This window comes from Penicillium nucicola (genome assembly GCF_028828085.1).
Source record: "Penicillium nucicola strain IBT 29836 chromosome Unknown utg000007l, whole genome shotgun sequence".
NCBI lineage: Eukaryota > Fungi > Ascomycota > Eurotiomycetes > Eurotiales > Aspergillaceae > Penicillium > Penicillium nucicola.
Genome location: NW_026643131.1, coordinates 471,404 through 1,004,641, shown reverse-complemented (window position 1 = coordinate 1,004,641; position 533,238 = coordinate 471,404). Strand labels below are relative to the sequence as shown.

At 49.3% G+C, this 533,238-nt stretch overlaps 207 protein-coding genes across 207 annotated transcripts in view; 120 read left to right on the top strand and 87 right to left on the bottom strand.

Annotated features, from left to right (window-relative positions):
- Positions 1–1,455, bottom strand: part of N7511_007441 (uncharacterized protein) — a gene marked incomplete at both ends in the record, with an annotated part of 4,908 nt that extends 3,453 nt beyond the window's left edge. Inside the window, 7 exons of the mRNA XM_057129818.1 lie at positions 1–25; positions 79–258; positions 307–346; positions 405–724; positions 773–786; positions 840–904; positions 965–1,455. The exon at positions 1–25 is cut by the window's left edge and continues 76 nt beyond it. Of these exons, the coding sequence (XP_056982886.1) occupies positions 1–25; positions 79–258; positions 307–346; positions 405–724; positions 773–786; positions 840–904; positions 965–1,455 (1,135 nt within the window). The remainder of the gene's footprint in view (positions 26–78; positions 259–306; positions 347–404; positions 725–772; positions 787–839; positions 905–964) is intronic.
- A 293-nt stretch (positions 1,456–1,748) lies between these two features.
- On the top strand, positions 1,749–2,886 carry N7511_007440 (uncharacterized protein; the record flags this gene model as incomplete). Its single annotated transcript, XM_057129817.1, has 3 exons — positions 1,749–1,957; positions 2,011–2,226; positions 2,286–2,886. The coding sequence occupies 3 exons, from the start codon at positions 1,749–1,751 to the stop codon at positions 2,884–2,886; spliced, it is 1,026 nt and encodes a 341-aa protein (XP_056982885.1).
- A 728-nt stretch (positions 2,887–3,614) lies between these two features.
- On the top strand, positions 3,615–5,016 carry N7511_007439 (uncharacterized protein; the record flags this gene model as incomplete). Its single annotated transcript, XM_057129816.1, has 3 exons — positions 3,615–3,911; positions 3,959–4,545; positions 4,617–5,016. The coding sequence occupies 3 exons, from the start codon at positions 3,615–3,617 to the stop codon at positions 5,014–5,016; spliced, it is 1,284 nt and encodes a 427-aa protein (XP_056982884.1).
- A 458-nt stretch (positions 5,017–5,474) lies between these two features.
- On the bottom strand, positions 5,475–7,289 carry N7511_007438 (uncharacterized protein; the record flags this gene model as incomplete). Its single annotated transcript, XM_057129815.1, has 1 exon — positions 5,475–7,289. The coding sequence occupies one exon, from the start codon at positions 7,287–7,289 to the stop codon at positions 5,475–5,477; it is 1,815 nt and encodes a 604-aa protein (XP_056982883.1).
- A 509-nt stretch (positions 7,290–7,798) lies between these two features.
- N7511_007437 (Y-family DNA polymerase) lies at positions 7,799–9,708 on the bottom strand (the record flags this gene model as incomplete). The annotated part of the gene is made up of 2 exons (XM_057129814.1): positions 7,799–9,496; positions 9,550–9,708. Coding segments are annotated over 2 exons (1,857 nt in total), but the record flags the coding sequence as incomplete, so codon positions are not given.
- A 94-nt stretch (positions 9,709–9,802) lies between these two features.
- N7511_007436 (DNA damage response protein RcaA) lies at positions 9,803–12,090 on the top strand (the record flags this gene model as incomplete). The annotated part of the gene is made up of 5 exons (XM_057129813.1): positions 9,803–9,839; positions 9,887–9,949; positions 10,005–10,084; positions 10,132–10,283; positions 10,332–12,090. 5 exons carry the CDS (start codon positions 9,803–9,805, stop codon positions 12,088–12,090), a joined length of 2,091 nt encoding a protein of 696 aa, XP_056982881.1.
- Positions 12,091–12,799: 709 nt separating this feature from the next.
- On the top strand, positions 12,800–14,503 carry N7511_007435 (uncharacterized protein; the record flags this gene model as incomplete). Its single annotated transcript, XM_057129812.1, has 2 exons — positions 12,800–13,187; positions 13,242–14,503. The coding sequence occupies 2 exons, from the start codon at positions 12,800–12,802 to the stop codon at positions 14,501–14,503; spliced, it is 1,650 nt and encodes a 549-aa protein (XP_056982880.1).
- Positions 14,504–14,959: 456 nt separating this feature from the next.
- N7511_007434 (glycosylphosphatidylinositol-alpha 1,4 mannosyltransferase I) lies at positions 14,960–16,337 on the bottom strand (the record flags this gene model as incomplete). The annotated part of the gene is made up of 3 exons (XM_057129811.1): positions 14,960–15,145; positions 15,199–15,306; positions 15,354–16,337. The coding sequence occupies 3 exons, from the start codon at positions 16,335–16,337 to the stop codon at positions 14,960–14,962; spliced, it is 1,278 nt and encodes a 425-aa protein (XP_056982879.1).
- Positions 16,338–17,882: 1,545 nt separating this feature from the next.
- On the top strand, positions 17,883–19,278 carry N7511_007433 (DUF3712 domain-containing protein; the record flags this gene model as incomplete). The annotated part of the gene is made up of 3 exons (XM_057129810.1): positions 17,883–18,088; positions 18,140–18,564; positions 18,620–19,278. The coding sequence occupies 3 exons, from the start codon at positions 17,883–17,885 to the stop codon at positions 19,276–19,278; spliced, it is 1,290 nt and encodes a 429-aa protein (XP_056982878.1).
- Positions 19,279–19,963: 685 nt separating this feature from the next.
- Positions 19,964–22,187, bottom strand: N7511_007432 (uncharacterized protein; the record flags this gene model as incomplete). Its single annotated transcript, XM_057129809.1, has 3 exons — positions 19,964–20,773; positions 20,839–21,901; positions 21,958–22,187. The coding sequence occupies 3 exons, from the start codon at positions 22,185–22,187 to the stop codon at positions 19,964–19,966; spliced, it is 2,103 nt and encodes a 700-aa protein (XP_056982877.1).
- Positions 22,188–23,809: 1,622 nt separating this feature from the next.
- On the top strand, positions 23,810–26,541 carry N7511_007431 (beta-mannosidase; the record flags this gene model as incomplete). The annotated part of the gene is made up of 5 exons (XM_057129808.1): positions 23,810–23,925; positions 23,981–24,931; positions 24,981–25,411; positions 25,461–25,696; positions 25,744–26,541. The coding sequence occupies 5 exons, from the start codon at positions 23,810–23,812 to the stop codon at positions 26,539–26,541; spliced, it is 2,532 nt and encodes an 843-aa protein (XP_056982876.1).
- A 202-nt stretch (positions 26,542–26,743) lies between these two features.
- Positions 26,744–27,616, top strand: N7511_007430 (translin family protein; the record flags this gene model as incomplete). The annotated part of the gene is made up of 2 exons (XM_057129807.1): positions 26,744–26,934; positions 26,980–27,616. 2 exons carry the CDS (start codon positions 26,744–26,746, stop codon positions 27,614–27,616), a joined length of 828 nt encoding a protein of 275 aa, XP_056982875.1.
- A 395-nt stretch (positions 27,617–28,011) lies between these two features.
- On the bottom strand, positions 28,012–28,587 carry N7511_007429 (RPEL repeat-containing protein; the record flags this gene model as incomplete). The annotated part of the gene is made up of 3 exons (XM_057129806.1): positions 28,012–28,184; positions 28,296–28,396; positions 28,457–28,587. The coding sequence occupies 3 exons, from the start codon at positions 28,585–28,587 to the stop codon at positions 28,012–28,014; spliced, it is 405 nt and encodes a 134-aa protein (XP_056982874.1).
- A 611-nt stretch (positions 28,588–29,198) lies between these two features.
- N7511_007428 (uncharacterized protein) lies at positions 29,199–30,520 on the bottom strand (the record flags this gene model as incomplete). The annotated part of the gene is made up of 2 exons (XM_057129805.1): positions 29,199–30,331; positions 30,400–30,520. 2 exons carry the CDS (start codon positions 30,518–30,520, stop codon positions 29,199–29,201), a joined length of 1,254 nt encoding a protein of 417 aa, XP_056982873.1.
- A 462-nt stretch (positions 30,521–30,982) lies between these two features.
- On the bottom strand, positions 30,983–32,058 carry N7511_007427 (sulfurtransferase; the record flags this gene model as incomplete). The annotated part of the gene is made up of 2 exons (XM_057129804.1): positions 30,983–31,040; positions 31,103–32,058. The coding sequence occupies 2 exons, from the start codon at positions 32,056–32,058 to the stop codon at positions 30,983–30,985; spliced, it is 1,014 nt and encodes a 337-aa protein (XP_056982872.1).
- Positions 32,059–32,200: 142 nt separating this feature from the next.
- On the top strand, positions 32,201–32,633 carry N7511_007426 (anaphase promoting complex subunit 11; the record flags this gene model as incomplete). The annotated part of the gene is made up of 4 exons (XM_057129803.1): positions 32,201–32,342; positions 32,404–32,435; positions 32,486–32,549; positions 32,605–32,633. 4 exons carry the CDS (start codon positions 32,201–32,203, stop codon positions 32,631–32,633), a joined length of 267 nt encoding a protein of 88 aa, XP_056982871.1.
- A 496-nt stretch (positions 32,634–33,129) lies between these two features.
- N7511_007425 (uncharacterized protein) lies at positions 33,130–34,191 on the top strand (the record flags this gene model as incomplete). Its single annotated transcript, XM_057129802.1, has 1 exon — positions 33,130–34,191. One exon carries the CDS (start codon positions 33,130–33,132, stop codon positions 34,189–34,191), a length of 1,062 nt encoding a protein of 353 aa, XP_056982870.1.
- A 361-nt stretch (positions 34,192–34,552) lies between these two features.
- On the bottom strand, positions 34,553–38,210 carry N7511_007424 (putative kinesin family protein (BimC); the record flags this gene model as incomplete). Its single annotated transcript, XM_057129801.1, has 3 exons — positions 34,553–35,491; positions 35,542–37,689; positions 37,740–38,210. 3 exons carry the CDS (start codon positions 38,208–38,210, stop codon positions 34,553–34,555), a joined length of 3,558 nt encoding a protein of 1,185 aa, XP_056982869.1.
- Positions 38,211–38,383: 173 nt separating this feature from the next.
- On the top strand, positions 38,384–40,109 carry N7511_007423 (UPF0183 domain protein; the record flags this gene model as incomplete). Its single annotated transcript, XM_057129800.1, has 3 exons — positions 38,384–38,463; positions 38,570–38,598; positions 38,656–40,109. The coding sequence occupies 3 exons, from the start codon at positions 38,384–38,386 to the stop codon at positions 40,107–40,109; spliced, it is 1,563 nt and encodes a 520-aa protein (XP_056982868.1).
- A 332-nt stretch (positions 40,110–40,441) lies between these two features.
- On the top strand, positions 40,442–43,435 carry N7511_007422 (isoleucine--tRNA ligase ISM1; the record flags this gene model as incomplete). Its single annotated transcript, XM_057129799.1, has 1 exon — positions 40,442–43,435. One exon carries the CDS (start codon positions 40,442–40,444, stop codon positions 43,433–43,435), a length of 2,994 nt encoding a protein of 997 aa, XP_056982867.1.
- Positions 43,436–43,742: 307 nt separating this feature from the next.
- On the top strand, positions 43,743–44,926 carry N7511_007421 (opsin family protein; the record flags this gene model as incomplete). The annotated part of the gene is made up of 5 exons (XM_057129798.1): positions 43,743–43,885; positions 43,933–43,999; positions 44,104–44,591; positions 44,661–44,795; positions 44,848–44,926. 5 exons carry the CDS (start codon positions 43,743–43,745, stop codon positions 44,924–44,926), a joined length of 912 nt encoding a protein of 303 aa, XP_056982866.1.
- A 290-nt stretch (positions 44,927–45,216) lies between these two features.
- Positions 45,217–45,999, bottom strand: N7511_007420 (uncharacterized protein; the record flags this gene model as incomplete). The annotated part of the gene is made up of 2 exons (XM_057129797.1): positions 45,217–45,676; positions 45,725–45,999. The coding sequence occupies 2 exons, from the start codon at positions 45,997–45,999 to the stop codon at positions 45,217–45,219; spliced, it is 735 nt and encodes a 244-aa protein (XP_056982865.1).
- Positions 46,000–46,031: 32 nt separating this feature from the next.
- On the bottom strand, positions 46,032–46,656 carry N7511_007419 (uncharacterized protein; the record flags this gene model as incomplete). Its single annotated transcript, XM_057129796.1, has 2 exons — positions 46,032–46,477; positions 46,554–46,656. 2 exons carry the CDS (start codon positions 46,654–46,656, stop codon positions 46,032–46,034), a joined length of 549 nt encoding a protein of 182 aa, XP_056982864.1.
- Positions 46,657–47,364: 708 nt separating this feature from the next.
- On the bottom strand, positions 47,365–48,371 carry N7511_007418 (40S ribosomal protein uS5; the record flags this gene model as incomplete). The annotated part of the gene is made up of 3 exons (XM_057129795.1): positions 47,365–47,622; positions 47,685–47,942; positions 48,102–48,371. 3 exons carry the CDS (start codon positions 48,369–48,371, stop codon positions 47,365–47,367), a joined length of 786 nt encoding a protein of 261 aa, XP_056982863.1.
- Positions 48,372–48,914: 543 nt separating this feature from the next.
- Positions 48,915–49,673, top strand: N7511_007417 (Mpv17/PMP22 family protein; the record flags this gene model as incomplete). The annotated part of the gene is made up of 5 exons (XM_057129794.1): positions 48,915–48,925; positions 48,983–49,037; positions 49,093–49,198; positions 49,267–49,572; positions 49,627–49,673. The coding sequence occupies 5 exons, from the start codon at positions 48,915–48,917 to the stop codon at positions 49,671–49,673; spliced, it is 525 nt and encodes a 174-aa protein (XP_056982862.1).
- A 517-nt stretch (positions 49,674–50,190) lies between these two features.
- N7511_007416 (eukaryotic translation initiation factor 4E) lies at positions 50,191–51,007 on the top strand (the record flags this gene model as incomplete). The annotated part of the gene is made up of 3 exons (XM_057129793.1): positions 50,191–50,364; positions 50,415–50,486; positions 50,540–51,007. 3 exons carry the CDS (start codon positions 50,191–50,193, stop codon positions 51,005–51,007), a joined length of 714 nt encoding a protein of 237 aa, XP_056982861.1.
- Positions 51,008–51,925: 918 nt separating this feature from the next.
- Positions 51,926–52,340, bottom strand: N7511_007415 (uncharacterized protein; the record flags this gene model as incomplete). The annotated part of the gene is made up of 3 exons (XM_057129792.1): positions 51,926–51,982; positions 52,036–52,127; positions 52,184–52,340. The coding sequence occupies 3 exons, from the start codon at positions 52,338–52,340 to the stop codon at positions 51,926–51,928; spliced, it is 306 nt and encodes a 101-aa protein (XP_056982860.1).
- Positions 52,341–53,124: 784 nt separating this feature from the next.
- Positions 53,125–54,686, top strand: N7511_007414 (putative C6 transcription factor; the record flags this gene model as incomplete). Its single annotated transcript, XM_057129791.1, has 2 exons — positions 53,125–54,294; positions 54,342–54,686. The coding sequence occupies 2 exons, from the start codon at positions 53,125–53,127 to the stop codon at positions 54,684–54,686; spliced, it is 1,515 nt and encodes a 504-aa protein (XP_056982859.1).
- Positions 54,687–54,789: 103 nt separating this feature from the next.
- On the bottom strand, positions 54,790–56,421 carry N7511_007413 (sugar porter family MFS transporter; the record flags this gene model as incomplete). The annotated part of the gene is made up of 4 exons (XM_057129790.1): positions 54,790–55,682; positions 55,734–56,060; positions 56,113–56,304; positions 56,349–56,421. The coding sequence occupies 4 exons, from the start codon at positions 56,419–56,421 to the stop codon at positions 54,790–54,792; spliced, it is 1,485 nt and encodes a 494-aa protein (XP_056982858.1).
- Positions 56,422–56,849: 428 nt separating this feature from the next.
- On the top strand, positions 56,850–59,558 carry N7511_007412 (glycoside hydrolase family 78 protein; the record flags this gene model as incomplete). The annotated part of the gene is made up of 1 exon (XM_057129789.1): positions 56,850–59,558. The coding sequence occupies one exon, from the start codon at positions 56,850–56,852 to the stop codon at positions 59,556–59,558; it is 2,709 nt and encodes a 902-aa protein (XP_056982857.1).
- Positions 59,559–61,939: 2,381 nt separating this feature from the next.
- N7511_007411 (peptide MFS transporter) lies at positions 61,940–63,763 on the top strand (the record flags this gene model as incomplete). Its single annotated transcript, XM_057129788.1, has 2 exons — positions 61,940–61,971; positions 62,032–63,763. The coding sequence occupies 2 exons, from the start codon at positions 61,940–61,942 to the stop codon at positions 63,761–63,763; spliced, it is 1,764 nt and encodes a 587-aa protein (XP_056982856.1).
- Positions 63,764–65,442: 1,679 nt separating this feature from the next.
- Positions 65,443–66,650, top strand: N7511_007410 (syntaxin; the record flags this gene model as incomplete). Its single annotated transcript, XM_057129787.1, has 5 exons — positions 65,443–65,448; positions 65,509–65,665; positions 65,712–66,187; positions 66,244–66,523; positions 66,586–66,650. 5 exons carry the CDS (start codon positions 65,443–65,445, stop codon positions 66,648–66,650), a joined length of 984 nt encoding a protein of 327 aa, XP_056982855.1.
- A 389-nt stretch (positions 66,651–67,039) lies between these two features.
- Positions 67,040–67,560, bottom strand: N7511_007409 (BolA family protein; the record flags this gene model as incomplete). The annotated part of the gene is made up of 3 exons (XM_057129786.1): positions 67,040–67,211; positions 67,272–67,378; positions 67,459–67,560. 3 exons carry the CDS (start codon positions 67,558–67,560, stop codon positions 67,040–67,042), a joined length of 381 nt encoding a protein of 126 aa, XP_056982854.1.
- A 172-nt stretch (positions 67,561–67,732) lies between these two features.
- N7511_007408 (acyl-CoA synthetase) lies at positions 67,733–69,809 on the top strand (the record flags this gene model as incomplete). Its single annotated transcript, XM_057129785.1, has 5 exons — positions 67,733–68,054; positions 68,110–68,405; positions 68,457–69,418; positions 69,482–69,708; positions 69,769–69,809. The coding sequence occupies 5 exons, from the start codon at positions 67,733–67,735 to the stop codon at positions 69,807–69,809; spliced, it is 1,848 nt and encodes a 615-aa protein (XP_056982853.1).
- A 356-nt stretch (positions 69,810–70,165) lies between these two features.
- Positions 70,166–71,759, bottom strand: N7511_007407 (uncharacterized protein; the record flags this gene model as incomplete). The annotated part of the gene is made up of 2 exons (XM_057129784.1): positions 70,166–71,553; positions 71,621–71,759. 2 exons carry the CDS (start codon positions 71,757–71,759, stop codon positions 70,166–70,168), a joined length of 1,527 nt encoding a protein of 508 aa, XP_056982852.1.
- A 1,566-nt stretch (positions 71,760–73,325) lies between these two features.
- On the top strand, positions 73,326–74,166 carry N7511_007406 (fungal specific transcription factor domain-containing protein; the record flags this gene model as incomplete). The annotated part of the gene is made up of 2 exons (XM_057129783.1): positions 73,326–73,574; positions 73,624–74,166. The coding sequence occupies 2 exons, from the start codon at positions 73,326–73,328 to the stop codon at positions 74,164–74,166; spliced, it is 792 nt and encodes a 263-aa protein (XP_056982851.1).
- Positions 74,167–74,227: 61 nt separating this feature from the next.
- N7511_007405 (fungal specific transcription factor domain-containing protein) lies at positions 74,228–74,965 on the top strand (the record flags this gene model as incomplete). The annotated part of the gene is made up of 2 exons (XM_057129782.1): positions 74,228–74,349; positions 74,401–74,965. The coding sequence occupies 2 exons, from the start codon at positions 74,228–74,230 to the stop codon at positions 74,963–74,965; spliced, it is 687 nt and encodes a 228-aa protein (XP_056982850.1).
- Positions 74,966–75,292: 327 nt separating this feature from the next.
- On the top strand, positions 75,293–76,260 carry N7511_007404 (Frag1/DRAM/Sfk1 family protein; the record flags this gene model as incomplete). Its single annotated transcript, XM_057129781.1, has 5 exons — positions 75,293–75,347; positions 75,399–75,480; positions 75,530–75,799; positions 75,851–76,059; positions 76,115–76,260. 5 exons carry the CDS (start codon positions 75,293–75,295, stop codon positions 76,258–76,260), a joined length of 762 nt encoding a protein of 253 aa, XP_056982849.1.
- A 604-nt stretch (positions 76,261–76,864) lies between these two features.
- Positions 76,865–77,541, top strand: N7511_007403 (MARVEL domain-containing protein; the record flags this gene model as incomplete). Its single annotated transcript, XM_057129780.1, has 4 exons — positions 76,865–77,011; positions 77,065–77,177; positions 77,231–77,356; positions 77,406–77,541. 4 exons carry the CDS (start codon positions 76,865–76,867, stop codon positions 77,539–77,541), a joined length of 522 nt encoding a protein of 173 aa, XP_056982848.1.
- A 176-nt stretch (positions 77,542–77,717) lies between these two features.
- On the bottom strand, positions 77,718–80,977 carry N7511_007402 (exoribonuclease II; the record flags this gene model as incomplete). The annotated part of the gene is made up of 2 exons (XM_057129779.1): positions 77,718–80,735; positions 80,792–80,977. 2 exons carry the CDS (start codon positions 80,975–80,977, stop codon positions 77,718–77,720), a joined length of 3,204 nt encoding a protein of 1,067 aa, XP_056982847.1.
- Positions 80,978–82,950: 1,973 nt separating this feature from the next.
- N7511_007401 (FAD-binding oxidoreductase) lies at positions 82,951–84,595 on the top strand (the record flags this gene model as incomplete). Its single annotated transcript, XM_057129778.1, has 4 exons — positions 82,951–83,443; positions 83,491–83,971; positions 84,021–84,216; positions 84,269–84,595. 4 exons carry the CDS (start codon positions 82,951–82,953, stop codon positions 84,593–84,595), a joined length of 1,497 nt encoding a protein of 498 aa, XP_056982846.1.
- Positions 84,596–85,458: 863 nt separating this feature from the next.
- N7511_007400 (uncharacterized protein) lies at positions 85,459–86,160 on the top strand (the record flags this gene model as incomplete). The annotated part of the gene is made up of 3 exons (XM_057129777.1): positions 85,459–85,617; positions 85,682–86,010; positions 86,076–86,160. The coding sequence occupies 3 exons, from the start codon at positions 85,459–85,461 to the stop codon at positions 86,158–86,160; spliced, it is 573 nt and encodes a 190-aa protein (XP_056982845.1).
- A 389-nt stretch (positions 86,161–86,549) lies between these two features.
- On the bottom strand, positions 86,550–86,807 carry N7511_007399 (MoaD/ThiS family protein; the record flags this gene model as incomplete). Its single annotated transcript, XM_057129776.1, has 1 exon — positions 86,550–86,807. One exon carries the CDS (start codon positions 86,805–86,807, stop codon positions 86,550–86,552), a length of 258 nt encoding a protein of 85 aa, XP_056982844.1.
- Positions 86,808–86,967: 160 nt separating this feature from the next.
- N7511_007398 (cystathionine gamma-synthase) lies at positions 86,968–88,212 on the bottom strand (the record flags this gene model as incomplete). Its single annotated transcript, XM_057129775.1, has 2 exons — positions 86,968–87,999; positions 88,057–88,212. The coding sequence occupies 2 exons, from the start codon at positions 88,210–88,212 to the stop codon at positions 86,968–86,970; spliced, it is 1,188 nt and encodes a 395-aa protein (XP_056982843.1).
- Positions 88,213–88,325: 113 nt separating this feature from the next.
- On the bottom strand, positions 88,326–92,042 carry N7511_007397 (uncharacterized protein; the record flags this gene model as incomplete). The annotated part of the gene is made up of 5 exons (XM_057129774.1): positions 88,326–88,399; positions 88,447–88,793; positions 88,840–88,891; positions 88,948–89,145; positions 89,198–92,042. 5 exons carry the CDS (start codon positions 92,040–92,042, stop codon positions 88,326–88,328), a joined length of 3,516 nt encoding a protein of 1,171 aa, XP_056982842.1.
- Positions 92,043–94,682: 2,640 nt separating this feature from the next.
- On the bottom strand, positions 94,683–95,042 carry N7511_007396 (Cytochrome P450 E-class group I; the record flags this gene model as incomplete). The annotated part of the gene is made up of 1 exon (XM_057129773.1): positions 94,683–95,042. The coding sequence occupies one exon, from the start codon at positions 95,040–95,042 to the stop codon at positions 94,683–94,685; it is 360 nt and encodes a 119-aa protein (XP_056982841.1).
- A 625-nt stretch (positions 95,043–95,667) lies between these two features.
- Positions 95,668–96,071, bottom strand: N7511_007395 (uncharacterized protein; the record flags this gene model as incomplete). The annotated part of the gene is made up of 3 exons (XM_057129772.1): positions 95,668–95,739; positions 95,803–95,889; positions 95,952–96,071. The coding sequence occupies 3 exons, from the start codon at positions 96,069–96,071 to the stop codon at positions 95,668–95,670; spliced, it is 279 nt and encodes a 92-aa protein (XP_056982840.1).
- A 1,945-nt stretch (positions 96,072–98,016) lies between these two features.
- Positions 98,017–99,066, bottom strand: N7511_007394 (DUF3632 domain-containing protein; the record flags this gene model as incomplete). The annotated part of the gene is made up of 1 exon (XM_057129771.1): positions 98,017–99,066. The coding sequence occupies one exon, from the start codon at positions 99,064–99,066 to the stop codon at positions 98,017–98,019; it is 1,050 nt and encodes a 349-aa protein (XP_056982839.1).
- A 1,545-nt stretch (positions 99,067–100,611) lies between these two features.
- Positions 100,612–102,429, top strand: N7511_007393 (uncharacterized protein; the record flags this gene model as incomplete). Its single annotated transcript, XM_057129770.1, has 1 exon — positions 100,612–102,429. The coding sequence occupies one exon, from the start codon at positions 100,612–100,614 to the stop codon at positions 102,427–102,429; it is 1,818 nt and encodes a 605-aa protein (XP_056982838.1).
- A 680-nt stretch (positions 102,430–103,109) lies between these two features.
- On the bottom strand, positions 103,110–103,607 carry N7511_007392 (cupin domain-containing protein; the record flags this gene model as incomplete). Its single annotated transcript, XM_057129769.1, has 1 exon — positions 103,110–103,607. The coding sequence occupies one exon, from the start codon at positions 103,605–103,607 to the stop codon at positions 103,110–103,112; it is 498 nt and encodes a 165-aa protein (XP_056982837.1).
- Positions 103,608–104,037: 430 nt separating this feature from the next.
- On the top strand, positions 104,038–105,103 carry N7511_007391 (aldo/keto reductase family protein; the record flags this gene model as incomplete). Its single annotated transcript, XM_057129768.1, has 2 exons — positions 104,038–104,098; positions 104,154–105,103. 2 exons carry the CDS (start codon positions 104,038–104,040, stop codon positions 105,101–105,103), a joined length of 1,011 nt encoding a protein of 336 aa, XP_056982836.1.
- Positions 105,104–108,568: 3,465 nt separating this feature from the next.
- Positions 108,569–112,000, top strand: N7511_007390 (uncharacterized protein; the record flags this gene model as incomplete). The annotated part of the gene is made up of 2 exons (XM_057129767.1): positions 108,569–109,152; positions 109,207–112,000. The coding sequence occupies 2 exons, from the start codon at positions 108,569–108,571 to the stop codon at positions 111,998–112,000; spliced, it is 3,378 nt and encodes a 1,125-aa protein (XP_056982835.1).
- Positions 112,001–113,724: 1,724 nt separating this feature from the next.
- Positions 113,725–114,783, top strand: N7511_007389 (phosphatidylinositol-3-phosphate-binding ubiquitin-protein ligase; the record flags this gene model as incomplete). Its single annotated transcript, XM_057129766.1, has 2 exons — positions 113,725–114,186; positions 114,235–114,783. 2 exons carry the CDS (start codon positions 113,725–113,727, stop codon positions 114,781–114,783), a joined length of 1,011 nt encoding a protein of 336 aa, XP_056982834.1.
- Positions 114,784–115,350: 567 nt separating this feature from the next.
- Positions 115,351–118,036, top strand: N7511_007388 (putative C6 transcription factor (War1); the record flags this gene model as incomplete). The annotated part of the gene is made up of 3 exons (XM_057129765.1): positions 115,351–116,633; positions 116,682–116,965; positions 117,012–118,036. The coding sequence occupies 3 exons, from the start codon at positions 115,351–115,353 to the stop codon at positions 118,034–118,036; spliced, it is 2,592 nt and encodes an 863-aa protein (XP_056982833.1).
- Positions 118,037–118,272: 236 nt separating this feature from the next.
- N7511_007387 (putative MFS transporter Fmp42) lies at positions 118,273–120,371 on the bottom strand (the record flags this gene model as incomplete). The annotated part of the gene is made up of 3 exons (XM_057129764.1): positions 118,273–119,716; positions 119,762–119,924; positions 120,002–120,371. 3 exons carry the CDS (start codon positions 120,369–120,371, stop codon positions 118,273–118,275), a joined length of 1,977 nt encoding a protein of 658 aa, XP_056982832.1.
- Positions 120,372–121,776: 1,405 nt separating this feature from the next.
- On the top strand, positions 121,777–123,823 carry N7511_007386 (Zn(II)2Cys6 transcription factor domain-containing protein; the record flags this gene model as incomplete). The annotated part of the gene is made up of 9 exons (XM_057129763.1): positions 121,777–121,787; positions 121,834–121,862; positions 121,915–122,109; positions 122,159–122,448; positions 122,494–122,761; positions 122,817–123,284; positions 123,358–123,464; positions 123,528–123,627; positions 123,681–123,823. The coding sequence occupies 9 exons, from the start codon at positions 121,777–121,779 to the stop codon at positions 123,821–123,823; spliced, it is 1,611 nt and encodes a 536-aa protein (XP_056982831.1).
- Positions 123,824–124,752: 929 nt separating this feature from the next.
- On the bottom strand, positions 124,753–126,566 carry N7511_007385 (uncharacterized protein; the record flags this gene model as incomplete). The annotated part of the gene is made up of 2 exons (XM_057129762.1): positions 124,753–125,509; positions 125,566–126,566. 2 exons carry the CDS (start codon positions 126,564–126,566, stop codon positions 124,753–124,755), a joined length of 1,758 nt encoding a protein of 585 aa, XP_056982830.1.
- Positions 126,567–127,899: 1,333 nt separating this feature from the next.
- Positions 127,900–129,799, bottom strand: N7511_007384 (putative acetamidase; the record flags this gene model as incomplete). Its single annotated transcript, XM_057129761.1, has 4 exons — positions 127,900–128,723; positions 128,776–129,246; positions 129,298–129,704; positions 129,759–129,799. 4 exons carry the CDS (start codon positions 129,797–129,799, stop codon positions 127,900–127,902), a joined length of 1,743 nt encoding a protein of 580 aa, XP_056982829.1.
- Positions 129,800–130,322: 523 nt separating this feature from the next.
- Positions 130,323–130,643, bottom strand: N7511_007383 (uncharacterized protein; the record flags this gene model as incomplete). The annotated part of the gene is made up of 2 exons (XM_057129760.1): positions 130,323–130,482; positions 130,537–130,643. The coding sequence occupies 2 exons, from the start codon at positions 130,641–130,643 to the stop codon at positions 130,323–130,325; spliced, it is 267 nt and encodes an 88-aa protein (XP_056982828.1).
- A 3,601-nt stretch (positions 130,644–134,244) lies between these two features.
- On the top strand, positions 134,245–136,654 carry N7511_007382 (Zn(II)2Cys6 transcription factor; the record flags this gene model as incomplete). The annotated part of the gene is made up of 6 exons (XM_057129759.1): positions 134,245–134,423; positions 134,475–134,603; positions 134,650–134,750; positions 134,805–135,355; positions 135,404–135,910; positions 135,962–136,654. The coding sequence occupies 6 exons, from the start codon at positions 134,245–134,247 to the stop codon at positions 136,652–136,654; spliced, it is 2,160 nt and encodes a 719-aa protein (XP_056982827.1).
- Positions 136,655–137,208: 554 nt separating this feature from the next.
- Positions 137,209–138,841, top strand: N7511_007381 (uncharacterized protein; the record flags this gene model as incomplete). Its single annotated transcript, XM_057129758.1, has 2 exons — positions 137,209–137,304; positions 137,363–138,841. 2 exons carry the CDS (start codon positions 137,209–137,211, stop codon positions 138,839–138,841), a joined length of 1,575 nt encoding a protein of 524 aa, XP_056982826.1.
- A 1,062-nt stretch (positions 138,842–139,903) lies between these two features.
- On the bottom strand, positions 139,904–140,956 carry N7511_007380 (amidohydrolase family protein; the record flags this gene model as incomplete). Its single annotated transcript, XM_057129757.1, has 1 exon — positions 139,904–140,956. One exon carries the CDS (start codon positions 140,954–140,956, stop codon positions 139,904–139,906), a length of 1,053 nt encoding a protein of 350 aa, XP_056982825.1.
- Positions 140,957–143,539: 2,583 nt separating this feature from the next.
- N7511_007379 (uncharacterized protein) lies at positions 143,540–145,032 on the top strand (the record flags this gene model as incomplete). Its single annotated transcript, XM_057129756.1, has 3 exons — positions 143,540–143,652; positions 143,729–144,729; positions 144,782–145,032. The coding sequence occupies 3 exons, from the start codon at positions 143,540–143,542 to the stop codon at positions 145,030–145,032; spliced, it is 1,365 nt and encodes a 454-aa protein (XP_056982824.1).
- A 1,934-nt stretch (positions 145,033–146,966) lies between these two features.
- N7511_007378 (putative cholinesterase) lies at positions 146,967–149,201 on the bottom strand (the record flags this gene model as incomplete). The annotated part of the gene is made up of 1 exon (XM_057129755.1): positions 146,967–149,201. One exon carries the CDS (start codon positions 149,199–149,201, stop codon positions 146,967–146,969), a length of 2,235 nt encoding a protein of 744 aa, XP_056982823.1.
- An 810-nt stretch (positions 149,202–150,011) lies between these two features.
- On the bottom strand, positions 150,012–151,570 carry N7511_007377 (uncharacterized protein; the record flags this gene model as incomplete). Its single annotated transcript, XM_057129754.1, has 4 exons — positions 150,012–150,268; positions 150,327–150,420; positions 150,476–151,351; positions 151,409–151,570. 4 exons carry the CDS (start codon positions 151,568–151,570, stop codon positions 150,012–150,014), a joined length of 1,389 nt encoding a protein of 462 aa, XP_056982822.1.
- Positions 151,571–152,801: 1,231 nt separating this feature from the next.
- N7511_007376 (uncharacterized protein) lies at positions 152,802–158,307 on the top strand (the record flags this gene model as incomplete). The annotated part of the gene is made up of 6 exons (XM_057129753.1): positions 152,802–153,725; positions 153,776–154,024; positions 154,076–154,397; positions 154,454–156,161; positions 156,216–157,249; positions 157,298–158,307. The coding sequence occupies 6 exons, from the start codon at positions 152,802–152,804 to the stop codon at positions 158,305–158,307; spliced, it is 5,247 nt and encodes a 1,748-aa protein (XP_056982821.1).
- A 147-nt stretch (positions 158,308–158,454) lies between these two features.
- N7511_007375 (uncharacterized protein) lies at positions 158,455–159,830 on the bottom strand (the record flags this gene model as incomplete). The annotated part of the gene is made up of 2 exons (XM_057129752.1): positions 158,455–159,748; positions 159,796–159,830. 2 exons carry the CDS (start codon positions 159,828–159,830, stop codon positions 158,455–158,457), a joined length of 1,329 nt encoding a protein of 442 aa, XP_056982820.1.
- Positions 159,831–162,175: 2,345 nt separating this feature from the next.
- N7511_007374 (uncharacterized protein) lies at positions 162,176–163,924 on the top strand (the record flags this gene model as incomplete). The annotated part of the gene is made up of 1 exon (XM_057129751.1): positions 162,176–163,924. One exon carries the CDS (start codon positions 162,176–162,178, stop codon positions 163,922–163,924), a length of 1,749 nt encoding a protein of 582 aa, XP_056982819.1.
- Positions 163,925–164,368: 444 nt separating this feature from the next.
- On the top strand, positions 164,369–165,439 carry N7511_007373 (ketopantoate reductase family protein; the record flags this gene model as incomplete). Its single annotated transcript, XM_057129750.1, has 1 exon — positions 164,369–165,439. One exon carries the CDS (start codon positions 164,369–164,371, stop codon positions 165,437–165,439), a length of 1,071 nt encoding a protein of 356 aa, XP_056982818.1.
- Positions 165,440–166,985: 1,546 nt separating this feature from the next.
- Positions 166,986–168,629, top strand: N7511_007372 (uncharacterized protein; the record flags this gene model as incomplete). Its single annotated transcript, XM_057129749.1, has 1 exon — positions 166,986–168,629. One exon carries the CDS (start codon positions 166,986–166,988, stop codon positions 168,627–168,629), a length of 1,644 nt encoding a protein of 547 aa, XP_056982817.1.
- A 335-nt stretch (positions 168,630–168,964) lies between these two features.
- On the top strand, positions 168,965–169,676 carry N7511_007371 (uncharacterized protein; the record flags this gene model as incomplete). The annotated part of the gene is made up of 2 exons (XM_057129748.1): positions 168,965–169,242; positions 169,328–169,676. The coding sequence occupies 2 exons, from the start codon at positions 168,965–168,967 to the stop codon at positions 169,674–169,676; spliced, it is 627 nt and encodes a 208-aa protein (XP_056982816.1).
- Positions 169,677–170,058: 382 nt separating this feature from the next.
- On the top strand, positions 170,059–170,490 carry N7511_007370 (uncharacterized protein; the record flags this gene model as incomplete). The annotated part of the gene is made up of 2 exons (XM_057129747.1): positions 170,059–170,080; positions 170,132–170,490. The coding sequence occupies 2 exons, from the start codon at positions 170,059–170,061 to the stop codon at positions 170,488–170,490; spliced, it is 381 nt and encodes a 126-aa protein (XP_056982815.1).
- A 1,521-nt stretch (positions 170,491–172,011) lies between these two features.
- rhgB (putative extracellular rhamnogalacturonase) lies at positions 172,012–174,163 on the top strand (the record flags this gene model as incomplete). Its single annotated transcript, XM_057129746.1, has 4 exons — positions 172,012–172,638; positions 172,693–172,731; positions 172,795–172,996; positions 173,052–174,163. The coding sequence occupies 4 exons, from the start codon at positions 172,012–172,014 to the stop codon at positions 174,161–174,163; spliced, it is 1,980 nt and encodes a 659-aa protein (XP_056982814.1).
- A 315-nt stretch (positions 174,164–174,478) lies between these two features.
- Positions 174,479–176,002, top strand: N7511_007368 (uncharacterized protein; the record flags this gene model as incomplete). Its single annotated transcript, XM_057129745.1, has 1 exon — positions 174,479–176,002. One exon carries the CDS (start codon positions 174,479–174,481, stop codon positions 176,000–176,002), a length of 1,524 nt encoding a protein of 507 aa, XP_056982813.1.
- Positions 176,003–176,635: 633 nt separating this feature from the next.
- N7511_007367 (uncharacterized protein) lies at positions 176,636–176,968 on the top strand (the record flags this gene model as incomplete). The annotated part of the gene is made up of 2 exons (XM_057129744.1): positions 176,636–176,657; positions 176,715–176,968. The coding sequence occupies 2 exons, from the start codon at positions 176,636–176,638 to the stop codon at positions 176,966–176,968; spliced, it is 276 nt and encodes a 91-aa protein (XP_056982812.1).
- Positions 176,969–177,222: 254 nt separating this feature from the next.
- N7511_007366 (aromatic ring-hydroxylating oxygenase subunit alpha) lies at positions 177,223–178,592 on the bottom strand (the record flags this gene model as incomplete). The annotated part of the gene is made up of 3 exons (XM_057129743.1): positions 177,223–177,411; positions 177,473–177,698; positions 177,781–178,592. 3 exons carry the CDS (start codon positions 178,590–178,592, stop codon positions 177,223–177,225), a joined length of 1,227 nt encoding a protein of 408 aa, XP_056982811.1.
- Positions 178,593–178,764: 172 nt separating this feature from the next.
- N7511_007365 (uncharacterized protein) lies at positions 178,765–180,411 on the bottom strand (the record flags this gene model as incomplete). The annotated part of the gene is made up of 5 exons (XM_057129742.1): positions 178,765–178,785; positions 178,956–179,283; positions 179,333–179,479; positions 179,524–179,662; positions 179,706–180,411. The coding sequence occupies 5 exons, from the start codon at positions 180,409–180,411 to the stop codon at positions 178,765–178,767; spliced, it is 1,341 nt and encodes a 446-aa protein (XP_056982810.1).
- A 265-nt stretch (positions 180,412–180,676) lies between these two features.
- On the top strand, positions 180,677–183,775 carry N7511_007364 (Monooxygenase FAD-binding; the record flags this gene model as incomplete). The annotated part of the gene is made up of 10 exons (XM_057129741.1): positions 180,677–180,700; positions 180,740–180,915; positions 180,987–181,347; positions 181,402–181,458; positions 181,509–181,663; positions 181,754–181,840; positions 181,895–182,069; positions 182,119–182,485; positions 182,539–182,849; positions 182,903–183,775. 10 exons carry the CDS (start codon positions 180,677–180,679, stop codon positions 183,773–183,775), a joined length of 2,586 nt encoding a protein of 861 aa, XP_056982809.1.
- Positions 183,776–184,072: 297 nt separating this feature from the next.
- On the top strand, positions 184,073–185,505 carry N7511_007363 (alkene reductase; the record flags this gene model as incomplete). Its single annotated transcript, XM_057129740.1, is given in 4 exon segments — positions 184,073–184,161; positions 184,172–184,433; positions 184,490–184,820; positions 184,886–185,505. 4 exon segments carry the CDS (start codon positions 184,073–184,075, stop codon positions 185,503–185,505), a joined length of 1,302 nt encoding a protein of 433 aa, XP_056982808.1.
- Positions 185,506–185,581: 76 nt separating this feature from the next.
- Positions 185,582–187,875, bottom strand: N7511_007362 (uncharacterized protein; the record flags this gene model as incomplete). Its single annotated transcript, XM_057129739.1, has 2 exons — positions 185,582–187,428; positions 187,476–187,875. 2 exons carry the CDS (start codon positions 187,873–187,875, stop codon positions 185,582–185,584), a joined length of 2,247 nt encoding a protein of 748 aa, XP_056982807.1.
- Positions 187,876–188,404: 529 nt separating this feature from the next.
- N7511_007361 (uncharacterized protein) lies at positions 188,405–189,475 on the bottom strand (the record flags this gene model as incomplete). The annotated part of the gene is made up of 3 exons (XM_057129738.1): positions 188,405–188,600; positions 188,649–189,040; positions 189,086–189,475. The coding sequence occupies 3 exons, from the start codon at positions 189,473–189,475 to the stop codon at positions 188,405–188,407; spliced, it is 978 nt and encodes a 325-aa protein (XP_056982806.1).
- Positions 189,476–190,517: 1,042 nt separating this feature from the next.
- encD (Fe(2+)/2-oxoglutarate-dependent oxygenase encD) lies at positions 190,518–191,703 on the top strand (the record flags this gene model as incomplete). Its single annotated transcript, XM_057129737.1, has 3 exons — positions 190,518–190,743; positions 190,797–191,275; positions 191,365–191,703. The coding sequence occupies 3 exons, from the start codon at positions 190,518–190,520 to the stop codon at positions 191,701–191,703; spliced, it is 1,044 nt and encodes a 347-aa protein (XP_056982805.1).
- Positions 191,704–192,488: 785 nt separating this feature from the next.
- N7511_007359 (putative sugar transporter) lies at positions 192,489–194,115 on the top strand (the record flags this gene model as incomplete). The annotated part of the gene is made up of 3 exons (XM_057129736.1): positions 192,489–192,859; positions 193,102–193,466; positions 193,532–194,115. 3 exons carry the CDS (start codon positions 192,489–192,491, stop codon positions 194,113–194,115), a joined length of 1,320 nt encoding a protein of 439 aa, XP_056982804.1.
- Positions 194,116–194,656: 541 nt separating this feature from the next.
- On the top strand, positions 194,657–195,799 carry N7511_007358 (uncharacterized protein; the record flags this gene model as incomplete). Its single annotated transcript, XM_057129735.1, has 1 exon — positions 194,657–195,799. One exon carries the CDS (start codon positions 194,657–194,659, stop codon positions 195,797–195,799), a length of 1,143 nt encoding a protein of 380 aa, XP_056982803.1.
- Positions 195,800–196,436: 637 nt separating this feature from the next.
- Positions 196,437–197,531, top strand: N7511_007357 (polysaccharide deacetylase family protein; the record flags this gene model as incomplete). The annotated part of the gene is made up of 4 exons (XM_057129734.1): positions 196,437–196,542; positions 196,598–197,175; positions 197,233–197,336; positions 197,387–197,531. 4 exons carry the CDS (start codon positions 196,437–196,439, stop codon positions 197,529–197,531), a joined length of 933 nt encoding a protein of 310 aa, XP_056982802.1.
- A 158-nt stretch (positions 197,532–197,689) lies between these two features.
- Positions 197,690–198,748, top strand: N7511_007356 (sugar phosphate isomerase/epimerase family protein; the record flags this gene model as incomplete). Its single annotated transcript, XM_057129733.1, has 1 exon — positions 197,690–198,748. One exon carries the CDS (start codon positions 197,690–197,692, stop codon positions 198,746–198,748), a length of 1,059 nt encoding a protein of 352 aa, XP_056982801.1.
- A 654-nt stretch (positions 198,749–199,402) lies between these two features.
- Positions 199,403–201,050, top strand: N7511_007355 (uncharacterized protein; the record flags this gene model as incomplete). Its single annotated transcript, XM_057129732.1, has 2 exons — positions 199,403–200,123; positions 200,185–201,050. The coding sequence occupies 2 exons, from the start codon at positions 199,403–199,405 to the stop codon at positions 201,048–201,050; spliced, it is 1,587 nt and encodes a 528-aa protein (XP_056982800.1).
- A 1,316-nt stretch (positions 201,051–202,366) lies between these two features.
- N7511_007354 (TDT family transporter) lies at positions 202,367–203,909 on the top strand (the record flags this gene model as incomplete). Its single annotated transcript, XM_057129731.1, has 6 exons — positions 202,367–202,420; positions 202,470–202,594; positions 202,649–203,017; positions 203,073–203,369; positions 203,427–203,712; positions 203,766–203,909. The coding sequence occupies 6 exons, from the start codon at positions 202,367–202,369 to the stop codon at positions 203,907–203,909; spliced, it is 1,275 nt and encodes a 424-aa protein (XP_056982799.1).
- An 866-nt stretch (positions 203,910–204,775) lies between these two features.
- On the top strand, positions 204,776–207,385 carry N7511_007353 (uncharacterized protein; the record flags this gene model as incomplete). The annotated part of the gene is made up of 1 exon (XM_057129730.1): positions 204,776–207,385. The coding sequence occupies one exon, from the start codon at positions 204,776–204,778 to the stop codon at positions 207,383–207,385; it is 2,610 nt and encodes an 869-aa protein (XP_056982798.1).
- Positions 207,386–207,844: 459 nt separating this feature from the next.
- N7511_007352 (uncharacterized protein) lies at positions 207,845–210,685 on the bottom strand (the record flags this gene model as incomplete). The annotated part of the gene is made up of 4 exons (XM_057129729.1): positions 207,845–208,284; positions 208,328–209,256; positions 209,307–210,043; positions 210,161–210,685. The coding sequence occupies 4 exons, from the start codon at positions 210,683–210,685 to the stop codon at positions 207,845–207,847; spliced, it is 2,631 nt and encodes an 876-aa protein (XP_056982797.1).
- Positions 210,686–211,173: 488 nt separating this feature from the next.
- N7511_007351 (uncharacterized protein) lies at positions 211,174–213,755 on the bottom strand (the record flags this gene model as incomplete). Its single annotated transcript, XM_057129728.1, has 5 exons — positions 211,174–212,191; positions 212,244–212,420; positions 212,466–212,617; positions 212,735–213,436; positions 213,561–213,755. The coding sequence occupies 5 exons, from the start codon at positions 213,753–213,755 to the stop codon at positions 211,174–211,176; spliced, it is 2,244 nt and encodes a 747-aa protein (XP_056982796.1).
- A 911-nt stretch (positions 213,756–214,666) lies between these two features.
- ugp1 (UTP glucose-1-phosphate uridylyltransferase) lies at positions 214,667–216,395 on the bottom strand (the record flags this gene model as incomplete). Its single annotated transcript, XM_057129727.1, has 3 exons — positions 214,667–215,547; positions 215,604–216,129; positions 216,300–216,395. 3 exons carry the CDS (start codon positions 216,393–216,395, stop codon positions 214,667–214,669), a joined length of 1,503 nt encoding a protein of 500 aa, XP_056982795.1.
- Positions 216,396–218,570: 2,175 nt separating this feature from the next.
- Positions 218,571–223,338, bottom strand: N7511_007349 (uncharacterized protein; the record flags this gene model as incomplete). The annotated part of the gene is made up of 4 exons (XM_057129726.1): positions 218,571–220,216; positions 220,266–222,960; positions 223,011–223,073; positions 223,132–223,338. The coding sequence occupies 4 exons, from the start codon at positions 223,336–223,338 to the stop codon at positions 218,571–218,573; spliced, it is 4,611 nt and encodes a 1,536-aa protein (XP_056982794.1).
- Positions 223,339–225,508: 2,170 nt separating this feature from the next.
- sti1 (Hsp90 cochaperone STI1) lies at positions 225,509–227,387 on the bottom strand (the record flags this gene model as incomplete). Its single annotated transcript, XM_057129725.1, has 4 exons — positions 225,509–225,661; positions 225,727–227,018; positions 227,068–227,261; positions 227,323–227,387. The coding sequence occupies 4 exons, from the start codon at positions 227,385–227,387 to the stop codon at positions 225,509–225,511; spliced, it is 1,704 nt and encodes a 567-aa protein (XP_056982793.1).
- A 340-nt stretch (positions 227,388–227,727) lies between these two features.
- N7511_007347 (RPC34 RNA polymerase subunit family protein) lies at positions 227,728–228,847 on the top strand (the record flags this gene model as incomplete). The annotated part of the gene is made up of 2 exons (XM_057129724.1): positions 227,728–227,972; positions 228,034–228,847. The coding sequence occupies 2 exons, from the start codon at positions 227,728–227,730 to the stop codon at positions 228,845–228,847; spliced, it is 1,059 nt and encodes a 352-aa protein (XP_056982792.1).
- A 478-nt stretch (positions 228,848–229,325) lies between these two features.
- On the bottom strand, positions 229,326–230,570 carry N7511_007346 (putative PHD finger domain protein; the record flags this gene model as incomplete). Its single annotated transcript, XM_057129723.1, has 1 exon — positions 229,326–230,570. One exon carries the CDS (start codon positions 230,568–230,570, stop codon positions 229,326–229,328), a length of 1,245 nt encoding a protein of 414 aa, XP_056982791.1.
- Positions 230,571–231,551: 981 nt separating this feature from the next.
- On the top strand, positions 231,552–232,660 carry N7511_007345 (uncharacterized protein; the record flags this gene model as incomplete). Its single annotated transcript, XM_057129722.1, has 3 exons — positions 231,552–231,660; positions 231,714–232,003; positions 232,064–232,660. The coding sequence occupies 3 exons, from the start codon at positions 231,552–231,554 to the stop codon at positions 232,658–232,660; spliced, it is 996 nt and encodes a 331-aa protein (XP_056982790.1).
- A 192-nt stretch (positions 232,661–232,852) lies between these two features.
- Positions 232,853–233,838, bottom strand: N7511_007344 (uncharacterized protein; the record flags this gene model as incomplete). The annotated part of the gene is made up of 2 exons (XM_057129721.1): positions 232,853–233,551; positions 233,614–233,838. The coding sequence occupies 2 exons, from the start codon at positions 233,836–233,838 to the stop codon at positions 232,853–232,855; spliced, it is 924 nt and encodes a 307-aa protein (XP_056982789.1).
- A 1,558-nt stretch (positions 233,839–235,396) lies between these two features.
- esdC (GTP-binding protein EsdC) lies at positions 235,397–236,176 on the bottom strand (the record flags this gene model as incomplete). The annotated part of the gene is made up of 1 exon (XM_057129720.1): positions 235,397–236,176. One exon carries the CDS (start codon positions 236,174–236,176, stop codon positions 235,397–235,399), a length of 780 nt encoding a protein of 259 aa, XP_056982788.1.
- Positions 236,177–238,256: 2,080 nt separating this feature from the next.
- On the bottom strand, positions 238,257–242,073 carry N7511_007342 (DNA-directed RNA polymerase II subunit RPB2; the record flags this gene model as incomplete). Its single annotated transcript, XM_057129719.1, has 3 exons — positions 238,257–238,419; positions 238,473–241,668; positions 241,764–242,073. The coding sequence occupies 3 exons, from the start codon at positions 242,071–242,073 to the stop codon at positions 238,257–238,259; spliced, it is 3,669 nt and encodes a 1,222-aa protein (XP_056982787.1).
- Positions 242,074–242,532: 459 nt separating this feature from the next.
- On the bottom strand, positions 242,533–244,713 carry N7511_007341 (beta-catenin-like protein 1; the record flags this gene model as incomplete). The annotated part of the gene is made up of 10 exons (XM_057129718.1): positions 242,533–242,615; positions 242,662–242,779; positions 242,824–243,108; positions 243,158–243,672; positions 243,720–243,813; positions 243,861–244,095; positions 244,142–244,248; positions 244,300–244,535; positions 244,588–244,642; positions 244,690–244,713. 10 exons carry the CDS (start codon positions 244,711–244,713, stop codon positions 242,533–242,535), a joined length of 1,752 nt encoding a protein of 583 aa, XP_056982786.1.
- Positions 244,714–244,999: 286 nt separating this feature from the next.
- Positions 245,000–245,372, top strand: N7511_007340 (uncharacterized protein). Its single transcript, XM_057129717.1, has 3 exons — positions 245,000–245,140; positions 245,207–245,256; positions 245,313–245,372. Exons 1-3 carry the CDS (start codon positions 245,012–245,014, stop codon positions 245,317–245,319), a joined length of 186 nt encoding a protein of 61 aa, XP_056982785.1. The 5' UTR covers positions 245,000–245,011; the 3' UTR covers positions 245,320–245,372.
- Positions 245,373–246,733: 1,361 nt separating this feature from the next.
- Positions 246,734–249,101, top strand: N7511_007339 (transcription factor domain-containing protein; the record flags this gene model as incomplete). The annotated part of the gene is made up of 2 exons (XM_057129716.1): positions 246,734–247,333; positions 247,383–249,101. The coding sequence occupies 2 exons, from the start codon at positions 246,734–246,736 to the stop codon at positions 249,099–249,101; spliced, it is 2,319 nt and encodes a 772-aa protein (XP_056982784.1).
- A 460-nt stretch (positions 249,102–249,561) lies between these two features.
- N7511_007338 (uncharacterized protein) lies at positions 249,562–250,560 on the top strand (the record flags this gene model as incomplete). Its single annotated transcript, XM_057129715.1, has 1 exon — positions 249,562–250,560. The coding sequence occupies one exon, from the start codon at positions 249,562–249,564 to the stop codon at positions 250,558–250,560; it is 999 nt and encodes a 332-aa protein (XP_056982783.1).
- A 206-nt stretch (positions 250,561–250,766) lies between these two features.
- On the bottom strand, positions 250,767–252,328 carry N7511_007337 (nicotinate phosphoribosyltransferase; the record flags this gene model as incomplete). Its single annotated transcript, XM_057129714.1, has 5 exons — positions 250,767–250,987; positions 251,039–251,360; positions 251,414–252,033; positions 252,087–252,170; positions 252,220–252,328. 5 exons carry the CDS (start codon positions 252,326–252,328, stop codon positions 250,767–250,769), a joined length of 1,356 nt encoding a protein of 451 aa, XP_056982782.1.
- Positions 252,329–252,670: 342 nt separating this feature from the next.
- N7511_007336 (GMC family oxidoreductase) lies at positions 252,671–254,454 on the bottom strand (the record flags this gene model as incomplete). The annotated part of the gene is made up of 3 exons (XM_057129713.1): positions 252,671–252,878; positions 252,932–254,105; positions 254,169–254,454. The coding sequence occupies 3 exons, from the start codon at positions 254,452–254,454 to the stop codon at positions 252,671–252,673; spliced, it is 1,668 nt and encodes a 555-aa protein (XP_056982781.1).
- A 3,274-nt stretch (positions 254,455–257,728) lies between these two features.
- Positions 257,729–259,321, bottom strand: N7511_007335 (Mannose-6-phosphate isomerase; the record flags this gene model as incomplete). The annotated part of the gene is made up of 4 exons (XM_057129712.1): positions 257,729–258,717; positions 258,785–259,022; positions 259,075–259,166; positions 259,291–259,321. The coding sequence occupies 4 exons, from the start codon at positions 259,319–259,321 to the stop codon at positions 257,729–257,731; spliced, it is 1,350 nt and encodes a 449-aa protein (XP_056982780.1).
- A 483-nt stretch (positions 259,322–259,804) lies between these two features.
- On the bottom strand, positions 259,805–261,361 carry N7511_007334 (transcription factor domain-containing protein; the record flags this gene model as incomplete). The annotated part of the gene is made up of 1 exon (XM_057129711.1): positions 259,805–261,361. One exon carries the CDS (start codon positions 261,359–261,361, stop codon positions 259,805–259,807), a length of 1,557 nt encoding a protein of 518 aa, XP_056982779.1.
- A 1,328-nt stretch (positions 261,362–262,689) lies between these two features.
- N7511_007333 (2-deoxyribose-5-phosphate aldolase) lies at positions 262,690–263,472 on the bottom strand (the record flags this gene model as incomplete). The annotated part of the gene is made up of 1 exon (XM_057129710.1): positions 262,690–263,472. The coding sequence occupies one exon, from the start codon at positions 263,470–263,472 to the stop codon at positions 262,690–262,692; it is 783 nt and encodes a 260-aa protein (XP_056982778.1).
- An 826-nt stretch (positions 263,473–264,298) lies between these two features.
- On the bottom strand, positions 264,299–265,623 carry N7511_007332 (Gfo/Idh/MocA family protein; the record flags this gene model as incomplete). The annotated part of the gene is made up of 6 exons (XM_057129709.1): positions 264,299–264,370; positions 264,431–264,885; positions 264,936–265,213; positions 265,265–265,440; positions 265,499–265,524; positions 265,578–265,623. The coding sequence occupies 6 exons, from the start codon at positions 265,621–265,623 to the stop codon at positions 264,299–264,301; spliced, it is 1,053 nt and encodes a 350-aa protein (XP_056982777.1).
- A 372-nt stretch (positions 265,624–265,995) lies between these two features.
- On the top strand, positions 265,996–267,168 carry N7511_007331 (Gfo/Idh/MocA family protein; the record flags this gene model as incomplete). Its single annotated transcript, XM_057129708.1, has 1 exon — positions 265,996–267,168. The coding sequence occupies one exon, from the start codon at positions 265,996–265,998 to the stop codon at positions 267,166–267,168; it is 1,173 nt and encodes a 390-aa protein (XP_056982776.1).
- A 599-nt stretch (positions 267,169–267,767) lies between these two features.
- Positions 267,768–269,894, top strand: N7511_007330 (fungal specific transcription factor domain-containing protein; the record flags this gene model as incomplete). The annotated part of the gene is made up of 3 exons (XM_057129707.1): positions 267,768–267,857; positions 267,909–269,121; positions 269,179–269,894. The coding sequence occupies 3 exons, from the start codon at positions 267,768–267,770 to the stop codon at positions 269,892–269,894; spliced, it is 2,019 nt and encodes a 672-aa protein (XP_056982775.1).
- Positions 269,895–270,186: 292 nt separating this feature from the next.
- On the bottom strand, positions 270,187–271,737 carry N7511_007329 (uncharacterized protein; the record flags this gene model as incomplete). Its single annotated transcript, XM_057129706.1, has 1 exon — positions 270,187–271,737. The coding sequence occupies one exon, from the start codon at positions 271,735–271,737 to the stop codon at positions 270,187–270,189; it is 1,551 nt and encodes a 516-aa protein (XP_056982774.1).
- A 728-nt stretch (positions 271,738–272,465) lies between these two features.
- N7511_007328 (phytoene desaturase family protein) lies at positions 272,466–274,354 on the bottom strand (the record flags this gene model as incomplete). Its single annotated transcript, XM_057129705.1, has 6 exons — positions 272,466–272,473; positions 272,754–273,531; positions 273,577–273,739; positions 273,900–274,111; positions 274,164–274,285; positions 274,333–274,354. 6 exons carry the CDS (start codon positions 274,352–274,354, stop codon positions 272,466–272,468), a joined length of 1,305 nt encoding a protein of 434 aa, XP_056982773.1.
- A 384-nt stretch (positions 274,355–274,738) lies between these two features.
- On the bottom strand, positions 274,739–279,196 carry N7511_007327 (Bifunctional lycopene cyclase/phytoene synthase; the record flags this gene model as incomplete). Its single annotated transcript, XM_057129704.1, has 9 exons — positions 274,739–275,546; positions 275,595–275,885; positions 275,942–276,115; positions 276,172–276,518; positions 276,569–276,690; positions 277,527–278,370; positions 278,416–278,949; positions 278,994–279,115; positions 279,163–279,196. 9 exons carry the CDS (start codon positions 279,194–279,196, stop codon positions 274,739–274,741), a joined length of 3,276 nt encoding a protein of 1,091 aa, XP_056982772.1.
- Positions 279,197–282,544: 3,348 nt separating this feature from the next.
- On the top strand, positions 282,545–283,666 carry N7511_007326 (DUF563 domain protein; the record flags this gene model as incomplete). The annotated part of the gene is made up of 1 exon (XM_057129703.1): positions 282,545–283,666. The coding sequence occupies one exon, from the start codon at positions 282,545–282,547 to the stop codon at positions 283,664–283,666; it is 1,122 nt and encodes a 373-aa protein (XP_056982771.1).
- A 1,093-nt stretch (positions 283,667–284,759) lies between these two features.
- N7511_007325 (uncharacterized protein) lies at positions 284,760–285,621 on the top strand (the record flags this gene model as incomplete). Its single annotated transcript, XM_057129702.1, has 2 exons — positions 284,760–285,157; positions 285,258–285,621. 2 exons carry the CDS (start codon positions 284,760–284,762, stop codon positions 285,619–285,621), a joined length of 762 nt encoding a protein of 253 aa, XP_056982770.1.
- Positions 285,622–288,807: 3,186 nt separating this feature from the next.
- On the bottom strand, positions 288,808–290,542 carry N7511_007324 (cytochrome P450; the record flags this gene model as incomplete). The annotated part of the gene is made up of 2 exons (XM_057129701.1): positions 288,808–290,336; positions 290,383–290,542. The coding sequence occupies 2 exons, from the start codon at positions 290,540–290,542 to the stop codon at positions 288,808–288,810; spliced, it is 1,689 nt and encodes a 562-aa protein (XP_056982769.1).
- Positions 290,543–290,904: 362 nt separating this feature from the next.
- N7511_007323 (Cytochrome b5) lies at positions 290,905–292,407 on the top strand (the record flags this gene model as incomplete). The annotated part of the gene is made up of 2 exons (XM_057129700.1): positions 290,905–291,135; positions 291,193–292,407. The coding sequence occupies 2 exons, from the start codon at positions 290,905–290,907 to the stop codon at positions 292,405–292,407; spliced, it is 1,446 nt and encodes a 481-aa protein (XP_056982768.1).
- A 1,285-nt stretch (positions 292,408–293,692) lies between these two features.
- Positions 293,693–295,653, top strand: N7511_007322 (Dehydrogenase multihelical; the record flags this gene model as incomplete). Its single annotated transcript, XM_057129699.1, has 2 exons — positions 293,693–294,339; positions 294,405–295,653. 2 exons carry the CDS (start codon positions 293,693–293,695, stop codon positions 295,651–295,653), a joined length of 1,896 nt encoding a protein of 631 aa, XP_056982767.1.
- Positions 295,654–296,549: 896 nt separating this feature from the next.
- On the top strand, positions 296,550–299,000 carry N7511_007321 (Zn(II)2Cys6 transcription factor; the record flags this gene model as incomplete). The annotated part of the gene is made up of 7 exons (XM_057129698.1): positions 296,550–296,880; positions 296,938–296,941; positions 297,032–297,502; positions 297,592–297,836; positions 297,919–298,053; positions 298,115–298,217; positions 298,277–299,000. The coding sequence occupies 7 exons, from the start codon at positions 296,550–296,552 to the stop codon at positions 298,998–299,000; spliced, it is 2,013 nt and encodes a 670-aa protein (XP_056982766.1).
- Positions 299,001–303,420: 4,420 nt separating this feature from the next.
- N7511_007320 (putative esterase) lies at positions 303,421–308,627 on the top strand (the record flags this gene model as incomplete). Its single annotated transcript, XM_057129697.1, has 18 exons — positions 303,421–303,738; positions 303,802–303,893; positions 303,957–304,684; positions 304,744–304,948; positions 305,003–305,451; positions 305,502–305,554; positions 305,609–305,752; positions 305,820–305,998; positions 306,051–306,083; positions 306,142–306,260; positions 306,321–306,466; positions 306,516–306,590; positions 306,646–306,827; positions 306,883–306,996; positions 307,056–307,202; positions 307,260–308,052; positions 308,113–308,421; positions 308,478–308,627. The coding sequence occupies 18 exons, from the start codon at positions 303,421–303,423 to the stop codon at positions 308,625–308,627; spliced, it is 4,236 nt and encodes a 1,411-aa protein (XP_056982765.1).
- A 1,126-nt stretch (positions 308,628–309,753) lies between these two features.
- N7511_007319 (Zn(II)2Cys6 transcription factor domain-containing protein) lies at positions 309,754–311,399 on the bottom strand (the record flags this gene model as incomplete). Its single annotated transcript, XM_057129696.1, has 4 exons — positions 309,754–310,596; positions 310,646–310,771; positions 310,823–311,290; positions 311,343–311,399. The coding sequence occupies 4 exons, from the start codon at positions 311,397–311,399 to the stop codon at positions 309,754–309,756; spliced, it is 1,494 nt and encodes a 497-aa protein (XP_056982764.1).
- Positions 311,400–313,222: 1,823 nt separating this feature from the next.
- Positions 313,223–314,263, bottom strand: N7511_007318 (uncharacterized protein; the record flags this gene model as incomplete). Its single annotated transcript, XM_057129695.1, has 1 exon — positions 313,223–314,263. The coding sequence occupies one exon, from the start codon at positions 314,261–314,263 to the stop codon at positions 313,223–313,225; it is 1,041 nt and encodes a 346-aa protein (XP_056982763.1).
- Positions 314,264–314,679: 416 nt separating this feature from the next.
- Positions 314,680–315,660, bottom strand: N7511_007317 (uncharacterized protein; the record flags this gene model as incomplete). The annotated part of the gene is made up of 2 exons (XM_057129694.1): positions 314,680–315,448; positions 315,497–315,660. The coding sequence occupies 2 exons, from the start codon at positions 315,658–315,660 to the stop codon at positions 314,680–314,682; spliced, it is 933 nt and encodes a 310-aa protein (XP_056982762.1).
- Positions 315,661–317,225: 1,565 nt separating this feature from the next.
- Positions 317,226–317,915, top strand: N7511_007316 (uncharacterized protein; the record flags this gene model as incomplete). The annotated part of the gene is made up of 1 exon (XM_057129693.1): positions 317,226–317,915. The coding sequence occupies one exon, from the start codon at positions 317,226–317,228 to the stop codon at positions 317,913–317,915; it is 690 nt and encodes a 229-aa protein (XP_056982761.1).
- Positions 317,916–318,399: 484 nt separating this feature from the next.
- N7511_007315 (uncharacterized protein) lies at positions 318,400–319,345 on the bottom strand (the record flags this gene model as incomplete). The annotated part of the gene is made up of 2 exons (XM_057129692.1): positions 318,400–318,853; positions 318,918–319,345. The coding sequence occupies 2 exons, from the start codon at positions 319,343–319,345 to the stop codon at positions 318,400–318,402; spliced, it is 882 nt and encodes a 293-aa protein (XP_056982760.1).
- Positions 319,346–321,037: 1,692 nt separating this feature from the next.
- N7511_007314 (flavin-containing monooxygenase) lies at positions 321,038–323,078 on the top strand (the record flags this gene model as incomplete). The annotated part of the gene is made up of 4 exons (XM_057129691.1): positions 321,038–321,626; positions 321,681–322,103; positions 322,160–322,779; positions 323,037–323,078. The coding sequence occupies 4 exons, from the start codon at positions 321,038–321,040 to the stop codon at positions 323,076–323,078; spliced, it is 1,674 nt and encodes a 557-aa protein (XP_056982759.1).
- Positions 323,079–323,189: 111 nt separating this feature from the next.
- N7511_007313 (uncharacterized protein) lies at positions 323,190–325,185 on the bottom strand (the record flags this gene model as incomplete). The annotated part of the gene is made up of 5 exons (XM_057129690.1): positions 323,190–323,285; positions 323,344–323,812; positions 323,873–324,558; positions 324,620–324,720; positions 324,774–325,185. The coding sequence occupies 5 exons, from the start codon at positions 325,183–325,185 to the stop codon at positions 323,190–323,192; spliced, it is 1,764 nt and encodes a 587-aa protein (XP_056982758.1).
- Positions 325,186–326,822: 1,637 nt separating this feature from the next.
- N7511_007312 (uncharacterized protein) lies at positions 326,823–328,942 on the bottom strand (the record flags this gene model as incomplete). The annotated part of the gene is made up of 4 exons (XM_057129689.1): positions 326,823–327,703; positions 327,763–328,213; positions 328,468–328,711; positions 328,764–328,942. 4 exons carry the CDS (start codon positions 328,940–328,942, stop codon positions 326,823–326,825), a joined length of 1,755 nt encoding a protein of 584 aa, XP_056982757.1.
- An 877-nt stretch (positions 328,943–329,819) lies between these two features.
- On the top strand, positions 329,820–333,251 carry N7511_007311 (ATP-binding protein; the record flags this gene model as incomplete). Its single annotated transcript, XM_057129688.1, has 8 exons — positions 329,820–329,931; positions 329,991–330,286; positions 330,336–331,697; positions 331,763–332,072; positions 332,130–332,354; positions 332,417–332,620; positions 332,682–332,966; positions 333,019–333,251. The coding sequence occupies 8 exons, from the start codon at positions 329,820–329,822 to the stop codon at positions 333,249–333,251; spliced, it is 3,027 nt and encodes a 1,008-aa protein (XP_056982756.1).
- Positions 333,252–336,626: 3,375 nt separating this feature from the next.
- N7511_007310 (uncharacterized protein) lies at positions 336,627–337,812 on the top strand (the record flags this gene model as incomplete). The annotated part of the gene is made up of 2 exons (XM_057129687.1): positions 336,627–336,922; positions 336,987–337,812. The coding sequence occupies 2 exons, from the start codon at positions 336,627–336,629 to the stop codon at positions 337,810–337,812; spliced, it is 1,122 nt and encodes a 373-aa protein (XP_056982755.1).
- A 1,079-nt stretch (positions 337,813–338,891) lies between these two features.
- N7511_007309 (uncharacterized protein) lies at positions 338,892–339,266 on the top strand (the record flags this gene model as incomplete). Its single annotated transcript, XM_057129686.1, has 2 exons — positions 338,892–338,994; positions 339,079–339,266. The coding sequence occupies 2 exons, from the start codon at positions 338,892–338,894 to the stop codon at positions 339,264–339,266; spliced, it is 291 nt and encodes a 96-aa protein (XP_056982754.1).
- Positions 339,267–343,682: 4,416 nt separating this feature from the next.
- N7511_007308 (MBL fold metallo-hydrolase) lies at positions 343,683–344,525 on the bottom strand (the record flags this gene model as incomplete). Its single annotated transcript, XM_057129685.1, has 1 exon — positions 343,683–344,525. The coding sequence occupies one exon, from the start codon at positions 344,523–344,525 to the stop codon at positions 343,683–343,685; it is 843 nt and encodes a 280-aa protein (XP_056982753.1).
- A 644-nt stretch (positions 344,526–345,169) lies between these two features.
- Positions 345,170–345,721, top strand: N7511_007307 (uncharacterized protein; the record flags this gene model as incomplete). Its single annotated transcript, XM_057129684.1, has 1 exon — positions 345,170–345,721. One exon carries the CDS (start codon positions 345,170–345,172, stop codon positions 345,719–345,721), a length of 552 nt encoding a protein of 183 aa, XP_056982752.1.
- Positions 345,722–346,377: 656 nt separating this feature from the next.
- On the bottom strand, positions 346,378–347,359 carry fma-AT (acetyltransferase fmaC; the record flags this gene model as incomplete). Its single annotated transcript, XM_057129683.1, has 2 exons — positions 346,378–347,178; positions 347,249–347,359. The coding sequence occupies 2 exons, from the start codon at positions 347,357–347,359 to the stop codon at positions 346,378–346,380; spliced, it is 912 nt and encodes a 303-aa protein (XP_056982751.1).
- Positions 347,360–347,883: 524 nt separating this feature from the next.
- N7511_007305 (uncharacterized protein) lies at positions 347,884–349,130 on the top strand (the record flags this gene model as incomplete). Its single annotated transcript, XM_057129682.1, has 6 exons — positions 347,884–347,916; positions 347,948–348,092; positions 348,158–348,408; positions 348,468–348,732; positions 348,792–348,942; positions 348,998–349,130. 6 exons carry the CDS (start codon positions 347,884–347,886, stop codon positions 349,128–349,130), a joined length of 978 nt encoding a protein of 325 aa, XP_056982750.1.
- Positions 349,131–351,660: 2,530 nt separating this feature from the next.
- N7511_007304 (uncharacterized protein) lies at positions 351,661–352,720 on the bottom strand (the record flags this gene model as incomplete). The annotated part of the gene is made up of 4 exons (XM_057129681.1): positions 351,661–351,834; positions 351,883–351,992; positions 352,068–352,397; positions 352,450–352,720. 4 exons carry the CDS (start codon positions 352,718–352,720, stop codon positions 351,661–351,663), a joined length of 885 nt encoding a protein of 294 aa, XP_056982749.1.
- Positions 352,721–353,464: 744 nt separating this feature from the next.
- On the top strand, positions 353,465–354,630 carry N7511_007303 (uncharacterized protein; the record flags this gene model as incomplete). The annotated part of the gene is made up of 4 exons (XM_057129680.1): positions 353,465–353,690; positions 353,737–354,069; positions 354,131–354,240; positions 354,298–354,630. The coding sequence occupies 4 exons, from the start codon at positions 353,465–353,467 to the stop codon at positions 354,628–354,630; spliced, it is 1,002 nt and encodes a 333-aa protein (XP_056982748.1).
- A 1,856-nt stretch (positions 354,631–356,486) lies between these two features.
- N7511_007302 (type I polyketide synthase) lies at positions 356,487–363,984 on the bottom strand (the record flags this gene model as incomplete). The annotated part of the gene is made up of 7 exons (XM_057129679.1): positions 356,487–356,635; positions 356,695–357,361; positions 357,413–362,701; positions 362,778–363,140; positions 363,220–363,488; positions 363,560–363,704; positions 363,778–363,984. 7 exons carry the CDS (start codon positions 363,982–363,984, stop codon positions 356,487–356,489), a joined length of 7,089 nt encoding a protein of 2,362 aa, XP_056982747.1.
- Positions 363,985–364,528: 544 nt separating this feature from the next.
- Positions 364,529–365,642, top strand: N7511_007301 (zinc-binding alcohol dehydrogenase family protein; the record flags this gene model as incomplete). Its single annotated transcript, XM_057129678.1, has 2 exons — positions 364,529–364,637; positions 364,687–365,642. The coding sequence occupies 2 exons, from the start codon at positions 364,529–364,531 to the stop codon at positions 365,640–365,642; spliced, it is 1,065 nt and encodes a 354-aa protein (XP_056982746.1).
- Positions 365,643–366,309: 667 nt separating this feature from the next.
- Positions 366,310–367,222, top strand: N7511_007300 (uncharacterized protein; the record flags this gene model as incomplete). Its single annotated transcript, XM_057129677.1, has 2 exons — positions 366,310–366,448; positions 366,519–367,222. 2 exons carry the CDS (start codon positions 366,310–366,312, stop codon positions 367,220–367,222), a joined length of 843 nt encoding a protein of 280 aa, XP_056982745.1.
- Positions 367,223–370,567: 3,345 nt separating this feature from the next.
- N7511_007299 (Leucine Rich Repeat domain protein) lies at positions 370,568–372,616 on the bottom strand (the record flags this gene model as incomplete). The annotated part of the gene is made up of 6 exons (XM_057129676.1): positions 370,568–371,278; positions 371,330–371,861; positions 371,909–372,036; positions 372,135–372,245; positions 372,298–372,429; positions 372,479–372,616. The coding sequence occupies 6 exons, from the start codon at positions 372,614–372,616 to the stop codon at positions 370,568–370,570; spliced, it is 1,752 nt and encodes a 583-aa protein (XP_056982744.1).
- Positions 372,617–372,975: 359 nt separating this feature from the next.
- On the top strand, positions 372,976–374,761 carry N7511_007298 (uncharacterized protein; the record flags this gene model as incomplete). Its single annotated transcript, XM_057129675.1, has 4 exons — positions 372,976–373,152; positions 373,202–373,282; positions 373,339–374,517; positions 374,567–374,761. 4 exons carry the CDS (start codon positions 372,976–372,978, stop codon positions 374,759–374,761), a joined length of 1,632 nt encoding a protein of 543 aa, XP_056982743.1.
- A 215-nt stretch (positions 374,762–374,976) lies between these two features.
- On the top strand, positions 374,977–376,077 carry N7511_007297 (NAD(P)-dependent alcohol dehydrogenase; the record flags this gene model as incomplete). Its single annotated transcript, XM_057129674.1, has 1 exon — positions 374,977–376,077. One exon carries the CDS (start codon positions 374,977–374,979, stop codon positions 376,075–376,077), a length of 1,101 nt encoding a protein of 366 aa, XP_056982742.1.
- Positions 376,078–376,644: 567 nt separating this feature from the next.
- Positions 376,645–377,646, top strand: N7511_007296 (RTA1 domain-containing protein; the record flags this gene model as incomplete). The annotated part of the gene is made up of 3 exons (XM_057129673.1): positions 376,645–376,804; positions 376,895–377,143; positions 377,210–377,646. The coding sequence occupies 3 exons, from the start codon at positions 376,645–376,647 to the stop codon at positions 377,644–377,646; spliced, it is 846 nt and encodes a 281-aa protein (XP_056982741.1).
- A 104-nt stretch (positions 377,647–377,750) lies between these two features.
- On the bottom strand, positions 377,751–379,017 carry N7511_007295 (Zn(II)2Cys6 transcription factor domain-containing protein; the record flags this gene model as incomplete). The annotated part of the gene is made up of 2 exons (XM_057129672.1): positions 377,751–378,890; positions 378,949–379,017. The coding sequence occupies 2 exons, from the start codon at positions 379,015–379,017 to the stop codon at positions 377,751–377,753; spliced, it is 1,209 nt and encodes a 402-aa protein (XP_056982740.1).
- Positions 379,018–379,309: 292 nt separating this feature from the next.
- N7511_007294 (uncharacterized protein) lies at positions 379,310–379,903 on the bottom strand (the record flags this gene model as incomplete). Its single annotated transcript, XM_057129671.1, has 1 exon — positions 379,310–379,903. One exon carries the CDS (start codon positions 379,901–379,903, stop codon positions 379,310–379,312), a length of 594 nt encoding a protein of 197 aa, XP_056982739.1.
- A 566-nt stretch (positions 379,904–380,469) lies between these two features.
- On the top strand, positions 380,470–383,938 carry N7511_007293 (putative nuclear pore complex subunit Nup85; the record flags this gene model as incomplete). Its single annotated transcript, XM_057129670.1, has 2 exons — positions 380,470–383,416; positions 383,475–383,938. The coding sequence occupies 2 exons, from the start codon at positions 380,470–380,472 to the stop codon at positions 383,936–383,938; spliced, it is 3,411 nt and encodes a 1,136-aa protein (XP_056982738.1).
- Positions 383,939–385,819: 1,881 nt separating this feature from the next.
- N7511_007292 (uncharacterized protein) lies at positions 385,820–386,050 on the top strand (the record flags this gene model as incomplete). The annotated part of the gene is made up of 1 exon (XM_057129669.1): positions 385,820–386,050. The coding sequence occupies one exon, from the start codon at positions 385,820–385,822 to the stop codon at positions 386,048–386,050; it is 231 nt and encodes a 76-aa protein (XP_056982737.1).
- A 1,029-nt stretch (positions 386,051–387,079) lies between these two features.
- On the bottom strand, positions 387,080–388,898 carry N7511_007291 (indoleamine 2,3-dioxygenase family protein; the record flags this gene model as incomplete). The annotated part of the gene is made up of 5 exons (XM_057129668.1): positions 387,080–387,298; positions 387,405–387,707; positions 387,762–387,922; positions 387,973–388,289; positions 388,405–388,898. The coding sequence occupies 5 exons, from the start codon at positions 388,896–388,898 to the stop codon at positions 387,080–387,082; spliced, it is 1,494 nt and encodes a 497-aa protein (XP_056982736.1).
- Positions 388,899–390,076: 1,178 nt separating this feature from the next.
- N7511_007290 (glycosyltransferase family 34 protein) lies at positions 390,077–390,951 on the bottom strand (the record flags this gene model as incomplete). Its single annotated transcript, XM_057129667.1, has 3 exons — positions 390,077–390,431; positions 390,452–390,784; positions 390,836–390,951. 3 exons carry the CDS (start codon positions 390,949–390,951, stop codon positions 390,077–390,079), a joined length of 804 nt encoding a protein of 267 aa, XP_056982735.1.
- Positions 390,952–391,843: 892 nt separating this feature from the next.
- On the bottom strand, positions 391,844–392,173 carry N7511_007289 (protein PET117; the record flags this gene model as incomplete). The annotated part of the gene is made up of 2 exons (XM_057129666.1): positions 391,844–392,017; positions 392,078–392,173. 2 exons carry the CDS (start codon positions 392,171–392,173, stop codon positions 391,844–391,846), a joined length of 270 nt encoding a protein of 89 aa, XP_056982734.1.
- A 271-nt stretch (positions 392,174–392,444) lies between these two features.
- N7511_007288 (uncharacterized protein) lies at positions 392,445–393,071 on the top strand (the record flags this gene model as incomplete). Its single annotated transcript, XM_057129665.1, has 5 exons — positions 392,445–392,447; positions 392,496–392,534; positions 392,589–392,622; positions 392,752–392,852; positions 392,904–393,071. The coding sequence occupies 5 exons, from the start codon at positions 392,445–392,447 to the stop codon at positions 393,069–393,071; spliced, it is 345 nt and encodes a 114-aa protein (XP_056982733.1).
- A 480-nt stretch (positions 393,072–393,551) lies between these two features.
- N7511_007287 (triglyceride lipase) lies at positions 393,552–394,989 on the top strand (the record flags this gene model as incomplete). The annotated part of the gene is made up of 7 exons (XM_057129664.1): positions 393,552–393,589; positions 393,649–393,731; positions 393,778–393,987; positions 394,415–394,544; positions 394,591–394,827; positions 394,876–394,910; positions 394,964–394,989. The coding sequence occupies 7 exons, from the start codon at positions 393,552–393,554 to the stop codon at positions 394,987–394,989; spliced, it is 759 nt and encodes a 252-aa protein (XP_056982732.1).
- A 645-nt stretch (positions 394,990–395,634) lies between these two features.
- Positions 395,635–397,679, top strand: N7511_007286 (arrestin (or S-antigen), N-terminal domain protein; the record flags this gene model as incomplete). Its single annotated transcript, XM_057129663.1, has 5 exons — positions 395,635–395,847; positions 395,920–396,033; positions 396,081–396,293; positions 396,341–396,910; positions 396,960–397,679. The coding sequence occupies 5 exons, from the start codon at positions 395,635–395,637 to the stop codon at positions 397,677–397,679; spliced, it is 1,830 nt and encodes a 609-aa protein (XP_056982731.1).
- An 813-nt stretch (positions 397,680–398,492) lies between these two features.
- On the top strand, positions 398,493–402,709 carry N7511_007285 (uncharacterized protein; the record flags this gene model as incomplete). Its single annotated transcript, XM_057129662.1, has 4 exons — positions 398,493–398,845; positions 398,909–398,946; positions 399,027–401,241; positions 401,296–402,709. The coding sequence occupies 4 exons, from the start codon at positions 398,493–398,495 to the stop codon at positions 402,707–402,709; spliced, it is 4,020 nt and encodes a 1,339-aa protein (XP_056982730.1).
- A 554-nt stretch (positions 402,710–403,263) lies between these two features.
- On the top strand, positions 403,264–405,129 carry nfr1 (putative AIF-like mitochondrial oxidoreductase (Nfrl); the record flags this gene model as incomplete). The annotated part of the gene is made up of 3 exons (XM_057129661.1): positions 403,264–403,486; positions 403,611–403,803; positions 403,857–405,129. 3 exons carry the CDS (start codon positions 403,264–403,266, stop codon positions 405,127–405,129), a joined length of 1,689 nt encoding a protein of 562 aa, XP_056982729.1.
- Positions 405,130–405,265: 136 nt separating this feature from the next.
- N7511_007283 (DNA-directed RNA polymerase I subunit RPA43) lies at positions 405,266–406,390 on the bottom strand (the record flags this gene model as incomplete). Its single annotated transcript, XM_057129660.1, has 1 exon — positions 405,266–406,390. The coding sequence occupies one exon, from the start codon at positions 406,388–406,390 to the stop codon at positions 405,266–405,268; it is 1,125 nt and encodes a 374-aa protein (XP_056982728.1).
- Positions 406,391–406,664: 274 nt separating this feature from the next.
- On the top strand, positions 406,665–407,828 carry N7511_007282 (J domain-containing protein; the record flags this gene model as incomplete). The annotated part of the gene is made up of 3 exons (XM_057129659.1): positions 406,665–406,709; positions 406,766–407,284; positions 407,334–407,828. The coding sequence occupies 3 exons, from the start codon at positions 406,665–406,667 to the stop codon at positions 407,826–407,828; spliced, it is 1,059 nt and encodes a 352-aa protein (XP_056982727.1).
- A 783-nt stretch (positions 407,829–408,611) lies between these two features.
- On the top strand, positions 408,612–409,449 carry N7511_007281 (uncharacterized protein; the record flags this gene model as incomplete). The annotated part of the gene is made up of 2 exons (XM_057129658.1): positions 408,612–408,973; positions 409,044–409,449. The coding sequence occupies 2 exons, from the start codon at positions 408,612–408,614 to the stop codon at positions 409,447–409,449; spliced, it is 768 nt and encodes a 255-aa protein (XP_056982726.1).
- Positions 409,450–410,209: 760 nt separating this feature from the next.
- N7511_007280 (uncharacterized protein) lies at positions 410,210–412,442 on the top strand (the record flags this gene model as incomplete). Its single annotated transcript, XM_057129657.1, has 5 exons — positions 410,210–410,979; positions 411,034–411,260; positions 411,308–411,438; positions 411,485–411,731; positions 411,778–412,442. The coding sequence occupies 5 exons, from the start codon at positions 410,210–410,212 to the stop codon at positions 412,440–412,442; spliced, it is 2,040 nt and encodes a 679-aa protein (XP_056982725.1).
- A 1,616-nt stretch (positions 412,443–414,058) lies between these two features.
- Positions 414,059–416,747, top strand: N7511_007279 (uncharacterized protein; the record flags this gene model as incomplete). The annotated part of the gene is made up of 2 exons (XM_057129656.1): positions 414,059–414,229; positions 414,588–416,747. The coding sequence occupies 2 exons, from the start codon at positions 414,059–414,061 to the stop codon at positions 416,745–416,747; spliced, it is 2,331 nt and encodes a 776-aa protein (XP_056982724.1).
- A 486-nt stretch (positions 416,748–417,233) lies between these two features.
- N7511_007278 (protein-lysine N-methyltransferase) lies at positions 417,234–418,575 on the bottom strand (the record flags this gene model as incomplete). The annotated part of the gene is made up of 4 exons (XM_057129655.1): positions 417,234–417,352; positions 417,432–417,567; positions 417,628–418,203; positions 418,342–418,575. 4 exons carry the CDS (start codon positions 418,573–418,575, stop codon positions 417,234–417,236), a joined length of 1,065 nt encoding a protein of 354 aa, XP_056982723.1.
- Positions 418,576–418,772: 197 nt separating this feature from the next.
- Positions 418,773–419,516, top strand: N7511_007277 (40S ribosomal protein eS24). The gene is made up of 3 exons (XM_057129654.1): positions 418,773–418,910; positions 419,095–419,342; positions 419,398–419,516. The coding sequence occupies exons 1-3, from the start codon at positions 418,834–418,836 to the stop codon at positions 419,472–419,474; spliced, it is 402 nt and encodes a 133-aa protein (XP_056982722.1). The 5' UTR covers positions 418,773–418,833; the 3' UTR covers positions 419,475–419,516.
- A 2,185-nt stretch (positions 419,517–421,701) lies between these two features.
- Positions 421,702–423,213, bottom strand: N7511_007276 (uncharacterized protein; the record flags this gene model as incomplete). The annotated part of the gene is made up of 3 exons (XM_057129653.1): positions 421,702–422,862; positions 422,919–423,026; positions 423,073–423,213. The coding sequence occupies 3 exons, from the start codon at positions 423,211–423,213 to the stop codon at positions 421,702–421,704; spliced, it is 1,410 nt and encodes a 469-aa protein (XP_056982721.1).
- A 2,164-nt stretch (positions 423,214–425,377) lies between these two features.
- On the top strand, positions 425,378–426,930 carry N7511_007275 (PPIL4 family peptidylprolyl isomerase; the record flags this gene model as incomplete). The annotated part of the gene is made up of 5 exons (XM_057129652.1): positions 425,378–425,457; positions 425,521–426,221; positions 426,274–426,470; positions 426,528–426,621; positions 426,677–426,930. 5 exons carry the CDS (start codon positions 425,378–425,380, stop codon positions 426,928–426,930), a joined length of 1,326 nt encoding a protein of 441 aa, XP_056982720.1.
- Positions 426,931–427,267: 337 nt separating this feature from the next.
- N7511_007274 (UDP-N-acetylglucosamine diphosphorylase) lies at positions 427,268–428,923 on the top strand (the record flags this gene model as incomplete). The annotated part of the gene is made up of 3 exons (XM_057129651.1): positions 427,268–427,993; positions 428,049–428,783; positions 428,852–428,923. 3 exons carry the CDS (start codon positions 427,268–427,270, stop codon positions 428,921–428,923), a joined length of 1,533 nt encoding a protein of 510 aa, XP_056982719.1.
- A 716-nt stretch (positions 428,924–429,639) lies between these two features.
- Positions 429,640–430,692, top strand: gisB (putative zinc knuckle nucleic acid binding protein; the record flags this gene model as incomplete). Its single annotated transcript, XM_057129650.1, has 6 exons — positions 429,640–429,694; positions 429,744–429,779; positions 429,834–429,845; positions 429,902–429,943; positions 430,002–430,117; positions 430,171–430,692. The coding sequence occupies 6 exons, from the start codon at positions 429,640–429,642 to the stop codon at positions 430,690–430,692; spliced, it is 783 nt and encodes a 260-aa protein (XP_056982718.1).
- Positions 430,693–431,965: 1,273 nt separating this feature from the next.
- N7511_007272 (recombinase DMC1) lies at positions 431,966–432,968 on the top strand (the record flags this gene model as incomplete). The annotated part of the gene is made up of 5 exons (XM_057129649.1): positions 431,966–432,042; positions 432,105–432,532; positions 432,595–432,617; positions 432,690–432,852; positions 432,901–432,968. The coding sequence occupies 5 exons, from the start codon at positions 431,966–431,968 to the stop codon at positions 432,966–432,968; spliced, it is 759 nt and encodes a 252-aa protein (XP_056982717.1).
- A 262-nt stretch (positions 432,969–433,230) lies between these two features.
- N7511_007271 (putative ribosomal small subunit assembly protein) lies at positions 433,231–434,220 on the top strand (the record flags this gene model as incomplete). The annotated part of the gene is made up of 2 exons (XM_057129648.1): positions 433,231–434,142; positions 434,212–434,220. The coding sequence occupies 2 exons, from the start codon at positions 433,231–433,233 to the stop codon at positions 434,218–434,220; spliced, it is 921 nt and encodes a 306-aa protein (XP_056982716.1).
- A 974-nt stretch (positions 434,221–435,194) lies between these two features.
- N7511_007270 (uncharacterized protein) lies at positions 435,195–436,119 on the top strand (the record flags this gene model as incomplete). Its single annotated transcript, XM_057129647.1, has 2 exons — positions 435,195–435,591; positions 435,707–436,119. Coding segments are annotated over 2 exons (810 nt in total), but the record flags the coding sequence as incomplete, so codon positions are not given.
- Positions 436,120–438,752: 2,633 nt separating this feature from the next.
- On the top strand, positions 438,753–440,088 carry N7511_007269 (RNA-binding protein; the record flags this gene model as incomplete). The annotated part of the gene is made up of 3 exons (XM_057129646.1): positions 438,753–439,045; positions 439,103–439,246; positions 439,308–440,088. 3 exons carry the CDS (start codon positions 438,753–438,755, stop codon positions 440,086–440,088), a joined length of 1,218 nt encoding a protein of 405 aa, XP_056982714.1.
- A 1,478-nt stretch (positions 440,089–441,566) lies between these two features.
- N7511_007268 (uncharacterized protein) lies at positions 441,567–443,324 on the top strand (the record flags this gene model as incomplete). The annotated part of the gene is made up of 5 exons (XM_057129645.1): positions 441,567–441,907; positions 441,958–442,001; positions 442,056–442,067; positions 442,117–442,320; positions 442,372–443,324. 5 exons carry the CDS (start codon positions 441,567–441,569, stop codon positions 443,322–443,324), a joined length of 1,554 nt encoding a protein of 517 aa, XP_056982713.1.
- Positions 443,325–443,862: 538 nt separating this feature from the next.
- On the top strand, positions 443,863–445,529 carry N7511_007267 (uncharacterized protein; the record flags this gene model as incomplete). The annotated part of the gene is made up of 2 exons (XM_057129644.1): positions 443,863–444,307; positions 444,364–445,529. The coding sequence occupies 2 exons, from the start codon at positions 443,863–443,865 to the stop codon at positions 445,527–445,529; spliced, it is 1,611 nt and encodes a 536-aa protein (XP_056982712.1).
- A 98-nt stretch (positions 445,530–445,627) lies between these two features.
- On the top strand, positions 445,628–447,157 carry N7511_007266 (uncharacterized protein; the record flags this gene model as incomplete). Its single annotated transcript, XM_057129643.1, has 3 exons — positions 445,628–445,892; positions 445,979–446,677; positions 446,862–447,157. 3 exons carry the CDS (start codon positions 445,628–445,630, stop codon positions 447,155–447,157), a joined length of 1,260 nt encoding a protein of 419 aa, XP_056982711.1.
- Positions 447,158–448,653: 1,496 nt separating this feature from the next.
- On the bottom strand, positions 448,654–451,192 carry somA (putative cAMP-dependent protein kinase pathway protein (Som1); the record flags this gene model as incomplete). The annotated part of the gene is made up of 6 exons (XM_057129642.1): positions 448,654–448,824; positions 448,887–449,132; positions 449,186–449,388; positions 449,439–450,430; positions 450,510–450,661; positions 450,713–451,192. The coding sequence occupies 6 exons, from the start codon at positions 451,190–451,192 to the stop codon at positions 448,654–448,656; spliced, it is 2,244 nt and encodes a 747-aa protein (XP_056982710.1).
- A 1,869-nt stretch (positions 451,193–453,061) lies between these two features.
- On the bottom strand, positions 453,062–453,929 carry N7511_007264 (TRAPP complex core subunit BET3; the record flags this gene model as incomplete). The annotated part of the gene is made up of 4 exons (XM_057129641.1): positions 453,062–453,181; positions 453,256–453,447; positions 453,501–453,720; positions 453,895–453,929. The coding sequence occupies 4 exons, from the start codon at positions 453,927–453,929 to the stop codon at positions 453,062–453,064; spliced, it is 567 nt and encodes a 188-aa protein (XP_056982709.1).
- Positions 453,930–454,223: 294 nt separating this feature from the next.
- N7511_007263 (WD40 repeat domain-containing protein) lies at positions 454,224–455,613 on the top strand (the record flags this gene model as incomplete). Its single annotated transcript, XM_057129640.1, has 4 exons — positions 454,224–454,367; positions 454,438–454,618; positions 454,689–455,444; positions 455,500–455,613. 4 exons carry the CDS (start codon positions 454,224–454,226, stop codon positions 455,550–455,552), a joined length of 1,134 nt encoding a protein of 377 aa, XP_056982708.1. The 3' UTR covers positions 455,553–455,613.
- Positions 455,614–456,016: 403 nt separating this feature from the next.
- On the top strand, positions 456,017–459,430 carry N7511_007262 (uncharacterized protein; the record flags this gene model as incomplete). Its single annotated transcript, XM_057129639.1, has 4 exons — positions 456,017–456,117; positions 456,192–456,553; positions 456,626–457,170; positions 457,220–459,430. 4 exons carry the CDS (start codon positions 456,017–456,019, stop codon positions 459,428–459,430), a joined length of 3,219 nt encoding a protein of 1,072 aa, XP_056982707.1.
- A 151-nt stretch (positions 459,431–459,581) lies between these two features.
- Positions 459,582–460,574, bottom strand: N7511_007261 (sugar phosphate isomerase/epimerase family protein; the record flags this gene model as incomplete). Its single annotated transcript, XM_057129638.1, has 1 exon — positions 459,582–460,574. The coding sequence occupies one exon, from the start codon at positions 460,572–460,574 to the stop codon at positions 459,582–459,584; it is 993 nt and encodes a 330-aa protein (XP_056982706.1).
- A 486-nt stretch (positions 460,575–461,060) lies between these two features.
- N7511_007260 (gamma-glutamylcyclotransferase family protein) lies at positions 461,061–461,783 on the top strand (the record flags this gene model as incomplete). Its single annotated transcript, XM_057129637.1, has 1 exon — positions 461,061–461,783. The coding sequence occupies one exon, from the start codon at positions 461,061–461,063 to the stop codon at positions 461,781–461,783; it is 723 nt and encodes a 240-aa protein (XP_056982705.1).
- A 234-nt stretch (positions 461,784–462,017) lies between these two features.
- Positions 462,018–462,684, bottom strand: N7511_007259 (adenine phosphoribosyltransferase APT1; the record flags this gene model as incomplete). Its single annotated transcript, XM_057129636.1, has 2 exons — positions 462,018–462,163; positions 462,222–462,684. The coding sequence occupies 2 exons, from the start codon at positions 462,682–462,684 to the stop codon at positions 462,018–462,020; spliced, it is 609 nt and encodes a 202-aa protein (XP_056982704.1).
- A 1,626-nt stretch (positions 462,685–464,310) lies between these two features.
- Positions 464,311–466,082, top strand: N7511_007258 (uncharacterized protein; the record flags this gene model as incomplete). Its single annotated transcript, XM_057129635.1, has 2 exons — positions 464,311–464,466; positions 464,667–466,082. The coding sequence occupies 2 exons, from the start codon at positions 464,311–464,313 to the stop codon at positions 466,080–466,082; spliced, it is 1,572 nt and encodes a 523-aa protein (XP_056982703.1).
- A 359-nt stretch (positions 466,083–466,441) lies between these two features.
- N7511_007257 (uncharacterized protein) lies at positions 466,442–467,174 on the top strand (the record flags this gene model as incomplete). The annotated part of the gene is made up of 4 exons (XM_057129634.1): positions 466,442–466,481; positions 466,570–466,583; positions 466,770–466,943; positions 467,028–467,174. The coding sequence occupies 4 exons, from the start codon at positions 466,442–466,444 to the stop codon at positions 467,172–467,174; spliced, it is 375 nt and encodes a 124-aa protein (XP_056982702.1).
- Positions 467,175–467,554: 380 nt separating this feature from the next.
- On the bottom strand, positions 467,555–471,759 carry N7511_007256 (C2 domain protein; the record flags this gene model as incomplete). The annotated part of the gene is made up of 4 exons (XM_057129633.1): positions 467,555–469,036; positions 469,088–469,556; positions 469,606–469,791; positions 469,838–471,759. 4 exons carry the CDS (start codon positions 471,757–471,759, stop codon positions 467,555–467,557), a joined length of 4,059 nt encoding a protein of 1,352 aa, XP_056982701.1.
- A 626-nt stretch (positions 471,760–472,385) lies between these two features.
- N7511_007255 (uncharacterized protein) lies at positions 472,386–472,985 on the bottom strand (the record flags this gene model as incomplete). Its single annotated transcript, XM_057129632.1, has 3 exons — positions 472,386–472,415; positions 472,480–472,791; positions 472,863–472,985. The coding sequence occupies 3 exons, from the start codon at positions 472,983–472,985 to the stop codon at positions 472,386–472,388; spliced, it is 465 nt and encodes a 154-aa protein (XP_056982700.1).
- A 471-nt stretch (positions 472,986–473,456) lies between these two features.
- Positions 473,457–478,517, top strand: swr1 (putative SNF2 family helicase/ATPase (Swr1); the record flags this gene model as incomplete). The annotated part of the gene is made up of 1 exon (XM_057129631.1): positions 473,457–478,517. The coding sequence occupies one exon, from the start codon at positions 473,457–473,459 to the stop codon at positions 478,515–478,517; it is 5,061 nt and encodes a 1,686-aa protein (XP_056982699.1).
- Positions 478,518–481,830: 3,313 nt separating this feature from the next.
- Positions 481,831–482,968, top strand: N7511_007253 (Clr5 domain-containing protein; the record flags this gene model as incomplete). Its single annotated transcript, XM_057129630.1, has 2 exons — positions 481,831–481,958; positions 482,008–482,968. 2 exons carry the CDS (start codon positions 481,831–481,833, stop codon positions 482,966–482,968), a joined length of 1,089 nt encoding a protein of 362 aa, XP_056982698.1.
- Positions 482,969–483,401: 433 nt separating this feature from the next.
- N7511_007252 (NADPH:quinone oxidoreductase family protein) lies at positions 483,402–484,509 on the top strand (the record flags this gene model as incomplete). The annotated part of the gene is made up of 2 exons (XM_057129629.1): positions 483,402–483,434; positions 483,508–484,509. The coding sequence occupies 2 exons, from the start codon at positions 483,402–483,404 to the stop codon at positions 484,507–484,509; spliced, it is 1,035 nt and encodes a 344-aa protein (XP_056982697.1).
- Positions 484,510–485,386: 877 nt separating this feature from the next.
- N7511_007251 (uncharacterized protein) lies at positions 485,387–488,061 on the bottom strand (the record flags this gene model as incomplete). The annotated part of the gene is made up of 2 exons (XM_057129628.1): positions 485,387–487,933; positions 487,984–488,061. The coding sequence occupies 2 exons, from the start codon at positions 488,059–488,061 to the stop codon at positions 485,387–485,389; spliced, it is 2,625 nt and encodes an 874-aa protein (XP_056982696.1).
- Positions 488,062–488,796: 735 nt separating this feature from the next.
- On the top strand, positions 488,797–489,768 carry N7511_007250 (SSH4 family protein; the record flags this gene model as incomplete). Its single annotated transcript, XM_057129627.1, has 1 exon — positions 488,797–489,768. The coding sequence occupies one exon, from the start codon at positions 488,797–488,799 to the stop codon at positions 489,766–489,768; it is 972 nt and encodes a 323-aa protein (XP_056982695.1).
- Positions 489,769–493,370: 3,602 nt separating this feature from the next.
- N7511_007249 (glycosyltransferase family 2 protein) lies at positions 493,371–495,028 on the top strand (the record flags this gene model as incomplete). Its single annotated transcript, XM_057129626.1, has 4 exons — positions 493,371–493,408; positions 493,533–494,402; positions 494,481–494,772; positions 494,915–495,028. 4 exons carry the CDS (start codon positions 493,371–493,373, stop codon positions 495,026–495,028), a joined length of 1,314 nt encoding a protein of 437 aa, XP_056982694.1.
- Positions 495,029–495,562: 534 nt separating this feature from the next.
- N7511_007248 (ATP12 ATPase F1F0-assembly protein) lies at positions 495,563–501,026 on the top strand (the record flags this gene model as incomplete). Its single annotated transcript, XM_057129625.1, has 7 exons — positions 495,563–495,842; positions 495,921–496,699; positions 496,759–496,793; positions 497,169–498,361; positions 498,436–499,796; positions 499,849–500,202; positions 500,256–501,026. The coding sequence occupies 7 exons, from the start codon at positions 495,563–495,565 to the stop codon at positions 501,024–501,026; spliced, it is 4,773 nt and encodes a 1,590-aa protein (XP_056982693.1).
- Positions 501,027–502,019: 993 nt separating this feature from the next.
- Positions 502,020–503,678, top strand: N7511_007247 (putative mRNA processing protein (Mss51); the record flags this gene model as incomplete). Its single annotated transcript, XM_057129624.1, has 3 exons — positions 502,020–502,866; positions 502,937–503,594; positions 503,648–503,678. 3 exons carry the CDS (start codon positions 502,020–502,022, stop codon positions 503,676–503,678), a joined length of 1,536 nt encoding a protein of 511 aa, XP_056982692.1.
- A 675-nt stretch (positions 503,679–504,353) lies between these two features.
- Positions 504,354–504,772, bottom strand: N7511_007246 (putative extracellular serine-rich protein; the record flags this gene model as incomplete). Its single annotated transcript, XM_057129623.1, has 2 exons — positions 504,354–504,552; positions 504,648–504,772. 2 exons carry the CDS (start codon positions 504,770–504,772, stop codon positions 504,354–504,356), a joined length of 324 nt encoding a protein of 107 aa, XP_056982691.1.
- A 682-nt stretch (positions 504,773–505,454) lies between these two features.
- On the bottom strand, positions 505,455–506,351 carry N7511_007245 (uncharacterized protein; the record flags this gene model as incomplete). The annotated part of the gene is made up of 1 exon (XM_057129622.1): positions 505,455–506,351. One exon carries the CDS (start codon positions 506,349–506,351, stop codon positions 505,455–505,457), a length of 897 nt encoding a protein of 298 aa, XP_056982690.1.
- A 474-nt stretch (positions 506,352–506,825) lies between these two features.
- N7511_007244 (putative Ras family GTPase (Rab4b)) lies at positions 506,826–508,022 on the top strand (the record flags this gene model as incomplete). Its single annotated transcript, XM_057129621.1, has 4 exons — positions 506,826–506,882; positions 506,958–507,022; positions 507,084–507,118; positions 507,172–508,022. The coding sequence occupies 4 exons, from the start codon at positions 506,826–506,828 to the stop codon at positions 508,020–508,022; spliced, it is 1,008 nt and encodes a 335-aa protein (XP_056982689.1).
- Positions 508,023–508,270: 248 nt separating this feature from the next.
- On the bottom strand, positions 508,271–509,451 carry N7511_007243 (NAD(P)-dependent alcohol dehydrogenase; the record flags this gene model as incomplete). Its single annotated transcript, XM_057129620.1, has 3 exons — positions 508,271–509,197; positions 509,259–509,381; positions 509,437–509,451. The coding sequence occupies 3 exons, from the start codon at positions 509,449–509,451 to the stop codon at positions 508,271–508,273; spliced, it is 1,065 nt and encodes a 354-aa protein (XP_056982688.1).
- A 657-nt stretch (positions 509,452–510,108) lies between these two features.
- On the top strand, positions 510,109–510,970 carry N7511_007242 (FAD-binding oxidoreductase; the record flags this gene model as incomplete). The annotated part of the gene is made up of 2 exons (XM_057129619.1): positions 510,109–510,367; positions 510,426–510,970. 2 exons carry the CDS (start codon positions 510,109–510,111, stop codon positions 510,968–510,970), a joined length of 804 nt encoding a protein of 267 aa, XP_056982687.1.
- Positions 510,971–510,978: 8 nt separating this feature from the next.
- N7511_007241 (FAD-binding oxidoreductase) lies at positions 510,979–512,107 on the top strand (the record flags this gene model as incomplete). Its single annotated transcript, XM_057129618.1, has 3 exons — positions 510,979–511,699; positions 511,761–511,936; positions 512,015–512,107. 3 exons carry the CDS (start codon positions 510,979–510,981, stop codon positions 512,105–512,107), a joined length of 990 nt encoding a protein of 329 aa, XP_056982686.1.
- Positions 512,108–512,178: 71 nt separating this feature from the next.
- On the bottom strand, positions 512,179–514,990 carry N7511_007240 (Het-C domain-containing protein; the record flags this gene model as incomplete). Its single annotated transcript, XM_057129617.1, has 4 exons — positions 512,179–512,440; positions 512,501–514,367; positions 514,430–514,602; positions 514,656–514,990. The coding sequence occupies 4 exons, from the start codon at positions 514,988–514,990 to the stop codon at positions 512,179–512,181; spliced, it is 2,637 nt and encodes an 878-aa protein (XP_056982685.1).
- A 1,670-nt stretch (positions 514,991–516,660) lies between these two features.
- Positions 516,661–517,986, top strand: N7511_007239 (uncharacterized protein; the record flags this gene model as incomplete). The annotated part of the gene is made up of 1 exon (XM_057129616.1): positions 516,661–517,986. The coding sequence occupies one exon, from the start codon at positions 516,661–516,663 to the stop codon at positions 517,984–517,986; it is 1,326 nt and encodes a 441-aa protein (XP_056982684.1).
- Positions 517,987–518,458: 472 nt separating this feature from the next.
- N7511_007238 (Clr5 domain-containing protein) lies at positions 518,459–520,322 on the top strand (the record flags this gene model as incomplete). Its single annotated transcript, XM_057129615.1, has 2 exons — positions 518,459–518,541; positions 518,639–520,322. The coding sequence occupies 2 exons, from the start codon at positions 518,459–518,461 to the stop codon at positions 520,320–520,322; spliced, it is 1,767 nt and encodes a 588-aa protein (XP_056982683.1).
- Positions 520,323–520,635: 313 nt separating this feature from the next.
- N7511_007237 (WD repeat protein) lies at positions 520,636–523,432 on the bottom strand (the record flags this gene model as incomplete). Its single annotated transcript, XM_057129614.1, has 3 exons — positions 520,636–522,302; positions 522,363–523,078; positions 523,137–523,432. 3 exons carry the CDS (start codon positions 523,430–523,432, stop codon positions 520,636–520,638), a joined length of 2,679 nt encoding a protein of 892 aa, XP_056982682.1.
- A 298-nt stretch (positions 523,433–523,730) lies between these two features.
- N7511_007236 (DNA-directed RNA polymerase core subunit RPB10) lies at positions 523,731–524,124 on the top strand (the record flags this gene model as incomplete). The annotated part of the gene is made up of 4 exons (XM_057129613.1): positions 523,731–523,766; positions 523,822–523,880; positions 523,936–524,022; positions 524,082–524,124. 4 exons carry the CDS (start codon positions 523,731–523,733, stop codon positions 524,122–524,124), a joined length of 225 nt encoding a protein of 74 aa, XP_056982681.1.
- A 1,041-nt stretch (positions 524,125–525,165) lies between these two features.
- Positions 525,166–527,421, top strand: N7511_007235 (uncharacterized protein; the record flags this gene model as incomplete). The annotated part of the gene is made up of 6 exons (XM_057129612.1): positions 525,166–525,248; positions 525,298–525,472; positions 525,542–525,640; positions 525,718–525,813; positions 525,868–526,009; positions 526,064–527,421. 6 exons carry the CDS (start codon positions 525,166–525,168, stop codon positions 527,419–527,421), a joined length of 1,953 nt encoding a protein of 650 aa, XP_056982680.1.
- Positions 527,422–533,238: the final 5,817 nt, after the last annotated feature.

Sequence of the window (533,238 nt, the reverse complement as noted above, 5' to 3'; positions counted from 1 at the left end):
GTTCGTAACGGGTCTTGAAGATCTCCTGCGTTTGTAGAGTTACTAACTGCGTTCGAATCAGTTCGCTAAATGTCTTACCTCCAATATTGTCGTGAGAACATCAGGGGAGGGTGCTTCAAGGATATCCTTCAAGAAAGCCCCCAGAGCTTCCGAATCCTCGATTGCTTGACTGGCCCCTTGGCCTTGCGTTGGTAACATGGCATGTGCAGCGTCGCCAATGATGATCACACGGCCACGATGCCATGTCTTTAAATGGCTCTGTTCTGGTTAGTGAAGGAGAAAAAAAAAATCAGATAGAGAACCTACAAGATCTCGTAGCTGCCATAGTCCCAGATCGGCGGAATGTCTTGTTCAAATGGTAAGTACGCTTCGATGAGAGAACAAGAAAGGTCTTGGGATCATACTTGAAGATATTTTTGACCCAGGACGGAAAGTTGGCAAAGGTGTCCATCATCTTTTCAAAATTTCCCTCTGCGACCCAAGATTGTTTTGCATGTGGATCCTCGTTCATTTGGTCTTTCTTTAGGTTAGCCTGGTACTGGAAATCTATGAGCCCGGACGCACCATCTGGCACTAAAGCGACAATCCCGTAAACCTCGCCCTGCCTTCCGGGGCCCATGATGAGACGACAGTTGTGGGCGACGATCATCGATGTGAAAGGCTCACGGGGATTGATGTGAGCACAGAATTCGGGTTCTTGTTTTTCAAGGATTTCTGTTGGCATCTAGAGGAATCAGCCCGGCTTTCTTATGTATTTTGCCATGAAACCAACCATAAGACGGTATGCTATTGACTATTAGCTGTTTGGCGCAAGAGCATATCACTCTAGTCAAGCTTACCGGAATGCCCAGTCGGCATAGGACTGATTGCTTCCTCCAGGACGTGTTTCCGGAGAACACTATGGCTAAGAGATGATGATGTTAGCTTTTAGTGCTTTAGGGCTTCACAGAATTTCATGTCTTACATTCCATCTGCGCCCACAATCAAGTCGCCCTCGATGACTTCGCCACCATCTAGAGTGACTGTCCCTTTGAGGACATCACAGTCTACAACTCTCGACGTAACTCGCACCGTGACTGGATCTCCTGCCCTCGTGGGAGAGACAGCGGCCCGTTTGAATGCATCATGAAGATCTCTGCGATGGAACAAAAGGCGCTCGGCTCCATACTTCTCCTTTGTCCGTAAAGGGACGGTGTTGACCAGTTGCCCTTCGGTGTTGTATATCCGAAAGCCTTCATCCACCATTTGCCGCGCCTGCGACAGTTCTTCGCTTAAACTCCATTCACACTCCACGATTCTTGAAGCATTTGGCTGCAACGAGATCAAAGCGCCAATCTCTTTGTTCAAGGCCGATTGCTCGAGGATTGTGATCTGCCTGTTGGGGCCACGAAGGGCAATGGCTGCCGTGAAGCCTGCGATGCCACCACCAACTATCACGATACGGAAGGGCGCCATGATTCGCTTTTGATGAATCATTGCTGCAGGCTGCTCTGGTTATCAACTATTTACTCAGAGACGCCATCCAAATTTCCCCCATTTCTCGTCTCCCATTCCCCCACCTCCACTTCCCGACTCCTCCACCAACGCAGTGTTGAACAGCCAACCAATCGAAATATTCAAGATCCACGGTGTCATTTGCTGAGTGCGCAATGTGGGCAGAGGTGAGACCGCAGCTTCTTCAAGGCCGGGCATTTAAGCAGCTGGTACGCTGGTTTTCTACCGCTCACCTGTATACTACTCGTTTCATCATGTCTACCACCACCACCACCGTTGAGACTGCTCAGGTCAACCCAAACCTGCATGGTCTTGGTCGCATGCGTGTCGATGGCACTGATCACCACTTTGGTGATTTCCGAGATGATTTGACCAGAGATGGATTCGCAATCGTCAAGGGCGCTATTCCCAAAGAGAGGGCTTTGAAGTATGCCGATGAGATGTACTCTTGGTTGGAGGGCTTGTAAGTTTCCCCTAAGAAAGGTCTCATCTAGACTAACTGACTCAAAATCTTAGTGAACTGGGATTTGACAGAAATGATCCGTCTACGGTGCACAAAGACAAGCTTCCCTTGATCAATGAGAAAGGCATGTGTCTGCACTATGGTCTTCCTCATGAGAACTTTGTCTGGGGTATCCGAAGTGAGCCAGGTGTTGTCAGTGCCTTTGAGAAGATCTATGACGATGAGGATCTCATTGTGTCCTTTGATGCCATCAACTTCCAATTCCCCAAGTATGTGGAGATTCCCCTCTCTTTCAAGCCAGAGCCGTTGTATTCTGACCACATCTTAGTCGGACCGACATTGCTCCCAATAAGCCTTGGCCTCACCAGGACCAGGACCCCGAGAAGCATGGCTTCCGCTGCATGCAAGGACTGGTGAATATGCTGCCCAACGGCCCAGACGACGGCGGACTGATCGTGTGCCGCGGGGGCCACCTGCTGTCCGAACAATTCCACCAAGAAATGGCCGACGAGGCCCGAATCCCAGCCTGGACACCGGAGTGGTATGGATTCACCGAGCGCGGCATGAAGTGGCTCGAAGATCACGGCTGCCAGTGGGAAAAGCTCAGCGCCGAGCCTGGCGATCTCCTTCTATGGGACTCCCGCACGCCTCACTACAACCTGAGTCCGAAGAACAGCCAACCGCGCTTCGCCGTCTACACTTGCTTTATGCCTGTTGCTGATGCGACGCAGGAGGACTTGCTTCGTAAGAAAGATGCCTTTGATCGTCGGGTTGGAACGACACACTGGCCGAATGCGAAGCATACTGGATCGAATATCGCCCAGCGGGACGGCGAAGAAGATCCTCACAATCGTTCGAAGCCACTGGCCGATCCGACTTTGACTGAGAGGGCTTTCAAGCTCACTGGAATCCCTTATATCAAGACTTAGTTTGTGGACGAATGCCTGCGATAGGTCACAGTTTGCTTTTTTATGCTTTATTATTCTATTCTTCATATTGAACTACAATTGAAAGAAATTCTTCCACTCTTATTCCATAATCATTTATCGTTCGACCTTTCGGATCTCAACCTTACAAGCCAATCTGGGCTTCATGTGATGCTGATCCCCCGCCCTTTTTGCCTGATCCCCGGCTTCTGTGGCTTCCGACACTTCTTGCGAATCAGTTGCTCTCTTATTGAAGTGGTATGACACCGGTTGCTGCCCTTCCGATGTGCCGAGTATGTGAATTCTGATGCTTGATGCCTCATCTGGATGGTCTGTCGTCTGTCACAGTCCCAAACAAATGGATTTCAGCGAATGATTCTCATCTGATTCGAAACCTCGGCTATCACTGCGGTCAGCCCACCAGGAAGTCCCTTCATTTGTTGTGCCAGGCCCTATACAGCATACCTAGATCTGCCAGGATTCCATATGGAGCCGTCAAGCTCTGGGGTTTCCCCGCGGACTCTGCTTGTTCCTCGGTCCGCTCTTGGGGATCGACTGGACGAGTCTCTCGGTTTGGCTGTTGTTGCCATGAAGCTGGTGCATCACGATTGATATAATTGATTAGTAGCGAGGGTAGAACATATAAAGTAGTACACTCCTGACCCCAAATCGACATATCTATATCTGCACATCTTCCGAGTCCATTCATTTCGGCTCTGTCACAATAAGATATGGCATCACCATCTATGTCCCAACTATCAGGTGCCGCAGCTGTTCTCGCCCTGTTGCCTTCCTCCCCTTCGCAGCAGATGCTATGCGTTCTAGTCGGTATAATCACCTATCTAGTGCTGGTATCGTCCCTGAGATTCCAGAGACGAGGCACGCTACACCGGAAATATGGATATTACTCGACACGGAAAGCAATGGGTCAAATGACCGACCAAGACGCGTGGGCTATTCAGAAAACCATCATGCAGACCGAGTTTCCATTCATCGTTCTAAAATCACTCCAATTTGCACTGTTCCGCGTAAGTGATGGGAACACATCAACTACATCACAGTCTCACAGAAATAGACATATGGAATTCCAACCATCTCCACGCTTCTCCTGAAAACATCCCAATTCTCCGACTCGGCCACGTCCTTCAAACGATACGCCGACACAGGAACATTAATCGGCGAATTCATGGCCTTCGACCCAAGCTCAGAACGAGCACAAACAGCAATAGCCCGGACCAAGTTCCTACACCAGGGATACCGAGCCAGCGGAAAGATCCTCGAAGCAGACATGCTCTATACACTGAGCCTCTTCGCCATCGAACCAATTCGATTCGTGAAACAGTACGAATGGCGCGAAATGACAGAGATGGAGAAGTGCGCCGTAGGCACCTACTGGAAGAGTCTCGGCGATGCACTAGGCATCAGCTATGAAGTCCTCCCATCTGGCAAGACCGGATTCCAAGATGGAATCCACTGGCTGGAAGAGATCGGAGCCTGGAGCTCGCAATACGAGGCCGAGCATATGAGGCCGCATCCACGCAACAAGGAGATTTCAGAGAAGACGATCGACGTGCTGGTTTACAATCTACCTGGATTTATGAAACCGCTCGGTGAATATTTTGTTTCGTTCTTGATGGATGAACGACTGCGGGGTGCCATGATGTATGTATTCCTAGGGGAATCATATAAATTAAACGTGAATGTTATATGAACATAAGCTAACCATCAGGAAGGATGAACCCACCGCCAGCATTCTTGAAGCTGACATTCGACGCGATATTCAAGCTCCGTCAGTTATATCTTCGATACCTGGCTCTGCCGCGTCCGAATTTCATGCGCTTGGATGTGTTCGCCGAAAAGGCCAATAAGCATGGCCGAAACTGGGTTCTGATATATGAAGGCGCGCCCTTCTATGTGCAGCCCACAATCTGGAATCGCTGGGGTCCTGTGGCGTGGTTCAAGTGGGCTCTTGGACAGCCATTGCCTGGGGATGATGGTGACAAGTATTACCCGCAAGGCTATTACACTGCTGACTTGGGCCCGAAATACTTTGAGGGAAAGGGGCGAAAGGAGCTTGAGGTCATTCAAGAGACTCTGCGTCAGGAGCGGATGGGACAATGTCCGTTTCCGTGATTTTCGTGCTATGAAGATATACAGTAGCTGTGGGTTGAGCAGTGGATTGTGCAGTAGGTTGAGCAGCGGAACTTATAGGTCAATTATTGCTCATGCTATTTATCAACGTATCAGACGGACATAGTGAGGAAGCACAAGGCAGAATATAAACACACGCAGACAATAATTGCACATCGGGTATCTATCAAAGTAGCCAACAACGACCGCTTAAAACGGGTGATATGATCGGGTATATGTAACATAGACCATTTGGAGAAAGAAATGAAGAAACCAAGCCGAAAGTTTCATTGTACATGGTGCAAGGTGCAAGGGTCAAAAGAATGAGAAGAGCCTGTATCAGATGAAGAAAGGAAAGGACGAATTCAAGATGAAAAGGCATCAAAGGGGTATTGTGCAATAAGGATGAACAAGCAGAAAAGAGCGGATCATCCCTCCAGGAGATGAAGCGAATAGGAATATCATGTCGTCAGTTCCGGGGTAGATGGCAGAACAGGTGAATCAATAGATAGTGCAATAGATGGCTCATCGGAGTAGCCAATAGATGGAGATTCGACGGGTGAGAATACCCCGTCATATTCAGTGGAAGGGCTCAGTAAGCCACGGCGACTCTCGCCAACTTCACCTAATTCTTCAGGGGCGAGGACTCGACCACCGAGTTCGACGTCTTGAACATGGACGTTGTATTCAAGAGCCCTCTGGCCTTCCCTGATCAGTTCTTCGGTCCAGCCCAGACAGCGTTTCAGGCTTTGATTCATCTTCTGGCTGTCTGCTAGGAGTTCTTGGTGTTTAGCAAGGTCAAGCATGAATCGTTGCTCGTCTTGGGCACGTTGCTTAGCATCATGCTCGGCCAGCGAGCCGGGACTTGTCGTTTCATCATCTGCAATGGAATCCTCGTCGCTAATATCCGACATATCTTCCTGTGATTGCATCGACAATTCGCTTGCGTCTTCGTCCATTTCACTCGTTGTCGAAAGGGCTACGCCTGAGAAGGAGCGAGTTGAAGGCGCCATCGAAATACGGCCCGAGCGACTCAATCGGCGGAATCGACGGAGCTCAGCATTCTGTTTGCGCATTTCTCGCTCTAGGGTGCGATTAATGGCAAGCAATGAAGAGTTGCTGATCTCCAAGTCCATGATCTTGCGCTCGGTGCGCGCATTCAAAGCGGCTTCGCTGGGACCGTCTGACTTTCCAGGACTTAAAGGCGCCGGAGGATATGTTTCGTTTGAGATGGTGGAGCCATTCAAGGAGGAACCATTGCTGAAGATTCGAGGCCGAAGAGTCGGGATCTGTTCTGATATGACGGGTGCTGATCCCTCGCTGAAATAGTTTCCAGATATAATGACTGGGCTAGATCGTAAGCTGTCGTGTGGAATAGCTTGGTGGCTCGAGTCGACACTGGATGATTTGGTGTGTCGTCCGATGGGTGGCCGATCGCTGACCGTGCTTGACGGGGAGCTGATTCGGTGAACTATCCCCAAGCCTTGTTCCGCGTTCTGAAGGTATGGAGTTTTGGCGACATCTGGTGGAGTGGAGGTGGCATCCGAGAGCTTGGCTGAACTCAACCGAGGCGAGGGTGAAGCTGTTTGTCTGACAGTGGGCAAGGTTCGCGGGTAACCCCCAGATCGACGTCTTATAACAGACGATGTGGTACTCGACTGGTCTCCCAGTGAGTTGCGTTCTTGATCTCCATTTGCGTAAACAAAGCTCGAAGCTGGGGTCGTTTTCCCCTGAGGTCTTATAGGAGGGGCCTCCACCTCGGAGGGGTGTGAAGAGCGAGCGTCCGACGCATGAAAGAACAAAGGCGACCCCGATGCCATATCGGAGAATGAATTTGGGTGAGAGACCGACTGAGTTTCCGCCGACAGCGTGGGCGCCCTCAAGCTCCTTGATTGCGGCGGTTTGACCCCGCGAGCAGGGCTGCGGTCTGTTCGGCGGCCATAGCCGATTGTTGATTGGGAATACGGTGTATGCGGAGCAGGCACAGGTGTGTTTGTTGGGGAAGCGTTGGAACCATCTCGACGAGTGGTTCTGGCTCCGGATCGTGGAGTAATATTGGCACTGAGGTAGGTCGGAGGGACCGCGGGGGGATCTTTGGAGGGGGTTGAATAGGGGTGATCGGGTTGAGCGAGACGGCGGCCTGCAGAGAAGCCTGGGCCTGGACTTGGGCTTGCAAGCTTTGGAGTCAAAGGAGTCTTATTCCGGTGAAACGCAGCGCTGAGGGTGGGCGTGAACGGTTTGGCGAGATTGCCATTGTTTTGTTTATCGAAGGTCATAGTTGCGGGGGAGTACTGGGTCTGTTATGGCATTGCGAGCCACAGAACATCAGCATGGTGCCACATCCAACATTCAAGCACCAAAAGCAAGACGGGCGATCTTCTGGTGGCCTGATGGGAGAAGTCAAAAGAGAGAGAAGAAGTCCAAGTCCCGCAAACATTCCCGCCCGATTGGGTTTAGGGCGATGCTTCACCGCAACGTGGAATTCCTTACTTCCGACTAGTGAAGTGATACTGTTATGATGGGATTCTACGGTGCCTTGCTAGACAGGGTGCAATTATTGCTATGGCTTGCTGGTGGTATCTGCTGGGTGGTTCTCGAGTCTGCCGTTGTCTCTGTCCCGACTCTAGTGCCTGTCAAGTGGAGACTGGAAACACGGTGAGTCTGTTATTGATGAAAATTCCATGGCTAAGGGGACGCTAAGGGCACTAGTAAACGTCAGGGCGACTGTGAAAGCGAGAAAGAGTCGATTCAAGGGATTTATTGCACAAGTTGAGCTCATATAGGTTTATTGGAAGAAGAGTCGCTTCTGTTTGGGGTCCGTCTCAGGAGGACTAGTCTGCCGTGTTTTCCGTTTTCGATTGCTGGGGGGTATCGAGGGCGCAGTGTCCTGCGCTACTTCACGTATTGTTTGTCGGGACAGACAGAAGTCCATATGTTCGTTGAACAGGCGATCATCGGCCGTCTGGGGTCGGGAACAGATTGGACAGTCCCACATGGGAGGTGGCTCGACTGTATCAGATGCAGATTGCTCGACCAGAGGTTCTGTTAGCTCGCGGGCGACAGGAACAGATGGTGTTTCTTGACTGAGGGTTTCCAAGTCATTCATCTCATCTTGGATCTCCTGGCGAGCGGCCGATTCAAATGCCTCTTCAGCATCAATCTCGTGATCTTTTCTCTCCGTGGACGGAAATTCGGCAGCAACTTGTACAGTAGGTTTCGGTTGCGTAGCTATACCAAAGAAGTTGATTCCTACTTTCTGGGTGCTCACCAGATTTGAGCAACGCAACCCAAGAAGCCGGAGCTTCATACCGGGGATATCCTTTTCTAGCTTCACTAGCATGGGTAAAGCAAATGTATACAGGTCTTTCGCGGTACACACCGGGCGAGATGGCGCTATCTGGCGGGTTAGCACTTCGAAAGTATGAAGTTTGACTTTCAGGGCGAGGGTGCGGCCTTTGAACTGAGTCCGCGTGAGGTCCTTTTCAAGCTCCTGAGCAGCCCACCAGAGCTTCGCTCGAACTTCCTCTCGATCTCCAATTTCATGGAAAGTAGTCTCTGTGCTCACGCTTTTGCGCTCATGGTTCTCCACGGGCTCGATCTTAGTGCGTCCCAGGCCAAGGTAGCATTGTGCCAAAAATTGAAAGGCCTTTTCTCCAAATAGTTTGTTCAACAGCGCACGATGTGGATAGATATCACCACATGTTTTGACATTGATTGATGATAACTCTCGTTCGAACACTCGACCAACGCCGTTGACTTTGCGTACTGGAAGATCGCGCATGAATTCCATAATGGCTTGTCGGTCATTAGGAACCTGGAATTGACCATTTGGTTTGTTTATATTCGAAGAAATTTTGGCAATTTTCGCATTGGGGGCGATTCCAGCGGAAACAGACACCTTGGTAGTCTCCAAGATCTGGGCACGCATCCGCTGGACAACCTCTTTTGGCTCCATCCGATTTTCATCGCAAAATGCCCTAATATTCAGATAGGCCTCATCAATACTTGCGCTTTCGAAAAGAGGATCGTACTCGGCCATGATAGCACGGATTTCCTTGGCCTTTGCGGTGTATTTCTCATAGTTTTGGGGCAGGAGAACGAGTTGTGGACACAACTTCTTCGCGACAAACGAAGCCATGCCACTCCGGACACCGAATTTCCTTGCCAAGTAGTTGCAGGTTGTTAGAACGCCCTTGCCAACTGCCATCGGTACTGTCTTCAACTCAGGCCTGTCCAACTCTTCAACGGCGGCGAAAAACGCGTCGCAGTCGACATGGACAATTTTCTGAGAAAGATCTCGACTCGACTCCAGCTCTGCCAGATATTCATCTGCGCGTCGCAATTCATGGCTTAAGTCTAGTCGTTCTAGCCGGGCTTTTTCTTTCAAGATTCGCTCAATCTTGACCGTGAGATTTCGATCACGGTCTTGTTCGTGATTGAAGAACTTGGAGCCCTTAGAGGCATTGTAAATAATTTCTGACACCTAAACCCAAGTTCAGTGATAGCTCAGAAGCTGGGATCCAGTTACTAGCACACCTTCTGCTGATCAACCGAGTCCTGACCCGCTTTCGTCAGAGATGGACCAAGCAGTTGGTACTTCAGAGTGCCATACTCCTCCGACTCAGGCTCACTGGCAGGCTTGTCGCCCGAGGACTCCATAGTTGAAGTGCATGTAAGTTCTGCGCTGACCTGAGACTGACGAGGCGGAAGAGACGCCAAGTCACGTGCGCACGCGTTTCAATTTCACGTGCGCCTGAGCCTCTTCATTCCCCAGACATGCGGGCTCAACATGTGGATTCTTGATTCGAGCGGCGACTTTCTGGATGGTAGGTGGTGATGATCGGTGGGATATTCAACAACTGACGGTGTCCAGGGAAGCGCGTATGGCTGCGCCCCGGAAAGAAATACTTATTCGGTCGATTCCAACGAGATGGAGGTATGGCCAACATCACTGTGAACCGTATGAAGATCGGACACTGACTCTTGCATAGTCCGCCATGCCGTCAATCATAATTCTATCTCTCGAAAGCATATGACCATCGAGATCGCCGCTGTCAAGCCGAAGGATGGAGTACGATTACCACCCCGATAGTCGATGTTGTTGCTGACAGGAAGTAGTTGTCACCACGAGCACGATCCGATATCACCATAACCGACCTACAGTCCAAGAAGGGAACAATTGTCGATGACAAGAGAATCGAAGGCGAAGTCAAGTTGGAAAAGGCCGATGAGCATGTCATTCAATTGGCCAAATACCAGCACACGCTACGGTATGTATGCCACCTCTAGCATATTATGGTGCCTGACAAGTCGGCTAGTATCAAATGGGAGCCAGTGGTTTTCAGCTTCTCATTCTCTTCGAAAGAGATGCGAGCGAGTGACCCTCTAGGCCATATTCGGTCACGCTTAGAGGACCTTGATATCAAGACCATCATCGATTACCTCGTTGACCACACCACTCATGTGGTTCAAAGTAAACGGAACACAGCCAAGGGCCTTCAGGCGCTCGTGAATGGCAAGTATATTGTGAATGATTCATACATTGATGCTGTCGTTTACGCCGCTACTCCCGGTGATCTCGAGAACCTGGAGTCTCTATGTCCTCTCGAAATCGACTTCGAATCGTCTTGGCCTGATCCAAATGAACACCTGCCACCCGCCGGCAAGGAGCCTGTCAACAGACCCGCCTCCGCTTTCGCTCCGAATCCCGCACGCCTGACTGTTTTCGAGGGTTATACATTCATTTTCGGTGATCGATCACAGTTTGACAATCTGCAGGCGCCAATCAACAATGGTCAGGGCAAAGCTCTTCTATACCAGGTAGAAACTGGAAATACAACGGCAGCGGAAATTGTACAGTTTATGAGAAAGTCAGCACGAGGGATTGGCGTGGGTAGTGAGCGTCGAGGCTCCGGTGGTGTTGTTCTCGTTCGTTTCCGATCACCAGGCGAGCATGAGCCATGGTCCATTGAACTTGGAAACGAGGTGGCTTTGATGACCGATCAACGTGTTATTGAGCAACGAGAATTCCTTGATGCTATCCTCAGTACTGATGCCTCACCCCTTTGCCGTTCATTGCCTACAGAGGAAGCTTCCAGTCCGATCTCTCCGCCTGCTCCAGAGGTCGAATTGCCAAGTGAGCAATTGGTAGCTAGTACTTCGTCAGTCTCACCACCTGAGCCTGTACTTAGTCAACCTAGTCAACCCAGTCAACCATCGCGATCTCGGGGCAGAACTCCTCGCGTGCGTCCTTATGTCAGCAAAATGAAGACATTTGATGATGGCTTTGACATGGAGTCAATCCCAATGTATGCGCCGGAGGAAGAGGACGATCCCCGCACTCAAGTCATGGAAATGGACACTCAAGAACAACCGGAACAGCCAACTCAGCTCTTGGATGTGGTCAAGGAAGAAACCGAAGAAGACGTGGTCTCTGATCTTCTTCCTGGAGCCCGCGCGATGAAGCGTCGTCGTGCGGAGATGACTCCCAATCGGACGGAGGAGCAAACACCTGTTGAAATGGAAGCGCCCAAACGGAAGCGCCCCAAGCTCGATGTCCTAGAAGCCGCCCGGAAGCACCTTGAAGAGGAGCAACAGCGTAAAAAGGAAGAAGAGGATTCACGCCCAGCTGACATGGGCGACGTCGATGTCGACCAGTTGAAAAACCTCGCGATCGTCGAAGAGATGGACCTTCCTGTCCGAACCGCACCCACACGAGTAGAAGAGACATCTGACCGCTGGGAAGCACAATGGAACGGACGCAAAAATTTCAAGAAGTTCCGGCGAAAGGGCGAGTCCCGTAGTCGCACCGTGCAGACGGTGATCGTTCCCCTTGAAGAAATGACGCGTAAAGAGTTCGGAATCGGCGAGCACTACTGGAGCCGTGCCTCTGAACCAAGAGCCCAGCCAGATCGTTCTGGTGAGACTCCGGCCGCTGAGCTATTAGCCCCTGTTCATGCATCGCCTGAAGCGACTCCCGATCCCACTCCAGTTTCAGTTTCTCGGAAGCGCGTTCGGGACGAGCGAGACTCGGACAGTGATGATGGACTTCGATTTCGGTTCCGGCGCAAGCGATAGGATTTATTTTGCATTTGTAGCGTACTGTTCTGCATCGATACCCTCTACTCTGTTGAATATGTGTGGACCTATAGTCTCGAGTGAATTTATCCACTGACACCGAGTTTGTAGGCTACTGAACTACTAAACTACTGAACGACTAGACTAGCAACCTTCTAAACTACTATACTCACTTATTCCATTCAACTATTCAACGACTCAACTGGATGTCTCAAAAGCATGACGCTCACCTGGCCAAGCCACGATCCGTGCAGAAAAAGGCGTATAATCTTCCAGTTTCAGTTGATTCAGGTAAAGTGCAAGTCTGGACTCCCCTCCACCTTTTTCCTTTCTATCTCTCTCTCTCTTTCTCTCTCTCTCTCTTTGTTTCTTCGCTCTCTTCTCTCTCTTTCTTTCTTTTTCTGTTACTGTTCCCGGCTTGATCTTCCCCTCTTGTTTGGTCCGCCTCATTTAGCGCCCAACCGCCTGATCGTCGCCCCTCATCACTTATCAACTCCGCGTTCGTCTGGGATATTGCATTTGCCTTGAAACATCACTCGATGCTGGGTTCGATTTCAGCTTCAGCTGGAATCATACCACCGTGGGTAGATGCATGGTCCGACGTGCCCTGTTTGCTTGCTGATGTGAGAAATGGCTAGAACTTCATCTCTAGACCCCCGACTCCCGAATCTCCATACGCCCACCTCCAAGCCTTCCTCGATCTCTCGCCATGATCGCCCTACCGCGGCCGGTATCGGTCCATTCACTTGTTAAGGGCCCAGCCCAGTTGCCAGTTCCAAGCAAAGCGACCCGCAGCACCAGTGCAGAGATTCCCTTTCGTGATAGCCTCTCGCTCCCCGTGGAGATTGAGATAGTCCCCGCAGTCCCCACTTCGTCCGGCCTCGGCAGAGACGAAGCTCAGCTCGCAAACCTGCCTATTGAAATCCACGAGAATATCCTGGATCATATCTTCGGGGAAAGAGCGGCTGCGTCTTCCAAGACATCTGCACAAAGTTGGAGCAAGGCATTCCGGCATCCGCGGCGCAAGGCCCTCTCAGATCTCGCCTTGATCTGCCGAGTATGGACTCCACTCGTCCAGAGCCGCATCTACAGACACAGTATGTGAAAAAAGTGACCGACGAGGAAGCATTGTCATAACTGAGATTTACTAGTCAAGGTGAAAGGAACCCAAGATGGTTTAGCCGAATGCGCACGATGGTTTATACTCAGTCCACATCTTATCCTGCACGTTCGTCATATTGAGGTTTGGATTCCAGTCTGGGGCGACCGAGTCCATCGACCATGTGTGACTCGTCCGGGGCCAGTTCCATGGGCAGATCCATCCGTTCAGGACTGGTGGGCGCAGCCAGATTCCCAAAGCACAAACGAAATCCACTATCACATCGCATCGCGAACTGCTACACTGGAGGAAATCTTTGAACTGGCCCAGGACTTCTTTACTGCCGCCCGTGTTCTCACACTTGAGGGAGGTCACTGTAAGAATCCACCCATGGTCCAGCATTTCAGAAGACTTCCCGGTCGGTCTACTTCATTCTTCAGCTTCCGGCGGCTTCCCGTGCTCAAAAATATTGAAACTCTCGTGATGCGTGGTGCCTGGAACTTGATGCGCGACTTTGAAGACTGGCATCACATCTCGCGGGCGCTTCCTGGCCTACGAGAATGGCATTGTTCCTACGCCCAACCCCAGCCGAACGCCTATCTCACCATGATGCACATCTTGATCCGTCCCCCGTCTACAATTCGACATCTCAACCTGACGCTAGAGGGATTTTATAACAACAAAGACGCTACGCAGAGCTCGATCCTCACTTCTCGGGCTGTGCTTCCACCAATATGTACCTTACTTGGCCAATCAGCCCCACATTTTGAGTCTCTTTCCTTCACAGGAAGAATCTGCGCGTGCTTCTTCGATGCCATGAAAGCCGAATTGGAGACGATGACCACGGTATCCCGCCTGGGGTCCCTGGACATTGTAGTCAAGTCATGCTGTCGCGATGAGTCCGGCAAAAAGGAAGCTGCCACTATATCCCCTACCCAAGAACTGTCTGGAATCAACAACATGAACTTTATCTATACCTTCGAGTCCATGATCATCGGAGCAGTGGAGAGCCTTGCCAGTATGCCGCATCTCGACTACATTCGGATTCGCTATATTGATCTGGACTCGACCTGTCCCCTGCTCAATCCTTACTTCCAACTTTCCAACAATGAATGCACCGGTCTATGGAGTCAGAATATTCTGACTGTACTCCAGGCCAGCCGGCCCGACGTGCACTATGTCGAGCTCTCGGACGGCATATACCCTCAATATGGTAAAAACAACCAAATCGTCGGCGCCATTTACCCTCGCGTTCGACCTCAGAGCATCAATGCAGCCACGTACAAAATCATCGCCGACGTCAACAAATTCTAATCCGAGATTCTTTTTCCAAAGCGATATGCAGCGTTCTGTTGGTCTACATTCTGTGACTTTGCCAAATACCCCATCTTTCTTGCTTTTAATTCATGGATTATTTTATCTGCGCTGCCACTTAACATGCTAAAAAATTCTTATCTGAGCTCCGAGGGTTTTCTGTTCGATTAGGGATTCTATTCGGGGGCGCAATGCGGCACATTTTGGCTCACATGCGTGATGTGATTGATGTTAAACTAATTTGATCGAAGAGTATGTAATGAACTCATGCAGCCTTGCGACAATACGAGCAAAACAATACGATCCGGCGCTTCGTGAGGCTAATATGGCATACGGGCTGTGACATTTCAATGTTGACATATTTAAGGTAATCCGAGCTCGCACAAGCGAAATAATGTACTGAATCAATTGCACTGTCTATTTGTATTATACATTTCGTCAATGGCACTCTTGCCATCAACGTAGTTTGCGATCTTCACTTTCACTCTCGATTTCACCCGCACCGTCGCCGCCGTCTCGGACGATGATACCCAATATCCAGACATTCACTGCAAAGAAGAACAGTCCCGCGAGGAAGAGTCCAGGCACAAACGCTGAGAGTCCTAGGAACTCAAGATTGTACCCTTGAGAAAGCCAGAGAGCCTATTTTTGTATTAGTCATGAATATGAATATGCTGCGAGCAAGGGTAAAATACCTGGCCAAGGACCCAAAGAAGAGCGGCCGTGATTCCCAGAGCGGGTCTGCGGATAAGAGACGAGGAAGGAAGATAGAAAGGTAGTAGAATGAGGTACCAGAGGAAGTACTGTACAAATCAGTCGCCATTTAAATCATTTTAGCATACCGACTTACCTGGCTGGTACAGACTTTGTTAAAGGTAACGAAAGTAAAAGTCTGCGCAAGCATCGCCGTAGTCAAGCTCTTCTTTGCCAAGACGAGTGGTAAAGCAATGACGACCAGGACGAGCTGTGGGATGAACGCCAACGCCTCAAAGTGTGTCTCCGCTTCACCGGCTGCCGACAAGTATAGCAAGGTGCTGTAGGGAGAGAAATTGTGGCGGTGGTCGATGCGGGTAAGATGGTGAAAGAAGGTATGTTGGAGGAATGGGTGGCCATACTGAACATACATGACCACATTTAAGGCCACGAAGCTCGCCAGCGCCGCAAGGGTGAGCTTCACGCGAGACGGGGTGATGAACCCCAAGACCCGCGAGACCAGACCCGATCTCGGCGACTCGGACCCATCCCGCTCAGCATCCCACCACCACAAAATCGAAACCCCATAGATAAAAGGATAAATCTTAAAGTGCACCGCCAATCCCAAGATCAACCCAGCAACAACGGGCTTCCGCGTCAGGGTTGCCCAAAGCAGCGCAGCAACAAGCACCCCCAGCAGCCCCTCGGAGCTACCACGCGTACTGATATTGGCAACCATGGGATTCCACAACCAAACAGCCGCCACATAGCGCAACGCCCGCTCCACGGGGAATCGATAACACCTCACAAGCAGCTGAACGACCAACCACCCAGCCAGAACATCCGCCAAGGCAAAAAGCGCCTTCCCAAACGCAAAAGTCAAGGTAGACCAGGGCGCCGCACCTTCCCACGCGGTAGGGACAAGCATCCACGCCAAGAGCGGCGTATAGCGGTACGTGTCCCGCTCATAGGGCGACTGACCCTTGGCCACGTATCGGGCCGCATCAGTGAACACCATGTAATCGATATCCGTATATTTCACGGCCGAATGGGCATCCTGCCAGCCTCCATAGACGAGGAGGATGAGCCGGAGAGCCGTGGCCGCGAAGAAGACTCGCGCTGGCGAGTTGAAGAGAGACATTTCTTCCTCTTCTCTCTCTCTTCTTTTAGCTTGAACCCTGGAATTTCAGGGCCCGATATCAAGAATTAATTGCTGAGTGGTTGGGTGCGGGTAGCGCGCATCCTTAGGTGGCCTTTGAACCCCTTGGCTGATATGGATGGACGAAGTGGGACAGGCAAGCACTTCTCTGCCTGTGAGATCTGAAAATAGCTGTGATATCTGTAAGGACTGCAATGGGATGAAATGATCCCCGAGACTCGCGAGTTGTTCCCAGCTGTTTAGGGATGCTGAGTCAGGGTGGTCTGTGCATTTCGTACGTCGCCAGTTGGATAACTTCATCCAACTAAGTCAAGGCTGTGGGTGTCTATAAGTCTATCAAAACCGCCGATTGCTTTGGTCTTGCATTGGGTTTAATTTCTCTTGTAAATGGAAACAATCAGTCCTCACCAGGGGAACGAACGAGCAGCCCATCAGGGTTTCAGCGGGCACGACGCCTCTACTTTCAAGGTTTCCAGGAACGAGACTCACACCCAACGCAGAACAGCAAATCAGCAAAACAGCAAAATGCTCAGGCAGAACCAAAAACGCCGGAATCTTCGCCAATAGAGTCACACTCCGACAAACTTTGCAATTATGCGGGGGAAGCGCCTCCATTCTTGGAACTGCGGGGGATCAACTTTCTGCTGATGTCAGTGGGTTTGATTGACGATTCAATGGCAGACTCTCCAACCGAGCCAGTCAGCGTCCTCGCTTTGGGAACTGCTGCAGGTGATACGCCACTGGGGGTTTGTTCTCATTTGCCTTCTGTCTGGCCGAGAAGGAGCTCATGTGAAAAGGCAGTCTGAATAACTTCGGGCGATGAGAACATTCCGTAGCCCGTTGGCCGTTGGTGGTGAATGATCTTGTTGAGAAACTGAGGTCTGGGACATTGGAGGATCCGTAGAGATTCAAAGGATAGAATGCCTGCTCCACGGGTGATGGGTCTCATGCTCAAAAGCTGGATCTTCAGCACCAAGTCCCCTTCAATGCCCGATTTGAGTAGATATAGATCACCGTCTCAGGTCCAAGGGAGCCTCCGAGGTACCGAGGAGAGAACCAGACCTCGACTCAGCCCGTGCAGCCACAATCAAAGGGAGCCCATAGCCAAGCCCGTAAGACAGCTGGGGCCTGCATTAGACCTCTCGCGTCAACAAAACTGCCCCTTTTGCAATTGGACGGTCCAAATGAGGACAGCTGGGTTTGTGAGGTCTCCCAGCTATAAGACCTGTTCTACTCCAGCATCATGAACCAGCCGTGTATCTAATCCAAACTGGTCTAGTTTCCAGGAGCCTACGTATCTGACAGGTGAAAAGCGAGATAGAGGTAGGGTAGCCCTGGCATATCACCAAGTGATATGCCTGAACCGTGGCGATCCCCCGCAAAAAGCAAGAGAGTGTCCAAGTTATAAACTTAATTGTTTTCTGGTCCTCGGTATCTTTCATAGACATATGACACTTTCATAGACTAGCGTTTCTTCATATACAGAGCGGGCCTCCCCTTTTGGATCCAATTTGCCTGGACCTCACCATGGCCAAAGAAGAAGAGAAGTATATCATTGGAGGGAATCGGGGCCTCCTGCACCCAGGCCCGGATGACCTCGCAAAGCTGGAACAGATTGAGTCGTCAACGAGATCAGCTACCAAGAAAGACAAATTCCGTCGACATTGCAGACGATTCTGGCTGTGCTATTTAATCGGCAATGTCATCTTCCTCGCCATCTTCTTGCCTATATTGTATGCAACAGCCGATACTCTGCCTCCTCTCCCGCTAACACGTCTATGAAGCTTTCTAGTTGCTATTCCGGCCATCGCACAACTGGTGGTCAACAAATCCAACCTGGTGGTGGTCAACGCAGAAGTGATGCATCCCACACCCGACACAGTACAGATGACATTGGCGGCAAAGGTGGACTTGAAAATTGCCCTGGGTGTTCGTATCGAGCCTGTCAAATTCTACACCTTTGTTCGAAAAGATGGACATGAAAATGCCTGGGGAGCGATTGACATCCCTGGACAAACGATCAAGGGCAATTATACCTTGGGGGTCAATAACCAGTATACGCCAATCCTGAATGCCACAACCTGGCAGACATTTGTCCATGATACTGTCTTCAAGAAGGAGACAATCCTGTCGCTCTACGGTGTGACCTATGGATATCTGGGCGTCTTGAAAAATCACATCACGATGGACAAAGACGTGGTTCTACCATGTGAGTCTTCCGATCTCTGACCGTCTCTACTCATCCAACTCATCCATTTCAACAGCCTTGAACAAATTCGAAGGGTTCTCTATTGACGACGCGACACTCGTCCTACCAGCACAAGAGGACGGAACTAACCTTATCGCCAACCTCACCCTCCCAAATCCAACTGCCCTCTCATTCGAAGTAGGCACCATCACGCTCGACCTCAAAAGCGGCAATACAGACCTCATCATCGGCAATGCAACCGTAGACAACGTGATCCTCCGACCAGGAAACAACACCTTCCCACTGAAAGGCGTCGTGGACCTCAAAACAGTAATCTCCAACCTCACCGAAGTGATCGCCTCGCAAAGCTCATCCCTCAAAAACGGAAAGCTAGCCCTAACAGCAATGACCCGCACAATCGTCTCAAACGGCACCTTGATTCCATACTATACCAACGTCCTCAGTGAGCTCCCCTTGGTAGCAAACGTCGGCATCGGCGACATCCTCAAAAACACCCTGGGCTACCTAGGCTCCAACGACAATCTGAACCTGACCGGTGCGCTTTCAGGCATCACCGACGATCTTCGGAGACGCGGGCTGGTTGGCAATAACGCGTTCAACCGAGTGGCAAGTCTGAAACAGAACCAGCATGTTCGGAAGATCTTTGAGGATGAGGATAACGATAAGCGAGATGCGATGATAGATTTTTTGGCGACGTATTATGCTTCTTTATGATTATTTGTTGTGTTTTTGATGATACCTTCATAGCTGGCCAATGATTTTGATGACTTATGACTACAGTATTGTATTGTTCAGATAGCTATAGGCCGGCGTAATCCCCAAGCAGAGTGTGGCTTGCGAGTTGTATGTGGAGGGAGATCACCATCTATTTTCAATACAATACAATGAGAAGAAGAGGGAGAAAATGTGGTAAGACTCCAATGATCATCGTTCATTTTATGGATAATGATTGAATCCCCGCATACTGAATAACCGGTTTTGGGCGAATAGCGATGAAGTACCTGCTCTACAGTCATACTGTAGTCCCCTGTAACAAACATTTAGGCTGTAAAGAATCAAATTCTGCATGGTCAGGGGTATCAGAATATTTGCTGGATATGAATAGAACTAATACAAAGACGGTAAGCTGACTGCATACTGAAAATGTTGAATAATTACATGAAGGGATTCCGTTCCAATGCGCCCTATTCTAACATGCAACGCAACCCTCCCAGAAGCAGTAGAGATCAGTAGTAAAGGGCCTGATTTACAAAATACCCAGGATCAGGCATAGGATCGAAATACGGCTGTTCTCCGTACTTGGGACCTTTTTCATGTTCGGGCGTCAGCAAAGCCATAGAATCATTGCGGCCATCAATATCCGCCGCGATGCCCGGCCACAGATTATTGTCACTCCAACTCAGATACTCCCATAGATACTGGCCCCCGAATCGTTTTCAAAGGGGGTGCTGAGTGGGTCAAGGAATCCACTGTCAGTCATGGGCATCGTAGTACGCGCAGGCTCCGCGGGCGAAAACATAGCCGGCATATCCCGACCAGCGGGAAAAGAGCCGGAGAGAAGACCAGCACTGTCGGGGTCAGCGACATGGCCCCGCTTACTCGCCTCGTATATTCGCGAGATAGCGTCCAGCGACCTCTTCGCCGTATGTCCAAATGACTGCATGCGAGCAAGAGTCATCATGGCCGTCTCCACCTGCGCCTGGCAGGACTCAACCGAGGCACGCGGGTCATCGACAGTAGGATCATTAAGGAATAGCCCGACCAGCGGAACCATGGAGGCCTGGAAGGTCCACCAGACAGCATTCCAACCACAAAGCTGGTTGAGCTGAGCAGTGGCAGCGATATTCTGAATAGACTGCTGCGCCACCTCGCGACACTTCTCGATGGCTGTGCGCTCCTCCAGCCGCAGGGCGATGTAAGGCACGCGGCGCATGGCATAGCTGAACAGTGTGGGTCGGTATAGTAGCATGCGCTGGTTATAGTACCGCCACCGCATGACAGTGCGGACAGTATTGATGGATTCGGAACAGGGCTCGTGATCTTTGAGGATGGCGGGGAGATTATCCCACCAATCAAGGAGTTGGGCGTCTGCGTGAGCCATTTCTTGGTGCTTGACTAGGGGTGCTGCAGCCAGGAATTCCTGCACTTGCGTCGCAATCTTGGCAAAGCGGATGTTTTCGACGAGGGGAAGAATGCCAAGGACGTTTTCCTATGCAAAACAGGAGTCAGTATAGCACACGCACCCCGGTCTGGGGGGTGGGGGGAGTATAGTACCTTGTCTCGGCAGTGGGGAGGTTTGACTGTAATGGTTGAACCGAATCGACCCATGCTTGGCCGGCCCAGGGTCATGCCAGCCCATGTGTCCATGCAGAAAAGGGACCACCACACGCGGCGCTTCAAGTCCATTGAGGCGATCTTGGCCGGGCTTGGAAGTTGGCGAGTTTCGGCAAACTCTTTGTGCAAGCCCAAGGCTGCTGCCATGCGTAGTGCGGCTCCCATGAGGGAGTATGCGAGGTTCGGTTGACTGATATAATGGCAGTACCAGCCTCCAATGAGGCCGAGTGCCTGGATAGTTTCAATGTGAGAGCTTCCCAGGGAACTGATGCTGAGGTGGTTCTTGCATCTCAGAAAATATGTCTGGTGCGTCAAATCATCAGGGCTTGTGGCGGCGATGCTACCCAGGGCAAGAACAATGTTCAATAGAGCAAGCCAGTGGTCATCTCTCCGACGACCAGCACAGTACGCCTCTCGGAAAGATCGCTCGTCGATCATTGGAGCAAAGGCTTGGAAATAAAGGAAATAAGCGTCAAGCATTTGCATCTCTGACGGCGGGATGGTCGGCTGTGGGGGTGTAATAGGAGTATGATGGGGCCAGCCAGATGCCTCTTGCACAATGGGCGGTGTTCGCGAAAAGTAAGAGGCACAGCCTGGGTCTAGCCAGACGATAACTTTAATTGCAGCCTGGATGGATGAAACGCCCAGATAGGAGGAAGGCTGTCTGGTTGAAAGAGAAAGCGCGTTAACGTCGTCGGAGACGCCTTCGACTAGATCTGTGGAGCTAGCATTGCGGCTATCTGGCAGTTCCTCGGGCATGCTCTGCAGAGACTCGAGATTATCATCGTCGTTTGATAAGGGTGAAACATGGGCCTCTACTGAGGCCGACGTAGCCGGTGATTCGGCATGATGAGAGTGACTCGGGCCTGGCCCCGTTACAGTCGTGAGCTCGAGAAGTTTCTCTCGAGACAGATTGGCCAGGGAATCTGGAGAATAGTTGGGGAAGAGTTTCTCGAGGATACTTCTATATTCCTCTAAGGTTGTAGATAGTTTTTCAACGTGTCTATAAGATCGTAATTAGTTCACGAACTATACAGCCATAGGCAGACTGCAACTCACCTCCGCGAAGGCCGCGGGTCTGAATAGTGGCACTGCTCGGACTTTTTGTACCATCGACAAGCCTCACAGGGCTTCTCGCCATCACATTTGATCTTGCGATGGCGACAAGATGTGCAAGCACGTAGCGTTGTCACGCGGCGACTGATCGACTCACGCCGTTCACTCGTTGCCCGGTTGCGGGCAGGAGTTGCTGCCGTTGGGTTCTCGAAACCCTCAAATGTATGAAACATTTTGACTCGGAGTCACAGAATCAGAGGCTTAGTATCCGACCACACGGGTCACTATGTGGGCGACATAAGGGGTGGGAGATGGAAGATCGTATGATAGAAGGAAAACGCATAAATGAAGGGATCAAAAGATTAAAGAGGAAAAAGCAAAAAAGCCACTAGAACCGAAAGGAAATAGACGAAATATAGGCTGATCCGCTTAATCTCCCCGCATTTTGTCGTCTGGGGATACAACTGGTCCGGTTCAGCCGGTTAGCATTGATTGGTTCTATACAAAGTTGTACGATCTCCCTGCTTGGTATATTTTATAATCTTTCCTATTCTTTCCTTTTTGTCAACGGCTTTGCAACGGCCTTGACATGGGAGTCCGCGTCAGCAAAGTGATTCCCGGCATATAAGACCAGGATTGAGAGACCAGGGTCGTGAGTCCCGAAACTGCATCATTCTACCCGAGTGCCACGCGCATGACCAGGGGTGTAGAGTGACGCTGGGCAATTTCGCTTCCGCATGCTCTTCACACGCCACAGTCAGGATGTAGTGGGGTTGGAGAGGGGCATTTCCCCAGACTGTAGGGGAATCCTTTGTGAAAAGCGAACCCTGCAGACAGACGATCGTCTGGGGAAGCCGCCTGGGGAACTGAAAGCCGAAATGGATACCAGAATCCCAATCCGGACATTCTGGCTTTTAGATATTCTGCCTGACTTGAGACTTCCTTTGGACCGGAAAAGCCTCTCACAATCCAATCATTTTCTCCTGGACCAAGCACATGTTGGGCTCTTTAGCTCGGCGGTTCCCTTGACGCCGTGAGGGAATTTCGATCATGAAGGGGCTCGAGCCTTACCTTGGATCAGGAGGGGGCGTACCTGGTTCTGCGAGAGGGGATTCACTGCCGAGACGTTTCGCGGGCGCCATGCCTCGTTTTGGTCAAGGGCCCGAGATGGGACTCCGGTGAGAATGGTTGAGTTCCGCCAATGACAGAGAAATCGACACTGTTTTTGGAAGATATAACTGAAAGTGAAGGGGAACAAAAACGCAGCCGTGAATAGAGTCGATGAGGATCCATGTCACACATGGACTCCAACATACCCGAGTCAACACTTCATGGTTCCAAACTCGATCAGCTGCCAAGCCTCTGAGATGAAGGACACTTATTGACGTCGATCATTGGCTCGGTTAAGACTTCATGCATGAAATGTTCCAGTTAATCAATCAGCGTGGCATGAGAGGCTATACGGATGGCCCAAACAAGGCAGGTGCAGGAAGAGGGCAGAATGCCATATGGGTGCCTAAATCGAGAGAAGCGGAGTACACTAGTGCTTGGGGAGTCCAAGGGACCTGGGGAGTAATGCACGGCATTAGAAGCTTGACGGGGTCACTGCCGTTAGCAAAGGAGGTTAGAGGATATCAAATCCGCATGCTGAAGTGCATGAACTTAGAGAGGGCTGTTGAAAATTACAGTGTGGTCAGAGTGGTGTATTTGCAGTGTATTTCGTAATACTTAATACCACTAGTCCTACTTGGACACGGAGAGTCCTGTCCCAAAAAGGAAGGCACGTGGAGAACCTCAGGCCATCAACCAAGTATAAAAGTATAAACCTGGGGAAAGCTTTCTCTTGTCATCAACTATGGATTCCGTGAACTTGTCGACTGGCTGGTCCTTTAGGGACCGGGATACTGATGAATGGCTATCTGTACCTAATGTTCCATCTGTGGTGCAACAGGACCTGATTGCTAACAAAAAGTAAGCTCTCCGAGATAGCATCCATGATGTGATACTGATTATCTGTTACGTATAGGCTTGATGATCCGTACATTGGATTCAAGGAATTGGATGCTCGCTGGGTCAATGAGAAGTCATGGGTCTATCGCAATGTGTTCTCAAAGCCAGTTGCCCCGACAGGATCCGCAATTGTGCTCGTATTTGATGGACTAGACACATTTGCCAAGGTCAAACTGGATGGCGAACTCATTCTCGAAAGTGATAACATGTTCCTCGGTCACCGAGTTGATGTCACCAAGGCATTGGAAGCAGACGGCGAACATACGCTTGAAATTGAGTTCGACTGTGCTCTTCTCAAAGCCCGCGAGTTGCGAGCACAAGACACCAAGCACAGATGGGTTGGTTTCAACGGAGATCCAGCACGTATGGCTGTGCGAAAAGCCCAATACCACTGGGGCTGGGACTGGGGTCCAGTACTAATGACGGCGGGCATCTGGCGCGCAGTCCGCTTCGAGGTATACAATGCCCGGGTGGCTAGTCTGTGGCCCCAGGTCAAGTTGACCGCGGACCGTCAGACAGCAGAGATTACTGCTGTTGTCGATGTGGAGAGCATCGGGGATGGCGAGTATACAGCCCAATTTAAATTGGGGCTGCATGGCAAGGAAATCGCAAGCCAGGACGTTGCCGTATCGGAGAACACGGCCCAATTCACTTTCAAAGTCAATCAGCCTGCTTTGTGGTGGCCTCATGGGTATGGCGAGCAGACTCTGTATGATTTATCGGTGGTGCTACTTCGCAATGGTGAAAAGGTCGACTCTTCAAACAAGAAGTTTGGTATCCGAACTGCTGAGGTTGTCCAGCAACCTGACAAACATGGAAAGTCATTTTTCTTCCGCATCAACGGAATGGACATCTTCTGTGGTGGTTCGTGCTGGATTCCGGCCGACAGTCTTTTGCCAGCCGTCAGTGCGGAGCGATACCGCAATTGGATAGAGTTGATGGTGGCTGGAAGACAAGTGATGATTCGGTATGACAGCCTCTTAATCTGCAGTATGTGAGAAAACTAACAATGGTAGTGTTTGGGGTGGTGGCATTTACGAAGACGACGCCTTCTACGAAGCATGCGACGAGCTAGGCGTGATGGTCTGGCAGGACTTCATGTTTGGCTGCGGAAATTATCCAACATGGCCTGAGATGTTGGAATCGGTCCGTCAAGAGACCATCTATAACGTCAAGCGCATGCGCCACCATCCATCTATTGTACTCTATGCTGGTAACAATGAAGACTACCAGGTGCAAGAGTCAGAGGGCTTGACCTACAACTACGAAGACAAGGACCCCGAGAGCTGGTTGAAGACCGACTTCCCGGCACGATACATTTATGAAAAGCTCCTCCCAGAGGTGGTGGCTGAACACTCCCCTAGCACATTCTATCATCCTGGAAGTCCATGGGGTGATGGCAAGATATCGTCAGATAAGACAGTCGGTGATATGCATCAATGGAACGGTCAGTATATCAGCGCCAAATGCACAGGATCTACTAACGACAACAACAGTGTGGCACGGTACGCAAGAAAAATATCAAATCTTCGATACCCTCGGTGGTCGATTCAACAGCGAGTTTGGAATGGAGGCATTCCCACATGTGTCCACAATCGATTACTTTGTCGAGAAAGAGGAAGACAAATTCCCTCAGTCTCATGTCATTGATTTCCACAATAAGGCTGATGGGCATGAACGAAGACTGGCGACGTATCTGGTAGAAAATCTGCGAACTGCCACAGACCTCGAGGTAAGATCTATACGCCGTCCCGGTCGGTATCAAACTAACATATGCAGACCTACATCTACCTGACCCAAGTCGTACAAGCCGAGACAATGATGTTTGGCTACCGAGGCTGGCGCCGGCAATGGGGCGATGAGCGCCACTGTGGTGGTGCCCTCCTCTGGCAACTGAATGACTGCTGGCCAACCATCTCTTGGGCAATTGTGGACTACTTCCTCAAACCAAAGCCAGCCTATTATGCCGTAAAGCGAGTGTTGAACCCAATCGCCGTTGGTGTCCGCCGAGAACACCACGACTGGAGCGTCGCACACGCCCAACCACCCAAGGCAAGCAAATATGAGCTCTGGATTGCCAGCAACAGCCCCGAGACAGTCCGTGGCAGCGTTGAGCTACGCTTCCTGTCTGTCAACACAGGTCGCGATATTCGAGCACCGATTGTACACCAAGATATCACCATCACGGCCAATGGAACGACGGATATCATCACCGACGGTATAATTGACCACATTGCTGAGCCAGAGCCACATGTCCTCGCAGCCCGATTGTGGGTCAACAACAAGATCGTGGCACGAGATGTGGACTGGCCACAACCCTTTAAATATCTCAACTTGACTGGACGACAGCTGGACATTCAGAAACAAGAAGGTGAAGCTGGTAAGACAGTGCTGGTTATCAATGCCCGCAAGCCAGTCAAATGTCTTGTGTTTGAGGAGCAGGAAGGTGTTCTCCTTGAGGACAATGCAATTGACATTGTTCCTGGGGATGAGCAAACTATCATTGTGACTGGTCTTGGTAAGACCCCCATTAGGTATCGGTATTTGGGGCAGGAATCCTGTGAGGTTGTGGGATAAGCCTGACCTAGTTGCGATATCACCTTGTAAGGTAGCATTAGCATTACATGTCACTAGCTCAGCAATTGTATCGAAATGGAATCCAACGATCTCAGTCGAATGTCAAGTTCAAGTTCAGCATAGTGTGAGAAGTGAAGATCTGCGGAGATATCTCTATCTCTTATCGTGGAGCTCAACTCAGCAACCTCCAACTTTTTGTTCAATGGGCACCAAACGCGACTGGGAAGGTCAGCCACTGGAGCTGCACCCTAAGGATACAGCCATGGCTGATGCAGAGGCCCCTACAGTGTTGTCCATCTTTGAGAACTTCCGCGATGAGCTAGACGAGCACCATGACCGCCGCGAACGAATCATCAAGAAAAGCCGCGACATCACCGCGCTGAGCAAGAAGATGTATGTCTCGCTCTCAATTGCCTCACACTAAACTAATAAATGCAGCATCTTCGCCCTCCAACGAGTCCGCGCAACCAACCAGCCCCTCCCACCCAAAATCGCCCAAGAGAACCAAGTCCGCTTCGACCAAATCAACGCCCTATTCGAAGCCGTCGTCCCAGAACAACTCGGCATAAACAGCTGGCGCTACCAACGCCAGCTAAGCCCAGGAATTCAGGAATTCATCGAAGCCGTCTCCTTCGATCACTACCTCCGCACGCAAACACTAATCTCCCACGCCGAAGTCACCGCTCGCGTGCCCGCCCAAATCCTCGTCACCGAAGAAGATTACCTACTCGGTCTATTCGATCTTACGGGAGAAATGATGCGCTTTGCCGTTCTATCCTTGAGCTCGGGCAACGCCGCCGCAACGAAGACCGACGAGACCGCAACAGAATCCAAAGCACCGACACTCGCACCGTCGCAGGGTGATATCGTCGTTGATCTACGCGCTATGCGGGCAGACTTTGAAGCGCTTAGTGTACCTCGTCGCCATAACATGCTCCGCGATCTGGCGAAGAAGCTAGAGGTAATGCAGACGAGTGTTGAAAAGGTCGAGAGGGCGGCGTATGGGATTCTTGTTCGGGGAAGTGAGAGGCCTAGTGGGTGGACTCCTGATCTTTCTGCTGCTGTTGAGGTGTAGAGTCGCTAGATACTTTTCTAACGAGATGATCTATGATCTATGCTATTGAATGATATCACGTTCTCTGCAATTGGTGGGCACGACAAAGTAGGTGGCAGCCAGAGAACAGCCCACATATAACTAGCCCTTTCTCTAGCTTGGGACCATATTCTACTATCGCAATTACACTAGAGTCGCTACGCAGCAGCTGGTTTAGATATTTGATATTGACAATCAAGTGGATCCATCACGGTGACATCACCACATCGCGGTAAAGACAGGAACAGTCGCAATTCCAATTCCTAACGAATGGGCGAAAAAAGAGAATACCACCAATAGCCCAGTCCATAGCTCATTTCAAATCATCGAGTCCAGTATAGTAGCCAGCTCGGTAGTGTGTAGTGCAGTGTAGGAAATCAGGCGGAGCGGGGGTCCTCATCCTCGGACAAGATACCCTGGGAAATAAGATCCTCGGGCTGCGGCCGTTTCTGAATCTTATGCTCGAGGTTATCGACCAGCATATGCTTCTCGAGCTCGCGAGCATTAGCTTGCAGCGCGGGTGCGGCCGATGTGGCAGGGAGGATATTGCCTTGATGACATCAGTATAGATCAAGTCAAGCATACCAAGTCGGAAATAACATAGAGTATTAAAATAAGCTGTGAAGGACATAGAGATAGGAAACAGAAAGGGGAAATATACGCTCAACCAGCTCATCCTTCTCGGGCCTCTTCTCCAAGCTCTTCTTCAAGCTATCAGAAGCACGTTGGCGATCTAGTTCCTGGCGGGCAGACTGGAGAGCTCTGAGGGTGCGTTAGTGATGCCATTTTCCAGCGTGTGCCACGTTTCTCTGGGATATATACGGGGCCACATTTGTGTCCAGCAGGATGTGGCGGTTCTTGAGATCCTGCATGTCCGGGCGGGTTTGGAGGTGTTTCTCCAACGAGTTGCGGCGCTCGAAGGTTGGGTTGAGGGGGGTTTGGTCGACGGACATGATGATATTGAGGTTGTATTTGATCTGTAGGAGTAGATGACTAGTGAGTAGTGTGGATAGAGTCTTAAGTAGCAAAGTAAGAAATTCGAGGAGTGTTGAAGAAGAGAAGAGCGAAATTGCAGTGGAAAGTCAAGTGATGTACGATCACGCGGGGAAGTCCCGTTCTATACTTCACTTGACTCGCATCACTCATTCATAAGAGGCCACTACACTACATTACGGACCATGTGCAACTAGCAGATGAAACAAAATCAATTATCATCATTCCCTCCAAAATAACATTTCAATATCGCCCTCCTTCGAGGGGGAGTTTGGAAACAGGGCAAAGGGGACAATCTTCAACAAATCCATGCAGCACAAAGCCGCGGATTGAATCCTCCACTGGATGCATGTCCTGTTCGAGGTCGAGATAGTCCGAGATCCGATCGTGGTCTGGAGTTGCCGGGGATGAGAGAGGGAAACACACTCTGCGGGCAATCAAGCAATCACAGCAAGATGTGATGTCCTGCAAAGAGAAAAGAGATACCCTTGTCCGGTTCTGGATGCATTGGTTCAACACAGTCTACGTCATGCCATCAAATGATAGAATCGGTAGACCGTCACCCGTGCAATCAAGGAACCCAGAGCTTGCCCCGGCCACGGCCGCTGCCTCGTGCACCGCGAGAAGGTCCCCCTCGGCGTCCGTTAGAGGAACGACGAGAGGCGCCCGAGTTCCCCCGGGTAGTACCAGGTTGCGTGTTCACATTTACGGTGGACGGCTTAGTGGTGCCACCTAAAGACCGGCTGAACGAATCAGGGTCAATAGGCTGGGTGGGAACTTCAACGGGGTTCTCGCTCGGAGCAGACGTAGGCTTCGGGGCAGGCTTTGGAGGAGCCTTGCGCTGGCCACCACGCGAAGCACGAGGCGCACTCTTACCACGACCACGTGGAACGAAGACCAGCTCATCCTCGTCGCTTTCCTCCTCGTAGGCCAATAAAGTCTTGGGTTCGGTGGGTTGAACCTGGGTCTTCTCGACGTATTTACAGCGGTTCTTATACTCTCGCTCTTCGTATTGGATGGCGGTACGTAATTGAAGGATGTTCTTGACGCCAATTCCAAACTTTTGCGCCCACACCTGGGTCGCGCGGTCGTTGGTAATCAGAATACAAGTCTTTGCGGAATTATCAGCGTCGGGCCCGTTGTGCAGGCGCCAAAGCAAGGCGCTCAGCAGAGGGCGGAGGGCGGCCGGTGCGGTCGGGATCACGGATGCGGAGAGCGAGCGCTGGTGGGAAAATGGTTTGTTCTTCTCGTTCTTCGTAGTTCCATTGCTTGATTCATGCTGGGCGCATTCAGGACTGGTGCGAGAGCTGCGAGAGGACGTGCGCGAGCCAGGTCCACTGGGGGAACCGACGGAAGTGATCGACGTAGCCTCTGGATCCTTCTTGAAATTCAATTTGGAGAGGAGCATTTGCGACAAGTCGTTCTGGTCGGTCTTGGCGATGGTTTCTTTTGCGAGGGGCTCGGTCGCTTCACCGTTGGTCACTGCGTCGTCAATCGCCTCGGGCTCCTCCTCGAATTCCGGGAGGAAGAATTTCTCTGCCTCTTCCCAGCGATCATATTGTTCCATCGGACCTTGAAGCAGCACTCGGTCGGCGGCGATATGGTCCTTGCCAGAGGTGACTCGGTCGAGAAAGCGCACAGCCTCGCGGGCGTTAATAGCGACCTGAGATCCGGCTCGCTTCAGCGCATGGAGACGTTCAAGGGCTAGGGAATAGATGTCAGTTAGAGTAAGCGCAAAGCAGCTGAGCCAGCTTCCGTCGCCAGTGACTCACTGTAGAGAGGAACAACAAGATCGATTGCTCCGTTGGTGGTCCATTTCTTGATCTCGCTAATATTGGTAGACAAGGCCGTCTCATCGACGGCACAATGAAAGACCTTGCGTCCGGTCGACATGATGTAAGAGAAGGTGAGATACAGGGCTAAAAGCGCCCTATATCGGAAGACTGGAAGTGTTGACCACGACTGAAAGGTCAGCACCTATGAAAGAGCCAGGGAGGTTGGAGGGACATGGGAGAATGTGGGGGGAGGCGGGTGTCGGTAGCGCAAACGAATGAGCTGATTTTCACTCACGATGAGAAGCCTGTTGATAGGAATATTCCATCCGCATCTTTGTAGTCCCAGCGGTTTGTTTGAAGTAAAAGCAAGCGCGAGATTTGATGCGCTGCGTGGACAAGAAGTGCTTAGTCAGCTACGGACGAAAGACGAAGACGAAGACAGATGAGACAGATGAGAAGAATTCAGAGACTGAGAGATTAAGAGATTGAGAGGTTCTATGTTCTGGGATACAATCTAAGAGTAAAAGATATCATGTCGTTCGTGAGCTGAGAGTTCCTCCTAGAGCTGTCCCTCTAACACCTATGATTTCACCTTCTTAATGAGGCCATCCGATTCCTTGACTCGCTGCGCCCATTCACTATTATCATTAGCATAATTGAACTAGGTTCCGGGATTCAATCCAGTGGGAGATGCACTTACGTCCAGCTGCCATCATACACACGGCGAAGATGAGGGTCCCCGAATTCCGCCTCACCTAGGGCAGTCTCAATGATAGAGGCAGTCACTCCAGTACCACAAGAACTGATGATTGTCTGAGATGGATCCACCTTGTGCTCTTCAAATACCTTCTGCAACTCATCGCCAGGCAGGTAAGTCTTAGTCTCGGGATCGAGTAGTTGCTGGAAAGGCATGCTCTTCGATCCTGGGAGATGTCCAGATGATAGACCAGCGCGAGGTTCCGGGTCGATTCCAGCCCAACGACCATAGGAGCGGGCATCCAAAATTTCCACTGGCTCAGCTCCTTCCTTGCCGTAGTCCAAAGCCAGTTCCTTCATTTCACGGAAGGAAATTACCAGTCTGGAATCGTAGGTCGGCACGGAGTACTTGGACTTTTCCACAGGGGCAGGCTCTCCACTCTCCGTGGGAAGGCCTTCCTGAGTCCAGAGACGGTAGTTGTTTAGAATGTGAACATTGGGGTGACCAAACACGCGCAATGTCCAGCCCACGCGGGGCGCACTAAAGATACCCAGCTCGGCAGTATCGTAGACCACCACTTCGTCGTCGCGACGGATACCCAGATCACTCATGGCTTCTGCAAAGGTCTCACATGTTGGCAGCATGTGTGGGTAGGGGGAATCAGGGTCCTTGATAGCGTCGAGATCGAAGAACCGAGCCTGAGGGATACGAGAGTTATGGAACGAGTCAATTCCCTTCCGACCCTCAGGATCATTTGGCATGAACCATGCTGCACAAAGTGGGATCACACGCGGCGAGGTGGAGATCTTGGTCGGGGGGTTCTTCTTGAGAGCTTCATTGAGTTGTTTGGGGGTGACTAGATAGGAGGAGAAAGAGACGCTGCGCGACTGAACCTGGCCTGGGGTCGACATTCGAAAGGAGCGAACAGGTGCAAAGGACCGCATGGCAGAGAAAGCCATGGTTGCAGGGAGAAAAGAGGGTAAATAGAGCAATAACCGGTCAACTATGGCGCAAGTGAGGAGTGCGGAGAAGAGGGCTCACATGATTGATAACCACCGCTTATCGGGCCCTGGCTTTCTTGACCTTCCAACTCCCCACAGTATGAAGGTTACCCTGAAAGAGTGGAATGCCATTGCTACTTGGCACTGGGATATCCCAGAAGATGAAGTCTGTGGTATCTGTCGTGTTCAATTCGATGGCACTTGTCCAACCTGCAAATTTCCTGGCGATGAATGCGCGCTTTGTGAGTGAGCCTGTTATCCAGTGCACAATCGATCGGAAATGCTAACAGCTTTGCTCTACAGTGGTAGGAACCTGTGGGCACTCATTCCATATGGTGAGACTATCGGTATCGAAGAGGGAGGCTTGACTAACGTATATGAACAGCATTGTCTGTTGACTTGGATCAACCAAGAGTCTTCCAAGGGTCTTTGCCCAATGTGCCGACAAAGTATGCCTATTTTTTCTTTCTCCTTCTATGGTCATATCTAACTATCTGTCTCCAGAATTCGAATGGAAGAAGGACAATGAGTGACCACCGATTCTTTCTCCTACATATTGACTACGGCGTTGCGGATAAATTCAAGATACCCTTTTGTTTTTGTTTTGTTTTTTGGTGATACTTGACTCGGTGGGACACAGATGTCGTCAAACGAGCATACAACGCGAAAGCATGGAGCCTTGGCGGATCGATCAATTATGATATCTTCTTCGAAGCATGGTCTTTCTTGCTATATCCATAGTGCCAGCGATCTGAATATCATCATTGTTCCAGTGTTTCGAGTCTTGTAGATCTCAAGCGGTTTATGACCAATCAGGCTACAGCCGGTCTGAACTGTGTCAGGTCTGACGCTGTCATCATCGGTTATCTTACATCTCAAGAACCTTTTGAAGACAGCTTCTTTCAGAGGATGGGAGGCAGCCTGGGAAAGGACTTGTTGATATCGATAATCGTCACGTGCCACTATCGATAAGAGCTCTCCGCACTTGACAGTCGACGTCCTCTCAATCATGTAGTCCCGGCTTTGGAGATGTCGCAGAACAGTCCGTCTCCCTATCGGCAGCCCCTATCATCCTCCTCCTCTCGGCAGTCTCTTCGCAAAGAAGTGCTCTCGAGACCAGAAACAGCCCCAAGGCCAAGTGATCGACAGGCAAGAGGGACACCCGAGAGCCGTCCATCCATAGACGAAACTCCCCCGCAAGAGATCATCACCACCCCGAGCTATGATGGAGCCATTGATAGTACCGAAGAATCCGAAGTCCAGGAACAACACCCGTCCAACCCCACATTCCAACCCTTCTTCACGCTAGTCGAAGACGCCCATACATCGGACTACTACCACCCCAACGTCCACTACATATTCTCCGACGATGACACGGACATCGTAACCGAAGCAGCTCTGCGCAGCTTAACTGCTCAACAAGATGCCCTCTCGGAATCCAAGAAAGACCAAATCTCACAACCCCACGCATCCAATCCCCACGAGACAAAAGACCCCTCAGATCCAGAAGCTGACCCGGAGAAGACCACACTGCTTCCACCACCGGTACCAGGGGTCCGGGAAAACTACCTCATTCTAGACATGGAGCCCGTTCCGCCTACAAATAACACAGCACAGAAGCAAACAGACCCACCAAAGGGTGGAACAAAGTCCATGTCATCATCACCAGCGAACCCATCTATACCCCCACAGGAGGGACAGGCTGGAGCCAGCAAACATCCTCAGTTCCGTGTGTCATCCGCACAAAGCTTTTCGTCGTCGTGGCAGGTCCTCGATACAGAAGTAATGCCGGCACCAACATTCGAGAATAACACTCCCGAATCACCAGGGCAGGGAGTGATGTTGAAGATTCGTGGTACAAGTGGGATGCCAGTTGAAGTATCCGGGAAGGAGAAGGGTGCGCAAAGACTGGAGGAAATGATGAACCAGTTTGCGAAACGGATGGGCGAGCTCCAGACTATCATTGACGCTGCGGAAGCGGAGACGCAGCAGGATGAACAAGTGGAACTGGAACACGATCCTCCTGAGAATGCAGGCCAAGATGTGGTACTAGAAGAGGAGGCATCCTTACGCTTTGATGAACAACAGTGACACTTGTTCTCCCTTTTTGCTTTGGCGCATCTGGGAAAGGCGTTTACATTTAGTCAAATTCCCAGTCTCGGGCCAGATACCTCTTTGATTTACATTGAACATACCAAGAAGCTATCCACGGGAGATCAATACTGTATTAAGATGAATCAGGCATCCCTATAGGAATACCGATGCGAACCAACAACGCCAAGTCAAATAATGGTGCCATCTATAGCACTTCAACATAAGAAAACAAGAGAATGACCAACCCACACTGTTTTCTCAACTCCAGCCAAAAAAAAGTCAAAAAGGCCCAGCGACATCGGGTATCAAAATGAAAACTGAAAATTGAAAAAAAAACCCCCCAAAACATGAAAAGGCTCTAATCGGAACCTCGGTTTCTAAATCTCCGACCTGCAGGGATCTGGTTCTCGCGACCCTCCATCATATTAGACATCTTCTTCGGCATCTTCTGCGGGACCTTACTCTCACCCATCGCGGAGTTTGAGCGGCGGCGCTTGCGAACGGGTTGTTCCAGCTCTTCCTTTTCAGGTGTCTCGTCCAGATCCAGGGATGTGCTCAGCGCGGGTGTTTCCTGCTTGTTGGTGGCCATGCCAGCGTCCTCGTCACACGCGACCGGTCTGGCGACGTTTAGATCGACTTCCCTAAGGCCAGTGTTGGAAGATGGGGCTGCGGATGAGGGAACAGAGAGGGTCCCTACCTGTCCCGCAGTATCGTGATACACAAAGGGTTTGGCTGGGGAGGGCTCAGGGGAAGCAACGGGAGATTTTCGATCCTCTTCTTCGCTGAAAGGGAGAGCTGTGAATTGCTTCGAGGTGCGGTGTCGAGAGCGGAGGCCATCGTGGGGTTCTGTCTGGGGCATTTCCAAGGGGTAATCGTAGCGTCGTTTTTGGGGCGTTGCACCTGTGAGCACGTATTCTTTCATAGGGTGACTCAGGAGGTTTGAACGCATATCTGAAAGTGGCTGGCGGACTTCTCCTGGTAGAGGGGCGGTGGACTGCTCCAGGTTCTTCGTATGCGTATTGACTTCTTCTCTGAATTGACCAACCCGTTGGGAGAACCCGTCCATTTGTCTTTGGGCTGTCGAGCGGGATTCGCGGACATTCTGGGCCATGGTATTCAAGCTGCCGATGTGAGATTCGTGGAAGCGGCCATTCTGTGAGCGTGCTTTGGCAACAAAGTCGTCCAATGCTTCCATTTGAGTGCCCATGTCACTCATCTGAGCATCCACAATGCGAACCGTTTCCTGGTGAACAGATTCTGTTGCTCGATGTATCGAGGCATTTCGTTGGTCGAACGCCTGGTAGAATTAGCTGGTGATCCAAAAGTTTGCGGCGCATGGTATCTTACCTCCCAATCGTTCTGCATTCTTGTTTTGATCTCATCTTTCGATCCAGAGACGTCCTTAGCGAACTGCTCCTCCTTGAAGATCCATTCGTCGATGTGCCTATCATGCTGCGCAGTGGCCTGCTCAAGCGAGTCTCCCGTGGCCGAAATATCTGTGCGGAGAGTATCGAATTTCCCTTTAAGGCGGTTGTTCTGTCGTTGGTTGGATTCCTCGAGGAGTCCACGGATATGAGACATCAAAGTGTCACGTTCGGCCTGCGCACTGGCATGCTCCTCTTCCAAAACCTGAGCAAGGTTGGAAGAAGCCTTTCTATTGGCCTCCACAGTCTGGCGGTTCGCTGCCTGCAGCTCGACCCGTAGTCTGTTGACCTCGGACTTTTGCTCATCAAGGTGCTTAGCCATACTCTCAAACATGGACTTGAAGTCCTTGCCAAGGCTGCTGTATGAGGTGTGAAGCTGGGTATGAAACTCGGAGAACTCGCCAATGACCTCTTTGGAAATTCGAGCAGCTGCCGCGGATAAACCGTTTAGTCCTTCACCAACTTTTGTCTTGACATCCTCCCGCAAGACCTTGATCTCTTCGAGTACCTCATTCATCTCGGTGTGCGCATTGGAGGTGATGTTCTTTGCCTCAATCTCAACTTTGTCAAATGAGGTGCCAAGAGTCTGAAGTTGAGAGCGAGCAGACTGCACGGTACTCAATTCAGTGTCCACGAATCGATGGATTTTGCCTGACATTCCCTCTAGCAGCTTAGCGTGCTGCGTCTGGAAAACTTCCATGCGAGCATCAATCTGCTGGGTAATCTCACAAACTTCGCCGGTAGAAGTCTGCCAAGTCTGTCGGTTGTCTGTTTCCAGGTTGTCTTTGCGATCGATCTTCGCATGCAACCCATTCACATCTTGAATTGTGGTATTGAGAGTAGATACTAGTCCTGCACCAATGTTGCGAAGTTGCTTCTCTGTCTGCTGATGGGCTTTCCGCACAGCCTTCTCCTCGTCCAGCTGTTCTTGACAATCTTTCCAATATTTGTCAGTCTCGCCGAGAATTTCTTGCGTTTCGTTGAGCTTGGACTGTGTCTCCTCGTTGTCATGCTTCAGCGAGTTGAAGTTGCCGGTGATTGAAAGCAGCTCTTGAACCTTGTGTCGGAGACTGGACTCCATCGACTCGATCTTCGCGCGCTGCTCTTCGTTGACAATGCGCCGTGATTCACTCTCCACTGTCATCTGCTCGAATGCATCAGGGGTCATATAGACACCATTGCGGTGCCGTGTAGCAATAAGCTCGCTCTTGAGCTTTTGGATTTCCATTCCGATATCTCGCAGAAGTTTATTCTTCGAGATAATGGAGTTGATCTGGGGTTTATTGCGGATGTTCTTGGCTCGGAATGCATAATCGAGGGTAGAGATGGTTTCTTCGAGGTTATTACGGGCTGGCGAGACAGTGGCGATGATACATGTCTTCGTTCGTCCGCCCAGTGAATCTTGTAGCAGTCTAGTAAGTTTTGACTCGCGGTATGGGATGTGCGAACTCTTGTCGACCAGGGCGTTGATCACCCGGCCAAGGGTGAGCAAACTCTTGTTAATGAGACCTGCTTCGGTTGCGCGCTTGTTCTCAGCGCCGCTTCGTCCAATATTCTCGCTTCCAGCCAAATCAACTAGATTCAACTTTCCTGAGCTAACATAATCCTCGCCAGAGTCGGTTGTCCGCTTGGTGAGAACTGTGATTGTGAACACTGTATGACTTCGGGAACTCAAATCGTTGCAGTTTGTTGCAGCTACCTGGCGTTTGTGGCTGCCGGATTGTAGTAACCTGATACCGGAGGAGGCAGAGTCGATGTAAGTCTCCTCCATGCCTTGGACCATTGTACTGTGTCCTCCTTTTTTCTCGTTCTCGAAGATCTTGAGTTTTGTGCTGTCGTCGTATGACAGTAAATCGCGCAGCTCTTCGTTGTATAATTCGATGAAGGAGCATTTCACGGTGCTTTCGGTGTCCTCGAGTTTGTGGAATAGCGAGTAAAGTGTACGCGGAATGATACCTGCGTCGTCGGATAGGATACCGAGTGTGTCGTTCATGTCTCCTGACATAGTGTACGTTTTTCCTGTTCCGGTCTGTCCGTATGCGAAAATTGTGCAATTATAACCTGACAGCATCTGTGCAAAATTAGCGAAGCACTCAATCAATAAACGCAGACTTCACTGACCTCGTTGATAACCGGAAGGACCACATCCTCGTAGACAGCGGTCTGATCGGCAGCGGGGGAAAAGACTTTGTCGAAGGCGTATGTCTTATTTGAGACTGCGTTTGGTCCCATCGACAGATCGAGTGTCTTGCCTTTCACGCCCTCTGGAGTTGATAGCACAACACCATTGTTCTCTTTGATCTCGCGATCGCTGCGGCCGCGACAACGAACCACCACATGAATGCTGGTGTCTTCGTTGATCTCGCGCTCAAATTCTCTTTCTTTTCTCTTGGGCGGCGCATTCGGCTTTTCGGGGCTTCTCGGTGGGCGAGCAGCGCTAACTGCAGACGATCTCACTGACGGTGTTGGTGCAGGTGTTGTATGTCTCTCTGGTGGTGCGGCCGAACCGGCTCGTCGTGTCATCGGTTGGCGTAAACCAGACCTCCTCGTGGTGGTCGGGAGGGTGGATGGAGGCCTTGAAGGGCCAGCCATGATAGCGAAGCAACAAGTTTATGTTCACTGAGGGTTACCTTCCAAATTCAACCAGCCAATACCAAGTCTTGCTCTCGTCTGACTTTGAGTCGGCGTTGTGTATAGCAGTGGAGCTTTGTCTCAAACGGGAAAACATAAACAAAGCCCACGTGACACCCCTCTCATCTGATCACATGATATGGTCTGCTGGCCTTATCGTCATATCTTATCGTCCCCTCCCCGAGGTCTCCAAGGTCGCCTCCTCCTTTCACTTGTTGCGAGCTCTCTACTGATCGCATGGAGCTTTGTTTGATATGATTTGGGTCGTGAAAACAGACACATCGCATACCACTATGACTACATCTACTACTTCTTCGCAGGCACAGATTTTCCCTGGGAAAGGACTGGGGTTTATAAGCACGTCTTCCGTTCACTTCTTTGGTTGCTCCTGCTAATACTTTCACAGCCTTAGGAGCTTCGCTTCATAATGTCCTCACCCGAGTCAAATCATACCCTCAAACGTACTCCGCCATCGACCTTGCATACTCCTCTGTAGATCCACTCCGCACACCCGTGGTACTACAGCTACCTTTGAATGGCCTGCGCCTTCGCTTTGATGGTCCTGACCAAAGGCTTCGTTTGATCGAAGTATTTGACTTCACCAAATTGAATCTGATCTATAAGAATCAGGAGGTACTTAAGGGGGCCAAATCTGAACCCCCAGTCTCTTCCCATGGCCCTAGCTTCCGGCACGTTTACAATCGCCTGTTTGGTCCTTCATACCCAGGAGAATACGTACCACCGGCAGATCAGTCTCCATACGGCACCTATGTTTTATCCTATCCTGGAGTCGCGTTTTCATTTCCCCTTCAGCACTCAGCCTGGTCTGATCAGTGTGATTTCGTAGCACTGCTCTCCTCCTCAGCGGCCTTGCCAGCCACCTCCATGTCAATCTTTCAAGGATCCTCATGGCCAGAGGTTCGATCAAAGCTCTTCACACAGCAACCTCAATACCCTCGCTCATCTGCTTTGATCGGCAAATCCCGGGAGTCACTTGCAGACGAGATTGAAGAGTGGCAGGTCCTTGGGGCTGGCAAGCTTGAAGTCCTTCGCCGAACAGGAGCTCCTGTAGGCATCACTCTTGGAGAAACTACTGCTCAGGATTTGATTGCCGATTTTGGGCCACCTGATGCGATTTACCGTAAGAACGACCGGCGAATATCCATTCACCGTGCAACCGCTGCCGGTGAACTACATTTAAGTCCATCCCCAGGAAGAGGATTCGAAATGCCTGATGCCGATCACTCATCCAACAATAGTGTTACTGATGATTCAGATGATGAAGCTGCAGCCTTCATCGGAGACCCCACATCGCTACCCGCAGAATGCTTTTTGAACTTCTTCCATCATGGATTTGATGCATTTATCTCATACCCAACCATACCCGGTCCTGCTTTTCCAGACTCCAGTACGCCAGATCCTTTACCACAGCCACATTCGTCTCAGTTGGCCGTAACAAAGATCATTCTCCATGGCAATGTTCCAGGCTCATATCCCTTCAACCGCCACCGTCGAAGCCGATGGGTCATCCCTATGGGTGATTCGGATAACTTCTTATCCTCTGAATCCTCCTATGAGGAAATCTCCGAGCGGCTGCGCAAAACTTGGAAAGGGGCTTATGCCAGTGCCGCTGAAGAGCGTGCTTTGCAGCGACCAATGGTTCTCAACCGAGGGTGGGGTGACAGCCCTGAGAGCAGCGTAGAATTCCTCGGAGGCTGGGAAGAGAGTACTGCAAAGGGCCCTCGGAGCGGTGCAGATGGACAAGATGGGGGATTGGGCAATACTGAGCTTTTCGGGTTCCCTGGTCTGCTATTTGAGGTACTCAAGAATGGTGCTGTCAGCTGTCTTACCGTGTATTGATCTCTGTGGTATTGGTACATACTTAGCTTTTTTCAATGCATGATGACTTATGAATGGACGTTTGTATTTCAATGGTTGAATTGGCTGGGTGCTTCATAGATGTCTTTATATAGAGCACATAACAGGATATATATTCAACGCGAACATGAGAAATGAGGAAAGAAATACCTCGAGAAGAAAATGAACAGGCAAATATGAGTACCAAAGACTACTTACATCCCATATTAAATCCAAAGTTACCAAAATCCATGATTGCGAGCCGAAGCTCGGTGGTCCATACTTAACTGTGAAACTCCGCGCTCCGAACTTTCACTCCTCCGACATGCTGGACAATGCCGGAACTGGCGCGGTCGATCCCCCGCTCCTGGACATCGACTTTAAAGCTTCCTAAGTCGTCGTTTCCCCCTCGAGTCTCGCCTGTTGATCAAACAAAGTATCTAAAACGATGCACCGATGACCTCTACGCCTGGCAACGTCGCGAGAGACCAGCCGATAACCCTTTCGTCCTCCACGATGGTCCGCCCTACGCGAACGGCGAATTGCATATTGGACATGCGCTCAACAAAATCTTGAAGGATATAATCTGTCGCGTACAATTAGGTCGAGGCAAACGGGTGCGCTACGTGCCTGGATGGGATTGTCATGGACTTCCGATCGAACTCAAAGCCCTCCAAGGCCTACGCGATATGGACATTGCCAATGGGTCAGTCAGTGCAGCTGTAATTCGCAAGTCAGCGCGCCAGCTAGCCCGACAGACCGTGAAGGAACAGATGAAGGGATTCCGTGGGTTTGCAGTCATGGCCGACTGGCAGAATCACTGGAAGACAATGGACAAACAATTTGAAATGCGCCAGCTGGGTATCTTCCGGCAAATGGTTGATCGAGGTCTTATCTATCGCAAGTTCAAGCCAGTATATTGGTCACCTTCAACAGGGACGGCTCTTGCGGAAGCAGAGCTGGAATATCAGGAAGACCATGTGTCTACCGCTGCGCTGGTAAAGTTCCCTCTGGTCGATGTTCCGAAGCACCTTGTTGAAGACCCTCTTCTCAGGGGAAAGGAATTGAGTGCTGTTATTTGGACTACGACACCCTGGACACTGCCTGCCAATGCTGCCATTGCTGTCCATGAGTCTTTGGAATACACGATTGTTCAGTCAGAGAAATATGGTCATCTTCTCATCGCTCAGTCCCGGTTTGAGTACTTGCAGAACACGCTCAATGAGGACTTGTCCATCATTATTCCGTCTATCATGGGATCGGAATTAGCAGAGAAAACTACGTATCGACCTCTTTTCAGGGGCCCAGAAGCTCAGCCCCAGCCCATCATCGCCGCCGACTTTGTCACTGCTGATTCTGGATCTGGTTTGGTTCACTGTGCGCCTGGTCACGGAATGGATGACTACGAAGCTTGTCTTGCCCGTGGAATTCCTGTGTTTGCTCCCGTCAATGACGAGGGCAGATTCACCGAGAAAGCGATGCCCCTTGATCCAACTCGGTTGACCGGAAAGCCTGTTCTCGGAGAAGGCAACACAGCAGTCTTGGAATATGTCGCATCTTGTGATCAGTTGCTCGCACAACATCGGTACGAGCACAAGTACCCCTATGACTGGAGATCGAAGCTTCCGATCATTGTTCGGGCCACCGAGCAGTGGTTTGCCGACGTAGCGGACATCCGTGGAAGTGCCCTTCGAGCCCTGGACGATGTTCGCTTCGTCCCTGAAAGCGGCAAGCAGCGACTGGAGAACTTTGTGAAGAATCGAAGTGAATGGTGTATCTCACGACAACGCTCATGGGGTGTTCCCATTCCCGCCATCTACCACCGGACCACTGGCGAGGCGGTCTTGACCAAGGACAGCGTCTCACATATCATGACCACGATTGAAGAGCGGGGCATTGATGCCTGGTGGACTGATAGCGCCGATGATGCTGCATGGATTCCCCCAAACTTGCGCAATGAATCTGGAGCAGGGTATCGACGTGGAACAGACACCATGGACGTGTGGTTTGACAGCGGTACCAGTTGGGCAGAGATTGATGTACCCACTGAAGGCCGGAGTCACCCTGCCGACGTGTATCTCGAAGGTAGCGACCAGCACCGTGGATGGTTCCAGTCTGGTCTTCTGACCTATATCTCACACCAGCTCGGCTCTGAACAGGGTCAAACCCCCCGTGCTCCGTTCAAGAACCTCATCACCCACGGCTTCACCCTGGATGAACATGGCCGGAAGATGAGCAAGTCGATTGGAAATACCATTGCCCCGCAAACCATCATGGATGGAACTCTGCTGCCTCCTCTCAAGCCCCGCAAGGTCAAAGGAAAGAAGCCAGTCGAGAACCCGGAACCTGTCTACGACGCACTTGGCCCCGATGCTCTTCGCATGTGGGCGGCCAGCAGCGACTATACTCGGGATGTAGTGATTGGAAAGCAAGTTCTTCAGACCGTCAACACCAGTCTTCACAAGTTCCGTGTGACGTTCAAGCTACTTCTGGGCGCCCTCGCCGATTTCCGACCCGAAAACGTTGTTCCATATGAGAAGTTGCAGTTAGTGGACCGGATTGCCTTGAAGCACCTTTCCGACATGGTTCTCACCTCTCAGAAGGCGTGTGACAACTTTGAATTCTACAAGGCTGTGAACATGATGAACCGATGGGCCAACCTCGAATTCTCCGCTTTCTACATGGAAGCGATCAAAGACCGTCTCTATACCCTGGGTGCAGATAGCTTGAGCCGCCGGGCTGCCCAAACGACCTTGTTCTACATCTACCGTCACCTCCAAGAGGTATTGGCCCCCGTCACCCCACTGCTCGTGGAAGAAACGTGGGAACACACGCCCGAGGCCATTCGCACCCAGACCGAGCACCCCTTGCAGCGCTTGGTTTCCGCACCCGCCCCGGAATGGCAGGATGTCTCCCTGGACACCAGCTACCAAGAGCTGACCGTGGTACACTCGGCCATCAAGAACTTGCAGGAGCAAGCCCGCAGCAAAAAGCAACTCGGCTCATCCCTGCAATCCTTCGTGCACCTCGCCCTCCCCAGCAACTCAGGCTTATTCCACCAGTACCTCTCCGAACTCCCCGACCTCTTTGTTGTATCTTCCCTCACTCTCGGATCTCAGGCTGACCCTGTTTCCACTGAAATCACCGAAGCCGAATGGCAGTACCAAGAAGCCTTCCAACTCGGTGGCCAACCAGGCACTGTTCACGTGTACGCGCCACAGGCAGGTAAATGTCCCCGGTGCTGGCGTTATGCGGTTGCGGAACCAGTGGAAAATACCATCTGCGACCGGTGTGAGACGGTGGTGAGTGAATTGGAGGCAAATGCTTGATATGCCTTGTATACCCTTTGTACTATAGACTTGATGCAGACCATCATTAATTCCGCTCTACGCTGTGCCACTGTACAAAGAAGACCAAGAGAGCATTACTGTAGGGTAATCGAATAGTCATAGCAAATAGTCCCAGCAAATAGTCCCAGCAAGTAGTCGCAGTAAAAATGTTGAGATCAAGTTCTGAGTATGACGACAGGTCAACTTTGATGACGCTTTTGCCAATCATGACCCTGATTTACCGGACACAACTCTTCCTCTTCTTCTTTCCTCTTTCTCTTCATCTTTCAATCATCACATATCCATCATGATATATCCTCCTCCTCCATTTGACGAATTCCCATCGCTGACGGCCCCGGCCACCACCTCTTCGGTGGCGCCCATCCCCACCGTGATCCCGGGGTTGGAAACCTGGCAGGAGATTCACGATGTGGGCATGCGAACTCTCTGGTAAGGGCTTCTACCGGACAATGAAGAACAGACTGACCAGGAAATAGGGTAGTGACGGTGCTGATGGGCGTCTCCTCGCTGGTCTTCTACCTTCTGGCAGCTCGCGCTCCTCTGGTGAGTTGATCTTTACCCCGGATCTACACCCCACATCTATGCATCATCACTTTCCTTCCACTTCCACCCATAGTATAACTCTTCTGTACTAACAATATCTCCAGTCAAAGAGAATCTTCCATATTCTAACCTCAATCACAACCACAATTTCCTTCATCATTTACCTCGCCCTAGCCACAAACCTTGGAAGCAACTTTAGCTTCAGCGAGCTCCACGAGAAGCACAAACATGTCCCAGACACAACAACCCAGGTGTTCCGCCAGATCCTCTGGCTCCGCTACCTTAACTGGGCCCTAACAACTCCATTGATCTTTATCAACTTCGCTCTACTCTCCGGCCTGCCAGGTGCGAACCTGCTGCTAGCCATATTTGCCGACCTGGTCATGCTCTCTACCGGCCTACTCGGCTCATATGCAAACCACGGCCGTGAACGCTGGGTGTGGCTGACCATCTCATGCATCGCTTACCTGGTCGTGATCCACCATATTGGATTCCATGCGCAGAGAGCAGCGAAGACCAAGGATGTGCGCACGAGACGCTTCTTCGGGGCTGTTTCTGGGTCTGCGATTCTGGTACTGGCGTTGTACCCTATGTGAGTACTCGAAATAGGCTCCTTCAATGTAGCCACAGACAAGGATGAAAGTGCTGACGGTATTGATAGTGCACTCGCGGCTGGACCCCTCGCTCTCCAGCTCAGCGTCGATACGGAGACTGTTCTTTTTGCCATTCTGGATGTCTGGACTCAGGGAATCCTTGGATACTGGCTTCTTCTGGCCCATGATAGCTCGCAAGGAATGTAAGTTGTTGCTGCTGCTACCCCGTGCATGATCATCTACTCACATTTACAGTACCCTGCTCATGGATGGCTTCTGGTCTCGTGGCGTTGGCAATGAGGGTGCCATTCGCATCGAGGAAGAGGGCGCTTAAGTACAGTATGTTATGCTGCACACTGAATGATTCTTGAAGGATTGCCATTCGTTCTTTCTTTTCAGTTGATCAGAATGTGTTTGGTACCTGATATGATTTCCACGCACAAGTTACTTTTCTCCACTCTCCAGTCGGAATTACTCTCTTTCCTTGATGCTTGTTTTCTGCATTTCGTTAAATGTACCCAAAGTTAATTGGCAGACTGCCTCGCTATGGAATGATATTTGAAAACTACCTCCTATTCCTGGGTATTGAACACCTCATTAATCATGAATCGTGAATGTAGAATCTCACCCAGAAGAAGATCTGGACGTTGGCCTGAAAATACTATCCCACTCTTCTTCTTCCCATTGCTCAAAAGCAACCTGGCTCACCTTGCGCCCCCTCTGCAATGTGATCATTTTCAGATCCTTCAACAAGTTCAATTTGACCATTCCCATAGGAACAGCCTCCAGGTCAAAAGGTTTAGACAAGCGAATAGTCACATTGCGCATGTTGCGAGGTAGCCACAATCCAGCATCCACACAGTGCGCTTTGAAGTGAATAGTTCGCAGATTGTTCGGGTCAAACCAGTGCAAGAAGGGACCAGCATCAACGACAAAGCCAGAAAAGGAGATAGTTTTGATCTGCAGACGCTTCACAGAGAGGCCCATAGCCATGGCCCGGATCTTGGCCTTTTCGATGGCATGCTTGTCGAGGTACTCGCCGTATCCAATGTCCGGGTTCAATTCGCCAGTGCCGTAATGTCCACTAAGAGCGATGAGTCAAGTGTTGCAACGCTAGCCCAGATATACTTACTAGTAGACAGGATCAGCATACATTTTCCCACTCATCTTCCACCCGGTCTTGATCTGTTTCCACTGAGTGCTTGGAGCAGAAAAGATGTCCGGCTCAAGCGCCATCCCCAAATCCAGAGTTTCGAGCTTGGTATTCAGCCAAACAGCCTGCCAGATGTACGTTTGATATGAGCGGAGCATGCCAGTGAGCTTGAGAGAACGCAGATTCCGAAATTCGCAAAGCGGCTTCAGCTCAACGATAGCAAGAATCCCATCATCCTTTTCTTCCACGTCCATAGCAGAGAACAAATCCAGCCCCAGAGTCGACTTCAGTCGAGGGAGCTCCCCCAAGATGTACCACCGCGGAATAGCAGAATCGGTTTGACAGGCGTAGCCAGATCCGAAGTGGTAGGTGAGCCGAGAGGAGTAATCGGAGGGGGAGACAAGATCTCAGTAGCATGAACGGTGGTGCTCTTGGGACCATCGAAGACCTTGGAAGTAGTATCGATGGACAGTTTCCGATCCAGATTGGTCGCAGCACTGAAGGAACGAGTTCGAACATGATGGGCTAGTCCTTTGATACGCGCAGTGGTATTCCTCACGCTGGGATGACGTCGGAGACTAGAAATTGTAGGAAGATCCGCCGTACTAAGACGGCGACGTCTCTTGGGGATGTCTTGAAGATGAGGAGCTTTCTCTGTATCCGCTTGCTCTGTGCCCGCTTGTCCTGAGGCCATGTTGACGGGGGACTGATTGAGCAGGTTCGGAGTTAGGGCTGGAAATGTTAGTTGGTCGAGTCTTGGATGACAACAAGACCAGAAGCGAGAAAACAAGAATGCAGGATCCCCTACCTTGCTGACGCTTCTTCGCAACCTCTTCTTCGTAAATGGCGGCGTCTTTCCAGAACTCCACTCCCATGAGAGTGCTCTTCCAGTGGGCAGGATATTGTTCCATGATTCAAGATCACATCCGAACCGAGGCACGGTACAAGAAAGACATGAGAGGAAGTTCAGAAAAGAGATGGAAGGTAGAGAAACGAAAGAGGACGAAAGAGGACGAAAGAGGACAGTAGAGGAACAGAAGGGGAATGCGCCGGAGAGGAAGGTGTCGTCAGGTACTGCCTGCACTGAGGTCCGAGTTGCTCTCAGCTGAAGGAGTATGAGGGAAGCATTGCTTGTAGATTGTTCCTAGACAACTTGATTGTGTATGTCTTTGTCTTTGACGATATATGTACACTCTGGTATCATGTTTCATAGACTATCTACCCATGTTGAACCAATCATGTTGGGACTGGGACTTTCAACACGGACTGGAGTTGGACGGAATTGTTATGGACAGAACAGAACAGCCTCAATGGCATTGAAGACTAGGGATTGTCCATAATATCATATGCTCAGTCGACCCGAAATAAGGTTTAGACTACAGATCAAAGTATGCGGCTCTGTTGGAGGCTCAAGGACACTCTACAAGACACCTGCAAGAGGTGTATCTACACAAAACAAGATGGCTGGCAAGACCGTGGACTTCGCTATTTTGTGTCCCTCTAGATACATCCAGTGGTACGGGATGTCTCCCGCACACGATATTTCACCAAGCACAGTGGAGAATTTTTAAAAGAAACCCGTTGGAATTGTGGAACAAAAATCATGCATCATGGCGGACCTAGTACTTCTTGCCCTGGCGCAGGACGTCACCGAACTCCTCAAGAGGGCTGCGGATGAGCTTAGTGTCGGCCCAGAGGTTGGGGGTAAGGAAACCGTAGGTGTTGACAACAGCGACGAAGGTGGCCTTGAGGGTGTTCTCAAGGGTCTTGGTGGAACCGGAAGAGGAAGTGTAGGCATCCTGGACACCGGCGAGCTGGAGCAGACGCTTGACGGCGGGGGAGGCGACAAGGCCAGTACCGCGGGGAGCGGGAATGAGCTAAATTCTCGGTTAGAAATCGAATCCTTTGCACCATAGAATTCCTGCACAAGGCTACTTACACGGACGGAGACGGAACCACACTTGCCGCTCTGCTTGACGGGCAGAGAGTGGGGCTCACCAAGGTTGGTACCCCAGTAACCGCGACGGACGGGGAGGACAGCGAGCTTGGCGATGGTGATGGCGGCACGGATTGCGGTGGCAACTTCCTTGGAGGTCTTGATACCGAGACCGATGTGACCCTCGGAGTCACCGATGAGGACGATAGCCTTGAAACGGGTACGCTGACCGGCACGGGTCTGCTTCTGGACGGGCTTGATCTGTAGGTTGAAAGTTGCGTCAGTCTTCTTTTGATCTTGAAATTGTTGTTCGAGGGTGCAGAAAGAGAGCTCGGTGTCTCATTGCGCAATTGTGCGCATTGTGCGTAACTGTCGTAATTCGATTCCGATCCCATTCCTGCTGCGATTGTCGATCCGTACCTTCATAACCTCATCCTTGAGCTTGGGCAGGAAGAAGTCAACGATCTGGTACTCCTTGACGGGCAAAGAGTGGAGGTAGATCTGCTCCATGGAGGTGATCTTGCCGGCCTTGACGAGACGGCCGAGCTTGGTGACGGGCTGCCACTCCTTCTCCTCCTGCTTGGGGCCACGACGGCCACGGCGGCCACCACGACCACCACGGCCACGGTCACCACCACGGTCGCCGCGCGAACCGAAACCACCACGTCCACGGGGAGCAGCGTCAGCCATTTTGATGTTTTTGAGTGACGGGGAGGGTTGTCGAATTGAGGTTTGGTCGTCGTGGTATACCGGGGCTCACTCTGTTGACCCGAAATTTGCGGCGGGTGGGCTAAGCGAGTGAGAGCCCTAGTGGAGACCTAAGCCCTAACGTCCCAATCGGGTGGGCACGTGTGATAGCGGTCACGTGATGGACTAGATCTCCGAGCTGATAAGTGGATAAGGAAGAACTACAACACTGACACTCGCGACGATGCCAAGTATGAAGAGGAGGGAGATGTGAGAATATAACGTGTATTCAGCTTTACAGCGTACATATATATCAGCTTCAGGCAAGCGAATCTACTTCATAACTTGCATAAATATCCCCTTCCCCTACGTCACTCTAAAATCTGGTTGGCGGCTGCACTTCCTAATCGAGTAATGCGACAGGGCATCTTCGTTCTCCGCAATTTAAAGATCCTCGTTCCCCCAGCTTCCTTGCATTCGTTCAGCGTTCTGTTGTGTTTCCTATCTTTTCTGTATTGCTTGTCTATAAGCATATCGGTTGTCATCATGCTTCGCTGGTAAGCCCCTTGTTCACCACTCACCACGGATTGCATTCACCTCTAACCTTGGTTCAGGTACCAGTCCAAGTTGGCGAAGAGGCCAATCCTCACTGCGAGCATCACCAGTGCAGTACGACCCTCGATCCCTCCTTCCCTTTGTCATCGTCATACTCATCTCAACACAGATCCTATTTGGTAGCGGTGATGTCCTAGCACAACAAGCGGTTGACCGCCGCGGTCTCGAGAAGCACGACTTTGGCCGAACTGGGCGCATGGCGCTCTACGGTGGAGGTAGGCTACATATCTCTTTCTACAATACTGTCATTGAACTCTGCAATTGCTGACATGTTCCTGTCCAGCCGTCTTCGGTCCCGTGGCCACCACTTGGTTTGGCATCCTTCAGCGTCACGTCGTCCTCAAGAGCACAACCACCACAACCATGGCACGTGTCGCAGCTGATCAGATCTGCTTTGCCCCCATTCAACTCACTTGCTTCTTGTCCTCAATGGCTATCATGGAGGGCAGTGACCCCTTGGAGAAGTGGAACAGTGCCTTCGTTCCTGCCTACAAAGCCAACCTGATGGTGTGGCCCTTTGTGCAGGGAGCCAACTTTGCCCTTGTTCCCCCAGAACTGCGTGTTCTGGTGGTCAATGTGGTCAGCTTAGGTGAGTAGCATTCCATTGTTGGTCAAGTAGACCAGTCACTAACGTGATACTTAGGCTGGAACTGCCTGTTGAGCATTATGAACAGTGGTGACGATAACTAGAGGGCTTGATCTAGAGATACCCTGGCCTCCTGGTCTGTCATGATTTCTCTGCTTTTACATGGCGCTTCATATGGGATTTTTCGGTTGGGTTGTTATACACCCTAGGCATGTAGTCGTATTTGGTCAGCAGGAAAAGGTTGTAATATGTTAACAATTTACTCATTTTGATTTGAAAGAAGTGAAAATCAGAACTAAGATCTAGAATTAAAAACATAAAATAATCAACAAAACATCACAATCATGCAGACATGAAAATGAGAGAAAATGATCTATGTACTCTGTATGGCCGGAAAGCGGTGATGTTCGTCGGAAGGCAATTTTTGTCGAACTCCAAAACTTCATCTTTGCGGTTAATTGTCAACTCACCATTCACTGCCTGGAGCAGACCTTTCTCTCCTGACCACCATCTTTTCTTTTCTTTGTGTGAAAGCTGATTGCGCTTTCCCTTAAAAAAGTTCTCCCGCCTTTCATCCGACATCTTCACCTTTCTTCTCCCTCCCACCCCACATCACGCAACATGGCCGCCGTCGAGAATGGTACCCCGGCTGTCGCCGATGAGAATGCTGCGCCTGTCGAGAAGGTCGAGTCCGGTGAGCCGGTAACCGTCTTCCACAACGCCGAGGACTTCAACGTCAAGCACCCTCTGATGCACGAATGGACCCTCTGGTTCACCAAGCCCCCTAGTGGAAAGGTAAACTATATTGGATGGATTCATTGAGTTGATATTGATGACTTTCATAGGGTGATAACTGGAACGACCTCCTCAAGGAAGTGGTCACTTTCAGCTCCGTCGAAGAATTCTGGGGCATCTACGTATGTCCAGCCCAACCACTGATCACCACCCAACACTAACCCCTCGCCTCCAGAACAACATCACTCCTACCTCCGAACTCGGTCTCAAGGCCGATTACCATCTCTTCAAGAAGGGCGTACGGCCCGAGTGGGAAGACCCCCAGAACAAGCACGGTGGCAAGTGGTCCTACCAATTCAAGGACAAGCGATCGGTCCCCATCGACGAACTGTGGCTGCACGCCCAGCTCTCCGCTATCGGCGAGACCCTCGAGACCGACGACGACAACGAAGTCATGGGAGTGGTTGTGAACGTGCGCAAGGGATTCTACCGCGTTGGTCTATGGACACGCACCGTCGGCAAGAGCATCCAAGGCGATAAGAACACCCGCACACCCGCACAGGGCAAGGAGATCCTCGAGGCGATCGGACAGCGATTCAAGGACGTGCTCCGATTGAAGGAGGCCGATGTGGTGGAATTCTCGGGCCACACCGACAGCGCACACAGCGGCAGCACGCGCGCCAAGGCCAAGTACACCGTCTAAGGGGGACGAGACGAATTCAATGACGAACTATGAAGAAGAAGCAAAAAGGGGACGGGGACGGGGATGTGGAGGACGCGGATTTCACGATAATGGACCAAACAATCGAGTGCGAAGGTATTGCTATTACTGGACTCGATGGGTGGTGCTGGGCGCGATGTGAAATGACATAGGGAACCCCATTTACTCTCTTATGCACCCCCACTGCATAGTTCTGCAGTGACGACCTGATTACTTGCGACTTGTATCTTACTCTACCAAACACATTTTACGCTTATGCCGTTCGGATCGTGTCTTGGTCTTGTATGTCCGGGAGAAATCCCCCATTACCCTACTCTAGATGGAGTACAAATATGACCTATTGATGGATGCTTTGTCGACGTGAGTCCAAGGTCTGTAGTCTCAACAGTAGTTCTTATAGAATTGTGAATATCTTGGTTTCTCACTCGTCGCTGATACTGGAGAGATACTTTGACGAGTACATTCCCACCCACTCTCCATTGCCTATCAAATCTTAAACAAGAGTGGATGTGCTGCTTATCTAGTGAAGGATAGTTATGCGACCTTTTTCTTGCAACTGAGCTTTTTCGGATCCACACGGTGCACATAGCTTCATAGATAATCAGTCGGTCTATATATATGTTTCCCTGCCAATAACCAAAACCAAAAAGATTATTTCCATGTTTCATTTTCAAATCAAACCAAGTAATACCACATTCAGTTCCAAGTAGAAATGGTACGAAATAACCGAAAATGATCCTCTTTGACGTCGTCAAATTACACCTCTTCACCAAAACGATGTTCAAAAACTTTATCGCATATAAGCTCTATAATTCTATTCTAAACCTTTATGTCGACTCCGTCAAGTCCCGCTTCCAAGAGCAGACAATTATAAACATTGACGGGTAAAATAGACCCCTCTCACGACGAAGGCAAGACACAAGCAATGTTCGTCGCCAGGCTCACCTTCGACAAGAGCTAGACAACAATCAGCAAGATGGTCCCATTGTACCAAGTTAGTTCAAACTTACTGGATCACAGCATGCTGCACGCTCACCCTCCTCACATGAGCTATAGGTGGTACTCCCGTCATCGGCCTTGCTCAATTCATTCGCGCGAGTGCCTGTCCAGCAGTTAGAATGAAACTCCAAAACGAACACAAGATAGTAGGAAACATACATGTATTGCCAGTGTACAAGAAGGTTAATAATGGAGCTTGGATCAGATCCTTGCAACATAAACCAGGAAACCCAGCTGGAATGGGGTTGACTGGTTTGATACAGGTGAACTCGCTGCTTGCGAGAGCAACCATGGTAGCCAAGGCGAAGAGTCGCATTCTGTATAAAGCTGAACGGTGTGAATTGCAATTCAGGGAATGATTTATTTGTTTGAGTTTGTTTAGCGAGCTCAAGACTTGAGATCTTGTATGTCGATCTCTCGATCCGATCTACCTTGGGTTTCCGGATTAGGTGGATTATGTAAGGGGTATCTTATGCTTTTGTTTTCTTTCGTTGTGAGCGTCGATGTTGATTTGAGCAGCTTATTGACTCCGAAGAAAGGCGTATGTTATGCATATCGCGATGTGTAGCTTGGTATATCTGCTTCTCTAGGATTTCAGAGGATCATTGACTTCAAATTAATCCATCATCCTACTTTCCAAATCGAGACCATTGTAAACATCAACGATTCGACTTCACCAGGAAAGCCGAAGAAGCAACTTGGGAACTAACTCGATCGATCTCCAACCTTGGAAATCTGGCGGGTTCAATGGATGTTGCGGGTATATGATGACTCAGCATCAAGCCCACCTCGAGCTTCAATTGTGTACTTCGTGTACTTCGAGTCAACTTTCTTTGGGGATCAAGAATCCCTGAAAGGCATGCAGGCCCCTCACAAGAGAGCAAGGGCGGGAGCCTGTGTGAGTTGCCGGTAGGTACGATATCATCCATAGAAAATGGTATGCTAAGGATGTTAGCACACGAAAAAGACGATGCATCCCAGCAGGCAATGGTCGAACCTGCGGACCATGTCGATCTTTGTCGGTCCCATGTAGTCTCGAAGAAGCCACTGGGAACCCCAGTCAGTCGAATAGCCCTCCAAGGATCATGAATACTCCACAGATGTCCGTTCAAACCGGCCAGGAGCTCTATCATGAACTGGTTCCTTTGTATTTTCGCTACATTCATAATGTGGCCCATACCATGTTTCACGAAGCAAGCTTTATGCGTCAACTACATGAAGGCCAAGCACCACCCATCTTGGTGTATGCCATGTACGCACTGGCTGCGAGGTTTTCCAACCACCCACACTACAATGATATCGTCCGTGGTCAGCGGGGAAAGCTAGGTGCATCCGCAGTGGAAACTCTTATTCACCAATTTATCACCACGCCAAGCCTGGAAACGGTACAGGCCCTGATATTAATCGGCTACTACTATGGCGGGGAAGGCAACACGAAAGCCAAGCACATCTACAGCGGACTCGCTAGGTTGCATGCCGAAGCTTTGGGGATGCCGGTCATTCCAAAGGATGCCACTATAATGCGCCAAGAAGAGTATCGGCGCACTTGGCTCTCTGTCCATATTGCGAGTCATTGGACGGCAACAGACATGTCTATCGAGTCGGTCTCATTTACGCATGGCCCAGAGTCCACACCTCTGGAAGTGGATGATGTGGCATTTGCTAGTCTCGACCCAGTTCCAATGCAAACACTTTCACCGTGCAATATGTGGGCGCATATGGCAAAGACGCTAGAAATCTTCAACAAGACCAGTGCACTTCTCCGACGGCTAAGTCAAGGCCTGATACCGTTTGATGATTATTGCATAGAAGCAACGCGGCTTGAAAAAAGTCTGGATGAGTGGGAGAAAAACTTACCCCCGAATCTACAATACAACATGGAAAATATTCTGTCTTGCGTCAAGAGTCGGCTTGGTCGAACGTTTCTAGCAATGCACATTGGTCGTCACCACTTCCGCCAAATGCTCTTCTTCCCTTTCCTTGACGCACGCAGCAACCGAGAGACTTCGAGCTTTTCTCAAGGAGCAGCCAGATGCAAGCAAAGTGCGAACACCGTCTCCGAAATAATAAAACATAGCACAGATATTGAAGGCTGCGATCTGAATTATTTCATTTACGGCCACATTGCTGTGATAAGTTCCTGCGTTCACCTCCACGCGTTACTTTTCAGTGACATTACCGAGGAACTTGCTATGGCAAGACAAAGACTGGTCTCAAACTTCGAATATTTAATGAGAATCAAGTCATATTGGCCTGTTGTTGATCATTCTGTAGGTTTCCAATGCAAAAAAATCAGAAGCCAAACTAACCATGTCAGGTGGCACGACTACGCAAGTTTCAAAATTCTTGCCAGGATGCGATATCAGATCCATTTGTGCTTGATAACTGGATGTCCCGATTCCTGACTGAGCATTCATCCGATCTCTCTGAGCGCCAAATGCCGAAAATGCCACCTGATGCGGGCAAAGAACGTACCATAACACGTCATGCGAGCGTAGTTATCGAGCATACTGCAGAATATCCACAGATGCCTGGCACTTCCCAAACAATGGACTATATACAACTTGGTCCTGGGGTGCCGGGCCTATCTGACTTGTTACATGACGAAAAAGTTACCAGCGAGGCTCTTGTTAATCATGCTATTGATTGGCTGCTGGATTAATGCTACAGGATTCAGCTCAATATAATTGCTTCATGGCTATAATCACACACCCATAGATCAAATCCAAAATCCGAGTCCAATTTGAAGCTCAGACAGTCGAAAATTAGACGGCGCTTTCGACGTGCAAGGACTTGGATTCTGCAATCTTCACATTGGCTTCACCGTCCTCAAGTTTGGAAACTTGGTCCGCAACAAGGATGTCCCCGAACAATTCCTCAATCTGCTCCAGAGTCTTACCGCCGGTTTCTGGCAACAGAAAGAAGTATACAAAAGCCGCAACCATATTAGTGGCAATGAATAGAGAATAGTATCGCCAACCGACATTCTGAAGTGCCGTGGGTGTAATCTGGGACAAGACAATGGCCGACACAGATTTGCAGAACACCGCGAGAGCCATACCGATTGCACGAAGAGAAAACGGAAGAATTTCTGATGGCACCACCCAGATCGTCGCATTGAAGAAGACAGCATATCCACAGGAATATAGGAAGATCATGGCAATTGCAGCTCTCGCGCCACTTATATTGCCAGTGCTTGCATCGCCATACAAAGCCGACAGCGCCATGCATATGGCAATCATCACCGACAAGAAACCAGAACCAACCCACAAGGTTCGGGTGCGAGGCCACTTGTCAGCAGCGAAGAACAGGTAGATGACCTGACCAAGGACACCCATGATACCATAGATACCACTGATCATCAAGGAGGTTTTACCAGTGAATCCAACCGCTTCATAGAAGCTACTCTGATAATTTTGGATGACAGACGAACCACTGAATTGGCCCATGATGAGAAGGAAGCAAGCCATCGAAGTACGGTGGAGATATCGACGAGAGAGAAGATTTGTAAGGGACTCTTTGAAACTTGGCCCTTGAGTCATTTCAGCTTGAATATGGTGTCGGATCTCCCCGAGTTCCCGAGCTACCGTTTCTTCGTCGTGGCCGTGCAAGGTGGTCAAGACGGCGCGAGCCTCTTCATACCGTTCCTGTCGAACCACTCCAAGATGTTAGTCCTTCTTCTTGGTATGCTTGTCTGGTATATACTTACACCAACGAGGACTATACGGAATGAAGCAGCATCCAAGGGCCAAAGCTATGGGTCCTGGTATCTGCATTGCAAGCGGAATCCGCCACTGAGCGTTTCCTTTCGCATATGCACCACCATAGCCAATCCAATTGGCAATAAAGAAGCCGATAGCAATCATGAATCCCTGAAGACCAACTATCATTCCTCTGTGCTGGGCAGGCGAGATCTCGGCGATATAGGTGGGCACGACAGCCAGAAGGATTCCACATCCCATCCCAGCGAAGAAACGTCCAACGATCATCATGCCTGCATTTACCGCTGCAGTCTGGAGGGTGGCACCAACAATTGCTATCATGAGCCCAAGTTAGCAGAAGTCAGATAGCTGAAGAAAGAGATTTACCAATCATTGCACTGGCACATATGGTCCATCGTCGACTAAACTTGTTGGCCGAGTATCCGGCCCCCAAGGTACCAATTGCCTGGCCAACATTATACAAAGACACGATGGCACCTGTAAGAGCAGCATTGGTCCCAGTTGGGCCCAGCATGGAATACTTGAACGTATCATGAGCCAACGTCGTTGCAATGATACCTATTCCTGTTAGTGCTGCCATGATCAACCATTCATCAGCATACCTGAGTCTACCCCATAGACAAAACCACCTAGAGCAACCACCAGAGTAACCAGAACAAGAGTCAATGGCACCATTTCGCTAGTAACTAGGTATCCGATATCTGCATTCTGCCTGCAAGAAGGCCGGTATTTATAGAAGTCGGAATACCAACCGGATCCTAAACAATCCGAGCCGCTCAGCCGTGAGTACAGTCTTTACAGACTCGATATAACTATGAAAGAGAGTCTCGTCTTCCCCATGGGGGAGAAAAGTCATCTCGGTGGAGCTATAGCGGCGACAAACCAATCACAGCCCAAGAACGCCGGAAAAGAGAAGTATACGGGGGGTTTGGCCGATGCCCAGAATTTCCGCCCAAGAACACCAATGGAGATGTGGTCTCGGTGTTCGTGTCAATTCCCTCCGTGCATGTCCACAATCCCGGAGACCTATAAGTATATGTGAGGGGCCGTAGTGGCGCCTCAGAGCTGTTTCTTTTCGAAATTTCTCAAGGCTTCATTTCACTATGGCCTTTCCACTCATCGAAGCCCCCACTGTCGAACAGCATTCGACAGGGCTCGGGATCGGAGTCGCCACGCCCCGTGTCTCCTGGCGATTTTTGACATCAGAGGAGACAGTCAAGGGATGGGAGCAGGTGGCCTACGAAATCGAGATTTTCCGTGACTCCAAGTCTCGAGAGACATACAAAGTGACAAGCAATGAATCGGTTCTGGTCCCTTGGCCAAGCGAATGCTTGAAATCGCGCGAAAGCGTCCAGATTCGAGTTCGAGCATACGGGAACTTTCAAGACGTGACAGACTGGTCACCATGGAAAACAGTGGAAAGTGCACTACTCTTCCGCAGTGACTGGATCGGCGTGCCAATCACAAGCCCAGAGCCCACACAACCCGAAAGTCCTCTACGACCGATTCGATTCCGCAAAGCCTTCCATCTTGGAAATGCGGTTATAGATCGAGCGCGCCTTTACATCACCAGCCTAGGTGTTTACCGTGCATTCATCAACGGCCGCCAAATCGGAGATCAATGTATGGCACCAGGATGGACCAGTTACAATCATCGTTTGAACTACCAAATTTACGACGTCGCACCACTCCTCAATCCTCAAGGCCCAAACGTCATTGCTATCGAGGTCGGCGAGGGGTGGTATGCAACTCGTCTGGGGTTCAAGGGTGGGCGCAGACAGCTATACGGAGATCGTTTGGCAGCGCTTGCTCAGCTGGAAATTCAAATTCAAAACGATAAGCCTGACATGTCGATTGTGACAGACTCAACATGGACTTGTTGCCCAAGCGCCATTGTCAAGAGTGAAATCTATGATGGGGAAGTATACGATGCACGCGAGGAAGATCCTAATTGGAACATGCCTACTCTCGAAACGGACAAAGTCCCTTGGATCTCTGTACAAGAGTTGCCCTTCCCGGCTGCAACTCTTGTTGCACCCGATGCACCACCTGTTCGAGTCACCGAAGAGATCAAAGCTGTGCAAGTGATTGAAACCCCTTCGGGAAAGACTGTGGTAGATTTCGGTCAGAATCTGGTTGGTCGGCTGCGCATTGGCAATTTGAATAAATCGCCAGGCAGTAAAGTGACCTTGACACATGCAGAAGTCCTGGAACATGGCGAGCTTGGTACGCGACCATTGCGGCATGCAGCGTGTACAGATGAAGTTATCTGCGGTGGTGCAGAACTTCAAGATTGGTCACCGCAATACACTTTCCACGGGTTCCGTTACGTTCAAGTTGATGGCTGGACAGCCGAAGATTCAGATCTGTTGACCAACTTGACGGCTTTCGTGCTGCACACTGACATGGCCCGGACGGGATGGTTCTCCTGCTCCCACCCAATGGTCAACCAGCTGCACAACAATGCCTGGTGGAGTATGCGTGGCAATTTCCTATCAATCCCTACGGACTGTCCCCAGCGTGATGAGCGCCTCGGATGGACTGGTGATATTCAGATCTTTACTCCATCTGCCAGCTTTCTGTACAACACGGCTGGAATGCTAGGAGACTGGCTCAAAGATGTCGCAGCAGAGCAACTTCTCGAAAGAGATGGCTGTGTTCCACCATTCGTTGTTCCCAATGTCATCAGTGAGAAGCTATGGCCACACCTCCCTCAAGCAATCTGGGATGATGTGGTAATTTTGACACCGTGGGATCTCTACCGCTCATACGGAGATACTGATATTCTCCGTCGTCAATATCCTAGCATGTTAGCATGGATTGACCGTGGCATTCGCAGAGGACCAGACGGTCTATGGGACTCAACCCTCTGGCAACTCGGGGACTGGCTCGATCCAACAGCACCCCCAATCGAGCCAGGCGATGCCCGCACAAACGGAACACTAGTAGCAGACGCCTACTTAATTCATGTGACAACAACAATGTCCCAAGTCAGCGCCGTCCTAGGCAACACAGCCGACGCAACACGCTTCCAAGCAGACGCGCAAATGCTCAAAACCAAGTTCCAAGCCAAATACATCGCCCCCTCAGGCCTGCTAGTCGGTGACACGCAAACAGCCCTAAGCCTAGCAATAATGTTTGACCTATTTCCAACGCCATCCCAAAAAGAGACAGCAGCAAACCGACTGGTGGAACTAGTCCGACTCGCCAAATTCCGCGTAGCAACTGGCTTCGCAGGAACACCAATAATAACGCACGCACTTACGAGAACAGGCCACGCTCAGATCGCCTACAGAATGCTCCAAGAAAAGAACCGTCCGTCATGGATGTATCCAATAACTATGGGGGCAACAACAGTCTGGGAAAGATGGGATAGTATGCTTCCAGACGGAACAATAAACCCCGGTGAAATGACCAGTTTCAACCACTACGCTCTCGGGTCCATCATCAACTGGCTTCATTCTAGTGTTGGTGGTGTTACGCCTCTTTCACCGGGATGGAAGGAGATCCGTGTTGCTCCGATTCCTGGTGGGACTGTTACTTCTGCCGAGGTGGTTTATCAGACTGCCTATGGGCGGTTAGAGTGCCAGTGGAGGGTCGTCGAGAGACGGTTTAAGATGGGACTGGTTGTTCCGTGTAATTCGAGGGCTCTGGTTGTTCTGCCCGAAGAAAATGGCGAGAGTGATGGTGTGTGGATTGGGTCGGGTCGTTATTCGTTTGAGTGTTTGTTGAAGGAGAGTTGTTCGGAGGGGTGGCCTCCTCAGCCTATCATTCCTATTATGAGGAAGCCTGAGCCGGAGAATATTGCTTAGTGGTATACCTGTATTGGTTGGAACAGATTGGCCGGATAGATGGTATCAAATTTGGAAGTCATTGCATTGCTTAACTTATTCTGCTTCATTTAATTGGTACAACTACTTCGGATAACGGAGATGGATTGGGCAGGGGTGGAAGCTTAGCCTGTTCACCTTGCAGTAGCTCACACTCGATGGTAAGCTTGTATCTGTTGGCCAATAAGGGATGCTCGGATTTTAAGACCTAAGCTGTCTTTCTCCGATGATTTCCCGATATTCTTCGAGTTGGGCATCTGTGGCCAGTCAAATTGGAAAGAACTCCGTGACTCATTGTTGAAAATGGATGTCCTCGTAGATCAATTGTCAAGTATGACTCTGTATTTCTTATACTCCGACTCTGGATGTCGTCCGGAGACCCCCGAGAGCGCATAATCACCAGTGGATCACTTATACAAGCCCTCTGACTGGCCAAGGATGTCGCAATATCAGAATTCCGATCCCCAGAAGTCGCCCGTAACTCCATCTCGGTCGTCGGCCGAGCGATGTCGGAGCAGTGAACCTGCCAAATTAAAGCAAACTAAACCAGAAGCAAGCAAGTATGCCCGTATTCAGCGCTGCGGTAGGCATCAGTGCCCAATTATAGGACATCATCGGCGTTGAGAGGAGCATGGCGATCATATCTGTCCGTATAGGGGCGATCATATAGAGCCCTGATGACGCGCGGTCGACCAGCGAGCCCCATAGAAATACCGTAGCCATCCGAGTCGGATTTTCTTGAATTCTTATATTCCAGGAAGTCTCCCACGCGACCCTATCTCCCGTCCCCCCATCACCCCCAATTGCCAATTTTTAGCGTGGCTGATAACATTGGTGGCCCAGACCAGCCAAGGGCTTGGGGGCTCTACGCCATTTGAGGGGACGAGAGATTGCTGACCATGAGGGCTGCTGTTGGTGGAAGCCTATCAAGCGAGGTCGGAGGCCAAGCGGCCAAGGGCGTGGCCATGCCTGGTATATATGCGGCCGTGTCCCCGGTGATCGCTTGGAGGATTTTGACTTCTTGTCTGCACTCAATGTTGTGTGACTCTGTTGACTCTGATACATGAAATGTCACTGACCATCACTGACCATTACTGACCATATCAAGGTCACTGACCATCACTGACTACTCATCATGACCAATCCTTATCACGAGTCTTGGCTTTGATCCACCTCACCATCTGAACACAGCACAGAACACACTAAGACACGTTGTTACGAGAGAATAATTACCCCGGATATCACGGCTTGAACCGAACCGCAACCGAAAACAGCGACGACTCCCATGCACTCTTCGCATTGGCTGGATACGAGTACTATGGACACTCGGAACCTGTCGCGGAACCTATCGTGGGATCAATCGCCCCAGCAAAGCAGGACAACTCCGGGGTATGTAGCACTGGGAGCTCAACAATGAGACATCTCCGAAACTCAAACCAGAGTGGACAGGGACTTTGACGCGCATTGGTTGTTGAGAGGCGATAAGCACGCGGGGAACAGCCCCAACGTTGCATGCGGCGAGAGTGGCGGACCAGGGGATCCCGACAAGCAATTAACAAGCAACAGGTCCAAACTTTGCTTGCCACAGCACCACCCGCAAACAGGATACAGCTGGTATGTCGACATGACTGGAATGTACCTCAGTGTACCTCACTGCCATGTTGTCGAATATCATGATTCACCCTTCACCCTGCCTGAATCACGCGATACCCGCATCGGTCAAAAATTCAGATCCCGAACATAACCCGTTGCCTGATTCCGGAGTAAGGAGTGGACTCCGGGCGAAAAAAGGATATCTCGTGGCAAGACACCGGAAGTACTCTACTCATCTGGGAAATTTTCAACCTCACCGGCAATCTCCGACTGGAAGTGGCCATGTGATTCGCCAACGGTCACAGTGGAGGAACGGACTAGCCCTTCCAGAATCCCCAGACACCAGATGCCAGACCTAAGCGCGACCTCTGATTGATCCGTTTAGCTCCGCTCTGCGCGTGCTCGGCATATTGCTTGTCGCCATCTGCGACTTTCTGTTCGCTTCCGCTTTATGCCGTGGGGTTACATCCATCGAGCGAGCCACTCCCCGTTGTGCGATAGAGACCGCCGATCGCATCCACGGTCGAGCTGCGAACAATGAATTTGGCGACCTTCTCAGATGGATCTAGCGGCGGAGATGAGGGAGATTTAGTCCTTTTTTATTATTATTTATGACTTTTCGGTTCGATAAGAGCATTTTCCCCACCGAGCCTCGCACGTTAAAATTGCATATATAGCATAAGAGCGTGGTCGCCCGGATTTTCTCTTCTCTATCCCTCTGATCGCCCTCTCTCCTACCCCTTTGGAGAACCCGCTGGTCTATAGCCATTATGTCGACCGAGCGTGAGGTTGAGCTTGCTCAGTATGTGTGCCTCGACTCGACTCAATTTGTCTGACTCACTCTAACCCTAATTTTTTTCAGATCAGGAAACAATGCCCCCATCGAGGAGATCGTCGTGAATGAAAAGGGTGCCATGGACACCGACCTGGACAAGGAAAACCAGGTGACTCCTGATGGCGGAGAACCTACTCTCTACGAGAAGACTTCTCTGCGCCATGTCGCTGAGAACCTGCCCCTCTCCGCGTGGTTGGTGGCCGTGGTCGAGCTGTGCGAGCGTTTCACATACTACGGAATGTCTGGTCTGTTCCAGAACTACGTCCAGCGTCCGCTGGATGGCAGTGAAGGACGCGGTGCTCTCGGTATGGCTCACCAGGGTGCCACCGGTCTCACCACCTTCTTCCAGTTCTGGTGTTATGTCACTCCCATTATTGGTGCCATCATCGCCGATCAGTATCTTGGCAAGTACAAGACTATCGTGCTCTTCTGTTTCGTCTACATGGTCGGTCTGCTCATCCTGGTCTGCACATCCATTCCCTCCGCCTTGGAACACGGCTCCGGACTGGGTGGTTTCATTGTGGCCATTTTGATTATCGGTCTGGGTACCGGTGGTATCAAGAGTAACGTGGCACCCTTGATCGCCGACCAGTACAAGCGCAAGAAGATGGCCATCACCACCACCAAGAAGGGTGAGCGTGTCGTTATCGACCCTGCCCTGACTATCCAGCGTATCTACATGATCTTCTACGGATGTATCAACCTCGGTTCGCTGTCCCTCCTCGCTACTCCCTACATGGAGCTCTATATTGGCTTCTGGTCCGCCTACCTGCTGTGTCTGTGCATGTTCATGGTCGGTACCCTGGTGATCATTCTCGGCCGCAAGTACTACGTCGTCCGCCCTCCCCAGGGATCCATTATTACCGACGCTTTCCGCGCTCTCTGGATCATGGTCCGCAACCGCAACATGGATGCTCCCAAGCCTTCTTGGCAAGCCGAGAACTCAGGAGCCCAGGTCTCTCTTCCCTGGGATGACCACTTCATCGACGAGCTCAAGCGTGCCCTCATTGCTTGCCGTGTCTTCGCCTTCTACCCCATCTACTGGGTCGTCTACGGCCAGTTCTCCGGTAACTTCGTCACCCAGGCTGGTCAGATGGAGGGTCACGGTATCCCCAACGATCTGATGCAGAACTTCGACCCTATCTCCATCATCGTCTTCATCCCCCTGCTCGAGACCTGCGTCTACCCCCTGATGCGCCGCCTCAAGATTCCCTTCCGCCCCATTACCCGTATCTCCCTTGGTTTCATCGTCGCCGCCCTGGCCATGATGTACGCCGCCATTGTCCAGCACCTGATCTACTCCGCCGGACCCTGCTACGGCCAGCCCCTTTGCGCTGCCTCCGAAATCGACGGTGCCGCCCAAGGCAACCACGTTCACATCGCCATTCAGACCCCAGCCTACGTCTTCATTGGTGTGTCCGAGATTTTCGCCTCTGTCTCCGGTCTTGAGTACGCCTACACCAAGGCACCCCCCAGCATGAAGTCCTTTGTGCAGTCGATGTACCTGCTCACCAACGCTTTCGGATCCGCCATCGCCGAGGCTCTGACCCCTGCCGCCTTCGACCCCGCCATCATGTGGATGTTCGTCGGTCTGGCTTGCGCCTCCTTCATCTGCGGTCTGATCTTCTACATGGTCTTCCACCACCTCAACTCCCAGGAAGACGACTTGAACGCCCTGGACGCGGAAGACGATATGCCCGAGGCTCCCATCGCCGAGTCTCGCCGCGCATCCCGCCGCGAGTCCGCACCCAAGATCTAAGATCCCCTCTTCGCTTGAGTGTCGGTGCTGCCGGTGTTTTCTGTAATTTATTTGCCCTATTCCCACCTTGTTTCATGCCTGCATTTTTGTGATGGGTGTTGACTGCATCTTTCATTTCCGCTGGAGTCGGACTTTGCTTGCATCTTGAGCAGGTTTTCTCTTTTGCACATCCGGAGACGTGTTTATGATTATGATCATAATAGTAGTATATACTTATATAAATAAATCAATACATAAATAAATCCATGATTTTAATTGATTTCTCTCCACTCCCTCCATTGCCCTGCATTGGACCATATCTGACTGGTCGGGTTTCGCGAGTCTGTTCGTACTGTCTACTGTCCAATTCTACAGAAGAACCCCCAATCAGCAAGCTCATAAGCACTGAGAAAGGAGCCGAAAGTCAGATAGTGTTTCATTTCATCCCAAGACATCGCCACCAATCTTCGAATACGGACAAGTTGCATAAATGATGATGTGGACAACCCCCGGGGCTGACCGCAGTTGACATAGCGCGTCCATGGAGATGCACTCTACGCTCAGCTCAACAGTTGACGCTTTATACTGACATGTACATTGAGAGCTATTTCCACCGGTAGTCCGACATCCGATGCGATGTGGCAGTTCCCCGCAGATTCAAGGGGAAGATCGAGTTGAGGATTCCATTGAGATTCTGCTTAGCTATCAATGAGTTCCAAGATTTGAAGGTAACGTTAGTGAAACAATGATCGCGCAGTGCAGGGATGAGCTCAGCCGTATTGATGCTCCATCCTTGCTTGGTGTTTTGGCTGATTAGTGTTTGGATTCGGTATGTCTCAGGCTCTGGAATGACACGCGATGGATGTGTAGTGCCTAGGAGAGCTTATACAAGATGATGTCAATGTTGGAAGTAGGTAGAATGTGACCTGAAGTATCTATCGATGCCTGCTAGGCATCTACTTCGTCTAATTATTGAGATGCCTTGAATATCCTATATTTGATCTATAGGTACGTGACTCAGCACTCAACGGGGAAGTGTGCAAATGGGCGCCTAAACTTGGAGTCCAGCGGCTCTCACCTGCAACCCAATTCGCAGGATCTTGGGGATATTTGGGGCAATTGACTGAATTGACTGAAGCCTAGAATAGCTACAGTCCACCTGCATCCGAATGGGTCTTGGGCGATCTCTACAACTGGATCTGCTGAGGCTTAGCATTGGCAGCTTCAGCTGATTGGTCTCTATTTTCGGAGTGCAATTGCGCTTTTCCCCAAGTTGAGTCCAGCGTCTAACTGCGGCATTGGAACTCACAGATTCACCGATTCACATTACATGTACTGTAGAGCTCTCGATAATCATGACGTGCAGACCCTGACGTGGGTACTGGGTACCCGTCTCAGAGGGGACTCCACCAGCATAAGCCAAGTACCCAGTACCCTGCGAAAACCAAATCTCTGCGGTCCACGTAAGGAGTTGCTAAAATAGGGGAGACCCTTTCATTTTCCAATTGCTTAATTTTACTCCTGCATTTCCTTATTGGACTTCTCTGCATTGTCTTTTTCTTCTCTTCACCTTTGAACGTAACGTCTTGGCTACCGCTTCTGCCTCCACATCTCCCGTCTCACCCTTCCCTCCTTCATCTCCCCCCCTTTGCACCTGACAAACCACCCTTTTTTCTTTTTTTCAATCTTTCTAAGCAATCATGAGTGTGAGTGAGCCTGGTGGATCCGGAATTAAGGATGTATGGGACTGATGCAGATTTCCCCAGTACCAGAGCTTGGGGGATAACAGCCAAGGGGGCTACGGCCAGTACAACCCATACGGCAGCCAGCAGCAGAATCCCTACGGCAGCCAGGAGCAAAGCTATGGGTATGGCGGTGGCTACAACCAGTCCGGGGCCATGGAGTCTGGAAACGGGGGCTACGGTAGGTGTCAATTCAACGGCGTCGCGACCCGCGCTGACACGAATAGAAATGTCCAACATGAACCAGCCCTCCGGCGGCGGCGGTCCAACCGCAATCTTGAACAAGTGCAAGGAGCTGAACGAGGGAATCGCCGAGTTGACTACCAAGCGCGAGACCCAGCTCGCACACGCCCAAAAGGCCCTCCTCGACTCGAGCACCGGAAAGGAGGACCAGGCGTCGCGCCAAACACTCGACTACATTGAGGATGAGATCAACACGGCGCTGCGCTACCTGCGCGATCAGTTCAAGCGCATCAAGGAGACCCCTGGATCCGGCGACAGCCGTGTCTCGGGCCAGGTCGAGAACGTCAGCCGCAACCTCCGCCGGGAGATCGAGCAGTACCAGCGCACACAGAGCGACTTCCAGAAGCGCCTGGAGGAGCAAGTGCGCCGCCGATACGAGATTGCCAACCCCGAGGCGACCCCCGAGGAGTTGGAGCAGGGTGTGCAGAACGTGCTCATGGGCCAAGAGCAGAGCTTTGTGGTACGTACAGGTGTCAGCGCGCAAAATTCCCCGGAATCATTCTAATGGCCGAACAGGTTCCCGGTACCCGGACTCGCCAGGCCAACGATGCCCGCCAGGCCACCATGCAGCGTTCCGCTGCCATCCGCAAGATCGAACAAGACCTGATCGCCCTCAGTCAGCTGTACAATGAAGTCGCCGAGCTGGTGCAGCAGCAGGAGCCGGCAGTCGCACAAATCAACCAGGGCGCCGAGGAGACACACCGCAACGTGGAGCAAGCCAACACCAAGTTGGACAGCGCGATTCAGAGCGCCAAGAACGCTCGTCGCTGGAAATGGTATGCGCTGATCATCGTTAGTAAGTTATACTCTGCCCTCTTCCATTCTCGGTCTCTGTTGCACCCCGCTAACCTCTCGCAGTCATCATCATTGCCATTGTGGTCGGTGTCGCCGTCGGTGTCGTCGAGGGCAACAAGAAGAACTGATCTCCATGATTTCTCGAACTTTTCTTTGTCTTTCCCCTCGTTGTTATACCACCACCCTCGCATTTCATTTTTTTTTTTCTCTTGTGTAAAAGCAATGCCTTCAATTGTGCTTCTCTTTTGTCTTTGCTGAGCTGTTCTGTTGTACAGCTGCCCGCTCCCACGCCTTGGTCGCGGCGCATGAATGTATATACTAGATTGTTTTTCTGTTGGCCTGTTTGAGGCTGGAAACTATGTAATACCGTCTAATAATTGATTTCTTGTGTCTGATCTTGATGTGCAGGATGTGCAACAGTACCTGGAATAGTAGGTGTAGTGTACAGTGAATGAAAGCAATGCAATGCATTCGAGGGGTATCTGGCTATACTCGAACACACAAATCTCTGTTCTGTTTATGCCTTCTCCTTCTCCTTCTCTCGCTGTTCCTCCGCGGGCGTCTTGGTCTTCAATTGCAGCGCATGCAGTCCACCCTCACGAGCCATCTCCTCCTTGAACAAGGCGTAGACCATTCGATGTCTAGCTGGTTGCATCTTCTTCTCGAATGAATCTGAAACAATCGTCACACTACAGAAGCAGTTGTTAGCCCGACTCTTTCACACAGGCAGGGGCCGGCATAGAACGAACTGGAAATGCGTCTCCTTCGACGTCGACCCCTCCATAGCAGCATGGTGCGCATGCTTATGAGAATCATTGCGAATAATCAGCGTAGAGGGGGTAAAGGCATGAGCGATCTAAAGCAGAGAGAAGAAGAGTGAGCATTGCACGTTTGACCAGTACCAGCACCACGCCACCACCGGGGAAGAACACTGACCTTATCGCGCATGGCATCCTCCAACGGAGTCATAGAAGCCATCCTGGTTGAAACAGAGAACAGACGACGGGGAAAAAGACCCGGCAAACAGCGAGGCAGCATCGGGAGCGAGGAGCGAGAGATGAAGAAGGGCAAACGAGGCCCAATCGGATGTTTGTGATTTCGGAACTTCACTCATGACATCAACTTGCCTCCCCCCAAGTGCCTCCCACCAAGCGACGCCCTGCAGGAATTGCAATCCACATGCAATTGCAATGCAATTGATCCTCCAAAGATGTCCATGTCACTGATCTCGCTCCTCAGCCGACGCGCGCGCTTCAATCCCAGTCGCAGTCGCATGCCCGTCGCGCTCAGACAGCTATCGACACTCCCGAACACGCACATCTTCCGCGCGCTGCAGAACCACGATCCGGACAGTCTAGCTGTGGTTCATAGTGTCTCCGCCCGCTCCTTTACGTATGGGAGTCTAGTGGCCGACGTCGTTGCGGCGAAGGAGGACCTCGAGCGCAAAGCTGCCAACGCCAACGCCAACGCGCAGGGTAAATTGGCTGGTGAGCGGGTTGCGTTTCTGGCGGAGAATAGCTATGACTACGTAGGTACGGTGCTTCCTTCACCTTCAAGTGATCGGTCTGGTTATTGACTGGTCCGCAGTGACGCTATTGGCGATCCTTGCGAGTGATGCTATTGCATTGCCGTTGTCGCCTTCTTTCCCGTCAGCGGAGTTGAAGTATATTCTTGATAATTCGCAGGCGAAGGTGTTGCTTGCTACCGAGAAGTATGCGGACAAGGCTATGGAAGTGCTGCGTCAGGGATTGGATCGTGAGCCTATATTGAATGTCCGCAAGAAGTTGTTAGAGGGTGCTGTTCGGCAAAGGGTCACCCTGGAGGAGGCCAAGAAGCCTTCTGGAGGAATGATGCTATACACATCTGGCACGACCAATCGACCAGTGAGTCCACTACCACCAGCCAAGAAGGAGCAGACATCTAACAGTCTATAGAAAGGCGTACTCATCCCACTATCGGCACTGGCAGCTCAAGCCTCGTCGCTCTTACAGGCGTGGAACTACTCCCCCGATGATCGCCTCCTGCACTTACTACCACTGCACCACATCCACGGCGTGGTAAACGCAATCGTGGCACCGATAGTAGCAGGTTCATCTATCGAATTCATGTATCCCTTCAACACCGACCAAGTCTGGAAACGCCTCGCAGCACCATTCCAATCCGACACCAGCATCACCACCACAAACAACAATTCATCCAAAATAACCTTCCTAACCGCCGTCCCAACAATCTACAATAGACTCCTAACCACATTCCCAACCCTCCCCCAAGAAACCCAAAAAGCCGCCAAAGAAGGAATCTCCCCCTCAAACCTCCGCCTAAACATCTCCGGCTCAGCCGCCCTCCCAACACCCACCAAAACCTCCTGGTCAAATCTCAGCAACGGCAACATCCTCCTGGAACGCTTCGGCATGACCGAAGTCGGCATGGCAATAAGCTGCGGGCTAGACAACCAAGACCGGGTCGACGGCAGCGTCGGCTGGCCCTTACCCGGCGTAGAAGCGCGTCTAGTCGACACAGAGAACGGGCAGGTCATACCCGTTGGACAGGAACTCGACTCCGAAGGGCGACAACGCGAAGGCGAGATCCAATTACGCGGCGAGACTATCTTCAGTGAATATTGGGGCAACGAAAAGGCCACACGGGAGGCATTTGTTACTGACAACCGTGGCGGAGAAGAACAGGGAGAAAGAGAAGGGGATGCCACAAGCAAGAAATGGTTTTGCACCGGCGATGTCGCAACAAGGAAGATTGTCCAGGGCGCTGGATCCGGCGCCAGTGGCGACTGGGCCAAGGGACCCATGTATTTCATCCAAGGGCGGAAAAGTGTCGATATCATCAAGAGTGGCGCCGAGAAGATCAGCGCGCTGGAGGTTGAGCGGGAGTTGCTTTCACTGTCTGTTTCCCCTTCCTTTCCCCCCTAAAGCAAACCCCCCACTGACCAACATTCACAATGTAGTCCGCAAATAGTCGAAGCAGCCGTCGTCGGCCTCCCATCCGAAAAATGGGGACAAAAAGTCGCTGCTATCGTAGTCCTCCATCCCGAAGCTGCTTCTTCAGGTCGGAGTGGGAAATCATGGGGTCCAATGGACATGAGACGGGCGTTGAAGGATTCTCTGGCTGCTTTTAAGATCCCGTCTGAGATGAAGGTTCTAGATGCTATTCCTAGGAATGCGATGGGGAAGGGTAAGTACCAGGTCCTCTTTTATTGCAGGTTGATGATATGACAATGCTGACGGATCACAGTTAATAAGAAAGCTCTTGTCAAAGAGGTTTTCGATGTTTGATGCTTGATATTTGAGTCGTTGAAAACCGAGCATCGAACAGGAACAATGTATAAATCACTGTATTATATCGAATATAGTCACCACTTGGTCCAAGACCGAAGGTCAGAGGTTAGAGGATAAGTTAATCAATCTCTACTCATGTATAATAACTACAACTACATCATTGGAGCGATATTGAAATAGAAGAGAGTATTCATTTGTGTATCCTATCTGAAAAAACGAAGTTGCTTGCTGAAATCAAGGTCGTCACATCGTATCAAAGATCCAGAAGCCACTATCACAAGCAGCCTGAATCGGGGTGGGCAAAGAGATCATAAGAATAAAGTAATCCACCCGAAAGAGAGGCTATGCTGCACTTAGAAGCGCTGCAAACCATCCTGCTGGACACGGCTGGCGTCAGAGTCAACACGAGGATCAAGCTTGTTGGCAATCTTGGAGTCGTGGGGACCAGTGGTGGTACCAGTAGTAGTACCAGTAGTACCAGTAGAGCCAAGGCCAGTAGAGCCAAGACCACCAGTAGTACCAGAGGTAGTGTAAGAACTACCAGCAGGAGCACCGTGGGTACGAGAATCCAGACCGGAACCAGTCAGACCAGAGCTAGTAGTTCCAGTGGTGCCAGTAGTACCGTGCAACTCAGGCTGAAGGCCAGAAGTGTGAGAGTGAGTGCCGTGGGTGTTGCTTCCAAGGCCAGTGCCAGCGACAGAGTGCGACTGGTGCTGAGCACGGTTATCGAGGTCCGAGTCGACACGGGGATCAGCCTTGTTGGCGATGTTGGAGTCGTGGGGGCCAACGTTGGTGCTGCCGTGGGCACCAGTACCGGTCAGGCCAGTGGTGCCGTGGGAGCCAGTCAGACCAGAGGCACCGGTAGTACCAGTAGTACCAGTAGTGCCAAAGGCATCATGCTTAGCACGGCCATCACGGTCTGAGTCGACGCGGGGGTCAAGCTTGTTGGCAATGTTGGAGTCGTGGGGGCCGACGTTGGTGCTGCCGGTGTGGGCAGTGCCGGTGGCAGCGTGGGTGCCAGCCAGGCCAGCGGTAGCGCCGGTTCCAGAGGTGTTGTGAGCACCGTGGGTGCTAGTCATGCCGGAAGTGCCGTGGGTGGTGCCAGTACCGTGAGTACCAGCCAAACCAGAAGTTCCGTGAGTGGAATCAAGGGCATCATGCTTAGCACGGCCGTCACGGTCAGAGTCGACGCGGGGATCAGCCTTGTTGGCGATGTTGGAGTCGTGAGGGCCGACGTTAGTGCTGCCGTGGGTGTGGGTGCCGTGAGTACCAGTGCCGGTCAGGCCAGTGGTGCCGTGGGAGCCAGTCAGACCAGAGGAGCCGGTGGTACCAGTAGTGCCGGTGGTGCCAAAGGTATCGTGCTTAGCACGGCCATCGCGGTCAGAGTCGACGCGGGGGTCAGCCTTGTTAGCAATGTTGGAGTCGTGAGGGCCGGCATTGGTGCTGCCGTGGGTGTGGGTGCCGTGAGTACCAGTACCGGTCAGGCCAGTAGTTCCGGCAGTGCCGTGAGTACCGTGGGTAGTGTTCACACCGTGAGTTCCAGTTGAGCTGGTGGAAGTAACATTGGTGCGGTTGGCGGCATCAGCGTCAACGCGGGGGTCGAGCTTGTTGGCAATGCTGGACTTGTGGACAGTGCCAGTGTTTCCGGTAGTAGTGTCTGTAGTACCAGTGGTAGTTCCAGTAGCGCCGGTAGTTCCAGTAACACCAGTGTGGTGGGCATCAGTGTGGGCAGCACGGTTGTCTACAGCAAGAGTATCAATTAGTATGAAGTTTGACAGGTGGGGGAGGTGGAGTGAGGTGGGACCTACCGCGGTCACTGTCAACACGGGGATCAAGCTTGTTGGCTAGCTTGGATGAGTGAGGGCCATGGTTGGCGGACTGAGTCGACTCCTTGGTGTCCTTGTTCTTGCCAGTCAAGGCCTCTTCAGCCTTACGAACGAAATCCATAATGATGATGATGATGAAAGTAGATAAAGATGTGAGTTTTAGATGATGATTGAAGAAGTTTGTGGGTTGGTTGTGGAGAAGAGAAAGTCTGGGGAGAAGTGAGAGTATTTATGTGACAGCTAAACAAATAAGTGACGTTTGTTTCCTACACTCCATCAAGCAATGTCAACAAGAACAAACGCCTTCAGCTCTATCATTGGCATAGGTTCATCGATAATGTCAGCCACTTGCTCAGGGTTCTGTCACAGGCTCTGAAAGAGGCAGTGATGAGCAAACAGGACGCCATCCATGTTCATGTTGATTACCGGTTCAGGTTCAGGGCCAAGTTCAGGGCCAAGTTCAGGGCCAAGTTTAGGGCCAAGTTTAGTCTGTGTACAGACATGTCGTCATGTTTCAAGGCAGTCGTGTTTTGCCAAGTCTCCAGGGAATCTTACATACTCTCATCCTTGTCATTTTGAACCAACCGGAGTGCTATATCAGACATGAGATCATCGTGTAGATCTCCATGCCTGGGCTCCCAACTTGTGTGGCGGTTCGTAATGATCGACGTATAAGGCTGGATTGTCATTGTGGCTAATTCTACCACTGAGTTTGACCAGAGCACAGAACTTGCATACTGACGTATCTGGACAAGACACAAACCATGCAGCTTACACAAGACAGCAGGGCATGAGGAGAAGTCAACGTTGAAGGACCTCAGCCAAGTTAGGTAAGTTGTTTCTGGGTTACGTCATTGCATCTACCCCACGTGATGAAATTCCGACTTCACTTGATTTTGAAGTCTTTGACACTTTGCACGTGCTCGGATAGATCTCATTGTTGCTACTATAGGAGATTCAGAACTGAAGAAGTGAAGAATTCCCTGCCACGCAGTCTCCAGTATCTAGTCCATACTTCGCAATGTGATCTATATCCCAGGCACGTGACCCCTGGCTTGGCACGCCAGATTCACGACAAGATCCAGACCCCGAAAATTTTGGATACGGGTTTGTGTGCGAGTGGACTGCAGCACTTTGGGCCAGTAACCCAGTTCGATCCCTGACCCAATGGATGGCGCCTCCCACAGGTCAAAATCGACCTCCACATCTCGCGATGATGTCGCGGGCAAGATTGCGATTCCCCGCTTACTAAATGAGCCCCCCGAAATCAATCATCTGCGGACAATATCGGCTTGTTCGTCTTGCCGAGAGAAAAAGGCAAAATGTGACGGGGGCCGTCCTAGATGCCGGAATTGTATCCGGTTAGACAGGGCCTGCATTTATACTGGATCGAAACGGGATAATCAGAAGCTTCAGCTTGTATCGCTACAACGCAAAGTCGAGATTTATGAAGAATTATTGGCCGAGATTATCTCTCAGGCTAGAATCAATCAAAAAGTTTCTGTCAACGATATCCTCAAGGTTCGAGATCAGCTCTTACATATGTGAATTGCCACTGAGCCAACAGAAACACTTTACAAAATCTCCAGAAATCTTCTCGGATATCCTCCTTTCAGAGTCACTGCCCAAGCACCATGTTCAAGTGCCAACTTCGAAGGTCTCGCTGAGCCAGATGTATATTGAGTCGATGTCCGAAGAGGCAAAGTTGAAACGGCCAATTACGAAGGGTCCTCCAGTTCAAGTGAACTCAATCCAGTATTGGACGTTGATTGTGGAAAATGACACCGCCAGTCACCTATTGTCATTCTATTTCACCTGGGAGAACCCGACCTGGAATCTGATTGATCAAGAATCGTTTCTTCAAGATCTCGAGACTCACCACCCGGGAAGATACTGTTCTCACTTGCTGGTCTATGTTCTGCTCTTCTTCGGCTGTGTATGTCTCTTTTGCTTGATGGATGATCTTTTCCTCTAACAAAATGTAGAGCTTTTCCTATAGGTTGAACCGGATCACTGACCGCCGAGAGGAGAAAGACCTAGGACAGAAGCTATATGACCAGATCCAGCGGCTCTGGGAAAAAGACAAGGGGACCCCGGATCTTCCTACAATTCAATCCGGAATTTTGCTCGGATTGCTTTCCTGTACATTCGGAGTGGATAGGCTGGGCACGCAGTTTATCATGAACGGAGCAAAATTGTATGTCCAAACAGGCTTCGATACGGTTGAACGCTGCGCACGTAGCGAGAAAGAAACCGAGCTTTCCTCGGAAGAATTGTCCCAAGAAATGGTCTCGTGGGCCATCTTTGATGTTCAAGCGTGGGTATCCCCTTCATGTTCGATGGAAATTACTAACCTGGAGAAGAATTGCGTCGCAGGTTTACAGGAAAGTCTCTCACTGGCCGGTACCTCCACTACAACGCTGCTCCGCAGAACAGGCCGCCAAGATCGACGAGAATATGGAATGGAAGCCTTATCCATTCGACTATCCGGTCACCCGGCCAAACTACTATACAACGTTGCGGTATAGAAGTGCCCTGGCAGTTATCGTAAATGAAATTGCAACCTTTTCGCTCAAACTCACCGGAACTATGACCAAAGAGGAACAGGACTACTGCTACGATCTATATGAAAGAATTGTCGCCTGGAGAGCAAGTCTGCCTCCATCTATCTTACCTGAACAGAATACTACCCCTCATATTATCTGCTTACAGTAGGTATTTTCCTTCCAGGTTCATACTCTCTACTGACCCGAACCCATCAGCTTTTATCACCAGGCAACTCTGATCTCCCTGAGTACCCTGTTTACAACAAAAGTCAACCCAACCGCCGACCTGACCGATCACCCAATCGATTTCGACCACGTCAAATTCGAAGCAATGGAAACCCTCGGCTCCCTCATTCTAGTGTTCAAACACCGTCACGGCTGGAAGTCCATTCCAATCGTGATGCTACACTACTTCTGCTTAGGAGGTGTGCACGCGACCACCCAACTCGACGCGCACAATCCAAAATGGGCCCTCGTCCTCGAAGGCTGTGTTGTTGGCCTTTGGCACATGAGTCTCGGCTGGGGTCGACTCTGCAAAGCTTTTCTTCGGACCATTGAGTTGGTCTTGAAATCCAGTGATCCGGAACCCTCCCTTGTTCCTACCAAAGTGACTGCTATTTTCAAGCATTTGAATAGCGATATGTGGTCTGCGACCGATGTGGCTTCTCTTTCAGCGGATTATATTGTTCAACGTGTTCCTAGCAAGGGTAATGCCCAGACAGCCGGGAAAGGTAGCGATCAAACCTTGGAGAATCTGATACGGGCCATGGGGAATTTCTAGACATATCTATATCCACGACTTGCAAAGCTGATCTCAACACAATCAGCCATGACCTGTTTCTTTTTTTTTCCCACTCAATCTGTAACTTGACTGTATGCCCCGAACAAGACAAAGCCCCGAGTGGAGACGACGATCTGCCAAGAAGTCGTGTGTCGCGACACATTTTTCCCCTTACATACCTCCTGCAGGAACAGAGGGCGTCAGTACCCTCATTCATTTGAGGATCCCTTGCATCCAATCATTTTACTTTGGTGACTCCTTCGTTCAGACAGGAACAAACAAAGCCGCGGGTTTCCGCTTCGGAGAGTAAAATCTCTTACACGCAAGATGTGGATTCTTTCATTTTGGCTGTTCCCCGTGGTGTCAGGATGCATGTGGCTATGTGAGACTTGATTCCAGAGATGTCTTATTCTGCTTGATACTGACTAAACAGCGATGCTGGTTGCGATGCTGTCCTGCTGGGCGGCGGACGGCAAGCCACATTATACCACCATGAGCGCTGAGCTGTCAATTCCGTGAGTTCTTGTGCATATCATCTTCGATTGTAAGTCCTAATTAAGTCAGATATATCTCTCACATTGGCGCCGAAAGACTCAAGCCGTTGTTCATCGCCGGCTGCGTCGTCACCGGCGTGTTCATGACCCTATCGCTTTTGTCCGAGCGATGGCTTCGACACGCAGGCCAACTGGCACGCAACAGGGATCTTTTCGATAAATCATGTGCTATCGGCTCGATTTTCTTCGCGCTCACTGGCGCATTGGGCGTCATTCTCTTGTCCATCTTTGACACGAAGCACCACCAACACCTTCATTATGGATTTTTGGGCATGTTCATGTATGATCCCCTTCTCATCTGCAAGTGATGAATTAACTAATCAATCTGCAGTGCAAGCTACGTGGTCTGCGCTATTCTCGTGTGTCTCGAATATATTCACATGGGCCGATGGTACCACCCCCAGGCTCGCATCTTGCTCGTCAGCTTCTATCTCAAAGCTGTCTTCATCATTTGCGAGCTTGGAGTCGCCATTGGCTTCGGTGTGTGCTCTAGATCGAGCTCCAAAACGAGCAAGAATGCAGGCGCCGTCCTGGAATGGGGTATGTTATTGTTATGTTGACGCCTTGAGATAAGATCAAAGCTAACATTGACTAGTTGCTGCGCTCATCTTCGCATTCTTTGTGTTTTCCATTGTTCCTGACCTGTTGCCGTCTGTTCGGACCAAGAAACGACTTCCTCAGGGGGAGAAGTATATCATGCCGGAGACTCGAAGCCGATCAAGGGGCCCGGTCGATTTCTGAGCTCTAATTGCTCTCTTTTCTTTACCTTTCTTTGTCATTTATAGACTTTGTCCAGTAGATCGTTTATATAATTAATCTCATTCTCCAGATCCCACGTTCTTTTTCCACGACCCTTTTCTTGGCGCCAGAACCCCATTTGCGGCGAGAATACCGCGTCATTCACGATGCATCCCGTAAGGCGTGGAAGTCAATGTTTCCCAAGCATAACTTGATAAGGAACAAGGCGATATTTCTTAGTTTTATGCTATAATACTAGAATATAGATTATGTTCCATCTACTAAACATACGTTCGGCATCCTACAAAGTGACCAAGTACAGGGTCATAACGGGCTGCACCTCCGACAGCATCGCATACTCGCACAAGGCCAGTAACTATACAACAGCAGACTGGTCATGGGTCAAAGGGGGAATGAATACATCAGACGAGCAAATCATACCCGATTCCATTTTTACCAAAAATCAAGCCAAGGAGCTCTTTCTGTGGTTCACCCGATGTGGTGATATCATACATTTTGGACCCTGAAATAAAAGCCAACACTATCCCCTCGAACACTACCCAAGGAAGTAATTGTTGATAACACGAATTTCAAGCCCGATTTCAAAATGTTGAGCTTTTTCGAACATCCCTGTGGCACGATTTCCACCATCGCCCATATCATCCAGTGCATCAGTTCAATCGTCGTGCTCGGAATCACTGCCTGGGCAGTCGTCAACACGAAGACGTTGACTGTGATTTTTTCATTGGTCATTGTTAGTTCAAGTCAGACTCAATTTCTATTAAATAAGCCACTAACTTTATCCAGTCCATCCTAACTCCCATCATCAACGCCATAGTCCTAAGCACAAGCTGCTTCGCCAATCGTCGTAGATGGCATGTCCTCCCTCTACTCTTTTCCGACGTGGTAATTTCATATCTGTGAGTAACTAGAAACACGGAATAGTATTCCGGGGCTAATACTTGTCTCCCAGCTGGCTCACATCGTTCATTTTCCTGGCCTTGGAGTTCAACCACGTTAGTTGCAGCGTACATCGCTGGAACGGCGAGGTAGTCTGTAGCCGGAAGTATGCTGCCGAGGCATTCAGTTTCATTGCATTGTAAGTCGTCCAGAGCCATGGCACAATTCCCAGCGCTGATAAAATACAGCTTCACGTCGATGTCCGCTCTCGTGTTTGAAGTCTTGTATCTCTACTACCCAAAAGAAGCCTCGCAACCTATGGAGCAGAGAGTCCAGGACGAGAGACTGCATGACAATCTGCAAACAGCCGGAGTGATTCATTGAGCTAGTGAGATAGTGCGAGTAGTCGAAGCAGATAGTGCGAGCTACAGGTCTTCCGTATGAAACATAGTGCAATTCTCATCTCAATTATACAGAGTCTATTTATGATTGGCGATGCCTTAATATAATACAATATAGTACAAACATTCCTCATTCCACATTCCACGCGATCAATCAGATCAAGCCCATTCACCCGTTCTCTTAAACGGCCTGACGAATTTCACGGCTTCCAACGTCACCCGCAGAGTAGCCATATCGACGGAAATAATCCTGGCCTCGACCAGCGAAAAGACATCAAGCTCATCCTTATCCGGGAAAGACGCAGGAACAGTGACTATGCAATCTAAACCGAGATTAGTGATCGAAGCCCCGTACGCGGGGTCTTCATGTTTCAGCTGAGTGCGTGGCATGCGGATCACACAGGGGAATGTTTCTGGGAGGTCACATTCAGCGAAATAGAATGCGCGGAAGAGGAACATGCAAGTCCAGTGCTCCTTGGAGAAATCATCGACTTGGTTGATACGGGCTTGGATTGGGGCCTGATACGTGAGGTGGGCGTCCAGGGCGAATTTGGAGAAGGGGAGGATGGCGGTGGACGTCGAGACAGGAGAGGTGGGTTCGTCGGACTCTGTTTCCGTGTTGGCAGATTCTGGTTCCTGTTCTGGAATTGCAGGCTCGGTCGAGTCGGGATCTTCGACGAGGGCATCGAACTGACGACCATGTTCATGCTCAAAGCGCAGAGCCGCCTCGATTTGGTAGTGCGCGATGATATCGCAGTAGCGACGCAGCGGACTGGTACTCTTGACATACGCGTCCAGACCCATGGTATGGTGAGGGATCGGGGTAGATTTTGTGAGATGCGAGGGCGGACTAAGATCATAGTAATGCGAACCGCAGAAATCGAAGATGTTTTCCTTGGTGAGGCGCTCATACTCCGGGTCATACCATGTGCCATCGAAGACAGCGGGGATGTTGCGGGAGGCGAGGAATTGGCCGGTCACGCTACCAGCCAGGTTCATGATCAGGGAGATCAGGTTATCTTTGGAGACATCCCGGACCTCGTACGGGTCGATGTTGTGTACACCGAGACTGATAATCGGGTCTCCGAGGTAGTAGCGTCCTGTGGTGGATTGCATCTCGTATGGCTTCATTGGTCCTCCCATCTGGACTGAGACAGAGCTTCTGGCTTGCAGTGGTGTTAGCTCAATAGCACCATTCTTGACTCGGTGTTGGCGAAGTGCGAGCATTAGTTGGCGCAATATATTGAATTTTTCTTCGTCTTCGGGCAACAAAGTGTCGCGAACAGTTTTGTTCTTGGGTAATTGTGGTTTGGTATGCTCGCCGCCTACCGTCCAAGTCTCACTGGGAATCTTGCTGCCTTTGTTGAAGTAGTCACTGAGTGTGCCATGTGTGATTGTGATGACATTGTGAATTCTCCCGTTAATGATTTCGGTATCGAGGATCTCTCCTTGTAAATTGATCTTGGCACTAATTGTGAGGACAGGCCGATCAGGCTGCAAACTAAAGTGATTTTGAGTGAGAGACTTCGGAAGCATGGGATAAGAGCGTTCCGGGATGTAAGTGCTGGTGATTCGCGAAGCTGCATTTCGCATGATATCGTCATCGTGGTTCAAGAAGGCAGTTGGGTTAGCAACATGAACGCGCACCCAAAATGTATCGTCGGATCCTGGGATCCTTTCCAAGGAAACACCGTCGTCAATCTCTTCTGCTGTGGCATCATCCACACAAAAGACTGGTAGATCACCCCAATCCTTTCGTAAATCTTGCATTGAATCTTGCAGTTGATCGGCTGTCATGTTGGCGCAAGTCTCTTCTAACTCCTCCTGTTCCAACTCCTTCGAGATCGATCCACCGTGTCCAGGAAGCATCAAATATTGATCAAGAGGGTAAAGGTTCTCCCAGGGAGCGATGACACCTATTTCTTGCAAAAACAGGCGGGTTGAAGCCTCACTAAGACCAAGGGTATTATACATGCCCGTGGCTCGCATAATGTGCGTAGCTGTTGATCTCAATGTGCCAGACGGCATGACAGTCGAAGGCACCGCATAGAGCTGCAAGAACTCAAGAATCTTCTGATCATTTGCAGTGAAACTCTCGGTAGCGAATTCCCGGTACACCAAAGGGTTTTCAGGTTGACCAGGTTTGAACTTCTTGGCAGATGGTCCGACGCTGGACATGATTGTTGGCGAACGAACATTTCTGCTCATGCGAATCAGCCGCTGCGCTTTGGAAAGGAACTGCTGCATCGGCTTTTCTCTAATGCCTGGTACTTCTTTGCCCATCACAGCTCGAACCAAGCCTTCCTGGTGTTCATGGGTCCACTCAACAACCTGATTGACCATTTTGGCAACTGATTTTGGTTGCACTAGATAGTTTTGGCTGAAGACTGAGATATTGTCTCTTTCAATCAGGAAGGGATGGCGCCGGACAGCTTGATGGATAGCAAACATATTGATACTGTTCAGTTCCGCCTCCTCGATATCTAGAGCATTGATTGTCAACTGCTCGAGGGTCAAGCAGGTAACTTCGGTATCATCTGCTACCAACTCATGCAGATTGTCCAAGATATGAGAATTTTTTCGATAGAATTCCACCATATGTGTCTTAAAGTTGTCCATCATTGTCAAGAGAGGAGCACCGACTGGCCTAGGGAGACCTCCCTCAGGGACTGTCTGGATATTTGTTTGTGGAATGGCTTCAGAATCCGGTAACCATTCTATCAACGGCTCGAGAAGTTCAGGTGGGGCAAATCCTTTGATGGCATAGTCAAACTCGATAGCCTTGCAGATGCGCCAATTGCCATTAGAGATGTAAAACTGCCGTTGTTTGTGGACGGATCGCACATAGATGCCGTAGGTGAACGCGCCGTAGGAATCCAAGCGGACAATCAGATCACCGGGCTCCAGGTGGTCATTTCCAAAGACCTCATCATCTGTGTTCTCATTCCTTCTCTCTTGCACACCCCAAACATCCGACGCTTCTCGGTTGTTAGGCATTGCGCCGATGGTTGGCTTCATGAAGCGGAGAGAGCGGAGTTGTCGCACTGGGTCCATGTCCAATGGGTTTTGTGCCGCCCATTGGGACAAGTAATTGCGAATATCTCCATGTTCTTCGAATACGAGCTTTGGGAGGTCGGAGGTGTTTTGCTGTGCTTCGGTCTCTACCGATGACTGCTGCTGCACAAGAGAGATATTTAGTACGTATTCATACACCACATATTGGTACCACATACTGTATCTTCTGTTTCGACAGCTTCAGTTGACTTGAACGAATTCGTGGTTGACAAAAGCCGCGCCGTGAGCGGAAGACGCGCAGGCGCAGTGAGGGCGCACCCTACGCGCTGTCGCCATGTTGACTGCAAGCCAGCTCTTCGGACAGCTGCTAGTTTCTGCAATGCCCCTATCTTCATAAGTGCCATGGCCAGAGCTAACACATGGTAATTGCAAAGGTTCCAGTTGGAAAACTAGTCATTCTGCCTGCAGTTCTGTTACCGCCCTGGGCGGTATGTGCAAATGATTCAACCAATCGTGTTGCTGTGAAGTATACGTAGGATCAACGCATCTTCAAGGAACATTTTGTTTGGGCTGAGTAAGATATCAACTTGAGTTCAGCAGGAAACAATAGCTCTGAGACTATGCTCAAATAAAATGGTTGCGGGACGATACGTAGAAGACTGTTGAAGCCTTCTGTACAGACTATTTTGGCTTCTTTTGAGACAATAAAAACCCATCTCTATACATCAATGTATAACAGCTTGTATGATAGCTCCTTGTTTATATTTTAACGCTGTTGTGTTAGTTTCTCCCATTGATATCGAGGCGAATGCGCAATGTTTCTATTCTCAGAACATGATCGACACTCGAAAATAGGCTATTATTCACTGTGCAAATAGAACTCCACATGAAATACACCACAGCCAGCATGTCCTCAGACACCTCGCCGGCCTCGCCAAGGACAATAGTGCCCGAGCCCCGGTCGCCCTGACCCGACGACCTCGTTGAGATCGGCAGCTCACAGGGGTAAGGACAGGGGTGTCGTGTGCGACTCGCTGTCGCTTTCACAACCTATCGGAGTCCATTTTCTGCCCAAAAGGGCCGAGTATAACTATCTACGGTACAATTCATGTACATCCGATACTTTGTGCTCGTCCACTCAGATGTTGCCCTGATAGTTGACAACCCAGTGCAACTACCCCGGCAACAGAACACCCTGAAGAACCACCCCCACGGTACTTTTTGGGAAGACGGCTTGTACGTGCATATATATCCCAAAGAGAAACTTGGCGATCACTTTGAAAAAAGCAGTGGAACCCCCCGGCGTATTCGCCATCGTTTAAGCCATCGTTTAAGCCATCGTTTGGTCCGGCTCGGAGAGAAGCGCAACTTCATGTGAGAGCGAACCTGAGAAAGACTTCGCCAAGTCGATCTACAGAACGTCGAACTTGACAGGTCATGAATATCATTTCCTCGCCGGCCTAAGCGAGCTGGGTCTCCCGAATGTGGCGCTTCAACCCATTTAGGGGAAATCCCCCGCAAGTTCTTCGATTTGCGTTGGGCCTGACGATCAGTGTCTCACTTTCACTCCACTTTCAAATAGGAGTTGGGAGAAAAATCAGTTCGCCAATGCGATTAGAGCAGTGTGTGGTTTGCGAGCTGGCAGACCATTGCATCTAGAAGGCCAGGTGAATTCCAAGTCAAAACACATCGGAGCAATATACCGTCGATCATAGGCCCGAGGACATGGCTTAACGACCATGACAGCGATGGACACGGAAATTGCCCGATCGGTATCTACCAATGCATGCGATACCCTGTTCACCCCCTGCTCTGCCGTTGACGCTCCATGGCTATACTTATCTGGTCCTCGATCGGCGCAGAAAGTCATCTCGGTTATGCAGATGCTTCATCCGAACGCTGACTCGTTTGGATTCTGCCCTGTTCGTAGTTCATCCGAGGCTACGTTTGTACCCATGTGCTTGTTCTGCATCTATGCCGAACCCTACTTTGTCAAAGTCTATCCTGAACTCGTCACAAATGAAATTCAAAGTTTGGATCCGGAATCTATACCCGATTGCTGTACCTTGCCCCGGTGTACGGAGTAGTGGACCCTCGGTTGGATTCGATGGAGCTACTGAACTGCTGCTCAGGTGAAATCCCTTCCTTTTCGGTGGATCAGATCCCTTCTCGCTGGATCCACTGGGTGGCTTGAGAAATATTCCCCGAGGACGCTATTCAGGATGACTATATATACTGAATCCCAATCCTGCAATTCAATCTTAACTTGATCTGTATCCGCAGGGTTCTACACGAGCCTACAGTTCTCTCGTTATACCATTTCTAATTCTTGACTATATTATCAATATTCAATTATATCACCCACACTCTCTTGGACATGTTCGGAAACAACAGATGGCGCGCCACGGCGCTATCTATTGCGGCCTTTGCTCCCCATGCAATGGCAGATATCTGCTCAACACTCAAAAACGGAGGCATCGACATCGAGTACCCGCTCTCAATCACTTACAACAGCGATCTGACCGAATATTGGTCTGCGGCATGCGGTGATCTCAAGCCTACCTGTATCGCCGCTCCATCTAGCGCAGCGGAGATGTCCCAGGTCATCAAGAACCTGCATGACGTGGATACTCTATTTGCTGTCAAGTCTGGTGGTCATATGCCGAACAATGGATTCGCCAGTATCCAAGATGGATTGCTGGTCTCGACTAAGAACTTGGATCAAGTCGACTATAACCCTGAGGACAACACTGCTATTATTGGACCTGGACTTTCTTGGGAGGAGGCCCAGAAAGGTCTTGATGGGACTGGACGGTGTGTTGTTGGAGGTCGTCTGGGAGGTGTCGGGATTGGAGGATATATGCTTGGAGGTATGTGAGGGTTTCAGCGTTGATGAATGACAATCTAACACTCTCAGGTGGAATGAGCTTCCTGAGCACCCAGTACGGCTGGGCTGCTAACAATGTCAAGGATTACGAAGTTGTCCTGGCCAATGGCACCATTGTTCATGCGAACGAAAAGGAGAACACCGATCTCTTTGCCTCTTTGAAGGGAGGTGGTAACAACTTCGGCGTGGTGACTGCATACACCATGCAGACGCACCCGCAAGAGCACAAGGTATGGGGTGGAAACTTCATTTTCACCTCCGACAAGACTCCTCAGCTTCTGAAGGCTCTTCGCAACTTTGTCGATGAGTACCCTGATGACAAGGCAGCGATCATCTTGACTTCTGAGCATGGCCTGGTCATTGACTTCTGGATCATGTTCGTCTTCTATGACGGCCCTGAGCCCCCTGCTGGGGTTTTCGATGAGTTCACCGACATTGAGCACACTTCTACCGCCAAGACATGGGACAGCTATTATGATCTGCTGAAGAACAATGACTTTTTCATTCTCCAGTGAGTCGAACATCAAGCGATATGACGAAGATATACTGACTATTAGCAGCGGACAACGCTACACCATCGCTACCGAGACCACTCCTCTCCCTAACAAGACCGTTGGCGCAGACGTGCTCCAAGAGTACTACGACCACTGGTTCAACGTGACCGAGTCCGTACTGGAAGTAACTGGAGTTCTGGGCTCAATTGCCTTCCAACCCGTGCCCAAGACCTTTTCCCAGAAGGCCAAGGATCGTGGCGGAGTACATAATCCATCCAATACCGATCAACGAGACAATAGCTAACGAATCCCAGGATCTCCTCGACGTCCCCACTGACACTCCATACATCTTCATCGAGCTGGACTTTTCGTACGCCCTCTCGATAGACGACTCCAAAATCGACGCCGCCAACATCGAGCTCTACCAAGGTCTTGACAACCTAGTCCAGAAGAACATCAACGAAGGTCTCCTCCCTGATGTGTACCGCCCACTGTTCATGAACGATGCATACTACCGCCAGGACTACTGGGGCCGTATCAGTCCCGCGTCCAAGGCCAAAGCCCTGCAGACGAGACAGCGTTATGACCCTGATGGCTTCTTCCAGAAGCGGACCAGCGGTGGCTGGAGATTGCACGAGTAAACGTCGGAACATGCTCTCATCTATAATTGTATCCAGGAACAAGTAAATAACTAATTAATCATGAATCGATCAAAAATGAGGCGCAGTCCAAGAAATAGATAGATCGCAGGCGATCCGCCCTGATAGAAGTACCGACTCGTGAAATTAACCTCATCCCTGTCCACACGCGCATCGGACAATAAGAACAGATTGCAGAAAATAAATAGTACCAATGATGAAACGAGATCTACAATGCAGATGAATCGCCCAGTTACAGATAAGCGCCTGCTTCAGATGAGTAAACGCCCAGCAAACGAGTGGCCGAGAAGACTCGGGGACCAGTTAGGGTTTCTCCTAAGCGCCGGGGTGGACCCAGCAAGAACCAAAGATATTTCCGCAAAGGCAGAGCCGTCTAGAACGCAGAGCTTAGAGTCGCTTTAGCTGTCATTCATGCCGATCGCCAGATCTAGCATACAGCTCTCGCGAGCAACCAGTCGGGTTGGACATTCTCAGCCGGGGGCGCTTGATCCCCAGAAAGCCTGTAACGCACAAAGCGAGGACGGCAGAGCTGGGTCAATAGATGGTCTAGAATTGACTGCTGCTAAATTAATCATAGGATCTAGACTGGAGGATGTTGAGGTCATTGTTCGATGCCTTTGTTGCTATATAAGACAGGACTGGACCGGGTAGGATTTCAATTCCTCAGCTTCGTCTTCATTCAAATCTACTTCCTTTGTTTCAGTTTCAGTTCTCAATTCGTCAAACTTGAAGTTGTCCTTTCGACTATATCAACCTGCATCTGCATTAATCAAAAAGTCGCTTGTCCAGTCCAACAAGACCTAATACGTTATCCATCCAAACACCAAGCTCAAACAACACCCAAAATGAGCCGCTACGGAGCCCTCGGCGCAACATTCCTCATCTCACGCCTCTTCCAAACTAGCTCCCTAATCGCCATAATCGGCATGACAGCCAAATTCATCTCAGTCATCGTCTCATCAAACGCCACGCCACCAAACATAGTCATTGGCACAATCAGCGTGGTAAGCACCATTCCCCAACCCTAACCAAACAAGAACCAAAAACCAACAAAGTGCCAAACAAAAGACCTGCATCGCCGCCATATACTGCATAATCAGCACAATCCTTTTTAAAGACGACATCCTGCCCTTCCTACCGTGCGCAGTACTCGACCTGCTCCTCCTCATCGCGCTGATCGTCGTAGCCGTGATAATCGGCAAGCCACTTTCGTACCTGAAATGCGAGACGCTGGCGGAGCTCGGCGACAAAGATGCCACGGCGTATGCGTTCGCGAGCCGGTTGTCGGGGTATTTGGCTAGTCTGAGTGGGAAGGTGGATTATGTTTCTTGGATTGGGGCTAGCAAGGCTATTTGTCTTGAGATGAAGGCTATTTGGGGGCTGAGCATTGCTCTTTGGTGAGTTTGTCCCTCTCTATCTTCCACGGTTGAAGTTGATTTGATGCTGATGTGAACTTGGTTAGTATCTTGTTTTTCTTTTCGACTATTTGTTCGGTGTGTTTGTGGCAGCAGAAGAAGAAGGTTCTTGCTGAGAAGGCTGTTGAGTAAGACTGGTATTTGGGTATGCTTGGGAGGGAGTGTATGGGAGGGAGTGTATGGGAGGGAGTGTATGGGAGGGAGTGTATGGGAGGGAGTGTATGGGAGGGAGTGTATGGGAGGGAGTGTATGGGAGGGAGTGTATGGGAGGGAGATGGGAATGGAAGGGGATGCCAGGGAATACTGGAGAGGGTCTGAGTTATATGGTGATGGAGAGCCGTTGACATTCATTTCATTTCTTTTGTCTGCTTTATATACATAGCGTCCGCCCTAATACTCAATTACATGTAAAACCAAGCTCATCATTTCACATCGAATCCACTGTTACCAGCAAAAGGCGTGAGACCAGTCGATTAAAACCCCATTCGATATATACAATCAAAGACACCCTCTGGTAAGACTCATCCCGAGCTCACTGGCGGAATAATGGCAACCTCGGCTCCAGGCGTAATCACCACGTCGACATCTTCCTTCACATCGACATATTCGCCATTGAGGCTGACACCACAGCTGGACAGAATCTTGTCCGCAATTCCAGGATAGTGCTTTTCAAGTTGACTGAAAAGATCTGGGAGGGGGAGTGGTGCAGCGAGGGATTCTGTGTTTTTCGCTGTATATTGGGAAGCAGTTGCGAAGTAGTGAATTGTAAAGGTGGACATGATAACTGGGCGCAAGAGCAACGACAGTCTGGAAGGAAGAGTTCAAGTTGAGAAGTGAGGTGAGAGAAAGAATCGAAGCGGCCAATAAAAGGGTCAATGCGGGGTAAATTCCGCGCCTGAGTATAAGATATGTACAAACGGCAGAGGATAAACCTCCGATCTATTGAATCAACTCTCTAAAGGCTCTAGCCAAATCATTCTTCAAATCCTCCCAGTTCTCCAATCCAATACTAACCCTCAATAACTTCCGATCAACAGTAGCATCGGACATAGTCCTCCACTCAATAAGCGTCTCAACACCCCCAAGACTCGTAGCATGTTGAAACAGGCCCAACTTGGCCGGCAACTCCTTAGCAAAGCGCTCCTCAGTCATAACAATAGCAAAAACGGGCCCAAAGCCATTCGGCATCTGCTTCTCCAACCAATCGCCCTCAACCTTCTGCACGCTAGCATGGAAGATCTGCTTGAGAACGGCCTGCACAACAGCCGCATCACTCTTAGCCTCGGGGTCGCGAACCCGCAAGCAAGAATCCAACCAAGCCACCAAACGCGTAGCATTGTCACTCTGGCGCTGCAGACGGACTTCCAGCGTGCGCAGCGAGCGCACCCCAAGCCAACTCTCCAGATTACCCATGACACTACCAAGGAAGACGCGATCGGTCTTCAGCTGGCTGGCCCAGTCTGCGTTCTTGGTAGCAAGGACACCGCAGAGCATATCGCTATGGCCACCAAAGTACTTGGTGCCGGAGTGCATGACGATATCGGCACCGTGGAGGAAAGGATCCTGCAAGCCGGGCGGGGCAAAGGTCGAATCAACGATGAGGATGGCGCCGCGCTGATGGGCCTTCTCGGCATAGTGGGCGATATCGAAAGCGGTGCCGTAAGGGTTAACAGGGGTTTCGAGGAGAATGACGTCGCCTTTTTCCAGGGCGTCGGGGGGACAGTCTAGTTCTAGTTTCTTGAGGCCTGTGAGGCGAGTGAAGAGGGCGATGACACCGTGGCAGCCGTGGTAGCCATCGCCGACGGAGATGTGGCGGGGGTTGAGGAGGGTGAGGGCTGCATGAAGGGCTGAGAGGCCGGAGGAGTAGGTGATTGATTCGGCGTGGATGAGCGAGGAGAGGATGGCTTCCAGGCGGGAGGGGTTGGGGGCTGTGGCGCGGGAGTAAACGTGGGTTGTTGGGCTGCTGGTTGCCTACGTGGGGTTAGGATATGGATGTTCCCAGGGGAGTTTTATGGAAGACAGGCATACGGAGAGATCAGCGTAAGGAACTAATTGGTTGGGATCATCTGAGTAACGGAATGTGGTGGAGAGGTGAATTGGAGGGGCAACATCTGTGACGACGTTGAAGGCATCGTCAGCGTGTAGGGAACGCGTGGAAGCGCCAATGGACTCGCTAGTATGCATGATATGCTATGTTCTTGAATTGTATGCACAGAGAAGGTTATGATACACCAACGGGGAAAACATGTAGGATGTGGGGGAAATGAGGGGGAACACGTAAGCAGTCACGTGGGAGATTAACGGCGGATGGAGCCCATGCGGGAGGGCTCTCGCACTGATCCTGGCAGAGCAGCTCGGAAGGAGGCGCGGGCTGAGTTGTTAGTATATGTTTGGCAACTTGGGGGAGGGTGGACTCACCAGCGTCTGTATCGAACGAAATGGCAAGATCGTCGTGTTCGATAGGATACTCGGGCATGTCCAGACAGACAAAGTTGGAAGAGGGATCCTCGTCCTTCCTAGGAAGTGCGAATTTGGCATCTACAAGGCGAATGCCAAATTTGCCAGACCGGGTGAACGACTCCATGAGATCAGTGCCTTTCAGAACAAAGTTCATGCAGCTGCCGTGTTGGAAATCAGCGAAGAAGACAAGCAATTGAACGACTTTCTCTTGTCGAATAATCTGGATTCGAGCCAGGGGTGCTTCCCACTTCTTGTAAATGGGAACGACCATTCGCCGGCGGGAAATGGTAAAGGATGTTGCCATTCTGGGCAAGTTAGCAAATATGCGAATATCAGAGTCATGTAACATACCCATCGTAGAGAACCTGGAAGCCAGTGACAGCTTGCTCAAATGCATGAAGATCTGTAGGATTGATTAGTATGGCGTTTACCAATCCAGATGAGAAAAAAAAAACATACCTTGCATCGTGGGGAACTCAAATCGGCGAACCATCGGCTTCACAGTAATCTTCTCCAAGAAGCTCGTTAATTGCGCTGACATCTCAGGGCGGATCAGATTATCCGCGAGCGAGAGAGTCAAGTCCTGCTGCGCTGAGCGGAATAAGCTCATGCTATTCTGACGATTAACATCCAGGCCGATCTTCAATTCACCAGGACCTAGACGGAGTTAGTATTGATTAAATAGTAACCGCGAAGAGAAAACACCCACCTAAGTTGATACGGTCTGTAACAGAGCCCCATTCGGTAGCGACGAAAGCCCTCAAATGTTCCGATAGAATTGTAGGTCCATAACCGTGCTCAACGTATTCATGTTCTTGATCAATGACCGACACACTCCCAGCGGGGAATTGCACATATTTCACGGGAGGCTGGCCAGTGACAGGGTCTGCTGGTTGCTCAATGCAGTAAGAGGAGATAGGTATGTCGGGTGATTTAAGCTCGGTTTCCGTCGGAACCATGCCGAGTAGAACAGAGTGAATACTGGTACGCTCCTCCACCTCGTGGAAAGTCATCAACATGGATCTCTGGCGGCCATCTTCAGTGACCTTCAGAAGAAGAGCAGGCGCACCGTCCTCTCCACGCAAAAGACCAAACACGATTGGGGAGCCGTGACCCAGGATATGACGAATGCTGCTCAAAGTCTTCACCTTGGGACTAGTCAAGACAACAAGACGGAAGCCCCGGTGCGCATTGCGAGTCCCAGTGCCTTCTGTCACAGTCACAGACCGCTCAAACAGACGGACCCGACACCTTTCGAAGGGATCAGGAGGGAATGCCCGGGGAGTACCCGGGTCCATGTACTGGAACATCTTGACAGTATTCTCAAAGACAACAGTCTCACCAGCCTCGGGATGTAGACTGGCTTCCGACTTTTGGGTATATTTAACAATGTTCCACAGTGCTTTGAAATCTTCTTCTTTGAACATAACATCCAACTCGAATCCTCGAGGAAGTTTGACACTCATAGAATTGGACCGGACTTGCCAGTCCACATCCTCCCATGTGGGTCCTTGCTTGCGATCAGATTGAATCAGGATGTTGACAAGCTGACTTTGACTAGTGATCGCCGCGCAAACGTACCAGTCTGCGCGTTCGCGAACGATGGTCAATACACAGGGCATCGCATATTGCTGTTGCCCATCGTCGTCATTGGAGCTTACGCAGACTTGCACAAACAGATTACCGTAGCTGAAGTAACGGCTTGTGTCGCTGAGAGGCATCATATGAACCAGGCTTGGCGTCTTGCTGGCACTGTCTGCCAACATCGATCTTGTTGCTGCGCCAGACAAAACTGCAGAGACATCAGGAGCGTAGAAAGGATATCGTAACCAGATAGTGGTGTCCAATTGAGTAGGAGACCCATCGTCTGAAACAACCGCTGCAAGGATGTTGTTTCGCTTGATAGACATGGAAAGCGACCGAAGGTGGTTAGAAAGAACTTGGTGTAAACTGAGAAGATCGGCCAGAACTTTGTCGCCAGTAGTGCTTGTGACTGCAAGTAGAGCGTCAACGCTCATAGGCCCGTATTTAGCTAGTTCACTGTGACTGGGAACGATGTGTTCATTAATCCATAATGCCTTTCCGAGATCGATCACGGCTTGTCGAGCAAGACTGGGCGGCGCCGTTGAACGGGAGCGAGCATACGCTTCCAATCGTGTCTTTCCTCGCAAGAACCACCAAATCGCAGCCCGGACCCATTCTGTTAGAGATGTTTCGACTAGCGGCTTGACACTCTCCGCTGCCAATTGAATAAGACTTTCATATCTCGCATTATACTCTTTGAATTCAGCAAATGCGGTTTCATTGACCTGATTGGCGACATTGCGCAAAGAGAACTTGGGCTGTTGGGGATTGCGCGGTGGTTCTTGTTCTTCGCGACTGGGAGGTGACGCGGGGTTTGAGGGAGGCAATTCCGGGGGTGGTGGGTTAGCGCGTGTTGGCGAAACCTTGCCGGGGCTACCTGGTGTAAGACTCGGGGGCATGCGAGAATCAACAGGACTGAGACTTTCTGGTTTGCGATAGGCGACAGGGCTTGGAGGATTGCGAATGGAGTGTACAATTGACTGCATCGATAGAGAGACCGACGGCGCAGACGATGTAACCGACAATGGGGCTGGATCATAACCAGATTCCGACACATGATCCTCCTTCAGCGGCGGTTCTGGACTGGGAGGACTAGGAGGAGTGGGTAGGTCTTCATAATCTGCCCCAGGAGAAGGCGTATCATCATCATACGCACGGTGCAATGCACGGCCTTCCTCCTCCGACATCTTGTCGCGAACGCGTTGCGCAAACGAAGCTTCCTCGGAATCGCCCCGGAATGATAACCGCGAGCCGTTTGCACTCGAAGGCAGTGTGGCTAAGAAATCAGCATCCTGGACGTTATGCATGAGGGGTGGCTTCCAGCTGGGGTCCCCACGGGGGTCCCGCCTCGTGGCCGTTCGCCGAGGTCGCGCGCTGCCATCGCCCAGCGATGTGTCCACTCGAAGCGCGGGCAAATTGGATCGTGATTCTGAGGGTTCGGGTTCGGTCTCGGGCTCATTTCCACACAGCGCACTGCTGCTGAGTGATCTCTGGCGCGCACGTGAGATCTCAATTGTGGGAGTCTCCGACTCATCGCCCCCTTCCCCGATTACGGCTGGAGTTTTATTTGAGAATTCCACCCGGAGTCCCTTGCCTTTTCGGGGCTTTGTTGGCGGTGGTAGTTGTTGTTGTTGCGTCGACTGTTGTGAGAAGTCAAAGGCGGCATAGTTGTCACGAGGAGGGGGTGGGGCTGGCTTCGCAGGGACGGAGACATCATTAGACGGAGAAGCGCGAGCCTCATTTGGCGCATGGTATCGCGGGTTAATCGTTGGCGGTGCTGGAACTGGAGCCGGTTCTGGTGCAGGCGCTCCCCTAGCCGAGCCTAGGAAGTCTGCGATCTCCTGATGCGACGCACCCTTGTTCTTGGACTTGGAGAACAATTTCTCCCTCCATAGCGACTTTGTGGACTTGGACTGAGGCTGGGGCCGAGGCTGCTCGGGCAGAAACGAGAATGGGTCATCGGGAGGCATATCGAGAAACTAGGTACTGAGTAGATCCAGTCCACATCGCACGATCTAAGCACAGACAAGGAGACCAGTCCTCGTCAAAAGGAGTCCCTTCCCCAGGCGGAACAGGGATCGACAGGGGCTGATAAGCGAAGATGAAGCCCTGAAGGGCTCACCAAGCGTTTAAAGTGTTTACTAGAGAAAAGAGGGGTGAGTTTTCCCTGGGAAAGCGACACTGAGACAAAATAAAATTAGTCCAAGTCAACCGGTGTGGGGAACGGGGGGGTAATAGGTGACAGTCCAGGGTAGACGATAAGGTAGGATGTGAAGAGTTGAGCAAATAGCGTAGTTCGTACTCACCTCGGGGGAGATTGGCACAAGGGAAGTTGACAATGAAGCTGGACCAGCAGCCCGTAGACCAGAGGAATGTCTGTATCAGGGGGGGATGCGATACAAGTACTCCGCAGGTACCAGGATTGCCGCTGTGGAGCTGCGGTGGACGAAGTACCTGGGGGGTACTTCATATTAATAACACGACTCAAGCAGCTACGGGCGACACTTTGCGGACTGGAATATAAATATAACCCTATCCGGTCCCCTCTCCCATCACCTTTTCCTCTGAAACCAACCTCTAATTAAAGATCTCGTCCAGCACAGACAACCCGCTCGTCTCATAGTGAAACTGCGCTAGTCCCAATCGGGCGACGACAAGAGGGGCGGCGGGTCGCTGACGAGGTCTTTCGCTTTGGACGCTGTGATCTTCCTATGAGACACGATGCATTCCCATTCTGACGCGTATCCAGACACTGGATAACTTGAGAACCTGACTTGGGCCTGACGGGGACAGGCAACTCCCAACGGATGCTCACGAGTGCACTCGGACGCCCTTATCTTCTAGCTCCCTGTGGCGCCTCATCCTAACCCTGACACCTCGTGGCTCAGCGCTAAGATATCCCAGCCTCTCAATCTGGCATTTGATCAAATGTCCAGTTCAGCGGCTTGCCCCTTTGGTCTTACCGTTGCCAGGGACGTTTCCAAGCGGCATGCCGGATCCCTGTCCTCCTGCGCGCCTCCCATTCGCTGTACTCGGATATCCATGCATACATGGATTGTGAATGGACTACGGAGTACACACTCTATGAAAGCTGTAAACAATATGCATTGGGGCTGTGAGTAAACTGTAAATGCATCTGCAATGGTCGACACCGCCATCTGCATGTCCACCATGAGTCAACGTCTACACCGTCATCATCGTGCCATCACGCACATCGGCAGACCTGCCATTACCATGAGGAAGTCCGAGAGAAATATGTAAGGATTGTAGGTTCGGACCACCCCGCATCAATCTGTCAGACTTGACGTCCAAGTTCATGTCTGCTTACTTACCCACCCGACTTCCGAAGTATGTGTTAACTTCATCCCTATTTACACCACCTGAGACACATTCTACAAGCTTTGCCAATATAACCCCAACATATCCAGGATACCCAGGTAGACATTGAGAAGGATGGTGAATATCGGGTAAAAGTTTCAAGACATCAAATTACTATTTGAATCATTCTGAGACATCAGCCTATGGAAATCAAAGACCCAATATCGCTCTTTCCTTGGAACTGAAATTGCTATCCTTGGGTCAGACTAAGCCACCTGGTTCTGTTCCTGGGGTGATGAGAATGCCCTGCTTCTGACAGGAATGGCCTCCAGCACTGAACCTGAGAGAGAATAATTCACAAATCCCGATCTTGCATTGTGTGTCTTGCTTCACATTCCCCACAACCTACTCCCGCCAAGCCGGCCATTTTTAGCCACACATTCCATGGCTATTTAAAGGCGTTTACAAAGTGTAGCGCCGACAAGCCTCTGACGTACATAGGTCATTTCATGCTAGCTGCCGCCGATTTAGGTGTTTAAAAGCTGTTTCATGGCTCTCAAATTCAGCGTGGCTAATATGTCACTTCCTCCCAAGGCTTATGGAGGGCCTTGAAAGAAAGTGGTCGGTGTCGAAGCTCGCTAGATGCTGTAGAAATCGGCGCTTAAGAGGCCAAATTCGTGTCAAGGGAAAATGGGCGAAACTAGCTAGATTTCAACATAGTAGCGATCGTATCCTTATATAGGAGTATATTGGCGCTATTAAAATTTTGACCCTCGCGAAGCTCTAACTTTCCCTCTATTCGGTTTGATATGCTAAACCTTATACTAAGTGAGACTTCATTTTCATGGTAAGATAAGCTAAAAGTCTTCTACTGCTTTTAAACAGTGAGAGACCTATAATGATTTGCTTTCCCTAAGCGATAAGTGCACGTAATCCCTAAAGATTCACACGAGCTATAAGGGAGATCTTTTTCATATCGTGATTTGCGTAATTGGTAGGCCTCGTATACCTAGCTTAATTAGACCGAAGAAGAGCGACCGATAGTGCGTAACTTCCCTATCCAGCTGTGGGATTACGCTTGTCTCTGGATTTTTAGTTGGGTGAGTGAGATAGAGTATAATCAAACTTATGCAATATTGATGGCATTGTAATAGAAAATAAACTGAACGCTGAATCCTCGAGTCAGCGTAGACTCTGATATTTAACTACTGGTCTTATGACATATCTTATGTAAAATCTGTCATGCTATCATTCTGGGAGAACTTGACCGAGGAGTCCCGGGGGATAATCCTTCAAAAATGCCCAGGACCGATCGCGTCAAAGATGTCTGAGTCTCCCTTCATCCACGGATCCTCTGTCTTAATTGTATCTATCAACATCTCACAATGCTCAGTTCGCGGTCTGATATTGACCTGGAATGGGATAGGGTGACTGATAATGCCAGGTAGGAATCCAGCGGGCAAATCGACCTCTTTGCCATCAATTCCAATACGCTTTGAAATATCAAAGACGGTAAGAGACTTGAAGATAGTGAGAAATCGACCTGGACAGATGCGCAGAGTGAATGCATAAGGTCGTTCAGCCAGCGTTGTCAAGACACGGCCCCATTCCTGCACCATCCGTTGAAAACCTCCCCCGGGCATCCAAGCCATAAATTATTTTACTGAGCATACATGAGTGAGAAAAGTATACTACACCAGCCTTCTGTCAGCAAAGACTTATGAATGGGAATGGCATCGATAATCCACCTGCCAGGCTGAGCTGCACGGGAAAATTGTGAAAGTCCTGTACACCAACTTGAAGTGCCTCTGAAACCTGCCCTGGCATACCAGCCGTTGTTTTATACTTTTCTCATTTAACGAGGGCTCAGTATCATTCCTTTTAGTTAAAATCTGGTCGACAAATGGGTGCTATTTTGTCAACGGTTCTTTTTTGCTCTGTGTATACCAGATACTATCCTGGACCTCAGAAATTGTCAGAAATGCCACTTTTACTAGCAATACTACTCAATAGGATTCGCAATCAATGGGCAAAATGTTGATTAAAGTAGAGCTAGCTAGATACTGAACGAGTGTGGTGATAAAAAGAACAGTAATCAAAAAGAAACCCCGGGAATGTACGAAACCATCATCCCGGTCCCGACAAAATCCACTACTTGTTCAAAGCCATCATAGACGCAAGACTATGGGCACTGAGAGACACGAGCCATCTCAGACCAATACTGAGCCGGGGATAGCAAGAACAGTCACAGATTCTGTTCATGGACGTATAATTGGTTCAAACTGGGGTCTGGCAGTCGACGGTCTTGTGGTGGTCATCGTATTCACAGTGGTGGCGATCAGTCTTGCACTATATATCAAGAATCAGATGGTTAGAACAGATCAACTGGCCGGAAATCGAATCGGGGCTCACCTTCTTGTTGGTAGCCGTGGGGCAATTGACAACATGGTCCTTTCCACCCTTCTTGTAAGTGCACGTGTTGTGTTGCAAGCTGCATTCCTGTGAAGTGGTTCAGAGAGGTTAATTTATCTCTGTATAGACAGCTGATATGAAGAACTTACTCCTCCGTATTTGCTCAGCTGTGTGTCTCGGGCATCAAGACCGTCCGACTCGGCTGCGATGGGTGTAGCTACGGCGCCCATGGCGGCGAAGAGGACAATGGCAATGTTGGTGATTTGCATGGTGAATGATGAGCCTTGTAGAAGATTGCGGTATAGTAGTGGTGATTGAAGTGGTGATGAGATTGATACTTTCAAAATGGGAGGGCGATGGAGCTGTCTTATAGAGACACTGCTGGGTTCTTCCTGTGATATTTGACAAATACCATCCTCTACTTTGATGCAGTCATCAGGAACGCTGCTGCAGTCGAAGGATCATCCAAGCTATCTCATCAAGGATATGCCTCATACCGGAAGAACTCAACGTGATAGTGAGCATGATCATCGAGGTAGATTTCTTGATCTGTTAGTAACTGTACCACATTGGGATGTGATGCCCACGCAGAAGGATCAAGGCAGCCGACCCAATACTACCATATTGAAGTGCTGGGTGGCCTTACTGCACATCCGCGGTGATATTGCAAGGAGGAATGATTGTCAGATCCCCGAATGTGGTATGTTGGTCGTTCTTGGAGTATAGAACCGGCAAGGGTATCATTGGCTATGTTCAGGGTCATGCTGATCTGCCCCAACGGTAAGCCTCAAAGCCCTGCATACAAAGCCTTGTGGCCTGCTGCAAGGCAGGGGCCAAAATTCGACGAACTGGGGCAGTTATGCGATGTAACACTGCAGGCTTCTCCATGTAGTGTAAAAGGATGCGAGACCTAGTTTCACTGTACGTAAATAAAACAAGAGGGTAGAGTAAAGAATCCGTAGGCTTGTCCGACGCTGACAGAAATTGAGAGTCTCGTGGGTTGTACATGCACGAATTTGAGTCCGCAATGCTCCGTATATAGATAGCTCCGAAATCTTACCTGGAGTTTTTGAAGGGTACCCAAAACCAAATTATGAATTGGGCTTCTCGTTTCTTTTTTTCGTCAAATAGCAGTCGGCTCTGGAATAATAGTTCATTTAGTGAAATTCAGCCTTTGGAACCGACAACCGTTGATCGGCGATTCATCCGGCGATCAATTCTGTTCAGGCGCCAGGTTCATGCGCCAAGTCTGTAGTGGACCGGCCCGACCCAGAGTTAGTTCTTTTCGTCCAAGGCTGAAATAATCTCAGTGGTTGAATGATAAATTCCGTCCTCAGAGGCCTATGAGATGAAAAGGTCAAAATTGACAGTCATTATTATTAGAACTAGTTCTAAGCTTAGTATAGTATATAACATCGGAATTCATTGAGTGGAGATAGACAGGTGATTTCACAGTAAGACGAAGCAGGTACAGACGGAGTGGTGGATACACTCAAACCCCAGTGATCTCCCTAGCGTTATCCCTTTTTGCCCAGACGCCTAGCACGGGGCCACGCGTGGTACTTATGGTTTACTACGTACATGAACTTTACCTACAGTAGGGGACCTGACTTCGGGACATCGGCGTCAAATGGCCCCCGGGCGGTTGTCCAATGGCTCTATTTCTCCTTTATGTTTTCTGCTGGCTGAATGTGATTGGCAAATGAAATCGCAGCCTCGGGCACCTTGGAGGTGAGAAAGCTCATGTGACGGTATAGGACAGAAGAAGCTGACTTTCATGCGTGTTGGATAGCCAGCGCTGAATCGCCCCCATCTAGAATCGCCACTATTACGTGTCCCTAGTTGGGGATACTTCCTATCTGGAGAAGGCAATGATCTCAGAAATACACCATATTCTTGGTATTACATCGTGGACTTACAGTTAGCTATTTAGGTAGATGGTCTTTGCGTGCGCCCAAGTCTAACTGCGTAGAGGCATGATTAAAGGACATCTAGATAGATGTATCGTAGAATTTGAATATGAAAGGCATTTAATTTTGCAAATGATTTGCGCTAAAAGACAGAGAGCGCATACAACGTTGATTTGATTAAACGTTGACGGTAAGAAACAGAGAGGTTCATATTCAATTTGGAGACTCAAGAAGCCAAGAGACACAGAGAGAAATGGAGACGGTCTACATGACATGAGTCTTTTTCGAACCTTGCCCCAAGGATTTACGACTCTGGCTCTTCAACGAGTGCAAGGGGCTTCAGGCATGAAAGATGTTTGTCCTGATGCAAGAAATCGCCACCATTCTTGTAAGCCCTGAGAACCTCCGAGTTCTTTTGCTTGATTGTGTTGACCATGTACTGGATTCCATTATCGGCAAGCTCTTCCAGGGCTTTCTCATTGGCTTCCTTGGCCTGGTCTTGAATTTCATGAAGTCGCTTCAGCCAGAACATATATCGCCATGGCGAGAACCCAGCAGGTGATCGCTGTCCGAGCTCCGATTCAAGGAAATCCTCACCACCCTTGCTCAGATGGCTAGGACAGTCGTTCCAATACACGTCGGATAGCAAAAGGAGGTTGTTACTGGCTAGCTTCAGCCAGGCAATAGCGGCTGGCAACAGATGAAAGACCTCAAGCTGCTTGGTACCTCGGTTGAGGTCTTCCTCGTCAGACTCTTCCCCAGAACGAAGGACTCGTGGAGTTTCAAAGAGCGCACGGAAGATCAAAAGAGCGACCTGACACAGCCGATCCTTCGCGACACGAGTAGATGCAAGTTTAGCCAGGAATGTAGCAAAGTTGAGACGGTGTGTTCCCGACATAGAAGCACCGTGCTTGACCCAGAAGTCGGTCATGTCGCCGACCAAGAAGGGGAGATCGGTCCACAGTGTACCATCGACGGTTCTCGCGATGTCAATGCCATGGTTTCCTCGTGTAGGTCTGGTCAACGGCCCCATTCCTTGAATGCGGAGGATATCAAGAACTATTCCCTCATGTTCAGGCGACTCGGAGGAGATGCTTCGGCCAAGCTCGTAGTACATATGCCACAGGGAATGAATGTGGACTTCAAGTGAGTCGACGCCAGCTCCAATATCGCAGTATCGGCTGGTCACGACCCAGGTGCGATTGTCGAAGGCCATCTCGCGAACCTCTTTGAATTCACCCCTAGCGACAGACTGGCGTGTGCCTTCCTGATCTCGGCGAGCGTAGTCGGCCATCGCGGTAGAAGGGGTATCTCTAGGCAGAGAACTCAGCAGTGAATCACGGAGGTGGTCCATGTTGGAACGGTACTGGTGTTAGTTGATGATTGAATTGGAATGGAAGTGAGAGAAGAAAGGATGGTGGAGAAGTGACTCGAGTGAGAGAGGGACCGTGGGGAAGTGACTGAAGTGAGAAAGTTGGCTGATATAGTGCAGCCAGGCAGGAACTCATATCGATGTTAGGGTCAACTTGAGCGGGGAAAAAAAGAAAGTATTATTCAGAGGAACCCTACTGGGTCAATACTAGGCAGCAACATACATTGTGACAGGCTAAAAGTCCAATACCTTGATCTGGAATCGTGTATACGCTGATAGGTTCAACTGATTTCTTTGTTGGTTGTCGATCAGTCACCAGCCAAGACATGCCTACATGTCGATCATGCAGCCACCCTGAGAAGACTAAATCACAGGTCATAAATACTACGTTGCTGCAAGTAAGACTGGAAGACTGTTAGGCTGAGTTGTACATGAAGAGAATGTGATGAGATGGTTCACCGGGCCGGCCTGACAGCTTAATATAACCAATCAGGTTAAAGATGCTTGGAGCATTTGGCATTTAGTACCAGCAAGCAAAGAAAACTAATTGCCTCAAAGCCGGCAAGTAGATTGCTCAATTCGTCGAGCCTACCGCTTCATTCCTCCCAATGTTACTAAATCCTCTATTCGCCGCTATGCAATCTTGAAGAACAAATTCCTTGATTATTTGCTTCGAAGTCCCTATGGTGATACATCTAACTTGCGATCTAATGATAAAACTACAATAAATACGCTATCGACCTCCGGTAGAGTACAGCTGTTTTCGCAATGAGTTCTACCTTCATATGCTTTTGTCAAGTGAATTTCGTACCAGCCAATCAAATGATATTCAAAATGTTGGTTTCCTATTACTCCTAGCAGTACTGTATTCTCTAAAGACCGATACGGTACGGATGTAACCCATATGTGCAGAATAATTCCGATGTGGTCCAACAGGAAGACGAAGGAAGGAAGATGCTTTCTTAAGTCAAGCAAGTAATGGCAAAAAGCAGAAGTACCATAGAAAATAGTTTGGGCACCGGAGAAACCAGTGCGGTGATCGCATTGCTTGTTATAAATAATTGGATTATATAGATAACAAAGTAAAGTAAAGTTCCGCTGCCGAAGAAATGAACTTTAGATCGACAAAGCTATTTGTGTGGACTAGCGGCTATCATGAGCTTAGCGCAAGCAACGCTTTAGCCAGATTCACCAGAGAAGACACTGGCTTTGATGCAGATGCTTTCTCAGTTGATGAGAGATCTTGGAAACTGCACGAAGGGAGAAGATGTGCACTTCTCTGATCTGAAAAGAAGATCATGGTCAAGGTGAAGGTGAACTTGATGCGCTTACTCATCAAGGATTCTGGTTTCCGACTTCCACTGTGAAGAGTCGATAATTTGCTTAAAGTCGCTGCTAGTGACGTTCCCGGCTCCACTCGTTTAACAATTCTTCGACGAATTTTTTTTTTTTTAGAAGATGTCTGTTTTTGTGTGTGATTTCAATTTGAGAGTGGCTAACGACCTTCAAATCCCACCGTGAGAGAAGATGGCACAACCAGACCACAAAAAAAGCTACGAAGTGGAGGAGGAAGAAGTGGGAACTCCAGACTCGGTATTAACACCAGCCATCAGCCATGAGACAAGAACTTCCTCTCAGTTAGAGAGGTCGGAGACTGTCGCAGAATTACAAAAACTGCCAACGGCAAGGAGTCGCCGTGACTCGCACATGGGAGAAGCTCTCGAGCATCTCTCGCGAACTCTCTCCATCAATCAGCATCAGAATGGAGACTCGCACGATGTATTGGAAAAGGCGCCCTCTCGCATGGAGCGTACTGGAACCCGCCGCTCGGCCAGGTATCCCTCGCCAACACGAATGCCTGATCTGGATGAAGAAGCCGGTAGTCCAGCTTTTAAGTCTCAAGGAATTCCCCCGGAGCTGGGCAGTTTCACAGCAGAGGTGATCTTCATTCTGGTCTGTTCTGCCGGTCTGTTGTTGTATTCCTTCTTCCTGGGCGATATCACCGTTAACCAGGAGGAGTGCAAACGCGCGCTTGGGATCAGCAACAGCGAGCTTCCCTGGCTTCTCGGCTCATTCACGCTACCCCTCAGTCTGTCGGTGATAGTATCTGGCTCCTTGAACGACCTCAGCCCTCCACGGACGCTGATGATTGGAGCGTTTGCCTGGCTGACTATTTGGAATATCGTCGGCGTTTTTTCTGTGACACCGAGTAGAGCAATCCTCTTCTACATTGTGCGTGCAATGCAAGGACTGGCCGTGGGTGTTCTGGTCTCCGGGTCGATGAGTGTCCTCGGCAGGGTATATAATCCTGGCCTGCGCAAAAATCGAGTATTTTCGGCGATGTCAGCGACAGCCCCCTTTGGTTTCTGGTTGGGCGGTATTCAGGGCGGCGCACTGAAATCCCATCTGAATTGGATCTTCGGCTCGAACGCTATCATCTGCGCACTGTGCCTGGTAGCCGCCTGGTACGCCATGCCCTCGCTTCTTCCGGTCGCTGACGTTGTCGGCGGCGATGTGCCGACTATTCGCGAGTTCGACTTCATTGGAGCAGCCTTTGTTGCCACTGGCTGTATCTTGGTCCTCTTTGGTCTTACCCAGGGCTCTGTGGTTCAGTGGATTCCATATACCTACGCTTTGGTCATCGTTGGGGTGCTTCTAGTGATTGCGTTTTTCTTCATCGAGCGCTGGGTAAAGCGACCGCTTATCCCTAATGGCCTATGGAAGATTAAAGGATTCACCCCGTTGATGATAGCCTACTTCATCGGATACGGAGGCTTCCAGGGTGGCTGGCAATTCTACGCAGTTCAATTCTGGCTTCGAATTCAACAGAATAGCCCACTCACCGTCGCACTTTACCTTTTACCCAATGCCATTGTCGGAGTATTAGCGACCTGGGTTGTCAGTCGAACTCTCCACATCGTTCCCGGCCATTACATCTACCTCGCCGCCATGATCGCCTTTGCTACAGGACCTGCCTTCTTCCTCCCACAAACCCCCAACACCTCCTACTGGCCCCTCTCCTTCCCAGGCGTGGCACTCGTCACTTTTGGTCCCGATCTCTCCTTTGCCGCAGCATCAATTTACATCACCAGCAATGTCCCTCGCTCTTACCAAGGCAGCGCTGGTAGCTTGCTAGTGACCATGCAAAACCTGAGCTCGGCCGTGATGACAGCCGTCGCCGATGCCATCGGCACCAAAGTCGATCAAGGGCCGGATGGCAATATCGGCCTCACGGGCATCCACGCCATTTGGTGGTTTGCCCTTGCGTGTGAAGTGGTCGCGGCATTGATCACCTTGATCTGGGTCAGAATTCCCAAGGAGGAGGAAAAGGAGCACGTTACCTGATGGAGATGTTCATGATATTAGCTCTACAGTACGATTTCACCGGTCTTGTTGTACATCTGATTGGTTTTATGATTTGTTACGCATTTGCACTTTTAGAAGACATGAATGAATACACCTAATGCAGTGGTCTCCTAATTGTATGCTTTGTACTATGTAGAATCATAAGCCAAACTCGGACGGACAACTTGCCGACTTCATCTGTAGACTTGAATCTTTTCTGGCCAGGCGGACATATTCCTCTGTGGGATTGGGGCACACTAGCATAGCAAAGTAATCGCGAACACGGCCCTAAGTCCCCTCCAGTGGTAGTACCCGGCGGGCCCCAACAGTCACTAGCCATTGCCGCCGAGGAAAGTGATATGGACAATGTGGGCATATTGTCGCCGTCACCCGAACGCATTTAATAGAAGTGCTATACCCTTGACGGTTGCAAAAGCCAGCTATATAAACATGAGGGATTTGTGATAAGACACTGACAAGGGAGTATGGTAACTCATATATATATGTCATAATTGTGGTATATTCACGCTCAAAGACCAATTTTTGAAGGGGAATACTCTATAACTTTGCGTACCTGGGGGCTAACCCTACATTGCATTGGTCCCCCTCCTTCCTGAACCGACCGGTCAAATATCAGGAAAAATAAAAATAAAAATAAAAACAGAAAGACAGAAGCGACATTAAAGAGGCCAAACAGTCTCCAACTCCTTCCCATTAATAGTAGGAGCCTGTGCCGGGACCATAATGCCATACACACGAGCCCACTCCGTAGAGACATTATTCCAACTATGCATCGTCGCCTGTTGCACCACCACATCCCCCTCATTCAACGTGACTCTAGACCCATCATCAAGACCAAGAACCACACTCCCTTTGACAACGATGACATAGTCGAGAGTAATAGAGCGATGGAAAAGTCCCTCGGACTGAGGCGGGAGATCATAGGCAGTAAAGCCCGAACCAGTTGGTAGACCGCTTGGAGTCAGGAGGGATTTGTCTTGACTCCTGCTCACATCTGCCGGTTGTTCGGTAGTGTACCAGAAGGGAGTCAAGTTGGTACCATCGCCGTAGGGCTGGATGTTGAGGTATGAGTCGTGTCGAACGGTTGCGAGACCTTCGTTGTTATGGCCAGTCACGACGCGACGGGGCTTTGGGAGGGGGATGGGTGAATTGGGCATTGTTGATGTTATGTTAACTTGAAGTTATAACCTTGGAAGCTTGGAAGAAGAGATTGGCAAATTCCCGACCAACAGCGGATGAAGCTTGTTAATAAATTCTTTGCACAGGGACTTTGGACTGGGACATTTGGGTTCTGAATCTCGGGGTTAAGGTTAAACTAAACACTCTCACTGGCTGAAATATCATGAGCCTAATATAAAGTGGCGATCTGGCTGACAAGAAGTGGAACCGCTTGTAACGCTTGTACGTGTTTAACGGAGTTAAGGCCGGAACTACGACCTCTCAAAGAGCTTGCTGTATTGATTTCTTGCGTACAGGAAGGATATAAAAGACCAAGAGTTGAGGTTTCGGGTTCCAAAAATTTGAACATTGCGCTGACTTTCTCAACCGCTTCTTCATTGTCCATTTCTATCGCTCTGGACCTTCATCATGGCTAGCAAATCGTCGGACCTCAAAATTGTATTTGGCGCAATGACCATTGGTCAAGCTGGTCAGTTCGATCCTTCACAGTCTACCAGACCAAACTCTCACTGATCAATGGATAGGATTGCCGGGATGTCGACAAACGACACCGAAAGAAGTTAAGGATGTCCTGGACAAGTTTCAGCAACATGGTCATCGCGAGGTTGATACTTCCCGCATATATGCGCAAGGGACATCCGAGACTTTCCTCGGAAACAGTTCCTGGCAGGAGAGAGGACTAAAGATGCAGACCAAAATTTATCCCTCCGCCGGAAAGATCATGGGGGACACGGAGAATTACACTTTCAGTCCAGAGGATCTGCGACGAGCGTTGACCGCTAGCCTGGAAGCTCTTCAATGCGACCAAGTCGACCTGTGGTATCTTCACGCACCTGATCGAAAGACGCCCCTGGAGGTCACTTTGTGCGAAGTGAATAGACTGCACGGTGAAGGCAAGTTCAAACGTCTCGGACTGAGCAATTTCATGTCCTGGGAAGTTGCGCAAGTATGTGAGATCTGCGATCGCCACGGATGGATCCGTCCCTCTGTCTACCAAGGCATCTATAACCCGGTGCATCGTGCGATCGAAGCCGAGCTTCTTCCATGTTTGAGGAACTACGGCATTGCTTTGTATGCCTTCCAGCCGTTAGCCGGGGGTGTATTGACCGGTCGCTACCAATACGATACAACCTCATTTGAAGCTGGATCACGATATGATCCTAACAACAAGCAGAGTGCGACCATGAATGCTCGTTACTGGGACAAAACTACCTTTGAAGCCCTTAATATCATCCAGAAGGCTGCCGAGAAGCACGATCTCTCTGTTCCTGAATGTGCTTTTCGCTGGCTGGTGCACCATTCCCAGCTCAATAGTTCACATGGCGATGCTCTCATTATCGGAGCAAGCAGCGTTGTTCAACTGGAGAATAACCTAGCAGATATTGAGAAAGATACTCTTCCCGATGACGTTCTACAAGCGCTTGAAGAGGCATGGCAGTATATTCAAAATCCTGTCCGGAAATATTGGCATTGAATGGGTTCATGTACCGTAACTATCTTTTATAGGTCAATAGCCAAAGAAGAAACATTTCATCTTTTAAGAGGAAATCAGAAATGATGCCGAGAACAACGGTCGTTCCCCTCGCTTTGCTCTCCACTGATTTGTGGATTTGATTATCTCGTCACAGCCCCGAAGAATCCATCCCCATTTCTTCAAGAAACCTGGCTGAACTTCCCAGTTCTGAGGATTAGAAGGCTCACCCCAAACGATCAGCCCGTGAGAATCTGCTCCATTGTTATCCCAGAAACCCATAATATCTGTACAAAGCTCTTCATCATCCCACTCATTGCCAGCCCGAAGTAAATTATCTCGCATACGGGGACAAGGAAATAAATCAATCCAAGTATGGTGCACACTACTTCGTTGAAGAGATGTTGGCAACAGACTATTCGGGAGAAGACCGAGGTCTTTGTTTGGCCCTACCACATTGAGTGGCGATGTAGAGTCCTCTTCCATCCATTCCCATGTAATCCCAAGGGAAAGCATGTTGCACACGAAGGCCCGATGAACGTTCATTTTTGTCACGGTGAGGAGGTGGCTGGACATAGGACAGTTCATGGTATAGCTGTTATAAAAGGTGGCCAGTAGCTCTATTAATGCTGTTCGCTTTAGGTTGCATGGCATGTTGAACCAGAGGGTCGTCATGACCGAGGACGACGAACGGTCTGGGCAGGATGAAGGTGGGTGGTCAGAAGGCGATGGTCGATAACAGAATAGGGAACCCGTGGCTGTATCAAGGGAGTCTAGTTCTGAAGATGGCTCATTTGACCCTTGCTGAGGAGCATTGAGAGGCTGCTCCATGAGAGCTAATGACTCGGGTTGATTAGTTTGAGGGAAGGAACGAAGACTACTTGGTCTCGTTGGTCTCGTTGACTGTCCATTTCCAAGCTGCGTTCTTTTTCTTGTTTCACCTTGATGCGAATGAAAATTAGAACTTGAAGAAGAGGATCATGGAAATTCACTGATGGCAAAAATATACATACGATGACTTCGTTGATTTATGCGATTCTGTCTTTTCCGGCGTTCCTTAGCGTCCATCAGCCCTTGCCAATTGTCTGCCGATGATAGATTTGAGTGCGCGAGTAAAGTCTGGTCTGCGCTACCGGTAATATTATGCGGAGGGGGTTCCATTTCGGATTCAGTTCTGAATTCTGATGGTGTGCGCTGTCTGGGGAGGAAAAAGTCAAGTCTTTTGAAACAGCCAAACATTCTGTCAAATACAAGTCCCATTTGACCCATTTCTCAAACCCTTAAATCCGTGTCTTATTGCCGGTCACTGGGAATGAACCAAGCACGGGGCTCCCTATAGCGAACCGACAGTGGGGTACCAAAAGTATATAACCATCATCGTACTATGTCCAAAACAGCGAGAGAGGATATCATATTCTAGCTGTCGCGTGTCGCTCTCGTTCCCACTTCGGTACAATCGTGGACGAAACATTGGACATAGACCGCTCCGGTGCCAGCTTGAAGCCTCGGCCACAACGATCTTGGAATTCTGGCAGGGGTGGACCTTCCAACCATTTATCAGGCATGCACTGTCCTGCCAAAGGGGAATGAATGCCTTTGACTAGTGGTCACCGCATTTCACCCTGATCATGTCCTTCAACAACCGTTGAAGCGGTGTATCGCTAAGACGGCCCGCAACTTGCCTCGTTTCCTATTCCATCTCATGATTTCTGCGGTGATCATTCTCATTGATCCCTTTCAAAAGTATGCTCCACCGATAAGGCAACAATGCTGTCTTTGTATCCGTAGGGTCCATCCATGGGAGACAGCAGATCGTCGAACTAGATCTCGAGTTCGGACATGCTCAGAGGCATGGCGTTTTCGGCGGGCACATGTTGTGTTCGCAGCTGGGCATGGGATAGGGTGTCTTGGATTCAACGGAGATGAGATGCGTCCTAGATAGTTATTGAAAGGCTTGGACTTTTGACCGGAATGAGTTGCTGAGGCCCGCTCAACACAAGATGGACTATCCACACAGGACTGTCGAGCAGTCAACGGTGCTGGGGGATCTATTGAGTACCTGTGAGGTCGGCTCAGTTATTTCATGCTCCTCAATCTGCTCTTGCAAGTCATGATGGAAACTTGGCCATGGGAAGCTTGTCTAATCTGATTGGTAGAAAGAACTGTGATTCGAGGAAGGAACAGGGAGGATCGATTCTTGATGGAAAGAGGAGGAATAAATGAGGAACACAACATTTGAACCCTTAGGAAGAGACGCAAGATTCTGACTTGCCATGCACTTGGGACTGTGTCTCAATGGACAGCAGATCGGGCAACTCAGACATTTTCCGAGAGATCTGCTTAGTTACGCTATGTTCGCTATTTACTCCGTCCACTGTCAAGGTTCATTTCTGTTGGGGATAGCATGACTGCATTGCATCTCTGGAATTCAATTTCTATGCATTTCCATGAGACTCCTACGGATGACTTGAATCATCCAGCCAAGAGGCTATTCCAGTCCATATACGAGCAAGGCCAAGCCACCACGCTTGTCTCACCATCAAACCGAGACTATTACCGCGAACCCGCTCTACCGTGCATAGGGCGCAGGGCATTGGACCCTGAAAATGTGGCTGTAGGCATCGACCCCATCCCCGAAGCCAATCTGCCCAAACGGGTTTGTTGCTCTCCGATGGAAAAGTCTCTGTGGCTTTCACATCCCCGAAACAACGCCAATGCTACGGGAGAACTCCCCGTCCACTGGGTTTCACGGCATCACCGATTTGTCTTATCCGATATTGACGTGACGGATGGCATTTTGTGTGGCCGCTGGATCAAGTGAGACAATCTACGGGGAACTGAGACTGATTCCCACCCACCAGGGACACACCACGGGCACCTCCAAAATGCCCATTAATTCGGCAGATAGCGAGTAACGCAAATCAGAACTGGAATTAGGCAAACAGAAAGTCGTCGAGAGAGTAGAAAAGTACACGTAACGGTGCAGAGTCTAGTGCCGATCAGGCAAGGCCGGTCACTATTTCTGACAGACAATCGTGGACACTGGAATATGAAATATGGAATATGGAAAAGGGATGACCCAGTTGGCAGGGAGCAATCGAGATAGGAGAACATATAATACATAAGTTAGCAGAAACCCGCTACATGAAGCAAAGAGGAAACAAGTCAACTATATTTAGCCCTGGAGGCCCTGGGCATACCGAGTAGTCAGCCATCTCCACCCCGGCCAGACCAAACAAGGCGCAGCATCACTTTTCTCACCTTCTCACCTTCCAACTGATTTTTGTCATTCCTCACGGGTGTCTCATTCTGGAGGCGTACCCCCCATCATTGTACCTGATCCCTTCGTTTCGACATCTCCCCGGGGTGCATGCGGACGACCTCCGACACACCCCCGACCCATTGTCAACACAACGTGGATTCGATCATCTACACAGGGGGTTGACCTCCCCGAGGAGGTCATCCCGGATGCCCGAAGCGGACATGTACTACGCGGAGATTGAACGGGATGGATTCCCAGTCTCCGCTCAACGGACACACGACTGCCCGCGACAGGCATTACACGTTTCGCAAGGTCGGCCCTGGCGCGATACGTCCAAACGCCGACAAGCGTGGAGCTCGTGGTGGATGATGATGCTCGGTCTTATTTTCTTCGCTTCCCACGCCGCCGCAGTCCTGCTGGATTTTGACAACTGTCTGTCGAAAACAATCCTCGAGTCGGACCCTCTTCAGCTCCAATTCGTCCCCACCAACGTCTCCGTCGTATTCAACCTCACCAATTCTCTACACCCACTCAGCGTGACGGTCTACGGAAATGTGTCGGGTACCATGTCGCGAACGGCGGATTATCCCGCGATGGACTCTGCGGACTGGACAAATCCGAACTGGACGGATGGGAAGATCGTGGACTTGAGCACGACGAATTACAAGTACACCACCTTGTTGACGGCGTTCAACGTACTAAGTTTTTCGCCTTTTAATAATGCTTCACGATTTCGCGACTCCCTCACACAAGGTACCCTGCCGATGGGTCCCGTCTTCGACTACAATATGTAAGCTATGATCGATCGACCAGGCCGTAACATTGTTCTAATATTCATTTGCAGGAGCGATCTGTCCACCTTGCACGCATTCTCGGTTCAGCATGATATGCTTTCGACATACCGTTTCGGAACAATTAACCCCTCGTTCAAGCTTCGTTCCGGTGACGCCTCCGCGATTGAGCTGGCCTGCTTGACGGTGAAAGTCACGCCTGACTTTAATGCGCCTTTGAGAAATGCAATCGCCTACGTGCCTCTGGTCATACTGCTGCTGGTGGGAGTCGCCACGATCACTGCTGCCATTTACAGCCCTTGGGGTACGACAGATTTGTTTAGATGGACAAGTAACTACGGCCGCGACGAGGATGTTCTCCGTTTGGTCACACCCGGGTTTGCAGATTGTCTGCAGTACCTTCAATACGTGGTGTTGACAGGTGCGCTTTCGTTGGACTACCCGGGTTTCTACCAGCCTGCGGTCAGCCAAGGCGCGTGGTCGACTCTCATGTTTAACCAAAGTTTCGTCAACCCCGGTGGACGGAATCCGGTTGTCGATGGAGTCTATGCCGTCAACGGAACATACGGCCTGGACCGAATGAACCAGCTGGTCGGAATGCAATCATCCCAGGACATCTGGCCGGGCATGATCATCTGGACTTTGGTCATCTTGGTCTGCGTCACGTTACTGGTTCAGATCGCCTTTGGACTTCGATGGCTTCGCCGTGAATTGGCAAACAACACCGATCAAGATTTGCGCGCCAGAAATTTGCCGTTTACCTTGGGCAACATTATCCGCATGGTCTTCAACTACCTTCTCCTCCCTATTGTTTCCCTTTCCTTCTTCCAGCTGGTCATAGCTGGTCAATCCCCCGCTTACAGTGTTGCTCTGGCGGCTCTGGTGATTGTAGTACTCGTCTGCTTCTCCCTTTGGTTCATCCGAGTCATCGTCTCCACACGTCCTAAATCACACCTTTTCGACGACCTGCCTACTGTACTTTTGTACGGCCCTCTCTACAACACCTATTGCGATGATGCCGCTGCCTTTGCCGCCGTTGCGATTGTTTTGAATATTGCTCGAGGTGTCGCGGTGGGTGCTTTGCAGCCCTCCGGTATTGCACAGGTAGTAATGCTGGCGATTTGCGAAGTCGTTTCTGTACTTACCTTGCTCGCCTTCCGCCCTTTCTCTGGTCCCACTCACATGAACCTCTATCATTGTCTCTTCTCCATAGTGCGCTTCTTGACTGTCATTCTCAGCGTGGTGTTTGTTCCTTCGCTCTCAGTCTCAGAGGCCGCCCGAGGCTGGATTGGATATCTGATCCTAGTGCTCCATGCTATGGTTCTGATTTTCGGATTCTTCCTCAATGCCATGCAGACGTTGATTGAGGTTCTAGCTCGACTTGCTGGTGCTGGTGGAGCCACTCGTGGTGGTCTTGCGAAAGTCTTCGGCATGCGTCAACTTTCCAGACGTACTCCACGTCGGGATCTTGCGCGACAAAGTATGGGCTCAGAGGCCGCTATGCTTGGACACGGTGACGACCGTCTGTCTGCCCAATTCGATGGATCCCGTCCTCGCAGTCTATCCGGCAGTTCTGCTCTCCTTTTGAACCGCGCCACAGGCAGTGATGGCCGAGCCAGTGCTTACTTTGATTATGCCAGCTCCCAAGGAGGCACGCACAGTCGCGCTGCGAGTGGAGGATTCCCAACACCTACATCAACAGCTTACCCTGGACCTGGTTTCCCCAGTTCCCCCAGCAGCGGTACCATGACAGGGCTGAATCCTCGTGATCCTTATTACCGACCGCCTCGTCCTGGACGAAAAGGACCTCAAGGCACTGTGTCATTTGAGAAGGGCAAGGCCCCGAGCAAGAGTCCCTCGAAACGTTTCTTGTCAAGATCACTCCGCCGAGCAGCCCATACTGACGATGAAATCGGAGATGCCCCGATGTCCGGCCGTGCAACACCCGTGCCGGCATATCTACCGACAGGGAAGGATGATTTGGAATTGGACGACCAACGGCAATCACGAAAAGACTATGCCGTCCGTGAGGTCGATTTCTACTACGGAGTCCGGGGTCCCCCACTCTCACATACCGGCACGCGAAAGTTGAAAACCGGCCCAGCTGACCCCACAGGACCGGTCTCATCTGCGACAGGCTGGTTCCGAGGCTTATTCCAAGGAAAGACCAAGGATAGCGCCAAGGGATTCGAGGTGGTTCGAAGTGCTCGAGCACCCCCGCCTGGCATGTTCCCGCCTGGTGGTGACTATAACGAGCATTATCAAGACGATCCGGAGGCTCCCAGTGCTGGTCACTCCCGCAATGTGTCTACAGGCGATGTTCCCTATGAAGATCTGGATGGCGAACATGAATCTAAGCGACTAAGTGGAACACTCCCGCCGGTTCTACCCCAGCTCAACACATCCGTTGGTGGTGGCATTGAATTACCCAGTCGACAGGGATCTCGCCATACCCAAGCACCGGCTGAGGAAGGAGATGGACCCTCAACATCACTCCCGGTCGTCACCGAGACCATCTCCGAAGAACAGCAGCCTGGCCCAGACAGACGATCCGTCCACTCTGGAAACCACCTTCAGCTCTCCCCTACCGCCCGGTTACCCTTCAGTGATAGTAGCTCACCTTCTCGGGAACGGGGTCTATCAATGACCTCCACTTCCAGGTCAAGGTCAATAGCGTCTAGTCATGGCACGGGTCAGGGTAGTCGACGAGGTGAACGGCCTTCTAGTATGGGTTATGTAGCGCAACATCGCGCACATGACAACATCCATGAAGCCAGCCCGGATGAGCCATCCTTTGCTGGTAGTTCGGCGGAACTTGTGGATGAAGCTGCGAACCACGAAAACTAGAAGCAATGCAAAACAATGCGTTTAATCTCTTATCTTCCTTTTGCTCTCTTTCTCCCCCTAATCACCCCACCCTCCCTTCAAGTTGTTTCTATCCCCAATCCACCTCCATATCACTGTCATACCACAAAATTGGCGCCTTAATGACACGCCTACGAATTTCCTTTCATTCTTGTGTCTATCTATTGCCTGCTTTTCTAAAATTTGCTGCGGCGGCGTTCTGATTGTGATCCCGAGGTACACCTAATGGGGACTGGCTCTGACTGTCGAATTCATGCTGCCTTGTTCCCTGTAGGCTTTACTTGTCATTGTTTCTATTTCTCCTTCTTGTATGAATCCTTCAGAATATAGTTTGAGTATTGCGATAATAATAAGTGAGGATTTTGTCTTTTTGCATATTGTTCAGCTTGCTTGACTCCGTACTTGTTAAGTAATCCAAGATTTTCTGACCTATACCTCAGACTTGATGCACATTATTGTCTCACAATACCTTACTTACCGCTCAATTTTACATTGAATCTGATTTCAATCTGAGACTAGGCTGCACAAGGGCCTGTGTGGCATTGTACCTATGCCGATGTCATGCAAGGGGAGGCGGCTATATGCGAAAGAACTGCCAGAGATAAGGTGCCTGTCATCCCTACTTCACTAATAAGAAGCTGTGGTTTTAGGCTAACCAGCTCACAATAGCGTGTAAACCACCATAGGATAGACCGGTATAGCGGAGTATGAGGCTCCCAAACGCAATCCGGGCAGATCGGGCCGGGGTTTGCCAGTCGCCACCTTCCTCACCGCCTAAGATAACAGTGCCAAACATCACGCTACAACACGGACTCCTCTTCTCCTTCTTTCAATTTTCTTCATGCAGGACACTCTGCTTGATTCACTTGACAAACCTATTTGCAGCTGCCGGCAGCAATAATACGATTTTGGTGTCTGAGAACATAGTCACGAGACCTCATCCTTGCCCAACGACATCTTGGCCCCATGATAAGCATCATCCTCTCACTATTGGATGCAATCTTCGGCAAAAGGCGTCAACGTCATTGAGGTTGAGCCTGAGATTGCATAGGGATTGTCCTTCCTAAATATCAATCTTCTTGGTCGAAACCTGTCGAAAAACCTAGTATCGGCCATCGTCCATCCTTATCGCCACCTGGTCCATGAAGACCCGTCGCCCTGACGGCCGAGATTGATCTCGTTGCCTGCGTTGGATAATACTTGGTGGGACAACTTTCATCTTTGAGAACTTAAGAGGATATAATATGCCCGAGTCGAGCACTGCATCATCCAGCCCCACTGGGTCAGGTACGCCGCCGAGGGTACCGGCTGGCAGAATGGGCGAAAGACCAGAGGAGCATGGGCCTGCCAGCTATAGTGGATTCGAAGGGAGCTCTAGGCAACGAACGTTCTCGACCAACACTGGATCAGACCGGAAAAGGCGGCTGACAAGTACTGGTGAGGACACCAGGCCGTGGTCACACGGAGGGTTGGCTGGACCAGCCCGAGATAACGGGGGAAGCTCCCGCACTGCTTTGCCGCATCGATCTGTCTCGATGGTGATACCTTCGTCTCGAACACGGAGTTCGATTTCTGCCTCGGCTGGCTCTTCATATGCCACAGCTATTGATCTTTCCTCTTCCCCCCCTGAAACGCCTCGTTCCTTTGCTTCACAGCAACCACCCAGGCGTTATCGACGCGAACCACAAAATTGGCCAAGGCAAGCCATGTCTAGTTCGGACCAGAACCAGGCTTTCATCGACTTGTCACTCCCAACCTGGCAGGCTGATTCGGATGTAACCGAGTGTCCGATCTGCGGGACCGTGTTCAGCTTTTGGTACAGAAAGCATCATTGTCGAAAATGTGGAAGAGTTGTATGCGCTTCTTGCTCCCCTCATCGGATCACTATCCCTAGGCAATTCATTGTCCGTCCTCCTGATTCCGACCCTCTTGAATCTTCGCCAGTTCCGTCCCAACCTCCAGTAGTTGATCTTACCGATGATGAGCCTGCCACACCATCATCGACCATCAACCCCGCGCTTGGGGGAGGCGAGGAAGTACGCCTCTGCAATCCCTGTGTGCCAGATCCTAATCCAAATCCTCTGGGCTTCGGCAATGTCCGAGGATCAGGCCATCGTTCCACCCACTCTCTTTCCTCTACTATGCCTGCCGCATTTCAAAATCTATCGGTCAGTTCTAGTCTTGCTCTGTATTGATCAGTTACTAACCCGATGCAGCGTGATCATCAAATTCACGACCCTCGCCAGGAACGTCGCACTGTGGGCTCCAGTGATCGACCACAGTATCTGGAACAATTGACCCAAAGCCGACAGCCCTTCATCCCCGGAACCCGACAGTACCGCTCATTTTCCAACCGTGATGCCGCTCTGCCTCGTCGTCCAGCCTTTGACGAGGCCGATTTCTGCCCGGTATGTCGACGCCAATTCCCTTCTCTCAGCCCGGAGCACCCCATGGAGGCCCGTCAGGCCCATACCCGGGACTGCATCGAAGGTTACCTGCGACCAGCTGCAGCAAACCGAGATTCGCCCGAGCAGGGTCCTCCTTTGCCCCCTCCGCCTCCCGAAGCCCGCATGCTGAAATTTGTGGCTACGGAGAAGGACTGTCTTGGTGGAGATGGTCAACCGGCCGAGTGCACGATCTGTATGGAGGATTATGAGGTTGGGCAGACCCTGGCCCGCCTCGAGTGCCTATGCAAGTTCCACAGTCACTGCATCGTGGACTGGTTCGATAGGAAGGAAGAATGTCCTGTGCACAAATTATCCTAGATACGCTTGGATCGGGATTCTTAGTAATATTTGAGATATTTCCTCGTCCGATTAGTTTCCTGCTTTCGTGCTTCTTCTGTGTGCGTTGTGGCGCTTGGGACATGTGTTTCTGATATCCCTTTGAGCGTTGATCTGAATTGAACCAAAATCGAAATCAAGTGTAAAGTAAGCCGTCGCGTAATTCAGTCTGTGTAGTTCTTTGTCTGGTTGATACCAGTCACGTGTCCCTCCGGTGAAATCATCGGACGACCTCGACAGAACCTCCTTCACTTTAGTTGAATCGAGTGACAGTCAGCCCTGGGGGTACCAAGGCGGTTTGAGAGGAAGGTACGTGCCATTTATTTGTTTAGTCTGACCCCGGACCCCCCACAATTCTTTGGGACCGTTGATCCTCGATATCGGTGTTCGGTGCTTGCGACTACCGTCCTCCGCGTGGATCGAGTGCACCCTGCAAGCGTGGTATACAACCACTAAATGGCAGCGAAAAACACCAGAAACCCCGCAGGCTAACACAAAAAATGGATATAGAGACGCAATTGAACCAGCCAAATCCCACATCCATCCCAAATGGATATCGACCCGCAATTACAGCGCGCCCGCGACGGAGCCCCCCAACGAGGCTACATATCAACAGCCGTAGCCCCGGACTACCCAGAGCCACCGTCGCACATACACGCCATTCCAAACCAAAACCCACACCAGGACCCATCAGGCCCAGCATCCTTCAGCCACAGCCACAGCTTAGGCGCCGAACACACACCAGCCACCCAATCGCCGGACCCAAACGACGGGCTGGGCGATGCGAAACGCGCTCGCGCCTGCGAACCTTGTCGCCAGCTCAAGGTCCGCTGTGACCCAGACCCAGACCACCCAGATGGATCATGTAAGCGGTGCGCGAAAGCGCGGCGGACATGTATCGTCACTGCGCCGACGCGCAAGCGCCAGAAGAAAACAGACAGTCGGGTTGCGGAGTTAGAGAGGAAGATCGATGCTTTGACCGCGACGTTGCAGACGTCGCATGCGACTGGGTCGTTGTTTGCCGGGTCTGGGGCTGGGGCGACGACGCAGCGCTCGCCGTCTTTGGATGATCACCCTGCTACCAGTCGACGGTGGCTTTCTGGGTCTGGGGAGTCGACGACCTTGGCGGGAAAGAAGAGGGGCCATAGTGGTGAGACGAAGGAACCCGCTGGAGGTGGGCTTCTTGGGCCGCGGTACTCCAGACCTGGGAGTCCATCTGCTGAGCAGATTCCCAGTCAGCCGACTGCGAAGCAGTGGCGGCGACCTGTTGATGCGGCGAAGCAGGAGACTGTGGGGGAGTTTGTGGACATGATTGATCGCGGGGTGATTGATTTGAAGACTGCTACTTCTGCCTTTGAGAGGTATGTCCATCAGATGGCACCGGAGTTTCCTTTCGTGATGTTTACTCCGGGGACGGGTATGGCTGAAGTGAGACGGACGAAGCCGTTTCTGTTTCTTGCTATTATGGCTATTGCTGTTGGGACTTTTAATCCTGAGGCGCAAATGACGCTCCTCAACGAACACTACCGTTCGATTGCTGAGGAGGTTGTTGTCAAGGGACACAAGACTTTGGAATTGCTTCAAGCCATCTTGGTTGGCACTATTTGGTACATTCCACCGGACAATTTTGATGAGATCAAATTTTATACGACGACGCAGATGGCTGTGGCGATGGCAATGGAACTTGGTATGAACCGTCGGTTGTCGGTGAATAAGAAGGGGTTCAACATGATTCGTGATTTGATCATCAAAAAGCCTTCGGGTCCAGCATTCGATCCTGAAGGGCCAGAGGCGAGGAGGACGTGGGTAGGGTGCTATTATCTATCTGTCCAGTGAGTATCTTTAGAATCAATGTGTCGGTGTAATGCTGACTCCTACAGAATGGCCGCAGCTTTGAGGCGAGTGCATCTCGTCACTTGGCAGCCATATATGGATGAATGTCTTGAGATTTTAGATAATCATCCAGATGCTCTACCTTCAGATCGGACTTTGAAGTGGTGGGCAAGACTGGGAAATATCATGGAAGATGCTGGTGTACACTTTTCCTCAGATGATGTTGGCTCTATTGTCACATTTGCAGATAGCAGGGCCTGGCATGAGATCAAGGCCTTTGAGAACCGCTTATCACGCTGGAGAGCTGAGATCCCACGCGAGGTCTATACTGGTGAGTATAATTTCGACAGTGCCGGATTCTGCTAACATTATTCCAGGTCCAATGGCTCATACTGAGAGTGTTTTGAGTATCTTCATACACGAGTCGGTCATGAGTTTAGACTATAACACCGTAAACAATTCTCCGCAGGACTTGCCAAGCACATCTGTCGCTGCAGTCATCGATGCTCTGACCTCCACCATTCGCTCTATCCACCAGAGTCTCGACATCATCACCTCGATTGATATCGATCGGCTCGTTTCTCTGCCTACATCATCGATAGCTCGGACATCATACCCAGTGGTCGGCTTGATCAAGATATTTTCTCTCTACATGTCGCCAGACAGCCGCTTGGGCCAGATTCTCGATGTGCAGAGTCTCAAAGTGGACTACTACCTCGACAAAGTGATAGCACAATATCGTGCCGGCGCAGCGCGTGACGGCGGCCGCGTCCTAGCGAAATTTGGAAACATCCTAGTCCTCCTCCGCAATTGGTTCGTCAAAAAACGAGACCAAGGAGACCACGGCCGAGAATTGAAAGAACTTTTCTCGGCGGCACATCAACCCTCACAGCCACGACAGCAGATGGCGCCAGGCATGACACCCCTCCATTTCCTAAGCGAAGTAGCGATGGGCGACCCAGCCAACAGACCCTCAACTGAAAACTCCCAACGTCAAGTATACCCAACCGACCAAAGCCCAGAAAGAATGCAAACCCCCTCTTCCAACAGCTACCCCGACCCTTCTCTTCAGGCAAAGAGAACAACACCGCCATCAACCTGGCCATCCTACCAACCCCAAGTCACACTCTCGGCTACAGATCCAAGTCTCATGTCAAGACCCTACTATCAGCCCTATTCTCAAGCAGAACAACCGCAATCATACCCCGATATCCAGACAACCGTGACGCAGGGATATCCCGATATGTCAGTGGCCGGAATGCAACTGGCACCGCCGATGGGAATGGCAGAGGTTGGCGTTGATGCTGGATTTGGAGATCCGTTCTTCACATTGAATAACATGATGGATGAGGGGCTGTTCACGTTCCCGTTGTCCTTTGATGGGAATTTTGGATTTTTCTAATTTTAATCTTTTGGGAGGTTTTTATCTGCTGTTTACTTTATACCCATGCAAGTCCAGAGCTTCGTTTGGTTATTCGGATTGGATTTCATTCATGCATATAGGATATTGAATCTGTACTCACTGCTTTCCTCATAACGTAACTTAAAAATCATATCTCATTGTGAATTGGTCATAGTCGAACTCGAAAACATATACTGGCGGAACATATAAACAAGGATATCAAGGTCAATTCAAGCTTAAACACCATAATTCCTTCCTTCAGTCTCACGCAGCAAAGGGGCTCTCTCCCCGTGTCCACTCTGCGCAGCATCAACCCTCTCCCTCTCCAAGACATTCGTCATGACCCAAACAAAGCCAACAAGCCCCCCACCAACAAGGGCAACAAGAAGCGTAAGCACAACATTAACCGGGATAGGATCTCCCCCGAAAACAATAAGCGTAAGCCCATCCAAACCGGCCTGCGCGAAATTGCCCACACCAGCCAAACAGATCACAAGACCGTATACCTTACCGAAAGTCTGAAAGCCAAAGACCTTGGCCGCGTAGTCCGAGACAGCAGTATAATAGAACGGTCTGTACAGCACGAAGAGAATGATATTCCCATAAGCAGCTGGCAAACTATCTGGAATACAGCCTAAGATTCCAATAGCAGTGGCCGTGGAAACTAGGATGAAGAGGACTGTTCGGGTTTGGAAGGTATCGAGGAAAGTTCCGATAAACGGCACGGAGAGGAGACCGCCGATTGGAAGGGCGATGTCGAAGAAGGTGTTGATTGATTTGGCAGTGTGGGGCGTGAGGAGGAAGCTGTATTGGCTGCGGAGGGTTGCGACGAAGTAGTTGATTCTCAGCATCATTAGGACGGTGAATGCTGTGATCAGGGCGAACCATGGCGTGCGGAGTTGGTTTAGGGCACTGCGGCCGTGGAGGACGCCCCAGACGCCGCCTTGGGAAGGCTGGTGTTGGGGGTTGGGTTGGAGTGGGGGAGATGGTTTCGAGGGTTGGGAGCGGTGGGGGTCGATGTGGAAGACTGTGTCGTCGATTGTTGTGGCTGAGACGATGGATGCAGTGCCGTCGTCTAGGAGGCTTTGGATTTGGTTGACGATTGTTTGGCGGCGGAGGCGTCTATCTTTGCGGAGACGTTCGCGTTCGTCTTGGTCGGTAATGTTATCGTCTATGTGGTCGTTTGTTTCGTCTACGACTTGTTCTTCGGCATGTTGGACTAGCTGGCCTGCTGTCTTGTAGGAGTTTGCTGGCATGATGAAGATTTGCGCTATGATGATGAACACCGGGACGATGAGGTAGACGGCGAAGAAATTGGTGATTGATACGAGGCCGTCGGTGTGTTCGTTTAGAAGGCGGAAGATCAGGAATAGGGCACTCGAGGCATCGAATGCGCCTGTCAGCATGGACAGAATGAGACCTGATCGTGCTGGGAACGTATTTGATAGATGGAATGATGTGATGAACACGAATGGTCCACCCAAGGCAAGGAATAGATATCCAGGGATGTATCCATCGAATGGCAATTTGTGTGCTGTTCCAAAGAGCAGTGCTCCAACGGCAAGACAAACACTGCCGATAATTCCACTCACGCGTGGACCATATGCGTCTAGGATGGTTCCTACAGGCAGGGCCGAGACATTGGTCACAACCGCCGCGATGGTGAACATCAGGTTCAACCTGTCCAAGTTAGAAGAGGAGGCCGCCTGGAAGAGCACTACTTACCTGATTTCCTGTCTATCGCATACATCCACCCCTTCTTCAAGCTCCGCCTCTGTACAAAGGTTGCGGTATACATTCTCGCGAATGAGAACCGGCTTGATAGCTGCAAATCCGAACACAACACCGGCTGCCAAGAAACAGTATACAACCGCGGTACAGACCTGAGCTATTCTCAGCACCAATTAGCATCAGGTTCTCAGTTCACGGGATAGAGTATACCCCACGGGGCAAATCACAACATACCAATTCTCCTCGCTGCGCTCACTTCATAAGCACCCGTGGTATCCGCCCATGGTTCCTTATGCGCTTGCACCTCTACGTGTACGGGCTCATGTGGCTCTGGTACTTCGGGGGCAGACACCGGCGCGGGCGAAGCACGTCCCTCGCGCGTAGTTGTCGGCGACAAACCCAAGAAGGTGGATCGATCGTCGTGATCTTCTGGTCTCTCGTTCCAGCCCGGACCCGCATACGGATTGAAGTTCAGTCTGCTATAGGTGGAGGGGAAGGAGGACGACACAGACCCCTCGGGCAGATCCTGGTAGTCTTCATCGTCGGAGGGATAGGCGGGGTTGCGCTCCCATCCTTCAAGGAAGGAGATACGGGGGAGGGACATGGTACATGGGGGGTAAAGGGGGAAGGGAAAATGAGGGGATTCAGAAACGAAATATATTCAACACTAATTGCTGCTAGTTTTTAGCTGCTTTAGCTGCGTTAGCTGCTTGGAAGCTGTGTTGATAACACTCGATAGAATGACAAATGTATGTTATCTCGTGACTATCTCGTGACTATCATCCCTGTCTGGCAGCCTGGATTCTGAGGCAGCAGTCACCTGACACTTTGGACCATCGTCAACTTTCCAAACGGTCAACGGTCAACTGTCGACGGTCCAGTGTGCCATATTTGTATATTCATCATTCTCCGGGATTCACTCTCGGAGCTGTCTCAATCAGGCAGCTCGATAATGCTCTTACCCACATATTACTCTCCTGGCCCTCTATTTTAGGTTTGCTGCAGCATCAAATACAATCGAATCATATCTTCGGCTTCAAATGCCTCGGAGACAACCCTCCCCCAAGATCGACAGGGTTTGACGGGTCCGGAGTATACTATCCACGGCTCAAGTGAAATTAACTGCTCACAGTGCCGGTCTTCCCTGCCTTCCAAGACCCACCAGGGGAACTTGCGGGATTTGTCGAGTCGATCCCGGCGTGTCCGGTCCAATCCTGACAAATTTCTTCTGCTTCCCATGTGGTCCATGTGGTCCTGGTAACGCACGAGCAGCAAATTTCTCGGCGCCGGGTCTCAACCAGAGAATCGGTGAAGATTTCAGGCAAATGAAAAGGAGAGAAATCTAGACATGGGAGGCTAATATCAACCCGCTGAAGCTTGTTGCGCCCGTTTAGGTTCTGGCCCTGAGCTCGGATTGTATACCAATCCTGCGGGATGCATCCCGTCTCGGTGCCATTGGCTGTTGAGGCTGCCTCTTGTCTCTCCTGACCCCATCTGTCATTTCAGTCCCTTCAACAGAAAAAAGTGGTCTCGACCATGAGACTTCTGCAGCGTACTCACTTGGCCAAGGCGACTCGCTAATTCTTACTCTTCTCATGCCGACTTCCCGACACAAGCCGACTCACCACATCCGAGATCCTTCTCATTCGGGCAAGGATCGTTTCACGATCGGAGAGGCACAAAGTTTGTGCTGTGGGGGACTTGGTCCAACCAGATTCAGCAGGCGTTTGCCCAGACATTGGTGTGGGGGGAGTGTTGCACTGAACGTTTTCCTGTTCGGGGTATCATCTAGAGATTCCTTTCCAGCTCAACCAATTCGAGTTTCAGTATATTTTCAATCTGGGCTCCGCTCCTTGAGCTAATCTCCAACAAAACGTAGCTGGCTGGACAATACCCCAACATACATACGCAAATGATCTACCAACCCCCCACCTCTCGGTCATATTTATCTAGATGCCCTCGGGCCTCTCTATTGATTCTGGAAGCCTTCCCCGTTGGACTCTGGCGTAATGAGGGGATGGTTAGTATTCTCGTCGATGAGCTGATGGATCGCTAACGTTTTCCAGCCTCACATGTCGTCTGCGCCATCTGAAATGTAGGTCAATCTTTTCCTTCTTCTTTTCTCGTTCATCATCTAACTTGAAAAGGTGATAAATCCGGTTTGAAATGTCTCCGCTGCCAACGATCTGGCCGCGAATGTGTGCCGGCTCCCGGCAAGTCGGAAGAAGTGTCATTTCGACATGGTCAAAATCCTTCGTTAAGAGGAAAAGGACCCCCAAGATATGGCGAGAGTGACCTTGCCTTTCCGGAGGATCAGATATGGGTTGAGACTTGCTCGGAGTGTATGTCTTTCTCTTCTTCATACTGGTATACGTTATACTGACCTTCCAGTCGACTTCAAGGATGAAACAGATCAGACCGCGGCTGAATACTATGTTATACCTGTAGCAAGGCAACTATCAGCATCACGATCACCATCTGAAGCTCGTTCAACGCCTTCATCAGCGATGGATTCATCTATGGCAACCCCAAACCTGGTTATTCCTTACTCACGACTTGGCTCGCGGTCCAACTCCGCAACCTCGCATTCATCGACTCCGACACCTGTCAACCGCCCCAAACTGACTGATATCAACGAGGCGTATCTTTTGCGCCATTTCCAAAAGCACCTCGCACCATGGGTAAGTTCCCCCCAGATGGAGTCTCACGTTGTACTAACATCGCAGCTTGACGCATGCGACCCTCGTCGACACTTTTCAACCGATGTAGTCGAACGAGCGACCACATCTCCTCTACTTCTATATGCATGTCTTGCAGTATCAGCCTGCCACCTATCCCGAACAACAAGCAATTTCCCAACGGACCTCGAAGACATGTATCATGAACGCTGCATCTCCATCATGCTCCCAGTCCTCGACAAACAGGAATTCGAGATTGGCATCGACATTCTCATTTCATCAACAGTAATGCTCCGATTCTTCGAACAAGTCTCCTGTACGTCAGCCGATATGCAACCCCAGATCAACTAATGAACTGACCCCCAACAAAGCCTGCAACCCATCAAACGACTATCAACGCCACCTCCTAGCCGGCTCCGTCTACATAAGCTCACACGTCGACTGCGCCATATCTGGCGGCCTAGCGACAGCCTCCTTCTGGCTCTTCGTGATCCAAGACATCCAATTTGCACTTACGTACCAAAAATGCCTCCGGCTAACCTTCGCCCCGTTCGACGATGTTCTCCGCCGATGGTGGGTCACCAAGCCCGTCCTGAGCGACGGCGATTGGACCAACCGCGCGATCTGGTTGTTGGCCGAGACGGTGGATTTCTGCTGGAATGTCTCGGGCCGAAACTACGGGGGCCGACTTGGCTCCGTGGGGGAACAGGCGCTTCGGCAGAGAATTCTCGAGTGGGAACTTAGCAGGCCGGAGTCTTTCGCGCCTTTGCATGTTACGCCGCCGGATCGTGCTAGGGGGAAGCCGTTTCCTGTGGCGTGGTTTACCAGTTCTTGGCATGGTATGCTCTCCTCTTCGTGTTGGATGTGGATTTGTGAGGTTGCGAGTTTGTGCTGATGGCTCTCCTATTACAGCAACTGCTATACAGCATGTCTGCCTTGCCAAGGCATTAATGTTCATTCGTGAACTGGAGACCTGGAGTCCCAAAATGAGACATCTGGAACAACCCGTCAAATTAAAGGTATGTCTTAACTTTCTTCAACATTTTCTACCGCATAGCGAGAACACCACTAACAAACATCAGCATGACCTCATAGAAAACCTCTACTTCATTTTCGGAATCGCCCTTTCCGCCGACGATGATCCTCCCCTACGAATCACAGCCTCCCACGTCCTGCGTGGCTGTAAGTAATCCCTCACCCACCTCCAATATCCATAAGTCCATGACTAACAAAAGTCCACGACATAGGCGGTTCATGGATCGACGACCCCCTCGCCCAAAATCTAATCTTCGACCTTCTCCAACGCATAGAGAGGGAAAATGGCTGGCCGTTAGCCCACGTACGAGAAAAGGCCGTTGAATTCTGGCGCCCGATATAAAAAAAAGCACAGTCAACGCACTGTGCTTTATATCAGTCGACATCTAGATCTGGCCATGGACACGTAACGTCCATGGGACTGTAGAATACCAATGTATAAGTTATCTCAGCTTACGCGACCTTCGTCGAGTCTACTCTATTGTATATATATATCCCATCCACTTGATTTTATGAGCATAAGCTATGTCTCAGCCCTACGCCTCGGCTGCATTTCCGCCGAAATACCCCCGAGAATAAAATGAAATGTCTTAACCCGGTGCGGGTCGTCGCGATCCTGCAGTAGGAATGACGATCGTGTCTCGGCTTATGTCTTACCCCGTGGGGACTGGCGTTTGTTTCTGGATTTAGTCTGGATTCTGAGAGGAGGGCGCTTAGCTCGGGTATCGAGGTACTTAATTCTTATTTAACGTTGCATGACATAGGAATAAAGTGTGGTATGAGGATCTTGAATATTATATCTCTAATGTCAACCTCAAGCAAAGTATGTAGAGTGAAAGTTAGTAGATATAAACGATGGAATGCAAAATATCCGGCAAAGCCGCTCGTCAAATGGATTGGGATTTATTATTGATTAATCCGTCGTGTGTCATCCAAGGAGAAGGAGAAAGAAAGTATGAAGAGATGGAGTTGGAGACAGAAAAGAAAAAATGTTAACGTGTCAAGTGTAATTAGCACATTTGTACAAGACTGTTCTGTCACTGTACGGGTATCATGAATATATTCGCATGGTTCAGTAAGGGGGAGTAAGGGTATGTGAAATGTGTGCAGCCGTGTGGCCCTGTTTCATATCTCGATGGAAGGGCAACGGTGGGAGTGCAATTGGATTTATGTCTGTATGCGTGCGTGATTCAATAGGAAGATTCGAAGCAGATACAGCATTGCAAGCGACTGCTCTGATAAGCAGGAATTCCGAGAGATTCCAGCGCAGTATCATACAATCTTATCTGTACGCTGATGTTGATGTTGCTGCTGATACGTACGCTGTCCCTCAAGCAAGAGAGCCTCAGCAGCCAGATCACAAGCAGCATCATACCAAAGCATAGAGCCAAGGACCGACTTAAGACTTCCCCAAGAAGACAAGCCAGTGCGACGAGTGATATCGGCCAAAGCAGAAACAAACCAAGCACGCTCGGGCGCGCCGTGAGCCGCAATACCGGCCAAAGTCAATACCCAAATAAGCGCAAAGCGGGTCAAAGGCGAAGACCACAATGCAGAAGAGGATGCCTCAAGGAGGACAGACTGGATACTGCGAGCTAGGGTATGAAGGGGCGAATTCTGAGCAGGGATGGGGAAGATGACGCCTACGCCAAAGACGAGCGCAGCGAGACGACACGCTTCGTATGTAGACGCATGGTTTGGATGCGAGAAGAAAGACTGCAACTCCGAAGCAGGCTTAAGAGAGATAAGGGTGTGTTGTGTTATATTACGGCGATCGGCAAGGAGGGAGACGTCTGGCGTGGAAGTTGGACTGGCTTTGATAATAGCGATATATGTTTGGACTGCCTGGAAGGCATCTGCCATTTCGTAGGTTGCGCCTATTCCTTGTAGACGGGCGAAGCCATGCTGTGTGTCTGATGGTGTGAAGCCGAGGACTTCATGGACGCTCATACCGATGCGGTTTTCATCTAGAGGCCAGAATTCAGAGCCTGGGTTTACACAGAGAGAACTGCAGGTGAGAATAGCGGAACTGAGAAGGTTAGTGGTAGTCCAAAATTGGTAGCAATAGCGCAGGTCAGGTCATACAAGCAAACTGTCGCGGCCAGACCAGTTGTTGTAAGATTCCGTAGGCCGCCGCGCATCTTGACTAGCTGTATTAAGCCTTGAATATGGATCATGTTGGGTGGTAAACACCCATACACATCAATCCATTGTAATCGAGGAAACGGTGGGATAAAAGCCGTCTTCTCATGTCGATAAACCGACTTCTCCTCGGCTTGATGATGCGCCATACAGATAACGCTCAATATAACAGCGTCACTTACTGCACGAGTGGGGTCCCGCACAGCCTGATTAATCAACTTGATGGATTCCATTTCACACTGCTGCAATAACTGCTGCTGCTTCGGGCCGAATACCGTCCCCGGCACCCAATTGTTCTGCCATTGCACGCGCAGATGACATAGCGATCCGAACATGAAGGCGCTGAACAATGCGGGGTCGGCCATAGACAAGGGAAACCATGATTCACCAGCCGCTTTGATATGATTCGGCCGCGGTGCAAGACCCGGCCAGATGACTGTTGTAATATACCGTTCCGACAAATCGACTACTTCAGGATCGAAGTGCGCGGGCGAGGGATATGTATGAAAAGGATCAAAGACACCGGAGATCTCACGAGCAACAGAAGACCGCTTGCGCCGTCGCACAACCCCAAGCTTCTCTGTGGAAATCACACTCACAGTGCCTTCCCCACTGGAGCTGTCACTGCTATCGCTATTATGTGACGGTGGAAACGGGGATGGAGGCCGTGCGAAGGAAAAAGGGGGGTTGCGATTGCCAGCGTGCCTTGAGAGGGCGTACGAGGACGGACCGACACCAGGGTCATTGGCAGATAAGGGGGAAAAAGAGTCGCGGACTGGACGGCGCACAGCAGCTTCAAAGCGGTCTTTTGTTTGGTCGGAGATCCAGCGGCCGACGTGGGCGCGTACCAGACGCTGAGCGATCAGTTTCTCAGCCTCGGAAGCTGGCCTGGCGTTGACGAAATGGATGCCATCCCTTTTCGGCTGTTTCTTTCTCGAGGCCATGGTGTAGCATCGTGAAGAAGGTGGAGAGTGGGGAGTGTCAGAAGAGCCCGTGGATCTACAGCGGGGCTCCCGTGACCAGATTCACTCCCTTTTTGGTCACTTCGACTATAACGTTATAACGTATACTTTACCTCTTCGGTATGGACTAATTTTATTCTTAGTCTCGTACATTTCTCCGGTCTGGAAGGTTTTCTTTCATGTTAGCCACTAGTGCGCTCACCCCTACTAGTACCCACTAACGCCTCATTTCCGTGCGCTAGGACCTATGACAAGGTTCACATACGGCAGTTAATAGAACTGGAAAGCATCAGGCCATACTATACGCCGCAGGGCACGGGTAGATCGGCAAATTAGAGCCGACCAAAATAAGACGCTAAACTAGTCACTGCGAGCCCACTTCCGGCGCTAGGATTATGAACTTCGGACTCCGAATTCCCAATTTAGCAATCCACTCAGGACAGTAAACCCATTTGCTGGTCTAGGAAGCAATTCCGAAATAGCCTAGTCTGTAGATTGTTCACAGTTGCAGTCGCATCAATATAGCATTAGTCGAAACCTGAAACAGTAATGACCATGCAGACGTGGCAATAAAGTACGGAATCACCATGCAGGTTATAGTCTCAACCCAAGATAGTCAGTCAATACATAGTAATCCCCAACCAATAAGCAAACCATACCAAAGTACAGTACGGATAGACAACCGAGGAGATGCACCAGAAACAATGGCATTCACACTATAATCAGATAAATAAAACGTATAAGCGACGATACCCGGTAAGAAAAGATTAGCACAGGGCCCTCGTTAACCCTGCAAAAGCCGACAGAGAGGCCACAAGAGAAAATCTGGCCCAATCAAAAAAGAACGAATCAACAAACCAACAATCAAATCGAGAAAACACTGCAGCATTGCCAAATGCAGAGCATTTGCATCTGCGCCGGCTTGCAGCTTGTAAGCGAATCACAGGGCGGTGTCGGCAGTGGGGGTGGGGGTGTTGGGCTATAGATCAGCATTGCTTTGATTAGTGTCGTCTCAGGTTCGTATTGCGCGGCACGCGTGCTGCAGTTGGTGAGATAAGAGGGGGAGGAAGAGGGTAACACTGCATGACGAATACGCGAGGTAGAGGATACAGTCTACAATATGGGAGTTTTGTGTGGGCGTAAGTTGAAGTAAATAAAGCATTGTCTAGGAGAGCGGTAAAGTATACAGTCCAGATAACGTCGTATCAATGTACGGAGTACGAACATACTAAATCCATGCATACTGCTGTACGGATGAAATAACAAGAAAGAAACCACTTTCTGCCACTCATTTCCGGTCCATAATATAACCGATTCAATCAATCTCGAGCAGGGTATATCTGCAACCAAGTCCAGTCTGCGGGTCGCGGTATGCGTCCAGGGCTTTCTCCACTACGGCCATGTATCCCAGCACCGACTCCTCCTGCCAGCGCCGACCAACGACTTGGACTGCAGTAGGCAGACCGGCCATCTTGACGGAGTCGTAATGTTTCCACGCACCGCGGGAAATACCGTGATCGGCACCCAGGCGCTTGAGGGCTGTCTTGTAGGGCGTGACGAGAGCGTCGCGGACAGCATCTACGTGACCGACGGGCAGAACACCGGCAGAGTAATCGAGTAGATTCCAAAGGAAAGTGTAACCACATGAGGAGACGGCATCATGCATGGCCTTGTGGGGCAGAGCGGGGGTTGCGTTGACGGGGCAGAGAATGAAGTCGAATTGCTGGGTTTCAGCATCCCACCACTTATGCCAGGTGGCGCGGAAGGCTTCACGCTGGGCTGTGAGAGTCCAGAGCTGAGCAGAGGATTTGGGACCGAAGTTGCGGATTAAGGCTGCTGACACTGCATCGCGGCGGATATATCGAACGTAGAGGTAGTAGAGGTAGCGAAGGGGGCTGGGGAGATGGGCGATGCGGGACAGTTGGATGGCGCCTGGGTCTGAAGGCTCGAAGCTCTTCAATGGAGCGTTAAAGTGGTGGCAGCCGTCCGCGTTTAGAAGCTGCGAGGCGAGGTTCAGACCGGTGAAGGGGTCTGCCGTCGGTGGGGTGCTAATCTCTGATACAGTGTGGCCTGCTTCAGTGAGGGCTGCGACGGTTGTAGAGATAGCACGTTTAATGGCTGGTGTTGGGGGAACAACGCCTGCAAAGGTTAGATTAGATTACAACTTGAGCATAGCGTGGATGCGACATACCATCAGAGCTCATCAAACCAATACGGAGAGGCTTGTTCTTAGCTTCAGATTCGAGCTCGTTGCGCCAGGCAATGGGGTGCACTGTATTATCATACTTCCAAGGCTGCATCCCAACGATAGAACGAGTGAAATAAGTGAGATCATCCAGAGTGCGAGCCATAGGGCTAAAGACACTAGGGATGCCTTCCTGGCCGGGCATACTAGTGCTCACGCCGCCCTTGGGCCAACGTCCGGTACTGCAGCGCAACGAATAAATTCCACTCCAGGCAGCCGGAACACGAACAGAACCAGCGACATCAGATCCAATACCGATACGGCCACCGTGAGCCAACAGAGCTGCCTCTCCCCCGGTCGAGCCACCGGGCGAGTAGCCAGGTGAATGCGGGTTCCGGCATACACCCCAGAGTCCGTTGGTCGACTCAAACGAGAGGAGAGTAATTGGCAGGGCAGTCTTAGCATATGGAACAGCCCCTGAGAAGCTTAGCATTTATTCAGCTCACACGTTCGTTCTGAACTACTTACCAGCATCTTTCAACAACTTGACCATAGCGCCATCCTCCAGAATGGGCTTACCAGCCATAGCGGCGTACCCAACCGAAGCATCAAAGCCCTTGACGTGAATAGAATCCTTAAGAGAAACAGGGATTCCAGCAAGAGGACCCTTCAGGTTAATATCAGTCTCCAGCCACGACTCGGCCTCCGGGAGCAACAGCTCAGTAATGCAATTCGACTCCTTCTGAGCCTTCACGGCGACTTTGCCGTAAGTGCGCAAGACCTCCAGAGCGGAGACAGCTGAGTCCTGCACATCATGAACGAGCTCTTCGATAGGTTGGTTGATGATCTTCTTGTCTGCAGCACCAATCCGAAGATGGTAGTAGGGCGGAAGACCGGTTGTAAAGCGAAGTTCGCGCTCTTTTTGTTTCTGGGCTCTGTAGGAAGTTAATTAATGGCCTCTGCCATTCCTTTAGCATAGTTTAACTAACCGTAGACGCCTGTAGGTGAAGTAATCGAATGGAGGTAACATGGTGTTGTGTTGCGGTGTGAAGGGAAAGAGAAGTTGGGGTTATTTATGCGGGGGAAGTGGAGAATGCGATAAGGCCGAGGTTAGCCGGTTTTTGCCTTGGGGTGAGTCTGGGCTCAATAGTAGACAGTTAGATATAAGGGCAAAGATCCAACCCAATCAATACGAACTAAATGAAGTTGAAGAAGAAGAGAGAAAGAGAGAAAGAGAACATAAAGAGGTGAAGTCGCGGTGATAACACCGCTTACTAGTCCATTTACGGCAGGTGCATGCGCTCAGAAGATAGGCGATTTGGAGAAGATAGGAAGACGGTTATAGACTGAACATCGTTAATCGAGTCAGTGTACTGTTGATATTGGATAACTTTGTATATATATTGAAACTATCTAAGTATCTTTAATGCAAGCCACTGGAGCAAGTGGCGGGTATATCTCCTTCCATGCAGAAATCCCATAACGCCTTGTGTGAATCCCAACTCAAACGCTTAATCAATGCAAATGAAACCAACACGAGTGGTCATTGATATTCAAGGAGTCTCATCAGGTCCAGGCTGAAGCCAGTGGTTCTTGGCAAGCCACCAGACAATCACACCAGCTGCGACGGCAAAGACAATGGCGAAAAAGATGACGAACCCGCAGATGATAGATCTCTTGCGTTTACGTCGCTCGCGGGATAGCCATGAGGCTCTGCAAGGTGTGAGCTAGTGTTATGATGCAAGTCAGGGATGAAGGGGGACCTACCGAGCTGGTGTGGTTTGTGTTCCTTGGTCGACAGCCTTGGCTTCTTCGTCCATGTGGACTGCGGTCGAGAAGCGCTTCCAGAAGCAGGGATCTCTGACAAGCGCCATGCTGTATGAAGTGTGTTGTGGCAAGTTGGTGGAGTGATTTGAGAGGTGTGATGCTGGGTTGACCGACGAGTCAAGGGATGCCGCCTGGTTGTGAGACAGGACCAGTGCGGCTGTATTCAGAGCAAACTGACGATGATGAAGCCAGACTCAGACACTTGAATGGATGTCGGAGGAAGTAACAGATTGTGTCAAAAGAGAAGATTAGATAGGGGCATCGACAGCACTTATTGTCCAGATAAGAGGGGCCACAATAATGAATGCCAGGGGAATTCTGACGGGCGACGCAGGCTATTAAAGGCTGGGATCCCAATAGAGCTATGATTCGCAGGCTCCCGCTGTTTGTACGCTCTGGAATTCCCCGGGCTATGCCCTACGCAAAACAATTGGCTGTGTCGAATGCCACCCGTGGATGGCATGTCGATCATAGAATGCCCCAACCCCAAACTAAAGGTTAGGAATGCGAACTAATCTGACTTGCAATGCACGGTTGATATAAAATCTGATATAAGCAAACTGGTGGAGATTTAGCCGTCGAAGCCGTTAATTAGCATTTGATAGTCCGGTGATGCCCGGGTGTGATCGATCTATAGCGAACCTTCACGTGCGTGGGTAGCAAAAAGTCTACTGTCGCAGCAACAGAATGTTCTTGTGAGGAATGGAAATCATTATTGATGAATGCTCATTTGATATCATAAAATCGTTACCAACCAACACCAGTCTTAACGAATTGGATGTAAAATACATACAACCCGATGTCAAGCACAAATTTCCACCGGAACAGACAAAGATATAGACGAAGTTCCTCTGGCCTTTTCATGTGCCCGATAGAAGAGAGTCATCTTCACCGCATAGACACGAGAAATGAAACATGAGTGGAAAGTGACTGGATAATATCGATGGCACGGAAGTGAAACAGGCACCTGAATTGAAGCAGTGAATACCGCCTGACCATTCTCCATGTGAGACTTCCAACCCACAGTAATGTTCGGATCGGCATTCAAAGCCACATGTTCAGGCCAAAAAGCTTGACGAGAACCCCATGTGGAAACGTCAGACAAATCAGGGGAACTCTCCCAAGGCTCCAGACCAAAGAATGTCAAAGCTCTCAGGTGGAATTGCGCCGCTAACAAAGACGGTGGACCGCGGCTCGGATATGTGGCATGAAACCGCATATCGATATTAAGCGTGGTTGAAGCACCTTGAGGTGGCTGAGGACCGTGGAGTTGGATTGCTGGTGGTTGGGTGGAAAACACAACCAGTTTGCCTAGGGTATGCCGCAACACGCCTTTTAAGACCGCCTTTTCAGATTGAAGCTGGTAGTGTTTGTTCTTTTCTGAAATCAAAATTGGAGGATGTTCCTCTCGCGTGGGTTGGATTTGAACTGGATATGTCACTTCCTGGAGCTTTTTAGATCGCCCTCCTTTGCCGCCTCGCTGCCATAGTGTGAAGTTAATGTCATAAGTTATTTGTGTCATTTCTGGTGACATGTCGTGGGCTAATTGCTTGCGTTTTTGGTAAAGGAGACTTGGGGGGAGGCGCAGGTGTTCTTCGTGGATTTGGGGATTGGCGCATCCATGGTGACAGGCGTGAATGGGTAGTTGGTCTGGGACGATGAATTTGAATGGGATTTCATATTTCTTGCCAGAAACGAGGATACTTGTGTCTAATCGATAGTCCAGTGGAGCTATATCCATGCGAAGAAATGTTCTTCGGATTTCGTTGTATGGAAGTGGGATATGTGTGTTCATGTTTTCGACTTCGGTTCTTGCTGAGCCTGTTGATTGTGTGAATTGGGATCCTGCTATCCGTGAAACATACTAGCATACCTTGAAGAGAGATCTTGATGTCGTCAATGTAAGTATCTTGGTGCGGTGAGAATAGAATCACTCCATCGATTGTCTCGTGGGTCTTGAAGACACAAGTCTCCGAGGCATTGACCACGAAGCGTATATTTGAGGCCTTCATGATTCTACTTCTTGTAATCCTAGATGGCTAGCCGGGGTCAACCTATATTGTTTAAATACTGTTCTTCGCGTATGGGGCATCAGGGTCTGCGTCGGTCAAAACTCATGTCCCCGATCTACTAGTCACCACCACGGAAGAACACGTAGCCACGAAATAATGCTCTACGATTTTCTGGAAACGAAGCTAGTATCCTCAAATTGTAATTGAAATGAACGTTCAAATCATTTAAGTGATACTTGCCCCTTAGATAGTTAAGTGTTAGACTGAGTCAGCACGACAGTTATTGAGTGACCTACTGATTTATATATAAATGGCTCATGCATATTCAAATTCAGCGTCATGTAGCAAAGCAAGTTACATTCATAACGATCACATTTGGCAATGAATTACAGTGAGATAGCCAGTCGCACCCCCGCTGTCTTCTTCAGGGTACTTGCAATCGGCCTTGCCCGAGCTACTGGAGGAACAAAGGACACGCACATAGCTATTTGGGATTGTTATCGAAAGACATACGCAAAAAATAATGAGCGGTGAGATGTATTTCTTCAAGGAAGTAGATGTAAGCTCTTGAAGTACAGATTTCAGTCGAGCTTTGTATCACGTGGTGTTTTCATAAGAATGTAATATATAGAATAAGCCGACGCATTCCCGTCCTCATTCCAGACGCAGCAAGGGGCTAGAAAATGATAATATGGCATTGTGATAGAGGATGTCAAATAGCAATCAAGAACCAGCCAACAAATGACACGTCAGTGCCTTTGATCCAAAATCTGTAATAAGACGTTGCATGGTATAGATCGATCCTATGGGAGATCATACGTACAGTATGTGAATGAGCGTCCCAAAAACAAGTGAAACGAAAGTACTGTAAAAAATTAAAAAGGAAACAAACTAGAGGTGCTTCGCTTCCAGGGCTCACAAGAATTATACACTAGCGTCCAATCGATTGACCACCTAGAGACTAGCAGACTGATGTTTGTGGTTTGAGCAGGGATTCAAGCCCGGAAATCCCCCCGAAGACGCTGATTACAAAACAAATAAGTGAACCGAGGATTCAAATCCCTGTTACTGCGTGTACCCGACATGACCGACCTGTGGACTCGAACTCATGCTATAGGGAGATCACCGGCTCAAACGGCCTGACTGTTGACAGGGATAGGCCGATTTTGCTCGGATCAATCCCGATACATACCAGTACGTAAGATTAGCCTGGTTTTTCCACGTTATTGGCGTCGAAAGAGACACTCACTTACTAGGAACACAAGCCAATAGAAAGAAGGCTTATGTTGTTCTCTGGTGTAACCAGCCCACGGGTCAATTTGGGACGACCTTGGGTAATTTGGAGGGATCTTGGGTCTAAAAGATTGATATGAGTAGAAGATATATAATGGATATGCAAGATAGGTACGTAAATTAGGCACGAGGCTTGGTTGATCTGAATGTGAAATGTGCAGGGGTCGGCAAAAAGTGTCTTTCCCGAAAGGAGCCGAGCCACAGAGATGGGCAATACTAAATGCTTATAGTACAACTCATTCACATACACCCTAGATGAGATTCTTTCGCCAAATGATCTTGTTTAAAGTTACGGTCTTTCAGCTGTTGCCTTAATATTTGAAGTTATCGATATCGCAACAAGATGCCATACGCAGACGTCGCCACTCGGCAACATAAGGTTCTGCCGACCGTCGACTTCGGCTTCAGAAAATTTCCCCCTGGCGTTTCTTTCCTCTACATCGAGACCGGAATCAGATTCATAATGAAAGTGTCCAAGACAACTGCTCCGACCATTCGCCGGCAGAAAAAGAAATCCATCGCGTAAGTGTGGCAGGTTCTAGAAGATTCAAACCGCTGATCTGATATCACCAGCTGCCAAAGATGCCATTCCCACAAAATCAAATGCAGTGGAGGCCAGCCTTGTACTAAATGCCGACAAGCCGGTTGCCCCACCGATTGCAGTTATGTGAATCGAGATCGCCAGATTAAGGTGCATGAGAGGTATGATCCACCTTCGCTTCGGCCGTGGCCAAGCTAACGGGGTAAGTTATATCGAGGAACTTGCAGCAGAGAACCAGCGATTGCGAGATCAATTGTCTCAGTCGCCAGGATTTTCCAACCCAAGAGAAGTGTCAGTTCCTGACCAAGGTATATATAAAATCCTTATTATTCTGCATAAAGACCTTTGTTCATCTTCTCTAGATACCGATGGACCAGCTGCAGATGGACATGTCCAAAACCCAATGCTGGGAGAACGGGCCTGGTTCCAACCCTATGATCCATCATCACCACCCATTCATATCGGAGAAGCAGCATGTACCGCATTCGCCACTCGACTTCGCAAGGTTCTGACCAAGAACGAGACAACAACTCACATGGCTCGGACACAGTATACACCCGAGTCAACGCTGATGAAACTTCGTAACCCGGCAATTGAATGGCCGAGTCTTCCTCAGGCTCGGCTTTTGATTCAGATCGTATTCAGCCAGATTGGTCGGGTATATCATCTGGTCCTGCGCAAGTCGACCAGTGATCAACTGGAAAATGCCTACCGCGACGAGAATTTCGATGATCCAGTCTTGACTTGCAAGTTCTTTGGTTTGTTTGCTCTCGGTGAAGTATATTCCGCGCGATCGAACTCGACACTTGAATGTAATGTTCCTGGTGCTGCTTATTATGTCAACGCCTTGACGATGATTCCCATTTTGCCTGAACGTCCGAGCCTGACGCATATCGAGGCTTTGCTGCTGTTGGTATGTGAGAATGTCTCTTATTTGCATGATAAGTTACTGATTCCTTAGTCGCTATATTCATTCTTCCTTAATAGACGCCACTCGGCGTTTCTACTTGTTGGCAGTGCCATGCGTCTGGGTTTGACCTTGGGGTTGAATCATGACATACCACAGTCTAAATGTCCTGATCCAGTCGACCGCCAGCATCGAACAAGATTATGGTGGGGAATCTATGTTTTCGACCGAATGTATGGCTCGAAAGTCGGCTGGCCAATCCAGATTGCCGATGAGGATATCCATGTCGCGATGCCGTCCAATGTGCCCAGTGACATCAATAACGAGCAGTTCTCAGATACCGAGTTCTTGACTGCCAGTATCCAACTTGCTCGAATCACAGGGCAGGTTATCGACCGGGTTTATAGCCGAAAGAAACACCCAGAATCCTTCTTGCAGCGCGAGCAGAAGCTTCTTCTTTCTTTGAAGCAGTGGGCTTGCGCCCTTCCTCCTAAAATCAGACTCAATCGTGAAGGTCCGAACCCGAAGAATGTAATATCATTACATCTTCAATTCAACCAGGTGAGTGATGGTCGAGTCAAACATGGATCATTGCATGCTAATTGAGTATAGTGTATTATGTTAGCCAGTCGACCGATTCTTCTGTATGCTCTTATTCAGAGTACGAGTTCAGAGGCACCCGAAGAAAATGCCGCCCACGCGAATATCCGTCAAACCATCAAAACGCTCAGCGATGCCTGCATACACGCAGCAAGACATACTCACTCACTCATTGTGGAAGAGTGGACAAACGGATCGCTCACCATTTTCGGCTATTTCTATGCCCACTATTCGTTTTCTTCGGCGCTTATCATGTTCATCTCCAGCCAAGTATATCCCGAAAATAGCGGTGACTTTGCTTTGTTCGAAGCAGAATTCGAGATTCTTCGGGCAATGAGTAACCATGGGAATCTGGCCGCGACCGAGTTTTATGACAATCTCGAATGTGTCCGGCAGTGCTTGGACAATCAGAGTACACCTGAGTCGCGGCCTTCTCTCCCGTTCGATCAGTCCTTTGTTTCCGATCGGCGCGGTGCACAGTCTTCCACGACGCCCACTCTTACAGGTGGAAGAACAAGTGAGTTGAGTCTTATGGGCCTTGTGCCTGATGCTGTTGCACCTGGCAACCTTGCGAACGATATGTCTTTCCTAGGAGAGAGTATGGAGGAGTTCCTCGCACAGCCCGAGGTTGATTTTGACTTGATGGATCCCTCTATGACTGATGCGATGTCCTCATGGCCGAACCTCTCCTTATGGACTGCATAAGGAGACCGTGACCTCATCTGTGACATGAGAGAATGTGGCGAACCATAGACTATCGGAGACTATGGGAATCGAATTATACTCTGACCGGCTGCATGGTGTGACCTCAATAGCGTGGTTGAAGTGCCCGAAGATCAAGTACCTAATCAGACTTAGGCCCAGTAAAAGCCACAATCATACTATTCCTGATCAACAAATGTTCCTACTCAGCCCGAGTCCATCACCCGCTGATTGGGTCACCCTGCGCGCCACATTAGGCTTCAAACATCAACCACAGTGGGAGTGAGTCACGGGAAAGATCACCTGTAGTTTTTAGTATCATCTCAGCTATTCAGCTGGTCAGATACCCAGCTATTCACTCTACAAGACCTCACTCCGTAAGCCCCTTCAGAAGTCATCCGAATTGTTTACTTTCTATACTTCGCGTTCTTTCTCCCCCGCAGTGGGTCCCGTGCCTGACCGCTCTCTCTTTATCTTTTGGGCTGAAGCTTCTGGACTTCTTCCGACTCTGGATTCCACTGGAATCTTCATGGCAATCGCCTTGCATATTTCTCACCATGTCTTCTGCAGAGATTTGGGGTACGCTGATCAATCCCGACAAAAGCCCAGCCCCACTACTGGAGCACCTGTGCCTGGGGATCGCGCAATTGCTGGTAAGTCCTGGGAAAGTGGAGATCAGAAGCATGATACTGACATGAGCGGACATATCAGCCTACATTTGACTCTAACGGGACTACGGATATCACCCCCGAGCGACTGGCGAGCTTCTATCGCAAAGTCGGCGGGAACTACGACCCTTTATTCCTCGAGACCAAGTCGCAGGCTTTGTCTTTCATCTATCAGTCATTAGGATGCTTTCACAGTCTCCAACCCTCCTCAAATCCCTACGAGCCTCCCTCAGTTCCCTCTTTGCTCCCAAATGGCTTTGTCAGATGGCAGACAATCCAGCTGCTGATGGACCCGGACGAACATTCACAGTATCTACAAAATGCTGTCAGTCTGTGGGATATTCCAGATGCAGATGGTCATATTCTTCCCAAAACCATTCCTAGAGATGCTTTTCCCTCTGAGCCAGACCCGGAAATGTTGCAGTGGCATGAAGGTGTGAGTCGACGACTAGAGCACGATTACTTGAAAAGACACTCGAAGCGCGCATCGCCTCCAGACTTTGCAACATACCATTATCACTTCAGTGGAAAAGACCCGCTGCCAGATGAAGATGACTATTTCCGCTCTCCGCGACGTAGTGAATCAAAACGTCAAAGTCGTGCGGATGCTGACAGAGCCGAGAGGGCTGGTAGAGCTGAGAGAGCTGACAGAGCTGATAGAGCTGACAGATCTGGACATCGTCATCGACGTCCCAGTCCTAGTGCAGAGCACTCTTCATTCATGGGACATAGACCAGGCGTTCGGTCAGGGTATTCAACTCCGCGAGTTTCATCTCCACCCCCATGGCCTGAGCGTCCGCCCCGCTCAAGGGGTCGAGACCATGCCACTTTCCAGAGTCACCCGCTTAGCCCCGGAACTGGCAAGATGCCGGATGTTTCAGATATATCGTCCGACGAGTCTCACCGTAAGGCCGAGGAGCGTGCAGCAAAGCACCGTCCTCGCGAGCGACGCAACCTATCACCCCCTTCTAGCAGCAGTGCCAGGAGACATTCCCACGAGGCATACACACGCAGACCGGTGCGAGATCTCTCACCATCAGCACCGCGAGGTCAGCGTCGTAGTCATGAAAGCCACTCCTCAAGATCTAGCCGATCTAGCCGATCCCATCCCGAGTCTTCACCCAGAGTGCACACCAAAGACCGCTCCCGCTCAAGAGCCGGAGCGGGAGTCAAGTTCCGCGATTTCATATTCGGCGAATCCGTCCCAGCCCCAGCAGCCCCAGACCCACCTCTTTACAGAGCACCATCACCGCCCCCACCCCGAGCAGTCCCCCGCCATCTAGATCCCTACGCCGCAGAGGAAATGAGACGAGGAAGCTACAGCGGTGGAAGCACAGGCGGCAGCCGACCAGGTAGTGGAGGCAGCGGATCCGAAAGGCCAAGATCATACAGTAGTGCAGGATTCCATCGTGCCTCAGGCTGGGCCAGCCCAAGAAGCGCTGCTGCAAAGCGATACACTCCAGAAACAGTGCACGAAGATCCAGGATATGTTCCTTCGCGCAGAGTGCCGATCTATGAATGATGATTTATGTGACCACGGTTGATATTATGCATTGGTTGCACTTGCAACATCTCTCGACTCTTCGACAAATCATTTTTGATCTACGTTACGATCCACTTGCATTATCATCATATCTCTGACTTATACTACGACAGCATTGTTCTTCCATCTTGTTCTCGGCGTATCTGTCTCTGGCGATTTATACTTGATTTGTTTTTTTTTTTAATTTCTTTTCTTTCGTATGTTTGAGCGTTCATGTTGCTACGAATTTTGTGTTAGACTGGGTAGCCATCGACAGCGAGGCTGCATCTTCAAATGATCTGGTCAAAGAGATTTCTCATAAAGACTCTCTAGCAGAAATATCCTGTATTCTCTTTCAATGTACCGAAGCGTCGGCCACCTATGGCGGCCGGCCATAATTTATGCCGTGAATGAGCCATGACGCCCCGAGGCGGTATCCATGATGATGCTTCATCTGGGAAATTTAATTAGGACTAGCTTGAGGCAGGGATTTACAGTATATCAGGAGATTCTCACACAAATGAGAATCTCTAGACTTAAACAACTCGGTGATCGATTCAAAGATTATCTATATCAATCAATCAATAAATCACAAAGTTCAATTAACCTGATGCTGACATAACCGTGTCGATAGACTCCTCCCGAGGTCAGTGGCATCTTCTGCCTTGGGGATATGGCTCACTCTTTTCAACAATGATGATCACGATGATGCTTACCGACCTGAACTGCCCAATCTATGGGAACGGAATACCTCGTTTGCCTCCTCCCTTGGTTACTCAGGCCGCGCCCTTGGCACCGAAATTCCAGTCTACCGACACTTTCGAAGCCAAGTGATATGTTGATCTAATGTCCATTTGCCCTTGCCTTCGCGAGGGAGGCAGCGACAGCTCATGTCTGACTGTTCCTTTCCCAGGTTTTCATTGAAGAGATACACCCAATCTCCGCGGAGAACATGGCGTCCACAATTTCATTTGGGTATCCGAATTCGGGATTTCAAATTGGCGTGAACATAGGCCCAGTCACTAATCACAACGTCTCGCGTGGGATATATATGATGTTTTCTCAAGCATCTGAATCGTGGTACTTGCCCAGCTTGAAAAGCTTCTTAGCATTCTCGCGCCCAACGTCGAGATACTCCTGTGGGCCACCAAGCGCCTTCGTTAAATTGTCTTTGTCCCTATCATACCAGCCGGCGCCCACCTCGACTTTCTCATAGGGGGAATCGACGCTGAACAGGATGCGGTCCGCACCAAAGTAATCACAGACAAACTTGACGGTTTCCGTCGAGAAATGACCCGACGTGGTGACGTAAATATTGTTCTTGAAATAATGCAACAGAGGCTTCCGGGACATCGTATCGCCACGGGAGTCAGCAAGAGGACGCTCCACATCCTCGAGCCAATGATTAGTTCTCCAGAGATCCTGGGGAATTCTCTCACCCAAGTGACCGAGAATCAGTTTCAACTTCGGGTTCCGGTCGAAAACTCCATTCGTGATCAGGCCCATGGTATGAAGAGCCACATCCTGGGCAAATGAAATAGGAGGTCCGATCAGGTAGCGGCGGTCCTTGTAGAAGGTATCATAAACCTTTCCGGAGGCCGCGGATGGGTGCAGATACACAGGGACGTCCAGCTCAACGCATTTCTGCCAGAAGGTGTCGTAGGACGGATGATCGTACAAGATGTAGGTCTCCCCATCCGCACCAGCGCGCTGCCAGTTGTTCAACAGTGCGCCATGAAACCCGAGTTTTTTAATGCAACGCTCGAGTTCCTGTCCAGCTTGTACAGGGTCGTGCATTGAGAGGGCTGCAAAGGCGCCCATACGGTCCCGATGATCTTTGATCTCATTGTGGATCCAGTTGTTCACGTCGGTGGCATGCTTTTCTGCCTGGGTTTTGTCGGTGATACCCTGTACACCGGGTACAGTCAACGAATAGATCGTATAACCAATACCAGTTTGGTTGGAAATATCGAACCGTCCACCAGTAGGATTTTTGATCTCGCTTAAGTATCGGTCGAGGTCCTTAGGGGCGATGTATAAAGCAGCCTGGTCACGGCTGCTGTCTGCCAGGGCAGGGATCTCATAGGCCTCTTCGAAGGAAACCTTGCCGCGCATATTGGTAGAACTCGACCGGCGATGAGAAGTAATACTAGGGATTTCGTCTGATGAAGGATGAGAATAAGTTCTATACCGGGAAATGCTGAGTTTTCTGTCGAGAGAGACCTTATATTTATAGGGTAAATTAGATAACCTGTTGTCTCAATGACACTCTTATTACACCATGACATGCACTGTGCCAGTTATTATATAAACTCCAAGGCCGGAGACGGTATTCGGAAACACGCGGGCAGCACGTTTGAAGCTATGACGTATACTCATCCAATCGAAACAGTGGGACGGTAAAGGCCAGACCAGGAGTTCCATAGAGAAAATTCGATATTGAAGGATTGATGCTAATGGACAGTAGTTACTGAGATATAACAAACCACCGTGACTTCATGACCGGGTCTGGCCACCTTGAATAGCATAGTTATGTTTCGGTTTCGGGATACCCCCCACTCTAGGGCTGCAAAGATCCACACTTATGGCGCTAATGTTGTGCCTAGAGCGACTCGAAGAATTGCCTCCGGATCTTGGAAATGTTCGATCCCGGAAGAATTTATCCTATTGATGGATCTCAAATCGACACTGCTATGAATGCTCTCACTCTAACGCTGGACTACCACCGGCTATTCGGCGGTGTTAGATCTATTTCGAACACACGATAGAATGTAGTCCTTTCTTACGTGACCCCTTGTTTCTCGTCACACATTCGCTGACCCTAAGCCCTCAATCGTACGGTAGCTCCGCCAACCTCCCGGCTTCTCGATGTCCAACGCACCATTGCACTGATCATGAAACTTAGCGACGCTGGCAAATATATTGAAAGGTTCCTTTGTGAAATTGAGGAGCTGGATATCAGAGAAGATGGATCGATATATTTGGGATGTCTTGCAGGGTTGCGACTTGGTAGGTTGTTGGATACCCTATCAGTGCATTGGTACTATGATATTGGTGTGTCAAAAGTTTCATGTATTTCGTATCTCTGAATGTTGGCGGACTTCAAAATATAACGCAGTTCGCAATAATTCCCGTGACCGAGCCACAGTAGTGCTATATATCTATAGCTAGGCCGGCGTGTCGGAAATATTCCTCGGTGCTTTTCTCCCTGGCACCGATAACATCAACACTCTATTCGGGGAAGTTATCGAATCCTTACTCTGGATTTTCTTCGTAAGATAGCCAATTACGCTAGATAAAGGCTTTGAGCGTAGTAAAAAAAACTCCTTGGTAGGATTTAAATTAGGAGAATATACAGGTAAATACACTAGTTTTACGCTAGCGTCCGAGCACGTCCGTTTAATTCTATCCGAGTGATGTAAGGAGGCGATATATATCTATTACTTGTATAGACTTCGGCTCGGGCTATTTCTATAGTGCCGGAGAAGTTGCTCGATAAATTTCTTCAGGATGGATGTATCAGTTAAACCCTGGAACACTTGGGACAAAACAATGCCATCTTATATATAGGTAGGCAGAATTTGATAACGCTGATTACGATGAAATTTTGATACTTTAACCGGTGCGGTACTAAGGGGAGGGGGTAACCCGTTTGCCGGAAACCTTCCTTTTACTACATCTAGATTCATCGATATAGTGTCAGAACCACCACCAACTAGGGCTGTTGAGACACTCAGAGATAGATATATATCTTACTAAATATTAGAAGACTCGAGGAATTAACCTAGTTCCTTAAGATAACGTCATACTTATTCACGTGATTGTCACCTAATAGGGTCATATGAACTCAGGGGATGAATAGCAAGCTAACGTTGATTCGAGGAATCAGCGTTCGGACTACTTTCTTACAATATACACCCTTTTATTGTATACGCTATATCGGCTCATATATCTCGCTTACCCACTTATAACCCCGAGACTAGCGTAGTCTCACAGGAACTATCTTAGAAAGCTATCTCTAACGTATATAACGAAGAATTCTAGGTAAATAGAAGCGTTAAATCTTTAAGAGGAAAGAAGTATTATATCTTACGGAAGCGGAGTCGCACTAGTGTCGTACGGTGCTCGGCAATTGATAGCGTTTCACACTCGACTATTTGAGCCAAGACCGCTGCCTCAAGGAATATTAAAAAATAGTTTCAAATATTTCTAACGGCCGATCCTGGCGAGCCTAACATCAACAATAGACCAATTTACACGAAATGCACAGGATCAGGTACGAAAGACTTACTCTTCTCATATCACATACAGTACGTCGCAAAACCCGTGTAATTGATCCACTCTCCGATCAACTTTCCGCCGCTTTTGCCGAAACACATGGAGCTCTTCCGGGAGTTGCGTATGTTTCCTTTCGTACGTAGGTTACACAGTGACTTCAGTCATGTATTCACTTGTAAATGAATACCTCTGATACCTCCAATGCCCATCCACCACCATTCCCCAGAGGCGAAGCTGAGGTGGGGCTTCATTTCACTTTTACTGGCAACTCATCACTTCATTGGTGGTGTGTCACTGGATGTGAAGTAGCGCCGAATGTCCCTTGGCATTTTTAAGACTCACACGGAACTCATGACTATGACTCCTTTCGCCTTGCCTGAAACCCTTGCTTGACCTGTGTGGTATACAAATCAATCCGACATGGTGTGTTTGCTGCGATGGGTTCTCTGCGGGGGATTCGTTATATCCCTTGTAGACACAATCTTTGCCGCCCGCCCTCAGGCCATCGGCATTGATTTCGGGCCCGAGTTGATGTACGTGTCGAAAATCGCTTCGATGAAGCCGCCACCAACCCTCCCCCCTTGTGGTGACTATTGACCAGAATCCTAGAACTGTCGCACATGCGCATAGCAGTGATAATGTGACGTTGCTAGCCAGTATCAAACCTGACCTAGACGATCCCTTCAGCATCTATTTATTCCGGCTGCGACTAAAATCATGGAGCGACGGCACGCTTGACGCCCTATATGGCCGGAAGAACGAAGGGACCTCCAGCATTTCCAATGCTGTGGTAAAGCTGTTTGCAAGGCTCGTATCGTCCTTGCCCTGTTGTAGCCATGACACAGCGAACCTGTCTTGGGTACGGCAGTGCGTCTGCAGTGCTTGGCACGGCATCACGGCTCGGCTTCGCAGCGCCAAGAGATCGGAACTAGGGGAGTTCATGCTGAATGATGTGGAGGATGCGTTTGTTGATATCCTCACGCGGTTGCGGGAAGAGGCACGCACCAAGCACAACATTGATATGCAATCGGCGGTCATCGCCCTCCCGGGCTTTTTCAACCAAACCCTGGTGGATTTGTTCCTCGAAGCGAGCCGGAAGGTTGAAATCACATCTTTGGTGAAGCCCATGAGCCGAATGGCCGTATCAACATATAGCAGCGATGGGACTCCACGAGAGGCGGACGGGAAATATCTCATTATGGACCTAGGACAATATTATCTGGACCTGCAAGGTCTCAATGTGAGTCCCCGGCCAATGGCCCGAAATGGGCGCCTCCCCATGGACCCCTGGGGAAGTGCCGGTCTCGATCGGGATATAACCCGCTCGGCCATTGAAAGATCGGAAATCCTACAGACTTGGCTTTCGCTCGGTGGATCCAAAGCCGCTTTGCAGGAAGAAGTCCGGAAGGCGCGTATGCTGATACGAGATAACATTGATCGCGAAGTGCTGGGGGTCGAGGACCACCAGGACCATCACCATAACGAATACCCTCTGCATCTGAAGGACCCCGACGTCACCGCTGTGCTGTCATGGGTTGATGTCGAAGCAGTAGAGATGAGATACATTCAAAGCATTGCGCAAAATGTTCATAACTATCTCGTTGCTGCGAGTAAGTTGCCAGTGGGCCGTCTGGGTAAAATTGTTAGCTGACAATTGTGTAGACAATCCTACCGGAGATATTCGGGATGACATGATCGCTACCAAAATTGATAAAGCGTTTATTTTGACGAGTGGGTTTGACGGATCATTAATCAAGCGGAGCCTTGAACATGCTCTTAGTGATGTTGAGATCATAGGAGGACGGCTACGAGACTGCTATCTAGCGGCCGAGGGTGCTGCTCAAGTTGGTTTATTATACCAACAGGCATGGAACCAGAGACAGCGGCTATTACGGGAAAAAGACGAATTATAGTACTATATGGGGTTGTTCTAGTGACGAAACTACGGTGTCATAGCTAGGCGTGGCTATAACGATCGATTCTGTCAGAGTGAAAATCATCGAGGAAATCAAGACACAGCGCGTGGTCTTCCTGTGCTATATAGATGACAGTTGACTCGTCTCAGCTATGTAGACGAGGACCCGGCCTGAAGAAGGATTCAATCAAATCCCGCGAAAAAGAATATCCTATGTCTCGGATCGACCTGAAATCTGTCAACCCGGGGCTAATCATGACGCCCCATGGTGGCTCTGTCTTTCCTCGAGATTAGGGCCTTGCTAAATCACAACCGACTCCACTCCCTGTCTTCCTGGCGACTTTCTTGGATCCCTTACCTGCAGACACTGTTTCTGCACTGAGCCCTAACTCTTCCACATCTCCATATCCCTAACTGAATCTATACCCAGGATACGGCATTATATACCAAGGCATGTATGCATCGAAGGGATCAACTCATCATTCACTACTCAGATGGTGTGTTTGCAATTTATGGTGCCTTTTTCCCTCCGGATCTTGCCAGCCATATTGTCCTTCGTGGAGGCCCGGGAAATCGCATAATACAATACACATCACGCCGGACGGAAAGTTGGCCGGAGAGCTGCTCCGCGTCGATCTGAGCGTCTCGGTCAGCGAGCATCCGTGTGGTCACCGATGACTTTCCTCTCTTGTCTGTTCTGCAAGGAAGAGGCCCGCTGTCCTCTATATAGTTGATCGATATCTGAAGCCGGTCTTCTTGCCACGACGGAATAGATAGGCCCACGCTAGTAGCTGTTTCTCCACCACTGTCCAAACTAGTATTGTACCTTCAAAGTGATTGTCAATGTCCCGTTGAGAGTTCACCGATAACACTATGTCAGTATCATCCAGTCTCACCCGTCGGTCACGAGCTGCCTTCCGTCGTAGAATATTACAAGCGTCCTCTTTTATCTGTTCCCAGCAGGATCTAGGCGGTTGAGTTAGGTCCTGTTTTGTATTCTTGACCACAACTCGATTGTTAAATTTAACCCTCCACTCGATCTGGTAGTGGATACGGTCCGGAGATTATTCATCCCATGCACTTCTATCTGCACGTTCAACCACGGAATCAAAACCCTGCTGGCCGGACGGATGTTGATGCAAGGAAGGTGTAAATTGGCCAACGATGTCTTCTCCGGCCGCGTAAAATAATGCTAGTAAAATAAGGGAGGTGCTTAGCGTAATAGGCTCGTAATAGGAGGAATAGGAGGGTTTCTCGATAGCTTCATAGTATAACTAACTAGCGGCGGAGATACTGGTATCGTGTTATACGATATATCCGAAGACTCTATAATCTTAACATATTAACTCGCTAGGGATTAGCCTACGTTATAGGTAAAGTCGGTTAGAACGGGCTTAACGACGTAGATTAAAGTAGTATCTCAATTGGAAATAAAAGGCGCCGTTTCTGGCCCCCCGCTTGCCGTCGTGTGGAATAATACTTTAGATAACAAGGGGAAATATTAAGATTTATAGTGGCCGGCTATAGTTTGTACTATAAACAAGCTATAACGGTAGGTACAATAATTTGTTATCTAGGAAATCTTATTAGGACTGGCTCGAGGCAGAGATTTACGGTATATAAGGGGATTCTCACATGAATAAGAATCTTCAGACTTAAACAACTTAGTAATCGATTCAAAGATTATCTAACTATATTATACCTTCTTCGGTCGTCAACATCTCACTACTTACATCGTAACTTTTAACAGATAAAAAGCCCCAGTTTAGTATTGTCTCTTGAAGCAACTTCACCAACAAGACTTAAAACCATCTGATAACATGATCATAGCACGCTTCCTGCAACTAATAATCTCTTCTCTTCAGCTGCGATGGTCCAAGAAAATGATTGTATTACACTATTACAACATAGAGATCAACTTGCAACCGGTTATTAATCAGTAAACTTCGCCCTCTGGAAAGTAAATCCATAATCCCGGAAAACAGCACACTGATCCGAGTCCTCAAAGTTACCAGTTTGCGATGGCGGCATCCCCAAAAGAGTCAAGTTCCGCTGAGAAGGACGATACTGTTCAATCGAGTACCCCTTGCCACCATGGCCATGAGAAGAATGCGAAGAAATCATCTCCCCTTTCGCAAAGACACCAACAGTAGCAGCATAAGCCGGACCCCGAGCCCTCAAAACCCTCAAATCAGGATTCGGATCCCTCGTCCTAAAGAACGAAGCAAAGATATCATGAAGCAGCTGCGAGTGACGAATCTCCTCATCACCACGATACGGATCCACATTCTTCGTCTTTGAATTCAACGTGCCCCACGCAAGCAAGACATCAGAAGAATGACAAGAGGCATTATAGTCCCCATTCGGCGAGCAAATATCCGGCACACCAACCGTCGTCTGGACATGGCCATCGGTAATCTCAACCTCAAACAGAGACGGCAAGACCGCTCTAGCTTCATTGACAAGATACCCCTGAGCACAGGTCCACTCACTAAACGTCAGCGCCGCGGAAGCCGCATTACGAACACCATCAGAGTCCGATTTGACGACATTGAACGCGCCCGAAGCGATCATTTTCGGGGCTAGGACGCTGCCGTATGTTGTTTTCAGGAGGAGGTCCAGGGCAGCCTGGGAAGAGCCAAGGTTTGGGACCTGGCGGCCTGTGTAGAGGCTTGCTTCGTCGCGGACGGTTGTGAACATTGTTGGGACTCGGATTGGGAGCTTTTTGGATGCGAGGAGGGAGTGGAATTGGTCGTCGATGACACCGGAGCCGGAGTCGTCGACCATTGGCATGAAGGGCTCTGTTGCGGAAAGAAGGACTGTATTCTGGTAAAAGTGCTCGGCAATACTGGATGAGATGGCGGCTGTGGCAGCCTGGAACTCGGTTGAGTTATCCAGATATTTCGAAGCTGGGACCGAGCGAAGACAGTCGAGGAAGGATTTCTCCGAAGTGGTATTCTCGCAGCCGACGGCCTTTCCTACTTCGGGGGCGATATAATTGGCGTAGAGACCGCGAGGGAACCATGGGAGGTCCATGGGTGCGGACTGCACCAGGGCACCGGAGAAGAGGCCCTTTGCTGCTGTTGAAGAGAGCAGTGCCACGGTACTTTGTCCACCGGCAGACTGACCGAAGACAGTGACATGGGAGGGATCACCGCCGAATGATGAGATGTGTTTCTGAACCCACTTCAATGCCATGATCTGGTCGTGGGAACCGTAACTTCCGGTGGTGAGGTTCCCAGTAGACAAGTAACCCAATGCTCCAACGCGGTAGTTGAGAGTGACGACAACCACATCGCTGCGACTGGCAAAGTTGCCCCCGTCATAGTCGACCATCGCAGCGTTACCCTTTGTGAACGCACCTCCATAGAGGTAAACGGCAACAGGGCGGAGCGCGGTCTTCTTGGTTACGGCGGCGGGAAGGGCTGGAGTATACACGTTCAGATAGAGACAGTCCTCGGAGGTTCCGCCAACGCCCAGTGTTCCAAAGCTTGAAAGAGACTGGATGCACGCGTCCGCCATGGTCGTCGCATCAAGTTTCTTGGGGCCGGTGTATGCTTGTGGTGGAGCGAAGCGCAAATCCTTGACGGGGGGATTGGCAAAGGGGATACCGAGGAAACGAAAAGACCGAGCATCGCGATATCCTGTCACAGTAAGATCCTTGGATTGAACGACCAGCTTTGTCGAGTCTCTGGCAGTCCCGTCCAGGTCGGTTGTCGGAGGCGGAGTGGATGTACAGAGGACTGGATACTTGTCTTTACATGACTTCTGGACAAGCTTCTTTTGAGAGATTGACAAAGCATGGCAGCTCTTCCCTCGCTTTGAATCATTGGAGATCCACAGAAAGTCATGATCTCGGAGTTCTCCCATCAAGACAAGATAGTCCAGTTCGTAACCAAGCTCAGTCTGATTATTCGAGCATGTCGAAGACCAGGGATGAGGCTTCTCGCCGATAGCTGCACACTTGGTAACAGCGTCTGAATAGCTCAGTCTGTCCTGAGCAAGAATAGCAGAGGTGCCGTTATTCTGCGGACCCAAGTTGTTGTAATGTAAGACTCGGAGACCTCCGAGTGAACTGACACAAGGTGTCTCATCTTTCTTGGGAGAAGGAGCTGCCAAAGCCTGGCTGCCTAGAAGCAATGAGCTCAGTAGAATCCGATACTTCATCCTGTAAAATTCCTCCTGTACTTAACTAGATTAGCCTGGGGTATCGTCCATTTTAATTCCTTCGTCCTTTGCCAAGATAGAAGTGGAACGGGTCGCTTAGACGGACATCACGGATAGACCGGAGGTCCGCGGCCCAGCAATGGAGGATATAGTACTCCGTAAGGTGCAAGACATTTCCTGTTCTCGGTTGTCTTTGCCAAGTGGCGATCAGCTTGAAGCGGGGAGACGCCACTAAATCTCCTGGGGGAGAAGTAAGCGTGGCTGTCTATGTGAATTCCGGGGTAATGAATGACTGAAAACCCCCTTTTAAAATCTTAGCCGACAGGAACTTCATTATTGGGCCGCTCGCTTCGGACTTTGCGTTGTGCAGAGAGCGACGAGGGTTGGCATTCAGGGTCCGCTCTCAAGGATTTCCTTTTCGGGTTAGTGTGATATATATGAGCCTCGGTTTTCGTGCAAAATCCAAGGGAAGTTGAGAGAATACGGCAATGGGTCGGGGATTGTCTCTGATGAGAGATAGCGTAAGGATGCATGGATCCTACGGTGAAGTGAGAACACTGTTATGCGATTGAGGGAAAATGGCGTTAACGGAGGATGATCATAACAGCGCATGTGCAAGGTCATTATCATGTTTCCGTCAGCAATAAGTGTATTCCTGCATAATGAAATGGCTGAGCAAATGATTTGACAGTATTATTGTATTCATTTGTATATATGCTCATTATGCATGTCGTTAAAATCTCAATGGTGTTGTGGGTTGAGGTCCTTTCTCGCTAGAACAGGTTTACTAAACCCAGTTCCATCTCAACTTCAGACTTTGTGTAATTTCAACCACCGCTTGAGGGTGGTTCGATAGTTGCTCGCCTCAACAGAAACTATCACCGTTTCTTTCGAGTCTACCAATGTATGTGGCTCGCTGGATGAACCGGGAAGAGAGGATATCTTCCAAACGCGAAGGATCAACACAAAAATTGAGGCCCCAATATACATGAAGCCAGCAAACAACTGAACATGGAGATATTCGCGATCTCCAGTGGTTCGGAGTTCAAGACCAATTGCCTCTCCGACTGTCATTCATTAGCACCCATACAACGATCGATGTTTGAAGCGGGGTTTCAAGCTTACAAGTGGCAGGAATCACACAAACAACCCATGTGAGTGTCAGACAAGACGGCAGGTATCGTAGACCAACCACTTCTGTTGCGAGCGGAGCCACGGCCTATGTCTCGAATTAGTACCAAGGCACATGTAAGCCCTATCCAAAGCACACTCACCATCCAGAATGTTCCAAACACCAACCCGCCAAAAAAGGCAAAACACAAGGTTGCAGCATAAGACCTGGCCAAAGTCCAAAGAACAAGGCACAGCAAACCCGTAAGGAAGGTTGCAAAAGACGCCGTATTCATTCTCCCGAGATGATCACTGACATAGCCTGTGCCCGATCGACCGATGATAGTTCCCAAGTTCATAATCGCCGTGACGACAGAGCCCTGATGTGAGCTGAGACCGAGACTACGAGCAAAATCATCCAAGGAGTACCAGATAATCATGAAGCCCATAACACTGAAGAAGCTCCAACCCCAAAACAGCCACAGCTCATATCGCTTGAGAATGTCCGAGATCTTAAGATTGGAAGTCTTAGTTCCAGTCATCTTGTTCCGATCTCGAATGAGAAGCAAACAAACACAGTTCACAACGAACTGCACCATAGCGAGGATGCGGTATGTCCAGCCGTAACCGAATCGTTCGAGCATAGCATTAGATCCCAAAGAATATACCAGGCCACCAGTGCCACTCCCAGCAGCAGCCAAGCCTGCAGCCAGACTCCTGCGTTTCCCAAACCACTGCGGAATGAGTGGAATCGTCGATACGTATTGAAGACCCAGTCCCCAACCAAAGCAGACTCCCTGACTAAGATATAGTTGCCAGATCTTTGTGCTCCACGACGCTCCCAGCAGTGCTGCAGTTTCAAGGATAACACCCAGACCCATAGCAACTTTCAGACCGTACCGCCGATTGATAACAGACGCGAGCGGTGCCATAAGTAGTGCCTGCGAGGCGGATAGTCCCCCAATGAATGCATAGTCAAGACTAGTACCTTCTGTAAAATCCGAGTTTGACAAGAAATATGCCAGGAAGACACCATAGCTCTGAACAGCGTCAGTCTACCACGAGGCATGAAGTTGACGTTCCCTCGGGCAACTCACCGAGACAAGACCCCAATGGTGTGCATTGTTCCAAAAGATCGCACCAACAACCACCCACCCATAACCTCCATCAGGTGGGACTTCCATATTCAATACCTTGCTATTGAATACCAGAAGAATTTCAACACGATGACTGTCATGAAACTTGAGATTTTTCTTCATTTATGCCGATCCGCTTGAATAGTCGCAGACTGGCCAATCAGCGTGCGAGATCAGACCCCGAATTCAATCACCGGGATCGAATGCCGGCTCTCTAGTTGACCCCACGCAGAAACTGCCGAGCGATGAGACTCCAATTCGAGATTGCTAGCTCGGGGAGAACTCCGAGCTTGCTGGGCTTGTGACAGTAACGAAGATTCAGAGAGCTCGAGTCTGTATTTTCAACAATCTTTGTCTGCCAGCCAGGTTGTCATTCTGTCGAAATAAGAGGGTGGAAAGCATAGCTGGGGCTAAAAAATAACATAAGCATCTCCGTCGGCGTTTTTCTAAGATGATTGGAATTCGTGTGTCAAGCAAGATTCAAGCAATACCCGAATTTGCATGGGATACACAATATGGGGCTGAGGTTAGACTCTGAAACTAATCCAACATTGACTAGATAGCATCTCTATTACAGGGTACACAGTAACAGGAGCCCAGTTAAGGACATCTAAGATAAGATTTCATTACTCACCAGATGTAATTCTTTGAAAGAACAGGTCACCAGCGGCGAATTGCAAGGTTCACCCATGAGAAGGTCGACTTGAGTCCAAAATTGTTTGTGAGCGACGAACACACCCAAATTGGCTGTGTCTAAGGATTTTGTTTGGTGACATCGATTCGCATTCAGAATCTCTGAACCATCTTCGTGCTATTGTACGTAGTTCCAAATCGGTGAGCTTGATAGCCCCCAAATGTCTTACATTGACATTTAACTCATATTGAAAATCTAGATTAAGTCCTATACTCAACAAGTAATAGATTTGGTCCACAATATTAGCAAATTTGATGGCAGGCAAAAGGCAACAGCCTGTCGTGTTGACTGCAAGGATGATGACTTGTGGAATCACATGGATTTGATTGGTTATCAATGCAGGTGGGTCTTCTGAACGTCAAAATACTGTGTCTCGGACTGTAGGCACAATGGCAATTCTGCCTAGAAAAACCCTGAGCGTCAAAAGTGCACGATCCCGTAAAGCTTGGCGGTTGTGTCTCGCAGAAAGTGATTGGCTGAGGATGCGCAGTAGTGGGTCTGTTGCCTAAGGCTGCCTGGCCCCTGATGCCAAGCGTCGAACTAAAACAAGCCAGAATATCAACTTCTTTCTATTTAAACCTCACTTCTTTCTGTGTTTCCGGGAACTATTCAACTTCAATCCCTTTACTCCAGATACCCTCAATCCCAATAATATTCATCATGGCCTTTTTGTTGCCCTCCCTCCCGGCCAAGCACAATGACTTCTTGGCTTACGTGAAATCCAACCCAGAAAAGCACATGAAAGATTTGATTGAGCCTTATGTCAAATATGATGCAGTGCTGCGTCAGACATTTGCTCAAGCTCCATCCCATGCATCCATCCAAGACAATCATGTCAACATTGTGCCTCTATACGATCAAAATCGGGCCACAGACATCCGTATTCGGGCACGGAACCTGGAAGCCGAGACAGCAGAGGAAAGAGAGAAGTATATCTTGCCATTGAGTGATGAAATCAGAAGGTCAAATGATTCACCTGCAGTCGTGCCGTCTTTGGATGAATTCCAACACAACTTCGCTCTTTTCACAGAAGGGTCACTCAGTGAGATCGATTGGTCAAATGTGGTTGCTGCAGGCAGTGCTGTCGTAACCTCCCTCTTGCCAGTCCCAGAGAAATATCGCAACTCCAAGCGAGGCCTGCGTCAGTACTATCATGAAGAGTTTGCGCCCGCGTCCGATGTGGATCTTTTCTTGTATGGCTTGACCGAGGAACAGGCGCTGGACAAGATCAAACATATCGAAGACAAGATCCGCAACACCATCCTCTATGAGACCACGACTATCCGAACAAAGAACACCATCACAATTGCTTCACAATACCCCAACCGACACGTCCAAATTGTTCTTCGAATCTATCGTTCCATCGCTGAGATTCTGACCGGATTCGATGTTGACGTATCTTGCGCTGCCTACAACGGCAAACAGGTGTTTGCATCTCCACGTGCAATTGCTGCGTACATGACACAATTCAATCAGATTGATTTGACGCGGCGATCACCGTCTTATGAGAATCGACTTTCCAAGTATTCCCATCGTGGATTTGAGGTTTACTGGCCTCAACTTGACAGATCGAAAATCGATCCGGTGAGTGTGAATACGTATCTAGTGGATTATGTAGCTGACCTTTCGAAAAGACCATTTTTGAACGCAGCTTCACCAGAACTGAAGGCCTCGCCCGACTTCTAGTTCTAGAGAAACTTCCTGGATCACAAGACAGAGATAATTATCTCCAAAAGAGACGCCAGGAGCGCGGTCGCCCAGCTTTGAACGTCTACATGCGTCGTCGTCAAGGTAAAGAATTGAGAGGAAATATCAAAGATGCCTGGGAGGATGAGGTCCCCGACTGGCAAGAGCAGGACCAAGTGTCTGATTACCACACTTTTGTGAGAAGCCTTTCTGTGACATTTTATCTTGCTCTGCTGACTCCATAATAGACCATTCCGTACGGCAAGAACTTCAATGCGAAAAAGATTGAAAAGCTTCTTTACACGAAGGACTTGCTCTTAAACGCTCAATGGAATCAGCCCAAGGATCGTGAAGTTTATCTTCATCGTCACCCTGCTTTCTTTGGTGAGGCTGAGCACGTAATTCATGATTGTTGTGGGTTCTGTCCTCAGCCAGTCACCGACGAAGAAAAGAAAGTCGCCGACGAGGAAAGCAAAATGTACATCTCTGGTGATGTGACTTTCATCAAGGATGACCCTGGTCGTCAGGAGATTGGCAGCTTTAACCCGATCACCGAGACTGACTGGACCGGTATGAATATTACACCCTTGTATGTGTGGAAGTCAGCCACTGACAACCTGTTACAGAAATGGCTTACGTCGGCCGAACCGAAAGACTTTGCCAAGCTATTGTGGCTAACGATCTTGAAACTGTGAAGGCTTTCCTTGCGGAGGACGGCACTAACCCAGATCGTCGGGATTACACCGGGCGAACACCACTGCAATTGGCATGCATGTCGTCCACTTCTGAGGTTGTTCAGTGTCTTGTTGACCGTGGTGCTCGGATGATCCCGCGCATGGCGGACGGAAAGACTGCATTGCATCTCGCCGCTGCCCGAGGAGACGCTGAGATCATTCGTATCTTGCTCGCGAAGAGCAACCAGAACGAAGAGGAAGAAGAGAACAAGAAGGATGCTGAGAAGAAGAATAGCAAGAAGGAAATCAGCAACGACGATGCTATGAGTATTGACGGCGGCGAGACAAAGGATGATATGTCGCTCACATCTGAGTCGTACGTGAAAGTTGAGAAGGAAGACAAGGACACCGAAATGACTACATACGACACCCTCGAGGACAATGAGCTTGAGCCAGATGTCTACGATATCAATGTGGTTGCTTGGGACAGTCGCACCTCCCCATTGCATCTTGCCATTCTTCATGGACACGTTGATGCCGTGAAAGAGCTAGTCACCTCTTTTGGAGCCGATGTTTTGATGCCAATCAAGATCTTGAACGACTACAGCAAACGTCCGGAGGCAGCAATCTTAACCTTGGTTCTCGCTCTCTCCCTTCCATCGGAGAAAGCGAGAGAGATGTCAAAGACTCTTTTGGAACTTGGAGCTTCGCCGGCCCAGGCCGATCTGGCACAAAAGACTCCTCTGTATTACCTTGCCCATTCAAGTGAGAGTGAACTACTTCAGGTTTATCTACAACACGATGAACCAGCAGTGAAGCGGGCGATCAATCATCTGGCTTCCAATGGTGCGCACTGGTCGCCTGAATTCACCTCACCTTTGATGGTGTCTCTCGCCGCCAAGAATGCATCAGTGGCAAGCAACCTACTGGACGCGGGTGCCAAGCCAGAGATCAAAATCGCCGACTTTGTTAAAGCCCTGAAAGCCCAACGGTCAACATCCCAAATTTACGGAGATGTCGAAGACGATTTCAAGTGCGGTGTCGACCAGCCAATTTTGCAAGCCGTTGAAAACGACCTTCCTTTGCTTGCCGTTGATCTGCTCCATCGTGGAGTCAATGCCAATACTGAGCGGAAGCAACGACACCAAAACACAGGCCAGACAGTTCTTGATCTTACACGGGGAGTTCTGAAGACCCTTTCCGGGTACATGGCCGATCCTAGCTACAGACCGCCAACACGGGACCCCAATGCTATGATATTTGTCAAGGATGACCAGTCATACTTGGCGGATTTCGTTCCCGGTAGCTACCAGAGGTTCATTGCGAATGTTCAGCTACGCAGCTGCCGGAAGAAGGCCCATGACACTGAGGAGCGATTCAAGAAAGCCCAGATTTTGCCCGCTGATCCACCAGGAACTGCTCAGAAGAGACAAGCCATTGCGGAGCTGCATCAGCAATATAAAGATTTGGAAGTCGCGCTGTTGGCAAGAGGAGCGAAGACATACGAAGAAATTCACCCTGTGGATCAACCCCGGCAGATGTATGTTCCTCAGATGCAGCCTGAGGAGAAGAAGGAGCCCAGGAAGAATTTCTTCCGAGTTCGATTCAACTTCAACATGGTCGGCATTACCGATCCTTGTCGGCAAGGCTTTTTGCAACTGTAAGTCATTATCTCTATTGAAAGTAGTTCATCTCGCTGACATTCATCGAATAGATTTGAAGCTGCCTGGAATGGCGATATTGCCACCATCAGAACGCTGACACTGGGTATGTGGGGAGCAACTCAGGATCAGCCTCCTCTTGAGATTGCTGTCTGTGATTCAAGGGGCATGTCGTGTCTCTCCATTGCCATCATGCGTGGCCACTTGGAGACCGCCAAGGCAATTCTTCAAATCCTGCGCGCACAGCTGAAGGTGCAAGAGCCCCGTGGAAGCAAGCAGAAGCGATTTGAGATGGCAGTCGATGACGAGAGCTCTGATATGGACGAGGATGAGGATGACGACCGCTTAAACATCGTTGGTGATGAAGTTGATGACACATTCACTCATGACAACGTTGGCGAAGATGCCAGTCAAGTTGAAAGTGATGTCACTCCTTTCCAAGCCTTCACGAAGAACTTTGACGCTTTTCTGTTCCTCGACGCTCTCCCGCCAAAGCATCTTTGCAGAATTGTGCCAGACAGCGGGGCTTATTGGGGATCCCAGGAAGGTGCTAAAATCAACAGCTTCGTCAAATATGCGATCTATAAGAATGACCTTCCCCTTTTGGATTACCTATTGGAAATTGGAAAGGATATCGCTCAGAACAACCCTCGTGGAAAGCTCGTATACTCAGTTTCGTCTGACGAGTTCCAACTCGCCATCGGTCTGGGTCGCATCGACTGCCTTTCCAAGCTCATTCAGAGCACTGGGGCTGGGCTTCCACTTGCTAAGTTGAGTCAAGACTGCGGGGTTGAAGCTCGCAAAGAGCATCAATATTATCCCGGCTTGTCTATTCGTGGCACCAAGCGTGCCGACTGGGCTGATGCTGGGCGAGGCGGAGAAATCGGACACCCAGATCAGCGTCCACCTCTTCTGATCGCAGCCCTCCAAGGCAATCTTGCAAGTACAGAGTTCTTCCTTGGCACTGGCCCAGCACGGTACTATCTTGAGTACTTGAATTCGATTCCAGAGAATGAGCACGTCAAGAGGCTGGCACAGTCTCAGCTTGGAGTCGAAGCGACTTTGTTGAGCTGGTTGCAGACGAGAAGTAAGTTCACTGACCAAGAGATGGAAATAATTACTGACTCGTTCTCAGACAATCTTGCAATTCACTGCGCAGTGATGTCTCGGCCGTCTGATGACACCGAGCGTCTTTTGCAGTACCTCGTTGACCACCACCCTGAATGCATTGAGGTGCGATCTAGTGGTGGACTCACACCTCTCGCCTTGGCTATGTCCCTCCATCGAGTTCGGTTTTCCCGCATTCTCATAGCCGCAGGAGCCAACCAAGCGACTCGAGATTCAGGAGCAAACAATCTTCTACACCTGATTCTCCACTCTGCCGAGGGTCGCAATTGCAAGAACTCCGAGCGATGTGGCAGACTTATCAGTCTTCTCGATCAGCGCCTCATCCCTACAATGCTAGTAGAAAGAGCAGGCGACAGCTCGCAGACACCTTTCGCGCGCTGGCTGGAGCACTCTCCCCGCCCACAGGATACCTTCGACCGGAGCGAGGGGGGCAAAACGCTCGTTTCCATGACAAACCTGATCCTAGATCTTGCGCAGTCATCCAACCAAAGACACCTGGAGCTCTTCGATGGAGCGGGTAACACTGTCGCCCACGATGCAGTCAAGGGAGGACAACACAGAGCCTTGGAGCAGATCCTGGATCGTCGCCCTGACCTTCTATACCGCGAGAACGCAACTGGAACGACTGCACTTGAAATGGCTGTCGACGCATGGGTGAACAAACAGACCTCGGCTCCACCGTCAAGTCCACACAGGAACAGAAACCCACCAGTTCACCGCATGAATATGGTTGCTCGGGACCCTATTTACTTTGTCGAGGGTGTTTGTGCTCCAGATAATGATGTGAACATCATGCTTCGGGTCTGCCAGGGTCGCGCTCGCCAAAGTCCCTCCAAGAGAAGATTGGTGAGCCTGTTCGAGGCGAATGAGGTTGCAAAGCGGTTGGCGGCTCGATCTGAGGTTACTGGGGAATACGGATATGGATATGGTCGTCGTCGGGTTCGGGGTCGTTATCAGCACTCATCTGATCGTGAACAAGATGAGGTTGCTATGTCTAATGTTTTGGCTGCGCATTGATTATTTGCTTGTTTTGAGAGATTCTTGTTATCAAATTGAGGCTTATAAATGCTTGAAAGTTGAACCATCTTATTTCACGTCACTTGTAATTGTAAATGTAAATGTAAATGTTCAGTGTGAATCTACGTCTCTCCATGCAATACGCTTTCAAGAAACAACAGCCAGCTTGCTTCGAACAGGCATATTGTCCTCCATCCCTGGTTCAGGGAACCCAGAGATATTCACACCCTTCCGGAACAAGAGACAATGAGTTGAACCACCAAAGTGGAACATACCAATCTCATCACCCTTATTCACCCGATCACCCTCCTTAACCGTGATATCACAAGTCGACACCTCAGCCATCCCAACCCCAATAAACGCCATAAGCCCAATAGCCGGTTCATCAGCCTCAATAAAGATCAAAGCACGCGTAGCAGTCGAAGTAATATATCCCTGCGAGGTAACCTGCCCAGCCATATCAATCTCCTTAACAGCAACCTCGGGATTCCCAACCCCCTCAAACAACGGCTCAGAATAATACGTCCCATCCACGACATACGCGCCGACCACCGTGCCAGCAACAGGCGCATGCCAACGGTGATAACTCAGCGCCGACAGGAACGCCTGATAAACAGTCCCCCCGACAAACTGCCCCGCGCGCTCATCATGACCCAGCATATCCAGAACCGAATACGGCTGACTCTTAATCCAGAACTGGTCACGGGCGCGGACATGACGCGCCGTCCTGAACGGCTTCGACTCACACGCATTGGCAATAACCTTTCCATCCTCCGGGTCCGCAACAGGACGCATACCGTCCCTAAAGAGGCGGGTGAAAAACGCATCCCAGGACCCAAAGCCGTGGTTTGGAGCGGCGGGGTCACACTCGAACATATCATGGAATTGGAGATTTGACGCGGCGGAGGGGCCGATCTTCGCCACGGCGGTTAGATCCCGACGACCGGTTTCGCCGAACCAGCCGTTAGAAGAGGAGTTGAGGACGTCGGCGGAGGCAGGCGAGCGCAAGTACTCGCCCCAGACATTGAGGATCTTCTTGATGATCTTGTTGATGTCTGGGTCTAGGAAGGCGGCGTAGCCGCTCGGAGTGCCCATTGGCCAGTCGAGGACGGCGTTGATGGGGAGGCCGACTAGACCGACGCGGTGGGATTTGTCGGTCCATGAGGGGGCGGTGGTGAGTAGGTGGTTGAGGACTTGTAGGAAATGGGGATAGTCGCGGATCTCGGGGTTGCCGGTTGGGTCGTGGCCGTAGCGGTTGCGGCGGGGGACTTCTTTGAACATGGAGGTCAGGAGCATGTAGACTTTTGTGTTTGTTTCGATGAGATGTTGGAATTCTTGTAGGACTGGGTGCAGCGGTGTTTGGGTTTGGTCGACTTGGTGGATTATTCCGCCTAGCCATTCTTTGTGGACTTTGTAGTCGGCTGGCATCCAATTGCCCGTTCTAGGGTTGTTAGAGGGCGGTGGTTTGTGCAGGGATGGGGTTCATACTTGTGGAGGTGGTGGGAATAGCCATCTTGATGCATGGTGACGAGGGGTTTTAGGGGTTTACTCAAATCCGGGGAAAGAATTAAGATAAAAGCTTGACTGTGATAATCGGCTTGGCGACGATCTTTTATATGTTAAGGCTGTTCACGATTCGGCAATAGTATTGCATCACAATGACGAGTCTTCTTAAAATAGCCTCTAGAGCTTCGAATTGACGCCTGGAAGTCCTTGACTTCCTTGAATATCGTGTGGGGAAATGGGCTGATATCCGAATACCCGGCGATGATGTCATCTCCATAGATCCAACCCTGAAACTTTGAGCAAGCCAGACCTTGATATTGGGTTGTTACTTAAAGCCATATTTCACCTGGCATACTGTAGCAGGAGGGCTATTAAAGCTACTATTGGATATTGCGGATTAAACACGAAATGAGCAACGTGGTATAGCAACCTCGGCCTACTGCTTGTGGTAATTCAGCTGACGTAGTCAAGCCATTGTCTGATGTGTTCAGCTTCTCATTGGACTGATGAAAGATGGCGTTATGCGAACTTACGATTTGCCGATATCTGTTGTCACTTGAATCATGAACCATGTGGAATTCACCTTTCGGTTTAAGTTTAGACAAAGCTCGTGATTCGTTCAGCAAAGCTCCTGGACATTTCACCTTCAATACTAACACAAGCCGTAAGATCTTCATAGCTTCAGAGAATGAAACTACGTAAATGACACCGATTCCAATATAATCTCCAAAAGTTTTTCCTGATAATCCGTTGACCGGACCCCAGAAAAAGTTCGTGGATCCACATCCCGAGGTAGCTTGAACAAATAGAACCGACAGTAACTTAGGGTAACCAAACCAGTGATATTATAAGGAACAGGATAAGTGAAAGGAGATTCATGATAGGATCAATATGAGGCAGTGCCTAGACGATTCAGGCAACGGAAAAAGCGTTCCAGTTTTTCCACTTCTTCGATGGTCTCATAAAGGTGATGCGCGAAAGTATAATCCTTGGGGAGGTGAGACATAGGAGCAGCCGTGAAGAAAATGCCGCGAATTTGATATTGGTATTGACAAGTTTGTCTGATTTTGCTAGAAGTGAAATGAAGACGAGAATGCATTAAACACGTCTAGAAAGTTCGAAATGGGCGTGAGATGAAAACCCTCAAAGTAGAGTTAGCTCTCAAGCTGAATTTGAGTCATGTTAGAACAATCGTTACAAGGTTGGGATATAAGCCTGTCTCAGCTGCTCCTCGGCGCGCGCCAAGGGTCGATCGGAATAGTCCTCTTCCGGGAGATGATACTCGAGAAACTGTGGTATGCATTCATCTTTACCGCCAAGACTCCACCAGTTGAAAAACACGCGCCAGGATCTACGTGTGAGATTTTCAGGACATATGTTCCATTGGATATCTTGATCCTCAGTTCATGGGCTGTTTCAGTTGGACCCACCTGTGGAGTTACCCCGGATGTTGTTCGACTCCTTCATAACTTATGAGTTTATAAAGGGAAAGGTCATTGGTCGATTGGAGGAAATAGGCGCCGTCGAAAAGGTTGCGGGCATGCTTGACTATTTTACAACACTGCACACTCCTAGCTCTCTATGTGGAGGGTTTTACCAGGGGCTCCTCTTTCCCAACACTGAAGATCTAGTATTCGTAAATCCTGACGAGATAGAGAAGTGGTTGAATAGCCGGCTGTTCTCCTATAATCCGAAACTGTCTTTTCAGCGCTACGATCTTATCCTCTGCCACATGAATTTAGCTCCTCGAAATATCCTATGACAGGAAGATAGGTCTCTCTGCCTTCTTTATGGGGTATCTGCCGGCTACTACCCAAGATTGTTCAAGTTCTGTATGCAATACATTCGTCTATTATAACATAATTCCTCTAAGAATCAATTTTTAAGGTGATTTTCGGTATGTCAGAATGTTATATATTTCTCAACTGTAATGACGTAGAAGTGGATAAAGTACCGTAACAGTACGGAATAGATGCTTTACTAACTCATTTTTTTTTGACTTGGTGATTGTAAAAAGTATGCGGCATTACAGAAATTTGACCTCTCAATCAGGCTAGGAAAGAATAGTTTTGGAGCAATGTGGTGGGAGAGCCTTTTTGGTTCACGTCCCAACTTTCTTGACTCTTGCTGTCACTGAGCTTGGCGCTGTGAGTCGTTACGTAATCGGCGAGAAGACCGATAAGTTACTAATTCACTCCTTCCCTCTGACTTAATTTCACTAACTGCAAGTATTTTATAGGTCCCCTGGAATATGTTTGAACGTCCAGATGAACCTTCGGATGATCCATACGCCTTGCCGGGAATTGAATGTGGGTATCGTCAATCCACTTCACATTGCGCCTGCTGAAAGAGTGAAGTGAACATGGATTCTGAATGGAATTGGTTTGAAGGGATTGATTTAGATCATCATGACAACGCTCTGCAGTCACCGATTCCAAGTCTGGGAATTTCACCGTCCATGTTGGATCTCAACGCCTCAAGCAACAGCCTGCCTGACTCATCTACAACTCAAGAATATAGCGCCCAACCAGACGACCCCCTGCCAGAAGATCTGAGATTCATGGCAGCCCCACAGTTGGGGGTGTTTGATAGCCCCCTGGATCCGAGTGGCTTCTGGAATTTGGACGAACAAGTAGACAGCTACCCAAGTCTTTCGAGTGCTGAGCAATCCAGAGGTGCTAGCCCGGGATTGGAGGCAATTCGTGACCGCACAAGGCATAGTATTCAATCCCCGAGAGGTTTGCCGAGGAATCGGAGTCGCTACTCAACCAGAAGATCGGGCAATCCTTCGACACCGGTTTATATATCGCCTAGTCCTAGCACACCCATTGATCGTGATCCGATGCAGCGATGGCAAGATTCCCCTCCGGAGGATGAACCGGCAGATCTATCGGCAATTATGAATGCCCTCCAAACAACACCAAACCAGAAATCTAGAGCTCTATCACGCTCTAACGTAGGCGACATTCGGCAGCCTGCTGATGCTTTCCGAGGATATCGCCAGGTCGCATCCTCCAATAGCGGCGAAAGCAGTCGTAGCAAGTCATCACAAAATTCGATACACTCCGAGAATTCCGGTACCTCTGGCTCTTCCCTCAATTCATCTGCCTCTCGATCCCGAAAATTCCGAGGCCGAGTTAAAAAATCACGCTCAGCCAAACTAGGAACGGATCAGAACCGGAGCTTCTGTTGCACGTTCTGCTGCGATCGCTTCAAAAGCAAATACGATTGGACACGACACGAAAAATCACTGCATCTAAATCTGGAAGCGTGGGTATGCGCCCCTTACGGAGGGGCAGCCTTCTCCATGACTACCAGGCGTCGGCACTGTGCCTATTGCCATGTCTTGGAGCCAGACACCGATCACCTCAAGCAACATCATCACCAAGCCTGCCACGGAGACTCAACCGAGCCTCGAGTTTTTCGCCGCAAGGATCATCTTGTTCAACACCTTCGGCTGGTGCACGAACTGGATGTCATGCCCATGGTCGATGATTGGAAACTAGAAACACCGGACTTCACGTCTCGCTGTGGAATCTGCGACCAGAAAATGAACAGCTGGAACGAGCGCGCAGATCACATTGCAGCTCACTACAAAGAAGGACGAAGTATGGTAGACTGGCATGGTGAGCACGACTTTCCACCTCATATCGCTGTACAAATCACGAATGCGTTGCCACCCTATCTAATTGGATCCGAGTCGCGGAGCATCGTCCCATTCTCTGCGACAGGCTCCGGTTCTCGCGACCACTTCTTCCAAATTTCATCCAACGCAGGAATGGAACATCGGGTGGACAATTCCCAGCCCGTTCAATCTTTACCGGAGAATTTCTCCTCTCAGTCGGAATTAAGCTCCTTTACCGAGATCCTTACAATGCATCTCAGCCGCTACGCCCAAGAACAGATGAAGCAGGGTATCATTCCAACAGATGATATGTTCCAGCAAGAATCGCGACGATTATTGTACGATTGTGAGGATAATTGGAACCAGACTGTGGCGGACAATGGTCAGTGGCTTTCGGCATTCCGCAGATTGCATTGCCAGCCCGAAGATGTACCGGTTCTTGAAAAGGAAGTGGAACTCTCTGCTTCCGGAATTACAGAAAAATGAAATTATATTCAATCAATCAAATTTCCTTCTTATTCGTGCCTGGAGATCTTGTGGCGAAAAGTGAAGTGGCGATGAATATTAAGGTTATTTCCCTAGGGCGTGGATGTGGGTCCTTGGATTTTCACAGCCAGGAGCCAGGGGTGAACTTCAACCAAATTCTGTGTTCCGCGGTAAGAGATGAACAAATTTGATGTTTGAACTTCGATTATACATCATCGGCGTCAACTCCGAAGTTGATAGTCCGCGCACATCCAGTTTACCGCATCGTGGGAAAAGTGGGTCCAGGGCGTAGGGCGTGAGAATAGGATCGAATCTCTTGATGATAATCACAATGCTGTTGAGTATGTATAAAGAGACAGACTGTGATTGAAATTCGGTGAAACGCCTCAGATGTATAGTCTTCTGCGCATGGCTCCTTACCGAGCGATTTTATTACGCCGCAGCATGCATACTCCTGCCCAAGCCGAGAGACCAAGGGTCCATGTGCTCGGACTCGGAAGTATTGGGACATTCGCGGCACACTCTCTACTTGAATGTCCTAGACCTCCTTCCGTGACCCTTCTTTGCCACCGCCAATCCCTCTTCGACGCCTACCGCCAAAACGGAAATCAAATCCTTCTAGAGACAAGAGAAGGAGATAGGATCGGACATACAGGATATGAGTTTGAAGTCTTCCGTAACGGAAACTGGTACCAAGGCTCAGACGCGGAGGGCAGTGGTGATTCCGCGCAGAATAGTGTGATTGAAAACCTCATAGTAGCCGTAAAGACTACACAGACAGTCTCTGCTCTACGACCCTTGCAACATCGCCTTACCCCCAATTCCAACATCCTATTCCTTCAAAATGGCAGTGGCACGATCGACGAAGTCAACACGCAACTCTTCCCCAATCCGATCGATCGCCCGAACTATATAGTCGGAGTCATCTCTCATGGCGTCACACTACACAAGTCCTTCCATGTCACACACACCGGGCACGCAGCGACGTCACTCGGCCCGATCCCCAGATCGACAGAAGACCCAACCCAAACATTCGAAAACGCCTCAAGTTACCTCCTCGCCAATCTCCCCCTCTCACCGCGTCTAAATGCCACCTCATACACCCACACCGAAATTCTCCAAATCCAGCTGGAAAAGCTAGCCGTCAACGCATTCTGCAACCCATTGTGTGCCTTGAATGACGCCGAGAACGGCTTCCTTTTCTCAATCCCCGAAACGAGACTCGCGATCTTGACGGAGATCTCGAATGTGGTATGCGCACTACCAGAGCTGCAACACGTTTCAGACCTCAAGCAGCGGTTTGCAGTCGACAAGCTAGAAGCAACCGTCAATGCGATCATCGAGAAAACGTTCCATACTACGTGTTCAATGGTGTGGGACCTTCGGGCGGGGCGCGAAACAGAAATTAAGTTCATTAATGGGTATTGGGTGAAACGGGGTCTGGAAGTTGGGGTTCCAACACCTGTCAATGAGAGTCTTGTGGCAAAGGTTAGGCTGAAAGAGCGAAGGAATTGAGTGTTTATTTTGATAGACAGATACAGTTGCAGCGTTAACAAAGTTTGAACCTCAATATTTATATACAGATATACATCTTGTCAAGAAACCAGCCATACTGTACAACGCCCAGGTATAGTCGGCGATGACATTCGACCAACACCGACATTCAGTGCGACGTGCAGACTCTCCCTTCTCAGCCAAGTGGATGCATTAAAACCACCAAAGGGGAAAACGAAGAGCCGGTATAGCCGCCTGATACAAGCACGGGTCAAGCCGGAAAGCAAACGCAGAGCTTCACCGTGGAAGATTGGAACCACGGCTTCGGACGAGGCCCGAACGCTGTCAGGCGAGATCCGTAGCATGACTCGGTCGACCAGTCCTGCAAGCCCAATCACTACTGTACATACACGCTATGCCCTTTATGCAACCTCACCCTTTTGGTCTTGTGCCTCACCCGGCATCTACTATCCCCCACGGCACATTTCGTACGGAGGTGACTTAAGAGTGGAGGAGAACCCCGAGTGGATTCAATCCTCGGGGCCCCAAACGTCTAGGGCGTGGGATGCATACGAGCGTTGGGGGCAGAGTACAGAGTACAGGAACATCAACAGTTAAGCACCTGATGTTATTGGAAATTGTTGTGCAAATCTATAGTGGAGTTATCCAGTATCAGCCAATCAAAGCCTCGGGATCAACTTCGGGGTAAATTCTCGGGGTTTCTGCTGGACTCGGCCTCACCGGCTTCTTTTCTTGGGAATCGGGAACTTCCCGAGAGTTTCCAGGCAAACTTTATTTGGCGATTTCGACCTCTGCGTATTCCTGAATGTCTCGAATGTCGTTCTATTTATCTACGTATTTCTTTTCATGCATCGTTATACATGTGTCTGCTTTATTCATCGCAATTCTCACGGCATTCGGCATGCGGCATACCGACGTAAATTTCAGCAAGTGGATCCTCCAGACCCACTCGGCTCGGGAGGATCTTCGGTTCATTGTCGGGAGTATACTCGCAAATCTTGACCTCTCTGGTTATCGTCCGAGACATGGTCGGTTGGTTACAGCGTGGCGCTATTATTATTACAGTAGGTCGGAGAATCTGTTGGCCCACATTGCCTGTTTGGTGTTAGGATGTTGAGGAGACATGAAGCCACACCCCAGATGTTCAACCTCCAGTATGGAGAAAGAAGGGGGAGCACGGGAACTGGAAGTTCAAGGATGGTGCTCGTTGGAGGTAATACTGTAAGTGAAGCACATCCGATCGAGATGTGATTCAGGGACCAGGTACAGAGTTTTCATGTAGAATGGTTCGTACCCACTTACTGGTCACTTGGTAACATGATTGATCGAATGATTCTTTCTTGACTTTCTGGAAGGCCATTCCTTGAATTTTCCTCCGCTCTCCGTATAATCCCGCAGCCCCAGTTCTCATCAATTCCGGAGTCTGGAGCATGACGTACAGCCTAATGCCCCCAATTTATATGCTGGGCTCTTCGCTCTGATTTTTTTTTCAGACCAGTTCTCTTCAACTCCTTCTCTTCCTCCTCGCCTATATACACCTATAATCATGAAGGCATCAAAGAATCCCCAGCCTGTGTCGGCTGATCATGATGAGGATGTTCAGACTGCCGAAGCAGTCACTCGCCCGGAACATTCCAAAAAGGGTCTCATTGTCGGAGGAAAATATCGGGATGAGCTCTCCGAGGAGCAATCACAACAATATGACAGCCTATTGCAAGAGGTTGACATCGACCTGCCTCTCACCGCGACAAAACCTACCGAACACAATGGACAGCAATTTATCATCCTCGAGTTCGTCGAGGGAGACAAGCAGAACCCGTTCAACTGGAGTGGAGCGTACAAGGCTTTCATTAGTGCTCTACTTTGTCTGATGACATTGTTCATCGGTCTCGCCACCACAGCTTACAGTTCAGGAATCTCACGCATGGTAGAGGACCTGGGAACCTCGACAGAGATTGGCCAGCTGGGATTGTTCTGCTTCAACTTCACCTGTGCCCTGGCTCCCCTGTTCCTGGCTCCATTCTGTGAACTTGCTGGTCGACGAGTCGTCTACGTGGGTGCTTACGTCTGCTTTGCTCTCATGTTCATCGGTCTCTCCCTGGGCAAGAACATTGCCACTATCCTTGTTTGCCGTTCTCTGCTCGGTCTCTTCGGTTGCGTTGGTACTATCCTGGTTGGTGGTACCTTCGGTGATATGTATACCCCCGAGCACCGTGCCATCCCCATGGCCTCATTCTCTTTCGTTGCCATCTTCGGTACCGTTGCCGCCCCCATCTACGCCGGTTTCATTGACCAGGCTTTGGGCTGGCGCTGGGTTGAGGGTATCCAGGGTCTGGCCAACATTCCCCTCGTGATCATCATTGCCATCTTCCTCATCGAGACCCGTGGAGGTGTGGCCCTTGCCAAGCGTGCAAAGGCTCTCCGCAAGTCCACCGGTGATGAGCGCTTCGTTACGCACAATGACCTGGAGGCCCCTGGTATCAAGCAGATGCTCCACAACTCATCCGTCAAGGCCGTTAAGATGCTGTTCACCGAGCCCGTGGTCTTTGCCTTTGGTCTCTGGATTAGTTTCGCCTGGTTCCTCGCCTTCCTCTTCCTTTCCGTGATCCCCATCACCTTCCAGGAGAAGCGTGGCTGGAGTGAGGGTGTCTCCGGTCTTCCATACATCTCCCTCTGCATCGGAACCACCATCGGCTTCGCTCTGAACTTCCTCCAGATCCGCAAGTACAAGGCCTTGACCGCCGACCCCAACCGTGTCGTCGACCCCGAGTCTCGTCTGTACGGTGCCCTCTGCGGAGCCGTCTGGCTGCCCGTCGGTCTCTTCATCTACAGCTTCACCCAGTACAAGGAATTGCCCTGGATCGGCCCCAACATCGGTCTCGTCCTCATCGCCGTCGGCATCTTCTTCATCTTCGAGTCCTGCTACAGTTATACCTCCGACTGCTACGGCGAGCACTCCTCCTCCGCCATCGCCGGTCAGGGTTTCATGCGTAACACCCTCGGCGCTGTGTCACCTCTGTTCGCCTCGCAGTTCTTCCACAACCTCGGCAGCCAGTACGCTGGTTTGCTCTTGGCTCTCATTGCCACCTTGTTGACTTTGATTCCCTTCATCCTGTACAAGTACGGTCCCGCGCTGCGCGCTCGATCCAGACTTGCCAGTGCCACTGTCAGCGCCGCCAGAGGCGAGTAAATATTTGTCATTTCTTGCGATTTTAGCGTGTCAACGCATATGTCATTATGAGCATACATACTACGGAGTACATACATAGGTTGAGGTTTTCAATACTCACACATACATTACATATCAACGAACAAAAGTTTTCGATGCATTTATTCCGCATTCTCATAATATCTTGTCAACTGTAAGCGGCGGGCCCATGAATTACTGTATCTGGTTAGTTTTGCCTGTTTCGGTTTAGTTCCTTAAATCGCAGTTTTCTAACACGGACGTTCGATATATGGACACTACTTCGCCCTTTTGACCTCTCTCTCTTTCTTGGTCTATAATTTCGCCTCTGGTGAAGAATGGCCACTCTCAAGACAGATGCCACCCGCGTCCGCAAAGATATGGCGGACGTCGACCAAAATACATGGGGCTTCTTCTTCTACCGTACATGCTACTACGACGATGATGCACGTTGGGAGAGCTTCCTTGAGCGGATGAAAGCATATGCAGAAATGAATCTACTCGATCCCGAATTTGAGAACAAGAATGGCGATGGACAAATTCTTTTGGGCCAACTTGAATGGAATATCCAATCACACCCCTCACTAGATAATTGTTCATACGAGGAAGTCTGGCGGTACAGATCACAATCCCTTACTGTTTGACGTTGACCGAAGAATGCAGAGGAAGACAAAGTGCTGATTCTGTTCCCGTCTCCTTAGCCAACATCGGGATCTCATGAAATCCCTGTACGGGGAATATTGTCCCGCCTATGTCCGACAGGGATACCCCGTTGTCGTGGATAAAGAGGCCCTAGACTCTGTCCTGGAAGCCCCGTCTCCGGATGCATGGAAGATAGGTGATTATCTCCGGACTATGGCTTATGTGAATGTGCTTGATATGCAATGGTTTGATGTACAGGATGAGCCGGATAATGGAATTGGATCGGAAGTCGGATGGACGAGGGTTTCGGCTCACAAGCTTTATCCTCGATTGCATTCGTTGCTTGCGAGTTTCTTGTGGCCGCAGGTTATTTATCGTCATCCTCCTACGATTTCTCGTTTAAGCTGAATATCGCCATATTATCTGGTTGTGTAGAGAGGCGCATTTATCAGTTAGCAACTTATTTTCTTCAAAAGTCATGGTAATCTCAGTGGAAATATTACTTAAAGGGTGCTGATTGATATTCATGCCTCATGTATCAGGCATCCACATCAAAATCAATGACCAATCAGAAATAGCACGTGACCGAGCAGAAATCTTTAGTGATTGCCCAAATCAGCAGGCGGTGAGCATACTCCGCCATTTCCATCCCAGAAAAATTTCCCATCTTCAATTTTGAACATCCACCTCAACCAACCCACTACCTCCTTTGTACAACAAGGCCGTGATCCTCTGAGTGAGCCATTTCTTTTCAAGATCTGGTGTTCTGAATTATCTATCAACCGCAACAATGGCCGAAGACTCCACCGCCGGTAAGATCCCTCCCCAGTCCTTCGTGACGCACACCGACTAACACCACCCAGCCTGGCCCATCGCCGACGAGACTCTCTCCCAGAGCCTCCTGGACCTCGTCCAGCAAGCCGGTCACTACCGCCAGATCAAGAAGGGTGCCAACGAGACCACCAAGACCCTGAACCGCGGTACCTCCGAGCTCGTCGTCCTCGCCGCCGACACCACTCCCCTCCCCATCATTCTCCACCTCCCCCTGCTGTGCGAGGACAAGAACGTTCCCTACGTCTACGTCCCCAGCAAGATGGCTCTCGGCCGTGCCACCGGTGTTTCCCGCCCCGTCATCGCCGTCTCCATCACCACCAACGACGCCAGTGAGCTCGCTGCCTCCATCCGCGAGATCAAGCTCCAGGTCGAGCGTCTCATGCTCTAAATGTAGATATTTAGCCAGCATGAAGATATTAATGTGGGAGTGGAGGGATTGGACCCGATGTGGTCGCTTGTGAATGGCTCTCTGTCTTGAATGTGGACTGGGCCTTGGCTTGAAAGTCGGAGTTTCTCTGGATAATTACGTTATGTGGTGACTCTTGTTGCGGGCTGGGGATTGGCTATGTTTGCTCCGAAGCTAGTTTGCTTGCATCGCTGTTGGACAATTCAGACACTTTGAACTTTGATTATTTCTCGTAGCTTGGGCTCTTGTCTAAGATATTCGTATAGTAGGGTAATATCCCTCTCTCGTTGATATGTATTCCTGCCATTGGTATTACGGTCTATTTTTCAGAGTACCCTCTTCAACATATACCTTGTCGGGGTGAAGTTGCTTACTGTATGAAACAGCGGTGTATCGAATGACTGACACGACCCATGGATGATATACAAGGCTTACCGACACTGTACCCTTCAGGTTCCCTTCTTCGATATAACGTTATATCACTTACTGGTTGTGTCATCTAAACCATTTTACAGCCAATATCAAATACCAAAATATTTCAGCCAGTCCAATGGCCGCAAATTCACTTTCTCACTTGATATTGACAATATACTGTAAAGGCTAAGATCTTGGCAAGAAAATCCGAAATACTGTTACTCTAAAATCCCCAAGAGCTACGATCACAAGCGGGTAAGTTGCTGTTTACTGCGAATATTAATAATCCATTTGAAAAAGACGACCTACCGTTCTTAAGCCCTTTTCCGAGCCTCAGTCGCAGGGGTTGTGGAGTGCCACAACCGTCTATTGATCCATCGGCTCGCGAATCCACTATGGAATAGACCATGTGCTCAATGAAGACCCATACACAAATAAGTCTTTAAGGTTCCAAACTCAGTGCAGAAGTCCAACGAAGGTTTGCGCCGAGGAGCAGGCACCGCCAGCCGTAGCCCTATTATCCACATATCAAACTCTTAATCAATCGATGAGAATCAGCGTGAAACACTTTGCCCCTGACGTTACGCGAGTACATTTAGCCGACAAGGCCTCGAGCCGAGAGCAAGTTGACGAACTATCGATGAAACACGCTAACTGTGATAGGGCTAGACAACGTTTGAGAACGGCTCTTAGTGTCCTTTCCCGGAGATCGCTCAACACAACAGGCCCTTTCAACCTCCCCTCTCTGTAATTTCTTGTCGTGCACCCCTGACCATCCCTCTCCCCATGTGGACCTCACGGGTTATGTGAAGCAGTTCGTTGTTTGCTCCGTGCCGCCTACTATAATCGTCTTGGATCCCCCACATGACTCGAGTCGACTGGCCCGGACACGATTAGGAGATGACCACCTGCAGCCCTAACGATGTTTGAGATAAAGAATTCAGGGCCTTCAGGGGCTGTTTAAGCATATATAGTCAATCTCATCCGGTCAGACTTCGAGTTTTTCAAGCCTTTCATTCTTTTGCTTCTTTACTAGCCATTCTTTCGTTTCAGTCATTCTTTTATTTCTGTATTGGTCAATTCTTCATAATGTTTCTTCGCTCTTTTCTCGCAATCGGCCTGGCGCCATTGCTCACAAACGCGTACTTGAGCGGCTCCGTCGGCCCAACAACATCCGTCGCAACCAAGTCCGCCACTAAGACCTGCAATGTCCTCGACTACGGCGCCGTTGCAGACAAGACACACGATATCGGACCGGCTCTTAGCTCCGCCTGGGTTGCGTGCCGGGACGGTGGTGTAGTATATGTCCCTCCTGGAGACTACGGCTTCTCGACGTGGGTCACGCTTTCCAGTGGTCAGAACAGTGCCATCCAGCTGGACGGTATCATCTATCGGACCGGTACCGATGAAGGAAACATGATCATGATCAAGCACAGCACCGACTTTGAGTTGTTCAGTTCGACCTCCAAGGGTGCTATCCAGGGCTTGGGATATGAGTTCCACACGTCCGGATCGGCTGGTGGCCCTCGCATCTTGAGATTGTATGATGTGACCGACTTTTCCGTTCACGATCTTGCTCTGGTTGATGCTCCTGCTTTCCACTTCTCTCTTGATACTTGTGTGAACGGTGAGGTCTACAATATGGCTATTCGCGGTGGTAATCTGGGTGGACTTGATGGTATTGATGTCTGGTCTACCAATCTGTGGATTCATGATGTGCGTGACTGTTGATGGGTATCTCTGGATTAGGGTTTATGCTGATTGAAATAGGTCGAGGTTACCAACAAGGATGAGTGTGTGACTGTCAAGGTATGTTCTCTTTTGTCGACAGCTCCTGGCATACCATGGAGAGGTGTACTAACGATGTATTAGTCTCCCGCTCAGAACATCTTGGTCGAGAACGTCTACTGCAACTGGAGTGGTGGTTGTGCCATGGGCTCTCTCGGCACCGACGTTAACATCACCGACATCACCTACCGCAACATCTACACCTGGTCCTCTAACCAGATGTACATGATCAAGAGCAACGGAGGCAGCGGCAACGTCGACAACCTCCTTCTTGAGAACTTCATCGGTAAGACGACCTCGTCCCCATAACACCCAACTCCCGATGAGACTAACAAAGCCAGGTCACGGCAACGCTTACTCCCTCGATATTGACGGAGCCTGGAGCAGCATGAGCACAGTCGCCGGCGACGGTGTTCAACTGACCAACGTGACCGTCAGGAATTGGAAGGGAACCGAGTCCAACGGCGCCGAGCGCGGCCCCGTCAAGGTCAAGTGTGCCGCCAAAGCGCCCTGCAAGGACGTGACCATCGAGGACTTTGCCATGTGGACCGAGACCGGCTCGTACCAGGCCAATACCTGTGAGAGCGCCTACGGCTCCGGTAGCTGCATCAAGGACAGCGAGGACTACGTCTCGTATACCACCACGGTCACCGAGAGCTCTGCTCCCACTGGCTACTCCGCTGCTACCATGGCCTCGGATCTCACTGAGGCTTTTGGTACTGCTTCCTCTATTCCCATTCCTACTATCCCTACCTCGTTCTACCCTGGCGCTACTCCCTATAGTGCTCTTGCTGGTGCCGACTCTGTCGCTACTAATGTCAAGGTTCCCGCTGCTGCTTCCTCGGTTGCCGTTGCTTCTAGCTCTGTCTCGTCTACCGTTGTTGCAACTCCATCCAGCACTAATGTTGGTGTCGAGGCTATAAGTGCTTCTTCTTCTATTGCTGTTGTTTCTAGCACTGCCTCGTCTACTTCTGCTGCTGCTATCGAGACTTCGCTTGGTGGCGTCGAGGTTATCGGTACTGCTTCCTCTGTTGCTCTTGCTTCTAGCACTGTCTTTTCTACCTTTGCTGCTGCTACCGAGACCTCTCTTGGTGGTGTCGAGGCTATGGGTACTGCCTCTTCTATTGCTGTTCTGTCTAGCCCTGTCTCGTCTGTTCCTGCTGTGGCTTCATCCAGCTTCGAGGCTATCGACACTGCTTCCTCCATTGCCGTTCTTTCCAGCCCTGTCTCGTCTGCCTCTGCTACTGCTACCGAGACTTCTCTTGCTGATGTCGAGACTGTCGGTACTGCCTCCTCTACTCCCATTGCTACCACACCTGCCCCTATTGCCATTCCTACTGCTCCTGAGTCGGCCTACTCTGCCCCTACTACTCTTGTCAAGGTCAAGGGTACTTGTCCTTTGGTTCACAAAGAGAACGGTGGTCATGGTCATGGTCATGGCCCACGGGTGTAACAACCTCAACCGAGTCCATTGTGTATATAGAACAGATATCCAGCCAACACATAGTATATTTGCCGCATCAGAATATCCATATCTGTTCAATCCCTACTGATCTGCATTCACAGTATATCCCTTGCAATTCCCCAACCCTCCACGTGATGTGGGGGACATGACTGACACAACACTGCAGGGCAATCACGCCAGTCACGCCCAATGAAACCTCAACTTTTTAGTGCAACTCATCGTATTCAAGATTTCCAACTGCACTTGATAACCCCAACATGATCCCAACTTTCAGGAGCCATCTTTGTTTACTCCAACGTCAACATGTCAAACTCGCTCAAACATCCCGGCCCTGAGCCAACCGTGACCGACACACCAGCCCAGAGCCAGAGCCAGAGCCAGAAAACAAGCTACATTGGCAAAGCGGAAGTGCTGAACCGTGCAATCCAAAGTATTGGCATGGGCCGCTATCAGTGGCAACTGTTCGTGGTCATTGGGTTCGGGTGGGCGAGTGATAATCTATGGCCTATCGTCACATCTCTCATTCTCCCACCGATATCCTACGAGTTCCACCCTTCCAAAGCACCTCTGCTTACCCTATCACAGAACATAGGATTGCTGATTGGTGCGGTATTCTGGGGGTTCGGGTGTGACATCTTCGGTCGGCGGTGGGCATTTAATCTGACGATCGGCATTACAGCAGTATTTGGTCTGATCGCCGCTGGATCACCGAACTTTGGCGCCGCGTGTGCCTTTGTGGCACTATGGTCTGTGGGAGTTGGTGGGAATTTGCCGGTTGATTCGGCTATTTTCCTCGAATTTTTGCCTGGCTCGCATCAGTACCTGTTGACGGTCCTGTCTATCGACTGGGCGTTTGCTCAGGTACTGGCCAATCTGATCGCGTGGCCGTTGCTCGGATACAGGACCTGTGATTCTGGCGATGGGTGTACCAAGGCTGATAACATGGGATGGAGATACTTTCTCATTGCAATGGGTGGACTAGCCATGATCATGTTTGTGACTCGATTTGCTTTCTTTACTCTTTACGAGTCGCCCAAATATCTCATGGGTAAAGGGCGGAACGCAGAAGCAGTGCAAGTTGTGAACGAGGTTGCGAGGAGGAATGGGAAGTCGACCGATTTGACCCAGGGACAGCTGGATGAGTTCGACCAGGGCGAGTCGCAAGACATCTCAGCGGGAAATATCGTCCGTCAACGCCTGGAAAAGGTCCGATTTGATCATATCCGCGCGTTGTTCGACACCCCCAAGCGGGCGTGGTCGACTACCCTCATCATCCTGGTCTGGGCTTTCATTGGCCTTGGGTATCCGCTGTACAACGCGTTCCTCCCATACATCCAACAATCGCGTGGCGCGGAGTTTGGAGATGGCTCAACGTACATCACCTATCGTAACTCGCTGATCATCGCTGTGATGGGCATCCCCGGTTGCCTGCTCGGTGGACTCCTAGTGGAGTTACCCAGATTCGGCCGGAAGGGAGCCCTGAGCACTTCAACGGTGTTGACGGGGGCATTCCTCCTGGGATCGACGACAGCGACTACGTCTAATGCTCTCCTCGGTTGGAACTGTGCGTTCAACTTCTTGAGCAGTTTGCTCTATGCGGTGCTCTACGCATATACCCCTGAAATCTTTCTGACCAAGGATCGAGGCACGGGCAATGCCTTGACGGCATCTGCAAATCGAATCTTTGGCATCATGGCGCCTATTATAGCCATGTTTGCCGATCTCCAAACCTCTGCTCCGGTTTATGTCAGCGGAGCGCTCTTCATAGTTGCTGGACTGTTGGTGTTGTTGATGCCATATGAAACTCGGGGAAAGGCCAGTCTTTGATTGACTATTCCCTCTTACCGATCATAATTGCGTGTACAGTAGACACACAATCTGCAATCCAGCTTCCCATAGGATTCCTAAAGAAACAAAGCTTCAGCCGATTTGGCAAGATGAGATCACAGTTAATATCGACCGACTCCACACAATATAAAATGACATCATCCCCCAGCAAGGAACATCGCAACAAATCCTCACCTCTCATTCCCATTCGCCACACGACTTTAATATAAACAACTTCATGCAAGAAATACCGTATCAGCCACTACAGTAACCCACCGCGATCGGATCATTCCAACCAATCATCACACCCCTGTCCCACAAGACCTATACGTCAGACGTCAGATCGAACAATACTAAACCCAACCAAGTGGCCATCCATGATCTTCGTCTCATCTCCGATATTATGATTCGCCAGAGCTCAACTGACCCGGGGCTGGATTCACATGACAGGTGTGGCTTGGTGAATGTTGCATCCATTAGATCATGGTCGGCAACCGGTTTTGCATTCGTGGCGTTGACATATAAATTCTTCTTTCGCGTTCCGTTGCATAACTTACTGTAGAAAACAATCATCCATTCCAAAGACCACTTCATACATTCAAAACCACTCTCCTATTTTATTTCCATATCATCATGTCCAACAACAACCAGAACCGTGAGTCTGCACCACATCAACCATCATCACATATCATCATACTAATAGATTGCAAAGCCGGCCTCCTCGGCGGTCTAGGCGACACTCTCGGTAAAACCGTCGGCGGTGTCACAAACACCGTCGGCAGCACAGTCGGTGGCCTCGGCTCGACAGTCGGCAACGCAACATCCGGTCTGGGGCAGACAGTCTCGGGCGCCACCGAGGGTCTGGGAAATACCACCAAGGGCACTGGCGAGGGAATCCAAAATGGAGTTTCCAGTGTTGGAGGCAAAAAGCAGACTGCGGAGAATCCTCTCGGTTTGAACAACTGAACAAATTGACAAGACAATTGACATCGCCAAGTCCGTCAAGCCAAATTGGACCTGGATGTATATGTACTTGCGTACTGCGTACTGCGTACGAGTGACGGGATATGATCTTTCTTGATATTATGTATTTACTATGTTATGGATGGCTATTTGATATTGATAATACCAGAATGAATTTCACAAGTTACAAACATCATACACCATTCGACCATTCCCGAGTCTCGGTCTGTGAGACTGAGTACTGCAAGTTGGATAGATCACCACGCCAACTCAGGTCTAGATATACAATCCTTCGCCTCCAATGCAGAACAAAAGGCCTCCTCTTCATCAAACTGAGTCGAGGACGAGACCGGCGCAGCAGGCCAGATCTCAGAACCCAATTTCTCTTCTTTCAGTCTGTGTTCCATAACCGTCCGCCGCACGCTATTCTGGAAGTGGATAGGACCCTGCGATTCAAACGTTAGGGCTAATTCCTGATCGAGATAACTAACAACTGAAATTACATACCTTCTCCTTGTTCGGATGCAATTCTCCACTGGTAAACACGCCACCGGCCAGATTCTGCTGCACGCCCACACAGAGCTCCTTATCCTCGGCCAGAACCTGTCTGTAGAATGCATTGATATTCTCGAATTCCTCGTCTGTAGCGTCCCGATGCCGATAAACTTCGTTCTCGATCTTGCTCTCCGTAGCAGAAACGGGGACCATGCGTTGGATATAGAAGAATTTATCCCTACAGTACGTATACCATTATCAGCAATCATGAATCAGACAAGAAGACGCACAGACAAGAACACGAAACGAAAGAAACGCACGTCACCGTCACCGAAGTAGTCGGATGAAAAAACGTAATCGCCCGTCGAAACTGACTATCCGCATCCTCCTTATTAAAAATATGATGCTCCATATAGGCCCCCTTGGGCTCAACACGATAGCGCGGCAGATCCGAAACGCCGTTAATAAGCGGATGTGAGGTAGCGCAGTGATAGCACTCATTATAGTTCTCGACGACAGCCTTCCAATTGGCCTTGAGGTCGATTTCCCAGTAATGGTCGAAGACGAAGTCAGCTGCGAAATCGAAGGCCTGCATGCGGGGGCTGTCATCGATGCTGGCGAAGTCGGCGTTCCAGTCTTGGTCTGGGCCGGGGCTGGATTGCAGGTTTACCCAGATGAAGCCTGCTTTGTCGGTGTGAAGGTGGATGGGGAGGAGGGATTGGGTGGATTTGTCGAAGGAGGGGACTGTGTCTTTGTCGAAGCGGGGGGCTTTGGAGAGGGTGCCTTGCAGGCTGTAGGACCAGCCGTGGTATTTGCAGCTGAGGATTGGGGTTGTGCCGGAGGGTTTGTGGAGGAGGGAGAAGGCGCGGTGGCGGCAGATGTTGTGGAAGCTGTTGATTTTGCCGGTGCGGTCTTGGATGAGGATTATGGGGTAGTTGGCTATGGTGAAGGTGAGGTAGTCGCCGGGGTTTTTGAAGCGTGTTGAGTGCGTGAGGAGGATCCAGTGCTTGGAGAAGATGGCGCGTCTTTCTAGTTGGTACATTGCTTCCGAGTGGTACCATGAGGCTGGGAGGGTTTTGGGAGGGGATGGAGATGGAGATGGGGGTTTGGGGGAGCTGAAGAAGTTCCACATTTTGGGTTTGGTTATAGAAGTGTAGAGTGTGCTATTGTTGTTCTATATCTATATGTTATATAGTTCAAGTTGACTCCAACTATGCAATGCGGGGATCCCACGAGAATGGGGGGTTGGAACGATAAGATAGGCTCAATGGTACTTTTGATATATTTCCAGAGCTAGTGCGTAGCTAGTAAGTAGTGACTAGGATCTATTCCGAGAGTCAAGAATGGGGGTCGATAAGCAGGGATGTTGATAGACCCCGACACAGCTTGGATGACAATTAGAAACTACAGTCTGGACTGAATTGAGCAATCCCCCCAATGGGCATCGACCTATTCTTATTAACGATTGATCAATCAATGAAGCGGAAAAACATACATCGGAAATGTGGTCATAACCCAACAACTTCGGCGCCAAACCGGGGTCTCGCCAAGCTAATGCTTCACCTTCCGGCGTAGGCACCATTTGCATCTTGCGATCTCGCTCCTGCTGCTCAGGGCCATCATGCAAGTGATACAGATATTGCTGGACATTGCCACGCTCCACGACCATTTTCGTGCGCTGTTTGCGACAGTTCTGGAAGACGGCAAGGGCGTGCTTTTTCGCTTGTAGGAATTCGGCCGAGGTCTTGGAGGTATTGGGGTTGTTTGGGAGGCGGGAGAGACATTCTCCTAGAACTGCTCCATCTTCGAAGGACATGCCAGCACTGGGATTGTTAGGGATGTAGTCTCAAATGGGGAGATAGTTGATTTTACCCGGATGCTAAGTATGGTAATGTTGCGTGGACTGCATCGCCCAGCATGACGAACGCACCGGATGGATGAGTCCAGTCGAAATCTCCGAATCGGATGCAAAGCCGCCATTTTTGGACCGATTGGCATAGCTGCAGGAGCTTGGGGATCCTGATATTGTCAGTGGGTATCCGACGTGAAGCAAATGGGCTGACCTTGGATCCCAATCTTTGAACAGTGCACACATCTCCTCCACGTTACCCTCAATGGTAGAAGCGAGAGATTCCTCTGGAATGTCATCGGGCACAAGGAGGACCATATTGAATAGCTCTCCGCCTCGAAGAACATAGTTGACTGAATTGTTAGTTTAGTCTGAATATCAAAAAGAAAAACGTACCAGCATGCGCATCCGGACCAAGCCAATAGTTCACCTGAGGATCCGTAACCAGTTCCGCCAGATCAGGATCTTTGAGCATCTCCTCCGTAGACAACAAAAGACGATATGCCAAATCACCCGTCTTCACTGGCGGATCAACACGCCCCAACAGACCTTCCGTCAACTTCCCAAAGATCCCATCCGCCCCAATGACCAAATCGCCAATCCACTGTCTTCCATCCGCCACCGTAGCAGTCGCAGTCCCCCCATCCTCCCCAACAGAAACATCCACCACACGAGCATCACAAGTCACCACAACCCCCAGCTCAACAGCCCTTCTAACCAGACACAGCTGCAGATCCGCACGGTGAAAATCCCGATACCAAGTACCCGGATAGTTCTTCTCTGACTCATGAAAATCCATGGAAGAAATGCCATTCCCCTTCCACCCCAGGAAATTGCAAACGCGAGGATAAGTCATGTACGGCCGAAGCGCCTCTCCCAACCCCCAATGCTGCAGAACGCGCGAACTATTCGGCAAAACCTGGATTCCCGCGCCGACTTCGCGGATCTCATGCGTCGCCTCCAGGACCTGCACGTCGTGGCCAGCCAGAGCGCAGCTAATAGCAGAACCGAGGCCTGCAAGGCCCGCGCCAACAATAATGATGTTCAACTTGCATGTTTCTGTACGGGTTTGCTGCTGCTTGATGTGAATTGGGGAGGTCATGGTGACACACTGCGAAAGTGTGAGTGTACAAGGTCGCGAGGTGATTTTCAGTCTTGGTGTAACTTGGAGGTAGCTTTGAATCGCACATGAGGTGGAGTACTTAAAAGAACTGCATGTTGATACCAGAATGACGAGCCACTGCAGCGATATTCAAAGATGGGGGTTAGCTTGTTCGGAGTATGCTCGACCCGAGCCCTTTAAAAAGCTACGAGGATAGATAGACCGCAGAAAACCAATATCCAAGAAGAAGCAATACCGAAAGAAAATGTCACGAGCAAGTCCCAATCCCGTACGCTATGTAGTCCACCAACTCAACTGACCACCGCAGTTCTCTTTGAAAGGCCGCACAGCACTTGTAACCGGCGGCGCACGGGGCTGCGGATTAGCATTCGCGCGAGGCCTCGCAGAAGCAGGAGCCGACGTAGCAGTTTTCGATATCGAACCCGCCGAAGAGGCCTTCCACGCAATTTCCCAGGATTACGGTGTTCGCACCGCGTATTACAAGTACGAAGAACCCCCTCGTGCAGCGCACCGGACGTCCCTTCCATCTTCCAATGCTAAAACCAGTTCAATAGAGTGGACATCTCCTCCGAAGAAAGTCTCCAGCAAGGATTCGCCCAGTTCCAAGCAGAGTTCAATAACGCGCTTGATATTTGCGTTCCGTGCGCGGGCATCAATCGCCATCTTCCGTTCCTCGACTTCACATACAAGGACCACCAGGATCTGCTGTCGATCAACGTGCTGGGACTTTACTTCACGGCGCAGCTTGCGGCGAAGCAGATGATTGCCAATGGCACGAAACATGGAAGTATCGTCTTGGTGGCTAGTATGGCTAGCCACATCGCGGTGCGGAGCCAGTTGTGCTCTGCGTACTGTGGAACGAAAGGCGCCGTCCGTTCGATGTGTCCGGCCATTGCGAAGGAATTGGCTGAATATGTGGGTTTAGTGATCCATTCTGGGTATTAGTGGTGCTGATTGGATGTCCTGTAGGGGATTCGAGTCAATTCCATCTCGCCGGGATATGTAAAGACAGAAATGACCGCTGCGGTAAGTGACGTCTCCACGGCCATTGGTTTGAATTGATTGCTAAGGGTTAGTTCCCCCATCTTCTCGAGGGCTGGAAATCAGAGGCTATGAATGGGCGGATTGCGGAGCCTGAGGATATCATGGGGGCGTGTGTGTTCCTGGCCAGTGATGCCAGTCTGTACATGACGGGATCGGACATAGTGGTGGATGGGGGCGTGACACGGTGGTGAGGAAGAGTGGGGGTTGAGTCCCCGCGTAGACGTCAATAAATAGAAAGACCGCGAATAAGTCCAATGCAAGCCAAAATGTCTCCAAGTGCCAATCATGAAGGCCATCGCCTTGGCCCTGTCGATGCATCTACTGTCGTTGTTGTGGGGGCCGGGCCATCAGGCTTGATGCTGGCGTAAGTCAAGTCGTGGTGACAATCCCAGCGCATCTCAGGACTAACGAGAGCCAGCTGCAATCTCGTCCGCTTTGGAATTGATGTAGTGATTCTCGATGATCGCCCCGATAAAACGGCCACAGGCAAGGCCGATGGAATGCAGCCCAAGACCATTGAGACCTTTAAACAACTCCGTCTCGCAGAGCCATTGTTGAAAAATGGAGCTCGCGTCCACGACATTTCATTCTGGGTGAGTTCAATGAAGGACAATACCGATGAGCTCTACTAAAATACAACAGCAATCAACCGCCGACCAGCCCCTCCATCGAAGAGGTCGTCAAACCCACTACCCAGACCACCTCGTCGGCGCATCAGACCCATACATCCTCCTCGCCCACCAGGGTATGGTAGAAGAAGTCATGATAAACGACATGGAAGCACGGGGTGTATACGTCACGCGCAACAGCCGATTCACGTCCTGTTCGCGCATACCCGGAACCAACAAGCTAGAAATCAGATACGAGAATGTGTCCACGGGCACATCATCCCAGATCCAAGCAGACTACCTGGTCGGATGTGACGGCGCGCGATCCAAAGTGCGAGGCTTCATCCCAGACGCCGACCTAGAAGGAGAGATCACCAACGCGGCATGGGGTGTACTGGATGGTAAGTGATGTGTCTGCGACTCCACCGCCGCAAACCCTCAACTAACCAGCCAGGCGTCATCGACACGGACTTCCCCGATCTATGGAGCAAAGTGGCACTGCGATCAGCCTCGGCCGGGTCCATTCTCTGGATTCCGCGTGAGCGGGGCATGACTCGGCTGTATGTTGAGTTGAGCGCGACGGACGGTGAGCGGGTCGATAAGGCGAAAGCGACGACTGAGTATGTGATGCAGCGGGCAAGAGATGCGATGCAGCCGTTCCGGCTGGAGTGGAAGTCTGTGGAGTGGTTTGGAACATATGTTGTTGGACAACGCGTTGCGAAGCACTTCATGGACCCGCAAGCACAGATATTCATTGCAGGTGACGTAGGGCTCACTACTGGGTAATCGGGAATTGACAATATACTAACACTGAATAGGCCGGTCATTGCCACTCGGCACTCGCTGCCCAAGGGGCCAATACCAGCATGCATGATAGCTTCAATCTCGCGTGGAAGATCAACCTGCTCAGCCGGGGACTCGCCAGACCGTCTCTACTGCACAGCTACGAAGAAGAGCGACTGAAAATAGCACATGATCTCATCAACTTCGACATCGAGCACTGCAAAGCCTTTGCAGAGGGCGAGGCGGCATTATCCAAGAACTTCGACGACAACATCCGGTTCATCTCCGGTGTTGGGGCAGAGTATGGACGTGGGATGCTTACAGCGGCGTCATCCACGCACGGCAGACTCAAGCCCGGGATGCTACAGCCTCCTGCCAAAGTCACGCGGTATATCGATGCCAATCCAGTCGACATCCAATTGGATATTCCCCTCCTCGGCCAATTCAAGATTTACATATTTGTCTCAGATGTTGCTTCGTCGATGGATTTCCTGCGGGATGTCTGTCAGGATGTAGAGGGGGCTTTTGACAACATCACTGCCCAGGCTGAACGGTCTTACGGGAAGCAGCCGAGGGGCTACGCTGCTTCTGATGAATTCGTTCAGTCTCATCGGTATACGGCTGTCTCCGATGTGTTTACCTTGGCGATGGTTACGAGCTCGTCTCAGTTGGAGTTTGAGATGGCGGATTTGCCGGATCTTCTGCGGAAGAGTCGTTGGACTTTGTATTTGGATAATGTGGAGAAGAATAGCTGTACGCGGAAGTGGTTTGGGGGACTTTTGGCGGATCAGGCTGGTGTTGTTATTGTTAGGCCGGATGGATATATTGGAGCTATTGATTCCTGGGGTACCAGTGAGGGAGAGCGTGTCGGGCAGTGGATGAAGGATTACTTTTCATTTATGCTGTAGTAGAGGAATGTGTTATAGATATTCTTCACTTTGTTCATGTCAATAGAAAACAATTTCAGAATTTCAGATCAGCCTTCTATCCATATCGCAATCATGTTTCTTAACAGTGTTCTTCTTTCATGTTAGCATTTCCAAAGCCCTAAAAAGCTCAACTAGCATCTTGCACAGGTAATTCATATCTCCATCCTTTCGACATCCATCTACAACAATCCATCCAAACCATAAAATCCACCCACATCACCACTTTCAACTAAGAGCATACAAAAGGTGGGGGCTTCCATACAGTGGGGGCGATCCATGCCACTATCAAAGACCGAGCTGCATCCCACTATTCAAACATCCCACCATGCATCCCACTTTCTACAAGCAGTAAAAAGCAGAAGTAGGTATATATAGAGTAAAACCACTACAATGGACCAAGCCAAACCAACCATCCAAAATGGGCTCAATCGCAACAAAAGACCACCTCTTCGAGTCCCTCCGCCTAGGAGCCCTCCCCCTCAAGCACCGCGTCATCCTAGCACCATGCACACGCATGCGAGCATCAAAGGAATCCGAAGGCGTTTACGTCCCCAACGACCTCAACGTCGAGTATTACTCCCAGCGAGCCACCGACGGAGGCTTCATGTTGACAGAAGCGACGCCAATCAGCAGACACGTACGTGCAGCCCACATCTAACCAACCCCAAACCGAAACCCAGCTAACAGCACCAGGCCGCCGGATACCCCGGCGTCCCAGGCATCTTCACAGCGACCCAGATAGCCGGCTGGAAGAAAGTAACCGACGCAGTGCACGCCAAGGGCGGATTCATCTACTGCCAACTCTGGCACGTCGGCCGAGCAACCATCTCCCCCTTCATTGAAGGAAGAGACGTACTCGGCGCGAGCGAAATCCCCATAACAGGAAATGCCCTGGACGGCAGCGCCTACGCGGCGTCGCCACCGCGCGCAATGACAATCGCCGAGATCCAAGAAACAGTCGACGAATACGTCGCGGCGGCCAAGCGCGCCCGCGAAGCCGGGTTCGACGGAGTCGAGATCCATGGTGAGAGAATTCCACCCGGAAGCAAGTTGTTTTATGCGCAATGGCTAATGTCAGTAAATGGATAGGCGCCAACGGCTACCTGCTCGATCAATTCCTGCACGACAACGTCAACACACGCACAGACTCGTACGGCGGCAGCATCGAGAAGCGAGCGCGTATCGTGCTGGAAGTCATCGAAGCAGTGACTGCGGCGATAGGCGCTGACCGCGTGGGAATCCGGCTGTCGCCGTATAACTATTTCCAGGATACGCGGGACTCGGACGCGAGCGTCAACTGGGCGAAGCTGTGCTCTATGATCGCCGGTCTGGCGGAGGGATCTCGACCGGCGTATGTGCACATGGTCGAGCCTCGGTTTGACGAGGTGCTTGATGAAAAGGCCAAGATGGAATCGCTGACGACGGAAAGGCCTTCACTGGATGTGTTCCGGCCGACGCTGAAGAAGGCGGGGATTTCATTCCTGGCGGCTGGGAACTTTGATGCTGAAAATGCCGGGGCGAAGCTGGCGGGTGATGGGGCTGATGGGGTGGTGTTTGGTCGGTATTTTATTTCGAATCCCGATTTGCCGAGACGGTTGAGGGAGGGATTGCCTTTGGCGCCGTATGATCGGTCGACGTTTTACGGGGCTGAGCCGGCGGAGAAGGGGTATACTGATTACCCGTTCTATGGCGTTGAGGTTACTGCGTAGATGGGGGAGATGCATATATAACAACATATCATATGAGATAACTTAGAACAAATAGGCCAATTTACAAATCAAAGCATCAGGATAAATTGACCAGAACTTTCATCGCGTCGTGCACCACTGCCCATCGAACCGTAGCCAACTGCTGTGCCATCGCCGCCGCCAGCGGTCGTGGACAAAACTTTCCAGAAAGTGCCGCCAATTCCGACGCAGTCGGACAATTGGTCATCATAACAATCAATGAAGACAAATCCGTCGACAAGCGATTCTCGTCAGAGGTAAGATCAAGTCCACGGTGAAAGACCCACGCAGCCAAGGTGCACAGGTACAAACACCACGGGAAATGGAACGAATCCGCCTGCTCCCACTCATTCAAACTCAGCACGGAGTCCTGCAACAGCGATGCGGCCTGTCGGGCAGCCGTACATGGCGGCCCAGCGTCCTCCTGCAGCCATCTGGTGATACCGCGCAGCGAGCGCGCGCGATCCGCGTCCGTCACTAACCGGCCCAGGATATGGGGAGCCCCCGCGACAATCTGGAGATCCAGGACTTCAACGTGCAGCGCGAGGTACGCAGCATGGTAAAGGGCATGGCCAGAGATCTTGAGGCCGGTGAACTGGCGCGGCGAGGCGGTCTGCGCGAGTTTCATGGCCAGACAGTCCGAGTCGAAGTCTCCTTTCCAGAGATCGTAGGAGCGGCCCATACGCGGAGTCCAGGCGCCGACACGATCGGGGGTCTCGGAGCGGAGGGTTGTTTGATCGCGGCGCTTGAGATCGGCAGAGACAGACATCAGGCCGTGGAGGATGACGATGCGGGCGAAGACGTTCAGATCTCGGGGTCGGGGCGTCGCGGCTGGGGTGATGTAGCCTTTCAGCACGGGGAGGAAGATCCGGGGCTCTTCTCGGAGGGCGTGGTGCGCCCAGTCTTGTGCTGTGGATGCTTCCCATGCTGCTGTGCTGCAGGGTAGGGAGGAGCGGATTTCAAAGGCTGACATGCAGAGGGACTGGGAGAAGAGGACTGCGTGCTGGGTGTCCCACATGAAGCAGTGTAGGGCGACTCTTTTGCGTTGTTCGTCTTCTAGGGCTTGGCGCCAGACGAGGTCTAGATCGGTGGATTGGGTTATAGTTGGGATGGAGCGGATGGTGCAGCAGGTGCTGCGGCGGATGAGCTTGATCAGGACGCAGTGGAAGAGCTGTGCGCGCTCGCGCTGCTTCGGGCCTGCTCGCATTTTACCGAAACAGTCTATTAGGAGCATGGACTGCAGGACCCAGAGATTGGGCTGCGGGGAGAAGTCGGGATGGCAGAGGAGTTGGCAGCGGAGGGTGTCGTGGATCTCGACTGCTAGTTGGTGGGCTTCGCGGGTGCTGTATGTGGCGCCCATGAAGAGGATGGAGGCGAGGAAGACTGGTGCTGCGCTGGTTGGGTTGAAGGTGTGTTGGTGGATCAATGGGTATGTGGTGTTGAAGCGAGTGAAGAAGAGATCACTGTAGCTCTGCAGGGCAGCGCGTGAGAGAAGAGGGGAGTCGAGGAGCATGGGGTGGCCGTCGATGTTTGTTGGGTGCGCGTGTGCTACTACAGACATGATTCCTTTTCGGGCTTCTTCGGTTATCTGTGGTAGACGAGGTGGAGGGTTGGGATCTAGCATCACGGATCCTGACATCCAGTCTAGATCGGGGAGACTGGGGAGGGCGGGTGAGATGGATTGCTGGAAGGGCGGCTCTCTGTCCATTATGGATGCCATTAAGAGCGCCGAGGGACCGTCGTACTTTTCAGTTGGATCTTCCATTGGCATGTTGTTCATTTCTTGAAAGGCGACTGTTTCGAATCCAGACGAGTCCAGTTGGTGGAAAGCGTCGTCGAGAGAGGAAACGTCAAACAGCCAATTATAGTTACAAGTCGCAGCAAACGGTAGATTGAAGTCGGTTGCTGTTAGTGTCAGAAGTGAGGATATCGTGTGAAGCTTGCGACATTACCAGTATCCATGCCAAAATAATCCCCTATCCCATCTACTTCGACATTAAACGAGCCATCCGCAGCATCAAACTGTCCAGGGATTGGCTCGACGTAGGGCTCATAGGAGCCGATAGGAATCAATGGCGCCAGAAACGGGTCTGTTTCATCGATTGAAATCGACGTTGGATCCGAGCCTGAGCCTGGTGGTGATATCGGCAGACCTGTCTCTGGCTGATAGTCTTCCAGTTCCTGGCCCGAACTATTCGCCGAGTCCGAGGAGTTCAAAGTGCTCCGAATCTGTCTCTGAGAAGGCCGTACAAAGATCGAACCATCTGCTGCCCGTCTGGTCCTCTTTCGCGTCTTGAGTAAACCCTGCCCGGGGCCTCCAGCTTCCTGGTCGCGCTTGGTGTGCCGTTCCATATGTCGCGCTATTGTCATTAGCATTTCCACTGACACCTGACACACAATTCCCACCTAGTAAATCAGGACGCTGGAAATGAACAGAGCACCGCTCACAAGTATATCCATTGCGTGGCTGTTCGTGGTTGAAGGCATGTCGGCGCAAGTGTTCTGCGCGGGTGAAGCTCTTGCTACACCCGGGATGCTGGCATGCATGGGTTTTCATCATGAGTGTCGCAAAGAAACAGTTTCTCAAGAGAAATGCAAGTCCAAGTCGGAGTCCACGCCGAGTCCAACTGATAAGGATGCGGGGGAAGCGCTAACGAGTGCATACTCGGCGCTGACAGGTCTTCGCTTATCAGCTGCTGCATCACTACCTGACAGGATGGGACGGTCTAGATGCTGATTGAACTATAGTCAAGCTATGACCTTTACCAATGCAAAAATGTGATTTATTGTGCTACTATCATGAGCATCAAGTCATTTCAAATCCATCCGCTGCGTGGCAATAACTTAGTTCCATACTTCAACATGGCAACCGCTTCCCAAATCAATGGAAATATCTCCATTCCGGACTATTCTCGCCGTCTCGGAATTGACTAGTCTCAACCTGAGCCTCTCGAATCGATTGACCCTGCTTATGATCTCGGCGGTGGTTTTCCATCCGCATCCAGCTGCCGAGTCCAAGCACAAGAACAATGCAAACGGCGTTACAGCAACACGTTGCGATAAGGGTGGGCAAGTACCTATTGAACCCATCAGTAAGTTTCTCAGGCAAAAGCAAAGGCTCTTACTTGGGCGCATATTGCGTTCGGAACGTTCCGGCACTCAAAATCCCTGCGATGTTTCCTAACCCGACAAAGAGGCCCGTATTGGCGGCGCGGGAATTCTCATGAACATTGTTATTGTTGTGCCATGCATGCACAAGACATGATGGGATGTAGGAGCCGGCTGCCATGAGGAAGCAGGCAAAGTATGCCACACCTTTGTTGCCCTCCACATCAATGGCGGTCAATATAATCATGCCCACTAGCGACACTGTCAAGGAGAAGATAATATGAAAGGTTCTCTCTCGGAAATAGTCTGAAGATTTCGCGACACATAGCAAGAACACTGCACCAACCAGGTTGGGGGCGACTGTCCAAAGATTCGTTTTCACCACCGAATATCCCAGTCGCTGAACAATCTGCGGCTGTTAGTGCAAGAACGGCAAGCAAGGCTTGAGACTTACCAAAGGGAAGAAATTCATTGCAGTGGCATACGCAACAGGATATGTGAACGTGATCAAACACCAAACCGGGAACTTCCAATCATTCCATGATTCAAAGCAAGCTTTCAGGTCAAACGCAGTATTCACTTCGGAGGAAGTGTCCCGAAGAAGACGTACTGTCGCGGCCGCCTTCTCCCTCTCACTCAAGAACCAGGCTGTTGGTGCACTATCCGGCAGCAAGAAGAAGCCAACAATTCCGGTAATAAGGGTCATTGATCCTTCAATAATGAAAAGCCATTGCCACCCCTTCACTGCAGGATCATTAATCTGGAATACACCAAAAGAGATAAGGCCACTGAAAGCGGACGCCAGAACAGCAAACGATTGAATGATAGCCAAACGGAACCCCATTTCTCCTCGGGTATAGAAAAGCGTCAAATAGTAAGTTGCCCCTGCAAAGAACCCGGTCTCGAAGATGCCGAGTATAAGTCTGATGGCTAGCAGAGAGCCAAAGCCCTTGGCGGCACATTGGCAGAGAGCTAGGATTCCCCATGCCACCGACACTGGATTCAATCAGTCTTGAGCGATGCACAGTTGAGAGACGAGTCAAGGAACTCACTGCATGAGAGCGTGAGTCGACCAGAGTATCGCTTGATTAGCAGATTCCATGGCAAATTGAAAATACCAAATGGGATATAGAAAAGGAGAATCAGCAGGGAATAGTCATTTCCCACCAGATGCAAATCTTCGTCAAGCCCATCCGTCTTCGCATTTGCCAAATTGCTCTATTTCTATTAGTAGGCTGCGGGAATACAAGTCGGATTACATACTCGATCCATGCAGTCGAAGAAGTACATCTAGATCCGACAAAGAGTCATGCATTAGCGATTGCTCTTTAGATTAAACACAAACTACTTACCAAACACAGCACTGGCAGTACAATATAATCGATCTTGTTGACAAAAGATCTCTCGGCTTCATGGTCTGTGTATGGAGCATTTTCCCCAATATTTACTTCGGGGTCTGGAACTTTGACATCGTGATATAATTTAGATTCCGACATGTTGAACTAAACATCTAGGAGAATTCTGGCGCGAAGCCGACGCGATCGGACACTTATAAATACTTCACATGCGGTACAACATTCCAATCCCTTGACATGGGGCATTTCCAAGACTCGATGTGAAAAGAGCTACTTAGATACGACCTATTGGTGTATAGTATAGATGTGATAGTCTCCTCAACATCTCTTATCGGGACGGGACGCGTTAACCCCCATCTTTGGCATTTGGCAGCCCCCATCTATATCCTCATCCAGGAACATCGAGTGATGCGGGGATTTCGGGGTTCTTTGCGAACTTGCAAACGGGGGTATCTCCAAGATGATATTTTGAGAAATATATTCGAAGCCAATTGCTCCAGGGAAACCATCAACGACACTTCCTCATAGACCATGTCTGTCCCGACAGCCCCACCAATTCTAGATTTCTCTCCTTTCTACGGAGGAGACAGCGAAGCAAAGTCAAAATTGATTGATGAAGTGCGCAAGTGTTGCCACTATAATGGCTTCTTCCAGATTACAGGCCACCGAGTGCCACTCGACTTACAGCGCCGGGTGATGAACTGCTCGCGACGCTTCTTCGATCTACCACTAGAGGAGAAGCTCAAGATTGACAAGAGTGAGAATCGACTCAATTGCCAATTGAATCACAAAGCCATACTGACAGAACAGACCACAACTCCTTCAACAGAGGGTACGAGCTCCTACGATCGCAAATGCTCGAAATTGGAACCGGCCCCGAGCTCAAAGAAGGCCTATACATCGGCGAAGAAATCCCCACCGACCACCCATACTACCTGGCAAAGAAACTAAACAGCGGCCCCAACCAATGGCCCTCCTCTGTGCCAGAGAAAGAAGAGTTCCAGGAAACCACAATGCAATACTACCACGCGGTATTCTCGCTGGCGAAGGACGTGCTCGGCGTTCTCGCGCAAACCCTAGGAGTAGAGTCGACCTTCTTCGACCCCCTCACGGACGGCGCCGTCGCCACAATGCGCTACCTGCATTATCCCGCGCAACCACAGGACACAGACGAGAAACTGAACCGTGGAATTGGCGCCCACACGGACTTTGGATGCATCACGCTCCTGCTGCAGGACGAGGTAGACGGGCTGCAAGTCTTGGATGCGCCAACTGGACAATGGCTAGATGTGAGTTTAGCGTCCCAGTCCCACATTGCCAGAACCGATAGCACAGCCTGTATTCTGTATTCCGACATGCACTAACGAAACCAAAACAGGTCAAACCCGTTCCGGGGGCGTATGTGGTTAACTTAGGCAATCTATTCATGCGCATGGCAAACGACAAGTACAAATCCAACACGCATCGCGTGATCAATAAATCCGGACGGGAGCGGTATTCTATTCCGTTCTTTTTCAGTGGGAATCCGGACTATATCTGCGAATGCTTGCCCAATTGTCGGGAGGATGGAGAGCTGGCGAAGTATGGGCCGATCACGGTGCAGGATATGGTTACGGCCTCTTACAAGGAAAGCTATGGTCGGGCGGAGAAGTATAAGAGGGATTTGGAGGACAGGGAGCCGGAACCTTTGCCTGCTGTTGCTGCTGTTGGTGCTTAGAGATGTAAGCTCGGTTTTGTAGCTCAATTGAAATGATGCGTGCATGGATGTCATTGTTTACTATGTCTTTGAGCAGGTAAATAAATTGTTACGGATTGACCCTGTGCACTGGTTCTATCTTCCTTTCACTACTTCCCAGGCTACTGTAGACATGAATTGTAAAATAAGTGATCAATTCTACTATCTAATCGCTTCCATGTCTATAGTGTGTCAACGTAAGTTACCCCAAGTTCTCCCATCCCGCATGTCCCCGGATTTATCAAAAGTGGGATACCGGTATCGTCCATCCCACTCTTGAAAGTAGCAAGTAGTAATCTTCTCCGAAGTCTGGCCTCTATCAGATCAACATCCGATAGCAGCAGCCAATCAAGAGCGAGACAGCTATAACACAAAGCCCTAAAAGAGACCAGTATTCGAGGCCTCATGCTTGCTATGAGCAGAACTTCTTCACACGCAGCACATATTCACAATCATGGATGATATACAAGTCAATGAGAAACATGCTCAGCCAGAGCAAAACCAATGTCTGGACCATGGTGTTGGGAAAATGACTACGATAAAAGATCTGGAGGTTGAGAATTTCTATGGCTCTTCGACCACGCAGTCATATCGCCTGAAGTCTGAATTGGTCGGTCAATGTATGGAGGAGATTGGAATGGGCTGGTATGTACATGCACAGCAGACACATCTTCTACTCAGTCGACAACTTCACAGAGAAAATGCTGATGATCGCAGGTTTCAATGGAAGTTGTTTGTAGTAACTGGCTTCGGATGGATCGTCGATAATGTACGAAACCTCTCGCGCTCTTCCTGCTTCTCAACTAACATCAACCGCCAAGTTTGCATCGCAAGGAATCGGGAGTGTACAACCGCCGATCCAACAAGAGTTCACCGATATTGTCCAAGTCAGCTACAGCTCAGTGGCGTACTACGTTGGGCTGATCCTTGGGGCCTCGTTTTGGGGAATTTCCAGTGATTTGATGGGTCGCAAGCCCGCGTTCAACTGCACTCTGCTCATCGCAGGAGTTTTCCTATGTGCAGCTGCTGGGTCGATGAATTTTGTTGCGTTCAGTGCTCTGTGGGCTGTTATTGGGACTGCCGCTGGTGGGAACGTACCGGTTGATTCGATGATCTTCTTGGAATTTGTTCCTGGGAGGTGAGTAACATGCAAATCATTGATTTTGTCTTGCTAACGACTTCAAGCCATCAGTATCTGCTCACGGCTCTGTCGGCGTGGTGGAATCTGAGTCAATTGATTGTATCATTGGTCGCTTGGGTGTTCCTGGCGAATTTCAGCTGCCCGACTGATGCTACGCCTGAAACTTGTTCTCGTGGTCAGAATATGGGATGGTAAGAGTCTCGCGATTTCAATCATATTCCTGGCTGACGCATTCACAGGAGATATACCCTGATCACCCTCGGTGGTCTCGCTCTTGCATTCACCTTTGTTCGGATCTTCGTGTTCAAATTACCCGAGACTCCAAGATATCTTCTCTCTCAGGGTCGGGATCAGGAAGCAGTAGATGCCGTCAACCACGTCGCGAGACAAAATGGTAAACCAGAACCGTTGACAATATCAATGTTCCAAGAGATCGACATTCAAATGGGAAACCCCATTCACGAAGGCCAAACAGCCCTAACCACCAAGGAGGTTGTAAAGGAAAATATGCAGGCTTTCCGAGGCGAGCATTACCGGGCATTATTCGCGACTCGCAAACTCGGCCGACAAACGATGATCATTTGGGCAATTTGGCTAACAGTTGGTGAGATGACCTCCATCATGTCACACTATAATTCAAGTTATCATTCATACTAACCCCAAAGTCAGGAATCGCATACCCCCTATTTTTCGCCTTCTTGCCATCCTACCTAGCAACCAAATTCACCGAAAACTCCTCCCTCTACCTCACATACCGCAACTACTGCATCACATCAGCAGTCGGCATCCTAGGCCCCCTCTCCGCTGCAGTATGCGTCAACACCCGGCTAGGAAGACGCTGGATGATGGGGATATCGGCCGTCGTCACAGCCGTCTTCCTCTTCGCCTACGTGGGCGTCAACAGTCCAGCAGCCGATCTGGCATTTTCTAGCATCACCAGCCTACTGGCTAACTTTGGTTTGTCAAAAAATATATTTTTCTTTTCAGACAAGACCCTTGCTAACTCCAAGCCCTCGTCAGAGTATGCTATCATGTACGCCTTTACGCCCGAGTCCTTCCCAGCACCGCATCGCGGCACAGGCGCCGGAACAGCGGCGGCACTGCTTCGTTTCGGTGGCCTTGTTGCTAGTATTATATCCTCCCAGACTGGATTTACTACTGCTCCGATTTATGCTAGTGCGGCGTTGTGGGTTGCCGTGGGGGTTTTCTGTCTTGGGTTGCCGTTTGAGACTCATGGTCATGATGCTTTGTGATTGATGATTATTTGAGTCCTGGGTTCTGGACATGGATACTGTGGTAGATTGAGTGTAGATAGTCGTTCAGTGTATTTTTTACTCTTCATGTGGATCCTGATCATACACCGTAGCTCCAAAGATGGGGGCTGATAGCTGTTGTAGGAGCTTTACCTTGAGCTGCAATAAGTATCAGGATGTGAGAGTGGGGGCTGTTTGAGCTATTCTTAAGCAATCTGTGATTTTGAATTGACTCCCCTATGCTAGCTGTCCAATTTGGTAGAAAGGTCACTCGTCATGATTTCCCAATCTGAAGGTCAGCATTTGCAATCTTAGTATAACAGTTTTCTGGCTCATATTATCAGTGTCTGAGCATAACAGCATCAAAAGCTGCTGGGTTATTCTATACGGAAATGTCTACGATGTGAGAATCTCCCTCCGTCGATCTTTTCTCAACGTGAAATCTAAGAGCGACTAGGTTACAGACTTTCTCAACAGTCATCCCGGCGGAGCGCAGGCGATTCTCAAATTTGCAGGACAGGACGCCACAGAAGACTTCGACATGATTCACCCCCCTGAAACATTGAACGAAATCAAATCGTCCCATCTAGGGCCTGTAGAATCCCAAGATATCCCGAATCCGATGACCAGCCCAGACCCTCCTCCAAAACCCCAGATGACTATGTCATCTCTCCTGAATCTAAACGAGATCGAAGAAGCCGCCACAAAAATAATCAGCAAAAAGGCATGGGCGTACTACTACTCCGCAGCAGACGACAAAATCTCCAAAACCCTCAACACGACCGCCTACCGCTCGATCCTCTTCCGACCGAGGATATTCATCGACTGCCAGACATGCAAATTAGAAACGACCCTCCTGGGCAACAAAGTCCGCCTCCCAATCTTCATCAGCCCAACAGCAATGGCGCGTCTCGGCCATCCAGCAGGCGAGAAGGGGATAGCAACTGGATGTCAATCATTCGGCAGCGCACAGATCATCGCAAACAACTCGTCTCTATCACCAGAGCAAATCGTCTCTGATGCACCGGAAAGCCAAGTATTCGGATGGCAGCTGTATGTGCAGAGAAACCGCAAACTGAGCGAAGACATGCTGGCGCGCGTGAATCGATTAGACCGTATCAAGTTTATTGTCTTGACGCTGGACGCACCCGTCTCCGGGAAGAGGGAGGACGACGAGCGGGCCAACGTGCAAGTGGGAGCTCATTCGGCTGGAAGTGTTAGTAGCCAGCTTTTTGCTGGGACGGATCCTTCTCTGACGTGGACGGAGACACTGGGATGGCTGGCGGGACATACCACCAAACCGATTGTTCTCAAGGGGATCCAGACGCACGAGGATGCACTGTTAGCGGCGCGGCATGCGCCTTTGGTTAAGGCTATTGTGTTGTCGAATCACGGTGGAAGATCGCTGGATACGGCGCCTCCGGCTGTGCACACTCTTCTTGAAATTAGGACGTACTGTCCGGTTGTGTTTGACAAATTGGAGGTTTGGGTAGATGGTGGGATACGTCGGGGTACTGATGCCGTGAAGGCACTGTGTTTAGGTGCTAAGGCTGTTGGGATTGGTCGACCGGCACTTTGGGGTCTTGCAGCTGGTGGTGTGGAGGGGGTGGAACGAACTTTGCAGAGTCAGTCAGAATTTTTCTCCTCGTTTCTCGTGTTGCGGTTTCTGACATGGACTGTGTGATGTTTAGTATTGTCCGAGGAGATGAAGACGTGCATGCGTCTACTTGGTGCGAGGTCGGTGGAGGAGCTTGGTCCTCATCTTGTGAGATGGACTTCCTTGTTAGAACTATATCTATACGACCATGCTAACATTTGTTTTCTAGGTGAATACGAGTAGGCTACAGCGGGATATCTATGTCGGGACTGAATCTCTTGATTTTGAATCTTGGGTTTTGCCCAGGGGAAAGCTTTGATTGTCTTATCTAGAACTGTGTATTTCCATTTACTAGCTGTTTTTCTGATCCTGTCTCGATACTTACTATTGGTCTTTTCGTTGCATCACGATGACCTTTTTCTCACCTGCTAAGTATTTACAAAAGAGGCAAGAAGAGCAGAATCAACCCATCTTAGACAGCGGAAGATGAAGTTTAAAACAAGATCAAATCAGTCAATAGTTTGTAACTATGTAATCAAGCTCCGTAGATGACATCTCCTCATTATCGCAAGGTTGGATAGGAGGGGAAAGCCAACCCCCACCTTTGTTGGCCTGTGATGGGGGAAATCCTTTAAATACTCCCATCTCCTTTGCTCTGCCATCTCTTCAGCCTATTCATTGAAGCAATTAACCTCTCTTTATTCTCCAATCCAGTCCAATCAACATGGGCAAGAAGCGCGTTCTAGTTGGCTATGGCATTGACATCGACGCAGTCTCCGGATGGCTAGGCTCATACGGAGGGGAGGACAGTGTCAATGACATCAGTCGAGGTACCATACCAAGCTGCTCAAAGCACTTCAATACTGACCACGATAAACCGTGTAGGTCTCTGGGCAGGACACGTTGGCACACCCCGCGTGCTGAAACTACTGGAAAAGTACGGGATCAAAGCAACATGGTTCATCCCGGGTCATTCGCTCGAGACCTTCCCCGAAGAATGTGCAATGGTTCGCGACGCCGGACACGAAATCGGATTGCACGGCTATACACATGAGAATCCATCCAGTCTCACCACCGAACAACAGCGCGACATCCTCGACAAAACGTACAATCTGCTGACTGATTTCTGCGGAAAGCCTCCCCGCGGCATTGTCGCACCATGGTGGGAGTCCAGTGCGGAGATGGTCGAGCTTTTGCTGGCATATGGAATTGAGTATGATCATTCCATGTCTCATGAAGATTGCCAGATGTACTGGCTGCGGACGGGAGATACATGGACGAATATTGATTACAGTCAGAAAGCGGAGACTTGGATGAAGCCTCTGGTTCGGGGAACTACCACTGGTCTGGTTGAGATCCCGGGGAGTTGGTATATCGATGATTTACCTCCTATGATGTTCATCAAGAACTCGGCTAATAGCCATGGCTGGGTGAATCCTCGCGATGTTGAGGATATCTGGAAGGTCTGTTTCTGGTTTTCCTCTAAATAAGGGTCTGAGCTAACCGATGATTGGATGCAGGATCACTTCGACTATTTCTATCGAGAGTATGATGAGTTTGTCTTCCCAATGACAATCCATCCGGATGTCTCCGGTCGGCCTCATGTATTGCTCATGCATGAACGGTGAGCTCTCAGCTGACTTTTCCTTAATTGAATTACACTAACACATACAGAATCATTGAGTATATTAATAAACACGAAGGAGTGGAATGGGTGACATTTGAACAAATGAGCGACGAGTTCAAGAGCAAGAACAAGCCTCCCGAAGGGGCATTGATGCCGTCTGCTCCCGGGGCTATCGCCAAAGAGAAATCATAGTCAAGCTTCATCAATAAATCAAACAGTTCATTATCAATGTCCTAGATTCGCCGTACTTAGAGATGGCAACCGTATCAGATTATATTTGCTCCCGTATAAACCCCGCCATGACATTCCCAACCTCTCCATTACTTCGACAGCGATACACAGTTTCAGCCATGGCCCAACGACCAGAAATCAAAGGACCGGCTATTTTCGTTGCTCAGTATCTCTCTGATGAATCTCCGTTCAATTCTCTAGAGGGGATATGCCAATGGGCATCCAGTCACGGCTACACGGGTATCCAACTACCCATAGATATACGACTTATCGATATCAAACGAGCAGCTACAGACCTAGACTACTGCCTATCCCTTCTGAATGTATTTACAAGCCACGGAATTACATTGACCGAGCTGTCATCCCATCTCCAAGGCCAACTGATTGCCGTGCACCCGGCCTACGACGCCCTCTTTGATGGATTTGCACCGGAACACCTACGCAACAATCCCAAAGCCAGACAACAATGGGCAACCGACACGCTCTGCCTAGCCGCCCAAGCATCCAAAAATCTCCAATGCAAAGCCCATGCCACTTTCTCAGGCGCCCTCGCCTGGCCATACATCTACCCCTGGCCGCAGCGCCCCGAAGGCCTAGTAGAAACAGCCTTCCAAGAGCTCGCAGCTCGATGGAAACCGATTCTGGATGTGTTTCACGAAAACGGCGTTGATCTCTGCTATGAAATCCACCCCGGCGAAGACCTGCACGACGGCGTCTCCTTTGAGCGATTCTTGCAGGCTGTGGACCACCACCCGCGAGCATGCATTCTCTACGATCCAAGCCACTTTGTCCTGCAGTGCTTGGACTATCTCTCCTTCATCGACGTGTATCACGACCGCATCAAAGCGTTCCACGTGAAAGATGCCGAATTCCGACCGGATGGTCGCCAGGGTGTTTATGGTGGGTTTTCGGACTGGACACAGCGTGCTGGCAGGTTTCGGGCTTTGGGTGATGGGCAAGTTGATTTCAAGGGTGTTTTTGGCAAGCTCATGCAGTATGGATATGATGGGTGGGCTGTTCTGGAATCGGAGTGTGCGTTCAAGGATAAATATGTTTGTGCTGCGGAGGGTGCTGCTATTGTCAAGTCGCTTGTTTCGGTTACCGCTGCTGGTTCATTTGATGACTTTGCTAAAGCTCCTGTTGACCAGCAAGCGATTGACCATTTGCTTGGGTTGTAGATTGAGCTTGACACGGGGCGCATCTCATTTGGTTTGATAGCTGTGGAAATTTTATCCCTATGTTGATTTTTTACGTGGTGATAATCTACCGCGTCCTCTATAGCCGCAGAACCTACTTATATCTGCAGCATGACTCTCACCCGACAATGAATTGAAGCTGTACCTGCTGTTTCGATCCCCAGGGGTTCGTTCAATATAGATCGCCCCACACCAATCTCCCCAAGCCGATCATGTCCCAATTCGGTGACCAAAGCAGACCGGCAAAGCTTCGGCAAATCTTCCTTGTGCCAATGTTAATTTTCAGTCCGATTCCCTGTTAGTCTGCAGACCTGCCAGCTACATGCCGATTCTCTGTCCCGATTACCCCGTCTTTTATATGTACCCCAGACACGCTATCCAATTCCGGAAGACATGAAATACACCTTATGTATAAAATGCTGCATCCTCCGCTTACCGCGAGATCTAGTGATTCCCCGTCCATCCCTTAATTAGGTAAATAGCGAAATCCACAGCCATCGAAGCTACCTCTTTCGGGCATACTTAGTGTCGATCCCCGACGCCACGAATATAGGCCCTAAAACACTGAGCCATATCTTAGAAACTTCTTCCAGTGGGTCTTTGCTCGATCGATCTTTTCATCTTCATCTCCCCAAGATGCTCTCAAAGTTCGCATACCTGGCCGTGGCCCAGCTGGGCGTAGCTGCAGCAAGCCCTAGCTCCAAATCCTGTACTTCGGAAACCTTTTCCACCCTCGATCTCCCCAACATCAAGATCTCCTCTATCGACGTCACGTCCAAGAACGTCGCGTGGCCATCTACATCCGACCTGACTAACCACTACGATGTGACCAAGAACGGTACTGTAGCCGTCTGCCAGTTGACTGTCAACTACACGCACCCAGGCTGGGACGATAATGTCACCACGTGGATCACCCTGCCCCTGCATTCCTGGAACGAAAGATTCGCAGGAATGGGCGGCGGTGGTTACACCACAGGCCAACTGGTCCACAACAGCCAGGCTGCGTTTGAGGGATTTGCTTCCGTCTCCACCGACGGTGGGCATGGTAAATCCGCGAGTACCGAGTCCTGGGCTCTGGCCAGCGAGGGCAACGTCAACTGGCCCAATCTGAACGATTTCGCCTCCGTTGCTCTGGACGATGCTGCTTCGCTGGGCAAGGCTGCCACGAGGATGTTTTATGGTCGTCCGGCTAAGTTCTCATACTGGAACGGATGCTCCACTGGAGGGAGACAGGGCCATATGATGGCCCAGAGATACCCTACTCAGTATGACGGGATTCTGGCCGGCGCGCCTGCAATTAACTGGGATAAGTTTATTCCTGCTGAGTACTGGCCTCAAGTTGTGATGAAGGAGCTTGGTAAGTCTCGGCTGTTTCGTGCAGGGTTGACTAAAGTGTCTTTGCTAATTCACGGGGATAGACTACTATCCTTCAGCTTGTGAGATGAATGCTCTGACACAAAGTGCAATCGACGCATGTGATGCCCTTGACGGCGTCAAAGACGGCATCATTTCCATGGAGGGACTATGCCAATTCGACCCCTTGACCGTCGTTGGCAAGACAGTCAACTGCACGTCCCCCAACGGCACGCTCAAGATCTCGAAGAAAGCCGCGCAAATCGCAGCCGCGACCTGGGCTGGCGCAAAGGCCTCAGACGGCTCTCCCCTCTGGTACGGACTCCCCTACGGATCTCCGCTCACCTACCTCGGCGGAACAAACTGCACAACCCTAACAGACTGCACGACATCTCCATTCTCCATCTCCTCGCAGTGGATCCAACTCTTCCTCGAAAAGAACAGCACATTCGACGTCTCAACAGTCGGCTACGAACAATTCGACACCTTCTTCCGCCAATCCGTGAACGAATACGCCTCAGCAATCGGAACCCGCGATCCTGATCTCACGCGGTTCAAGAACGCCGGCGGCAAGATGATCAGCTGGCACGGCTTGAAGGACCAGCTCATCTTCTTCAATGGCACGGAGCATTACTACCGCCAGGTTCTGGAGCGCGACCCCAAGGCCCATGACATCTATCGTTTCTTCCCTGCCCCCGGTGTCGAGCACTGTGGTGGTGGTCCTGGCTGGTATCCCGGTGATAGTATGGTGGCTCTGATTAACTGGGTGGAGAAGGGTGTTGCGCCGGAGACTCTTAGGGCTGTTGCTACGCCTTCTGCCACGGGTGGTGCGCAGCCTCCGTTGCGCACGGCTGGTTTGTGTCCTTGGCCGAAGGTTATGACTTTTGTTGGTGGTGACTCTGCTAAAGCTTCTTCTTTTGTCTGTAAATAGACTCTGGGGAGTGGAATTGGGGATTCACTTTTGTTTATTTTCTGTGTCGTGCATATTTGACGTGTTTGTCGTGGTATCGCTTGTCTTGGTGTCGATATTTGTGTATTCGTTGTCTGTCTTCTAAAGTAATCAAGTATATTTTTTTATTCTGTTATACTTCTTCTTTGGGAATTTTTGTCCTCGCAGTAATCTTCATTGAAGATATTATAGATTGTAGTAGTAGTCTGTCTTACAAGTCAGACCAACATAATCCCAATACTTCGATCCGTTATATGTTGGGATATGTATAAAAGATCTTTGGATTCGTACATCCTGATCAACGTTTCTAGATAGAATATATTGTGACATATTGCTTGATCAGGTAGGGACTATTCATTTCCTACGTGAGCACACGTCTTGCTAATCTACATTACCGAATACATACCTTGCAACATGAGGTACCATCACCTAGATGACAACCAATATAGCGCTTACCCATGAACAAACGAGTCTGTGAACCGAACAGGCCATTTTCCCGATATACAAGTCAGAATGACAAGATAACCCCCGGAGAATGCATTGAACTTACAACTCACTCTCCTAAAGCTAATCCAGCGCGACAGACGTGATCTAGTGCTCACCTACATCCGATTTGATTCAGCGACCAAAGCCCTAGCAGTAGAATGGCAGGATCCACAACTTTAGCCCAAGTGAAAGAATAATTCCAGAGACGTCATTGCCCCTTATCCGCCCTTGAATCCCATCCTCTCTATCCGCGTTATACAGTCTTTCCCAGAATGACGGCTCTCCACTCCACGAGGATTCCATATCCGATCGGCTTCCGATCGGATTGGCGTACTTCCGAGGAACGATAATATTATACACGTGGATGTACATGTATGGACGAGATCATGGCGGGGTAATTGATTAAATTCACGGGGTACGTCGGATTTGACTGCTGAACTGCCGTTGATTGTATCCGACGTGAAGGCTACCAAGCTGGTTGATGCACGACCTGTTACTTGGACTAAATAGTGTCATTCTTTTGCCGATCTGGGGTGTAGAGTTTAGTCGATCTTGTTAGCTATCTAGAGCCTGGGGTTTTGTTGCATTGGGTACATTTTCAAATTGTTCTTTATTTTTGCTTTTCGGGGTTTGAAATAGATATGTTATGCTGGAATTGTTGATATCATGGACCGGGGGTGGATATATATTGTTGTTGTGAACTGCAATTTTATGACCACGTCGTCACTACATAAGGCCTACACCAAGTGATATCAAGACGAACAGTATACTCAATCAGAATGAGGCCATTTGCATCCCAAAGTGGCAACGGAATGTGGAGTCAAGTGGATGCGAAAGTTCTGCTGCGCCGGCCGAAAATCCCGAATGTGAGATCCCGAGCCTAAATTTTCGTCAAATCCAAACAGACCAATTCAGGGTGGCTTCAGCATGGCACCTCAGGTGTGCGCTCCAGCGACCGCGGAGCTTCCATGCCAGAAGTCCGGAGTGCTATGCAAACATGACCACGGCTGGAGAAAAGTCGTGCGCAACTTCACCCCGTCGTAAGTACAGTACATCCACTCGGCCAGGGTTCAGCGGTTAACCGATGTATGTAGATGGTTCTCAGTAACCATGGGCACGGGGATCGTGTCGATCCTGCTACACAATCTGCCCTACAATGGGAACTGGCTCTATTGGGCATCAGTGGCGATCTTCGCCCTGAACGTGGTCTTCTTCATAACTGCATGTATCCTTTCAATCTTGCGATATACCCTCTATCCAGAGGTATTCCGGGATATGATCCAGCACCCGGTGCAGTCCATGTTCATCGGGACATTTCCAATGGGTCTGGCTACCATCGTGAACATGTTCTGTCTCGTGTGCGTCCCAGCGTGGGATAAATGGGCAGCGTATTTTGCGTGGGGATTGTGGATTTTCGATGCCGTCGTGTCAGTGCTGACGGCGCTGTCTCTGCCGTTTACACTGTAAGATCGCTTTTCTGTCCATGGCGCAGCCAACTCAAAGATTAACCCGTGTTAGAATGGCCAGTGGCGCGGAGATGCACCTGTCGTCCATGACTGCCGTCTGGCTGCTCCCTATTGTCACCTGTACGGTGGCCGCGGCGTCGGGTGCCATGGTGGCGGAGATCCTGCCTGATCCCCAACATGCCCTGTGGACAGTGATCGCCAGTTATGTTCTGTGGGGTATAGGGCTGCCCCTTGCGTTGATGGTTCTGGTGATTTACCTTCAGCGTCTGGTGCTCCACAAATTGCCGCCCAAGACAGTCATTGTGACTGTCTTTCTGCCGCTGGGTCCATTGGGGACCGGTGGATTTGGGTGAGTTCTATGTGTATCTTATTGACGGTGTTTCGTGTGAAATTGACCATTCGGCAGGGCGATGAAACTCGGACAATGTGCTCAGAATATCTTTCCCCAAACTCATACCCTCCAGGCAGAATCCGGTCCCACGCTATACACTCTGGGCTTCTTGGTGGCACTGCTGCTGTGGGCATTTGGGTTGGTTTGGCTCTTCTTTGCCATCGCCTCGATCGCTCACAACAAGAAATTCCCCTTCAATATTGGCTGGTGGGGGTTTACCTTCCCTCTGGGCGTCTTTGCCCTCAGTACTTGCCAGATGGGCAGTGAACTTCCCTCGAAATTCTTCAATATTCTCGGCACGGTATGACATGTCGTTGGATGCAGTGCAGGGTTCAAATCGGCTAACGAAAGCAGATCCTCTCCCTCTTTGTGGTGATTTTGTGGGTCATGGTCAGTCTCGGGACTTTAAAAGGGATTTTGTCTGGCAAGCTGTTTTTTGCCCCGTGTTTGGCGGATATGGGAATAGATGACGACAAAGATGTCGTGAAATCCGCATAATGTATAGTTTGCCGAGACTTTTCTGGGTCGCACTATAGGGGGTGTGTGTGTATATATGCTTTCGCAAGGATTGCGGAACATAAACCAGACCACGACGGGCCTAATGCTAGTTCAGACGCCAGAGTCCAGCTGAACCAGATCAGCATGTAGAGACCGACCGGATCTCTCTTGACTAGAATATGCATCAACACCCTTGGGGGCCTCCCATCGACTTCGCAACTCCACTATAGATTGAGTGGCCCCGATCGGCTCACGTGATGTGGAGATTTTCCATCTGGTTTTTTCGTTTTTTCCTTTTATTTTTTTATTTTTTTTTATTTTTTTACCATCGAGGATTCCAGCCCAGCGTCATCCACTTCATCTCCAAGCTACTGCTGAGGTGTCCGGCCATCTGCTTAGACCTCCAGTAAATAGGCTGGGACCTGTCGCGCTGGGTTTCTGGATCCCCTCAGCTTGTCCCCCCCCCTGAATCCCCTGGAGTGCGCGACCGACTCATTTTCTCGAACTGCGCAGATCGGCCAGACTCGGCCGCCGTAGCCGCTAAACTGTTTTGGGAAAGATCTCACTGGTTGCCTCGTTGCCTTGTCGCCTTGTTGCCTGACAGCCTGACAGCCTGAGCGGGAACAACAAACACGCGGCCTCGGCGCGACTCAGGTGGCGATTCTCAAGCATTGTCGGCGCTGGCGCGAACGACAGCTACATCTGGGGTAGTCGCATGGTCTAACATTCCATTTGGCCCCCGAGTCTAGTTTTGGGACTTTTTTTCTTCTTTTTGGGTTCCCTTGCATGTCTCCCGCTTAACAAAGCGATCATTCTTTCAGCTGCCGCTTACGGCAAGGCCCAGTGGTGCTATATCAATACTCACCATGATGAACTATTCGGGTCATCCATTCCACTCTCAGCAGCCGCAGCAGCCTCAACCACAACCGCATCAAGCTCAGCCGCAACATCCGTTGGGTCCGCAGCCTCCACGCCATGGTCAATCGCCATTGATGGGCACTGGCCCGACGCTTCCGCAGCACGGTAGTCCTTTCCCGGGTACCAAGCCCGTTTTTCAAAGGCAAACTCAGCAAAATTTTACTGCGTCGCAGTCGCCGGATTTGCGTAAGATGACCCCGACATCGGGCTCACTGGGTGGGTACCCCGCCAGCAGCGGGTTCGCTCAATTTCCAGGCCAGTATGCGCCGCAAAGCTCCCCGGATTTGATGTCTCGTAACCCGGATCCCATGGCGTTGCAGAATCTTCAACGTGGCTTTAACCCGATGGCGCATATTCGCCCTCAAACGGGAATTAGCCCTTCCGGAATAGCCCATGGCCATCCCATGAATGTTCCCTCTCCACAGCAGACGATGAACAGGCTTCCTCACGCTGGTATACACCAGCAGCGAGAGAGCCATTCCTCCGCCAGCCCGTCCATGGCGACTCCCTCGATTTTTGCTATGCAACAACAACGACAGAACCCGTCTCAGTCCCAACCGCAGTCACCTCAACAGACAAACCAGCAACTGCACCAACTTCAGCAGCAGCAGTTTCAGCAGCAAAGGTTGGAACAACAAAAGCAGATGCAGCACCGTCTGGAACATCAACGGATGGAGCAGCAGCAGCAGCAGATGATGGAACAGCAGCGACAAATAAAACAGCAGGAATTTGAACGGGATCATCGCCTCCAGCAGAGGGTTGCGCAATACCAACAGGAGCAGCAACACCAGCAGATGCTCGAGAAACAGCGGATAGAGCAGCGGACGCAGAAGGAGCGCGAGGAGCTGTTACAAAAACAAAAGGCCGATGAAGAAGCTCGACGTCGAGAGCAGGAAGAGGCGCGAATAAAGCAGGAGGGGTTGGAAAGGGAGCAGCGGGAACAACAGAGGCATCTTGAGCAGCAGCGGAGACGTCAAGAGGCGGAGGATATAGTAAGATATCAGAAGGAGCAGCAAGAGGAGCAAGAACGACAACAGCGGCAACAACAGCAGCAACATTTGGAACAGCAGAGATTGCAGAAGTTGCAGCAACAGACCCAAGCCCAAGCCCAGAACCCATATCAACAACAATCGCCATTCGCTCAACACTCCCAACCTCCGTTCCACCCATCTCAATATCAACCGCAACACTTCGCCCAGCATCAGACACAGTTCGCTCAACCGCCAACTCAGTTCCAACCATCTCCACACCAAGCTCAGTTCCACCAGTACCAACCACCATCGCATCCAGCCAGTGTTGCAACATCGCAGACAGCTTTGCCGACGGTCCCTGCGGCAGAGGAGAGTCCGTTCATGAACCATGAGACAAGTCCTGCCGCGCCTAAGAAGAAGACTAAACCTAAAAAGTCGGCTTCTGCTCTGCCCGAACCGGCTCAGGTGGCTCAGCCTCCTCAACCGCAACCCCATATCTCTGCTAATATCTCTTCTGCAATTCCCACTATCCCTCCAACTCTCCCCAATGGACAAGGACAGATTCCTTCAGTGCCAGCAGGTGGTGATATTGCCGCTCCACCTGCGAAGCGTCGTCGTGGTCGACCGCGCAAAGAAGAGGTAGCCGCCAGGGCTGCCGCGGCGGCTGCAGCAGCAGCCCAAAATGGAGAGCCAATTCCTGGAATGAACCAGCCAGGACAAGCCTCTTTCACCTCAAATATGACACCCACCGCCCCGGGTGCTCCAGCGCCAGGCAAACCTGCGACTATTATTGGGCCAGATGGGACTCCATTGAAGCGGAAACGAGGACGTCCCCGCAAGGCCGACCAGATTGCGTGGGCTGCTGCAACTGGTCAACCTTTGCCGCCGCCTAAACCGAGGAAGCCATCTTCGGCAAAGCCAAAGCCACCTGGCACTGGTCGGCCTCGTGGAAGACCTCGTAAAGCCGACGTGGCGGCGGCGGCGGCGGCTGCTGCTGCTGCTGCCGCTGCAGCTGCCAATGGGGATCAGACACAGACTGATGGCCAAGGTCAATTTGATGAGAACGCCGACACAACTACCATGCAAAAGCATGCAGCCCCTGCAGTGGATGATGACCTGCGCAAACGCCCGGCTCCGAGTCCCTCCCAAATGCATCAAGGTCAGGCTTTGCCGCAGCAGCAGACTCACATGTTTCAACAGAGTCAGCCAGGCCAGCATCTTGGCCAGCCGCAAGTCCAACACATGCATCAACAGGCTCAGCATCTTTCTCCTCAGCCTCCGCACCTTCCCAATGGCTTGTCTCAACAACCGGGTCCGTCATTGTCAATGCCGCAACATATTCAGATGCATCACCAATCTCCTATTCACCCTCCTCGGCCTCTCCCGCATCAACAGCCCTACATGCAATCTCCCATGCAGCAACAAATGCAACACCCTGTACAAGCTCAGTCCCCCGTCCACGGAATGCCGGGACAGCAGCAGCGCCGAGCACCAATCCCACCACGCAGCCAGGCACCCCCTCCCCCTGCTCCCCAACACGAGCACCAGCATACTTTCCAAATCCAAATGCAACCGCAGCCAACCTAGTTCCTTCCTGTGACTACTACTACATGTCAAATATCTGTCCATCCCATTCCAGTCAAGAATTTGCGGGTGTTGATACAGGTGTTTTGTTTGCTCTATGCATTTGAGTTTTTTTCATGTCCGTGAAGTGTTTTAACTTATATCATGTGCTTGTGGTTTGTGGTTTGTCGGCGTTGTCGTGCGTTATCGGCATCTGAGGCATCAACGTTGTTTCTCATTATTGTTTATTAGCCTTTGGTATTTCGTTTGCTCTACATATTTAATGTTATCGTATAGTATATAGTTATTCCTAATCTCAACTGTCCATTATTCCGTCCACATTGAAAAAGTGACATGTCTCATTATCATATTCTCACAACAACATCACTCATACACTGAAATTGAAACTGAAACACTGAATGAAACACCGAATGAAACACCGAAACACAATACTTATAGCACACGCTACCAACAGCCAAATCTCTAGAAAACACCGCCCTCAAAATCAATCAACTCCTCAAAAGACTCCATCCCACTCCCACTCCCACTCCCATCCCCATTGCCATTGCCATTGCCATTGCCATTGCCATTCCCATCCCTAAAATCAACCAAAAACGCACTCCCATCCGGCCAATCCCTCAAATCAAGCCCCAACCCAGGCGCCACCCTTCTGACAACACTCTCACAAAGCAAAAACGCCTTCCTAGACGCCAGATCCACCTGCGCCGTGGTATGAATCCAAAACATAGCCTTCCTAGCCGATGCAATAGCCGTCCCGAGATCAGAGTCCAGAAGAGGCGGGAAGACCGTGCCCGTGGATGCGGGCGTGGCGGGGGTGAGCGGGTCGGACGGCGTCGATATCGAGGCTGAGGTTGAGGCTGTGAAGGACTGCGAGGTGGGGTTGTAGGAGCGGTAGGAGAGACCTAGGAGGAGCGCGGCTGTCGCTTGCATTATGAAGTGTAGGACACTCCACCAGGGCGCGGTGCGCGCCAGCCAGGGGAGGTTGGGGGGTGTCGGGTAGGATGGAGATGAGGGCGCAGGAGGCTTGGAGGCATTCTGTGGCCATTTTCATGCGGAGTTTGGTGCGGGGGGATTGCTCTGGTGTTTGGGGGTTGTTGGGGGCTGGGGAAGTGGAGGAGCGAGTGTTTGTGGAGGAGCGGGTGCGGGTTTGGGTGTTGGTGTTGATATTGGAATTGGTGTTTGTGTTGGTGTTTTGGTGGATGTGGCTGAGACAAGGTCTGCAGAGGGAGATTCGGGCGGAAAAGTATTTCATTGCTAGACAGACTCGTTCGCGGACGAAGGGGGCGGCGAGGTCGTCTAGTTGGGAGTGGTTGAGGTGCCAGGGGCCGGCCTCTGGGAGGGTGAATTGATATGCTGGGGATAATTTCTCGAGCCAGCGATCCATTTTCAGGCCGAACTTTTGGACGTGATATTCGATTTTGGAGGGACCTCGGCGGATGCCTTCGATGCTGTAGACTTTGTTCATGAGGGCTTGGGTGATGAGGACTAAGTCGATGCTGTAGTGGAGGTAGAGGGATGGACATGGTGGACAAGCGGTTGTCCATGGCTGGGGGTGGGCTTGGCTGGCTGATTCGAAGAGGGTTGGACGGAGGTGTGCTTCGCGCAAGACTGGGTCTTGGAGAAGACGCTTTGCCTCTGGATGGTCGAAGGTGTCTTCCTCGCAAGGGAATGGGGCTGGTACGGAGCACATGTTTTCCGTTACACCCGAGGCGCGGCCGGTAACCGATGTGATCAAGTGCTCCAGGGAGTAGATGGACCACCAGAGACGGCCGCGGGCTTCTTTCGAGGCTGCTGGTGTTTGAGTGTCTGTGAGACGGAGATTGATACCGAGTGATAGCGCCGAGCGGAGAGCCATGCTGGAGAATTTGGATGCCCTAGAGGATTAGTGACTGCCGTGTTTGATATGGAAAGGAATGAGGCCTACCTGTTGACCTGTCCTAGGCAGAGGAGGTATATTGACATCAAAGCCTCAAGCTGGATTTGCTGTAGATCGCTGTGCTCGAACAGAGCGCCAACGTCGAAGCCTAGGAGCCGTGCTCTGCTTAGGAAAACCAGATCCTCCTCGCTCACGGAGTGTTCATTTTCCATAAGCCGACAATGTCGACATCCAATAGCAAATATCATGTTCAAGATGGCGAGCCACTTGCGCGGCCACGGTGTTGTGGAGAGATTTTCAAAGAACCTCAGATACTGGGCAAGGAAGTTGGACTTTCTAATTACACCAAAGGTCGGATGAACATATGTCAAGTATGCGTCGAAATAGCGATCAGCCACTTCTCGTGGAGGCAAGGCGTAAGGATCACAGGATTCGAGAAACGGGATATCAATATTGTCGAGGTGGTAATCCATCATAGAGGTAGGAAGTGCAGGTTCAAGCCTCTGTTGCAGACCCGAAGTCTGGCTGTCCGGATGGAAGGGATTCATCGAATTCGCAGGACTACCAGACTTACCATAAGTATCTGGCGGACTGGTCATCCTCACTCCGCTTTCCATCTTGCGAATCCAATTGACCTCGGAATTCTTCCCGAAGAAGCCCGCAGCGCGGCTGCTCTCACTTCGATTGAGGTCCTCGTCGACCTGGTCGATCGCGTTGAGCGAACCCAAGGAGGTAGATGAATCATCGGAGGCATCGTGGGTTTGATCCGAAACGGCGTTTTTGGTCTTTGCCAAAGAGAAAAAAATAAAATTGAATAGTCAGGACTCTGAGTTGAAGATCCGAGTCTTGGAGGGAGAATGCTCAGAGGCAGACTCAAAAGCGGTGGATTCGGACGAGCTTACCTGCAATACTTTCCTGATCTGTCGCGCGGTGGGCAAATCAACCTCTCCCTCCAGTTCTCGTAAAAGGGATTCGTAGGCCTCGACGCGTTTCGCCAAGGTGCCTAAGCGCTTCTGGTCGCGGACGCGCTTGACATCCTCGTACAAACACCGGTGATTGTGATAGACACACTGGCCACAGATTGGCCTGAGCCCATCGCATTTAATCTTTCGCTGGCGACAAGGCTCACAAGCTCGAGCGGAGCGGCGGCGCCCGCCAAAACCCGTCTCGGGTCCCGCCAGGCGCGGAATGGCCACCTTGGGCACAGGTCTGAAGGCGGACCCCGGCGCCGATGACGATGACGATGCTGCGGATGGGTAAGGCTGTGGGTAAGAGGCGGGCGCATTGGGAGCCTGAAAAGACGGCGAGAAGGAATTCGGCGTCGGATACGGTAGTTGCTCAGCTGGGCCTGGACTTATGGGTGGCATCCAATTCCAGGAGCCGAAGCTGGCTGGATCAAAGGGGGTTTCATCATCACGATCGGCCATATCAAGTATTTGGGCTATGTGGTTAAAGGATATAATTCCAAGAAATTGTAAGACAGGCAACGAGCTGCGAACGATTAGGTGATCAAATCTTTGATTTTCCGGTGCAGTGTGAAGCAGACAAAGTCGAGCAAGTAGACGTCGAAGTAATGAAATTGCCACTAACAGTGGGTCGTTCAAAGCTGACCTGTTTGACGTCAGAGGACATATCTCAACCAACCGGCTTCACGCCAGGCGGAAAAAAAACGTAGTTATTGCTGTCTGCCGTGGAACGATTGGAATTTGACGTTTGGGGTCGCCCGGGGTAATTTAATGGTTCGTCATCAATTGCTGGGTTGCTGCTCAACATTGGTCAAGGTTGGCGCAGATCTATACAAAGTATGGAATCAGCGTCATCTCGCCACTCAGATTTTATACCTACCTGAAATACCGGTAAGACTAGCATCCAGCTGGTCTGCACCTCTCAGCCAACAAATCATCTTTACCCAAACTCAAGCTCTCATAGCGATCCAGCATATCCGAGAGCCCAAGCCCAGGGTATTCTTGTAGTCCAAGCTCGCCCTCCCCCCAATTCCATGGTATTTCAAATCGCGATTAAGCTTCTCCAAACCCTCAGCATAATCGTCAAACCGACTATGGCCCTTTCCCGAAGAATCCTCGTCGAACAAATCCTTCAATTCGTCCGGAACAGCCACAGCATCCCGAATTCGATGACCTTGCGCCTTCGCCCGAACAGACTGCCGGAAAATATGGAACAAATTCCGACCTAGCGCAGAGCGACTCGCGACAACAGAGAATGCACTCGCCAATGAGAGAAAATCCTCGTCGAGGACATCAAAGGTGCTTTGTTCCAGCATCGTGAATAGAGCCAAATTCATCGCATACATGGCGAATTTGTGGGCGCGATCAACGCCGAATTCACGGCGGTGCAGCCGAGTGAGGGCTGCAATACCGTGGGCTGCTGTCTGGGTCACCTCGCTGGCGTTGTATTTGGGCTCAGGGGTGTGTCGGGGTGTGCTTTCTGGGGTCTTGGGCTCGAAAGCTGAGACGGGGACTTCGTCATCTGAGATGCAGCTGAATAGGTTTATTACCAGGGTGTGATAGCGCATTCTATATTCCGTTAGCAGACGAAGGTCGGATACGAGGTAGGTGTTCGTATACTTCAGCAAAATTATATGCGGAGCTGGGCGAGCCTGAGTGTCAAACTCGACAGGGAGGAGATCATACCAACGCCGTATACGGTCATTTAATTCTTCTCGGCTTTGGGGCTGAAAAGAGCCGATTGCGGTGTTCGTCCGATGGTCTGCAAACATACTGCGCGAGATATCCCGAGCGATTGTGGACAAATTGCACACTTCATCGAAATACTGGCTAAACATCGACGGGCGCGGACTGCGATGGGTCGGATATGGTCGCCAGAGAGCTTGGTCTTCGGCATCATTGCGGCCGATACGGGCCATGTTGACATGGTCGATCAGACTGGGACGGAGGAAGCCTGTATGGACCATTCTGCGTGGTGATGAGTCTGATATGAAGAGGTGAAGTCTACAGTAGAACTCACGTGTCGACGTTGAATAATCCCCAAGCGGTTCTTTGGCACGAGATCTCCATGTCCTTGGACAACTCACTGAATGCGACTCTAGGACCCTTGCTGCCAACCAGTCCTAGCGACTCACCCATGCGAATGGCCTCGTGAAGCATGATGTATCCAAGGTCATCTTTACGAGACATGGAATATCTCCCAGCGTCAGCGATGGACAGTCAAAATCAGGTCTATACACACCTTTCATACATCAACAACGTTCCTTGCAACCCAGCCAAACTAGGCTGCTCAGGTTCTTCATTCCTCAATCTCTCAGCCTCAGCAAGGAAATCACTGCCATTGGAAGAAATTTCTCCAGGAACAACATAAGCCTCGGAGAACTCAGAGAAATACTATCCCAGCATGCGTATTAGCAGTACACCCAAACGAAACCACCTTCATCCTAGCTAAACACCAAACCCCAAACCCCAAACATCAGAAGACAAGAACCGAAAAGGAAAAGAACTCACACAAGCATTGCTGAGCAAAGCATTGACCAGAAACGGCGAACAAAACTCCGAACCCAAATCCCCACGAGCCATATGTCTCAAAAAGACCGCCTGGTCCAAGAACACAGTCAGCAGCCAATCCCAAGAAAAGTACAACGACACCAGATGCGACACCAAATCCGAGTCCTGGGTAACATTGGTCCACGGCCTCGCAGGAACAGAACAAGGCGCATCATCACAGAGGAAATGAATATCCATAACCTTCCGTCTAAAAGTCGGACTCGACCCCTCGACATTGATCAAATTGCGCATATCTTCCAACCTGGCAATAGTCTCCTTTTCAGTCTCTGATTTGGCAGACAGAGACGTTGAAGCCGAGGCAGATGTAGAGGCAGAGGCAGACCCAGACGCCGACGCAGAAGTCGACCCCAAAGCAGGCTGCGAAACACCAACACTCTTCGCCAGCCCCGCAAGCGTCTCCTCTATAAACGCCCTAATGCGATCCGACGGGGCATTCTCCCGAATAATATCCAACAGCTGCAACGCGTGGGATTCATTAGCTTCGCGGATCAACCTGAAAAGATCCTGCAAGAGGTCACGATGATAACTGAGTTCGTCAGCGGTACGTTTCGCAGCGACGCGGCGGCGTTGGTCGAGGCTTTCGTCGAAGATACAAGTCCGTTTGAAGGCTAGGCAATTTGTGCAGGGAGCTGTTCCTGAGCACTGTATGCATAAATCAGATTGATTTAGTATTTTGGCAAGGTTGGTTTTGACGCAGGTACGTATAGTATAGTATGAATATGATATGGGATATACGTGAAGCAGAATATTCAAGGAAAGGACGAACCTTTCGCTTTGATTGCTTGCACGCTAGACAGGCTGTCGACACCCTCTTCTTCCAGGTCGTGCTTGAGCCTTTTCCCTCGCCGGGAGCGGGACTTCCATGGTCGTTGTCATCATCGTGGTCGCGGTCGTGGTCGTGGTCATGGTCATCAGAAGTAGGCGAAGGACCAAGTACAAGCGGACGATGGGACTCAGTCATTGCACCCGGATGACAAGAAAACACCAGAAGGAAGCGAAAGCGAGGACAAAACGAGAGACCAAAGCCGACTCATGTGTGATCTCGATGAGAATATCTGAGAAATGAGGCACAAGTATGTACTGTGACTAGATGTACTTCAGGTACGCGGTAACGGTACGTATCGAGATAGTCCTGACGAGGAAGTAGATAAAACTTTATACAAGCAAAGGGCGAGAAAAGCAAAGAGTGAAGAATAAAGAGTGAGAACGGTAAAGATACACTGTACAATCAAGAAAGCATGTCGACACGGAACTAGGTCGAATATAAAGGGGATGGACAGGAAGTATAGGAATATAAGTGAACTGCCAGGATCGCCGAGTGGCTCTTCTGCGCTGGAGTGAGCAAATCGGGTGGCTCGTATTGCCCGAAGATGACGTCGTTTGAGATCATTACGGATTTTTACCCGCCTATCATGTTCTTTGTGTACGCATGGCTAGTCTATTTTGATTTGATATGATGATAGAAATACACAACTGGATTGTTCATCTGTTGGGTGTTTGGGCTAGGCGAAATTACGAGCTCTAACTGTATCCATGTACTTCCAAGTGCGTACGCGTCTCTGTGGTTGCCACTATTTGGCCACTATTGGGTCTCTACGGATAACTTCATATCGAAAATACTACAATGAAACGGATTAAATGAATACTGAGATGCATTGAGGATAGACCAGACTGTCAGTACTTGGGGAAATCAAAGAAAGGGGTGTCCAATACCCAAGACCCAAAACAATCAGATAAGAAAGAAAAAAAGACGCTGGATTATTGTAATGTAATACAAGTACTTCTTTTGCACCCTGAATCCATAGCCTCGATGCACCGGAGCAGGTGAATCAAACAGACATGGCAATGGCTGTCGAAACGGGGTTATCAAATCTAGTGCTCGAGGATTCTCAGGCTACCCTGGACGACACAGTTCTCGAGAACTGATCCTGGGGGAATGTCAATGGTGCTGCCCTCAGTGGCAACGATGATGACAGTGCCCTTGAGGGTGACATTGCGGCCGAGGTTGACGGGACCGGTGACAGTGAGGTGGTCCAGCTCGACGATGCGGGGAATGCTGGCGATACGCTTCTGGAAGTCAGAGACCTTCTTGAAGTCGGAGCCGAGCTTGATGACGGGGACACCACCGAAGCGGTTGGGGTCCATGACGAGCTGGCCGTGCTCGAGACGGTAGAGGTCAGACTTGACGACCATCAGGTCGGAGCAGGTCTTGACGGGCAGGAAACGACGACGGGGAACGTTGACACCGTGGGCGTTCTTGAAGTGACGGATGGCAGCACCGACAGCGGTCTCGAGCTGGTAGATGGCCTGGTCGGCCTCACCCTTCTTATCAGCGGGGATGGACTTCTCGTTGGCGATGATCTCCATCTCGAGCTCGTTCTCCTCAACAACACGCTTGATGGCCTTGACGTTCATCCAGATGTTGTTGGTGTTGAAGTACTTGAACTTCTTGATAGACTTGAACTCGTTGACGTGCTCCTTGGGGACCTGAGCGATCTCAAGAAGACGGACCATGCCATCGGAGTCAATGATGGTACCACCCTTGACATCGGCCTTGGTCTTATCAGTCAACTCCATGACGTACTCGGCCTGGGAGTCAACCATGTGCTGGAGGATGCGGAGATCAACCACAGCGCCGAGGTTATCGGCGTTGGAGAGGAAGATGTACTCGATGCCACGCTCGATCAGCTTGTCGAGGGTACCGGAGTTGTACAAGGACTCGAAAACGTCACCGTGACCGGGGGGTACCAGTCCTGGAGAGGAGCATCGAAGCTCTTGGGGGCGGGGAGGAGAGAGTCTTTGATAATACGGGGGTAGCGGGACTGGTTGAAGGTGATGATGTCGACGTTGTGGCCCTCGTACTTCTTGATGATGGACTGGGTATCCTGGTCGGTGTTGAAGGAGTTCATGAGAACGAAAGGAACGTTGACGTTGAAGGTGCGGTTCAGGTGCTCGATCTGGCGGACAGACAGGTCGAGGAAGGACATGCCCTCACGGACCTCGATGACAGACTTGGGACCGACGCAACCCATGGAGGTACCGAGACCACCGTTCAGCTTGACAACAGCCAGCTTGTTGAGGAACTCAACGGAGGCCTCAGCACCGAGGTCGTCGTAGCCGACAACCTGGGAAGGCTGGGGAGGGGCAATCTTATCCCAGTTGACGGCGTTACCCTTGGCCTTGTCGTTGAGGAAACGACGGAAGAGAGCAAAGAAGTTATCCATCTCCGCCTCGAAACGCTTCTTCTCCTTGGGGTCGGTCACGCTGTCGCCGAGGGCGTTGAGAGCATTGCGCATCTGCGACGCAGCAACGCTAGTGGAGGCATTCTCAAAGGCCTGATGGGAGGCAGCACGAGTCAGTGGATTGGATAAAGCCATAATGAGGGATATGAATGCGAAGATGCAACAGAAAGAAAGATGAAGGGAAATGCGACAGGGGGCGAACGACCATGAAGCATCGGAGCTCCAAAGTCACAACCCATGGGAAACCGCGACTCGGCACTTACCATGTGTGACTGAGACTTGCCGTGGTGCTTTCCACCGAATTCGGCACCGTCACCCACAGGGGCACGGAGGTGAGTAGGAATCGCCTTGGACGCCATTATGATTATAGGAGAAAGATACTGCTGAACGGGAGTCAGTCAGGGAGAACGTGGCTTTTTTAAAGTGAAAGGAGGAGGGGGTGAATTGCCACTGTCGATCTCGGAACAGCGAGATGTCAAGCTGCCGTCATTGGCAAACGCAAGGGGATGGTGCGACCAAACATAACTCACCAAAATATGAAGTGCAGGATGAAGAGAAGAAAAGAGGAAGAGAAGGTGAAGATGTACAATAATAAAGGAGAGAGGTGGGGGATCCCGTGATACGTCAAACGGTATTTAATCTCTCTGACCTTCATTCTCCTGTTTTCAGCACTACGAATTCAGACGCCACCATGACTGCCCCATTTCCATCTTTCGTAACAGATTCCAGCTCCAGCTACAGCTCCAGCTTCAGCTACAGCTGCCATTGCACAGCTCCTACAGCAGTTGCAACCTCAACTGTTGACCCAACTGTTACGGAGGACACCAGTCCAGACCCCTCTCCCCTTTTTCAACGACCCACCACGCAAGCTCCGGTTAATTCCCTTAGCACTGAGTTTCAGACTCGGCGAATGTTTCGGCTTCAATGGCATTCGGTTGACCGCCTGCCGATAGGCCACGTTTGGGGCTAATAATATCGTGGAATGTTGACCGTTGGAAGGGGGTAACTATTTACACACTTCCGAATGCAGCTCTGTACACAGAACTCCGTAGTCTAGGCATAGGCAGGACTAGAACAGTGCATAATATAATCCATCACAAGGACATAATAAAATCTCTCAATTCAAGGCCAATACATGAGTTCTACCGTTCTCTCCTGCAGTCTACTGCACTCTGCACTCTTAGACCCCTATTAAATAACTTATGTCCCCAATATCTCTCTGTCTAGAACACAAGTGGACCTAACCAAATTACACCCCCACCAAGTCCCAGCACTTCCAAGGTTCGACACTAAAAATACTTGATTTGTCTCTCATTTGCAATTGAATTTATTTTACTTTATAGCCCCAGCTTATGCTTGACTTGGACCCCCCGTATTCCAGCTAGCTTAGCTCAGCGCTGCCCATAGTTAACTTGACTAACATAACACTACCTATTAAATTACATAGTGACAATACACCTATACTCACCGGCGCATACAAAGAGACCTACCATACAATACTGTACTCCAAACCACGTCCCCCCCGCAGATCAAAGATCATCTCGGGCTGTGCAGGCAACAGAGTTTCGGAAAAGGGTTCACGCCGGGGTCCAAGTGTCTCGTACAGTACAAAAGTCATTGTACTGGAACCCCAACATCTCCGATGAACAAACAAGTTGAATTATAGCAGCGTAACTGAAATGACATACATGTCCAAGCCAAGCCAAGACCAAGTTAACAACTTAGCGCCCACCAATCTCGTAAGAAGGGTCAAAGTCCAAGCTAGTCCAATAGCCCGGACAAGAGGTTCCGCAGGGAAGTTAGTGAGTGGGATGTCTAAGACATGGCGTTCGAAGTCGAACTGGGTACAGCGGTGGTGGAGTGGAGCTACAGTATTAAGTTAAGTAGAGTTCCGTAAAATGAAGTGAGTTAACTTAGCCAAGTTATTTTTACCGGAAACTGGCGAGGAACCGCACTTCCGCCGTGTGCTTGGCGTTCTCAGCCTTAGGGTTCGCCCGACTACTGGATTTTGCTTTTTTTGGATAGCATCGTGGATGGCCCGGTTAGGGCGGGTGAGACATTTATTCGGAGAGCCTCAATACTTACTGTACAGTGCAGGAGTCAATTGTGAGGTCTCAATTTTGGGAAGGCGTTCTGATTGGGGTTCTTAAAATAGGGATTTGTTATCTCATGTACATACAGTACTGTACAGCAAAGCACAGTGCAGGACGACCTCAGCTATTCAAGCCACTTCGTAATGTTCTAAACCATTTCATTCGACTATTCAGGTTATAATCCAGCTCGACGCAGTAGCAGAGCGAAAGCGGGTCAGAGTGAGAACCCTATTTTGAAAGAAAACTAGAAACTAAGGATATCACCATAGCAGAAAACGTGAAAAAAAAAGAGAAAACAGAAAGCCAACGCGAACAATATGACAAAAAAGGAACTCATGTTTTCATATACTCTCCACCAACAGAGACAGTCTCATCTCATCTCATCTCATCTCTCACATCACCGCAGTTCAGCTGAGGCGAAGGGAGACGAGCGAGGAAGGCTTACGCCCCGCTGACACTCCTCTCGCCACCTCTCTTACTCAAGAAACTTCTGCGAGGCACCTTGCGAGAATCAGGACTCTCGGCTCCCTCAGACATATCACCAGCACCGGCGGTCGAGTGTGAAGTGGTGGGTCTGAGGTTGGAGTCGGATGGCGCAAAGCTAGAGCGGATCACGACCTCACCCTCGCCGGCAGCGATGGTCTTATCCTGACCAGCGACGGAACCCTGATCGTCAACGAAGAAGACACCTTCGCCGAGGACATCGTCCGAGCCGAAAGTGGCGTGGTTGACGACCTTGACGGAGTACTGCTTGTCAGCAGTGATGTTGGGGACGCGGAAAGAGTCGTCATAGGTGATGCTACCGCTGGAGTTCTTGTGCGCTTTCGTCTTGTGCAGTTCCTTTGTGCCGCGGGAGGTCGGGCGGCTGATGATAACGCGCAGATTGGCCGAGGTAGGGTATCCGGATGCCGAGACGACGGTAATGTTAGCCGTTCCTGTGTCGGCGCGGCCGTTGCCACCGAAGACGCTGAGGCGGTCACCGAACTGGGATGCAGTGCTGCGGTTGCGACTGTGTTCCTGTTTCGGGCTGCTTGGGGAGGAGCCGTTGGTGTTCTGGGTGGGAGATTCGGCGATGGAGGCGGCGGGGGTTAGGCGTTCGCCTTTGGCTTGCGGCTCTTCAATGCTGTCCATGATTGAAGCAGTGTCTTCGCCCTTGTCCTTGTGGAGACGGGACATGAGACCATGCTTCAGGAAGGAGGCGCCGCGGACAACGCCGCCGCCCACAAAGCCGACACCCTTGACAGGGGCGCCGACAATCTTGCCGGGGACCGCAAAGGTACCCGAGAAGGTGGATGAACCTTGACGGGAGCGCATAACATAGCTGGGCTTGAAGAGAAGCTTCATGCGGATAACGCCGGATTTACCATCCAGAGGCAGAGTAACTTCCTGTCCTTGGAAAGGCTCGAGCATCTCGAGGTCAATTAGAGAAGAGCCAAGCCAGTCAGCCTTGTCACCAAAGTCCCAATCGAATACCTCGACACGGAACTTAGCACCGATACGGGATTTGATGGGAATTTCAAAGAACTCGTTCCAGGCCGGGTGAAGAGTCTTCTTCTGCACCTTAGTCTTGAACACACTATCTTTGTCGTCGCCCAAGTAGAACTTGCAGTAAGGATCACTGAAGCCGTTGCGGTCGGCGGCGGGAAGTTCGGCGGCATCGAGGACATCAACGCGCAGGGTACCCATGTTGTTGATACTCTCGGTAGGGTCGAGCTTCATCTGGGTGGGGATGTAGCGGGCACTGACAGTGACCTTGCTCACCTCGCCAGTGTTGGAGCGGAGGACAAGCTCGGTAGGAGTGTACAACATCCGCATGAGGGTAGGCAGGGTGTCACCGGTGAGCTTGGCAACAGTGTTTTCCTCACTCGAATCCTTGGGGTCATCCTTGTTGACAAGACGCAAGGTGATCTTGGAGAACTCAAGCTCACGAACGAAAGCTTCGCCAACATCCGAGAACTTGGCGGTCGTAGTGTGAATCTTCGATGAGATATACGCGGGGAACATGTAGTCATCCATCAACACCTCCAGCTGGACATGAGCATGTGCCAGATTACCCTCATGGAACTTGAAGACGATAAATCCGGATTCTAGAAACGTTAGCAGTGAGCAAATCGGAGGAAAGCATATGAGACCTACCGTATTTCTCCAGATCCTCCGCATGGACAAAAGTCCGGGGGATAGACTTGATCGACCGCACGGATGCGGTCTCAGATAGGGGTCCAGTCGCAGGCCGGGATCCATTGGTTTCCAGGCTGTTGCGGCTAGCGCTGGGATCGCCATTGGTGCCGTTAGGAGCGGTGCCATTGGACACAACCTTGGAGGCCTTGGAGGCCTTGGAAATTTTGGAAGCCTTCGAGTCAACGCTAGCAGACTTGACGTGCATGCTCCGAACCTTGGAGTCGGTACTCTTCCGAGGATCGTCAGGGCCAGGAGTACCGAGTGCATCCGACTCTTCTTCCTCCTGCTCCTCTTCCTCGTCCTCGGGGTTGATGACAGGAACAGTAGGGAAGAAAGCAACAGTGTAGTGAAGTTCGCCCTTGGCATTGCCGCCGCTGATCTTGAGAGGGCTGCTGATGGGTTGTCTCTCATCGTCGATTTCATACTCACCGGACTCGCTCTCACGGACAAAGTCTGAAGCATTCAGATCACACCAACCAAGAGTTCGATCCTTATTGATGGTCTCCTCGTCCATAACCTCCACAGTCAGCTTCTCGCGAGCACTGCGGATAGGCACGTAAACGACCTCATCCCACTCAGGGTTGAGATTATTGCGGAAGGTAACAGTACGGCCGCGGGTCATACCAGAAAGCAGCACACGAGCGTAAGGGTCAGACTTGCCCATGGCTTCCAGGTTGCGTAGATTGGAAGCACGCTTGAAGTGGAAACGCATCACACCAATGGGATCGATGTAGCCGGCACCCCCAACGCCTCCCAGGGCAACGGGCTTCCAGTTCAGTATCAGCTTGGCACGACCATTCTTGGCTCCGTGAAGATGGAACCACTGCTGGCCACGCTCCATCATCTTGATCATATCGGTCATCTTAATCTGGTAGCGACCAACGATGGGGTCGGCCATGAGGTCACGGTCATCCTTGATGATAAGACCCAGCTTGGCATTCTTGCGATCTGTAACGAGGAACTCCTTGGAGGCGTTCTGGAAGATGGGGTTGTTGGTGCGCTTCAGCTTGTTCGTGATATGGATTTCCTTGCCGTTCAGAAGCAGAACACCGTAAGGGTTCAGCTTGCCAACCAGACTCTTGCTTCCATCCAGATCCTTAGCCTGTTCTATCGTGAATTGAGCAATACCGGTGTTGAGCTCAGGAGCGGGCTCCATCTCGCCGGTCTCGGATTTGCGGCCTTCAATGACGGGGAAGAATCGGATATCGGCTTGAATGGCACCACGGTGACGGCCACTGGCCTGCACTTCCAAGTAAATACCTTCGTGTGAAGGCTCCTGTTCGAGCTTGTCCAATGCGAAACTGGCAGTACCCATCTCCTTGTCCTTGCGGTACTCGTTCCAATCGTAAGCAGCGATAGAAAGGGCATCAGTGAAAGAGGTGATGATAACGTAAATGGTCTCGTTCCAACGTGGACTATCCGTATCGTGGATGATCTTGGTACGGCCGAGCTCAGCGCGGTTGTTCAGAGAAACCACAGCATACGGATCGGGAGTACCAGAGAATTTGTCGGGATTCTTGAGCTGGTGCGCACCATGTAGAGTGATGGCCACAACACCAATAGCCTGGTCGACGGGATTTCCAGCAAGCATCTTGGCAATCTCAATGGGGAACACGTTGGGGTCGTACATCATGGGCTGCAGATTGGCGTGGATCTGGTCCTTGATGAAGTGCTCCAAACCGGGAATGAAGTTAATATCGAATCCAAGGTGGTCACCACCGAGGGGCTTGCAGACGTAGTCGAGCTCGGGCTTATCCAAGAAGCAAACATCTATACGCTCGATGTGGGGGAATGGAATCTGGAGCTTAACCTTGACGCGCATCAAGCCAGAGCAAGCCATGTCTTCCACAATCACGTCGAGACCCTTGCTGACGACACCCTTACCGAGACGAACTTCCAGTACAACCTTGGGGTTGATCTTGTCCTTCATCTGACGCGCTGTCAAATCCATGGTATCGTTGGGGGTAAAACTGAACTTCCAGTCCATAATAACAGTGTCGGGTTCGGTCTTGGGGTAGGTCTTGACGTGCTCCAGACGAGGGGGCTTGGTTCCGAGGACAAAAGTCTTCAGACGCAAGCTATCGAGGAAGGCCGGGGTAGAGGTACTAAGGACCTGGTCGACCGAGTTGATAATGGTGTCGCAAAGCACCGGGGCGTAAATAGGCCAGAACTTGACCAAGAAGCTGTTGATCCACTCCAGGCTCTCAGTATCGGTCTCCAGGCGCTGCTTGGACATTTCACGGCTGATATCGTCCCGGAAATTGCGGCGCACTCTGCGAATGGACGTGCGGTAGTAGGTGCTGCATGCTGCCATGACCATCAACACCCACCCGATCCCACCTCCCAGAACAGCCACCATCCACGAGGAGATACAGGCAAACACGATGATCGCCGCATTGTGATACCAATCTCCGAAGAGCTTATCAGGGAGTCTGGCCTCCAAGAAATCCTGGTGATCCAGCAACGTGCCCTCCTCGTCAGCACTGGCCAGCTTCTCGGTGACGAACTTCGGAGCCCACCCAGTCCGATCGCGCGCCCATCGTAAATCGTCATCATTCGGCTTCTCCCCTTCCGCCGCCAACGTCGCATCCTCGGCCATAATGGCGGTCGCGGATTGCGGGGGAGGCAGATCATAATCCGCTTTCCCATCAACCTAACCCGAATTAGCATTCCAGACACGACCGGCGCGGAGCGATCCCTCACCTTATCTGTAATTACTGCAACGCCCGCAGGCTTCTTGGGGTGATGAAAATCCGGCGGCAAGCGCTAAAAACAAGTCAGCCAAGTGAATGCGCCAGAGCTCGAACCATTGCGCGCCACGCACCCCTTTTGCGGCATTGGCCTTGTCTTCTGGAGAAGCATCCGGGTCGAACTGATATGCAGGCACGCCGGCGTCACGCGCATCGGCAACGACCTTCTCCTCGATCTTATCGGGGTTCACATGGGACTGCGGGTCATCGTGCAATTCCTGTGCGGCCTCGATCGTGCCCTCGATCTTCATCTCCGTCTTCTCCGCGTCGGCGGACGCCATATTGGTTGTTGAATATGGCTCTCACACGGGGGGATCAGGGTGGTCGCCAGGTACGTTTGGGGCTGTGGTGGGTTAGCCGGGGGGAGAGCGATAGCTTGGGTGTGGCTGGAATTGGAGGGGGAGGGGGGAAGAATGTTGCCGACGTACCGAGAAGCTCAAGTTTCTGAGACTATGAGGCTATACAAGGGGTTATGTGGTGTATGGTGAGTGTATGCAAAGAACAGAAAACCAGAAGAGAAAGAGGTGGAGAGCCTAATTGGGAGCTCAGGTCGCCCAGCCGCTTGCGTCAAGGGGAGTTGTGGCTGGTGATTACGTGGAGAGCGACAGGAGAAACTGGGCAAGCCTACAGTACAGTATTGGACACTCAGCTCAATCTACCGAGTCCTACGACTCTGCAAATCACATAGTGGGAAAAAATCAGCCCACTGGACCTTCCCTTTGCAGGGGAAAACGAGGCAGATCGCAAGCTCCGAAGGTGATCGGAGATGACGTATCTCGATCTGCTCTCGTTTCTTTTCTCGTCGTTCTCTTCCCCCAATTCCTCTCCCAGTCTTTTCCCGCCTCTCTCCCATTGCCAGTCTCGTAATCTCCTGGTTTCTGACTTCTCCTAATGTCTCCTGATTCTCTGATCAGGGGCTTCAGCCACTAACAGCAACTATTAGATTCCACCCGAGCTGTGGGACAGCACCGCCACAGACACCATTGGATTTCCGATCCCAGTCGAGGTGGAGATCGCTATTTCCGAGGCTACAAGGGCTATCAAGGCTAAATCCCAGCCCTACAGCTCCAGGCAGCGACAATCTCGAATGCAACCTTTTCCTTCCCTGAGGCCCATGGTGCATATCTTCAAAGGACCAGAGTACACGTGGCACACATATAGTATACTGGAGGAAATGCAAATCAATAACTCAACCCTCACCTCCGATCTATGCCCGAATCGGTGGTGATCCACTATGCCATGTTCGTGAGAGTGTCAGGGCAAAAGAGAGCCACACCCCCTCGGTCCAAACTACTCAATTGGAGTGAAGCAATTCACAACCAGAGAGCAAATCACACAGCATACTGTATACAATATGTAATCCTAAACCAGCGGTGTTGACGAAAACCAACTTCCCTGATATTCTGCGGTGCGGTACAGTCTTGTACTGTACTCCGCGCATTGCATGCTGCATACAGTAATCCAATTCGATCCATCATATCCCCTCCCTCCGTCTCCTGTCCTCCGCTTCCCGCTTCCGGCTTTGTTTTTCGCACTGGAAGCTACAGTAAGTACCGTACAGCACAATAGACCTAGATCTTTCAACCCAGGATCTGGCTGCAGATAATCCTTTCCTGGGGGTGATCGTAAACTACCTATACAGTACCCTGTCCACCTGTCCGGTCCTCTTTTCTTCCTTTGTCGGTTTTTTTTATTTTTTTTTAACTTTGCGCCGTGCATGTGTAGCTCGACTATGCTGTACAGTGTACAGTGCACAGTACAGTAGATTCAGTCTGTGCCTCTAGTACTGTACAGTGTTCTGTGCGCACTGAGGGGATTGTACAGTAAAGTCTCTCTTCAATGTTGTTGCGATTGGGTGGATAACGGATTCGGTGAGATCTGATTCTTCGTGTATCCCCACTCGCCCACTGATACAGTGTGTGGCGCTTGTTTTTTTTTTTTTTTTTTCGCGATTTTTTCTTCGGGATTGGATCGGCGAACTGTCTGAGATCTACCCAAACTTTACTGAGGCTGGTAGGGAGACCCATTGTGAAAATTGGGTTGTGTGGTGCCGGACCGTGCAGTAACTTATATCTTGAGCGTCTTCCCTGATGCAATCCCATCTTGTACTTGTACATGTACACGGTCAAGGTGTGGTACACGGTTGATAGTGGGTATTGGGATTGTTCAACAGTGCGCCGAATGCGATTGCAGATGGGGCAATGGTTGTTGCTGGTCGGTGTGGACACTCCAATACCTTGCCTGTTGTCTGCTACTGGGATTACCTTACAGTAACGCTGAACGGAACTACGAATGCTCTTGGTTGCTTCACTTATAACTTACATTCCAGCCGTGGCATGGTCAAAATATAAAATGCTAAGTAGGTCATCGAATTTTAGCAACATGGAACATGGAATAAACTATGATGGCAAATGTTTCGTGTCAATCGTTTCCAAACTTCAAACTTCTGATTTACCGTCCCATGCGGATCACACCAGCAGCCATCAGCTTCTGGATGCCCATGCGCACCTGGGAGTTTTTCATGTGCTCCTGGAGTGCGGCGGGGTCGCTCTTGGCCTGCTGGAGAATGCTCTGCATGACGGGGTCCTGGAGGATGGACATGATCTAGGAAGGACGTTAGGATCGGGCGGAACATGGCAAGGGGGGGAGGATGTCAAGTGGGTACTTACCTCGGGGTCGTTCTGGATACGCGCCATGGTCTGCTCCTCGGTCTCGCCAGCGCGAGCACTGAATTGAGCGTCCAGGCACTTCTGCTGCTGCTGCTCAATCTCGCGGGCGTGGGAGCCATCGTCCTTCTCGGAGGCGGCGGTGAAAGTGTCCAAAGCACGGTTGTACTCCTTCATGGCAATGAGGGCAGCACCCTTGCGCATGTAGGCCTTGATGAACTTGGGGTCACGGCTGATAGCCTCGTCACAGTCCTGCACGGCACCGGGGAAAGCCATGAGCTTGATGAGGGCGGCGGCACGGTTGGAGTAGGCACGGGGGTCGGAGGGGGCACGCTTGGTCATCTCGGTGAAGGCATCGACGGCACCGGGCCAGTCACCCTCGGAGAACTTCTGCTGGCCGAGCTCGCGGGCCTTCTCGGCCTCGCCGGCGTCAACGTAGGCGTTCTTCTCGGAGCTGGACTTGGTCTTCTCGGCGTTGCGGAGCTTGGTCAGAGCATCGGGTGTGCGGTGCTCCATGAGGGACTTGTTGTAGAACTCAATGGCCTGGGCGAGGTCATTAAGCTTCTCGTAGGCTGTACCAATACGTGTGTAGGCCTTGGCCATCAGCTTGAAGTCAGCGCGGAGGTCACGGCCCTCCTCAACAGCCTTCTGGCAGGTCTCAATTGTGCCCTGGTAGTCACCCTTCTCGAACTTGGCAGCACCAATGTTGTTCAAGTAGGTGATGTCCTTGTTCAGCTCCCAGGCCTTGGTGTAGTGCTCAATGGCCTCATCGAACTGCTTCTTCTTGTAGAAGTCGTTACCGAGCTTCTTCTCGGCATCACCGTCCTCCTGGGCCTTCTTCTTGGCGATGGCCTCCTCATCCTGAGGCTCAGGCTCGGGTGTGGGCGCCTTCTTGGGCTGGGAGGGGGCGGGCTTAGCATCGGGCATGGGAGAGTCGGCTCCCTCGGGGCCACCAGCGAAGTTCATGTCAATACCGAGCAGCACGCTCATAACCTGGAGGAAGCGAGGGTCACGGATCTCCTCGCCAACACTGTTGGGGTTCTTCTGGATCTTTTGGAGCTTGGCCATGAACTCAGCGTCGCCAAGCAGGGCAGCGGTCTTGGGGTCTTTGGCGAGCTTCTGGAAGAGCTGAGGGTCGTTGAACATGCCACCGAGACCACCGGTTGGGTCGCCAGTAACACCGTCGGCAGTAGCCTCGGCGTTGATAGCACGCTGAACGGCATCGAGGCCGGACTTGGCCTGTGCATTACCAGGCTCGATCTTCACAGCCTCGCTGTAGGCATCGAATGCAGCCACTACCGTCGGTTAGCAATGTCACTTCAAGCACTGTTTAAATTCACATACAGAGATCTCCAAGACCACGGTAGGCAGCTCCCTTACGGGCGTGACCCTTGGACCAGTCGGGCTTGATTTCAATGGCCTTGTCGGCATCCTCCAAAGCCTTCTGGTATTCGTTCTGAGCGGTGTAGACAGCGGAACGGTTGGAGAAGAGGATGTGGTTCTGGGGCTCGATAGCGAGGGCCTCAGTGAATTTCTCACTGCGATCTATCAGTCCAGCTCACGGGAGTCACTGTCAAAAGGTGGGGTATGGGTGCGTACATAGCAGTAGGATAGTCCTTAGCAGAGAAGGCCTTGTTGCCCTCTGCCTTCAAAGCGTCAGCCATGATGAGAGTGTGATATATGGATATGGAAGTTGAAATGGTCAATGGGAACAAGACCAGAACTGAACGTTGGTGAGCTTTGTCGCCCGCAGCTTCTCGAAATTTCCAATGCTACAGCCTGATGGTTCAGGCCACCACGCTGACATCGAAGCTATCGGGGCTAAACCCGTTCGGGCCAAAGTCATTCCCCGCTGCGAAAAAGTCCAAAAAAAACATCGCTTGTGATTCATTCGTGACTCAACTTCGACCATGCTGCTCTAATCAACCCCTGCGTCTTTGAATATGAGATCTCAGCCTTCTCATATGAATTTCGACTTTCCCTGATCTCTCCGCACCTTCAACAATGGCCTCCGCGGGGTCCCAAGTGGCCGAGCTTGCCTCCAAGCTTTACGATGCATGCGTGAACGAATTCGACCCGGACCACCTCTTCTACCAGAATGATTTCCTCAATCTCAAAGTCATTCCCAAGAATGACGTCGCATTACTGTTGCAATGCGCCCAGAGCTTGGTCGATCAAAATCTTTTCCGACTTCTCCAAAAAGATGGAAAATTGACTTGGCGACTGATTGACCGCGAGGACGCTGAGAAGTAGGCATTACATGGTTTGAACCCTGTTCATGGACCCAGACTAACCCAGATTCCTCTGCAGACTCCGCAACCTCACACCTGACGAGGCGATGGTTTACAATGTCATTCACTCGACAGGCAGGACAGGCATTTGGGTGCGACACATCGGAAGCCGCACGAATTTGCACAAGTCAATCCTGGACCGCTGCCTCAAATCGCTCGAGAGCAAGAACTACATCAAATCTCTGCACAATGTCAAATATCCCAGCCGGAAGATGTACATGCTGGCCGGCCTTGCTCCAAGCGAGGAGGTCACGGGCGGAGCATGGTTCACAGACGGTGTACTCGATGCCAACTTCATCAACACAGTCGCCGGCTTTATTGAATTCACAGTCAGCAAACTGAGCTGGTACGAAGTGCCGGCCTCAGACAGCGGCCGCAACAAGCGCCTCAAAACCGCCTCTGGAAAGGCTGACGTCAAGTCCGACGAAAAGATGTTCCTCCCTTACCCGCACGGCTACAAGGGATACCCCAACGTGCAGACGATCACCAGCGCCGTCAACAGCAGCGGCATCACGCCTGTTCGGCTGGGAGACGAGAGCGTCGTCCAATTGATGGAGATGCTTTGCTACGACAACAAGCTCGTATCCCTTGGAGCGGGCGAATACTACCGATCCCTCCAAAGTCCCAGCGCCATCCAGGCCAACCAAAAGCGCAAGACACCCATCGAAGGCGACGACCTCGCCGTCGTCAACAAGCACCTGGTGAAGAACGGCATGACCGAAGCACCCTGCGGCCAGTGCCCCGTCTTCCGCCTCTGCTCGCCCGGCGGCGCAGTCAGCCCAGAGACCTGCGAGTACTTCGACCCCTGGCTGAGCAACGGGCTCGGTTTCTAAGTGGACCTTGTTCCACGAAAATCTTTGATTTGGCGCACTGAATGTTCCTGTGTGCCTACACGTTTGCATGTAAGAAAAAACAAAAACGGGGATATGTGTGCATATAGCGATGGCGTTTTCGACTTGGTTTGGTTGGGCACTTGCTTTCCCTGGAATGGGGGCTTGTTGCTCATTGCTTGGACATATGGGAGGGATCTTGCGAAGGATACCTCCGCAGTCCCATCACTTGGGGATGGGATGGGTCTTACAGGATTATAGCCAGATTTGTCCACATTAGACGAATACGAATTTGGTTCTGTTTAACATGTATCATGAGATAAATGGTAAAAATTAAAGTAGCACAGAGGTAGCACGTATGAATCTAGAGACAGCTCACCTCCGGGCCTAGCTAACACCATGAAAATTCCCCCAAACGCCGTGGGTATATCAACCGTCACGCAAATCATAGAACAAAAACAAAAGAGTAGAGTACAGTAAGTTACTTGCCCAGAGTGCTTCTGCACTCATCACAGTACCAGGTCCCAACAGGCTCACGGGTAAGCCCAACACACTTCCAATGGAACCACTCGTAAGGACAATCATCATTGTCACAAGCAACCATATCCCCATGGCTGACCGTACGACAGGTACAGTAGACCTTAGAATCCTCATTTCCCTCGTCCTCGTCATCATCATCCATATCCTCGTCTCCTGCGGCCTCATTATCAGAGTCCGAAGTATCCGCACTGCTAAGCATAGAGTCGTCATCCTCATCGCCCTCGCCATTGGGAGACTTCTTCGACGCTTTGATACGACCACTCGCGCTGGAAGATCGCTTGAGCGGCTTGCCGTGGTGAGACTTGAGCTTCTTGACTTGGTGGTGAGGCGCGACCTTCTTCGTCAGTGCTTTCTTGACGCCGAGGCTGGAGCGTGGGCCAGCACTGCCTGCGCGGCTGCCCGCCGGGGTGCCGGGCTTGGGTGTGCCAGGGCCGAGAGATGATTGGCGGAGATTCGATGATGCTGCGGGGAGAGTGTTGAGGACTGGGTTCAGTCGGCGACGTTTGCTATCTACTGCTCCGGCAGAGGATTCGCGCTGCCGTTGCTGGAGGTGGACGACTGCAGCGGCCGGTGTAGCTGGTGCAGAGCTGCGCACTGCGGTATGGCCTGGTAAAGTGATGGAACCGGGAGTGCGCGGTGCCGTGGATTGGCTCAGGCGCTGGGCAGCTGCTAGAATAGGATTCGCATTTCCAGAGGTCGGGTTGAGAGGTGCGGAGTAGGCGGGGGTTTCGGAGGGGGTAGAATCAGGGAAGAAGACCTTAGGAGGGTTGCGGTATTTGTTTTTGGAGTCGAAAAGAGATGGGAGAGGAGGATCATTGGTGAGGAGGCCCTCGTTGACCAGGTCGCGAATGCGCACGTCCAGCCGCTTGATCTGGCGATCGAGCAGAACGCATGCTTTCTCGCTAAGCTGGATCTTCTCGGTCTGAAGTTCGAAAGATTGATCCATGTTCTCTAGAATAGTCTTTCCGTATTGCTCTTCCTTCGGGTTTGGTGCCAGACTGCCGTTCATCTTGATGAATTTCTGGATGCTGCCGTCGCGCGAGTTGATAGTGGCGCGACATTCCTGTATGACCTTGTCCTTGGCCTGGATTTCTTCCATTAAATGGTTGATCTCAGCCGGAAGATTCGCCACATCGTGCACGAATTGCTCCAGGACGGTTGCGCAGTCCTCCGCTCCGTGAGCCATTTTCGATGCGGTCGCAAGGCGGGTTGTAGTTGGCCGGCGCCTGGGTGCTGGGAACGTCGGAAGGTGATCAGCTAGGTTGAAGATTACCCCCAGGATCCAATGCGAGTCTATTTCCGCCGGACCTCCGATGAATAAACAACTGCTTGGTGTTCGCGTTGATGACTTCCATCGCAGGGGGTCAAATTGGCACCTGGACAGTTGGTCTCCGCTGACTCATTTCTGAGTCAGCTGCTAGCATCGCGGAATCCTGTGATTTAACTTAGGGCTGGACTTCAAGTTTATACCAAGGCAACGGAGAATAAATGCAAAGAACGTCTGATTATTTCCGACGATGATTATTCCGTCATAAGGTCTTGATAGAAATTCATGTCTGCTTGGGAAATTCTTGGGGAGCTCCCGATCTCGCTACAGTGTCTGCACAGTATCCAAACGGTTCTGATAGATCGAAGTTCCTAGATTTCTAGGCCAGCTAGTCTTCATGATACTAGTTTGCAGGTACTTAAGTATTGTCGATTCCTCAGGTTTGAGATCTTTAGTTACATGGGCAGTGGGTCAATTGCAGCAAGCCCTAATATAACAGGTAACTTCGCTATAAGTTAACTACAGAAAATGTGTACAATGTCTTCGCTAACGTGTGGATATTCTTTCGAAATTTGTGTTTTCCCCCATGATATCAAGATATGCATCTATTTCATAAACTTTCCATACTTTGTGACGTTTCCAAGATTTATCACATACGAGGTGTCCAATATATATAGTCTACAATGTATGTTTAACGATAACTGCAAACCATTTCTCAAAGCATATATCTAGAATCTTTGAACTAATATCATCTGATCAACCAGCAAAACAGTAAAAAGCGCGAGTATAAGCGATGAAGCTATCCGAGGGACCCGGAAAAGCCGAGATCGCCAACTGGGGAATTCCGTCCCCGCACTGACACATAAAGAACTGCCGACACCCGACGTTTGGTCTTTAAGCATGTCTCTCAACAATCCCCTGACGGTTCTCTACAAAGAGATCAATGGCAGTCAAATCACCACAGATGTATATCTCCCCACCTCTTCCTCGACACAGAAACATCCAGTGTGTAAGTGCCACTCCAATAGCGCTATCAAGCATTCTACTAAACCGAAAACAAAGTGATCGACATCCATGGCGGTGCTTTCATGCTGGGCCATTCGCGGATGGTTTCCCTACCCCAAGTGCAAGACTGCCTCGACCGGGGCTGGATCGTGCTAGTTCCCAACCACCGGCTATGTCCCGGAGTGAATATCCTCGAGGGACCAATGCAGGATATACGCGATTTGTTAACTTGGATCCAAGAAGGACAGCTGGACAAATTCCTTTCCAGCCATGGTGCATACAGAGCTGACCTGGACAACATCGCTGCATTCGGCACATCATCTGGCGGAACACTAGCTTTGGGACTGGTATGTGCTTCTATCCACGGATTCCACCACAAGAAACACCAGTACTAACACTCGACACAGGGATTTGACGTGGCTAAACCAGTCAAAGCAATTCTCTCTCTCTACGGCGCAGTGAACTTCACCGACCCATTCTGGAAAACGCCTCTTCCTCACGTCGCGGCAAAACTACCCCCCAACCTAGAACCAGAATTCCTGTCTCAAATCTATCAAGAGATTCCAATTCCAACCGACAGCTCTGTCTCTCTGGAAGGCCAATCAGAAGCTGGAGGTAGAAAAGGCCCCAATTTCTCCCGACCACGCGACGCTTTCGCTTTCACCCAGATTGCCAATGGAACCGTCATGGACGCCATCTACCCAGACTGCAAAACCACAGATCCAGGAATGGATCGCATTGATCCAGTGAAGAACATCCATGCTGACTTCCCACCAACATGGATTGTGCATGGTCTTGCGGATACAATGGTTCCTATTGAACTTAGTCGCGAGTTGTATCGACAGTTGAGGGAGGCCGGTGTGCAGTGTGGAATGACCGAGGTTCCAGGGGAAGAACATACTTTTGCTATGCTCATGAAGGTTGGATCGAAGACTTGGTGGTTGCAAAGGGAGGGTTTCGATTTCTTAGAGAGAATCATTGGGAAAGGGCCTCAATCTGCTTGATTGAGGGTTCAAGTTATTATGCCGCACAAGTCTACATCTGCCATCAGATAGATATCAACACGACCTTGAGCAGACCATATACTCAAGCTTCGACCAATAAGCTCTACCCGTGCCCTAGGTGGCCAGATTTATATTTTTTATATACAACAGAGCAGGTTGATACATGAGCTTCTAAGAATATACTACTTACAGTTACTCCCACCCATTCCCTCCCCCTAGATAAAACTCCACATCTTCATCCCCATCATCCACAATATCCGACAAAGGCTCGCCCTCCAACCAATCCACCGCAATCTGCGCCACCTCCATAGCCCGCCCACGCACCCTAACCGGAAGGACCTCCCCCCGATGATTCACCGCTAAGGCCAACACCCAACCCTCCACACAGGCCTTCCGATCCGCAACAAGAACCAGCGCCTTCTGTATCCGATCACTCTCCACCAGCTCCTCAGCCCGCTCCTCTCCCTTCCAATGCCGCCAGTCGTCATCCGATACCCCCTCAAACAGCTCAGGACAATGCATCAGCGCCGCAAGTAGATACCCCGGCACAGAACCCGGACAGCCTGTCGCAACGCCTTCAATCAGATCCCGGTCCCACCGGGCATCTATCATCAGATCCTCCGGATCCTCGAAAACATGTTCCTCGGGGATACAGAAAACGTGGTGATCCTCGTGACCCTGCTGTAGCACTTCCTTCCGGAGTCGGGCGTAGGCCGTGTCTGCGGCGTCTTGGCTTGTTTGATCTGTATGATCGCCGAACCAGGTTCGGATCCAGAGGGTTGTGGACATGAGGCTGCTTATTGCGCGGTCTTCCTCTGAGAGGAGGTCTTGTGGTATCCCCTCTGGGATATGATCGATGAGTGGGTCATTGAACATGGCGAGGGCCCAGTCCTGGGAGGTTGGTCAGTCGGGGGTGATCATTGAATGGATAGGTTGGTGAGGTTGATGGATACGTTTCGTCCATATTTTCCTAACGCGATCCATTTCTCAACAAGGATTCTTTTTTGCTCGTTTTTGGAGAGTGGGGATGTTGTGTCCCAGTTTGCCTTGATGAATAGAGAGATTAGGTTGGAATTGCTCTCGTAGATGTGTGGTGAGGAACGGGAGGGGTGGTTTACTACGACGAAATGGTCGAATGGGAGGTTCCCGAAATCGGGGAGGTCGAGGCCTTCTCTCATTGTCGTTGGTCTTGGTGGTAGCGGTGGGAGTGAATGATGTTGCGGTGACTGGGGGAAGAGGGGCATGGTTGGGTTATATACCCCAGGTGTAGTTCAAGATTATATACCTCGCCAGTGTTGAGAATTAACTTATGGCCGCTAAGCGATCAGGTTGCTTGCGAGCCGTCCAGTGCGGCAGACTGACTCACCTAATGCTACCTAGACTACATGAATACCTTAGATTAGAACCATCATTGACTCGTGCAATCACGAAGACTCTTCAACTTTGCCAGCAAATAAACTTCAATTGTCATTTCAAGTCCGCCCCCCCAACAAGCCGCAAGTTCATTCTCTACCGTCGTTCTGCTCGTCAAGCAGACAGGACCGACAAAAGGCCAACAGTGAGGCTGAAGCCCTGACCTTTGAATCTTCAGCATGATGTTCCAAGACGGCGAGCGAATGCCAGGTGCGGAAAGTTGCGCACATTACGCTTGCCCTAACTATGGCCTTAACTTGCTGTTTCAGTGGACATGTTTAGGCAGTTTCTAAAGGGTCAGATGACAATCATCATATAAACACGAAGCATATTTCTTTTCTTTTTTCTGGCTGTGACGAGTGACTAGTTGAGTTTTGGATCATCAAGCCCGTCATGCTGCCAATGGACTGGGATTATGTTTACTGTTACGTTGACTGGAACTAAGAAACAACCAAAGAGAATAGAAGTGTAACATCTGTCGTGAAGATTTGCATATTTATATGTTTCTATTTAGGGTATGATAACAATGCTAATGGGTAAGAGTGTAGGCCTGTTTAACCTAGTCAGGATGGCTGCTCCAGTGCCCTCATTCAGTAGAGAGCAAGTAGTGAAGAACAAAATTCGCGTCGCGGGACTAAATGTAGTAGATTTAAAGAGACAACGTATTCGAGCACAGGGTGTTCAAAATAAAAGACAAAACCAACAAGAAATGGCAATTAGTCAGTCGTTTACGTCTACAGTAAAGTCAAATGCAGATCATATCTCGTTATTCATGGCATCTCGAGTAAGATCTATCTAACCAAAGCTCGCGCTAGGAAAACAGGCGCATCACAGCGATGAGCAGTGACTTCCTTGGTTGTGTTGACGTTGAGATGCCGAGTCATGCATTCATTGGATGGACATGAGCCCCGAGGAGGATGTGCATGTCCATGTGAATCTTGTCGGTTTCTTATAGCTTGTGCCGGGGGTAGCGGATCTTGACCGGTTCAAGATAAGTTTGTCGGCGTCCACATTTGCTGGATTGGATGATCCAAGTGGTGTTGTCGGTTGATCGATGTAAGGATACGTCGATACCTTCTTCTTCTCTTCTTCTTCTTCTTCTTCTCCTCTCCTCTCCTCTCCTTCCTCAACAGAATTATCATCCCCGCCCAACCGCGGCGTGAAACCGGTTCACCCTCGGTTTCGGGCTTTTTTTTATTTATTTTCATTTTCCAAGTATTTTCAAAATCAAAAAAACGCAATGACTAGTACAGTCAAGCGCAGACAGATCAAAACAAGATCCAGATCTCAGTCGAAACCCAGACCCAGACCGACGGTAAGAATCTACCGACGAACAACAATACCCTGACGACGAGCAGCATTGCGAGCACGGCAGTACTCCTCATCGCTCTCATACTCAGACTCGGAGCACGAGTCATCCGACGACTCGGTCAGATAGCCACAGCGGGAACCACCACAGTCCAGCTTGACACGGTCACCCTTGCGGGTGATACCGTAGCGTTCACAGCGGCACTGGACAGGCGGGTCACTCATGGACGAGAGCGAGGACGGGGAGGTTGAGCCAGACGAGCGCGACGAGAGACTCGAGCCGGCGGAGCTGGGCGGCGAGTTGGAGTAGGAGTACTCATCGGACAGACGCGAGCCGGCAAAGCGGCGGGTCAGGTCGTCGACGGTGGGGGCGAAGTCGGCCTCGCGGAGCTGGCGGGAGGCGTAGGGCTTGGACGGCTTGGGGTGGTGGATGCGCGAGGGAGACAGGGCGCGGCCGGTGGCGACGCTGGCGCGGGGCTTGCGGGTGCTGGTGCTGGTGGACTTGCCACCGGGGACGTCGAGGATGTTGAGCTTGCGGCCGGTGGTGGGCTCGACGGTGAACTCGACGGCGGGGTCGTGCGAGACGTGGTAGCCGTCCATGATGTAGTAGTACCAGTAGCGGCCTCCGAGTTGCAGCATGGAGGTCTGGAAGCGGAACTTGCCGACCCAGGCGCCGGGCTTTTCCTCGGCGGAGAGGGGGATCTGGCGCTGGTAGTTGTCCCAGGAGCCGACGAGGTGGACGGTCTTGACGTTGGACGAGGTCCGGAGGGAGAACTTGAGTTGAACGGCGGCCATGATGAACAATTGAAGCAGGTAATTCGTAGCGGTGAAAGAGTATCGATGTAGAACGAGACTGCCGGAGTTTCGTGATAATTGACTCTTTCGGGAACCGGTCCACGAAATTGTAAGAGAATCGAGCGAGATTAAATTAAGTTGGTTTGTTGTGGTAGAAACTGAGGAAGTTGAACTGGTCGACCGGCGACAAGCTGTAATTCCTGTAAATAGTATTCGAAAGATGAGCAAGGCAGAATCTCAAAGAGCACAGCTCGTTTGAAAGGATGAATTAAGATAGTATAGAAAGAAAGAAGAAAAAAAAGAGATCGGGCAGCCAGTGCCAGGATCGAATATGCAGCACTAACACAACAAACGCTCGCTGGAAGAAAAGAAGAAAGAAATCTGCCTAGGGTGGCTATGGCATCTTTTAAGTCGAGTCCACCAAATCTGCAGAATTGTTGTGCAGAGTTGACTGGGCGGTTATTGGCCGATGGTGGTTGGTTCAGTGCGGTGGTGCGCAGTGATGAGATGCCCTCCAGGCGGTGGCCAATGATGGGCGCTGATTTCGCGCTGGGGTCTGATCAAGTGAGGGGAGAGTTTTGTCAGCCTCAGCAGAGTGTGCAGAGCAGACTTGGATATTTTGAGCTGATGGTTTATGTTGATAGGTTGTGGTGGTGGTTCTTGGTGAGTGCGCAGTCACAACAGGCACCTTCAGTCAGGCAGACTGGCGGACGGACGAACTGGGCAGAACACCTCTCAGCCATCTCAGATACCAGATCCCTCAACTCGCAATCCTGAATACTCAATGTGCCGAGACCAGAGACGGGAAGACGAAAGCCAGTCAGAGGGCGCAAGTGGGCTGACGAAGTGACAGCGCATGCAGGTCTTAGAAGCCTGGGGCATGTCATAGCACATATGATAGCAGTAACCGACAATGAGACGTCAGTAATAATTCTCAATGGTAAAATAGAGCACAGATGACATCGCACAGATCATATATCCCGCTAATGCATCATAGCAGAGCACCAGGCCTATTTCCCCCCATTGGACTCGGATCACATCCAATGTACTTTATACTGTATAGAAAAAGGCAAACAAAGCCTCAGATCAAGTAGGCATCATGTTAGAACGTGCGAACGACGAGAACTCTGACCGTCCAGTTCGAGTCCAGGGGATCCCACCACAATGTGCCTATCTTGCACACTTTAATATACATTTGACTTCGGCCAATGCAATCACACCTGTCTGACATACTTGAGCTCGGAAGTAAGCCGCAAAGGCCGCGTGCGCCTCCCGACTAAGAAGCCAGGATTCGGACTTGCTGTGGCACTCGGCCGTGTACACTGGGGGGGGGGTTTGAATCGTGCGAATATGTACACTGATTAATCGATCAATCGATCAATTGAATCAACCTGATATCGATGAGTGAAAAAGTTTTCTCACATTGGCCATACATTATAGGGTCTTTGATGTGCTATGCTATCGATCTAGAGGGCACCTGCTAAGCTAAGTGCGTAGAGCTACCAAGTCGTCAAGGACGGGAGATTACGGTATATACCATGAACACTAGTGGACAGGAATAACTCATTCTACAGGGTTGCATCAGATGAACAGCAGTGGGAGAGCTTTGAGACCGGGTCTGTCTATATCAGAGACCAAAATTGACCCGGATAGACATCCCATGGCGATCATCTTGAACTTACACCGAGGAAAAAACCCCACTTTTCTATGCCGCTGTTGAACAAAATGTATCGTCGACTCAAGCTACCCAAAGCTCACCAATCCAGCACATCCTAGATATAGGGACAGGCCGAGGGGGCTGGGCCATGTAAATGAGGAGGTTGGGGGAGGTATAGTTCGGATTGTCGGCTTGTCGGGGTCAGGTATACGTTAAGGGCAAAGGACATGGATTACTTATTATCTGGAGTATGTTTATAGACTACAATCAATACGCTGGTACATCAATGTGCACGATGTGATTCAAGTATGTATGGCCGAAGAACTAAGTTTCAAATGCGAACCCCCAGACGCCACAGAAACAGGCCAGAATATGCGCATTTTTTTCGCAGATCATTAAAATACAGAATAAGAAACCTCAGAATTACCGCACCGACACACCGGATCTGTTGGTAAACATCCGGGCGGCAATGTTCATGGAGGCCAGCTCTTGGAACAGAAGCTTGGCGGCGTAGGGAATGTGCACTTGCGAGATGCGGTGCTTGTTGTTGCACAGGCGACACTCGAAGAGACCCTTCTTGAGTTTGCTAGAAGGCGTTAGTATGCAAGCATAAAATGGGATATTCAGGGAAAAACTTACGCGACAGGAGTCATCAGACCACAGTCGTCACAAATGTGAACACGGAACGGATCCGACACATCGAACAGACGCTCCTTCAAGAAGGCACTGGCACCGTGGGCGATCATACAATCGCGCTCCATCTCTCCGAAACGGAGACCACCATCACGGGCACGACCCTCTACAGGCTGGCGGGTCAAGATTTGAGTAGGACCACGGGCACGGGCGTGGATCTTGTCGTCGACCATATGGCGCAGACGCTGGTAGTAGGTAGGTCCGAGGAACACCTGGGCAACCATCTTACGACCAGTGTGTCCGTTGTACATGACTTCGAATCCACGAGACTGGTAGCCGTGCTCGCGCAACAGACGCGAAACCGAGTCGACGGTGACATCAGTGAAAGGAGTAGCATCTCCCTCGAATCCACGCAAAGCCGAGACCTTGGACAATTGACACTCGATCAAATGAGCAATGGTCATTCGAGAGGGAATGGCGTGGGGGTTGATAATCAAATCGGGAACCACACCTTCACGGGTGAAGGGCATGTCCTCCTGGCGGTATGTGATACCAATAGTACCCTTTTGACCGTGACGAGAGGCGAACTTGTCACCAATCTGGGGGATCTTGGTGGTACGCATGCGCACCTTGACGAACTTGAGATCATCGTTGCCAGTCGAGACTAGCACCTGGTCAACAATACCGTTCTCCGTGCTTCGGAGTGGCGTCGACACGTCGATCTTGGTGTGTGCCTTGGTGCGCTGGCCGAGCTCCTCGGCATCAGGGGCCAAGGGGGCAGTCTTTCCAATAATGATATCTTCACCAGAAACACGAACACCCGGAGCAACGATTCCATCATCATCCAGCTTGTCATAGGTACCCTTGCGCATACCGATGGTGTCAGTTCGCATGGGCTTCTCGAAGCGCTCAACCACTGAAAGGCCGACCATCTTCTCGGTGTCCGTGTAGGTTCGGTAGAACAGACTGCGGAACAGACCACGATCGATACTGCTCTGGTTCATAATAACGGAATCTTCCTGGTTGTATCCGGAGTATGTAGCAATAGCGACAATCGCGTTCTGGCCGGCAGGCAACTCACGGAACCGCAGGAACTCCATTGAACGAGTAGTAGCCAGAGGCTTCTGAGGGTAGTACAGAATATTCGCCATGGTCTCCATACGCTGTGCAAAGTTTGTCAAGAAGACACCCATGGCTTGCTTACCCATGGCAGATTGGTATGTGTTACGGGGCGACTGGTTGTGATCAGGGAAAGGAATGATACTGGCGCAAACACCCAAGATCATACTCGGGTGAATCTCGCAATGTGTCCAGGTGTGGGCACGCTGGCTGAGAATCGAGCGGACACGCTTATTGGGATCACTGGTCTCGTCCTCGGGCAGGGCGTAACCAGCCTGGAGCTGCCGCGAAATCTCGAGATCCTCGGGCGTCATGACAATCATGATAGTCTCTTCTTCCTCGGCGTCGACATATTCAACAGCACCGGAGCGGACCAAACCATCCCATCCGAAGTACTGCTCGCGACGTTCTTCTGGGTCCATGTCGGCAGGCAGATCCTTATCCTGCTCAAGCTTGTGAATATGCTCCTTATTAAGGATCAATCCGCCAGAGTTCTCACTCTTAGGATCATTGTCGATAACGAACAAGGGGCGGCAAACACGACCAGTGTCAGTGAAGATCTTAAATTCACGCTCACGAATATCACGAATCAAACTGACTTCGTGAGAGATCATGTTTCGTCGACGAAGGTTCTGCATAGTAGCCACAAGATGCGAGGGATCTCTGTGAATACCAACCCAGACACCATTGACAAACACCTTGGTGGCATTTGGCGTGACTTGAGGTTCGAACTCCTCAAGCACTTCCATGTTTCGCTGAATCATGAAATCAATGATAGGCTCACTCGGTGTACCAACGGTGATGTAGCACATAAGTGCCAAGTTCTTGACAAGACCACAAGCTTGACCTTCAGGAGTCTCGGCTGGACAGACCAAACCCCAGTGGGTGTTGTGTAGTTGACGCGGCTTGGCAATCTTTCCATCTCTGCCAATGGGTGTGTTGGTACGTCGCAAATGAGACAACGAAGAGGCGAAAGTATAACGACTCAGCACCTGAGATACACCGGCCTTTGCACTGGCCGCCTTCTTCTGCTCACCCCAGTTACCAGTGGCAAGAGCATACTTCAGACCACCTGTAAGTGTGGCCGCCTTAAGACCAATGTTAAGATAAATTTCACGGTTGGTCTCGACGCTGCGCTGCACGTAGCGTTGAAGATCACGGGTCACTCGAGTGAAAAGGACACGGAACAGGTTGGCCAGAAGAGGTCCAGCCAAATCAAGACGCTTCTTTCCGAAGTGATCACGATCATCAACATCGGTACGACCCAGAGCACACTGAAGAAGACGGTGCACCATGTATCCGAGGAAGAATGCCTTACGGGTCTCACTGCCCTCGCTTTGCGAAATGTGAGGCAGCAATTCCTTCTGCATAATATCGCGAGCATATTTCACACGTCGGTCGTGGTTCAGGTTAGATTGTGATGAGCCACGCTTGGCAATAAAGTCAAGGGCCACTTCTCGGTCCTGAATGACGAAACCTTCCTCGATACAAGGCTTGAGCATCTCGAGCATCTGAGTATCATTACGATCGTAACAAATGTGGTTCAGAATATCCTCGTCAGACACGACGCCCAGCGCACGGAAAACAACGACGATCGGAATATCAGCGCGAACATATGGGAGAGTCGAGCGAATCGTTGGGCCAAATCCACCCTTGGCGCTGTCTCCCTTGGCAAAGAGCTTCAAAGAAAGCTGAGAGAGCAGTCGCGAGCCCTTTTCCACAGCACTTCTGATTTCAGCAACATAGGGTGTGGGACTGGGAGGGGCTTTCTTGAAGACCTGGACGATGTTTCCAGCACTGCGCTCCTGTGCAATCAAAACCTTTTCACTACCGTTAATGACGAAGTAACCACCAGAGTCGTACGGGCATTCATTCCAGGCGTAGAGAGCCTGTTCGGAAAGGTCCTTCAAGATGCAGTACTTGGACTTGAGCATAATGGGCATCTTTCCGATAAAGACTGTCTCCTCCTTCCCACCTCCCTCCAGGTGCTTCTGCTCCCACTGGAGATATGTGCCACGGTTCTTCTGGTCGGCATCGCCTTCGTTCGCATCGTCATCATCGGGGTTAGATGATCGCTCGCGACCTTCCATGACCCTCTTTGTTACGCCCAGGTAGAGGGGGAGGCGTAGGTAAGATTTCGGAGACGCGCTTCTTGTGGCAACATGATAGTGGTCGCACCATCACCTTCTGTGACGGATGGTCGTGAAAGCATAACGGTACCGAATTTGAGCTCATATCGGCGCACAACGACGGGGTCAACCTCGTCTTCGGTGAGGGGGAGAGTTTGATCGAGAACAACCTGTCCTTGTTCCTCCACAAGTTCCTGCATCGTCGAAGAAATGAACTCGTCGAATGAGTCCAGCTGCTGGGACACAAGACCCTTCGAATCGAAGAATGAAGAGATCACGGTCCAGCAATCTTCGGAGGTGATGCCCTCGTCCGCATCGTCGTAAAACTCCTCCTCGTAGGTTTCGTCGTAGTCCGCCATGGTGGCGATCGAAGGCGACCTGGTCAGGTCGGAGGCGGATTGAAGAAGGTGTTGATCTGAAAAAACGAAGGGAGGCGCGTCGGCCTGGCACAGTCCGAAGAATCACCCAACGCGCTGCAAGCCTGCCTGTCGGTGATGGAGATTGAGATCGGCGGGAATCAGAATGTCAAAGGCAGGGGTATGTTAAAGCCTGACAATCTGAAAGGGGATGGAATAGAAACTCCCCGACAATGATGAGATGAAGGGACTGATCTCCAGACTCTTGATGCTTCTGAGCCCGCTAGCTAGACGCTAGGCCTCTTCGGGTAGTTGTCACGTGAATTTACTCTCACCGCCTCGAAGTATACGCCGATATAGACATAAATCAGTACATAGTCGCATTGATTATAATCACTTGGGTGTTGAGTAAAAGAGTCGTGGGTTATTTTATTGTACATATAATGCAAGGGATCGCATCGCTTAAACAAACTGAAGAAGTGTGCTAAGCATATCCTTGAAGTCTTTCTGACCTGGCTCCTCCTCCCCTAGTCCTTCGAGTTGTTCTGTGAAAATTAGCTTTGTTCAAAAGAGGATATGCATATTACTTACCCTGTAGTGTGCTACGGACCAGAGATAGGTCTTCATCACGCTCTGCAAGAAGTGCAAGAATCTTCTGTTTGGCTCCATCATCCTCAGCAATAAGCCACGCCAAGATAACATCGATAGTCTGGGTTGTTAGCAGAGCATGGTGTAGTGGCGAGAAGAACATACCTGTAATGAGAACAAACCAGCATCAAACCGCTTTGAGAGCCATTCGGCAGCCATCATTTCTTGTTCTTCCTTATCAAAGGTTCGGCGCTCTTTCGCGATAGCCTCTTCAACAGGCGAGACACGCGCGGCGTACTCGCGCCTCAGCTTGACCAGCTTCTCGATCTTTCCATAGTCTTTCTCCATGAACTTTGCTAGAGTCCGGATACGTGGCGCTGAGCCACCAGGCAAGAGACGCAGAAGAGAGGCGAAGATCCCCAAGAAGTGCTCAATATTCTGTCCCTCTTGCTGTATGCATGTTAGTCTGAACCAATGCTATGGACATGAGAGACTATACCTTTTTCATGAACATTCCGAAAATAGTCTTCAGGCCTGCTGCCTCCACCAGTCTCTCACATGCTGGGGCTCCTCCGGCTCCACCTAAAGCGTGATCAAGCACTCTCAGAGAGCGAGATTTGCTGAACTTGCCTTCTCTGAGCATGATCAACGCTAGCTCAATTCCTTCATTTTCCACAAACTTTTCCTTGCCTGCGTCCTCTTCAACAAGACAGACAAGAGCATCGAACAGGTTCTCGACATATTCTTCTTCGTCGGAGTCCTTTACTGGGTCGCGCTTCCTGTAGGCACTGAGCAATTGGAGAAGAACGTCGATACCATCTAGCTCGATGAACTTGGAGCGGTTCTTTGGTGATGACTGCAGAAGAATCGCCAATATTTCGGCGGCGTATTGCTTGTTCTGATTAACGACGGCTTCTTTCTTCTGGATGCGGGAGATAATCCATGGCAGAATTGAACCATCCTGTCCAATTGTCTCGGCGTGCGAAGTCTGGGAAGCCAAGTTTTCCAGTACACCTGTTCGAATTAGTTACTGATTCATCGCTAGATCTTCTCATACTCACCTAGCACATAGTACACTCCCGCTCTATCTGTCTCCGATGCTTCGTCCAGTCGCGAGAGGTTTTGTGCCAATAATTCAATGAGATCGGCTTCCATCTACGTCTTGTAAGTGTTTGCCTCATGCAATTGTGTGTTCAACATACCATAGCGTTCACTAAAGCATCCCATTGTTCTTGTTCGGCTTCCACGTCCTCGTCTGTTAATTCATTGATAATTTGAATGACATCAATTGCAATGTCGGCATTCTCATGTGACAAGAGAGAGATCAAAGACCCAACGCATCCCATCTTCGCAAACTCCTCATAGAGCTCCGAATGCTCGGACAAAATCGACAAGCCCTTGATTTCAGTGTCGAGGTCGGCCTCAGATATCATGAATCTAACCTAGTCAGCACCAGTACAGATATCTCGTCCAGTTCACGTACTTTTGAGGATCGCTTTCGAATTTCGCCCGCAGCTCAGCATTCTTCGAGATCTTCCGTTCAAAGTTCAATGCAAAGCGGCGCACCCATGCGGAGTCGAACTTCTCGGGCTAGGGAGCTGTCAGCACCTGGCCAGATATCATGGAGCATTTATCCCATACCGCAGTCTCATCTTCCTCTTGCTGATCAATGTACTCCATGGCTTGTGTTGTCTTCCTGTCCATTCCACCTCCGAAGAATCGGCCCTCCTCGTCGTCTGGGACATCCTCCTCGTCGAAGTCCGGAGGAAGCTCGGGTCCTGCTTCGCCATCGTCTATTTCGTCCTCAACTATAGGTGCCTTTCCTTTTGACCGCGCATCGTCATTCGAGTCTAGCTTCGCGGACTTGTAGACTTCATCTGTTGTATGGTTAGAGGGTTGCGATCAGCGTCTTTGCGAGGGGAAACGGACTAGGATCTTGGAGAGGCTCGAACTTGCGCTTGGCATTGCCTCCGGAGGACGGTTTCTATTTTGTTAGATATGCAAAAATCCGGTGGATACTCTCATACTCACTTTGAAGAGCTCATCGACGTTCATGATTGCGGTAGGACGGTGATTTGAAAGACAATGCTAAGACCACAAGTCCCTAATTCGAGGGCAGTAAACCGATGGCAAAGAATAGACGCGCAAAAGCAGCTGAAAACAAACGAAATCACGTCCAGGCCCGATGTTGCAGACGCTGTCGCATTCACGCGGGCAAAGATATACGGTTGCGCGCGGGAGCTAAAGACGCAGTGACGCCAAGCCCGTTCCGAGTCCGCAGATTTCTCGACATCCGATCATCATCTTCAACAACATCAACTCACGTTCTCTATCCTCGAATCTCCATCACACAATGGCCCCCAACCAGCGCATCGTTCCCTCCGGCTCTGGCCGCGCCCAGAAGGGCTTCGTCAGCACCATCTACGATGAGGCCACCAACCCCGAGAACAAGACCATTGTCCGCAGCATCCTGATCTTCGGTGTATGTTCAGCTACAGCATTGCCCCTGGCACTCTGATCATCAGACAAACTAACATCATCATTTTAGGCCGGTGTTGCATTCCTCCACAGCAGCCTCGGAGAGTTCCTCCTCCCTCCGTAAGTCGTCATTCATCTCAGTCCCGGTTCAACGATTAGCCTCTGACTTGACACAGCATGTAAAATCTTGACGCCCTTTATACCTCCGGTGATACGACTCGGACCTCCCCTTTTCAATCCTTTGGAAGCACACGGCGTCGGTCAAAGGAAACGCTTGAATAGACATTTCGCTCGGTGGTTTTCGATTGAATAATTTGTACAATAGTTTATTGGAAGAGCATGTACTTTCCTGCATGCTCTGTCTCTGCTTTCATGAATTCGAGGAATTTGCCATTACTGGGTGTCCAGTGTGGTTCAATCCAATTGCTGCTCTCTGGATGTCGCGTGTCAGGACATTTGGACTTCCAAAATTCAATCAAAACGCTGCCGGATAAGGCTCTCTATCGGTGAAGCTCGCTGGCAGTAGATCTGTGTGCTACAGAAACGGGCCATCTAGACTCGGCAGTCAGGTAATGAGTGACGTAGAATCCAATGTGCACTGCATTATTTAGAATGACAGTGCGAGGGCAGCTAGCTACAGTGATAAACAACCTGAACTTGATAGTATAATGTTAACTTACATACCATGTCTGACGATGCATATGAAACGACCGTTCACCTCGGGGAGCCTTGCCCTTTCTAACTTTGGAGGTTCATGATTCCCACTCGAGATAGTAATCGATGCACCGATGAAGACACCATGTGATAGTTGAATTTCAAACTTGTAGATGATCTCCCACTTAGATTTTGGCAGATAGACTCGGTATAAACATGCTTACTACTCCTAACCAGTCCATACACTTCCATGGTTAACATGTTCCCTACCGCACCTAGCTGAACTAGATTGAATACAGCACTGGCTCTTACTCTGACCACTTGACAAATATCTTTCCTGTAATCTGAGACTGCGATGATGTGTAGGGCAGCACTCGCGGCGTAAGTTCCTATATATTGTTACTATATTACAGTCTACATATATCTGCGATAGTACACCCAAAGGCAATGGCATTTCATAAACTCCAGCCAATCTAAGAAAGCCAAACCTCACTATTCCAGGTTTTCAGTCTTGCGGCAACGCTCTAATCAAGATAGGGTTAGTGGTAAATCCGAGTCCATGTTTATGCTTAAAAGGGAATCTGTTACACGCCAAATATCCGCTCAGGGCCTGTCGTACGATTGGAGATTCTGATTCTTTTGTGACACTGTGTGCTCTGTGCGAGAACTTTAAATATATTCCTGACGCACAGCCAATGGTATCTACCACCATGGCTAACCTGATCTATAGAGTCGAGCGATGCTCATCTCAATTGCCCTAATAAATGCCGAGTCGTGGCGAATTCCCCGGCCGCCAAGGTCTCCGCAAAATGGGCTCCCCCACATTTCTCCCCGACCGCAATCTTTCGTCATCTTCAATTTGATTCGGTCTCATTTTGTTGAATCTCTTGCATTTCGTTCAATCTCATACTATCATAATAGGAATATCCCTATATGAAAGGAAATGGCCTCAACCTCCCTTAACCGGGCAGACACTCGGAAGCGCAAGTCACCGAGTGCAGGGCCAGGCCTCGAGTCAACACCCAAGCGCCACAGTCTGTCAGGATATGATCCCCAGGCCCCGTGGCTATATGAAGGCAATCCTTCTGGCGGGTCACGTGCACTGGGAACTCCAGATGTGAAGCATTCACTTCCGCTGGCACATATGGTGTCCGCCGTGCAGGACTTGATTGACCCGGACTTCGATCCGCTGACGGCCATGTTGGATGACGAGCCTCGATTTCTGAAGCCACTACCAGCTCGCATCGCGCCGGAGGACTTGGAGTTCCTGCGGTTCCGAGGTGCGCTCTCGCTGCCAGAGAGCGGTCTGCGGGACGAGCTGCTTCGCTGTTATATTCAGTGGGTGCATAGTTTTATGCCGGTTTTAAATTTGCAAGAATTCTTGCGATGCGTGGCGGAGAATGATCCGGAAGGAAACGTTAGTATTTTGCTGTTTCAGGCAGTGATGTTCGTCGGTACGGCGTTTGTCGATCTTAAACATCTGCAAGATGCGGGATACTCAACTCGGAAGAGCGCGCGGAATGCGTTCTTCACTCGCTTAAGGGTTTGTACACCAGCGTATGGGAACCCGAGCCTGGCTAACTCATCTTTAGCTACTATATTCTTTAGACTGCGAGGAGGATCGAATTGTGATCCTACAAACATTGCTCTTGATGACATATTGGTCTGACCCGGAGAACAGTCCGCAGCGAGACATCTGGGATTGGATTGGGGTATGCAACACCCAGGCACAATCTATTGGATTGAACAAAGACCCTGCATCAGGCGATATGCATGTAAGAACTCGACGACTCCGCGCTCGGCTCTGGTGGTGCCTATACTCCCGAGACCGGCTCATCGCTATGGGTATGCGCCGGCCCCTTCAAGTCAATGATGGAACAAGCAATGTGCCTATGCTTAGTCTAGAAGACTTTGATTTTGAACCCTTTGCTCCGTCCGTTATTACAAGTTTCCGCTGCCGCCAATTGGAAGATGTATCACATCAGAAACGTTTGTCTATCATGTTTATTGAGAAGATGAAGCTTTGTCAGTGTATTGGCAGGGTATTATTTGCCCAATATACTCCTTCACAGCGTCAATTTGGAGCCACGAACCGGACCACAGTCACGCTTGTCCCCCGACAAGCTTCAGAGTCCGAGTTTGCGCGATGCGGCCAAAAGCTTGATTCATGGCTCAGCACACTACCCAAAGATGCACAATTTATACCCAAGACAAAACACAACTTCCGCGATGGCGAGGACGTGCTGCTCCTTCATGGCGCAATGCTGCGTATGCTTTATCATGCTACCAGCAGCGCACTTCACCGGCCTTGGGCAGCTGCTGTCAAAGACCAATCTAAGACGCGCACTGAGCTGTGCAATACTGCCCGCATAAAAATGCACGATGCTGCCAGTGGAATAACCCATATTATACAGGGGTTGAATCAACTCAATTTGACCCGGTTCCTACCCCAGTCTGGAGTCACCGTGATTCTACCCGCTGCCGTGGCACATCTATCCAACACCATGTCCGAGAATCCGGCTGTCCGCGAAAGCAGTGTATACAATTTCCACCGTTGTATCCAAGTACTGCATTGCCTGAAAGATATATATCCAGCCGCGGACCAGGAGTTCGCCAATATTGAAGCCGCCATCAAAATGCAGTCAGGTGCCTCCAGCACCTTTTTTGAGGTCATGCAATACAACCTCGATGCTCCTGCCACATCCCTGACAACAAGAAAGCCAAGCAGCCACGATCCAATTCCTATACCGCAATACCATCCCCTCCTCACCGACCAGTCTACCCCTAAGCCTGACACCCCAGTCTCAAGAGACTATGCTACACCTAACCAAGGCCTAGGGGGTCTCCCAACCCCCAGAAACTCCACCACAGAGACAACTCAAGATTCTTCTCTGCCTCTCTTCCCCAACGAGTTCGACCAGTTCGCCGACCCCAGCACCGTCGACAACAACCCCTTCAACTTCTTCTCAATAGACATCGACTGCTTCCCGGAGATGCCGACTCCTGCAACGAATTCCAAATTGGATGGAAACAATGTATCACCAACTGCACAAGACGAAAATATAGACTGGACACAAGATCTATTCCGAGACACGGACATGGGTCAATTCAACAAGACGCAGTCCTTCGATCCAGTGAGGACACCCCAACAAGAACAAGAGCAGGATTCGTTCTCGTTCGAGTTGCAAGGAATAGATGAAACGCTACCTGGGACGCACCTGCGCCATCAATCTATGGGTGATGCTCGACCTGGGATCACTGGTGACCTTGATCGGGATCTAGGGTTCCAGTCTGACGATGACATGTTTTAGTCTTATGATTGAGATTGGTTCTTGTTTCCACCGCTTTGGTCTTCAGGCTACCGATTGTACTATATTAAGTGTTACTTGAAATCAAAAAATGCCTCATAATCAGACTCTATCTTTCTTCATCCTGTGGCAGGTCAAAGTAAATTCAACCCCTCGTTCTTTTTGACTTTGTCCTGGTGATATCAGCCTTACCAGTTGAGCCCTTGCTATTACATCTTTACCATAGAATAACCTTCACGACTAATAGAATTGTGGCGGTCTTTGTAGACACTGCAAACTGTGCCTATTTGGGCATTTTGCTTGTCTGGGTTGGAGGATAGAGAAGGAAGGTGCTCTGTCTCGTAGATTTCCTCGAAATACCACGTTTTCATGTCTCTGTCCTGCTTCAATTCTTCTCTAGCCATCGCTTTATCTGTTTTATCTCTTTTCCCTGTACAATTTCATTCATTCAGTACAGGTCACCATGACACCCTGGAGTCTCTCCCCAGAATCGCTGCAAGCCATCCAAGTACCACTCATACCCCAATACAAACTGGCAGACACGACTACTCTTTCCCAGCTGGAATCTTCCAAAACTCTTTTCCAACTCACGGGCTCTCCCAAACTCACAGGCCGACTTCCACCAGGCGTCAGAGAAATCATCTCATCCGGCGGATGCATAGTGGGACTCTTTGGCGAAATCCCCGTCGCCAATGACCCAAACAAACCATCACCAATCTGCACAAAAGTCCTCAAGTATACAAAGGACGAAAATGACAGAAACTACTTAACAAGCATCAAGGTTGAAGCCCGAATCCTTGACATCCTCTACAAACTGGGACCCCATCCCTCCATCATGCAATCAGAAGGTCTGACCGAAGACGGCCTGGTACTCAAATACTATCCCAACGGTGACATGCGCGAATACCTCATCCGCTTTCCAAATGTTAGTCTTGAGATACGGCTAGACTGGTGCCAACAACTTGTGGCAGCTGTCTCATTTGTCCATTCCAAGAACGTTATACACTGCGACATTGATGTCTCAAATATCCTGCTGGACACCAACCTGAACATCATCCTTTGTGATTTCCAAGGAATCCTGAAAAACAGTGCAGGGACCTATCTGCTAGATGGTCTAAGTCGTGAAGGGCCGAAATCCAGCATGCCACGGCCGTCACTCAATTATGCAGGGGAAATCACTGACATATTTGCTGTTGGCTCGGCCATGTACCATATCATCACGGGCAGCGAGGTGTTTCCAGAGCTGGATTCTGTTCGACATAATGTTGAGATTCAACACCGGTTTCGGAATGCCCAGTTTCCCAGAGATGATTATGTTTGCAGTCATATCATCGAGAAATGCTGGCGAGGGCTGTATAGCTCTATTGATGAGGTTGGCGAGGAAGTCTTCCAGATGCAATCTGCTTCATGGGCTGGTGATGTGGCTCAGAAATTGGAAGATGGGTTCTTCTTCCAAATGTAAGCTCTTGGAAGAGAATGTCAGTTACTCGTATTCTTATTGTAGGGGTTTGGTGCTCGGTCTCATGATTAGACAATTGGCCGAGGATGTCATGTATTCTTATTCTCTATGAAGTGCCACATTATGCTGAACGGAAATGAACTCTAGTGACTGATGCTGCCCAATTCTATGCGAGTTTGAAATTCGAGGGATGAGACTGACTGGGCTCATTATTGCTGCTTCTTCCAGCGATTGCTTTCATCGCCTTCTTCCCACGATTGCTCGACATAGCCCAGCTTTCTCTTGACTTCCCGGACCTTGTCCTGGTCGCCAGTGTTCTTGCCCATATTGTCACTGAGCTTGACGGCCGGGCTGCCATTCGCAGTTGCGATCTTGATGACAATATTGAGAGGCTTGGACTTTTCACCGGTTGATTTACTGATGTAGTCATCTATAGGAATCAATTAGCATTGGTCGATGAACCAGCGGATATCAAACTTACTGGTGAAGAATGTTCCAACGCCGAATGTAGGCTTGAAGCCTGCCTTTTCAGCGATGGTCTTGTACTCAAGGCAATGCTCGATATCCAAAGAATCCGAGAAAACAACGACCTTTGTATCGGTGATATTCTGAGCATTATAGAAATCCCGAGCCATCTTGACAAAGTACGTCGGGTCACCAGAGTCTTGACGGATACCAGTGTAAACCTGAGCATAAGTCTTAGCAGATGGATTAGCCTCCTGATCCGGTACCGAGATTGGCTTCCTGAAAGCATCCAAGAAAGCAGGAGTTCCGAATGTATCGGTGAGCGCGATACCAAGGACCTATCGCCATGTTAGTCCACAACACACAAAACAAGACAGCAAAAGGAACATACCCCCTCCCCGAAACATCCAAGCCAATACTTCAAAGCCAACTCATTGGCATTCTCATAATCATCCGTAATAGCCGCAATGGTCATATACCATTCATGCGCGACAGTCCCAACAGCAGGAACACCATACTTCATAGCGAAATGGACATTGCTAGTGCCAGACAGGACACCCTCCCAGCCACTCTTCTTGCCCTCCTCCGCGGCACGAGTAAGACCCCTCATAACAAGGTCCTGAGTATGATAATCACGTCTACGGCGCGATCCAAACTCAGAGAAGACACATCCATTCTCAAGCAACGTACAGCCCTTACGGTATGCCTTCTCCTCCTGATCATCGTAATCCCAGTCCCGATCACTAAACATGAAATAGGCCTGGCTGGTGAGTGCCAGTAACGGGATTTCGTACAGGATCGTGTCCAGCCACAACCCTTTAACGACGTACTCGACATTGCCCTCGTCATCGTCGCTGCCAGAATCTATTGTCGGCGTGAACTTGATCTCGACTTGCTCGGCGGGTTTGAGATGGAATGTTTCGAGGAAGGTGATGTACGCGTCGGTTAGGTAGGGGCACTTTTCGCGGAGGAATTGGCGTTCTTCGGCTGTGACGCGGACATTTGCTAATTCTGAGCGCGTCGGAATTAGTGTCTGCCGAGAAAAATTCATATTGGTTTCTTACTGTCCATCTGCTCCAGGAGCCATTTGTACGCCCCGCGGCGCAGCTTCATGTGCGGGGTCCGATTGGTGTAGGCGTAGGTTACCGCTGCGCGTGTTAGGTTCGTTGGCGTCTGACCTGGATCAAGGGTACTTACAAACATCTGGGAAGTATTTGAGGACCGCACATTGCATCGTTAGCTTGTACAGGTCGGTGTCTAGCAGGGTGAAGATGCCTGCTGGCGGCGGAGGTGCGTCGTTGCCCATTATGCTGGCTGGTCTGTCACTCGGATCTATGTGGAATGAATCGATGGGGTGGAGAGGATCGCCTGAGATTGTAGAGTTGACCCAGTAGATATATAGGAGGGAGTGGCCTGGTATAAATGTTTTCTTCTCTTTTTCTTTGTCGCGCCGTTCATTTACCGCGGGGAAAACGGCGTTATCGATAAAATGTTTGTGATGTTTGCATTGTGTATAGTAGGTCGTCACCCTTTGTCGTTCTTCCTTTTTTGTTTGCGATTTGCTATTTTGGATAGACTTCTTTGTCTACTTCTTTGAAATAGCTTGAGAATATACCAGAAACTTCAATTGGTCTGACTACTGATATCATCATAGCTTATGCGCAGACCTTTTAGCATCAGCAATGATATCTGCAGCTTGCTCCGCTAGAGCATAAACACACATTTGAATGTGTGCTGTCAATGGAACAGGAATGACACTTGCATCTACAATGCGCAAGCCATCCACTCCACGAACCCGAAGTTGATTGTCAACTACCTTGCCCATCGAGGCACTTCCAGCAGGATGGAACATAGTCCTAGAACAGGGTATCAGCATGCATCCAGGATCTCTTATATCTCGTTTTCTCACATAGCTCGACGTCGAACAAGACTGTCGATTTCTGCATCGCTAGTATCCACTTGAACGGATGTAGCCCCGTCTTCGACCGTCTCACTGTCAATCATCTCCTGCCCGGCTGGTGTCTCACGGACCATTTCGCGTATCTTTCGAATACCAGCACGCATCATATACCTGTCAGCCTCAGTGGCAAGGTAATTAGGGTCTATTAGTGGCATAGAGTGTGGATTATTGTCCTTGAGAGTTATGCTTCCGCGCGAAGTTGGAAGCATACCAACCACGATAGTGGCAATGTGAGATCCGTCCATCTCAATTGTGGGATTAGCGGGATTTCCTCCAGCGTAAAAGACTAACATTTCTAGATGTCCTTTCTGCGAGATCAATGGATGGTCATCCAATTTGCAATTTGGATCATCGCGAAGTAATGCAGCACGTAATCCGTCCAGAGGGACGGGCTGTGTTGCCGCAAAATCGATAGGTTGACCTCTGAAGAACAAGGAATCATTGAAAGCCGGGGATCCAACTGCGAGTCCTCGTTCTGGATGTTTCAACTTCCACCATTGAACAACACCCGGGTGGTCTTGGAAATGGAGGCCGACGGCTGGAGAGTCAAGTACCAGGTCCACACCGTGACGTTTCAACTCGTCTGCTGGTCCGATACCAGAAAGCTTCAAAATCTGGGGTGTTCGATACGTACCAGTCGAGATGATGACCTCGCGCTTTGCAGAAATGAGACGAATTTCCTCATCTGCAATCTCCACACCAATGGCTCTCTTTCGTCCATTGCGCTCTTCGAAAACGACTCGCTTGACCATGGTGTTTGTGAAGATAGTGACATTGAGCGGATATTCAGATGCAGCAGTCTGCCGCATGCCCCTGACCTTGTTCTCAACAACCTCGGCCAATCCAATAGGATCACCAGAATTGATGTCCGGGACCAAAGGCACACCGACAGCAGCCCATGCATCCTTTACCAAAGGACGCAGGGGATAATTGCGACCCGTGAATGTGACAGACTCCGCCTTCATCGGGCCATGGAATCCATGCTGCTCCTGATCACCCTTCGGATCAAAATGTGACTCCACCTTACGGAAGTAGGGCAAAAGTCCACTATAGCTCCATCGCGAGTCACCGACCGTCTGTCCCCAGAGATCGTAATTTGCTCTTTCGCCTCGGAACCAGCCCCCTAGTCAACCAAAGCCTCATATTAGACAAAGTCTTTTGAATTGAACGGCAATGCAATACCCACCGGCGTTAGTGACACTACTCCCCCCAAGTGCCCTTCCTGCATGGTTAGAGACCGATCGCCCATCCAGATATTTCTGCGGCACTGTAGTATAATTCCAATCTAGCTCCGAGCCGAGAAGCTGAGGATAATCTGCTGCATCTGGTACAAGAGGGTGCTTGCTAACATCGGGACCTGCTTCGATGATGACGATTGATAGTGTGGGATTCTTTTCTTTCAGGCGGGAGGCTACTACGCAGCCTGCTGTTCCCCCGCCCACGATGATATAGTCATATACCTCAGTCGCCATCGAGATTTGAATGCACTGAAATGTTGAGCATTGGATTTGGAGTTTAGTGACCGATACGATCGCTATTGAGGGGTAGATGGAGATCTATTGGATCGTGACATCCCCGTGCGTTTAGTATTTCTTGGCCAACAGGGATCAGCTGTTGCCGATCTTCCAGAGATAAAGCTTTTCAGACGAAAGTTGATAAGCAGTGTCATTTAATAAAAAGTTCATGGGGGTCACAGCCCCAGGATTGCTGGTCATTGCCTGTGCATCCGCGTGGTGTTGGCAAACCCTAGATCAACCCTGCCTTGTCAGTCATTGATTTTCTGGGATACTTCAATGTATTATAATACTAAAGCCAATCAAGTATTGTGAGATATGTATTTTAAGGATCTCAGCCCTTTATTAGCTTGCCTACTGTTTTATAACTATCTGGCAGGACCGTCTTTGTCTGCCTTCTTCTTACAGAGATTCCATCATCGTGAGAGATCTCTCTACGTCTTACTCTCTAGATCGGATATCGGTCGTGATAGACTATCATAAACGGTAATTAGCCATGAAAACACTACTTTGTTTTGTTGTGCAGTGTTTATTAGAAACACTGTACTGTAAGCATTCTCATGATCATTGAGATATGCGGTATCTCACAAATTATTTACTGGTCTGTACTAAACCTTCATTCTTCTAATACATTCAAGGACAGGAGAGGTCGTGAGTAGGGTGAAAAAGGCAACAGAAACCTTTTATTCTTTGCTTGAAGAGTACAATCCCTTTTGAATTGAAATTTAGCATGAAGTTTCATGCTGATACTATTGCAAGAGCGATACTTCTAACTCTGAACTCATTTTGATGCTCATGTCGGCAGGCTAGCTGGCCAAGAACACTTGACAAAGAAAAGAGATCTTGTATCCATTATATTCAATATTGAGCTGTTCTTCTCATGTTTCTTCATACTCGTCTACTAGGGACGCACAATACCCCAGTACTGAGGGCTCTCCCTATCACATGGTACACCAGATCTCATTGCCATGTCATAGCAAGGTGCCTCTGATAGATCATTCAGAACCACCTCCGTGGTGCTCTCTGAGCCCGAAGCTCTTTCTCGCAAGAAATTCTGAAGGTTATTCAAATCCATGCCCTCGGAGTCGAAGTATCGCTTATCAGAGGTGTGCGTTTCATAAGAAGGCGGAGGGTAGAAATCCTGGACACTAGGACTTTGCGAGGCATGAGAGCTGTAGCCGGTCTGCGGGAGGGTATACAACGAAATTGAAAAGCAAGCAGTTATCTAGATCATGATTTCAATAGTTAGCTCAATAATCTCATCTTGCAGTGCATTCCTGGAAAGTAAATACCTGCGAAATATTGCTCTGAGGGTTTTGTAATTGAACAAATACTCTCAACATGTGAGATATCTCTACGAAAGACGACTGGCAGCTCGGTAGACAATGTTCAAGCTGTTTGACAGGAGTCAAGGTCCGAGATAGAGCAAACCACTCTGAGATTATATCCTGGGTTAAAAGGAAATCACTATCACACTCCGAGTAATCTTCTGCAATAAGCCTGTCTCGAGTACTCAATTCCCCATTGCCACATTTGGCCACTTGGTACTCAAGAAGCTGGATTTTGATTGATACAGGTGAAACGCCTTTTCGTAGCGGAATATATCGAACGTCGACCGCAATTGGTTGGCCAACAAGGAAAGAACTTCCTGGTATACTTATCTCGTATCTGATTTTCTCAGGCCAAAGTTTTTCTATACTCTTATGATGATGTGGGTCATTCTGATGTTTGATTTTTCGTTCTTAGGAAGGCAACTTACTAGAGGTTCCACGAGTGAACATGGATTCGGTCGCTTGGAAACCGAGATTCTTTGGGACTTTTTATGCAACTCCCTAGAGCCAACAATTGTCGCCGTCAACTCGTATCGAATGAAGCAATCTTTCAGGCCTTCAATGCTTTCCGGCATGTCTTTGCGTATAGTTATTGTAAAGGGAAACTCGTGGTTGCCGGGGTATAAAGTCGATGTATTTCGGTGGGAGAGAAAACTCCAGATTTGGTGATAAAAGGTGGTTTCACACCAGGTAGACTTTTTGTATTGCTCTTCTTCTTTTGCTTTTGTCCAGCTTGTTGATCCATATGTTAGGCTGAGGTTGCACCGGAAGTATTCAAAGGGAATGACTCACTTTATGAAATGTGATCCTTTCATGTGGAGTTTGATATTTGTCACTGGTAGTGCCTGTTTCAGACACAGCACTATGGTTCCGTTGAGATGACTGTAGTTCGTTTCTTCTTCGTCACTTGGTGTCCAGATTGTGCCATTCTCGAGTCTGCTAAAGTGTTAGATTGGCCGGTACGTGCGCATCTGAGCAAATACTAATAGACTGACCTGATATCGAAGTAAATTGGTACAACCGCCGTACAGCCACCAAACAGCCATGAAGCCATGCGATCGATATAAAATATGGTTCTCAAAGATACCAAGGGGTCAAGAAGTGGAAAATTGTACGTGGTGGTGTAAATGAATATAACGTTGAAGTTGACACTTTCGATGTCAGGCCCCAAGGATGTGTGCCGCTAGTTTATATGAGCGGCTGACTATCTCGAGTCCGGCGGAGACTTCCAGCTTCGGCATCGGCATGCCGAAAGGTTTTTGGTGCATGATTCAGCCCAGTATGTGGTGGAGCCATTCTATCGTTGAAAAGGGTGCTTCCTGGTCCACTGATTTCCCAATTAGGATACCTTCCCGACAAGAAAAAACCATAGTCCTGGGCACTCCAAAGGTTCGGCGAGTATCCGCATTTATTTCGAATGTGAATTATATACAGTCCAGACATCTGCCAAGTGTGCGTTCTGCAGCTTTTATCTCTCGTCGTACATGTTATGGAAAGGAGTTTGGTGGTGGTCTGGGGTTTAGAACGATCGGCTTTAACATGCACACATTAAACTCCAACAAAAGATTTTTCAGGGGCAATCTATTTTTTTCCAATAATGATACTCACTAGACTTAAGTTTGTACCTGATCTTTATTATAGCAGATCAGGGACCAAATTGGACAAATGGGTGAGAACCGCAATTTTATGTCCGTTTACTAATAATCATATTGTATATCTGCGCCTGAGAATCTGTCGATGATACTCCTATTTATTCATACATAAGAATTAAATGACTTTACTGAATGGCTTGTTTATCTCTGCCGCAAACATTTGAGAGGGATCGTAAATTTACATCAAATACAATGTGATCAGTGTGACCTGGATGTCGGTATGGCTATCATGGTTGACCCTAATAGCCTTCATAGAGAGCTCGTAGATAGCTCGCAGAACGCCTTGTGTGTCGTGAAGAGACCATCGTCTCGTTCACAACTTCCACTGTTCTCGATGATACACTCAACGGCGGCACCAACAAAGAAAACGCTACCCTCGCACATATTCTCGATCGTTCCACCAACTGTGATTTTGCCTTGTCCATGTGAACAGATAAATATGCTAGGACCAGCAATTGGCTGGAACGTCGCTTTAGCACCTGCACAAGTGAGATCGGTTTTGACAACGCTAAATTCTTCAATTGGGGGATCGTACAGCATAGCCGTGGACCCGCCAGATCGAGCTGTCGTGTTCAAGGAAACACGATCGTATTCAACGGGGCGAAGTTTCTGCTCTTCGATCGGAGCGTAAGAGTAAGTCAGCATATCAGTGAGGGTATTCACATCCCGGAATTTTGGCGTAAATCCCGATCTCACGACGTTGTCCGACGATGCCATACACTCGATGATATCACCAGAAATGTAGGCGTGAATATCGTCGGCCTTGAGAAACATAGCCTCGCCAGGCTCTAGTCTGACAAAGTTGAGGAAAAAGAAAACGAAAAGGCCGATGTCATTGGGAAACTGGCCATTGAGCCGTTTTAAGATCTTAGCCAATGCTTCAGGGTCAGTGGGGTTCGTCCTTAGGTCACCTTCCAGTATACCGAAGCTCGCTGGAGAGCTCTCGGCGAGAGAAACCAGATCCCTACTGGCGGAATTGATTTGCGTCTGAGAAGAATTCATCAGTCTTGTAAATACCGAGCGCAGCGCTTCTTTCTTCTTTATATCGGCGGCCTCTTCGTTTTGGTTACCATTCTCTTGAACAATTTTCTCGAATTCACTCGTAGAAGAAGATCCGATAAGCGTGCGTAGGGGCTCAATTGCTCGAAAGAAATGTGCGATTTCTGCAAGGGGACGAAAACCACACAAGCCCTCGAAGGGTGTCAAGGCAATAGCCATCTCAGGCTTATGGTTATCATCTTCCCCGTAAGAAAATATTTGTCAGCTCGAAGCTAAATCCATGCGAATTAATACAGATGCACATACCAGGGTAGTTTTCTGGGTCGCGCACATGAAGCTTTTCCGCCAACTCCTTGCTAGGATGGGCTTGGATACTAAGCGCCTTTCTAATTGAAAGCACCTTGAATAAGAAGGGCAGCTGACTTCCATAGCGCTCACTTATCTCTGTGGAAATCAAAGCTTGGTTTTCCTGGATCATTTCGAGCAGTGTGCGCTGGGTCTCAACTTCTTTGGAGGGCAAACTGGGGTGAGTGCCCATCCACAGCTATGTTGAATATTAGCCACTTCATTCATTTCGAATGCCAGTCCAAAATTACCTCTGCGTAGGGCTTTGCATCATCTATTTTGAAACCCTCTGGAGTGGTGGCGGCTGCATATCGGGCTGCAGCGGATTCATGACCAATTTTACCTGCGATAGGACTTAGTTTGGGGTGAGAAAGATTATAAATTGAACTTTACCCCAGTCATAGCTGTTGACGCCTGCACTAGTCAGTTGGAGACCAGATTTATGGAGTCTTTAGAGCTTGACTTACCGCATTGCAAACGAAGTAATGGAACTTGCATATTGAAAGGCCTTGTATAGAGTTATGTGAAGACGATCCAGGTGTCGTTTTATGATGTAGTTTTGCCCGCCAAGACTTTCGGTGAAGACAAATGTGATAATATGGAGAAAATTAATAAGTACTAATCGATGTTCTATGGTCTAGTGTGCGGATTATTTCTCTTTTGCGCTGGAGCTGTATCCCAGGGATCCGCTTGGGGTTCCCAAAGCGGAAGTCCCGCCTCGATGAACTTGGCATTTTCATGTACCCACGGGATGTGTCTTACAAATCTGGCATTAGATAGATATGGTGAATATTCAGTGCGTTGAGTCCGGGTCAGCTCCATCAATGACGTGGATTGCTAGTAAATGAGATTTCCAAACACTATCCTTACCCACTAAATTGCATCGGATTTTCCACTCCCCAGATCCACGCTTGCTCTTGCATAAAAGTGTTGTTCGGACCATTAGATTCGGTGAAGCAAGGCTGCAATGGAACGTTCGGATCATGACCAGATAATACTGTGGAAGCTGTGAGCTAACATTGAGAACTCGGAACTATAATGATGCATACCTTGGTCAAGGTCAAATAGAGCTTGCGAGATGTCCGTATTCTCAACAATGTCTGGCATAGAATCCCCGTAAAAAATTTCTGTGCCTTGACCCAACTGTGCATCTGGTTGATCCTCCACGGAATTGTTCCAGTCTTCAGAGGGCTGGAGTTCAGGTTGTTTGTCTTGTGCGCTGGCTTCGGTTTTCGAACCCAACATCTCCGTCAATTCCCTTTCCATAACCAACCGTGTGAGTCGCTGTAGGATCTCAAGACCCTGAGCTGATAGGGCAGAGCGTGATTTGGATTGAAGCTGTCCTTGCATATTGAGTATACGACGAAGTCCTATTTTGCATTCTTGAGACTCTGGGGTAAAAAGCTCAATACTGGCTAGGACGCATAGCATCACACCCGCGGTGAATGTGTGTATACTTATGAAAGCCGCAGCATACGTTTCAGCGGCAAGACAGAACACGGGCGATGTACCAATGTGAGATGTGCTCATCGCGGCATTGCGGCAGGTTTGTAAAGACATTTGAAATGTATCTTTGAAAGTATCAGGTGAAATACCAGATGCAGGGTCTTGACACAATTTGGTGCGATAAGTCATCAGCGGTCTGTGAACAAGAATCCTTGCATTCTCATAGGCAAAAGCCAACGCAAGAGCTTGAAGCTGATATATGTGGCTCTCGAAGCCGGGGCCAGAGGCACCGATATCACGGTCCATTTCTTCAGGAGAGGAATAATTCGCACGGTTGACCTGGCTTAAGCAAAGGATATCGGGGATTTCCGCCTTCCACTTATCTAGCCTGTCATCCAAAATGGCGACTTTCCGTAGAAGTCTTTTAGAATCGAGTTTGAAGCTTTGCCTCTCCCAGCTTCCAGTTTTATTTAAGCCAATGCCATATAGATCAGTCAAAACTTCTTTGAGAAAGACTGAGAGTTTAGACATCAAATATTTGTAAGACAGAAGTGTAGCCGGGCATTGATGCATTTCATTGTAGCTGGCGGGAGATTGGCAAGTGTAGGTGGCTAATGGGTCCAATAGCTCCACATTGCAATCGGCATCAACAATGCCATGCGGGTATCCATAAGAAATGGAGCAAAATGTCTCAATCTCGTAGATAGCCCACCAGCAACGTTTGCGGGTTTCGATCTCTTGTTGTAATGCGAGTGAGGTTGGCTCTGTGGTTGGTAACTTGCGATGCAATTTTAACGCTTGCGCGACGCGGAGTCCACAGCCACAAACCGGCCATGCCAGATTCGGACTTCCATGGTAGAGATAATATGTTCCTAACAACACGCATGTTTGGACAGCCTCGATAGAGCTGAAAGACACGATATCCAGTAATCTAGATCGTATAGCCGAAAAGATGCCTTCTTTTATAGCCGTGGAGTTGGCATTGTGCATCTCCAGCATCTTCTGCCTGTATTCGCCAGTGTACTGCAAAGCAATGGCAATAACCACGAGAAACGTACTGATCAGACCCGGATTATGATTTGCTGCCGCCATACTTTCAGACGGGTTGTCATAAAATGTGGGCCACTTTTTTCTGAATTCTTCCTGGTGAAAGATGAGCATGAACCAGTGTACCCGGTCAAAATAAGTATCGACCAGCAAGGCTGCGACTTCTCTGGAAGGTAAAAGCGAAAAAAGCTCTGTTGTTGCTGCTCTTGATTGCTGTAGCAGGGGATTCACCCAAGAAGATCTATCCAGTCTATGCTGCCTTCCAAGGGCGTCAATATCTGCAGTAGCTTGCAGTGTCTGGGAGTCTTGCCCTCCAGGTATGGCTGTTGTCATCGATCTATCCGGTCTCAAAGAGCTATGCAGTTCAAATGCCTATGGAATATTAGTAGGAATATAACGTACTTCTATGGAAAGACTCACTCCTTCTATCAACGATATTGTGGAGCTAGAGAAAGACTTCTCGACAACATTTTCACCACTCTGAGACTTTCTGCGAGCATCCAATGCGCTCTGCCGCCGAGACCTTTTCCTTGGCGCGTCTTGCCTCGGGGCCTGGAATGCTTTGAATTGATCGTCTGATCCTGTTCGGCATTCACTGCCCGCATGTACACAAAGAGTGCACGGGCGCTGGATATCGCACTGGACTAATGTCAGACATGACCGGGGAAACCATAATGAATTCGGATGGAAACAAACCCGTAATTTTTGGCGGCGACATCTTTCGCAAGCTCTCCCAACTTTGGTTCGTCTCCCCCGCATAGCCATTATGCCGTTTAGCCTACAGTTTTAGGCACGTGGCAAGAGGGAGAGAGGGAGATTGAGAGGCGGAAGTAAGAAAAGCGACACCACTGCTGAGTAATGAGGTCATCCGCAACTCCAAAATATACTAGAAAGTCTATGAGAATGAGTTTGGTTTATGAACTGAATCGTGGCAAATGAATTTTTACCTGTAAAGTTAGGATTGCTGTTTTGATAGTAAATTACATTTTAAAATAGGCTCAGGCTACAAGAAGATGCACGTTGATAATCACATAATTTGCTGAAATACAACCAATAAATTTTCATATAATTATGGTGGGATATTGCGTAGAGTATAATTAATTGCCTTTGATGATTTAGATATGCGAGTAGTTCGATTTGAGGGTGAACACAGGGGTACCAATTTCAAGGTTATAGCAGCTTGGGGAGAAAACGCACTACTTTTCAGTAAAAGCAGCGCAGAAATTCTCATTAATGGAATGCGATATGTACAATTGTGTAGAGTATATTATCCAAGCTGTATGTTAAGCAGAAAGTTGAAACAATCGGGTCTAATTGAATACAGGAAGGACGAACATCATCGTCATCATCATCAGTCCATGGACATGTCAAGATCAATACCCACCTGCCTTCTCTGCCATAGGTTTAAAGGATACAGACACCGGCTCATTTCCAATTCCCCGGGCCTTAGCAGCATCCAAAATTGCGATTGTTGCTGTTGCCCCAATACGGGTGACACCGAGGCTCATGACGTGCAGCAAATCGTCGAGGGTACGAACACCTCCAGCAGCCTTGATTTGAACATTGGGGCCAGAATTCTCACGCATAAGCTTAAGATCTCTTACTGTAGCACCGAGGTAATTGTAGGAACCGTCACTCTGCTTCACAAATCCGTACCCAGTCGAGGTCTTGACGAAGGCGACTTCAAGCGTAGTGCAGATCTTGCAAAGTTGAATGATGTGCTCAGACTGAAGGTAGTCATTTTCAAAGATGACCTTGAGGATAGCACCGCGACTGACGACTGCGCGATTGATCGCGTCGATTTCTTGAGCAACATATTCCCAATCACCGCCGAGGGCCTTGCCGATGTTGATGACCATGTCGATCTCAGTGCCCCCGCACTCAACAGCGGCAATTGCTTCAGTAACTTTGATCTCGGTGGTGCTGTTTCCATGGGGGAATCCGATGACAGGGCAGACCTGTACGTCGCTTCCGGCAAGCTCTCTCTTTGCGAGGGGGATGAGGTATGGCTTGACACAAGCAGTGGCCACATTTGCCTCCTTGGCAATTTTGAGACCGGAGAGGATGTCGGCATCAGTCATGGTCGGGTGGAGAAGGGAGTGGTCGATCATTTTGGCAATCTGAGGTAGGGTAACGGTGATTGTGTTTGCGGCCATGATTGCGGTATTCGGGTTAAACAGTGCTTTCAAAAGGGTAATGAGAGTGGTTGGGATTACGAAAAGATTTAGAGACAAATGTTAATATGAAAAGAAACTCGAAACACCTATTTGTGAAGGAAGCCTGGCGACTTTAAATAATTGCTTCGAGCGTGTGGTGTCAGCTGTATGGTCTTGAACTATCGTTCCGCCGGGATGTTTACCCAATCGGGATAGTGGTAGTTCATCAATCCCCAATTGCTGAAATTGTATTCATGTTACTCGCGCAAGCACATATAATTGGGTTGACTTCGGTCACGTGAAATAATGTGTCCAATCCACTGCTTCCACCGGAACAGTCGGTTCTCACATGGAATAGATCCGCTGCGATCAGCCTCCGCCGGAATCGTGACCCTTTAAGGAATGTACCATCACCGCACCATCACCTCAAAAATTTAAGACTATAGTACTTCTTTTTCTGTGGTTTAGGAACACTTGAACTAATCCCTATCTAGTCACTTGTATTCTTCTTTAATATTGGAACACTACAGCTGCAAATATTCCATTGGTAGCTCGCGCGTCAATAATGCGAAGCGGGAATTGTAGAAATATTTGAGCCAGAATTGATAAATTACTCGACATTGCATCAATGACTCGAGATCTGAATTTGTTAAAATCCAACCTCGTCGAGCAATTGATGAAGTAATTGGTTTTCACGAGCGTCTTGTTAAAATTGGATGTCACTGAGCTATGATACAGTGACTACTATAGAAGACAAGGGACCGTTACGCATGAGATGACCTGAAGCCCAAATCGGCGAGATGCTTGAGTAGAATGAAACCATGATCTACTGTATATCCTGGTGGCTACAGACAAGAGGCGCGCCATCCCGGCTACCACTTTTAAGCATGAGCTCAATCTGAGAGACGAAAATCAGTATTAATAGTGGCCGAGTTGTGGGAGGTGGACTACTACTTACCAGTTCAAGATCAGCCAACGCAGTCTCCGGCTCCTGCTCTGGTCGTGTTTTGCCCTCGACGAGACCTAAGCCCCAAGCTCTAATCTCAGGTGGGACTCCAGTTCTCTCGTTTGTGATGGTCACAACCTCGATCTTTCCATCGCGAGAGATAGTTACCTTTTCATTCTCAATCTTAATCCAACCATTAGAACATACAATAGTCCATTCATCCGCGCGCAATGAAGTGCCCCGAGAAATCTGGAATACGCCAGTCACGCCCGATGTTGTCCTCAATATCACGTCAGCGGTATCGACTGGAGGAAGATAGGGTTGAATCTGGTTTGTGAACGCCGAGAGTGAGGCGATCCGATGACCGGGTTCCACACACAAGAGCAATCGAAGCCCTGCCACATAGTGCACTCCGCCATCGAGAAGATAGCCACCTTGATGGGTTGGGTTGCGTCGCCATTCAGTGACTAGACAATTAATTAGACCTATGAGCTGTGCTCGGGATGTTGTGACTGACGATTAAATTTCCAATTCTCCGGAACAAGATCATGTTGACGTCCTTGGAAGCCAGTGATCTTGCCTAAGCTGCTGATCTGTGTGGCGGCGTATTCGTAGCTCTTCAGGAAGCGCCAGTTCTCTGCAACTGTCCAGGTTGGACCCTGGATCTCATTGCGATACCAATGAATAAGCTTCTTTGCCTCGTCGACATTCTCGGCGACCGGCTTTTCGGAAAGAACATGCTTGCCTGCCAAAAGAGCGGCTTGAATGAATCGTGGCTGGTGTCCAATGGGCAGTCTGTATAACGGTTAATTTATCATCAGGTGGCGTACCATAAATTCAACCTACGATATAACCACTGCTTGGATATCAGATCGCTTCAGGAGATCATCAAATCCACTATCGGTATCATCAGAATAGACATCAACTTTGCAAGAAAGCTGCTCGGCAATAGAATGAGCGGAGGCAGCTGAGCGTGAATAAACAGCTTTGAAAGAAATAGTCGAGGCAGCCTCAATGGCAGGCTAAATTAACATAGTCAGACAAGACTCCATTTTCCGGTAGGATACTGTAGATTCTCACTGCGTGTTCTTCTCTTGCCCAGATTCCTGAGATAATCCGTCAGTGAACGCTAAGGAAGCCACAATTTAGTCAGGCTTACCTCCTCCGATCAGAGCCACTCCAACTTGCGATTCAGATGCAGCCATTATTGCGATAGTTCTTTGATGATTTTTAGCAGACTTCGAAAGCCGATTGCAAGAAGTGGTTTTTATTAGTGATTACAACCACGTGAGCAGTCTAAGAAATGGGTGACTTCCAAGGTTATAGATCCCCGCTAGTCAGCAAAGACTGGAAGGTCGAAGCGTCGACCAAAATGTGGAGAAGGGTCCAATACCCGTGGGGATTTCCCGAAGAGGATTAGTCCGCCATAGCGGAACTTCCGTATCGGGACCAAATCCGTACTTCTACCAATCCTTAAATATAGATCAACTGGGGGACATTCATGAATTGAACATTGTGGGGTATTTGCTCAAGTTTATCTATTGGTTATTAATCTTACTCTATCGACTGTGATCACTATGGTCCAACGAGTTATTCAAGTCGGTATCATTGGTGCAGGTGATGTGGCTCAAATCGTCCATCTTCCCACCTTCACCTTCCTATCGAGCTACTTTAAAGTGAAATACATCTGTGATGTTTCTTTAAAGACCGCAGAGCACTGTTCCAATCGATTTGGAATCCCATGCATAGCGACCGATCCAACCGAAATATTCAACGATGCTGACATTGATGCCGTTGTGGTCCTAACCTCGGACGAGTTCCACGCCCCTTATGCCATCGCAGCACTTCAGGCGGGGAAGCATGTATTCGTTGAAAAGCCAATCACTTTGAGCTTACAAGCTGCAAAGGAAGTCATTGATGCGGAATCCTCCGCGCCGAATGGGGCCCGTGTTTTTGTTGGTTACATGCGACGATATTCGCCAAGCTTGGCAGCTTTCAAGCGCGAAGTCGCATCGATCAACTGTATCAAGTATGCCAGAGTACGTGACATTATCGGGCCAAACTCCTACTTTATTGCTCAGTCGGGAGCCGAGCCGAAGAAATTCTTCGATGATATTCCCCCCAAAGCTGGAAAGGAGAGACAGGAGCGATTGCAGGAGTTGTTGAGTCAAGCCTGGGGAACTCCTTTCACCGAGCTTAGCCCTGACCAGATGGATTATTGCTGTCTTCTCGCCAACCTCGGCAGTCATGGTCTCAGTCTGATGAGAGAAGTGCTAGGAGGACTTCCAACCGAGGTGCTCGCATCCACAGATAATGCTCGATGGTATACCACCATGTTCGAGTATGAGGGCAAAGTGAATGGTGATCGCTTCACCTGCTTGTATGAGACCGGGATTGACTCGGTGCCACGGTTTGACTCTCATGTGGCAAGGTTTGGGGAGAACAAGTCTGTCTCAATCTGCTATGACACGCCCTTTGTCAAGGGTCTCGGGATCACAGTGGAGATCGATGAGCTAAATGAGTATGGTGAGAAATGCCACAGATCTGTTCAAACGTCGTATGAGGACGCGTATACGGCCGAGTTGAGAGAATGGTACGATTGTATCGTCAATGGGAAACCAATCAAGACTAGTGCTATTGATGCAGTGGAAGACTTGAGGCTCTTCAAGATGATGATGGAGAAGTACCCAGAGCATAAAAAAGTTACATGCAACAATGGCAAAAGTGGGTTTCGCCCCTCTGGACCATGATGTTAGTTAATTATTCAATCGTTTTTTGATCCTCCGGACTTCTGTCAATTCTATACATATTTTTTGCCTCATCTAGAAAGGGAATTCAACAGTTGAAACTAAATAGAGTGACGCAAAAGAACTATGACTTTTTCAAGACAGTGACACATGAAGCATACTAGGAACAACGCACTTAGTATGAGTGGCAGATCTAGCTAGTGGTCGACCACATACCAATCTCGTGGGTTAATTAGACATTCCTTATTAGAGTTTAGCGCAGTGCCTATCGACTAGTGTCCTCGTATAATAAATTAGCCATTTAAAGGTCACACCGATGCAGAGAGTATATCTGAACGAAAGAGATGCTGAGGAACGTACAGTTATGTGAGGTGGAAATTCTAGTATTGCATAATGAGACAAAAGTAAGGTTTGCATCTGTTTGTTTTACGTGCCAAGTCATTGGCAATCCTGTTCTCTTCTCTGTCTTCACTGCTCCACGGCTGCTCTCTTCTCATTGACACCTCATATCCCAGGCATGAAACAAGGCCAGATCAGGTGCCACCCCCGCATAACTCCCCTGCACCCCAATGAGTGCACGGCACTACCTGACCATTACAACTATGTATAGATTTGTTCCTGGCACCGTCGGTGGTGTTGGGTCCAGACGTAAACTATCTCACAAAACATGCGAGTCCTGCAAAAAGCGGCATGTGAGTATCTTGACTAAGCGTTTGAATTTATCACTGACCATTATGCCACAGAAACGATGTGTTCATGATCAAAAGACCACCCAATTAGATGACCGAAAGAGGTCAGCACTGGCTTCGTCGCTCAGCTTTGCAGAAATTCCCAATTTATCTGACCCTGATGTTAACGGGGGGCTGACAAACAATGTCAATGGCTACGCTTCAGTCCCAGAGTCGCAAACCCTTTCAGAAGATGGAATTTGCCACGCGCCAGAACAAGCGGAGCGACCACCTGAAAGCAGTCGAAACCGCTTTGTTGGTAACCTCAGTCCAGAGGCGTTTTTCTTTGCGACTGGCAATCAAGCCGTTGATAGCGACGACCAACGTACTAACGTTGGCGTTTGGCTAGTATCTCGCCAGCCTGCGTTGGAGAAACACCAGGATACTACTTTGGGTATTGATGACCATGGCCAATCAACTACTTATGCTTCTCTCCCACTGCCGAGCTCGTTCAACCTGCAAGGCATGTTTCCCCAACTTCAGAAACAGTGGATATCTGTCCTCCCACCAGACTACGAGTTTAAGCTCATGTCCAACATATACTTTTCTAAATTTGATCCAATATTTCCCGTCATTCATGGCGACAATATTGAAGAGCTTGAGGATATTGAATCCTTGACACTCAAGCAATGCATTTGCCTGGTGGCTTCTCTCGACCCCTCGATGAAACCCCATCTCAGACTCGCTCACACCGATGGTGTGATATCTCAATTGCAATTCTGCTCTCGCATTGCAGAAACTCTCAAGTCCATCTTACATACCGGGATTATCCGTGATAAGATGTTGCTACTGCAAATAACCGCTTTGTTGGCATTTTTCGTTGATAAGCCCAGCTCTAGCGAGATATCATCATACTACTGTGCCCAGGCAGTAGAGATATCTCAGACACTTGGGCTACATGTCTCACGTCCCGGTGAAACCGAAGCATTAGAGAAGTCGCATCGTTTGTTCTGGTGTATATGGGCGCTGGATCGACTCAATGCTGCTACAAACGGGAGGCCTACCCTTATTCATGAGCGCGATATCGGTGAACAGATACTAGCCTTTGTTCCTGAGCACCTTCCATGTTTTCGGCTGTTTCTTCGCATATGCAAATTTCTCGACGACGTAATATCTCAGTATCGGCCTCGACCAGTGCTTCACTCCAATGTAGGAGAAATGCCCGTTCCCGATTATGAAAGCCTTGTTTGTGAGACGGCTGCAACAACAGTGGACACCCCATTAATTGGTAAGAAACTTGGTCGATTTCTCGCTTCAACTCAATGCTTACAAACATGAACTCTAGCTTCAATGGAGATCTTCTATCTCGCTGTCCGAATTCTTGCATGTCAGCCCCAGAGTCAATCAGGTGGCCCTAATCGAGCCCCGAGCTCGGATGCTCAATCCTCTTCAGCGGCTAGCATACTCTCGATCGCTTCTGGAGATCTGAAACCCTCCATTTCCTACTGGGTTGCTTTGCCTTACGCCATTTCGCTAGCAATATCGGTCGAATACCAAACTCTCCGAAACAGCAAAATCCCATACGCACGTAAACGCGCTCACTACCGTTTCCATCAAACTCGGGAGGTTCTCGATGGACTGGGCGATACCTTTTTTTCTGCTCGCGTTATGGCCCGGCTAGCACAAGACACTCTCAAAGAAGCGAGAAAGTCTAGGGCGTCTGTAACAAGAAACAGAGATGAAAACTCGCTCCCAACTCGGAATCATCACTCTGGGCTTTTTACGAGCACCGACACTCATCTGCACTACACTCGTCCGCCCGACAGTCCACTTCATCCGAATGATTTCGAAACTACCACTCTACCACCCAGTCATCTTCATGGGATTCTCCCAGCAAGTGATGAAGATTGGGCGACGTTTGATAATTGCAGCTTTTCGGAAATCAATGGTGGTTTTGATGCGCTTGATGAAACTTTTGATTTAAGCCGAGTTGATACCCTTTTCTCAACCAATCTTAATCCGACAATGCCTTTGATACCGACGGACTGGATGGGATTTTGAATATGTACGAATGCCAGTTATACGAGTTCTTTGTATTTTTAAATGCTGCAAATCTATTATCCTGCTTGGAAAGCCGGAATTTCGATGCCTTTTTTGTGGCTGCCGATTCATTATGATTACTGCTAGTTTTGTATAGACAGGTCAGTTGTCTTGGTATCACTCATCCTTAGAGAGATAAAAAACGACGAAAGGAAAGAATACTTAATTAGCAGTCTAGCAGGTTTCAAATTCCCGAAATAGTAAAGTAGAGACTGCAATACATGCCAATAACACATAGTCCACCTAGCTTCCATCAGACCTCAAACTCTTTGTGCTCAGCCTTTGCGTTGTTTTCGGTTTTTTCCTCCTCGGAAATGCTGAGCTCATTCAATGAATCATCCGGGAAAATATGCGCCCTCCATGACCTCACCGGAATGTTCTCAGCGAAGAAGAGGGATATCTCCAAGTTGCTGCGGCCAGCTGTTTCACCGACACAATACCAGGTCCAGAGCATGGAAAGACATGTAGTTCCGGCATATACAAACCCTACCATTGGTCCAAGGCCAGCGTCGTAGTAAAGATATGGCGCGGTGAAGGAGATCACCCAAGTGGTGAAGTAGAACACAACGACACTAGTTGACATGATCTTGTTCTGGTTGACGCCCACTGCCATCTCTCGAGCGACAGTATAAGCCAACGGCCCAAGACCAAAGTTGAAACCGATAACCACAAAGAACGAAAATACGACAATGACGTATTGCGACGATTTTGTCAACGGAGTCGTGCCAAGTGCTCCGATCACAATGAAAGCCACGAGCATCATTCCGTTGGTAACCATAAGATTAATCCGACGTCGGACCTTGTTGGCTGTGACAACCGAGGCACCGACGGCGAAGATTTGGACCACATTGATGGCAATTTGCACGAGGAAAGGGTCTTCGATGCCGACTGCTTGGATGAACACCACACCATACACATAGAAAAACAGAATACCACACACTTGCTGGCTGAACATTGCTCCTGCTGAAAACAGGACTTTTCTTCTTTCGACAGGATCTGTGACCAAGGACTTCCAGGACGAGGATTCCGTATTTTGTTCCTCGACTCTCTTGGTATTGTTAGCCACGGCCATATCGGCGGTCGGGTCGTAGTCTGGCTGACTGCGATTGATCCTTCGAAAGCTTTCCTCTGCATCCGACTGGCGGTTTTTGAAAATATACCACACAGGGCTCTCTGGAATAAACGGCAACAGAGCAAACATCATCAATGGAAGGACAATAAGGCCACCCATAGGAATTTTGTAAGATAGAGAGTTATTCTTGAGATTCGCCGTGCCCTGATTGATACAGGAAGCAATCAACTGAGAGCAGGATTGGAGGAATTGAAATGACATCAAGGCCGGTCCACGAACACTGGAGGGCGCAATCTCGCCAATGTATAGTAAGGATGTAACGGTGAATTGGCCAACTCCAATGCCAATCAGAATCCGACCAACTATAATGATTGAATCTTCGTAGATTGTATCCGCGACTTGACAGATACCACCAACCAGTACGCAAAATGAGGCCAGCCAGAACGTGGCTTTGCGACCCCATCGATCGTTGACTGGTGCGGCGATGATGGCGCCTACCAAGTCTCCGATGTAGATCGCTGAGGCTGTCACTGCTTGAAAAGAAGAAGGTAGCTCGAGGATGCCGTCTGCGTTACGGTGTGTTCCGTAATCGTCTTTGAACTGCTGCATGGCGAGAACGCCGTTGTAGTAGGTGTTGTCGTACCCGTAGCAAAGAGCGCCGATTGCTGACACGGCACAATAGAATATTGCCCATCCCTGAGACTTCCAGTTGAAATTGAAGAATTGGAACATCTCAATATTGGATACTTGCTATCAAAAGCAAGCAGGCGTAAGGTGGAGTATTTTCGAAAGGATATCTTTTGGCTGGCGACAAGGGCTGGGGCAAATCTGGGGAAATATCTGGGGAACAGATCTGGGGAATTGATCAATTAATATTTGTTAAACCCCAGCTGTGAGGAATTATAGAGCCTGTTTCTTGAAATAGTCAATCCGAGCGACATAGCTTCCAGATAGCGGATATTGACCATAAACGGATATTCCGACATATTTTGGCAAGAATGTCGAGAGAAGTCTAACTTTAGCTGTATTTTGTCTCCAATTGGGCGGAGCTCTGCAAATCTTTCTTCTGTCGAATGATTCTAGAGTTTCGGTTGAAAGTTTATTCTACGACGATCTAATGCGAGTCTTCTTTCTTATCGGTTACATGTCACAAGAAAAGATACTAGGCTGAGTGTTTTCTTTATATTTTCGACAGTAGCCAATTTGAGCCTCCCCTGCATTTATGTTCATTCTCATCAAAGGGGGGCAGACCCGACACTTTATGTAATGATCACAATTCCATGGTCTTCCACAGGAAATCAAGCAATGTCTCCATTCGACAGAGAGGCGGAAAACTAGAATGGGGGTTGCCCGGATATGTTTCCAGAAGAGGAAGCTCCGTCGTAGGGAAGCTTCCATATTGGGAAGCGCACCCGCCTCATGCCCGCTTCCAACGTACGTACTTCGCTTTTTTGAATAATTTAGTTGTCTGAAAACTTCATCAAAGATTACAAATTTTTTCTCTTCTAAATTCAATTTTCGCAAAGCTTGAGAAAAACAGCAGAGCAGCTACCTCGACAAGTTTTATCATACTTGCTGCTGAGGTCTCAATTATACCTTCATTGTTTGTTTAGGAATTATATGAAATAATATCAAGACTCAAATCACCCAGCTAGTTAAAACGCACACCAATAATACCAAAACAAACGCCGTCCAATATATATGTCCAGATACTGGTGATCCCGATGCATCCTTCAAAATACACTCACTGACAATCTTTGCACCACATAGAGCAACAGGAACACCAGCTCCAGGATGTGTACTTGCACCGACAAAATACAAGCCCTTGATATCATGTCTCACCTTTGGTCGAAAACTCAATACATTAAAAAACGAGTGCGAGAGACCCAAAATCGCCCCACGGTCAAGATTGAACTTAGACTGCCAGGTCATAGGTGTCTCAACAGACTCCAAGACAAGACTATCCCTCAGACTTGCCCCCGTTCGGGACTCGATAGTTTTGAAAACGACATCCCGAGCATGGTTTATCAAGAAGGTCCAATCTTGCGGATTATCCGGGTCATATGTGAGATGGCCAACGGGCACTAATACCACCACTGCATCTTTGCCCTCGGGCGCAGCAGAGGGGTCAATCCGACTAGGAACATTGACGTAGAATGACGGTTCCGCGGGTAGATCGTGACGATGAAAGATTGCATCAAAACTCTCCCTGTATTCCTCTGCGAGAAAGACATTGTGGGTCTGGAGTTCTGGAATGACACGGTCAAAAGACCAGAAGAACGAAATGCTGCTGCACGATGCTTGTCTTTTAGTCAGGCTTTCTGCGTAGCGCGTGGGAGGCAGCAAATTGTTGTATGCATAGACTAGGTCAGCATTGATAATGACGGTATCGGCCAGCAACTCTTCGCCTGATTGAAGCTTGACTCCTCGTATTTCTCTTTGGGAAGAAATGACTGAAGTAACTTCTGTATTTAAGCGGTAATCGACCCCTAGTCGTTTCCCAACGTCTGTAAGAGCCTCTAAGATCTACCCTTGTCAGTCTATAGAGTATAACGGTGCTAATGAGCTCACCTTCACAAAGCCTCCTTTCGGGTACCAAATCCCATGCGCAAGCTCAGTATACTGCAGTAGCGAATACGTCCCTGGCGCCTCGAATGGATTCATGCCAAGATACATACTCGCAAACGTAAAAATGCGTCGAAGTTTATCGGACTTAAAATAACGCTTCACACGACTGTATATGCTTTCAAACGTGTGCAGAGAAAGCAATTCAAGTAGTAAGCCCGGGCGTAGCATAGCGAGAAGACTTGGAAAGTCTTTTGACAACACATGCTCCATTGAGATATCATAATGTCTCCCAGATTCATGCAAGAATTTCAAAGAAGTTTTGCAACCCGTCGGAGCCTTCATGGCGCTCGAGTTGGGGCTTCATTTTGCAGAGATCGGTTGAGAGCTCGAAGTAGTCGTTATCATGGAACCAGATCCGATAGTTTGGCTCGCATTTAAGAAGTTCTAAGCCCTCTGATTCAGGCGTTGTGTCCAGATCAGCAAATGTTTTGTAGAACACCTCTGGCATAAGAAGGAGTGATGGGCCTTGGTCGAATCTCTATAATGGTAAGTAAGCATTGGTCGATACATACGGGCATCTAAAAACGCACGTAGCCATCATGATGAATGAGGGAGCATCTGCCGCCGAGAAAGTTGTTCTTCTCCAAGACAGTGACTTTGTATCCGGCTTTCGCTAGACGAGCGGCCGTGGCTATGCCGCCGGCACCGGCTCCTGTGTAGCTTAGTATGGTGTTTGTAGCCATTTGACATCTTGCTTACCAACGACGATGGCAGTTTTCATTTCGGAGTAATATGTAAAAGGGAGATGGGTTGGTAGAGCTGAGCAGGCATCGCGTCAGTCGAACGCACCTTGTTATACCCGTAATTCCCGATCTGGTCGAGATATGTACTGGTATTGTTTTGTAAGTACAATACAAAAATACAATAATTCGAGTGGGGGTTCGACTCCAATGACTGATTAAAATGCATACTCCAATTATGCACAAGACACCTCATTTTTCTTTACTGTCTTGCAGAAGCCAGCTTTCATTGTCGTCTCCTCGGCAGTCTCGAAAATATGTGGTCGCGAATATCTTGCTTCTGGTATGTAAAGGAATAACGTTAAATGAAGTAATGAATCAGTCAAAATGACATTCCCAAAAAAAAGAAAAACCAAAATATGTTCCTATCTTCCAACAGCCATCTCCCACCAAGCAAGTCTCAACCTCCTCCATAGCGGAACCTTCAATTTCCCATTCGCTATAACACCAGCTCTCCGTCTTCTCCTAACCATCTCACCAATCATCATATAGCTCTCAATAGTAGTCCGAACAGGCCGCCGTGCCTGGATTGGCAGCTCATTACTAGCGCCGACACTTTTATCATACACGCTATATGCCTTGCGTAGCATGCGCTCTTCAAGCCTGGCAAGACGAGAATCATCCGGATTGGCGAGCACATCACTTGGTCCCATTCCTTCTTCTGCTAGCCATGAAGTCGGGATGTAAACGCGATCAATTGCAGCATCTCGCTTGATATCACGGGCAATGTTGACAAACTGTAATGCCTGACCTGTTAACTGGCCTGCGTTGATGATTCGGTGATCAACTTCCAGCTCATAATTGCAGAAGACCAGTTCCAGAAGAGAAGCTGCGACAGTGCCTGCGACGCGGTGGGCGTAGAGCTCCAGGTCTTTCTCTGTTGATATAGGGGAAGAAACAGGGAATTGAAGGTCCATTTCGAAGCCAGAAAGAAGTTCCAAAATGGGAGATAGGGTTAAACGGGAGGCCGGGAGGAGGACAATCGAAGAGAGCAAAGGCGAGTCAGCTAATTTTGTTTCTTCTGTTTCTAGATAGTCGTAAAGGGGCTTTTTTGGGTGCTTCACTGAGAAATGCCAATGTAGAAGTGAAGAAGCTTCTTGTATACTTGCTCGGGCTGCTTCTTGATTGGGTGCTTCATCCACTAGGTCGTCTATGACCCGGCAGAAGGAATATCTGTAGAAATATTAATATGTTTCTGGTTATTATCGGTTATGTTCTCACAGAAGTATTAGATCAGTGCGAAGCCTGCCCTGAAACATTGCGCTACCCAGGTACATACTTTGACTTTTCTGGGCGAGCTTGTCGATGGCTGTTCCTAAACCTTCGAGGAAGCGAATGTCAAACGATCTTTGGGTTGTGAGGTATGACCATGCTATTCGGCTGAATGAACGTGGGTTCTTTTCATCTGGCTCTGAAATCATTGCGTCGTATTCTGCAATTGCGAGGGCGTGGTCTACTGTGACCAGGCCTAGAACGACCATAATGTTACTTACAAAGAAGAATATACCTTCTCTATTGATCAAAGTCAGTCAAAAATTTGACATCGAGCGATGGGTTGTGAATCTTACTCCAATTCAAGGAATCCGAAAAATTGAATTCCGATTTTTGTTTCCTGTTCAATCACCCACGTTCCACGCTGGAGAGCAAAGAAATCCACAATCCAAAGGTATAGAGTAGGCAATATGATAGAGATAGCGATGGGTCTCTTTGGCATATTCAACAAAAAGTCACTACAAAGAACCCTGGTAGACCCTCATTAGTGGCAAATGCGGAAGTTCAATGTCAGTGATCGACTCACCATTGCAAAGCTATCACGGGGAGTGACCATGCAATTATGAGGCCCAGGTAAGTAACTTTAGTTTCCAGAACTGAGCATAAAGCGCCCACTGCAATCCCGGGAAAGAGAAGCAATGATCCCAACTTTTTGGCACTACTCGCTCTTGGCAACAGATATACCGGAAGTACCAAGTGCTTTGTTAGAATGACATAGAGCAAACTTGTACAGTAAGTCTGGATGACGAAGAAAAATACCTCCTCGAGTGGTATATCCAGAAGGGTGAGGCCAACGACTGCATCTGTTGGATAGGTCCAGATACGGTTGCGGATAAGATATGAGTCCCAAGGTATGGTGAATAGAACTGCAATCTATTGTCATCGTCAGCAGCGAATTTACAGAATAACAAGGTTGCTCGTACAGCAATCAAGGTTGTTATCTTGTAGAGTTCGACCTTGATGAGAAAAGGCCAATAAGCTGCTGTCATCAAGACAGCTGGAGGGATGGTCCATATCAAATGACTGACAAACAGTAAGTACTTGACTATTTGCCATCTTTCGAGACTCACACGAGACAATAATCATATCCCATTTTTGGAGAGGGTGGGCGCAATAAGGCGCTGCAAAAATAACGGACATGGGAAAGAATGAAACTAGAGCTCGGAATTCTTTGTCCTGCACGATGGTGCTGACTGATGACTGAGCAGGGAGAAACCAAAATTACGGATCACTCACGTCTTAGGTCCTTTGAAATCGGGGAGTTATTAATGTCAGATTGTGACCGACGCCGGGTTTACTTTCCGCGCCTAACTGGAATGTAAGGGAAATACAAGAAACTAGTGCTTACCAGCCTACAATGTTCACGAGTAAAACTCCAAGATAAACCCGTCATTGTATATCGTAAGTCTTGTTGACTGCACCTAATGCATTTAAACGAAAACGAATGCGACGTATTCTTCTGGCCTAATGCAGCGCAACCAGGTTGAGTGAATGGAAAGCAGCGAATAGGAGCCACGGGAAGCTACATGATACAATGTCAGCGTAATGAGTTGTGCGTTTACCAAGAAAGCACCCTTTAACTGAAAGCAAAGGAGCCTAAGCTGCGGTTATCTTGGTTTGTCGATCGATCGATCGCGATCGATAAATACGTTCCGCCAGAATCCGGTTTCTCCGTTGCTATACCCGAAGTGTGCCTGCATGAATGTCGCTAATGCATAATAGTTTCGATTATAAATGCAAGATAACAAGCTTTCATTGGGTGATTTGGTCAGAGAAGTGCAATCGTATAAATCAAACAGAACAAGATAACAATCACCACGCACTTGGCTGAGAATGATGAACCTCGATCTAAATTACAGGGACTTGCCATGAGTTTCTCACATGTCGCGATATTCCAAGGTACAGAAATATGAAGGTCTTCGAGTACCCTTTCTGCAGTGAGCCTTGCGCCCGCTAGACTAGCGGGCACTCCAGCTCCAGGGTGGGTACTGGCACCGACAAAGTACACACCCTGAAGACGGTCATGTTTAATCTTTGGTCGAAATGCGAGGATATTGAAGAAGCTGTGATCAATGCCAAATATCGCACCTTTCTCCGAATTGAATGTATCCTGCCAAGTAAATGGTGTATTGATAATCTCATCTTCGATGAAGCCTTGGACTCCGACAGCACCTGTTCGTTTCTCAATTGTCGATATCACATAGTTGCGCACTTCGTTCACTAATTTTTCCATGTCTTGTTTTGCTTGCCTGTCACTTGGGTTTGTATCGCCCAGATTTTCGACCAAAACAAGAACTATTAGTGCATCCTTGCCTGGTGGTGCGGCCGAAGGATCGATGCGCGACGGTACATGTATATAGAAGGAGGGCCGAATAGTTCCATGCATTTGCAATCCAGGGGTATAGAAATTCTGGCCGTAACTTTTGTCGAGAAACATATTGTGGGTTTCTAGCTGCAACACCTTTTTGGATAGGGACCAGTAGAATGAGATGCTACTGCAAGAGAGTTGTTTATTCTTTCCCGCTTGCGGCGTAAGTGAAGGAAGAAGCTCTTTATAAGCGTAAGAAAGATCAGCGTTGATAATGACAGCATCTGCTGCTACCTCGCTTGACGCGAGCGAAATGCCTTGAACTTTCCCTTCGGAAATATTCACTCTTTCTACTGGAACTGAGAGGTGATAGTCGGCACCTAGTCTTAATCCAATATTGACCAAAGCCTCAACGATCTGCTTCAATTAGCCTCAATTCTGGTCTGCCATGTCCCTACTTACTCGATAAAAACCCCCTCGGGGATACCAAACACCCCCAGCTAGCTCTGAATATTGGAGAAGGGTGTATGTCCCTGGTGTATCCAAAGGCGACATGCCGAGATACATTGTCGCGGCAGTAAACACCTGGCGTATGGAGTGAGATTTAAAAAAGTGCGATGCCCTCCCCCAGACGTTTTGAAAGGGATGGAGTTGAAACACGTAAGGTAGAAACGCTGGCCTGAGCAAAGATAATAATCGCGGGAAGTCCTTCTTCAACACGTGGATTAAGCTCTTCTCATAATGCCTTTGAGCCTCTTGCAAAAAATCCAAGAATCGGTGGAATCCGCTGTTTCCCTCGAATTTCTCGATTTGATTCTTCATCTTAGCCAAGTCAGTCGAGGTTGTGAATGACTCCCCATCATGAAGCCAGGTAATACAATTCGGCTCGCACTTCAGAAGCTCAATATTCATGTCATCCATGGATGTACCAAGGTGCTGGAATGTTTCCTCGAAGATTTCTGTCATCAACATGATGGATGGACCGCGGTCGAAACGCTAGCAAGTCAGTGAGAGCGTGAGGCGGGTCATCGTCAACTTACGTATCCATTTCGATTGATGCTACTACATTTGCCTCCCAGAAAGTTGTTCTTCTCATACAATGACACATTCACACCAGCTTGTGCTAGTCTAGCTGCCACTGCTACACCTCCAACGCCAGCACCTTATAATTTCGTCAGCGCGATCCAGTACTCGGAGCCGGCTTCTTACCAATGACAACTACCTTCTTCTTAGCGGGGTCCATTCTTTTTTGCTTGGACCGAGGGTTGGGCACGAGAGACAGTATAAGTAACCATTATTTATACGATGTCCTGGTTCTTGAATGCTTCCACCACTTCAACGCAACAATACTCCGGTAGCCAATCATGGTCAACGCACATATGGTTACATGCATATTTTCGATTACAAGATCGATGTTCCCGATGCTGGATCGGAATTGTAAATAGCTGTGATGTCACTGGTGGCGTCCGGTGTTAGCTTCGATTGCCGCTTACCATCTTTGGTGACATCACATATCACCATTTCTCCAAAGGGCGATTTGAACTTGATCGCCGCGTGCTGTTTAAGAGCTTTCATGTTGTGAGAAATGGATGAAACTGATGTTAGAGCAGATCGATATAAGCACAGGTCAGTGACAGACAAAGAATCTTTAATAAATGGCTGACTGTTTCTAGTTGTCTGAGTGGAAACTTTGCACCGGTTCAAACCCAGCGCAAGCTGGAGCCCTGCAAATATACCGGGAAAATTCCGATCGAGCTACATGGCGGACAGTATATCCGTAATGGAGGAAATCCGAGTTCTGACGATCTAAGCGGTGATATTCATATGTTCGACGGCGACGGCATGCTAAGCGGGGTTTTCTTTCGAAAAACACCGTCCACAGTTGAGCCCTGCTTTGTCAATCGATATATTCTGACAGATGTTTTCCTTGCTGGGAAGTCGGTTTCCGTGCGTGGACCCATACTGCCCAGTATATCAACGCTGGTGAATCCTTTTAATTCGGTGTTGGTAACTTTTGTAAAACTTTGTCGATTTTTGTTCTTGCTTTTATGGTCTCATTTGGCTCATTCCTCTATACATAGAATCAGCGTTGCAAATACAGCTGTTCTATACCACGATAGAAGAGCATTGGCGACATGCCAGACAGGTCCGCCTATGAGGGTTCAGCTACCGGGTTTGGAAACTGTTGGTTGGTACAATGGAATCTCGGCAGAGAACGAGAATGACAGAACGGAATTTGAAACGGACAGATTTGGACGTTGCGGGCTGTTGGGGTTTTTGAAGGATTGGACAACTGCTCATGTACGTCGTTCATGATGAAAGGGGGAGATCATGGCTGACCGTACCAAGCCACGCGTTGATCAAATAACAGGGGAGCTTATCTCATTTCAATCTTCCTTTATGCCACCGTTCGTCTGGTATTCTGTGATTCCGAAAATGGGAGAGTTAGCTTGTGCCTCGCATGCTCCGGTTCCGGGGATATCCAGTCCAAAGTTCATGCATGATTTTGGAGTTTCCCCGAACCATACTGTGATTCTGGACTTGCCAGTGTCTCTGGATGCATTCAATCTTATCAAAAGAAGGCCTATTATACATTATGATGCGAGCTCACCGTCCCGGTTTGGGGTATTTGCCCGGAACGACCCAGTCATGGTCCGCTGGTTTGAGACAGAAGCATGTTTTATATTTCACACCGCCGCTACCTGGGATGAGATGTCTTCTTCTCTTCAAGGGGATAAAATTGAGTCTGTGAACATGATTGCATGCCGCTATTCAAATGCTAACATGCTGTACTCGATGGGCGGAATCTACGGGAGTCTTGATTCACACCTGCTTGAAAATGGGAGCGATAGTCGACTATATTATTACCGATTCTTACTGTCTGAAGTACACAAGAACACCATCACTCATCAATGGGCATTATCTTCAATCCCCTTCGAGATGCCAATCTCATGTTCGCACAAGACGCCAACGTTCATATACGGCTGCTCTTCAACTGACGCAATGTTTGGCGCAAAAAGCGGCGAATGCATGAAGATAGACTGTCTTGTCAAAGCAAACGTTCAGGTGCTGATCAAGCGCGGCATGCAACAGGAACCACAACCTGTTGTGGGTTGTGTAGATAACCGGAGTGTCACAGAGATCTTGGCTAGTAATGACCCTGAAGATCCGATTCAAATATTCCAAGCTCCACAGGGGTGGTATGCACAAGAACCCCAATTCATACCTCGGCATAACTCCAAGGGTGATGATGACGGGTACTTGTTAACCTTGATGTTTGATGAATCCCAGATACAGGATGGGGTGTGCTCCAATGATTCCAAAAGCGAGCTATGGGTCATTGATTCCCGTGATATGAGAACTGTCGTGGCAAGGATTTGCCTGCCGCAGAGGGTTCCATATGGGTTTCATGGAAATTGGTTCACTGAGCGGCAGATCTCAGAACAGAGGGCATATATTTCTACTCGCACGAAACAGTGGAATGTTCTGGTGGGTCAGACTAAAAAATTATGATATTCATTATTTCTCATTGTCACTCCTGTTTATAGCTCTTCAGGTTCGTCTTTGTAAGGTGTCTTCAATACTTTTACAAGTACAACGTAGTCAATACCTGACAAATAGAACCAAAAATTACGGAATTAATCAAGGAGAAGCAATGCATGACTCTGGAAATCCAGCTTCAAAAGCCTCTTTGGTGGAGTTACCTTCGAGTCTCGTATACAGATTTTCACAGGTTGCTGGCTAGAAGCGGATAGTTGTGTGGATCTACTAAATATTGAAAAAGCCCTGGACAAGATATATTAGAGCCTATTCAAATTCCGGATTTCTTCGGGGACAGGGGGATCCAATGCTATACAAGGGTTGAGTCGTCTTTGTTTCTCATGCTAGATCGACCTTCGTTTCCCGCATTCGAATTATTGACAGCTTATATCTAAACTGATTTTCGAATTAGTTTATTCGGCTCCTACCTTCCTATATGGGTTGATCTTGACAAAGAGACGAGTGACAGGGCCATGACATGCGATGATGGCAAGGATATTAATAGTCTTTCACGATGCATTCAACCAACTTCTGGATGAAAGAGATAGCTAAGTGAAAGAAACACAGTAAAGAGGATCATCTTTTCAATCTGGAGACGAGATGATCTTTATTGTGTTCTGTCTGTCTAGAGCTACCAGCACCACCGACTTATTCTAAATACTCCCACCCATAATATCAAATTTCGAGGAAAATGCTCGCGATAGCTTTCAGTAGTAGCCGTCAAAGTCGTCGCTCACCACTGCTTGTATTATTTGTGCTAGTCACAATACTTTTGGTTGCGTACACTTCATTGTTGCCAATCCCAAGTAGATTCAACCACTCAGACACACTTATCGCCATTGGCACAGAGCAGCAGGTCCTGGGTCTTCCTATCGAGTATACTAACGCTCCTGGGTCTTCCTATCGAGTATACTAACGCTCCTGCAGAATTATAATTTTGCGCAGAGCGGTTTGGAACGATCTTCCTCGAAAAGCTTCGTGAATCAAGAACACAATACTCCAAGCATTCGTCGGCTCTCACCTGCTTCCATAGTCGGACTGTGGACGATCGATGGGATTCTTTTGCTTTGGTAAGGGAGCCAAGTTTGACCCCGACGGAGGCAAATTTTATCTACAGTGCGAGCTGGGCCAAGACACAAATTTGGATTTGAAACAAACAGTGTTCCCAAAGGCCCCTAGCTTTCCAAGCCTCGACAATCTTCAGAGATATTGGTATAACACCGGTCCCTACTTTGTATTAGATGGCTGGGTTCAAATGGAGGAGGAATCCCAACTCTCCCCAAAGAAGACCGAGAACTACACCATATTAATCAAGCGAGAGGGAGCCACTAACCACTGGCACTCGTTAATGGAGATATATTCCATGACACTGAGCATGGACGTTCTACAAATTACATCTCAACCCAAAGCCTCTACCCCATTTTATGACACCGAACGCGATGCACCAAATACACAAGTCTTCATTCTCGATGACCACCCAGATGGTCCATACTTCGATATGTGGTCTCTCTTTTCAAATAGGCCAGTCCTACGTATCAAGGATTTACCAAGTGACACAACCTACGAGAACCTCATTCTGCCACTTGCAGGTGGGGGAAACACGCTTTGGCAAGGTGACTGGGAAGTCAACTCCTGCGAAAAGTCAACACTCCTAAATACATTCGTCAATCGAGCCTTGACCTTGTACGGTCTGAACGGGACCAAGCCACGTCAAAACGAAGAAATCACATTGACATTCATCAACCGAGCATCCGGGCGCAAACTCGCCAATACTACCGAATATTTGGAAATAATCAAAAATCAGTATCCTCTAGTGAGGGTCCAATCAATTGACTTCGCCGCTATCTCCTACAGAGATCAATTGAAGATCATTCAGGAAATAGATATCCTCGCAGGTGTCCATGGAGCAGGGCTCACACATGGTATCTTCCTGCCTCCTGGATCGGCGATGGTGGAAATTCTGCCTCCTGGGCTTAATCACAAGGGTTTCCGAAATGTTGCCTCGCTTCGGGGTCATGATTATTACAGCACGCATGCAGCAGATCTTGAGTTGAATGATCATGGTGATTGGCATTCCGAAGATGTTTTTCTAGATCTTGATCGGTTTATTGATATGATGGATGTGGCCATCAAGTCGATGTATAACAAGGGCTTGCGAAGTTACGATGTTTGAGTAGAGGAACCGTTTTCCTTTTTACTTTTACTTTTTTCAAGCCTGTTCCTTTTCAAAATTAAATCCGAAAGATAATATAGAGATCAATATTACTGCAAATGAATTTCCCCTTATGATGTTGTAGTGAAATATGCCTGTTTTTGTTTTGTCACTGACAAGGATTTATCGCCCGCACAACCACGCGACCTTTTTGCCTTACTTTACTTAGCGTATGGAAGTGAATAAATGAGAATATATGACCAAATGAGTAACGGTATAGCCTGGCTTGGTTTTAGCTTGTGTCCAACTGTATAGACTTATTATTGTAAAACTACAGTATGAATAGAGTAAAGAACATGCTCAAAGCCCCCTTAATACGACCTGCATGGTGTGAAACGAGCGAAATAAAAGAGAGCCTTTTCATATAATTTCACCAAGTCTCTACAGTCTCTATTCGGTGAAGCAGCAGAGATTTCAATTGATATTTTGGATTGAAAGAGCTCCTCCAAATAAAGTGCAGGGTTATCTTTTATTGTTGCGTGTTTCACGTGGTATTGCACTGCAAGCCCCAGTCTAGCATTCTACCTGTGATTCAATAGCCCCTGCGTCAAAAGAAAAACTAGGGTAACTTGTTCATGGGCAATTCATGAACGAGGGAAGGAAAGCTGTGATCGCATCGGAAATAAACCTTGGACGTCTGCATACCGTCAACTGGTGAACTCTGCCAACCACTGTTTACTAGAATTTATTGTTGGGAAAAGCACCTTGAACGTGAACCTTCGGTTTATTCCATGTTCATACCCAGTTTCTCAAAATTTAAGTATTTATAACAAAGATGAAGGTAAACAAAATTAGGGCCACGGTCTATGACTGCATATAGTAACTCCGCAGCAGTCAGCCGAGAAGCGAACGGTCCGTCGCAGCGACACGAACTACAAAGTTACCCCGAAGCCGGAATGACGCTCCTTCACGCCACAAGACTACAACAAAACCATCCGTCGGCACAAACTTATCCCGACCACCTATATAGCGTCATGATTTTCTCGTATTTACTCACCAGTTCAAGTTTAATTATAATAACCTTCATTTAACTGCATTACTTTTCCCAACCAATATGCGAGTTCTTTTATTAGGAGCAACCGGCACTCTAGGCTCCCGCATCTTATCAGCCCTCATAAAAAGAGGCCACACAGTCTCTGTCTTCATCCGAAACCCATCAAAGCTCGCACCAGGTGTCCAAGACGAGATCTTCAGTATCGAGTGTGGAGACGCAACAAAGAGCTCCGAAATCAAGGAGGCAGCTCTCCGCACCAAGTGCGATGCTATTGTAAACTCGGCTGGACTTGCGTCGGTCTCGCCGTGGGGTCGAAGTAGCCTACCTGAAATCGTCGATGCCGTTCTATCGGCTGCGCAGGAAATTGGTCGCGAGCGTGGATCTCCTTTGAGGGTTTGGTTGCTTGCTGGTATGGGTATTTTGGATATTCCGACTCAGAAGTACATGCTCGTGGATTAGTAAGTGATTTTGTTTATTATTAATGTCTTGGTGGTATTCCGGACTTGCTATGGTCATCTTGAAAGGAATATTTGGACGGTCAGCTAATTTGAGATTTAGCATTCATGTCTTCCCAGAGCATATTCTGACGTGGGAGAAAGTTCAGGCCGTGCCGCGCGAGTTTGTTGCCTGGTCTGTCCTCGGTGCTGGAATAATGAAGCCCTCCAGTGCGATCACTTATCCGGTTCCGGAGGCTTCCTCTGTGGAAAACTTGCTGATCTCTGCTCGCGTGCCGCCTGAATATTCGCTCAGGTTTCTTGGTGTGCCATTGATTGGAGGTTATTTGAATCTGTTAAGCCAGGTTCTGAACTACGGACCGACAACGCTTGAAGATAATGCTGATCTTATTGCATATGATTTGTTGGAGGGAATGGATAGTCCGTGGATATTTCAAAAGGTTGGGGTGAAAGAGCGAAAGAAATAATCTATACTCGCGGAGTCCTTATGGCCAGTCGGCATTTTGTTGTCGAGAATAATTTTGTGTCTTTATTCTAATCTAGTTTTAATATTCACTTCGTAATTTTTATATCTATTCTCAAGTTATCAAAGTTAGATTCTTTCGGACAGACTCCTGACTGGTCAAGTCAGAAGTTATCACTGTATCTGTAAAAGAGACAAAAGTAAGTAATCTACGGTCAGTCTCACATTTGGCATAAATATCCCAAACCGATTCATTGCTCTTCACTAGACAGATGACTTTCTTCGGTTATAGAATCATCTACAGCGAATTAGGCGCGAATTGTGAAGCAGAATTTACTTTTAGTTTCATTTCACTAAATCATCAAGGTTTCATTCTCACGGTAAAGCAGCGAGGAATTGAATCTGGGTGTAGGCTTACGACACAGCATGCGGGCCTGCATCGTGAGCCCGTAGTGGTTCCCGAAACGTTTTTTGTTGTCATGGGCTAAGACGTATGTAAGAAGCTTTTCGGTAATATACATCCATGGAAGTGACCGGATGCTCATCACCAGTCTTACGCAAGTTGTGGTACATACATTGGAGCTGCTCTGCGCCTTAGAATGCCCTGGGGGGTTCTGCGCGGCAAACCCAATGACCTAGCGGGTCGTAAGATTCCAGATCCAGTCTCTGTTCGGCGCCCAGAAGCGGGTGGTCTATTTCAAGAGGGTGATAAGGTCGACAGCGTCGCCCTATGCTCCTAGGAGGAGCTGGTCATATTGAACCACGGGTAATAATACCATCATGACTCTTATAGAGTCACTTACTCGATTGCAGGGATATTCATTGTGTTCCAAGCATTTGTCACAATCGCGGCGGTCGATGTCGATATTTTTGGTGCAGTCGATGTAGAAGAGGAACTCGTTGTCAACGTGGTATTAATGAAAAGCATTTCGGAAGCACCTCCTGTGCAAGCTATAGGTAGTAATTTGGGTTTCCATAGTAGATGGATGATGACGGGGAAGAACAACACCGTGCCAAATATATAACAAGTCGGTGCCCACGATCCTGTCATTCACAGACAGTTTTTGAGAATTACGTGGATCTTTGATTATCGTATTGTCAAAAGGAAATTTATGAGACCGCTGATGCTTCCAAAAATGTCAATAAAAAGTTCATGTTGTTTGAAATAAGTTGAACAGTGTTAACCAAGCATACCAATTATGATTTTGGATCAGGAAGCATTCAATTGGAGCGTAATATATCAACTAGCATCATTGGTCTAGTGGTAGAATTCGTCGTTGCCATCGACGAGGCCCGTGTTCGATTCACGGATGATGCACATGTTTTTTTGCATTTCTTCAATCGTTTATATCCTTCCTCGTGATCTTTGTTTTTTTTTTTTGTTTATCTCTTTCCAGTGTAGCATTTTTATGCTTCGCTACAAGTGTGTGAATACTAGTGTCATAAATAGTTGACTACTGTAGAGATTTTAATTTTCACGTTTGGTCTTCTTCCCGCCTCCCATTCTCGCAGCTGCTGAAGAAAGAAAGTGTTTAAACGCTACATGTTTTCAAGATGCCGTTGCCAATTGCTCTCCATGATAGGGACTGCAGCCAAAATACGTGCATCACGGTGATTGAACCAAGATTGGTACACCTCTAGGTGAATCTTGGGTGGGACACATTAGCAAATCGCCGCCGAAACAACGATGAAACAACCTCGAATTTAATTCTAAAACCATCACCACGATTCCTGAAATACCGATGACCAGGAATGTGACTCTGTGAAGTCTCCTGCCTTGTTTTATTGAAGCAAATAAGTCCCAAGTTAGTCGAAATTTTGCTTCTTACGCTGTGGTAGTAATGAGCAAGGGTGATATGCATCATGAAGACGAAGCCCAACACCTAATACCGATAATCCGCACGCCGCACGCGTTTTCGCATCTATATAGAGCGATCTTACAATCTTCACCGTAATGTAATTGTCGGGAGAGAGGCGGAGGCGCAACTACGATGCGACATATCTTAGGCGAAAGTCTACTTTCTGGTGTCTTTGAAGTGCATGATATCGCATTCTTGAAGTTTGCTTGTATTTATTTTGCAACGCCATAGAAACATTGCTAATATTAGCTCAGTTGGCGTCCAATCCCACTAGTGATGGGCTGATCTCTAGCAAGTCCAAAATTGCCTCAACTTGCGCCCCACAATTCGTGTTGCCCGCGAGAATACTTGACATGGCCCTTGCCTCTTATATTAGAGATGCCATCTTTTCTTCACACTAAGAAAAACTTCCGGTCTATTGGAAGTAATAAACAGCATATTTCTTCACCTCGTCATCTTCACTACGTTGCTTTAATATGCTGACAAGTCGATGGTCTGCTGGCCGCGACCTAATACTATGAATGATTGGGCAGGAAAAAAGCTGCTATATCCTCGCAGTAACCCTTGTTTGCAGAATATATCTCACTCTACAGATTCTGATACTCATTCCGAATTTTGCGGAACGCCCTCCTTGAGCCAATCCTCAACTAGTGTTTTGATACTTTCCTCGGCAGCTGGTCGCTCTTGTAATGCTGCTAAAAGCGATGGCTTGGCTGCTTTGAAATCAGTTTGTAGGACTCTGAGTAACGCATTTTCTGGAGCCTCTCTTGCCTGTGCTATTTTTGTTCTTCTCCTGAATTCATACTCAAATAGCATCCACTTTGAAAGTCTCTTTTCAAAATATGTCTGGCATGAAAGTCTTGGAGAGATCGAAACTACGCCTAGGTAGTGCATGATAAGCCGTTGATGAACAGGTCCTAAAAGGTCTCGTGGTTCTGCTTCAATCTCATCGAAGAATGACTGTATCTCATTTTGATCGTGCAGCAAGCCTGCAACGAAACGCCAGAAAATAATGACTTGAGCCAAATATTTGTGCTACTGAAGAAGATCCACGGGCTGAACCTGTGATGTTTGTTTCTGATTTCGCTGCTGGAAGTTGGAAGTTAACAAGACCAATTTCACCCTTCTCGCGCGCATTCCACTGTCAAACAAAATATCTAGCTCTAGGCAAATTGAAACGAAGAAGATAGTGTTTGAATGAGATATCTAATGTTTTGATCAAGTCCAAGTTCTATAGTACATAGGACAATTCGGCATCCAGTAGTTGAGTAAAAAATGATCAAGCCGTGTCAACGCCAACCCTAATCTATATAATAACGAAGCTTCACATTTTAAGTAGTGGTAGTTCTCTTCTTAGCCCGAACATAAAAGTTCAATGGACGGATCAACTGGAACTCAGGATCATACTCGACAGCTTCGAGACCCTCCCGGGTGAACTCATAGCGGGAGACAAGTTCAGACAGCAGAATCTTAACCTCAAGCAAGGCAAAGTTAAATCCAATGCATCCACGAGGGCCAGTAGCAAAAGGAATATAAGCGCAACGGTGCATATTCTTGGTCTCATTGGAAGACCAGCGATCGGGGTCGAAATGGAAGGGATCACGCCAGATTTCGGGGTTGGTGTGGATAGCGTAAATGCTGGGAATGATCACACTGTCAGGAGGGAGACGGTAGCCACCGGGTAGAACAACGTCAGTTTTGGTTGTCCGGCCGGGCTGGAAGGAGGCGTTATGCAGGCGCTGAGTTTCCTTAACGAAGCAGTCGAGGTAGGACAGGCTGTGAGCCAGCTCGGGGGTCCATTCAACGTCCCCGTTGGTAATGCCACGCTCACATAGCTCTTTGTACAGACGGTCTTGGGCGCCTTCGTACGTGACAAGGCAGTAAAGGAGCCATGACATTAGAGCCGAGGTCGTAGTGAATCCAGCACCAGTGACGATCAGCATGTTAGCGACGATCAGGCCTTCAGGGAACTTTTGGCCGCTTTCGTCAACGGTGTTCAGGAGATAGTCAACCACACAGGATGCCTCAGTTGCGGCCTGGGCCATGGGCATACCGTCGATGCCAGACCCCTTAAGAAGGTCAATCCTTTCCTGGAGAAGTGTGTAAATTGTCTTCTGGACAAGCTTGAAACGGGCAGGGTCACCGAAGGGTAGATGGCGGTACCATTCACCTCGGGAGGTGATCTTCTTGTTGAGAGATAGCAAGCTAGCGATGTTGGTGACAATAGGGTGCAAGGGAGCGTCAACAGCGGTGAAATGCTCGAAGTCAGCGTCTAGCGAAAACTTTCCGATGGTTTGCGAGGCAAGCTTCAGCATGTACTGGTACACATTCCAGGACTGGCCGCTGGAATCGAGATCATCGAAAATTGCGAAGGATTTCCGTGCACACTCTTGCATCAAGGGAGTGTAGTGGCGGACTGCTTTGGGGCCCATCGCGGGCGGCAAGAATTTATGGGCCAGCCTCCAGTTCTCCGTCTCAGTATCTCCAATGAAGATAGCTGTGTTATCCTTAACACCCCAGAGAGGATGATTCTCATTGATTTTCTTGGTCATATAGACAGACTCGGTCAAGGCAATGGCCGCCACTTCGGGGCTGTCGGTCAGGTACGTAGTCTTGCCCATGTTTGTGGTTTTTATAACGTGGCCGTATTTGCGGAACAGCCGATAGTGGTTCCCCAGGTGGTCGGGGAAGATCTCGTAGAAGCTTCCAACGAGAGGCAAGCCTTCAGGACCTTGGGGGCTTTGAACTGCCTGGCCATCGACACGGAGACCGATAGGCAAGGTTTGTGATGAGGGCGCACGCAAGATTTCCTCCACCGTGGAGAGGTCTTTTTCGTTTTCACCGTAGTGGAAGCTCAAGCCTAAGAATATTAGCTCATGTCGTCTCAATCTATGGAAGCGACAAACCTAGTGGCGCGGCCACATGGAAAACGGCTCCCACGGCACGCTTGACATCTTCTAGCTTCCATTTGGCATCGAGTGTCACAGTCTGGGCTGTTGACACTTCGTCCCCGATCAAGTAGAACAGGGGATCAGAGTTCAGTGGTGTTTCTGGTGCAGCAAGCATGATTGACGAGTGCTAATTGATCATGCCAATCCTCCAAGACCATCAGCCTGTTCTTAAATATCTGGATTCGGGCCGAATTCTGGTAAAATGCAACCCCGAGTTATCCAAGGCGAGTGGAGGCCAGCTGCTAGCAGTTTAGATGACATTCCGAATTGCATAAATCCGATGTACGGGCGAAATTCGCACGAAAGAATATTTGGTGGGGTCGTTCCAATAAGAGGAAGGTGATTGGCCTTCGACGGGTCAATTTGCCGTTTCACTGGCTGTTCACTGTTTTCTCGGGCCGAGTGGAGTGCATTGGTCGCATTTTGTATATAAATCTTTTGAGGTTTCTTCTTCTTTCATTAAACAATTCTATCACAATGTATACACTTGAAGAAGTGAAGCAACACAATAAACCAGATGATGTCTGGATCGTTATTCACAACAAAATCTACGATGTGACCAAATATCTTGAAGACCATCCTGGTGGGAGTGCTATCTTGATTGAGGTTGCTGGGACAGATGCTACGGAGGCATTTGAAGAGACTGGTCACTCCGATGAGGCTCGCAATGAGTTGGCCCAATATTTTATTGGGGACTTGCCTGATGAGGTTGGATTCTACTCGTTCATCCTTTCTATTTAGATTCCACTGATCAGACTCGATTAGGAACACGCCGAGTCAATTGAGATCTACCAGCCAACCTTTGAAAAAGTTGCACAGACCACTGTCGTCGCTGTCAAGAACTCTGCTTCTAGTCGTGTTCGCTCTGTGGCCCTCTCCCTGCTTAAGCTTGGCACGACCGGTACTCTAGGAGGAGTGGCTTTCATTGCTTATACAGACGGATGGGGACAATTCAAACCTATCTTCAAGAAGCTGCTTGAGAATGTTTCGGCTATTTTTTCCAATCGTCCTAACGCCTCTGGGCAGTTCTGGTCTGGATTTGGTATCGCCAGTGTCGCCCAGCTTACTCTCACATGTGGATTGGCTGTGTGGATTTCGCACAAGATTGACGTCCAAGAGGATTTCACCCACTACGTGCCTCACCGCACCTCTCGCCCTAATAGGCTCATCTTCCGCAAGAATCTAGCGTCCACCGCCGCTAAGAAGGTTTCCAGCAAAGCCATCGCCGAACCTCCTCTTGACCCGCGCCAGTTCAGAAGCTTCCCTCTCACCCACAAGGAAGTTGTCTCCCCTAATGTCTACCGCTTGACATTCGGTCTTCCCAGCTCAGAAGATATTCTTGGTCTCCCCACAGGACAGCACATTGCGCTGCGCGCCACTATCAACGGAAAGAGCGTGTCTCGTTCCTACACCCCCGTCTCCAATAACACCGATCTAGGTCGCATTGAGCTTTTAATCAAGATTTACCCCCAGGGTCAGATGACCAAACATCTCGAGCAAATGCAGATCGGTGACACCATCGAGATCCGTGGTCCTAAGGGCGCCATGCAGTACACCACGTCATACGCAAATCAGATAGGCATGATCGCTGGTGGTACCGGTATCACCCCTATGTACCAGCTCATCCGCGCTATCTGCGATGACAAGTCCGACACCACCAAAATGAGCTTGCTTTACGCCAATAATACCGAGGAAGACATTTTGTTGCGCAAGGAGCTTGACACCTTTGCCCGTGAGAACCCTGATAAATTCTCTGTTCAGTACGTGCTTTCGCAGGCTGGTAGCGAGTGGGTTGGTCATCGTGGCTTTATCTCTCAGGACCTGATCCAAACTTACTTGCCACCTGCCGGTGCCGAAAATAAGGCACTGCTATGCGGCCCCCCGCCTATGATTAACGCCATGAAGAAGACACTCTCTGAGCTTGGCTGGAAGGATCCCAGCGCAGTCTCCAAAGCTACGGATCAGGTCTTCTTATTTTAAGGACATTTTGTTAGATCCAGGCATTTGAAAGTGGATGTGATCAATTGTACAAATAATAGGATTTGATAGACAATACGGAGTGGAGAATGAGATGGAATGTCAACCCTTTATGCTTTGCAGCTCAAGCTACGTAATCGCATTCTCGATATCAATATTTAGGAGAGCGAATACAGAAATACCGTATTGGACACAATCAGCTCGCATCGCAATACAGTTTACCTCGACAGCTATTGTTCACGTATGGCGAGGTTCCAGGCCACTAGTTAATATTTGATGTATTTTTACCTAGCAAACACCAAATCTCAATACCCTGATTGACTCTGAATATCCTGGACTGTGGAGCCGTATATAAAATAATCGGATGTTCCATTGAGATCCATGTTCCATCCTATTATACATTTTAGAGAGCAAAATACATAACACCGAATGCTATATATTGTTGCATACCATATTTTTGTTACAAGACACCGATTTTGACACCTACCTCCGACAGCTTTATGAAGTTGTCGATTCTCAATTTTTGGTTTCGGCTAAAACAATCCATTAACTTATACCCCGAGAATGTTACGTAGTAGAAGATATTCAAATTCCCAATTTACCATTTTCATGTCGCCTCCATACCTTTTCCAGCCATGAGTCAGTCGGTAAAATGGTTAGTTCAACAGCTAAAGTCAACATAAATCCGAATTAAAACCTACGGCGAAGAACATTACTTGTAAAACAAGATCAAGTGGAGCCCGGTATAGCCGGCAATCAGCCACCCAGCGGTAGAAGTCATCCGAACGGTTTCCGTAGCGTCTCCGTACCGAGTCCGAGGCCGAACATCCCTTCTCGCCCGAACTTACTACGGTCTAGCTGACCCCGAATCTACCAATTTGACAAACACGCAACGACAAATCAGCCGCCATAACCGGCCTTCTATTGTATCCCTGATACTGATCGCCCGTTATATGCCGAGTTCCGGAAGCAGGATTCAAGCACATACAAAAGAAGTGGGTCCAAAGTACCCCCAACCAAATACTTGTGTTACACCACTTGTAGCTCATGGCTCTCTCTCTCATTGGGCTTCTGGCAAAATATTAGAAGCCAATGCATCGAGGTCTGAAATAGGTGAGATTGAAAATGTTTCCATATATATAAGAGAAGCCTGTACTAGGTCTGGTAGTTTTTTTTTTTTCAAAAATCAAAGTCTGCATCATTTACCATTTTCTGCCTCTCTACACATACGTTCAATATCTACATCACTGCACTTTTTTGTTCTTTTATATCCCAACCCACCACAGAAATGACCATTAAGCCCGGCACAGAGCGCCCAGTTGTTATCATCGGCGGCGGCGTCCTTGGCCGCCGCATTGCTTGCACTTTCATCGCAGCCGGCTACCGCGTCCATATCCAAGATCCCTCGCCTGTCGCTCTCCACGATGCCGCCGCTTATATTGAAACTCACAAGGTCGAATTCTCATTGATGCCTCGCATCCACAAGGCTCACGTGCATCCCAGCGAGAGCACCGAGGCAGTGGGACCTCAGGTTTCTCAAGTCGACTTAGAGGGGTCCACTGACGCGATGTTTGGCGTTTGCAAGACTTTCACCGATACAGAGTCAGCTGTATCCGATGCTTGGTTGATCATCGAGGCTGTACCTGAGATCTTACAGTTGAAGATTGATACTCTGGCCAAGCTGGATCGACTCGCTCCCAAAGACTGTTACATCGGTTCGAACAGCTCGTCTTTCAAGTCGAAGCTGATGCTTGTCAATGTCACTCCTGAGCGCCATCAGAAAGTCTTCAACATTCACTATACTATGCCTCCTGCTATCCGTACCGTTGAGCTGATGACCTCCGGTATGACCGATCCGAAGATCTTCCCCCACTTGGAGACCGTCTTAGGCGAGTGCGGCATGTTGCCCGTGACTGCTCGTCGCGAATCAACTGGGTATGTACTCAGAAACAGAAATCCATTATTGTATCACAGAAAAATTGACTTAAACCTTGGAACAGATTTATTTTCAATCGTCTTTGGGCAGCAATTAAGCGCGAAATCATGCACATTCTCTCCGAGGGCGTTAGCGACGCTAGCCAGATCGATCTTCTTTGGGAGGAAATGTTTAGGAACGGCCCTCTTCCCTGTCAATTGATGGACCAAATCGGTCTAGATACCGTTGCCTTCATTGAGGACAACTATATTCAGGAGAAGGGATACGACCCCGTTCCTACCGTCGACTGGTTACGCCGAGAATATATCAAGAAGGGTCGTCTAGGGAAGAAAAGCGATAAGGGTGGTCTCTACCCTTCTGTCCCTGCCGAAACGATCGCCACAAACCCCCACGGCACCACCAAGGATATCTATCTCCTAGACGTCGGTCTCGGTGCTAATACCAAGGAGGTCTCTCAGGTGCACTTGAGCGGCAAGATTCTGCGCCTGAATCTCGCCACCCAGAAGTTGACAACCATTTTGGTCGGCCAAAGCCTTCCCGACGGAATCGATGTGTCGGTGTCAACGCAACGAATCTTCTGGACTAACATGGGCCGTAGCACTGCCTCCCATGATGGTTCCGTCTGGTCCGCCAATTTGAACGGCGGCGACGTTAAGTGTATGGTGCCAGTTGGCAAAGTACATACACCGAAGCAGCTCGTCGCCGTCGAGTCCCGCAGGCAAATCTACTTCTGCGATCGTGAGGGCACTAGCATTCATCGCTGTGATTATGATGGTAGCAATCACGTGATTTTGCTTCAGCGCCGAGTGGACTCTAGCATGAATCTCTTGGACCAGATGACCAACTGGTGTGTGGGTGTTTCCGTCGATGCTAAGCGTGGCATTCTTTACTGGACTCAAAAAGGCCCTAGTAAGGCTGGTCGTGGTCAGATCTTTTCTGCTGGTCTGGATATCCCTGCTGGCGAGACTGCCGAGAACCGTACCGATATCAAGCGTCTATGGAACAACTTGCCCGAGCCAATTGATCTCGAGATTGACGCTGAGACTCAGACCCTATACTGGACTGATCGTGGTGAACACCCTATAGGCTGCACCCTGAACCGCGCCTATGTTGGTGGCGACGAAATCAGTACGGAGAAGTCCATTTTGGCGCGTCACTTCCATGAGCCTATTGGTCTAAAGTTGGACAAGGCCAATAACACTGTCTATGTGACTGATCTCGGTGGTAGTCTGTACTCCGTGTCGCTGAAAGATGGAGTCAAGACAGAGCTTTTGCGCAACGATGCTTCCTACACTGGTCTGACTCTTGTTTAGAGGATAGGATTCATGTATTAAAAATACGAGCGACAGTGGCGCCCTCTTGTAGATTACCTTAACATACAATCATGCTTCATTATTATTTGCACCTTATTACGTTGGAACAAACTTATTTTCATGTCGGCTGTACACTTCCTATCCCAAAACGCCACCACATAGCTAGTAATCGGCATCCTACCCTTCTTACTTGATAGCCTCGACACGGTGTGACGTAGTCTTTGCTAAATTGATGAAGTGAGGCACCGTTAAATTCTTCGATCCAACCTGTGCCACACCCACTAGCTCTATTCACGCCTCATTGTTATTGGGAATGTCGTGTAAGTCGAGTTCCGAGAGGAATTAAGGAATGTAAGTACTAAGATAGGACTAATTTTATTGGCGCGAATATGCTTGTTCTTTACATGATTCTTTTTTTATATTTCCTTTGCAGTCAACTTTTCAAGTCAGATTTAATGTCTATCACATCATGATACTCACGTTCGTATTTTTCTTTTTCTGGAATTACAGCAGATAGTCTTCAGAAGTCCGTTCTCACTTTGCCAATTCGGTCACTCATGCTCTGAGATATGCCGCAAATACAAGAAGATTTCAAGAGCCAGTTTAGGTTTCATGAGAAAGTATTTTTGTGTTAGTCAATAATACCGACCGTGAAATTTCCCATGTTTGTGTCCTTGGTGAATATATACTCATGCAGTTTTACGGCCAAAGTAGCTAAACTTTTGAAGTTTTGATGGGGACGGAGCGTCCGGGAACCTTGTTACATAAGTTGCCATGTCCCAAATTGAATTCCCCCCGGCATCCCACGGAGCACAATCGCAACAACTTTAGCTGAAGGAAGGAAGATAAAGTTCACTATACTATCACTCAGTTGAACGAATTTCCTTTCATAGCAAATGGAAAATCTCGACTCTCATTCTAATCCATATCCATACGACACAACACGCGTCAGCGAACTTCTCAAACGCAAGCGTCGTGTCCGTGGTATCAAGTCTTGTTTTCCTTGTCGGCATAGGAAAGTCAGATGTGATGGTGAATTTCCATGTGAGAGTTGTGTGATAAGAGGTCACCCTGAGCTTTGCTGCGAGCCTAATCCTGGAACGAATGGTGGCTCACGGGCTGGACCGGTTGTTTCTGATCGTCAGGTTAGATCTTATGAAAGCCGTTCTTTGAATAAAGTTCTAGACGGAGGCCGAGCCGAGGAAGATGTTATACGGGCAGAAAAGAGTGGAAGGCATGTTAATTTTCTTTCTTTTCTTCATGCTTGAGCATGGACCAGGACAGGTCGGTACACATGCTAGCTCCCCAAGACCTAGCCAAAAGAATTAGACTCACTGATATCAAGCCAACTTTTCACTCAAGCTGACAATTTCACTAGCAGTATACCCGAAAAGGATCACGCCGAATATGAAAATGAGCATGCTACAGCTCATACAGCCGGCATCGACCTCATGATCAAACGACTGGAAAATATCGAAGAGCAAATCTCTTCTCTCAAAGCAGATCTTCAACAAAATCGTTACAGCACCAGCATGAGGCCTGAGCCAGTCAGTCCTCAGGCCAGCCCAGAACGGCCCAATCGGTGCTCAACTAGGCCTTTTGTTCCCGCAAAATCTTCAGGGAAACATTTCATCGAGAATGCCACAGGAGCCACCATCTTCTTGGGTAGTCATTCTGACTCACCGGCAGCATTGGGCTGTCGAAGTGTATCTGGTGACGCAATGCTCTCTGGTAACCTTTTCTTGGATCAAGTCGTGCCTCGGACGTATCCATTTACGAGCCTGTGGGGACCTGATGTTGACGCAGGTGAGGTCTGTCGGACCCTTCCTGACGATTCCGATATCATTCGGTAGGTACTTCCTCGAACTAAGCATGAAATAATGCTTGAATATGAAAATTTGCAGGAGATCTTTATTGAATGTAAATTGTTACTCGCAGGTATTGGCAGATCTATCAAACAACCGTCTACCCATTCTACCCAGCTCTAGTAACGCACGAGCAATTTAATTCCTCTCTCTTTGCATTTCTCGACCGACGAGCCGGACTTCAACTCGAGAACGAGACAACGAAGTTTGAGGATCTAGATTCTTCATGGCTAGCACTATTGTTCGCTGTGCTAGCGTGTGGGGTTCAATTCTCGAATGATCCGATCAAGGAACTAGATCTACGATCCAAGGTTTTTAGTATGGTTTCCAGAACATTTCATTTTCATTTATGCGTGATAAAAAGCAGGAAATATAGGCTAACTGATACCGGTATCACTAGTCTGTTCGTCTTTTCAGTGCCTTCGCAACTCAAACTTCTTCAACAATACAGACATGAATCAGATCCAGGCCATGGCATTGATAGGTCATTGTCTACGCAACAATCTTGACACAAATAGTGCTTGGATTTTGATGGGTAGGTTTATGAAATTAATCTACAAATGAGAATACAGATTCACTGATTTCATCGATCGCAGGTGCGACAATGCGTCTCGCGCAAAGTATTGGACTGCATGAGGAGACCCTTCCACCAGACTCACCAAGCGCAGCAGCCAATCATTTCCAAAGAAAGCGACTCTGGTATACATATTCTATCCTTTCTCTACTCCTGTGGTAACTAACAAGAAAAAACAATAAAGGTGGATGCTCCTCTGGCAAGACACCTTTCTCTCCTTCACCTACGACAGACCCCCGAGCAGAATAAAACCAAGCAGCAGCATCCCATACGACCATCCAACCGGGGAAAGACCGGCTTATCACTCATTCGCCGAGTCAGTCTTCAAACTATGTCAAATCCTCCTCGAACGCGCACGAAAAGACGAAGATGTTGAAACCAAAACCGCAATAGTAGCCGACAAGCACCGCATAGAGGAAATTCTGGACAAAGATGTTGCTGCACCATTCCTTCTCCATAAATCCCGTTGCCGTACCCTCCAGGATCATCTTGAGAGGCTAGCACTGCGGATTCATGTTTGTTATGGTATTACGAGGCTTTGTCGACTGACGCTGGAGACAACAACTCCAGATGGCATCGATGCAGAAACACTGAAAAATGAATGTATAGCCCGCGCAGCAGAAGCGGTCGAGTCATTCCTGGACATGCACCGTCTCTCATCAATTCTCTGTCGTTCATGGGCATTTGTTCACAACGCCGTGAGCTGTGCGCTTACGCTGCAGAGTCTTGGGGCCCCTGAAATATATATTCCTAGTTCGGAAACACTAGTAAAGCGATTAGTGGTTGTTCTTGAGCGTGAGGAAAGTCAGTCTTCGTGGGAGGATAGTGATACTAATGTGAGGTATTTTGGGCCTTATTCACGGGGACTAAGGGCTTTGAGGGACACTCTTGTTTGGGGATTTCAATAGGTCACTTTTTGCTGGATTAATCCCAGCTTGAGTCATGAGTATAGGTATGGTGGTAGTGATGATGACGGACAACGAAGAAAAGTCTTACTACAGTATATCATTTCAAGTCAAATAGATTACCAAAAAGCCACCTTTTAATACCAGTGCTAGTGATTATAGCTACGAAAGAGGCTACCAACTGCTATAGGAATTTATAAGCCAATTATTAATCGTAACGCTTCTAGGAGGCCCCATGAGTCATAGAGATACTATCGGTGCTATGTTTATCAATATCAAGTTCGAGCTAGGCCAAAATAAGGGCTGCGTAATATATAAAAGAGGATACGGCGACGGCTCTGATTCAAGCTATCAATACCTAAATTGTCACGCTAAACAGAAATGCCGCTATATATAAGACTAGAGTCGAGGGTAGTAGAGGATAGCTTACGGATGTATCTATTGCCGTTGGTAAAGGCGAATATAAGCTCACTCAATATGATACTTCTAGTAATTAAAATTCTTATAGGCAAGTGTTCGCTAGATATACGGTGATGGTTAGAGTTTGTCCATTGATTTTGTTAACCTTACGGCAGTAGTATCGTAGTATAATTATATCTTTTCCCGTAGTTTAAAATGAACAAACCCTTATAGAACTGGTATGGACAGTCGGCTTTAAGTATAAGTACTTCAAGAGAAACGCCGAGGTCTTCCTTTATTGATATTATGAAGAATTGCTTCGCTTTTTCACGCAGCGATGTAAATACGAATACTATGCCTTGAATATATTATATTGGTATTGTCGAAAGGAGCTTCTAATAGCATGCATAGGAGTCCTTTTGGAATCGTGCTGGGTTTGTGGTTAGATAATATAATCATCGAGGCTAGATAGACCCAATATGAAGAGCTCATAGACCTGATTACTGCAAATCGCTGCGATCTTTTCCAACAACTTACCACGACCTTCAGGGATCTAGCTCAATTGGCTAAGCCAAGGGCCGGGCCTGTGCTTTCTGTATAGAGTTTAGGCTAGACCCAAAGAGTTCGTATATTAAGGGGGTCTCATACAGCCTGATTCGCAACCATTCTAGAGCGCACTTATGTCATTGCCATCAATTCTATCTATTCCCCTTTCAGACTGAAGCAAGTACATACGACCACAGGGTGTGGAGAACAGGGCTTCCCGTCCGCTCAGCCGTACTTAAGCCACACGCCGGTGAGTTAGTAGTTAGGTGGGTGACCACTAGCGAATCCTCACTGTTGTATGTTTTTTTTGGTTCTCGTTTTTGCTGGATGGAAAAATCATTATATTTTCTCTCAATCATCATAGCGCTAGAATGTCGACGAAATGATGATACGGAAGTGAGGATAACATGAAGTCTGAAGTGACTGCTAACTGATTAGGAAGCGAGGCGAAAATGATATTCGCTATCTATTCTCGTCTCGGTTTCGGCCAGTTTGATCTGATCTTCGTCGTGTTCTGGCACTAGTATGCTATTCCGTCTCTGCTCAACCTCCTTGATAAGGTCCTCACATCCCACTACGCTTCAGTCTATCACCTACTCAGCCTCTTCGGATAGGAGGTCTTCTTATTACAAGAAATACTCTTTCGTTTCTTTGCCGCGTGTGCGTTTAGTGCGTACGTCCAGTATACGTACAGCGTCGTATCTGACCGTGTCGTCGAGAAAGCGCTCGTCCTATATTAGGCCTTCAGACTCCCTCCCACTTATATAGGTCGTCGTTCTCTGATGGCGCTCGCTCTAGGTGCTGGACACTGATGATAGGGTGAACTCGGCTTTATGCTATGTTGAAATTAAAAAAAAAGCGGAGCAGCATAGTATAAAATTACCTTACGAACGAAATCACTTCTTGTAACGCCCAGTATCTAAAGATAATCGTAGAAATGCTCAAACATCCGAGGATCAGGTCTAGTCTCGATATAGTGTTGCCAAAGATTATCACCTACAATATGAAAGATTTTACGCCATTGTTGGCTATTAGGTAAAATTGTAGAGCACTCATATTTACTAAGCTTCTATATCTAGCCATAAATATTATCGACGATCAAAACCAAACCCCCTTTCTAGGTCTATTATTCTAGTTCAAATGCGACTTTAGTCCTTAAATATATTGATGCCTCATTAAGATCTGAATAAGGTATACCTACCTATGATCTGACAAATTTCCGTTGATCCTAAAGCTCTCCATATGATTGGAAATCTGAGCAATTCAACGGTCAACGCAGACTTCTAACCTACGTCCAAGAGATTGTTTGATCTATAGGGCTACTAGTGGCGCAGTGTAGGCGCTAAATCCTTAGATATTAATTCCCTATAAGCTGAAGCCACAGCTCATACGTTTATAGATCGATATAAATACCTTGTATACGTATCTCTCATTGAAGAACGGTTCTCGCCCAAAAAATGCATACTCGGCCTTATAATCGCAAGTTCCTAAGCGGTAAAGCTGCGAAGACCGCTTTCTTACAGTGGGAAAGAATCCTCGGCTACGGGGTGATCGATGTGGTCCCCAAAATAATTTGTATATTCCATCTCGTGTTCTGTCCGACGTTGAAATATAACTTCCTAAACTTTTGAATCCAACAAGTAGCTCTTTTCAGCTCTAGGTTAACAGGGCTCTAAGTCAAACATCTAGCACCGATGACAGCGCACCCTTCGACGTGATCTCTTAGGTGGCTATGTGCAGATTCAAGGAAAACGCGTGTTTCAGGAAGCAGTAGTTAGTTCAACCATAGTGAAATGTAGCTTAGCTAGGAGAGTCAGATCGGTAGTTACGCGAACTTCGTGATACTCGCATAGATTCTAAACTAGTGTATGGCCAATGTATCTACACTATTAAACAGTGCTATTGTAGTGGGAAAAATCACGAGATTTGTATGATTACTGCCTCAGGCAGTAATGTCCTCGAGGAAAGGATATGGGCAATCTACGACTGTAGAGAATGAGGGAGTTACAACAATGCCACTCATTTCCTGATTCAAGATTTATGATCATTATGCTCCTTCATATAGCATCCGATTATCACTGTTAAGACTCATTTGCCTAGAGTTCCTAACCTGACTTGTTGTTGGGTTTTCTTGCCACCATTTGTCGACCCGTCTGAGACTGCCATCGAGCATCTCCCATTCCACTATATATTTTCCTTCAATACTAAATCATGCACATACGACCACAGGGTGTGGAGAACAGGGCTTCCCGTCCGCTCAGCCGTACTTAAGCCACACGCCGGTAAGTTAGTAGTTAGGTGGGTGACCACTAGCGAATCCTTACTGTTGTATGTTCTTTTTGCTTTTGGTTCTCGTTTTTTGCTCGATGAATCATTGTATTTTTCTCTTGATTATCATAGCATTCTCTAGAAACCATTTTCGTATATCGAAGTCAAGAATAGTACGGAGGCCAAAGACGAAATTACTTTTGGCCCGAACAACCGGACCCTTAATATTAACGAAATTGCGTATTGTAACGCCCAGTATCCAACGATGGTCGCGTAAAAGACTAAATGTCCGAGAGCGACATAGCATAACTCGTCTAGAGATAGTCATGGTGTACAACGGATGTACAAAAGAAAGCTCCACTTCAACCTACTTACGTGACATAGATCTTATTTATTCCACCTGCAACGCTAAAGGCCAATTGAAACTGTCCGCAATCATTGCTCTAAGCGGCGTGCAGCAATTACGGTATTTAATTGCACGATCCCTCTGGTTAAGTGAAACATTTTCCTCAATAGACCCGACAGAAAGGAGCTAAGTCGTTAGGTTCAGGGCTTGATACTTCAAAGGGGCTGTGCTTTGGCCAATCCTTCCACACGAACGACTGTCGGAAAGGTGGAATGCGAACTCTTGGCGCGATGCCAAGAGATACTAACAGTAAACAGGGCTGAACAGGGAGTGTTTTTGGACCCCACGCTTGGCAGGCTGACCAGGAAGGGTTTTTAGACCCCACGCTCGGCGGGATGGATGAGGGACCGTGCTTTCAAATCCTGCAATTTCAGATTCCGGGCATAGTGGTCTGCCTGCACCGAAGCTCCAAGTGCCTGGTAATATCGAGTTTTTTTCAGCTCTGGTACTGCCTTGGCAGGGAGGTAAGGTTCATGTAGGATTTGAAAATACTGAACAGTCGTCTATTGGGCGTTCTATTCCAAAACGAGCATAAGGAGAAAACAGGAGCTCTCCGCTGCCATAATCTAATCTGCCAAGTACCGAGAAGGTCGCCTAATGTCGGAAATTAAAAATCCACTATAAATGTGCTTCAAACGATCACGACTAGTACGGCTGAATTTGACAGGATTTGGTCGTATCGATTGTTAGAAGGACAAGTAGTCTTGCGCCTAGCCCCTGATTTTCAACATCGAAAGAACTATAAAATGTAACGAGCGGATTCCTATCTTCTTACAATGCAAATTGAATTTTCCAAAGCTCATCATGGAGCCGAGTTTGCGCCTGAGGCGACTCATGAACATACTCATCGTCTGTTTAGGGCTATTTACACTCACTTTAGCACACCCTTCACACCATGTTCATCACTATGACCACCATAGGTCCAACGCTCCTCACCACCTTAAAGCTCGTGATGACAAGCCATTTCCTTTACGAATCATGCCTCTCGGGGCTTCGATCACCACCGGGTACAAGTCATCTGATAAAAATGGATACCGCAAAGTGCTCCGCCAACAACTTCGTTATGCTGGATGGGAGGTCAACATGGTTGGCTCGCTCAAGGCCGGAGATATGAAGGATAATGTAAGTATACGGCACAGAGATTGCAGCAAAACCTTTTATTGAGTTGACATGCCACTTGTCTAGGACAACGAAGGGCACATTGGATACCGAATTGCCGAGGTCGCCAAGGAGGCCGAAAAGACTATCCCCAAAGCCCCGAATCTTATTCTGATCAAGTATAGCTCTCCTATGACATACCCCATAATCTGTCAATGCTAACATACTTGCTTTGCCCGCAGTGCTGGCACAAACGATGCTGTCCAGGATTATTTCCCTGATACAGCTGGGGAGAGATTGAATGAGCTCCTTACTCGTTTATATGATGCTATCCCTGGAACAACAATCATCCTCTCGACTCTACTGGTCAACGACGAGCTTAACGGTATAGTTAATGTACCCTTGATTAACGAGCAGTACCGCCAAATCGCAGCTGCTCGCATGAAGGAGGGTGCACGTATCGTTCTAGCGGAGATGAATGACTTCATTAAGGTTACGGAGCTTGTCGATAAAACCCACCCAACCGATGAAGGATATGTGAAGATGGCCTCGGTGTGGTGGGCTGCGATTCAAGAAGCCGAGAAGAAAGGATATCTGCAAAGCCCAAAAGACATTGGCGAAAGCGACTGGGTCGACACCACCTGTGAGAAACAGTTCGGCAGTGGAAATGACAGCAGAGGAAAGGTACAGACTCAGCGTGGTAGTGGCTGGGATGATGGTGACTACAAACACAACGCGGAGAGCATGGGCCGTATTCACCAAATTGGCATCACTAGCTCTGAGGATGATACCCACCCAGGTATTAACTACGCACAACTAGTTAATCAGGGAGGTGCCCACCGTGAAGGAGCCTTGGACGAGCTTGTCTGGACTAGAGATGGCAAAGGAACGTTCATGTTTGCCAACAATGGCAATGGAAAATTTGGAAATCCAGTGGAGATTGATGTGAAGGATAATTGTCTTGCGCGAGGTGAGTACACTGAATATCAATCTGCAATTCCTTTACTTTTTTCTATTCTAATATATTAGGTGTACGCTGGGGTGACCTCAATAATGATGGATTGGACGATTTCATTTGTATCAGCCAAGAGGGCGCTATGTACGCATCGATCAACCAAGGTGGAAGCCCTCCGATTTTCAAGTCTATCGGTCTCCTCAAAGCTGCTCCTGGGGGGGATTTAGTGCAGGCCAATGTACGACTCGGGGATATTGATGGTGATGGTCGCCTCGATTAGTAAGTTACCGGTGATACTCATAGTCTTCCAAGGCTAAGCCCTGACATTCATAGTTGCCTTGCCAAAAATGATGGTGACATACAATGCTGGAGAAACGGAGGTCAGAAAGAGGCACCAACAGCGGAATTCGGTGGTTACTGGCAGGATCTTGGAACTGTCTTCACTGGTAAAGGTATGGGCGATCTACGAGGTGTCCACCTTGTCGATATCAATGGGGACTTCCGTTCCGACTGGCTCTGGCTAGATGAGGAAGGCAAAGTGACCACATACATCAATCAGCGTGGTTCGGGCAAAGGAAGTCTTGTTCCTGAGTGGCGACGAATTGGTGTCACACATGCCGGTATGGGGGTGGAGGGGGCTAGGGATCGCATCAAGTTCGGCCAGGTATACCCAGGCAGAGGTGTCGATTATGTCTGGATTGAATCCGTGAAGAATGCGGACACTTACAACCACTATACCCATGTCTGGAAGAATTTAGGGGAGGGTGGAACGACCCTTAAAGGTCGCATATACCTTTTGGCCTCACGCTATTATTTCGCTAACAAGATCAAGTAGGCGACGGCGACTTTTATTGTGACTGGCGTGGAACCGGTGCAGATGATTATGTAAGTTTTTCTGCGTACTTCACGATGAGTTGAGAGATTTAATGTTTGTTACAGATCTGGGTCTCTCCTACCGGTCGTGGTTTGCTTTACGGAAACATTCAGCAACCCCCTGTGTGGGTCCCTGAAGGACCCGAAATCTTCAACTTAGGAAGAGAGCGCAAGAGTATTCATCTGGCGGACTTCGATGGCGATGGTAAAGTGCGTTAAACATCACCCAGACCGTTTTCAGGTATGAATTCTAACGGCTTTGACTAATGGCTTATAGTGTGATATTTGGGCAGTCGATCGTGAGACCGGTGCAGCGGAGGTCTGGATCAATCATTGGAATGAAGATATCAAGAGTGGCTTCCTTACCTACAAAGGAGTTGTCAGCGGAGACGTTAAATGTACCCAAGGGTGGGGAGTTGGACTTTATGATATCGGAGTTAGGGTGGCTGACCTTGAGTTTGTCCAATTTCTACCCATATATCTCAGACCATGGTACTAACTTCTTCAGTGGCGATGGACGCGCAGATTACCTTTGCATGGAGTGAGTTTCACGGTTTTCTTTTCAATGATACACCACCGATACTAATCATTATCCATAGGCCAGATGGACGAACGGTTGGCTGGCTTAATAAGGCCGAAAACCAGTTCGAGGCCCAAGGCCAAGTCAAGCGCACGCAGGGCTACGATCGGGCTAACCATCAGTGGGCCGATGTAAATGGTATTTTTTTGCTCATAATATTGCCCTATTATAAACCATATATTGATTGATCGATTCTAGGTGATAGTCTTGTTGACTTCCTCTGGGTGGATAAGTTCAACGGCAATACGCTCGTCTGGATTAACAAAGGCCAGATTCCTACTGCGGGATCTAGTTGGCAATGGGAATTGCTTGATGGACCACGCTATCAAGGATCTGACCGAGGAGTAGGTGAACTGTTGCTTGTATCAGGGGCTGCTGACTGATTTGATGTAGGCGAATCTGTTCTTCCCAAATCTTGGAGGTCTAGGTCGCGCCGACATGCACAACGTTATTCCTCGCAGTAATATTGTGAGTCCTCCGAGATAATGGTCAGATGGGTTGCGGTGAATACTTACCATGGCAGGCATATACATGGTTTAATACTTGTCCTGGCAGTGATAGTAGCGCTGTGGACGACGGGGACCCGACCAAGGATCCTGGGCTACCTTCATTCACGCTACCTGATCAGCCTACAGCTACGGGAACACCTCCTATCAGCCCGACTCCGACTGGCAATGCGGGTGACGAGCTACCTGATGGTTACAGGTATGTTCACCCAGTTATTAACATTGCTGGATCTCAAACTAATGCAAAACCCTAGTGAACATTGGCCACTAGATGATAACGATCGCAAAGAGAAAATTTGCAGCGATTTCAGCGGCCTCAACCAGGATCTTTGGAAAGAAATGGACACTGGGTCATGGCTAACTACGACGTATGTATCCAGTCGAATCCAAGGCTATAATCGATGAACTAACACTCGGATTCAAACAGAATTGGTTGGTATCAAAAGCTTGCTCTTGACCCGAACAATGACTTCCAGTGGCCTGGTGGTGACGGAGAAGTTGGTGGCGTGGCCCGTGTACTGGCAAGTTATCAAGGACTCAAGAAGGACGGCGCTTACACATGGGAGTGCACCAAGTAAGTTTTCTGCAGGCAGAGAATTATCATTATCATCAATTCTAACTAATATGACAGTGCCCGTGAGACCTGTACCGTGGGCAACCTTGATGATAATGACCTTTGTCGCGACAATCGGATGTACCGCACACAGGCTTTATACGGTGTCCGAAATTTGGCAAGATACTTCGGAATCGTGCATAGAGTGATGGGAGAAGTCTGGGACAGCATGGCCTTCAAAACCGCCAGCATGGTCACTCAATACACACATTCCATTGACCCAGGAACTACTCTTGATCCAGCCTCAGGATTGACTGTTGGCGCCGGGGCGGCCAGCATTATTGCTGCATTCATGGTGAACCCGATGGCGGGTATTGCCGCAGGCGCTGCGACAATTGGAGCTGGTGCTGTAGCCACACTCTCTTCAACAACCTCGGCGGATCTTAAGTTTGATACCTATGCGGAGCTGGGCGATAAAGCAGACAGCATTCGGAACGCTGTCACGAACAGTTTAGACAGTTTCTTCAACACTCTTTTCCTCCATACGCCCCCTGCTGACCCTAACTGGGTGACCAAGCCTATTTCCATCCCTCGAATTTTGCAGAGCGGCAATTTTGCCAGCGTCAGCAGTCTCTCTACCGAAAGCTCCCTGATGCCGAAAAACGCAGACTTGAAGAAGTTTGTTGCAGCTCCTTTGATCAACCAGCTGTGGTTGAAAGACCTCATTATTATTGTCAAGATTGACAACAAAGCGATCTTGTATAGAGATGGCTCTGAATACCATCCTTGCGACGAGAATGGAAGCATACCGGAGAATCAAGATAGTTCGGATTTCAAGTACTGCAACCCTGATGGCAGCGCTTTTCTACTGGTATGATTTTCCAAATGATCCGGTGTCCTCATTATCTCTTTTAATGCTAATTTCAAACAGCTTCTGAAGGATGAGCTCCAGAACCACCTCCACACTCCTAAAATTAAGGCCCCGAAAGGGATTGAAAAGTTGGCAGCAGAGTATGGGTTCAATGGCCATGACATCGCCCGATCTGCCTACTTGATTCAGAAAACGACGAACAAATGGGTATCCGAAGTTGACGGGAACTCATATTTCGACTGGGTTCCGCAAACATCCGGCGCTGATATTCCTGCGTGGCAGTTAATGCGATGGAGTTTGCCTGTGTGCGATTTTACGGACGCTGCTGTTGAACCTACCGAATGCATTGATGGCACAGACTGGTCGCAGGTAAGGACTCGACTGCTCTGGCTCGTGAGTAAAATAAGTCTGACGTTATCATCCAGTGTGTATTGGAAAAAGTTCGTTCTGTTTGTGGCAGATTGCCGGGATGGCCGGAAGACTATCTGTTCATCCCAAATAAGTATAAAGAAGGAACTCCCTATTCCAAGTCCTCAAGCGCTGCCGATGTGGTCTCGGAACTGATGCGTGATTGAACATGGAAACGTGCCTCAAGTTGTTTACCTTTCATCTTCAGCGCGAATGGATATGTGAGTGTTGATGTGGTAAGACGTGTGTTGTGGTGAATAGTTTGGCGGTGAAGTTGTTGAGTATCATGATAGCTGAACCTGATGTAAGCATCAATCAATTAATTAATCGATTAAAATTGAATTCACCTGGTGCAGGCGCTTTATCCAGTTGAAGCAAAAACTTAGCCGTACGCCTGATAATGTCAATATAGTTGAACGGGGAAAACGTAGTCCAACATACACCTGACAGAAATTCTTGCAAGAGAAGCATACCTGGCGGTGCAAGATAGTCTGTCTTGGAAAGAGCGTTATGTACCTCATGTTCATATTGCTTTTTACTTTGTTCAAGATGCCTTTGAAGTGGTACACTCCGATCTTTCTTTGGCAGTTGGAAAAGTAACGCGGCAGCTTTCATATAGACGCAGAAACGGTAACAAGTAAGCGTGTGTTTGTCCTCCTTCTCTTCGATGTGAGATAAGCACATTGCCTCCAGGGCCTGAAAGGAAACATGGTCATGCCAAAATGACTGTTTCATAGTATTCGGCTCAGCGTTTGGGACACTTGATCAGCAAAAGGAAACACCATATGATATCCACAGACTCACCCATCGTCATCAGATACAACAGCTCTGGCGGAACCCCATTTGACTCAAGACCACAACCTGCTTCCGACGAGTTAAAAGTATCGGTCGTCAGGTATGGCTTTGACGTCTTCGAGAGCAGACAAATAAATCTTATTGCCTCCCCCTCATGACCATTGATTTGGTTGTTTCCGATACATGGATTTAGCTAAGAATGGGCGGAAATTAACATAGGACTTCTCCTTTAGAGTACAAGATTATAGGAATAATTTCGAAGCCAGTGTGACCGGCATCAGACCTTAGTCAGCTAGCACAGGACGGCTGGGCCTATTAGAGGCCCCGTCGCCCGTTCGGAGTAAACAAAGTTTCTTCTCTCTCTCTTCCCCTGGCTTCTGCTAAAGCCAGTCTGCCAACAGATGGATTGGCCAGACTCCCCTGTACATTAAGGAGATGGGAAAAGTCTCAGATAAAGCGAAATAAATTACAGGCCTTTGCAACTGTGCAACCTATCTCTTACCTCTTGCCGCCACCAACTTCCTGGTACTGCTGGACAGAAAGCTTTGCAAGAAGCGAACCGAAGCCCACTCTTCTAGGCGGGATGGCTTCGAGAGCACACCGGCACCACAATGCCCGCTGATAGTCTTTCTTATCAATAAAATATTGTTGCAGAATCCACACCGGAGATATAATCATCAACTTCATCGCAGACGCATAGGAGTATTTGTCTGCGTAAACTATTGACTGGCATATTCGCTCTGCAAAAACCTCGGCGCATTTCTCAACCAAATAAATCCCCGTATCCGTTTCCTGATCTAAGGAACCGGACCATTCGGTGATCGTAGACTCGTTATTAAGACATGGGCATTGATGTTGAGCGGGCGATAAGAGGTGTGAATCTTGAGTGTACTCGATCGTGGTCTTGAACGTTCTTACAAACTTAGAAGTCTCGTGGTTCAACACGAAGAAGCCTGTCCAGCAAAGTAGAAGTAGTTGGCAGATATAGCGACTTGAGAAAATGATGACCTCTGGGAATGTGTCTCTCAACTCGGGGTAGTGTGCGACAAAGGATAGTTCGCCAGGTTTAGCCGTTCGCTTTTCAAAAGTGCATAATTTCTGGCTATTAAGAAATTCAAGATACCACATTCGAAGTTTGGAATATGTGGTTGTGAGCTGGCTAAGGAACAAACGTTTTGCAGATTCAGACTGCTCGATTTTGTCATGAAGCTCCTCAAGCCGGGGTAGAGAGAGTATAATGCTCAGAAGTTGCTCGAATGGCTCAGTCTTTGAAACAATCTCATTCCATCGGGGGCTCGGTGGAAATGTAGTTTTGCGACGACCTAAGCTCTCATAGAACTGCTAGACTGTAAGTTATTAGAGAGCTAAAATTTATAAAAACATTGCTTACCCCTATGGTTCGCACTAAGCATAATAGACGCGGGTTGATGGGGCTTTCTGGTCCACGAGTCGCAACAAGATTACATGCGCCGCGCACATGGATCGTCCAGGAAGTTGTTTCGACTGGGTTATAAACCTGATCATTCCTTAGGTATGGGATTTCAACACCATAGCTTGAACTACATACCTCATACATGCTGAGAAGTGCTGCGCCAATAATGACATCTTCCGTCGGTTGTTTAGCTATGCAGACCATCCCCAGTAATAAGTGGTAGTATTGCAGGCTCAACTTCAGTAGATGCTCGTTTCCATGAGTTTGGCCAAAATAAACCAAGCTAAGGGCGGAAGAGCCGACATTGATATAGTCGCTTTCGCCGTGATGCTTGCACAAGTCTTCGAAGTAGGAAAAGATCTGAAGGCCACTAGATTGCGACGGAAAAAAGTCGGCCAGAAAGCATGACAGGAATTGTTGCTGATATAAGTGGCCCTGCGATGGGCTTGTCGGCAGATTTCCTACCGTGCAGGGGAACTGCCGCTTAGGCAGAACAAGCGACTTTGTTTGGGGAAGACGGACCAAACGACCTTTTTGGTAGGTACGTTCACATGTACGCTTGTTCCTGGAGCAGTTGCGGCAGATAGGATATTCACCGTCACACTATATGCAAATTTTAATACTTAGCAATACTCGAATCAAGGTCTGAACCTACTTTGACCTTCCTATTTCGACACGTGTCACAGCAGTCAGACTTCCAGACAAGTCGCATCTTAGATTCGATGGTGGGAGACCGAAACACTAGAAAAAGGCGTAGGGAGCAGTGGACAACCTGATCTTAGTGAGGTTGGTTTTTCTAACTCAGAGGGCAGGGGCGGTAAACTGATGACTACCCTTGGACCAAGTGAGGATGGTGAGTGGAGGAATAGATCAAAAGCGGGGAGATGGAATATGTATCACAAGCCCCCATCATACCCCTGTATATCTACTCCAGCCATAAGGAACGACTCGTGAATTCTATGCACGTGCCAACGTCCATGGGTCAGCTCTTGTGGAAACCCAACTCATGCCAAAGATTATTGGACTATGACACCGTGGAAATAGGCCAATTTCGCTTACACCAATCTACGTAGTCTCTTCGGTCGTTGGAGGCGAAACTTGGCCAGGGGTCACTTTTGTCTATGCGCTACATCCAAAGACTGAGATCTGCATTCATAGTCTGTATACTCATTGCAAATATGTGCCCGAAGTCAAGTTTCGTACTTTCTGCACAGACCTCTCCTCGGTCTAAGACATGTTCTTATTGGCTGGTCATCCCAAAATTGTCGTTTCTTCTTTTTCGATCGCTTAGAAGAGTAAGTATGTTGCGGGTCCCTGTGTGCATTTTCTCTAACCCCATAACTAATCATGATCGTATCGGCACCTGCAGGGTGTAATGATCCTCGAACAGTCTGTGCCATTATCGCTCCGTGTTTGAACTGGATTGAAGGCCTTGGCCACCTATTTCGTATCAAATTCTTGTACCCCAACTGGCTCAGCTCAGAATAAAACCTCAGCAAACCACAAAAGGATCCCTATCCACAATAATTCGCCCTATCCTTATTTACCAGTGTTGAAAGGAATGATTTGGGGCAGACTCAACACGACCGAGCTCAAGCGGGTAGTGAAGCAGATCTTTGAAGACCACAGCTTTGACCCAGACACGTTATTCAAGGATATTCCTGATACTCGCGGAATATCAATTCTACGTGCCAACAGCCCCGCTAATGCATGCTAATTTCGAAGCCTCGTCAGTGCAATGAGTAAACACAGTAGAGACACCGTTTGTTGATCAATTCACTGAGCTCTGGCGGAATATGAATACCGGTAATTAAATTGAGGGTGCCTATTTTCCGAGGTTGAACTATCATCTCTATTGCACAGGCCGAATAACCAAGCGTAACCCGTGCAGTCATGATTCTCTTTAGTCCACATCAAACATCGATGATCACCTGGGCATGATCTATGATGTCCAGGGTTCCGGCTCGGGATTTGCATGTGTCGATGATGTTTACCATCGCAATTAATAAAGATTCCAATCTCAAAATTCCTGACGCTTTCTCGACCAAGATGACGAAATTGAAATTCTGAAGCAAACTAAGCGGGTTTCAAAATTAAATTCACCCGCCGAAGAAACCTTTGACGCACGGGAAAGTTACTGAAAGCTAGAGAATAACATGTCCAGCTTATATGTAGAAGAACATTATGCAAATCTTTTCTGACCCTACCACCAAAACCCTAGAGTGGATGAATTCTTGAAGAAATCGCATCATTTTGGGAGCCGCAGTATTGTATTGTCACATAGTACAGTGGTTACTGGGATTTACTATTACAGTAGAGTTCGAAAGCAGCTCACCCCTCGAGGACACACTGGATCTCACCTCATTTGTTTCAGGCCGCTGAATAGAAAACTGTAAAGCTTCAGCGCAAGATATATCATACGAACATGATTTATAATTGGCCAAAGAGCCTGCTACGCAATAAGAGAATTATAAAGTTGACATCAACATTTCCAGGCAATACCCGATAGCGCAGAGACATGGCTATCGGTGATTTTTATGTAGCTCGTCTCCACCACCCTGACCAAAACTTCCTCAACCTCTTGCCACCATGTTGCTTCCCATACTCCGACCCTAGGCCAGCCATACTGGTCAAGGTATCGGGGTGGTTCTCGCCGAGACATATCTCGCGCTTTTGCACAATCTGCGTAAAAAGCTGGTCGGCTTCTTCGTACCGGCCCAGTTCCGACAATGTGGAAGCCAAACTGGCCATAGCTGTCAGAGTATCGGGATGGGCATCACCTAACTTTGTCCTGCGACTTTCCATCACTTGCTGCTGGAGCTTTTTGGCCTCTTCAAACTGGCCCTGGCTAGAATATGTCGACGCTAGGTTGGCCATGGTCTCCAGTGTGTCAGGATGGTTATCACCAAGCTTCGTCTTGCGAGCCTTCATCACTGGCTCAAAGAGCAGCTCGGCCTCCTCCCACCGATCCATGTGCCAGTATGTCCACGCAAGGCTGGCCATACTTTCCAGAGTGTGAGGATGATCTTCACCGAGCTTTATCTTGCGAGTTCGCATCACCCGCACCTGGAGCATCTCGGCCTCTTCCCACCGATTCATGTTCCAATATGTCCACGCAAGGCTGGCCATACCCTCCAGAGTATGAGGATGGTCCTCACCGAGCTTTATTTTGCGAGTATTTATCACTTGCACCTGAAGCTTCTCAGCCTCTTTCCATCGGCCCTTAATCCAGTACGTCGCCGCTAGGTTGGTAATACTCGTCAGTGTGTCGGGGTGGTTTTCGCCGAGTCTCCTCTTACGCAACGAGAGTACTTTCACTGTGAGTTTCTCTGCCTCTTCCTGTCGGCCCTGTTTCCAATAAGTCTCTGCCAGGTTCTCTATACTCTTTAACAATTCAGGGTCGTCCTCATCAAGCTTTACCCTCTGATGTTCAATCACCTGTAAAAACAGGTTTTCGGCCTCATTCCACTGGCCTTCGAGATCGAATGCTGTCGCTAAAATCGCAGTACTTGCGAGGGCATCTTCACTGTTGGCACCAAAAACTCTCTCCCTCTCTTCTCTTGATTTAGATGCCATTTCTCTCACCTCCGCAATGTTACCGCTTTGCGAGGCATATAGTGCGCCTCTGTAAAGTAGCGTAGCCCATTGTGCTAGAGAATCTGGTGATTCTGGCTGATGCAATATAGCTGATTTCACATGGGGGAAAAGGAAACGGCACCTTTCCCAGTTTTCAAACTTCGCTATGGGAAACTCGTGCCATAGATTGTGAATGAATCGTCTTTTCCACCGCTCTGTTTTTCCATGAGATTGCAGCCATAAACGTGCAGTCAATTGCACCAATCTATGCATCGTGAAAAGTGTGCCATCGTTGTTTACGGAAATGAATGAAAAGTCTCGTAAAGTTGTAAGGTCATCCTCAAATCCATCATCTGTATCCAGCTCACGTGTTTTTCCAAGAAGGCATTCTGGAATTCCTTGCCGATCAAAAAAGCTCATGAGAGAGAGTAAGTCTGCTGCGGACCGTCTTGTTCGTCGAATATAGTCAAAAGATATCTGCCATGTAACCATAATGGAGTTCTTTTCCCCCACTCTCGGCAATGATCCCCTGCCTTGTCGTTAAGAAGCTTGATCGCTTCGGAGTCGCCCTTCTGAAGTTTCTTTAGATATTGCGATACCGAGCAACGGGGTGCTCGATGTTTGATATAGCTGGCTGCCTGTACGATTGCCAGTGGCATGAACTCGAGTTGTTCCACTAATTTGACGCTCGCTTCGCTCTCCTCTCGCAGTTCAAGCTTTTTTTGCAGAAGTCTAAGAGCCTCAAATCTTTTCATCGGTTCGATTTCGATAAGATTCCTGTAATCGACGAGTTTCAATGCTAGTTCCTTGCTTCGAGTGGTAAATAGGATTGAGCCATTCGAGCTTTGCGGGAGGAATTCTAGAAGCGGCCGTGGCGAGGCATTGGCTCGACCATTTCTCTGGCCCTCCCGATCCGTTGCAGAGAGCTTGCGAAGAAATCCGTCGTCATCAACATTATCAACGATCAGAACCCATTTGCTTGTCCTCCCATCCAGGAGCCAATTTTGTACCAGCCTTAAGATATTTCCATTGGGATCATGGCGGCCTGGAAGTCTAATTCGGTCCGCAATGTCCCGGAAGCTTTCCTCAAACCGGGCTGCATTACTCGCATGAATCCAGAAGACCCATGTGGACGGCGATTGGGATCGTACCCTGTAGGAATATTCGATAGCAAGTTGCGATTTCCTATCGAGTTATGAGCAACAATCTTATTTATGCCTGCATTCTACTAACCCGACACCGCCCAGACCGAAAAGCGCTACCATGCTACCTGGAGCCGAGGCTTTCTCGTGAATCTGATCGAGTAGATTATCGCGACTGATAAATTCTGGATTTTGCGTGAAGGGGACAGTGGACAAGGGGCTCGGAGGGGTTTCAGGCCGCTCTAGGGGTATCATGATTAAAACGAAGCTCAGTCTTATTTCTACCCAAGAACTTACCGTGATGCTGATGGTAGTGTGTCCCACCGTGGTATGTGTTGTTGATACTATTATCCGCATATCCTGCAAATAATTTTCCACCGGATTCTGCGCTCACTCCGGAGATATTCACGGTAGTCCGTTTTATCAACCTTGTGTCTCTAGCCGGGGCCATCGTATCTCGACTCGAAAGCATAGTGAATCCAAGTGGCTTATTCAAGTGAATTGAATCTCCTAGAAAGAATGTCTGGAACTTCGACTGTCCTGCTGAAGTCGCTGATTACCAAGGATCTCAAACACATTCAGGAGGTACCTCCAAGGTTGAAGTCATCATGTAGATCCACGTGTTGCCGCGCGCTTTGTTCCCTAATCTAAGCGATGGTTCACTAACGGTCATATACGAGTAGACATGCCGCACTCCACAACACGTGTGGTCGTCCGATTCGCGAGAAGAAATCCACTAGTTCAGCCCGTTTCATGACACATGGGGCTCTAGATAAAGTCACAATTTTCCCAACATGGAACCCTGAGTAGAAACAAAACCTCTAAGCTAAGGCAACTTATTTGTGCACTCCTTTAGTTTGATCGGTCAAATTGACTTTCACTTCTAACATTTCATATGAAGTTACTTACTTACAAACAATTCACCAAGCATAATCTTCTCTATGAATTTTACGCTCAAATCTAGGTGAGCGCAATAGTTAGTCACGTGTGTGAAACTAGAATGATATGGATCGGCGCCCGAGCGCTGCGGCCCACTCCACTAAGAGTATAGTAAATTACGCACACGGTCTCCCGAGGTCTTTCCGCGTTAGTCTCGGGTTAAAAGTCCCCCTGATTGGTCGGGTTGCTTATAATTTGGGGCGCAATGTGACTGGAACTACCCCCAGGGCTACCTATCTACCTATCTCGCCCTCGAGGTACAAGGCCGTGCCTATGGAAGTAGTCTCGGGTTAAAAAGTGTTCTGATTGGTCAGGTCGCCTGTTGGTTTGGGCAGAGTGACTCTAACTACGTAAATAGGAGAACGACCACGTAGCGCTAGCACCGCTCGGAACATGATCTGCGCAAACTACCGCCGATATCAACAAAATGATTTGGTTATTGCTTATATTTCGATGCGATTGAATTCAGTTCAGGTGATGCACGAACACTCCACCCAACTTTCACCAAAGCTCTTTTGTAATCTGAGCCGTAGAAGACTTTTCGCGCCCCTATAAGGTCACCATGTCCCTCAATCTTGTATTTGGTTGAAATCTTGTTTCAGTAGACTTTGCTCCGCTTCATATTCTCCTCTTTTTTTCAATTTACTGCAAAATGTTGAGACCTCTGTGTCTATTCTTTCTGGTTCTCTATCCTACAACTACTGTGGTAGCATTGCCTCCTAGTAGACCCGGGCTGGGAGAGCCACCAAAACCGCCAATGAAAGCACCTGATCGCTCTCTAATTCCTGCAGCGGTGCACCCTGAAAACTTTCGTGGATCAGCAAACAACGGCGAAGACATACCGAATACGTCCGATAGCAGCTCATCAGGCAGTGGCTCAAATGCCCCGTTGTTCTCAACTTCAAGTAAGCCTATTCTTCACAGGAGTTCCGCTTTTAAACCATCTAATTGAACCGGTAGACCGCCTTACGGACCTGGCCTATCTTGTTAGCGGCCTACTTGGGGATTTTGCCTCTTTATCAGGAAATGGCAGCACAACCCCCATATCAACATCATCGACTGGTACTGCCACATCATCGACGGGTATTGCCACACCATCGAAAGGAACAGTGCTCGCAACTAGCACCACAACACCGATCGCAGTACTGGGCTGCAGCATCTTTCAAAGCTATATGTCCCTTTGTTCCTGGACTGTTAGTGGAAGTCACAGCTCAATCGCACTAGACTCATCTGCTTTAGCCTCCTGCGCGTGCTATTCGTCGACGTATTATGTCCCCGATGCTTTGGACAGCGCAGCTCTTGCTTGCGCAAGATATACGGCCGGCTCTACCTCAACGGCGACTAACACAAATCTTGCCGCTGCTACCACGGCGTCGAGCTTTACAGGATTTTGCGCTGGAATGAGCAATGTACGGGATTATCCTAGCGCCGAATTTGCAAAGGCGACCGAGCCGCCCACTTCGAGCCCTTCTGTCACCGCGGAGTCAGAGTCCAATGATGGTAGACGATTGGGTGTCTCTGAAGTTCCGGTATTGATTGTCATTGCCACTTTTATTACTTTGCTCTTGTAGGAATGGCCTGGCAGAAGGCTAATATATTAGCTTTGAATTATTAGGCCCCTGATTCTTTTCTAAAGATGAATAGCATGTATCTCTATATATCATGCTGCCTAAATCTCGGTGCTATCCATAATACCGCCTTGTAGAGGGGCCTGTGGACAAAAGATATGTGGAAGCAGGCATGTTAGTTTTATCCCGGATCATAGATCCTGAGCTTGAAAAGTGATTTTACTGTCCGAACCATAGGAAGCCATTGGTGATCCGCACAATATTCTACTAAAGAGCCCAGTGTCAGCACCGTGGAGTATACTAGACCATGGTTCGTTTCTCTGGGCACTCACTGCCAGTCGTCGCACTCCAAGAATCTGGACTGTTCTTCGCTAACTGGCTTGCAGCCTAATAGATACCGACAACACTATTCTATCAAATCAGATTGACAATGTAAGTGCGTTTAATTCAGGGTAGCAACCTATTCTCTGGCTGCTACATGGTACAGCTAGTTTTTGAAAAACGCATTAACATCGAACCCTTTGGCCATTCCCACGATCCCCTTGCCTTGGCTTGTGGCTTTAACATTGTGAATTTCCTGACGAACCTCTCCATTATCATCATCGGTATTGACTAGACCGACGAGGAGCTTTCCACCGTCACTAATGTCAACATTTGTGATCGTTTGCTCCATGCTCACGTGGCAAACCTCCGCGAGCAGCTCTTCTAGTAGCTTTCGAGAATTATCTAGTCCAGCATCTTGATCTTGGAGTTGCTGAATCGCTTCGGTGCTATATTGAGGGTCATCTAAGAGCTGCCCTTCTGCGATGCTCTGCAAGGCCTTTTCCGACACGGCCTTTTGATTGTTAATCTCGATGATCTCTTGAGTGAGCTCAGTTTCCTTGATACAAATCTCTCGTTGTATCGCTTCGGAGGTAGTGTCAGATGCTGCGACCGACAGCCTAAAAAGCCAATGAGCCTGTGGCCAATGCTTGAATCAAATATGGAAGCAGAAGATAAACATACAGGGTAACAGTGCTTATTGCTATGTTTAGAGTGGACTCATAGCGGTTGAGCTGCTGACATAATTTCTCGACAGATCTTTCAGCAAAGACGCCGAGATGGACACGTTCCCAAGCGCGCATCTTTGCATCCGAGCGCTTGGTCCATCGTGCCAGCTTCATACCGAAATTGTCAGACGCTTTTTGGCAATTCGTAACAGCCAGCTTTAGTGCTTGTCTCGCATCGTCCGTAAGGTGGTCAAGCTTAGAGGTCTTTTGTGCACTGTCCAAGGCCAGAAGAATGGCCTCTACGGCCGCTAGCTCATATTTGAGGGATGCCAATACGTCGGGTGCATCTCTGATAGCCTTGATGTCATGGATTAAAGCATTTATGCTCTGTAGCGCTGCTCCAGCGATCCCAAGTGTTCCAGCAGTCAAGCTAAATGGATCCATCGTCACAACTGAGTAAGGAAAGGATATTTCGCATGGGGGAAATTGCGAAGTTCACTTTCCTTGTTGACGGAATGGTCCCTTCTTTCGAATCCTACTTATAAGGCGACCCTTCTCTTCTAGGTTCAATACAAATACATCAAATTAGCTAAGGGACGATCCACGCCGTCAATCGGGAGGCTCCGATTTCAATTCCCACCTATGCTCCTGTAGGCCAAGAATCTAGACCTACCCCGCGAACCGGATGAGACTTTGTCGGCCAATCATGGCCCATTACGAACGATGTCAGACAACAAGTTTACCGGATAGAGCTAGACAAAGTTATAATCTTTGAGTCAGCCTCGCTTGTCAGCGTAAAGAGCTGAGGCGATGGATCGTCTCCTGCGAATTGGAACAAGACACGTTTGACACGGCCAGTTCTTCTGACTGATCTTTTAGCGAAGAAAGCGCGGCAACACTTCAATATTCATGGATTTACTGGATGACTGAGAATAGCCATGACCCAAACGTGTTGGTATTAATAATATAACTCAAATATATACGAAGGTCATGTTCAACCCACGAATGTAGATACAAACATCATCATGGTCTCTGGTTATGAATAATGGTTCGCAGACTGTCAAAGAGATCATTCAAAAAATTCAAAAGCTAGGATGGGAAAACTAGGCCCATTTTATAAAGGGAAAATTGATCGCGAGCATGTCGATGTTCGTTCAGTCTGACTTAAAGATCTCAATACAAACTTCTAGGGCGTACAATATATTGATATCACAAGGTAGATGAGGTAGACCATTAGCCTGAAGATAAGCCAGCGAATCCTAGCCATATAACTTAGTTCTGCCACTGCGGAGAGGGCTCTAAAACCCCGAAACGTGTCCTACTTTAATGTGAGACGTACGGGGATCTCCGCAAACGGCTATTTAACTAGCTATGAGGAGCTAGGGTAAAAGCCACCGACTACGACACGCTTACTAACCACGCTCAGGCCATCCGCTACGTGGCCAAGTTTATATATCAGACCGTCGTCCTTGCTTAGTTCTAATGCGCTAAGTCTAACGCCGATAACGACTAAGAAGGCCTCGATCCCGAGGTTAGGGAGTACAGTCCAGAAAACGCTAGGTACTCACTAAACTTACGACTACGGTTCAGGGTTGAGAGAGTACGTCCCTCGGTTCGCTATTCGATTCCACGGTGCCAAATTAATCTAACCCCATTTGGCTATGAACGACATAAGCAGCAATTGAGGCTGAAGTAAGGACTAAGAACGGGGCCTATTTATATGATATAGGATATTAAAGGGATATATGGGAGGACATAGTGGTTTGGGAAGGCAGATGGTGCATCTGCGCGCGCTCTTCATACCTAGATGCCTCCCGCGGCTACCCGTGTACACTTCGGCGCAGTGTCCCTATCAACCCATGCTGGGATGTTCCAATTCGCCCAGGGTGTGTGCCGATTTCTTCTCCCGCTCCCGTGCATCTAGTAAGCATGCGTCCGCGAGGGGCGGGATGGCTCGGGCTAATATTTTAGTACTATATAGCTCAGCCCATGGGGCCAAAAACCAGCCAACCATCTACCCGGAGGTATGATCAGCTGCGTTAAGGCCACCCACTAGCAAAACGATGGAGGGGTCTCTCTTTATCTATTTCAACTCTTCCTTCCGCCAGTTTCGTCAGATAATCATACCACTTCACTATGTCTGACGAATTCCCTCTTTTGGCTCCTCTTCCACCACTTGCCCTTCACCCATCGCTCAAGCCGGAACAACTCGATGCGGCCACAATTACGGGTGGTTGGCTTTCATCTCTCGCGGAAAGCTTACAGAAGGGTCAACCCGAAGAGGCACTGGACCACTTTTTAGACAAGGAGTCGTGGTGGAGAGATTTCATATCTCTTTCGTGGGATATCACAAGTTTGAATGGGGCCGAGGCTATAAGCAACTACATTTGCAACTCGGAGGCTGGGCTTACGGAGCTCAAAGCTGACCAACCTGGTGCATTGCAGCCGCACTTGGAAGACTTGGGAGGACTCAAGTTCATACAGTCTGGATTTAGCTTTAAAAGCAAGTTCGGCGATGGACGAGGTATTGTGAGGCTGGCGAATGTTGAGCCGGATCAATGGAAGGCATGGACTGTATTCACTATGCTTGAACATTTGGTTGATGAGGGAACGGCGAAGACGGAGGAGACGGAGGAGGTTGATGGAACTTCTGGTGCTTCTAACCATGAAGCTTCAACACCAGACATTCACAGTGACGCTTTGCAAGTCTTGATAATTGGAGCAGGTAAGCCAGCAATAGATCCACACACTAGGTCAACGTATTAACAATCGAATATAGGTCAATCTGGCCTCGCACTTGCCGCCCATCTGCAAGAACTTGGTCTCAGATATCTGGTTGTGGACAAAGCAGAGCGACCTGGAGACTCATGGCGAGCCAGATATGATACAGTGAAATTGCACACACCTCTGTTCGGTGACCACTACCCGTTCCTGAAATATCCTACCAACTGGCCCCGCTATCTCGATCAAGAGCATGTCATAAAATGGATGGAGCACTATGGGCAGATCATGGGTCTCAACATAAAGCACAGCACCCTTGCAACAAACGTTGTATACAATGAATCTCAGCAACGGTACTCAGTCGAGCTGGTGAGAAAGGACGGTGTACAAGCCATCAACCCCAAGCATGTGGTACTTGCGACGGGTTTATTTAGCGATATTCCAATTCGTCCTAATTTCCCGGGCGAGGAATCGTTTAAGGGTCAAATTTACCACACCGTGGCACATAAGTCAGCTGCTGCTGTGCCAGATCTGAAGAAAAAAAGATCACAATCATTGGATCTGGGACGAGCGCTCACGACATTGCCCAGAACTTCGTCAACCATGGAGCCGAGAATGTGACGATGGTGCAACGTGGCAAGATATTTGTCGTCTCTCGAGATTCTCTAGAAGACTTTGCGCTACCACTGTGGAAAACTCCTGGGTTGAGCACCGAAGATGCTGACCTTTTGGGAAACTCACTGTCAATCCCCGTTGTGCGCACCCTCAGCGTTGGAGGGTCTCAGATGATGTCAATGAAAGACAAAGTCATGTTGGATGGGCTCGAAAAGGCTGGATTGGTAGTGAAGCGAGGAGATGGTGGGGATAGTATAATAGATCATCAGATCTTCAAGACAGGTCATTTTTACATTGACCAAGGAGCCTGTCAGATGATTATCGACGGTCAGATCAAAGTGCAGAGATGCGAGTCGGGTGTCCAAGAATACTACCCCGATGGGATCGTCCTGGGTGATGACACGAAGATCGAGTCTGACATGATCATTCTAGCCACGGGTTTCGAGCTCTGTACTAAGATAGTTGAGCGTATCATGGGGCCCGAAGTTCGGGACAAGGTAGGGGATATTTGCGGTTTGAATGAGAGTCAAGAACGCAATGGTGTAAGTCAAGATTCTGAGCTCAGCACTGTCTTACATGGCTGACGCATTCCTCATAGCTTTGGAGACCAACTGGTATGCCAGGGTTCTGGTATATGACGGGCAGTTTTATGTGGTCGAGGCAATTTGCTCCGATTGTCGCTCTGCAGATCGCGGCTATAGAGCGGGGAATGAGCAGTTATCATTCTTCACGGTAGAATCTTTGCAAATAACATTGAACTGGCCACCCTAAGTACATACAAGTACTACGTGAATCACAGGCAAAATATGATCAGCGAGGTTCGATTGACGACAAAGCTTAATATGTTGCATCATTGCCAGAAAACAGCCTGAGCAGGGTTATCTTAACGATAGACCTAATCAAGGGTCTCCATTACAGTACTATATATCAATCAACATAGTTATTGAACGATCTACGTACGATGTAATCGTGGCTGATACATCTTTAGAATCTCCTTCCACCGGGGAGAATTCATAGCCACGATATTTGGTAGCTCTCTTTCCACATACTAGACCCGCACTCTAGTTAGCCAATGAAAACTACGGACGTCGTATTAGATCACTCACATCACGGTACTTTCCTTCCATTCGCACCATCAAAAAGCACTTGAATGGCATGGTATCTGCCACGAAGAAATCGTAGAGTTTCCGTCCCCGTATGTTTTCATTGGGGTTGAGAACATTTGCGAGTTCCTCCCGCACAATCGTCCATCCTCCCTGCTGTTCGAGACCCAAAGCACTCAACAAAAACCCGACATGATTCTGTAACAAGGAGTGATGCACCTTGGACCACGCATTATGTAGATTACTGGTCAGAACAGCGCTCCCCGAGGGAATCGCATCCAGCCCACCGCCACAATATTCTCGGAGCGTCGGGACGTGTAATCGGATCCCACCAAAATCACGTACTGCAAATCCCTTGATGTCTCCAGTTTGCCGACAGACACGCACAACGATGTTTTGGCCATGCGCCTTAAGCGCAATTCCATATTGTAGTAAGGGTGGGATTGTAAGTTTGAACAAGCATGCGGTATATCTATATTAAAATATCAACATCCCTCCCGCAAGGTGTGTGGTTACAGTATGAAATACTTACTTTCGGAACCAATCCTTTTTTTTCTGAACATTTTCCAAATTATACAAGCTCTCAGCGTAAGAAGTCTTGGCTTCTGGGGGATGTTGTGCCAATGCAGCAGCCAGGATCAGTGTTTCATCATTTGCTTGGGCTTTTGTTTCCAGATTATCGCGGAGAATACAGGAAAAGTGCTTGGCTTTGTTAAAGTCCGACTGACTCCCTGTAATAGAGCCAATCTCCCGGAATACCCACAAGTCCGGAGGAAGGAATCGCTCGAGTAGTTCGCTGAACACTGGACCGCCCATCGTACTCCATGGGGTAATTGTCCGTAGTGCGGATGTGATATTACAAGCCAACGAGAGCTTGAGGTGATATGGAAACCCTAGCTCTGGACGGCTAGTCAAGGTACGCATGGATGCTTGCGCGTCTACACATTCCTCAATGATTTTGACAACCACGGCGCTGGGAAAATATGTTTTAACGGCCGGGAGTTGTTGAACGAGACAGGGGACAACCAATCGATCATCACTCGGCTGAGGTATGTCTAATGTCCTGAGAAGAGGGGTCATTGTCTCTTCATAAAAACCTGAGGGATGCATGTCGATGCGAAGAACGGATACAAATGCGATAGATGGTGTCAACATCCCAGGGAGAGCGTTGGGACTGTGAGGCTTTAATGGAGCCTGTGCGTAACAGAGACGGTGATACTATTAAATAAATTCTATTAGTCTTTGCACACAATTCCTGGTTGTTATCGAATGTTCCTACCGGGTGACTGGGATGGCCAAAGACCATGGTTCTCTCCCATTCTATCGAGGACGAGTCGAAGTTTGCTCTTTCCATCCCGTCACTAATTTCGAGCCATTTCTCTATTTAGGACTTGTTAGTGATGCATAATAATTAGTTTAGTGGGCTTACTAACCTTGGTTATCACTAGAGTTTTTCAGCTCTCTCCCAATCTCCTGGAGTAGAGATTCATCTGCCACATTCAACAGCCAGGGACGCATGTGCTCGAAGATTTCCTCCGGTTCCAGCACCTCGGTTTCGATAGAAAGCGTTCCGATACTTATCACCGGTTTGAAGCTTCCCGGTCGTACCAGAGAGATCACTCGACCGTCTCTGAGTTCATAGTGGGTATCCGGCAGCAGCCCAACCTTGACCCAGCGTTCAGGGTTCTCGGAGCTCTCTTGATGGCTAGTCAAGATGAGATATTTCTGGTTCATGTGCCCTGAAGTTTTGACCGTCGCGGTTGCCAGCCCCTCATTCACAACTTGAGCCAGGAGGCGGCTGGTCGTCTCGAAACGACCGCGACTTTTCCTGGAATTGACAGTCATTAAGGGCGATGACTAGCTACACACTCACACTCATAGGCAGTGGGGGAAGAAAATAAAGGAAATAACACTTGAAGGACCAGGTTAGGCGCCATCTTCGCTCGACCACTTGTAATAAAAGATTAAGATACTGTAAGTTAGTGGGGGAATTGCTTACTGTATGAAGTAGCGGTCTACGGATGATGCAGCATATATGATGTGTATAAGACCTATCCACTTATTCTAGAAGAGGGCAGGCAAATCCTTTTCTTGAGACCACCCCCACGTGCTCCTATTTGGCCTCTTATTAGCCTTCTGCCTATGCTCCCCATTGCTAGCATCGACCTGTCTGCTCGAACAGACTGTCATCGCGTCGTTCCTACTTCAATATCTTATTCTTGAGTGACTTTGAGGCTGGGTAATGAGGTCTCGGATGCATTTAATTTACCAAAATGTACAGACCCGATGTAATTCATGTGAAAAGCAATATACGTCAAGCTATTGGGGCTAGAGAATCGATCAAAGAGTGAAGGTTTTCGCACCAGTTTCAGGACGTACTGTAGCACAGATTTAGCCAATTGCGCAGTTCGCGGGGTGCCGTGAGACAAAACCCGCAATCGATTGGATGGCGACGGGGCCAAAGAGTAGATTAACTGAAACAAAGTTATCTCGCGCCGAGAAAATCACTGGGTAGGGTTTTGTTTGATACTACAGAAGAACCAGCGCCAAGAGACCTGAGCTAGACTGGTTTTTCGGAGTTTGATAAAAAAAGATGGCAACGGAGTGCTCAAAGAATATTAAATTCCCACGCAAAAGTATAATCTGGTAAAGGGCCAACCACAATTGCTATATCCCATACGGCACCACTAATGCCCGTGTATGTTAACCTGTTCGATAGAAGCACAGATTTGGCAATGATAATCAAAGTCTCAAAGAAGATCCCGGCACCTCCAACTCCGGCAATAGCTTGTCCGATTATGAGGGTGACGTAGTTCGGACTTTCACCGTGGATTGCAGACCCGATCTCAATACATCACCGACGAAAGTCCATGTTATGGGAAGGAGAGTATATTATTCGCCGAAAAGTATTTGAAAATTGCAAGTCGTCAGGAGAAAAGCGCTACCAAGCATTGCTTCTGTGACATTTCAATGAAATGGTAAGCGAGCAACACAGCACAGACAAAACCTATGAAGGCCGACTTTGTAGTATGCGACGAAAGGTTATCCTGCTATGCAAATGATACACATTGAGTTCCTTTTATATCTTAGGTATCCAAGTTGGTAAAGCTGACTAATAGTTCGGCGAGTAAATTTAGGCTTTGTAATTGGCTGGACAATTGCTTGATACGTTAAAAAATGGCTAACTGAGCAGCGCGTGGAACTTTAAGAAAGAACCCCTTTTATATCCATTTATTGCATTTGATTGCTGGACGCGAAAGGGAGATCGTGACTTTTCCTGTTCTCTAACCCTGAGAAAGGAGTTAGCCGTGTGTGAAGTCGGTTGAAATAAATTTTAGAGTACGTGAAGTCTATCATATGTAGCAGATTCAATCGAACAGAAAATATTAAAATGAACTATTCATGGAGAACATGAAACAAATGAGAGGTCCCATGCAGACAAATCGTATTCTTGTTTTATTGCGGTTCATCACAGTGTGATATTACCCAGGCATCTGAACAGCACCATAAAGAATATGCCCCTTTCTTTGGTGAATGTGGTTATTAGATTCTACTTTACTTTCCCGGCCAACGGTCTCCAACAGTGCCCTCGACTGCCCCGACGTGGTGAACAGAATTCGCAGCGGCCAATTTGAGTTTCTGACATGCAAGAAAAGCATGTCCACAAACTCTCTGCACATCTCACGAGCATTGTTTTCAATGAGATTAATCCGCGAGATAATGCAATATCGCAGTGTGGGCGTGTTTTCCAACAAACACTTGAGGAGCGCCAAAGCAGAGCTCCAACGCTCACCTGGTCGCGTAAGTCGATCAATAATCTCTTTTTGGACTCGCAATTCATCGTCCGGAGTATGGAATTGAAGGAGCTGCATGATCAAGCTATATGCCATAGCCAAAACAGCAGCTTTATCCTCAGCCCCTTGAAATCCGGGTACTTGACCAGGTCGAGGTCGTTCGCAAATATATGAGACAAATTGCGCCTTGGCTTGAACTGCAGACCAGATGACTCCGTAGGCAACAAGCTCGGCACTTGTTGGTGGGGCAATCTCAAATGGACTTATAACCCAGAGTATGAGGTCTTCGCCCGTTGAAGCCATGGTCCATTTCCGCAGCGCGTGGATAATTACTGGCTCGGTGACGAGCCGCCCTGCCTGAATGGCTGATTTGATTCCGTCACCGGCTTCCACTTGGTCAACTAGTTCCTGGAGGTGTGAGCATAGTACCTCGGCCTCGGCTCTGTTATGACTCTCTGTGCAGAGGTATTCAGAAGTATGCGCTTCGGTGGCTTCAGTTGAATCTATCAACGCGGCCTGGTTGAGCCGTATTCCAGATGTTCCGATCAAATTATGGGCCCTTTCAGATGCTTGAAGTTATGAAGTGTCAGCGTGGGTCCTGTTGATACCAAGAGGAGACATAACTCACAGCCAAATTGTTCCACCAGAAATTGACATACTTTCCAACCGAGATCACTGTCCACATCGCGCTGGCTTCGAATTTTTGCTAGCTCTGCCTTGAAGAATATTGTTGATTCCGTCATTGCTTTGCGAAAATTGCTGGTCTCGTGTGCGTGCTCGATCTGGGCCTGCTCTTTGAGAAGTTGAATAGACCGTTGAATATCATTGACTACCGCTTTATAACTTTCATTGAGGTTGGAATTCAAAGAATCAAGAACTTTGTTCACCTTTGGTTTCGCATACCAGGAGGCCACTTTGATAAAGAAACGGAAGAACTGCTCATATATTTCCGTAAGTCTCTGTTTCATAGCTGCTTTCTGGTACAGATCGAGCCACGCTGTGCAAATCGAGATTCGCTCGGACAGGTCTGCTACAAATGATGAGAGCTGCTCTGCGGTATTAGAGTAGGTAAGGGAAGTCTGGGATTTTATCAGTCAGTATACGGATTGCTTGGTATTCCGTCAATGCTTTACCTGAATGATCATGGTGATAGCACCACAGAGAGTGGATGTGTAATCTGACTGGCTGGGAAAACATTGGAAGATTTGCTTGTGCGAATCAAGCATTTGGCAAACTTTATTAAAGTTCGTTGCAACCTGGCATATGCATTGTAAATCACCTCGTTCTGCAAATTTCTCAATGCTTCATTCTTTGCAGTGGTATAGCTGCTCACCTTGCTACTGGACTGTCTCCATTCCTCTTGGAGCTCATTCGTGATTCTTGTGATTTGGTCCACGGTTAGAAGCCGACCTTTGCTAATTTGCTGCGCCACTTGCTGCGTAGCGTTGTTGTGATGAAATACTCGCCAAGCCTTCGACTTCTTCTTCTTCTCGGTTTCCTCCCTCATTTGCGATTTGAAAAACTTGTCGCATTCGGCTTCAAGAGCTTGGCGGGCAATCTCGACTCCGGTAAAAGAGCTATTTGAGACCGGTTAGTATCCTCAGTTTATATCTGGACCATGTAAAATACCTTTCGATGGGCTCTTGATAGTAAATTCTATCGACTCGGATTTTCTCTTTCAATTCAATTTCCATCTCCATGTCCTCTTGGCACGACCTTGCTTGGACAGCTAGGTCCGAATGAGGCTTAAGCTCGGAAATAAACTGACGCACGACCGCGGGTCTTGCTGGTTCCTGTATTGTACTCATTTTCTAGAATCGCTGAAACCCGAAAGAGGCCACCGATTTTAAAAAACGAATTGTTGTTTAATCAGAGATTTCAAAACGGAGGACCACAGACTGCGAATTCCGCCTGTTGCTCCAAAAGAACAGACATGGCTGTTAGAGGGGTAAGTGGGGGCTAGAATTTACGGCGCGAGGCTGTATGTACATATTGGCTGCCCAAGCTGTGCCGCACGTGCATGCATGAATATTATATCCGGGTGAGAATTCAGTTAATTAGTCTGAGTCAGGCATGAAAATGCCTGCATGGAAAGTCCTGCATGTCTTTCGCAGGAATATGGGGGTCTCCCTCTAATTACAGAGGATTCACTGAACTATAGCTTTGAACTTGTTAATAGTACCATCACCCAAAGGTCGCCCGGCAGACTCGCTTACAACATATGCGCTCAATGGTATGTGCGCAAAATCAAATATCAGCACTAATTGAACTGCGGGGACTGCGGGCCACGGCCCCCACGAGGCGTCGGCTGAGACGCAAGCAGACTAATAAATATCAGCTACAGTATGTAACCAATGAGTGAGACTGTATATCAGCCTGAATGAACCTGCTTAAAGCGAGATGAGGTATCACAGAACAACCAAAATGCCCTCTATTGAAATGGCAGTTTACTGTAGAGTTGTTCCCAGTGTACCTGAAAATCGGTTCATACTTGTTCTAAGCCCAATAACGCAACCCCGAAGATTTGTCCGGACGTTTTCCATCACATGCATGCCACCACAGTTAGCCAATAGGGCGGCTTTAGTACTTTTGGTCGTCGGCGGCTACAAGTCGAGACCTACTTATTAAATAGTCTCTTGGGGCCCTATATGTTGAGGAGTATTTTCTCTCTCTCCATTCTGATAAATGTCAATCATTATGGAAGACCCTGTCTTGATTAGCGCACAGATTACGGATACTGTGCCGCATGATGTGCCGGAGGCAGACATTATAAGCACAGATGACGATACTCTGATAAGTAAGCATGGCAATGACCAATGCCTTTCCTCAAATATGCTAATTTCTGGCTTCACGTAGCCGAAAAAATCGAGAAGGACTCCCTCCATGCGGCCGACCCAAGCAAAGCCCCAGAAGGGGAAGGAAAGTCCACAGTGGAAAAGTTGCTCCCTATTGATCAAGGAGTTCAATTGCCTACAACAACAAGAAAAGGCAACGAATATTATAAAGCCACGACGAGTGAAAAAAACGTTCCGACTGATGTCAGTGATAGCTCTGCTACACCACAAAGCAAGAACGATCAGCCATATATTATCTATGTCGATCCAGTGGGCACTCGCTGGACGTTTCCATACGAGGCTGCTAAAACCTGGGATGTCAGTTCTACAAAAGTATGATTCCTCTATTCATATTGACTCTTAGCAGGGTGTGAGAAAATTGGTCAAATCAATATTCGTCAATATCTTCGTTCCCAAATGGATTGCGGCGGATCTTGATGATGAGGGAAATTACCCGGGTGCAAACTACTCGATCATCAAACTGAAGCCTGAATGCACAACTGTTTTCAGTGGCCATTGGGAGAGTTTGGTTTCACCAGGATGGGAGTTCAAAATCGAGTTCAATAGATGTTACATCTTGGATGAAATTCGTTCAGAAATACTCGATAGGGAAAATAAAAGCACCTCAGATACTGAGAGTGTGACATCTGCGAAAGAGAAGGCCATGAGCAGCATCTCAGATTCTGAGAGCGAAGAGGGAACATCTGCCAAACGGAAGGCAAGAAAACCTGCTTCAGATGCTGGAAATGAAGAGCAGACGCTTGCCGAAGAGAAAGTCATGAACAGCATCGTATACGTGGCAACCTATCTAGTCCCAGATAGAGACGGTGATTATAGACGCCACGAAACCGAGCGAAAAGACGAGAAAATCAAACTGATTACGAACTCCGACATCCATGGTCACAACAATGTTCTAGAAGAGCACAGAGAGGTGTATTTTAGTGACTCACATACTATGGACTTTGACAAAAGAATGGTTGACACTATTAGTAGTCCCTGTCTATACATTATCTCACCGATCCTTCTCGATGCTCTTCAAGCCATCATTGATTTCCAGTCCATTTCCGATGAGTTCACTCCCAAGGAATGGCCTAAGAAACCATTCCGCACTGATCTCCACATTGGACGATTTGTGTACCCCTTCGTCGATCTTTACCACTACCGAGAAAAGCTTCTTCAGTATCGGGATGTGGTGAAGAATGATCATGACGAGGAGTATAGCCAAATGTGTGGAGAACATATTGGGATTTTGAATGAGTACCTTGAAAGCCTGTCAGAGATTCGCTTGAAGGATAGTGAGCGGCTCCACGGCGGTCCAGTTCCGAAGACAACATTTACCATTCTTTGGCACCTTCTCAAGCCGGGCTCAGACGTTTTTGTTCGAGAGAACGGAACGCTAAATGCCTACGTTATTGAGTCATTTCAGGGTGGAATCAAATGGCATTCTCGCTCAGAACGCTCAAGTCCGTACGAGGTCAACGTCTGGAATCTCAATTTCGATGGGCAGCATTTGACCCGATCTGTTAAAACGGTTTTTATTCCTGTCTTCGATCATGAGTGCGAGATCAACTCTTTGCCTTTATTCCCAGTCCGATTCCACGTCAATGAAGACCCACAGTACCCTTTATATCAGCAGTTGGTGGATAGAGGAAAGCGATTCGTTAACATGGTGAAAGCCCCTTCCTTCCATGAGTATAGTGGTCCGAGTAAACTGCAAGGCATCCGCACTGTGAGTTGGAACTTATATTGTTACTTTTCCTTATCCCGTTGCTTCCGACTCTAACAAGGTCATAGTACAACCGAACGAGAGTTGTTGTGGACCACACAAGTCAGCCATGGACTCTAGATAGTGTTGACAAGCAACCAAACGCTATCATTCCAGTGAGTAATGTCTATGATGTTGAGCTGGGTGAGCGAACACGTATTGCACATTGCCGATGCAAAACATGCGCGACGAGAGATTTACGCCAGACCAGCATGGAGCGTCGTTCGTTTGATGACTATGATGATATTGATCTCAAGTCCCGAAAAAACTTAACTGATCATCAATATCTACTTTGCTGGTCGCATGTTTATGGATTTATATTGAAGGATCGTGTCTGGGGTGAGTATTACTGCTGCTAGCCTGGCCAATAGACTGATCAGTGTTAACATGAACTAGATATCCTGGAGGTTTCTGGTCTGAGAGATCCAAGGATAGACAAAAACGTGATTGAATCCTTGGTACTGAAGCCGGAAAGTAACAAGGAGATGATCAAGGCTGTTTGCGATATATTCGATGGAACATACCCACAGGCGTTCTCATCTGACTTTGTGCGTGGTAAGGGCGAAGGTCAAATCTTGCTACTGCATGGCCCTCCGGGTACAGGAAAGACTCTTACAGCCGGTATGAGCAATGTTTACCGAAAATGATTCGGATGCAATCTTGCTAATTGACTTTTGGCGCAGAATCTGTTGCGGAGTATACCGGTCGGCCTTTGCTTAGTATTACTGCGGCAGACTTGGGACATGAACCAGAGCAATTAGAGAAGAATCTACTCCAATTCTTCAGAAACGCTAGAAACTGGAACGCCATTGTCCTTCTTGACGAAGCCGATGTGTATCTTGAAACACGTTCCGCACACGATCTTCGGCGAAATAGCATCGTCTCTGGTGAGTCAACCTTGACCCCTTGAGATTTTAAAGTGAACAGCTAAGTCTGACTCGCTTCTAGTCTTCCTTCGAGCTTTGGATTACTTTGAAGGAATTCTCTTCCTCACAACCAACCGTGTTGGAAGCTTCGATGAAGCGTTTCTGTCACGAATCCATGTCCAGATGGGATACGACCCACTCGATGAGGAGTCCAGACAGAAGATTTGGAAGGGTTATTTCGAAAAACTCAGCAAGAATCATGAGAATGACGGCCAGGAAATACGTTGCAGCTATGATGCTAAGGAGTATATCCGTCGGGAGAAGGATCTTCGCGTGCTCGAATGGAATGGTCGTGAGATACGAAACGGTAAGTGATATCGAGCCTGTTCAGCCGCCGAGGTCATACTAATGTAACCAAGCCTTCCAAACGGCCGTTGCTCTGGCATGCTTCCAGGCGAAGAACGAGGGCAATCGTATTCCTGAGTTAACAGATGAACATCTGCGCCAGGTTGTTACCATGTCTCATAATTTCAAAAGTTATCTCAAAGCTGTTCGCGGAGCGGAGGAGGATTGGGCTTTCCAGGCGCGGGTTAGAAATGACAAGGCGAAGGCCTCAGATGGGATGATTCAAAGCCAGGACTCTGTTATTTAGATCTACGACGTCATGTGGAATAGCAAGTGGGATCTCGTGGTATTGGAGGACTCGTTGTTTAGATCTTAATTTCTACTACGTATTTTGGCAAGGCTCTCCGCTGCGAAGTGGCATAGCGGCCGATTTCCCAACGGACATTTTTGGCCTCCGATGAACAAATTACTGCAGTGAGCGCAGAGTTCTTACCTACTGATGCCATGGCTCATACGTCTATGGGTCGATATAAATATCATATATTGTAGTGGGGAAATCACGAGATTTGTATGATTATTGCCTCAGGCAGTGATGTCCTCAAGGAAGGGACATAGGAAAACTACGACTGTAGAGAATGATAGACACTTACAAGAATGCCACTCATTTCCTGATTCAAGATTTATGATCATTATGCTCCTTGATATAGCATCTGATTATCCCTGATAGGCATCATCTGTCTAGAGCTCACAGACCTGACTTGTTGTTGGGTTTTCTTGCCACCATTTGTCGACCCGTCTGTTTTGACCAGACTGCCATCGAGCATCTCCCATTTCAATATATATCTCATTTGGGAACAGATCTCACTCAAACAATACATACTCAGCATTCTTACCCCTGATTCCCCTGCGCTCAAGCTGCGAAGACCGCTTTTCTACACTTGGAAATAACCCTCGGCTACGGCGTTATCGACGTGGCCACCAGAATAATTTACCTGTTTTATTTCCCTCGTTTGTTCGCCCCTCCATAACCCTCTTTTCTGACCTCTCAAGCTCAAGAAAGGATTTCCCCCACTTAGTTAAGAGGGCTCCCAGTTTATATATTTCTCATTTTGAAAACCGATCACAGCGTACACCTCGATGAATGCTCTTGGATGGCTATGTGTGTATGCTAGGAGAACGAGTATTTCAGGAAGCGGCAGTTCGTGCATCATAGTGAAATATAGCTCAACCGTACTTAAGCCAATTTTACTGCATGGCCAGTTCTTAAAGCGCCGTTAGAACCTTAACGGCACTCTAGAGTAAGTTTAAGTGATACGGGTGAGACTAGGACATACATATACATGCTAGTCACGCCTGAGGGTGACCGGACTCAGAAATTTATATCGAACGCCTAGAGGCCTTCTTCTACTCTGTTTTGTTTAACTTTACCTCAAAAAGATGTTTATTGAGACACTTATATTGAAGATACTCGAGGAGCGTATATACAGGGACGCAATAATGAACGTTTCAAAGTACCATATTCTCCTTAATGTGTGTCTTAATGTCTGATGACATCTGCTTTGCTCCGTTTCTTAGCAATAATCAGATTTATCGCTACCACCATTGTTGCATCCGTAAGGACAGTTTTCAGTCTTAGTAATTTTGCCACTATCTCCGCAACGGTAAAGATAATAGTCGTAGTTCACCATGGCAGGATTTATTGGTGGGCTGGACTTTTTCAAGGCCGTGAGAATTTCCTGGTGGTAATCCCCTATGAAGAATCAACGCCAGTCAGTTGAAAATCGTGCAAAGAATTAGGGATGGCTCATGAATTACCTTTACCCATAAGAGTGAATGCGCAATAATCCAGGCCCTTTTGGCAGTTTTCGGCAGCAGCTAGTGACGAAAAGAGGGCGATTGCCGGAACAATGAGTTTCATCTTGAACTGATTTGCTTTCTACCGCAGCTTGAAAATGTGAGAGGCCTGGGTTGCGGATGGTTGGCAAAGATTATGAAAAAAAGTGGGAAGCAGGACTGATATTTGTAGGTAGAATGGGTGCACCAGGGCCGGGCGTGGTCTCCCCAGGTACAAGCCACTCCATAAGCGTCGGCCCCGGGATCAAACAGTTCTAGGATATCTCAAACTTGAGAGATCCTTCTATATCCCTTTTTTCTTTCCTCTCACAGCCTTATTCCTCATTCTGGCCCCCGAAGTCTAGGGAATATGAATCAGAAAGTACGGATCGTTCTTGATTGGAAGGTTCAGATAGCATGCACCCGTCTCTCAGGAACATGCTTTTGATCTAAGCCTAGTCCTTCAGCCCCAAAAGCCTACGAATTTGATTTATTTTGGGCCACGGCCCCCACAACCGAGGCAATCCTACATTGGAGCCTGTCGGATGAGAGAACCGTGTTAGCTGACATGCCCCCACCGTAACAAGTCTTGGGAGTTTAACTACATATTTGTTGGAAATGACTGTCCAATGGTGCATATAGAGGCCAGAGCCCTGTTGGGGCTCCTGCCGATGCTTTCAGTTACCGTACTATGTAACATGCAGGTAGTTTCTCCTCAAACGCGTGTCACAATACTCAGTACTGAGCCTAGTGCAAAGTGTCAATTGTAGGTTTGGCTACATATCCCATCTTAATTGCTGCTAAATAATCATCGAAACCAATCGTTCATTCCCCGAGTCTTGCAGCGTACTCCCTGCTCAAACTACTACCATGATTCTTCCCATGTCGATGGCTCCACAACCCTGTAATAAGGAATAAGAATGATTTTCGTAAGCATGCAAAGGAAGAAAGCGGGCCAAAAGACCCCGGTAATGACCGCCAATATAATAGTCGGATATCTGCATGTCTCGTGCTCATTCTGATCTGGTCCCTGGATGTACCTGCAGGAATAATAATATCCTAGTGGGATGACCATGAACGCAGCCGATGCACTGAAAGCAAGTTCAGTTCAAGCCCAGTCTAGTTGCGAATGGAGCAAGGTATAACTTACATGGGTGTGAACCAATTCAACCAGTCATCCATGGTCTCGACAATACATATGAATCTAGACCTGTGCTGAGATGGAGAATGTGTGGGTTTCAGGGCCACCTGAGAGGAAACTGTCTTCGACTCAACCAAGCTCATAGTGCGGCAATTTCGTTGTAGGGGCGGGACGAATATTGAAAGATGTGACTAGCAAGGAATAGATACAGAGACAATGTTTCGATGGAAAGGTTATATGCCCCCTCGCAGTTAGCGCTGTACTTCAAGACCTGGGTGGGGGCGGGGGGCATGTCGTTCCTTCATCAGATGCTTGACAAGACAAGGAACAGAGGAGGGCGCCAAGGTGTGCAAAATCTACATGAAACAAAAGGATCCGAAATGTAATAGGCCAATCAGATGGAGTAGCTTGGTGTTGGGCTTTCCCGTCAAAACACGAAAGGAAATGAAGAATGCAGAAAATGAAAAACGCCTTGCCAAGGCTCTTAGGGCCATGGCATACTCTCAGCGTACACGGGTCCGAGAAGGATTACGAGCATTAGTTTATCCCAAATATAGGAACAAAAAGAAATATCAAGGTATACTAGTTTAGAGACAGATAATCAGTGCCAACTGTCGATTACATATAATAATGAGCTTCGCTGCCATGTATTGTCAGCATTTTTAACAACTCTATTGTTTACACTCCGAGCCACACCCTTCATTCAATATGAGATTCCCATTCGTGGCTCTGGTTGCCTTAGTCTCGTTTACAATAGGATTCCCTGTCGATACAGACGCTTCCCCTCTTCGTACCTCATCGGATATAGTTCTATCCCGCGCTGTGAGCGATGTCTGGAACGACTCCGCACGGGATGGCAAAGAAGAATCGCAAAATCTTGCACTCTGGAGTCCAGACCCAGAGGAGCATTCGCTTGATATCTTGGAACATCGGGCCTTCTCCGACTGCTTTCGATTGCAGACATACAGGACAGCCAAGGCGAGATGGAAGGGCTACGGCTTATCGTATGTTTACCCCTTACCTGAAATCTGTACTTACATGATGAACTCCAAGCTAACGATGGAAAAGGGTTATTTGGATAGAGGGCGGAGCGCATGTGGCTTCTGCGATATGTGATATCTTTTTCCCCGGTGTGGCGTGCAGCAAAAGCATCGAAATTGTCAACTGGCTTGGGCGGATGACGCTCGCGTCTGTAATGATTTTGGCAGATGATCTTGATCCCCTGACTATTGTGAACGGAGCGGTATCGGCCGCCTTCGGCGGGGGTGACTTCGCGACGTCAGGTGTGTCTGACGAAGCAGCTGCGGCCGCTGATGGGGAGAACCAGGCTAAACGTAGCTTGCCTGGTACCCACTATCACACTAGATTGGTTAGAGGCTTGTCTGCTACAGGCCTAGAGTTTGAAACTGTGGAGCACGTTGATGTTTCGTCATTGAAGCATCGAAAGCGAAGCAACGACGAGCCAGATCTTACGCATCGTTCTATAATTCGAGGTGCAAAGAATGGCAACTCTTCCGTGGATTTTGCAATCAATCATTACAGCGACGGTCAGGCTTCTGTTGCTCTAGATGACTTCGATGAAGTCTTGACGGATGAGGATAGATCCAGGCTGAACAAGCGCAAAACCTTTTCCAAGCCAGGTCTCAAGTTCTCATTCAGCGTGCATCGAAAGATTAAGTTGGAAGAAGGTGGCATCCATACATTTGCCCAAGCCATTGCGAAGGACTGGTCAGAGACTGCCTTTAGTCTGACTGATTGGGGCAATTACTACGGCATCATCGGAGATGATACTACCAACCCTTACGTCAAATTCAAGATCTCAGCTCACCATGCGGGATTTGCCCTGGACTATGATAAAGTGGAATCTTGTGGAAGCATGAATTATGCCTTGTGAGTGGCAAGGTTTAAACCACAATCGGGATACTTCTGATATGAGAATCAATTCCAACATTCTCGTCCAAAGCCGTGTTAAAATCTTTTGTCTTTTTAACTCTCTCTTTGATCTCTGGTTGCTTGCTATGTACTCTTCCAGAGGAAAATGAAGAAAGACAATTCTATCTAGTTTCCCATCAAATTAAAACAATATCGCTATCTCATCCTTTGAAATTCGTATATTCTTTTCTTCCTCCTTTGTCCAAAGCTTTTTGAACTTTCTCAATCATATGTTTTTCGTTATCCAGCACTACGCACGCCAGTCTAGATAAATTCAAGATCGTCGCTTTTCCCTCGATAAAGAGCGACAGTATCATTACCAATTTCCAACGTGAGATGAAGTTATCAGCGTATGGGATATTTCCTTTGATTACTACTGTTTACTGAGCGCCTTGAAAGGTTTCCCCGCAATCATTGCGGTTTTGACCTGGTGCGGCTCTTCGATCCCAGCCTCCAACAAAGTCTTCTCACGCTCACCGTGATTTTAGGCCCCCAGCTCGGTTAAGACCTGTAGCCGTCCCAGAATCTATTGTTTTAGAGAAGCTGAACGTATTGGCCCCGCGGAAGGAATCCTTTGGTGACCCATTTCTTGAGGGATCGGCCCCCGGGGTAGTTTGAGGATACTGCGTGTCTGGGCGAATCCTCCTCGAATTAGCCACAAAAGCCAGAAGGAATGCGAGAGCTCTCAGCCTCAGATATTGAGCTAGCCGACCTCAAGATGAAACATGATACACAACCCGTTCATTCAAATCAGGCAAGGCATATTCTGAAGTGCAGAAAGCCAATGGTCGAAACAGGCGCCGGGCCCATTGTTGGTACATTCTGGCCTTCATCCCTACTAAAGGTGTGTTCGCTTACCCGCACCTAAAAATAGGGAGAAATACAACTCTCTTGGCGACTTTTGTGGAAGGGCGCGACGGCTTATATTATAGCAATCGTATTTAAATCACCAAGTTCCCATCTACTGTCCTGGGCCATTCTATTTTACGAGCATTCAATCACATCCACTTCCTTCTTCCTTCTCAAAGCTGAATCTCCAATATGAAGTTTAGTCTCGTTGCTATCGCTATTTTTCTGTCCGCTGCGAGTGCCGATAATTGCCACACCGGGATAAAATATTGCGCTTATAACCTCATTGGAAAAGGTTCGTCATCTGCGATTTAATCACAAATCATGGATTTATCACAAATTTTCTAACTTCCAAACAATCACTGACAATTACAAAAAGGCGACTACCATTCTCATGTCAAGACGGCCATGGAGAACCAGTTCGGCACCAAGAATCTGAAGTACCTTAATGCCGACTACGCGCTGTTCAGGTGTAACGGTCCCAATGATATTACATTCGCCAAGGACTGCAACACTTACTGCCAGGTTGGCCAGGATGGGCCTCACAACGACTACTGTGACAGTTAGACTATCAGCAATTGCGGCGGGGCAAGGCTATAGCTTACTCAATGAATGGGATTTTTTCGTGATTGATGCTTTAATATACAATAGTTCAACTATTTTACTGAGTTGTAGTTTGTTGAGATTTATGGTGGCCGGCCATAGTTTATGCCATAAATGAGCCATGACGGCAACCGCAGTGATTCATCACCTAGGAAATCTAATTAGGACTAGCTTAAGGCAGAGTTTTCTGGTATATAAGGAGGTTCTCATACAAATGAGAATCTCCAGACTTAAACACCTCGGTAATCTATTGTTAGATTATCTATATTGTACGGTCGTACCGGTCATCATTCCTACTTGCATCGTAGCCTTTTAACATAGTTAAACATCGTTGCCATAAATTCATTTGCTTAAACCATAATATAGATATATCTGGGGCTACCAAATTTGGTCAAAAGGTCACAACGGAATGACTTCTGGCTTGAATTCAGACTGATATCAAAGCCGTTTAGTCTAATTTAAGGCATTGAGGTGTTGTTTACATTTTAGCTTACTCTAAGTTGCCTATTTCTGCAGTTCATTCTAACGTATGTACCGTTTTGATTTTATTCTATCTGCATTTTTACTTTCAATTTTTCTTGACTAGGTGCAGGCACATGCATATGTCTTGGCGAAGATACCTCATAACCCTCGGTGAACTGATCTCGGGAGAGGCTGACTCCTTCGCTCCTGTGTTGGTGCAACCCAACAAAAAGTAAATTACAATACGGCCTAGTAACTCAAAGTGAACTAGTGTAGGACTAGCACAGTTCATGGTTCCGGGGGTATTAAAAACCCACGCCGGATTTTTATTGAGGTGAAACAAGGATGAGCAAGGCAGACTTCACAGACTACGACGGCTATTTATATTCACTTGGCCTAAAGTCAGGGGCCAACACTAGAAAAGGCATTGGGGCTTCAAAATACATATCGCTTTTAATTTTGTGATAACTTATAAGCATAGTAGCCGTTGCCTTTCACTCTTGGAATCAACCTTTGAAACAATTTACCAACGCTTACGTGAACTTTCAATCACAAACCATGAAGCTCATTTTACCCACCTTTTCTATCCTTTTATGTCTAGCAGTTGCCGAAAACTGCCAAACGGACCTTTCATATTGTTCTACCAGTCTTCTGGGCAAAGGTATATTGTGCGCTTTATCAATCGTTTGAATGAGGTTAACGTATACTAGGCGATTACCACCAAGAGATACTAGCCGCTATGGATGCCTACGGATATAGTTCGCCGAATTGGAACTACGATTACTTCCTCTACTACTGTGAGAAAGGCGGAAAAATTACGATAACAGAACATTGCACGAATGGATGCAAAGACGGCGGATCAAACAAGAGTGACTCTTGTAAATGATATATTTCTTTATATCTCAACCTCTCATTGGCTCTATCCCTGTTTTTGCTGCATAGTCTGCGTCCTGTAAATTCAAGTTGTCCTTGCTGTTGTCCTCTCGTTGCGCCCCAACTGCAGAACGGTCAAGAAAGTCATGATTTGAACGACAACATCTGAATCTACTATCGCAAATTGATCTTTCCTCTATTCTATTTGATGCTTTGTAATATCTAATACCACCACTTAAAAGGTGCTTGAAGTTCTCCCCTCCCCCGAAGTAATATATATCTCGGTCTGATGGCTTCGGTGGCGAACCTGCAGCAGGCTTTATCGGGTTGCATCGTTGATGCGTTCATGGATAAAACAACTGAAATTTGAAATTTGGGGAGCGAAATAGCCCAATTTCGTGGCTAAGGGAGAGAGAGAGAAAACGTGTCCCGTTTTTGGCTCCCGACTTCAAAGATTGTATGCCAAGAATGTCTTTAATCAGGCTCACTCCTTCGTCGCTTACCTGCTTTTTGTACAATTTTACTGCCAGATATTTCTCCGGCATTATTGAACCATTGTGTTGGTCATATGAGGAGTCATTGGCTGCCTCATCAAAGTGTCGAGTTTTAATGGGATATCGGGCATTTGACATTGGACCGCTGGCGGCAGCCCTTTTTTTGCTTTGTTTTGGCTATCATTTTGATTTGGAGTTGCCTATTGCTCCATAATATTTCTTTGGATAATATTGAGTCAAAACATTACTTCCTTGTTCAAACGGCCAACACAACGTTTGGTAGGCCACACGAGTACCACGAGCTACCCTGTTCTGTTCCGTTCAGTTACCTTTAATACACTACATCGTCCAGCTCAGCAATTCATGAGATCTGAATACAAGGCTGAGTGGCCATCTGCTGACAGAGACCCATCAAAGCCCCGCCTAGGCCCCAGCGACCACTGCCACATTTTGGCCCTTATGACGAAGCCAAGACTAGGGCAAAGCAGGCCGTGTTGGAAAATTAATATAAATTTACCACTTAGTACAATTAACGAAAAACAAATCTTCATTCTCCTCATCTATGATAAGGAACGCCGAGAAAGTATCAAGCCGGCAAACATCAACCCCTTCACAACCTCATATCAAAATGTGTTTTGGCTCTGGCTTCTTTGATGGCATAAAGCCAAGCCCACCTCGTCGAGAAAAATACAAAGACCAGGAAAGGTACCAGCGAGACTATACCAGGTATGAAAAGAAGTTGGAGCACTACATGAGCAAGGATAACACAAGGAGGAGAATCGCAAATTCCAAAGCTGGGGCTACGGGAGGTGTAAGTTTTGCTTTGGGCGGCTGAGGAGACTTCGCCTGATATGGGGGTCTACTTCGGTGAGTCTCAGATTGTTGAGTACGCTCGCGAATTTTGATGCATGGTCATGATCTTCGAGTCTATCGAGAATGTTGAAGAAGTGTATTGGGGTCTCATAACGCGGAAGTTCGCTTTGTGAAGTTCTGCGTTTGAGGAGCGGAAGATTACCATGTTTGAGTGGCAATATGAGAAAATGTTGAATGTTAAGAGAAAATCACTGCAGCAAATCTCCCTGTTCTATGTCATATAAAGCATATATCACAACTTGTATCTTAGAGAATGTACCTAGTGCCATCTTAGACCGGTCTATTGCCATCTGAGATTGGTCTATAAAATTCAGTGATGAACTCAAGACAGGGACGACCGAGAAAATATTGCGAAATCCCAATCGAAGCATATGTCATAATGCTATTACTTGGGACACGAAGAGGATACTTCATACTAGGGTATTATATCACTCAGCTTTAGATCGAGATTCCTCACGGCTTTGACAACATTGCAAGCAGCCCGATCAGACCAGGTTGTCTAATTCCTCAGCAGTGATGGCTATCTTTGTTCGATTAATCTTCGCCATTAATATTTCCCACTAGGCTTTCAAACAGCAATTTCAAATTTACGGCTTGGCCTCACTTATGAACAATGCCCAGCGACTGATTACTTGCTCGGCCGAAAGATGTAGAAGGAATAAAGAAGTTTGACTTCTACATATTTTTCATGAGGTCTAGTACGGTATCACAGCGTACTTATATTGACAACGTACGGTAGACGTGGCAGACCTCACGGTTGAAAATAACTTCAAGAAACCTAGTTGCATGGCACTTCTAATTGTACTTGTGTAGATGCTAAGATGTTCATTGTTTTAGGCGGAGGGTATAAGGTAATGATAACTAACGATAAAGCGGCTCTCCAACCACACTATCCGGGGCGAGATTCGCCTTAAAATGCTATTGTGAAAAACTGTTCTACTTATTTTTCTTTACTATCAAACTAAGCACATACGACCACAGGGTGTGGAGAACAGGGCTTCCCGTCCGCTCAGCCGTACTTAAGCCACACGCCGGTGAGTTAGTAGTTAGGTGGGTGACCACTAGCGAATCCTCACTGTTGTATGTTTTTGTTTTTGCTCTTTTTATTTATTAAATCAATATCTCTCTTTTGTTCTCGTTCATTGAGGATTTGGATTCCGTCTATGACCAGTTTCAACGCGCACATAAGTACTATGTGTACAGTCCCTCCTAAGAGCAATATACATGATGATGTACAGCCAATCTTTTACTTTTTACTCAATGACTATTAGTGACTATCAGGGATATAGACGAAGCATATCCCACTAAGCTGGGTCTTCTCAACGTGACACCAATTTTCAATATATACACTGCATATATGTGAGCAATAATTCTACAAGGATAGTAAGATGACTCTATTCATAGGTCATTATATTGAGAGATGGTTTACAATGAATGAATAAACATAGAATTGGGATATTATCACGCTGCAGGTTGCCTCAGGCGAGGGGATAGCGTATTAATAAACAACAGCTGTAATTCGAATAACTGCAAAGATGTTACACTATAAAAGACGCGCCCTTTATTCCTTCCCATATTTCCTAGACGCTGAGCAATAGAAAAGCCATAAGAAGCTTGTTTGAGCGCTAAAATCTCGGACTGGTAGAAAGCACGGCGTATCAAGCGTTATTTATTCTTTTCAATCTCGTTTGGCGAGAAGTGCTCCAGCCCAGGCAGATCCAGGATTCAGTCGTTCCGGATATAGCTCCAACATTTGCGAGTAAATATCTTCAGCTTTGGTGTATTTTGCTGCAACTCGGTTGAAGTTTTCCAAGTACAACTTGGTCTCTTGTATGGCCTCAGGAGCAAAAGGCTTGCTGGGATCGCTATGGCCCCCGATCACTGCTGTAGGGTTCAAAGCTGCGAGCTTGTCCAATGCTTTTATCCACTCGATGCGAGCCTCTTCTGTTCCCGACTCGCCCAGATACGGATGGGTGTTTGCGTATACACAGTCCCCTGCCACGAGTAGTCCGATTGATGGAACCCACAAGGCATTTGTTTCATCCGTATCCGTGTGCCCCAGATTCACAATCTGCAACTTCTCCCCCTCTAGCTCAAACGCGTCTTCACTTAGAGGCTCAGCTCCAACAAAATTCTCAGGGAGTAGCCCAGAAAACAGCTTGTTCCATAAGCTTGCCATCCTTTCCGGGGATGTTTCGTATGCCATGCGGGAAACCACTTCCGGTGTAGCGATCACTTTAGCTTCGGGAAACCGTTTGACGATACTGGAGCTTCCAAAGAAGTGGTCGCCGTGTGCATGAGTGATAAAGATGGCGACTAAATCTTTTCCGCTAGCCACGACCCATTCCGCCAGCTCCTGAGACGCTTCGAGAGTCAACTGAGAGTCAACTAGAACCGCCTTCTTTTCTCCATAAATCAAAGTAGAGCTCGTAGGAACCCATTTGAGATGATCATGTCCCGCGGGGCCAGTTCGGGTTGCGCTGTCGCGTCTGCTGAAAAAGACCTTGAAATTGAGCGGCATTCTGGAATGTTGGACGTGTTGGGATTTCATGGAAAGAATGTTTGCGTTTAACCGTGCGAGTCGGACTTGAAATAGAAAAAAAACCATGTGATCAAAATGCTGGTGACAGTTTCGCTATTACTTTGATAGAGTGATCCATTACCAAAACGTCATTCGCAACATATCTCCAATTGAATCTCCGAAAGACCGCTACCTCGGGACAAATGCGATGAAATAAACATGTCCGATCTCGATTGCTCCACCGGCAAGACAATATGATTCGTCAGTGCTGATCCACATCTGAACTAGCGGCAACCAGAGTTTCGCCGTAGGAATCGGGACTAAGAGAGAATCCCTTGGATGCCGAGGACAAACGAGGGGAGACTTCATAATCAATAATCATGCAGATCATACACCATGAAGCCTCGGAGTACCAGTCTTGATGATCCATTCGATAACGTTCTCGAAATCGAATTTCCAGTTACAACAAACAGAGTATCCAAGCTAGTGCTTGCATGCTGCCGATTTGCCGAAAAACGTATATTTCCTACATTTTTAGGAAGCTCTTCATGAAGGAAGGCGGAATATAAGAGGACACTTCATTGCCTCTGATAAGTCTTGAGAATGACAAGCAGCTAGTTATCTCTACTTGATTTAGAGTCGTTATGCCTCCTCCTCGAGTCACATCTTTCCTTTCCGGTGCCGACTGGGCTGCGAAGGGGCCACAAATTCCAGCCCAGCGGTTCTACGGTGCATATGCATCTGCCATCAAAGAATCCGACCTATCCGCTCATGGAAAACACCAATTTTATGCTGAAAATGCGATCTTTCATAACCAAAACGGTGTCGACTACCATGGCGCGGAGATATGGCCATGGATTGTGAAGTTATTCGGTGAATTTGCTCGCCTGGAACACGATTTTCATGCAGTCTGGGAACTCGAAAACGAAAACGACACCGTTCATCTCATTGCTCGGGTTACTCGACACATCTGGGCTCCCGGTTCCGATATTGCTGGCTCGCCAACTGTTAGCCTTCCCCTGTCTATGACCTGCGAAATAGGGCCCAGCACTGGCCCTGAAGAGACTCCTGAGGGTCTACAGTACCGGCATGTTTGGATGTATTGGGATACCTACCCGCTTCAGCCTCATTTTCCCAAGAATGCAGTTGTATTCAGCCCAATCAATACAGAGAGAGAATCAGGAGTTGGCAAATAACCTGGCTGTGGGTGGCTACCGGACTGAAGGCCATTCAATGTCGCTAGAAGCAGGCTTTTTTGATAGAAAGGGACTTTGGTCCAATTCTCATGCTCATGTGATTACCTGTACATACTTCTAGAGCATGCTGTCCAATACATTGAAAGTTTTATGGAATATTTCGATCATATTGCGAATTCAGCTGCTCTGTTACTTGACGTAAAAATATCTCCTATATAACAAGTCTAAATCAGATCAGCAAATGGCGGTAGAGATCAATTGAACCACCTCAAATCCCTTGCGTCCTAGAATAGTGGAATACCTCATCATCGATTTCAATACCCCCATTGAATTGCTCACTTGTAGACTCAAAACAAAATTGCAGTCACCAATCCCCAGTTTACTCTCCTTGATTTCTCCAACAGACAACAACGATCACTTGCCCTAACAAGAGCCAAATTCTAACTAACTTATTCCTCAGTTCACCAATGTCCCGTTTAGACTGTACTGCAGTCGACTCGGAAAACCTGCTTCCGCCTCCCCATCTAAACCTACACTTCTCATTCAAGATCACCATCGCGAAGTTACCATAAACTATCTTATTGTATCAATGTGGAAAGTCGCCAGCGAACAGAGAAGATAGATATATTAACTAACACTGCGTAACAGGAAAATTATCAAACATTCTCAGGTTGACCAACATGCCTCTTCAAGAACTCCAACTGTGCCGTAATGTTCCTTTCAAACCAATCTCCCGTATAGATATCAAAATGGCCCGCTCCTTCAAGGTAAAGCATTTGCTTTGGCTCCCTTGCTTTTTCATAAGCGGCCAACTGTGATGATGTGGTGACGAGTTCGTCATTCCCCGGAATAACCATAAGGAGTGGAGTCGGCGAGATACGGTGAATCATTGCCTGCCCTTCAAAAAGAAGCATATTCACCTGCGTCTGAGTGGTGATGAAGTTCTCCCATACCGCTCCGCATTCATGCGACTCCCGCACATGTCCATAGGCATGAACACCGGGAAACATAACATTTGGTGCCCCTCTCTGAGCAGCCGCTACGCCATCTGCAATGAGAGGAATTCTCTCTGGCTCAGTACCAGTGGCATAACTGCGATTGTCCAAAAGAGTTTTGATCCGGTCCTTGAACGCTAAAGATCGGGTCTCCCCAGAAACAGCAGGACACTGCACGATAGCAGCCTTGATGCGCTTGTCCGCAGCAGCGGCGTGCAAGACATTCCCACCAGAAAAGCTCGTCCCCCAGTAGACAATGCGTGAAGCATCCACGCTAGGAAATGTAGACGCAAAATTGAACGCGTCATAGTAGTCGGCTTGCTGAAGTGGCGGGTTAGATTCCTGGCGCGGCAGCCCATCGCTGTCACCCCAATTCCGATTGTCATAGAGCAGTACATTGTAGCCAGCATCATGAAAGCGAGCGGCAAAAGCTGGGAGCCATAAATGACGAACGCCGCCCAACTAGTCATATACAAATGATTTTAGCATTTCTTTCTGCCCTAGTAGTGAATAGAGTAACGAAAGCACCTACCCCGTGTGTCATGATCACGCATGGAGACTTTTCGCCTTGAGGATAGAGCCAGCCCCGAAGCGTGGTTCCATCGCGAGCGTTGAACTGAGTCTCTCGGCGAGCCAGTGCCATTATTACGGATAGTTATCCTCACGAACAGCAAGGAAACCTTGTTAGTGCTTATTCTTTTCGGTAGTGTGAAAACGTGAGGATCTCCGGTCTTAATTAAGAATAACCAAGAGAAAGGTATGGAAGATGGAATGAAAAACCCGGATTTCTAGTACTGTATATCTACTATGATGTCCTACTAAAGTATGAGACCGGATACTTGCGGCCCGAAATTTCCTACGCATAATTTGTGTTAAGTTGATCGATTATTGTTAGCTTTCCCCGAAAGTGGATCCCGGGTCCCGATGGAGATTATTCATCGGTGACAACGTTATTTTGTTATGTGCCGAGGCTTCGAGAGGACAGGATATGCTCGGATCTGACGATCATATATTAGTAAACTGCATAAGCCTCGGCCTCGGGGAATATAACTCATCCAAAATTTCTACTTGGCTTGATTTAGGGCTAAGGTGATTTTAAAAGGAAAATATCGCCCACAGTCAATAATATTTGACACCTCCATATATGCTTGCTTACCTATATCAAGAATGAAATTAGCTTTGTCACAATCATGGGTCGAGGTATGTCCATTCCATACTCTGATATTTTGAGGCTCGTCTAATCACTGAGCAGATCGAGCAAGCTCTCGGCCAAAGGCCACAATTTTCGGGTGATGCACTGGCTATGAGAGAACAATACAAAGCTCTCTCAATCCAGATAAATGCTTCTCACAAGAGGGCCCTTCACCTCAAAATCGGTATGTGCCCGACTAGTCAAGTACGCCAGTTTGGCTTCGGTTGTGATAACACTAACTTCAACAAGAGGATATCGCAATCACGGATTATCTTGCCGCTAGGGTTTATACCCCTCCTAATAAGGATGGAAACGCATTGCCCGTTGGTATCTACTTTCATGGTGGTGGATGGTGTTGTGGCGACGTGGAAACCGAGGACGGTATCTGCCAATTGTTATCTGAACATGTTCCTTGCATTATTGTCTCAGTGGAATATCGACGGGCGCCTGAGCATAAAAGCCCAGTGCAGCTTCAAGATGTGCTAGAGGGCTGGACCTGGGTAGGTCCCATCTAAAATCTTCAATCTACATTTAAGTCTTGCGATACTAACCTAAAAAGGCATGGAACAATGCATCTATGCTGAATGGTGACCAAGCTAGATATTTCGCGATTGGCCAGAGTGCGGGAGCTCATCTTGCACTTGCTTTGGCGAATCAGCTCGTCGCATTGGATCGAAAGGTTGAAATCCGCGGTGTCGCAGCTCTGGCTCCAATCACCACTCATCCTGCCCGGGTCCCTAGCAAATATGATGACAAGTATCGTTCTTTCACGGATTGTGCAGACGCTCCGATTAACACAGCATTTGCTATGAATGTATTCTTCGGTATGTGGATGTTCCCGGAATGTATGCCAATCTATTCAGAAAATCTAACTACTGTCCAGACGCCGTTGGTGCAAGCCCCGACGATCCAGATTTCTTTATCATTAATAGTAAACACATTGATGATTTCCCTCCCACATACTTGGTTGTGTGTGATATTGACCCCATTCGTGATGATGGCCTAGTGATGCACAGCCTATTAAAGGAGGCCGGGTAAGTAGCAGCTTCTCCTTTCCGTTGTGATTACGTTTTGTTAACCATGTTGCAGTGTTCCAACAAAGCTTGATTATTATATCGGCTTGCCCCATGTCTTCTGGGCGTTAGACTGTAAACCACCAAGCGGGAACTTCCTGAGTGACGTGCTTAGCGGCATCAACTTCTTAATGAATGATGCAGTGTAACTTTACCGAATTATCCTTGTATAATGAAGGTATTGGAACTCGACTTCTATCTTGGTCTTGATTGAGTGTTTCTAGATGATAGCAAAATCACTGTCAATATATTCCTGTGTTCAATAAAGCTTCAAAACCAGCAACTATATCCCGAAAGGCAGCCTTATGCTCTAATCGCCCTCTTAATGGTTAAGTTATAAAAAACTCATATACTGTAAGTATTAGAGATTTCACACCGTTTCAAGTAGAAGTAGGTCTCCGATAATATAGCAGCGTGAATATCCCCTAAGTGTGGCAAAACCTACTACTGTCTATCTTATATGTTTCCCTTTAATATTGAAACAAGCACATACGACCACAGGGTGTGGAGAACAGGGCTTCCCGTCCGCTCAGCCGTACTTAAGCCCATTACTCTACGCAGTCAATTCTTAACGAGCCCTAAAAGTTAAAACGGCTAAAAAGAAGACTTAGGGTGAGTGTGGGTGATATGGGTGAGAATTCTAGAGACCGAGAGTGACAGAGGTGAGAACGGGGTGAGAGCGGGGTAAGATAGGGTGATAGTATATCCCTTATCATATTTCCTTATGCTAGGGTGATTAGTGTTAACTTGATCTCTAAGTCTAGGTTGTCGTAGAATTATTTTCTCCCCTAGCGTTTAATACTATGCTCCTAAAAGATCTTGAAGGGGCTCTTGATAAGCGTATCGCACGTGCCGTATCACGTAGCTTCACTTATAAGTATTAGACCGAGAGGGAATAAGAGGTCAATACGATATACTATAAAGAGCTAGCACCCACTATAGTTAAAAAACATAAGAACTCCGTTCTAAACCAGACTCTATAAGGTTATCTTTCTATAGTTAACAGGCTACTATTATAGTAGAGACTTTCTCGAAACGAAGCGGCTAAGGTCAACTTTTCTAAAGACGAACCCGACCTAACTCCGCAGCTCTTAAAATCCTTTATAGAGGACTAGATCGCAATAAGGAAAAAGCTGCCCTGCTAGAAAGCTGCTTATTTAAACTTTATCAACTTCACTTCAAGATAGGAGCGAGAAACCTCTCGCTCTCTCCTAGAGGAAATCAAGCAAGATATCCAAAATATAAGTTTTAACTAACGCTATAGTTCATTTTAATGTTTTATAGTTTATTAGGGTAGAGTGAACACCCAAATATAAGCTACGGAAAAAGCCGCGAGAACGCTTCTGTGTGGGGTTGTAAATAGGTAAGCGAGATATATGAGCCTAATATAGCGTATATAAGTTCACCAACCGTCAATATGGGTCAAAACACCCCACCAAACATGCAGCCCCTCCCTCGTACACGCCGCGGCCTCCTCTTACTGGCGCGCAGCCGCTAATACAACATCGCGCACAGGGACGGGCGCCGGAGCTAGAGAACTAGTGAGTTTCCTCCATACTGTTTGACAACTGATATGATACAAGCTCGCCCGCCGAGTCGTCGAGCCACCACACTGTCGGCACACCATTGACTGTGCCTCAAGCACCACCCGGTGGTGAGGAACTCCCACCGGGTGAGTGGGCGGCTCTCGCCAAACAGCTCCCCTGGAAAGTCGCGAGGACGGGCGGTTTTGTCAAAACGCAGGGCCTGGAGCTACTTATTGTGGCCCCCTCCCGACGTGAGCCTGCCCAGCGGTCATCAACCCAGTATACCGGAAAGAAACTGGATGAGCGGGTCTCGACCAGTGCCGCCAAGGCCGAGTCAATCCTGATGCAGGTTCTTGGCAATTTGGCAGAGCAAGAGTGTAAGAGCTGCCTCAAGAGGAATGGCCCTTGGCCCACTGCGTACGGTTCCACGACATCACCCGTACCGTCACGGCGTGTGCAAACTGCCAGTGGAACGGGAATAAGAAGCGCTGCGACTTCTATCAACCGCCTGTCGGTGAGCAAGCCACCCCCCGATCATCAACATCCTCGGGGGGGGAGGTCTCTCATTGTTGGCGAGAGGCCACAAAGGCGGCCTTGGACCAGATACAGGAGGCTTTAAGACAGCTCCAAGTACGTGTCCACATTGACTGGACTCAGTTGGCGGCCGCCAGAACCGCAATCGGCCAGGAGAATGCTCCCCAGATGATCCCATTAATCCAGGAGCTAATGCCAACAGGGACTGCCGAGAACAAACGGGCCGAGGTCGACCAGATCCTCGCGATGGTGGCGCAACTGAGATTTTCGATGTAACTTATCATTGATATAGTTGGCCTTTAGGCCTAGGGTCCTGCTGGTGCTTTCTGTCTTCGCTCGGGGTTTTTTTTGTTTTTGCTTTTTTTTATTTTTATTTTTATTTCATACTCGAAATGGAACCAGTCTACAGAGGTTCGCCTTCCCTAATGATGCACAGTCAACAACACATCGTTGACCTCACAGGACTATAATCACTTTGCGGGCTGCCTCCAGCGGCAATGGTTCGTTAATTGTAATACTATAAATAATTCAGTGGTGGTAAAGCTAATGTCGAGCCTAGGTCAAGCTAAGCTCGAGCTAAGCTCGACGGGGGGTACACTGGGGGTACACTGCCCCTTTCTCACTCAGCCGATTCAAGATCCATTGGGCACAGGCCCACCTTATCATCCGTTCCAGCGGAGGTCTCTTTAGAATGGGAAGTGGAGAGAGCAGCAGCCCTCTTCAACGTCCATACAAGCAAGCCAAATGGCTTCTCCAGATGGCCATGACGGCCCGCAACCGGGTGTTCTGTCCACTAACACATATATGAGTGCAGGTCTTGGCTGATATGGCTTGAACTTACCTTGGAGTCGTTGCTGATTTTCAGGAAAGTCCAAGTTTCGCCAGTGGAGGCCATTCCATACACCCCACAGTTGCGCTTGCCCTCTGACTTGCGGGCTCGGTGAATGCAGCCTTTACTAATTAGCTGTTTATGAAAAAAAAAAAAAAAAAAAAAAAAGGAACCAATGTAGACATTGAGATACGTACCCATGTACCCGAGCAGTTGGGCAATCGGGTTTGTCGCCTTGGGCGGCCCCTTTGCCTTAAGAATCAAAACATTGAGGCACAAAGCCTCACTCTCTCCGTACCAGACACTGTAGTCTGGTCGGCCACTCAATATGACCTTCTTGCGGTTCAGTATCACTGGGCCGAATTGGTAGGTCCGTTCACATTGCACACTCAAAGGCTGTGCATTTTTGATGTCAGTGGTTGCCGCCTCATACGCATGAAGGATGACGGCATCTACAACCCAGCGTGCGCTGGCCTCGTTGATTTTCGAGTTACCAATGGCCTTTTCGATTAGGCCAAGGGTGCTCACTGTATTCAATTAGCTACATTTCCCTTCTAATCCATGTCTTGGATTGTATACTGAGGTGAGGAGGGAGGGGGAGCGGCTGCACGCCTTGCATCTCGGCGTCCTCAACATCTAGTTCAAGCTGGAGGGATCGTTGAACGTCCTCCACACTCAACGTGGTGATAGCAACCGTCGGAAACTTGATTTCCGAGGCGTCAATTTGATCCGTCGCTTCTTGCAGCTGACGGCGGTCAATATTATTCTCGAGGAATTTTCGCACAACGCGTTTTAATTGTTCAAAGCCATGCCGGCGATGCTTGGCAACGACCTCTTTGGCATCTTCCATATTGATTGATGGTCTACTGGAAAATGAGCGGGCCGAATCCAGGTTCCACAAAAAGATCGACGAACAAACCTGCGATTGGTCAAAATCACCCTTCACAACTAATCCACCCGGCGCTTCGCTCCGCGGTAGGCTGCAGGACTCGAAGAACTCGGCCAAACAGCCCGTTTTCTATCCTTAGTCACTGGGGCAACAAAGGTTTGATGAAACTAGGATGGAAAAGAAGATTTTGACAACGCATTGAATTCTGTGAGTCTGCTAAGAAAAAAAAAAAGAGAGAGGGAAATGAGGTTCAGAGGAAATTCTGCGCACGGTCCTCAGCGATGTCCGCTGGCAAAACTTCGTCACTCGGAAGGTTTATCCTGGCCGCTCACCAAAAAGGGAAAGTTTCCACAGGTCAGCCTGTTGGGATGCGGCAGAGATCAAGGCTGATCCTGCAATTGGCAATACGGATGTGGCACAAAAGACTATCTAGATCCGCTCAAGTTACATGAGAAATTCTAGCAGTAGACTTTTTATTTCAATCCTATATTTGAATGATGTATTGGGCTGATGTCAACAGGCAAATCCGCCTGGGCAGGTGACATTAGGTTCTGACCTAAGTTTCAACTGCCCAGGTCACGAGGTCAGCTACTCCGCTGGTTCAGCGCCGCCTCTTTATCAGCTTCTTTGAGTCATTCATTTTTAGTCAACTCAAAGTATCTTGAGAGTGGCATTGGAAACTTGCAAAAAGTTCCTTCAACAGCAATGGAGCTGAGCTACGCCATTTACGAACTCTGCAAAGCCCAGGGTAAGTGTTCATTACGCCAATATTATCAACTGATGCGCGAGTACGATGGTGATGAGGAAGTCCCTTCCATTCGTCTGTCGTCGTTGAATTCCTTTGAAGTCGAGCATGTACTGTCCCTCTCGCCTGCCAAGAATGATCAGGGTTTGAGTTCTTTCCCTATTGTTCCCGTGCCGGAGATGTTGGGTAAGTAAGGGAAATCGGAGACAGGAACCTCGCTGACTTTATTTAGTCAAAAGTCTCGCTATGACTGACGGTGCTTTGAGGAATGAAACAAGCGCGGAAGCGATAATGCGCTGGAGGATGAATAACTTCATCCTATTGGCGTTCAATATAGCAGTGGAATCACGTTCTAAAGATGGAAGACTGCTAGAGATCACCCATGAGCCTAAATGGTCATTCGGGCCCGTTAAATATAGGGGCGAGGCCGTTAAGTTATCAGGATACCCATCTTACGCCCTATGGTACGGAGACGAAGACGAAGCCGCTTCGAATGTTATCGTGGCCCAAAATCAGAGGTTTAGGGCGTCCGAAAAGGGAATTTTAGAAGTACTAGGATATTTAGGTGAGTATACTATACAACTTATTTATTATATTAGACTACTTTTAAGCTAACTTGGTCGAAGGTTTCATTTATCACCATCGCAAAAATGCAAACAAGGAAAATTGTCCGTTGTATGGGGTTGCAACAGACTCGCGAGTCTTTCACTTTGTTAGACTAGATAATGACTCCTCGGTATGCTTATTTATTAAGTGTCTCTTGGTTAAAGGTGCTTTTTCTAATGCAATCTAGTTTGTCACCTTAACACTCGATTCTCAGGCGGATATAGAAAAAGCCTTCAGTTTATTAGTTTATATATTGAAGGAGGCCATGATTGTGCCATCGACACAACCACAAGAGCCATCCACGCAATCTGATCGAGCTCAACAATCTACCGAGTCACTCATCCCGGCTGGGTCTTCTCTTAGACGAAAGTTGGACAGGAGAATACATTATCAGAGGCTGAAAGAGGCTGCAAATGACTCGGATGAGCCCCTTGAGTTCGACTCAATCGATGATGCGTATATCTGGCACGATTTTTCTGGAGGCGAGAGCTCTTCAGATGAATACTTCGATTGTGAATAATGTTTGGAAATTCGCCGCTGGGATTGCTTCCAGAGGAAGCTTTACTCTTTGATTATTTGCTAAACTAGGTCAACGTACCTACTGTTGGGGATGCGAGTAGTGGTCAGCTGTTCCGGAGCAGACTAGATAGCTCCCTTCTTTGCTTGCTATCCTCTTCTTATTCCTCCCGTCTGTTTTGCAAGTATCAGAATTAATCTACTGCTTTATGAAGTGCTCCATTGTAGACTCTATTCTGCAATCATAGATATGAACAGTAATAGCCTGGTGTCAGCTGTGTATGCCAATGTTATACTGTCTTCATAAATTCACCTACTATCCCAAGGCCTTACACAAGCGTATGTACACTTGTTCCAAAATTGGGTACTTTAGATCATAAACAATTAGTGGAGATATTGGGTCATGTGATCATATTTGTGTAGATATCTCTTTGCTCTCTCTCTTTCTCTTTCTTTCTCTCTTCTGCACGCATTATACAGTCTTTTTACGTATATACACTGTTCTTATTCCAGAATTTTCCCCCCATAACAATGAAATGCATTTAGTGATATATATCCAACTAAGGCGATATACCCTATCATCATCCCAACACTCACTCCCAACCCCCTTTTATATAATAAACAAATCATGTAAGTCCCTGCTTATCTTGATATCCTTTAACTGAGTGGGATAGTTGCCCTGAAACCCTGGATAGGTTCAACGTCTGCTTCAGGTGAACCAATAAGAAGTTAGTCGACAATATTGCCCTATCGAGCGCCAGCTCTAATACGCCTTTTACGCACATTACCCCCACTGCCGGATTTGATTCGTCGTTTTCAAGCTATGCAAACCACACACCAAGTAGTGGCGAGGGAATGGTCTCTGAGGGCACTACAGCAGAGGGATAAGAGTTTTTATTTGAAGCTAAGAGACATAGTTACTATAGTATAGATGTTATATGGTAATTTGACAGCCTTTTAGACCTTTCCACTCTAACATTTTCCATCCAACCTAGGCGAGGACGCCTGTTCACACTGCCCAGGTGCAAAATGTATGGTCAACATTCACAATTCATCCCAGAGACAACGTATGGATGTTTCCAACCATACAGGTCACCGTTGGAATTGTGCTCTCTTTTCTAGCCTCTTTGCATGACCGAATGAGACTTTGAGCCTCTAGGCTTTGGGGTTATTGGTTTGACCTCCAGATTTCCGAGGTTCAACAAATGTCATTTCAATCGTCATCAAAGAACCTTGAAAGCGGTTACCACCCAAGATCATATATGACTTGTTTCTAACGTCCTTGTTTTTATTCTGTTTTTCTCCCCCTCCTCTATCTTTCTGCGGCCAGTTTTCATCCTCCAAATCTTTCCCAACACACCTTGGTATCACCTTCGCTGTGATGGCATCAGATGAGTCAGAGTGCGATTTGTACTGGATATATTACAAGGCAATTCTCCTCGGCATCAATGCATACAGCCTATGCAGATTGGTGGAGGTATGCTACAAATACTGTCAACGGCGGTACCGCTCGACCTACACCACCTCCAACGCAAGCACCGCCGACGGTGGTCATGCTCGCGCTCCGTACGACTCAGAATTCACTCTCCATTTCCCGTCCTAAAACACACCCGTCATACCGTTTGGACATTACTTTTCCGCTATGGGTCGAGATATCGAGAAGGGGGATGGATTTACACGACAGTGGAGACACAAGACCATTATTTGATTTTGCTTGATATGGTATTGTGCCTCACTTCTGCTATCTATATCTCAACCACTTGGCAGACTGTCTACCTAATAACAGACGGTTATTTGGTACCCTTCGCATGCATTTCAAGTCAAGCTACCTAAGTACCTCCTCTATCTATAATTCAATATCTAATCAACAGTAACGTAAGTACTTCGACCTGCGATAGTCTCAGACAACATCTTCAGCGGCTGACTACCCAAAAACTCAAAAGACGATAGCTCTGCTCCCATCTCGCGCACAACCCAGTTTTGCAATTCCGTCGCCTTGAGAGAGTCCACTGCCAGAAAATTAGCTATTAAGTCGAAGACCAGGAATTTACCAAAGAGACCAACTCACCACCTAGTGCTGACAAGGGAAGTTCTGTATCAATTGTATCAGCAGTTGTGGCCATCGCTGCCGCCAAATATTCCTGCATAGCCTGAGTAGCTACTTGGACAGCCTCCTCCATGGAGCTTGACTTCTTCAGAAGCGTACTGGTCTGCGCAGAAGTAGCACCAGTTTCCTCATGAACAAGACAGATTCGATGATCGAACTTGCGGTCGTAGCGCCACACAGCTCCTCCATCTTGGGTCAAATCATCAGTGATTCCAGCGATTAGCTGTGCCGGTACCCGAGCGCGACGCTGCAGGATGAATTGAACCAAGGTCTGAATCTCGTGCGTGAAGATTTTCGTTCCTTCCAAATGACTGTAGCGGCTGTGGCGTTCTTCGGGGGACTCAGCCACGTCGCCTACACCGTTTGCGTCCGGAACAAGGCCTATGTTAATACTGTTTCCTGACAGGCCTTGAGCTTGCCTCCAGACCATCAGCTCGTCCATGAAGGCATTGCCGGCGGAGTAGTTCGTTTGCCCCATATTGCCGATGACACTCGCGACTGATGATAGAGTAATGAAGAAGTCCAGATCTGCGTTGGCAAAGACCTGATGTAAGTTCAGCGTGCCGCAGATCTTAGCTTTCGTTCCATATGTCCAGTCATCGAAAGTCATTGTGTCAAACATCCCGTCCTATTTAAGATTAGATCTTAACAAAAGCTCAAGGGGTGGTTAGTAACGCACCTTCAGTGTGGTCGCACACTGCAATATACCTTTGATTTGCCAGTTCTGGGATTCGGCGTGAGAAGCAAATGCCTGAAGATCTGTTTGACTGGAAATGTCGCAGCTATGAATATCTACTTGACACCCATCATCTGACAGACTTTTGATGAGAGGTAGATGAGCATCTCGGACAACTCCAGAGCGAGACAAGATTACAATATGACGCGCGCCGATGTCAACAAGGCTTCTTGCCAGAGCCAACCCAAGTGTTCCCAGGCCACCTGCGAGGACGAATGTGTGCTGCGCAGAGAGAACAACAGTTTCTGGGAGTGGCGGTACAACAAGAGTTGGAGTAGTGTCTTGAAGATCAACGACCGATCGTGCACCCGTCTGTCGGGTATGGTCTTCTGCACCAGCCCAGTCGGCGACGGGAGAGACGCTGACAGGATCGAAATGGTGATGCGGTCTTCGCTTAGCGGTAGCGCGACGGAAGTATGAGTAGACCTTTTCAGGATCACTTTGCAACATGCTATTGAGATTCAGTGCAGTGAAGGTACAACTTCGCGAGAAGAATGAAGCTGGAAGTGTTGTAGCGCCCATCTTGGAGCTGAGATCAACATAATGACCTCCCAGACTCAAACAGCGTGCGGCAGCCCGACCGATCCAGCCTCCAAAGCACGAGATGACAGCCGTCACACCTTTCTGGTTTGTCTTTGACAGAACACTCGCATCTAGGCCTCCATTGAGAGTGAAGATGTAGTCAGGGGAAATAGAGAACTGCGAAGCTATCTTCTCGACAGCAGTAGCATTTTCAACTGCAACAAACAGTTGAATGCCTGAGACATCCAGGGCGCAATTGATAAGAGCCTGTAGGGTTTGGCTGACCGGCCCGACAATAAGCACTGATGAGTTAGGGCCGAGGCGTGCAGCATCAAACAAGCTGGCATATGCGAGCGTGTATGCAATGGGCATGGTTACCGCCTGCGTCGGAGATAGGTTGACTGGCAACCTAACCATGGACGAAGGTGGTAACCTCACCCGAGTCGACATGCCCGCCATTGTTCCCGGGCTGGGTGCTAGCAACACGACAGTGTCTCCAATCGCAAGGTGACCATCAATTTCTGAGCCGAGCTCACGAACAATGCCGACGGCTTCGAATGCTGAGATTTGAGCCTCGGGCATGCTACTAGATAAAGTCCCAGGCGCCCTGATAGTCTGCAGTTGCAACTCAACCTCGACCTGATCTTCTGGCAGTGGAGCTCTGAAGCCAGAGTGCTCCACCCAATGACCACTCCGGGAGTCTTGAGAATCGACCTGGAAGAGTAGCGCGCGTGAGTCCTCAGGAAGAGATGAAAGTGCGGGTCGTGGGCCATGAACCATGGTGTGCATTCCCTCGTCTACCAACTCCGTAGCCTTTACCCGGGGAACTAGCAGGCAACCATTCACTAAACGGTACTCAAGTTCCACATTGCGACGAGAGACACCGGAAAGTGTGAGCTGTAACACCTGCAAGATGCTCTGTGCCAGACCACTTTCACCGTTCGCATCAGCAGGGTTGAATTGCAGTTGTGGTAGTCTAATACCAGGTTTCTCATTCCGCAAAGTGCGAAGAATACCTGTAGTAGCACCAAACCCACCCGCTGAGTGTGCATTCTCAACCTCTTTAGGAATTGGAGAGACCCACAGAACACATTTCGCCTGCAACAGTGAGCGGAATTGCGACAAGCTTTCGGCAGACCATTCAGTCACCCAAGAATTGTTGAACTCGATCAAAGAAATGACTGTCTTGCCGGAAAGATCGCTCATGTCCTCCAGGCTGATGGGAGATGCTGTCACGCCCAACGCAGATAACTCCTGCTCAAGAATGGCTTGCAAAGGGGTTTTCACCACATCGAGGCTTGTCGTAAGTAGATACACAGTGGAATCAACCTTGGCGGCTGTGGCTGTTCGTTGGGCAAGAGCGTAATCCCCAACGTGAATGGTATCTCTTGCGTTCCACTGCTGTGAGCGCTGGATACAGTCTACTGGATCCATTTCGCCAGCATGTGCTCGAATAGCCAACCATCCATCTGGTTCGGTGACAGATTCAAGAGATTCAAGAAGAGCGCTGGTATCTAATGCAGTCTTCGCATTTGCTTGGTTCACCAGCACTGCGTCATAGAGGTTCTCACCGAGAATTTCTGGGGTAAGCTCATTGATTGAAGTGACATGGTGCATTATAGAACCAGGGAACAGCTGTTGGATGTTCGCGCTATCGCTTTCGCTTATATCGTCAGGACCAACATGAGCAAAAGTCAGCTCCTGTAGGCGCGGTCGCTGTTGAACATGAGGCGCAAATGACTGCAAACGCGATAGCAGTGAGCTGTCAGGCTCAGCTGCTATAATGACAAGAACTCGAGCATCGCCATATATGTTGCAGAAGCGCCGTATCCACTGTTCTAACGCATCATGATGGGACTCGGCCGCTAGAGTACGCCAAACTGGATTTTCAAGATGTTCTACCCAGGAAAGGGAAGAAAATCGGCTGATACCGGAACCCAAGCCAGTCTGGTCGGTAGTCTTTTTGCTCATAGGTACACGGCCAAGCTGAATACCTTGAAGAACAACATGCGGCTGCAACCAAGATGGATCCGATGCTATCGAAGTCGATCGAGATACACCATCTTGCGAGTGGGTCTCTGTATGAATGGCAAATGTATCCCCTTGCTTCAGAGTCAAGTCGGTTGGAAGATACAGTCTCGCGACACCAATGGGGATATTGGCATTATTGTTTCCAAGTGCTTCTGAACACGACAGAACGGCAGCCTGAAGAAGAGCATCAAGTGCAGTTGGATGCATGAAGCATTGAGATTCTTTCTCGTATGGCATGATGCTCTGGGTATCTTGTACGACACCCTTGATCAACAAACGAGTATCGTCGCAGAAAGCAGCATCTGCAATTGATCGGAAGGTAGGTCCCAATGTAACGCCGCCTGTCTGAGACAGCCAATTGTAAACATCTTCGATTTCAGCGCTTGATGCGATAGCTTGCGTGTTTTGCACGCGCTCGACAACACGCTGCCATTCTTTTCCATCCAAAGGCACACCTAAGTCATCATAGTGCATCACAAAAGATCCAGTGGCATGTTCAATCCAAGACGCTCCGTCTGGTAGCGAAAAAATACCGAATTGGTACCATCCTGGAACGCCTCGATGGGGAGATACATGTACAACAGTCTCTAGACCGCGGTCATTGTCAGGAACCACGACACCTTGCTTGAATGCGATATCGTTGAACTCAATTCCCTCCATCAGCTTCTTCGGGTCCGACAGTTGACGTGCCGCTTCGGCTACCATGGCGATCATCCCGGCAGCTGGTAAGACAATGGATCCAGCAACAACGTGATCAGACAGCCAGGGGGTCTCAGACACTCGCAAAAAGTTGCGCCACCGTGGCTCTATATCGTTCTGGTAATCGAATGGAACTCCCAGCAAATCATGACGAGGCTCTTTGCGCTGACGAAGCCGAGCTGATGCCAGTGGCTCGTGCCAGAAAGAGGATTGGTGGTTCCAGGGATACGACGGCAGGTTGCGTTGAAGTTTTGGCGTCATCAGGTTGAGACTGGAGTTGACTGCTTCCATATCAATCGTTGAACCAATGCTCCAGAGCATGCCTGCGGCCTGTAGAGAGGTCTGCAGCGCGTCTGTGCCTCGTTTCACCAAGGACTGATATGGCAAGGCAGTGAGGGTTCCGCCGGCACCAAGAGACTGCAATGTCTGATTAAATGGTCCTTTCAGTGCTTCGTGTGGACCAATCTCTAGGAAAGCACTCCATTTGACTGCCACCGCACGGCGTCGAGTCTTTCCCGCCTCCGTCATTCGAGCTAGCTGGGACACTGCAGCGGAAAACTCCACAGGAGAAACCATGTTGCTTACCCAGTACTCCGGTGTTATGTCTTCCGCGTGCAGCTGCTTCTTGGTCACAGAAGAGAACATAGTCACGTTGCTCTTAGGGTCACTGGTAGGAGAGATACCCTCCAAAGATTTCGCGTACTGGTCGGCTAATACACGCATATGCGGAGAATGATAAGCCGTATGAACCTGCAGTCTTCGAGCAAAGGAACCATCTGCCTTGAGCTGGCTCTCTAGTTGTTCGATAATATCCGCATCACCCGACAGGGTAACACTCGTGGGGCTATTAACACATGCCACAACAGCGCTATCAGGAGGAACAGTCTCGAGATATTTCTGAGCATCCGAAGCCGCCAGTCCAACTGCCATCATGGCGCCCTTTCGCTCACTCTGAGAAAGCTGAAGTGAATAGACTCCTCGGAAGTATGCGATTTGAATAGCATCACTATGCGTGATAAATCTTGCTGCGTATGCCGCGCCAATTTCACCACTGGAATGTCCTATGGTCGCTTTAGGGTGAACCCCCCAGCTGGCGAGAAGATCAACCAACGCAATCTGCAAAGCGCAGCAAATCGATTGACTCCTGTCAGGCTGGCTCATGTTAGAGGCTGCTTTGTCGGCCTGCAATTCATCAACCAGATTCCACGGGCAGTTCAGGCTTGACAAGATCTTTTGACTGCGTGCCATGCTTTCTTTGAATACCGGAACTTGAAGCAGTTGGATTCCCATTTGGGCCCACTGGGCTCCCTGGCCAGTGAAAACAAAAGCCAAATTTGCAGGGGCAGTGCGACTAGCACGAGGATAAAGTGGAAGGTCTTGTTCTAATGCATCGCACAGCCCTTGAAGAGAACTAGCGACGGCAAAACTTCGGAAAGGCAGTAACGAGCGACGTGAGCTCATGGAATAAGAAATGTCCCTCAAAGACATATCCTGACCTGTTGCTATTTTTGCCTTCAAAAACGAGATCCATTTTAGAGCCAGTCGTGCTAGACCCGGCTTGTCTTGTGTGGAAAAGACAACCACATGCGGAGTGGGCTCGACTTCTCTAGCGACTGGTGCTAAGGAACGGCCCAAGTGAGTGGAAAGGCTCTCTATAACAATATGGGCATTACTGCCGCCGAACCCAAAGGAATTGATACTGGCACGCTGGGGGCGATTTGAGGGCCACGGCACAGCCGCATCACTAAGTCGCATGCGCCATTTGTCGAGATGGATTCGTGGGTTGATCTTCTCAAATCCTGCGTTGGGCACCAGCATGCCATTCTCCAAGCAGAGCACTGCCTTGATGATACTTGCCACTCCTGCTGCTCCCTCAGTATGTCCGATATTGCTCTTCACGGAGCCAACAAGGAGAGGTTCATCGGTATCGGTCAGTAAAGCTCCAAATGTATCGCCTATAGCCGAAAGCTCAGTCGGGTCCTATCACCACATTATATAAGTATGTGTACTCTCTCTTCTCAAGGAATCAACCGGAGTCGTCTTCAACGATACATACCCCAATTTCAGTCCCGGTCCCATGAGCTTCGAAGTACGTCGTCTCTCGCATTGATGATAGATTGGGACCATAGACCGTTCTGATAAGATCTGCTTGCGATTTCCGACTGGGCATGGTAATACCAGGCGTTCGCCCGTCCTGATTTGTGCCAGTTCCTCGAATCACAGCTCGAATGACATCGTTGTCTGCGATAGCCGCGCTGAGGGGCTTTAGTAGTACAGCTCCTACTCCCTCACCTCGTCCGTAACCATTTGCCTTGGCATCAAACGAATGACTGATACCGTCTTTACTCAGCATATGCATATATGAAAGTCGCTGAGTGAAGTTCGGGGACAAGATCAGACTTGCACCTGTGATTAAAGCCTTCGATTTGCGCATCGTATTAGCCACGAGAGGTCTTCCATAAATCCAAGAACCAAATAACAACGCAGAAAAATCTTACTTTGTCACATTCTCCTGCCCGGAGCGCCTGGCAAGCGAGATGGGCAGCAGTCAAGCTAGAAGAACAGGCCGTGTCCAGCATCACACTTGGACCGCGAAGATCAAAGAACCACGAAAGTCGGTTGGCCAACATGGTTCTGCCATTTCCGGTGGCAGAGTTATGCGGCATATCATGAATATCACTTGTTGATAGTAGTTCGTAATCGTTGGTCATGCATCCAGAAAACACAGCTGTGCGACTGCCTACGAGATCCTCCATGGGCACACCTCCTGTAATATTATTCGATTAGTCATTTCCCAAAGGATGAGCCAAAGAAAGGTTAGTAATTATCACAACTCACCATTCTCAAACGCCTCATAGGCTATCTCCAACAGAAGACGCTGTACTGGGTCCATACCCGCGGCTTCCTTGGCTGTGATAGAAAAGAACGGCGCATCAAAGCGTGACGGGTCCTCTTCTAGAAAGAAACCACTGTCATGATTGATCTAGATAGTCTGATGATTAGACAAATCACATCGACCACGTTGGCATTCAAATTGAGTATTGCGGGAAACATACGGCGCCTTGTCGTTCATGGTTAGGATGGTGCCAGCCAGATGCTTCATATCGACTTGAGGGAACCCGTCCATGGCCAACTCTTCCATGGCGTAACATTTCCCAAAATCCTTCAACTGAGTTGGCTTCTCCAGAGAAGCGACAACTCATCCCAACCACAGCAATGGGCTCTGACGCATTGCCTTGCTTCTCTTCTTCTCCGATAGACATATTGGCTTCTCTATCTGATAGTGTTATATATTTGATAATATCGGATTGACGATATTGGGTTATTTTTTTCGAGTGTCGTTCGAGGTCTTATACCCAAGACCATTGCATAATTCAGTCGCGCATGGTAAGCCCTATTGTTGTCTATTGGATCAAGTGTAACTGGAATCAACGCTCTCCGGTTAGATAAACATCGTCATAACAGGTTATAATTCCATAAATTGGCCGATAGAATGGAGAATAGCCGGTGGCACAGCAGATATTTCACGGCAGCTGCATAGCATATGTTCTGCTACTGCACTCGGTTTATCTGGGTCAACATCTTGCTTCAACCGGTGGCAATGAAGGTAAGATTGGTGCATTCTATGTGCTTCCAGTAGATGGAAATCACTCATTGAGTCATAGTCCTTGCAATAATTCCCAAAGCAGATCATTGCAGATCAAGGATATCGAGCATAAATTGAAGCCTCTGGCAATAGTGCTCCCTCTGAACTCACCGTCAAATCTGATTCAAGATAATATTCTTCTAATATACACCAATCAAGTCATGTCTACTTCACGTGCTATCATCGTCGAATCTAAAGGCAACATGTTGCTTCAAGATGTCCCCGTACCAGATATCCCAGATGGGTATATCCTGGTCCAGAACAAGGCTGGTTAGCTCAGGTACTCTCCACGGTCAGTTCTCGATCTGACCAGAAATAGTGGCATTGAACCCCACCGACTGGAAACATGTCTATCTTGAAGACTGCACCGGCTGCACCGTGGGCTGTGATTACGCCGGAGTGGTGGAAAATGTGGGCCCAATGGTGTCCAAAGCCTGGAAGAAAGGCGATAGAGTTGCAGGCTTTGTTCATGGATGTAACCTCCTTCAGCCCCGAGGAGGTGCATTCGCAGATTACATTGTGGCAAAGGGAGATCTGCAACTGCGGATTCCGGATTTCATGTCCTTCGAAGAAGCTGCCACACTAGGCGTGGGACTGATGACGATTGGACAAAATCTCTACCAGTCGTTGCAGCTGCCCATGCCAACCCAGGAAGAAAACTTGACCTCGCACGAGACGGACTCTTCATCAGACAGCATTCTCATCAATGGTGGGGCTACAGCTACCGGATCTTTGGCAATCCAATTCGCAAAGCTCTCCGGCCTACAGGTCATTACGACATGCTCGGACGCAAATCGACCATTCGTCTGTAACCGAGGCGCCGATATGGTGTTCAATTATCACGATACAAATGCAGGCGACCAGATCAGAGAAGCCACAGATGATGCACTCGAGATTGCATTCGATACTGTCTCGACAACTTCATCTGCAGGTCTCTGCGCGGACGCTATCTCTTCGGCCGGGGGTAGCTACAACGCGCTATTGGATGTTAGATGTCCCCGCTCGGATGTCGACACCGAAGTTTCCATGGCATATGGAATGATCGGTGATCGTTATCAGATGCGCGGTAAAACTGTTGATGGGAAACCAGACAATTTCGCATACGCAGCGCAATGGACAAAGGTTGTTGAATCGGTACTTCATGCGAACCAAATCCGTCCGCATCCCTTCAAGTTACAATCAGGTGGGTTGGCCGGCATTCCCAAGGGGCTTGATTTACTTCGGAGTGGCAAAGTCCGAGCATACAAACTGGTGTATCGTGTTGAAGCCGAGTAAAGCTATTTCGGGAGACCTATGCATATAACCGCTACAATAGAATCATTTGATAGGATTTGGAAGTTCCTCAGTAGGACAAAATACATGATGTTCATGTTGTGTGGATACATGGCATGTTGCACAGTATGCGAGGGTACTGCGCAATAGGGCTATCTGCAGATATCCACTTAGGTATGAATGCATAGTAGGCAGATGAGACATAGCAGAATCCTTTCTACTCTCAAAGCCCTCGGTCTGTTCCAAGGAGGTGGATACATCCTGGATGATACATATACGCCCGCATACTTGATTTCCGATCTGCGGCTCGTCTAGCGCGGGTTGAAGAATAATACAAAGCTACACCGCGTTCAGGCACGTTCCGATCAGCACAATGCACTTCAAAAATGCTCGATTGTCATTTGTCCACCTTATCAATGATGCAGGGTATTTTCTGTCGTGTAATACTCTTCATACGTCATTGGTGTAACTTGTACAGTACCTCTCGTGAGCATGTAGAGGCGTCCTTGATGCGCGGCCTCGACACCTCAGCTTTCTGTAGATGGTATGACGGAAAATCTTCATAGAAAGGTAGCTGTCGCATCTGTTTCCAGCACTTCGAAATAGATGAATTTCTTTCTTCGCCCGTTTTTTGCCTTGTTTTAAATTAATCTATCATCTACATCATATCATGAAGGTCCTTTGTCTTCATGGGTACGGAACCAATCCGGAGGTGATGCAATATCAATTGTCAGGATTGAAAAAGCAAGCCGACGTGAGCTGGGAGTTTCATTATTTGTCTGGCGAGGTGACCTGTCCTCCTGCCCCAGGTAGGCCAATTCTTGTCGATGTCTCCTCGATTCATGAATCGATATTAACCAAGAATCCTGGACTGTGAAGGCATCGAAACCATTTTCCCTGCACCGTATTTCTGCTACGCTCGCAACTTTGACCCCGAGAGTATAGGCGCATCATATGCCCTTTTAGAGAAAACAATAATCGAACATGGTCCATTCGACGGAGTCCTGGGTTTCAGCCAGGGTGCAGCGATCATCGCCGGCTACTTGATTGAGTACGCAATCACAGAACCAGACGAGCCACTCCCTTTTCAGTTCATGGTCCTTTTCTCCCCTACTATACCTCTCTCGGATAATTCGGACTACTTGCAAGAACTCTTTGGCTCTCTCGATCCCAAAGATGAAGCACGGATCCACTCTAGTGAAGACGATCAGATTGCGCAGCTCTCAGAGCCAGCCCGGTCTGCTATATCCACTTTGGTGAATTTGCTTGACTCGACCGTGTCCATTACACGCGAGCCACGCAGTTTCTACTTGGATCATCCGTTGTCCAAAATCCCCTGCGTGTTGCACCCAGAGCTATGCACAGCGCGTTTACCTATTCCTGCTCTCCATATACGTGGAAAGAATGATTTCTCTGCAATCCAAGATACTAGTATGTTAATTCAATCATTCTGCAACTCCGGAAAGCAGAGAGTTTTGGAACATACCGTTGGGCATGATATTCCGCGCGAAGGATCAGAACTGCGCCAGATTTTGACGGCAATGGAATGGGTCGTTACACAGAGCCAGTTGCCAACATATTAATCATTTTGGATGTGATTATAGTATCCATAGACCGGGGATTAGACAATACAGACTATCTATAGACACCATGAAGATGCTCGATTCTAGTAAATTGATCAATGTGATCATCGACCATAATGCTTTCATGTGAATCTGAAGTTTCGAGTACCGTAAGATCAGTTAGCGCTTGAAGCCTACTTTCTAGAATGAGTTACCTCGCTTTCCGGCTATCAATACACTCAAATGGACTAAGCCTAAATAAGGCCTGGTGGGTAGATATAATCAGAATCTTGTAAAATAGTGACGACCTGATACTCACGCCCAAAACTGTAATATTAGTTTGATTCAACTGACAATGTGAGGCGGTCGAGGCAAATTATAAGGTTAAAGATATATACAAATGCCAAGATATCGAGTGTTTTAGGTATAGGGTTATAATTCAAGGGCATTCTGCTTTGGGTCTGCTAAAGGGGTTAGTTCAGTGGTCGCGCGACTTGGCTGATTCTCAACCATTCTATAGCCAACTGGCACTACAATCGATTCTATATATTTCGCTTTAGCATTGAACCAAGCACATACGACCACAGGGTGTGGAGAACAGGGCTTCCCGTCCGCTCAGCCGTACTTAAGCCACACGCCGGTAAGTTAGTAGTTAGGTGGGTGACCACTAGCGAATCCTTACTGTTGTATGTTTTTTTTTAATTTCTCATGGCCTGCTTCTTATTGAAATGCAAGCTTTTTGGACTTTATCCACAGCTTGTCCAGCATGGAAAGCCTGAGTCGGATTTGGACCTCTTTCGTGATGTTATTCGGCTGGTACACTAAGTATTGATGCTAGAACTTGACTAGATCATTTGGAAGCATATTATCAACCAATAAACAAATAATTTTCATATTCACATCCAAAGAATTGACCAGATTGAATTAACAACCAAAGTGTAGGCAGACTTTTGCACGGTATACAGCCGGAATCAGAGCTCAGTCGAATAGAGCATCTTCTTCATACGTCGCAAGCGCGTAAGCCTTACAGCAGTGAAGTTGCCAACCAGCTGAGATTCGAAACCCATATGTCCCGAACAAGGACTTCAGGGGATGCAAAACCTAACAGTGCCGACCTATTTATCATCCTGTTAGCTGCGACATCTGAACAATAAGAAGAGACGAGTAGACTTGCCGCCTGGCCGGTTGCAGTAAAGGCAATCACATTCCCCAAGAGACGACTGGCGTCAGTGGGCTTAGCCATGCGGCGACTTCGCTTTGTCTCGCATACCTGAACCTACACAATTTGAGGTTTGCCGCAAGTGTGTCGTCACCTGATCTGAATAGAAAGGCCCTTCGTCGCTGCGATGATTGCACGGAGCGCAATCGCAAATGTGCGAACTTGCTCATTTCGAATGTCATCCTCGATCTGTATCTGGAGGCTTGCGCTTATACCTCCCCAGCGAATCGCGCAGCCGCTACTACTGGTTCCCGGTGCGCATTTTCCCATGCTGTGGAGGAACAGGCCGCGGCTGAGAATGCGAAGACAACAGTGACGAACGTGAAGAAGTAGATGGCCTCTTATTTCATGTGTGAACAAAGCCGTTCCAATTTGCCTGGCAAGAAACGTCGGACCGAGCTTCGAATCTAAGCATGGTGTTGCTTCAGCCGGGGACCGGTCAAATAGCCATGAGTCATTGAGGTTAAAACCTCTTATTCTGCTCTTCCGGTGTCCAGAGCTGATGATTTATTTGATTCATGAAGATATGAAGAATTTGATGCCATGGTAGGAGTAGATTTGGATATGAAATATGGCAGGACTCAAAAGCCGCCACCATTTGATGCCACTAATGAACTAGTCAAACTTGAGAGCTTTCTAGTGTTATTCTTTACATCCAAGTTTACTATCAACATTGCACCAAATCATTGGTATCTTCGTGCATTAGATGAATCATCAAAGTTTATGTATCTCACGTCCCTAGGCTCATTCCGTTAAAATAAAGTTTACATCCAGCTTTATCACATTTTACCTGAAGTAGAAAGAGATTTTTGACACCTGCTGTATACACTCGGGGTACATGATATAGTTAAGGGACTGCTAGCAGACTCATGTACCCTTAGTGCGCATTGACCATGGCAAAAGTCGATTTTTATGTGAGCTGCTACATACACAATAGGCGAAGATTGGTGACTTATCTGATGCATTCAAATGACAAGAGTTTGGTGCAGTGTTAAGGAGTAACATTTGATACAAAATATACTACTTAAAAGACGCTAAACAAGACGAATTTATTGGCAGCATCAAATTCTTGGAGGAACCTTTTTAGCACTTGAAGCCGAACAGAGAACCTACGATGATTCGACAGAGGTCCAGGATCGAGCTACTCAGTTTCGTGATCCGAGCACTGAACAAGCCAACCAAGTGATTCAGCCGGTGGAAACCTTTCGACGATCAGAGAGAAGGCAGACATATGATTCCTAGATTTCCACGAGACACGCTCCGCAGGATCCTCGAGCAGAGACCACACGAGCAAACGTGCATATTAATCTTCAGGACACCGTTATACATACTACACGGTTGTGCGGACGCATCGCAAAGAAAAGGTACAAATCCAACTAGACCCCGGAAGGTCTCCAGTCCGATCAGGGCTATCGCGAGAATGAATGTCTTCGACATCTTCGGTATTGAGCGTGTCACTGCTTCTCGAATGACCCAAAATAATGTGGAGGGCCTATATGTCTCGACCGACATCATGCAGGTCACGGATTTTATCGTGGTCCACTGTACGAATGGCAAAACTGATCCACCCTGTCAGCGTGGCTGCGCAGGCAGGCTCAGAATAAGATATTACGTTCTTCCTCGTCCCTACGTCCTGACGTACATAGGCCTTACACAGCCTCCGTTACGCGACTGCCCAAGTGGAGGGTAGCTCCCCCGTTGAAATCGCTGGACATTGCGAATTTTGAACTTACTATAGACCGCGCCGGTGTATAGGGCGCTCAAATGGTTAATGCAGACAGTTGCTAGAAAAGAGCGACGCTCTTCGGGAATGAAGCAGGCTTTATCAACACATCATCCGACACCACTCCATGAAACCAGTTTCAATATGGGGAACTTCCTGTTCGTTTATGCGGAAGGGTTGTTGACTTGGGAGTACGTTGTCCGCCAGACATGCGATCACCAAGGACTTCGGCTATGATTAAGTCAGAGTAAGAAGTCAAGATAAGATAATAGTCAGTTTAATTCCCGCATCGTTGTGTCCGCGTGCTAACAATTTAATGGATCACACTATTATTATTGCATATCCCAAACCCAGCTAATCAGATTGATCTCAATCTCATAACCCCAGTCCCATAATCCCGACCCTTAATGCTAAAGTGAGTTTATCAATTAATTATCACAAGACCCTTATCCCGTCCATAGTCAATGGCATCATTAGTAACGTCGTCACAGCGTTTGATAATCAACCCAGTGAGATTCGCCATAGCAGAATCGTCATTCTTGGCATCTGCCAACATGCGAATAGTACAGCCAGTGATACTGGTCTCTGATAATTCGAGGATTTTCAGATCTGGAAGTGCAGTGCAGATCTGTCGGACACTCGTATCATCGATACCCGATATGCCGGCGACGCCCAGATTGGTCATTTTGCGCAACCGCGGGTTGTTATCCGAATGGTCGTCGATGAAATTGGAGATCAGATCATCGGCGTTGATATTGTGGCAGTAGTTGACATGAAGGGTTTCAATGGGAGCGTTGGAGGCCCACGTGAAAAGTCTTAGATTTCTCACGGTGACCCAGGGTGTATTCTCGAAAATGAGGTCTTTCAAGTTGAGAAGCTCGTTGTCGGCGATATCCATTTCATTCCGGTTCGGAAGATCACTTTCTACTGAGCCCCCGTAGTACCGCAGGGATTCAATGGACTTGGGGAGCTTGGCGTAAAAGTTGGGTCGAACTCGCGCGCCGTGAAGGACCAGCTCACGAAGCGGGGGCAGAGTTTCCGCATCTTGTACGGTGTTAAAAACAAACGAGTTTGATCTGACCGGTTCCCACTCAATTTGAAGTTCCTCCAGGTTGGGATAAGTGGGTTGTGTTTCCTAAGATCTGGTAAGCACGGGCATGGACATTATCAAAGTACATAATCTCACCGAGCAGAGCCCTGGAATCACGCTCGAATTGAGGAATGGGATATAACTGGCACCCCTATATTTGGAGCCAATAAAGAGGCTTTTCAAGTTCGGGAGATACTTCGGCCAGACTGCGGTGCCATCCTGGCTGGACTCCCAAATATCATGAAAACCCGCCTTTTCAAGCAGTGGAAGACCTGATAGAATTCCTCCCACGCATGTGTGAGAGAGTCTAATATCACAGACAAGGGTCTTCAAGCGTTTAAAATTTCTTATTTTGGCGTAGAATTCCGATGGATTCTCATGAGAAGCATGCAATTGTAGATGTGCCAAGTGAGGGCATCTGCTCAACATGTCGAGAACTTTTGGAGTAGCGGCCGGCACAATATTTTGAATGTTCGCATGAGTGAGCGCCACCCTGGATTGGTGGATATAGTTTCTAATTGACGTCCAAGGGACGCGTTTTTGTGCACCTGTTAGGTTGACATCCATCCAGAGGCTCGGGATTCCCCTCAGAAATTGGTTCCATCCTTTGCAGACGCGTAAAATTCCTCTGTTTAACATGAGCTGATGAAGGAGAAATGAAAGATGGGAACTTACACAATTTCCTTGAAAGTGAGGCTCTTGAGAATGTCTTCTGCAAGCTCTAATGGCAACACCGTGAATGGGTCGCGTCGGTTTCCTCCAGCAAGTTGGTCTTGCGCTTTCTTAAGCATATGGTTGATAGCCTATGTAGATTAATTAGCAAGGAATGCAAATTTTCTGATGGAAATGCCAAAAAGAAAAGTGGGTGATGCGATTTGAGCTGCATGAGATGTAAACATACCTTGAGGCCTCGATTATCCTCCGCGAGCTTCGTCAGGGCATATTCGTAAATAGCAACCGCCTTCACGAGGTTACCCTCTAGCCATAAGCTCTGGCCCAGACGAAGATAACCCTGAGAATTGTAAGAATACAAGTACATCACAGAAGAAGACTGAGCAACTTACACGTTCATCAGTCGGTGCCAGTTTCACCATGACTCTAGCATCGTTGCGAGCCAGGCTGTACTGTTTCAGCTTCCCATAGGCGGCACAGCGATTATCCAGCAATGCAATGTCATCCTTTTTCTCGGCCAATGCCTAATTGAGGTGTTATCGGCTAGTTCGAAGTGGGTAAGCTAGGGCGTACCTGTGTGAAGGAGTTGACGGCGCTTTCAAATTCACCGGCTTTGAATGCCTTCTGGCCGGCACATTTCAGAGACTTAACCTTCTCCTGGTCGATTTTATTTGCGTCAACCCTTTGCCCTTTGGGGGCTTCTGCGGTCATCGTGAAATAGAGTAGATGTGCTAAAGTGAAGTTGTGGGGCGAGTGAGATAAAAGAGATAACGTTAACTAAAGCGGAATCCAGCCAAAAGCGTCTTGGAGCCTCAGAGAGCTCTCGGTTTAGGTCTTCTTCACACGTGATATGTGAACCAAGACATATTGTTCAGTGAAGTCTTTCTTCAACGGTCAAGTATTCCCGAATCTTTCAACTTGAGCAGGTTGCCAAGCTATTGTTGCCCTCAAATTCAGGCAGACGGGCAGAATAATCCAAATTGCGTCTTTGGTCCACCGCCCACCCTGTAGCTGCCGTGTTTACTTTCTTCCTCATTCGGTATCATCTCGTTAAATGCTCCGACGCCAAAATGGAGCACAATCTGGAGGCTGCCTCCACATATGTCAACAACATCCTGCTGGCTCGGGGCCTACTGAAAGGTGGCCAGCCGATTGACTTTGCCGATCCGGAAAATGAAGAGGGAGGGACGGATGGTACCATGGCCCGGGTGATCAACCTGGTGAATGATCTGGTGCTGAGGAGAGACGTGCGTACGATGCGCTTCATGCAGCGATATGGTAACTGACAGATTCTAGCGTGAAGCTGAGCACCGCGAGAGTTTATCCAGTACTATTCGCACGTTGCAAGCGACCGAGGCGGAGCAAACGATGGAGATTGTAGGCGCACAATTCTTCTTGTGTACTGGCCAGGGCTAATGCTTGTCTACTCATAGGGAAAGCTCAAAACAAAATCTGCAGAGTTAACGCGCTCGCTAGCGCTTACAGAGGCGCAAGAACGATCACTGAAGTCCAACCTTTCCAGCGTCGAATCTACGATCCGAGGATTCAAAGAACAGGTCCAACGCATGAAGAGTACAGTTCAGCAAGTGCGCGCACAATGCGCCAATGATATTCGCAAACGAGATCTGGAAATGCAGAGGCTGAAATCCCACTTGGACGAGAGACGAAGGGGAAAGCGCGAGGGTCTGACTGTCACCACAATCAACATCAACCCTGCAGCCGATCGATCGCGACTCGGAGCTAGCGGAGGAGATCGAGTCAATGATCCCGGGTACAGCTTGAAACAGGAAACGACCGACTTTTTGACTGAGCTGTGTCAGAACCTCAGCGATGAGAACGATACACTGATTGAGCTTGCGCGGAGCACTGTCCATACTCTGAAGGATTTACAAGGCATTCCGCAGCCGGACCATGGGAAGAGTGAGAATGAGCAGGGGGGCATGGCTGCAAGTGTAGGACCGAATAAGCCGGGGCCAGTTACTTCGCTTCCGACTTCCTGCGAAGAGCTGTCTACTCAAATGGAAACCGTGTTGGATCATCTACGGACACTTCTTACTAACCCCTCTTTCGTTCCTCTTGAAGAAGTTGAGACGAGAGATGAGGAGATCAAGCGACTGAGGGAAGGCTGGGTCAAGATGGAAAGCCGCTGGAAACAGGCCGTGACCATGATGGGCGGCTGGCAGCGTCGCCTCACAGATGGAGGAGACTCGATCCAGGCAGAAGAATTGAAGCGTGGCATGAACCTTGATCTCAGTATCAACTCAAACGAGGACAGTATGCAGGAGTCCAACCCCATTCCGACAATCCTGGAAGACCAGGACGAGGAAGACAGCAATTCGGACAGAGCACCGGAGCCCGAAATGCCCCAACCACCAAAGACTAGGTCCAAGATTCGCAAAGTACCCGAGCGACCAGACCGAGCCTTGAGGGAGCGGAGTGAAAATGCCATGACCAAGCGTGCCCGAAAAGTCTCTTTCACACCCGGTCTACAAGGCTCACCAGCTATCTCGACCCCAGGAGACGACACCTTGCCGATCAAGGCATACAAGCCCGAGTCTTCCGTGACGCAGAGGTCCTCAAGGCGAAAGACCGAAACGAAAGACACACATCAAGTATGCAAACAGAACCCCCTTTGAGATTCCCAGGACTAATTTCGTACAGCCCGCCAACGAAGAACAATTGAGTGTTTCTCAAAAGCTAGCGGCGGTCGAAGACGAAGCCCGCGCAGCTCAAAATGAACGAAAAGAGCGCGAATCACGAAAGAGGAGTCGTCCAGAAAAAGCCCGACCGGCGAACCGGCGACGAAGTACCCTCACCACTGACGAGCTCGATGATCTGATGGGCGTAGCCCGGTAATGATACCCCCATACTGTACATATTTTCATTTAGTGGAGTCGGAGTTAAGCTCAACCTCGGTAACTTTTTTGTCTCCGCACGCTTGAAGCTTCTTAATCGTGTAAACCTAACTCTTCTTCACAACCTCTTTTCTTTACCATAAACCTACCAAAGCACATACTACCTCTCCAATTATTCTACCATCCAGTTTACATTTTACACACTCCCACCCAAAAATGCCCGACACATTCAAAGGCTGGGTTTCAACCTCGGCCAAAACACCTCTAACCTACACAACCTACACCCCCAAACCCTTCGAACCAACCGATATCGAAATAACCATTACCCACTGCGGAATCTGCGGCACAGACATCCACACCCTATCCTCCGGCTGGGGCCCCACCGACTATCCCTGCGTAGCAGGCCACGAAATAATCGGACTAGTACGACGCATCGGCACCCAAGTGCCTACACACCCGACGAACCCCTCAATCCGAGACATCCAGATCGGCGAGCGCGTCGGCATCGGCGCGCAAAGCAGCAGCTGCCTCAAAGCGGACTGCGAAGCCTGCGCCGCCGGCCAAGAAAGCTACTGCGCGCGCATGACGGGCACCTACAACGGGCGGTATCTCGACAGCGCGCGCAGCAAGTCCTACGGCGGGTTCGGGGAGGCGTGGCGCGGGCCGGCGCATTTCGTGTTCCGGATCCCGGATGCGCTGCCCAGCCATCTGGCTGCGCCGTTGCTGTGTGCCGGCGTGACGGTTTATGCGCCGTTGAGGAAGTACGGCGTTGGGCCTGGGAAGACGGTGGGCGTTATTGGGATTGGGGGGCTGGGGCATTTGGGGATTCAGTTTGCCAGGGCGCTTGGGGCGGACTCTGTTGTGGGCATTTCGAGGTCGAGGTCTAAGATGGTTGAGGCGGGGAAGTTGGGTGCCGGCGGGTTCATTGCGACTGGGGAGGAGAAGGGGTGGGAGAGGGCTTGGTCGAGGAAGATTGATGTGTTGCTTTGTACGGTCTCGGCGCATGATATGCCTTTGGCGGGGTATTTGAGGCTGCTTAAGCGGGATGGGGTTTTCGTGCAAGTTGGAGCTCCAGAGGAGGCTTTGCCGCCGCTTATGGCTTGGTCGCTTATTTCTAAGGGGGTTAAGGTTACTGGGTCGAATATTGGGTCGCCGGGTGATGTTCGTGATATGTTGGCTTTGGCGGCGGCTAAGGGGGTTGTGCCTTGGGTTGAGAGAAGGCCTATGAGGGATGTTAATCGGGCTTTGGAGGATATGCATGAGGGGAAGGCGAGGTTTCGATATGTTTTGGAGAATGGGGAGGTGGCGAAGTTATAGTTATAGTTAGTCATAGATGGGAATATTTGAACATGGGCTGGTTGTGTGAAGCTTGAATCTCCGGTAGATTAATTGCGATATATACTGTAGTTGGACCCTGCAGACTGCTGCCTACCCGGTACTTGCATGCAAACAACCATCCAATTACAGCCGTGCCAAGCCTATTTTAAATCCTAGGGCCGAAATCTTAAGATTAGAATACCCACTTACATGTAAAAGCTGAAACGGACGCGTACAACAGGCGAAAAGAAAATGTGAGATTCGTATCCTCGTATTTAGTTCCAGATTCGGACTAGTTGGATATGATCTAGCTGAATCGGGATATAAGTACGAGTATACGAACAGTATACCAGCCTTGCACTAGACCCGATCTTTTTATATCTAGGAAAACTCCGAAGGAAGTGGATATATAAGTGTCAACCATTCTGCTCTAGGGTTCATCTGTATTCACTTCAATTCATCTCACTCTTTCAATCTCCATTGACTCGGGTACACTTCAAGCCTACAACCCCCCTACAACCAGCCAACAACCAGTACCAACACAACACCACACAACACCACATCAAAATGGTCTCCAGAAGCGACTGGATCGCTTATACATACAACCCCTCAATTGCAGCAGCGGTGATCTTCATCATCCTCTTCGCAGTAACAACCCTCCTACACACATTCTACCTCTTCCGCACACGAACATGGTTCTTCATCCCACTAGTCATTGGTGGATACTGTAAGATCAACCCTTCCCAAAACTGCCTCTTCAAAATCTATACCTACAAACTCAGCACATATACATATACATATACTAACAACCCCCCAGTCGAGCTAATAGGCTACATCGGCCGCGCAATGTCAGCCCAACAATCCCCAAACTGGACACTGGGACCATTCGTCATGCAAAGCACGCTCCTCCTGATCGCACCAGCCCTCTTCGCAGCGAGCATCTACATGGAACTCGGACGGATAGTGGTAATGGTCAAAGGCGAGAAACTAGCGCTAGTGCGCGTCTCATGGATGACGAAGATCTTCGTCGCGGGTGATGTGTTGAGTTTCTTGATGCAGGCTTCTGGTAAGATACCTCTCTCAATAAATTGTCTACCATTGGTTCCTGAGCTCAGTTGCTAACCATTCCCAGGTGCTGGTATCATGGTGACTGGATCTTCTTCTTCCTCGAGCACAGGCCAGAACGTCATTATCGGCGGTCTATTCGTTCAAATCATCTTCTTTGGCTTCTTTGTCGTTAGTGCGCTGGTCTTCCAGCTTCGCATTCGAGCGGATGCTGCTGCTAGAGCTGTTGCGAACCAGTTTCCGTGGCGGAAGCATATGTGGGCGTTGCAGGGGTCCAGTGTTCTGGTGCTTATTCGGTCTGTTGTGCGTGTTGTCGAGTATATCCAGGGCACGTATGGCTATGTGATGAGCCACGAGGCGTTTATTTATGTTTTTGATGGGTTGTTGATGTTTATGCTCATGGCTGTTTTTGTCATTGTTCATCCTAGTGAGGTGAATTACCTTATTGGCCGGGGACGGGCTGTGGTTCGGATGGGCAAGATTGAAGCCGATGTTATAGTATAAGTTAACGGGCATGGAATTTGGGAAACGGGATCGGAGTTTGGGGGGAGTTTAGTTTTATTTGAAGATCGGTAACTCAGTTACCGCTTGGGTATATGTAAAATCAATCAAAGCCGCTCGAGATAATCAACTCCAAGAATCTCCTTCATCGCCCAAAGAACCAAAGGTCTCCACTGAGGATCCAAGATCGCCCACACAGCCCGGGCAATCCTCACACACCACTCGTCAAAACACCAACGATGCTCCAAAAAAGTCAAAAGCACGCCGTAATGCGCCAACATGACGAGCGCCAAGGGATCTCGCTCGCGTAGACATTCCATAAACCGACCCGGCAGGCGGATCGCCCAGCGCCCGGCGATAGTGCTGGCCCTCATCCCGCCATAAACCCAGCTCAGCATCTCCTCCAGATTCTCAATGGTCAGCCGGTAAACCTGCCGATCAGCACTGGCATAGGCCTCATTCGCATCGTAGAGCCGCTGCAAAGCGGTTTTCGCTTCATCGGGTATCACGCCGCGGACTTCATCCACCTGCAGAATGGGGCCGAAGTTGCTCTCTCGCAGGAAATCGCGGTAGTTGCGCGGCGCATAGATCACCTGCTGCACGCCTCGGGTCAGGACCAGAACCTGGTATAGATCGTCCACGCAGGCCCATGCATCCTGCGCGTCTGGGGTATGCGGGAACCCGAACGTGTAGATAACGACGATTCCCGCGAAGGCGAACATGGCTTTCGCGTTGTTCTCGTTGACATCGCCGAGGAGCTCGCGGAACAGCGCCAGTGCCTGATTCTGATGAGCGACTGCGCGGTTGAGATACGAGGCTCGGTTGGATGGGTCTGGACCTGTCCGGGCGAGGTGGAGAGCCGACACGGCGAGAACGCCGTGCATGAGAAATGGGTGGGAGAGAGCCTCTTCTGGGACGTTAGTGCGCCAGACGGGATCGGTGCGCTCGTTGCGCGAGAGCGTGTGGTAGGTCGCGTTGCACCACTGCATCATCAGCTCGAGGTCGGAGATGTTCAGCGCTGGGCTGGGCAGTGACGATGCACTTGCGAGATGGCTGAGGAGGCCGAGCGAGTCGGTTCCTGGCATTGAAGTGGGGGATGTCCCGAGATCCTGCTGGCCGCTCTCTGAGCCCGAGGCGCGCGAGCGGGCGGCCTCTTCATTCGCCCAGAGGAGAGAGGTGGCCGACTCATATTCACAGTCTGCGTGGCGCTTGGCGCAGTTGGTACATGAGGGCCGGGTCTCATCGCACTATGAGAGAATGAGTTGATTGTTTTTTTTTTTGGAATACCCAGGTCCTTGGTGTTACCTTGACTCGTCGTCTCTTGCATTCCACACAGCCGTGACGAGATTTCCGATGTGGTCGTCGGAGCGCCATGTCAATCGGCCATTGTTCAGATTTCGTCAAATCGAAGTTAAGGTGAGGCTCTGGAAAGTTTTGTTCACTTAGGCAACAGGATATTGTATAGGATTACATAATAAAACCCTGTCGATCAAACGGGAAAAAAAAGGCTTGTCTAGTGTGAAACATGTCTCGGGGGTTTCGGGGGCCTCGCGCCCCCCGAGATGCTGAACTTGGAATCGATCGAGTCATTTCTCCACCTGATAACCTCCAGACCAGGGGGCAGATTTCGATGCCTAAGCTTTAAAAACAGAATGAAACACCTCGGCTAACAACCTCCTCCACCGCCTCCTCCACCTCCACCTCCACCTCCACTAGCTCCTGCACTGGCTGTCTGCCGTCGGGATTTTTCAACCAGTGCAATCCCAGTCAGCAGGGTCATCATATCAAACGCTTCACCCAACGACGCATAGATATCCAGATTTCCATTTCGTTTCATTAAAGACCCCGCAGAGAAAATAGCCACCACAGTCTGCGTACTCCCCGCGACGAGTTTATAGCATTCGGACCCAGAGCCAAGAGAGTGGGTGCGTTTCCAAGTGAAGGTCTGAACACCGCCTGTAACCGCCATGCGGAACCAATAGGCGGCCTTCAGAAATCCCTCTCGATGTAAGACTTCCTTGGCGCCGTGTTTTGGGTCGCCAAGGCCGATCTCTGCATCGTTGGAGAAATGTCGGAATTTGACAACCCCCGCGACGGGGCCATTGGCGTCAGTACTTTGGTGCAAGGTTAAATCCGGTTTGCCGGGTGTGAACTGGGAGTTATGGACATGGTAGAGGTGTCTATCACCGGCGAGGGTCACTGTATAGTGATGCCGGAAGAGGCTCTGTTTAATGAAGTATCGAGTGGATATCATGGGCATGGTGCAGTGTGTCTGTACTGTAGTTGGGTTGAGCATGTAGAGGAACAGTCTACATATAAATATATAAATATATAGATATATAAAAACATATACCACCAGCAATCTCCTGATTCAGCCGCGCCAAGGTTGCTACGTCTCGAGATCATCGAGGCCCCTTCCTGTACAGCGTACAAGCTGAGCCTTGGTGGCCTGTTGTGTCCAATGAAGGTTTGGCCCCCATGCACTGCCACGTGATGCAAGGGGACCCCTGACCACGTGACACAGAGCGATGACATGTCACATGACCATCATGCACATGACTGTATCAGAGTCACCTGATATTCTTGCCTTGCTGCCTGAGAACTTTCGCCGTCGCGTCGATGCAGAAAGTAAATTGAGAGTGAAAACACGCCAACTCGGAGACGAGGGAGCTCCATTCTTATTCAAGTCCTCATCGAACCTCTGACTCATGCACAACACTCCCTTTCATTGATTGCAATTCTCTCCCAACCTCAGAGCTATTGCGGCCCAATTCTTTCGCGGATGCTTCTTGCCCATCCTTCTCCATTGTGATATCTCCCGTCACGATGTCCTTCCAGGTACCCTACGAATCTAGTCCCCCAGAGACCCCAGAGAGAGATCGCTCTCGCAGCTTATGGAGTAACGGGTCGACAACTCCTGCTGGTCCGCCGCCGTCGAGCACAAAGTCATTCACACCGCAAGGGCAGCCAACAGCGACGGAAGGTGGCTCGCGTATGGCATTTTCACGAAATGAGCATTCTTTCTCCACGAACAAATTCAACAATTCGGTTTTCACCAAATCCGGAAACATCAATACAAATGACAGCATTTTCGGCTCCTCGTTTGGCTCGACCGATTTTCCTATGCCCCGTAACCAGCCCTCGACTAAACCAACAACCGCGTCGAATCTTCGCTTTAGTGTCGCATCCAATGGAACCGCATCTGGCGACTTCATGAACTTTGGTCACTCAAATGGATTTGCGTCGTCGCAGATGAGCGATTACCAGGAGGAGAACCAAGAAATGGAACCCGAAGAGCTGGAGGAAGAGGAGGAAGAGGTCGAGGAAGCGGAGGAGGAAATGGACTTGACTTCTCAAGCTCCGCCAAAGCCTTTTAGCTTCACTTCGATGTTTGGAAACCCGCAACCTGCTCCCGCTCCTGCTCCCGCCCAGCGCAAACCCATCTACTCGAATCCTAGCGATGCCAAGCGGCCAAAGCTCGACGAACACTGGACAAATCAGTCGCCCCGAAAGGCTAAGCTTTCCCCGAAGAAGGCGTCCGCCATGCCATCTATTCTGCACAACCTAGCTTCCCGGACCCGCATGCCCGCCGTGGAAGAACCGAGCGACATGATTCTCGCCACGGAGGATATCCTTGGCAAACTTGCCGATGAGATGAAGGCTGCGGAAGAAAGACATGTGGATTTCGATGCCGTGTTGGCTGATATATCGCAAGAATTGGCAGCAACATGGCAGGCGTCTGCTGACCACAGCGGAATTAGTCGGCCATACAATGCGCAATCCGGCATTGGACCCGGAGATCAGGCTCCCAATCTGGTCAAAGCAAGCTTCATTGCCTCGTTGCTACTTCAAATCAACCAGCCTGCACGTCAATCCCCCTCCAACATGGGTTTAGGCATGGTGCAGGCTTTGGCCCGATCCAGCAACCCCAAGCCTTACCCCCAGATTCTGCTTGAGTGGCTTAATGAGAACCACGCGCCTCAAACGAAGGGTCTGCAGGAATTGAGATATGTGGAACCAAACCCGACTGCCTCGTCCAACTTCTGGGATATCATTACTGCATCAGTGCTGCGAGGTCACTTGGACGAAGCGGCCAAGGTTCTTCGCTCTGCGGATTTCAACTATGCCCGCTCAGCCTTGGAGGACGGACTACAACAGCCTGGGTACCGTGGCGCGCAGCTGCAAAACATCCAGCGCGAGGTCAACAGAGCCCTTCTGATCCTTGATTCCTGCCCTGGATCAAAATTGGACAACTGGAACGTCGATGGCGCGGAGTGGTCTGCGTACCGGAGACGAGTTGTGACATCTATCACTGAGCTGGAAGAATTCGCAGAGGGTGAGGAGAAAGACGAATCCATTGTTCCAGTTCCGGATAACCGATTCCAGGCAATCAACTTTGGATTAAACAACTTGAACCAGAAACCAATGTCATTCACTCAATCTGCTCGCATGGCCGAGAGCCGTATCCCCTGGTCTATCTACCAGAGCTTGAGATCCATCTACCGAATCCTTCTCGGCGACCCCGCAGCCATCAAGGCTCATTCTCAGGACTGGGTGGAGGCAACCATCGCATTGACGGCTTGGTGGGATGGCGAGGACGATGACGGCGCAGACATGGAATATGATGCTGGTTTATTCGGCGGCGATTTCTTGCGCTCGCGTGGACCCAGGGTTAAGCAGACCCGTGCGGTCACTATCAACTACCGGGAAGCCTACATCAGCCGTCTCGCATTAGCTTCAAGCAACGTCACGAGCGAGTCCGGCAGCCGATTCCAGCCCAACTCTCTGAGCAGTGTGGAAGTTGGTCTTGCGTCTGTCTTCGAGGGCAATGTGCAGGGCGTGCTGGAGTTAATCCAGAGATGGTCACTTTGCATTGCTGCTACAGTTGCGGAAATCGCCAGCCAAGGACTCTGGTTTGAGTCGAGTCAGGGACAACGGAGGTTCCCTGGTTTGTCAGAGAATGACTTGATGGTTCTCTCGTACGGTCAAGATAACAAGGCTCCATCTCGCCATCTTCGCAAGGACGATATCCTCCGCGACTATGCTTTTGGATTATATGAAATTCCTGTCATTCAGAATGAGACTAGCAGCCGTGAAGGATGGGAGTTGGGTCTTGAGGTGTTAAGCCGACTCAACGATACCAACCAGATGAAGAAGGCCGTCTCTGAAATTGTTGATAAACTTCCGTTGGAGAACTCTGATCAGTTGGACAAATTAGTAGTTCTCTGCTCGGATCTTGACTTGGAGGACCAGGGACGCAGAGTCTCCGAGCGATTCGGCGACATGCTGACTTCCAAGTCAGAGAACTTTGGTCTTGCTCTTGTGTGCTACGCTCGTGCTCAGAGCCGCCGCAAGGTCAAGTCAGTCGTCGATCTTTTGATTTCATACAGTTTGGTCCAATCGCGCGCATACCCTGCCACGGCCGACCTCGACTCATACCTCCTATCCATGATGAAAGAACCCAAGGCATGCTTGTCCTCGATTGCCGAGATCGACGAGGAAGCGGCCCGCATTCTCCAGTTCTACCTCAGCGGCTACGCAACCCTGCGCCGGTTCTACGAGATCCGTGACGAGGAATCCGAATTGAAAGAAGGCGAGCGACCACGCTACAAGCCCCTAGCTCGCCGCCGCGCCGCCGCGCAAGCCCTCGCCGCCGTCATCGGCAGTGCAGCCGATAATATCTACGGAGGACTCTACGACCCAGACCGCGACTCCGCCGTCCAAGTCGACGGATTACTAGCACTCCTCGGCGAAGCCCTAGTATTCGTGAGCCGTAAGTTCAACCACCCCACGCCCATCCTCTCAGCACAATACTAACCAAAGCAACCCAGAACCAACCCCGGTCCTCACAGTCTCCCAACAATTCACCATCCTCTCCGCCATCGAAGACCTGGAAACCGTCACCCCCCGCGTCTACGCTCAATGCGAAGAATGTTTCCGCTCCACCCTCCTCGCCACCACCACCTCCGACCCGTCCTGCGCTCCCCCCTCCCCGCGCGCGCTCTTCAAAAAATCAATCACGAATTTCAACGCCTCGACCTTCTCCCTGATGGGCAATGGCATGCTCGAGTCAGCGCGCACCCGCTCAGGCTCGGGCTCCGCTTCCGGGCCCGCTTCCATGAGCGGGTCGGGCGTTCTCGTCCCCCGTCCCAGCGACATGTCTGCCGTTGGTGACCGGGGCTGGGATTGGCGCGTTGGTTTGCCCGAGTCGGCTAAAGGCGAGGATATCCTGCGCATGCTGCGTTCTGGTCTGGCCAGGGGGTTGAGTCATGGTGCTTTGGGGTCGTCTGTTTAGTTTGGTTCAGCTGTGATGTGAGATGGATGGGATGGGATGGGATGGAATGGGAGATGAGAGCTGAAGATGTAGGAAATACAGTACATGGGGGGCCTTGTTAAATCGGAGTTTCTTTTCTTTTCTTTTCCTGTTTTTCTCTTCTGGAGTCTGTGGCCCTTCCTGTCCTCCTTATTCATTCTCTACCCTTGAGGCTCTCGTGTACGATACCAATCAGTTATCAGAACCGTCTTATGCATCCCATCTACAACATTGTACAGTAGGATAGAACACCCACCAACTAACTTATAACGGAATACTATTCTATACTGCACTGCTGTACTGTACATAACGCACTATCCCAAAAGGTCCCATCCATCTCCACTTTTCTCAGCCCTATGACTCTAACAGTACCGGTATGGTATGTGGTATGCATGTGTACAGTATGCAAGAATAGCCCACCCACAATGATTTATAACTTACCACGTACGGAGTATAGTCAACTTAAGTTACTATACAATACTCCGTACTTGTACTGCGAGCCAAACCAAAGAATGCGGGAGCCTAATCGTCTCCACAAGATCAACCCACAACCCACAACCCCAACACCGCCAACCTGAAGCAACCCCGATCCCGCGTTACTGGTATTCACACTGTGCTCGCTGGGAATAACAGCGGTGTGCGGAGTCTTTCGGCGGGATACAATATAACGTTCATGTTAATATAGGTTGTCAGCTGTGGCTGTGTCTGGGATTAAGGTTGGCTGGACTGGGCTGTGTAGGTATTATTAACTATAGTATAGTATCTCGTTATAGTAAAGAAAAGAAAAGAGTAAAGAGGCTGTGTCATAGTCACTATCACTGGACGCCCCAATCCATCCTGAAAGCTAAGCCCTACCAACCACACTTACTACTTCAGTCACCACCTACGTATCTCTATCTCTATCTCTATTGTATCGCCGAGCAGCAGTAACCAGCCACCAATGACCAGCTACCATGTGGATTAGCCACGCAGGGCACATGTACTATTACACATACAGTACGTTACAGTCCAGTCCAGTCCAGTCTTCAGTGCCCCGCGCCCCCCTCCTCCAGTCTTCTCACCGTCTTTGCGGCTCCTCCGCCCTACTGCAGGTGATCGGCGGGGGCATATTAGCCCGGTGAAGGAGGCTCTCTTTGACTTTGGGGTCTGGAGTGTAGCTGAAGGTGTGTCACTAGATTGACCAAGTATAGTCAAGGTATTATATTAGCTGTGTACTGTATTAAGAGTATTGAGAGTATAGTAGAGGGAAGAGAGGGAAAACAGAGTAGAATCACCCTCCATGTATGGTAACTCCTAGTATGGTATAGCTATACATGGTATGGATGGTATGGATCCAGACCCGTTTTCTTTCTGCCTGGGGCGTAGGGCCGTAGGGCTGAGATTCTTTGCGCTTGTTCGGTTCGTTTCCCCGTTTGGTTTCTACAGGCCCGGTAATGTTGACAGTTATCCTGCTTTACTTGCTACTTGCTACTTGCTTCTTTCTCCCCCATGTCCGGCGTTGATTTCTCGGTCTTGCCGCCTGTCATTTCCTCAGTCCTCAGTTGTCGAGTCTGATTTTCTTTTTCTTTTTCTTCTTCTTTTTCTTTTTATGTTCTACTTCTTTCCCGGTTTCCCTCGCTGCTCTCTTGTCCTCCATTCTTTTCGCTTCTTTCTTTTCTTTTGGTCGCTTTTCATGCTCTTTAATATATACACCTTCGACTGTGCCATCATCATCGCCATCATCATACCTATACCTATCAGACTCAACTCAACTCAACTCAACTCAAACCACCCATCCATCCATCCATCCATACCTCCACCAGGAATACAATACACCACATATCACATCCAATCCACCCCAATCAATCCATCCAATCAAACAAAATGTGCTACAAAGTCGTCGAACGCTACTCCGTCTGCAAATGCCTCTACTTCCAACACTCCATTGACCCCTGCCAAGCCTACGGCCAACGCAACCACCCCGTACAAGAAAAGACCGTCCTGGTCGGCTACGTGTGCGACACGCACTCGACTCGCGGGTGCCCTTCTTCCCCGAGTGGTGCGGGGAAGTGGCTTGATTCGGGGTATTCGAGTGAGAAGGGGTCTGGGCGGTAGGATTATTTGGTTAGATTATTGAAGTTATGTGGATGATATGATATGATATATTATGTTGTGTTGTGTTATGTTAATGTTGTGCTGTGCTGGGTTGGGTTTTCGGTTGAGTTGGGTGCTGTGCGGGGTGAGGGGAATGCCAAGATGGACTGGGACTTGGACTTGGACTGGGATGGTGTTGGCACTGGTTGCCGGCAGGTGGACTTGGTTTGTTTGATGGTGGTCATTCGCTCCTGGAGAGCGCCCTACAAGAACGATTGATTCGATTGTAGGGGGGTTTTCAACCTGGTGTTGGAGTGGCCGAGGATGGAATAGTGTCTATTGTGTTTGACACGGGAGTGATGAGTGATGAGTGATGAAGGGACAGGCGTGGATATAATATGGATAATATGGAGATGGAGATGGAGATTGATAAGGATATGGATATGGACGAAATGGATGAACGAGTTGGACATGTGAATGGCGAAGCATTACGGCGTTGTTTGTGAGTCGAGGGCCTGTGAATAGGGTACTGCATTCTTGTTTGGATAGGGGGCTGGTTCCCTTCATGAACACAATTCATTGCACAATTCATTGCATCCTCTTGTTTTTGACTATTAGATATGTGTGGCGAGCGTAGAATCGAGGGGTCAAGGGCAAAGGCAAGGAACGTCAACAGATATCGGATATCTTGGCCGATTCAGGAACAGAAATGCGGTCAAGACGGTCAGCTGAGACAGGAATCAAAGTCAAATCCAGCGCGGATCAGCAATTTAGTGATTCTGTAGCCAGTAGAACAACTCCGAATACGCCAGGGAGAGCTCCAAGCGGGAGTGTCATACATCGACGTGGATGGACACTGGATGGAGATATCTTCTGTCGTACACTTGTGACACTAGATAGGACCGGTCTTGGAGCTCTACAGTAGCTCGCAGATAGGAATATCTCTCATGGCATAACGTTAACCCCCCAGGGTAAATGTGAATAGTATTCCCAATCTAAGAAATGCAAAGCAATACAGTAAGTGAACAAACAGAAGGACAAAAAGGAAATCTAAACTCCCCGCTCCTGGCACCACCGCTCAACCTCCTTCGCCAGCTTCTCGCGCTGATCCCTCACCAGCTCCATCATAGGCTCGACTTGCTTCCGATGCGAGGCAATCAAATCCTGACCACCGTTCGATACACTAGTCACACCGTCCTTGGGCGCGAGATGAGTATCATAGATCCGAACCATGAGGTCCATGACTGCAGAGAGCTGGTTGGGAAGCCACTGTCATAAACTGATTAGCTAGGTGATCACGCAGACAATGCAAGAACAGATATGCAAGGATCCATGCTTCCATTTTATTGACGCATTGGGCTGGTGCAATACTCACAGTAACAATAGGAGAACCACCAGTGGCAGTAGGATGCGGTGTACGGCGGATGATGTACTCACGCGCAAAGAGCCAATGTCTCCAGCGGAAACTGCGAACATGGTTCAAGGTGCGGAGGAAGAGCACTGCCGTCTCGGAGTCCTGCACAGCGTAGTCCTGGACGCCGATTTCCTCGGACTTTTCGCGGATGTAGGTGAGGAACTCGCGGTGCGGGAGGGGACGGTAGGCGCGGAACTCGTGGAGGATTTTGGTGAGAGGGGTGGAGGGCATGGGGATCTGGCAGAGGTGGTCGAGAAGCGGGATCTATGGAGGATGGTCAGTATTGGATTGGGGGAGGACCGGCGAGTTGGTACGCACAATGCTGTCGTTGGCACCGCTCTCGCCGCGGAAGAAGAGGGGCTTGTCGTCTTCGCAGCCTTCGTAGATGACGCCGTTGGGGAACATCGATTGATTGGTAATTCCGAAAATGAAGACGCGAAAGGAGAGGTATTCGGAGGGCTTGGAGTTTCCCCACATGTCTATATGTGTGAGTGTGGTTTCTGGGTGGCTCGCGGGTCTGGTGGCTTACCTTCCATGGAAGTTTCGATCTTCTCCATTGATTTCAGGATCTCTCGGAATCCGTCGTTGATTTCCTGTCGGGATCCGTGCTGTTCAAGCGTATCGACGACCTTGAGAGTACCGGCAATCAGGGGGCCAGTCTCCTTGACCATGTCTACGTGGGTGAGAATGAAGCCTGCCTCGGAGCTCTTGGGGTCAAGACCCCTCTCAAAAGAGCGAATGAGACGGAGGTTAGAGTACTCGCTCAGGCCCTTGGCAGGGTCGGCGACAGTATAGTTGAAGAGAGCATAAGAGGCGGCATAAGACATGAAAGGTGGTAGGTCCAAACTGATATATGGTTAGCAATGTCATAATAAATGCAAGTATTAGATGATAAAATGATAGGGATGACAGCAAGGTTATACAAGATAAGGTGAGACAATACGAGCGAGAGTCAACTCACAGTTCAGCACAGCGATACATAGGACGAGCAACAGCCATGGGCAAAACATCACGACCCAGACCGTAACCACCCTCGGGGTCCTTGTTCCAGTGCTCCCAGCAAGGCTCAAGGAGGTAGGACGAGGCCAGGAAGGTATAATCACGGAAGACAGCAGCAACAGTGAAGCGGTCCGGCGAGCCATCAGGGAGGACAAGCTTCTCAACCTCGTCGGTCAGGTCAGTGAGCTCGGCCTTGACGGCAGGGCCAAGCTCGTAGGTAGCCAACAGACCGGGCTTGCCATCGAGTCTCACGACAGGCAGACGGTTGACGAGGGACAGCAATGCACTGAATGCCTCGGGAAGCTCTGTGGGGGCAGTCTCATAGGGCAGGAAGCCTGTCTTGGTGGTGATGGTGAAGGGGTCCAGGGAGTGGGAGATGCCTGAAGGGTCATCGTGGATGTGAGGGAACCGCTTCAGGGTAGCAGGGGAGGGGAAGGGCACTTGAGTACGAGTCATGGTGGAATTGATCAATATTCAAGTATGAGACAAGTTGTCTTGGGTATTGGGGAGGGATAGTGAGGTTGGATAGATGGGTAAAGGTAGATGAAGGTCCAAGATCAAGTCAAGAACCTGGATAGTAAGGAAAATGTGGAAAAAAAGAGGAAAGACAAGTCAAAAGACCTTTCAGGATGATGAGGAGAACAAGAACTCGAGGATTTGGGCGGGTGAGGAGCAGATTCTTATAATACTTTGAGGCCGGTATCAATTCCGGCCTCAAGTCCACCATTACGAAAGAGATAAAGAATAGCGTGGGACAGGTGACATCGCCTGCTTTATGATGTAAATGGGTTCCATCTATCATGGAGGATACTTCAGGCACTCTCCACGGCCATTTTTGTCCCTGACCAGACATTTCGACTTTCGTCTGTCTATACAAATGAAGTATACAACGGCCCAGTGAGAGAGCGTAGGGCATAGTCACGGGGTTGCGCTAGGCCCAATACAGTAGAAAGCTGCCATAGGTACTTGTCTGCCTTCTCTTCGGGTTGGCTGGATTTATTGGTGGCGAATGACCCGGCAGATGTTAAAAATTGCTTATACTATAGAATTGACCACTTATTGAGGACCTATTACGGAAATTTGTCTGAGGAACATTCTACAAGTCATGATGTCTCCTCTATATGTCATGCCGTGCCAAGGCCCGATCGTCCAAAGCCGGCTTCTGATTGGACGATAAGCCAAGTTTAAACTTCCCTAGCGTTCGGAGGCCGGAATGGTACCGGCCTCCGATTATAGCCGGCCTCGTTTTAGCCTTGGATATACTTCAGTGGGCATTGGGACTACAGTTGATTTACGGGAGAACTGAAAAGTGGACTTATAAATTGGTTGATTACTCACATTATTATAAGGCGGACAAGACCCAATGAATGAACTACAACCATTGAACTACCAATGAACTACAGCTAATGAAATTTGTATACTTCAGTCATTGGTCAGGACAAAAGCACGAAGACATGGTGAAAGTACTACGCACTCCTAAATGGGAACTCTGTTTATATCATACTGGTCCGTTCAATCATGGTATCTTTGAAAACAAGTATTCATAAAAGCTCGCCGAATCTTCTCACTAGTATTGTCCGATAGGAAATTCGATAAATTCAAAACAAAAGATCCCCCAAGGAAACAATCGAGTCTTAGACTGTCTTCTGCTCCAGCAAAGTGTTGAGATCTGAAATTCGCTGCTGTATGCGATCCACTTCATCCGAGTCTTCAAGTAGGACTTTCTTGAGCGCATCAACTCCCTGCTTTATCTCTGGAGATGACCGGGCGTTCCCAGCCTGCACGACCTGCTCCCCGATGCGAATTTTGTTTTTTGCATCGCGAATCTGTGACCAATAAGCCGCAGTCTTGGTAAGATACCCCGTCTTCTCGAGTGGCAGATTCCACTTCTGAGGGGTCATCTCAACAATATCCAGCCATTTAGCCATATGCGGCCAACGTCTCTCCTCAAGACCTGGGAAATGCACAAGCAGATCCCCCCTCTCTTGCCTTCATAAGCCCAATCCCACTCATAGGTGTTGATCCATGGTCGTGGCAGGTACGCGACCCCACTGGCGTAACCCTGTCCAGCTGGACCCTCTGTTGTTTTGTTGAGCACGCGGCCCATGGCTTCTTGGTCTGCGGACCGACCAAGATCGATTTTCGAGTGAAAGAGCGGGTAACCAAGGGTTTCAGTCAGGAAGCTTATTGTCCACGGGTGGACATGCATGAACATGATTCCGGTGTTGAGCCCGTTTTGGTCTTTGGCGGTCACTAGATGGATATCTTTGAGGTCGGATGGAGGAAGAAAGACCTCGGCAGGGACATCATTGTTAAGTATAATTGAGTCGGCGTCGACCCACCTGTAACAGTCAGTGGTTGTCGAGAGGTGACCGGCCTGGGAGGAGACTCACATCAACCACTCCATTCTCTCGCCTGCTGGCTTTGCCAGTTCGCTGATCACCAGCGCTAAAAGATAACTTGGCTTGTTCCAGAACCCGACTGAGATATCCTCCCGAAGAACATGCATGGGGTATCCCCATCTCCTGCTGTGGCGTTCATGACTTTGGAGTGCCCTCTCGTACATGTGATTTGTCTCACCATATAGCATGGAAACCTTGGCAACTCTCCGCGCATTGTTGCTTGGAGGGTATTTGGGTTCTGGAATAGCCAAATTCCTGTAAGTTTTGATCGAAACCCAGAAGAAACATATCACCGAGAGAACTATCAGAACGCTGTGGAAGGGTCGTTGTTTGATCGTCATTGGAGGTGGAATCATGGTCGGCATCACCGTGTGGGTGCCGGGGCGGTCATGATAGATAGAAAAGTAAAGATGAAATGCCAGTGAGACATTGAATTGCTGGTGGGTTGGTCTGGACGGGATGAATTCATACATCCGCATCGGGAATACCGTTTTCGGCAATTTGACCACATTGTCTTCCACAAGAAAACACAACCGATTGACGCTATTATTAGAAAGTTATTCGCTGGTCTTAGTTTGTTTGTCCACTGACTTCCTAATTGGAGCGGTGTTTCAAGTTTAAATCAAGATGCCCCAGTCACTCGATGTATACACCCCCAACATCATTGGAATGTTAGTTTCCGCCTGACAGTTCCAGGCTCTCTCAAGGGTCCAACTACTACGATTGTGTAAATATTGTGTAAATATCTCGAAATAGAATCACAATAGGAGAGAGACGATTTCATGTTATATAGTACATATGGGGGTATATCTTACACCACAACATCCAAGTTTTGTACAGCATGGCATGCACCCAAAAACAAATAAACTCCTTGCCCATGCATCAGCACACAGGCGATAATTGCAATCCACTGACATAGTGAATATCGTCGAAGCACATCCAGATCAACGCAAAGGCAGAATGATCCGATCGAAGCAGCGCGTCCCGTAATGTTCCACCTCATGACCCCGGACTGGTATTTTGATTGGGTGTATTTGAGCCGCCCGTTGTGCTGGTCACCGTCTGGAGTTTGAGATACTCCTGCTCGAGAGCCTTTTGCATTTCGAAGTCGGCTTGGCGCTCTAATCGAAGACGTTGCTTTTCCATATCACGTTCGACACCCTTGTGCATAGCCTACCAATCAAAAATAATGTCAGTCTCTTATTCGATACAAAGATTGAAGCTGTATCATACCGCCCTGTCCGCTTCTTGTGCCCAGTGGACAAACCAGACGATGCCCGCTGTGCCCAGGCCGGTGGCTGCCAATGTGAACTTTGATGCGCGAGACATGGTGAAATTGAGAATTGAGCAGCCCACACGTCGGTCCAGCAATGAACCCAAAGACAATGATATGGTCTGACGGTCTTGAAAATGAGTCGGGGATTATCAGTTTATCGATCAGCCCAGGCGGTAGGTGTGGGCAGAACCCCCACCGCTTTGGGGGGGCGCTGCGTGGCTCCGATCGACCTGGACTCGGAGCTCCAGACTCGCCGTTAATCGTTCCTGTTCAGCGCCATCTCTTCTATTTTCTACGTTTAAAGCTGCGAGGTCTTGCGCAAATATGGTGAGTCGCCTGTCTTAGAATTGGTGGTCAGTTGCTAACGGTGAACAGTCGGCTCAGAACTCCGCGGGCATTCAGACCCTCCTCGATGTAGGTCTTGGTTGCTGTTGGCCTGAGCGGGTGGGATACTAACCAGACTGATAGGCTGAGAGAGAGGCCCAGAAGATTGTGCAGCAAGGTGAGTGCAGTTCACTTACCCCTCGTCGTTGCAGGCAGATACTAATACGTCACGTCACTTTCAGCCAGAGAATGTACGCTATTGAACTTCCGATCCCGGAGTCGACCATGCTGACCACCAATAATACAGACCGCACAAAGCGGATAAGGGACGCCAAGTCGGAGGCCCAGAAGGAAATTGAGGAATACAAGAGCCAGAAGGAAGAGGAGTACAAGAAGTTCGAGACTGAGGTGAGACTCCTCCGAGACTGCTGCTAAACATGGTACTAACTTACTCGTCAGCACTCGAGTGGATTCAAGAAGGCCGAAGACGATGCCAATAAGGAGACCGAAGTCAAGCTCCAGGAGATTAAGGACGCTGGCAAGAAGCAGGGCGACAAGGTCGTTGCGGACCTCCTCCGCGTGACGACTGATGTCAAGCCCGAGGTTCCCGAGAAGATTAAGGCATAATGTAGATATTTTTGTTGTTTCTTTGCTCGTTATGGGGAAGTTGCACTTGCGTGGCTGTTCATCGATATCCAAGTTCGGACAATATCATTTCATCTGGTTTCCTCAGCGCTGGATTCACCTGTCTTTCTGCGATAATGTCTCTTGGGGCCTTTGTACATGGTAGCCCTGGGTCAATGGCCACGGTTCTTCTTGAAATTCACTGCAAGCCATCAGCACAGTCCTAATGAGCTCGCTGGTCTTGTATCTCCCTGATCAATACGACATTTGAATATCAAAATCTGTCGAGATAGCTACAGCAAAAACCATAGATCCATTTCTATCAATTTAATTCCTCCGATCGCATCAGAAAGAGACAAATCGATTGTGGCAGAGCGAAGTATAAAATGTTCTGCCTGAGGCAAGATATCAATGTTTCCCGTGCGTCATTCCGCGCGGGAGTTTGATCACCAACTTATCTGCACACTCGGGAGACAATGAGACATGTCATTCCAATTCCAAGCAGACTCGGGATACCAACGGTAACATATGCATCATATGCCTGCCCAACCAGCAGACGATATCATACATCCCCGTACAGACCCAGTCCTAGTCTTGAGCCGCGCCTAGAAGACCACGGCAAAGTGATTGTCGATGAATACTCCGTGATCCGAGAAAAATACGGTAAGCTGCATCCATTCAATCCTGGAATTTTTGGTAACAGTGGTAGATGCGCCCAAATACCCCGTTGTTCTCGCACATGGCCTGCTGGGGTTTGATGAATTGCGACTTGCTGGGAGATATCTCCCCGGTGTCCAATACTGGCGCGGAATAAAAGAAGCCCTGACAGCGCGCGGGATTGAAGTCATTACTGCTACCGTGCCCCCATCGGGGTCTATTGAGGCTCGAGCTGAAGAATTGGCTCGAGACATTGAAGTCGGTGCGCGTGGGAAAGATGTTAATATCATTGCGTTGGTGGTCCTCTATTATGTTGATTGAGATGTTCTGACTGATACTTCTATAGACATAGCATGGTGAGATCTCTCCCTTTCTTCAAGATAGGTGGTGCTTATACGTGAATAGGGGTGAGATTGATCCCCGGCGTTTCTCGGACACACGCTAATACGAGGCTTCAGTGGACTTGATTCACGATATATGATTAGTCGAATTAAACCGGAGAAGTTTAAAGTCTTGTCACTGACTACTATTGCATCGCCGCATCAAGGTTGGCACTGCGCCCGGGAACGAGATAGCTTTTTACTCACCTTTTCTGCTAGGTTCATCCGTGGCAGACTATGTATTTGACCAGATTGGAGGTTTGTCAAGCCTCGCCATGAAATTCCTTAACTGCTGACAATTTTCAACAGCCGAAAGACTACCTCAGATCTACTACGCCCTCAACCGGCTAAAGGTCGAAACAGGGGCATTTGAACAACTGACTAGAAAATACATGACCGAGACCTTCAACCCGAAAGTTCCAGATGTGGATGACGTTAGGTAAGTTTGATAATGTTTACATCTATGACACCTACTTATAATCCAGGTATTTCTCCTATGGCGCAGCATTTGAACCAAGTATCTGGTCCGCCTTTCGACTGTCGCATCGAATCCTCTCCAATATAGAAGGGCCCAACGACGGTCTAGTCAGCGTTTCCAGTAGCCGCTGGGGAGGTGAAACAGGATACAAGGGAACTCTAACGGGCGTGAGCCACCTGGATCTAATCAACTGGACGAACCGCCTCAAGTGGCTGGCCGGGGAGGTGACAGGCAACCGACGAAAGTCAGTAGACAGCAACATTATTCTAGGGCTAGGCTGACCTTTCTGCAGATTTAACGCCATTGCATTCTACTTGGATATTGCAGGTATGTCATCTGAGTGGACTCATCGAGACAAGCTTATTAACTTGGCTACCTAGACATGTTGGCCAAGGAAGGACTCTGAACTTGTCTAGGCAATTGTGGATATATTTGGATTCTCCTCCGCCCTGCTGTGGCTTGAAGTTGCAGCGGATCGGGTATTCGGATGTTTTGGTAGTGGAAATATTGGTGCCTGGAGCGAGTTCACGATACCATTTCTTGTTTTTCTTCGTACGCCATGACTGTGGTGCTCTATGTGACAGGAGCATTGGAATAGATATGATCTCTTTGCAATTAGAGAATATTCGGAAAATGCTGTAGATTATATGTGGTGATGCTTCGTAGCTCACACTGAAGCTATACTTGACCCGAGTGAGCAGTTCGTTCTTTGTATGTCAATTGTGGCTGTGACCCTGAGGCGCAGCATAAGTCCCTGGTTTGACTCTTAATTTATATAATTTTCTTTATACATTTTTCACCTGAATCTGTAACTTGGCGATCAGTTGATCTGCGAACGTCCAAAACGTCATTCCGGGATTCCTCGCATATAATCCGTATTCCCCCCAATCTCACATCCCACCTCACCGCGCCGAACCTCACCTCACCCGACCATCCCGACAATTGGTCCTTGTCGCGTGTTTCGTCGGCACCCGCTCATTTCATTTTAAGCCTTCAAGGGTATTCACCAACCGAATAGAGTGCCCCGCCTGGGCCCGGGCGCGCCGCCGCCATGTCCGCAACGATCGTGCTAGACAGTCGCCATACCCATTACACAAATCTGGACTTCTTGACCGGCAAAGTCGTGCTACAGCTACCGACCGAGGCAGCTATTGGTGGAATACAAGTCAAATTGGAATGTGAGAGTCGCACTCGCCTATCCGGCCCCAGGAACCCTCAGAATGTGCACTCGGACAAAAAGAGGACGGAGCTGGAGGTCCATAAGGTATGATGCTTTAGCCATCGTCTATCGGTGGAATATACAATTTTGGTGGAGCTGGGCTGATCGGGCATGTAGATCTTGTACAAAGTGGCCACAGTCTTTCCTACGCCAGCTGTGATGCAGCATGGCTCTCCAACGACTTCATATACCTTTGCTGCAGGGTCATATGAGTATCCCTTCCAGTTCAAGGTAAGATGCTTGTCCCGCAATAGCCGACTAGCTCTAACACCGACTAGTTTCCTTTTAATAATTCATGTAGCAGCCACAACAGCATGCTCACCAATCTAAATTTCAACGGGTTGAAAGTCGAGGTGGCTAAAGATACCAACCGGCATGTCAGGAAAACGTTGCCCCCTTCGCTGAGTGGATTCCCCGGTGAAGCAGATATCAAGTACTTTGTCAAGGCCACAATCATTCGGCCACAATTCTACAAGGAGAATATTCGAGCGGTAAGTGCAATTCTTGGTCTTATGCCTTTCAGTTGCTAATCTGTCAGGTTGTTCCACTAAACTTTCTCCCCATTGAACCGCCGCGGACTGGGAATCCCAACGAGGAAACCTATGCGAGGCGCCAACATCAGTTCTCCAAAGTCCAAAGCGGGACCAAGAAGAAGAGCATCTTCTCAAGGGGCCCATCTGCCCTCAAGGAAATTTATGCCGAACCTCCCCGTGTCTCCCTTGATGCTCGACTCCCGCATCCATCTATCCTCACTTGCAATGAATCAGTCCCACTCCGTCTTCTGGCTAGAAAGCTTACTGACGGGTCAGACATAATCTTCCTCCAGATGTTGCAGATTGAGCTCATTTCCTATACCAAGATTTTGGCTCATGGTCTTAAAAGGACCGAGACTAATTCTTGGGTCCTGATGAGTCGCAGCAATATGAACACACCTCTAGGCAAGCCAGACGATGCAGTCGGGACTGATTGGACCATTGACTCGAACCTATGGAATCGTATCACATTACCTAACTCGGTTGCGCCATCATTTGAGACATGTAACATTGAAAGGAGCTACGAATTGGAGGTTCGAGTTGGCTTGACCCATGGAAATGCTTATGAGATGAAGGTAAGTTGCTTCCTTTCTTTTTGACTGTCCTTGGCTCACCATAGCACAGCCTCAACTCATCGTTCTTCCTTTGCGCATGCCCGTCCGGGTTTTCTCCGGAATCGCTCCGCCCCAAGCTCTCCTAGATGCAATGGCGGCAGCATCTCTCCAACCATCATCCTCCAAAGAAAAACCTCATCCTAGTCTGCCAGTAGAATCCGGGGACAGCCGACCACTCATGCCTCCACGACCAACAGGCGAGCCCGTACCCGTCAACTCAGGCGATGCGTACGACGATGCACCGCCAAGCTATGAGGATGCCATGGCCGACCAACTGAGCCCAGTAGATGGGCCACGCCGCGAGTATCACCCACCCGATGCCTCCTCTTCTTCCCGGACATCAGTGGAATCAGGAGCTGATGTCAAGCCCGCAGCTCCAATGGGTAAGAATCAAGAGGATAGACCCGCAGCAGAAGGATTCTCAGCGCCCCGTCGTCGAGAACATCGCTCCTCCTCGGAATCCTTTGATATGCTACCCACCACCCCGCCGGAATCCCCGTCTGGATCACCCCCCGCGTCGCCTGTGAGACGTTCACAGAGCATGATGAAGGTTCCCCGGAACACCGTTGATGAAGAGAGCCCGCCGCAGTATGAACCTGTCGCTGGGAACCAGCTTAATGCGCCTCAGGCTGTGGAACGCCGTCCTTCGCGGAATAACCTCCGTCCTATGAACTTGGGTGTTCCCAGTCGGAAACCCGTACCCCGAAGCTCGAGCAGCGGTGCCACCTAGATATCATTCGCAACCTACGTGTAATCAGGTGTGCAGCCGGGAATGGCTTTTGATCTTTACCATTCTGGCCGATGGGCTGATGATGTATTTTTCTTCATCCCCAACCTCCCATCACCTCGATAAATTGTGCAATCATCACCCCCTCATTCCCTCATTCCCATCGTGAGCCTTGGCTCACTGGATTGGTTGCGAATCGGTCCACCACAGTCTGGATCAAATACATGGGAGGCAGTGAAAAGGCTCCCACTTCACATTTTCGGCTCGATCATACGCTAGCTGGCATCTATGGGGATAGCTCTCCTTTTGCCTTCAACTATACCCCATTGTTTCAGTTGAGCCATCTTTAAAATGCATAATAGGTGAAGGCGTTTCGAGCATCCACATTACTTCGATCTATAGTAGTTATCCAAGTCTATACTCTATATCATTATGACTAGAATCATCAAAAAATTACAGTTCATCTCAAATTTCCAGTGTTATTATTCCTAGCTGAAAGTTCCTAGGGTTCGTATAGATTGAAGATCGACAAAACTCATAATGAGTCACGCTAATCCTAAAAGGGCTAGCGTATCATCCACGCGATTGAGCTCCATCTTCTGATCAACAGCTTCCTCAATGCATCAGTCCCCTTGCCGTGCGTGTGGAATGCTAGACGTCGAATTCTGATTATAGTTGACTTCTCTGCCCATTCGGACCAACCAGTTCGATCCCCACCCGAAGCAACCCCTCCTGACTTTCCGACCTGAAAACCTCGAAGCTCAAAAATCGAGTCCTCACCGCGTCAATGATTTAGCTTGAGATCTCTCATCCACCATGCGTCTCCACCTTGTTATCTCGCGTCATGGCCTGCCGGCTACGCGCATTCTCTGGACGACTACGTCGTCTACTTCTGTGTTGGGCGAATATGGCACCCAGCGCGCGGTATCGGCTGCCGCTGTCGCATCTTCTCGCACCCCCAACATCGCGTTTTCAAATGGTGGATATACAGTCGCCCAGCTGCTTGAGGATGTGAATGAGGTTGTCCCGTTAGAAACAGAGCCTAATGTGTTTGATGCGGAGTTTAGCGGTCAATGGGGACTTGAAGATTATGTTGTTGAGGTTGCTGGCTCTGAGTGCCTGCACTTTATGGAGGTTGAAGGCCTGTTACGTGATGGAGACGAGGTTGTGTACGTTCCTATAATTCCTGTCTTGCTTTTATATCTTGAAATGGCTGGCTGACTTTCCTGCAGTATTCGCGCTCTTCAACTCGCAGACCTTCGGGCACGACGTCTATGTGGTCGTCATCAGATTGCAGCAGACGGCAAACACCTTGTCGATGGTGTGCCATTCGGCTCACCCTACTTGAAGAGAACTACTTCCACAAGACCTGCCATTACGATCCCACCAAGAAAGAAACGTCGCAGCGTCTTTTCTGGCTGGGAACACCCCCGGAAATCCAGAATGACATGGCAAATGCCGAAGAGGAAGGCGATGGAGGTTGGTTGCCGCCTGCAGATACTGGGTTTGGAAAGGAGCTTTCTATTATGCCTCCCGAACACGAAGAGTCCATGGGAACAGTGATTCGTCATCCCATTCATCACACCGCAGAGACAGACAGCGAAGCAGAAATGTCCGATATCGAAGAAGACGAATTGGAGAGCGAGCTTCAAGCCCTGAAAGAAGACTTCGAAGAGCCCTCTCAGTTTGTTGATATCAGGAACCAGACTCGCACTGCCAGTGGCCACCCGCTACGTGCTGCATCCACTACCAAGCGGCCAACCTCGTCTGACAGTGTCCACAAAGGGTCACTGCTGGCCCCTTCATCGCTTTCCAGCAAGCGTTCCCGCGCAGATGACTCGTCCCCAAGAACCTCGAAAGCAGTGAGGTTCAACAAGGGCGACAATCTCCCTAACATCGCGCAACCTCAACTCCCCGAGACTATCAACCTTTCCTCCGACTCTAACTCTGATTCCGATTCTGATTCTGCATCGTCAGACAGTGATTCCGATGATTCGTCTTCCGAGGAGGAGAAGGAGAAGGAACCATCCAAGCCCCAGGCCCAGCCAGCTGCCTCGTCTGATGTAGATTCATCAGACTCATCAGACTCTAGTTCTGATTCGAGCTCGGACTCGGACTCGGAATCAGACTCTGATGCAGAAGAGGCACAGGAAAAGGAAGCTCTTCCGCCCAAAATGGCTCAACCACAGCCTGTAGCCGGTCCACCATTCCAAGGATCCCTTCGTACCAAGAAGAGCAACAACCGCTTCAAGCTCCGCCGTCGTCTGTCCAAGCTGAAGGAGATGGGAGCTTTACATCAGGATGCAAACTTCGAGGAGCTTCGGGAATGGGAAGAAAATAATGGTGGCTGGTATGTTCCAAGCCCTGCTGATGTGGCACAATCTTCTCAGACTCTTGAGGAGTCTACCAAGAAACAAAGAAAAGAAGAGGAAAAGCGAGATTTCGAAGCCAGGCGACAGAAACTCCTCCGAGATCTTGCGTCTGGCAACGGAATTAGTGTCGATGAGACATCGGAAAAGGAAAATGTTCCTCCAGGCCCGCAAAGTCGTGCATCTGATATTCCAGCATCAGTAGCCGTCGCAACAGAAACCGAAGAAGAGCCAGAGAAAGCATCAAGCCGACGTACCCTTGATATTGCCAGCTCACGACGCATGCTCTTTGGATCTCTTGGAATGCGAACTCCAAAAACCAAGAAAGACGAGGAAGAAACTCGACGAAGACTTGCTGCTAAATTCAGCGCAATCGGGAAGAAGCCAGAACCGGAAGAGGCTGAAGATATGGATGTGGATGAGGATGAGGATGAATCCGACGACGACTGGGAGAACAAGCTCGTTGTCCGTGCAGTCGAATGTGTCTATCCCGAAATTGAGTTGACTGCTCCTCCTTATCCGTTCGTTCAGCGCTGGGATCAAGAAGCCAATGCGTTGATCCGTCAGGCCAAAGGCGGAAGCAAGAAGCGCAAGAGAAAGCAGCGCGCTCAAGTCTATGAAGAGGAAGAGTACGAGGAGGGGAATGAAGATTACCAAGGATATGATGGCCACGACGAATACTACCAAGGAGGAAATGACAGCTACTGGCCCGGTGAAGGCGACGGCAATGATCAACTCAACTATGATGACGCTGAAGCCGAAATAGTCGAGAACGCCGGTATCGACGAGGATCTCCCTGAGCTTCCTAGTGACGTGAACAAAGTCCCCGTTTTGAATGAGAAAGAGTTGAAAAAGGGGGCAATTATTGCTTTCCGACAGCTCGAAATGTCCAAGGACACAAACTGGCAACCCAGGATGTCCGAGTACCGAGTCGCAGAGGTGATTGAATCTCCCAGCAAAGATGGTACGATCTCCGTACTACTGGCAAAGCGAGACCGTCGACCAGCACCAGAATTTTCAGAGGATGACGAGCCCCGTCAATACGACAAGTTTGAAATGCCTGGTTATGAGGATGAAGGGGAGGACGATGGTCACCGTGAGGTCTCGTTCGCAGAACTCAACTACCCCAAGCTCCTACAAGCGGCAACACAGTCTCAGGCAGAAGCTGGGAATCAGAATGCTCAAGAAGATAGCATGTCAGTCAATTAAACCTTTGACCTCTGATTGTGGCTCACGCTTACTTGTTCAAGTGTCTCTGTAGTAGCAGAATCAGTGCCGAATCCCCAAGCTCTGCCAGCTGACATGGATGTTGACATTGATGAAACCACGTTTTTGACCATCGGCAACGAAGTCAGCCATCTTCAATCGCCTCGTCGGTCTCCTGGGATTTCTGCCGAAGCATTAGCAATGGAAACCGTTGAAGAAGTGATTGTGCCTCAAATCCAGGTAGATAATGGGCCGGAGGCACGCAGCGTTACTCCTCCAATCGCGTCTCCCTCTTTCACTGGGTTTTACTCTGCTCGATCTTGGCAGCCAACAACACCGGGGCTGACTGTTACAGCTGAAAATGGCAATCTGGAGGGCCATACTCTTATCGGAGGTGAAACGCCATCTGCCATGGTCAACCCTGAAGATGATCCCTCTTTCTTGTCGTTTGTGTCAGCCAATCCCTCTTTCGAGGATACCTCTATAAATATGGAGCCACCAGAGCAGGAGCAGGAGCAGGAGCAAGATCGCCAGATTGTCAATGATAACCTTGTGCCACCTGCCGAGTCTGGGGAGAGTGGTCCGCAATCCGGGTCTCTTCTTTCTATTATTGGCATGAGTGGTGATGGATTTGCAGCAATCAATGACAGTGTAGAAGACCGTGGGGTTGCTCCAACTAGCTCTTCGCAGTCGTGGAAAGATCTTCTGAATGAGTTGGGAGCAAGCACGTCTAATTCAGGGGATGAAGATGAGAACCAAGAGTATGGAGGTGAAGATGAAGATGAAGATGAAGATGACAGCAATGCAGAAGAGAACAATGACGAAGATTCTGAAGAATCTCACTCGCCTGTGCAAGAGGATGAGGATGAAGATGGGGATGAAGATGGAGATGAAGATGAAGATGAAGATGAAGATGAATATGCAGGTGCTCCATTGCCCAAGGAAACCTATGGAACAGACTGGAGTAATGATCGAGTGCAAAACAGCATGGATCACTCCAATCTCGACCTTGACCTCGGTCATGGATCTCTATCACCAAGCTGGTCGAGCTCTCCCAGATCACCACCGAATGCTCAACAGGAAGCTCAACCCAAACCTGAGCCAACTCCTCCCTCTCTCGAAACAGAACCCCCAGCGGCCTCCACCCGTCTACGACTTTCCCAGCGATTCCGTGAATCTCTCTCATCCTCCCAAATCCCTGCTTCTCAAATGTCAGAACTGGTCGATCTTACTTCCAGCACCAATGCAACCCCCGAACCTCATGCCGAGCCCGAGCTCGACAACGTTGATCAGTCTCAGTCTCGCTCCAAATCCGAGCGGTTCCAACCCAAGAACCAATTCGCTCAATCCCTGGGTCGGAATACCAGAGCTTCCACGGGCACGGGACGACTGCAGCAGATGACAGAAGTGAGCATCAGCCCTTCCAGGCAGAAGCGACGAAAGTCTCGGAAATTCTAGGCTGTTTACTTGTTCCCTATCACATAGCTTATATTTATGGATGTTGGAATTTTGACCTTTACATGTATGGAGCGACGGCGTCCAGGACTGCACACTCATTTCCCCTGGATATTACTTTCTTTCAATGAACAAACATTATTTCTGCAATGTTTCTGCAATGTCTGCGGTAGTTGTAGAACAGGATTTTGGTGACAAAACCCTGCCTCTGATTGGCGGGGACGATTCTCGACGTGATGTCATCTATCTGCGTATACTTCCACAATTCATACTTCAAGACGAGTGAAGCACTCAGCCATTGGAACGTGTCATGCTTACAGTTTATTCCACTATCGAAGACATTTCTCTTGAAAATGCTCCTCAAAAAAAGACTCCCCTCCCTTCTATCTCAAAGTCGGTGTAGACGCCATTGGGCCTGTCATCTCTCGTCATCTACATTCCCCCGCTCTGCCTCGCATTTGTCTTTCTCTTGGACTTCTTCCTCTGCTTTTTCTTCTTCTCCCATCACTCCAAGTATATTTTCTAAACATCTATCGACGTCTACGTCTGCATCAAACATGGCACAAGAATACAAGTTAAAGGACATCACCTCCTTTGCCTCCCTCAACTCCACTGATAAAGCCGAGTTCGAGATTGAGGGCATCCCCGATGGAAAAGTCCTTCTCGTCAAGCTTGATAAGGAAGTGCACGCCCTTTCTCCACGGTGTAGCCATTATGGGGCGCCTCTGAAGAATGGTGTTGTTACCAGTGATGGCAGGATTACTTGTCCCTGGCATGGAGGTGAGATTCTATTCCTTGATTGTATCCCGGTTGTCTGTCCTGGGGTTATTTGTAAATCTCAAGGCACAATGGAAAGGCGAAAAAAAAAGAAAAAAAAAGCACTTAGCTAACTCTATATACTTAGCCTGTTTCAGCGTCGCAACCGGAGACGTTGAAGATGCCCCAGCGCCCAATGCCCTGAATAAATTCGAAGTCTTTGAGAAGGACAACGCAGTCTACATTCGAGCTAGGGAGGAAGATGTCAAAGCGGGACAACGCAATCCTGTAGTCAAATGCAGCGTGTCAAAGCCCGCAGAGAAAGTTATCGTCGTTGGAGGGTGAGTAACACTATACAACCAAGATTCTCTGACCTATACTAACACAATAACAGTGGCAGCGGAACCCTAGGCCTAATCCAAGCCCTCCGCGAACTGAAATACCCAGGTCAAATAACAATCATTTCGCAAGAACCAGACCTCATAATCGACCGAACAAAGCTCTCCAAAGCCCTAATCGCCGACCCAACCAAGATCCAATGGCGTCCAAGAGAATGGTACACGGAGGCTGCCATCGAAACCATTACAGATGAAGTCACCTCAGTGGACTTTGCCTCCAAGGCCGTTTCCACAAAGTCCGGCAAGAACCTCAGCTACACGAAACTCGTCCTGGCAACAGGTGGAATCCCACGCACGCTCCCACTGCCCGGATTCAAAGGCGAACTAGACAATATCTTCACGCTGCGCAGTATCAAAGACGTACAAGCCATTTTATCCGCAGCCAACGCCAACACAAAGACAACCGCAAAGAAAAACATCGTCGTAATCGGCAGCTCCTTCATCGGCATGGAAGTAGGCAACGCCCTCTCAAAAGACCACAACGTGACAATCGTCGGCATGGAAAGCGCCCCCATGGAAAGAATAATGGGCGACAAAGTCGGCCGAATCTTCCAGTCCAACCTAGAAAAGAACAACATCACCTTCCAGCTCAACGCCAGCGTCGAAAAGGCCACCCCATCCGCTTCAACCCCCTCCTCAGTCGGCGCCGTCCACCTCAAAGACGGACCAACCCTCCCAGCAGACCTCGTAATCCTAGGCGTGGGCGTCCGCCCAGCAACAGACTTCCTCTCATCCAACCAGAGCATCACGCTCGAAAAAGACGGTTCAATCAAGACGTCCTCTCACTTCCTCGTGTCTTCAATTCCCGAGAACGACTCTGTCTTCGCGGTTGGCGATATAGCTACATACCCCTACACCGGCCCTGGCGCTTCTCCCGGCGGTGCTGGCAGCCCGATTCGAATCGAGCACTGGAATGTGGCTCAGAATGCGGGACGGGCGGCGGCGCGGGCGATTGTGCATGCGAGACACTCGCCTGTCTCGTCGCTTCCTGTTAAGCTTTTCATTCCTGTTTTCTGGAGTGCGCTGGGGGCGCAGCTGAGGTATTGTGGGAATGGGGCTGTTGAGGGTGGGTATGATGATGTTGTGGTTAGGGAGGCTGGGGAGGGGAAGTTTGTTGCGTTTTATACGAAGGGTGAGGTGGTTGTTGCTGTTGCTACTATGGGGGTGGATCCTGTTATGGTGAAGTCGGCGGAGTTGATGCGGGTTGGGAGGATGTTGGGGAAGAAGGAGGTTCAGGAGGGTGGGGATGTTTTGGCTGTGAAGGTGTGAAGGTGTAGAGGTATAGAGAATAAGGCAACGCAGTGGTGGTAATAGTAAATTCGATGTTCAATGTTCAATTGCATATACATGGGAATGGAACCGGAACGCCCCCAGGAGGTAGTCAAATATCAGTGGTCTTAACATCTTAGTCGGTCTTCTTGGACTTGGACTTCTTTTCCTTCTTTTCTTTCTTCTCCGACTTTTCCTTTTTCTCTTTCTTTTCCTTCTTCTCCTTCTTAGGGCTGTCTGGGTGCACATCCACGACCGAAACCTCGTCAGCCTCCGACACAGGCACATTCATGATAGGAACAGTGTGGGTCTTGGTAGGTGATGAGAAGAAAGAAGGCGGGAGAGAGTGACCCTGACGCTCAGACTCGAGAAGCTGCTCCTCTTCCTCTGGAGACAACATCGTACCCTCGATGCTGAGGAACCCACGGTCCCGCTCCGACCCAGGAATCACATCGATATCAACAACACGGAAGCGAACAGAGCCACGCACCCGATGCCCAGATACAGACTGGAAATACCCGGAGTGAGCAGACTCATCCTCCTCCTCGCCGTCAAGAGGAGTCTCCTCGGCAGCCAAAGAAGTAGGCTGGAACATCTCCTTCTCAGCATCGAACCCAGCCATGCTCTGATCAGACCCCGAGTCCTCATCAGTCGTAGCAGGAGTCTCCGCCTCCTCGCCAGGAGGAACCCACTTCCAATTCGAAGGCAGACGCTTCCGCTCCACGCCAACAGAGAACAAGTTGAAAACGACCGCACCGAGGAATCCCTCAGACTGAACATTCACCCACCCATCCAGGATCTGCCCGCGCTTCGGACGGAAGACCAGGAAAGTAGCAGTCAGGTAGACGTAGAGCACGCCGTACTCGTCCGCAGTGGTGGCCAGAGTCAACGGCTGAGGGTTAGGATCAGAAGCGAGCCGTGAAGAGTCAGACGGGGGACGACTGGAGATAGACGCATTGGAGTAGGCCATGACAACGCCCTTCAGCGGGGGGAAGTACGTCAAGAGCAAAGGCGAGAGGTGCTCGGCGAGCAGCGAGGCCAGCGCATGCGTGGGCGAGATTGAGATGGGCGACAGAGGCAGGTAGAGTGTCGCTGTTGTGAGGGTGAAGGGGGAGCTGGGGTTGGGTTGGGCGTCGGCTGCTGGTTGTTGCTTGCGCTTCTTGGAGGGCGATGCGGGTGCTTCCTTCTTGCTCTTGCGCTTGCGCTCTGCCTCGGCGGTGCGCAGGGGCAGAGGGTCGATATCCATTGCGTCTACTGCCATTGTGGGACGCAATTGGACGCTCCACAGAGCTTGGGTCGATGTGGAGGATTGGATTAAATGTGAATGTTCTCTTGAATCGAGAACTTTTTTTTTTCATTTGACTTTGTTCCTAAATTGGAAGGCGGTGGGTTGGGCGGTGACGGTGGGAGCTGGATATCGGGGGGCCATTGTTACTGTACAACTGGCGTCAACTGTTTGTCTTGGTTTCTCTGTCTTTCGCTCTCTTTTTTTTGGTTTCTTTTGGAATGGTTTGCTGAAGGTGGTGATTTACAGCATGTCATCACTTCTCCCCTTTGTTGGGTGGGCTGTTCTTCCCAATGTAAGTGCATTGCGGAGCTACAACGTTATATGGCTTCGTGAAGCTGACCTGAATAGTATGTCACATCTTTCTTACAAAGTGTCTACTATGGCATGACCATCCGGGCTGGCGAGCCTCGGCCGCAGCCTCAATCAGCCAAGTTCGAACGCCATCGTCGTCGCATCTTCATCTTTGTGATCACTAGCTACCTCCTCTATACACTGTATGAGACCTTCCACCAGGTCCAGATGGCAGGTGACTACTACCAAGTGCTGGGGGTGTCGCCATTTGCCGATGAACGAGCCATCAAGTCGCGATTCCGGCGACTCGCCGCTCAGTACCACCCTGACAAAGTCGGCCTCGAAGGCGAGGCATACTTCCTATACCTACGACAAGCCCAGGAAACCCTAGTCGACCCCGTCAAGCGGTTTGCATATGATCGCCTGGGCTCTGACATGTTCAATTGGGGCGAGAAGAAGACCATGCGCGAGTTCCTCATGGCTTCCTTAACTCGATCGGTGCTCCCCCAGTACCTAGGCGGCTTTGCGACAATGGTAGTATTGAACTGGCTCTGGTGGGCGAACTGGGGACGCTACGTGAGTCCCAGCCGATCGAGACAGCTTGCTCCCACTAACTGGTCTACAGTGGCGCTGGTTCACCTTTGCTGCCCTGCTCACCCTTGAGCTCGCCATGATTACGCGCCCACAGGCTGTCTTCATGCCTGTGGCCTACCTCCCTTCTGCGCTGCGAGCCTGGCTCCCCCAGCAATCCTTCTACCTCCTTCCCTTCCAGATCCTTACCCTCGCCCGCCGCGCCTCGATCATGCTCCACATCTTCATCTCGCAGGTCGCCCCGCCCGCCGCCAGAGCTGCGCCCAGTGGGAATGGCGATAAGCTCTCCCCGCAGACCGTGCAGCAGTTTGGGAAGTTGGTGCAGTTGTCTCGGGCCGTTGATGACGAAGCTACTCGGATGATGCAGCTCGGTCAGGCGCCTTTCCGCGGGGACCGTGAGAGTGTGTCGACTCTCCGACGGGGTATGAAAGAAGGGCTGATCCTTGCTGGTGTACGGTCTAGTCCCGAGGTGCAACGGGCCGTGGCACAAGTTGTAGAACGACGCCAGAGTGGGAATCAGCTGGAGTGAATGTACATAGGTAGATTGTATAGAGTCTCAGAATCCGAGTTCAGGACCCGAGTTCCGGTTTCCCTGGCCAGATCGCGTAATTTGTACTTTGTGGCCCTTGTGGCGACCTTGACTCTTGACTCGTGACTCGTGACTTGGGACTCGTGTGGCTCTTGCGAAATGGTCTCCCGCGGTGACCGTTTCCAGTGTGTAATTGTAATCTATCAGTAATCTTACTTGGCCGTGAGCCATTTTCCAGTTCCGGGATGCAGCGGGTGGAATGAGATCCATCATCGGTTTAGGGTTGTATTTTGTATATTTGGTATTTGACCTTTGTCGATCGTTGAGCAGGCAGAGTTGCAATGAGCAAAGAAAAGAGAAACACCAGGAACCCAAGAAACCAGAGGCACAAGAGAAAGAAGAGAGAGAAGAGAGTAAATAAAGTCGAGCGTACGGTTACTGTAATCGCCCCGACTGGCCAGCAACAAAGTGCCAACAAAGTGGTAAATGACCGTACGACGCCGAAGCCTTCAACCTTCCAACGAGTCGAAAATATGGAAATCATCCCTTTCTCCCCTTCGCCTTTTTCTTCGGCTCCTTTCAACTGGTCTGCTCTTTTTCCCCCTCATCTCCCACTCTTCCCCCCCCTTTCCTACTCTCCGGATTATGTTTCCATCGCCAACTCCATATACACTATCTGCACAACCCTGAGATCTACAAGAGAAAAAGAGAGAATACCCAGTTGTCTACACACCCACGTTTCCAATTACCTCCCCCACCCCGACCGCGATACCCCCATCATCCATGCCCGCCCCTACAAATGGCCGCTCCAAGGGAGCTAAGAATTCCAACTCCTTGACGGTCGTGTTGAAGCTATCCGCCAGCGCCCTCCAACAGTTTGAGAAGAACCAAAATACACCTGACATGAAGGGCCAAGAACGGCCTTCTCCATCTTCATCGACCGAACTGCCCGTGATCCGACCCTCATCCGCCGACAATGGCTCCGACGATGCGAACTCGACCCCCGTCACAGAGGCAACTCCAGGCGACACGCCACGCCGGAAGGGTGTTCCGGGTCCCAAACCCGGCAACAAGAGAACAAATGGACAAACCGAACCCGGCGCCAGGTCGCGAGGACGCCCAGGCCCAAAGAAGAAGCCCAAGCTGTAAGTTCAATCCACGATGTGTATACCTGCAATGCCAAGACACCATCCTAACACACTCCTTTTTGTACAGTGAGGAAGGAGGAGACGTCGCCAAGCTCCCTGCCGCCCAGCGTCTCGGACCTAAAGCGAACACTGGCGCCATCAACGCCGGCCTGCGCGCCCTCGACCGCACCGGGGCTGCTTGTCGCAAGTGGGAGCGCAAGCCCTTGCAGTTGAGAAGCTTCACAGGCATCCTCTGGCAGCTACCGTCATGGCGCACGCCCGGCTCAGACAAATCGGACCACTTGATCGATACCAAGGTGGCTGTCCTCGAGAGCGGGGATAGCGATACCAAGGCCATGCTCACAGCCCCGGGCACCGACACGCTCGGTAGCAGCGCCGTACCCAGCGAGAAGAGCAATTCTGGAGACGGCGACCTCACCCCGGCTTCGCATATGGTTGCGCCTTCGTCACCGGCTATTGCGATGGCAGCGTGAGCTTGTGCTGCACGTTGTCAGCATAAGTATGTCTATGAGCATACCTATGTGTATGCACGTGACGGTTCAAATTGTTTCTGTGTATATTAGATCCCACTGTTTCTTTTGTCCCTCTTATTTTCTTTTTGTCTTTTCTTCGGGTGGCTTTGGTCTGGCGTTGGGAATGGAATCGGTTCAAGGCTTATGTCGGCGAGCAGGCCGAATCAGTTAGGGTTTGTATCATAGCACTTATCGGGATTGGGATTCTCTATGAGGATATTTCTTGCTCTGGCATATCTGTATTATCTGTATTATCTGTGTATACGGTAACATCTTGCGAGGATCTAACTCTTGTTATAACTGTAGACTGGTGGTACTGTGGTCACTGGCCATATCTGCCCAAATACTATACAAGTTAGCGCGATAACAGGCGTCTCTACACACATACACGTATAGCCAGAGGTGACTCTCATGTACTTCCCAGTAGTACCGGGGGCTCGTGACATCTCCCCTCTTTCTGGTGAGCTTGTGCTGCTTTCGGATCTATCAACCTTCGCTCCACGCACATACTCGGACTGTCTCTAAACTGCATCTCATTTCCACGCACCTGGGCTGACCACAGATGACTGCGCACTGATTCCTTCAGCAGATCATATGTTTGAACTCCCGAGTTAACTTCATTTTAGAGAGAGTCAACCCCAGCAAAATCGGTCAGAAACGGAACACCACAAAGTGGCCTTGGGTAGCGTGGCATTTGGGGGGCGACGGACCCGCGAACATCATGACTGATGTGCCCATCCCCCCATCCGGTGGAGCTCGAGCTTCATACCCCATCTCCTCTATCCCACGACGTTCTTCCTACGCGTCCGTAGTCTCCGGCAACGCATTTTCAGCCTCCAGCTCATTTTCTCACCTCCTCAACGACTCCCACCCAATCCCTTACCCACCTTCCGACACCCGAGTCCACCGGACTCTGTCCGGCGTGGATGCAGACATGCACATGAACTCCGCCTGGAGGAACTCAGGATCGCCAGACTCGCTGCCACACTATTCCCGCAAGTATGCCGGCTTCCTACGCTCCGATATCCCTTCAAGTCTAGGCCTGAACGACGGGCCGGGCTTCGTGACCCCATCCTACCTCCGCAGCTCTCGCTACATCGCCCGCCTCGAGACCGCCCATCGAGCCAAGATTGTCGCCCAACAGCGCGATGCTGCCTCGGCGTCTACCTCGGCGTCGAACCCGCCGCTCTCGGCTTCGTCCAGCAATGTTCACTTGCCCCGCATGGCGCCGTCCCATCGTGGAATGACCTATGAGATCATCGAGAAGGAACCGCCCGTCCCCGATACGCTGCAGCCGCTGCCGACGCAATGGAGCTCCGATGATAAATGCTCGGCGCTGGAGCTGTCGAATGATAGTCTGGATGTTCGCTATGCTGGTCCGGTCCATAAACATGATAATGAAGCTGCCGCCCTGCGCACTGATCACCCGATGCCGCCACAGTGCGGGATCTACTACTTTGAGGTGAAGATCGAATCTAAGCCAAAGGAAGGGTATGTTTTTTTTTCGTTTCCCTTACCTCTTCTTCCTTGCTAATATATGTCTAGCATGATTGGCATTGGGTTCTCTAGCCCCAAGGCGAACGTAGAGCGACTTCCAGGCTGGGAGCAGGAATCTTGGGCTTACCATGGTGATGATGGAAAATCGTTCTTTGGCGAGAACCAAGGAACTGGCCGAGCATATGGTCCGACCTTTGGTGTTGGTGATACTGTAGGATGTGGTGTTAATTTCTCGACGGGAGCTGCGTTCTTCACCAAGAACGGCATCTTCTTGGGTATGTTTCACTCTGGCCATCAGACCGGCATATACTGACTGGACTAGGGATCGCATTCCATGAACTCCGTAATGTGAAACTGTATCCGTCTGTCGGGATGAAGAAGCTGCCAACTGTACATCTGAAAGCGAACTTTGGACAGGAGCCATTCGTTTTTGATATTGATGGCATGGTCAGGGTATGTGCTGCTGCTTGATTGAAAGTGACATGCTGACTCCGCATAGCAAGAGAGAATGGCGATTCAATCGGAGATCAACGCTACAAATACCGCTAGTCTTCAACCACCGCTTGACGAGTCAACATTGATGCAAGAACTAGTAGCCCAGTTCCTGGCCCATGACGGCTACGTTGATACAGCCCGCGCCTTTGCAGAAGAGGTCGCCACCGAGACAATGGCGTTGGAGAATACTCGCAGCGAGCCACTCAAGAAATATGAAGTGGAAGAAGATCGCGAAGCTATCAACCGAAACAGTAAGTCATTCCCTCACTCGTATGAGTTTATATCTCACACCGCCAGAAATCCGCTCCGCAATCCTTGACGGAGATATCGATAAAGCTCTCAAACACACAAAGGCCTACTACTCCGACGTCCTAGAAGACCACCCTAGAATCCACTTCAAACTTCGCTGTCGCAAATTCCTCGAAATGATGCGCCGCCCCAACGAACTCTCAGCAGCAACAGCAGCAGCCACAGCACCCTCAAAGCAACGTCGCCCAGCATCCCCAGCCCTCTCCCACGAACACGCAGTCTTCGACCAAGAAATGGAACTAGACGACAGCAACGACGACCCCTGGACCGACGGCATGGAGACAGAAGACCAAGAACCAGAAGCAGTCGCCCAATTCAACCAGCTCCTCACAGAAGCAGTCCAATACGGCCAGCAACTCCGTCTCGATTATCCCACCGACGATAACGGTGGCGACAAGAAATTACTCGATGACATCTTTTCCCTCGTTGCGTATCCCGACCCCAAGCGCTCCGTCCACGGCCATTACCTCGATCCGTCGGGTCGTGTCGCCGTAGCAGAGGAGTTGAACTCGGCCATCCTTGTCTCTTTGGGGAAATCTTCTGCTGCGGCTTTGGAACGCCTGTATCAGCAGACAGAAGTACTTGTCAATGAAATCAGTGAAGACGGCGGCGCTGGGGCGTTTATTAATGTTCGTGATGACATTTTGCTTTAGCTTTTTGACTGGCATTGGGCTTGTTAGCGGTTAGTCTGGGTCAGCTTGCACTCGGCTTGGCTTGGTCTGGCTTGGCTTGGTCTGGCTTGGCTTGGTCTAACTTATACTCCGGTTTCAAGCGTGTCGTAGGTTGTCCTTTTTTTTTTTCCTCTTTCTTTCTTTATTTGTTTCCCCGGGATGTTTTCCCATTCTTTCAATTTCTTGTTATTTCTCCTTGTCTTGATCTCTGTGCTTTGTGTGAAGCTGGAAGCGAGCGAGGGATTGCAATTAGGATCTTGTTCGAGTTTGGTTTGAATTACTTCCTGGTTCGGCTGGGTTTTGATATTTACTACTTGTCCTGACGTATGATTGCTTGTTTCATGGTTTTGTCGGGTTTGACCAGTTTGTGGTCTTCTAGGACTTGCTGCGACCTGTTCGTAGTGCTTGCTTTGTATGGCATTTCAGCCACCATGAGGGCGTGAGCTGGTGCATGTAGCTTGGTAGGAGGTTTGGAGCTGTTGGCCCTGGGAGTGGGACATGATGCGGTATTCCTTCAAGAGCCACGGCTCTGAGTACCAGTCGTTCCTTAGCTAGTCAGTCCAACGGCTCGGTCAGGCTGAATCAGGTCAAACTGGTTGGCTCCTGCTCTACTGTTACTGATCACGCTATATCATGGCAAATAAACTGGTCATAGTAAGGTGCGCCGGACCAGCGGTCTAGTGGTTATTCTTATCCTCTACTCTTGTCCCTCTATCCATACTACCACTAGCCCTCTCTGGGCTGGCCCCTTCCGTATCGCATGGTTTGACTGAAGTGCCGATTGATCTTCGGTCGAAACCTGCGATGACTTTTTGTCGCTTTTTTTGCGTCATTCTTCTTTCATGCTAGTTCTCATTTGTGATCACCATCTTTCTTTGTCTAGCCATGTTCTTGAGTGAGACTTGATATTGAAGTCCTCTTGTTCATTATTATCATCATCATCATCATTATTATCATCCGCATGTGTCCATACATGTCCCAGAGTGATCCTTGATACTGATGTCCACTTTCTCCCTTGCTGACACGTAGTTTATACACCGCTTTTGTTCATCAAAGAACATTGTATTATCATCATTTATTGTTAAAGTTTACCCATGATATATTTCTACCTTGATCTTCCTCTCTTGTAGTATATTCCCTTTTTAGGTGCACACTATCAGTCTTGATATTATATTGCCACAGACTCGACAACGCCATCAGGTGCATATGCATACTTGGGTTGGGCATAAAGGTGTGATCGCCATGCTTTGATACTATGATAGGCTGCGGGATAGTGGGCCTGTGGGCGGCTTGTCGAGATTCTTTATCGAGGCGCATCCTTGTCGAGGATCTTTATTTCGATCCTCGCACAGTACTTATCCTGATCAAGTACAACGTTGGGAATATTCAACCTCCTCACTTAGGGTTGACTGAGTCACGTCCCGAACCTCATCTTACATAATCCAGGAACCGCTCGGGGCGAACCGCTTCTCATCTCCAGCTTCTCCGCTTTCTAACAACATCTGTGAGACCTGGGCTGCAAGAGGTTGCAGGTGTACTGATGATCTGGCGTTCTTCCTGGACACTTTGCTCCCCCAAGGGGTCACCGTCACATTCTCATGGATTCTCATCCGCATAGCTCGGACTCGGGCCTCAGCATTCCAACCCATTCTACCTCCACCACCCTGCGCTGCTGCTGTGGTCGCAATGATTGTGCCCTGCTTGAGCACAACAATGTAGCTCTGGAGGGTCTGGAAAAAGATCTCGAGACTGCCGCGCGGTTAGGCCAGGTACGTTTGCTTTTTCGATATTTTTTTTTCTGCCCAAATGTACTGTAGATCAACGTGTGACGCCCAGTCCTCGGCGTGCTGGATCGTGCATGTTTGATACATCACTTCATCATTCCTCACAAAACATTACCCTGGTGCTTTTGTTCCTTCTCCATTCTTCATTTCTCTTGGTCAACCTGACCTGTTCCATCCTATCTCTACACATCACACTGGGTCGATTCGCGTGATCTTGACATGGACTCCGAGTCGCGGTCTCCCATTCTTTCTCTCTGCGTTGGCGTCCGTCATGACTTCTTTTCTGGATTATGCTGCCAAAGCAGATTGCTTTGGGCCGTCATCGCTAACCTTTGCTTTACAGGCCTTGCTTCACCGCCATGAAAGTTACATGGCTGAGGCGGAGGAGGACCGCCATCGCTTAGTCTCCAGTGTTGATAGTCTGGAGCGCGAAAAGCAAGAAGTTCAGGCCCAGAACTCGCGCATCATTGAGGAGAATCGCAATTTACTCGAGCAACTCGATAGCTTGAACAGGGCTGTCGCCGAGTCTGACAGTTATGCCAGGACTCTCACTTCGAATCTGGAGAACACGCAGTCCGAACTACGGAGACTGACCGCTGCTGCGGCGCGTGCGGCTGATCTTGAGGCGCAACTTGCGCTTATGGAGACGGAGCAATCTAAGTTACAGGAGAGTCTTAATATGGCTCACGAGGACGAGCAGTCGGCAGTGCAGCGATGGAGGAAAGCCGAAACGACCCTACGTGACCTTCATGATCAGATCGATCGTATTGAGAAAGAAGCACGCGAAGAGCGCGAGCGACACACCGAGGTAATTGAGCGCATGGAGCGTAAGAGAGCTGTCGAGCGTGAGCTGGATAGTGCAGCGGGCCGTCTCAAAGGTGCTGCTGCTGCCTCCGAACTGAAGCGCAATGCCGGTGGTACAACTGTCGTCTCGCGCTTCGTCAAGGATATTTTACAAGACAACGCAAATCTGCAAGTTGGTATTATGGAGCTACGCGAGATGCTTAACACCTCGAACGAGGAGGTGCAGAACCTGCGGGACCAAGTCTTGTCTCATCAGCCGCTGGCCGGTGTCGATGAAGAAGACAGCCTTGAACCCACTACACTCACAACGTTGAGTGAAGAACTTGAAGCGAAAAAGGAACGCCGGGTATCTCAGGAATTCCACATCCATCATCATCACTACCATACGCCCGGAAAGAAGGAGAAGGCCGCAATCAACCGCCGCGCGAAAAAGCGACGACCCGCTATAGGAAGCCCGGTTGCATTGCACTCGGCGCAGGGGCAATCGCCTCGACGAACCCTTCATCGGTCCCAATCTTCCGGTTCATCCATGTCTACCATTCTATCCCAAACCTCCGTCTCTATCCCACCTCAGTCGCGTCGCTGGTCACTTCAATCTCATGCAGGAGATTCTTTGGCAAGCTCTCCGCAATCTGCGTTCCGGACATCGTCGATCTTTGATCGTGTCGAACGTGGTGCTGAATTTTCCCAAGCTACGAGCCCTGATAGTACAGTGTTCTCATCTCCTGTGATGGGAGCCAGGAACTTCAAGGCTCTTGATATGCCATTCCAACCAATTAGCGACTTTGATTATCATGATTCTCAAGACGATCTTTCATCATTCGACGATGATCTGTACAATCGCCAAGAATTGAACACCAGTGATAACATTCCCAGAGAACCTGCCATCCCAGAAGAGTCTGAGCCATCTCCACAAGGGTCCTACTTCCAATCGTCTTCGCGTCGAGAATCTTTAAAGAATGCCGACGATGATTTCTTCAGCATGCAGGTACAACCATCATCACTCCGGCGATCCACATCCCACGATAGCCTGCTCTCCGTTTCCGTGGCAGGTATGGACATTCACACACCCAACACCCGCCACCTGCGAATGGGAGACTGGCACCCAGGCATGCGAATCCCCCAACGCATCCTCTCTCCCAGTGTCGAACTAGTCTCCACACCTCCCGTCATCTCCGCCCCCGCCATCATAGCCAACCGCTCAGCAAGCTCTGGATATTCATCTCAATCATTGCTTGCCTCTATGGCTACCAGCAAGAGTAACAAGTCAACCGATGCATCATCCATTACATCCGCCGACAGTAACAGCACAGCTTCAACCGCAGCAACTGGCCCCCGAAAGCCAACCCTAGGTCGGCGCGTAGGGGGCTGGGTCTTAGGTCGATGGGGGATGTCGCCCGTTTCATCCGATGGCGAGGTTGATATCCCAGTGCAAGATCCATCGACCGAGTCTGCACCGATGCCAACGCCGGCTCCAACACCAACACCAGCACTAGCATCAGCACCTCCTACACCAGCCCCTCCTTCCTCGATATCAAAAACTCCTGACCCAATGGCTCTCCGCTTCAGATTCCCCGGCGTGAACCAAAAGGGTCCTATCATGGGGCTGCGCCCTCCACCCGCGGCGCCTATTGCCATTCATGCACAGGGCATAGATGAGAACTTACTTCGAGAGAGTCTAGCCGAAGAAGATCGCTAGACTTTCAAGTAAGGGCCAACCTATCTTTACTCTACACTATCCTGTTCTTTAGCGATCACGCTCGTTTGATCTTGCATTCCATATAGCTGTCTTGCATTTACTTGAGTTTCATTGTTGCATCTATTGATTTCGTTTCATTTCGTTTCGGTTCTGGTTTTGGATGGCGCTGGTGCGATTGCGACATGATACCCTTGCAATCTTTTTCTTTTTTTGGATTTCTAGATATTTTTCGTCTAGATGAGGTCCTTTTGATTCTCTGGACTACTTAGTGCGATGGTGTTCTTTCCATGACCTAATGACCCAATTACCTTGAACTGATTTGTGATCAAACATTCAATATTATTGTCCATCTCCGAAAAGGTAAACTTTGGTGTACACTGTAGCAGTATAGACATGATTGCTAATTTTTAATCATTCACCTGATCTTATATTCTCTATTCTATTCGTATTCGTTACCTCGTGATATGAACAGATGGCGGACGGGGTTCATTTCCGCGAAATCCGATACGTCCGGATGGGGATGCTGGTCGAATGGAAGAAGCCTGTTTGATCCTGTGACGAAGTCGACTCGAATGGAAGGGTCTCAACGGCAAAGTTGTTTGTTTCTGTAAAAGTTAGCAGGTTGCTCACGGGAATAGTACGACCGTTGGGCCAAATTCAATAAAAAAAACAACGAAGACATACCACATCCATTCAAAAACGTGCGGAAGGTATCCTCGTTGCGCAGTGTTGCCGCAATGATGAAATGCTCAATATGGTAATTCTCAAAGAGGTCTTGCACAGTAGACAACAGCAGAGGGATAATATCGGTGTCATAAATCTGAATTAAACACATTAGTATATAGCAGCTCAACTCACCCAGGGATAGAACGTTACTCACCAAATCAGCACCGAGCGCAACATCAAACTTGATACCCTGCCCCTCGTCATCCCCAGAATCAAGCCCGGCAAGATCTCCCGTTCTCTCGAGTGGAGTCCCCCACTCCCAAACAGTAGGATAAATAGGAATAGACTTCCCAGTTTCCGGGTCCAGGTTGTGCGGAACACATTCACGCATGTTATCGATAAGAGCAGGCTCCCGGTCTGTCACAACAACACTGCGCACACCCAGAAAGCGCGCACAAACCAATGACAGGAATCCCGTGCCAGCACCGAGCTCTATGACTCGCTTGTTGCGCACGAGAGCCTCGCCGGCTTCGGAGGCCAGGAAGGATCCTAGATGTAGGGCTGCTTCCCAGGTGCGGAATCCGGTGGTTCCAGCTGAGAGGATTAGACCGCGCGATTCAGAGGTGATGACTGATTTTGAGGTCTTTGCGGTTTGGTTGTGTGAGCCTGTTTCTGTTTCGGATGGTGCTGTGTATTTGATGAAGGATAGTTGCTGGGCCTGCTCAACGGCAGATTGTTTTGGCTGGCAGACCAGCTCGGTCCAGCATTCCATGAGATCATCATTGATTGTCTGTTAAGACAAGATTAGATGGCAGGTTAATGGTGTGGGATATCAATATGACGGTTTTTCATTGGAACGATGAGGTGATGTACATGAAGTGAAGGGGAATATAGAATGGAAAAGTACAATGGCAATTGGGGTGCATACATCCTCCTCGGGGTCAGTTATAGATTCCTCAATATGTGAGAGAATCAACTTTAGCACTCGGCTTCGGTAGTTGGCTGGTGGGATAGGAAAGACCGTAGTTTCGTTGAACATGTGCTCGTATATAGCAGCTTGAACCTCTGGCTGGACCAGTACCGACCCTGGTGGAAGGGCCAGGTGCTGTAAATCCACCAGCTGGAAGAACTGTGCAGCTAATTTGTGAATTATGTCGGCCATGATGGTAATTTGATATTGAAGAAGATGAAGCGCACGATATCATTGGACGGGAGAACCGACGACTGACTCAGCAATGAGGTCAGCAAGGGCATGACCTGCTGACTCATGTGTCTGCCTGAGGTCTGATTAGTCATGCGCAAAGGCAACTTGCCCGATCGGGTTAGTATATACCCTAGCCGAGCCCACACCACACGAAAATTGAAAGTTCGACATCCTCAGTGACCCCGTCGACACTTCCTCCATCCAACACACACCAAAATGGCCGACGCTCCCGTTACTCTGCGGACTCGCAAGTTCATCCGCAACCCTCTGCTTGCCCGCAAGCAGATGGTCGTGTAAGAATCCCCTTCCTTTCCCCCCTTGATTTTGGATCTGTGTGGTGGAATCTTCGAAAAAAGGCGCGCGACATGGAAATACGACCACACAACACCCAGACAAAAAAGAGAACATCGGAACACACAAGCACATTGCAATCATTCTACGAAGAAAACACCGGTCTGACATCTTTCGCGAATTTAGGGACGTCCTCCACCCCAACCGCCCTAACGTCTCCAAGGACGAGCTCCGCGAGAAGTTGGCCGACCTGTACAAGTCCAACAAGGACCAGGTCTCCGTGTTCGGTTTCCGCACACAGTACGGTGGTGGCAAGTCCACTGGCTTCGCTCTGGTCTACGACTCCTCCGAGGCCCTGAAGAAGTTCGAGCCCCACTACCGTCTCGTCCGTGTCGGTGCTGCCAACAAGATCGAGAAGCCTTCCCGCCAGCAGCGTACGTTTATCCCTCTTCTGATTGCTTCTCGAACTTCTACTAATACATTCCACAGGCAAGCAACGGAAGAACCGCTCCAAGAAGTTCCGTGGTATCGCCAAGGTCAAGGGCCCCAAGAAGAGCAAGGACTAAGCGCATCGCTTATCTCAACCACGAATCAACATGGACCGATAATGGCGGCATGCGATGGGAAAAGATTAAGTGGGTGGTGTCTATGGCTCTGGAGTTTCCCACCTGGATTTGGATTCCTGAACACAGGTGTGGTCAGGTGTGTGGGGGGAGAGTGGTTTAGGTCTTCTCTTTTTCGGCGAACATCAGACTAAACCCCAAAATGATGCCCGTTTGAATGGTGAAGATTGCAGAAACTCTTTTTATTCCTGTGCTGTTGAGGCTGGTGATCCCCTGGAGAAAAAGCCTGGCGATCCCCCGGATTAAAAAAGGGCGTCAGTGTTGTGGTTTCGTGTATGTTTTTTGGGGTCATCGGTTCTTTTCCAAGGCAGCCAGGGTTATGAGAATCCGGGCTTCGACCCGGGATGAAATCACATTTACTTGTTCTTCAATCTGGTTGTCGTGATGTAGACGTAGTCGGTGTCCCCCGGTACCCTAAGCCACATACCCCATGTCCTCCCCAGTCTCTGTATGGACTGATCTAGATGTATATCCACCACTTGTCCGGGAGGTGGCTTGCCCTAAGTTGAAGGTAAAGCACGTATGTCCCAGACCTAACTTTGTTCAGCCCATCAGCCCAGCTCCTCGCCTAAATGTACATCTCAACGACATTCTGCTTGATTCCCGATAGATTGTTCGATGCTTCTGAACACATCCCAGTCCCGCCATAATTCACTCTGCATCAAGATATTCGAAGTCCACGTTGTAAATTCAACAGCCAAAAAAAGGAAGATTTCATCATAGAATGCAAAGACCTCATATTCCCTCTGCTCAATCCTGTAAATGCAGGGTCTAAATTCCAAATCACAGCCTGCAGACAGGGAAATACTCTGACATCTAGACAGGGTAATGGGTGGATGTGCGTGTGTTGCCCTCGGCTGGAGCGGCTGTGTAATGGCAGGAGACATGATACACAGGCTGGGGTTTCTCTTTTTTTTATTCTCTTTTTCTTTTTCCTCATTTTTTAGATATTATTCTCCTTTCTTGGTACCCTCATGCAGGAGAAACAAGTATGTATCACCTATTCATCCAGGCATGATTGAACTCGGCCTGCCCGGGGTTTACTTTATATCCCTCTGTCTTCTGCTAGTACAGTATATAAAACCTGCCATGTAATGTGCTATGCTCACTGGCCATATTGCAAGATATAGACATACGTGTAAAACCAATTGAAAAGAATCCTGCCTATCTCGTCATGGTGCATGTATCTTATGATCCCAGCAGGGTTGTAACTTATATACCACGTCGTGTTGTGTCTCTGTGTCACTTTTACCTTTCCTCGCCCACGAAATGACAAGTTTAGGTGGATGACTGAAGAATGGAAATTGTATGGATGAATGTGTTACTCTTCTCTTCGGGTTGTTCATCGGATCAAGAATTTCCCTGGTTATGACTCTATCATTTCATCATGGTGGTTGGTATTGTGATCGACGTAATGGGGTAGATAGGAGAACATGTTTTGTTTTATTATTGCTAGTCGCTGTATTGAGACAAGACAAGCGGGTGTAGATGGATATATAAGTATGAACTATCAGTGCAGACTCCATTTTCTAATCCTTCTGCCCATCAAGCTAGAAAGTATAGACTAGACAAGAATCAAAAGTCGCAGCCTCGTCATTTTGACTCAATATTAGCTATTAGTCAGTCCTAGGGGAAGGAAATTATAGTAATAAAAGAATAGAAATGAAAGAACAAGAAACACACAACCATACATTCGAAGCGCAGTAAATCAACCCCACATAATAAAGCCCACCGCGCAACGTCAAGATTTCCTTCGAGGTATCATTGCACCGTTCCTGTCGTGGATCCGACTGCCGACTTGAAAGATAATAAGAGTCCAGCAGAGGAAAAGAGGGAAACAAACAAACCAAGACCAACCTAACAAGACATGAAAAGACAAACATAATAGATATGAAAACATATTACATTGAGCAAGGCAGAAGTAGGGGCCATATGGGTATCTCTTTTGTGTATCTTAGGCAATGGGGAAAAAAAAGACCAATCAAGAGAGCGACAACCAAAGAAGAGAGCAGCCGCAAAAAAAACACAAAGAAAAAGTGGGAACAGGAAAAGAAATTCAAAGACATTGTGAACACCAGCCAAGTCATGCTGAGCCCAAGTACCCAGCATAGACATAGCACACACAAAGACTCCCAACAGACAGAAATAGCAAACAACACACACACGCTAACTAATAAGCAGCACGATGACCCAAAGGTGAAATAGGATGCCGAGTCACACTCTCTACACGCCCATACTCAGGGAACGGATCGGCTAGGAGATCAAATGGCAAAGCAAGGTTATGCTCTGGATGCCGAACACGACTATAGGGCAAACCATTCATAAGCGTTGGCGCCGAACAACGGGTTTCATTGGCACTCGCAGAGTCACGAGCCTTACTCCTCTCGCTACTGCGATATCCATAAGAATAAGGCGAGCAGTCAGGCATCAGAGAATTGGATCGAGAATTGGAACTCTTGTCGCGGGAGAAGGCGTTGTATGTGAGGCGGTGGTCAGGGTCGTTGCGGTATTCATCTATCGTGTCGAGGACTGGGTATAAAGTGCTGTTCCCTGTCGCAAATGAGGAAATTGATGAGGCGGCCGGTGGGAGTGGTGGTGATGTATCCTCCGTCGTGGCCATGGGCATATACCCGAATGCCAAGTCTGGTGTTGGCGTTGCGGTTTCTGAGGTGTTGACTTTGACACGGGGGCTTGTGTAGCCGTTGCTGGGGACGATTGGCATTGCCATGCCTCTGGCGTGCGAGTTCCAAAATGGATTCTTGGGGTCTGTGGCTAGGCTCATGCCTGAGAGTCCTTCAGGGAGGGTGGACAGTGTTGTGACGGGGGCTTGGGGCTGGCCTTGGGGTTGGGGCTGGCTTCGGCAGGTTGGAGGTGTGGGCAGTGTGCGTTCCATGTCTGAGAAGGATTGATTTACACCTGATGACTGGTTCGGATCGGATGGTATTCCTTGGGACATGTTGAAGCCGTAGCCTGCTTGGGCTTGGCTTTGGGATAGGCTTGTCCCTTCGAACAAGTCGCCGTTGGATTGTCGGCTGGTTAGCATCGGGTCGCAGGTTCGCGTTCCCCAGGTCCCATAGTCGATCATGTTCCCAGTCATGTTCCCGGTACTGGGTAGCATGTACTGCGGGTAATAGTTGGATTGCTCGTCGTAATGGACGTTGCCGTCCATAGCCATGTCATAGTCTTGGTATGGATGGCGGGATTGAGAGTCCATCCAGATTTGAGCTTGCCTTTCAGGAGTATGACCGGTGTATACTCTATAGCGAGCTGAAGATGTTGGAGGGAGACCTGCTAAGCGCTTCTTGATCTCCTCTGGAGTATCGGAATGAACCTGGGAACACGTCCAGTCAGTCATTTTCTTATCAGCTGTATACAGCAGTGACTTACTCGCATGTACTGGCATTCTGTTGATCCAACACTACGGCAGCTTGAACAAGCCAGCCCGTTGTTGAGATCGCCGTTGCACTTGATCTTCCTTTTCCGGCATCGTGTACACTAGATAATGTTAGAAAGCAGGTATTTTCATGGGAACTCAACTCACTGCAACCAGGGCTCGCTTTCGTTGCTTTCGAGGCTTCTCTTCACGCTCAGCATTGGGATCTTGTTTTATTACGCGCGATCGTGGCCCAGAGAGGCTGTTACTCCGGGCTTCTAGCCCTAGATTCTCATATGAAAGATCCATTGCTGAACACGTAGCAAAGAAGAAAGAAAGGAGTCTAGTTTCACTCCCAGAGATATTTATAGGTAGTGAGGCTAAATATGAGGAAAAGGGAGAAAGTGAAAGATGTCTCTGGGAGGTAGGGCTCGATTTAAGCCATGTTCTGGTAACAATCGGTGTGATTGCCCTAACCACTTGCCCCTGTTTGTTTTTTTTTACCCTGATATTTCGCTTCTCTATTTCTCTAGCATACACAGCTGGCAGGCAGCCCCAAAGTACGTTGTTTTCTTATCAAATTACTTCCCACTGCCTGTTTCTTGTTTCTTTTCTTTTTCCAAGGGGGAATGTCATGCAAAGTTCCGCGTCCAATCCAGATTGCCCGGTGCCCCAGAGGTGGCATGAAAAGCTAGCAGGACTGCCCCCGGCATTTTAAAGACTTTGGTTTCACAAGGTAACGTCACACATGACCTGATGGAGAACAGGAGAGTGCTCCGGTAGGCAGTGTTTCAGCCGGTTTGGGGCCTTTTCTCTGCTACCAGAATAGCCAGAACTGCCAGGGCCTGCCCAAGGTGGAAAAGACTCCCAGGAATTGAGATTCCTGTACTCTGCACTCTCGGAACATCTCCATATTCCCCCGCGGTAGAATGGAAGAAACGGGCAACTGCCGGCCAACTGTTTGCAGAAAGCATCCTGATGCCGATCCGGGGGAGGATGTCCGGCGTCCGGTGAAGAACAGAAATGTTTGCTCGATAGTCCAACCGATTGGTGTGGCTGCAGCTCTATGCAACAAACACTCCGAACTCGTTGAGACGTTAAGCCATTGTCGAGGTCTGGAACGACTTTGATGGCAATGTGTTGGATGCCTGGCAAACGCATAGAGGCCCCAAAGAAAGAGAATGAGGGGGGAGGAAAAAGAAAGCAAACGCTGTCTCAGGCAAATGTCTTGTAGAAAGAAGCAGAAGAAACAAAAAACATGTTATGACACCTGTCACTTCACAAGCGCGACAACTTTCCCCGAACCAAGCGCGCTCCAGGAAACAGATTGGCAAGGATTCACGATCTAAAAATCTGATCGGCGACAAGGATGCTGTCGATCAGGCTCGGTTTTTAGCGCTCCGGCAGCTAGATAAAAATGGTAACAGGGAAAAAAGCAATTTCAGCCCAGAAAATGGGAAACAAAGAAAAGAAAAACCACGTATGTGATGGATCTACGTACTTGACATCACCCAGATCTTGATCGATAGGGAGAGGACCAAGTACGAGATTCTGGAATACTTTCAGGGTGGGCTTGTTGTTTGCGTTACAAGACACAAAAAGGGTGCTCTAGGGAAAAAAAAGATGGAGACATGAGGAGAAAAAGGAGCTAGATCAACAGGTTTCAAATACAAAATCCAGGCCCCTGGGAGCTATTCTCGGAGCTCCAAGGTTTAAGAATGCACGGCATTCGGGGGGAAGTTAGGAAACGGCTCGAAGAGAGAAAAGAGGCTTCAGCTGACACGCCAGAAACACATGTTGGGATTGAGACCGGGCTCTGACTGGAATGACCAGATCGAAGAGGCTGGCTCATTGATTCTCCACGTGTGTGGCTCTATCCAGGAGATGTTAGATGCAGGAGGCCGCCCGTTGCTCCCCAACGTTTCTGCTGTGGAACAACTCGGGGGGCAGAATGAGAGAAGAGAACACCATGATCTTTACCCAGGTGGAAAGAACAAGAAGGCGGACTGGAGTTATCACTGTTGACAAGCATGCCAAGAAGAGCAAGCCCTCGGTCTTTTGGCTTGGCCTGCTGCTGCATGAGGGATATAGGCTAACAAACAGCTCCCAGAGACAGAGTAATAGGAATCTGCATGACAGTCTAGAAAGAGATTAGCCGCCAACGGGGACACTCGGAAGATATGCTCGATTGACATGCACCGTTGCACGAGGCCCCCGGGTGGACCATCCGGAGCTGGTCGGCGGATTGCCATTAATTGCTTTCATTATTGATTTTTTGTTCTAGATGTGTTAGTACAAATTGATGGAGAGGGGGAGAGAGAGAGAGAGAGGATGGTAAATTGGTAGAAAGAGTGAAAGAGTAGAAATGCAGAAGGGAAGTTGATAGAGAGGCTCTCTGTCTTGGCGCTGTGTCATTGGTCCAAGCTCGTCCCTTCAATCTTGAACTTTCAACCTTCACCAGTCGAGCCCAAAGATGAGTGCGCTTTTGGAAACTTCGCTGGGTGATATTGTCATCGACCTGTTGGTCGATGAGTCGCCCAAGGCTTGTGAGAAGTAAGTGGCCCCTTTCCCACGTCTTGCTCGTGCTGAACAGAAACTAAAGTGTTTTGTCTCTAGCTTCCTAAAGCTGTGCAAGCTCAAGTACTACAATTTCTCGCCTATCCACAGCGTCCAAAAGAACTTCACCTTCCAAACTGGTGATCCCCTTGGCCCTGATGCTCCCGAGAGTGATGGCGGGTCTTCGATCTGGGGTCTGCTGGACGGACCGTCGAAGCGCACTTTTCCAATCGAGGTACCGCGCAAACTGAAGCATACCGAACGGGGCACAGTGAGCATGGCGACAGTGCCCGCGACCAATGACCCTGAACAGCGACTGGCGGCAAGTCAATTTATTGTCACTCTGGGAGATAATCTGGATTACTTGGATGGGAAAGCCGCGATCTTCGGCAAGGTCGTGGAGGGCTTTGATGTGCTGGAGAAGATCAACGACTCGTTCATCGATGACCGAGGTCGGCCGTTGAAGGACATTCGTATTCGTCACACCACAGTCTTGGATGACCCCTTTGACGACCCGCCGAAGTTGGTAGAGCCGCCCGAGAGCCCGGTACCCTCCAAAGCGCAACTGGCCACTGTTCGAATCGCAGACGATGAAGACCTGGATGATGATATGGACGAAGAGGCTATGGAGAAGCTGCGCCGTGAGCGCGAGGCTCGCGCGCAGGCATTGACCTTGGAGATGGTAGGTGATCTGCCTTTTGCCGATGTCAAACCACCCGAAAACATTCTCTTTGTCTGCAAGCTTAATCCAGTCACACAAGGTTTGTTGCGCGTTTCTACATCTAAGGCAAATGCTAATCAATGTGAATATAGACGAGGACCTTAACTTAATTTTCAGTCGCTTCGGAACCATCTTGTCCTGCGAGGTTATTCGGGACAAGCGTACCGGCGACAGTCTACAATATGCCTTTATTGAATTTGAGGACCAAAAAGACTGTGAACAGGCCTATTTCAAAATGCAGGGTGTTCTAATTGATGATCACCGGATCCACGTTGATTTCTCACAAAGTGTAAGATTCCTCGGGTCATCTGTTCTATAAAAATTTTTCACGCTAATGCATACGCAGGTGTCCAAGTTGTCCGAGAGCTGGCGCAACGCCACTGTCACCAAACGCCGACAGAGGGGTGGATTTGGTGGTGTGGCCGATCTTGAGGCGAAACGTCAATACAGAGAGTTCGACCACGCTCCTCGAGATGAGGATGATGCGCGATACAGGATGGTTTTTGACAAGCGCAACAAGACCAATGCTGCTGATGCCCGGGACAACAATCCCAAACCTCGCGATTCTCACCGAGATCGAGGCAGTCGCAGCCCCCGTGGACGAGATCGAGATCAAGATCGGTACCGTCGTCGATCGTATAGTCGCAGCCCTCGGCGGGACCAAGACAAAGACTCGCGAACCAACCGAGACCGGGAACGAGTTCGTTACGAACGCGATCGTCGCAGATGACAATGCGATCCCATGTTGATATAAATGAATGTAATGCAGAGCCCCCCTATGTGTACTCTGTCCTCCGTCACTGTAGAAACTGCCCCGCTCATTAGTGGATAAGTCTTACCCGGCATTCGCTAGTTCATTCGTGTTCTTGGTACTCGCTGTTATTCGCCTTTGCAGGCCCCTAAAAATAAACTGGACCCCAGGGCTGCGTTACATGTTTAGTGTAAGTACGGTGAGACGGTGAGAGTACATAATCAGAGCTTCCACCTGACCCCCGCAGCTCTATTTACTTTTCTTCGCCACTTTTCCCCTTTCCTGCTCTCCTCTCCTCTCCTATCTCCTCTTCTCTTATTCAATTACCCCTCATCATGGCCGGTGTTATTAAAGATGCTGTCTCCAATGTCCTTGGAAAAATCCAGGGCACCGCAGTAGAGACTCCCCGCGAGCCCTCGGCCGAGGAATTCCAAACACTCCAAAAGAAGTATACTGATGCTGGACAAGGACATGTCTTTGCCTTTGTCGACGAATTGAGCACAGTCGAAAAGTCAGAGCTGTTCCACCAGATGTCCAACTTTGACCCCACCCGGATCAATGAGCTGGCCGACAAGGCTCTGAACCCCCCCAAGGCCGAGCAGGCCGCCGCCACTCTCGAGCCCCTGCCTGACGTAGCCACTGCCTCCATTCTCGACTCCGACCCCTCAGATCTCCAGAAGTGGTATGATGCAGGCCTGAAGGAGGTCGCGGAGAACAAGGTGGCGGTTGTGTTGATGGCTGGTGGGCAGGGTACCCGGCTCGGCAGCTCCGCCCCCAAGGGTTGCTTCGACATTGGCCTTTTGAGCGAGAAATCTCTCTTCCAGCTGCAGGCTGAGCGCATTGCTAAGCTTCAGGAGCTGGCTCAAAAGGCCAATGGTGGTGCTGACGTTGTTATTCCCTGGTACGTTATGACCAGTGGACCTACTCGCAAGCCTACCGAGAAGTTCTTCGCCGACAACAAATACTTTGGTCTTAAGGAGAGCAACATTATGATCTTCGAGCAGGGTGTGCTGCCTTGTATCTCGAACGAGGGTAAGATCATGCTCGAGTCTAAGGGCAAGGTATGTATAATTAAGTGTTGGAGTTGGATAAAATGATTTTCTAACATCTATATAGGCTGCTGTTGCTCCCGATGGAAACGGTGGTATCTACCAGGCCCTCGTGGTCTCCGGCGTTCGCGAAGACATGCGTCGCCGTGGCATCAAGCACATTCACGCTTACTGCGTTGACAACTGCCTTGTCAAGGTTGCCGATCCCATCTTCATTGGATTCTCGGCAGAGAAGGATGTCGACATTGCCACCAAGGTGGTCCGCAAGCGTAACGCTACCGAGTCTGTTGGCCTGATCTTGCTGAAGAACGGCAAGCCCGATGTCGTTGAATATTCCGAGATCGACCAGGAGACCGCAGAAGCCAAGGACCCCAAGCAGCCTGATGTGCTCAAGTACCGTGCTGCTAACATTGTCAACCACTACTATTCATTCCGCTTCCTCGAGTCTATCGAGAACTGGGCACACCAGCTCCCCCACCACGTTGCCCGCAAGAAGATTGGCTGCGTGAACCCCGAGAGTGGTGACGCTGTCAAGCCTGAGAAGCCCAACGGTGTCAAGCTCGAGCAGTTCGTCTTTGACGTGTTCCCCATGACCCCGTTGAACAAGTTCGCCAGCATTGAGGTGCGCCGCGAGGACGAGTTCTCGCCCCTGAAGAATGCCCGTGGTACTGGTCAGGACGATGCGGACACCAGCCGGGCCGATATCATGGCCCAGGGCCAGCGCTGGATCGAGGCTGCCGGTGGTATTGTCATCACCGAGGCTGAGGCTGTTGGTATTGAAGTCTCCCCTCTCATCAGTTACGTATGTTTCGTCTCCTCCCCCATATTCCCCTATCTTCCGTCCGCATGTTCTCTAACCTATCTCAACAGGGCGGTGAAAACCTGGAATTCCTCAAGGGCCGTGAGATCAAGGCCCCTGCCCTCCTGGAAAAAGAAGAATAGATAAGATGAATGGATCCGTTGGATCTCACGAAGAAATGAATTGCATTGTCATTTAAGGGATACAGAATGTAGGGGTGTGGAATGAAGTATAGAAGTAAATAAACGTGAATCGACCTTACGCAATACGGAAAAGCCCGGGAGCTAAAGCGTTTGACGAGTTTGCATGGTCTTTTCCACTTTTCTCTCTCCTTCTTCCTTTTGTGTGTTCTGGTATTGAATAAGTTATATATTATTGAGATTCAAGAAGTTTGGGAGAGAGAAGTGTGAGTTGTGCAGTTTTCGACGTCTTTTTGTGTGTTCCACTTTTTTTTTTCCTTTCGCGATTTTCGGAGTTCGACGAACTTGATTTCCTCCAAGGTTCCCCAGAAAAAGCTGACAAGGTCCTATTAGAAAGCCCACGTTCCGCAGAGTCTTATATACAGTAGGTTTGGATCCTTCGAGTTTGCGTTGCGCCGTTGTTATCCCCCGCCGATCTACGTCTTCCCCTCTTTCGGTCTGAATTTTTGGGCGCAAGAGCGCCACGGGTATACAATGCTGCGGGCAGGGCTCGGATTGCGATGCTAGAGCATGTTGCTTCTGGAAACAAGAGAAGGAATAGTCGACTTTACTGTGACCAAGATTTGAATGACCCGTAGGAGGGGAGACGACGTTCACCGGAGCTATGCGGCTATATCTCGACAGAGGGCTGATGACAATCGAAGCAGACACCGTCCAACATGATGCTCTCACGTCGCGCATGCTACAAGTGTGGCACTATTGGCCACTATGCCGGTTAGTAGGGAGTAGTCTGGTCGTGTGGTTCATACTAATCCCGCGGTAGAGGTCTGCACTTCCACTGAGCGTCTCTGCTACAACTGTACGTGCCCTGATCTGCCCTTGGATATGATCATATGCTAACTTAATACTACAGGCAAGCAGCCCGGTATGTCGAACTTTGGATTGTCCTTCCACCGCAACAGCTTCTAATCGTCCATATAGGCCACGAGTCCAGCGCCTGCCCTCTTCCCCGTACCACCGAGAGTAAGCTATGCCGCAAAATCCTACTCGTTGGAAATTCCGATTGCTAACATTCACCCAGCCAAGCAGTGCTACAACTGCCAGGGTCTTGGCCACGTCCAGGCTGACTGCCCCACTCTCCGTCTGAACGGCTCCAACGGCCGCTGCTACAACTGCGGCCAGCCCGGTCACCTTGCCGTAAGCCCTCCATTCCGCATACCAACCGACAACCATGACTGACCCAACCGCAGCGTAACTGCCCTACCCCCGCTGCTGCTGGTGCCGGTGCCGGTGCCGGTGCCAACGCCGGCCCTACCGGTGTCCCTACTGGTCCCGCTGGTCGTGGCGCCGGTGGCCCTCGCGGCGGTTTCCGTGGTGGCTTCAGTGGCTACCCTCGCACCGCTACCTGCTACAAGTGCGGTGGCCCCAACCACTTCGCTCGTGACTGCCAGGCTCAGGCTATGAAGTGCTACGCCTGCGGCAAGCTCGGCCACATCTCGCGTGACTGCACCGCTCCCAATGGTGGCCCTCTCAGCTCCACCGGTAAGGTCTGCTACAAGTGCTCTCAGGCTGGTCACATCTCCCGCGACTGCCCTCTCAACGAGGGTGCCGCCAAGCCCGCTGCTCCTGCCGAGGCTTCTCCTGATGCCGTTGCTGCTGTTGCCCCCGTCGCTGCCCCTGTTGCTGCCATTGCCCCCGTTGTTGCTGCTACTGAGCCTGCTGCTGAAGCTGCCCCTGCTGCGGCTCCTGCTGCTACCACCCCTGTCGCATAAATCGGCTGACAGTGCTTCTCTCCACCGCGCATTTTTCCTCTAGGGGGAATTTCTAGTTACCTTTTTCTTCCTCGGTTCTGTATCACGGTCACTTTCCCTGAACCACGTTCCTTTCCCTCCTCCATTTTCTTCCTTTGCATATATTGAAACCCACCTTCTTGGGTTGGGTCTGGTGTCTCGGCAAAAAACCAGCTATTGAATTTTCTCTTTTTATGTCAACTTGGAACTTACGCTTGGTTTCTTATGATTTTTTGTTTCTTTTTCTTATTTATTTTACCCCCTTTCATGTATACGACGAACAAACAGAAAAAGCGTTTCCTGTTTTTTTGTTTACGAAGTCCCTTCTGACTTGACTTCGCTCTCAAGTCTTACGATTGGCGTCCTATTGATCTCTTACGGATTATCTTTCTCGATTGATTCCATTCGATCGACTCTTGGTTGCGGTTTTCCTGGATGAGGCCAAGGAGAGGAGAGATGAAGAAGTATGGCAATGACAGAGAGGATGAGGATGATGGAGATCGGTGAAGCTGGGAGGAAAGCTTGGACTCGGGGAAAACGTTGTGGAAGAAAGGCCTTGGGAAGAGTCCTCGGTGCAGAGAAGATTTCAAGAGTCAAAAAGAATCATTTCAATTATTTTCTACTGTAACTGTATTATGCTGAGACGGTGATGGCCGTGAGCTCGTGACTTGGTGCACAGCTCTTCGGCTCTGTGACTCCCAAGCTCTCTCGTCCTTCATCGAATCCCATCAACCCAACCCATCGTCGATACATCATTGATCTATCGTTGCTGAGCATCAATCATTGGATCTGATCAATATGCCAGCCTCACAGGCAAGCGATGAATTTGAGGGCGATGAGGTACAACCCAGTCTTGACTTCACACACACACACACACAACCCCCAAATCTAACCAGCCCTTCTAATTTGCTACAGCTCTTCATCGTAGACATCGATGCAATCCAATCTCATGGAATTGGCGCAGCTGACATCACCAAGTTGAAAGCCAATGGCTTCTATACTGTTGCTGTCAGTATTGGATCTCTCCCACAGACATGATCTAAAGTCTTCCACTAACTACTACCATCCAGTCCGTCCACGGCGCCACACGCAAAACACTCCTCAAGATCAAAGGCTTTAGCGAGGTAAAGGTTGAGAAAATCAAAGAGGCCATTCAGAAATGTCTAGTACGCTATCCTCTTCCCTTATACAAGGATACAGAAACAGCATCTAACCAGAAACCCCACAGCCTTCTACATCGGGATTCATTACTGCCATGGAATTGCATCATCAACGCAAAAGGGTCGTCCGCATCTCAACAGGCAGCAAGCAGTTCGACTCCATCCTCGGCGGGTAAGTACTCTATTCCTCTCCGCCATCCTTGGCCCAAGTATAGACCCTAACAAACCTTCCAGCGGCTTCCAAAGCATGAGCATAAGTGAAGTCTTCGGTGAATTCCGCTGTGGCAAAACCCAACTATCACACACAATGTCTGTAATCGCTCAGCTACCCACCGAACTAGGCGGGGCAAATGGGAAAGTCGCCTACATCGACACGGAGGGTACATTCCGCCCAGAGCGCATTGCCCAGATTGCAGAGCGGTACGGCGTCGATCCAGAAGCCACGCAGGAGAATATTGCCTACGCCCGCGCACTGAATAGTGAGCATCAACTTGAGCTTCTGAATACGCTTAGTCGAGAGTTTTCTGGTGGGGCTTTTCGCTTGCTTGTTATTGATAGTATCATGAATTGCTTCCGGGTCGATTATTGCGGGCGTGGGGAGCTGGCGGATCGGCAGCAGAAGTTGAATCAATTTCTGATGAAGCTTGCTCATATGGCTGAAGGTTTTTTTCTTTCTTCGGTTTCTACTGTCTCGAGGTTGAGTGCTTACTGGATTTTCTTGCAGAGTTCAATGTCTGTGTCTTGATGGTGAGTATCATTACATCCTCATTTTCATTCCTGTTTGGTATATTTTGCATGCGACTTACACAGCTCTCTCAGACAAACCAAGTTCAGAGTGACCCCGGTGCTAGTTCTCTCTTTGCTGGTGCCGATGGTCGCAAACCTGTCGGTGGACATGTTCTTGCTCATGCTTCGACTACTCGCGTGCTTCTTCGGAAAGGTCGTGGCGAGGAGCGAGTTGCGAAGATCCAGGACTCTCCCGGTATGCTCCTAGATTGTTAGGGTTGTGTATTTGTCTAACTTTTGGCAGACTGCCCTGAGCGCGAAGCAGTTTATATCATTACAAACGGTGGTATCAATGACCCTGACAAGGCTTGAGGTGGCCTCAACGATGCGGAATATTGATGAAATTCCCTGAGGTGACATGTTCCAGAAATAACTAGCTTATTGCTAGGGACTGTACCATTTACTACTTTATACCTTAAATTATCTTATTAGTAACTTTTCAATAGTCCGTGGCAGCCCTAACATACAGTTCACCGCCTTTGGCGCCGCTCCGACGAGCGGCAAAATTCTTCAAAAGTGCAAAAAAAGTTCCGCTCCACCAACGCAACAATCCAGCAACCGGCCTCTCATCAAAATGAAGGGCGCATCTGTGCAAGTGGAAGGGTACACGACCCTGCCCGTGCAGCTCCCCAACACACCAACATTCCCCAAGCCCGCAACACACTATCTCTACGTCCGCCCCCATGAACCCCGAATCCCAGACCCAGATTCCACCCGCTCCCTCTTTATCGTCAACGTTCCAATCGACACAACAGAAGCGCATATTCGCCACCTCTTCGGCACACAACTCTCAGCAGGCCGCGTTGAGCGAGTTCAATTCGAAGATGTGACAACAAAAAAGCGCTCAGCGGCCGCAGACACAGACACAAACTCCAACAAAAAGAAACGCAAGCGCGTAACAGCAGACGACTACCAAACCTACCTAGACGATATCAACTTCCCCTCAACCTGGGATCGCAAACTCCAAAAGAGCGGTGCCCACGCAATCGTCATCTTCGCCGATAAACCCAGCATGGAAACCAGCCTCAAAGCAACCATCAAGGCCGCAAAGCGCGGCACCACCATCGTCTGGGGCGAGGACCTACCCAGCGACCGCATTCCCGCCCTCGGCCTGAACCGTTACGTTGCACACGAGCGTCTCCAGTACCCTGACCGCGGCGCGCTGCTCCGCACCGTGAACGAGTTTATGACTACGTTCGCGGCGGTCACGGAAGCTCGCAAGCGCGAGGAGAGCAAGCGATTCGCCGAGCCGGACGAGGATGGATTCATTACTGTTTCGCATGGTCCTAAGTTGAACTCTGTTGCGAGGGAGGAGGAGATGAAGGAGCTTGTTGATCGCCAGAAGAAGAAGCAGGAGGGTCTGGAGGACTTCTATCGCTTCCAGTCTAGGGAGAAGAGGAAGGAGAGGCAGAATGCTTTGCTTCGGCGCTTTGATGAGGATAAGAAGAAGTTGCACGATCTTAAGATGCGGAGGGGCAATATTCGGGTGAGTTTCTTTTCCTATTGTTTCATTTTTCTTAGCTCGGTTTTTGGGGTGGTGCTAACTTTGATACAGCCTGAGTGATCTAGTATGCATGATAGCATGGCGTTTGGGGAGTCTTTCGTGGACAGGATAAAAGTTTCAAGGTTTCCTGATGTACATGTAAGTTACTTGTTTCTTTTGCTATTTTCTACGGGTTCTTGCTCCAAGGATGAGTACGCTGGGGCCATATTAGCAAAACGCGCTTAGTGCGCTGTTAGGCTGTGACTTCAAAAACCAGCATATCAACAATCTTCTCACCTTCTGACATGGAGCTTTGTGTTTAGCGTTCTTTCGCTTCTTCTTCTGGTCTTTCATTTGCTGATATATGATTGAAACAGGTGGATTGACTGAATACATACATATCTCAATAACAATCATATTATCTATGAATTTAGTGATCTGCATACAATTCTTGGCTCTCATTTGAGTCATGTAGACATCATGGCTATCTGAGTTGGTGCTTAAATAGCTTTTCTTTTTGACGCGATCACACAATTCCTTGAGTATCGTAGAGTCGACGGTATTGTTGATGGTTTTCTATAGCAATGTTGCTCTTTACGTGCCTTGGCCATGTATATATAATATACCACCCAAGCACTCTGCTATAGCCACAGCAGGTTCTGGTTATCTAGCAGTATTTCTAACTCTATCCAAGGATGTCCAACTGATCATACTAAGCCATGTTTAGAGTCCAGTCTCTTCTAGATAGCCCAAGCCCCAAACCAGGAAAAGGTCGAATTAGGTCAGATTTCCCGCACAGACCAAGGCTTGGCATGACATCCCACCTCTGATCTGAGTATAAGATCTGAGCTATTCATGCACAGCTGTATACCTCTGAGATTCCTCGGTTCCCAGAAACGGCTAGAGTCCAGTATCTACATAGCCTAACTGGGTCTGTTCAAACATTGAAGTTTACCAGAGAACCACCTCTCCCCGTCATCGACCCATCTCACCTCAAAATACCCAAAATATATCCAAACATCCCACATCCTTGTCCAGGATTCAAGGAACCACCAATGACACCCATCCCCCTTCAAGAAGAGTCAGACTCAGACTCAGAGATCGAGTTTGAAGACGTCCCAATCACCCACCAAACCAGAACCCAAAATAGCGAAAGAACCAGGAACGGAGATATCTCTATAGAATTACCACCCGTCCCAGCCCAGCCATGGAATCCCCCATTGTATCTTCCTCCACAGCGAACTACGCCCATCCTCTCCGGCTCGGAGGAAGAAACCCAGCTCCGAGGCCGTCTCAGCACAGGAATCGAAAAAGTCACCTACCGCAAAATGAAATCTGACATGGGCATGGATGCACCGGATACCCCAATCCATTCACGCCGATATGACGGATTTAAAGACCTCGTCGTTGACGTGGATAATTTGGTTGACATGATTTGGGCCTCGGCGACTCGTGAGTATGATCCTTTTCTTATTTGTGATCATCTCAATATCACAACATCACCTATCAATACCATATATGGTACATGGTATAACTTATAAATATATAACGGAACTAACAAAACCAGCCTCAATCCAAACAGAAACGCTCATCACGCTAGCAGGCATCGTGCAAACCTCCTTAAAAAGCTTCCCCTTCGACCCGCAACCAACCCTAACCATCCTACACAAACTGGACTCGATCTTCGCGGCTTTATGCACAGGCACGCATCCACTAACGGGTGCCGCTCTTCCGGGTGCTCGGATTGGTCAGTCGCTGGCGACCGAGACGCAGAAGGTCCGCATTCGGAGTTTGGCGGAGATGACCCGGTATGAGGTTTTTTCTGTGCTCGGGTCTAGTAGGGGGAATGGAGATTATGATGATGAAGAGGAAGAGGATGGGGATGTGGAGGAACCGTGGATGCTGGAGGCTACGAGGGTTTATGAGGACAGTTTGATGTTGCTTGCGGAGCAGGATCCTGGTGTGGCTGAGGAGAGGGATGTGGGTGTAGGCTGTGGGCTTTGATTTGTGTTGATTGTTGAATCTGTATCTGGATGGGATATTGTCATTTAGTATCGAAGTTTGACCTTCGTGTTGAGTTTAGAGGAACGTTCGTCCTGATGTTTCTCCGTTATCTACTGGTCTACTGTAAGTTACAGTATAGATTGTAGATTGCTGAAGAGTATATTTTTAGAAATCAAAGCTTAGGCCATTGGATGCAGACGACAAGTCCCACAGGTTAGATTCTACTGCATACTTCGTACATATGGAGACACATGTGTCTTCTAGAAACTTCTATTCTTAAGTCAGAAAAACCTGAAACCCGAGACCCGAACAAAAGACAGAAAAAATACAAAACCCGTAGTGGAGTCGGGCAGGTAAAATGGCAGCTCACCAGAACCATCGTCAGCTGAAGTAGTACTGTAAGACCAGTGTTTCCATACCTTGAATTCACGTAACAGTCACTTGCAGTCTTAGCCCTCTCTATGGACAGAACAGCCCGAACTAAGTGGGTATGAGCCCTGAAAGTGGGGAAGGCTAGTCAGTCCTGGGGGCGATGCTCAGCCTCGGGCTGACTCTACAGTAAGTGCTTGGACCTAACAAAGAAGATCAGGCTTACATGTAGGTTTCCCGCAGGTTCAAAGGGTATATACAACATGCCAGATATCAGGCTCTGATATCCGAGGGTGGACACCCTCCCCCCAAAAGACTCGTTCCATGGTTCCAACGATGAATACAATACTGTTACTGGTATGCTCACTTACTGGAACAGGGCATGCCCTACCCCCCCGGATATGTGTTGGAACGCTAATATAGTACCGACAGTGTCTCACCATGCAAGGGCTTAGCCTTTAACCTCCCAAATCCCTTGCACCTCATTGTATATAGAACCAGATCTTCGGGAATACCATACAGAAACGCGTCGCGTACCGAAGTGGAAAGCCGCTTGGCACATGAAATCTCTGCGGGTAATTCTAATACGAGCGCCCCATGGTTCCCTTTATTATTCGACAGTGACGTATAGGATCATTTTATGACCTGCTGTCCTTACATGGATGAGAGAACCTTGCATTCCAGAAGAGGCACACTGGCCTGCAGCAAGGACGTGAAGAAAAAAAAAAAGGAGACGTGTAGTTCCATGGTTCGATGCTTGTGTGGCGGGGCTTCCTTTGATTTGTATGTATCGAGTGCATATCCTGTACAAAGTGTAAATGGAAATGTAAAGGCAAAGAGCTACGAGATGAACATTCTTGTCAGCAAGCTTAATATAAACTAGGTACCCAACTCCTCGTATAGGCACTTTCCCGGTACCGACTAGCGAACATTACATCAGCGCCGATGACGATAAGGCCCACGGATGTTGACAAGTCACATTGCGAGGAGGGCGACAGGTCCTTGCAGATTTCATGCATTGGTCCCTTGTATCAGGTACTATTTATTGGGCGCCTTTCACCGAGATGGAGGACTCGGGATCTGGCGGAGTCTTCAGAGAAATGGAGAGAAGCCCGCATATGCATGGGGGAGGTACTTTATAGTAGAGAGATCAGTTATAGATATTACCTAGTTGTAGCTAGTTCCAGCTATAGCTACCAGTGTATAGGTGTATAGCGTATAGTGTATAGTCAACAGCAGTGAGCTCACAGCAACAGCTGAGAAACCTTGGAACCGAAAGTTGAACCATGGGTCCAAATACTCCAATACCATACTGGGTAATACAAATACCTCTGTACTGGTATTCGCACTTCCCCCTCCCTCCAAGATTTCGTTTCTTCATTTTCTTCTTCCCCTCTCCATCCCCCTCTTTCCTATTGTTCGAAGATCTCGTTTTTCGCGGATTTTGCTTTAGGGAGTTGTGCTTGTTGCCGATTACTTGTTTTTGCGATCGCATTTCTAGTATTTTCGCGACTTTATATTAGGTGAGTGCCTCTTTCATCCTCCCCTCATCACTCTACCCTGCCCTCCATCTCTCTCTGCCTACGACTACGACTGCCCGAGGGCAAATGGCCATGCTACCGTCGCGCCTCGCCCATGTCCAAGCGCCCCGGACCGGGTCATCTGAATCGCCGTCGTGAACGGATCGGTTGCATTCGGACGTCAGACTGCACACACAGACTGGGACATGGAAACGGAAACGGAAACGGCCGGCGCATGGCCATCGCCAGTATCAACGGATGAAGATACCATTTTCGTCTGGCGCATTCGAATTTCTTGCTCTCCCGTTCGTCTGCGGCCGATCCACCCATCGATCCCTTCCGCAAATGTTACCCGAAGCTCTGGTCTTGGCGATTTCTGGCGCCGCTTTTGAGGCTGAACCTTGCGCTGGGAAAGACTTGCGATCTACACATTTCCCTTGACTGTTCTGAATTTTCGCATCGCTTCTTTCGTTTTGATTACCGCTGGCTGTTGATTTTGTGTCTTGTCGCATGTCACTTCTCGTTTCTGCACTGCTCCAATCTATTTTTGCACGCTTTAGAAATCTAACAATCGCTTCATCCAGGACCTTTACGCTCTCCTTGCCTGGCTTATCACGAATTGATCCTACGCCAGTCTTTCCTTACGACTCCACGAAGTTCTAGTCGCTTTGATATTTATCTTCTTACATCGACTTTTCGGACTTTGCTTTTTGCTTCAAAATGTCGTTCAACAACTTCGAATCTTTCCCTCAGCAGGATCCCGCCGCTACTGGCGCCCCGGCCCCCGTTGACACCACCATGACCGGTCAGGCCGACCCTTCCGCCGCTCAGTTCCAGGGACCCGCTCCTGGTGAGCCCAACGCTGCCCCCGTTTCCCAGCAGGGCGCCGATGGCAAGACCACCCTCTGGATGGGTGAGCTCGAGCCCTGGATTGACGAGAACTTCATCCGCAACCTTTGGTTCCAGATGGGTGAGCAGGTCAACGTCAAGATGATCCGCGACAAGTTCTCTGGGTAAGACACTACATTCCTCTCTTATACCCTCGAATACGTTCCTAATGTTGGTAGTAGGAGCAATGCTGGCTACTGCTTCGTCGACTTCGCTTCCCCTGCTGCCGCTGCCAAGGCTCTTTCTTTGAACGGTACTCCCATGCCCAACACCAACCGAGTCTTCAAGCTCAACTGGGCTACCGGTGGTGGTCTCGCTGACCGCAGGTAAGCACGATGTCCATCCGTCCGAAATTGGTATTTTCACCTGGTACTAATATCCATCTAGCCGCGATGACCGTGGTCCCGAGTACTCCATCTTCGTTGGTGACCTCGGCCCCGAGGTCAACGAGTACGTTCTCGTTTCGCTGTTCCAGAGCCGCTTCCCCTCGTGCAAGTCCGCCAAGATCATGACCGACCCCATCAGCGGCATGTCCCGTGGCTACGGTTTCGTCCGTTTCTCCGATGAGAACGACCAGCAGCGCGCCCTTACCGAGATGCAGGGTGTCTACTGTGGCAACCGCCCCATGCGTATTTCCACCGCTACCCCCAAGAACAAGGGCCCCGGCGTTGGCAACGGTGGTGGCATGGGTATGCCTGGCCCCGCTGGCATGTATCCCCCCATGGGTGGTCCTCCCATGCCCTTCTACGGTGCTCCCCAGCCCATGAACCAGTTCACCGACCCCAACAACACCACTGTCTTCGTCGGTGGCCTCTCTGGCTACGTCACCGAGGATGAGCTCCGCTCTTTCTTCCAGGGATTCGGCGAGATCACTTACGTCAAGATTCCTCCTGGAAAGGGCTGCGGCTTCGTCCAGTTCGTCCAGCGCCACGCCGCTGAGATGGCCATCAACCAGATGCAGGGATACCCCATCGGTAACTCTCGTGTCCGCCTGAGCTGGGGCCGCTCCCAGAACAACTCCGGCCCTGCCGGCAGCCCTTACCGCCCTGCTCCCCCTCCACCTCCCATGTACCCCTCCATGGGCATGCCCCCAGCCCACCAGTATGGCGGTTTTGCCCCCATGAAGGTGAGCAGTCACCCTGGCAGCCCGATCCCGGATCACTCTTAAGCAGGCGGCCGGCTGACACAACTCTCCAGTGAGCGTTTCTTTTGATTGAGATCACCGGCAGGAGTTGTCTGCGCCATTCAATTGACGGGTCTATTGTGTCATAACAAATTCGTGATTCCCTGGTTTTTGCCTTCATGGCTATAGCTCTTGATGAGCATCGTGTCTCCTGTGCTACGCATTTCCTTTTTACGTGAGCGCTATTATCTTAGCAAGATCTGAGCTTTGCCTTTCCCGCTGATATCTGTCTTGTTCTTATGTATCTCTTTCCCCTCTATGCGCTCTTTCGTATCTTATTCTCCTTTTTTTTAACTCTATTTTCGATGTCTCTCTGCCCTTATGCTGCTGGGGTTTTGAATACCCCATGGGTCTTTGTCTGCGTGTAACGGAAGTCCGAATTGTTTATGCGCTTCTTTTTCCCGATACTCCTTGGGCAGGCATTCTGCGAAAAGTTCCATTTCCCCCCACACTTTTTTCCCTTTGTTGTCTTTTTTTTTTTTTTTTTTTTTTCCAAGCAGCTAAATTGAATTATGTTCGCTTCGAGGGATGTCGCTTTGCGCTTTTGCTATTTCCTTTCTATTCCTGTTAGACTGACGGGCTTGTACAACACGCTCTGTTCGCTGCGCCTCAGCGTTTGTCGATTCTTAAATTTCCCTTGGTATGTGATATGCAATTATGTCGTGCTCTCGTTTGATGTCTTGCATTTTGTTGCTGCCATCTCCAATCTCTCTTTGGTTTGTTCCTGTCCGCATCAGCTCTTTGCTGCTCAAGCCGCCAAACGACAAACCTACGGACTTATCAAGGGCTGGTCCCGTGGACAAGATTCAACATTTTCGAGCTTTTGCTCATGTAGTATGGAGCCTTTCTCTGGTATGGCGCTTTGTTGGCCTTGGGCGGTTGGTTTCGGATCTTTTTCATCGTTATGTTTGTTGCCTTCCATGCTGTCCGCGATCAATCTATTGGAATACCTTATTTTCTACGCTGCTTGTAATTCCTATCATGGAGAGAGAGGTTTGGTTTGTGTGTGTTGGCTCCTCATGGTTTCCGAACTGTTTTCATCTAGATTATTTTTCTACTTGGTTGTGTCTTGGTGTTTCCTTGTTAGGGCTCGGTTGACTCTTTGGTTGACTCGCGCTTCGTGGGAGGGAATCTTTATTCTTCAAGTTGAAGTCTTGGATATTGTTTGCATCTTGTCACAGAAATAATAGAAAGAGTTGGTTTGGTCTTGCAATGTCTATTTGATGTATAGTGAGGCATCGGTGGAATGGGGAACATATGGTACCTTCCTCCACCGCAACCTTTCGCCGTTCACCCAAGTACCTCCAGCTCATCTTTCTTCTCTTTCCTTCGCCGCTTCGTTGATCGCTGCCTCGCACCTTCTTCCTTTCCCGGTTTGTTCGTGTGTGCATCCAGTCATCACATTCACTGTTTTATCTCATCCACTGGACTCACCACATTCCAACCCGGGTTTGCCTTTCAAGATGCGCTACGGCAACTGGGATGTGCTCCTGTTTCCAGAGCTCTCCAGGGTTCCCATCCAGGAGTTTAAGACTCAATGCTTCGTGGCTAAGGATGTGGACTCTCCTAATCTGCACAGAACTGCATACCAGAGCCCTCATTCTTACTACCCTGGTTCTGACCATTGCAACCAGCTTCCTGTTCTGACAACATTCATCCCGAGTCTGCCTGTTGACAATCGTTTCCGAATTTCGGTGCATAGCTGGGAGAAGCCCCGCCCTAGTCTCTCAATCGAGGCTCATATGGAGCCAGAGGATGTCTTGCTTTTTGAAGCTCGTGTCTATGTGGATGGTGATTTCATTGCGTGGGTGTTGAATCCTTGGTATTTTCCGTGAACTGACTGATATTCTTCAGCGGTGCTATCTTCGGTCAGAGAACCGATTGGCCGCACATCATTGGTATGTACTCTATCCTTCTTGCTGGCAGTTTAATATGCTGACATTGTTCATCAGAGCTCACTAATCGTCCGATCTCCTCCCCGTTAGGTGGTATTTGACCTCTGACAATGTATAGAGCTTGACCGAGACGGAAACCCTGACATGATGCGCTTCCCTCCCTTTCACTCTGAGGTCCTCGGCCAGAAGTATTGGGATATTAATGATATGAAGGGTCGGATTAGGGTCGTCATTGCTGAAGGATTCTCTCGCCCAAACCGATCGCCTCCTTTTGAGCGCTACAAGGATGTCGTCGCGATGTCTTTTCAACATGCACCCCTAAGCAAGTATCTTGTTGCTCGTTGAATAGGTTTGTTGCTAATTTGAATTGCAGATGTTTTGGAGTTCTCTAGCATCGCCTGGCCTAACCCTAAGATGTGGTTGCCATCGGGCAATGTACCCCGATACTTCCCAGGAAATGGATATGGCAACACCAAGAGACCTGGTGATCCTCATGGACATTCTCCAAGCAAGCCTAACTGTAATACGGTCAACTCTAGCAGCCAGTCCAGCAACAGCAATGTCGCAACCTTCAACTGCAGCCACCAGCCTGTTCATCCATCGAGCTATGCATGGACTCCTCACCGAGGGTTCCCTATTCCCTCCACTCAATGGACTGACTATCCACGGGGACCTCGCTGGGAGGGACAAAACACATACGCTGAGCCTGCTTTGGACAATTTCGTCGATGACACTGCTTGGCGTTCACGCGGTGCCCGATCTTCTCGCGAAGATATCCCCATGCCAGACTACGCCTCTAGCTCCACCAGCAGCCGTGCCATCTCGAGTATGACTGACATCAGCTACGAGCACAGTAAACAGCCCAGCATGACCGCCGCCATGGATGAGGATCAGTACAACGAATTGATCCAGGCTCTCACTCCTACCAAGCTGCCCACCGTGGGCACCCGTGCACCTTCCAACACCCCCTCGTCTATTGTTCCCGCAAACAAGCCCTCTGCCGCCGCCCAAGCACGCTCTGATAGCTACAGTCGAGTCACTCGCCGCACCTCTGCCCTGTGTCAGATCTCGCAGCCCAGCACCCGTGACGTCTCTGGCTCAAGCATGCCGCCCGTTACCGAGAAGGATGCCGCCGAGCTGCCAGCCTCCAAGGTTAGAGCTAGTCCCAGTGAGAAGATCAAAAGCAAGAAGAAAGTCGTGAAGGATGTCGACGCTGTCACCAGCCAGGACACAACCAAGGAAAAGGATATCATGAAGAAGGTCAAGATTGCCATTGACGCCGAGAGAGCTCTTGCGAACCAGGAGAATGAGGAATCGATTACTTGACTTGGTTTGGAGACGAGATTTCCATGATTGCCTTTCTGTCGTCTACATAACCTTGTATTCTTAGCTGATAGTGGATTTTCCAATGTCTGTTACTATTCATTCTTTGTCTTTCGTAGTTGTTCTCTAGGATTACGGATCACACATCCTAGTCTAATGGCTATGAACCTGCAGTGTTGGATAATCTCTACACAAAAGCCTCAAGACTAGTGTATAATTTTGGCTCTCGATTTGACTTTCAAGTACCCAGATTTTCCTACTTAGATATTATAGAGAAATAAATGATTACCACAAGTCAGGAATTACAAGAAAAGGTGAAAGTTGGCCATTTTGATAGGCTGTCACCACCTTCAGGAAAGAACAGACCGGGGGACTGTTGACATTTCTCTCTTTCTCTCTCTCTCTCTTGTTTCCCTCCTCCCCTCTCTCCTTCTCTCTTCCACCCACAACTTTCATTCCCTTCCTGTTCTCAATATCTCCATCATTCATCGTCAGACTTGCGTGTCTGAGCTCCTTTCTCATGGTGAACTCCGCCCCAAACATGTCCATGCCCGAAACAGACATCTCTGATATGTCCTCTCCTCCGCGTTCGGGTGATGATAACTCTGCGTCATCTCGCCCTTCTCTTTCCTCTGCTGTTGGTTATGTTCTGGGTGCTACTGGAACGGAGTCTACTGAAACTGTATCTGCTGAGGTCGTCTTCTCTTCTACAGGTCCCTCTTCCGAGACTCTCGATTCTACCGCCTCCCTCGACATGACTAGAGGTCAAGGTCATTTGCCTGTACCTCCAACCTACATCCTTGATGTCCCTACTACTGATACTCCTGCTCTGAACAAAGCACAGCCTGCCGTCGCCTGCATTGGCACACTTCGAGAAGAGCCATTCTCAGGCCCTGCTCGCGGTTCGAGCCGTTTTGGCGGCTTGATGGCCAATGCAGGTGCACCTGCAGCCTCTGCTATCAAAAGTGTCGCGGGTCTTGGCCATGGTATGTAGCAACCTTGTCGGTTTATGGGCTGGCTAATAATTGCTGTGGTATAGCAGACACGAGTTTCGTTCGTAAGCCATGTGCTAAGAACTCGGTTGGTCAGGAACGACAGGCCCAGCAACAGCATCTCTGTGCTCGGTCCTTGCGGTCTCTGGATCAAATCTCTGGATCCAGAGAGAGATCCTCCCCCGCGACTCTGCCAGGCATGGAGATGCTGGGTGGACTTCTGATGGCTGATAACCAGGGAAACCAGGTGTCCATGGACTCGGCGCAGGCTCAGATGTCCCAAGTCCATTCTCTGCGTGCTGGAATCCAGAGAGCCGAGACCCAGACAGCAAACTCTCAGTTGCAAAGATTCCAGCGGGCACAAAGCCAGCAGCTTGTGGTGACCCTTCCTGTGAACGTTGAGTTGGCTAATGCTAGAGTTGATCCGCCTGTTAGACAGCGACGGCCTGCATTGGCCAAAGGTAATGAAAGCCCATCGTTCTTTCAGCGGGTGCTGGATGAGCTGAACTCTGCTCGTGGTACCTCTCAAAGTGAAACCCAGCTCGTCCATCGGCCAGGTAGACAGGAGCTGCCGGTTTCAAATATCCGTCGTGATTACGCCATGAGTGAGAGAGAAGAATGCTCTGGCTTGGGTCAGAAAACACAGTCTGACCTCGACCTTAATATCGGTTGTTCCTCGGTCAACAAAGCGAGCGAGCACACCTCAGGTCAACCTACCATGAACCACCAACCTTCTTTTGATGGCAAATCTTTTGGTAGGCTTACTTTGGCTGGTGACCACGAGTCAGAGAAGCTTTCTACAGGATTTTTCAAACGTCCTTCTTCGGGGGTTTCTTACAATGCTACTCCAGCTAAAAGACAGCCAGTGGCTTCTTTTTCTCCTCCTGCACCTGTGTCCTACTCTAACCGGACTGGGCTGAATCTGGATGGTCCCGCGCCCTCAGGCCCTGGATGCAAGAGTACTCCAGGCATAAAACATGAATTCAACGAGGCGTTGGACGGCTGGGGCAGCATCCCAACTTACAGCTCCCCTTCTGTTTTGGGTAATCCCAGTGCTCCAGGTGTTCCTTTTCAAGCCGCAATTCATCTGGTTGCTTCAGATGATCCTTTGGCTCAATTGAATCGAGATGAGATTTTGAACGTTGCCAACAGTCCCTTGCACCACAACCCCACAGATTCAGAGCGTCATATTCACGTAAGTAATATTGTTCACTGACTTCTCATGCAAGCATCTGACTGAACTTTTACTTGAAGACTTTAGGCTCAATTGTCGTGAGAACCTTGAAGAACAAGCATGTGTTGTTCATCTTCAACATGCTAGACTTCCTGGCCAATCTGCGGTCCCGCTTTGAATACAGATACGGTGGCGTGAATGGAAGAAAAATTGGGGTCAAATTGACATTGTGGGGGCACACCATCTTGATCAAGCCAGCAGGCGAGTCACCACAGGAAACCAGAGCCAAGGTTTGTCGCGAAGCTCTTGAACAGCTGCGTGTATTCAACATGTTGTGGAAAGTCCCACCTCAGCCCATGGATGGGCCCACGGACTCCTCCTGGGACTGGATGAAGATTCTTGAAGGTAAACATTTTGATCAACTTGTTTGGGAAGCAACATCTAACGGGTATTCCAAGATTACCGTATCTCGCAGCAATGGCCAGGGCCAGGGTATCAGCCTTACAGTAATAACGGCAGGAAATGGTACTGTGACCTTTACGTCAACGGAAAGCCCTATCGTATCACGAAACCAGTCTCGTCGCGTGATGAGGCAGAAAACACTGTTGCTCACTTGGCAGTGCATGAAATTATGATTGAAAAAGGCAGCGACATCCAGATCCTTCCTTATGCTCAGCCCCAGGAATCCTCGATTCTGGTAACTCTCCCCGTCCAGAAGCAAATTGCCTCATTTCTTCGCGCAAACACCGCTGCCCCGAAGAAGAGTGGCCCTACCGCTGCGAATCAATACGCGGGGGTCAAGAAGCCGAATGCTAAGCCCAAATCTACTGCTCCTGCTAAGCCCCAGCCTACGAATACCAGAGTATCCAGAAGCAGGGGTGCAAAGAAGAAGGCTCAAAACGCTCAGAAGCTTCAACAGGCAGCCTCTACTCAGTCCGATATGCCAGCTCAGCCCAATGCTCTTGCCCAGCTCAACGCTCCTGCTCAGTCCAATGCCTCGGAGGCCAGCAATGTAAATGATCACGATTGCCATGCTTCTGTTTCAAACATGGTTCCTGTAGCTGGTACTCGATTTGTACCTATTGAGGCACAGGACAGACCCGTCGATGATCCCTTGGCAACACTGAAGGCTATTGCGAATATTTTCAGTACATTGGACCATGAAGCTTCCATCACCATGATCATGCAAAGTAAGTCATCCCCTTCTCATTTTAGTCACGGTTTGGTCACTTCTGGATCTATTACTTTCGATCCATTTCTCGTCCATTTTTGAGCAAGTCTTTTGGGATTGACATTGACTGACATCGGTTTTTCCCGGTATAGAGATTTGTGATGTCTTGAAAGCGGGCCAACCCGAAATCTGTGTTATCCCAGCTCCGGTGATGCCTGCTCAGGCACGCGCAGTGGTTGCTCATTTCAATGGTGCTCACCCATATCTGAATCGTGCCAGCCCCATTCATCTGGCATACGTTATCACCTCCAATGATGACTCTGCTATGGCCCTCGGGGTCAAGCATTTGATTCTCTACATCCTGAATATAGCAAAAGAGGATGCCGGCCTAGATGATTGTGGATATCCCAAGGAGCTGGGCGTGCTACAAGCACTGGAGGACGAATGCAACGCCACCCTGGAAACACTTGAAATTCAGGATGAAGTTTTCATCCTTTGAAGGATACATGATTGATACCCTGCTGCTCTTTTCTTTCAATTTCTGTTTGAACTTGAATCATGTATGATTAGCGACTTGATAGCGAAATCTCTGCTCTCTTTTTTTTATTTCTCTATTGAATCGTAAGACGGGTACAACTGAAATTTCTAGCTCATTGTTCAACTTCAATACGAATGTCTAGAAGCCAGTCCCCAAGTAGATACTTTCACGATACTTCATAGCTCATAAGTTGAACCAGAGACACATGCATGACTTTTGTATTGCAGAAGGAGGATAAAAAAAATATTTCCCAAAAGGGAAATATAGGGCTAACACAGCACAGCTGACTGTACATCCATCCTCTCCCGAGGTCCACTCCAGGGCTTCCACCACTTAGGTTAGGTACATTCATTCATTCATAGTGCAACAGCCGTCTACTAGAGCAAGCGTGCAATCAACTCATGAATGTTCCTTGCCAGAAACTATGGTTTAACGCTATCATCACGCATAACAAACTCTTGGTCTGCTAGATTAACATCCAAATCCGTTTTCAAATCAGTCATCGCCTTCACAATCCAATCGACTTCCATATACATGTACCCATACTCAACACCAGACCAGACCATAACGTTACCAGATATCATGGTAGTGACGGCAACAACAGCTAGCTGGCTAGCTAGCATTCACACGGATCTCGGGGCTCAGGATTCGGGGGTTGGAGGTTGCTCTTGATTTTGTCCTTTGTTTGTTCCCATCCCTAGTCCCTGTAGGGAATGATTATGGATTGGTAGGGTTGATACCAAGTGCTGAATAGGAAAGTGAGGAAGAAGAAGAAGAGAAAAGAAAATCACAAGGCTTGGATTTTATTGGATTCGAAGTGGAATAGGTAGATTTTCCACGGCCAGTATGTTGATACTGGTGACAAAAGAGATGAAAAGCAAAAGGGAAGAAACGTCCCGCATTTGTTGGAGGAAATGATCGAATCAGAAAAGAGAGAGGGATTGGTGACAAGAGAGGAAAAAAAAAAGGAAACCGTTTCAAATGAAAGGATGAAAGTGCACTGGATCAACCAAAAGGTACTGGACTTCATACTGAACTGAGAGTATCAACTTTGCCCGTAGGGACTCAACGAAGCAAGAATTAAGTAACCACATCCACAAGTAATAATAATAATAATAAAAAGAAAGGAAGAAAACCAAAAAAACTCGTAGGTCACAGTGCACTAATCTCGAATACAGAACGAGCTCCGGTCAGTTCAAGCGAGTCCCCCCTGGTGGATGGTTGGGGATTGCTGGGCTTCCCGGACAAGGGAGAGGATGAGAGGACTGCGATCAACAGGATACGCCAACGCCAATCTCACCAAAACACATGCGCGAACACACATATCCAGGCAATTGAGAGACAAGAAGCAAAACAGGTCGAGTATCCGCGCAAACGCACTAGAGCAATGATCAAATGTACAAACAAGGGTATATTGGAGGTGAAGCACCTGAAGGACCGTTAAGACTTTTACACGTTCACAATGTGTCGCCGGCGCCTGTCTCAACGCCGTCGGCTGAGTAGGAAATGCTAGGGTCGAAGCCAAATCCGGTGGCATCGGCATCGGTGTTGAGGAACGTGTCGAAGTCGAAGTTCTCCAGAATGTCGGGGTTTTCCAGTGCGCTGAAGTCAAGGTTAAATGCGTGAGCCTATGGAGTATCAGTCTATGTTCTGGGTGCCAGTACCTGTCAAACATTTGGAAAGAGCATACATCAGGAATACTGAGGTCAGTGAAAGGTTGTTGAGATTGGTCAGGCGGCGGCTGGACCATGGATGGGGGAGCGGGTGCCGAGGGCTGTCCCTGAGCGGCCCCATTGGCTCCATTCTTGTTGAAGGAGTTGGGATGTTGAGGTGTGACTGGAGTGGATGGAGTCGGCGTTGGCACAGTATCTGCGGCTTCGGTGGAAGGAGTGGCACCTGCAGCGGCGGCGGCGGCGGCAGCCTTTTTAGTAGGCCGCTAGATTTTGGAGTTAGCAGAAACAGACAACTCAATAGCATAGAAAAACAAACCTTGCGGGTATCCTTGGTGTCCTTCTTTCCCTTCGGTGCGGCCTTGTTAGACTGTTGAGGTGTAGGCGGAGCATTGCCGGCGGTCTGGGGGGATGCTGGCTGGCCACGACCAGCGTTGGGGCCTGTGACGGGTGGCGCAGAGGGCGGAGGCATTGCGCTTCGTTCCTGGGGGTTCCAGCTTGAGGCTGGCCCGCAGGTGAATGCTGCATAGGCATCGGTTGTTGCCCTTGCGGCCATTGTCCACCAGGCATACGCTGGGCGTTAGCCGGGATCGGTTGCCCCATTTGAGCTGCAGTGAAAGCTGGGTTAGAGCTGGGAGGGCGCATGTTCGGCCCAGGGAAGAACTGAGCAGCCATTTCGGGTGGCATTTGACCACCATTGAGATTCATGGATCCGGGTGATCCACGCTGGGACATGTCGGCCGCGCTGGGTGAGCCAGGAAGTCCATTGGGAGGCATTTTGGGCGTGCCTCGTTTCATTTGGTCGCTGGGGTTGGGAGAAGCGCCCGCCCTGCTGCCCGGAGAAGTGCCAGGTGGCAAACCTTGACCGGGCATTGGAGGCTGACCATCAGCTCGGGCCATGCTATCCTGCTCTTGACGAGCCATCATCAGGCGCCGCTTATTCTGCTGTTCGAGCAGCATAAGCTGCATTTGATAATCTTGGAGCGCATGGTTACCGTGCTGAGGGCCAGGTGTCTGCATACCAGGCCGAACCTGGGGGATCTGACCGGCGCCGTAGTAATCACCATTCATCTGATATAGTGCTTGGCCATCCGGCATCCCCACCATATCGGTCTGGTTTGGCATGACACCGGGATTCATCATACCACCATTTGAGATACCCTGGGAATTCGATGCTGAGCGAAAGTGATGAAAGGCCAAGTTTTGAGCATATACCTGCATATTCTTCTGCTGCGCAGCCTGTCCTTGTTGCTGATACTGCTGGAATTGCGCCGGAGTCAACCCCCTTTGCATACCATTTTGCATCATTATAGCCTGCGGGTTAGGCTGTCCCGGCATTCCTTGTCCTTGTCCACGACCGTTCGGTGCGAGCTGTTGTCCGTTGACGGCGCCTTCGAGGCGGGGGCGTTTCGACGGCGAAGGAGCGTTGTCGGCAGAGGCAGGTGACTGTGGTCGATGTCCAGCCATTTCCATATCAGATTGCTCCCGCTGCATGTGCTGCATCATGTGAATTTGCTGTTGCTGGGACTTCTGGAATTGTGCCATCTGTTGTTGCTGTTGCGAACTACAGAGAATCATGTTAGTAAGGCGTCCTCCCCCAATTCGACACCTGCCATGGGGAAAATCGGTGGAATAGAGCATACAGTCCAGATGTGTTGTTCTGCAGCACTGTTTTCTGCAGGTTAGGAGGCACCATGCCACCGTTCTGTCTTCGCAGCTGATTTAGTTGAGCAGGCATCATAGGCTGTTGTCGCATGAATTGGTTATGTTGCTGTTCCCGCAGACGCATGAAGTTCTATGTGGATTAGTGAGTGATCCACGCCGCTTATGAAAAATATTCACGCACCTGGTTGTGCTGAAGATACTGTCGGACATCATTGCTGTTGCCCTTCTTTCGTTGGGCCCAGAAGAAATCCCAAAAGAGGCTGAACCAATCTAACAGGAATGATGAAGGGCTTTCGCTGGGGAGGCTTGGGCGAGGGAGATCATCAGGGATTTTGATCTTCTCGCCATCCTTTCCATCAGTCATCATGGCATCTGGATCCAGGCCATTCATGTCACCATCACGCCGATTGCCAGGACTAGTCTTCGGGTTATTGTCGGTGTTGAGTTTGATGGATTCATCTTGCACGAGTGCGCGAGCGCAGTCGTGATAGCCACGCTTCAAAAAGTAATCGTAAATGTACGTGTTGAGGTTGTTGATCATGATATCGGGGTTATTCATAGTGCCATCGTTACGGGAAGCCGAAGATCCATTGTTGATCATGGGAACTCCACCCACTGGGCCCCCAGCGCCGGGGTTCATTCCGACATTCATCTGGTTCATTGTGGCTAACGGTGGAACTGAAGCCACCCTTGCCTATGGTTTCGTGGAAGATCAAATTGAACGCGACGAAATTCCGACGCGCGACCACCGTCTCAGGCAATTTAGCCTGCCGCGGGGTTATATAGGCGACGCGTGGGAATGTGACGGAGACGAAGCGGTGAGCGCTTCACAGGAACGAAGACTCGCGGAATCAGCAACGCGTATACGTTACTGCGCAAGCCGGCTGTGTGGGATATCGTAGGATCAGACGGCGGACGATAAGTTTTCCGTGTCACTAGTGACGGATTTGTCTAGAGAACCAACGCGACGGTATCGAAATGAGGGTATCGAGGCTCGAAGGCGCAGGCGATGTGCTGAAGAAAGTGATGAGCACTTGTCCGGGTATTAGAAGATTTCTGCGAAGTGCAGGGGTGAATGCGCGATGTAGAGGAAGTGGGCGATGACGGAGGTACAAGGAGGCGGAAACAGCGCACAGGCGAGGTGGTTGGTATGGGGGGGGCGGGCGCCAGTCAAGCCCGATCGGGCAGAATCGCAGACAGGAGAACACCCAAACCAGATACCAGAAACAACGAACTCCCAAAGGCAACAAAAGTGCAGATTAAGAATAGGGGGAGTCTTTAAGAGATGTGGATCTCACAGTGGGAAGGGGACGGATTGAGAGAGAGCCGGGGGTACTCTCTGCGTTCTGCGGGAGAATCGCTTGTTCGGATCGGATCAACCTGGTCGGAGGTCGGGGCTGGGGATGGCGCTGTCAAGCGTATTTCTGGGCATGCACCGATCTGATAACCACCGTCTGGGAGAATATTAGAAACTAGATGGGAACCGAGAAATAGAGAGACCGAGAACAGAAAGCTGAAAAGCAAGCAGGCCAAAAAAAAAGTAGGAGGCAGAAAAGTCAGACTGGTGAGATGATACCTATGGGCCCTGCGATGGATCCCGGGAGTCTAAAAAGTAGAGTAAGCCACTCTACAAGAATTGAGAAGATTGCCCGATCCCAGAAATCGGAAGAGTTGATAGGACAATGGACGAGAAAGGGGAGAAGAAGAAATTGATCTGTAGAGAAGTTGAGGGGCGATGGGTATTATATGACAGTACCTGACGGGTACGGTGCTACTTGCATCGTCTTGATATCGACGCCTATAGGTGATAGTATTCGGTCCATGATGAGGTTCTATTCAGTCCTTGACTACCTAGAATACTTTTGTAGCTATGTGGCAGTATATACAAATTGTTCCGAAATAGGCTATGAAGTGGCATCGTTCATTCGCTCTCGGGGTATGCTTAAGGGTTGAATTATAGATGATCATACTATGGAACACTTTATACACTAAAATATATGATCGTTCCAGTCTTGATGGCATTCCCCGATACATAAGCATATAAACACCTAGGGGAAGCAACTCAAAATGGAATCAAAATTATCACATGGTATATTCTAGATCAGGTCAAGAAGAAGCTAAAAGAATGTTGAGCCTGTAGTAGTTGGAAGCATCATCGCCAGGTCACTGTAACAAAGCCCAGAAGAACAATACCATACAACGTCATATGTCCTTTAGGTCGATGTATCTCAGCGACTATGCAACTAGTACAGAAGAGCTAGCTCCACTCGACTGATCGCAAGCCCCTACTTTTGCTAATGTTTTCCTTGGTTTTAAACTTCTTGGTATGAAGAAGTGCCCCTGCCATGCCAGTAATAAATCGCGTGGCGGGCTGTTTCAGAGATACCTCGATACATCATAAAGCGTAATTGCAGGCGTACAAAGAAAAGTGTTAGGGGCCGATGAACTCGGATAAATTCCCCCGATAGAACCATAGAAAAAAAACCCTTCCCTAGAACGCCCATGTAGGTGCTAATGCACATTTCGCCTTTCAGTCTTCTTCCGGTGGCATCTCATCTTCGATGTATCGTACAAGTGAGACCCGCATCTCGGTCGTCTCGTCTCCACGCAGCACATCGCTAACAAAGTGTGCCTCGATCTGCATTTGAACCTGTATTCCGGGTCAGCCATCGGACCCAGCACAAAGGAACCTTGTCCGATTTGAGAGTTCAAGGGAGTGCTTACCATTTCCAGGGACCCTCGGAGGACACCACATAGAATATTAGAGAACCACAGCTCATCTTGTGCCCGTCCATCATCTGGAAGCTCCACAAAGTCTGCTAGGGGGTTGTCTTCAAAGATAAGTGAGAATTGGTTGTTGTCGCTTGCCCAATTCGTGACCGTCGGTGTGACGTTGAGGAAGATCTTGAAGCCAACCTGGTCGAGAGGTCAGTCATATCTCCGTTACTGACTGGGATCATGACACTCACCTTGGCAATCATATCTGCTGTCTCTCTAAAGTTGGTGCATCGCCCGACACCTGACTTGGCCAGGAAGTCTTCGATTAGGCGCATTCCGATATTGTATCCCATCTTGTCCAGCTGCTTGTTGACCTCCTGGTAGTCGCTGTCGTAGTCCTGGCATAACTGTGCAACAATGGTTCCATAGGTTAATGTGACCAATTCGGCATTCACTTTATCGACTCTTGTTCTGTAGTGAAATAGCTGGTTAGCTTGGGTTCGCGAGCAGAAGGCAGTCGAGTGATAGAGAATCGGTTCTCGTTTCTACTATAAGGGCTCGTAGTTTGACTAACTTCCATATTCTAAGGAGAGTCCAATAATTAGCAGGATATTCAGATCCAGATCAAGCATCGACTCTACTTACTCTTCTCCTATTCTTGAGGTTTTGTTGGTCGACATCTTCAGGAGCACACTCTGAGAACCGTGGCTAGTGATAGGATAAGTAAATGAGAAGCACCCAAGCCAGCGCAGATATATGCGACAGTCAACAAATGATCAATGGTGATTGCGGGGAGTTCGGTGATTGCTGGAGTGGCTGATGTACACAGTCCACTCACCGCCGAGGATGGGATTATCATTCTTCCCGCAGCTTCTCATCGCCGTGGAACTTTTGCTCTCCACCACATTTGAGGTCGCGATTGCTCCACGATCCTTCATTTTATTTCTTGCATACCCCAAGGCGCGCTTGTGAAAATGTCCGGCGAGAAACGTCCAGCGCCTGAGGGCTTCGGCACCTCCCACCAGCTCGTGGTCAAGAGGAGCAAGGCCGATGCCGAACTCAACGCGGGAACCGCACTGGTCAAGGGCTCGTCGCAAAATGGAGCTCTAGTCCAATCTGTATGCGCCACTATCATACTCGAAGCTTGGAGAGATATGGAAGAATAGAATGGCTAATTTGAATCTGCAGGTGCCTCGCACGAGCGGGCTCGATGCTCCCATCATGGAGCTTACAGGTAAAATGCTTCTGTCAATTCAATCTAAAACATGCGCTAATGGGATAAACAAAGGTCACTCTGGAGAAGTATTCACGACGCGATTCGACCCTACTGCTCAACACATTGCCTCCGGATCCATGGACCGTTCCATTTGTATGTCTTGGCTTTGATCTGTCCTGTCCCAATTTCGCCGAAGAGGTTACTGATTGGATTTCGTGAATAGTACTCTGGAACACATACGGACAATGCGAAAATTATGGTCAATTGACCGGCCACCGGGGAGCCGTGTTAGATCTCCAATGGTCACGCGATTCCCGGTCACTGTTCTCAGCATCCGCCGATATGACTCTTGGAAGCTGGGATGTCGAAACAGGCGAACGAGTACGCCGCCACGTGGGCCACGAGGAGATCATCAATTGTCTCGATATCAGCAAGAGAGGACAGGAACTGTTAATCAGTGGCAGTGACGATGGTTGCATCGGTATCTGGGATCCTCGACAAAAAGATGCTCTGGATTACCTCCAGACTGAGCTTCCCATTACTGCAGTAGCCTTGTCCGAGGCAGGTAATGAGATTTACAGTGGAGGTATTGATAACACAATCCACGCTTGGGATATTCGGAAGAAGGCCGTGGTCTACTCTATGACCGGCCACACAGATACAATCACTTCGTTACAGATCTCGCCAGACTCACAGACTCTGTTGTCCAACTCCCACGACTCTACAGTTCGCACATGGGACATTCGTCCCTTCGCCCCTACCAACAGACAAGTGAAGACGTACGATGGTGCTCCCGTCGGACTTGAAAAGAACCTTATTCGGGCCAGCTGGGATCCCAAGGGCGAGAAGATTGCTGCTGGTAGCGGTGATCGGAGTGTGGTTGTTTGGGAGGCCAAGACCGGAAAATTGTTGTACAAGCTTCCCGGCCACAAGGGCACTGTCAACGACGTGCGCTTCTCTCCCAACGATGAGCCAATCAGTGAGTTTATACCGTTCTACTGTATATGCTTGGGGCGGTTTCTAACTTGTTGCAGTTGTTTCGTGCTCGTCCGATCGGAACCTGATGCTTGGAGAGCTGGGCAGGTGAGCATATGTCATAATAATGTTATAATGAAGATAAGCGGGCGTCAAATTCATCTTTTCAAACACATTGACGTACAAAACTTCTCGCCCAAGAGCCACAAGACCAGCCAGAGGTCGAGGCTTGATTTGATGTCCCCGTACGTATCTGGCAGGGAATGACCAAAGAATAGCTAGCAAGTCACCAACTTAGGTCCCCTACGGACTGATGAATTGTACACTAGAATCCACTGTGGCTATTTTCACAAAAACAAGGGGAACTGCATACCAAAGTTGAAGTATATAGAGCGGAATGATGCAATGGGCGCGGCAAAAAAAGTCCCCTAAATTGGCTTATCTGGCCGTATCCAAACACTCCACCCTCACCCTTGAGTGACCGAGTTCTCTACTTTAACGGTCATAGGTCCTCTGGTCCTCTCCCATCCATGAGCTCTGCACTCAGTTCCCCGTGAAGCGTGACGGAGCTGAAAAATGTCCTCCCTCCGCTTCGCCGGGAGGATGGTGTTCTGCGCCATCCTCCTGTGGTTCAGTGTTGCCCATGGCATGAGAGACAGCCAAGTAAAGGAACTACGGTAAGAGTCCTTCTTTCCAAGTATAGTTTACTCCTTTTTGAAAGACTCAACCTCTAATCTCCGTACTTATCCAGGCAAGAAACGGAGCGCATGTTCTTCCACGGCTTCGAGAACTACATGCAATACGCGTTCCCCGAAGACGAATTGCGCGCACTGACCTGCGGCCCTCTGTTTCGCGACGAGAAGAATCCGGAGAATAATGATGTTTTGGGAAATTACTCCTTGACTTTGATTGACAGCCTGTCATCGTTGGCAATCATCTCGTCAAGTCCGGATAGTGGCGAGCGTGCCTTGGCGCATTTCCAAAATGGTGTTCAGGATTTTGTTAGGCTATATGGCGATGGCTCGTATGGCCCTGCTGGTCAGGGTGAAAGGTCGAGAGGCTTTGATCTGGACAGCAAGGTGCAGTTATTCGAGACCGTGATTCGAGGGCTGGGTACGTTCCTCTACCATGGCTGATAGCGTTGGCTGGACGTCTTGTGACTATCTTATACTTACATTTATGCAGGCGGTTTGCTCAGTGCTCATCTTTTTGCCGTCGGCGAGCTCCCTATTACTGGATACGAACCCTTGGCACAGGACGCCGCATTTGCAAGTGCATGGGATAAAAGCCATTTTGGGAAGAAAGATCACGGCATTCAATGGAGAAATGGCTTCATCTATGATGGCCAACTGCTTCGACTCGCTGTGGATTTGGCACACCGTCTACTCCCTGCGTTCTACACAGAGACCGGTCTCCCCTACCCCCGAGTCAACCTACGACACGGGATACCTTTTTATGAGAATGCGCCTCTCAATTTTAATGGCCAGAGCGGTTCGCGCAAACGAAAACCCAAGTCTGCAACAAACTCGGAACCTGCTGAGACTTGTAGTGCTGGTGCGGGTAGTCTGGTCCTCGAACTTACCGTGCTGAGCCGCCTCACTGGTGATGGCCGGTTCGAAGATCTGGGCAAGAGAGCATTTTGGGCGGTTTGGAGCCGTCGGAGTGACATTGGACTGCTTGGATTTGGCATTGATGTTGAATCGGGCAAGTGGGTGGGACCATGGGCCGGAGTATGTATTTTTCTTCCTTTGAGCGACGACCACAGACTGATTTTGATAGATTGGTGCGGGCATTGACAGTTTCTATGAATATGCTGTCAAGGCTCATGTTCTTCTGTCAGAAGGAGAGCGTTTGCCATTCAATTCCGAAAGCCCTTGGGCGGCATTGGACTCATACTACGATCCTTTGACAGACTATCAGCACACAGGGGAAGCCTTCAGACAGGTATGGGAGGAATCGCACACGTCAATCAACCGCCATCTGTTCCGAGGTGAAGGTTATCAACATCCCCATCTTATTGTAGGGGATGTAATCACCGGTGCCACCCGAGCTTTCTGGATTGATAGTTTGAGTGCTTTCTATCCAGGAGTTCTCGCTCTAGATGGAAAGTTGGATGAAGCTGTCCAGCTCCATCTTTTGACTACCGCGATCTGGACTCGCTACTCGGGTATTCCTGAGCGGTGGAACGTGGCCACGGGCGATATTGACAACGGCATGCCGTGGTACGGAGGTCGGCCAGAGTTTATCGAGTCCAATTATTACATTTACCGGGCCACCCAGGATCCTTGGTATCTACATGTTGGTGAAATGGTTCTTAGTGACCTGAAGCGGCGATGCTGGACCAAATGTGGCTGGGCTGGCATCCGAAATGTTCTGACTGGCGAACTCATCGATCGAATGGAGAGTTTCTTCATTGGTGAAACAGCCAAGTACCTCTTCCTGCTGTTCGACAAGGATCATCCTTTGAATAGGGTTGATGCACCCTGGGTCTTCAATACTGAAGGGCACCCTCTCATCATTCCTAAAAAGAAGACATTGCAACATCGTCAAGCCTCGCCCCCACCAGCAGGTCAGGAGATTGCAGAGGGAACTTGTCAAATTATCCCGTCTCCTTTCTTTGGTGTATCATCCACTGCATCTCGCTCGGATATCTTCCACGCTGCCACTTTGGCTCGCTTGGATCAGATGCCTAGTCGAGGTGTGGCACAGGGTCCTATCTTGAAAGACTCATCTGAACATCAAAGTGTATTTGTGTCCGATCTCACCTCGCCAACCAACTATACATTCTACCCATGGACACTTCCCCCTCAGCTGGTTCCCTTCGATGCTACGAGTGCCCCAATGGCCGTCAGACCCACACTCGACATCTCATTCCCATCGCTTCCAGGTGGCGTCAACCTAGGATCTGGAGCACTGGAACGTGTCCGCGACGGAGTTTTCGTGAAAACAATCGGAGGGCTCCGTTTGAGTATGGTTCAGGATGTACGGCTGGAGGACCCAACACCCACCACTGGGGAAGACGCAGACGGATACCGGGTGCAGGTGATCAATAATGTGCCACTGGGCAAAGATGAGAAGGTATATCTCTCTCGTCAGATCACCTTTGATGTCGTCGATCCCTATGATCCGAACTTCACTCGGGTCCGCGACAATGCCATGCTAGACCTTGTCATTGACGTTCTTCCAGAGCCCGCTCGCCGACGCAATGATTCGACTCATCCGCCAGATGAGTATTCTGCGTCAGAACATCCGCAGCCGTCGGACTCCCATCTCGGAGCCCACCGACCCGCCTCTTCTGTCGACGATGCCGCAATCATCGACTCCCCAGACTCAACTGTAAAGGCCATGCTATCGTCTCTGGTGAACTCGGTTTCTTCGTTGCTGCGCGACGAGCCGACGGAGGCCGCACCGCTTCGGCTGAGTCTCCCTGCTTCTATTGCTACCGGGGTTGGTTCGGGCCCGCTCCCGGATACTGAAGATGCTGTCACCATGTCAGTACTTGGCAACCCGTCTACCAGCCGTCTCACATGGTCAAGTATATACTTTGTTGATGAAATCTGTGACGAAAAGGTTCTTCGTGAGGTTGCTCAAAATCACGAGGTGCTTGTTATCAAGCGTGGCGGTTGCACCTTTTCAGAAAAGCTACGCAACGTTGCCGCCTACAGACCAACACGGTCCGCCTTGAAGCTCATTGTTGTTGTCTCATACGACGATGTCCCACCAGAGAACGAGACGAAAAAAGGATCGAAATATCAGTCTGACACCTCCATCGCCGCTGTTCGTGCCGAGTCAACCCTCATCCGCCCACATCTCGACGAGGCCCAAATGACTGCCAGCGGCATCCCACGCAACTACCTCATCAGCATGGTTATGGTCGGCGGTGGAGATGAAACATACCAACTCCTACGCCACGCAGGCGGCATTGGTGTCAAGAGACGATACACCATGCGATCTCAAGGCGTCCCAATCACAAACTTGAACATTGTTTGAATATACACCAATACATATACCCTCGAAACGAAGACTCACAATCATGTTTTGTATCTGTCGGCGTGTACCTAGGTCTATACAGTAGATTCAACATAGCCAACCTCCTCGGAGATACATCCCCCCAATATCCCACCATTAAATCCAATCCAATTCAAAGCCTAGGTTTCCCCTCCATAGCAGCCTGAACCTTCCTCCAAGACTCAATCCCCCGTTGCGCAGCACTCCCAACACTAACACTCCCATCCCTCAACCTCCGATCAAAAACCTCCATAGAAACCCACCCCTCAAATCCCATCTCAACAATCCAAGCCCGCGCAATCTCCACGACAGGCAAATACCCCCCCAACTCCTTCTCCAACGGAAACGGCCGCGCATGCTTCGACCACGTAAATTCCTTCGCCTCGCCCGACAACGCCCACGGGTGCTCCGCCGAATACGGCGGATCGAACCGCTCGCCGTCCGACAGCTGCACATAGAATAACTTGTCCCGCGGACAATCCCGGACAAACCGACGCAGCGAATCGCGCAGCCGTTCATCGGCGTTCATCTGCATCCCGGATGGTGAGGCCGAATCGCCCCATATCTTGGTTGCTTCGTGGAATGTGTCCATGCACAGCCCGAAATTCGGTCGTTGCACGCTGTTCACGAGTGCCAGCGCTGCTTCCCAGGTTGAGTGGTTCGTTCCCCAGGATAGGGCCTCGTAGGCGATTGAGACTTTTGGCTCGGTGGCGCTGGCTAGGTCTGAGAGGGCTTGTAGTTCGTGGATGAGGACGGCTGCGTCGCGGCTGCAGTCGGTTGTGAAGATTGATGGGACTTGGAGGTATGGTGCTTTGAGGAGTCGGGCGATTTCGAGCCAGTGTTTGGCTCGTTGGAGTCTTGTTTCCAGGGGGGAGTTTGCGCCTTCGAAGTTCTCGAATGGGGCTAAGGAGAGGGCTTGGATGTTGTTTTCGTTGCAGATTTGGTGGATTCTCTGGGCTGCGGTGTGGATTGGGATGTTTTGGGATTTGCTGTATGTTTCTAGGTCTGAGTAGACGATCTCGAGGCCGGAGTAGCCATGCTGGGCTGCGGTGCGGATCTTCTCGTCTAATAGATGGCCTGGATAGAGACTCAAGGAGACACTGGCGATTGCTAGCTTGTTTACCATTGTGAATGCTGGAGATGTATTGAGGAAGTTGCTGGAGGTGTATGGAGGAAGTGTCGAATTGAGTTGAAGTTGATATATCTAACTATAGCGGAAGTTGGTTTCCGGGTGATTCCCGAGTGGTGATTTGTATGTGATAGACTCGGTTCATTGGCTTGGAGTCTCGGTGATTAGTGACCGTGCTGCTCGGTGATATAAGTCCGGTGGCTCCAAGGTTCGGTTGTTAAGTGTGAAGTAGAAGTTGTGTGGAGTTAACTTTATATCCATGCCATAACGTTCATTATAGTCTATACCTTGTAACGTAGCTTAAGTTGACTTTCTATGTGATGATTGTTGAGTCATTCACTTATTACTTGACTAGCTTGAGTTACCTTTAACTTACCTTTACATGCATTCATCCCCTCTTTTCTCCTCTTTTACTGTTACTTCCTCGGATACAGTCAAACCAGCCGTAACAACCAAAACCAAAACACCATCAAATCCTTCAAAATGCCCTTCAAACCATCCGCAACAGAACTGCCAACAGAAGCCCACACATCAACCAAATCCCAATCCCAATCCCGCTCCCCCCTCGATGAAACAAAACATCAACCCCCCAAACATCTCTACTTCGCCTACGGCTCCAACCTCTCTCCAACACAGATGAAATCCCGCTGCACGGTAGACCCAGAATCATCCTCCAAACCACTGGCAATAGCAACCCTCCCGCACTGGCGCTGGTTCATCTGCGAGGCTGGATACGCCAATGTCCTCCCCCCGGCGGGACTGCGTGTCCCGAGTCAGGATTCCGATATTGCGGCTCAGGTTCCTATTTCGGGACCGGAGGATTTGGTGTATGGGGTTCTTTATTCCATGGATCCGGGGGATGAGGGGATTCTGGATACCTATGAGGGGGTGGATGTGGAGTCGGACGAGTCCCAGGGGGAGTGGGTTGGGGTGGATGTTCGGCCTCGGGAACAGGGAGACGGGTCCTATAATAAGTGGTATGTGGAGGCTGCGGTGGTGAAGTGGTTAGAGGGGGACGGGCGTGGATATGAAGAAAAGGTGCCGGTTTTGGTTTATGTGGATGAGCAGTGCGTGAGGCTTGCGGGGCCTAAGGTTGAATACATTGCTAGGATGAATAGAGCTATTCGGGAGTCGACGGGGTTGGGAATTCCACTGCAGTGGGTGGATGCGGTTATGAGGAGGTTCATTCCAAAGGATAGAGACTAGACACAAGGTCTGTACAAATTGCATTCACGCTATTCTATATGGTGTCCGATATCCGGCACTCCAACGTCGGAAGGCACCGAGCATCGCCTGATCGGACTCGAAGACCTGTGGCTGGTTGGCCCGGGTGACGCTTCACCGCAAGATCGGGTGCGGTCGGGCTTTTGGAGGGGTATTATTATCGGCAATGGCGGTCGTCAAATAAAGATTTTGGGGGCGTTTTGCGGGCGTATAACTTTAAGCCTGGCCAGAGAGGAGAGTGTACACGGGGGCGGGGAGCTTGTCACGGCCGTGGAGGAACTCGAGTTCGAGGAGGAAAATGAAGCCCAGGAGATCACCTCCCATCTTCTTGATCAGCTCACCACCGGCGTAGGCGGAACCACCTGTGAATCCATTAGTATGCGGTATGACAGGAAGAGCGCGCATTCCATCTTCACATACCGGTAGCGATAATGTCATCGATGACAAGGACCTTCTGGCCGGGCTTGATGGAGTCGGCCTGCATCTGGAAGAAATCCTGGCCATACTCCTTCTCGTATCCCTGGGTCTCGCAAGGACCGGGGAGCTTGCCCTGCTTGCGCACGGGGACGAAGCTGGCACCGAGGCGCAGAGCCAGACTGGGGCCCATGAGGAAACCGCGGGCCTCCAGACCAACGATGACATCGGGCTTCTGGTCATAGTTGGCGCGGATGTGAAGCTCCAGAGAGCGGATCAAGGCCTCGTGAAGAGAAGGGTCGGCGAAGATAGGCAGGATATCCTCAAACAGAATTCCGGGGGAGGGGAAGTCCGGGAACTGGCGCAGAGCACCGCGCAGTCTTACCTTAAGACTGGCGAGTTCGGCGGTGCTGGCGGCATCGGAGGCGGGGAGTCCGACTTGGGAGGCATTGGGGAGAGTAGAGGACATGATGAAAGAGAAAGGAGGGGGACGTGATTGAGGGGGGGGGAAAGGAGGGATAAAAAGGGAAAAAAATGAGAAAAAAAAAAAAAAGGTATGGAGGGGAAAAATAGAGACGACATTTGATAAGCAGAGGGTTGCCCCTCTGATCTTCGGTCTAGAACTGTGTGCAACGCGGATTCTATTCTTATTCTATGCTTATTTGTATCGTGTTATATTCTTATATTGTGACAGTGTTATATTCTTACCTCTCTATATCTATACAGCGTATCGATATCGAGACAGCCCCTCGCCTCGCCTGTGATATCGCATACGGGGTATTCTTATCACGGCGGATCTGCGATGGCCCTCATGCACGCCTCGGAACTAGTGCTCAGTCCCCTCGAAAGGTCAGGGCCAAGCGAATCAGGGTGTGTGGTAACCTGATAATCCTTTCCTCCTGGGGGGTTCCAGGTCTAGACATCTGGCTTCTTGGTGGCACCCAGCCAGGTGAAATGACTCAGGAATCCCAGTCAAGTGGCTTGTCTAGATCAGACGAATCTTCGCACATGTTGGATCAGACCATTGAGACCGTTTCGGACGCGCTGCAGCCTTTACCAAACAGGTCTAGCCAATCGCGTGATTGGTGTCGGTACGTGATCGGAAACTCATCACAGTGGCTTGTACTAGGGAAATATGCACATGCAGCCATGTCTCTGTTGTGCAGCGTACGTATTGTATATCCGATAAGCCACGCTCTACGTTATATATTGACAGGCTGCGTTGGGGTCTGAGGTTACCAAACAAAAAAAAAAAGTACTCGATTCTATACTCGAAATAATAAACGTGAGGTTATGGAAATGAAGAAAAGAAAAACAAAAAAAAAAGAAACGCTCACTCGAGGACGGTGTTTCAGGAATAGCCGAACGCGGGGGTCGAACCCGCAGCCTTAAGATTAAGAGTCTTACGCTCTACCGATTGAGCTAGCCCGGCCGGGCTGTTGAAAGGGCTTCAACTTGTGGCTACATAAGCCAGAAAGATTTTTTGGCAAAATAGTCTGCAGTAACTAGTTAGTCCGCCGTCATTCCTTTTCCCATGTTGAAACTACCTCTCTTCCCTTTACCCTATTTCTGCATTGAGCATGACTCTGATTTAGTACGCAATGATTGGATCGTTTATATCTATTTCTTATCAGACATTCTTAAAATATTCATATATAGAGTTAAATCACATCAAACGAGTACTGTAGATATATATATCTCTCTCATAATAGGTTATGACGGTAGCATTTTGAATGATACAGTAATCGAGGACTGATACCCTAGCTGACTGATACTTCATAACACAATAGCCCCTCAAGCAAGAAACAGTCAGTATGCTATGTTTTCTACATAGAATCAACGTAAATGCAGCTTCAATGCAGGCTCATGTACCAAATACCTCTTATGTAGGTACCCTGGGTACATGGCCCAAACCAGACTAGCCCATCACATGACCCAGCGCACAGGCCACCTCGCTTCACGTTTTTCCGGCGTCAGCCCATTCGTATAAAGGAGCCGCTTTCCTTTTTTTCCATCTCTCATGACTTTGAAGTCGGCGCTGCATCTTGCAAGCCACTTCCTCAGATGAATTTTTTCTGATTGTAATACCTTCAGCATGTCACCTGCTGCTCTTGCCGAGATGCAGCCAGATCCACAACATGATCAGCTTCAGGCCGTGGGCAAGGCCTTTGATGCTTTACTACTAACCGTTTATCGACTTACTCACAGACAAAATGAGATGTTCCAGCACATGGATAAGGTCTTCAAGGAGGTAAATACACCCTTTTCTCTCAGTTTCTATTCCCCTTGCCTTTGCTTTCAGTCTCAAGTGATGAGAAATTTTGATTAGCTCTAGATCAGTAGTCACTTATGTGGCGGTGACGGATTAACATGTATTATCTGATGAGACTTTGACTGCTTTGCTTGTTTTCATGTGGTTTTTTTTTGAAACAATCGCTAACTCGCAAATAGTACTCCGATGTTATAGAAACACTGCCTCCTCAAGATAGACCTCCTGCACTGGACATTCATACCAAACTGCTTGCGCAGCAAGAAGAATACCGTCAGGGCCTCGTACACAGCAAGCCTCGGGTGGAGGAACAACCGTTGAATTCCAGAGATGTAATCAAGACCCTCGTTGCACACCAAAATGTAGACGAAAATACCACTGCGGCCATCAAGGACGGGGTCAAAGGCTGCAAGTCTCTGCTCCGTTCGCAAGATGGCCTATCTCAAAGATCCAATTCCTGCATCCTTGCGCGGGTTCCTTCCCCACCACCTGCGCTGGAGAAAGACTTCACCACAAACGGTACCCAGGGAAACCTGCATTGCCCATTTTCCAAACCGAATAAGATGCAGAACGGAAGTGAGATCCCCAGTGGGAGAAGCTCTGCTCCAAAGATCCAGATTGACTCCACCTGCGGGCATGAGCATCTCGATCCTATCAAAGCAGAGCTGGAGGACCGACGCTCTAGCCATACTCCATCCGCTCCCTCATCTAAAGGCGCCTGTCCCGTCTCTCGATGCCCAATCCGATTCCTGGACCAACACTCTCCAGAAGAAATCGCTGAATATGTGGAACGACACAAACATGAAATCCCGCGGAGCCATGCCATCTGCGTCAACCGATACCAACGCAACCCACAGAACATGCGACACCTGGACGCTAAGTATGGCGGGCTGACTAGCATGATCGCCGGCCTAGGAGTCAAACATCAAGCGTTCTTGCCCGACTGCCAAAACGGGGAGGGCAAGTCTTCAACCTCCGCGTCTACACAACGTGTTGAGAAATGGGCTGAGAACGTGGACCCGGAGACACCTGGAGCTCCTAATAATGAAGCTCCTGATCATGATGATGATGACAATCGTCAGAGTCACTTCGACCGTCCACTCCGCGAAGTTCGTGTGGGTGAATCTCCGAGCAGGCCTTGGGGTATCTCAGTACCAGTCACACACCTTCCTCCTGCTTCAGTGCCGACCTCCGGCCTGGCCCCTGGACCCATTTCGACCGATCAATTCAATACTTCACCCGAGAAGTCCGCCGACGTCGCTGACACCGGTGTTGATGTTCCAGCCAAGCCTGCCGGGCGTTGTCCCTTTGGCCACGGGGCCCAGAAGCCAGCTGAACACCCCAAGACTGAGCCCGAAGGACCCTGGAAAGACTGGGCAAAGGAATGGCCCAAGAATGACAAGGGCCCATCTACAGATGAGACAACTGCTCCTCCTATCCCTGCTCCTGCCAGCGAAGACCCGACTACCAAACCCGATCTCCCTTCCACCACCTCCGTTCCCTCTCACATCACTTTCAATGGTCCCGTCTTCTTTGGGTATTCCGCCGAACAGACCGCCAGCTTTATGCAACAGCTTGGCAACCTGGGCAAATCGTGATCCGAAGAATTCTTTGTACAGTATGTTCCTGGAAGGCGCAGGGCAAGTAATGCGAACACGACGAAACGACTTTATATTCTTTAGTATTGTATTAGCCCAATTGTGATCCAATCATTGATTCCCATATATATCTACAGTATATCCCGTAGTACAATTCTCAGAAATTCTAGATCCTCAAAAGATAAAGATCGGATGACTTCATCGGGGAGCTGCGACGCTCTCCGAGGGAAACTCGAGCGGGGCACTTATCGTCTTCCTACTTCTTCCTCATGCTGCGCCCTACTTCTCGTCTCTTGTGTCTCTCTCGAACTCTCACTCCTCGTCCATTTATCCAGTCCAGACCTCAATTCCTCTCCAAAATGTCCATGTCCATCATCTCCGCTAAGGAAGCCTGCCCTCGTAAGTCCAGGTATCATCGCGATACAAACACAGTCCCGCGGGAATACAATCATTTGGAATCAAGTCACTAACATAGACCCTCTCACAGCTGCCGGCCCCTACGTACGTTCTCCCTAATACCCAAAAGCCTAGGTGTCCATGTTCAGCTCCCTGTTCATGTTCATGTTCACGTCCACCATCTTCTACCTTGCGAGCTACCCCTCCATGACCGAAATCGGACAATTGACCCTCAACCCCCGCCAAAAAAGACACATCCAAAGCACAATCCCTAACAAAAAAAAAATATAGTCCCAGGCTATCCGTGCCAATGGCCAGATCTTCGTCTCCGGCCAGATCCCCGCTGACGCCTCCGCCAACCTCGTCGAGGGCAACATTGGCCAGAAGACCCAGGTCTGCTGCGACAACATCAAGGCTATCCTGACCGCTGCTGGCTCTGACGTCTCCAAGATCGTCAAGGTTAACGTGCGTTCCCCGTTCCCCTCTTCCAAATACTGGAATATGCATGTCGCTGGGATATTGTTGCTGACTGCTTCGTGATTTGTATAGGTCTTCTTGACTGATATGGCCAACTTCGCTGAAATGAACGCCACTTACGAGAAGTTCTTCGTGCACAAGCCTGCCCGTAGCTGTGTTGCTGTTCACCAGCTGCCCAAGGGTGTCCCCGTTGAGATTGAGTGCATTGCTCTTGAGTAAATTGGGGGTTTGTTTCTTGATTGAATCCTCTTTTTTTACCGAGACACAGATACAGATACAATGGAAATTTGATATCTGAATGGGTTGAGCGTAGAGTTTGTAGATACGGATATAGTAGTAACAGGATCAAGTCACCTAATTTATATGAACGCCATTACCTGACTGGTATTGATTGATATCTGATATTTGCTCATCGTGATCATTTCCATTTCCATTCCATTCGAAGTAATATGAGTAGGTACGAGTAGATGCTAATGGGAATCATAAGGTCAAGGTTCATGCGTAATGGGACAGAATACAAAGGAAAGAGGCATAAAGGGAACATTGCTGGTGTATAGAGTAATGCAGACATACAAGGCGTGCTAATTCCGTATTCACTTTCACCTTGCGCGTGGCATGATGCCACTCATGCGACTCCCAGCTCCGGCCATGAGACTCTGCTTCACAATGGCGTCGGCGGCCGCAGCTGCAGCTAGTCTTTCTTTCTGACGGCTACGATCACGCAGGTAGCCCGCGGCTTCAGGGCGCATTCGGAGAATACGAAGGATCATGTCGTCGTTTGGGTCGGCTTGGGCTTCTCTGCGCTTCTCTTCTTTGGCTTTCTTCATGGTGCCTAGGTTGCGGGAGAGCATGATGCTCTTTCCACGACGGGCCGCGGGAAGTCCTAAGCCGCCATGACCGGCGCCAGCGCCTAGGTGTGCGGGCGCGGAGGCTCGATTGCGGTTTGCTTGTTGGCGGTTGACTGTTGCCGAGGCCATGCGCTCAGAGGTGCGGATGAGGTTCTCGGTTGGTTCGAAGTAGAAGAAATTCAGGCTTTGAATTTCGTGATACTTGGGCGATTTCAAAATGTCGATTGGGACACCGCCTGCCTCGCCTGTTTCTTCATCGATGGCGTGGAAGAAGTTCAATAGCAACACGAGCCAGCGTGATACGATGTCGACTTCTTGGATAGTAAGGGGTTTCTGGTGAGATGGCTTGTCGGACAGAGGTGGCACTAGTAGACTCTCGATAGTTGCAAGTACTTCCTTCCACAAGCGGGCCATCACCATCTTCATGGCTTCGGGCGTAAGTGTCTTGTTCATGATGGCGAAGTTGTCGTTGAAGTAGTTGAACAGGGGATCCAAGGCGTTTTCGACGTCGGCTGGCGTTGGACCGGAAGCTGCTGGTTGTGCTCGATTGCGGTTCAGGAAACTCGAGACACTGGAGATGCTGATACCTCGGGAGAGCAGAGACTTCAGTGTCCGACGAGAAAGACAGTGACTGATGTATGCAGAAAGCTTCTCTGTGATCTTTCGAGTCATATCCCTTTCCGTACGTTTCAGGGTACGGAACGCCTTGCCAAAGTAGAATTGAATGTCATCGCGCTCGCCTTCCATACTGACTCGGAGCAAAAGCCGACCCTGAGTATCAAGGTCAAGCCAATATTCCCGCGGCAAAAAGTCACTAAAGTGCACTGGATCCAGCTTGATGGAAGTGCGGCCGACATAGTCGTGGTCGCCCACTGCATCCCAGTCCCAAATAGTGGCAATCATGTTGAGAGGACCCTGAGTTGTCAGATCAACAGTGTCTTCCCAACGGGGATTAAGATTATTGTAGATGGTGCGGGTCTTGGCAATCCGTTTCTGATATTCGTCCGTCAAGACGACATAGGGATCACTGCCACCACCGATATCGCAGGCTTTCAAATCTTCTGCTTCCACAACCTTGATTGTGAAGACATAAGTAGTAGACTTGCGGACCTTTTTGAGCTGCGGAGGGGTGTTTCTCGCAATGACTTCGGCGCATCCATCGACATTGATGTCGTTCTCAAGCTTGTCAAGCTGTGCGAGTGCATACTCAATGTTGTTCAGTTTCACCAGGGACTATAGGAAAGTTAGACAAACTAGATTATGAGAAAGGGGATGAACACATACTTCTGAGTAGAATTGGAATGGTTCGATCTTGTCCTTGTTTGTCCATGTATCCTTGGCAAATTGCATCAGCTTCTCCTGTGTAGTTTGGTTCAATGCAGCCTCTTGCTCAGGTGTGAGACGATCCAGCTCTCGCGCAAACATCTTCTCCAAGGAGTCACAATATGTCGCAACACCCTTGCCAATCGAGTTGGAGAGATGGGTCATGAATTTCGCATACTGGAGATCGTCATCCCATTCCAGCTGCACAAGGCTCTCAACTACTTGGTTGAAAGATCGGAAGATATCAATCACTGACACACTGTGTCGATCATCTTCAGGGGCGATACCGGCCGTCCGTTCAGCGCGAACAGTGAATGCGTCTTGTCTCGTAGCTTGACTAACCCAATCCATGACCTTTTGGTCTGTCAAGCGAAGCCACCTCCAGACGAATTCCTGAAGAAGAGTCTCCACATGGAAGGGGAAGGTTGCGCTGCATCAGTCAGCTTCTAGCTCTAAAAAGAAGGAAAAATAGAACTCACTCAGGATGGGTTTGTGTGAACAACTGCCTGACAGCAGCGAGCCCCTTATATAGATCGAAGCCATCTTCGATTGCAATCTCCTCGCCTCTCTCTTTGGCTTGTTCGAGAATCCGAATGACCATTTCATGTGCATCTTCAGCAAACATCGGTAACACGTTGGAGCATAGAGTGGTATGAGGATTAACTCTGTTGTTGGTTAGCGTTGTGCCAATAAACACGGCGTGAGACATACCCCATGATCTCTGGATTGTTGCGGTAGCGTTTCTGGATCTTTGTTGCAAGCTTTGTAATTGCATCTCCAAGTTCGGTGACATGCTGAGGGTCCCAAGCCTCTGATTCCACTGGGATGAGCTGGCTAAGAAGACTTTGATATTTCGCTGTGGCTTTTTCGGCCAGTCCTTCTTGCACATACGAAGAGAATCGATTGATATCCTCCGGATTCTCGACGTAGTTCGGATCCATTCGGATGTGTGTTTCGAGAAGGTACATCACAGGACCGATTGGGCGTGGTTTTGCCTCGAAACAGTCCATCATGACATCGTACAGCTCTCTTAACAAAGCCTCATGGAGCTTGGACAGAAGTGCTTGTATAGTTTGAAGGTCGTGAACAGTCCATCGTGCCCGGTCGAAGACCGTGGAAGCCACGAAACTACTGCGTTTGTTTGATTGTCCTGCGGGTGTTTCCTTTGCAAATGTAAATGCCGAGTCAAGGGTATCGAGGTCGATTTCATTGTCAACGAATTTAGCCTGAGCCACATCAAGGAACAAGACGACCCGGGAAAAGTTGGGGATCCGCCAGCGGAGACATAATTCATTAAGCATCTCCATGGACTGCTTCGAAAACAATTTCATTGAAGGCACATCAGATGTCGCTTGGGAAGCTTCGAGGTCCCGATCTCGTAGATCGTGACTCAAAGTCTGGGCTAGAACATATCTGTACACAGCCCTGGGGTCGGATGGAATGAAGGCATAAGTATCAGATTCATCCGTTTCATCCAAAGAAATACCACTAAGGTCAAGGGGTTGATCAATGACATAGGATGTTCTGTCACTTCGACCAGAGGAAATTCTGGACAAATCAGGATTATCACTAGAATTAGGGTTAAATTGAGGAAGAGACCCAGGAGTACTCTTGGCCAACTCTGGGTTGGACTGCACGATTGCAAGCATCATCTGGGAAAGATCCGGGCCTTCGCTTTTCTTCCAAGATTCGTAACCGTCATCTGACTCAAAATCATCTCTGGACAATGTTTTGTGAGTCTGAAGATTCAGGTGTGCTTGATAGGTCTTAAGGTCCTGGAGAGCAGCCTTTTCCGTCCAAAGGGACTTGTGGTTATCGATCTCAGACTGCGCTTGGGCAGTTGTCATCCCAAAGATCTTGGTGACATGCTGCACCAGGGGCATGTCTTTCACATTATAACTCAATGAACCGGGGGCCTCTGTCGCAGACGTAGGTCCATTTCCTTCCATAAGATCCTGATCTTGTAGAAGAAGCTTGTTCTCGAGCACCGATAGGCGATTGGCCAGCTCTGGACGGTCCTTCGACCAGTCGTGATCTTTCAATATGAGACCGAAGAGTCGGACGAAAAGAGCGACGTGACGATCCACCATTAGTTTCCAACTATCATCGTCGTGCTCCTTGCCTTTGCCCAGCTCCTTGATCGCATTCGAGTAGAAGATAAGGACCAAATCTTCAGCGCGTCGATCCTTTTCCATGCGCTTTCGGAATGAATCTTCTTTCAGAGTGTTGAGAAAGGCAGCGAATGTCCGTACTACCAGGTGATCCTGGTACTCCTTTCGTTTCTCCTTTCCCATCAACACGCCGGTTAAGCGCTTCTCCAGCTCGGACACGAATCCATGGGGAATCCTTGTGCTCTTGGAATCTCTCACTAGCGAAAAGTCACTCATTAAATCATGAATAGAAGTCGACGATCGCTTTGGCCGCGCCGGCGCAGCGGGGGCATTTTGGATGCGACGGGAGCGAGGGTGGAGGAGGTAGGCGAGATAGGCCACTCGAACAGCGTGGCTGTATGCCACGTTGGCATTCAGAGGGCGGCGCCGCGACAAAGAGGAGTTGCGCGAATGGCGGCCCTCATTTTGGAGGCTGTTAATCCGTCGATTGACTCCTCGGGATTGGGTAGATGCTGTCGACATGGGGTGATGGTCGATTAAATTCGTGCAACGTTTGCAAGATCAAAAGATACTGGAATGCAGGACCATGGAGTGGAAGACCACACCAGGCGATAGAGGCTTTTCAAGACACTTTTCTCAAAGAACCCAAAGTGAAAAGCTGTCGCAAAGCCAGAGAGGATAATTGTTTGAAGGGGAGAGAGGGGCGGAGGTGAAACAAAAAGCTCCCGAGCCAACTGACGTAGGCGCCCAAAACAATGTCTACCTGATAGTGTTTACAGCCCCTATATGGAGGAATAGTTCCAGGGGGATGTCTTTGTTCTCCTTGGAAAAGGGATCGTCGATTTAAGGCAAGGGTGTCACATGTATCGCTATCATGCCCAGGTTCCTAATAGCCTTTGCGCAAAGGAGGCTGATACTGCGACAGGGTTGGCTGTTCTCTTTGTCCCTCTACTGATCCCAGTCTCTCCAGATGCAAGTCTACGAAGACCAAAGTAGTTTAAATCCAAATTCATTCCGAACATGCAATCGGGCTTTTCGGGGTTGAAACATGGGACTGTTGGCCAATCGACCACCAGTCCCTCAAGTGACGCCGAATATAAAAAATCGTACTGGTATTTACACAACAACAAAAAGAAACCAGATGTCAATCACCACTTGTCCTCACCGGACTTGCGAGCCTAGAAAACAGTGTTAGCTTGTCTGCTCGAGATTTCCGCAGATGTAATGTGTATGGTCACGTACCGGCAGAGCATTGGGCCCTCCCAGTTCCTTCTCCAGACCATCGGCGTAGGTCTTAGGAACACTGGGCTTGTCGGGGTAGTACATGCTGACAACACCGCACACGCTAAGGAAAGCGACGACAAAGCATCCGAGATGGAAGAAGCCCTTGCCGGCGGAGACGTGAGTGTATTGCTCGGGACTGAACACACCGAGGATTTCGTTGTCCTCGTGCACAGGTTCACCGAAGTTGCGCTTCTCTTGGGCGTCCCACCAGCCGCCGTGGGGATCTCTGAAGGCCCGCTTCACACGAGGAGGGTTGGGGTAGTTGTTGTTCTGTGTCGGAGTTAGATGCCGTCGCTAGCAGGCGGAGAGGACCGTATAGGTGCTATATAAGATAAATATACCTGGAGGGGGTCTTCAACTTCAGCAGCACGGAGAGCTGGGATCTGAGAGAAAGCTGCGCGGGGAGCAATGGCGCGGGCAGCCACCTGGGGGAGGCGCCGGGCTAGGATCCGTTGAGACAGCATCTGGGAGCAATTGAGCGTCAGAGAAAAAGAACGGTGAAGGACAACAGACGGGATTGATCTAGACAAAGCACTCACTGTGATGCTGAAAGAGCGGAAGCAAAAGAGTGTCCAAGGGAGGCAAGACAGCCAATAGAGCAGAGGGGGTTGAATATCGATGATGAACGGATGGAGGTTTGCGGAATGCAGCCTGAGGCACCCAGTCACAGGACTCTCAGGCTCCCAGGCAGCCACGCGCGGCGCGACCAGCTAATCGCTCTAACGAAAAAACCACTCCACGTATTCCATCTAACTCCCGTCCTTTTCCGTCGCCATCAACGCTACAGTGCCGATAAGCATGCCAAACTTCGTGTGGCATATCTACTCAATCCTCCCTACTCGCTGATGCCAAAATATTCTACTCTGACCGCGCCATTGTTGGGATAACTGGGGTCACCTGCCATAACCGGCCCCTGTCGCCCGCGACTCCAAGTCATGCAAAACGGCAGCCACGACGGCCCATCAACCCAAGATGAACGCGTAACACCTGTGTCCGATCTCACACCCCTGACCGGGTCTGAAGTCGAAAATGCAACGGAATCTGTCCCCCCCGAATCGATCCCTTCCGAGCCGAAAGAAGTCGAAGCTGTCCCGCAATCCGAAGAGCCTCCATCCAAGAAACGTAGGATTACGGATTCTATCGCATCGCCACGTTCAACTCCCCGACCACCATCTCCGCCGTGGAAGAAAGCTGGCTTCGATGGTCCGACGTCGTTCTTGCTTGAAGGAAAGCGCAGGTCTTCACGGACCAACGCGGCCCCTGTCGAATCGCCACCTCCGCTGGACAAAAGACACACACGGGGAGGGCAGAAGGGACATAGCAGGTCCACACGCGATAGCACAAAACCGGTTACTTCCTCGCCGTTATCCGTGACGCAATCACGCGCCGAACTCAATGGAAAGCTAGTTGGAAAGACGACCAATGGATCCCCAAGAACCCCATCGTCGCGCGCGGTGGCCACCAAGCCTCAACGAATCTCTCAGACCCCGGTTTCTAAGCCAAGTAATTCGCGCGCACGAGCCCGAAGTTCTGCCACGCTTCCTCGTGCCCCCGGTACCAATGGGACAAGCTCTCGTTCTCTCCGTGATCGCAATTCCCTTTCAAACTTAGCGCAAGAAGTCAATGGAGACTCGAATGATGTTAACATGGACGGCGATGAACAAGATCAAGGCTTACAAAAGGTTCCACGACTGCGACTCAAGGTTGGCAAACCTGTTCTTCCTATTCGACACCCCGGCCATATTCCACAGAAGAAGTATACCTCATTCCGGGAATGGGTAGACCAAGAAGACCGCTCGAATACGATATCAAATGACGAAGCTCTAATAGAAGCGCACAAGCGGCGCGAGATCATGGAAGCCGCAGAGGCTGGTGGACCGCTAAGCTCAGAGGTTTGCTCGGCATACCTGACTGAGCAGCAGGAAGAGCCCCCACCGCAATACTCGCATCAAGATCATTTGATTTCCCACGCGCTTTTCTTCCACAAACTCCTTGTCCAGGAGCACAAACGTCACCGACAGACAGCCAAAATGTTTGCGCAATGGTGTGCCGATGCCTATCGGAAACGTCATAAAAACCCAGAGGATATTCTCCGCGAGCAACAGGAAGAAATGCGCGGAAAGCGTAAGCAATTAGGCAAGGATCTTCAGAAGATGTTCGACTTAACCCGGGCCGATATTGATCGGGCTCGATTAGCACGCTGGGAAGAGGAGCGCAAAGTACAAGATCAACAAGCTCTTGACCGTGCGATCCAGAAGTCCACAGCGTTGTTTGAAAAGCGGCGATCAGAGATTCTAGGCGAAGTACCTAGTGACGCCCCCGCGACGAGTGACGATGAGGACCTCGAGTCCGGCTCTGAGTCTGGCTCAGGCGAAGATGACGAAAGCAATATGTCGGGCTCTGAATCTGCAACAGACGACGAAGCAAACATAGATGATGACGCTGACTTAACGGCCGAAGAACTCCGATTGAAATACGCCAACCTACCTGATGACCAAACCGACCGAATGTCAATAACCTCTGACACCAGTGCGATGACCAACCCCAACGAATCCATGGATCCAGAAGCTGCCCTAGACAACGAGTCCCAAACCACTCCCGGAGAAACCAATCTTGAGGACGTGGACTCGGTGCTTATGGATGACAGCGATGCCTCCACCGATATGGACGATGATATGGGTGATAGTGACGAGGAAGCGGATGATTCGGAAGAAGAGGACTCGGACGAAGATGAAGATGGCGAGAGCAGATCTGGCCTGATGGGTTTCTTCTCCAAGAAGGAGCTCTCCGTACCTCATGATGGCGAGGAGGAAGCCGAAGAGGCAGATCCCGAACAAGATGAGGTCTCGGACGAAGAATCAGAATCAGATGAAGATAATAGATCCAGTTTGCTCGGATTCTTTTCGAAGAAAGAGATATCTGCAATCAAAGATGACCAGGACACCAAAGAAACAGGAACAGACATTGAACATGATGATGACGAGCTTGACTTCGAGGATCAGGATGAAGTCTCTCTCGTTCCAATCGGACCAACAGCCAGTGAAGGCAACATGGCTGAAGACAACTCGCCTGATGGAACGCCCTCCAACATTGTCAATGCCTCTGAAACATCCCCTGTCACTGGCGGAGAAACACCTGCCATGGATACTCCAACAGAAGAGGAAAACACCGAATTAGAAGCCGAAGAAGCCTCCCCTGTTGGCGTGACTGACATTTCTGATCAGCCCCAGCTTATGGAGGTAGATACCGTCCATGACAACCAAGCCAGCGGCGAACTGTCTAGTGAGGCTTCGCCGGGAACATTCGCCACAAAACCATCTGAACCAGAGTCTGTCTCTTCGCTGGAGCCCGCTATTGAGAAGGCATTGATAACATCTCACTCGCCTGCTCCTGGTATGCAGACACCTATTCCATCACTTCTTCGCGGCACCCTACGTGAATACCAGCACTACGGTTTAGATTGGCTTGCAGGTCTCTACAACAATCACATCAACGGTATTCTGGCAGACGAGATGGGTTTGGGCAAAACAATTCAGACAATTGCCCTACTCGCCCATCTTGCTGTGGACCATGGTGTCTGGGGCCCACACCTGGTAGTCGTTCCCACCAGTGTTATGCTCAACTGGGAAATGGAATTCAAGAAATGGTGTCCAGGCTTTAAGATCATGACATACTATGGTAACCAAGAAGAGCGCAAGCAGAAGCGCCGCGGGTGGACCGACGATAATGCCTGGAACGTGCTGATTACATCGTATCAACTCGTTTTGCAAGACCAGCAGTCTCTCAAGCGAAGGAATTGGCATTACATGATTCTTGATGAAGCACACAACATCAAGAACTTCCGATCACAGAGATGGCAGGCCCTTCTCACGTTCAAATCCCGTGCCAGGCTTCTCCTAACGGGTACACCATTGCAGAACAACCTCACTGAGCTCTGGTCCCTTCTATTCTTCTTGATGCCCTCAGATGGTTCAAGTGGTGGTGTTGAAGGGTTTGCAGACCTAAAAGACTTCTCTGAATGGTTCCGCCGTCCAGTAGAACAAATCTTGGAGCATGGCAGAGATACGATGGACGAAGAAGCCAAGGGTGTCATCACCAAACTTCACACTGTTCTTCGTCCGTATATCCTGCGTCGACTCAAGGCCGACGTCGAGAAACAAATGCCCGGCAAATACGAGCATGTTATCTACTGTCGGCTCTCTAAGCGTCAGCGCTACCTCTACGATGGCTTTATGTCGATGGCGCAAACCAAAGAGACGCTGGCATCCGGAAATTTCCTCTCTATCATTCACTGTCTCATGCAACTACGAAAAGTTTGCAACCACCCTGATCTCTTTGAAACTCGTCCCATTTCTACCTCCTTTGCCATGCCACGTTCTGTGGTAACAGATTTCAATATCAAGGAATCCCTTGTTCGGCGAAGACTTCTGTTTGAACACCCTCTCACCAAGATTGACTTGGATTTCCTCAACCTCGCTCCCGTATCTCGAGAAGATATCTCGCGGCGATTGGCCGACGACAGTATGAGGCTCATGGCCATAAAACCTTTCAAAACTCTTCGCGAGCGCCAGTACAATCGTACCAATTGGGAAATGGGATTCGATGGCTCTAACATGCAAACCATTCTGGAATCCCTCGAGAATGCATGCCGCAAGAGGCGAATGGCTGAGCTAGAGCGCTGTCTCTACTTTGAAACTAAGCGCCACGGCCGCCGTCCTATCTATGGTAGCAGCCTCGTCGAGTTCCTCAGGGCTGGCACCAAGGAACATGCTCTGTCCAATGCACCGTTGCGTAAGCGCTCGATGTCTGAATGGTTATCGAGTCGATCCTCAGTGCTTGCTTCGATGATTCTGACCGTCGAAGAGCGAGCCCTGGAAATGGACGGTTATGTTCAGAGATTCGCCTGTGTCACCCCTGCTGCTGTTGCTGCAGGCATGAACGAAGCCGCCTTGACTCCAGTTGAGACACGGCTTTTGACGAATACCCGCAAAGATCAGCCTTACGATCCGTTCCATGAAGCACGCATGCGCCTCTCTATTGCGTTCCCGGATAAGAGACTTCTTCAGTATGATTGTGGAAAGCTACAGCGCCTGGACAAGTTGTTACGCGACCTCAAGGCTGGCGGCCACCGAGCATTGATCTTCACTCAGATGACCAAGATGCTTGATATTCTGGAACAATTCCTCAATATCCATGGGCATCGCTATCTTCGGCTCGACGGAACTACAAAGGTCGAGTCGCGACAGATGCTTACGGAACGGTTCAATAGTGATCCTCGTATTCTCGCTTTTATTCTGTCCAGTCGATCCGGTGGCCTCGGAATCAATCTTACGGGCGCCGACACGGTCATTTTCTACGATCTAGACTGGAACCCGGCCATGGACAAGCAATGTCAAGACCGTTGCCACCGCATCGGTCAAACTCGGGACGTCCATATTTACCGATTTGTGTCTGAGTACACCATTGAGTCCAACATTCTCCGCAAGGCCAATCAGAAGCGAATGCTGGATGATGTGATTATCCAAGAAGGCGAGTTCACCACGGACTACTTCACCAAACTGGATACCCAGGCCCTGGCCGAGACCGACGAGCGCGACGGCCAGGATGAGGCCAGTGCCGCCATGGACCGTGTTCTCGGCAATCGCGTCGCGGGCACCCGCGTTTTCGAGCAGGCAGAGGACAAGGAGGATCTGGACGCGGCCAAGAACGCGCAGAAGGAACAGGAGCATGCAGACGACGGCGACTTCGAGGAGCACAGTGCTTCACATGGGACTCCTGCACAAGTCGGCACGCCCCTGGACGATGGCTCTGGAACCCCGGCACAATCCGTACCCACCGAGGACCCAGAATTGGAGGTGCAACCTGGTCACATCGACGATTACTTGTTACGCTTCATGGAGTGGAACATGAAGGATGAGCCCCTGGTTCTGCCTCCGGATAAGAACAAGAAGAAATCCAAAAAGGGCAAAGAGCATCATCTCAAGAGGCGACGCTAGGAAGTCGTCACGAGAGCGCATTTCTCGCTCCAATGGCTTCTTCTTTTCTTTTTTCTCCACTTACACCGTTTCACAATCCAATAACCCGGAGCGCCCTGCCTGTTTGGCGATAGTTACCTCCTCCCTGGTTAGAGGCAAACCTTGTGTATTAGTCTGTATAATGTCGTTGTTTTCCTTCTGAGCTTGTCTTTATTATTGACCAATTACTACTTATTATTAGTATCCCTTTTTTTTTCTATACCATCTTCACTTTGCATCCGTTCTGGCTTTCTTTTGGGTTAAACCACGGGTAATTTGGAATGACTACAGTATGGAGATGCTCGAGTAGTGGAGAAAGAAAAAAATAGACTTCATAGCATATCCGAAATAGCATCCGAAGAACTCGCCATTGACAAATACTCTTAATTAACCCGGAGCTGCTACCCAACTCGTTAAGTGGATCGGGGCAAGTCTGCACAACCCAAGCCTTCGGCCCTTGTTGGGGTAGATCACTGTTGCAGTCGGGAATATAGACCCTAAGCTTAGGCTTGAACTACAGCGTTTAGCGCTGGAGTCTATTAGAAGCAAATATATTCATGGACGGGGTGGGCCGCAGGGGAATTGCCTATTGTAAACTCCGGATGCTTGGCCAAGAGCAGGAATATAGTGGTATGAGATCATGGCTGTTCCAGTATAAATGCTAGTGCAAGCATTAGTGTTGAAGAGTCCTTGGTACCGAATCCATCGAGGAGAAGTTGAAAACGAGAACCTAAAAAAAGAAAAGTACATGCAACGTACGTTTGGCACACCGCAAGTGATCCATGTGTGTCGTGTATCAGATAGAATGGTTCCAGTCGAAAAGACAAGGCAACGTGCCGGAGATGATGACGGCAGATCTACTCGGGAGGCTTTTCTCCTATTCTTCTGCCTCTTCTCCAATCGAGAGCCGTGGCCCGGTCGATCTCCGCCTAAAGCCAAGTTCCAACAGCCTCGGCAGGCTGTCTCCGAACAGCGGTAATATGGGGAGGAATGGTGGATAGGGCGCGTTTGGACCTCGGAGATACGAGCGGTGCGAAAGCATATGATCGTGACTTTAGGGTTAGCGGAACGAATACTCCGACTTGATTCGTCTTTTCTTTTGCATGAATGGGGTCATGTTGGAGAGATTCGAGACAATGTCGCCGAGCATTCCCCGGGATGAACGATGTTTGGCTCTTGGAGATTTATCTCCACACGATCGCCACCGGGTCGCCACCAGAGTCGGATTAGTGTAGGGCTCTTGCAACTTGCAACGAGGATACTGAATTGAGCGAAAGATCCGCGATCCAAGCTTTGGAGCTTTTCCTGTTGGGCAACCTCCATGTGTTGCAGGAGATCCACGGTGATCTGGAGATCCTCTAGCCCATTAATATCCCGGGCTTGAATCCGGCTTGAGCCGCCAGGGATTAGCGCGGACCGCTGGTGGCGCTGCTTGCCTTGTCGGTAAACCTGAACCAGAATTGCCTTGGTCCTATGGAGGCAGAAACAGAAGAAAGAAAGGCAAACGAAAGCAAAGAGCGGAAATTGCGGACATAAACCGTCAACGATAATACAGTAGACACTCGGACATTTTTGCGTGTTATTTTGTTTTTGCTTTTTCTCTCGACAGGTCCAGAACCTGTGGCATAAGGTGGTTTTTTTGATTTTCTTTGTATGTCCCAAAGGGGACATAGTAGAATAGTTGCCTTGGAGTTAGTGAGATTGGAGATCCGCGCGGGTCGAAAGCCGGGGCGGGACTGTTACTATCCTTGTCCATCTGAGACGCTCTCCAACAAAGAAGAGGCATAAGGTTTGGCCAATGTGGTCCCAGTGTAAGGCGGCATTTCTCCAGATCCTCAGTCCCGACGTTGGAGCTTCTACCCATGGTTTGGATTGAAGAAGTTGAACCATAGCTTCAGCCCCGAGGGGTCGGTGAAGGATGTGACATTTGGAGAACAGTGATTAGCAGCGGGGAAGCAAGACGCAGTAACCCCCTGTCGGGACCGTGCAGGTTCAGTGCAGCATCTCCGTCAAGCAAAACGTTCTGTGTCTCAAGACTAGCCCTGATTGTATATAGTACTGCGTCTGATTGAAATTCTATTGGGTGGTTTTCCGGGCAAGCAAAACGTGGAGCTCGCTAACATCCACTATTGAGGACCCGGGCAGATCCATGGCGATCAAGTTGCCAGATCGATTGGCGTTCGCACGAACCGGTACTCCACGGATCCCCTAGCCATTGGCCCGAGCCATGAGGGGCTTGACACTAGTCCAGACACCATCTGTCTTAGCGGATTTCAACAGAGGGCGGACCAAGTTAGGTCTGGAGAAGGGTTTCCAGTACGATGGGTCCGGTCGATAGCGTGCCCAGTTGGATTCCAGGCACATGATGTGACCCGAAACTCACATGAGAGGTTGTCCAATATTTCAGGGAGGACGGAGTACCGCCTCAAGTGTCATAAGGTTTCGAATCTCCAACGGCTTTCCCTTCATTTGAGGGAAGATTCCCGGGGGGGTGGATGGGAGGTGCAGAACCACAAAATGCCTGGTATGGGAATCCCGAAATGATCGGCGACCACGAGGAAAAAGATCTAAGCCAACTCCGCGGATGAAGCTAGACACGGGGCTTATCACTCGGCGACGCACAGTAAATCACGACGTCTCCATCTGACCGTGCCGGGTCTGGGTTTCCGGGCCCAGCTTCCGGGTCTTGATACCGGTGAATTCATACTGAAATGGAACAGGTCGAACGGCGAGACAAAACAAGAAAAAGAAAGGCCCGGTATAGTGTGTCATTTGTGTAGTTGCTATCATGGTTCAAGTGTATATAGTGTATCGTGTAGAGTTGTGTCAGAGATGATCCATCCAATTTGGATTCTGGGTATTGCTTTGTTAGGATGCGCCAAGCGCTCGACTGGGCATAGTGAAGCAGATGTCAAGTGAGTAGTAATTCAAGGATCGTCGTAGATCCACCGTAATAACCACGTCAAGGAAGTGTGGCTCCATATCGTCATGTAAATCTAGATGATCGACGGGGGGGTTGACAAGACAATAGAGAGAGAGAGAGATGTGGAAGAGAAGTGGACTGGCCCTAACAAACACCTCTCTATACTCTCCTCCCCGGCCTCCACTCCTTTCTCTTCTCCCCCCCAACTCTTCATACTTATATTCCTGTCTCGCCCGTTTCCTGTCCCCTTTTTTTCTTTTCTTTCGCTGATCATTGGCCTTATTTATTGCTCCTCTTTCCTTCCTTTACCCTCCCCCACATCTTCCTTGTCTTGGACAGTGCGTTTCTGTCCTTGGGTCCGTCCTCTGAAGAATGAAGACTTCGATTTCGTCGGATGTATGGGAGAAGAAGAAAGCATTGATTGCAAAGTTGTATATGGAAGAGGAATGGCCATTGAAGCAGGTTATCAAGCAGATCCGGTCCGATGATTTCAATCCAAGGTGCGTTGATCTCGTCCGTCGTTCAGGGTTCATTCCTAACACCGCCCAGTGAAACTCAACTACGAAGCAGACTGAAGAAATGGCGAGTCACCAAGCCATCTCGTCAGACTCGCAAGAAGACTCAGTCCGGCTCTAGCGCCGAGCCAGACTCGGATAGAGACGTGACCCGAAAACCCTCTATTCAACGCCCATTACCCAGAGATCCTCCAAGAGCTCGCCATGACTGGCCTGGTGCCCAGTCTATGTACGCCCCTGTCTCAGAGGACCACCCCCACGGCAAATGGAATTCGCCTCTAGCCCAGCAACTCACGCCTAGCCCGTCGGGCGAGCATGCGCTTGTTTCGGACCGCTCGGCAGTCCACTCTCACTCCTACCCAGATCTCAGTCCAACCGCGACATCCTTTGACCACGCCCATACCTCCCCAGTCGGTGAGGCGCTTATGGTGAACACCACTTCCGCCGTGGCTCCGTCTTACCCTGCCGGCTCCGCCTACCCTCTGTCTCCGGAATCATGTCTGCCCAGCCCTGGTGGCACTGCAAACACCACTTCCAGTGGCATGGCCTGGCCTCCTCGTGCTGTCTCGGCCGATTACGGCCTCAACCCTGCTCAGTGGTACCAACTGCCCTTTGAGGCCATCACTCCTCCCAGCGGCGTCGCCCATTCTACAGCCCCTATTGCTCCTTCATTATCTGGTTACCTGCCACCTGCATCCGCTCAGGTCTATCATCAGTACCCTCACTATCAGAGCGAGGCACATGAGTACCACCATGGCTACGGCGACAAGAACTGGAAACGTGCCATGTCATTGCAGTATGACATGGGCGGACACCCCGCTGGTCGGGCTGAGCATCCAGACAGAAAGCAGATGCATGGCCAGTCTCATGGCCAGCATCATGCAGTGATGTCTCCTTCTCATACACAATCTGGTCCGCAGTCGGTGATGTGTGCTCCCATCATGCCTTATATGGGTCAAGATCACTACCAGAAACCCCCTGGCATTGGCTATTAGGGATTCGACGTCCTCTTTTGTTTCTTTTACTATTAAATACCTGTGATACCTGATACCTTTTTGATTTGAATATGTGAACTATGGGTGGTTGTCTTGTTTTATCATACCCGGTGCGATTTTGGGTGGTTATTTGCTTGAGTCTGGCGTTGAAACAGGAACTGTATATAATGATACCTTTGAATCTATAATTTGTACTCTATGTCTTCTTTGCTGGTGGAAATCGTGTATAGAATTTGTCGAATGCTTCTGAACAGACAATCGTTGTACCTTGGTGTTGGCCAAGCGCCTCAGTTATCCGAGAAGCAACCTCGGCATCTTTCACGCGGGGAAAACCCCCAGCTCTTTTCTACAGCTTTTTCTTCTCATTTTACCTTCTTCTTCTCAACTCTTCCATCAGAATTCAAGTCTACAATCAATCCAATTCACACTCAGAATGCGTGCCGTCCAAGTCAGCGAATACGTCAAGGTATCTCTACCTCCCGACGGACCAGCCATCGACAACCATCTACAACGAACCTCAAACTAACTAAGAGATATAGGGCCCCCTGGACCTCAGAGTAACAGACGTCCCAACTCCAACCCCGTCAACAGACAAATACCTCATCGAAATCCACTCGGCTGGCACAAACTTCTTTGACATCCTCCAAATCCAAGGCAAATACCAACATCAACCACCACTGCCGTGGATCGGCGGCGCCGAATTCGCTGGCACTATCACCGCCCTCCCTACCTCCTCCAAGAACCCACGCTTCAAGGTTGGTGACCGCGTCTTCGGCGCTACACAGGGCGCCTACGCAACCCACGTCCTCGCCCCTGAGCATACTCTCCTCCCCGTGCCCGCCGGGTGGAGTTTCGAAGATGCTGCTGGGTTATTCGTGACTGCGCCTACTTCCTATGGTGGTCTTGTTCACCGTGCTGGGGTGAAGGCTGGTGATTGGGTTCTTGTTCACGCTGCTGCGGGAGGAGTTGGACTTGCTGCTGTGCAGATTGCCAAGGCTATGGGGGCGACGGTTGTTGCTACTGCTGGGACAGAGAGGAAGAGGCAGATTGCGCGCGAGTTCGGGGCGGATTATGTGATTGATTATGGTAATAAGGCTTGGCCGGAGGAGGTGAAGAAGTTGTGCAAGGAGAACAGGAGTGGGAACGGGGCTGCTGGTGTGGATATTGTATATGACCCTGTTGGCATGATCGAGGCGAGTTTGAAGTGTGTGGCTTGGAATGCGCGGTTGTTGGTTATTGGATTTGCGGCTGGAAAGATTGAAAAGGTTGCGCTGAACCGCGTACTGCTGAAGAATGTTAGCCTGGTTGGGCTACATTGGGGACAGTATGCTAAGTTTGAGACTGGCACTGTCGGTGATGTCTGGAAGGGGATCTTTGATCTGGTTGCCCAGGGGAAATTTAGGGGCACGGCGTTCAAGGATGAGAGCTTTGTTGGGCTGGAGAGTGTGCCAAAGGCCTTGCAGGCGCTTGGTGGACGGGAAACTTGGGGAAAGGTTGTGGTCAATGTGGTTGGCAACGAGAAGGCGAAGAGTAAACTATGAGGTCTATATTAGACGGGATATGTACTGAGAAACAATAGATTTCATTTGTATATGAATGTAGTGCGCAAGGAGTCATGCTCTCGTAGACTAAGTTGACCCCCAAAGGGGAAGACTCGAGCAAGTATAACATGAACTATGAAGGCCCTTTATTGCTCTGGCAACTGATGAATTTCATATATACCGGGATCCTCGAAAGAACCCTGGCTCGCAATCCAGCTCCAGTCGGTCGCGGACACAAGACGTGACGCTGCGGTGACTGTCCTCAAAGAGGGCCCTTGAATATATCCAGAAATGGACTGGGACAGCTGGATTGCGAAGTTGCAAATGGCAGATATAATCTGACGTGGTGTGAGACGAGGGATGGAGGTCATTGAATCGTTGGCTGTAGGATCTGAAGCTGTTAGTGTTGAGGAGAATCATTATTTGACAGATGCCATCAGAATTAACATTATATTCTGTAGAGACGTTGTCTTGAGCAGAGGTTGGAATGCGGAAGAAACGAAGAAAGAAAGAGAGGAAAAGAAAAGAAAAAAAACCAGCGGTGGCTGTCATCCTGCTGAGTCATCCCAGCCACTTTTACAATTGGTGGATTGGATCTATACGATTGTGCTAGAACATGCATCAATCTTGGTCAATGGCATGATTTTTCGATTTAAATGAAACTCACCGCAATATTCATACATCGGATTGAATTCATAGAAGAATTTGGGCCAAGGCATGGCTGAAACCACAACTATGAAGGGTCCGGATTCCCTAACTTGAAACAAATAAGATATAAAGATTAATAGTAATATCATGACTCAATCGTATCGAAATTAGTATTTCATCATCCCTACTGTCTGATTTGAAACATAGAAGATCAATAAATCATAGACTTTCAATGATGACGCTCGCGCATCTCGACAATAGTAGTCCATCCTTCACAACAAGACCGGCTCATGTTGTGACCACACCAGCAGCAAGTAACCTTGTGAGGTGCAAGAGGAGCTGGGCGCAACTCAGGAGTAGCCTGGAAGCCACGAGAGAGAGAAATGCCGAATGGTTGTGAGCTAGAGTGTCGCCGGTTACCAGCATGATCTGATAGAATATTATGCTTCTTTGAACGGGATTGACCAGGCTTCGATTCTGTACCGAGACGCTCTGGACAGGCAAGTCGAGCGTAGACGTCGGAGGGCATGTCTTGCCAGTATTTGCAACGGCAGCAGATCACAAAGATTTTGGCGATGGTTTGGGGTATCCGAGCGGTGTTGTTATTTTGGGATCTCCTTTTCAAGATACTCACAGTGCCATTTTTGAGTGGAGTATCAGGTTGGTCATTGGGGTGACTATCGGGCTGGCTAGTACTTTGGGGCATTCGACTAGCAGGAATGTTTTTGGGATTCGCCTCAACGGTGACCTCGGGTCTGGTTTCCACGCGAGTCAGCGAGTTGCGATGCAACCCGGGAGAACTAGGTGCATCTTCGTCCGCAGTATCATAGTTCGAATTCCCATCGTGGGAAGAAGTATAGGACGGTGCGCGGTTGTGCCCTGGAATAAATCCTCTGGGCCCCCTTTGCTTATCCTGGTGCTCAGTCATATCATTCGAATTGTGAGAATTTCGACGAGGGGACCTTGCAGGAACAGATTGACCCTCGGACAGATTTGTCGATCTTCGTTTGGTTTCCTTACTGGATGTATGAGATTTCTCATCAGGTGAAGAATTTCCCGAGTGGAAAGGAGATCGAACAGCCGCCTTGAAAGGAGCTGTACCATCTCTCGGTGTATTTGGTAGGACATTGTCAGTAGAAGCAATTGATTGCCGCCAGCTGTCTTGGCTTCGTCGTTCACTCTTGACCGGTATCTGCGGAGGTTCAGGTGACTCTGGGCCCTCGTGGAAGTTCTCCTTGAATCTACTTTGTTGAGCGGTAGTAGAAGATGCAGACAAGTGACTTCTCCCACGGGCGTCATCGGGCTGAAGTGGCCGAGGGGGGTGTCGAGATTGTTGCGATGCGCTGGCATGGAGATTTGGCATAGTCGGTGCCTTTGGAATCTTGGAATTTCTCTGAGTCGTGTCATCTGTGTTTGCGGGATTCAGAGCAAGAGGGGAAGATTTGTAGATCTTTGGTTGGGTATGCGCGTTCGGGTCCAATCGAACTGGGTTGACAAGATTTCCCGTCGAGTTCGCATGTATCAGGCCGAGAGGATGACTCGATGGAGCGGTTGATGTAGCAGACGAGCTTGATGCACTCTCTATGGTTTCTGGGGGCGGAATTGCCTGCAACTGCCGCGCTGTGGAAACTTTGAGAACAGGTGATGCATGCTGATAGAGGTCAGCTTGTGTAGATGTTTTCGATATTGGCATGCTGACAGCCTTGGGTGAGCGATCATTCCGAGTCTGAGATTCAAGAGAGTAGTCCTTCACAGGAGCACTCTTCCGGTCGTGTTTCAGTACGGCAGAGAACTGCTCACGATCTAAATCACGCGGGGGAGTGTTTTCGCTGCCTTGAGCGCCGCGTGGGAATTTAGGCAAGCCACTGACATTGCCCTGTGTCTGCTCAGGCATTAGCGGGTTTGGAACCTTCTCATCGTTCATGGTCTTCCATGCCTCGACCATTTTCCAACTCTCGCGAAGATCATCAGACTTGGCTGCGGAATGCAGGGCCAGTCGGCGTTGCATTGGATTTGTCGAGTTCACCGGGTTCTGCTGGTTCTGCTGGTTCTGCTGGTTCTGCTTTTGCTGATTGACCGATAAGTTCAGAGAAGTCCCGTGTTTCGACGCCAGTTCTCGCGTAATGGCCGTGCCGAACCGTTCTGGCAACGTCAAAGGTAGAGAAGGGGGATTAGTATCTGTCCGAAGCTGACTGACATCGGCAGACTTGAAGTCAGTCTCACTGGCATTGGAGTTTGAGCGGGAGCGCCTAAACAGCGACGAGAAGCTGGATGATCGGTGACGCTCCCTGTTTGCGCTGGACGATCTACTCGAGGTGCTGACAGGTTGCTTCTTGGTCAGTCGTCGGGCGTTCCTGTCATAGATTCCGTGGTCTGCATTGAGTTGGGCTTCCTCCAGGGCTTGCAAACGCTTCTCGAGCTCCTTTCTCTCCGCCTCCAATCGCTTGGTGACCCGCTTTTCCTTTTTGCTTGTATCCCACGTAGGAGATTTGCAGATTTTGTCTCCATCATTGGACTTGTTCATGGCTAGTGGTGTCATGGGCTGTGTTGGGGTGTCATCTTCAGGGACTCCCACTGGTGCCACTGATGGGCTAGAACCCGGCGTGCCATTTGAGGGCAAACGAGAGTTCCTAGAAGAGTAGGAAATTGAACTTGGTCCAGTGCCATCGGGCAACGAGCGCCTGTTCCCGGAATGATTGCTTGCTGCCTTTTCATGCGCAAATGGCTCCCGACGCGCGGGCGAATGCACCGCGTCCCCATACGAACTGTGTCGTTTCTAGAAAGTGTCAAATCAGCTTCTGTATCTGGTAGCTCTCCCGTACTGACCTCCTGGGTCTTGTTAAACACGCGGTTCAGATGTCCCGTGATCGACGATCGACGTGACCTGCGGGGCTGCTCCGACATTTTGATTGAATGCGACCGAGTAGTTATTGGAAGCAAGCGAATGACATTGGACGACTGATATCGCAGAGATGTTGCGGGGTGAAAAAGTTGAAAAGGAGAAAAGCCCTGTGCGATGTACAAAATAGAACGAGAGACAAAGGCCTCTCGGCCACTCAGAAAAAGAAAAGAGATGAAAAGAGACAGGTTCAAAGTCGAGAGGAATTCTCAAGCCCGCTATGTTGCATTGGCCACTGCATCTGAAACCTGCAGGCCTATTCTTAGCTTCCCAAGTTGACATCTCATACTTTGTCTGGTATAGACATCTGTTGGAAGGCATACTGTAGATAGTGATCTCCTATTTCTATAGACGAAAAAGTCACAACAACATGCGACTAAGATTTCAGTCACATTTGGAAGCTGTTAAAGTATTGTTGTTTATATCTTATTTTGCGAGATACACCGTGACAGAATCAAGAGAGCCTGTTCAAATCCCATTTCCCAAAGATCGACACACAAAGACGAGCCAGTCCAGTTGGAAATGTCTTCTGCCTCAGATTCAAAGATGTCCGAAAGAGAAACTTGAATCAACCATCGGACCTTCAAACCTTCTCGGGCACTGCCTCTGCTTGGCATTCTCACCTTCAAAACTGAACCAAGCTTTGTATTTCCCCTCCTCATCCCCCCCAGGATCAGTGCAAATCAATCCAGATCAGTATCTTCAGATCGGACATCTTCTCCACAAAGTACCCTGCAGCCATGAATCCCTTTAGAAGAAACCAAGATCTACCGCCAAGCTACGATGCATCACAGTCGATCGGCCAGCCACCGTTCCAGCCGCAGACTCAATATCAGAGGCAGGCAGAGGCCAACCCACCACCATACCACAACTGGCAAGACGCAGTCCCAGACACCGCCACATTCCCTCCACCGCCAATAACAGGCTACCTCCAGTCAGGCACCGGCAACGCCTCCGAAGACGACGCTCAAAGAGCTCATGACTTCTGCGACAACGTGCCTCTGTGGTTGCCGACCCCACCGTCAGAGGCGGTCTACAGTGACGTCCAAGCATCTGATCTGAGACCGGTGCATCCACGCGAACTACGAGGTCAGGTTACGGCTACGGCCCGTGGCCGCTGGCGGGGTCATAGTGCGGATCGGAATGGGGACTGTGTGATCATGACGCAGTTGCCCATGTACTTTCCGACCAGGGACTCGCCGTTTGTGCGGGAGCAGACGAAGTTGATTTACTTTGAGGTGAAGGTCTTGGCCTTGAGGGCTGGGCCTGCCGGGGATGATAGTGGGATTTCGATTGGGTTCGCCGCTCAGCCTTATCCTTCGTGGAGATCTCCCGGCTGGGAGCGGGGGGGATTGGGGGTTTTCTCGGATGATGGGTGTCGATTTGTGAATGATTCCTTTGGAGGTCGGGATTTCACTACTGCCTTTAGGGTTGGGGAGACGGTTGGACTTGGCATGAGCTTTTCTCTTCCTGATAATTTGAATATCGGGGTAGATGGCAAAGGAAAGACCTGCAAGGTGGAGATCTTCTTTACTCGAGATGGACAGAGGGTCGGGGGCTGGAATCTGCATGAAGAGGTGGATGCAGATTCCGGGGGCGTAGAAGGTCTGGAAGGCGATTTCGACCTGTACGGAGCGATTGGGTTGTTTGGTGGCGTCGATTTCGAATCTTGTTTTGACCCTGCAGGCTGGCTATGGAAGCCTGTCGAGTAAACAGTGGCTACAGGCCACTTGAGTCCATATTGCTCATCTTGCCAAACTCAGCAAGAGACCACGATCCGATCTGGTAGGGCTGAAACAGGCACTTTGTATGGCATGTTGCTTCTTTTGCTGACTATCAATCTATTACAAAGACAGACCAAGAGCACTTGAGCCATCCGTAGATGGAATCCCAAGACATCTATAAAAAGAAGTAAGACAAACGTCCGAAGCCCGGAAGAGCAACCAGGATGGCCTGATAAAAGTCCACGGCTAAGACATTGCACAGCCTATTTCAACGGCCAACGCCGAGTCTCCAGACGCACCTGCATATGGCGTAAACGAGTTCTGCACAAGCATGGGTTCTAGAAAGGTTTTTCTTTTTTTCTTTTTTCGATTCTTTGCTCGGACAGCACATCAGGATTCCTGGTCAACGCGCGCATTAGTGCCGGGGGGAAGCACGAGGTGCATGCCGCTGCGACATAGCCCATCGCTACTCTTGAGCAGTAGACAGAAGCTTGCATCTCCTGCCGCTTTTCCGTAGGACACCCCGGTCACTTCCTGCATCGATGCATGAACGAGCCGGAGTTGTGGCTTGACGTCATGAGATGCGTGCCGAGCGTATTGCGATCTTTGGCGTTATGCATATTTGGTAGTCAATTGGACGGTGCATGTCGAGGAGGTTTTACGCGGAGGGCTGAATTTGGATGGTCGAGTTAGGGCTATATACGCTCCCTGGCAATCTATGTTGCAGGAGAACCATCTCGAACTTCGGGGCTAGAGGCTGAGGTACAATCTACTCAGATTAATGTCAGATAACTTACACTTTATTTTAATAATATAATTTCTATTTCCTTCTTTTTCAACTCTACCTCGGGACAAAGGATGGGGGTCGGAGCGCGCACAGATAGGCTGTAAGCGACGGTCCACGTACTTCAGAGCCGCAATATTAAGTCCGAGGCCGACATGACTCGAGGATTGACCACTGACAGCAGTATTGATGAGCTACACATCCAAGTGTAAACTGGATGGCATATATAGCAGATGTCCGTGAAGTGAAGAGGTGTGTAGAACGGACATCAAAGTCCGTTGTTCTCCGAATCAATACAGTAACCAAAATTACCAGTGGAGCCCAAGTCGGTGATTATCCCGAGACTAGAGCGATGGTTGCAGTAGGATGCGGCCTCTGCAGCTTTGGCTGCAGCTAAGCCCGCTGGAATGCGAGTGGCCAGAATGGCTCGGATGAAAGTACCCCTTCAATCCGTCAATGAATCCTGAGCGTTGGATTCATCTTGGCGCCCTCTTTTGAATGGAAATAATTCCCTTCAGTGGTACTGTGCATGTACCTAAGTGGTCCCCTGCATAGTCATTGCCACCAAAGATCTATGATTATTCGCACGTTGAAGGTTGAACGTCGAAAGTTTCAAAGTGGATATGGCTGACTCGAGCTCTACCCGCTGTGGATTCAAGTCTCCAGTTTACACACTTGGCTGAGGGGTAGTAAAAGCGAGAACAGACAATGCGGTTGTAGAGAGAAAGTCAAGAGGGAGAGACAAAATGGGGGGGGGGGGAAAGTCTGATCGTCCTGCAAGTCATCGCCCCTTTTTCCCGTGACATTTGATTTGGCCCCCAAACGACTAGTTATACTTTGACACGGCACACAGTACCTGTTCACGATATCTGACCTTGAATCTGACATGCGTACAATCTATTTACACACACACACACACCTGGGTGCTAGACTAGACTAGACTATCCTAGACTCTCTCTCGTATACTCCGTACTAGAAAGTACAGTATATTCGATATAATATATATCGAATACATTCAGAGTATATCTGCTAACCATGCAACTATTGATTATGTCCGGCCATTCCCGAGGTGGGGATATATGTCCGTGCAGCCGAGATACGCGTCTGTTTCACTCCCCATTCTGGCAAATCGGCCTAACACCGTGGCTAATTCTTCCAATCGGTCCCCGGTTCGGCCGGAACTTATATGCAGAGTTGATCCAAGAGGGAAATTCTGCAGCTGGAAATACATCCCGGGGTTTGGCAAAAAGCCCGCGGAACTGCGGCCTGTGCAGGAGGGGCCTTAGCGAGAACTAGAGAGTTTCAATACACCAGCCCCGATTGCGTACAAGTAGCCAGAGTTTTCGACGATCATTGTGGTCATATCCACATCGGGCCTTTTGCAGCAGGTGGGATCCTCCGTGCTCCATTCCGCTAAGGCTGGCCGTAGGGAAGCCACTCATTAGACGCCAACGCGATACTGGCGCGAATCTGCGGTTGTCTAAGACCGTGCTCGACCAGAGAGGGAAGGAGTCCAGCCGTTTGTGGACATGGTGGACATGGTGGGCATTCATGTACTCCGTACCGGTACGCCATGTCCAGTTCCCGGGTGTGAGTGATGTTATTGGGGATATGTTGTCAGAATGTCTGGATGTCAGGTTTCCCAGCTTCCCAGCGTCCCAGCGTCCCAGCGTCCCAGGGTGTCCGGTTGCCTTCTTAGTCATGGAGCACGGCCACCTGGGCACTCGTGACTTTTGCCCTTTTACACTTCACGCCACCAACTTTGAGGCATCTCCAACCCTTTTGCCTTTGCCTTGGGGGCCTTTGTCTGGAGAGAGTTTGGGGGAGACATTTCGTTATCAGGCCACCATGAATTTAGCGAGCTCCACTCGAGCTTGTACGAACTAGGTCGCACGGGCATTTGGACGATCGCCACTAGGATTACCGTTTTACCAGTTCGGCACCAGTGGTGATTTTCGACCATTTGGCATGCACGTTAAAATTAAAGCATCCATCGTGAGGGCCACGCCCAGCATTCCACTACGCCCAATACTACTGCTCGGTTGGTCGATCTATGGAGCTTTGACGATTCGGCCGTGTGGTGTAGTACTTTGTTTTTTTTTTGTGGAATTTCAAGGCGCTAGAAGTATTGTCAGAAATTGGTGGACTAGAGACCGTCGGGGTTGTTCCACAAATCAGTGGTCAGATAAACCGGTCGTCTTGGGGGGGGGGGGGGAACGTTCCAACAGTATCTCACACTTATCGGATTTCTCTCCAGGATGTGCCCAGGATGTGCCCAGGGTGGTTTGGTCCTTGATATAGATCGACCTGGCGACGCCAGTCCAATCACACCTCACTTCCCCACAAGCGGTTTCCAGGTCGAATAGAATCTAATCGAGTCCGACCTGTCAAAAATCACCATTTATCCCTATTTATATCGATAAAAATATATATGAAAATACCTATAAATCTGGAATTATAGGATCGGACGGTAACATACCCATGCATAGACCACTCTCCCCCACCCTCCATCTAGATCCAGGGTCTCTGACGCACGAGGCAAAAACTACACCTGCAGCACACTCAAAACGACAACGGAGACTGGGGCATAGCTTTTTTAGTCTTTTCTCCTTTGGGATTTATGGATTATATTCTGGGTATTTGATTGTTCGCATGTGCTTTTTCTACTTTTAATCGGCTTTCCCCAAAGTACTTCAATTTTCCCTTTTCCCCTTTCCTTTTCCTTGGAAGCTTGGTCTCCCTGACATTCGTTCTTGCCTGGCATATTTGGGTGAAGCGAATTGCCTCTAGTATCGAAGTTTGGAACATGGCATTTCCGTTTCTGCGAGCCTTTGTCGCGCTATTGTGAGTATCGGCCCTCCTCCCCCCCCCCCGTGGGAAATATCCCTCTCCCTCCCTCCTCTTCCTCCTCCCCTCTCCTCCCATTGGGGTTCCGAGAGAAAAAACTGGGACTAACAGCCTCCCGCAGTATCTATCGATATACTCGCCTGGTGCTCAACCTGATCTCCTTTTGGACTTTCAAGCCAATTCCTCCCCCGGAGAACCCCAAATTGACCTCGCAAGATGTCACGGTGATTATCCCGACACTAGAGGGCTGTGGCGATGAATTGGTAGAAACAATACGCACAATTCTGGACAACCAGCCCTTTGAATTGCTCCTGGTGACCATCGAGGCCAATCGCCAAAAGGCCGAAAGAATGCTGAGTGCCATGCCAGCCTCCAAGTCACGGATTCGCTTGTTTACGGTCATGCACCCGAATAAACGGCGTCAGATGACCCGGGCGATCCCTGAAGTCCGAACGGCCATTACGCTCCTGGCGGATGACGACGTGAGCTGGCCCCGGACCCTGCTCCCCTGGATCTTGGCACCCTTTGAAAAGGATGAGAAGTATGGTGGGGTGGTGACCTGCCAAAGGTTGCGTCGCGCCATTGAACCGAGCCTCTCACAGCGACTCTGGGGCTTCTTGGGCGCGTTGTACCTGGAACGCCGCAACTTTGACTGCGGCGCGACCACCCATGTGGACGGTGGTCTTCCCTGCATGTCGGGACGGACGGTTGCGTATCGGACGCGAATCCTGCAAAACGAAGGCTTCACCTATGCCTTCACCAATGAAGAGTGGTGGTGGGGGAAGTACCAACTCAACGCCGATGATGATAACTTTATCACCCGCTGGATGGTCTCGCATGGATGGGAAACTTATATGCAGTACCACCCGGAGGCCGAGGTGCTTACCACTTTGGAGGACAACCCCCGGTTTTTGAAGCAATGCGCCCGCTGGTCCAGAAGTAATTGGCGGAGCAATCTGACGTCGATGTTTCACGAGAAGCACATTTGGTAGTAAGTTGCCCTCCGATTGGAGCACTCGGGGTCTATTCTCTATATCCCGTTTGAACCGTTGCTAATGTCTCGTCTTAGCCGTCAACCGTGGAGTGCCTATGCGGTTCACTTGACCACCTTGTCGCCGCCTGCCTTGATTGGTGACCTCTTACTGATTTGGCTGTGCCACAAGGCGACTGGACAGTGGGGAGATGTGATCCATGAGCGCTCCATGACTGCTCTGTACATGTGGATTTTCACCAGCAAATGGATCAAGCTCCTGGGTCACTATCTTCGCTACCCGGTCGATGTCTTCCTGCTGCCTGTCTCCATTCTCTTTGGCTATTTCCACGGCGCAATCAAGATGTATGCAGTGATGACACTCAATGTGGTATGTATCGTCCAAGCGCGACCCCCTCTCGTATATCTTCCTATGATATCTCAGCATCACAACGCTTTGATCCTGTCCACCCTCTCCGCACATTGGCACATTGGCACCTTGACACATTGAATACTGACTATTCCTCTTCTAGACTACATGGGGTAGCCGAGACGGCGCTGATGATTACGACGCCGAGCGTATGAAGAAGCGAACCGACGCCGATCGAACCAAGCTCCCTTACTATCCCCAATATCTCATCAAATGAGGAGCCATCACCTTATGACGAAATGCCGTGACGACCAATTTTCTAGATGTACAACCGTTTCGTCGCACAGTGGCCTTTGAACGTCCTTTCTTTTGGATCATTTTTCTTTTCTTTCTTCTTCTCCTCTTTTATCTTCTGTAAATTACAAAAGCATGGGCGGATGTCGTTTTGCATGACTCTTTCTTCCAGCTTTGATTCCCCTGAGTTTTGGTCTTTTCTTAGATGCGCGGGCGGTCTTTTCGAGTCTTCTCTTGGTTTCTGCTCTGGTAATCTCTAATAGGAGAGGGAAAGAGGGGCAAAAAAAAAAATTAAGACACAATTCGTTATGGTTCATCCTAGTCAGTCTGAAGCAATACTGCAGAAAACCAAGCCTAAAATGTTGAAGTAGAAGAAGTGAACCCGTGATTGACACCGAGAGTTGTTAGACAGGTGAAGCTGTGGCGCGTGCGGGCCAAGACCTCGAAAAGTTCCCCAACAAGTGGATTCATCCTTCCATCTACTCGACTGAACTTCACTCGATTGATCCAGTACATAATGGTTCTTCCTCGCGCCGCGCTTCGGTCGCAGCTATCGGTCGTTAGCACCCCCGTGTCGCTATGCCGGCGAATCCATTCATCGCCGTTCAGATCGGCCGTCGCACACCCCGTCACAGCACACGGCCCTCCTCCTAAAGCCCCGGATGCTTCGCCAGAGTTCAAGGAATCAACAGGGTTAAATTCTCAAGCATCCGAGGCCGAATTAAAGCGCACCCCCACACTTACTGCCGCGCTCAAGAAGCGCTTTTGGAAGGATGTCCATGTGAACGCAAAGCCCGGTATGCACATAACGGCTACGTCGTCTCTGCGCTGACTAGTCTGATCTTTTGGATAAATCACTAACGTATTCGGCTCAGATGAGTACGAAGTCCTGCTCGACAAGCGACCCGTGAGAACGCCCTCGAAAGAAGTGCTCTCCATTCCTCCGACGAAGCCTCACCTCGCTCATGCCATTGCTCTCGAATGGGATGTGATGACATCCGCGCAACAGGCCCTGAAAAGTCACCTCATCCCCATGACCTCCCTCGCTGCCCGTGCCGCTGATATTGCCCGCGAAGACGCCCAGGGCATGGATACCACCCGAAGCCAAATCATCAAAACTGCCATGCGTTATCTAGACACCGATACCCTTCTCTGCTGGGAGCCCGAGCGGAGGGAATCTCACTGGTTGGAGCGCAAGTCGGACGAGACTGTCGAGCGTACTGAGACTCTACGGGATATTCAAATGCGCGTCGCCAAGGATATCATGGCCTTCTTGTCTACCAAGGTCTGGCCCGGTCTCGAGATTATTCCTATTCTTGACTCGGAGAGCATCTTGCCTCTCTCTCAGCCTAAGGCTACGAAGGAGAGTATTCGCACTTGGGTTTCGGAGCTATCTCCTCATGACCTGGCCGGTCTTGAGCGTGGCATCCTTGCCTCCAAGAGTCTTCTCATCGCGGTTCGTCTGTTGACGGAGTGGAGTGAGAACTTCCGTCACATCCAGCGCCACGACGTGAACAAGTTTGGCCTTGAGGAGGCGGCTGAGGCCGCGAACTTGGAGGTGAAATGGCAAACCGACATGTGGGGTGAGGTGGAAGATACTCACGATGTTGGCCGGGAGGACTTGAAGCGACAATTGGGCAGTGTTGTTGTTTTGGTCAGCGGAGAAACTCGATAAGCGGAGAAAAGATATTGTATGATAGTTGATCGTGATAGATTCTAGACGGATTGATCTTAATCTCGAAGCAAGTGTGTGTATAATGAGAGATACTCTTGACAATGTTGGGCTCTACAGTACAATCGCGATTGCGATCGCCATCAAGGGCCTGGAGTTGCCAAGGCGGAGAGATCAGCGTCATTTACCCTCCCCCCCCAAAACAAAGTCTCTCAAACCCCTCGAATTTCCTCTTCCCATTCCCTTCAAGTGCATATAGAGATATATGTATTGGGAATAGTTCCAACATGTCAGAACGACCCGAAGGGTGAGTACCCGTGCCTGATCCATGGTTATCAATTAGGAGGCGATGTCATCAGCGGCTTCCACAACTTCAGGCTTCTGTCCTCGAACCCCTGCCCCGGTTGCATCATAGCTTTTCATGTGATACTAATATGCCGCTTCCCCCCAGGCACAAGCGCTCTCGAAGTGCCATAGCACTTGCCCTCCTCCACCGCGATAAATCCAAGGGCGAAGACAAGGAAATGGACGACGATAACAACTCGGTGACTTCTGCCTCTTCGAATGGCGCCTCCTTGAAACATACCCGTAGCGGCAGCCGTCGCAAACAAACCCAAGACCCGAGTCCTCCCCCGGCTATTCAAGAGTCCAACGAGGAAATGGACACAGTGGAAGACCTGCCCTCCTTGACTCAGATGGAAAATGGCAGCATGTCTTTGGAGCAGTCAGTTCGCACATTTCGTCTGTTCGAGATCCTGCGCAGCGGTGATACCACTGCGATCTCCAAGGCCATCAATGATACCGCAGACCCACAGGGTGTGAATGGTCTGAACGGAACCACCGTCCTCCACCTGGCTCTGCAATGCGCCGAGCCGCAGGTCGTGGAATATGTGTTGTCCGCCGCAGAGGGCTTGGATATAAACTCGCGAGACCGTGAGGGAAACACGCCACTCCACATTGCGGCCCAGCTGGGCCGGGGCCCTTTGGTTCGTGAATTGCTGAACAGGCCGCTCATCAATGATGCCATTATCAACTATCGAGGTCAGACGGCGCTGGATATGGCTCGTACCCCGGAGATCTTCCAGCAGCTTCAACTTTCACGGTCTCTCTTCATCGACAGCAAGAACCAAGAAATCCAGTCCTTGATCGCAAACGCTGATTACAAGAATCTGGAATCCCTGCTGGAGGAACCTCGCGTTGAGGGTATCATGGATGTGAACAGCCAAGAGTTGGTTACCGATCGGACCACCGTCCAGTCTGGTGGTACCTTACTGCACGAGGGTGCCAGGAATAAAGATGCGCAGCTCATTGAGATTCTTCTGACGCATGGCGCTGATCCATTCCGTCGTGACAAGAAGGGAAAGCTTCCACAGGATGTCACCAAAGATGATAAGACTCGTGCACTCTTGAAGAGATCTCCGGCTGCTGTCATTGCTCAACGTGGTATCCAGGAGAAGGCTATTCTTGGAAATACCAATGCTCAGGGACTTGCTGGCCGTGCCTCTATTGGCGAGGCGCCATTAGCGGGCAAGGATGCCCGTGAGATGAGAGGCTATCTAAAGAAATGGACCAATTATACTACTGGGTACAAGCTGCGCTGGTTCGTTCTGGAGGATGGAGTTTTGAGTTATTACAAGCACCAGGGTAAGTTGAACACATAAGTCTCCTCGAGTGACTTCATACTTTATCTTGTGAATCATACTAATTTGCTTGAACAGATGACGCAGGATCTGCCTGCCGTGGTGCAATTAATATGAAAATTGCTAGACTTAATATGGACGCACAAGATAAGACACGCTTTGAAATTCATGGCAAATCATCCGTCAAATATCATCTGAAGGCCAATCATGTTGTCGAGGCAAAACGCTGGTTCTGGTCTCTCAACAATGCCATCCAGTGGGCTAAAGATGAGGCAAAAGAGGAAGAGCGACAGCGTTCGAAGAATGCAGATCTCCTCCGCCAAGCTAAGATTGATCAGACTGAAGGACGTGCCGCAGACACTCCTTCTGAATCTGGTCTTTCTCACAAGCCCAGCACCAAGGGTCTGGCACCACCATCTCTGGGAGGTGCTAGTAGCAGTGGCACGAGGTTGAGCACATATGCATCTCGCACCACCCTCGATATTCCGGGGGGAGACGAAGACGGTTCCGTTTACGGTGGCTCATATGATCCTCCCAATGACATGAACAGATCTATCAGCCATGTGACGACTGCGCCTGAAGGAGACGACGACGAAGAATTTGTCGATTATGCTTCCAGCCATGAGCACGAGATGCCGGCAACTGATAAGGATGCTTTGAATATCACTGCACAGTCCGCAAAGCTACAATTGGACCTTCTTGCAAATGTAGCCGCTTCTCTGCAATCCGAAAAAGCCAAGAACCCGGAAATGACGATTGCGGATCCTGCCCTTGAACAGGCTCTCGGTGCTTATGAAGCTGCGGTCAGCAGCCTGAAGGGTCTGGTGCAAAACCTTCTTAAAATCTCAAGGGACCGAGACCAGTACTGGCAGTCCCGTCTCAGCAGAGAAGAATCCATTCGTCAGATGTGGGAAGAAAGCATGGCTCGTGTGGCTCGTGAGCATGAAGAACTGCAGTCCAAGATGGGCGAGTCTGAAGAGAAGCGAAAGCGGACCAAGCGAGCTCTGAAGGAGGCCCTGGAAAGTGCAACTGGCAGCAGTCGTTCCATTGGCGGACCTTCCCGTGTCCCAACTGAGGGCCCGAGTTTGGAAGCAAGCCAAACCGAGGCCGGTGCTCCAGAAAAGGCCAACGAAGAAGAGCAGCCTGTTGAGCCAGCACAAATTAAGCCTGCTCTCAGCAGGAGAACCTCCAACATTAGCAGTCTCTATAATTCAGAGTCGGACGGTGAAGAATTCTTCGATGCTATCGATGCTGGTGAGATTGAGGTAGAAGACTTCAACAGGACTGAGGACCACGAGGTCAAAGAGCCCAAGGATGAGAGCGCCGAGCTTCGTGCTGTCAAGTCTTCTTTCATCAAGCCTTCCTTCAAGGGTTACGAAGAGCCCGTGAGAGAGCGCCTTAAGATGGATGCTGATGACAGGCCTAAGATTTCTCTTTGGGTAAGTATTGAGTGACATTCCCTAGTTGCATAGCATGCTCACCATTGTTCAGGGTATCTTGAAATCCATGATTGGAAAGGACATGACGAAGATGACTCTTCCGGTGTCCTTCAACGAACCAACCTCGTTGCTTCAGCGTGTGGCCGAGGATCTCGAATACACTGACCTCCTCGATATTGCTGCTGATCGGACTGACTCCATGGAGCGTCTGGTGTATGTTGCCACGTACGCTGCCAGTGAGTATGCCTCAACTATTGGCCGTGTGGCGAAGCCCTTCAACCCTCTGCTTGGTGAAACGTTTGAGTATGTCCGTCCGGACAAGGGATATCGATTCTTCGTGGAGCAAGTCAGCCACCACCCTCCAATTGGTGCTGCGTGGGCTGAGTCGCCTAAATGGGACTATTGGGTGAGTATATTCTACGCTTCCACTCCATGAGAACTTACTCATCGCATGTATAGGGCGAATCTTCTCTCAAATCCAAGTTCTACGGTAAATCCTTCGATATCAACTTGCTCGGTACATGGTTTTTGAAGCTGCGACCCTCCTCCGGTGGAGAAGAGCTCTACACTTGGAAGAAGGTGACTTCATCAGTCATTGGTATCATCACGGGTAATCCTACAGTCGACAACTACGGTCTGATGGAAATCAAGAACTGGACCACCGGTGAGGTCTGCTATCTCGACTTCAAGCCTCGCGGCTGGAAGGCCTCCTCGGCCTACCAGGTAACGGGTAAGGTTGTCGATAGCGAGGGCTCCCCGAAGTGGAGTATTGGTGGTCGCTGGAACGACAAAATATATGCTCGCCACACACCAGGCTTTGAGGCTCCAGTCTCTGGTCAGGATCCAGAGTCTTCCAAGACCTTCCTGGTTTGGCAGGCTCATGCTCGTCCCACGGGCGTGCCTTTCAACTTGACTCCATTCGTCATCACGCTCAACGCTCTCCCTGAGGGTCTGACGAGTTGGCTTCCCCCTACCGATACCAGATTGCGTCCTGATCAGCGTGCCATGGAAGATGGTGAATATACATTGGCTGCCGATGAGAAGCACCGTGTTGAGGAGAAGCAGCGAGCCAGACGCAGGGATCGCGAGACCAATGGTGAAATCTACTCGCCGCAATGGTTCGTTCGTGACCAGTGTCCTGTCACTGGTGAAGAGTTCTGGGCTCACAATGGAAAGTATTGGGAGTCCAGGGATGCTCAGGATTGGAGTATAGCCGAGGATATCTTCTGAGCAATGATGGATCCTTGGGATACTTTGCTTCGGATACGGGGACATGACTCTCTAAAAGGTTGCTAGGGCCCTTTGCTTTCTCTCTTTGCTTTGTACAAGAGTTCCAGTTACCATGAATAAATGCATAAGTTCTATCTCGTGGTCGTATGATCAGATTGTTATTGGATTACCGTCATTTCTCTGGCTATGGGCTTGTCTTAGGCTCATAGAATGACTATTATATACCACACGAAGCTTTTTATCTACTTATGCATCATTGAGCCACCGCCTCTACTTTCCTCTGCTTTCCTCTGTTTCTCTTCTCGCTATGCCCTTGGCAAAAATCGGGTTTTTGGTGGGTTACTAAGCGTGGACTGATGATTTATCCGATTCATTAAAATGCTAAGGATTTGAGGTGAAATATGAGGTGAAATTTGATGTAAATCCAATACCCAAAGCGTTAGCAATTGGGGGTGGCTTTTTAGCATTACCTGATTAATATCACCACGCTGATCTATAGCAATGCAAGTCCGACCTGGAAACTATGATTTGAGGATGTGTGTGCTTGCAAACATGAAAGCCAATACAGAGCCCCGGGTTCCCTAGGAAGATGATCTTGGGGAGGACGATATTGGCCAGATTGTAGAGCAGCAAGATGATAGTGAGCGCATGGAGACTGAGCTTTTTACGCGACTCGGGGAATATGTTGTTTAGACGTCGTGTTGTCTGTTAGGCTGGGCCTTTGACATTCGTGCCCTTACGAAAATGCATCATGTTCTCAGTTTAAAAGACCAAATCCGAAGAGTCATGGAATTAATATCAACTAAGCTTTGAAGCAAGCAAGCAATGCATAGTTATGGGGTTGATTCTCTGCAGTCGAGCTTCGAAAGAAAGGAACTCACGTGGACAGATCTTCTATCAACCGTTATCAGTCACGTGCTGCCTAAAAACATCCCCAGGACAATCCCGGGTGTGGGCTCACTCGTTCCCCCTCCACACTCAATTGACATCACAATGGCAGGATACACCTGTATCCAGTGCCTTCAGGTCCTCCGCCAAGGAGTCCGGGCATCGGCTCCTCCGGCTCGCCTCCAAAGCCTCGCTACTTCGCAACGGAGAAGCGCAGTCTCCCCGTCTCTGATCCGAAGCTTCGGCTCTCATCGTAATGGCCGATCGCTGGGCACCAAGCCAGCAGAGCAAACCAAGCCCGTATCTGCGCACTCCTGTTGCGCGACTACGCCATCACCTACGACCATCGCCCAGAGAGGTCTCGCAAGCAGGGCCTCCCCCATGCCCGAAGATAAATTGTTCCACCGTTTCACGTACTCGCCCTCGGACGCCATCCGCAAGCGCGCCGAGTTCATCAAGCAGAATGCTTTCTGTCCACACCCAGATCACCAGCAGACCCGCGCCCCGGTCTCGCCGCACGACCCAGAAGCAAGAAAGGACCCCAGCGAATCAAACCTCGCCCCGGCCCATTCGCATTTCGAGTGCCCGGACTGCGGTGTACCAGTCTACTGCTCTGAGGGCCACTGGATGGATGACTTCGAGGCCCATCTCGAGATCTGTGATACCCTCCGCCAAATCAACGAGGATGACCACGACTTGCACTCCGGCCGTTCCTTCCCCGAGTTCAATTACCCCGGTCCTCAGGATGACAACTTCGTTATCAACATGACAAATTGGGATACCTACCTTTACACTCGCGAGTTTCCAGCTATTAACCATGATCGCTCTATGCGCCAGGTGACTCGCATGCTCACCTACCCGCAGACTATTGGCAGTGTCTTGCATGAGCTGAGTCCCTACGGTGTGCGTTCCGGCGGACGTCTTACGCCCGAGGGCTTGAAAAGTATTAGCGGTAAGTTGTACATTGATTGCCACCCAACTGAAACTGTCTCTTGCGGTAATACTAACCACAACCGTTTCAGCCCTCCGCTACTCCCTGCACCCCCCAAAGGCCGGTGAAAGCACCGATGTCAAGGGTCTCCGCCTAAAGGCTCCCCCCGTCCGAATCTTCATTTTGGGTGCTCGCGCTGAATCTTCTTTGCCCCGTGACGTCTGGCTGCAGCTGCAATACATGTACCCGCGTGCGCTACTGCACTTGATCTTCATCGGTCCCGAGAGCATGGCAAACCGGGACACCGAGTTCCCGCTTCCCGAGCGCACCCCTGAGAACCCATTCGGTGGAATTGTCGAGGACAGACTCGGTGGTCAGATGAAGATCACTACTTACGTTGACTACTTCCACACCATGAACAAGGCACAGTACTTTGGTCCTTTCGATCCTTACCTTGATTGCTTCATGCTGTTCCACCCTGGTCTGGGCCACCCTGCCAGCTCGCATGAGTGGGAGGAGACTCTGCCTCAGCTTCTTGAGACCAAGGTCCCTATTCTCTGCACTGGATACACACAGTGGGATATGGAACGTGATATCAATTGGGTTAGCGAGAAGTGTCGCGGTGAGTTTGATGTGCTGCTTGAGCCTGGTGAGAACATCTTCCGCAGTCTGCGCTGGGATTTGAATGACCAGGATCCTCACGATGTGTCGTGTGGTAACTGGGGATTGTGGGCCTTCCGAGGCAAGAGGTATGTGTTGTCTTTTTGACCTGTTCGTGGATGTTGGCTGACTTTTGCTACAGATACGAGGCTACCTTCAAGAAGGATGAATAGGCCAGTATAGCTTTCTGTACAATATTTTCAGGATCCTGTTTGGAGCCGCTGTAGTCGATAACATCAATTTCAATTCTCTCCCAAGTTCTAACGATTGAGTTCCTATCACGTTCAAGGTCTAGGGGGATATAGTAGAAGCTCCAATCTATGGACATGGAATACGCGCAAGAAGCCGATGATACAAGTTGATGTGAAAGTTCGAATGTACGGGGTAATTCATAGCCAAAGCAAAGTAAAACTCGTTGATCTTATACTCGTCAATTGACAGGCTAAGTGCAAAGAAATCGATGCAAGCATCAATGCAAACCAAGAATCTAAGGTCAACCAAGACAGAAAGTAAATATTAAAGGTAAAATGCTTGGATGACATCAAAAGGGGGAACATGAGAATGTAAAGAAGGGTATAAACATCGGTAGATCGGAAATCACGTCAAAAGGCACCGTAACCAGGTCGAAATAGAGGTTAAAGGTGGTGTATCAGTGAAAAGAATATATAGAGAAAAAAAGATCCAGTGAATAGAGACATGTGAGATGTCAGGTGGAACCATTGTCGAATGGTTAGCAGTCCAGCCACCGAGGCTAAAGCTGACTAGGAGCGACAAATGTCGAGATCGTCAAGATCTGGAAGCCAGGAGATTCGATTCGCGGTGATTCAAATTGACCAATGGCGGTGTATTTAAGCCAGAAGAAGACCGGCAACAGCGGCAGCACCGGCCGCAATGGCACCAGAGAGCTGGAGGGAGGCTGCGCCACTGAAGGGAGTGGGGGTGGGAGTCACGGAGCTCTCAATGCCGGAGCTCACACTGGTGGCCTTGACCAAGGGAGTGGAGGAGCTGGGGATCCGGGTGAGAGAGGCAGCGGAGGAGATGACAGTGCTGGTGGACACGACTGGGGGGTCCAAGTCGACTCGGGGGTCGGGGTCGAAGTTGGAGTCGAGGTCGAAGTCGGGGTGGGAGTCGGGGTGGATGACGGAGGAGGTGTGTATCCAGAGGGCACCAGAGTCAAAGTCTGGGTGCTAGCAGGAGCTGAAGCAGCTTGAGCGGCGAAAGCAGGCGCAATGGCCGAGAGGAAAACAAGAGCCTTGGTGAAGTGCATGGTGTTTTGCTTGAAAATACTATAATTTGAAATTTGGAAAAGAAAAGAGAGAATGGAGCTGTAAAAGAATGCGACAGCCCGTGTCTGGGGGAAGAAAAGAGTGACACTGTTTTACACAGGAAGAAGATGAAGAGGAGAGAAGTCCAGGCGAAGGGAGGAAATGAGTTAATCTCAGCCGCTTATCCCGTTTGAGGAGATCACGTAACCTCCTTGGCCCGGCGACGATTGGAATGTTGGACCGATTGTCGCGCTGAATTTGGAGATCAGGTCGGTTGGGGTTGAGTAGTAGGGTTACAGCGCATTGCGCTCTTCGCCTGCTCATCTATCGTCAACAATTAACACTTAACTTACGTGAAATCTACATGTTGCTGTGGTCCGGCCTCGTTGCCAATTTCGGATATGAGAGCCTAGTTTAGTTTCATCTCAAGTGGATGTGGATTAGCGAATCAGCAAGCGGATCAAGCTGATCAAGCTAAGCAAGCTGATTCGACAGCGACATAACAATCACTCATTGGTACAGAGTGTAAACCAGAGGACAAATGCCCAAGTCGGGGTATCAAAACAAAACAAAAAAAAGCAAAAATAGACCTCCCAATCATCCCTTTTCATAGCAAATAGGAAAAAAAAAAAAAAAATTCGTCCGTCAGGTCATGACTCATGTCAAGAATCAATCTCAACTGGCTTAGAAGGACCATACAGCCGTCACAACCAGAGCAACAGTCACCCAGTATCCACTAGCATGCAGCAGAGTTGTCATGATAGGGCTGGCGTCTGAGGTGGCCGCACTGCTATCGGCCTTGGTGGTGCCATTGGGCAGAGTGCCATTGATATAAATGGTCTCAGTGCCATTCACGTTGACCACACGCACCACACTGGAGTTCTTAGGCACGGTGCCATTGAAGAGCGATTCGTAGTAGGTGCTATTGTTGTTGTTGTCGCATCCACACTCAGAGTACTCCTGGCACACACAGACGACAGGCAAAGACTCGTTCTTGTGATTGTTCTGGTTCATGTAGTGATAGTTGCTGCTGTAAGGGTAGGCGTAGGCGCTGTATAGCCAAAGACCCGGGAAGAAGCCCAGGGCTGCACCACCGAGAACGTAGGGGGCAATACCACTTGCGGAACGAGAACCAGACCGGTAAGGAGTTGTGGCACCACCGGCATAGTAAGTGCCCCCGCCATAGGAAGCTCGAGTGCCGGAACCCGAGGATGTGGTGCCTCCAACGTTGCTGGTCGAGCCACTTCGGCTACCGGAGCTACTGGAACCACTGCTACCGGAGCTGCCACTGCTACCACTGCTACCACTGCTACCACTGCTGCCACTGCTGCCGCTTGAGCTGCCCGAGGAACTGCTAGAGGAGCTGCCCGAACGACCACCACTGCTTCCTCCGCTAGAGCCTCCGCTAGAGCCTCCACGGCCGCCGCCACCTCCACGTCGTTTCTCGAGATCGACAAACTCGGAGATATCTTGGACAGTATCTACCGAATCCTGTCGTTCAACGAGAGCCGTTGAAGGGATCGTTAAGGAGGTGACGCTAGTCGCGAGTAGAAGAAGGGATGTTGCCCAGGTCAGCTTCATGATGAACGAATAGACGATCAAGTTATAGTTGAGTATTGATCTTGATGTGAGTAGTCTGGAAGTGGCGAATAGAAGAAAAAGAAGAAGACGAAGAGAAGAAAAAGAAAAAGAGCCAAGCGTCAGATATAAAAGTTGCAAAGATGACGAAAGACCCTTTTTTTCCGGGCACAACAAAGGCGCAAAGTCTAAAGCGAACTCAGCCTCGGAAATACGAAGACACTGCCACATTCCACTTGGGGCAACTTTCCAGAATGTTCGTGCATAATTGCATATGCACACTTTCTTTGGTCGTGGGAGATGACTACTCACTACTCACTACTGACACACTAACTGGGAAACTATTGTAAACTATGCTGCTAACTGCCAACTACTAACTACTAACTGACGGTAGACCCGACCCCGAGATTGGGCACCTACCAGGTCTCTCCCCTCCCCCTGGAACTTCACTCTTCTCATTCATATCTCAGGCCTCTCATGGCACGTCAACGGGGTCTTTCAAATGCCTCTGCCGCATCCTCGGCTCCAGATCAGGTATGAGTCCCCCCCCCCCCCCCCCCCCCCCCCCCCACATTTCCCTCCCGACAAGGCTGACCTCATGGCACGTAGGAGCTGGGGAGTATGTACGATTACCTCGCCAAGATCATTCTTCTGGGACCAAGTGGTGCTGGCAAGTAAGTCACCTGAAAGTGACACGTGAGTGCTGTGCGATGGGAGTCACTGATGCCCAACCAGGTCCTGTGTATTACACCGATTCGTCAAGGATGAGTGTGAGCCAACTCCTTCCGGGGCTGAGCGGATCGGGAAGTTGACAAGTGGATAGGGCGAGTCCTCTCATCACAAACCATCGGCGTCGAGTTCGCGTCCCGGATTGTCAAACTAGGTACAGGCGCGCGACGGATCCGAATCAAGCTACAACTCTGGGATACCGCTGGCACCGAACGCTTTCGATCCGTCTCCAGGTCTTACTACCGTGGCGCCGCGGGCGCGATCCTCATCTACGATGTCGCTTCCTACACCTCCTTCGCCTCCCTTCCAACCTTTCTGATGGACGCGCGCGCCCTCGCTTCCCCCAACTTGTCCGTGATCCTAGCTGGAAATAAGGCCGACCTTGCATCGGATGCCCACTCGGAGTTCGAGGATAATATGCGCCCACCTCCAACCCCCTCCAGCACATCGAGCAGAATGTCGTCTGTGCCTTGGGATGCGAACGGCTCCATTCGATCCAGTCACCTGGGCCCGGGGACCAGATTGACGGCGACGATGATATCGGATGGTCGGGATGTGAGCTCGGAGGAGACCTCTCGCTGGGCCGCCAAGTCCAATATCCCCGTTGCAGTAGAGATATCTGCATTGACTGGGGATGGCGTGGAGGAAGTCTTCAACCGGCTAGCGCGCATCATTTTGACCAAGATCGAGCTCGGAGAGATTGACCCTGATGACCCTCAGAGTGGCATCCAGTACGGTGATGGCGGTCTATACGGCCATGGCAGTGATGCTTCGAGTATCAGAAGTCGAGCCACGTTAGATGAGAATTCCGTGCCTCTACAGCGCAGAGCTCCCAGGCGAAAGAGCAGAGCGGGCACTGGGAACGGCTGGAAAGGTGGAATGAGAGAATGGGAGGACGTATTCCGCTTGGGCTCTGGCGGCCGTAGGAACCAAGGCTGCTGTTGATCTCCTGCATTTCTTTTGTTTCTTCTTCTGATTCTAGGCGATGTTTTGACACTTGGTCTTTCTTTTACCAGCTGCACGATACCCCTGACATTCTTTCGAGGTCCTTTCTACAGACATAATTCAACTCGATACAAGTTCAAAGCTCTTGATTCTTTCTTCTCGCACATTTTGGGTCATCTCTCATCAAAATTCAGCTAAATCACAACGCCCTCCCGCTTGCCTCAATAAGTTCTAACATTCAGACATCCCTACTCATCAATTCCAGCAATCAAGGTCTTGATACCCTTGCCAGCCTTGACCTCCGTGAAGGCCTGCTCAGCCTGCTCAAACTTGACCGTGCCGGTAATCAGCTTCTTGACGTCCACCTTGCCGGTCGACACCAGGCTGACTGCCAGCTTGTAGTCTCCGCTACCATAGCGGAAGCTACCCTTGATGTTGAGCTCCTTGGAGCAGGCAGCCATGATGGGGAACTGGATCTCGCTGCGGCCCATGCCACCCTGCACGTAGGTACCGCCATTGCGCAGGACATGGATACCGGTGTGGACAGAGGGCTCCGCTCCAGAGGCGTCAATTGCTACGTCGGCACCAGCTCCGAGGTCGTTCTCCTGCTTCATGCGCTCTGCATTCTCGGTGGCTGGAACCTTGCTGGGCATGAAGGTCGAGGTTACGGCGTATTGCTTTGCAAAGTCCAGACGGGCCTGCTGAATATCCACCGCAATCACCTTGGAGGCCCCAAAGGCAGTTGCCACGGCACAGCACAACAGACCGACTGGGCCTGCTCCGAACACAACGACCGACTGGCCCGGGCTGACACCAGCTTGGCGCACGATGTGGACCGCGACACTGAGGGGCTCCATGAGGGCACCCTCTTGGAGAGAGATGTGCTCAGGGAGCTTATAGCAGAAGTCCTCGGGGAGAACATAGTACTTGGCGAGGGTTCCGTCATATGGCGGGGTGGCAGCAAAGACCATGTTCTCACACAGGTTGTACTTTCCCCCCTTGCAGGGCTCGCAGCGTCGGCAGGAAGTACCTGGCTCCATGGCGACCCGATCGCCTACCTTCAAGGACTTGACTGCCGATCCGACTTTGCTGATGATACCTGCTGACTCGTGTCCGAGAACCATTGGGTCTTTGACGACAAACGAACCAATCGCTCCGTGCTCCCAGTAGTGTACCTATTGATCGGTCTGTCAGTCTTTCTGCTGTCGATGTTCATGTGATTTGTAGCGAACATACATCACTGCCACAGATACCGGTGAACTTGACATTGATGATCACATCGTGGGGGTTTTTCAATTCCGGGATAGGTCGGTCTTCGAACTTGACCTTGTGAATGCCCTCGAGGACAAAAGAGAGGTTCTATTCTTTTTGTTAGTCTGGGCTTTGAGGAATTGGTATTGGGGATAAATGTTACCTGAGCTGTAGTCATGATGAATGTTTGGGGGGGGGTGAATGTGGGGGGGGGGGGGAGTTGTGGGGGAGAGAAGAGGGGAGAGAAGAGGAAAAGAGGAATAATAAAATGTAGAGATTGACAGAAATAACCCGGTGACCCTGCCAGTCCCTCTCTATATATACCTTATATAATATATCTCGTCCCTCGCGGCAGAAATGACCCTCGAATTCAACCGACAGCACCGAAGCTCCCAAAGTGGACCGGGGGACTTTTAGCCGCGAGGGAATTAACCGTCGCGGGATTCTTTACCCCAAATCCAGCCCAAAGAGGCAATGAGGTCAGAGTGAGCAGAACTTTTGCGCTTCACGTGAACTATGGGCTATGATGTGTTCTTTACCCTAGGGTACATCTTTGATCCTGTAATACTGTATACTGTATAGACTCCCTAAGATAAACCACTCCAATACTTCAATCACCCGGTAGAAGCAAATATGTCAGTACCTAGCATTGATAGCATTTCATACCATTCAAACCATACAAACCGTACAAACCGTACAAAGTCATAGTGTCATATGCATGTGCCATTGTGGCTGGTGAGCTGCTGACATCTTGATCTGCCAAGTCTTCCCGAGGTCGGGATTCCGGAGACCTCCACTTTCGTCCTCCGCTTCTTCACGTCAACTTCGAAGCATCATGGTTCGATATAATGCTCTCGTCCTGCAGGGGGCGATGCGCAATCTTCGGTCCCGATCCGATCCCGTCCGCATTCGCTTCCTGCAACAGCGCCAGTTTGGAGCTTCGGCTCAGCACGCCAAAGAGAACCAATCGTTCAAGAGCCAATTGTACGAAAGTACCCAGCAGCGTCTGAAGCGCGAACGTGCAGAGCAAGAGCGCTTCGCCCAGTATCAGCAAACTCAATCCCCAGCTGGTCGCTCGGCCGCGCTGCTCTTTGGTAGGCGGGAAACTCGCATTTTCTTTTCTCGCGGGTCGCGTTGCTAACGGGGTGATAGCTTTGGTATTTTTCTCAACTGGTGCTTATTACCTAGGCTCCATTAAGCCTGCTGCCCTCCCCACCTCCTCTACCACATCTCTCTCGGAGATTGAAGCTCCGAAGCACAACATCTCGAAATCCAATCTCCAAGCCGCTTGGGCCGATTTCGTGGAGATTCTAGGAACGGACAACGTTTCGACAGCAGATGGTGATTTAGCCTCACATGCCGGATCGGATTGGTCGTCTTACTCCCCCAAGGAGGGCGAGAAGCCCTTTTTGATTCTCTATCCGTCCAGTACCGAGGAGGTCTCGAAGATCATGAAGGTCTGTCACCAGCGAGTGATCCCCGTTACCCCTTATTCCGGTGGCACAAGCTTGGAGGGCCACTATGCATCCACAAGAGGTGGTGTTTGCATTGACTTCCGTCGCATGGACCGCATCTTGCAGCTCCACAAGCGGGATCTCGATGTAGTAGTGCAGCCTGCGGTCGGATGGGAGGAATTGAACGAGGAAATCGCTAAGGATGGACTTTTCTTCCCCCTGACCCTGGCCCAGGGGCCATGATTGGAGGCATGGTGGGAACCGGTTGCTCCGGAACCAATGCATACAGATATGGCACGATGCGCGAATGGGTGCTTTCGCTGACTGTTGTACTTGCTGATGGAACAATCATCAAGACTCGACAGCGTCCCCGAAAGTCCAGTGCTGGCTATGACCTGACCAAGCTTTTCATTGGAAGTGAAGGCACTCTTGGGTTGGTAACAGAGGCAACCCTGAAGCTGACAGTCAAGCCCAAGAGCCAGAGTGTTGCAGTCGCAAGCTTTGGCTCCATCCAAAATGCTGCTGAGTGCGTGACCAACGTTGTGGAGGCGGGTATCCCGGTGGCCGGTGTTGAGATCTTGGATGATATCCAGATGAAGTGTATCAATGCCAGCAAGACAACCAGCCGCCAGTGGCAGGAGTCCCCCACTCTCTTCTTCAAGTTTACTGGAACCCCAGGTGCAGTCAAGGAACAGGTCAGTATGGTACAGAAAATTGTATCTGGAACCTCAGGAAAGTCCTTTGAATTTGCCCGTGGTGAAGAGGAGATGCAAGAACTTTGGAGTGCCCGCAAGCAGGCCCTATGGAGTGTCATGGCAATGAAGAGAACCCCCGATGACCACGTCTGGACGACAGATGTCGCGGTTCCAATGAGCAAGCTGCCCGATATCATCGAGGCTACCAAGGAAGACATGACCAAGAGTGGCTTGTTGGCTGGAATCTGTGGCCACGTTGGTGATGGCAATTTCCACGGTAAGCACCCCAGAACGATGTATCTTGGTATGGTATTTTTTTTCAATCTAACACACATTAGCCATCATCTTGTTCAATGAGAGCGAAAAGAAAACAGCCGAAGGCGTTGTTCACCGCATGGTGAAGCGTGCCGTGGAGATGGAGGGCACTGTCACTGGCGAACATGGCGTTGGTCTTGTCAAGCGAGACTACCTCGAACACGAGTTGGGTGAATCTACAGTGGATGCCATGCGCCGCGTAAGCCTACTCCGTTCCTATAACATCGTCTACTGCTCGTATCAATCATGACCACTAACATCTGTGTTCTCATTCTAGCTGAAATTGGCCCTTGACCCGCTTCGCCTTCTCAACTGCGACAAGGTTGTTCGCACCGAGCAGCCGGCAGCCGGAGAAGTCAAGGAATGGTAAATGTTTTTCAAAGTCTTTCCATTGCGATCTCAGTGGCCCAAACTACATCAGGACAGTAATGTTGCAGCCCTCTAATCCGAAGAATCTGAGCCAGACCGTTCATGGTGGTGATGGTGGTGGTGCTGACGGTGTCGATGAGAACGCTCTTCATCATCACTACCACTCGGAGTGCCCGAACCGTAGCGGGGACGCTCTTCATCTCCATAATGGCGCTCGTTGCGGTGCTCATCGCCGCCACCCTCGAACCGCTGGCCAAACCCTTCCTGTCTAAAGCCGGGATTCTCAAACTCGTTGTAGCCGGGCTGTGGCCTGCCATAGCCAGAACCGGCCTCTCTGTACACATTAAGTCAATATGGGAAAATCCAATACATAAGCTAATCCAAACAAACTTACTGCGCAAATTCTCCACCATAGATTGGGCGTTCCATGCCTCCAAAAGCAGGGGGTTGGCTCTCTCCGTATTCATATCGTGAGGTTTGCTGGAAGGTTTCTCTTCGTTCTTCCTGGTAATAGCCCTGGCTTTCTGACTGATATTGATAGTGCTCCTCGCGGCGGTAGTCGGTGGGTGGAGGTGCGTAACCGCCAAAGGCTTCGCGACGCACTGGAGGCTCTCCATACACCGTCTCGCTTTGATATTCATATCCGCCAGGACGAGGACGGAGCTCTTCGTGGTGAACTGGAGCTTCTCCGTAACCTGTGTCGCTTGGATACCCATAACCAGTAGGACGAGAAGGCGGTGCTTGACTGTACGAGTCACCATATTGCTCGTGGCTCTCATGGTGAGATGGACGCTCATAGTCATTCCCACTGTCGTACTTTGGAGACTCGGGACTTTGCCGCCCAGGCTGAGAGTTACCACCGTTGAGGATCATTGAGCTCATTCCTCCCACAAGTCCACCAACCAAGCCACCCAGAGCCCCTCCTCCAATGGCCTGAGATGCAAAGCCCTCAATACCAGAGCTACTGGACTGTTGACCTCCGCCAGAACTCCCTTGGCCTTGACTTGGAAGGGTCAGTGGCTTACCACACCCGTGTCCACAATCTTGCACGCCATCCTTATGGTTTTTGCCTTCGTAGACGCCATCACGGCTTAGCTGCTCACGGAGAACATCGCGTTCCTCGTCCCCTTTCTCACTCCACCACTTCTCAACTGTCGAGAACATGGTCTGGCGCATATCCTCAGCTCCATCGTTTCCATATTCGCGTAGAGCGGGATGGTGGAAAACACCGGAGATGATTCGGTCCAGAGTTCGGTCAACATCAGCGTCCTCGTCATCCCAGCATTGCATGAGCTGAGGAACCGACCACTTGACGATAGCGGACGCAATACGACCAGCTGGTTCATTCAAGATGTTCGAGAAGTGGTCCTTGGAAAGCATCGAATGAGTCGGGTTTGAGCAATCATCGTCGTTGAATACGATATGCTGCTGCTCTCGGCTGCTCTGGATAACTTCAGAAGAGCCCGTCTCTAGCTCCGATTTGACCTGTTTGATGATGGGCAGAACGTAAGGGGCCAAGATGGAAAAGACAAAAACTGTGATTTGATCCTGGATTTGTTCGATCAGATCCGGCAACACTGGAATTTTTTCAATGGCTTCGTTGATCTGTTTCAACAGTCGATCATGCCACTCGAGGACGGGGTAGATCTGTTTGTGGACATTGCTCAAATAAAGAGCCCATTCCTCAGGTTCCCGAGGGCTGACGTTCTGGCTTTCGTGTCTGGCATCATCTGCCTTGGACTTGAAATCATCCATCTGGCCAGCTTCATCGTCGCTGTTACCAATGAGACCTTCAGGAATTTTGCTCAGTAAGTCTTGCAAGAAGCTTTCCGATGGGCTTTGGTTTTCAGAATCGGTAATAACACCTTCCAGCGACTGCAGTTCAGATTGCATTGTTTTGTCAGACAGCTCTCCAAGAACCGAATGGAAGAAATCGACACCGCCAAATGTACCAGTCACGATTGGATAGACATAGTCATTGGCGCCTTCCACTTCCAATTTAGTATTACGTCCGACATGAGGGAATACCTCTGTCTCTCCCAGTTCAATCAGGCTGAGCTCTGTGTAGTTTGAATGAGCAGCATAGTCCTCCAGGCAATGTAGTCCAGTTCCAAGCAGTCGCAGAGCTTCGTAGAGGTCGTTCTTGTTTCCAGACTGACCATAGCGACGGCCTAGCTGGATCGAGCGACCAAGCACGCGGCGAATCAAAGCGGCTGAAGTATCAATCCCCATGTCTTCTGTTGCGATGTAATGTTTCAAGCCTGTCCCAGGGGGGCGTTGGATTAGATTGGTTCTCATAATACTGGCATCATCAACAACATACCGGTTCGAGGGTCAATTGAAAGCTCTCGTCTTTCATCAATAGGACCACGCAGGCGATGATCGTAGGAACGTGCATCTTCTCCCTCGGCGTATCCCAGGGGATTATCAATGTGTTCTGTAGGTTGATAGCATCCTAGTCGTTCAGTGGTCACTTCAAACTCTGCCGTTCCGTAGCTAAAGGGACAGTTCAGTAACTCTGACAGTGAAAGCCTGGTAATAGTACTTACCCAAAGCTCATGAAGCCCAGAACCCATATCAGAATGCGAATCGCCTCGGCACTAACATACTTGACAGTGCCCACATCAACTGCCTGGCTGTAGTCACGCAACCAGTTGCCAAAGTACACCCGTTTCACATCAAGTTTGCTAAACTTCTTGCCACCGGCCACTCGAGCCAGGAAAAGAGTAAGAAGGGTATCCTCGATATCTCCATGGCGCCAGTTCTGGCCCTCGAGACGGGAAAGGGACGCGATGTTACCGGCGCCAAAGGCATGAGCTTGGCCAGAGAAGGCGACCAAGATCAATAGGGACAACCCTAGGTTCTGTAGTGACAACAGACCCATGCTTGAGAACAACAGGCAACCACTTTCAATAGTACTAATACAAGTAAGGAGAGAAGCGGAAGAAAAGAAAGGAGAGGGCCAATATTTCAACCCCACCTGCGCGTGTCAAACATGGTGGGGGATGCTCATTTGATATGACTTCTTGGCTGCAGCCGGTGTCTCCCACTAGTCCCCGGGGGTTTCTTGGCGTCTTGGCAGCTGCATCTCTGTGACAAGGACACGCATGAAAGAGATGTGGCAATCGGCCCAATAGGGTTGCTTCTTCCTGAAGAGGGGGGGGGAGGGTTGATGTATATGGAACAGAGAAGAAAGGATCAGGGGGAAGTCAATCTATACCCGAGAAGAGTCAACCCATATGAGACACTAGAAATGAAAGGAAAGAGTGTATATTAGCGGTATGGAATAATTCAAGAGTGATAGGAAGAGATGAAAAGAGGCGAGAGAAAAGAGAACAGAGAGAGAGAGAGAGAGAGAGAGAGAGAGAGAGAGAGAGAGAGAGAGAGAGAACGAGTTATGCTAAATACACACACCCCTTTGGGCTTATATCACCACCCCTCTACGCCCCCCATTTTTTAGAGACAAATAAAAGCAGGTGATAGGTAGTTCTTTTCGCCTTTCCCGCTATATATAATACATAGAATACGTCAGGCAAAGAAACTCTATAATTTGACTTATTATTTCTAGGATAGGAGTTAACTAGTAGATAATCGGCACTAAATCTAACTAGAGGTTGCCATAGTGAATGTCGGTAGTTTTCTCCAATGTTCAATATTTTGGGTGGGCTAGTAGGCGAGTAACGATGATTGATTGATTAATGCCTTCTTAGGGGTAAATTACTCTCAGAAGGCAAGTTGGGACGCTAATGTCAAAGCCAATTCCTACATGGTTCTGATAGTAGCCAAAAGGGGGGGGGTGTATTTAGTATAACCCTAAAAGAAGAGGACAGGAGAGAGAGAAAATGAGAGGAAAGAGAGTGTGTGAGATTCATTGAGTTTGGGGATTCATACTCTCGGTCATTGTATCTTTCTCTATCTTTCTATACTGATACGCTCACTATTCTGGGCAGCATTCTGGCTTGTCATCGTTGAAGTTCAGAAGACTGTGGGTGATCTAGCCTCCGAAGAGCTCTCAGCCGTGTACATTCAAAACCCATCCAAAGTCAACGCTCAATCAGGGAAGAGTGTAGATGAGCTCTAGCGAATGGAGAGAGAGAGAGAGAGAAAAAGAAGAAGAAGAAGTAGAAGAAGAAAAGCAACAAAGTACGAAAAGTCCGCATGCGGTCTGGATCCGTCAGTCTCCGGCTTCACCGCCGTCCCCTTTTCATTTTCTCGTATCCCCCCGGACTTCATTCTGTTCTGGTCTTCTTACTCTCTGGTTTTCTATCTTTCTCTATCTTTCTATACTTATGCGCTCGGCTTGATATCTCTTTGCGATCTCATCCCCGCTTATCTCTCCCCCCTCTCCCCGGAGTATTTCCCCGCTGATGGTCTCACCCACTTCTTTCAATCCTCGCCTTTAGGTCTCAGGCGCCGCTCTGTATACCCTGTTTCCTTCTTCTTGATCTGGTTTATCTTCCAGTCAATCCCATTGCGACAACCATGCGTCGCGCGATTCAACACTAAATTACCGTTTGCTGCGCTGAGAGGAAAGGCGTGGTCGCTTTTCTCACCATGGCCCGAACCGACATGCAATACGCCCATGAATCGGCTTTTCCGGTCTCAAAATCGCGACCTTCAGGCGAATCTGGGTCGCTCAAGCGTCCTTCCAAACCTGCAAGAAGACCCGGTGTCGAGGGTGGACGCGCCGCGTCCTATCATATCTTCCCGCCTCAAGATCTCGACAGTTCGCAAGACCGGGTTCCCGCGTCTGATGTATTTGACAATTCATATTCTCCTGTCAACCTCAGAAAGCGCGGCTCTATGGCCTCGAGCTTGGCCGTGCGGGCTACTACATCTACAGAGCAACCTTCGACCTCAGAAGCACATCTGATGAACTCCTCGGAACCAAACACATCCTACGAAGGCGTTGACTCTCTGTTTAGCAAGAGCAAGCTAGCGAACCCCAAGGTTCATATTAAACCAATTCTACGCAAATTGTCTCGAGATGATCAACCATCCAGCTCGATCGACTTGTCTCGATCTTCTACAGAACAAGAAGGGTTGGGCATTTACATGAACTTTGAGCGGGATCGACGACACAGCGAATCGGTGACAGGCGTCTCTTACAGGAGGACACCCTCCGTTTTCCACAATCGATCCACTAGTGGAACGTCTCAATTTTCGACCGGCTCTGGCTCGAGTGTTGGTAAGCCGGGGACACAGTACGTGCATCCCATGCGACAAATGCCGCGGGCTTACACCCCACCGCTGGGTCAGTCCTGCCAGGCATCGAGCCATGGCAGTGAAGAGCTGGAGGAAGAATCGGCAGACGAAGACAAGCTTGATCCTGTGGCTTTGCCAGAGAAACGTGCTCCCTCAGGCCCGGCTCCACCACGGCTATCACTCCAGATCCAAGACGACTCTTTCACACGTCTCCCAGGAATTTCACAGACCAATGTCGCCAGCCGGCCATCCTTTGGATACTCACGGGATGATACTGCATCCCCGATGTCCCGGACCTCGCTTGACTTTGTGTTCCGATCCCGAACTCGAACAAGCACTGATCCAATTTCTCGCGCAGCTACAGTACAAGCTGCTCGTCAGGCGTTCGAGGAAAAAGAAGCCGCCAAGAACCGTCGACTTGAGAAACAACAGATCAAAGCTGAGGAGAGACATTCACGGCGCCGTTTGAAGCGCAACCCGTCGGATGATCTCACTTCTCCTGTTGCCCCGTCTACCGAGGATGTCTCCGAAAAGCCACGTTATTCTACTGTCCACGAGAGCAATGAACCATCGGCGTCCTGGAAATCCCAATCCAAGAGCACATGGGTGCTTTTCATGACATGGTTACGAACTCGAGTTTTCAAATTTCGACGCAAGGTCCGGAAGCTTCGTTAGCTTTGAGTCGTTTACTAGTTACATTTCCTTTGTTTTTTATCCCCCTCTCGTCCGGTCTATAGTTTCAATGAGCGAGCGATTTGATTCTTTTTCTTGTCTTTGATCTGGGAGTTTCTTGCAAATTTATGGATTTATGGGAACTTTTGCTCATATGAGCTGGCGAAACGGCGTTTGACTACCACGGGAAATCGCTGGACGACTATTCCTGGGGAAATATTCAGGAGCATGTTTATTACCATGAGAAATGTAGCTAGACGCAGTGTCAAAGTCCAGAAAGAATCCGCATAGTTACGAAAACCCCGTGTTCGGTCACATGACACCAAACTGCACAACCGAGGCCTTTCGCGCCCGTTTCCCTTTCTCCAGAGACTACGGCGTACAGCAGCGACAACAAACGCCTGATAAGCTCCATATCTTTCGGATTCTTATATTACTCCAGAGGCACCTCCCCCGGGAGAAGAGCGCCTTCGCCATGGTGTACGATTGGGCTGGTAAGCGGGAAATCTGCTTCCAGATGTACATTCAGGAAAAGAAGGCGTTGGAGGAGATTATGGAGTATATGCGAACTGCCTATCAGTTTGCGCCGAGGCAAGTTGCTCTTCACAGGGACCTGATTGCGTTGGAGACTATCTAACACCATCCAACCATTTAGCAAACGAGCGTTTCAGACTCAATTCAAGCGATGGGGATTTCCATCTAAACAAAACCCGGCGCACAAGAATGTCGAGCTCGTCGCACGAGTCAAACAGCTTTGGGAAAGCAACACAAGCCAGCGGGATATGCTCCGCATTTTGAACGATGAAGGCTTCGCGATAAAGGAGAGAGAGTTGATGCGAGTGCGCGCGAAGAATCGGTGGCTGCTCCGAGTGCCCAACGGAATGAAGTCTCACGCAAATGTCGAGGCGCCACCGGTCCACCCAGAAGATGAAGGATTACTTGCCTTGCAGCAGGAGGTTTACAAGGTCGAAAGCGCTCTGGACGACCCAAATTCTTTGACAGCTGAGCCAGATGTGGAGCGTCCAACAACCGAGTCACCTGGACTGTCCCCAGAAGCCATCGCCAAACGCCAGGAGCGGCTGGACCGCCTGAAGGCAGAAAGTGCAGAGCGATGGGCTTCCCGAAAACGTCGTCGTCGTACTCGAGGATGGGCAGGATTGCCAGCCGACCCTCCGGGTCCTCCTCGGTTCCCCTCGGAGACGACCATTGATGAAAGCAAACAATATTTAAACTTGGACAACACCATGTACCGACAGACCAGAGATCATTTTCAGCGAATTTGCGAGGAAGCAGGCTTCATTAAAAAAACGGCAGCTGGCCCAGAAAGATGGCAGGCGGCAAAAGAAAAATTAATACAGGAATCTCCTCATCTTCAGCAAGTGTTCAATACAGATCCTAGCCAACGCGATGCAAAGGTTCTTGCGCTCGATGTTGTTTGTACCGATGTCACCAAGCGGATGCGGACTCTGGAGAGGCGAATGACTATTGCCGAGGCGAAGAATGCCTTGGGCATTAATCCGGAGGAAAGTCGACAGATTCGAAACGCTTTTTATGAGACGTTGAAGGTAGATCATTTCACGAGCAAGTTCGAGGCCGGTGATGAACATTGGAGAGAATTGAAAGAGCAATGGGTCGGGAACTCTGAGCTACTCCGACGAATCCTCGCCCCTGGACAAGCTGATCCAGACCACGGCAATAAACTGAAAGCCCTGGAAGTACTTTGTCGCGATGTCATGAAAAGACTTCGTGATGACCAGACAAAGCGAGATCCGGCGCGTAAGAGATCTTCAGCACGCGCCCAGTCTCGAACCTCGACACCTACCAACACATCGATGGGCAATATGTTGGGGTTGGGCAATGAGATTAGCAATGGGATTAGTACCCTGGCGTCTCAGGCACTAGCAAGTGCCCCCATCACGGCTACTGATATCGGTGATATGCAAATCGACCCTTCTCTGCTCCAGGCTGCTAACGACCCATCCTTCTCTACCAATTCACAGCACGACACGGGCAATGCCTTTGAATATGTGGATCCCATGCTCAGCTCAGCTTTGCTACCAACCCCCGTGTATTTCCAAATTGGTTCCGAGAGCCAGTCTCAGGAGACGGCTAGGAAATCCTGGCCTGAAAAACTAGCCACGCGCACAGTGGATGAGCTCAGGCAATTATTTGCCGCTAGGCATCCTTATTCCATCATCACCCGAATTGAGGGTGTTGATAGAGATCAGGATGGGAATGAGATGCTATTTTCGATTGACGAAGACCACGAATTGGATGCTTATTTGACCCATGTCCACGGACGAAAGGCGCTTCTTGTGTTTACGCTGAGCCAGATCTGAGCAAATGCCAAGGTGTTTTGAGACCATAATGTTGCATTGATGACTCTGAATATCAATCAAGGACGTTAGTGAAATACCTGTCGCGCCCATGGATTTAGCTTAAAGGCGAGTTACGAGATAGCAGAACCGAGGTAGTAGCAGGTAACAAAATAGTGCAGATAAAAACATGAGGTTATTTTTTTGGGGAAGCTTCAAGACTACATACATATACATTGTTCGCTCTTCCCAATTTCAATGTTCAAAAATGACAAAACCCCCAGCCAGCCGCTACACCTGTGCACCGGGAAAAAAAGACTACAATGTGTTCCGATCTTCAAGTAGAGCCGAGTGTTTGAACCACATTTCGGAATAAAACACCGATTGCGGGCAAAGAGAAAGCAGGAGTGTCACCGAAGACACTGGCCAATCCCTTGGCTTGGGCAGACAAATCGAGTTCTTCGTTGTTCTGAGCAGGAAGTCTTTCTTGCCCCCGATTGAAGAGTGTCGCAAGTCCGCTGTCAATTTGGCCAGTGACATCACGAGACTGGTTGTTTTGGCTCTTTTGTGATGTCTTGTCCATACAGCCAAGTCGCTGCACTGTCACTGCACTGTCAATGACGACGTAGTCACCGGAATAAGAATCTGAGAGCAGCGCGACTGGGGAGATCTTGAGATTCTCCTGGAAGACCACTTCAAATGACGGGACATCATAGATCTTGATTTGGAATCTATTCTTGCCACGTTTTGAGCCACGAGTGGCAATTGCCAATGATTTTGTTCGCGCATTCACGGCAATCAGCTGTGAATTACCCGCACCAGGCAAGTCGACAGACTCGGAGGACTGAATGGTCTTGACAACGTCGTCGACGGTATTCCAAACGGCCACCGAGTGGGTAGAAGCAACAATCAAATGGCTTCCCAAAAAGCTTGTTGAGCAAGGATTGCCTAGGAAAACACCAGTTCGTCGGTAGTGCACAGTACAGTTTCGTGCGTCAATCAGAAGAACAAGACCATCGTTGGCAGCCGAGGTCGATGGCAGGCAGACTGCCAAAACTGAGCCATCTTCCGAGAAGTCCATGCTAGCTGCATCCAGAGGCGAAGCTTGGGCGTTCTCTAAACTTCCCTTCAGGTCAACAAAACCTCGACACTTCCAGGTACTCTGCTCCGGTTGATCTTTAGCCTTCAAACCGCTGCGGTATTTCGCAGTGGGACACCAGAAACGAAGAACAGAGTCCGATCCAAGGGTCACAAACTCGTGAGCACCGGGGCGGGATGCTAGGCCAAGAACGGTTGTTTGATGGCCCTCGGTGAAATGAGGCCCGTCAATACGCGTAACAAGCTCCCATGTATCGGATGAAGCATCCCACTTCCAGAACTTCAGGAAAATCTCGGGGCGAAGAACAGCTGACGATTTCGGGGAGCTGCGGTCCAGTGCCTCGATATCTTGAGAATGGGGGACCCAGGAGTCAACTGTAGCCAGCCATTTAGCGTCATGCACAATATCTAAGTGCTTGACGTCAGGTGCAACGATTTGGGACCCCTCTGGGCTGACACTCAAAGTGGTCGCATTGGTTCGTGCAAGAGCTTGACGGGAGATATGAGAGTTTGCACGAATATCATATGTCTGAAGCACAGCCGCGTTCGCAGGTTGGGAGCCATTCTGATTTTGAGTAAGCTGATGTGAAGCCGGGACAGCCATTATTAGTCGCTCTGGTTGCTGCGGGTGTAACTTTGCCACAACAGAGCTCTTTGATGGCTCTGCTCGACCTCCCAGGTCTGGGCACAGCTGCAATCCGGTGATAGTGGCAAGTGGCTGCAGTTCTCTTGTCGACATGACCAGGATCGAGTTATCAGCCAATTTGATAACGTAAGAGCTACCGCTAGTAGAGACGACAATGTTGCAGATGGGAGAAGAAAGATGAGGGAGGAATTGCTTCCGACTAGTGTCCAATTGCCAGAGAACCATAACTGATTCCTGGCCACCTGATATAATATAATTGCCTGCAGAAAAGGAGTAAGTATTATCGTTCAGGTTTAGTTGCTAGGCAGGGGGTTACATACCATCCTTAGACCAACGAACAGTGTTGACAGATCCTCGGTGCCAATGCAACTTCCTGGGGGAAGACTTCTTATCGCTAGTTTCTTTGCCAAAGAGAGTGTTCAAAACATTCTGATAGATCAGAATGGAACCACCACTCTCTCCTACCGCCAGATCAATCAAGTCTGATCCTCGGATATCAAAACAAGTGGAATTCACCGGTAGGGTGGCCTCACGCCAATTGTACTGAAGGGTCTCAAGATTTCCGAGCTCTGCGCTGCTTGTGGTACCCATAAACAGATGCTGTCCATCACTGGCAACGATAACGCGGCCATCAGGAGTAACCTTGATGTTATGAAGCCTCTGGCTGGTTTCGAGGACTGTGGTGCCTTCAATCTTCTTGTCCCCCAGTGCACTGATCGAAATCTGCCTTTTGCCATCTTTTTGCGATGTGATGGAAAAAGAGATGGTGGTTTTGTTTCCTTCGTTTTCAATAGAGGCCAAACTTGTTGCGACGGTTGTTGAGGTAGTTTCCCAACGAGTAATGCGTTTTCCAGAACTCCAATTCCACTTGCTGATAGAGCCCGAAGACGTGAAAACAAATAGGGTTTCTTGATCTTCTGGACAAATACTGAATCCAACGATCTTTTGACCAGCCTCCATTTGCAAAGTGCGCGACAGGCGGGAAGTGGCGGTTACAAAGACTTGGACAGCCGTGTCGAGACCGACTAAGAGATATCTGCGATTGAAACGAGTCAGAATGCGTTTTTCAATAATTCAGAAAGAATGAATCTTACGCCTCATCGTCCGTCAAGATTGGATCCAGGTTGTTATATTTGCCGCCTACAGGACGAGAGAATGACCACGGCGCGGGGCTTTTTTCCACCATGTCCACGTCCTGTATCTGGGCTTCGCCATTGATACCGTCCTTTGCCTCATCGACTGGGTCCTCCTTCTGAGATTTCAGATTACCAATGTCCCCGGAGACTCTGCGCCTCTTGGATCGCTCTTCATCAGGATGAGCAGATTTCTCGGAGGCTACATCACTGAGCCGAGATCGTTTTTGGTGTCGTGCTGATTGGTTGGCTGGCATTTTGGCGGATAAATTGGTGTCAAATAAGGACTGAGAGCTTGATTGTAAGCAATGCGACTCAGATGCTCATGGCTCTCACAAATCAGAGCAATGTTGCAGCAACTTGAGTCCGTTGATCTTCATGGCAGATCGGACTACTTTTTTTTCCCAAAGATAAAATAAGGCGGGAAGTGTCGGCAGAAAAGCGCAGCCCTCCTCATTGGGTTAGCCGGGACTCGCGATCTTCCGCAAAAAAGTCTGGTTCATAGCGACCTCGTTCCCTTTGACTGCCTTCCATCTCTCATCTTGATTCGCCGATATGATTATTCCTGTTCGCTGTTTCTCCTGCGGAAAGGTAGACAGCCCATTTGAAACCCGCTTGTTATCATTTACTGACGTTGTCATTGCAGGTCGTTGGTGACCTTTGGGAGCGTTACTTGCAGCTCCTAGACGATGGTGTTCCCGATGGGTAGGCCAAGTCTCCTCTTCAAAGGTTGTTTCTGGCTGACAATTGGGCTTTATAGCGATGCCATGGATCAACTTGGCTGTAAACGGTACTGCTGCCGACGAATGATCATGACTCACGTGGATCTAATCGAAAAGCTCCTTCGGTGCGTCAAAAGAGGGAAACCCGTGTCTTTCATTGGAAATTCTTACTCATTATGCATAGCTACAACTCCGCCGAGAAGGACCGCTCCAAGGCTCAAGTATAAAGCCGGTCGGTTCATCAATCGAGACTTCAGTCTGTCGTTCTCAAGCCGAAGCCTTCCCGCCGAAGAATGCACAATGGTCATGTCTGTTCCTTTATGTTCGACCATCACAAGTTTCCACCGTCCACCACTGTGCTTTTCCTCGGTCAGAAGAAAGTGGGCGCACTTTGACAAGGGTCATCCACAAAGCGTACGAGCTTCACGGCGACTTTCAATCTCAGTCAATCTCAGTCAATCTCCACCATTGACCATTACCACTTCGAGAATATGCTATGTCGAGTGGGGGTGGCTTTGGACATAAGCGAACGAGGCCCCTGGAGATGAGAGAAGTCCCCCGCAGTTGGTTCTTCTGGTTTTTGCATTTAGGGTGGCGTTGCACTCTGCACAGTGGGATATGGCGTACAAGGGAGGTATTTGCGATTTACTTTGTTACTATTTCAATGAAACTCACAGCTCAGCAAGTTGCTGTCTGTAGTATTACTCAGCGTACGAGTGTCGTGATTATTTATTATTTCAGTTCAGAGAGAGATATCTTGCCCGATGGTCCCTGGGAATAAAGAACAAGGGTGTCTTGCATCTATATACTTAATGATAGTGAGATATCAGGGGAGGGGAAGCTGGAGCTCCCAGGTCTCTTAAAGCTAGAGCGCGTATACTTTGAACCCAGATCAACCAATGACATATTATGCCGGATATTTCCAACCGATAACCGACACTTAGGCGCCGTGATGAACATGCATCAGGACCTCCACCGGCCACTCATATTACGCGGGGCTGCACCCAGCTATACTTCATGGGGAACAACAGCGCTTACACCTTTCACGGCCAAGGGTCAGGTATTGATACTTTTTTTTTACTTTATCCGATATTATTATTCTCATATTGGCAATGGGTGAAATCCCCAATACACTGCACTTCATCTGAGCTACTTGAACCCCCATCACGTGTATAATCCCAGGTAAGTGATAGCCAGGCTCAGCTCCTCCTCTCATCTTTCATCATTCATCATTCTTTTCGGAAACACTGTTCATACTCTCGGGCATGATGGCCGTCAGGTCACCGCTATCTGTCCTACCCTATCGCGATGCTACAAGCCCGGCCTACTACTCTCCCTCCTCGGCCCCAATGTAAGACCCATTTTTGTGTTGAAACTGCGCTCCACTGATTTGTGAACAGGTCTATTGATGGAGTTTCCTTCGACAGCACTGAGAGTTTCAACTCCTCGCCCAGTCTGACCAATCAGAATATCGTATCAGGGGCCTTGGACTCTAGTGATGAGAACAAAACAAATGGAGATAGCTCGGCAAAGGCAATACGGGGATTGGGAACATTCCCTCCGCCAGAGCTCACCGTATGTACCAATGGCAGCAGATTAGAGAACGACTGTCTGGAGTAGGATCTGATTCTGATGCTTGGATAGATCCAAACCGGGTATACAAATCATGGCCTCGGCACAAGATCGGATGAGGATGAACCCCCACAGTCGGTGATACATGCTCCATCTGGGTTTGGAGACTTTGTAGGGGTTCCATTATTGGCTACGCGGTCTACAGCGTGTTGTTTCGATACCTTGGCTAATGGTGAATCTATGCAAAGGCCCCAATGCAGCCCACGCTCGAGGGTCCCGACGAATCGCAGTCTGGCTCCGATGAACAAACTAATCTAATAAGTGTACCAGCAAAAATCAAAAAAGTGATTAGCTTCCGAGCCTTGTTCTGTGCCTCACTGACAGCCCGATCTATATAGGGCAATAGTCCAATATCACCTCCTCCGCTGACAACTACCGTTGACCCAACATTTGACTATTCGGAGAGAGCAACACCCCGGGCGCAGACGATACACGAGTTCGAGGAATTTGACCGACGTACTCGTTCAAGCAGTTTAGAGGGTACTGTACTCATCACTTTGATTTTGAAGGGTCATATTACTAACATTTGATAAGATATCCCCGAAGGTACAATGCCCAGGGCAATTGAAAGCCCTCCAGCTACGAGAAGTACTAATTTTGCCTTAGGACTAACCAGCAAAGACGCCGAGATCAATGCCTTGAGAGACGCTCTCGCTGAGTGTTGGACACTATGCAATACGCTGGCCAATCTCAGTTACATTCATCGCGAACGTCTTTTGAAATCATACAGTGATGATATGCAGGAGGATGCGTGGAGGTCATGTTGGCGACTTTGCCAGAAGCTCTATGACACACGAGACGACGACTATGCATCCCAGATTCACCCAACTTTGGATCTCTGTCGAGATTTTTGCCAAGCATTATTTGAAGCCCGAACCCGCGACGCTGATGTCTCCGACTCGGTCTTACGGGTCAGCTTTGAACTGAATAATCATCTGTACAACACTCACGACCGGAATCTTCCTGATGCTTTTCGCGAGAGAACTTTGGATTTCTATATCACATTATGCCATCGACTTATGAAGCAACGGACCCGTATAACTGAAACTGACTCTTTGCTGAGCGCTTGCTGGGCATTGGCTGAGATGCTGTTTAGCATTCGCCAAAGCAAGAGAGAAGATAAGCCGCTGGATGAGGAGCTGCTAGGGTCAGCGGTCCAAGCATGCTGGGAGCTTTGTGACATTTTTCGCGAGGGTTGGACATTGCACAACTTGCGCAATTCCGATCGAGGGACACCCCGGCCAAGCCAGACCACTTTCTCACAGGCATTCCATCAAGCGTCTCAGCAGTCAGATATTGATTTTGGGGATGATCCACTGACTCAACTGGGGAACCCTGAAACCCCAACAACCATCTTTGAGGATGCAACCATCTCCCCCGACGAGGCACCGATCCCCAACATTCTCGTTCTGGGATACGGTAATTCTCACAGTTCCCACACTAAGTGGTCCTCTAATTCATCAAACATGTCAGAGAAGTCACGGTCATCGGGACATACGGCATCCTCGGTCAACACTGTGACCACCGTCTCAGAGGACCCCAACCTCACGCGGTTGAAGATTCTGATCACCAGGGCTGCTATCGACTGTGGATATCAACGTGGCGGTACCCAGAACCTGTCCTCGTTTGTGAAGTCTCTTCCCTCTGATGCCTTCGGTTCTGCAGCCTGGCAAACTTCCTTGCTGAAGAATTATAAGAAAGTCGTGTCGTTTGATCCAGCCTTCAGGATCATCGGCATACAAGCTCGGGTAGGTGCCATCGATGTCGCACATGCTTGTCAGGCGATGCTGCAAGGTGGCCAGTATTCCTGGCTTCGTGACCTCTACCGGTTTGTCTTCGGTTTCCATCTGGATGAATCCATGGGTCGCAAAGGTGTAACTATCCAGACGTAGTCTCAATGCCCCGCAAGTGAATCTTTGGGTCTGATTTTTCTTCTGTCTGCTGCTTTATTGGCAATGCAAGCAATCTCTCAAGGAGAGGCGATGCTCAAGCTTCATGCCGTTGACTTTGAAGTCTTTATCGACTACGTGCAGGATTTGGATGTGCTTTATTTCCTTTGGCCTAATCGCATAATTTTCAGCTTTCCCAAGGACTTTTGGTTTGGATTTTGTCGGAAATAGCTCCATGTTCAGGAAGCTATGGGACAACGTTATTATCGACACCCTTCACATGTTCACCCTCGATTTAGGCGGCGTTGTTTGGAAGACTTCTATCATCAATGAATTCTTTCGTCGTGGCATTGTCTGGTCTGACTATTGTCATACTTATCTCTTTCGATATTAAGTTACCATGGGTACAATCAGGCCTGACTTTGAGGTTTAACGTCTCACGGCTCCAGGGGGAAAAGTATGGCGTTACTATAAAATGCGGTGTACCTCTCTAGGCTGAAACTGAGCCACTTTGGTCTGAATATCTCGTTTGTTCATCTCTTGATTACCCATGGTACAAATTAATATGATCAGCAGCAATGTACTGTGTAAGTGAGTATCTATTGATGTAATAAAAGTCATGGCTTTGGTATCCCGGTAAAACACTCCAAACAGTTCACTATTCACGCATTTCATGTATATTTTTTCGCAACGTAACAATTGAACTTGTTACATATTACTTTGAGATAAGCTTCTCAATTATCCAAAATCCTTCCAGTTCCAGTAAATATTGTATTGTTTAGCTCTTTGCCTTCATCGCCGTCTGAGTCTAGTTAGTATAGCCTTAATAGCCGCTATTTATGATATCTTTGGTCAATAAATCAACAAAAGACGGATGTAGTCTGCTAGTTATCACAATGGCTATGCAGGCGGTTTTCTGGTGAAAGTAAATATTCGTGTCTCAAATGCCTGATGATACTCTAGTAGAGAAAAAGACCTGGTCCTCGAAGTTAATAGGAGTGCCAGCTCTATATATAAGTCAAAATGTCCATAGATCCTGTGGTAAAAATCCAATATGACAGTGAGTAAAACCGTATGCGGAGAAACACCACCTACTTCTTGACTAGATAGATATCTTTAGGGGGCACATGTTAAAAAGACCCCCTCTCCCTCTTAATATAATAATGGATACAATTAAATTAAATTATTGTTATGATTAGCACGTTTTCTGTAGGTTACTGTATTTTATCTCATATTGTACATAATAAATGCATCATCCTCGCCTACATGTTTTGGACTTAGTTAAAATGCGTACCCAATGCCCACTATGTGACAGCATATTAAATTGAGGTATCTCATGTCCATAGACTCTGGGTTAGAATCAAGAAACGCATTACAGTTTACATGCAGTTTAATCGCATTTTATCTTGGACACCCAAGGTACATGATTTAACCAGGGATTCTCTAGTAAATTCAGGTACCCTGTGAGCGTATTGACTTCTTCATACCTTGGTAAAACTTAAATTTTTGTGGGCTGCAAAACCCAGGGGCGAGGTCTGATTGTTCATCTGGTTCATTAAAATGTCAAGAACTTGATGCATTCACTGAGAGAGGCAAAATCCGGTAACATACAGAAAATGTACTAATCATGACAATAATTTAATTGTATCTATTATCATGTTGGGGGGGGGGGGGGTTCTTTCTAACAGTATCCTGTCTTCATATTCTTCTATTATACATTTCAAATATTCATGATTTTACAACTAGACATCAGAGCATTAAATAAATTTATTATAATAGTAAATCAATTTCTTATTATGATGGTATTTTTTACATCACGGTGTTATAACTAAGTCGCTCATTACTTTTATATAATTATAAACAAGAAAATAAGTATATTCTAGTTGATACTCACATGATGAAAAAAAGGACGGCGCGATGGCAGTCTGGTGGAGCAGACAGGTCAATATTAGTAAGACGAGCATAGGCAAACCCCAACAGGAGGTCAGGTAGGACTAAATGAAAGGAGAGCAAATAGGGGTGGTCTGAAGAGAAGAGTGTGTCTATCTTGCTCTCAATGCGTAAAGAGGCCTTAAGTACATCATAAATACTGAATCATCCGTAGACCGCTGCTTCATGCGTTAAACATTTCCTCCACTACACTAAAGAGTTAATACCGAAGTTACTTAGTTAAGAGACGGCTCTAAAGGTAGGTAAATATAACAACAAGACGATAGCCTATACAGTTACAAAGCTTATAGAAGAGGTCTAGCTTCTTAACGAAAAAGAAAGAGTTGAGAATAATTTCGACGATATACTAAGTAAATTAGTAATATCATATAGGATTTTCGTATATGGAAATAGATTAATTCTATATAGGTCTATTAAATACCATAGAAAGACCACAATAATTATAGGGTTATATTACGAAGAATCTAAATAGGGGAAGAATTAAACTTCTAAAGAGTCTTATAGGCGCACTTATCTTCCCTTTATTTTAAGCAAGATAGTAGTTAACGGCTATAAATCGATTATAAAAATCTCAATCGAGTTTTAGTTAAGGATAGATATCTATTACCGTAGTAGCAATAACTTGCTTTAATCTTCTTTTTTTACCTACTCGTTTTCTGAAGTTGATATAAACGAAGCCTATTATATAGTTCTTATTAAATACGGTTATAAGTAAGAAATAGTATTCGGAGCTCGTTATAATTATCTTAAGTAAACTATAGTACTATTTAGATTAACTAACATACCTAATATATTCCGAGGATATACGTATATCATTATTATTATTACGTAGCTTATAGACTTTATCTTATTTGATTATAAATATATACGAAATATATTCGAGAAGTCCTAAAATGGCTTCGCTTCGTATATGAGAATCTTAACTAATTATTAATGTATATATTTTATTAACGGGAATCAAGTTTCTTAGGCGTAGGGATAGACCCTAGTAGGATAACTGCTATTAAAGAATAGGAATGGCTTACTAGTCCCTTAACGAAATTTAAGTAATATTATATATAACCCTTAATAGATATATTAAAGGGAACTAAAACAGGAAAAGAAAACTAGGGATTGTGTAACTAAACTCAAAATAATTAAGTATGTTTTAGCGGTTGAAAACTATATTCTTATTATGACACCTATTATATTATTTTGATCCTAAATAACGAAATCGATATAAGATTAATATATTAAATAAAATAAAAGGTAGTATTTTCACTCTGCCTAATATATAGGGTATCTAGTATCCGGTTACCTTTTAGTTAAAGAAGTTCTGAAGAGCTAAAATAAACGATTCGATACCGTACTAGGAGCTATTTATGCTTATTCATTATTTTAATTACCAAGGATAGTTAGTATCTAGAACGAATAAATATTATACTATAAGTTATTACCTATAAAGTATCTGGTCACCGAGTGGTCAGTGTAAGCGTGCGGTTAGCACCCTCCCCCCCCCCCCCCCCTCTCTCCCTTATTATGGTGGGATAAATATTGTTTCTTAACCAAAACATTAACTAATTAAAGACAAAGCTGTTTAGATCTCTCTAGGCACCTATTTCTGTTATACCTAGGTATTTTATATAACTATAACGCCGCGGCCGCTTCTTATTAGTCTGAATCGGTACCGGCGACGTAGGGCTAGCTTGCTTAGATTTAGTATTTAACATCTCCCTTAATTCTCAAACGTGATAAAGCTTCCTTAACTAGCAAACTCCCTTTATATACTCATCGAGCCTTCGTACGCCTTTTTTTTCACGCATGACCTTGGCATTAGTAGCTAATTAATTGATGATCTATTAACGCGCTAGAGTAACGCTATATATCGCGATCTAATACCCTCGCTCTATCTAAATTATATTACCGGCTAGGTGTTAGGGGTTATTAAGAGCTATTCTCTTAATATAGCTGATACTTACCTTCTCAGATCTTTTAGCGACTAAGGCGTTTTTAGGGTAAGTATTACTTCAATCGCTCCCCTCGCTAGTCAGCTATAGGGGGTAGTAGTAATCCGTATACTATAAACGCTAATATTTAGGGTAACGTATTGGGGATTAAATAGGATAATTCTAGCGCCGGCGAAGCTATTTCAGATATTCTTCCTCATAAATTCTACTTCTCTTACTATTAAATGAGTGTCTAAAAAGATATCGATACTAACCTAGCTAGGTTTTATTAAGCTTACGTTTTAATAACCTTACCATAGGCACGTCTAAAAACGCTAAAATAGCCGATATCGAGGGGATATAAAAGATAAGATAAATAAGAATAAGCTAGTATATATATTATATTATTCTAATTCATATATAACTTATGATATACCCGTCGAGGGTTAAAAACTAGTAAGTAACACGCTTTTATATAGCTAGCAAGTAGTTATAGGAATGAAGGTTTTTTCAGAGCTATTTAAAGCTCATGATATTATTAATATATCTATTATAACTAGCGGAAAAAAGTTATAATCCATGGAATAGGAAAAGACAGAGGGTTGTGACTGGCTCGATATAAATAGGGTGAAAAAGTAGGCTTATGACTGGCTTAGGTGACATTTAATCTCTACAGCTAAGCCTTGCTTGGGGGTGTACTATGTAGATTATAACTAATAGTAGAAGGCTAGGTTTTGAAAATATTTCATAACGTAAACCAGGCCTCTATAAAAACCCCACTTTCAAAAATAATATATAACGGTAACACCTATCTACCCTAAGGTTTATTATCTTAACTAGCGTCACTTATTCTCGATTTTCTAGCTATAAAGAGATCTTCGGCTAGATATAGCCCGGGTAACGATTTTGACTGCAGAGATAGTACTATTGGTAAATTTAATCTCGTTAAAGTGATAGATATTGTCATTTGTAATACCGTATTTCTTAATTATATTTTTCAATAAGTTAGAACTGTTTTCTAATCGTAATTAGGCTATTAGAAAGTGCCCGCAGATAGTCTGGAGCTCTCGAGAACCGTGTTAAAATATATATACCGTTGGATAAAGTTAAACCTATTCTTCACGGACAGATACGGTCAATGAGTAACAAATTAGCTATATCGTGTACAGTAGTAGGCTACGAGGCTTATACACGATCATATAGTAAGGAAAAATAATTCTTAAGAGGTATCTCCTCGGCGGTTATTAATTTGTAGCAGTTTAAGCGTGTATTATGGCGTCTTTTAATACTGTTTAGGCGTTATCGAAGGGATAACATATCACCGACACGTTAAAGTCACGCGCTTAACGCGGGATTAGGATTATCTTCGAAGCCTAGTAGGCTTTTTGTTACGACTCACTTGGAGAGCTTAGCAGGTTACACACCGAACCGAAAGGTTACTATGACTGCCTGACGGCAGTCAGATCTCCCACCACAAAGTAGCGCACTCCGTCAGGCTACACAACAATATACCGTTCGGCGCAGTCTCCCTGATAGAACCAAACAATGCTAGTTCTGACACTTTTACTACTAGTACGAACCTAACATCTTACCTGGTGCGACTGTAGGATTTTTATTATTCAAATTAGTGGTATAGTGGATAGATAGTTACAGATAGATAGAAAAATGAAATACTCAGGCGTACATGATATAGGGCTGACCACTCGCTTACACTGACTACCCGGTTACCGGATACGACGTGGAAGAATTAATATAATTACGTTAAAGTATTACTAAATAGTTGTATTTAAGGGCTTATAACCTAATAATATATAATAGATGTTCATCTAAGTACCTTAGATTTCTAATCAAAGTATGAAGAAATTTGATTCTAAATTAAAAAAGCTTAGTTGCAGTACTAAGATTATTTATTAGAGTAGGCTGTATAAGAAAGAGATTATAGAAG

Coding starts and splice junctions, on each gene's coding strand:
- N7511_007277 (XM_057129654.1), top strand. CDS start 418,834: ATGGCCGACGCTCCCGTTACTCTGCGGACTCGCAAGTTCATCCGCAAC. Junction 418,911..419,094: donor GCCCGCAAGCAGATGGTCGT/GTAAGAATCCCC, acceptor TCGCGAATTTAG/GGACGTCCTCCACCCCAACC. Junction 419,343..419,397: donor GAAGCCTTCCCGCCAGCAGC/GTACGTTTATCC, acceptor TACATTCCACAG/GCAAGCAACGGAAGAACCGC.
- N7511_007340 (XM_057129717.1), top strand. CDS start 245,012: ATGGCCCCCAACCAGCGCATCGTTCCCTCCGGCTCTGGCCGCGCCCAG. Junction 245,141..245,206: donor GCAGCATCCTGATCTTCGGT/GTATGTTCAGCT, acceptor TCATCATTTTAG/GCCGGTGTTGCATTCCTCCA.